The sequence below is a fragment of the Nycticebus coucang genome, chromosome 13 (assembly GCF_027406575.1).
Source record: "Nycticebus coucang isolate mNycCou1 chromosome 13, mNycCou1.pri, whole genome shotgun sequence".
Taxonomy (NCBI): Eukaryota; Metazoa; Chordata; class Mammalia; order Primates; family Lorisidae; genus Nycticebus; species Nycticebus coucang.
The window spans coordinates 40662396-41197715 of NC_069792.1; the positions used below are offsets into that span (position 1 = coordinate 40662396).

General features: G+C 41.2%; 4 protein-coding genes, 2 non-coding genes and 5 pseudogenes across 6 annotated transcripts; 4 read left to right on the forward strand and 7 right to left on the reverse strand.

Annotated features, from left to right (window-relative positions):
• Window positions 1-23785: 23785 nt before the first annotated feature.
• LOC128563352 (minichromosome maintenance domain-containing protein 2-like) lies at window positions 23786-58070 on the reverse strand. The gene is made up of 10 exons (XM_053558663.1): window positions 58026-58070; window positions 54183-54354; window positions 50097-50224; window positions 49960-50019; window positions 47217-47412; window positions 45878-46000; window positions 45645-45749; window positions 44367-44491; window positions 28761-28940; window positions 23786-23932 (listed from the first exon to the last, which is right to left on the reverse strand). Exons 1-10 carry the CDS (start codon window positions 58068-58070, stop codon window positions 23786-23788), a joined length of 1281 nt encoding a protein of 426 aa, XP_053414638.1.
• A 1348-nt stretch (window positions 58071-59418) lies between these two features.
• LOC128563707 (serine/threonine-protein kinase Sgk3-like) lies at window positions 59419-487373 on the reverse strand (annotated as a pseudogene).
• On the reverse strand, window positions 106052-108174 carry LOC128563696 (nitric oxide-associated protein 1-like). Its single transcript, XM_053559126.1, has one exon. It carries the CDS (start codon window positions 108172-108174, stop codon window positions 106123-106125), a length of 2052 nt encoding a protein of 683 aa, XP_053415101.1. The 3' UTR covers window positions 106052-106122.
• LOC128563711 (minichromosome maintenance domain-containing protein 2-like) lies at window positions 125771-128793 on the forward strand. Its single transcript, XM_053559140.1, has 3 exons — window positions 125771-126892; window positions 128113-128235; window positions 128365-128793. Exons 1-3 carry the CDS (start codon window positions 126703-126705, stop codon window positions 128475-128477), a joined length of 426 nt encoding a protein of 141 aa, XP_053415115.1. The 5' UTR covers window positions 125771-126702; the 3' UTR covers window positions 128478-128793.
• On the reverse strand, window positions 230632-230716 carry LOC128564192 (small nucleolar RNA SNORD87). The gene has a single exon (XR_008374059.1). It is a non-coding gene; the product is annotated as a small nucleolar RNA SNORD87 (small nucleolar RNA).
• On the reverse strand, window positions 339030-339114 carry LOC128564187 (small nucleolar RNA SNORD87). The gene has a single exon (XR_008374054.1). It is a non-coding gene; the product is annotated as a small nucleolar RNA SNORD87 (small nucleolar RNA).
• Window positions 398780-407227, forward strand: LOC128563684 (disks large-associated protein 5-like; annotated as a pseudogene).
• Window positions 421436-423373, forward strand: LOC128563995 (lisH domain-containing protein ARMC9-like; annotated as a pseudogene).
• LOC128563691 (nitric oxide-associated protein 1-like) lies at window positions 428304-430576 on the forward strand (annotated as a pseudogene).
• On the reverse strand, window positions 443795-446030 carry LOC128563690 (nitric oxide-associated protein 1-like). Its single transcript, XM_053559124.1, has one exon. It carries the CDS (start codon window positions 446015-446017, stop codon window positions 443951-443953), a length of 2067 nt encoding a protein of 688 aa, XP_053415099.1. The 5' UTR covers window positions 446018-446030; the 3' UTR covers window positions 443795-443950.
• LOC128563996 (lisH domain-containing protein ARMC9-like) lies at window positions 450955-452893 on the reverse strand (annotated as a pseudogene).
• Window positions 487374-535320: the final 47947 nt, after the last annotated feature.

Below are 535320 nucleotides of genomic sequence, written 5' to 3' on the forward strand. Positions count from 1 at the left end.
TGAGATATTTCCTGTACTCCCTCCCCACTTTCCCTTCGTAGCTTTTGGTAATTTCTGGAGAGGCCCTAATCGCTGCATGTGTCATATCTGGCTTCCCCTTTGTAATTCTCTATTGTACCTGAAAAACCGGTAGGACTCTTGAATGCTTGAATGCAATCAAATTGTCCCTTATGTAAAAGCTATCACCTTTCTGTGATTATAGATTTTATTTAAGATTTAAATTTTAAGGGCCCGGGCACTGTGGATCACCCCTGTTGTATTCCTACCATTTTGGGAGGTGAGGCGGGTGGATTGCCTGAGCTCTCAGGTTTGAGACCAGTCTGACCCAGAGTGAGACATTTCTGGCCACATGCACCAAGGCTGGCGGGTTTGAACCCAGCCAGGGCCAGCTAACCAACAATGGTAACTGCAAAAAAAAAAAAAAAAAATTGGGTGTTGTGGTAGTCGCTTATACTCCCAGCTATGTGGGAGGCTGAGGCAGGAGAATTGCTTAAGCCCAAGAGTTTGAAGTTGCTGTGACAGCACAGCGCACTACTGAGGGCGACATAGTGAGATTGTCTCAAAAAATAAAGGTGGCGTAGTGGGTGCCTGTAGTTCCAGCTACTTGGGAGGCTGAGGCAAGAGGATCATTGGAACCTAAAAGCTTGAGGTTGCTGTGAATTATGAGGCCATAACAGTGTACCAAGTGCAACAGTGAGCCTATCTTAATTAAAATTTTTTTTTTTTATTTTATTCAGTTTGACTTCATCTTTGAACACAGTAATCCTAATCTTAGTACAAGTAATAATTGTGTTATGTTAGGAGAAACTGGGCCGGCAGGTCTGTCTAGGATTAAAAGAATTGAATTTGAAAACTAGATTTCTCGCTAGGTGAAGATAAAGACAGGGAAGTGTTCTGCCTTCATCCCATAGAGAACCGTAAAAGAGTTGTACACGAGAAGCACAAGATAAGCATCTTGCTAACTGGTAGCATAAAATTGTAATATGTAAACGTTAAAAACTGGCTTTTCCTTCTAACATTGTCCCTGGCACTAGTAGATGTTCAGTGATAGTGATCTAGATCTCAGAGAGTTGGTGAGTAGTCCTGCTGTTTGGTTAAGAAACTGAAGTGCCAATTTTGAAAGATATGATGCATGATAGCATCTTGGTTAATAAAGTGACAGTTCGGTGATACTTTGCTTTTCTGTGAATGGATGTGATCTTTCGATAAGGCTTTGAAGAATGAGAACTAAAGATTTAAGAATTTTTTACAAGATACGTTTTCTCATGATGTTTCTGCCTTTTCAGAGCAGAAAAACTTTCCTTCGAAAATGAGGACTGGGGGTGGTGCCTGTGTCTCAGTGAGTGGGGCACCAGCCCCATATATCGAGGGTGGCGGGTTTGAACCCAACCCTGGCCAAACTGCAACAACAACAACAGATTAGCCAGGTGTGGTGGGCTCCTGTAGTCCCAGCTACTCGGGAGGCTGAGGCAAGAGAATCACCTAAGCCCAGGAGTTGGAGGTTGCTGTGAGCTGTGACACTGTGGCACTCTACTGAGGGCAATATAGTGAGACTGTCTCTAAAAATACAAAAATGAAGACTGGGCTTCCAAATTGATTTCTTTGCCTTATGGACCCTTTCTTGTAACTAGTGAGGGCTAAGTAGCCAATTTATAAATTACAGTCTCCTTGATAACATGTAAATTTTCATTTAACCTGACACGTGCATAATATATGGGGAATTCCCAAGGCTTTTCCAGATTCTGTATTTAGGGCTTGTGAAACTATGTCATAGACATGTCAAAAAAAGCATGAAAAGACCTTAAATTTGAAGTTTAAGGTTAAGTAATTTTTTTTAAAGTTTTGATCTACCACCAGGAGTCATAGAAAAGGTTATATATATTCTTTACTCACTAGTTTTGACAAGTTCACAAGTGTAAGGGAAAAAAAATAGTTTAACATTATTTGTAGATAAAGCATTATTGCCATCTTGTGACAAATATAGTGGACTACATAAAAGTTATTTTTCACCTTGTTCAGCTTATTTATATTTTTGTCTATTCACCATTGATATTCTGAGCTAACCAGAATTTGTTTTTTAAGTAGTATTCTCCTTGACAACTTTATCACTTATAAATTGTCCACACTGTTCTAAGTTTTACAATTCTGCTGTTGGCTATAGAGGTTTGGATTAGTATTTATCGCATTAGGAATTAATTTTGAGGAGGCCATACTTAAATTTTTAAAAAATCACTCTCAAATACACTTTCTCCCCTGCTTAGGTAGGAATGAAGAAAAAATGATTTCCTCAAGTCACTTATTCATCACTAGAGAAGATACCTGTCCCTGGTCCATACGTGGCAATAAACTGTTCGAGCTGTCGTTGGCACTGAGTCAGGTAGATATCCCTTTCCTCTAAATACTCTTCATTATGCAATTCAAATGGAAATACTGCATTTGGAGCAACACAAAATACAGCGGCTCCTAAAGAAGGAAACAGAATGTAAGTGAGGAATACTTAAAATGCCAAATGTGAGGGCGGTGCCTGTGGCTCAAGGAGAAGGGTGCCGGTCCCATATGCCGGAGGTGGTGGGTTCAAACCCAGCCCCGGCCCAAAAAAAAAAAAAAAAAAAAGCCAAATGTGAAATCACTCTTATCAAACAAAATAATGAAAATGTAAAAGTTAAGTTCTGACTCATTCAATAGAGCATGTCGATAATCATGTAAATCTGACACTTGTTCTTTTAAACTAAGGAAGCGGCTTTAGTTTGGTACCAACAGAAGAAGTATTTTGATGTCTACATTTTAAAGCTTGGAAATTGTAAAAAGCATTAGTTTTGAAGCTGAATAGTAATGTTTAGAGGTGAAAATAGTAGAAAAAGAAGGTATTGGAATATGGGTAAAAAGAATAAATGAATGATCAAGGATAAACCCATTGCAGTACATTTCTCAGTTGTTAAAACCATTCATGGCAAGGTAAATATCTAAATTTATGGACTAGAATAGCCCCTCAAATAAACTGGCATATATCAAATGATTTTCAACAAGGGTGGTAAGATCATTCTATGGGGAGAAAAAAACAGGAGTTGGAACCTGTTCGTGGAAAAAACATGAAGTTGGACCCTTAGCTTACATCATAGCAAAAATCATCTCAAAATGGAGCATAGACCTAAATGCAAGAGTTCTAAGACTTTAAAATGTAAACATTAAAAGACTGTAAGTCTTAGAAGAAAACACAGGAGTAAAGTTGAATTATTTTGGATTTGACAGTGATTTCTTGAATATCACACCAAAACCAGGCACCAAAACAAAAAATAAATTGGACCACATCAAAATTAAAAACTGCATCAAAAGATACAATCACTGGTGAAAAGGCAACCCAGGAAATAGAAAGTTGCAAATCATATCTCTGATGAAAGACTCTGCAAGTCAGTAAGAGAACAACCTGATTTTTAAAATGGGGGTCATGCAGGGGATTAGAGTGGAGGGGGCGGGAAATAGGTAAGGATTAAAACATACATTTCTCAAAGAGGATAAACAGATGACCAATAGGCATATGAAAAAGATGTTCTACATCACTAATTAAGGAAATAATCAAAATCACAATGCTGGTCACTTAATTGTGGTCAAGGGTATAATACAACAAGAGGACATTTCAATTCTAAACATTTATACACCTAACTTAAATGCTCAGATTTATGAAAGAGACCTTTTATGAAAGAATTGAAATTATACCTTGTATCTTTTAAGACCACAAGGTAATAAAGGTGGAACTCAACTTCAACAAAATTTTTCAGCCCCATACAGAGGCATGGAAGTTAAACAACCTTATGGTGAATGACAATTGGGTCAAGGAAGAGATAAAGGAGGAAATTGTTAACATAACACCAATGAAGCTACAAGTTACCAAAACCTGTGGGACACTGCAAAAGCAGTCTTAAGAGGGAAATTTATCATATTAGATGTCTATATCCAAAAAGCAGAAAGAGAGCACATCAATAACTTAATGAATCATCTTAAGGAAATGGAAAAGGATGAACAATCTAATCCCAAACCTAGTAGAAGAACAGAAATAACCAAAATTAAATTAGAAATAAATAAAATTGAAAACAAAAAGAATCATTCAGAAAATTAATGAAACAAAAAGTTGGTTCTTTGAAAAAATAAAATAAACCTTTGGCCAGATTAACTAGAAACTAAAAAGAAAAATCTCTAATAACTTCAATCAGAAATGAAAAGGAGGAAATAACAGATATCACAGAGATATAAGATATTGTCTCTGACTACAAGAAACTATGCCAGAAATTTCACAATGTGGGCTGGGCACGCATAGCTCAGTGATTAGGGCACTGGCCACATGCTGCAGGGCTGGTGGGTTCAAACCTGGCTGGGACCTGCTAAAAAAAAAAAAAAAAATACCCAGGCATTGTGGCGGGTGCCTGTAGTCACAGCTACTAGAGAGGCTGAGACAAGAGAATCACTTGATCCCAAGAGTTTGAGGTTGCTGTAAGTTATGATGACACAGCACTCTACTGAAGGTGACAAAGTAAGACTCTGTCTCAAAAGAAAGAAGAGAGAGGGAGGGAGGGAGGCAGGAAGGAAGAGAGGAAAGGGAGGGAGAGAGGAAGGAAGGAAGAGAGGGAGGGATGAAGGAAAGAAGAGAGTAGGGGGGAGGAAAGAAGGGAGAGAGGGGGAGAAAAGCACTGAGATCAAAGAAACAGTAAACAAATCTTCCAACAAAAAGCCCTGGGCCAGATGGCTTCACACCAGAATTCCATCAAATCTTTAAAAAAAGCTCACACCTATAATGCAGAGACTATTCTAAAACATTTAGAACAGTGATTCTTTTTTTTTTTTTTTGGAGAGACAGAGTTTCACTTTATGGCCCTCGGTAGAGTGCCGTGGTGTGGCGTCACACAGCTCACAGCAACCTCCAACTCCTGGGCCTAGGCGATTCTCCTGCCTCAGCCTCCCAAGTAGCTGGGACTACAGGCACCCACCACAATGCCCAGCTATTTTTTTGTTGCAGTTTTTCCGGGCCGGGTTTGAACCCGCCACCCTCGGTATATGGGGCCGGCGCCCTGCTCACTGAGCCACAGGCGCTGCCCAGAACAGTGGTTCTTAACCTTGCTAAAGCTGTGGCCCTTTAATATAATTCCTGTGGGTCCCACAGGTTGAGAACCGCTGATTTAGAATGAAGGTCCTTCCCCAAAACATTCCATGAAGCAAACATCACCCTGATACCAAAACCAGGAAAGGATCCAATTAAAAAGGAGCACTACAGACCAATTTCATGAATTTATATAGATTCAAAAATACTCAATAAAATCCTAGTCAATAGATTACAGCTACACATTAAAAAATTATACATCATGATCATGTGGGCTTCATCCCAGGGAAGGAAGGGTAATTTAACATATGCAAATCTATAAATGTAACTCACCATTTGAATAGAAGCAAAAACAAAGACCATAGGATCCTCTCAATAGATACAGAAAAAGCATTTGATAAAATTCAATATACTTTTCTAACAAGAACTCTTAAGAATATAGGCATAGTGCGTACATTTCTTAAACTGATTGAGCCATCTATGACAAACCCACAACTAATATCATCCTGAATGGAGCAAAACTGAAAGCTCTTCCACTTAGAACTGGAACTAGACAAGGATGTCTTCTATCACGACTATTATTCAACATTGTGCTGGAAGTTCTAGCCAATGCAATCAGGTAAGAGAAAACTATAAAGGGCACCCAAATGGGGGCAAAGGAGGTCAAACTCTTGCTCTTTGCCAATGATATGATCTCATACTTAGACAATCCCAGTGACTCAACCACAAGACTCCTGGAAGTGATCAAGAAATACAGTAACGGGTCAGGGTAGAAAATCAATGTCACAAATCAGTAGTCTTGGTTTACGGCAACAATAGCCAAGCTGAGAAGCTAATCAAGGACCAATTCCCTTCACAGAAGCTTCAAGGAAAATTAAATACCTAAGAATATACCTAAAAAAAGAGGTGAAGGACCTCTACAAAGAGAATTATGAAACCCTAAGAAAAGAAATAGCAGAAGACATTAACAAACGGAAGAACATACCATGCTCTTGGCTGGGAAGAATCATCATTATTAAAATGTCTATACTTCCCAAAGCAATCTACAGATTCAATGCAATTCCCATTAAAATACCAACATCATACTTTGAAGAAGTGGAAAAAATAGTTCTTCATTTCATGTGGAACCAGAAAAAGAAAACATATAGCCAAGGCAATTTTTAGTAATACAAAGTTGGAGGCATCAGTCCCCCAGACTTTAGGCTATATTACAAGTCCACAGTGATCAAAAAAGCATGATATTGCACAAAAATAGAGACATTTGGAACTGGATAGAAAACCAAGAGATGAAACCAGTCTCTTATAGCCATTTGATCTTTGTTAAACCAAATAGAAGCATACACTGGGGAAAAGAATCCCTCTTAATAAATGATGCTGGGAAAACTGGATAACCACATGTAAAAGACTGAAACTGGAGCCACATGCTTCACCACTTAAAAAAATTGATTCAAGATGGATAAAAGATTTAAATATAAGACATGGAATGATAAAAGTCCTAGAAGAAAGTGTGGGGAAAACTCCTAAGGATGTCGGCCTGGGGAAAGATTTTATCAAGAAGATTTCCATAGCAATGGCGATAACAAAAATAAACAAATGGAACTTAATTAAATTGAAAAGCTTCTGCACAGCTAAGGAGATAACAAGCAAATCAAATAGACAACCTTCAGAATGGGAAAAGATTTGCATGTTACAAATCTTACAAAGGTTTAATAACTAGAATCTATAGAGAGCTCAAATTAATCAACAGAAAAAGAATGCCATCTCTCACTGGAAAAAAACATGAGCAGAACCTTCTCTGAAGAAGACAGATGAATGGTTAACAAAGGCATGAAAAAATGCCCATCATCCATAATCATCAGAGAAATGCGAAAGAAAGAAAATCAACCTGAGGTATCACCTAACCCCAGTGAGAATAGTCCACATCACAAAGTCCCAAAGTTGCAGATGCTGGTGTGGGCATGGAGAGAGGGGAACACTTTTACACTGTTGGTGAGTCGGCAAACTCATATCGCCTCTTTGGAAAGAAGTATGGAGAATCCTCAAAGAACTCAAATTAGACTTCTCATTTGACCCCACAATCCCATTCCTAGGTATCTACTCAGAAGAAAAAAATCATTTTATTATAAGGCTATTTCCACTGGATTGTTTATAACTCAATTTGCAATTGCCAAGATGTGGAAATGACCTAAATGTCCATCAACTCAGGAATGGATTAACAAACTGAGGTATAATGTATACTATGGAAAACTATTCAGCCATAAAATGATAGTGACTAGCAGGTTCATTGTCTGGTGATGTTGGCTCTCTGGACTTCCAGCCTCCAGAAATGTGAAAAATAAATTTCTGTTCTTTATAAACTAAAAAAAAAAAAAAAAAAATGATAGTGACTTTACATCTTTTGTATTAACCTGGATGGAGTTGAAACATAGTCTTTCTACTAAAGTATCACAATAATGCAAAAGCAAATATCCAATGTACTCAATGCTAATATGAAGCCAGTAGACCATCTAATTCACACCCACAGAGGAGAAAAAACTCAATTCAAGTTGAGGGAAGTGAGAATGAAGGAAGGGGGAGAGGAAAGGAGGGGGGCTTGGGATGCTCCCAATTAATGGGCACATTTGGGTGCAGGACACAAGTACGAGAGGGACTCTGCCTAACAAATTCAAATATGACCTAGTTGTTTGTATCGCCACATTAACCTGAAATAAAAATAAAATAAAGGTGATTGAATTTAACCTGACAACAAAAATCAGAATGCAATACCACCCTCACACCCATACAATGGCTATTGTAAAAATAAAAAGGAAATAATAAGTGTTGACAAGGATGTAGAAAAATTGGAACCCTTATGTAATGTTGGGAATGTAAAATGGTACACACACTACGGAAAACAGTTTGGTTGTTCATCCACAACAGTAAACAATTTCCATGATCCAGTAATTTCACTTATAGGTATATACTCAAAAGATTTGGAAGCAAAATCTCAAAGGGATATGTGTATCTGCACATTCATGTTCATAGCAGTATTACAAGGTGTAAGCAACCAAAGTGTTCACTGATAAAGGAATAAACAACATATGGACAAAATGTGGTATATATGTATTATTATTAAGTAATAGTACTCACACAATATAGATGAACCTTGAGAACATTATGTTACATGAAATAACCCAGTCACAAAAGGACAAATATTACATGATTCCACTTATATGAGGTACCTAAGAATGGTCAAATTCCTAGAGACAGCAGAATGAGAGTTGCCAGAGGCTAGGTAGATGTGGAAATGGGGAGTTGGGGTTTAATGGATACAAAGTTTTAGTTTGGGAAGATAAAAAACTTCTGGAAATGGATGGTGGTGATAGTTGCACAACAACATGAATAAACTTAACACCACTGAATCGTACACTTAAAAATGATTAACGAGGTTGATTTTATGTATATTTTACTACAATTTAAAAAACATTGACTTTTAGTATAGGAGTTCAGCTCTTATACTCCGTTTCATTCATTGATTCATTGAATAAGTACGTAAATGGGGCAGTACCAAGAGTACCAAGCCATGCCTCCCTTGCTACCCTACACTCTGCTGCTTCCAGACCATTCTTTGCCCTGCTTCCTCCTTTCTCTCCTTTGATGTTCAGTGCCACCTTGCTTTAACAACCTTTTCCCCCTTCCATAGTCAACGCCTAGCTCTCAGCACTTGGTGCACAATTTTCCTTTCTTCCCCAATATCCAACATTCAGTGTTTTCCATGTGAACTGCCCATTTAACTTCTGACCTCCCTGGGTCCTACCTTTCCCCCTCTACCTTAGCCACACATTCCCACAATCACAGGAAACTGGTATCACCAGAAACTTACTTCAAAACCAAAAGTCACTCCCCTCAACTACCTCCTATGCTCCAGCTCAGTTGCTTATCCAGGTCTTCCGCCTCAGAGATCTGTGATCTGCTTCCTCCCATTCATGCCCTTCCTCTGTCAGCTTAAGAGTCCTTCCCTTGCAAGCCCCACACTACCTTGCTCCTCTGCAACACTCTGCAGGAACCCAACCATTCATAATATGCTAGTACTAAGGCTGGTAGGCAAAATCACACAACTGGCATTTCTTCTTTTCATTTTAAATGAATCGATAGCTTCAAACAATCACTTCCACTGCCTGACGACCCTGCTGTGTTTCCCAAGGACACTTCCTAGCCCCCACAATGACTATTCTATTCCATTCTTCTTTCCTCAGACCTTTCATTTTCAGCTGGTCATACAATTTGAATATACCTTCCTTGAGGTATATGACCAAACCTACAAACCTACCTGGTTCTGTATCCACTTTCTTCTCTCCTATAAAATGAGGAAGTAACTAGTTTATGAGAGGCCAGTACTTTCACATGTGCCGGAAAACCATCCCTGCTCACCTTTTTAGGACTTTACTCCTGTATCTTCCCCTCTTCTACAGCATCATCAATTTACTCTCTACTGCACATAATAGGATTTAATGCCGTCTATCCTCATATAAAAATAAAATCCCTTCCTGGACCACTCATCCTTCTCTTCCTTTTTTTTTTTTTTTTGTAGAGACAGAGTCTCACTGTAACACCCTCGGGTAGAGTGCCGTGGCGTCAGACAGCTCACAGCAACCTCTAACTCTTGGGCTTACGCGATTCTCTTGCCTCAGCCTCCCGAGCAGCTGGGACTACAGGAGCCCGCCACAACACCCGGCTATTCATCCTTCTCTTCCTGATGCACCATTTCTTTCCTCATCTCAAAATTGTCTATGTGTGCTGTCTCCATAACTTCACCTCCATTTCTGCAATAGCTCTAATCATGGTTACCTAAAACCTGTAGGTTACCAGATCAAATCTTATCCATCTCCCAGTAGCATAATAAACCCTCAACCATTTTGCTCCCTTCTGGAAGCACTCTCCTTCTTGGTTATGTAATACCACACTTCCTATATTCTAGTTGATGCTTCTCAGTCTTATTAGTTCTCCTCATTCCCATTTCTAAATACTGAAATCTTCAAGGGCAGTCCTGGAGTTCTGGAGTCCAAGGGAGACCAACCTTTTGACTTCTCTGGGCCACACTGGAAGAAGAAGAGCTGTCTTGGGCCACACACTAAATACACAAACACTAACAAAAGCTGATGAGCAAAAAAAAGTCCATGCATAATTTTGTGATGTTCACCATCACAAATAAGCAAAAAAGTCCTCACATAATAATTCTAATTATGCACTCTCTCATTCGGACAGTTGTAAAATCATAGAGCAGGTCCCAAATTTGCAATCACTAATATAGAAAATGTACATATGTAAGTAATAAAGTGTATTTGGCTGTGCTACGGGCACTGAGCCCTTCTTTTACTTTTATATTTAAAAATATTGTAAAACCCAAATACACTTTATTATTTAGCTATTATCATTATCAATTGCCTGGTCTACAATAACCGTTTTCTAACTAGTCTCCCTCTTTCTGCTCTTAACCCTCCTACTCCAAATGTGTTATTCTAAAAATACAATTTTAAACACTAGTGTTCTACTTAAAATCTTTCAATGACTTCTCATTATACTTAGAATAAAATCTCCGTTTTCTATCATGCTCTGTAAGGACTTGCAGGATCTGGCCCTACTTTCCTCTCCAGCCGGTTTTTATGCTGGTTTTTTGTTTTTGTTTTTTGACACCCTGGCTTTTCGTTTCTTGGAAGCATCTACATACGGAATTTCCCTCTACCCTGACTTATCATCCTTTAGGTGTCTGCTTAAATAAATATCACCTCCTTAGGAGGGCTCCCAAAACCCACTTGAAAGGAAGACCTTTCTATTCTTTGTCATAACATCCTATTGATGTTCTTCACAGCATCTGTCTTGATTTGCCTTAGATATGTATATGTATTCGTATATTTACCGTTGTCTGTCCTCTCACTAGGCTGTAAGCTCCACCCGGTTAGAGACTGATTGTGTTTTTTACCATTGTATATCTAATGCTCTCAGCACCTAGTTATCATTCAATAAATATTTGTTGACTGAAAAAATTATGGATATTTAATTCAAATAGTGATAATTAGGACATACAATATGGCAGAACCTCAGAGACATTGCACTTTTGGTTCTCGATCATGGCAATAAAGCAAAAATTGCAATAAAGTGAGTCACATAATTTTTTGTTTTCTCAGTGCACATAAAAGTTATATTTACACTACACTGTCATCTATTAAGAATGCTAAAAAAAAAGTTAACAGTCACCTGAGCCTTCAGTAAGTCTTAATCTTTTGCTGGTGGAGGGTTTTGCCTCAATGTTGATGGCTGAGGACTGATCAAAGCAGGGGTCCCCAACCTTTTTGGCACCAGGGACTAGTTTCACAGAAAACAATTTTTCTATATACTGGGTGGAGGATTGGTTTTGGGTTGATTCAAGTGCATTCCATTTATTGTGCACTTTATTTCTATTACTATTACATTGTAATATATAATGAAAGAATTCCATAAGGCAAAATCCCAAAAATGGGAGCTCTGAGCTTGTTTTCCTGCAACTAGAAGGTCAGGTTCTGACTTAAATCCTGCCACTAGATACAGCTGTATAATTGAAGTACATCAACTCACTTGCCACTATAAAGCCTGCCACCAGATGCAGCTTAATTGTCACTGCCATTCACGGATAAGCTTTTGATATGAGTCTGCAAGCACTTGGGTTTATGTGCAGTCAAACCCTCTGCTAATGATAATCTGTATTTGCAGCCACTCCTCAGCACTTGCATCACTACATCAGCTCTACCCCAGATCATCAGGCATTAGAGTCTCACAAGGAGAATCCAGCTTAGATCACTTGAATGTGATCTAAGTTTATAGTAGGGTTCATGCTCCTACAAGAATCTAATGACACTGCTGATCTGACATTAGGCTGAGCTCAGGATGAGGAGCAGATATAAATACAGATGAAGCTTCACTCACCCACTGCTCACCTCCTGTGTGAGGCCTGATTCCTAACAGGGCATGAATGAGTAGCAGCCTGGAGGTTGAGGACTCCAAGGTCAGAGTAATGGCTGCTGAAGGTTGGGGTGGCTGTGGCAATTTCTTAAAATGAAACGATGAAGTTTGCCACATTGATTGACCCTTCCTTTCATAAAAGATTTCTCTGTAGCATGTGAGGCTGTTTGATAGCATTTTACCCACAGTAGAACTTCTTTCAAAGTTGTAGTCAATTTTCTCAAACCCTACCACTGCTTTATCTACCAAGTTTATATAATATTCCAAATCCTTTTGTTGTCATTTCCCCAAAGTCCACAGCATCTTCACCAGGAGTAGATTCCAAAGCAAACCACTTTCTTTGCTCATCCATAGGAGACAAGGCCTCAATTTGTTCAAGTTGTATCATGAGCTTGCTGCAATTCTGACCAATCTTCAGAATCCACTTTTAATTCTAGTTCTCTTGCTATTTCCACAAAATGTGTAGTTCCTTCCTCCACTGAAGTCTTGAAGCCTACAAAGTCATAGATAATGATTCCTTTGATGGATCCCAGCAAAGTAAATTGAAAACCTAGATGCCATTAAGAATATTCATGATTCGGCTTGGCATCTGTGGCTCAAGCGCGCCAGCCACCTACACCTGAGCTGTTGGTTTCGAATCCAGCCTGGGCCCGCCAAACAACAATGGCGGCTGCAACCACAAAATAGCTGGGCATTGTGGTGGGAGCCTGTAGTCCCAGCTACTTCGGAGGCAGAGGCAGGAGAATTGCTTCAGCCCAGGGGATGGAGGTTGCTATGAGCTGTGATGCCACGGCACTCTACTCAGGGTGACAGCTTGAGGCTGTGTCTCACAAAAGAAAAGAATATTCATGATTCATTTTGAGAGGTCAAAATATCCACATCGGGAGAATTTGAAAGAAGTTTATTTCAACCCTCATGGATGACTTACAAAATATTTTTCTTAACTAATAAGACTTTTAAAAAATTATTATCATTATTATTATTATTTGAGACAAAATCTTACTCTGTCACCCTGGGTCGAGTGCGATGACATCATAGCTCACAGCAACCTCAAACTCCTGGGGTTAAGCAATCCTCTTGCCTCAGTCTCCTGAGTAGCTGGGATGATAGGCATGTGCCACCACATTCAGCTAATTTTTCTATTTTTAGTGGAGACAAGGTCTTGCTCATGCTCAGGCTGGTCTCAAACTCCTGAGCTCAAGTGATCCACATGTGTTGGCCTCCCAGAGTGCTAGGATTACAGACATGAGCCACCACAGCTGGTCAAATAATAAAACTTGAAAGTCAAAGTTGCTCCTTGATCTAAGGGCTACAGAGTGGATCTTGTGTTAGCAGGTTTTAAAATAATATTTGTTTCTTTGTACATCTCCACCAGAGCTCTTGGGTAGGGGCATCATCAATGAGCAGTAATCTTTTGAAAGGAATCTTTTTTTTCTGAGCAGTAGGTCTCAACGATGGGCTTCAAATATTCAATAAACTGTGCTGTAAACAGATCAGTTGTCATCCCAACTTTGGTCTTCCATTCATACAGAATGGGCAGAGTAGATCTAGCATGATTCTTAAGGGACCTAGAATTTTTGAAATTAAAAATGAGCCTTGGCTTCAACTGAAAGTCACCAGACGCATTAAGTAGGCCCTAACAAGAAAGTCAACCTGTCCTTTGAAACTTTGATCCTGGCATTGACTTCTCCGTTCTACCTATGAAAGTCTTAGATGGCCTCATCTTCCAGTAAAAGGCTGTTTGTTTCATCTGCATGGAAAAGTCTTTAGTTTGTGTACCCACTTTCATCAATGTTCTTAGCTAGATCTTCTGGATAACTTGCTGCAGCATCTCCATCAGCACCCGATGCTTCACCTTGCATTTTCAGGGTGAAACTTCATTTTTCAGCCTCATAAACCAACCAAACATTCCTTTTGCAGCTTCCTTACCTTTCTCAGCCTTCATAGACTTGAAGAGAGTTAAGGCCTGGCTTGCTCTGCATTCAATTTTGGCTTAAGGGAATGTTGTGGTCAGTTTGATATTCTATCCACAAAATAAAGCTTTCTCCATATCAGCAATAAGGTTGCTTAGCTTTGTATTGACAACTCAGATAATTATTTAAGGCAAAAAGATAGCTTTTGACCTATGTCTGTTTTTGGTATGACTTCCCCCTAAGCTTAACAATCTCTAGTTTTTGATTTAAAGTGAGAAATATACCAGCACATTGTACCCCATGATTGCATTAATGTACACAGCTATGATTTAATAAAAAAAAAGTGAGAAATACTTAATTCTTCCTTTCACTTGAACATTTATAGGCCATTGTAGGGTTATTAATTGGCCTTATTTCAGTATTGTTTTGTCTCAGGGAATATAGAGGCCTGAAGAGATGGAGAGAGGGAAGGGAATGGCCAGCAGGGGGTGGCAGTCAGAACTTACACAACATTATTGATTCAGTTCTCTGTGTTAGGCTGGGCACAGTGGCCGATGCCTAAATCCTAGCACTCTGGGAAGCTGAGGCAGAAGGATCTGAGCTCAGGAGTTTGAGACCACCTGAGCAAGAGTGAGACCCTGTCTCTACTAAAAACAGAAAAATTCAGGGGTTCCCTAGTCAAGAAAAAATAAATAAACAATAAAAATAGAAAAATTAATGCAACCTACTCAGGAGACTAAGGCAAGAGGATTGCTTGAACTCAGGAATTTGAGGTTGTTGTAAGCTAAGCTGACACCACAGCATTCTAGCCTGGGCAACAGAGTGAGACTCTTCCTCAAAATAACAATGATAATATTAATAATAGTAAGTTTGGTATGTTATATGAACACAGTTGGTTGTGCCCCCAAACAATGAAAATAGTAATATCAAAGATCACTAAACATAAACCATCATAACAGATACAGTAATCATGGAAAAGTTTGAAGCTGGGCATAGTGGTTCATACCTGTAATCCTAGTACTCTGGAAGGCCAAGGTGGGTGGATTGCCTGAGCTCAGAAGTTTAAGGCCAGCCTGAACCAGAGTGAAACCCCATCTCTAAAACCAGCTGGGCTTTGGGGCAGGCACCTGTAGTCCCAGTTACTCAGGAGGCTGAGGCAAGAGGATCACTTGTGCCCGAGAGTTTGAGGTTGCTGTGAGCCATGACACCATGACACTCTACCCCGGGTGACAGAATGAGACACTGTCTCGAAAAAAAACGAAAGAAAGAAAAAGTTTGAAATATTGTGAGAATTACCGAAGTGTGACAGAGGATGTGAAGTGAGCACATACTGTAGAAAAATGGCACCAATAGACTTGCTTGATTCAGGGTTGCCACAAACCTTCAATTTGTAAAAAACACAATATCTATAAAGTACAATCAGGTGACGTGCAATAAAATGAAGTATGTCCGCATTTTAACATATTGTATGCAAATGTAAAAAGAAGGTAAATTAATTCTAATAGTCAAGGTACTGTATAATCATTAGGAAAAACAAGGATGACTTCATATAAAGGCTGCTGCTCCTTCACATATAAGTTTCATACCCACCCAAGAGAAATATCCATTGGTAGGGATCATTCTCCTAATAATGTTTCAAGTAGCAGTTAAGGTGCTCTTAACATTGCTTTGCTTAAGACTTAAAAATCAATGTACTTAGCTCAAATTCATTATGAAAACAGAAGTAACTAAAGGGAAAAAAATCTTCACAATTTTTTTTTTTCCCCTTCAATAAATTCTTTCTAAAATTCTTCAAGAAAGTCTTGACAAAATAGTCACCAAATATTCAGTCATATTCTACCACAGGAGCACTTAATATCATAATACCTGTTTTTCAATTCAGCAGAAGTACTTAATATTATAATACCTTGTTTTTCAATTCAAAGTCACATATTTTTGTTTTATTAAAATCTACTTGTGTCTTAACAATTGATAGCATGTCATAGTAAAATTGGCAGCATTTTTTCTTTAAGATATGTAAAATAGTGTGTCTTAGATTTGATGAAATATGATCTGAAGTATAGAATAAGAGAAGAATGTAAAGATAAAGCAAATTAAAACTAAGACTATGTATATATCCTTCCTATTATTTCATATTAGATAAGAATCAGTGTTTTTCTCTTTTGGTAAATAAAACTAGTTTAGGATGTTAATTACCCTCTTCTGGGGGTTATGAATCTCTATGACATATTTCATGAAACTTATGTTCTATCTTCCTAGGAAAAAGTGTATAAGGAACACACATATGAGTATACAAATTTGTATATAAGTTAGGGATTCACAAGCCCCTAGGAAACCAAACATCTATGTATCCTTAGTTAAGAATGGTTAATTTAGACAATTATACAACAAGGTTCTAATGTATCTTTGTAAAAGAGTTAATAAAATATAAACATAATTTAAAGCAAGTTTAAGCCCTAAACACATACACACAGAAAGCTAGTACTTTTTTGTGTGTGTGGTTTTTGGCCGGGGCTGGGTTTGAACCTGCCACTTCCAGCATATGGGACCGGCGCCCTACTCCTTGAGCCACAGGCGCCGCCCCCAGAAAGCTACTATTAATGCATTAAGTTCCATGGTTGGTACCAAAGTTTGATTTGAAGAATGGTATCTCTAATCTAAATTAACGTCTCATCTAATTCAACAAAGACCTTTGAGAGAATAATTCTCCTTACCTTTACCTTAAGAGGTCTTTTGTGTTTTTATTAGCAAAAGCATAATAGGTGCCATTCATTTCAAATAATTTAAATTCTATAGTCATAGCATTAAAACTGGCAATTCAGAGAATGTAGCACATGTTACTTTAAAAAGACGACAAATCAAAACTATTTAACATATTGTATTGCATACTTCCCCCACCCCCCCAGAATTCTTTAAGCAACGGATAAGTTCAAATATGGAAACAATCATGCATAATATGGAGCTTAATATTAGATGATGATACTACCTATAAACAATTAGCAAGTGTTTAAATCCAAACATGCCTTCCTGAGATTTACTATTCTTTAAAATAGTATTTTAAAAATATATGTAACACTTTAAGCGACTAAAATATTTAAGTTTAGGTAAAATTTTTTGTAGTGATCATTAACAATTTAATACTTTACCATATTTCAACGTAAGAGATGTTTCGAATAGTAAGGCTGCAATTAGTACATCTTCTTTAAGCACTTTGTTCCTTAAGTTCAGTCGTGCGTGGGCTTCAGATAGAGAAACTCTTAAAAAAATTGATGTCAATTAAAATATGTTGATACTACAATAATAATATATATTTTGGCAGGAACAAAGCAAGATCTATGTGAACACTGGCTGCACCTAAATGATCAGCATATTCTTTCTTAAAAACAATTTTAGTTTCTTTTCAAAGCATTTTTCCCTACAAACTTAAATAGACTGTTGCAGAACAAGCCTGTATTCTTTTTTTTTTTTTGCAGTTTTTGGCCGAGGCTGGGTTTGAACCCACCACCTCTGGTATATGGGTCCGGCGCCCTACTCCTTTGAGCCACAGGTGCCGCAATAGGTGGTTTAAAGATGCTTTTTGTTTTTTTCAGCCAGTATTCTTGCTTGTTAACAAAGGGCTTGTTTCTGTCAAGGTTTCTATGTATCATTTCACACTCCTCTCCCAGGTTCTGTTCAGATAAAAAATTAATCTGTCGGAAAATTAATCTGTCTCTCATAGACAAATCTTAAACATTTTCTTCTAGTTCCTCATTTGTCTGAATCTCACAATTTCAGTGTGAGAAGGAATCTTGGAGTTCTAAGTTCAAACTCTCATCAGATAACTGAATTTCTTCTATAACATCCCACATACTCACTATGGAGTCTCTTTTGAACCTTTCCTAGCATTCACTGCTTCATAGGGCAATTTGTTCTTTATTATTATTTTTTTATTTTTATTTTTTGTAGAGACAGAGTTTCACTTTATGGCCCTCGGTAGAGTGCCATGGCATCACACAGCTCACAGCAACCTCCAACTCCTGGGCTTAAGCGATTCTCTTGCCTCAGCCTCCCGAGTAGCTGGGACTACAGGCGCCCGCCACAACGCCTGGCTATTTTTTTGTTGCAGTTCAGCCGGGGCCGGGTTTGAACCCGCCACCCTCGGTATATGGGGCCAGCGCCCTACCGACTGAGCTACAGGCGCTGCCCTGTTCTTTATTTTTTAACCAGGTTTGATTACTCTTTTGTTCTCTCTGAAGATATCAATTAGGCAGGTGTAATACACTTGAACAACTGCTGGACTTGGCAATCAAAAAACCTAGAATGAGTCTCTAGAATTTACTAGCTGTGTGATTTTGTATAAATCATTTATGAGAGTTTTTGAAATTCAGCTATAAAATAGGGATAAATAAAGGCATTTGAAAGTTCTGTAACTAACTATAAACAGGATTATATATGTCTAAATTGAAATTAATTTCACAGCAATTTCCATTTGCTGGTATCTTGTTCTACCTTCTGAGACTTCTTAAATGTGACAGCTCTTCAAACATTCAAAGATAACTTTTATAGTTGCCCTGTGTTTTCTTTCCGTCAAGGTAAATGTTTGTAGTTCCTTCAGTATATTGAGTTCCTTTAGTATACTGTTCCTTTAGTATATTGAGTATATTTTTTATTTTTCATTTTTTTTGTACTTTTTGGCCAGGGGCGGGTTTGAACCTGCCACCTCCGGTATATGGGGCCGGTGCCCTACTCCTTGAGCCATAGGCACCGCACATGACTCACAATTTTTAACTTGTCATTATCTTGGCTTCTCTCTTTATGGCTAGATTTGGTAAATATTCCTTTTCAGTGTAGTAACACAGGTGTGATTTAACCATCACAGTAGAGATGAGGCAGAACTAGAATTTTGTTTCTATACATATATATATATTCTATATATTTATTCTACTAAGACAACCCTAAATTTCAGTGTTATTAACAGCCACATTACATCACTTACTCCTAAGAAATATGAAAAAAATGAATTCTCAAGTCCTTTTAATAGCTTTTCATATTAAGCCACATCAGCCATTCCCATCAATTCACAGTTCTACATGCAGTAGGGAATTTGGGGATCTAATAGAGGACTTTACATTTATCGTATTAAGTTTCTTCTTTTTAGGTTAAGATTATAATTCAAGGCTGTGAAGTTCAAGGCTGTATTATAAAATGTTGCTCATTTTATAATACAAATTTGATTATCATCTCCCTGATATCTTCACCCAAGCTCCTTTTTTTTTTTTTTCTTTTTGAGACAGAGTCTCACTTTGTCACCCTTGGTAGATTGCCATGGCATCATAGCTCACAGCAACCTGAAACTCTTGGGCTCAAGCAACCCTCTTGCGTCAGCTTTCTGAGTAACTGGGACTATAGGTACCCACCACAATGCCCAGGTATTTTTTTAGAAATGGGTCTCAGTCTTGCTCAGGCTGGTCTTCAACTCCTGAAGTCAAGCAATCCACCGCCTTGGCTTCTCAAGAGTGCTAGGATTATAGGCAGGAGCTACCATGCCCAGTCCAAATGCCTCCTAAAAATGTGGATCAGAACAGAACATATATGGAGACTTTCAGGAAAAGAGAATATTGTTTAGCTCTACTTCTCTAGAAAAGCAAAAATGGTATTATTTGATGCCTGTCTGTAGAAATGGGAGAAAAATTCAAGGTTTATGACTCTTATAGGTAATGGTTCATTTATGCTGCCATTTCATAAATGACCCAAAGTATTTATTTCCACAATGTGAGAAACTAGTTAACATATTAAAATTAACTGTTTATTTATTTATTTATTAGACAGGGTCTCTCACTATGTCACCCTTGGTAGAGTGCCGTGGCATCACAGCTCACAGCAACCTCAAACTCTTAGGCCTAAGTGATTCTCTTGCCTCAGCCTCCCAAGTAGCTGGTACTACAGGTGCCCGCCACAATGCCTGGCTATTTTTTGGTTGCAGTTGTCATTGTTGTTTAGCAGGCCTGGGCTGGGCTCGAACCTGCCAGCCTCAGTGTATGTGGCCAGTGCCCTACTCACTGAGCTACCGGCACTGAGCCTATTTAATTTTTTTAGAGACAGAGTCTCTCTCTGTCATCTAGACTGGGTGCAATGATGTAATTATAGCTCACAGCATCCTCAAACTCCTGTGCTCAAGCAATTCTCCTGAGTACCTGGACTATACGTGTGTGCATAGCTAATTGTTCTTTTTTTTTTTGTAGAGACAGAGTCTCACTTTATTGCCTTTGGTAGAGTGCCGTGGCCTCACACAGCTCACAGCAACCTCCAACTCCTGGGCTTAGGCGATTCTCTTGCCTCAGCCTCCCAAGTAGCTGGGATTACAGGCACCCGCCACAACACCCGGCTATTTTTTGGTTGCAGTTTGGCCGGGGCCAGGTTTGAACCCACCACCCGCGGCATATGGGGCCGGCGCCCTACCCGCTGAGCCACAGGCGCCGCCCAATTTTTCTTTTTTTTTAGAGACAGGGTCTTGCTATGTGCCCAAGCTGGTGTTGAACCCCTGGCTTCAAGCAATCCTTCTCCCTTAGACCCAGGAGTCACTAGGATTATAATGTGAGCTACTATGCCTGTAAACTTTGTTTTATTCTTGAATAAATATAATCATATAGAAACTGAGTCTATGAGAGATTAAATTTTTTTTTACTGTAGAGAAAAATCATTAGGAGAAAATAGGACCCTCAAAGCTTTTATTTATTTATTTATTTATTTTTGAGACAGAGTCTTAGTCTGTGCACTGGGTAGACTGCCATGACCTCCTGGCTCACATCAACCTCAAACTCTTGAGCTCAAGCAATCCTCTTGTTTCAGCCTCTCAAGTACCTGGGACTACAGGTACCTGTCATAACACTTGGCTAGTTTTTCTATTTTTAGTAGAGATGCAGTCTCATTCTTTTTTTTTTTTTTTTTTTTGTAGAGACAGAGTTTCACTTTATTGCCCTCGGTAGAGTGCCATGGCATCACACAGCTCACAGCAACCTCGAACTCCTGGGCTTAAGCGATTCTCTTGCCTCAGCCTCCCAAGTAGCTGGGACTACAGGTGCCCGCCACAACACCCGGCTATGCAGTCTCATTCTTACACAGGGTGGTCTCTAACTCCTGAACTCAAGTGGTCTAACTGCCTTGGACTCCCAGATTGCTAGGATTACATCCATGAGCCACTATGCCTGGACCTTTCGAAGCTTTTAAGCAGTACAATTTGATCTGAGTATTTTAAACATTACCTCAGAAAATAGAAAGAATTATATAATTCTGTTTACCATTTTTAAATTTAAAAAATTATTTTTGAGACAAATTCTTGGTCTGTTCCCCAGGCTAGAGTGCAATGGCATAATTATAGCTCACTGCAACCTCAAACTCCTGTGCTCAAGTGATCCTTCTGCCTCAGTCTCTTAAGCAGCTGGGATTACAGGTGCAGAGCCACTATGCCTAGCTTTGGTGGGGGTTTTTTGTTTGTTTTTTGGAGGGGTTTCTTGTATTTTTTTGTAGAGATAGTGCCTCCCTCTGTTGCTTAGGCTGGTCGAACTCCTGGCCTCAACAAGATCGTCCTGCATCAGCCTCCCAAAGAGCTGGTGTGCACTTCTACACCCAGCCCCATTTTAAAACCTTTATCAAAGAGTTGATTTCTACCTTGGTTTCTCTTTAGCATTTTTCAGCTCTACCAAGATAGATGCATAGTTGGACAAATCAACAAAATGTGTCTATCTCTTATAGGCCTATACTGGCATTTCCTGCCACTGCTTCATCTGTCTTATTTTATATTGCAGTTCTAACAAGATATAGTATATATTTATTTAATGGATTATTTTACTCCTGGTCCTACTTCATAATTTGTTTGAGAATATACTTTAATACTATATCATATGAAGTAATAACCTATCAATAGAGAACTGTTTAACTTATGCTACAGAGACATCATAACAACAGTGAAGCTGTGATGCAGCTATTAAAACAGAATAAGATAATTCTTTACAGGCATGCATGATTCCATCTGGGCAGAAAGGGTATATCTATTCATATGAAAAAATATATGGCAGGCATGGTGGCTCATGCCTGTAATTTTAGCACTCTGGGAGGCTAAGGCGGGCAGTCGTTGCTTGAGCTGAGGAATTCGAGACCAGCCTTAGCAAGAGTGAGACCTCATCTCTACTAAAAATTTTTAAAAAAGAAAAACCAGCCAGTATTTTGGTGGGCACCTATAGTCCCAGGTTTGCAGGAGGTTGAGACAAGAAGATTGCTTGAGCCCAAGAGTTTGGAGATTGCTGTGAGCTATACGATTCCGTGGCACTCTACCAAGGGCAACAAACTGAGACTCTATCTCAAACACAACAACAACAACAACTATATATTTATATATCTACACACTTACATGCTTATATACGTTTAGATCTTTTGGCACTTTTTTTCTGAAATGGCTATCAGAACTGTTGTCATAGGTCATCTGACAATTAAGTTCAAGAACTCATCCTAAGTGCTTTGAAGGGTAGACTAGGCACGAGTGTCAGTGTGTAGCTTCCCAAGCGGAGTACTTCAAAGGTGACCATGATAACACAGTAATGAAGGATGTAGCACTATTTCTAGCATAAGTTTGCAAACTTAATTGTCTGACTTTGTAGACTTTTACATTGTTCACTTTCTTTTATAATAATTATTTTTAAAAACCTGTCTTTTTGGGAGACAGAGTCTTACTACATTGCCCTTGGTAGAGTGTCATGGTGTAACAGTTCACAGCCACCTCAAATTCTTGGGCGTAAGTGATTCTTTTGCTTCAGCCTCCCAAGGATCTGGGCCAACAGGTACCCGCCACAACACAGGACTATTTTTTTGTTGTAGTTGTCATTGTTGTTTAGCTGGTCTGGGCCGGGTTTGAACCCATCAGCCTCAGAGTATGTGGCTGGTGCCGTAACCACTGTGCTACGAGCGCTGAGCCAAATTTTTATTTTTTTAATTTACTTTTATTTTTATTTATTTTTTTGAGACAGAGTCTCGCTTTCTTGCTCCTGGTAGAGAACTGTGGCATCATAGCTCACAGCAACCTCAAACTCTTGGGCACAAGCGATTCTCTTGTCTTAGCCTCCCAACTAGCTGGGACTATAGGTGCCTGCCACAACGCCCAGCTATTTCTTTACTTTTGTTCAGATGGGGGTCTCCTTCTTGGTCAGCCTGGTCTTGAACTCTGTGAGCTCAAGCAATCCACCTGCTTCGGCCTCCCCGAGTTCTGAGATTACAGGCGTGAGCCACGGTGCCCAGCCTTTAAAACATTTTAAAGGAACAAAAATAGATGAGTCTATTAATGTTTTTAGAAGTACACAGAATAAGAAATTTAAGAATTTTTTTCTAGGCTCAAATACAAAATACCTGGAATATAGGGCAATGCCTGTAGCTCAAAAGAGCAGGGCGCTGGCCCCATATTCCGGAGGTAGCGGGTTCAAACCCAGCCCCGACCAAAAACTGCAAAAAAAAAAAAAAAAAAGAAACCTGGAATATAAACAGTCACGTTTATTTAAAAAACCCAGTCATTTGCATTTGAAATCAGTGCAATTTTTTCAGACACATTTCATACAAGGATCCAATAAAAATCTATTTAGTGAGAAAAATTATTGGAAGTTAAAATGATACAACCATATATGTGTAATGACAAAAGGAATTATTAAGTCACCTTACGTTCTTTGGAACAAGGTAAATTATAAACCAGCAAACCAGCAATCAAGCAAACAGAAACAAGTGAAATAGATAAATAAATGCAGTGCATCGATTAAAAGTCAATATTGGCTTTAAAAATCTTGAATACTTACAAATATTTTAATGCAGATGCTGACAGTTTTGATCCATATACAGAATCTGTTCTAATTCTTCGACTTGCTAGATAATAGCCATCAATCATTCTTTCTGCTTCTGAGCTGAATTCCACATTCAAATTCTTTGCAAAATCCAGTCGCTAAATTAAAAGTGTAAAACATCCAAGAGACTAAGGATTTATTATAGAATCGATATGACAAAAATCAAAAGTATACTGGCATTTTATTTTTGAAAGTTTTCAGATTTTATTTACATTCAATTGAGTAAATACCTGGGGCCATCCCAAAGTCACCAAGTACTTTAAATCATAGTCTCATACTTGTAAAGAATATAAAAGTTTACCCGGAATAACCTCTTCCTTCTCAGTGCAGAAATGTTCTTTGCCATGTATTTGAATGACTTAGCAATGTCTTTGCCTCCAGTGGGAGAAAGACTCACCTCTCTCAGAAGCTTTCCCTTTCGAACAGCTTTAATTCTTGAAAGGTTTATTTCCTTATAACTTTCTCTCCTTGGCCCTGGAGCTACTTGCCCTCCTTACTTCCTTTCCTTCCTTTTACAGAACACGTACCTGAATATTTGGAAAGATGGCAGGTATTGTGTTCAGTGCTATGAAGGTGGGCCTTGGAGATTTAGTAAGATTTGAGTAGAAAATAATTGTCTTTTTTTTTTTTTTATAGAGACAGAGTCTCACTTTATGGCCCTTGGTAGAGTGCCGTGGCATCACACAGCTCACAGCAACCTCCAACTCCTGGGCTTAAGCGATTCTCTTGCCTCAGCCTCCCGAGAAGCTGGGACTACAGGCGCCTGCCACAACGCCTGGCTATTTTTTTTTTTTTTTTTTTTTTGGTTGCAATTCAGCTGGGGCCGGTTTGAACCCACTGACCTCGGTATATGGGGCCGGCGCCTTACCGACTGAGCCACAGGCACCGCCCTAGAAAAGAATTTTCTAACACAATAATTATTGCTGTTTTCTCTGAGTTTTATATATTTTTTTTCTGAGTTAGTGATTCCCAGTTCCTTAAATCCTTACTCTGTGACATATTTTCTGGACATTTTTTAAATTATCCTAGTTATTTTCTACTTTTTAAACTAATAGAACCAAGGAAAATATTAACTATAATAATAATGACTTTTAAAAAAAGTGTATAGAGGGCGGCTCCTGTGGCTCAGTGAGCTGGGTGCCGGCCCCATATACCAAGGGTGGCGGGTTCAAACCCGGACCCGGTCAAACTGCAACCAAATAATAGCCAGGCGTTGTGGCGGGCGCCTGTAGTCCCACCTACTCGGGAGGCTGAGGCAGGAGAATTGCCTAAGCCCAGGAGTTGGAGGTTGCTGTGAGCTGTGTGAGGCCACAGCACTCTACTCAGGGCAATAAAGTGAGATTCTGTGTCTACAAAAAAAAAAAAGTGTATAGATATGTGCCAGATAGGATATGTCCTGGATCGAATATGTCCTGGCTTTTTTGTTCTCTTTATATTCTACACTTCTTTCTAGGCCATCAGAACTGGGTAATACTATTAATACTATCAGTAGCCCTCTCTAAGTTTTAACCTCTGGTAGCAAGATGATGGGAATGTTGTCAGGTTTCCAGCTGTCAGCTTCTCAGAACAGCCTACGTCTGACTGAGGTGGAATAAAGAAGGTATCCTTGAGCCCCCAGGTATAGAAGGCTAATACACTTCACACTAAACTATCTCAGTCTGCCTTCTGGAGAGTCCAGACCGTAACAAATGCCATCCACTCTGATTTGTGTGATGCACAGATTTACCTTCCAGATAAACCGTTTTCACTACTTCACTTGCCTAGTGAAGTCTGCAGCTGCTCTCTAGATTATGACAAGTCAACTATAAATCGTTTTGCTTCAAGGATTATCATAAATTTGCCAAAGTTGACTCTCTAATACAACTTTTGTTCCAGTTGAGCTGGTCTTCTCATAGTTTTCCATGTATACTAATTTCTACTTTTATGTCTTTGCTCTTACTGTTAATTCTGCTCAGAACACCCATCCTTCCTGCCATCAAAATTTTACCTTTTCTTAAAGCACAAAGTCCCACCTCTTCCATGAAGTCTTCCCAAAGTTTACATTCTACCTTCATATCTTCCTTTCAGTACTACTCAGATTAACACTTTAATTGCTCCTTAAAAGTTTCATGTATCTTTTTAAAATTTCAATAAAATGATCCTACATTTAAAGAAGAAAGTTTACATTTCTATAAAAAGAGAAGAGAACAGAAATAGTCTCATATATGTTAATTATTCAGTAAATACCTGACTAGTTAATAAATCCATGGGTTTTTTGTTTCTTTGTTTTTTAGGAAAAAACAGGCAAAAATTTCTCTGGGTAATTAGTTATTTACATAATAAATTATTTATTTATAATTAGTACCCTAATTTCTAGAGACTGCTTTTTTCTTACACACTAAAAAGCAAACACAAAACTAAAACCTTATTATACTGTATACTATTCTTTTTCTATTCTAACCTATATGAATAAACAATGCTCATAGTTCATTTTTTAAGTTCACCCACCTTTCAACCTTTTTACTCAAACAATATGCTTATCAAGAAGGTGGGTATGAAAACAACTTTTTAACGATCCATGGACTTCCACTTTCCAATATCCTCTGGCTTTTATCTATCATACCCAGATAGTCTACTCTACTATGGACAGATTTCTCAATATTAAAAGGGTTTCAGTTATAAATAATTGAGCACCTTTAATGGCTATCAGAATTATTATTAAATTTATTTTTATTTAATTATTTATTTTCTTGTTTATTTTATTTTATTTTTTTTTTAATTTTTTTATTAAATCATAAGTGTATACAATGATATGATTATGGGGCATCATACACTCACTTCATAAACCATTTGACACATTTTTATCCCAGTGGTTAACATAGCCTTTCCGGCGTTATCTCAGTTACTGTGCCAAAACATTTATATTCTACATTTACCAAGTTTCGCAAATACCCCTGTAATATGCACCACAGGTGTGATCCCACCGATTCCCCTCCCTCTACCCACCCCCGCCTTTCCCACTTCCCCCTATTGTTAAGTTGTAGTTGGGTTATAGCTTTCATGTGAGAGTCCCAAATTAGTTTCATAGTAGGGCTGTGTACATTGGATATTTTTTCTTCCATTCTTGGGATACTTTACTAAGAAGAATATGTTCCAGCTCCATCCATGTAAACATGAAAGAGGTAAAGTCTCCATCTTTCTTTAAGGCTGCATAGTATTCCATGGTATACATATACCACAATTTATTAATCCATTCGTGGATCGATGGGCACTTCGGCTTTTTCCATGACTTAGCAATTATGAATTGGGCTGCAATAAACATTCTGGTACAAATATCTTTGTTATGTTGTGATTTTTGGTCTTCTGGGTATATGCCCAGCAGAGGAATTACAGGATTGAATGGCAGATCTATTTTTAGATCTCTGAGTGTTCTCCATATATCCCTCCAAAAGGAATGTATTAATTTGCATTCCCACCAGCAGTGCAGAAGTGTTCCCTTTTCTCCGCATCCACGCCAACATCTCTGGTCTTGAGATTTTGTGATATAGGCTAGTCTCATTGGAGTTAGATGATATCTCAAAGTAGTTTTGATTTGCATTTCTCTGATGATTAAAGATGATGAGCATTTTTTCATATGTCTGAAGGCCGTGCGCCAGTCTTCTTCAGAGAAGTTTCTCTTCAAATCCCTTGCCCAGCCTGCGATGGGATCCCTTGTTTTTTTCTTGCTGATGCGTTTGAGTTCTCTGTGGATTCTGGTTATTAAACCTTTGTCAGAGTTATACCCTGCAAATATCTTCTCCCATTCTGAGGGCTGTCTGCTTGCTCTGCTTATTGTGTTCTTAGCTGTGCAGAAGCTTTTTAGTTTGATCAAGTCCCAGTAGTGTATTTTTGAAGCTGCTTCAATTGCCCGGGGGGTTCTCCTCATGAAATACTCACCCAGACCAATTTCTTCAAGGGTTTTCCCTGCATTCTCCTCTAGTATTTTTATAGTTTCATGTCTTAAGTTTAAATCTTTAATCCAATGAGAGTCTATCTTAGTTAATGGTGAAAGGTGTGGGTCTAATTTCAGTCTTCTGCAGGTTGCCAGCCAGTTCACCCAGCACCATTTGTTAAATAGGGTATCTTTTCCCCACTGAATGTTTTTAATTGGCTTGTCAAAAATCAAATAGCGGTGAGTAGCTGGATTCATCTCTTGGTTCTCTATTCTATTCCAGATATCTACTTCTCTGTTTTTGTGCCAATACCATGCTGTTTTGATCACTATCGATTTGTAGTAAAGTCTGAGGTCTGGTAGTGTGATTCCTCCTGTTTTGTTTTTATTTCTGAGTAATGTCTTGGCTATTCGAGGTTTTTTCTGATTCCATATAAAACGAAGTAATGTTTTTTCAAGATCGTTAAAATATGACAGTGGAGCTTTAATAGGGAGTGCGTTGAAAGTATATATTGCTTTGGGTAGTATGGACATTTTGATAATGTTGATTCTTCCTAGCCATGAGCATGGTATGTTTTTCCATTTGTTAACATTTTCAGCTATTTCTTTTCTTAGAGTTTCATAGTTCTCTTTATTTCTTGTTTATTTTAAAAAAAATTTTTTTTTAGTTAGAACTCTGAAGGTATTCATATAAGGGAAATTCTTTTGAACAGGCTAGAAAATGTAAATAACTATATACTTATAAAGTCTATCAGAATTTTCCATAGACATATTCTATTTTGTTTTTTTCATTGAGATTCTTTAAGCTATGGTGATTTGGACAGTGAATAAACTCAGCATTTTACCAGTCGTGTATTTAATCATAACCCTAAATAATTTCTGAACAATGTCCTTAAAATGTTTAAAAGCTGAAAGCAAGTTGGAATAAAAGAACCCTAATAAAGAAAATCAAATGCTTAACAGGACTTTTATTTAAACTGAGAAATATTAGCATTGGCATTCTCAGTAACCTTTACCTTTTGAAAATCTTCAGCTGTGAACTGTTTAGAAGCAACATAAAGCAGTCTTTCAGGATCAATGGCTTTCTTGAAAGTATGTGGCACAACAGGAAGAAGTGGGTGGCAAGGAGATGATTCATTGCAGTTCATCAATAATCCAAATGCCTCCACAAGGTTAGCTGGAATCAAACTACGATCCTACATCAAACGAAAAGATAAGAAGAAAACATTCAACTTTGGCACTTTCACAACTTGGAAATAATTAGAAATTAATCATCATATATAACTTAATATAATAATAATTATTATTAATTATTGTGTTTAATTAATGATAATTTAAAGCAATTTACCTATAGTCTGGGAACTTTGTGGTGACTGGCTTTTTAAAAACCTTCATTGAGTATTTTCTTACACATCATTCCTTAAAGACTCTCTATTTATTCAAGTAGTAATTTCTGTTGAGCAGATACCTGATCTACATAACTAAAAAACATTATAATTTTTATACAATTGAGTCACCATTTAGTTATTTGCCCAATAAAGTATAGAAATGGGTTGATAACAAGAACACTAAGAAGACGTATTAAAATGTGTGACAAAATACCCTGGAAAACATTCTAATAATAAAACATACATATACCCTACCATCTGACCAATTAGAGTGTTGGTTTTCTGTGCATTTCTCCTTGAAGATGAATCCATATCAACAAAAGACCAAAAACTGCACTGAACTGGAAAAGTCACTTGTTGATCAGTATCACCCCCAAACTTCTTTCCTGGGTTGTAAACCGTAATGCTTCTGCTTTCCAGAACTAGGTCAGAAGACATTATCCATTTGTTATTTAAGTTTTTGGTCTATATGTCTACAAATCAATAATAGACATTATTATGCAGAATAATACTGTACAAACTTTGGGTAGGAAAGACACAAGTGAATTTGATTGTTTTGCAAGATCCTGCTAAGTTAGTGCATCTGTCATAAAGAAGAACAAAGCAAGAAAAATATTTGAATGTTTACATGTCCCATGACTTGATGTGAACCAGCAGTCCAAAGCCTGTAGTTGGAATTGTAGTCAGGCGTCTGGGTGGAACAGGCAGAGGGCTAGGCAGACAGAGGTCTGTGAGATTGGTCATATAGTGCAGGCATACAATAGAGGCTACACTTAAATAATGTTCTTGTATGTGGAAAATAAATGATAAAAGTAAGCCATCCACGTGGGAGTGAAAGAGGAAGATAGCCAGAATATGAACTACAATTACTAGAGGGAAATAGATCTCCAATTCAAAATGTTCAAAACCAAATTCCTTGTCCCCACCTTTCTAATGGCTCTGTGTTCACTATTCACAATGGTGGTGTCCTCATCCATCTGCTCAAAACCCAAACAAAAAATATGGAACCATCCTATCTTCACCCTTTCATCTTTCTTTCACCCCTTATTCACCCCTTAATGGATTTAGCACCATTCCTAGGATTCTCCCTCTCAAATAGTTCTCAAATTAATTTTTTCTTCATTCATGATAATAGAGTCTTTTGTGTGTGTTTATCTTTCCCTTGGGTCCTAGGGTAAATGTATATTTAACTTTTATTGGAAATGCCAGAGCAATTTGCAAATGGTTGTAGCATTTTTTTCTCCCACCAAATACACATGTATGAAAATTCCAGAGAATCCACATCTTGACAACATTTTTTGTAGTCAGTGTTTTAATTTTTGCCATTCTAATAGAAAAGGCCAGTTACATAATTTGTGGAGTCCCATGTAAAAGGAAAATTTGTCCTCTTATTCAAAAGGTGGGAAAAATACTGCTCTTACAAGTAGTACCACAAAAAGACTTTTCCTTTAAAAATATTTTATTACTGGGAGGCGCCTGTGGCTCAGTCGTTAAGGCGCCGGTCCCATATACCGAGGGTGGCGGGTTCATGCCCGGCCCGGCTGAACTGCAACCAAAAAATAGCCTGGCGTTGCGGTGGGCGCCTGTAGTCCCAGCTACTCGGGAGGCTGAGGCAGGAGAATCGCTTAAGCCCAGGAGTTGGAGGTTGCTGTGAGCTGTGTGATGCTACGGCACTCTACCGAGGGCCATAAAGTGAGACTCTGTCTCTACAAAAATATATATATATATTTATTTTATTACTTATAAAATGTAATATAGGTGATGTGGACAAACTGGACTCCTCATGCATTACTGATGGGAATATGAAATGGTGCAGCCACTGGGGAAAACAGTATGGGGATTTCTCAGAAAACTAAACACAGAATTACCACATGATGTAGTAATTCTACTTGTGGGGATATACCCAAAAAAGTTGAATGCAGTGACTCAAGAAGATTCTTATGGGCGGTGCCTGTGGCTCCGAGTAGGGCACCAGCCCCATAAAAAAAATACATATTTTTTTTTTTTGTAGAGGCAGAGTCTCACTTTACTGCCCTCGGTAGAGTGCCGTGGCGTCACACGGCTCACAGCAATCTCCAGCTCTTGGGCTTACGTGATTCTCTTGCCTCAGCCTCCGGAGCAGCTGGGACTGCAGGCACCCGCCACAACGCCCAGCTATTTTTTGGTTGCAGTTTGGCCGGGGCTGGGTTTGAACCCACCACCCTCGGCATATGGGGCCAGCGCCTACTCGCTGAGCCACAGGCACCGCTCAAAAAAAGAAGATCTTATATAGCAGTGTTCATGACAGCATTAGTCACGATAACCGAAAGGTAGATAAAACCCAAGTGCCCATCAACAGATGAGTAGATTTTTTCAAACTAGTGCATATACAGTAGAATGTTGTTCAACTATAACAACAAATGAAATTCTTTTAATAGGCAAATTCAGAGACAGAAAATAGAATATGTTATCAGAAACTACGGGGAGGAATGAATAGGAAGTTATTATTTAAAGGGTACAGAGTTTCTGTTTGGGGATGATGAAACAATTCTAGAAATGGACAATAGTGATGGTTACACAACATTATGAGTGTACTTAACCCCACTGGATTGTACACTTAAAAATGGTTAAAATGGTAAATTTTACCTTATGTATATTTTATCAAAAGGGAAAAGGGATAAAGTACTGATACATGCTATAACATGGATGAAACCTGAAAAGATTACACTAAGTGAAAGAAGCCAATGACAGACCACATATTCTTTGATACCATTTATAGTCACCCCTCTGTATTTAAGGATTCTGCATCTGAGGATTTACCCAACTGAGGATGAAAAATATTTCAATAGACCAGAATCAGTGGGTGTAATTAAAAAGAGAGAGAGAAAGAAAAAGAAAACTATTCAAAAAAATAACAATAAAAATAATAAATAGAATGATTGAAAGTATACAGGAGGATGTATGTAGGTTATATGCAAATACTATGCCATTTTATAGAAGCGACTTGAGCATTTTCAGATTTTGGTATCCACAGGGGCCTTGGAAACACATGCCAAATAAAAATCAGAGTTGTTGTGTCCTACACGCAGGGAGTGTGCCATTCATCTATCTATGCATTGTACCCATTGGGTGGGAAGCTAGTGAACCCCCTCCCCTTCTCTCCTTTCTTGGGTTTGAGATTTTCACTCGTGTGTCTGTGAGAGTCCAGCAAAAATCAAAGCAAGTACACAAGTGTACTTGTGTGTATGTGTAACATATGTGTAACCCAACAGTGTGTAAAGGTTCCCCTTTCTCCACATTCTCACCATCATTCATTATTGCCTATCTCTTTGTAAAAAGCCATTTTAACTGATGTGAGATGATATCTCACTTTAGTTTTGATTTGCATTTCTCTGATTACTAATGATATTGAGCATTTTTCACTGGTTATTTGTATGTCTTCTTCTGAGAAATATCAATTCAGATCCTTTGTTCATTTTCAAATTGGATTATTTGATTTTTCCCAATTGAATTATTGGCGTTCTTTATATATTTAGCTATTAATCCCTTGTCAGATGTGTAGTTTGCAAAATATTTTCTCCCATTCTGTGGGTTGTCACTGTGTGGAAGCTTTTTTTTTTTTAATTATTTGGGATTCATTGAGGATACAAAGAGTTAGGTTACACTGATTGCATTTGTTAGATAGAGTCCCTCTTATAAATGTGTCCCACCCCCAAAAGTGTGTGGAAGCTTATAAGCTTAATGTGATCCCATTTGTCCAATCTTGTTTTGGTTGCCTGTGTTTTAAGGGTATATTACTCAAGAAGTCCTTGCCCAGACCAACTTCCTGAAACCTTTCCCTAATGTTTTTATTTAGTAGTTTCATAGTTTCAGGTCCTTGCTTTAGGTCTTTAATACATTTTGATCTGATTTTTGTATATAAGACATAAGGATGTAAATTTCATTCTTCTGCATATGGATATCCCAGTTTTCCCAGCAACATTCACTAAGAGACTGTCTTTTCCCCAATGCATGCTCTTGGCAACTTTGTTGAAGATAAGTTCATTACAGATGTGTGGCTTTATTTCTGAGTTCTCTATATGTCTATTTTTATGACAGTATCATGCAATTTGGGTTTAAATAGCTCTGTAGTATAATTTGAAGTCAGGTAATGTGCTTCTTCCAGTATTTACTTCTTGATAGGCACACATTTTCACTAAAACTCTCTCCCTATAGCTTTCTGATGAGTAAGGAAAGACTGAAAAGAAAAAAGAAATATGGGGTTGTCCTATTTTCCCCTTCCCTCCTGTGTCATCATTTTCACTATAATTAATAGGCACAGAGAGGTAACCAAGTAAGAAAGACTACGATAGGGTTTCTTGGTCATTCGTGCTTATTAAAAATGCCATAGCCTATAGCCGGGCGTTGTGGCGGGCGCCTGTAGTCCCAGCTGCTCGGGAGGCTGAGGCAAGAGAATCGCGTAAGCCCAGGAGTTAGAGGTTGCTGTGAGCCGTGTGACGCCATGGCACTCTACCCGAGGGTGGTACAGTGACACTCTGTCTCTACAAAAAAAAAAAAAAAATGCCATAGCCTTCTTTCCTTTTTAGAAGTAAGTCTGGTTCAAACAGAAGGCTTGGGGAGCTTGGGGCAATTAGCACTCCCTCATACTCAGCTGAAGAGGTGTTAATATGGAATATGAGCACTGAATTGCAGTGTACTCATGACACATAAGAGTCCAGCAACAATCAAAGCAAGTACATAATAAGTGTGGTAGAGGCTGGGCGTGGTGGCTCACACCTGTAATCCTAGCATTCTGGGATGCCGAGGTGGGTAAATTGCTTCGGCTCACAAGTTTAAGGCCAGCCTGAGGAAGAACAAGACCCCATATTTAAAGATAGCTAGTTGTTGTGGTGGGCACTATAGTCCCACCTACTTGGGAAGCTGAGGCAAGAGAATTGTTTAAGTCCAAGAGTTTGAAGTTGCTGTGAGTTATGACACCATAGCACTCTATTGAGAGCGATAAAGTGAGACTCTGTCTCAAAGAAAAAAAAAGTGTATGTATCTCCAAATAAAAAAAAAACCAAAGTATGTTAGAGACGCAGCATAGGTGATTACAAATGGTGTATGAGAAAGGGCAACAACGAACAGCAGATACACACATGTATGTGTCTCCTCTACTCCATGGTCTCACTGGATTTCCTTATAAAACACAAGTTAAAAGATAAAATTATTGAAAATTTGAGTTAAACAAGACTGATACAAATATGTTTTAAAAAAAATATTGCCCTTTACACCACTTTATGACCACGTGTACCCATTGTTTAGCTCCCACTTATGGATTAGAATCTGTGTGGATGTGGAAAGAAACAGGGAGTGTAGGAGGCTACAGCTGGAGTACAGAAGAAACAGTCGTCGCTAAATGACTTGAGTTGGAAAATCTGCACATGTTGGAAAAACTGGAGCTTGCAGGAAAATCAAAATGTACTAATTTAAGACTTAGCTAGTTCTTAAAAAAAAAAAAATTAGTTCTTCAGAGTGAAGCACCTGGAAGGATTTGTGAATACTGCCGTAAGAGTGAAGTGGAGTTTGAATAAGGCTCCTCAAAACCCCTACACGTAACAAACCATTGCATTTGACCCCTGTGACTTTCCAAAAATAAGGACTTTTCTGCATTTCCCTTTGCCCTCAGTAAACACTATAGCTGGTAATGGTTCTGTGGCTGGCCCTGTAAAAATGTACTGTGGGTACATGACCACAGAGTGAGTTGTAGGACGTAGCAACCAGAGGACTGGTTATCTCAAGATAATTGCTATTGCCCACAACATTCCTCTGTCGCCATGCACACTGAAGAATGTTGGGAACCCAAACAATTCCTTTAAGTAGAAAGTAAAGCAAAAAGCAACCAAATGGCTTAAAATGCCATCAGTAGTTTTTTCTTTTATTTTCCCTTTCCCTTTTTTTTCCATGCATGGCATAAAAGCATTGTGAGCATGGAGATCTACCTTGTCTTGCCAGCACACAAGACTGCTTTGTATGTTAAGTTCCTCCTAAATAAATCTTGACTACCTACCAAAAAAACACTAGAGGATGGTGATAGCAGAGTTTTGACCAAAATGCCAAGGTCCTGTGGCAGGAGCAGGGCCTCTGGGCAACTGCACTTGTTCCACACTGATGACGCTGGCTCTGCTAGTATTTGATATTGGTATCTCATTGTGGTTTTTATTTTCATTTCTCTGATAACTACTGATGTTCAATACCCTTTCATATGCTTTTTGGTCATCTTGTCTATATTCCTGTGAGAAATCATTACTCAAGTCTGTTGTCAATTATTTTTTTTTTATATTATTGACTTATAGTAATTGTTTTTATGTTCTGGCAAATACATTATATGTATATTATATTATATGTATATGTATATTATAATATATAATATATATAATACATATATGTATATTATAATATAGTATATGCATATGTACATTATATGTATATGCAATTATTTTCTTTTTGTTTGGCTATTTACTGTTTAAATGCGGCCTTTTAATAAAAACAACTTTTTAGTTTTATGAAGTTCAGTCTATCAATTCTTTTATTTAGTGCTATCTGAATTCTGCCTGAGAAATCATTGCCTACCTTAATGTCATGAAGATATTTACATTTTCCTCTAGAAGCTTTGTATTTTTAGTTTCTATATTTAGGTTTATGATCCATCTCAAATTAATTATTGTGTATACTTGGGAGATATGGGCTAAGATTAATTTTTTCCATATCGGTACCCAGATGTTCCACTGTTACTGAAAACTTTGTTTCCCACTGACTGGCTTTAGGGCTATGGTCAAAATTCAATTGCCCTAATCGAATGAGCCTATTTCTGCCGTCTCCTGCAGGGTGAAACAATATGCTGTGTACTTTGAACACTCTCATATAGTCGTGCTGACATGTCAAGAAGGCCAGGCCCTTATTGCTCTTCTCCCAGTCCATGGCTGTTCACATTCTTGTTAGCTATAACCGGCCCAGCCAGTGTTACCCTAATACCAAAAGAAGACAAAGATATTATTAGAAAAGAAAACTACATTTGATCCTGCAATCTCATTACTAGGCATCCACCCAGAAGAAAAAAAAATAATTTTCTCGTAAGGATATTTGCACTAGATTGTTTATCGTAGATCAATTTATAATCACCAAAATGTGGAAACAACCTAAATGCCCACCAATCCAGGAATGGATTAACAAGCTGGGGTATATGTATACCATGGAATACTATTCAGCCATTAAAAAAGATGGAGACTTTACATCTTTTGTATTATCCTGAATGGAGTGAAATACATTCTTCTTAGTAAAATATCACAAGAATGGAGAAGCAAGAATCCAATAGACTCAATTCTAATATGAACCCAGTAGACATCTAATACATGCCCACATAAGAGAAAAACTCAAATCAATTCAAGGTGGGGAGTGTTGGAACAAGGAAGTGGGGACAGGGGAGGATGGAGGGTGATGGGTGGGCTCCCACTTAATGGACACAGTGTTAGGGTGTATGGCACATCTCTTTGGGGCAGGACACAACTGTAAGGGGGACTTTACCTAACACACGCAAACACTGTAACCTAATTCTTTATATCCTCAATTAACCTGAAAAAAAAAAAAACTGTCAGGGCAGCACCTGTGGCTCAAAGGAGTAAGGCGCCGACCCCATATGCCGGAGGGGGCAGGTTCAAACCCAGCCCCAGCCAAAAATTTACAAAAAAAACTGTCCCCCAAATTCTCAGAGAGACAGACTTGAGAGAATTTGCTAGTCTTTATTAGTGCTTTGCAAAATAAACCCTTTCTTTGCTGTAAAAAGAAAACTATAGAGCAGATTTGCTCTTGAACATTAATGGAAAATCCTTGACAAAGTAGTAGCAAATCAAATTCAACAATGTATAAAGAGAATTATATACCACAACCAAGTGGTATTTATTCTAGGTATGCAAGATTGGTTCAATATTCAAAAATTAAGTAATGTGGGCAGTGCCCGTGGCTCAAGGAGTAGGGTGCCGGCCCCATGTACCGGCGGTGTGGGGTTCAAGCCTGGCCCCGGCCACGACTGCAAAGAAAAAAAAAAAATTAAGTAATGTAATCTATCACACTAACAGCCTAAAGGAAAAATAAATCATATTAAAATGATCATATTAATAGATTCAGAAAAGAATTTGACAAAATCCAATACCCATTCATGATTAAAACTCTCGGCAACTTAGGAATAGAGGAGAACTTCAATGTGATAAAGAAAATTTATGGAAAATGTACAGCTAACATCATATTTAATGATGAGAATTTTAGGCTTTCCTGCTAAGATCAGGAACAAGGCAAGAATTCCCCTCTCACACTACTTTTCGACATTGTACTGAAGGTCCTAATGCAATAAGACAAGAAGAGGAAATAAATCTGGCCCAATATAAACTCACGTGTTAGCACAACACCAAAGGCTAGCACAGGACATTTGCACATTTGATTCCCCTTTTTTTTTTTTTTTTATAGAGACAAATTCCCCTGTTTTTATTTATAAACCTGAAATGAAAAATGGCATTTAATGTAACTTCTGAATTCCTAAAACATATGCAATTCTATCTTCACTGTTAAATAACTCCTTGACTGATGAAGAGTATAGGTTAAATAAGTAAAAATTAATCTGAAGAAAAGTTTACTTGATTAAAGCTGTTCAAGTTTATCTTTTTTGTGTGAAGCCACATCCCCTATAAAGCAGGTACCACCTTTGGCTAGCAAAGCACTGCCAGCTTGAATGCTAACTGCTCCAGTTCCATACTTATTCCTGGATAGAGTGGGGAAAATTTCAGTAGAGACTAGATGACATATACCATGGGGAACAAGGCTTATGCTAAAGTTCAAAAGCCTAAGGGGAAAAAAAAATAAAATTTTTATTACTTTTATTTGATTTTTAGAAGTCAGAATGTGTTAACAGATACACAATTAAATTTACTTTCATTCCATGTTTATTGAATACCTGTGCTATACCAGCTACTTGCTAGAGATAAAAACATACATGAGATTTGGTCCTTAACTTAGAAAGCCTAAAAAGAAAGACATAAAAAACTAAAACATAAAGCGGTAAGTACTAAAATAATATCTTCAAAACAATCAGAAGGGAGTATTATTTCTTGCTAGAAGGGTGCCACAGAAAGTTACACAGAGATGACATTTGAACTGAACCTTCTTCTTTTTATAGATTGCTTTCTTTTGCTTATTTAGATTTTTTTGCATTAAGCTTGCCAATGTCCCATCTGCCTCTATATCATGGCAACTCTTTTTTGTTGTTTTTTTTTTTGAGACATCTCACTTTGTAGATCTTTGTAGAGTGCGCTGGGATCACAGCTCACAGCAATCATCTCAGATTCTTGGGCTCAAGCCACTTTCTTGCATCAGCCTCAGGAGTAGCTGGGACTACAGGCGCCCACCACAACGCCCAGCTATCTGGCTCAGGTTGGTCCCAAACATGTGAGCTCAGGTGAGGAACTTTTTTCTTTCTTTTTTTTTTTTTTTGAGACAGAGTCTCAAGCTGTTGCCCTTGGTAGAGTACCGTGGTGTCACAGATCACAGCAACCTCAAACTCTTGGGCTTAAGTGATTCTCTTGCCTCAGCCTCCCAAGTAGCTGGGATTACAGACGCCCACCACAATGCTTGGCTACTTTTTGTTGCAGTTGTCATTGTTGTTTTAGCTGGCCCCGTTGGGGTTCAAACCCACCAGCCTTGGTATATGTGGCTGGCGCCCAACCCACTCAACTACAGGCACCGCCTCAGGTGGGGAACTTTTAAAACTACTGATGCAAGGTCACAGAATACAAAGTCAAAATATAAAAATTAGTTGTATTTCTATATATTTATAGCAAACTATTGAAAATGAATTTAATAAAATAATTTGATGCTATTTTAGTAGCATCAAAAACATCAAATATTTAGGAATCCATTTAACAAAACATACATGATGTTTATAAAACATTCCTGAAAGAAATTAAAGAAGATGTAAATAAAAGGAGAGATAGACAACATTAATGGATTGGAGGATTCAATATTGTTAAGATGTGCATGCTCCTCAAAAGGTACGGAAAGAACTCGAAGAAACACTTCATAAAAGATGATGTATGAATAGCCACAATAAGCACATGAAAAAGAGCTCAAATCAGTAGTCATCAGAGATGTGCAAATGAGAATCATGAGATGCCATTTCATAGTCACTAGAATGTCTAAAATGAAAAAGATTGACAAAACAAATTTTGATAAGATTGGGAACAAGTAGAACTCTCATATTGTTGGCTGGAATGTACAACCACCTTGGAAAACTAGCAATTTCTTGTAAAGTTAAATACTGTACTACAGGTTCATCTATTTTATGAAACAGCAATCCCACTCCCAGGTATTACCCAAGATAATGAAAATAATATTTCCATAAAAAGACTTGTACAAGAATGTTTACAGTAGCTTTATAATAGTCAAAACATGCAAAACTCAACATCCACCACTAGGAGACTGGAAAAACAACTGTGGTATATTCATATAAGAGAATACTACTCATCAAAACAAATGATGAAGTACTGACGCATAAAACTGAACCAATCTCAAAAACTTTTTGTTAAACAAGAGAGACTAGACCCCAAGGAGGATGCACTGTGTGATTCCATTTTATGAAATTTAACAATAGGAAAATTAATCTATGGTTACAGAAATCTCCTGTGGAGACAGGAACTGACTGGAAGAGGGAATGAGGGTAATTTCTTGGGTGATAAAAATGTTCTATAGCTCATTGTGGTAGCGAGTATAGGAGTCTATGTATTTGTTAAAATTCATCAATTGATTTTAATGGTAATAATAAGATATGATTATTATACTATAAACAAATTTTACTTCAAGACAAACAAAATTAAATCTGCCATATAGACCCAAATATCATAAGAAAAGTCAAATGGTTAATGACAAACAGGAAAAGAGACAAAGGCCTTAATTTTCAACTGCCATCACAAATTAGTAAGAAGTAGATAAACAACTTAGAAAAATAAACAATAAAAAAAAGAAAAATAAACAACGGTCAAAATTAGGAGGTTTATAAAAAATAATACAATTGTTTAGTAAGATTTAAATGATGCTGAAAGTTATTTCCAGTTGAAATAAGAAATGCATTTAAGAAATGCAAATAAAAATAAAATACTATTTTCTACCTCTCAGATTATAAAATTTAAAAGTTTGGAAATAGCCAGACATGGTGAGTATGTCAGGGAACTAAATACTTTCGTGAGTAGAAAACAAAGTGGTGAAATATATGGAATTTTGGACCATTACAAGTGGCAATTTAATTTTAGCAAAATATTATTTGTATAATTAATATGATGGTGATTTGCATTTTTCTATTTTAAATTCACTTTATAAATTTATTTTTTGCTTTAGAATTACATACAAAATATTTTAAAAGGAGCTTATTCTAAATTTTGTGAACATTCATGTCACTTTTTAAGAAAAGGGTACTTGCTAATGGGGAGCCACAAAACTCTGAGTAGAGGCCTATTCCAAAGTTAGGAATGAGGTATCACCAAAACAGTCATTTTGGCACTGTTGGGTACAGTGAATCAATATTATTGAATGGAATCTTGGAGAAAAATTTAAAAATGGCTTCTTGGCTCCTTGCAGGGAAGATTACTAAAAAATGAAAACAAAGCACAAAGGTAGAGCCAGGGAATGGGGGAAAAGGAAGGCTGGGAAGGATGCATTTGCTACATATCCACAAAGGAATGAGTGAGGGAAAAGGTTCAAACTTCGAGTGGTTACACTCTCAAAATATTAAAAGCAAATATCTCATTTATCTACTTACGTTTCAAAACTTTATTACTTTATTGATAAAAAGTGACTAGAATAATTATATATACTAGTTCAGATAAATCCTAAATATTCCTCTTATAATAATGCTTATTGAAAAAATTTATACAAACCTGTGGCCAATTAACATTTTAAAAAATTCATGTCAACTGGGCACCTGTAGCTCACTTAAAGTGCTGGTCCTGTGTACCATGGGTAGGGGGTTTGAACCCTAGGTCTGCCTAGGTCTGCTTAATAAAAAAAAAAAAAAGAAAAATGTTCATGTCACATATTTACCTGTCTACTAGTAGAGTATCACTTGTTATAATTAAAATATCCAGGCAATCTTCCAGTTCCTTTTTAGGGTCACTTGTCTGTACAAGACTCATCAACAAACAGAGTTTGAGCCAATTGTAAGTCCCAGGAGGAACAATCTGTGATGCAAAGATATTGGCAAGTATTGCTGTAAACTTCCAGCATGAACTGGAAGTCAAGGAAAGGAGACGCTTGAAGTCGTCACTAATTCCTGAAGGAACTGAAAATAAATATTAACACATACGTTAGAAAGGGATTTAAAACGAAAACACATTACAGACACTTGATTCCATTTATCTAAAATATCAAATTATAGTTTTAAAGACATATTCAAATTCTTACAATGATATTAAATTATGATTGGAGGCACACTGGTCTATCATTTCTACCCCAGGAAGTATGATAAAGGGAAGAGATCACCCTGTGTGTTCAAACAGATTGACTGGGGCCTGCGGACAAATTCTTCATTCTTTTTTTTCAAAGATTGATGTGAGCAGAATCAGATCATGGAACTCTTGCTTACTGTGTTTGCATATCTATGTTTGAAAGGGTATCACTTTCTTTCTTTCTTTCCTTTTTTTGAGAGAGAGTCTAACTCTGTTGCCCCAGGCTAGAGTGCCATGGCATCAGCCTTGTTCACAGCAACCTCAAACTCCTGGGTTCAAGTGATCCTCCTACCTCAGCTTCCTGAGTAGCTGAGACTACAAGCACCCACCCCAATTTTTCTATCTTTAGTGGAGACAGGGTCTCACTCTTGCTCAGACAGGTCTCAACTCATTCCTGAGTGCTAGGATTACACGTGTGAACCACTGCACCTGGTGAAATAGTATCACTTTCAATGAGGGACAATAAGCAGAATGAGGAATATTTGAATGTTGCTGTTAAAAGGAAAGATTTATATTCTACTACTTTGAAAGCACTATACTGTACTATATTGCAACATTCTAGATCTTCTCCATCCCCTAGATCTCTCCAATTCCTGAATGACTGGTTTATCAAATTGATCAATTTGGGGAAAAAATGCAGTGCATGTATATCCCAGTCTCCTTCCTCTTGGCTGATGTCATAGAGCAATTATCTTCTATACTCACCCATCCCCAAGGACTAAGTGAGGCCTTTTACCCCAGCTCTTGACACATTTGGGTGGGTAAATTTGCCTAATTCTGGATGTCAGCGTAAGAAAGCACACTTTTTCGCCTATATGTAAGGAGGATTGCTCAAGCCAGGGAGTTAGAGGCTGCGTTGAGCTATGATGGCACCACTGCACTCTAGCCTGGGAAACATGTTCTACTACCAAAATCAATAAATCTTAAGAAACTCAACAGCAGAAAATATTAAAAAGATCACTAAACTAGCCCATCAGTGCTTTCTTTTAATAAACTTTTCTTTTCAAGATAAGTAGAAATATTTAGAATCCACTTACATTTAAATTCAAGTTGGGCCTCTATTATTGCAGATGGCTATCTATTCATTCCAAAAATTCTAGCTCTACCCAAGATTTAACCCGACTTTTCTACATTTAGATATTTGTGAACCAAGTTAAAAGAATAGGTCTGCTCTCCACTTTTGTTTATTTAATATGCTAAAATCTGCTGGAGCTGTTAAAAGAAATTATCAGTAATAAAGGTAATATTTTGGCCCTCATCTGCTTCTGCTTTTATCTTTTCTCTTATTTATTTATTTGTTGGTTTATTTATTTAATTTATTTAGTCTATTTTTTTGAGATAGGGTTTCAAACTACTCTGTTTCCCAGGCTAGAGTGCAGTGGTGCCATCATAGCTCAATGCAGCCTCTAACTCCTGGGCTTGAGCAATCCTCCTGCCTCAGTCTCCTGAATAGCTGAGACAGACACACACCACCACCTCGATTTATTTTTCTATTTTTTTGTAGAGATGAAGGCTCACTCTGCTCTGACTGGTCTTAAATGCCTATCCTCAAACAACCCTCCCACATCAGCCTCCCAGAGTATTAGGATTACAAGCATGAGCTGTGCATTTGGCCTATCTTATTTAAAAATATTTTTTTAGAGACAAGGGGCTCTCTATGTTGCCCAGTCTGGTCTAAAACTCCTGGTCTCCCACCTCAACCTCCTGGGAGCTGGGACTACAGATGTGAGCCACTGTAACTAGCTCTTGTCTTATTTCTTGATTGGTTCAGCACTCACTTGAGGAAAATTATGCTATTTTATAGTTCTCTTTTTCAGATCAAAACTGTTATTTAGAACTGCCTTACTAGAAAATAAAGAATGGTATAGTAACCTCTAAGTCTTGGCATCCTGAAGCATTTTTCTCATTGCTAATTATGACAAAAGAATCAAAATAGGGCAGCGTCTGTGGCTCAAAAGGGTAGGGCGCTGGTCCCATATGCCAGAGGTGGCAGGTTCAAACCCAGCCCTGGCCAAAAAAAAAAAAAAAATCAAAATAAAACTTAGCTCGGCTTGGCGCCTGTGGCTCAAGGGGCTAAGGTGCCAGCCACATACACCTGAGCTGGCAGGTTTGAATCCAGCCCAGGCCCGCCAAACAGCAATGATGGCTTCAACCATAAAAAATAGCCAGGCGATGTGGCGGGCGCCTGTAGTCCCAGCTACTTGGGAGGCAGAGGCAAGAGACTCACTTGAACCCAGGAGTTGGAGGTTGCTATGAGCTGTGATGCCACAGCACTCTACCCAGGGCAACAGCTTGAGGCTCTGTCTCAAAAAATAAAATAAAATAAAATAAAATAAAATAAAATAAAATAAAATAAAATAAAATAAAACTTAGCGCAAAGAAAGGAGTCTTGTCTGTTAGGAGGCTTCCACAACATTGTCTTGTTTTATTTCTTTCATAGCATTTATTATTTGAAATTGTCTTATTGATTAGTTTACAAGTTTATTATCTGTCTTTCATACAATTTAAGAGGAGGAACCTTGACTGTCTTGTTTATAACTTATAACAAATTATATATGTATATATGTTTATAACTTATAATAAGTTATAACATGTTTATAACTTATAGTAAGTTATACCTTGTTTATAACTTCTATTCTTATATAGAAGAATGCACACAGGCAAACAATATTTATTTGCTGAACAGATTTAAATTTAAATATTTGTTAATATATGGTGCTTATATTTTCCTTACCTTTTGAATACAAAAAGTTATATTATTTGCTTCTATACAGACAGTAGTTTGTGCAGTTTCTACACATGTAGGAATTCCAATAATTTTATATTCATTTCCTATATTCATTTTATTCACTGATTCATCTAAAATTATTAAACAGAAGAATATATATATTCATTAAATGAACTTGTACATGATCATATGGCTTAAAGATCCAGAACTAGTAATAATTCAGGAGTTGAGTGTTTACTTTTATTTAGTATAATATCCATATACAGTGACATTATTAATGTAAGTTGATACAATTTTATTGCTGATAAATTTTGATTTTTATATGCAATGATGAATTAACTTCAAGAAGCATGTGACACAGCAACTAGATACTCTTCTATAATATAGTCAAAAGAAAAAATCATTCTATATAAGATGAAACATCTTTGCATTAAATAACAAAGAATGTTAATAAAAGTGACCTTATGAGTAATAATTTTATTTGGGAAGACAATTTTACCGTCTTCAATACATATAAGTTACTTGTACATATATTGTCTGTCTACAAAACATCTGAGTACTTGTACATACATTATCTAATTGTAAACTGTAAGATAGGTAGATATTCTTACCTCAACATTATATTTGAAGAAACAGAGAGCATTAAGTGACTCGCTGAAGGCTAAATTACTAGTAAATGGCAAAACTGAAATTCACATCTAGGGTCTGTCTATTTACAAAGTCTACCCTCTGGCATTATACTAGGTTCCTCTCTTGTATCTACAAACTGGGCAAGGCTTTTCATGAGTTCCAAGTTTATTTTAAAACATCATTCCAAACATTCTGATCCTCCACACTTAGAAGTTGACTAATGGTAAAGCTGTAAAAGACAAGTTCACAAGGGGTGGCCTGGATTAACTTCTTTCTTTCTGTGAAGATTAAACAATGATCTCCATTTTCTTCCTTTTCTCTCTAGCTCTAGAGAACTGAGCAATAACTCCAATATTTATTGAAGACACACACAGAATAATGAGAGATCATTGCCTTAAAATTACTGTAACCCTAGAACTTACTTAGCATAGTGCTATGGACAGGTGCTAGTACATGCGTATCATTTTAAGTGAGTGTTGTATAACTAATTAAATAATTGATACATTACTTAAATACGAATATTTTTTAAGACACACAAGAATAAGAAGATGTGGTTCTTAAGCTATAGAAGTACTATTTATAATATATGAGTATAAACAAGTCAATTACATAATTTATAGCAATTTATTTTGACTTCAAACAGAATTTACTTACCTCTTAGGAAAATTGTAAGAGACTGGAATCTAAATGGCTGGTTGTTAGAATATCCTCGATAAGCCTGAAGTGCCTTTGTGGTAATTATTTCAACTATCTGTTTATCTTAAGGAAAAGTGAAAAAATAATGACATATTAGAATATACATTCAATGTAATTTTCACATTGAAATATCTATTTTACAAATTGATATTTCTTACAAATTGTAATTATGAAATGTAAATGCATTTTACCACCAACTACTCTAAATTTTCTGTCTTCTTGAAGTGAAGATGCACAGAGATTACACAAAAAGTCATTTCTTACTGTTGCAGATTCTGTAGCACCAGGCACATGCACTCTTATATACTGAAATCCTGAAAGAAAACAATGAAAAGCTTATTTCATTGTTTATTATTATTAAACAACAATAATTGTTATTATAAATTATTATTTCATAATTTATTTTCAGATTTAGCTATTTTCAATCCATTAAAAATTATATTTATTCATGGCCTGGCAAGTGGCCCATGCCTGAATTCCTAGCACTCTGGGAGAGTGAGGTGGGAGGATCCCTTGAGCTCAGAAGTTCAAGACCAGCCAGAGCAAAAGTGAGACTCCATCTCTACCAAAAATAAAAAAATTGATCCAGGTGCTGTGGTGGGCACCAGTAGTCCCAGTTACTCAGAAGGCTGAGATAGGAAGATCAGATTACTTGAATCCAGGAATTTGAGTTTGCTGTGAAGTTGCCTGATGCCACAGCACTCTAGCCCAGGAGACAGAGTGAGACTCTCTAAAAAAAAAAAAACGAAGGAAGGAAGGACCTCTGTAATCCTAGCACTCTGGGAAGCCCAGGTGGGTGAATTGCTTGAGCTCAGAAGTTTGAGACTAGCCTGAGCAACAGAAAAACCCCATCTCTACTAAAAATAGAAAAACTAGCCATTGTGGGGGTTGCCTATACTTCTAGCTACTGGGGAGGCTGAGACAAAAGTATTTCTTGAGCCCAAGAATGTTAAGTTTCTGTGAGCTCTGACATCACAGCACTCAATCCCAGGGTGACAGAGTGACACTCTTTCTCCAAAAAAAAGAAAAAGGACAAATACTTCAGCAACACAGGTGCATTTCTTAAGTTGGGAACAGGGGAGAAAAGGAGAAAGAATGTTTTTTAAAGATTACTAAAGCAGGCTCGGCGCCTATAGCTCAGTGGCTAGGGCGCCAGCCACATACACCAGGAGCTGGCGGGTTCGAATCCAGCCAGGCCTGCCAAACAACACCAACAAAAAAAAAAAATAGCCAGCCATTGTGGCAGATGCCTGGTAGTCCCAGCTACTTGGGAGGCTAAGGCAAAAGAATCACTTAAGCCCCAAAATTGGAGATTGCCATGAGCTGTGATGCTACAGCACTCTACCTCGAGTGACAGCTTGAGACTCTGTCTCAAGAAAAAAAAAGATTAGTAAAGCAAAAGTATACACATTAGGAGATATCAAATTTTATTCCACTCTTTCTACTTTATGTTTTCTAACTAACTATAAACATAATTTGGGGTTAAACAATAAATTGCTTGATGTTTAGATTTTCCATTTTAATGTTTACCTTTTGAAAGGGGGCATGCTTCATCTGTACAAAGGAACCTTGCACCTTGTGTATACTTAGTTACAGTCATCATTGCAATCACAATTCCTTGTAGCATATAAAATCTCTGAGATGTATAATCAAGTGGAAAGTCACTAAGATCAAGAGCATAACTTGGCAGAGCAGGTAAATGTATTAACTTCAGCACAATATTAATCTAATAGGAATATAAAATTGTATTAAAAATTGCAGATCCAATTTTACTTGCATTACAATATAGTAAGTATACTGCTGAGTAAATTAACTAAATGATTTGTTAATGTTAGCAACAAACGTTTAAGCATAAGAGAAAAGAGGTTCTAGTATAAAATCAAAGAAGTGAAAATCTTATAATCTAGTGTTTTTAATTGAAAATATCGGTATGAACTCATCTTTCCAAAAATGTACACATTTCCTTGCTATATCCACTGAAAAGACTTGAAAAAACAATGTTAACCCAAGAGCAAAGAACTCCTAGTACCCAGAATGTGATCTGTAAATACCATTTCTCACTAAAAGGAACCAGAGCTCCGTGGAGAAATGGCTGATTCAGGTCTGGGACAGAAAATATACCATATGGACTGGGGCATCTTCTTGTGACAGAAATCAAGGGATCCATCAAAAGCAAATGGCATATGTCAAAAGTATATAGGTGCAATTTTGAAGAGCATCAAAAGGAATAACAGATTCATTAAAATATCAGCTATATTAAAAAGTCCATGAGTTCTTCATATTTTAAAAAAGAAAAAACAAAAAGCAAAAAACCTTGGAGTTTCATCATCGGAAGCTGCTAGATTTCAACTTGTTACTTTCTGAAAATGTATAAAGGTAAAGAATCACACATTTATCCTGTCTTTCCAGTAAAAATTGTATTTCAAAGTAAGCAAATAGTTGATGAGGAAAAATTTCTTCTATGGAGTAATTTTAGCTAATAAATTCAGAAAAAATGCTAAAATTGAAAAAAAATGCAATTTGACAACTCCTAATTCAGTCAAAGATTCTAAGCGGCGCCTGTGGCTCAGTGAGTAGGGCGCCGGCCCCCTATGCCGAGGGTGGCGGGTTCAAACCCAGCCCCGGCCAAACTGCAACAACAACAACAACAAAAATAGCCGGGCGTTGTGGCGGGCGCCTGTAGTCCCAGCTGCTCGGGAGGCTGAGGCAAGAGAATCGCGTAAGCCCAAGAGTTAGAGGGTGCTGTGAGCCATGCGGCACTCTATCCGAGGGCGGTACAGTGAGACTCTGTCTCTACAAAAAAAAAAAAAAAGTGAAAGATTCTAGGCAATGAACATCAATGGCTGCTAAAACCATTAAGTAAAAGTTGATGAGAAACCATATAATGGAGAGATCAGAATGATATCACATGAACCCACTGATCAACTGTGATACTTAAAAGTAGAATAACAGATATTATATTCCCCTGATATAGTGCAATATAGAATACATTATATCAACAATGGTGTATTCTTGTCAAAATGAGTTGACTCTGAATCAAAAAATCCTTTAGAGCCAACTTCTATTTCAGAAATATGAGGTACAGGAGAATTAGATAACTAGCACCACAAAGAAGCAATTAGACAACTTCAGGTCATATAACAAGGGACAATTAACTAGTTTCTTCAAAAAGTCATTGGTATAAAAAGGGTGGGGGGGGAATAGTTCTAGACTGAAAGAGACTTACTGAGATGTAAGAATCAATTATAATGCGTGAACCTCGTTTTGGTCCTGATTTGAGCCAACTAATTGTAAGACATTCTTGAGAAAAAAAGCAAATTTTAATATGAAATGGATATTAGATGATATCAAGGAATTACTGTTACTTTTGTAAGAGAGTGATGATGGCATTGTAGTTATATAGGAAAAATGTTCATAGTTTTCAGAGGTTGATACTAAAGTATGTAGGGATAAAATAATAGAACATCTAGGATTCGCTTTAAAATATTTCAGGAAAAAACTGATGATACAGGTATGGCAAAATATTGTAACACTAAATCTGAGAGATTCAGTATATTATTCTCTTTGCTTCGGGTATGTTTGAAATGTTTTATTATAAAAGTGCTTAATGTTATAAGTAACAATATAGGGAATAAAAATGCATGTGTAAGATAGTTCATTGAACTTTGAAAAAATATAGTGTACCTTTTTTTTTTTTTTTTGTAGAGACAGAGTCTCACTTTATGGCCCTCAGTAGAGTGCCCTGGCCTCACACAGCTCACAGCAACCTCCAACTCCTGGGCTTAGGTGATTCTCTTGCCTCAGCCTCCCGAGTAGCTGGGACTACAGGCGCCCGCCACAAACCCCGGCTATTTTTTTGGTTGCAGTTTGTCCGGGGCCGGGCTTGAACCCACCACCGTTGGTATATGGGGCCAGTGCCCTACCGACTGAGCCACAGGCGTCGCCCTAGATACCTTTTAATAAACAAAAAGAATTTTTTTTTTTTTTTTAATTTGGCCAGGGCTGGGTTTGAACCCGCCACCTCCGGCATGTGGGACCGGCGCCCTACCCGCTGAGCCACAGGCGCCGCCCGGAATTTTTTTTTTTTTCAACAGTCTCAAGCTGTTGCCCTGGATAGAGTGCAATGGCATCATAGCTCACAGCAACCTCCAACTTTTGGGTTCAAGTGATCCTCTTTCCTCAGTTAAAATAAATGAATACAGAAATATTTATTTAGAAGTCATCATAAAAGTTTGTATCTGAGTTTCCTTTGCTAAATTTCACTAAAACTTACTTGAGTTTCTGTTTGTAATTGTCCAATTAATGAGAGAGTCTTAACAGCAATAAAACAGACCTATGATTTCAAACAAACAAACAAAAAAGTTATCAAAAATTCCATGTGGTATAAAATTATTTCTTTCTTTAACTTACTGATTGAAAAACTCGAGCAGCTTGTAAAGGCTGATGTAAAATGTGATTTCCAAGTTCGGCATCTAATTCAACATCAGAAGGATTTATTAAAATATTGAATCGATAGACAGCAGAACTTTGTTTAGAATCTGTGAAAACAGATAAAAGTCATAGTCAAGATAATTCTATGTTGGAATTTAGTTGATAGTTTCTAAAATAAACTCATGGCTCGGTGCCCACAGCTCAGTGGCTAGGGCGCTAGCTACATACAACCAAGGCTGGCAGGTTAGAACCTAGCCCCGCCTGCTAAACAATAATGACAACTACAAGAAAAAAATTGCCAGGTGTTATGGCAGGCGCCTGTGGTCCCAGCTACTTAGAAGGCTGAGGCAAGAGAATCACTTAAGTCCAAGAGTTTGAGGTTGCTGTGAGCCGTGACGCCATAGCACTCTACCGAGGGCGACATATGACACTCTGTCTCAAAAAAATAAATAAATAAAATAAAATGAGGGCGGCGCCTGTGGCTCAGTGAGCAGGGAGCCGGCCCCATATACCGAGGGTGGCGGGTTCAAACCCAGCCACGGTCAAAGTGCAACAAAAAAATAGCCGGGCGTTGTGGCGGGTGCCTGTAGTCCCAGCTACTCGGGAGGCTGAGGCAGGAGAATCGCCTAAGCCCAGGAGCTGGAGGTTGCTGTGAGCTGTGTGACGCCACGGCACTCTACCGAGGGCAATAAAGTGAAACTCTGTCTCTACAAAAAAAAGGAAAATAAAAAAATAAAGTGAAATAAAATAGTCATCTTTGCCAAACATACCATTGTAGTACTTGCAATCATCTATAAACATTTGGAGGCCTGCACTTCTGTCAAGATAAATAAGGGCTGCCTCTTTCATTTTTAGATTTGACATTTTCTCCTAGTTAATGATTCTTCTGTATTACCAACTGATAAACCACAGTTGTTGGTAAAGAGTATAGATGGTGAAACTATAGAAAAAGGATCAGAAAACCTAGAAATAAAATAAGACAAATTTTACTTTTGAAGTCCTATAGTAAGACTTTACAAACTATTAAAGTGTGAAATAAAACTTAGTAAAATCTCTAACTTTGAAAAAATTCCTACACAAAGAGACACAAAACTTTGCTTTCTTTTGCCAAATAACATTTTTATCAACACTAGGTTCTAAGATCCTCTCATAAGATTGCATACTGAAAAGCAATAGCCTCAAATGTTTAACAGAGTAGGTAATTCCAAAAAAAATGCTTGTTGAAATAAACAGTATCAGATAATGAGGATCTCTGGTGTTTTAAAATGAAAGTGATATAGATGTCTTGAAAATTTAATCTAAGTAGCAAAATGTAGTAGAACGAAGAAACCTGGGAAATTTGAGAACTTGATTCTAGACCCAGCATTTCCTGGTTGTTGTGGGGAAATCATCTGACCTCTCTTTAGCAGCAGTTCTCAACCCTTTGTAACAAGGAAAATACATCCTGCATATCAGATATTTACATTATGATTCATAACAGTAGCAAAATTACACTTATGAAGTAGCAATGAAAATAATTTTATGGTTGGGGGTCACCACAACATGAGGAACTGTATTAAAGGGTTGCAGCATTGGGAGGCATTAGGAAGGTTGAGAACCACTGCATGGGAAAGGAAAGGGTTGTATTAGATAATTAAGGCCCTTTCAGTTCTGTAGCTTGTTATCAGTGACCAACATAAAACATTAAACCATGGTAATGAGTACAGAATGGAATATATAAAATTCATTTAAAGACAAGAGGCACTAATTGGAAACAATATATAATTGTAGTAGGTGCTAGGAATAAAATGCTTAAGACTAGATACTGCCTTTCAAGAAGCTGCCAACTTAGAGAAGTCAGAAATAACGACTAACACATTGGTTCACTGGTTTCCAAATATTTACTTGGCATCTACTATTTACTGGGTACCAGACTGTCCTATGCACGAAGGATACAAAGATGAGTAAAACGTAGCCTCTTATCTTTCACAAAGAGTACAGTGAGGGAAGACACATGTAAACAGTTATGTGACAATTTAAGTGCTATAATAGAAACATGAATATACTAGGAAGCACAAAAGGGCCAACATTTATGAAATACTTTACAAATATTTGATATTGGGATCATCTTGCATATGGGTCATAAGATTTTCTATTGTTTTAGGACATTTTAATTGAATACAGTAGGGTTATAGAGAAGCTATGAATTCTACTTTAAAAGGGTCATTTGATAGATGAATGTTTCACTTATTGGAAGAGAGGTGAAGAGAAAGAGGAGGCAGTGTTCCAGAGATAGAGGTCACTCCCTACCTCCATTATCAGTTCTACACCACTGGATCCATATTTCTACTATTTGGAGTTTAGGCTACTTTCCAAAGAAAAGTAACTGAGACTGTCCTTTCCAAAATTACTTAGGGGTGAAACTTCAGAGTTTATTTCTCCATGGCCATCAAGTACAATGATCCTAAAATGCGTGTTGTGTTTAGGACATCAAGTTTCAGCTTCTGGGGTAACATTAGGTTTTCAGGGCTGAATGAAAATGATAAAGAAAGTGTTGGGTGAGGTCAGATTATGCAGATTCTGAAAACTTTTGTAGTCCATGATGATTATTTGGGAACTCACTAACATTTGTAAAACAGAGACTAAATAACGGTCAGATTTTTTTTTTTTTTTTTTTTTTTTTTTGAGACGGAACCTCAAGCTGTCGCCCTGGGTAGAGCATCACAGCTCACAGCAACCTCCAACTCCTGGGTTCAAGCGATTTTCCTGCCTCCGCCTCCCAAGTAGCTGGGACTACAGGCATCTGCCACAACGCCTGGCTATTTTTTTGGTTGCAGCCATGATTGTTGTTTGGCGGGCCCGGGCTGGATTTGAACCCGCCAGCTCAGGTGTATGTGGCTGGTGCCTTAGCCGCTTGAGCCACAGGCGCTGAGGCAACGGTCAGATTTTTATTTTGGGAATCAGTCCCTGCCGCCGCTAGTAAAGTAGGTTGGAGTAGCGGAAGAGTCAATAATCAGCTTTTAGGTGTTGCAACATTCTTAAAAATAGTATGGCCAGTTCTGGAGCTTTAGCAATTAATAAACTCATGGCTCGGTGCCCACAGCTCAGTGGCTAGGGCGCTAGCTACATACAACATACAAGAGAAATGGAGTAGTTAGAGTCTAGAATTTTAAAGACTTTACACGGGACCTGGTTAGTAGCGGTCCGTACAATACGGGGAAGAATAATTAGCCAAGGGTAAGTGGGTTGGCGTGACTGGATGATGTTGCTCTCATAGGTAGTGTGGCACCCAAAGAGAAGCGCAGGGAGATCAGGGAAAGTTCATTCGCGATAACCTGACTTTGCCTCCTGCGACGCCCAGGTCTATGCGAGGCCGGCGGGAAGTAAACCAGCGCCTGGAACTCAGCACCGTGGAAAGGAGGAGGCTAAAGTCTGGGCGCCAGCGTTAAAGTGGCGGTGCTGGGGGTCGAAGATTTTCAAGGAAGACGATTAAGTGGACGAAAAGATACGGGAGGCTGTGAAAAGCATTAAAAAAGGCGAAGAGGGATAGAATTCTAAGTCTTTGGCCCTCCCCAGAGTATAAAGAACCCAGTTCTGTCCGGGCGCGGTGGCTCACGCGTGTGACCCGGGCATCCTGGGAGGCCGAGCGGGCTGAATCGCCCAAGACCGGCCGGGTCAAGAGCCAGACCCCGTCTCTAAACACAGCCGGGCGCCTGCTGGCCCAGCTACTTGGGAGGCTGAGGTAGGAGGATCGCGTTAGCCCAGGAGTTTGAGGTTGCTATGAGCTAGGGCGACGCCACTGAGCTGGAACCTGGGCGATAGAGTGGGACTCGATCTCAAAACAAAACAAACCCCAAGTTCTGCTTCACTTGCAACAGGCGCGAAATCCTATCCCCTCCTCGCCCGGTCAGCAACCAGGGATGGACTGAGGAGGGGAAGGCGGCAGGAAAACAATTCACAACCAAAGCGGATGGGTAAGGAGCCAGCCTCACCAAGTAGGACCCAGAACCCCTGCCACGCACTACAGCAACCTCCGGTACCACCGCCCTTGGCCGGGTGCTGGTTTGCACCCGCGCAGTCGCCCACCAGCTAGTCCGTGGCGCTCCTGCAGCGCCGGTGCGGCGGGGCCCTGGCGCGCGAGCGCGTTCTCCCGGGACTGCAGGCGCCCTTCTGTGGCCAGGGAAACCAGCCGGCTGGTCCCCGCTGCGTTAATTTCTTCGCGCCTGCTCCCTCCCACCCAGGCCGAGAAGAGACAGGGCTACGGTTGGTTTTCCATGTTACTGCAGGCAGAGGGTGTCGATGTTTGCCTAAAAAATTTAGAACTGCTGGTGGTAATGCAGTGGCTTGCAACTTCGGAAAACAAGCCAGTACGCCCTCAAAGAACTAAACCCAGAGTCCACCCCTACGTGTGCACACGTGCATTAAGAGAATTGAAATGCTCGCGTGGAAACCTAGGCACGAATGTCCATGATATTATTCATAGTAGCCCCAAAGTAGATAACCTAAACGTGCTTTTTTTTTTTTTTCTTTTTTTGTGTTCAGACAGAGTCTTACTTTGTCACCCTGGATAGAGTGCCATAGTGTCACGGCTCACAAACTCTTGGGCTCAGGCTCGGTGCCTGTGGCTCAAGCGGCTAAGGCTCATACAGCAGAGCTCGAGGGTTCGAATCCAGCCCGGACCCGACAACCAACAATGACGGCTGCAAACAAAAAATAGCCGGACGTTGTGGCGGGCGCCTGTAGTCCCAGCTACTTGGGAGGCTGAGGCAAAAGAATCTGTGGCTCAGTGAGTAGGGAGCCGGCCCCATACGCCGAGGGTGGCGGGTTCAAACCCAGCCCCGGCCAAACTGCAACAAAAAAATAGCCGGGCGTTGTGTTGGGCGCCTGTAGTCGCAGACTCTTGGGAGGCTGAGGCAAGAGAATCACGGAAGCCCGAGTTGGAGGTTGGTGTGAACTGTGTGACGTCATGGCACTCTACCCGAGGGCGGTAAAGTGAGACTGTCTCTACAAAAAAAAAAAAAAAAAGAATCATTTGAGCCCAGGAGGAGTTGGAGGTTGCTGTGAGCTGTGATGCCAAAGCACTCTACCCAGGGCAACAGCTTGAGGCTCTGTCTCAAAAAAGATAAAAAAAAAAAAGAAAAAAGCAAAAACAACTCTTGGGCTCAAGAGCTTCTCTTGCCGCAGCCTCCGCAGTAGCGGGAACTGCAGGCGCCCACCGCAATGCCGGCTCTTTTTAGAGACCGGTCTTGCTCAGGCGGGTCTGGAACTCCTGAGCTCAAGCAATCCACCCGCCTCGGCCACCCAGAGTGCAGGATTACAGGGCTGAGCCACTGTGCAGAGCCCTAAATGTTCATCAGCCATCAATGGATAAATGTGATGTATCCATACCATGGAATATTTTGGGGCCATAAAAAGTAATGACATAAAACATATAGAGTGAAAGAAGCCAGACATAAAAGCGCACACGTGTGATTGCGTTTCTATGAAATGTCTGGGAATTTCTGTGAATCCGTACACACGCATGAAGTCCAAAAACGGGGAGGGAAAAACAGCCATTGCTAATGGGTATTGGAGTTCTTTTTACTTTCTTTTTATTTCATTTTAATTTTTTTTGAGACATTCTCACTATGTCGCCCTCACTAGGGTGCAGTGACATCACAGCTCACAGCAACCTCAAACTCTTGGGCTTAAGTAATTCTCTTGCCTCAGCCTCCCGAGTAGCTGGGATTACAGGCTCCGACCACAACGCCTGGCTATTTTTTGGTTGCAGTTGTCATTGTTGTTTAGCTGGGCCTGGCCAGGTTCAAACCGCCTGCCTCCGTGTATGTGGACGCTGTCCTACCCACTGAGCTGTGGGCACTGTCTACTTTTTTTTAAAATTGTGGTAAAATATACATAAAATCTACCATTCTAAAAAGTTTTTTTTTTTAAGTAGCATTTCTATATATTTATTTATTATTTTTTTTTTTTTTTGGCCAGGGCTGGGTTTGAACCCGCCACCTCTGGCATATGGGACCAGCGCCCTACCCCTTTGAGCCACAGACGCTGCCCTAAAAAAATTTTTTTTAAAGACATGGTCTCACTGTTCGCAAGGAAGGAGTGTATAGTGGTGTCAAAGATCCTTTTGTCTCAGCCTCCTGAACACCTGGGACTTAATAATTTATTTTTTCTAGAGATGGGAAAGTGTACATTTCAGTTGCATTAAGTACAATACATTCACATTGTTGTATAACCATCACCACCACCTGTCTTCAGAACTTTTTTCCACCAAAACTGAAACCCAGGACCCATTAAACAATAATGCTCCATTCTTCCCTCCCCTGTCCTCTGGCAACTGTCATACTTTGTCTCCCTGAATTTGACTACTTTAAGTACCTCCCATAAATGGAATGAATCATATAGCATTTGTTCTTTTGTGACTGGGTTATTACCTTTGCAAAATATCTTCAAGCTTCATCCATATTGTAGCATGTTAAAATTTCTTTCCTTTTATATATACCACATTTTGTTTATCCATTCAGTTTCTTTCTGAAGTGATAAAAATGACCTAAAGTTGTGGTGATAGCTGAACAATTCTGAATATAGCTTGAATATACTGAAAGCCAATGAATTATACACTTTCGATAGGTGACTTGTATGGTATATGAATTAGATCTTAATAAAGCTGTCACTAAAAATCTTCCCAAGCTTTAAAATTTGTGCCTGTTCCTTCACCATTAGTATTTGTGATACAGTTATCAACTCTGCTCCATTGCACTGGGGAAGTGGGGACTCAGAAGGTTGGATCACTTTCCATGGAAGATTGAGGCCATTCCTTTCCACATATAATAGAGGTCACAAAACACCTCAGTTTCTTTCTTTGAGAGAATATAATCTATTTTACTGGTGAGATGAATAAAATATCTTTGTGGAATAGTAATCAATTAACAACAGCAAAAGGCTGTCTAGATTGGTACTACAATTCTGTGGTCTTGAATACTATTTTTTTTTTAGAAACACAGGATTCCTTTGTTGCCTGGGCAAAACGGTACTGTCATGATCATAGCTCACTGTAACTTCAAACTCCTGAGCTTAAGTAATCCTCCTGCCTTGAGCTCTGGAGTAGTTGGGACTATAAGGCACGAACCACCAGCCATCCAAGCCTGGCTAAGTTTTCTATTTTTTGTAGAGATGGAGGGTCAATTATGTTGCCCCAGTGGGTCACAAGCAATCCTCTTGCCTCAGCCTCCCAAATGCTAGGATTACAGGCATGAGCCACTATTTTTAATATTTTAGATGGGCATAGGCTATGTCTGATGATAGGCCTTATATTTAAAAATAGAATCAGGGCAGCACCTGTGGCTCAGTAGGTAGGGCGCCGGCCCCAAATACTGAGGGTGGCAGGTTCGAACCTGGCTCTGGCCAAACTGCAACAAAAAATAGCCAGGTATTGTGGCGGGCACCTGTAGTTCCAGCTACTTGGGAGGCTGAAGCAAGAGAATCGCCTAAGCCCAGGATTTGGAGGTTGCTGTGAGCTGTGACACCACAGCACTCTACCGAGGGTGACAAAGTAAGACTCTTGTCTCACACAAAAAAAAAGAATCAATTCTTCAAGAAGATATTAATATACTTTAAAAGTTTGATTAATCAGTTATAGCCATAACAGTTCATTTCTGTGCCAAAGTAATAGTTTTTTTTTGTTTACATAAATTAACCCATTTATTAGTGGCTTGTGTTGTCTGAAAAGGAAGAGCTTCTATTGGTATTTCAGTTCCTTCAGTCTTCTAACCACAGACTTTACTGTAACAGCACAAGTGGTGTTGTAGGTCCAGGAACCACAGTGCCAGATCCCCACAGCTCCTCTCTTCATCTTGGTTTTGCCACAGAAGGAGCAAGTGTACTTGGTGTGCTGGCTGATTCCAATCTTCACTATTTTCTGGAGGGAGGCACCATAGCAGGAAGGACGATCCCGAACTTCCTGGTGCGTTTAGCCATGTCGCAATGAACCAGGCCCCAGCCCAGAGAGCCAAAGTAATAGTTTCATATCAAACGAGTCTAGCAAAATAGTCTAAAAGCTTTTTATATACTTACTCACACTCTGACATACAGGTTAGACCTAAGAATAGAATTTAATACCTTAAGAATTCAGCACATTACCACACATTGCAAACTCTTTGAAAATGACGGTTTATATCTAAAATCAAAATTTCATTGCTCCTTACTGCTACATTGCTGTAAATACTTACAGGACTTTATTATTACAGAGTATCACTGAGCATCAGAAACAAATTTTCAGGGGTAGCTTGAATTAGAAATTTCCCAATTTGGTTGAAACTTTTAAGTTATATGCAATGTGTAAAACAAGTCTTTGTGATAAGCAATATTTACTTTTAGATACATTCACATAGAACATCTGTCAGGCAGGTTCATAAAAATGAATAGATGAATATTTTTTATTATCCAGTATATTCATCTTAGTTTTTTAACTCAGGCATGTGTATGTGGAAGATTTTATGCAGCCCAAACCCTTTCCCCTTTTGTACAGCCCCCCCATTACTCTAGCCCTTTAATTTTTCTTTTACTCCAAATTCCAAGTCTTACATGTGATCTGGCAAAATGGTTCAACTACTTCTTTTAAAGTGGTGAAATTATGAATTGTTTTTATTTTGCCTTTTATAGCTAATTTTTTTTTGCCTTTTAATATTTTTCATTGTTATACTTTTTATACAGCAAGATGAACAGCTGTTAAGTGTTAAAGTTTTGATAAATATTAATATAAAGCTTTGGTTTTGATATCTAATAGATGCATACTGCTAGGAGATATCATACAAAGGAAGTATTACTGATCCCAGCTACTTAGGAGACTGAAGATGGGAGTTCAAGACCAATCTGGGCCACATAGTGAGACCCTATCTCAAAAAAACAAAACAAAACAAAGCACCTCCCCAGACCCTCAATATATCATTAATAAATCTAGCTGTCATTTTTGTATTATTATTTACTGTCATTGAGGCAGCATAAGACAAAAATTCAATACAGCAAGGCTGGAAAGAATCGAAGAAAATACAACATGCTGAGATCAGATTTGACCATTTGAGTGGCTTGCTTTTATTGTATATAAGCTTTCTGGATTCCATAATACAATCATTAAAACACAAATATTTAAATATTGACAACTCATTGTAGGCTTTTTTCTCAAAGATTTAACTAAAATTAAAGTGGAAATCTCTTCTCCCTAATAAATTACGAAAAATATATTAGAAAAAATATGAGACCGATTCCTGCAAAAGAATTTACATTAAAGGCTCGGCGCCTGTAGCTCACATACAATGCGCCTGGCAGGTTGGAACCCATCCTGGGCCTGCCAACAACAACTACAACAAAAAAACAGTCAGGCATTGTGGCAGGTGCCTGTAGTCCCAGCTACTTTGGAGGCCGAGGCAAGAGAGTCGCTTAAGCCCAAGAGTTGGAGGTTGCTGTGAGTTGTGATGCCACAGCATTCTACCCAGGGTGACATAGTGAGACTGTCTCAAAAAAAAAAAGAAAAAAGTAAAAGAAAAAAAAATTTACTATTGCTGAAATTATACCTGTACAGTGTTTACTCTCTTTATAAATTTCTTAAATTCAAAAATTATTTTGGTATATTAAAACTGTGCAGAGCACATGCTACCAATGTCTACATCATTTGGCAGCTACTCTCCAGGCGTGACAACCCAATTTTGTGATTTTCTGTGTGTATCCTGATGTAACAATGGTTGGGAAGCCGCTGTAGCCATCAACAATTTTGACAGATGTTAGATGATCATGAATTTTTTTGCTAATTTTATTATACTATATAGATTTGTATTTCTTATGATCTGAGAAACAGTAAAATTCTATTTTAAATTTGTTCTTAAAATATACAATATTGCACTTTAATTTTTGGCAGTATAGTTAAGGAATGACTTCACAGAAAAAAATCATACAAGAAACAACAATTTTTATTTTGCTTTATAAGAAGCAAAGAGCTTTGTGTAAAAGCAAAACTTACAGTAGTGCCAAATAAACCAAATATTTACAGTGTAGATGTTAAAGTCTTCACCGCTAAAGGAAGATTCAGTGTATTTGTATTGAATGTAAATATCATTAGCCTAACAAAGGCATACCACCCACATTCTGCAGAACATTTTTAAGACAAAGGGTATTGGTGATTTCCTTCTCAAGAAAACATAGAAGAAATGTTGGTTCTTAGAGTATCTAAACTGGGTCATTGACCTCTTTCACAAGAATATTTCCTACATGGCTTCAAAAACCTCTAAACTAAGAATCAGAATTGCACATTAAGCATTCTTTTAAAGTTTTCTATAGTTACTCTCTTTTATTTCTTGTAAGTGTACAACTTAGTTGGTATGTTATGATTTTATGGCCAGTTTCCTGTACTTTTTCTAAGATATAAAAACTACTGAATGTGCATCTGCCTGAAGTAGTTTTAACTTGTGTCACATTATATACATTAACATTGGCTCAGAAATTGTTGTTTTACTTTTTAATTCCAATTAGGCAAATACTTTAGAAAGCTCAATTTTTTTTTTCTTATCCAATTTGGAAGAGAGTTTTTCAATGGCTATTTGCAAAAGCAAATACAAAGATCCAGAACTACTTAATAGTATATTAAACATTCAAAAGACCAACAGGAACATAAATAGAACATTATCTATAATATAAATATGTCACTTAGAGACATTCATTTGTGGCACCACCTGAAAAAAGCCAGCAGTACTTTATTAACCATCACATCTTTGGAATACTTAAAATTCCTAATCTTTAAGTCTTTTCTTTTTCTCCAGAAGAAAAACAATCCATAAGTTTAAATTGGTATTTCAAACGCAATGATTTCCTTTTGTGACTTCTTAAATGATCTGAATGAACAATTATTCAAAGTGTTAACAAAGCATTAATTATGCCTTTACATTTGAATCCTACCAAGATTGTTGGATTGTTGGATTGTTTCAGTGATTTATCATGGAAAGAGATAAACAACCACGTATTAATTGCATAGTTCTGATTTGATAACAAAAGTCATAGTAAAGAGTTCAAAAGTGTTAGTATACATTAACTTAAATCGACTGTTAAGAAACAGTCGATCACGGGTAGATGTTAGTGTAAACTTAGAGGGAAAAAAACAGTCAATAGCACAATGTTTTCTTTAAAAACAGGTTAATGTTAAGAACAATAGCTTTTAAAATTTTTGTTCAAAAATAAGCTTAATAAACAAGAATACAAATTTTAATCAAAACATAGCTCTTTGAAATGCCCTATTTTCTTGCATATAGCAGAAAATACATTTTCCATAATTTTCAATATTACATGTAAAAATGAGGCACTAGTTATACATATTTGAATATATTCACAGAAATGAGTTTCAGTCCCATCCGTGGCTTGTATTTGCTCTATAGTTTCTGAATGGCAAACCATTCACAAAAATAAGTCTTCTGAAGGAGGTGCGTAAGAGAAACCAAGGAATGCGTCATCAGCCTCTAAAACACTGGCATTCACTACAGAATAGTCAGAAGACACACACACAGAACACGGAACTGTTCCTTCTGTAAATGCTGTGTCACAGTTCCTGATATCATCTGGTTCAGCCTGAAACATCAAAAGCATAATATTATTCAACCTAGCTTGTTTTTCATTAACTTAGTCCTTTAAAAACTCCTTTATGAATTTGTGTATTTACTACTAGCAAGTTTAGATGTCTTCCTAATTCATTTCTTTGGAACATTTCTCTGCTTTTCCTTTCCTGACTTTTATTTAGGTGAGGTTATCTGTCCTAACAGTTAAGGTTTTTATTTGGTGGAGGGAGGAGAAGAAGTGTAAGGAAGGCTAGCAATGTGCTTGCCTATGCTAATTGGAATCTCAAGCCCTGTCCCTGGTCCTCTATTTTCCTCTACCCATCACCACCTCAAAGCTCAGAAAAGGGTCTCAGGTACATTTTCAGGATGGGATTTTGTATTTGAGCTTCCACAAAATACCTGCCCATCTAGTTTCTCAATCCTTGATGGGTGAAGCCTTCTGATGAAGAAATAAAGAAGGTGATAAGTAAAACTGTGAAATGTGACTCAGTGTGCTATAGACAAGGTCGTGAAGTATTTCATAGGGCATCCTCAGCTCTGGACGGCTGTGGGGTCCAGGTACACAGGAAATGAAGCACAGTGGCTGTGTCTCAAAGGCAGTGGTTCTTAACCTTCCCTTACCAATCTGATGCAAGTTAACAGATTCTCCCTTTCCAATGTATTTATAGATTAACACTGGGCTACAAATTCAGGTGATTCACTTTTCAAGTGCATCCTTGAAGCTCTAGGTTATTTCTGCTCTATAGGGAAGGGAATCCCTAAAACGTGCAAATCATCGAGTATAACTGAGGTGAACAGGCAGGTATTCAGAACAGATGTAAGTTAAGGATAGTAGCTAGCCTGGTACACCTAAAACTGAGCAGAGACAAGACCAAGAAAACCCAGAATGCTACATCCTTTCATAGGAGAAAACATCCACACATGGCAAAGAATGCCAGAAATTATATGTGTGTATGTATATTTTTTCCCCTCAAATTCTTACATATAAGAAAAATCACAGGCTCTTGATTTGTGGCTGTATTATTTATTAGATATCATTCTTTATTTAAACTACCCTATCACAATGAGCTTATTTCTTCTTCTGTAGTAAGAACACTATCATCTACCTCTTAACCCAGTGGTTCTCAACCTTCCTAATGCCATGACCCCATTACAAAATGCTTCATACATCAAATAATTACTATAAAAACTGATAAAGGCACTTTTAATTTGAGGTTTGTTTTCTGGCAACCACTAATTTGAAATGTTAGTGAGCTCTCTCCTACCAAATAAGCAACTCTGTTTTCATAATTTTTAAAATCTAAGTTCATAGTAGACTTTTATATGTAGAAAGCAGAAATTCCTAAAGTAGGGACTGAGGCCATGGAACTGTAAACTATTAGCTATGCAGAATAATTAATATTTCAAAAAGGAAGCCAAAAACCCGAGGGAGCTGCACTGCAGAGGCTGCCAAGATGAAAGCAGTAATAAAGTCAGTTATTCTGAGGATTACAGTAGAGGCAAGGATCGCAACCCAGATGTGCCCAACACAGTGGAATATTAGGGGTGGCTTCCGTAGGAGATTTCTATAGTTTGGACTGGAATGAGTGTACATAGAAAGAGGATTTTAAAGGCACTTTATAAGGTCCTATCCAAACATGGATTACTATACAGGGACTTACTTTGTTTTGGTTGTTCTCAAAAGGCATATTGAGAAAAAAATTTTTAAGATATCACAAAGTGCTTGTTGGGACCAGGTGCAATGGCTCACATCTATAATCCTACCATTTTGGGAGCCTGAGGCAGAAGGTTGGCATGAGGGCAACAGGGAGACCTTCCCTCTAATAAAAATAAAAAGGCTTGCCTCATACCTATAATCTTAGCATCTTGAGAGGCCCAGGCCAGAAGATCACTTGAGGCCAGGAGATAAAGACAAGCCTGAGTAACATATGAAGTTCTTTTCTCCACAAAAATTAAAAACAAACTAACTGGCTCAACACCCATAATTCAGTGGTTAGGGTGCCAGGGCTGGTGGGTTTGAACTTGGCCCAGGCCTGCTAAACAACAATGACAACTGCAACAAAAAAATAGCCAAGCATTGTGGTGGGCGCCTCTAGTCCCAGCTACTTGGGAGGCTGAGGCAAGAGAATCATTTAAACCTAAGAGTTTGAGGTTGCTGTGAGCTGTGACGCCATAGCACTCTATGGAGGCCGACATAGTAAGACTCTGTCTCAAAAAAAAAAAAAAAATTAACTGGGAGTGAGTGGTACATCCTGTAGTCCCAGATAGTTGGGGGGCTGAGACAGAAGAGTGCTATAGACCAGGAGTTTTGAGGTTGCCCTGAGCTGTGATGACACCACTGTACTCTAGCCTGGGCAACAAAGTGAGACTCTGCCTCAAAACTAAATGAATACATACATACATACAACTTGTTGATGAGTTTTATAGCAAAAAGAGTTTGCAATATAGTACACCCACATATACCCAATATAGTACTATACCCACATATAGCCAATATAGTACTATACCCACATTTTTTGTGTTAGGCAATTTTAAGACCCCTGCTATTAGCCCCTCTCTTTTATAGTTACTATCAACTGCTGAGAGAATAAAATCAAACCACCATTGCTAGAAGGATGAATTAAATATTTAGAAGTATAAATTCAATTCTGTGGATTAACAAAAAGAATTCATAATGCATGTTACCTACTGTTAACAGGGAAATAAACTGATTATACTCCTCTTATAATAAGAGTGCTTAGGAATATATAATTGAAGTAAATACTTTATGCAATATATTGGATTTTGGAAGAACTTTTAACTGCTAGAAACACTCTTCATAAAAATGTTGAAACTTAGCATGGTCAATAAGCCTACTCTCCCCTTTTGTAGTAACTAATTCTATATAAAATATAGAACACCAATCTGACCAAAAATTCAATGAATGCATTTTAGTCACAGGATGAGTAAGCATCAAAGACAATCTCTATCAGCTGCTTTTCCTGCACAAATGTAATCATAAGTCATCATGAGGCATCTGGTTTCTGGCCTTACTTTACGTATTTCAGTTCAACCAAAATATTAAATGCCAAATACATGCTCACAATAGAGTTTTTAAACTCTTTATCTCTTCCTAGTTTTACCTTTTTAACTCTGAAGACAGAGTCTATGTCCTATGCATATGTATTTTCTAACTAAGTTACCAATAAATATTTAACTGACACATTCCCAAATGGAGGGAAGAGGAGAAGAGAACTAATATTGATTGAATACCTACTATGTGCAATGGACTCACAGGTGCTTTACGAATGTTACCTAAATTAAACCTCATAACCAGTGTTTTGTTTTTTTTTTTGCAGTTTTTGGCTGTGACTGGGTTTGAACCTACCACTTCTGGTATATGGGGCCGGCACTCTACTCCTTTGAGCCACAGGTGCCACCCCAAAGGCATTGTTTTTTTAAAAGCCACAAAAAGGGCAGTGACTGTAGCTCAGTAGGTAAGGCACTGGCCATATACACTGAGGCTGGCGAGTTTGACCTGGCCCCGGCCAGCTAAAATAACAATGACAACTGCAACAAAAAAATAGCCAGGCGTTGTGGTGGGCACCTGTAGTCCCAGCTACTTCGGAGGCTGAGGCAAGAGAATTGCTTGAGCCCAAGAGTGGGAGGTTGCTGTGAACTGTGATGCCATGGCACTCTACCCAGGGCCACAGCTTGAGACTCTGCTCAAAGAAAAAACAACAACAAAGCCACAAAAAACACCACCAAAAACAAACAAACAAACAAAAAAACAACTTGGAGTGGCTTAATGTCTAAATAATCATAGATGACCAAGGATCCAAAGTTTGAGGTATGGGACTCTCAAGTCAACGCTGTTTTCATTTCCAGTGAAATGTTGCTTAAGAGGACTCCCCTAGCTCTCTACTGCTTGGTGATGTACTTGAGGATAACTAAACTCAACTAAGACTGTCAGTCTGAAGAGAAAAAAACAACAGTTCTTAAAAGTCCTAGGTTCCACAAAAAAAGAGCAACAATCCCATCTATCACAGAAACATGAACAGAACCTTCTCTGAGGAAGACAGGGGAATGGCTAACAAACACATGAAAAAATGTTCACCATCCCTAATCATCAGAGAAATGCAAATCAAAACCACCTTGAGATATCACCTGACCCCAGTAGGATTAGCCCACATCATGAAGTCCCAAAGTTACAGACATTGGCACAGCTGTGGAGAAAAGGGAACACTTATTCACTGCTGGTGGGACTGCGAACTAATAAAGCCTCTTTGGAACAAAATATGAAGAATCTTCAAAGAACTCAAATTAGACCTCCCATTTGACCCCACAATCCCATTTCTAGGCACCTACACAGAGGAAAAAAAAATCATTTTATCATAAAGACATTTGCACTAGATTGTTTATCGCAGCTGAATTTACAATCACCAAGAAGTGGAAATAACCTTAACATCCATTAACTCAGGAATAGATTAACAAACTGTGGTATATGTATACCATGGAATACTCTTCAGCCATAATAAAAGATGTGACTTTACATCTTTTGTATTAACCTGTGGATGGAGTTGAAACACATTCTTTCTAGTGAAGTATCACAATAATGGAAAAGGTATAAAATGTCACACCTATTAATGCCAAGCTATGAGCTATGATCAGAAACTAACCTTTAACAAAGCCTGAGTAGACTAAATAAAACTTTCCTAAAGAGATTCCCTTTTCTGTTCTAATATAGTAAAAAACATTTCCCTAAGTTTTACACCAACACCAAAAAATGTTAAATAAAAGAAAAAAAAAGGGCACGGTGGTGACTCACGCCTGTAATCCTAGTACTCTGGGAGGCTGAGGCAGGTGGATTGCTTGAGTTCAGGAGTTAGAGACCAGCCTGAGCAAGAATGAGACCCTGTCTCTACAAAATACTGAAAAACTAGCCAGATGTTGCGACAGGCACCAACAGTTGCAGCTGCTGGGAAGGCTGAGGAAGGAGAATCTCTTAAGCCCAAGAGTTTGAGGTTTCTGTGAGCTATGATGTCCTAGCACTCTACCCAGGGGGACAGAGTGAGACTCTTTCACAAAACCAACCTTAGGGGTGGTGCCTGTGGCTCAGTGGGTAGGGCGCCGGCCCCATATGCCAAGGGTGGTAGGTTCCAACCCAGCCCTGGCCAAACTGGAACAACAAAAAAACAAAAACAAAACCTTAGTTTATATCTCTTCCAGTCTTTACCCTATTTTACTGTTATAATCATAAGTCACAAAAATTGTAATTATCATGTTCATCAAGAAGATTTTCTAAATGTTTGCTCATTTTTATTCTAATTTACTCAATAAGAAAAGGAACAGAACATAAGAAAGCACAGAAAGAATGACAACTTTGGAATCATGCACAGATTTAAAATCATGGCTTTGCTACTTTTCATTCAGCTATGAGACATCTCTGAGTTTCTATTTCCTCATTTATAAAATATGTATCATAATATAGTAATAGCAGTAAGCTTATAGCTTGAGGAGTAAGTTATATGCTTTTGTTTTTTGTGTTTTTTTTTTTTTTGAGACAGTGTTTCACTATGTCACCCTCAGTAGAGTGCGATTGCATAACAGCTCACAGCAACTTCAAACTCTTTGGCATAAGCGATTCTCTTGCCTCAGCCTCTCGAGTAGCTGGGACTACAGGCACCTGCCACAATGCCCAGCTATTTTTTTGTTGTTGTTACAGTTATTTAGTTGGCCCAGGCAGGGTTTGAATCCGCCACCTTCAGTGTATGTGGCTGGAGTTATAACCACTCTGCTACGGGTGCCGAGCTGGAATAAGTTATATGTTTTAACACATACAGAGTGTACATGGTATACACGGGAAGTTATCAATAGTTAGTAACGTCATCATAGGCCTACTGACACATATTTATATATTTTTATTTGTATGTATATGTATATAAAAATATAAAAACCAATTCTATTATTATATATTTGCTAGCTATATTTCCAAAATTTCCTAACACTGTTCTGTCCAGGGATGTCTGATTTGTGGCCTGCATGCTGATTTTGTGAGGACTGCTTTTGCTTATTTGTGGTGTCAGACATCATGAAAAGTATGTACAGACTTTTTTTTTGTAATCAGCTTTTGTTGGTGTTTGTGTATTTAATGTGTGGCCCAAAACAACTCCTATTCTTCCAATGTGTGGGTGGAGAAAAAAAATTGTTGGACACTCCTGCAACCATGTCTTTGATACAGCTATTTGCTCTAAAAAAATTATCTTTAGGTAAAATGTTTCTATCAGAGGGTTTAAAAAGTCTAGCTAAAATGAACACTTTTATTATATTCTCTTATTGTTTTCAAAAAAGGATGTAACAATTTACATTACCATTATGGTTTGTTTGTACCAGGTTTTTATCACTCTAGTAGAAAACCATGAATTGTTGTTTATTGATTTAATATGGATAAAAGTGATACCAAATAGTTACTTTATTATTTTCTTTTTTTTGAAACATCTCACTTTTGCACCCTTGGTAGAGTACCATGGCATCACAGCTCACAGCAACCTCCAAATCGTGGGCTTAGTTGATTCTCTTGTTTCAGCCTCCAGAGTAGCTGGGACTATAAGCGCTCACCACAATGCCTGGCTATTTTTTGTTGCAGTTTGGCCAGGGCCAGGTTCGAACACACCACACTCGGTATATGGAGCTCGTGCCCTACCAACTGAGCCACAGATGCCACCCTGTAAATAGTTACTTTAATTTGCATCTTCTTTTCCTTGCTGAATTTGTCCCTTTCTTATATATGCTCCAGAAAAACACTTGACAATTATTATTATTCTTATTTTTTGAGACAGAGCCTCAAGCTGTCGCCCTGGGTAGAGTGCCATGGTGTCACAGCTCACAGCAACCTCAAATTCCTGGGCTTAAGTGATTCTCTGGCCTTAGCCTCCCAAGTAGCTGGGACTACAGGCACCCACCACAACGCCTGGCTATTTTTTGGTTGCAGTGGTCATTGTTTGGCAGGCCTGAGCTGGATTCGAACCCACCAGCTCTGGTGCATGTGGTTGGCACCTTAGCCGCTTGAGCTACAGGCACCACCCCACTTGACAATTATACTGGAAGATACTTTCATTAACTTAATCTAATTATAATCTGACTGATCATCTTCAAGTTATCAGATATACTTGACAACCTGAATGACATATTTCACAGATACTTAGGTAATGATTCCATTTATAGAGGTTAGATTTTGAGATCTATTTCCAGAATTAGAGTGAACTACAGTTCTATGTTTCACTATTTTAGTAAAAGAAAGATTTGGATACCTACCACATTAGGATTAAACGGTGGTGGAATCTTATTTTGTACAAGGTCAGTCCAGCTGAGTGATTCAAAAAAAGGATGACTCTGAATTTCAAGCTAGAATATTAAAAAAAAGATACATTTTTTTTGACTAATGCTGATGAACATATTAAGCATTCAGTAAAGAATTTTATGAATTCTTTCCATATTGGCCCCTATTAATTCTTTTTAGGCACACGTTTGTTACTTATGCAGCAAAACGATGTAATTTGTATGGCAAAGTGGTAGAAAGACCACCAAGACAGACCTGAAGGAACGTTACTTAGAATGACCTACTTGAAGTTATAGCCTCTTCACAGTCACAGTTTCCTCAGAGCTCAAATGGGGTTAACATATCTGTCCTAAATACTTCACAGATTGTTTTAAGGATCAGGGTAAAGTGTGAAAATAACAGCAGCTATATAAAACAGCCAACTCAAAACACAAAAAGAAAAGTGCGATGAATAGAATGAAGCACTAACAAAGAATTATTATTACCGGAGTAGGAGAGGTAAAGAAGTGGGGCAGAGAAATTTCCTACAGTGGGGCAGAGGTAAAATTAGGACCATGAGCTCCACTACCAAAAACACCATTCCACTCTGGGTTGGTACTATTGAAAATTGGTGCAACAGTGATTCTAGCTTTTTTTCCTGCAGGAGGTCCCAGGAGTGTAGAAAGTAGGATCCAACCTTATTTGTTGGCTTAGAAAAGACTTCTTAGATTAAGTGATATCTCACCACAAGTCTGAAACATGAGTAAGAATAAGCCAGATAAAAGAATAAGGGAAAAATGTTCCAGGCAGAATAGAAAGATCCTGAGGTGGCAAAAAGGTTGGTTTGGTCAAGAAAATTAAGTGTCTGATATGGCTGAAGCCCAGAAGAATAGGACTGTCACATAAGCTCTGAAGCTCAAAAGCTAAATTGGCTAATATCATATCAGGTCTACATGAAGAAATTTTATTTTTTTTCAGACAGAATTTTGTCACCCTTGGTAGAGTGCCATAGTGTTCCAAATCACAGTAACTTCAAACTCTAGGGCTCAAGGGATCCTTTTGCCTCAGCCTCCTGAGTAGCTGGGACTAAGTAGTCCACCAAAAGGCCTGGCTATTTTTTAGAGACGAGGTCTCACTGTTGTTCAGGCTGGTCTTGAACTTGTGAGCTCAACAATCCGCCTGCCTCAGCCTCCCAGAGTGCTAGGATTACAGGTGTGAGCCACTGTGCCAGACAAAGAATTTTTTTCTTTTTTTTTTTTTTTGAGATGGGGTCCCACTCTGTCACCCTGGATAGAGTGCTGTGGGGTCATAGCTTACTCACAGCAACCTCAAAGTCTTGTGCTCAAGCGATCCTCTTGTCTCAGCCTCCCAAGTAGCTGGGACTATAGGCGCCCACCACAATGCCCAGCTAGTTTTTATGATGTTAGTAGAGATGGGGTCTTATTCTTGCTCAGGCTGGTCTCAAACTCCTGAGCTCAAGCAATACACCTGCTTCAGCCTCCCAAAGTGCTAGGATTACATGTGTGAGCCACCACACCTGGCTATGTTAATAGTCTTGGATTTTATTCTAGGGTTATAGGAAGCCATTAAGAAGTTTTAGTCTTCTAAATGTCACACCTGTTTTTCTTTAAAGACTACTCTGGCTATAGGGGGAAATAGATTGGAGAATCAAGACCAGGTAAAGGACAAATAGCTATTGTGTGGCCAAACTGAAGACAACAAATGGCAGGAAAAGATAGTAGCAGCAGGGCTAGGAAGAAATGTGGAGATATGGGAAAGATTTAGGAAGCAAATGCAATAGGATCCAGCCATTTGTTGAGCATGGAAGTGTGACAAAGAGAGGAGTCAAGGATGCCCCTCGTATTTCTGATCTGAATTACCATATGGACAGTGATGTCCTTTAACATGAAAGGAAGCAGGCTCAGCACCCATAGCTCAGTGGGTTAGGGCACTGGCCACATACACCAGGGCTGGCAGGTTCAAACCCAGCTGGGGCCTGCTTAAACAACAACTACGAGAACAACAACAAAAAAAACAGCCGGGTGTTGTGGTGGGTGCCTGTAGTCCCAGCTACTTGGGAGGCTGAGGCAAGAGAATTGCTTAAGCCCAAGAGTTAGAGTTTGCTGTGAGCTGTGATGCCACAGCACTCTACCAAGGGCAACAAAGTAAGACTCTGTCTCAAACAAACAAAAGAAAACAAAACTACAAGGAAGCACAGGAGGACACTGCCTCAATTTTGAACATGTCATGTTTAAGGTTCTCTCAAGAAATCCAAGTGGTGGTGCTAGGCAGGCAAATTTTGTGTAAGTGCAAAAGAGAGCTCTGGACTCATGATATAACTGTGAGAGATAAAGACAGATAGAGAACCACAATCAGGAGACCAGATGAGACTGTCTAGGAAGACAGCTTAGAAGAAAAGAGGGTTTAGGACAACAAGGAACTGCTACACTAATAGGTTGAAGAAGAGGAGCTTATATAAGAGATAGCGAAAGTGGGCCCAAAATACAGAAAAGCATGAGATGAGATGTATGCTTTTGTAGAAAACCAGGAAATGCTGGTTTGCATTTAAATGCTGCTGAGAGTGTGAGCAGAGGAACAGATGTAGTTAGCAACTCTACTGGCTATTCTGGAATAGACTGAAAAATGAGAGCATGGTAAAGAAGTAGTGAATCCAGAAAATGTTCAGTAAGTTTGGCTAAGAGGGGAAGCAGAGCAGTGTCTTGCAGGATGGTAGAGTTGAAGGTTTTTTTCGTGTTTTATGAAGCAATAGATTTGATAAAGTTTAATTATTGATCGAAAAGAATCAGAACAAAAGGGAGCAGTTATCTGAGCAGCAAAAAATGGCATGATGTGGGTTCCTTGCAAGGGGACAGGATTCAGTGTACATGCAGAAACAGACCTTTTCGACTATAGTAGGAAGAAGAAAATGACAGGTCTCTGCAGGTGTAAATAGGACTTCAAATTTGTTAGCAGGTGGCTGGGTTAGTTCTGCTCTGATGGTTCTATTTTCCATGTGAAACGGAAGGCAAGATAATCTGCTAAACGTGTAGAAGAGGCATAAAAGGAATCTAGAAGTCTGGAGAGAAGGCATGATATAGTAGAGAGAGTAGGGGAGGAAGCTAACTACAGAAACATAGGAGCATTACCAGACAGTGCTAGAGCACAGAGGAGGTTCATGACTATAATGCCACAGCGCTTTGAAAATGCCCAGCTATGTTATTTCATTCCGCACTGTCCAGCAGCCTAGGAGATGACAGCTGGATTCATCCACGATTGCAATTTCTGCCAGTGATTTCAAAAAAAGGACCAAGGGACAAGGAAGTGTGAAATATTAGCAAGACTGACTGAAACAATAGATAGAAAATTGTTGAGAGAGATACCAGCTGGAGTGGGTAGTGCCACCAATAAAAAAAAAAAAAAGGTCATTTGATGTTAGTTCAAGGCAAAAGGCATTGAACCTTTTGAACCATTGAACCTCCTGCCTCAGGCAGATAGGAGGCGCCTTAAATTCTTGTTAAAGAAAATGATTTAAAAGGTTAGGTAGCCCCCAACCCCCCAAAAAAGCTTACTTTTTTATTATTTTATGGTAATGCTAATGTTATTTAGCAATAAAGACACCAAAAAAAACCTAAAACCCATACTTTAGGTAGTTAAAAACATAACACCACATAGCATTTTTTTGAAAGAAGGGAGGAGGAGAGCTTCAAATAAAAAATAAAATTAAATAATAGGGTATGACAGCTGGATGTGGAGGATGAGGAGAGGATCAAATTGTAAGGATCAAATGAAAGAATGTAAGTAAGCCTGTTTTAAGTACTGTATAGTTTTATATAAACACAGGTAAAAAACTGTGGGGATAAGTATGCTTTTATCCCATGGTGCTATTCTCCAATAGTTATGTTCATTCCATTAATACTACATAAAATAAAGAGGTATCTCCAAATTTTAAATAAGCTTAAATAAAGCTGGAACTGGGAAACATGTTACATACAAAATCTTCTTTGGCACCGAGTCGATTTGCCTCTCTTTTTCTAGGAGTTCCTGCAGAATGGACTAGGCTGTGAGGCTCACCCCTGGCCTCAAATTTAGGGGTTTGTGAAGGATGTTGTCATACATTTCAGCAACATCTCGGCAATAGAAAGGAGGCTGAAAAAAAAAAAAAAGTAAAATAAACTTAGAGGTAATTGAATTATGCCAAAATGGGGTTATAAAAGTTGGATTTGGCTTTGATCTGAAGGGAGGATTGTCCAGAGGTGGACATTTGCAGAAATGCCTGGGCCTTTAGAATTGTGTAGAGATCTGCAGTGTGCAGATCTGCATCTCCCAATGCGAGGAGATTCTAAAACCCAGCACATCACCAAGCTTACGGCTAATTCGTTCAATAGCATCCTGTAGACCTGTTTTAGAGAAAACTACCAACCTCATTATAGGCAAATGATAGAACCACTGGAAACAGAGATTCAAGATAGATTAAATAATCTGAGACTTGGGAATAAACTCACTAAAACAAAAAGATTTCCAGTAGAGATAGAGAGCTGAATGCTCCTGCCTAAGTATTTATGATAGTGACAGCTTTATAGATGTATGTCAGGATAAAAATGTAGTATCAGAGACTAAAGACCTGGAGTATACCTTCAACATGACCATTAGCCGGTTAACCATCGAATTAAAAAGTTTAAAGTAAAAATAAGTTTTAAAGTTAAGAGAGTTTTATAGGTTTATCAACTTTCTTTTTTTTTATAGGAAAGAAAAAACTTTTGTATTTTAAAATATAACTATTTTTAAAGCATCAATAAAAGTCTTATTAAGTATTTTTCTATTTTTTTATTTTATTAAATCATAGCTGTGTACATTGATATGATCATGGGGCATCATTCACTAGCTTTATAGACCATTTACCAAGTTTTACATATACCCTTGTAAGATGCACCACTTTAAGTATGTTTTAAATGTTCCCTTTTGAATCAAGTGCATTTTATATACAATGATATTTCATATTTTCTCTAAAGAGATTCAAAGGATTCTGAAATATCAAGATGGTAAATAACTGTGCTTGAAGAAAGCAAGATATAAAATTCTTTTCTTCATGTGCTGAATTTTACTGAAATCTCCACAATTTTCAGGAAAAAGCAAACTACACACTCTAACTCAGGTCTCAGGTGGTGGTAGCAGCTTTAGGGATTAGCACATAGTTGCCAGCATGAGGCTGCTGAACACTTCCAGGACCACAATGGAAGTCTGGAAACTACTCCAAATATTTCCAAAAGCCTGAAGAAAACCATATATTTACTCTATAAAGCTATGTAAGCTAACTGTATAAGATGCATAAATCGAAAAAAAAAAAAAACAAAGAAAAAAAGATGCATAAATCATTGGCTCTGGGTTGGAACAATATTAACTCAATGTAGTAAAACAAACTTACTCATGTTTATCTGAGCTCTGGCTGGCTTTATGTGTCTTGAACTAATAAAAACCAATGAAACTGACAACATACTAAACATCACTTTTTTTGAATAAAATCTTTAGGACATGGTGTTTTCAGGAAAGAAAATACAAGGTACTCTCCAGTGGTAGAAAAAGCCTATAAAAATAAAGTAAAAGACAAAAATGAAGAGACATTATCTTCTGAAATAATGTGTGTTGTTGTTTTCTTTTTAAGACAAGAGGATCTTGCTCTGTTGTCCCAGCTAGAGTGCAGTGGCCTCATCATAACTCACTGCAACCTCAAACTCTTAAGTTCTTGCCTCATCTGGGACTATAGGCAGCCACCACAGCTGGATAATTTTTCTATTCCCTGTAGAGACAGGGTCTTGCTCTGGCTCAGGCTGGTCTGGAACTCCTCACTTCAGCCCATTCTTCCACCTCAGCCACCCAGAGTGCTAGGCATGAGCCACAACGCCTGGCCTGTATCCTAATAAATACCAAAGTCTTTTCCTTACCATCTTTTTGAAATTAGAATAATGTTAGGGTAAACCGAATAAACATAGGTAATTTTAATATTGCAACTGGGCGTCTAGTTCTAAAAATGCTAGTGGGATGTGAATACTTGAATGATTTGCATGACAGAGAAATAATCATATTAATTCATAAAATTCCTAACAGAATGAAAAGTTTTTCTTTCTCTACATATTCCTAATATGGTTTTGGATTGATTTAACCAGGCTATTACTATTCAGTTAGTATTGTCTAAGTGTCCATCAGATTATTAAGGAAGAGAGGAGAGAACCAAATCAATGATAATCAATAAAAGTATAGAAATACATACCAATCCATACAGCATTTCATACAGAACAGCACCAAGGCACCACCAATCTACAGTATTATCATAAGGCTGTTTTCTGATTACTTCAGGGGCAAGGTACTGTAGAAAAGAATGAAATATTAGAGGAACTCAACATAAAATTTAAAAATAATTGAGAAATTTAGCAAATTGTAGGTGTTATTATCACATTTAAAACATATTATCTAGAAAAGGGTTTGGATGTTGTATATTCTCCAGTGGTTCATAGGCAGTACCAACTGGGACACTTCAAAATACATGGATTAGTGCACTTCTCAGAAACTGTGAAACAGTTGAGACAAATATTAATACAAATATTAAAAGGACAGCAAATGTAGAATCTATAATACTGCATAGGTAAAGTAGGTATCTGGGGGAAAGTCTTTCATAAGATTAATTTTTTTTTTTTTTTTTGAGATAGTCTCAAGCTGTCGCCCTGGATGAGCGCTGTGGAATCCCAGCTCACAGCTATCTCAAACTCTTGGGCTTAAGCGATTCTCTTGCCTCAGCCTCCCAAGTAGTTGGGACTACAGGTGCCTGCCACAATACCTGGCTATTTTTGTTGTTGCTGTTGTTGCAGTTGTCATTGTTGTTTAGCTGGCCCGGGGCCGGATTCAAAACTTCCAGCCTCGGTACTTGTGGCTGGTGCTTTAACCACTATGCTATGGGTGCCAAGCCAAGATTAATTTATTTGAGAAGTTCATTATTCATAATGTTTTCCCTTGGAAAAAAATTCATGTAGCAATTATAATGCACGTTTTTCTTTTCAGTGAAAAGAAAAAAGAATGAATTATATTCTTCTCTAACATATTATTTAGAAAAGTGTGAATTGTTAGATGGCTATTTACATTTTAATTTCTAAAAAATGTAATCACAATTTCACAAATATAATAAAATATTGAACTTGAATTTTAAATTTGAAAATATATTACCCCTTCCCATGTGAAATACATGTAAGGAAATAGTTTCCTCATAACCTTTTTTGTGATCCAAAGAAATAGGAACATATATAAAAAGAATACAATAATTTCTGGTCACATTTATATTCAGATGACCAAAAATACTTATGGTTTCCTTTCTAAAACCTGCAGGAATTAAGAAAGGTTTTGAGGCCAGGGGTAGTGGCTCAGGTGGGCCTTATGTGTCTGAGGTGGCCTATGTGCCTGTGATCCTACCACGCTAGGAGGCTGAGGTGGGAGGACTGGTTGAGGCCAGGAGTTTGAGACCATCTTGAGCAAGGGCAAGACCCTGTCTTTACGTGTAGTGGTGCATAACTATAGTCCCAGCTTCTCCGGAGGCTGAGACAGGAGGATCACTTGAGCCCAGAAATTCAAGGTTACAATGAGCTATGATGATGCCACCATTGCACTCTAGCTGAGAAGACAGAAAGCCCCTATCTTGTGGGGGGGGGGAAGAATCAACTTAAATGCCCGTGAATTGATGAGTGGGTAAAGAAAATGGGATATACATGTGACACACACACATACATACACCATGAAGTACAACTGACTGGTAAGAAAGAATGAAATAATGTCTTTTGCAGAAACTTGGATGGAAATAGAGGCCATTATCCTAAGTATCAGAGGAGTAGAAAAATAAATGCTGCATGTTCTCACTTATAAGTGGGAGATAAACTGTAGCTCACAAGGACACAGAGTGGTATAATACTATGGTCCCCAGACCCTGGGCTGCATACCAGTACTTGCTGGTCTATGGTCTGTTAGGAACTGGGCCGTATAGCATTGGTGCCTGAGCTCCACCTTCTGACTGCCCCATGCCCTCCCCTCTTAAGTGGAAACACTGTCTTCCATGAAACTTGTCCCTGGTGGCAAAAAGGTTGGGGACCTCAAGTATAATGAGCACTGGAGACTCAGAAAAGGAGAAAGGTGGGAGGGCGTGAAGGATAAAAAATTACCTATGGGGTGATAGAGAGCAAGATGGCAGCCAAGTAACAGCTTCCCTACCATCTGGGCACTATGCATCTGGGGAGATAAGACTCCAGGCATCTCTGGCTGGTGGGATCTGCCTATAATCAGATATAATCCTTTGAGGATACAGGGAGTCAGCAAGAGACTTCTGGACCCCAAGAGGAGGACAAAAACAGTGGAAAACTGGCAAGTGGTCACGTGTGTTCGATGGGTCTAATCTCACCGAGAGCTCTAAGTACAGTAGCAGTGAGACTGCAAACTGGAAAGGCCATACCTGTGAACTTTTTTGGTGTTTTTGGACTTGGCACTCAGTTAAACTGCCTTGGGGAGAGCTTGAGCAGGAGTGCAGAGAATTCTGGGCATTGTCTATGGCCCCAGACTGAGCTGCTGAGCCAGACGGAGCTAATAGTGTTTGGGTGTGGGCCGCAGGGAGGTATTGTGAGAGAACTGCCCCGGCAAGCTCCGTCCTCAGGGTCGCAGAGCAAGGATCGGGTGGGAGCTAGTAACCTATCGACTGAGCAGTCTAAAAGCGGGTACTAAGTCGCCTTACAGCCTTAAACCTCAGGGGCAGAGTGAGACTGGTTTTGGCACACTGGTAAGTGCATAGCCACTTCAGCAGTGATCCCAGCGACAAGCACTTTCCTGGAAAAGCTTCTGTTGAGCAAGTTTAGAAGTTTAAAGTGCCTCTTCAGAGGGCTGAAGAGAGATTAAGGGGGGTTTGAGAAATCAGCAGAGGCCTCCAGTTGTATCAGCATTGTAATTAACATCTCATACCCTAGAAGACCACCTATTGCCCAGACAATATTCAACAAGATACACATACTGCTTTGTTTTTGGTTGTTTTTGTTGTTGTTGCTGTTTCTTTGTTTTTTGTTTATTTTGATGTTGTTGTTGTTCTTTTTTAATTTGAACCGTTTCCGTAGACATTTTTTTCTTTTTTCTTTCTTTTCATTCTCCATATTTCTAGTTTAAATACAATTTCCCATTGCTGCCTTTTTCAATAACCAGAACTTCATTTTTGCTGGTGTTTCTACTGCTATTATTTGGTTTTTCACCCAATTTTATCCCGTAAAGTTTTCTGTTTGCTTGTTGTGGTTTGATTTATAGCATTTTTGTCTTTACTCTCAATTTGATATAGGTGGGGTACTATGTCTGATCAGTTTAGCAAAGAGCTGCTGACCTCAAGGGAACCACCCAACCGGGTACCCCCAGAGGTTGGTTTTTTTTTAAGGCTGTGTCAAAGTATCCTACTGTACACCTATATTGCTCTGTCTCCCTCTTTCTGTGCCTCTCTTCTTTTTGTCAATATTCCCTTTTATCCACACTCTCTCCTTTCTCTATTTTCTTTTTGTTCTTTCTTTTATCCCTTCTTGCTCTTCAACCTTCTCATTCTTCTGGTCCTGTACCAAAAGGACTCATCAAAACGTTAGTCCACAGGCATGGGAACTTAACGAGCAAGAGGAAGTGAAAGGAAAATTAGGGCAAGGAAACAGAGAAAAGAAATCACTCATGAGGAAGAATCAGCAGAAAACTGGCAACATGAAGAACCAGTCCAGAACAACCCCTCCAAGGGACCATGAGGTAGCTACTGGAGGATTCCACCTTTAAAGAAATGTTAGGAATGACAGAAAGGGAATTTGGAAAACACATGATGAAAACAATGAAGGAAATGATGGAAACAATGAAGGAAACTGCTAATAAAGTATAAAATAACCAAAAGGAAATCCAAAAAAAGAATCAAATAAGAGATGAACTATATGAAGAATATAGAAAGGATATAATGGAGCTGAAGGAACTGAAGCAGTCAATTAGAAAACTTAAAGGTGCAATGCAAAGTATCAACAACAGGTTAGACCATACAGAAGACAGAATTTCAGAGGTAGAGGAAAAAGTTCTTGAGATAACTCAGATAGTAAAAGAGGCAGAAAAGAAGAGAGAGAAAGCAGAACGTTCTCTGTCAGAATTATGGCACTACATGAAGCATTCCAACATACGAGTTATAGGAATCCCAGAAGGGGAAGAAGAATGCCCCAGAGGAATGGAAGCCATACTAGAGAATATTATAAAAGAAAATTTCCCAATTATCACCAAAGATTCGGACACAGTGCTTTCAGAGAGATATAAGACCCCAGGTCACCTCAACTCTAACCGACCTTCTGCAAGACACATACATTGATGAACCTGTCCAAAGTCAAGACAAAAGGAAAGATTGTACAAGCTGTGAGGAAAAAGCGCCAGTTGACCTATAGGGGCAAATCCATCAGAGTGACTGCAGACTTCTCTAATGAAACTTTCCAAGCAAGAAGGCAATGGTCATCTACCTTTAATCTACTTAAACGGAACAATTTCCAGCCCATAATTTTGTACACTGCTAAGCTAAGCTTTAAAATTGACGGAGAAATCAAATCATTTACGGATATACAAACATTGAGCAAATTCGCCACAACAAGACCAGCTCTACAGAAAATACTTCAACCTGTTCTACTCACTCACCATCACAATGGATCAGCAGCTAAGTAAGAACTCAGAAATTAAAGGACAGAACCTAACCTCCTCACTGATGCAAAAGATAAAAATAAGCAATGGACTCTCACAAAATAAGATGAATAGAATACTTCCACAATTATCAATTATCTCAATAAATGTGAATGGCTTGAATTCCCCACTGAAGAGACACAGATTGGCTGACTGGATTAAAAAACACAAGCCATCCATTTGCTGTTGTCTGCAAGAAACACACCTGGCTTCAAAAGACAAATTAAACTCTGAGTCAAGGGTTGGAAGACAATTTTTCAGTCAAATGGAATTCAGAAGAAAAGAAGAGTTAAAATCTTATTATCAGATACATGTGGATTTAAAGCAAATAAAGTCAAAAAAGACAAAGATAGTCACTTTATATTGGTCAAGGGAAAAATACAACAAGAAGATGTTTCAATTCTAAACATTTATGCACCTAATTTAAATGCTCCCAGATTCTTGAAACAGCCCTTACTCAGTCTGAGCAATATGATATCCAATAATACCATAATAAAAGGGGACTTTAACACTCCCCTTACAGAGCTGGACAGATCCTCTAAACAGAAATTAAACAAAGATATAAGAGATTTAAATGAGACCCTAGAACAACTGTGCTTGATAGACACTTCATCTCAAAAATAAAGAATATACATTCTTCTCATCACCCCACGGAACATTCTTCAAAATTGATCATATCCTGGGACACAAAACAATTATCAACAGAATAAAAAGAATTGAAATTTTACCTTGTATCTTCTCAGACCATAAGGCACTAAAGGTGGAACTCAACTCTAACAAAAATGTTCGACCCCACACAACCGCATGGCAATTAAACAGTCTTCTGTTGAATAACAGATGGGTGCAGGAAGAAATAAAACAGGAAATCATTAACTTCCTTGAGCATAACAACAATGAAGACACAAGCTACCAAAACCTGTGGGATACCGCAAAATCAGTTTTGAGACGAAACTTTATCGCTTTAGATGCCTACATTCGAAAAACAGAAAGAGAGCGCATCAACAAACTCACAAGTCATTTTATAGAATTGGAAAAAGAAGAACAATCTAAGCCTAAACTCAGTAGAAGAAAAGAAATATCCAAAAACAAATCAGAGATCAATGAAATTGAAAACAAAAGAATCATTCAGAAACTAAGGGCGGTGCCTGCGGCTCAAAGGGGTATGGCGCCGGCCCAATATGCCGGAGGTGGTGGGTTCAAAAACAGCCTCGGCCAAAAACTACCAAAAGAAAAAAAAAAAAAAAACACAGAAAATTAGTGAAATAAGGAGTTGGTTTTTTGAAAAAATAAATAAAATAAACCACTGGCCAGACTAATGAGAAACAGAAAAGTAAAATCTCTAGTAACCTCAATCAGAAATGATAAAGGGGAAATAACAACTGATTCCACAGAGATAAAAGAGATCAACTCTGAATACTACCTGAAACTCTATGCCCAGAAATTTGACAATGTGAAGGAAATGGATCAATATTTGGAATCACACCCTCTCTCTAGACTTAGCCTTGAAGAAATAAAGCTCCTGAACAGACCAATTTCAAGCACTGAGATTAAAGAAACAATAAAAAAGCTTCCAACCAAAAAATGCCCTGGGCCAGATGGCTTCACACCAGAATTCTATCAAACCTTCAAGGAAGAGCTGATTCCTGAACTGCAGAAATTATTCCAAAAAACTGAGGAAGAAAGAATCTTCCCCAAAACATTCTATGAAGCAAACATCACCCTGATACCAAAACCAGGAAAAGACCCAACCTAAAGAAGAATTTCAGACCAATCTCACTCATGAATATAGATGCAAAAATTCTCAACAATATCCTACCCAATAGATTACAGCTTATCATCAAAAAAGTCATACATCATGATCAAGTAGGCTTCATCCCAGGGATGAAAGGCTGGTTTAACATATGCAAGTCCATAAACGTTAACCACCATATTTACAGAGGCAAAAATAAAGATCATATGATCCTCTCAATAGATGCAGAAAAAGCATTTGATAAAATCCAGCATCCTTTTCTAATTAGAACACTGAAGAGTATAGGCATAGGTGGCACATTTCTAAAACTGATTGAAGCTATCTATGACAAACAAACAGCTAATATTTTACTGAATGGAGTAAAACTGAAAGCTTTTCCTCTTAGAACTGGAACCAGACAAGGTTGCCCTCTGTCACCTTTACTATTCAACATAGTGCTGGAAGTTCTAGCCAATACAATTAGGCAAGACAAGGAAATAAAGGGAATCCAAATGGGAGCAGAGGAGGTCAAACTCTCCCTCTTTGCTGACATGATCTTATACTTAGAGAATCCCAAAGACTCAACTACAAGACTCCTAGAAGTAATCAAAAAATACAGTAATGTTTCAGGATATTGTCCACAAGTTTGGATATTGTCAGGATAATGTCCACAAGTCAGTAGCCTTTGTATACACCAATAACAGTCAAGATGAGAAGCTAATTAAGGACACATAGTTTCAAAGAAAATGAAATACCTAGGAATATACCTAACGAAGGAGGTGAAGGACCTCTATAAAGAAAATTATGAAATCCTCATAAAGGAAAGAGCAGAGGATATTAACAAATGGCAGAACACACCATGCTCATGGATGGGAAGAATCAACATTGTTAAAATGTCTATACTTCCCAAAGCAATCTACCTATTCAATGCCATTCCTATCAAAATACCAATATAGTACTTTCAAGATTTGGAAAAAAGGATTCTGCATTTTGTATGGAACCAGAAAAAACACCGTATAGCTAAGGCAGTTCTTAGTAATAAAAATAAAGCTGGAGGCATCAGCATACCAGTTTTTAGGCTGTCCTACAAAGCCATAGTGGTCAAGACAGCATGGTACTGGCACAAAAACAGAGACATAGACACTTGGAATCGAATAGAAAACGAGGCAATGAAACTAACATCTTACAACCACCTAATCTTCCATAAACCAAACAAGAACATACCTTAGGAGAAAGATTCCCTATTCAATAAATGGTGTTGGGAGAACTGGATATCCACATGTAAAAGACTGAAACTGGACCAACACCTTTCCCCACTCACAAAAATTGATTCAAGATGGATAAAGGATTTAAATTTGAGGCATGAAACAATAAAAATCCTCAAAGAAAGCATAGGAAAAACACTGGAAGATATTGGCCTGGGGAAAGACTTCATGAAGAAGACTGCCATGGCAATTGCAACAACAAAAATAAACAAATGAGACTTCATTAAACTGAAAAGCTTCTGTACAGCTAAGGAGACAACAACCGAAGCAAATGGACAACCTATACAATGGGAAAAGATATTTGCATATTTTGAATCACACAAAAGCTTGATAACTAGGATCTATAGAGAACTCAAGTTAATCCACACGAAAGAGACATGAATCGAACCTTTTCTAAAGAAGATAGACGAATGGCTAACAAACATGTGAAAAAATGTTCATCATCTCTATATATTAGAGAAATGCAAATCAAAACAACCCTGAGATACCATCTAACCCAGCGAGAATGGCCCACATCACAAAATCTCAAAACTGCAGATGCTGGCGTGGATGTGGACAGAAGGGAACACTTTTACACTGCTGGTGGGACTGCAAACTAGTACAACATTTCTGGAAGGAAGTATGGAGAAACCTCAAAGCACTCAAGCTAGACCTCCCATTTGATCCTGCAATCCCATAACTGGGCATCTACACAGAAGGAGAAAAATCCTTTTATCATAAGGACACTTGTACTAGATTGATTATTGCAGCTCAATTTACAATCGCCAAAATGGGGAAACAGCCTAAATGCCCACCAACCCAGGAATGGATTAACAAGCGGTGGTATATGTATACCATGGAATACTATTCAGCTTTTTAAAAAATATATAGAGTTTACATCCTTCGTATTAACCTGGATGGAAGTGGAAGACATTATTCTTAGTAAAGCATCACAAGAATGGAGAAGCATGAATCCTATGTGCTCAATTTTGATGAGGACAATTAACGACAATTAAGGTCATGGGGGGTAAGGAAAAGCAGAGAGAGGGAAGGAGGGAGGGGGTGGGGCCCTGGTGTGTGCCACACCTTCTGGAGGCAAGACATGATTGAAAGAGGGACTTTACCTAACAAATGCAATCAGTGTAACCTGGCTTATTGTACCCTCTATGAATCCCCAACAATAATAATAAAAAAAAAAATCAGAAAAAAAAAGATAAATTACCGATGGGGTACAATTTACTATTCGGGTGATGGGTGCACTAAAACCCAGACTTCACCACTGTACAGTATATACATATAATGGAATTCAACTTGTACTCTTCAAAAATATTTTTTAAAAGGAAAAAAAGAATAAGTATAAAATGAATATACACACACAAAAATGTTTCATGTATAAACCAAAATAGAAATAGTTACAAATATATCCAAGAGCTATGATTAGAGAGAAATAAAGAAAAAATACTTTGCAGGCAGCGCCTGTGGCTCAGTGAGCAGGGCGCCGGCCCCATATGCCGAGGGTGGCGGGTTCAAACCCAGCCCTGGCCAAACTGCAACAGAAAAATAGCCGGGCGTTGTGGCAGGCGCCTGTAGTCCCAGCTGCTCGGGAGGCTGAGGCAAGAGAATCGCGCAAGTCCAAGAGTTAGAGCTTGCTGTGAGCTGCGTGACGCCACGGCACTTTATCCGAGGGCGGTACAGTGAGACTGTGTCTCTACAAAAAAAAAAAAAAAGAAAGAAAGAAAAAGAGAAAATACTTTTCAAGATAAATAATTGTTACTCATAGACACTTCACATTAAGTTTCTGATGTCAATTCAAAGGTTCATGCGAGCTAGCTTATCGTACATTTTCAGTACTGTACTTGCAAGTACTCCATGGTAATCCTGAAACATTACATGGCATCTAAGATCACTACAAATACACGGAAATTAGACAATTTAAATCTGAACACATGTGTGAAGTGAGAATAAGGCTTTTAAATAAATTGTAAGGATTATTGTCACAAAAAGATGTTTTCCACTAACAAACAATATTAGAGAATGTGATGTTCTGGTTAATGAGGTCTTTTTTTTTTCTTTGAGACAGAATCTCACTATGTTGCCCTTGGTAGAGTGTGGTGGCGTCACAGCTCACAGCAACCTCCAACTCTTGGGCTTAAGCAATTCTCTTGCCTCAGCCTCCCAAGTAGCTGGGACTACAGGTGCCCACCACAACACCCGGCTATTTTTTGTTGCAGTTGTCATTGTTAGCTGGCCCGGCCAGGTTCGAACCTGCCACCCTTGGTGTACGTGGCTGGTGCCATAACCACTGTGCCACAGTCAGCAAGCCAGGTTAATGAGTTCTGATTCATTTTTCTCCGCACATTCAATGCTTTATTTTCTTCTGTTAAATAATTTTATTATAAAATATTACAACCAGATAGAAAAACAGAATAGAAACCAATAAAGCTATAATCCAGATATAGGCAATGTTAATATTTTGCTCTAGCTCATAAAAAAAGTTTTACTGGGGAGGGAGGATGGCTGGAGGGAGGGTAATGGGTGGGACCACACCTACGGTGCATCTCACAAGGGTACATGTGAAACTTACTAAATGTAGAATATAAATTATGTCTTAACACAATAACTGAGAAAATGCCATAAAGGCTATGTTAACCAGTTTGATGAAAATATTTCAAATTGTATGTAAAACCAGCACATTGTACCCCATGACTGCATTAACGTACACAGCTATGATTTAAGAAAAAATAATAATAAAAAAAAAGTTTTACAATACCACTTTCAAAAATCTACAGGGTCAACATGGATGAGAACCAACCAGTGATTGTCACACACATCAAATAAAGTCATAAAACCACACAAAACCCCCAGCTCTATTGACATCTTCACATACCACACAGTTCACCCATTTAAAGTCTAAAATTCAATGGCTATAAATATAGTCACAGAATTATGCAACCATAAACATAATCAATTTTAGGACATTTCCATGACTGGTTCATGATTTTTTTTTAAAGGATTAGAAATGTAATTAAATCTTTAAAGAACTCTATGGTAAATTTTTAGCATTAAAAACAAGCATAATTTATTTATTTTGTTTGTTTGTTTGTTTGTTTGTTTGTTTTGTAGACAGAGTCTTACTTTATGGCCCTCGGTAGAGTGCCGTGGCCTCACACAGCTCACAGCAACCTCCAACTCCTGGGCTTAAGCGATTCTCTTGCCTCAGCCTCCCGATTAGCTGGGACTACAGGCACCTGCCAAAACGCCCGGCTATTTTTGGTAGCAGTTTGGCCAAGGCCGGGTTTGAATCCGCCACCCTCGGTATATGGGGCCGGCGCCTTACCGACTGAGCCACAGGCGCCGCCAGCATAATTTATCTTTGTTGGATTATTCAAAAGGGTCTTGTGGTATCTCACAATCATAGTTAAAAATACCAACTATTGGCTTGGCACCCGTAGCTCAGTGGTTACAGTGCCAGGCACATACACCAGGGCCTGTGGGTTTGAGCCTAGCCCAGTCCTTCTAAACAATAACAACTACAGTTAAAAAAAAACAAACAAACAAAAAAAAAAAAGCCGGGTGTTGCGGTCGGCGCACATAGTCCCAGCTACTTGGGTGGCTAAGTCAAGAGAATTGCTCAAGCCCGAGAGTTTGAGGTTGCTGTGAGCTATGACGCCATGGCACTCTACCCAGGGCCACAGCTTTAGACTCTGTCCCAAAATAAATAAATAAATAATAAATAAATAAAAATACCAACAACCGATAAACTCTAAATTTATAAAAAGAATGATTATCAGATATTTCCACTTGTTTGGAAGCAGAAATTACAGTCTTTATTCTACTTTTCTTATTCCAAATTTATATATGCTATGCAATTTGTGATTCATATTTGCACTTTCTTTGTGATTATATGAATGACAAATGAGACGTATTTCTTACCTCCGGTGTCCCACAAAATGTTGTGGTGGTATCAGAAATAGCAATTCCTTCTTTACAAAGCCCAAAATCTGTTAAGACAACATGTCCCTGACAAATACAGGAGCAGTAAGAGAAAACAAGGCAAGCGTATAAATTGACAAATTTTAAAACCTTTTTTATTTGGCATAATTACAGATCCACAGGAAATTGCAAAAACAGTATACAGAGTCTGATGTATCTCTCACCCCACTTCCCCAATGCTGACATCTCACGTAAGAGCAGTACAGTATCAGATAGGAAACTGATGGTGGTACAGTACTGTCAGCCAGACCACCGACCTGGCTCAGTTGTCACTGTTTTTTATAGGCATACTTGTGTATGTGTGTGCAGTTCCATGCAATCATACATGTACTGATCATGAACTATCCATCACAAAGCACCTCCCTCATGCTAACCCTTTATCTTTGTGCTATCTCCATGAACTCTGTCTCCTTGCAGCTACCAATCTGGTCTCCATCTCAATAGTTTTGTCATTTTGAGAATGTTACATAAATGGAATCATGCAGTATGGAACCTCGGAGACTTTCTTCCTCTGACCATACAACCACCACCAAATTGAGAACTAGTAAAAAGAGAACACTTACTACTGAATCGAGAAGAATATTTTCTGGTTTCAAGTCTCTATCAAATTAAAAAGAAAAGCAAAACTGAATATAAACCTAAATAAATAAAATTATCAAAAAGAAAGTTTTACAAGTTATATTTTAAAATTTTACCTGTACACGATTTTTATGGAGTGTAAGTAACCCAATGCACTGGCAATTTCAGCAGCATAAAACCTAGCTCTGTGTTCAGGAAAGGACCTTTCTCGTTGTAAGTGAAAAAACAGCTGTAAAATTAGAGGTGAGGAGAGAGAATGTTAGGCTCATTCGGACACAGCATTAAACAGACACATTCCGTAAACACAAAGATAGAATTGGTTCTGTGACTACGAACATGAGATAAAAACGCACCAAAGCACAGAAGTGTAACTCTCTTTCTCACATCCGCCACTTACCAATTACCCTCTCTTTGCAACCATGTGCCTGTTTACCTGGCTAATGTCACTCTTCTCCCACTTATCCCTCAATCCGCAATATAGCAGTGTCCTCACCCTTTCAAGCAATCGCTCAGGAAAAGACTTATCAATGAAGATTTAATACTGCCATTTTGGACAATTTTTTTCATTAAAAAAACAAACCCTATTCAAAGATGGAAAACCAGTGGTTAGCAGAACAAACACAGTCCACAGACACAATTTTCTTGAGCCAAATACTATTTTCAGAAAAATCTAAATTAGGGATGCACCTGTGGCTCAGTGGGTAGGGCGCCGGCCCCATATACCAAGGGTGGCGGGTTCGAACCCGGCCCCAGCCAAACCGCAATGAAAAAAGAGCCGGGCATGGTGGCAAGTGCCTGTAATCCCAGCTACTCGGGAGGCTGAGGCAAGAGAATTGCCTAGGGCCTGGACTTGGAGGTTGCTGTGAGCTGAGATGACACTGCACTCTACCAAGGGCGATAAAGTGAGACTCTGTCTCTACAAAAAAAAAAAAAAAAAAAAAATTAAAAAGGAAAAATCTAAATTAAGTGATAACATTAAAAACTACGAATTTGGGGGGCTAACAATTCTTTAGTTTTGGTGTCTTCTGAAAAAGAAAAAAAGGGGTGAGGGGAGCTCTGAACCGTTAGCCTTACATTCTAATGTGGTGGCAGCTGGCTAGAGCAGAGCAGCGGCTGGACTCTGCAGTTCATTCCTCATACTTCCTAATTTTGAAGTTGATTTCTTACAAGGTGGCCTTCAGCCATTAGGTTACCTGCCTGCGACCTTTCCAGTAGGTCCCTTTCGGTCCCTGGGTCTGGGAGAGTCCATCTCTGCTCCCTCTGGTCCCACATGCAGCAGGGATGACAGGGATTCTGCCCTTGCCACTATCATTCTTTCTCCAAATACTCTTCCCAGGTAACCTTATCCTCTTAATGATTTTTACCACCATCTCCATGTTGGTATCTCCCACATAAACATCATTCAACAATTTAGAGGCAGAAAATGAATGAGGAAACCAAGGTCTCAAAGGGCTTGTTTATCTGCCCAGTGTCACAAAACTTATATGTCTATACTCTGTTCCAAATAAGGCATCCAGCAGTATACAAAAATTAAGTATCATGTGTCAAGGTTAAAATCTGAGCCATCGAGAGGTAAATAACAGTCTAATAGTAGGGAACACGTGACGAAACCACACTCCTGCCTCTCCCTGTCTGTCTGTCCTCATCTTTATTCCTTGTCTACCTACTGCCTCACTCAATTCCTCCTGCACCCATCCTACCACTCAATTATACTTTATGCTTTTTCTCATCATCTTAGCCAAGTGTTACCTTTTAAATGACAAGCTTACCTCTTCCCATCTTTCCTGTTCAGTTTAAGAGCAGTCACTGTGTAAAAAAAGGGCCCAGAGGCAAAGGCCTAAAACAGCGTGAGGAAACCACATATGCATAAAGCAGGAAAGCTGCAGTAGAATCTCGTCGGCATTTAGAGGGTCAAGGAACTGTCTGGCACTGAAGAAAGGGCTTTGCAGTCAGGATGTCTAAGTTAAAACCAAGGCCTGGGCTCGGTGCCTGTGGCTCAAGCGGCTAAGGCACCAGCCACATACACCTGGGCTGGCAGGTTCGAATCCAGCCCAGGCCTGCCAAACAATGACAGCTGTAACCAAAAAAAAAAAACAGCTGGGTGTTGTGGTGGGCACCTGTAGTCCCAGCTATTTGAGAGGCTGAGGCAAGAGAATCGCTAAGTCCGGGAGTTGGTGGTTACAATGAGCTGTGATGCCACGGCACTCTACCCAGGACAACAGCTTGAGGCACTGTCTCAAAAAAAAAAAAAAACAACCAAGGCCTGATACGTGACATTAAGAAAGTTACTTAACCTTTCTGAGCCTCCTTTCCTTATCTATAAAATGGGTCTAACTAAATAACCTGGGAGTTACAGTGCCTGTAGTCCCAGCTACTCAGGAAGCTTAGACAGGAGGATTGTTTTGAGCCCAGGAATATGATGCTGCTGTGAGCTAGGCTGATGCCATGGCACTTTAGCTTGGACAACAGAGTGAGACTCAGGAGAAAAAAAAACAAGAAAGACAATTACAGTGGTTATTTCAAAGAGCTATGATGCACTGAAACAAGACATGTAAAATAGCTGCAAAGTTGCAGGCCTCAATAAACTGTCATTATCTCTTAGTACTCCTGCACACACAAATAAAATGGCCAACTTCAAAGTGGGAACAATGTAGGGTACATCACAGAATAAGGAAGGGTGCGCCTTGGGCTGGGTGTGGTGGCTCAGTACTTGGGAGATCAAGGCAGGTGGATTGCCTGAGCTCACAGGTTTGAGACCAGCCCGAGCCAGAGTGAGACCTTGTCTCAAAGAATAGCCAGGTGTTGTGGTGTAGTTCCAGCTTCTTGGGAGGCTGAGGCAAGAGAATCACTTAAGCCCAAGAGTTGGAGGTTGCTGTGAGCTGTGACATCAAGCACTCTACCAAGAGCAACAAAGTGAGACTCTGTCTCAAAAAAAAAAAAAAAAAAGGAAGTGTACCTGGAAGACACATAATCTTGTCCTGACCTTGAGGAGCATTAAGAGACTTTTGTCATAATTGAGTAATGATTCTATTTATGACCTTTGCCCAAAATGATCTTTAGGTTTATCTGACCACCTTTTGGATTTACAGGATAGAAACTGCTCTTTCTTATAAGTTCCTTTATTCTACAGTTAAATGTACTCTAGTAAGGTTGAAATATTTTTTCCTTTCTTCTTAGTATCACAAGAATGGAAAAGCAAATATCCAATGTACCATATATGTACTGTATATAGTACTATATATGTCCAATATACTAATATGAAGCCAGAAGACAATCTAATACATGCCCACAGAAGAGAAAACTCAATTCAAGTTGTAGGGGAATTGCTGTGTTCCCACCTAACGGGCACGATGTGAGGGTACGTGGCATACCGCCTGGGTGCAGGGCACAACCACAGCAGGGATTGTACCTAACAAATGCAAACATTATAACCTAATCATTTGTACCTTCATATTAAATGGAAATTTAAAAAATATTCTTTTTCGGGCAGCGCCTGTGGCTCAGTCGGTAAGGCCCCGGCCCCATATACAGAGGGTGGCGGGTTCAAACCCGGCCCCTGCTGAACTGCAACCAAAAAATAGCTGGGCGTTGTGGTGGGCGCCTGTAGTCCCAGCTGCTTGGGAGGCTGAGGCAAGAGAATTGCTTAAGCCCAGGAGTTGGAGGTTGCTGTGAGCTGTGTGATGCCATGAGACTCTACCGAGGGCCATAAAGTGAGACTCTGTCTCTACAAAAAAAAAAAAAAAAAAAAAATTCTTTTTCTCTCTGCTCTCAGAGTGGAAGATGGACACTCTCTTTGTAAAGATATCATGTCTAGGGCAGCGCCTGTGGCTCAGTGAGTGGGGCGCCGGCCCCATATGCCGAAGGTGGTGGGTTTGAACCCGGCCCCGGCCAAACTGCAACAACAACAACAACAACAACAACAACAAAAAAGTATCATGTCTACTAGTTTAAATAATTTTTGAAGTCATTCACATGTTAAAGATCAAATTACAAATGTGTGTTTTCCTCGTCCTCCCCGCCCCCCAATTTGTTCTGCAGGTAGATTTATTACACAGCGGAAGCCCAGTGCGTGCTCTTCGTGGTTGGCCCAGCAATCTCTGCCCTTGGCCTAGTGGACGGAACAGCTCCCCTCACCGAGGCAGAGAGCCTGGGCTCAGGGGCCATGGTGTCTGGACTCTGGGCTTGCTGAGCACCAAGTCCTCCCAGGCTCTTAGAAGCGACCAGCAACTGCTTCAGATGCCAGGACACCTACAACAGGGACTGCAGTGCAGAGACAGCCACTGGGGTGGTTATAAAAAACGGCCCAAAGAATTGCCCTAAGGAATCGACAGCTAGGAATTGGGATCAAGAAGATGTAGCTGAAGAGGTGGAAAAATTCTCAGTGGCCAGTGAGGAAGTCTCGAAGAAGAGAGCCATAAAGAAAGAAAAGTGCAGAAATGCCAGATCTCAATCTGATCGCGTAGGAGCCTTGAAAGGCCTGGTTGTCCCTTCTGGAGGAGTAGAGTTTTCTCGATTTGGTAGAGGTGCTGGAGGGAAGCCTCTGCAAGGACTATCAAATGGAAACTGCGTAACCAGCACAAGGGTGCCAACAGATACCAAGGCTGACTTTGGTTGTGTTGCTACAAATGGCCTCACCACCTTGGCCGATAGAACAATTTCAAATCCCAAAACTAACAAGGACAGTCAGCAATCGTCCTCCTATGGCTTTGCTTCTAGTAAAGCCCACATATGAATACCTGGAACAAGCAGCTGATAGTCTAGAACTGCTCTTTTCGGGATTGGCTAGCCAAGCACGTGAATGCAAACCCACTCTGGGATCTGACACCTGCCTTTAAACACTATGAGAAATATTTAGAGAATATTAAACAGCAGCACATAAACAATGTCAGGAGTAATCCTCAGAATAAAACTAACAAGACAGTGGTTGAATAGTAGTCTCCTTCCCTATTTGGTTCAACAAAATCACAGAAAGAGTCAGCATTGTTGTTCCATGGCCAACAAAACTAAAGATACATCTAAAAGGAAGATCAAGCTTTTACCTAAAAAGAAAATTCCATCACTAGAAGGAATAAGTGCCTTGTTGAATTTTGGCAAGATAATAGATAGCTCGCTTTTGCACTCATTGAGCTCTGGCTCCTTGGCTGGAAACTCTGCTTTATTTGGCAAAGATATTACCCAGAACAAAACCCGTTTCTTTTCATTTTGCACTAAAACGCTGGCGAGCTGAGCAGAAGGTGGCAAGAGCTGAAGAGGATCCGGAGCCACCCAAAGTAGTCGTTACTGAAGTAAAAGAAGATGCTTTTTACTACAAAAAGCAACATATTGCTGAATGTTCTGATTTCATCCAATATGCCACGTACGCAATGGGGAAAAATAATGTACTTAGTGTCTGTGTTCCAAATCTTCCAATTGATGATGAGGATACCACTATCCCAATTACTATGTTAATCTGGGCAAAAACTAGCAAGGATACAGATGAATTGCACAAAATTTTACTGGAGAAAAAGGGTGCTTGAACACATGAAGCCAAGCAAAGAATTACTGCCAAGTTGGTGCTTGCCGCACCACCCCTTAAATATACTTTTTTTTCTCTTCTTACTTTGACATCCTAGGAACTTAATAAATAACTTGACTTTTGTGAGGAAGGTTAAAATGGCCAATAAAACCTTTAAGTATTAAGTACCCAGAAACTGTATTCTCCCTTAACAACTGTCTAATGTATAACATACAGTTCAACGAAATTTTTTGAGCAGACTTTTTAATGTTCATTTGTTTACTAAACTAACCATAAATGATTTTTAAAAAGAAAGAAAACTGTGAGGATTAAGTAGAAGAACGGGAATGGTCATCTGTCTAGATTCAGGATCAGACTGCCTGAGTTCCTTCCTGCCTCCAAGACTTCCTCACCACATGTCTTCCATAAGCTACCTAGCTTCTTTGGCTCTCTCTCTCTCTTTTTTTTTTTTTTTTTTTTGATCTTATATAGTAAGGTTGTTGTGAAGATAAAATACTTAAGTGCAAAGAACCAGAGTGCTGGACACATAATAATACTCAATACATGTTAGTTGTTACTGTAATTATCATCATAGTAGCGGCGTTTCCCATAGCATTTTTAATATCCATCTGAATCAGAATTGGGGGGAATATTAATAGAATTGGTTCAAACAAAAATGAAAACTATACAGTAAAAAAAAAAAAAAATTCTCTTAATTTATCATAGCTTTGCTTAAGGCGGAACGTCTGTCTTTAACATGCTGAAACGTACTGTGAATCACCAAGGAGACACACCATGAAACATTTCCCAAACTTCACCATGAAGCCCTTTTTCAGAGGCCCATCTCATTTGTTTAATAGTATGCAAATTTTAGATGATGATAGACTGGAGTAATATTTATATGCAACTGTTGGAACAATTATCAAAATTATAAAGCATGTTTTTTCTAACATTTTTGATGTGTATTACTCATGTTCTATAGCGAGGTGACAAATCTGTCCATGAAGTCTGCTGCTTCGTGCCCCGTTCTTTTAGGAACCTTCCCGACTATATAGTACCATGTGCTTAAGGGCCCTGTGTTGTGTTTCTCCGCATCTTGCATTGTACTTAGTATCTGGAATATTACTGCTACTCAACAAATAGCTATTGATAATGCATTGTTTTTCTACAACTAACAAAAGAAAAACTCGGTCTTTATGCTATTTTTTCTAAACTATTAATATTAGGAAACTAAAGAGAAAACTCACCTCCCCTCCATTAACAAAATCCAGAACAAAATAAAGCTTTTCAGTTGTTTGGAAAGAATAATGTAATCCAACCAAAAATGGATGTTTCACATTTTTCAAAAGCACATTACATTCAGCCATAATATGTTTTTGCTGGGAAAAAAAGGTAAAGGATCAATTATATTATTCACCCCACAAAAAAGCATGTTAATTGAAAAAACGGGCTGAAGACAAACAGCTATTGCAATTTTGCCTCTTTTCTGTTGAGAACTACTTTTTCTGTAACACTTTGACAGCATAAAATTTTCCATCCAGTTTTCATTTTGCAAGAAGAACCTGTTATAGTTAAACATTATGCACACTATTAGAAATTTCAATATTCTGAGAGGAATAATTCATTTTAAATAAATCAATACTTCTTAAATTATGTAAAAAGAAAGCCCACTGGCTCGAAGCCTGTAACAATGGTTACGGCACCAGCCACATACACCAAGGCTGGTGGGTTTGAAACTGGCCGGGGCCTGCTAAACAACAATGACAATTGCAACAACAAAAAAATAGCCGGGCATGGTGGCAGACACCTGTAGTCCCAGCTACTTGGGAGGCTGAGGCAAGAGAATCGCTTAAGCCCAAGAGTTTGAGGTTGCTGTGAGTTGTGACGCCATGGCGCTCTACCAAGAGCAACATAGTGAGACTCTGTCTCAAAAAAAAAAGAGTCCACACAGGACCTAGATAGGTTTTTATTCTGAAAAATCAAGAATTATTGCATTTATTTCTATAATTCTACTCTTCCCTAAATATTTTGTTATTCATAAAGATAGAGTGAATACATTTTTAGGGTGAAATTGTCCTAAAGTCAACCGTTGGTATTTTCCTTTTGTTTTCCATAACATTTGGCTCTGTTGAACATTCCTCCCTAAAATTTTTCCTTTTCTTGACAATTCTCCTCTGCTTTTTTCTTCTCCAATATTTTGATTGGTTCATTTTTAAGTACCTTCTGAGAAAATAATTCTAAGAACATGGCAATTAGTCATTATTAATTCCTTTCAAGTAGGTATTTTTTTCCAGTAAAGTGGAAGCTTTGGACAACAGTTAAGAAGCAAATAGGCAAATGAAAAGTGGAACTAAGACCAGACACTGGAGAAGGGTTTAGAATAATGTCAGATTGCCATTATTGCTGTTTAGTTTATCACATCTATTTTTCTAATCTTCAAATTGTGAATTTGCATTTGTTTGCTTTTCCTTGGTGTACTGTTTTTCTTTGTTGCAATAGTTTTTTGCATTTTGCAGAAAAATTTTTTTGGAGACAGCCTCAGTTTGTCCCCCTCAGTAGAGTGCCGTGGCATCACAGCATACAGCAACTTCAAACGGTTGGGCTGAAGTGATTCTCTTGCCTCAGCCTACCATACCTGAGACTACAGGCACCGGCCACAATGCCTGGCTATTTTTAGAGACAGGGTCTCGCTCTTGTTCAGGCTGGTCTCCAACTCAATCCACCTGCCTTGGCCTCCCAGAGTGCTAGGTTTACAGGCATGAGCCACCGCGCTTGGCCTGCATTTTGCAACATTTTAAACTTTTATTAAACATAGCATACATACACAAAAACTCAAAAGTCATTACAGCTCAGTAAATTATTATAAAGTGAACACACACAGCTATACAACCACTATCCAGGTCAAAAACTAAAACAGTAGCTGAAACCTCCATTTTCTCCCCTCCCAGTCATGACTCATCTGCCTCAGCCTCCCAGGTAACTACCAGCATCTCAACTTGCAGTAGCATGGGTTAAGTTTTGCCCTTTTTTGAATTTCATGTAATTACAACATAGAGTTGTTGCTGTCTTAGTTCTTTCATCATAAATTACATAAGTTTCATTCGTGTTGTGGCAGATGGCATAGTTTTCATTATTTTCATTGCTGTGCAGAATATTCCAGGATTACCCTATATACCATAGAGTACCTCTGTTCTATTGATAGGTATCTAGACTGCTCATGAATAATGATGCTATGAACATTCTTACACACACCTTCCTATTGCACGTGCATTTCTGCTGGATATGTAGCTAGGAGAGTTTTCGACAGCATAAAAAACATCTAGGAATAAATCTAATTAAAGTTGTGTAATAATTCTAAGGAGAGCACTATAAAATATTTTTCTTTTTAATTAATTTTTTTTTTGAGGCAGAGTCTCATTCTGTAGCCCTCAGTAGAGTGCTGTGGCATCATAGCTGACAGCAACCTTAAACTCTTGGGCTCGAGTGATTCTCTTGCCTCAGCCTCCCAAGCAGCTAGCTGGGACTCTAGGTGCCCGTCATAATGTCCAGCTATTTTTTTTTTGTTTGTTTAGAAATGAAGTCTCGCTCTGGCTCAGGGCAGTTTCGAACTCATGAACTCAGGCAATCCACCCACCTAGGCCTCCCAGAATGCTAGGATTACAGGCGTGAGCAAACTGTGTGCGGCCACACTATAAAATATTATTGAGAAAACTTAAAGATGAGCTAAATTAACAAAGAGATATACTATAGCATGGATTGGAAGACTGAATATTGTAAAGGTAATAATTCTCCAAACTCATCTACAGATTCAATGAAATCTCAACCAAATTCTAACAGAATTTCTGCAGAAATTGACACATTGACTCTGAGTTTGATATGTTACAGATATGTAAATGGTTAAGAATATCCTCTGGGATATTCTTAAGGAAGGACGACTTGTTCTGTTGGATATTAAGCTACAGTTGTTAAAGCAATGTGGTATTGGTGCCAGGATAAACAAATAGGCCAATGAAACAAAATATAAAATCCAGAATCATTAGGGAAAGAACATTTTTTCATAGATTGTGTAGAATCGTCTGGTTATCCATATGAAAAACATGAACTGTGACCCTGTGTCTCACATCATATGCAAGAAACAATTCCTGACAGACTCTAGATCTAAACATGAAATTTTCAAAAGATAGTGCTTTTTTTTTTTTTAAGGCAGGATCTTGGTATGTTGCTCAGGCTAGTTTTAAACCCCTGGGCTCAAGCACTACTCCAGGATTAGCCTCCAGTGTAGCTGGATTTGCAGGTGTGCATCACAGTGCCCAGCTCAGACACTACATTTTTTCTAATGATAAAGTATCTCTAGCATCCCAACATTATTTTGGGCATTTTGAGAGAAGGATTCACCTCTAACTTTCTATTGCTTATACTAGCATAATGTCCAGCATATGGTAGATGGACAATATACATTTGATGAATGAATAAACACACATGGTTTTAACTGTATGGCCACAGTTTCTGGTCTCAAGGGAACTCAGAAAAGAAGCAAGAGTTGCCAAAGCTATGTATACAGCAAAATATAATAAAACACATACATATTCATTTTTACTACAGATTGAACTACAGTGTATAAAAGCACTTAAATATATTTGATGATTCTGTTAACTTCATCTGTGATTTCTCTCCTGGCATCCCTGGCCTGAAATGCTCCCTTTCCTTGGTATGACTACCCTGTCAAGCTATGTGATTCATCTGACCCCATAGGAGAATAAGCCAGGTCTTCACACATATATTCCTTTCCTGCTCAAACTGTTATTTTACCCAGCTGCTCATTTCTGCCTTTTCACCTCCAGCTTACACAGCACATCTTCCAAGAAGCCATTCTAGATCCACCCATCTCAGACAGGGGGGACCTTCCCCTAGATGCCTATCATCCTCTCTCATTTCACCTTCATCTTCATTTCCTTCATAGCCATTACTATTTGTGATTATTTACTTGAATGAATATTTTTAATTGTCTATTTCCCTCACTAGCTTGCAAGCATCAGGAAGGGAGTAACCACGTCAGTTTCTGTCAGTATCTAACCAGGGTCTAGTAGGGTAGTTGGCACAGATACCATGTAAAAGTGAACTTTATTTTAGATTACAAGTGGTTTCTTCATCTCTCTAATTACCGTTAGTACTTTGAGGGTAGGGAAAGTATCTTAATTCTATATGCTACATGCCTAAAGTCCTGTGGCTCACATATAGAAAACATTGATTTACTGGATGAGAAAATAACACCATTCTTACCTTGCCAAAGCTGCCTTTTCCAATAACTTTTAAGAAATCAAAGTCAGTTGGTTTAGCACTGAAATAAATGAACAAGAATTAGTCCCCCCCAGTTAGAAAGATATTAACTTTAAAACATTTCTTGGGCCCACTCTTTAATAAATAATGTTAGGCACAAAACGCTTCATCATTATGACTCCAGCTTTCCCACCAGTAGTAACTCATCTTTAATATATAAAAGACAATGTAAGTAGTAATAATAACTACTTTCTGATGGGATAAAACATTTTCTAACTTTAAATCTCATTAAGCTACTTAAGAGGGACTTCAATAATATTCTCTTTGACAGAAAAGATGTATGTATATCCTGTATAAGGATGAACTCAAAGTAGCCTCTCTGTAAACCAATTTTATTAGCCAAGAATCAATGTTGGAATGAGGAAACTGAATATGTATATTAGTGATACATTAGGACTATCTGTATCTGGTAATTCTTCTGAAAAGAAAGTTCCTCTTTGGAATACCTATTGAAGATGCTAAGAAAATTCCTGACGGAAAAAACACTACCATATTGTTTTACATATAAATCACCAAGTATACATTGAAGATAAAAAACCTGCTTATTCTCGTGGATGGTAACATAGGAAATCCGGGAATAGAAAAAAGCCAGCGGGAATATTAGGACTGTCTTTTTATTTACGTTAGCCTATCAGATAAAAACAGCATAGGCTTTATGTTGGCAAAAGCACCCAGCAGCAGAAAGTTGAGATGAAGCAGCCAGAAAAAGCTATTTCCTCCAATACCAGTCTAAATTCCTAAGTCATACTAGGGAGAGGGGAATGATTCCACTTAGATTTAAAATTTGCTTCAATTTATTATCAAAATAGTTAATTCAAACACCAGGGCCAGGTTAAACAGTGACAGGTAAAGATTAGTGAGATAACTAGTTAACTACATTTAGATGTTTTTCTTCTTCAAAAACCCGCTCTTTGGACTATTTTGTTCTGTAATAACATGCAGAGATATCAAAATATTTTTAAACACATGTAGAGTGAAAAACACGCCAATCCCTCAGACATAGGAAACAGGATAACTAAGGCCATACCAATGGCACCCATTGTTAACTGCTCTGATGAACCCTAACTAAAAGCAAATTTCCATTTTTCTTCAATGCTGCGAATAAGAGAAAAGAATGCTCACAAACAAACTTCCTCTAGTTAGCATTCCATTTCTTTGCTTTCCTTGCAGGAAAACTCAAGGAAGTTTTGTAAACTGTCTCTACCTGCTGTCCTCCTCTGGATCTCTTGCGAACCCCTCCGTCCCGGGCCCATCACACCACAGACTGCTAAGAGTTTAGCAGCCAATCTTCAACTTTCATCTTACTTGCACTAACAGCAACGTGAACAGAGTTAATTACCCCCCTGACTTTGGGAAACTACATTCTTGGTTTTCCTCCTGTCTCACAGACTGCCCTTTCTGTCTCTATTACCGGTTATTCCTTGACTTTACGATGCTGAAGTGTCCCAGGACTCAATACTTGGACCACTTCTCTCATCTGTCCATACTCACTCTCCAAGGAGACCAAGAGGGTGGAGAAAGCCTGGTGCCCTGGGATGAAATAATACTTTATAATTAATCCAAAAAGCTTGTGAGGATAAAGTAAGGATGCAACACCACAACTCTCCAATCCGTGGCAGACGTCATTAATCATTCAGGGCTTTTCTCAAACGGAGCTAAGCAGCCCTGGAATCCTTCTTTGTATGGAGTATTGTAGCCATTCACTTCCAGTGAACTGCTGGACTTGACATTCCAGATGAAGTCTATACCTGCCAACCCTGATATCGTTCAGTATTGCTCAGACTGTGTTTCTCAAAATGTTCCCCATGCTCAAATAAATGTGAATATGGGGAGAAACTGAATAAATAAAGCTTACTAGCCTTAACATACTAATGTCCATCAAGACTCCGTTGGAACAAACTGGCTAACAAGTAGGGTGAACCAACAACAGAACGCCAGGAGGATATTAATCACGTTTGCAAGGGCACTTTCCTTCTGACTACCTCGTAGGTCCCTCCAAGAACTTACTGTCCCCTGGGAAGTATGGTCAACTGATTTTCCCCAAATGCATACTCTCCCCCAAAATAAGAACAGAAAAGTGACAATGACAAAACAGCAGAACCAACCAAAAATATGTGGATTAAAAACTCCTCAAGGCTCTAATAAAGCAATAAAAAGAGCAGCAATTAGTGAAGCGTATGACAGTACTATCTTCATTGTAACCATGGTTATATTTCATAGGCCTCCAATTAAACTGGTAAAATTATGCATATCTGCATACTCTCAAAAAAGATCGTCCCAAAATTTAGTCAAAGGATGGTTTGAAACAAATTAAACCTACTGAGGATTTCCAGATGGTCCCAGGTTGATGTTCTGTGAGGTAGTGTGTAGCTGTTTGGATGGGGCAAAAAAACAACATTCTCAATGGAGCTTCAAAAATTATCAATGTTTGGGCGGCGCCGGCAGTAGGTCGCCAGTCCCATATGCCGGAGGTGGTGGGTTCAAACCCTGCCCCGGCCAAAAAAAAAAAAAATTATCAATGTTTAGAAATAAAACACAGAACTGTACCATAGATAACATGGGTATTGTCATATGATAGAAACCTAAGGCCTTAATAAGTATATAGACTTATTTGGAAACATAGAATTGATATAAGCATAATTATTTTTATCACAATAACTTCTAGATACAGTTGTAAGGAAAAAAAGTAAGTAAGCCAGAAATCAACCTCAAAGTTGGCAAATGAATGAAATAAACAGGAGGAAGCTCCTTGGAAGAGGTGGGTATTGAAAACACAAATTTAAGAGGAAACATTTTATCAAAGAAAACTATTTAAAAATGGCTATTTTTCAAATTTTCAGATAGGTAATTAAAGATAGAAGATAGGATACTGATGATGATTGTAAATGCTGGATTTCAGTTTTAATTTGACGCTAGGTAAATATAGGCAAAGCAAATACAGACAGCAGTGCTCTTCCAATTCCAGCATTGTAGTAGCACCAAAATTTTAAAGGCTTTCTTCTTCGTTACACTTACAATATTATAAATTCAACCTCTGATACTAATTTAGAAGCAGATCTTTCTGTATCTATTATGCCATAAAAAAATTAATAAAAGTTTCTAGTTCATTAACAATTAGCCAGAAATTTGACTCAGAATCTCAAAAGATTAATCTATCAATCCTAGCAGACCAGTGTAGATGAATTCTGCTTCACATAAATTCACTTTGAAATTCTTTAGGCAAGAAAAAGGAGACGAAAAAAATTCTTTATACATTCAGAGAATTAACTCAGTTATAAATGTCTCAAATACATGCACTTTTACTAGTTCTCTATATAATTATACTTCATATAAGTTACAAATATAAGAAGCTTTATAAAACTCTTTAGGCTCGGCTCCTGTAGCTCAGCGGCTAGGGCGCCAGCCACATACACCAGAGCTGGTGAGTTTGAATCTAGCCTGGGCCTGGCAAACAACAGCTCCAACCAAAAAATAGCCAGGCGTCGTGGCAGGCGCCTGTAGTTCCAGCTCCTTGGGAGGCTGAGGCAAGAGAATCACTTAAGCTCAAGAGTTTGAGGTTGCTGTGTGCTGTGATGCCACGGCACTCTGCCAAGGGCAACATAGTGAGACTCTGTCTCAAAAAAACCAAAGAACAAACAACTCTTTAATCAGAATCATGAAAATTTTACCTTGTCATATTTCTTATCACTGACGTATGTAATATATAGTAACTAAAATTCATTTCAAATTTATAGTGCTCAGAATAAAAAATATTTTTCCAAATAAAGGGCAATTACTCTCATCCTTCAAAAGTTCTTAAGTGTAAGTTTCTTAGAAAATAACACTAGCACTAGTATTTTGTTTACAATTCAAGTTTATTTCCTCCTGATACCTTTATATGAAAACTCCTCATGTAACAGATTTTCAATCCACAGAAGACAAAAATATATGAAACTTATGATAATATAATAGGAGACACAAAACTTTATAAATTTCACTAAATGAGATTAGTCCGTTGTGGCTAATTTTAACATGAGAGCAGCCTTTCATGTTTATATACTATAGTGCTCCACAGATTCTAACAATGTAATTCAAAGTAAGTTGTAATTTCAAGACACTTATTATTATTGTTTTTTTCTGAGATAGACTCTCACTTTGTCACCCTCGGTAGAGTGCCATGGCATCACAGTTCATAGCAACCTCAAACTCCTGGGCTTACGTGATTATCTTGCCTCAGCCTCCCAAGTAGCTGGGACTATAGGCGCCCGCCACAACACCTGGCTATTTTTTTTTTGTCATTGTTGTTTAGCCAGCCTGGGTGTATGCGGCCTACCCACTGAGCTATAGGTGCCGCCCGACACTTACTCTTTTAATGAATGTGTAGGTATTTGGATCAATTTTCCATTCAATAAACTTCTCATATGTAGATGAAGAAAAATAATTAAATAAGGGTAAATTAAACAACATGAAAAAATTTGTCCCTTCTGTAGATTTTTATTATTTGGCAGTAATTTCCCTAATGGAGCGCATTTCTAAAATGACAAATATATTTGGGACTAGACAATTTTTCACTGTACCCATTTTTTTAAAGATAATGGCTCGGCGCTTGTAGCTCATTAGTTAGGGTGCCAGCCACCTACACTGGGGCTGGTGGGTTCGAACCCGGCCTGAGCCTGCCAAATGACAATGACAACTACAAAAACAACAACAACAACAAGAACAACAACAAAAACAGCCGGAGCTCAGCACCTCTAGCTCAGCGGCTAGGGCGCCAGCTACAAAAACTGGAGGTGGCGGGTTTGGATCGAGCCTGGGCCTGCCAAACAACTATGACAACTACAACCAAAAAATAGCCAGGCATTGTGGCAGGTGCCTATAGTCCCAGCTACGAGGGAGGCTGAGGCAAGAGAATCACTTAAGCCCAAGAGTTTGAGGTTGCTATGAGCTGTGATGCCACAGCACTCTACCAACGGTGACAAAAATATAAAAATAAAATAAAGATGATATCAAATTAAGGGTGAGATATAATTTATTAACAAAATTAACACTAATTGAGATCATAAGTTTCTTGACTTCTCTTGGCCCCTAGTTTTCCCTTTATACATAGAACAGTAGGTCCACATGCCTTCTAAGATATTTCAGTTGTATCTTCACTTAGTTATCTACTTAACAGTCCTTAACAGTTATAACTGTAAGTGAAAGTATGGCTCTTTCCTTTTATTAAAAAGATTCTTTTTTTTTTCTTTTTTTTTTTTTTTTTTTGACAGAGTCTGACTACGCTGCCTGAGCTAGAAAGCAGTGGTATTATCATAGCTCAATGAAGACTCCGAGGCTGTAGTGATCTTCCTGCCTCAGCCTTTACAAGTAGCTGGGACCACAGGTACATGCCACCATGCCCAGCAAAGTTTTCTGTTTTTTGTAGATACAAGGTCTTGCTATGTTGCTCGGGCTAGACTTGAACACTGGCCTCAAGAACCAATCCTCACAGCTTGGCCTTCTAAAGTGCTAGGATTACAAGCAAGAGCCAGTGTACCAGTCTTTAAAGATTCTTTTTATGAGTATTTTAAAACTTTTAGAGAGTGTAGTCCAAGTTTCAGACATTATGAATGAAAAAGGTAACAAAAATAAAATCTAAAGCCAACAGTGGCCAGGCACAGTGGTTCATGCCATTAATATTAGCACTTTGAGAGGCCAAGGCAGGAGGACTGCTTGAGGTCAGAAATTCAAGACCAGTTTGAGCAAGAGCAAGACTCCTGTCTCTGCAAAAAAAAAAAAAAGTAAAGAAAGAAAAGAAAAAAGAAAAATTAGCCGAGTGTGGTTCTCAGAGGCTCAGGCAGAAGGATTGCTTGAGACCAGAAGTCTGAGGATACAGTGAACTATGATGATGTCACTGCACTCTAAGAGCCTGGGCAATAGAGTGAGACCCTGTCTCTAAAAACTAAATTAAACAGGCCAGGCAGAGTCGCTCATGACTGTAATCTCTGCACTCTAGGAGGCCGAGGCAGGTGGATTGTCTGAGCTCACAGGTTTGAGACTAGCCTGAGCAAGAGTGAGACCCCATCTCTAAAAAGGAATAGCAGGAAGTTGCTGTAAGCTATGATGCCATGGCACTCTACCAAGGGTGACAAAGTAAGACTTTGTCACAAAAACAAAACACCAAAAATCTAAAATAAATAAATAAATAAGTCAACAGGGACAGAACAGCAGCCAGAACCCAGGAATCTCTCAGTTTAGCTAATTCTGCAAAGCCAGCTGTCTCCTATAGCAATGCAAGACATTCTTCAAAGAACCTAAACCTACAAATTCTCACATTTTTAGCAAGCAAAAAGTGGAAAAATCAGTTATATATATTTTAGTCTCTAAGATATTACTTTAAGTCTTTTTCAATTAAAAATATATACTCAGAAAATATAGAAAACTATGAGAAAAATATTTAAAATTCATAACCTCACTAACACAATATTTTGCAAATATGTAAGTAAATTCATATAGTCCTTTCTTGCCTTTTAAAAACTAATTCACAATGTGTGAATATGCATATAAAATTTGATATATTGATTTCACATGTTTTCACTTGTGTCAAAGTTTAAAATATTACCTTCGAATGTTACTTAAAATGTGTAATATGTATAAATACCTTCTGATTGATATTAAGGTTCTAATGGTTTTATAATAGATCACGCTGAAATGAACATCTTTCTTTTTGTCTGTGTAAAGGATTTTATTGGCATCCACTCCTACATGACATGAATATGTTTATGTTTGATTCATGTTGCTGAATTGCTTTCCACAAGAATTTCAAAAAATTATGACATAAATAATGCCTCAGGGTGTTTGTTGTACCTTACCCTTATCAGTCTTGCAGTATGTCAAATACTTTACGTTTTTGCTCAATTGATGGAAAAATACAAAACACTCCTTCAAAATTTCCAATTTTAGTATATGTGCTGCCAAAGCGAGCACTCCTTCAAAAATTTCCTTGGTTATTAGCATCACGGTTGAACATTTTCCCATCTATGTTTTTCCTAGCAGTCCTCGGTCGTGCCCCTTTTCCTTTTAAGTACCGGGGGGTATTAAGAAGCCTATTTAAAAACTCATCTGGCTCAGCACCTGTAGCTCAGTGAGTAGGGCGCCAGCCATGTACGCTGAGGCTGGTGGGTTTGAGCCTGGCCCAGGCCTGCTACACAACAATGACAATTACAACCAAAAAACAGCTGCACGTTGTGGTGGGTGCCTTAGTCCCAGCTACTTGGGAGGCTGAGGCAAGAGAATCGCTTAAGCCCGAGAGTTTGAGGTTCCTGTGAGCTGTGACTTCATGGCACTCTACCGAGGGTGAAACTGAGACTCTGTCTCAAAAAAAAAGAAAAGGAAAAAAAGAAAAACATAAAACTCATCTGTATGAGCTTTTTACATAAATGTTATTTCTTCTTATGCCTTGTTACAAATGTTTTCCCAGATTATTGTTTTTTTTCGCCAAGTGTAAAAATATATATATCTTTGTATTATTTATTTATTTATTTATTTATTTTTTGAGACAGAGTCTCACTGTGTCACCCTCGGTAGAGTACCGTGGCATCATAGCTCACAGAAACCTCAAACTCTTGGGCTCAAACAGATGCCCGCCTCAATGCCCGGCTATTTTTTATTTATTTATTTTGTTTTCTTCTCTAAAATATATTTCTGTAAGTTATTTTACTTCTCCAGAAATTATATATATATTTTTTTTTGTAGAGACAGAGTCTCACTGTACCGCCCTCGGGTAGGGTGCCGTGGCATCACACGGCTCACAGCAACCTCTAAATCTTGGGCTTACGCGATTCTCTTGCCTCAGCCTCCCGAGCAGCTGGGACTACAGGCGTCCGCCACAACGCCCGGCTATTTTTTTGTTAGTTTGGCCTGGGCTGGGTTTGAACCCGCCACCCACGGTATATGGGGCTGGCGCCCTACTCCTTGAGCCATAGGTGCCTCCCATATTTAATATAATTTCAATGTGTCTTGTTATGGTCAATATCCAGCAGGAACAAAGTCAGCCTCATACATTTATCCTTTCTTCTTCTGCAGATTATACACGAGGGAAGGAGGCTTCTTGGTTTTATAGGCCGCACTTTTCTTGATGCGCTGTCCTTTGATGTTAACGATATACGGCAAGAGCGGGGGCCGGACCGTCAGAACCGTTCCTTGAGGTGTGTAGCCTCGGAGATGCAATCTGTCCTTCCCACGAGGCGTTACTGCAACCCAACCTGCAGAGGAAAACTTGATGTCAGCAACCGCTTCGGATTCCCCAAGTCCTTCTTTTACTATAATGTCTTCAGCAACAAGAGAAGGAAAGTCTGCCATTCCTTCTTTTCCACCCATTGGAACCTGCAGTAACGTGTGACCTGCCTGCTTCTCATACAAACTATCCGCCTTGTCCAAGGAAGTAATGTGCACGGGGAGGAGGTTGGAAGCCACAACCGTAAACCGGGCTGACTGGTTTCCCTGTAGGAAATCAATGCGGCCTAGAGCACCCAAAAATAGAACCATTCCTGGTTTAAGCACAAAAGTTCTTGGAACAATGAAATTTGTTGGCAAAACAATCTTTACTTCTTCTTCTGTTAGAAGATTTAAAATGCAATTTTCTTTTGTAATTCCTGGCGTGTCATAAAACCAGCGGGCATCTCTCACATCTTGTGCAGTCAATACTACTTGTTTGGTGGATGTAGGTTCAACTGTAACGGGTTCATTTTCCATGTCAAAGGCAAGTGAATCAGCATCAAATTCAAAGGCATCTTCATCCTTCTGTTCTTCTGAATCCAAGAATGTTCTTCCAACTCTCCCTACCACATAGCCATGCTTTTTCAAAACATTAAGTTGATGTTGTTCTTGCTCGCTAAGATCTTCTAGGGCTTTAGCTGCATCTTCTTTAAGTCTTTTGTGCCTTTCAAACATTCTATAAGGAGTTGGGTTGCAAATAGGAAACTTGAGAAGGTTTAATGTAGTTCCTGGCCAAGAGGAGATGGTGGCCGGGTCGATGGCCTGGGCGCCCTTGGCGGTGCAGTAATCGGACTTCAGTAGCGTGTTAAAGAGAGTGGACTTGCCAGCGTTTGTGGATCCTACCAGGTAGACATCACCACGGTAGCGCCAGGAGCGCTGAAGTGCCGAGATTAACTCTTCGATGCCATAGCCAGTCTTGGCGCTGATGAGACGCACGTCCCGGACCACCGTGCACGACCTGTCCGACCGATTCGAATTCTCCTCTCTGTCCTGCGGCCCGTCCCGGCTGGGGAGCTGTGGCCCTCCGTGGCCAGGGGCCAGCAAAAGTCCGGCGCGGGCACAGTCGTTCCACAGCCGCTCCCGGAGCCGCTGCCGGTAGCCGGGGGCGTCCTGGGGCAGCAGGTCCACTTTGTTCCCCAGCACGATCAGCTGCTTGGGGCCTACCAGTGCCGGCAGGTCGGGCAGGTGGAGCAGGTCCACCATGTAGAGCACCAGGGCGGGCCCGGGCCGCCGCAGCGCGGTGCTCACCAGCTCAGAGTACTGTTCGCGGCTCCCCTGCAGGCGCAGGGCGCGCTGGTGGTGCACCAGGAGCCAGCAGCGCTGGCACACGGCCCGCGCCAGCCCGCCGTCCGCCTGCGCCGCGCGCAGGAACTTCTCGCTGGGCAGGTAGCCGGGCACGCCGGGGTCCTGGCAGTGCAGCTCTGCCCGGCAACCCGAGCAGTGCTGGCCGCTGGGCGGCACCGCCGGGTCCGGGTGCCCCACGACAGGGTGCGCCCGGCGGCCGACCCGTGGCTTCTGCGTCCGCCTGGGTTGCTCCCTCTCCTGGTGCTGCTGCTGCAGTTGTTCCAGCAGCTCCTTCCGGGTGGGCGCGGGCTCAGGCTCCAGGACGTACTCGGGGAACAGAAACCGCTCCTGCATGTTAGGGCTTCTTTCATAACTCTCAGCCTCCGTGAGGCCATGAGGAGGCTCAGGGCCCAGGTCCGACGCGGGCCCGGAGGAGGCGGCGGCCGCGCACCGCCTCCCCAGGAGCGTCTCCCAGAGGCCATGGCGCCCTACAGTGGGAGCGGATCCCCGCAGGAAGGGACTGAGCAGCGTGGGCGCCAGGCGTGCAGACAGCATGGGGAGCGCTGCTCCGGGCAGCTTTTTTATTTTATTTTTTGTAGAGACAGAGTCTCACTTTATGGCCCTCGGTAGGGTGCCGTGGCCTCACACAGCTCACAGCAACCTCCAACTCCTGGGCTTAAGCGATTCTCTTGCCTCAGCCTCCCGAGCAGCTGGGACTACAGGTGCCTGCCACAACGCCCAGCCTTTTTTTTTTTAGAGACAAGGTCTGGCTCTGACTCAGGACGGTTTCAAACACATGAGCTCAGGCAATCCACCCGACTCAGCCTCCCAGAGTGCTAGGACTACAGGCATGAGCCACCACACCCAGCCGAAAGGATCACATATTGTGATCCTTTTCTATTTGTTTATTTATTATTCTATTTGTTTCCATTTGATTTGACTACTTGATTTGATTCTATTTGTTTATTATTAGCCTTGCCAAAGCAAGGCCTCAAAAAATTGATTAAAAACTCAACTTGTTCCTCTCCACGGAAATCTTTTTTTTTTGAGACAGAGTTTTACTATGTCGCCCTGGGTAGAGTGGTGTCACAGCTCACAGCAACCTCAATCCCTTGGGCTTAAGCAATTCTCTTGCTTCAGCCTCCCAAACAGCTGGGACCACAGGGGCCTGCCACAATGCCCGACTATTTATTTTGTTGTTGTTGCAGTCGTCACGTTGATTTGAGCAGGCTCAGGCCAGTTTGAACCCACCAGCCTGGGTGTACGTGGCCCGTACTCTACCCACTGCGCTGCAGGTGCTGCCCATTCTCCACGGAAATCTTTAGTAAGATTTACCCACTCTGAAGAGAAACCAGACCGTACTGTATGATTTCACTTTATTTATTTAGTTTTTGAGGCAGAGTCTCAAGCTGTCACCCTGGGTAGAGTGCTGTGGCGTCACAGCTCACAGCAACCTCAAACTCTTGGGCTTAAGCAATTCTCTTGCCTCAGCCTGCCCAGTAGCTGGCACTACAGGCACCCACCACAATGCCCAGCTATTTTTTGGTTGTAGTTACAGTTGTCATCGTTGATTTTAGCAGGCTCAGGCCAGGTTCAAATTCGCCATCCTTGGTGTATGTGGCGGGTGCTGTACCCACTGAACTACCGGCACTGCCCGTATGATTTCATTTTTGATATACTCAGAATAGGCAAATCTATAGAGACAGGAATAGAATAGTGGTTTCAAAAGTTGGAGGAAGAGACAATTTGGAGATAGTTTCTTTCGTGGGGGGGATGAAAATGTCAGATTAGACTTGGAGTAATAGAATTAGATGCTGAAGATGGTTGAACAGCATTGTGACTATATTAATCACCACTGAATTACATACTTTAAAATAGTTAAAATGTTGAATTTTATCTCAATAAAAGGGGGTGGGGATTTTTAATCTTACCACACACAAGCACTATTACCATTTTAGCATGTTTTATTTCAGTCTTGTTCTCTGCATAATTAGGATCATGCTATATTTAAATTTTTATGTTTTTTTACTTAAAAATTAATTATAAACATTTGCCAATGTTGTTAAAAAACTCTTGATAAACAGTAACTTTCGATAGATATATGATGTTGTATAATATGGGTGCACCAAAAGTTACTGAATGAAAAAAATAAAAAGACATGTTACTGAATGATTCTTTTACTTTAGGATCTATAGATGGCTTCCAACTTTTTACTATACAATTTCATTACTATAAATAACACTACAATTGACCACCTTTCTGCTAACGTTAGAACTGCACAGATTTTTTTTTTTTTTGAGACAGAGCCTTATTTTGCTGCCCTCAGTAGAGTACTGTGGCATCACAGCTCACAGCAACCTCAAACTCTTGGGCTTAAGCAATTCTCTTGCCACAGCCTCCCAAATAGCTGGGATGACAGGCGCCCAACACAACACCCAGCTATATTTAGACACTGGGTCTCGCTCTAGCTCAGGCTGGTCCTGAACCCATGCACCTAGGTAATCCACCAGCCTCGAAACTGCAGATTTTTAAAAATAAAATGACTGGTCAGAATTGTGAACAATTTTTCAGCATTAAATAATTTGTTAAAGTGATTTCCAGAGAGGTTATACCAATTTACACTGCGTTAGCAGTATAGGAACACCCTGAAAACTCTCCCAGCCTTGGTTTGCATTAAAGGTATATACAGATACACATTGTATATTAACATTTTTGATAATTTGGTAAGTGAAAAACTGCATTTTTCTAAAAAGGTATTAAGCAAATGTAAATTAAGGAAACTAATGACTTACTAAAATGGAAAAGACTAACAATGCTAAGTGCAGGTGAGATAAGCAATGTGATTTGATGGTAGAAGTATGAAACTGGTACTAACATTTTGGAAAACATTCAACATTATCCACTAAGGTTAAACATATACATATCCTATAACCCAGAAGTTCTGCTTCAAGATACATAAAGAATGTTTGCATGTGTGCACCAAAAGATGTTAATGACAATATAATTTACAATAGCCAGAAAACAGAAACAACTCAAGTGTCCATCAATAGTAGAACAGATTACTGTGGCACAGTCATACAATGGAATATTACATAGCAAAGGAAATAAATTACACCTCCATACAACAACCTGGGTAACTCTCACCTTGTTGAAAATAAGCCAGCTGGAGAAAAAACATTGTATGATTCTATTTACATACAGTGTAAAAACAAGGCACGCGAATCTATATTATTAAAAATCAGGACAATAGTTACTTTTAGGAAGAAAAGAAGACACAGAGATTGGAAGAGGATGTGTGAGGGGCTTCAAGGGTATTGATAACATTTTATTTCTTGGCCTGGTGGGGGGTAATAGTGACAACTGAGGTGTGTTCCCTTTCTGATCATTCGTTGAGCTGTATAGACATCATCTGGGCACTTTTCTGAATCTTACGCTTCCATTTTTTTCTTTCTTTCTTTATTTTTTTGAGGGTCACCCAAGCTAGAGTACAATGGCATGGTCATAGCTCATTGTAAACTCAAATTCCAGGGCTCAAGCAATCCTTCCACCTCAGCCTGCCAAATAGCTGGGACCACAAGCATGTGCAGTCACACCAAGCTCATTTTTTATTTTTATTTTTTGTAGAGATAAAATCTTGCTGTCTTACCTGTGCTGGTTTTGAACTCCTGGCCTCAAGCAATCCTTGTGCCCCAGCCTCCCAAAGTGCTAGGATTATAAGCAAGAGCCACTGCATCTGGCCATTTTCATTTCTTAAGGAAATGTTCAGTTTTTCTGATAATTAATCAGCCATTTGTATTTCCTCTTTTGTAAATAGCTCATTTGCTTTATTTTTCTTTTGGTGTCTTGAGTGTCTTATTTGCATGAGTTCTTTCTATATTAACTTTACTTCTCTATTGATCTTTATCATGGAAAATATTTTTGTATTTTTGATTTAGGATTGATAATTCATTTACAATTTATGAGAAGTTTTTAATACTCAAATTTTTCTGTGTTTTACTTTGTGATACATCATTCACTGCCAATATTCTCAGACAAGCCTCCTCCATATACAGGTCAGAGAAACTAAGAACATTTTATTCCACTTTTTAATGATTTTTAAATTTGATTTTAATAAAGTTATCTTAAAAATGAGCTTTTATCTATTGAAGTAAAGCTTTTTTTTTTTTTTTTAAGAGACAGAGTCTCACTTTGTCGCCTACGGTCGAGTGCCATGGCGTCATAGCTCACAGCAACCTCCAGCTCTTGGGCTTAGGCGATTCTCTTGCCTCAGCCTCCCAAGTAGCTGGGACTATAGGCTCCCGCCACAATGCCCAGCTAGAGAAGTAAAGCTATTTTTAAAGTACATTTCCTCAGTAGTAATAAAAGGCTTGATTGGCTTCTTGCAATCTTACTATTTTAGGGCAGCACCTATAGCTCAGTGAGCAGGGCACAGGCCCCATACGCCGAGGGTGGCGGGTTCAAACCCAGCCCCGGCCAAACTGCAACAAAAAAATAGCCGGGCGTTGTGGCGGGTGCCTGTAGTCCCAGCTCCTCCGGAGGCTGTGGCAAGAGAATCACGTAAGCCCAAGAGTTAGAGGTTCTGTGAGCCATGTGACGCCACGGCACTCTACCCAAGGGTGGTACAGTGAGACTCTGTCTCTACAAAAAAAAAAAAAAAACTTTACTATTTTAAATGAAGATATCAAATGAAGAGCATGAAAATTAAAGTTCTGTTAACAAGAAAAGGGATCCAGAAAATATGAAAGGTCACTTTTATTACAAAGAAAATGTCAGTTAAAAAATTAAGTTTAAAAAACTCTTGGCTATTCTGTGGGTGCTGGAAATGTTCTCTATCTTGAATGTACTGGCGGTGGCTACAGGGGGCAAAAGTATAGACAAATCCATTGAGTTGTACCCTCAAGAACTGTATATTTTACAGTACAATGTTTTATAAACTGGCGATTTTAAATAATCAAGTTGCTTTTAGTTGAATTTTAATGTCAAATATAACATCTTTGTAATACTACACTTCAAGATTCAGAATATTTAATATTTATTATATATATAGCATTAGAACTTCTGAGTAACAATTAAAAATATTAGAATAATCACCACCCTCATCTTTGTATACTTATTCCAAGTCAGCTCTGTCAAAACAGAACAGATTAAAGCTTTGAATGCATGGAATATATTTCAAAGAAGCCAGTCATATACCATTTCAGAGTAACAGCCAGTGCACAGAGCCAAGACTGGCGGTTAGAAGGGTACATCTAAACTGAAGATAGCATAGAACTTGTCCTCAGGAAAAGACATAATGTTTAACCAAGTAATTCCACTAAGAGCCAAACTGTAAAAGAATCTTTGCTAAATTAGCTGGGCATTGTGGCAGGTGCCAGTAGGCCCAGCTACTCAGGAAGCTGAGGCAAGAGGTTTGCTTGAGCCCAAGAGTTGGAGGTTGTTGCGAGCTATGACATCACGGAGCTTAACCCAGAGCAACGTGGGAGGATCACTTGAGGCCAGGAGTTTGACACCAGCCTGGCAACATAATAAGGTACCGTTTCTAAAAAAAAAAAAGAAAAATTAGCCAGACATAGTAGTGTGCTCCTGCAATCCCAGCTACTTGGGAGGCTGAGGCAGTAGGTCAGGAGGATTGTTGAGTCCAGGAGTTTCAAGCTACAGTGAGCTTGATTATACCACTGGTTCCAGTCTGGGTGACAGGAAGACCCCATCTTTAAAAAGAAAAAATCATTTGAAGGTAAGAACTATTATTCACTTTTTTTCAGGTGAACATGACCATGTGTTAGCTCATATTTGATAGATTATAAATTAGATTATTTGAATGTGAATATACTTTTTAAAATGAAACTTTGTACATATTAATATGTGGCAAAGATATTTGCATTTTTAAATATCTGTAAATGTATTTATCTACTCATATAATATTGAAAGGAATAAAAATTAAAACGAGATTTGGATTCAGCCATTTACTGTTGGCTGAATTCCACACCATAAGAAGTTATTGACATAGGCCAGATGCAGTGTCTCACGCTTGTAATCCCAGCAGTCTGGAAGCCCATGGTGGGTGGATTGCCCTGAGCTTACAGGTTCAACATCAGCCTGAGCAAAATCAAGACCCTCATCTCTAAAAAAATAGCCTGGCGTTGTGGCAGGTGCCTATACTCCCAGCTACTTGGGAGGCTAAGGCAAGAGAATCGCTTGAGCCCAAGAGTTGGAGATTGCTAAGAGCTATGATTCCATAGCGCCCTACTGAGGGTGACAAAGTGAGACTCTGTCTAAAAAAAAAAAAGTTATTGACATAAACACCAAAAATAATCTTTATCTTAAATGAAATTAAAGCTTGTTTAAATTTACCTCAAACTCAGTCGCATACACTAAATTTGATAGCAAGAATTTGAGATGAATGGGCTCAGCGCCCGTAACACGGTGGTTACGGCCCCAGCCACTTACAGCGAGGGTGGCAGGCTCAACCCCAACCCGGGACTGCTTAACAACAATGACAATGGCAACAAAAAATAGCCAGGCATTGTGGCAAGTGCCTGTAGTGCCAGGTATTTGGGAGGCTGAGGCAAAAGTCCAAGAGTCTGAGGTTGCTGTGAGCTGTGACACCACGGCACTCTACCAAGGATGACATTGTAAGACTCTGTCTCAAAAAAAAGAATTTGAGAGAAAAGACTTTTTTATTAATAATGCTTATGTATTAGTTTGGCTACAGTTTTTAAAGCATTTAATTAGGGAAAAAACTATGACTTTTGCTCAATACTTAGGCTTTTCTAAATCATCTTTGCCTTTCCTGCTAGTAGGCTTTGCCTGTAATGGGATTACTTGTTATTTCTTCTTGTCCAATAACAAATGCAATGTCAAAGAAGTATATTTGTCACAGATTTTTATAACATGTTATTAAATTGCTAACTATGACAGCTTTTGATAGGTTGGAATCTCAGAGGAGAAAGGTTTAAAAAGGAGCATGCTGTTTTAGTTAATGGTGTATGGTCAGGATAAGGGATATTATAAAAATAAAATGAAACACTAATTTGAAATTTACTTGGATATTTAACGAACACTAAGTAAAGATATGAAAATCTTTTTAGAAGGTAGATACCTACTTGGTGTTAGCTTCTTTACCATGCCGACATTAATGGAGAATTATCAGGACTGGGAGGGGAGGTATATTTGGATCACAGATCTCATAATCTGCAGGGAAATCCTCAGTTATGTTTCTTTCAATTCACTCAGATCTCCTAGAGATAAGATACTCAGTTTTAACAGACTTATAGAATTTTTATTGTTTCTTTTTCTGATTACAAAAATCTGTGTAGTGTAGTTTATATGTCAAGCTATATTAAAAAGTATATGTACACTTGTTTTAAAAAATAAACTTAACAGGGTTGTACCCATGGCTCAGGAGGTAGGGCACCGGCCACATACACCGAGGCTGGTGGGTTCCAACCTGATCCATGCCAGCTAAACAACAATGACGACTGCAACAACAACAACAACAACAACAACAACAACAAAATAGCCAGGTGTTGTGGCGGGCGCCTGCAATCCTAGCTACTTGGGAGGCTGAGCCAAGAGAATTGTTTAAGCCCAAGAGTCTACGGTTGCTGTGAGCTGTGACGGAATCTGATAAACGTTGCAGTCTACGGAGGGCAACATAGTGAGACACTGTCTGAAAAAAAAAAAAAAAGGAAGAAGAAGAATGGATTGGAAAGTGAAAGTCCTGTGGTGAAGGTGAGCATTTAGACTGGAGTCAAGGCAGGCTATCTCTTTCACACATTAATTGGTAATAAAAATGAGCGGTTTTATTTTGAGAAGGCTTTTTTGACCAAACTAGTCCAATCTACAGTTACAGATGACCTAAATAGTTGCTTTCATATGTATTCATGGAGAACTTATTTAAATTTAGAAGAGCCTGTGCAAAAAGAAGATAAATTCTGATTGACTTTTCAGAAATTCACAGTAACTATTTTCGTTGAAATTGGTTCTTGGGTTAAATTATTCAATAATTTCTATTTCTCTCAAAGGGCCTCATTTTATATTCACAAAATGATCAATTAAAGAGAAAGTGTTCAGGCTCTAGTTTAAGTTCTTTTTCAGGTGATGAGCGGGGAGGAAATCTGTGTGTTTTCCAGCACATTACTTACCCTTTTTACTTTATGCCTCGGTATATCATAGTGTCATTCTGAGGAAATAATCCAATATAACAAAACATCTCTGCAGTGGCTAACGTGATTCACTCAGAAATCGACACAATATTTGGCATCGTGACATAAGACAAGTAACTTGTTGGCTGTATCTACAATTGTATTGCTTCTCAGCTGGCAAGGAGAAGAAATTACAAATCAAACAAATTGTTCCTGATTCCAATTTACATATTAGATATTTTGAGAGATGGCTTACTCTAAATGTTCTTTTCTAACTATGTGTGGATTATTGCAAATTATATCAAACATGTATTTTGTTTAAAAAGCTATGAACTTTGACTCTTCTAACACTGGCAGATTCTGTCTTGGTGACAAATTCATGTTTGTTTGTTTTTTTAATTATTGCTGGAATGTGACTAATACCTATGGTTTCACAGATAATTTAAGATGCAATAAATAAACTATTGATGTCTTTCTCCAGTGTACACACTTTTGATTTTTTAGTTGCTTTGTTGTTGTCATTTTAAAAGTATCCAAAAACCAAGATTGCAAAATGTTAAAAGGGATACTAGGGAAACATTGTAAAATTGTTTATCTCGGAGACAATATGTACTTTTGTTAAGTCATGTTTGCTGTTGGTCTTATATGTGACTATTGTACTGAAAAATAAATGTCCTTTAAGTCCTGTAGATTATGACTATGAGCACCACACAGATGGCACTGCAAAATAGTTGGGAATAAAGGACATTAAGTATTCTTGCCTCACTACATAAACCTGGGAAGGGTTTCCTTTCCTATGTTTACATAAGTCTTAGTTTCAACTCAGAAGAGAAACTGGCTTAGTGAAATATACCTCAGTCACTCAAATGCTTTCATTATAAATTATAGCATTTAGTTGTCAGAACCTTTTAAATTATAAACTGGAGAATAATCTTAGCTATTAGACTTAAAGATTATGTCAGTAGTCATTTCCCGTGCACAAGAATGTTCCCTGAAGGGACACATGCGTTCTTGCCCTCCCAGGACCAAGAAGTTTGTCCTGGGGATGAATTTGGATCACTCGTCTCCACTTATTTGGCCTTTGGTAACTGGGGGCCATTGCAAACAATGTGAAGTTGAAATAAAAATTAATTTCAACCATTTTTATCTTTAAATTCAGAAATCACTCAATATAAAAATTTATTTTTTATTTCAGATTAATATGAGGATACAGATGGGATTAGGTTACATGGTTTGCATTTGTTAGGAAAAGTCTGAGTTGTATTTGAGTTCTTCATCTAGCAAGTGTGTGCTATAATAAGGCATCTTAATTGTCTAGATGTTTATGTCGGGGGGACAAAATATATTTGTATGATATCCTATTATTAAAAAAGCAGACCTTACTGTTGTGCAATTGGTTAGCACATGGTACTGACATAATAAAAAAGCAGACCCGTGCAAGAGTGTTCCTATTCTGTGCACAGCGCATCTGTACCCTGACTTCTGTAAGCCCCTGAAATGTGGACAACCATCAAGTAAAAAAGGTGGTATGTGATGGTAGAGGCAGGTGAGTCTAGAGAGAAAGAAAAGTGGCAAGTGCAAAGCTCTCTGCAGATCCTTTCAGCAAGAAGAGGCCAGTTCTACCAGTGTCCAGTGAAACTATCTCTTTGATTATATTATAGGGAGACAAAGGAGAGACTGCCTTGAAGAGGAGACCTGACTTCAGGACCAGACTAGACCAGACCAGAACAAGAAAAAAGGCTGCTAATGCTGGGCCACACTGAGAGGTCCAGTGAGCAGCCGCACTTGGCATCATGCAGATGGGGCCCAGGTGGTCCTTTTTCCCTCCAGCCAGAAAACCAACACCAGAGAATGAACAATGTCTAGGGTGATGGTGGTAATAGAAATGGCTTAACCCAGGAGAAAAGTTCTTGTTGTCTGAAGCAATGACTGCCGGTCTCTCCCCTTCCTCTACCCTGTGTAGGCACCAAGCAGACTTGGAGTCACTCAAGGGTTCCATGCTTTGCTAACATGTAAGAGAGTGCACTGTCTCTTCCCTTGTTGAAAGGAAGCAGAGCTTCCTATAGGAATGGACAGTATCCTTCAGAGGTGGCAGGTAAGAGCTTGTTACTCAAGATGGAGATTTAATCAAACTGATAGAAGGAAAAAGAGAGAATTAAAGAGGTGTAGAAGAAGAAATAGATTCTAGAAAGAAACCTAGATTGTGCTGCTTTTTTGTTTTTGTTTTTGGAGACAGTCTCACTCCATTGCCTGGGCTGCAGTATAGTGGCAGGATCTGAGCTCACTGGAACCTTGAATTCCTAGGCTCAGAGGGTCTGGGAAACCTGATGAGGACTGCCCAGCTAGTCAGTGGCATAGCCTAGATTCAGACCCTTGGAGTCTGGCTCTGAGAATCTGGCTGCTGCCCTAGGCTGCCTGCTCCGTTAGCCACCTGAATGCCCTTTAGTCTGTGCCCTGAGTTTGGTTAGAAAACAACATCCTTTGCGGCAGGTCTCTCACTGTGGTAGCAACTTGGCATAGGGTTTCTTCTCAATAACTGTCCCTTTCCTTTTGCCTTCTTCCCCTCTGCTCACAATGTTGACATGAAATAATAGCTGAGAGCTGGGTGCAGTGGCTCACACCTGTAATCCTAGCACTCTAGGAGGCCAAGGCAGATGGATTGCTTGAGCTCAGGAGTTAAAGACCAGCCTGAGCAAGAGTGAGAGAGTGACCCCATCTCTACTAAAAAAAAAAAAAAAAAAATCTAGCCTGGTGTTGTGGTGGGCACCTGCAGTCCCAGCTACTGGGGAGGCTGAGGCAAGTGGATCACATGAACCCAAGAGTTTGAGGTTGCTTTGAACTACAACATCACAGCACTCTACCCAGGGCAACAGAGTGAGATGCTGTCTGCAAAAGAAAAAAAAAAAAAGAAAGAAAGACAGAGCATCTGAGAAAGCGAATGTCGGCAGCTCAGTGCACATCAGGTGTGTCTTCTCTGGCTGGCTAACTCTAGTAGACGAAGATGGCAAAGTGAAGTGCGATACAAAAACCACAAGATGCCATAAAGGAAAAGATAGGTAATTTTGACTACATAAAAAATAAATTCACAAAATGAAGAAGCCATAAACAAGGTCAAAAGACCAAAAACAAACCAGGGGGGAAAGTCACAACACATACGAAATCAGAACAGTAGTTCCCTTTCAATAAAATTGATTCTTAGAATTTAAAAAGAAGAAAAAGACCAGCAACTCAAGAAAATTCCACAAAAGGTATGAAGAAGCAGGCTTGGCGCCCATAGCTTAGTGGTTAGGGCACCGACCACATACACTGGGACTGGCAGGTTTAAACTCAGCCCGGGCCTACTAAACAACAATGACAACTATAAGAACAACAAAAATAGCCAGGTGTTGTGGTGGGCGCCTGTAGTCCCAACTACTTCGGAGGCTGAAGCAAGAGAATCGCCGAAGCCTAGGAGTTTGAGGTTGCTGTGAGCTGTGACACAACCGCACTCTACTGAGGGCGACATACTGAGAAAAAAAAAAAAGGTATGAAGAAGCAGTTCATAAAAAAAACCAAACAGCCAATATCTTTAAGAAAAGATATACAAACTCACTTAAGACTATGCATGTGTGCACACGTAGGGGTGGAATCGCTGGGTCACATGTGTGCACACGTAGGGGTGGACTCTGGGTTTAGTTCTTTGAGGGCGTACTGGCTTGTTTTCCGAAGTTGCAAGCCACTGCATTACCACCAGCAGTTCTAAATTTTTTAGGCAAACATCGACACCCTCTGCCTGCAGTAACATGGAAAAGCAACCATAGCCCTGTCTCTTCTCGGCCTGGGTGGGAGGGAGCAGGCGCGAAGAAATTAAGGCAGCGGGGACCAGCCGGCTGGTTTCCCTGGCCACAGAAGGGCGCCTGCAGTCCCGGGAGAACGCGCTCGCGCGCCAGGGCCCCGCCGCACCGGCGCTGCAGGAGCGCCACGGACTAGCTGGTGGGCGACTGCGCGGGTGCAAACCAGCACCCGGCCGAGGGCGGTGGTACCGGAGGTTGCTGTAGTGCGTGGCAGGGGTTCTGGGTCCTACTTGGTGAGGCTGGCTCCTTACCCATCCGCTTTGGTTGTGAAGTGTTTTCCTGCCGCCTTCCCCTCCTCAGTCCATCCCTGGTTGCTGACCGGGCGAGGAGGGGATAGGATTTCGCGCCTGTTGCAAGTGAAGCAGAACTTGGGGTTTGTTTTGTTTTGAGACCGAGTCCCACTCTATCGCCCAGGTTCCAGCTCAGTGGCGTCGCCCTAGCTCATAGCAACCTCAAACTCCTGGGCTAACGCGATCCTCCTACCTCAGCCTCCCAAGTAGCTGGGCCAGCAGGCGCCCGGCTGTGTTTAGAGACGGGGTCTGGCTCTTGACCCGGCCGGTCTTGGGCGATTCAGCCCGCTCGGCCTCCCAGGATGCCCGGGTCACACGCGTGAGCCACCGCGCCCGGACAGAACTGGGTTCTTTATACTCTGGGGAGGGCCAAAGAATTAGAATTCTATCCCTCTTCGCCTTTTTTAACGCTTTTCACAGCCTCCCGTATCTTTTCGTCCACTTAATCGTCTTCCTTGAAAATCTTCGACCCCCAGCACCGCCACTTTAACGCTGGCGCCCAGACTTTAGCCTCCTCCTTTCCACGGTGCTGAGTTCCAGGCGCTGGTTTACTTCCCGCCGGCCTCGCATAGACCTGGGCGTCGCAGGAGGCAAAGTCAGGTTATCGCGAATGAACTTTCCCTGATCTCCCTGCGCTTCTCTTTGGGTGCCACACTACCTATGAGAGCAACATCATCCAGTCACGCCAACCCACTTACCCTTGGCTAATTATTCTTCCCCGTATTGTACGGACCCGCTACTAACCAGGTCCCGTGTAAAGTCTTTAAAATTCTAGACTCTAACTACTCCATTTCTCTTGTATGTTGTATGTAGCTAGCGCCCTAGCCACTGAGCTGTGGGCACCGAGCCATGAGTTTATTAATTGCTAAAGCTCCAGAACTGGCCATACTATTTTTAAGAATGTTGCAACACCTAAAAGCTGATTATTGACTCTTCCGCTACTCCAACCTACTTTACTAGCGGCGGCAGGGACTGATTCCCAAAATAAAAATCTGACCGTTGGCTCGGCGCCTGTGGCTCAAGCGGCTAAGGCACCAGCCACATACACCTGAGCTGGCGGGTTCAAATCCAGCCCGGGCCCGCCAAACAACAATCATGGCTGCAACCAAAAAAATAGCCAGGCGTTGTGGCAGATGCCTGTAGTCCCAGCTACTTGGGAGGCGGAGGCAGGAAAATCGCTTGAGCCCAGGGTTGGAGGTTGCTGTGAGCTGTGATGCTCTACCCAGGGCAACAGCTTGAGGTTCCGTCTCAAAAAAAAAAAAAAAAAAAAAAAAAAAAAATCCGACCGTTATTTAGTCTCTGTTTTACAAATGTTGGTGAGTTCCCAAATAATCATCATGGACTACAAAAGTTTTCAGAATCTGCATAATCTGACCTCACCCAACTCTTTCTTTATCATTTTTCATTCAGCCCTGAAAACCTAATGTTACCCCAGAAGCTGAAACTTGATGTCCTAAACACAACACACATTTTAGGATCATTGTACTTGATGGCCATGGAGAAATAAACTCTGAAGTTTCACCCCTAAGTAATTTTGGAAAGGACAGTCTCAATTACTTTTCTTTGGAAAGTAGCCTAAACTCCAAATAGTAGAAATATGGATCCAGTGGTGTAGAACTGATAATGGAGGTAGGGAATGACCTCTATCTCTGGAACACTGCCTCCTCTTTCTCTTCACCTCTCTTCCAATAAGTGAAACATTCATCTATCAAATGACCCTTTTAAAGTAGAATTCATAGCTTCTCTATAACCCTACTGTATTCAATTAAAATGTCCTAAAACAATAGAAAATCTTATGACCCATATGCAAGATGATCCCAATATCAAATATTTGTAAAGTATTTCGTAAATGTTGGCCCTTTTGTGCTTCCTAGTATATTCATGTTTCTATTATAGCACTTAAATTGTCACATAACTGTTTACATGTGTCTTCCCTCACTGTACTCTTTGTGAAAGATAAGAGGCTACGTTTTACTCATCTTTGTATCCTTCCTGCATAGGACAGTCTGGTACCCAGTAAATAGTAGATACCAAATAAATATTTGGAAACCAGTGAACCAATGTGTTAGTCGTTATTTCTGACTTCTCTAAGTTGGCAGCTTCTTGAAAGGCAGTATCTAGTCTTAAGCATTTTATTCCTAACACCTACTACAATTACATATTGTTTCCAATTAGTGCCTCTTGTCTTTAAATGAATTTTATATATTCCATTCTGTACTCATTACCATGGTTTAATGTTTTATGTTGGTCACTGATACAAGCTACAGAACTGAAAGGGCCTTAATGATCTAATACAACCCTTTCCTTTCCCATGCAGTGGTTCTCAACCTTCTTAATGCCTCCCAATGCTGCGACCCTTTAATACAGTTCCTCATGTTGTGGTGACCCCCAACCATAAAATTATTTTCATTGCTACTTCATAACTGTAATTTTGCTACTGTTATGAATCATAATGTAAATATCTGATATGCAGGATGTATTTTCATTGTTACAAAGGGTTGAGAACTGCTGCTAAAGAGAGGTCAGATGATTTCCCCACAACAACCAGGAAATGCTGGGTCTAGAATCAAGTTCTCAAATTTCCCAGGTTTCTTCATTCTACTACATTTTGCTACTTAGATTAAATTTTCAAGACATCTATACCACTTTCATTTTAAAACACCAGAGATCCGGCGGCGCCTGTGGCTCAGTGAGTAGGGCGCCGGGACCCATATGCCGAGTGTGGCGGGTTCAAACCCAGCCCCGGCCAAACTGCAACAAAAAATAGCCGGGCGTTGTGGCGGGTGCCTGTGGTCCCAGCTGCTCCGGAGGCTCAGGCAAGAGAATCGCGTAAGCCCGAGAGTTAGAGGTTGCTGTGAGCCCTGTGACGCCACGGCACTCTACCCCAGGGCGGTACAGTGAGACTCTGTCTCTACAAAAAAAAAAAAAAAAAAAACACCAGAGATCCTCATTATCTGACACTGTTTATTTCAACAAGCATTTTTTTTGGAATTACCTACTCTGTTAAACATTTGAGGCTATTGTTTTTCAGTTTGCAATCTTATGAGAGGATCTTAGAACCTAGTGTTGATAAAAATGTTATTTGGCAAAAGAAAGCAAAGTTTTGTTTCTCTTTGGGTAGGAATTTTTTCAAAGTTAGAGATTTTACTTAGTTTTATTTCACACTTTAATAGTTTGTAAAGTCTTACTATAGGACTTCAAAAGTAAAATTTGTCTTATTTTATTTCTAGGTTTTCTGATCCTTTTTCTATAGTTTCACCATCTATACTCTTTACCAACAACTGTGGTTTATCAGTTGGTAATACAGAAGAATCATTAACTAGGAGAAAATGTCAAATCTAAAAATGAAAGAGGCAGCCCTTATTTATCTTGACAGAAGTGGAGGCCTCCAAAAGTTTATAGATGATTGCAAGTACTACAATGGTATGTTTGGCAAAGATGACTATTTTATTTCATTTTATTTTTTTATTTTATTTTTTTTTGTAGAGACAGAGTTTCACTTTATTGCCCTCGGTAGAGTGCCGTGGCTTCACACAGCTCACAGCAACCTCCAGCTCCTGGGCTTAGGCGATTCTGCTGCCTCAGCCTCCCGAGTAGCTGGGACTACAGGTGCCCACCACAATGCCCGGCTATTTTTTTGTTGCAGTTTGACCGTGGCTGGGTTTGAACCCGCCACTCTCGGTATATGGGGCCGGCTCCCTGCTCACTGAGCCACAGGTGCCGCCCTCATTTTGTTTTATTTATTTATTTTTTTGAGACAGAGTCTCATATGTCTCCCTCGGTAGAGTGCTATGGCGTCACGGCTCACAACAACCTCAAACTCTTGGACTTAAGTGATTCTCTTGCCTCAGCCTTCTAAGTAGCTGGGACCACAGACACCTGCCACAACACCTGGCAATTTTTTTTTCTTGTAGTTGTCATTATTGTTTAGCAGGCAGGGCTAGGTTCTAACCTGCCAGCCTTGGTTGTATGTAGCTAGCGCCCTAGCCACTGAGCTGTGGGCACCGAGCCATGAGTTTATTTTAGAAACTCTCAACTAAATTCCAACATATAATTATCTTGACTATGACTTTTATCTGTTTTCACAGATTCTAAACAAAGTTCTGCTGTCTATCGTTTCAATATTTTAATAAATCCTTCTGATGTTGTTGAATTAGATGCCGAACTTGGAAATCACATTTTACATCAGCCTTTACAAGCTGCTCGAGTTTTTCAATCAGTAAGTTAAAGAAATAAATAATTTTATACCACATGGAATTTTTGGTAACTTTTTTGTTTGTTCGTTTGAAATCATAGGTCTGTTTTATTGCTGTTAACACTCTCTCATTAATTGGACAATTACAAACAGAAACTCAAGTAAGTTTTAGTGAAATTTAGCAAAGGAAACTCAGATACAAACTTTTATGATGACTTCTAAATAAATATTTTTGTATTCATTTATTTTAACTGAGGAAAGAGGATGACTTGAACCCAAAGGTTGGAGATTGCTGTGAGCTATGATGCCATATCACTCTATCCAGGGCAACAGCTTGAGACTGTTTAAAAAAAAAAAAATTCTTTTTGTTTATTAAAAGGTATACGAGGGCAGTGCCTGTGGCTCAGTCGGGAGGGCACTGGCCCCATATACCAAGGGTGGTGGGTTCAAGCCCGGCCCCGGCCAAACTGCAACCAAAAAAATAGACGGGGGTTGTGGCGGGGGCCTGTAGTCCCAGCTACTCGGGAGGCTGAGGCAAGAGAATCACCTAAGCCCAGGAGTTGGAGGTTGCTGTGAGCTGTGTGAGGCCATGGCACTCTACCGAGGGCCAGAAAGTGAGACTCTGTCTCTACAAAAAAAAAAAAAAAAAGGTATACTATATTTTTTCAAAGTTCAATGAACTATCTTACACATGCATTTTTATTCCCTATATTGTTACTTATAACATTAAGCACTTTTATAATAAAACATTTCAAACATACCCGAAGCAAAGAGAATAATATACTGAATCTCTCAGATTTAGTGTTACAATATTTTGCCATACCTGTATCGTCAGTTTTTTTCTGAAATATTTTAAAGCGAATCCTAGATGTTCTATTATTTTATCCCTACATACTTTAGTATCAACCTCTGAAAACTATGAACATTTTTCCTATATAACTACAATGCCATCATCACTCTCTTACAAAAGTAACAGTAATTCCTTGATATCATCTAACATCCATTACATATTAAAATTTGCTTTTTTTCTCAAGAATGTCTTACAATTAGTTGGCTCAAATCAGGACCAAAACGAGGTTCACGCATTATAATTGATTCTTACATCTCAGTAAGTCTCTTTCAGTCTAGAACTATTCCCTCCCACCCTTTTTATACCAATGACTTTCTGAAGAAACTAGTTAATTGTCCCTTGTTATATGACCTGAAGTTGTCTAATTGCTTCTTTGTGGTGCTAGTTATCTTATTCTCCTGTACCTCATATTTCTAAAATAGAAGTTGGCTCTAAAGGATTTTTTGATTCAGAGTCAACTCGTTTTGACAAGAATACACCATTGTTGATATAATGTATTCTATATTGCACTATATCAGGGGGATATAATATCTGTTATTCTACTTTTAAGTATCACAGTCGATCAGTGGGTTCATGTGATATCATTCTGATCTCTCCATTATATGGTTTCTCATCAACTTTTACTTAATGGTTTTAGCAGCCATTGATCTTCATTGCCTAGAATCTTTGACTTTTTTTTTTTTTTTTTCGTAGAGACAGAGTCTCACTGTACCGCCCTCGGGTAGAGTGCCGCACAGCTCACAGCACCCTCTAACTCTTGGGCTTACGCGATTCTCTTGCCTCAGCCTCCGGAGCAGCTGGGACTACCGGCGCCCGCCACAACGCCCGGCTAATTTTTTTGTTGTTGTTGTTGCAGTTTGGCCGGGGCTGGGTTTGAACCCACCACCCTCGGCATAGGGGGCCGGCGCCCTACTCACTGAGCCACAGGCGCCGCTTAGAATCTTTGACTTAATTAGGAGTTGTCAAATTGCATTTTTTTTTCAATTTTAGCATTTTTTCTGAATTTATTAGCTAAAATTACTCCATAGAAGAAATTTTTCCTCATCAACTATTTGCTTACTTTGAAATACAATTTTTACTGGAAAGACAGGATAAATGTGTGATTCTTTACCTTTATACATTTTCAGAAAGTAACAAGTTGAAATCTAGCAGCTTCCGATGATGAAACTCCAAGGTTTTTTGCTTTTTGTTTTTTCTTTTTTAAAATATGAAGAACTCATGGACTTTTTAATATAGCTGATATTTTAATGAATCTGTTATTCCTTTTGATGCTCTTCAAAATTGCACCTATGTCCTTTTGACATACATATGCCATTTGCTTTTTATGGATCCCTTGATTTCTGTCACAAGAAGATGCCCCAGTCCATGTGGTATATTTTCTGTCCCAGACCTGAATCAGCCATTTCTCCAGGGAGCTCTGGTTCCTTTTAGTGAGAAATGGTATTTACAGATCACATTCTGGGTACTAGGAGTTCTTTGCTCTTGGGTTAACATTGTTTTTTCAAGTCTTTTCAGTGGATATAGCAAGGAAATGTGTACATTTTTGGAAAGATGAGTTCATACCGATATTTTCAATTAAAAACACTAGATTATAAGATTTTCACTTCTTTGATTTTATACTAGAACCTCTTTTCTCTTATGCTTAAACGTTTGTTGCTAACATTAACAAATCATTTAGTTAATTTACTCAGCAGTATACTTACTATATTGTAATGCAAGTAAAATTGGATCTGCAAATTTTAATACAATTTTATGTTCCTATTAGATTAATATGGTGCTGAAGTTAACACATTTACCTGCTCTGCCAAGTTATGCTCTTGATCTTAGTGACTTTCCACTTGATTATACATCTCAGAGATTTTATATGCTACAAGGAATTGTGATTGCAATGACGACTGTAACTAAGCATACACAAGGTGCAAGGTTCCTTTGTACAGATGAAGCATGCCCCCTTTCAAAAGGTAAACATTAAAATGGAAAATCAAAACATCAAGCAACTTATTGTTTAACCCAAAATTATGTTTATAGTTAGTTAGAAAACATAAAGTAGAAAGAGTGGAATAAAATTTGATATCTCCTAATGTGTATACTTTTGCTTTACTAATCTTTTTTTTTCTTGAGACAGAGTCTCAAGCTGTCACTCGAGGTAGAGTGCTGTAGCATCACAGCTCATGGCAATCTCCAATTTTGGGGCTTAAGTGATTCTTTTGCCTCAGCCTCCCAAGTAGCTGGGACTACCAGGCATCTGCCACAATGTCTGGCTATTTTTTTTTGGTTGTTGTTGTTTGGCAGGCCTGGCTGGATTCGAACCCTCCAGCTCCTGGTGTATGTGGCTGGTGCCCTAGCCACTGAGCTATAGGCGCCGAGCCTGCTTTAGTAATCTTTAAAAAACATTCTTTCTCCTTTTCTCCCCTGGTCCCAACTTAACAAATGCACCTGTGTTGCTGAAGTATTTGTTCTTTTTCTTTTTTTTGGAGAAAGAGTGTCACTCTGTCACCCTGGGATTGAGTGCTGTGATGTCGGAGCTCACAGAAACTTAACATTCTTGGGCTCAAGAAATACTCTTGTCTCAGCCTCCCCAGTAGCTAGAACTATAGGCAACCCCCACAATGGCTAGTTTTTCTATTTTTAGTAGAGATGGGGTTTTTCTGTTGCTCAGGCTAGTCTCAAACTTCTGAGCTCAAGCAATCCACCCACCTGGGCTTCCCAGAGTGCTAGGATTACAGACGTCCTTCCTTCCTTCCTTTTTTTTTTTTTTTTTTTAGAGAGTCTCACTCTGTCTCCTGGGCTAGAGTGCTGTGGCATCAGCCAACTTCACAGCAACCTCAAATTCCTGGATTCAAGTAATCTGATCTTCCTATCTCAGCCTTCTGAGTAGCTGGGACTACTGGTGCCCACCACAGCACCTGGATCATTTTTTTTATTTTTGGTAGAAATGAAGTCTCAGTTTTGCTCTGGCTGGTCTTGAACTTCTGAGCTCAAGGGATCTTCCCACCTCACTCTCCCAGAGTGCTAGTATTTCAGGCATGGGCCACTTGCCAGGCCATGAATAAATACAATTTTTAATGGATTGAAAATAGCTAAATCTGAAAATAAATTATGAAATAATAATTTATAATAACAATTATTGTTGTTTAATAATAATAAACAATGAAATAAGCTTTTCATTGTTTTCTTTCAGGATTTCAGTATATAAGAGTGCATGTGCCTGGTGCTACAGAATCTGCAACAGTAAGAAATGACTTTTTGTGTAATCTCTGTGCATCTTCACTTCAAGAAGACAGAAAATTTAGAGTAGTTGGTGGTAAAATGCATTTACATTTTATAATTACAATTTGTAAAATAGTGTCAGTTTGTAAAATAGATATTTCAATGCGAAAATTACATTGAATATATATTCTAATATGTCATTATTTTTTCACTTTTCCTTAAGATAAACAGATAGTTGAAATAATTACCACAAAGGCACTTCAGGCTTATCGAGGATATTCTAACAACCAGCCATTTAGATTCCAGTCTCTTACAATTTTCCTAAGAGGTAAGTAAATTCTGTTTGAAGTCAAAATAAATTGCTATAAATTATGTAATTGACTTGTTTATACTCATATATTATAAATAGTACTTCTATAGCTTAAGAACCACATCTTCTTATTCTTGTGTGTTTTAAAAAATATTCATATTTAATAATGTATCAATTATCCAATTAGTTATACAACACTCACTTAAAATGATAGGCATGTACTAGCACCTGTCCATAGCACTATGCTAAGTAAGTCCCAGGGTTACAGTAATTTTAAGGCAATGATCTCTCATTATTCCGTGTGTGTCTTCAATAAATATTGGAGTTATTGCTCAGTTCTCTGGAGCTAGAGAGAAAAGGAAGAAAATGGAGATCATTGTTTAATCTTCACAGAAAGAAAGAAGTTAATCCAGGCCACCCCTTGTGAACTTGTCTTTCACAGCTTTACCACCAGTCAACTTCTAAGTGTGGAGGATCAGAATGTTTGGAATGATGTTTTAAAATAAACTTGGAACTCATGAAAAGCCTTGCCCAGTTTGTAGATACAAGAGAGGAACCTAGTATAATGCCAGAGGGTAGACTTTGTAAATAGACAGACCCTAGATGTGAATTTCAGTTTTGCCATTTACTAGTAATTTAGCCTTCCGCGAGTCACTTAATGCTCTCTGTTTCTTCAAATATAATGTTGAGGTAAGAATATCTACCTATCTTACAGTTTACAATTAGATAATGTATGTACAAGTACTCAGATGTTTTGTAGACAGACAATATATGTACAAGTACCTTATATGTATTGAAGACGGTAAAATTGTCTTCCCAAATAAAATTATTACTCATAAGGTCACTTTTATTAACATTCTTTGTTATTTAATGCAAAGATGTTTCATCTTATATAGAATGATTTTTTTTCTTTTGACGATATTATAGAAGAGTATCTAGTTGCTGTGTCACATGCTTCTTGAAGTTAATTCATCATTGCATATAAAAATCAAAATTTATCAGCAATAAAATTGTATCAACTTACATTAATAATGTCACTGTATATGGATATTATACTAAATAAAAGTAAACACTCAACTCCTGAATTGTTACTAGTTCTGGATCTTTAAGCCATATGATCATGTACAAGTTCATTTAACGAATATATATATTCTTCTGTTTAATAATTTTAGATGAATCGGTGAATAAAATGAATATAGGAAATGAATATAAAATTATTGGAATTCCTACATGTGTAGAAACTGCACAAACTACTGTCTGTATAGAAGCAAATAATATAACTTTTTGTAATTCAAAAGGTAAGGAAAATATAAGCACCATATATTAACAAATATTTAAATTTAAATCTGTTCAGCAAATAAATATTGTTTGCCTGTGTGCATTCTTCTATATAAGAATAGAAGTTATAAACAAGTTATAACTTATTATAAGTTAGAAACATATATATACATATATAATTTGTTATAAGTTATAAACAAGACAGTCAAGGTTCCTCCTCTTAAATTGTATGAAAGACAGATAATAAACTTGTAAACTAATCAATAAGACAATTTCAAATAATAAATGCTATGAAAGAAATAAAACAAGACAATGTTGTGAAAGCCTCCTAACAGACAAGACTCCTTTCTTTGCGCTAAGTTTTATTTTATTTTATTTTATTTTTAGAGACAGCGCCTCAAGCTGTTGCCCTGAGAAGAGTGCTGTGGCATCACAGCTCACAGCAACCTCCAACTCCTGGGTTCAAGCAAGTCTCTTGCCTCTGCCTCCCAAGTAGCTGGGACTACAGGTGCCCGCCACATCGCCTGGCTATTTTTTATGGTTGAAGCCATCATTGCTGTTTGGCGGGCCTGGGCTGGATTCAAACCTGCCAGCTCAGGTGTATGTGGCTGGCGCCTTAGCCACTTGAGCCACAGGCGCCAAGCCGAACTAAGTTTTATTTTTATTTTTATTTATTTTTTTTTTTTCCAGGGCTGGGTTTGAACCTGCCACCTCTGGCATATGGGACCAGCGCCCTACCCCTTTGAGCCACAGACGCTGCCCTAATTTGATTCTTTTTGTCATAATTAGCAATGAGAAAAATGCTTCAGGATGCCAAGACTTAGAGGTTACTATACCATTCTTTATTTTCTAGTAAGGCAGTTCTAAATAACAGTTTTGATCTGAAAAAGAGAACTATAAAATAGCATAATTTTCCTCAAGTGAGTGCTGAACCAATCAAGAGATAAGACAAGAGCTAGTTACAGTGGCTCACATCTGTAGTCTCAGCTCCCAGGACGCTGAGGTGGGAGACCAGGAGTTTTAGACCAGACTGGGCAACATAGAGAGCCCCTTGTCTCTAAAAAAATATTTTTAAATAAGATAGGCCAAATGCACAGCTCATGCTTGTAATCCTAATACTCTGGGAGGCTGATGTGGGAGGGTTGTTTGAGGATAGGCGTTTAAGACCCGTCAGAGCAGAGTGAGTCTTCATCTCTACAAAAAAATAGAAAAATTAATCGAGGTGGTGGTGTGTGTCTGTCTCAGCTATTCAGGAGACTGAGGCAGGAGGATTGCTCAAGCCCAGGAGTTAGAGGCTGCATTGAGCTATAATGACACCACTGCACTCTAGCCTGGGAAACAGAGTAGTTTGAAACCCTATCTCAAAAAAATAGACTAAATAAATTAAATAAATAAACCAACAAATAAATAAATAAGACAAAAGATAAAAGCAGAAGCAGATGAGGGCCAAAATATTACCTTTATTACTGATAATTTCTTTTAACAGCTCCAGCAGATTTTAGCATATTAAATAAACAAAAGTGGAGAGCAGACCTATTCTTTTAACTTGGTTCACAAATATCTAAATGTAGAAAAGTCTGGTTAAATCTTGGGTAGAGCTAGAATTTTTGGAATGAATAGATAGCCATCTGCAATAATAGAGGCCCAACTTGAATTTAAATGTAAGTGGATTCTAAATATTTCTACTTATCTTGAAAAGAAAAGTTTATTAAAAGAAAACACTGATGGGCTAGTTTAGTGATCTTTTTCAATATTTTCTGCTGTTGAGTTTCTCAAGATTTATTGATTTTGGTAGTAGAACATGTTTCCCAGGCTAGAGTGCAGTGGTGCCATCACAGCTCAACGCAGCCTCTAACTCCTGGGCTTGAGCAAACCTCCTTACATATAGGCTAAAAAGTGTGCTTTCTTATGCTGACATCCAGAATTAGGCAAATTTACCCACCCAAATGTGTCAAGAGCTGGGCTAAAAGGCCTCACTTAGTCCATGGGGATGGGTGAGTATAGAAGATCATTGCTCTATGACATCAGCCAAGAGGAAGGAGACTGGGATATACATGCACTGCATTTTTTCCCCAAATTGATCAATTTGATAAACCAGTCATTCAGGAATTGGAGAGATCTAGGGGATGGAGAAGATCTAGAATGTTGCAATATAGTACAGTATAGTGCTTTCAAAGTAGTAGAATATAAATCTTTCCTTTTAACAGCAACATTCGAAGATTCCTCATTCTGCTTATTGTCCCTCATTGAAAGTGATACTATTTCACCAGGTGCAGTGGTTCACACCTGTCATCCTAGCACTCGGGAATGAGTTGAGACCTGTCTGAGCAAGAGTGAGACCCTGTCTCTACTAAAGATAGAAAAATTGGGGTGGGTGCTTGTAGTCTCAGCTACTCAGGAAGCTGAGGTAGGCGGATCACTTGAACCCAGGAGTTTGAGGTTGCTGTGAACAAGGCTGATGCCATGGCACTCTAGCCTGGGGCAACAGAGTAAGACTCTCTCTCAAAAGAAAGAAAGAAAGAAAGAAAGTGATACCCTTTCAAAGACAGATATGCAAACACAGTAAGCAAGAGTTCCATGATCTGGTTCTGCTCACATCAATCTTTGAAAAAAAAGAATGAAGAATTTGTCTGCAGGCCCCAGTCAATCTGTTTGAACACACAGGGTGATCTCTTCCCTTTATCATACTTCCTGGGGTAGAAATGATAGACCAGTGTGCCTCCAATCATAATTTAATATCATTGTAAGAATTTGAATATGTCTTTAAAACTATAATTTGATATTTTAGATAAATGGAATCAAGTGTCTGTAATGTGTTTTCGTTTTAAATCCCTTTCTAACGTATGTGTTAATATTTATTTTCAGTTCCTTCAGGAATTAGTGACGACTTCAAGCGTCTCCTTTCCTTGACTTCCAGTTCATGCTGGAAGTTTACAGCAATACTTGCCAATATCTTTGCATCACAGATTGTTCCTCCTGGGACTTACAATTGGCTCAAACTCTGTTTGTTGATGAGTCTTGTACAGACAAGTGACCGTAAAAAGGAACTGGAAGATTGCCTGGATATTTTAATTATAACAAGTGATACTCTACTAGTAGACAGGTAAATATGTGACATGAACTTTTTTCTTTTTTTTTTTTTATTAAGCAGACCTAGGCAGACCTAGGCTTCAAACCCCCTACCCATGGTACACAGGACCAGCACTTTAAGTGAGCTACAGGTGCCCAACTACATGAATTTTTTAAAATGTTAATTGGCCACAGGTTTGTATAAATTTTTTCAATAAGCATTATTATAAGAGGAATATTTAGGATTTATCTGAACTAGTATATATAATTATTCTAGTCACTTTTTATCAATAAAGTAAAAAAGTTTTGAAATGTAAGTAGATAAATGAGATATTTGCTTTTAATATTTTGAGAGTGTAACCACTCGAAGTTTGAACCTTTTCCCTCACTCATTCCTTTGCGGATATGTAGCAAATGCATCCTTCCCAGCCTTCCTTTTCCCCCATTCCCTGGCTCTACCTTTGTGCTTTGTTTTCATTTTTTAGTAATCTTCCCCGCAAGGAGCCAATAAGCCGTTTTTAAATTTTTCTCCATGATTCCATTCACTAATATTGATTCACTGTACCCAACAGTGCCAAAATGACTGTTTTGGTGATACCTCATTCCTAACTTTGGAATAGGCCTCTACTCAGAGTTTTGTGGCTCCCCATTAGCAAGTACCCTTTTCTTAAAAAGTTACATGAATGTTCACAAAATTTAGAATAAGCTCCTTTTAAAATATTTTGTATGTAATTCTAAAGCAAAAAATAAATTTATAAAGTGAATTTAAAATAGAAAAATGCAAATCACCATCATATTAATTATACAAATAATATTTTGCTAAAATTAAATTGCCACTTGTAATGATCCAAAATTCCATATATTTCACCACTTTGTTTTCTACTCATGAAAGTATTTAGTTCCCTGACATACTCACCATCTCTGGCTATTTCCAAACTTTTAAATTTTATAATCTGAGAGGTAGAAAATAGTATTTTATTTTTATTTGCATTTCTTAAATGCATTTCTTATTTCAACTGGAAATAACTTTCAGCATCATTTAAATCTTACTAAACAATTGTATTATTTTTTATAAACCTCCTAATTTTGATCATTGTTTATTTTTCTTTTTTTATTGTTTATTTTTCTAAGTTTTTTATCTACTTCTTACTAATTTGTGATGACAGTTGTAAATTAAGGCCTTTGTCTCTTTTCCTGTTTGTCATTAACCATTTGACTTTTCTTATGATATTTGGGTCTATATGGCAGATTTAATTTTGTTTGTCTTTAAGTAAAATTTGTTTATAGTATAATAATCATATCTTATTATTACCATTAAAATCAATTGATGAATTTTAACAAATACATAGACCCCTATACTCGCTACCACAATGAGCTATAGAACATTTTTATCACCCAAGAAATTACCCTCATTCCCTCTTCCAGTCAGTTCCTGTCTCCACAGGAGATTTCTGTAACCATAGATTTATTTTCCTATTGTTAAACTTCATAAAATGGAATCATACAGTGCATCCTCCTTGGGGTCTAACTCTCTTGTTTAACAAAAAGTTTTTGAGATTGGTCCAGTTTTATGCGTCAGTACTTCATCATTTTTTTTGATGAGTAGTATTCTCTTATATGAATATACCGCAGTTGTTTTTCCAGTCTCCTAGTGGTGGATGTTGAGTTTTGCATGTTTTGACTAGTATAAAGCTACTGTAAACATTCTTGTACAAGTCTTTTTGTGGAAGTATTATTTTCATTATCTTGGGTAATACCTGGGAGTGGAATTGCTGTTTCACAAAATAGATGAACATGTAGTACAGTATTTAACTTTACAAGAAATTGCTAGTTTTCCAAGGTGGTTGTACATTCCAGCCAACAATATGAGAGTTCTACTTGTTCCCAATCTTATCAAAATTTGTTTTGTCAATCTTTTTCATTTTAGACATTCTAGTGACTATGAAATGGCATCTCACGATTCTCATTTGCACATCTCTGATGACTACTGATTTGAGCTCTTTTTCATGTGCTTATTGTGGCTATTCATACATCATCTTTTATGAAGTGTTTCTTCGAGTTCTTTCCGTACCTTTTGAGGAGCATGCACATCTTAACAATATTCAATCTTCCAATCCATTAATGTTGTCTATCTCTCCTTTTATTTACATCTTCTTTAATTTCTTTCAGCAATGCTTTATAAAGATCATGTATGTTTTGTTAAATGGATTCCTAAATATTTGATGTTTTTGATGCTACTAAAATAGCATCGAATTATTTTATTAAATTCATTTTCAATAGTTTGCTATAAATATATAGAAATACAACTAATTTTTATATTTTGACTTTGTATTCTGTGACCTTGCATCAGTAGTTTTAAAAGTTCCCCACCTAATATTTTGCTAAAATTAAATTGCCACTTGTAATGATCCAAAATTCCATATATTTCACCACTTTGTTTTCTACTCATGAAAGTATTTAGTTCCCTGACATACTCACCATCTCTGGCTATTTCCAAACTTTTAAATTTTATAATCTGAGAGGTAGAAAATAGTATTTTATTTTTATTTGCATTTCTTAAATGCATTTCTTATTTCAACTGGAAATAACTGAGCAGCGCCTGTAGCTCAGTGGGTTGGGCGCCAGCCACATATACCAAGGCTGGTGGGTTTGAACCCCGACGGGGCCAGCTAAAACAACAATGACAACTGCAACAAAAAAATAGCCAAGCATTGTGGTGGGCGTCCGTAATCCCAGCTACTTGGGAGGCTGAGGCAAGAAAATCACTTAAACCCAAGAATTTGAGTTTGCTGTGATCTGTGACACCATGGTACTCTACCCAGGGCAACAGCTTGAGACTCTGTCTCAAAAAAAAAAAAGTTCCTCACCTGAGCTCACATGTTTGGGACCAACCTGAGCAAGATAGCTGGGCGTTGTGGTGGGCGCCTGTAGTCCCAGCTACTCCTGAGGCTGATGCAAGAAAGTGGCTTGAGCCCAAGAATCTGAGATGATTGCTGTGAGCTGTGATCCCAGCGCACTCTACCAAGGTCTACAAAGTGAGATGTCTCAAAAAAAAAAACAACAAAAAAGAGTTGCCATGATATAGAGGCAGATGGGACATTGGCAAGCTTAATGCAAAAAAATCTAAATAAGCAAAAGAAAGCAATCTATAAAAAGAAGAAGGTTCAGTTCAAATGTCATCTCTGTGTAACTTTCTGTGGCACCCTTCTAGCAAGAAATAATACTCCCTTCTGAATATTTTGAAGATATTATTTTAGTACTTACCGCTTTATGTTTTAGTTTTTTATGTCCTCCTTTTTAGGCTTTCTAAGTTAAGGACCAAATCTCATGTATGTTTTTATCTCTAGCAAGTAGCTGGTATAGCACAGGTATTCAATAAACATGGAATGAAAGTAAATTTAATTGTGTATCTGTTAACACATTCTGACTTCTAAAAATCAAATAAAAGTAATAAAAATTTTATTTTTTTTTCCCCTTAGGCTTTTGAATTTTAGCATAAGCCTTGTTCCCCATGGTATATGTCATCTAGTCTCTACTGAAATTTTCCCCACTCTATCCAGGAATAAGTATGGAACTGGAGCAGTTAGCATTCAAGCTGGCAGTGCTTTGCTAGCCAAAGGTGGTATCTGCTTTATAGGGGATGTGGCTTCACACAAAAAAGATAAACTTGAACAGCTTCAATCAAGTAAACTTTTCTTCAGATTAATTTTTACTTATTTAACCTATACTCTTCATCAGTCAAGGAGTTATTTAACAGTGAAGATAGAATTGCATATGTTTTAGGAATTCAGAAGTTACATTAAATGCCATTTTTCATTTCAGGTTTATAAATAAAAACAGGGGAATTTGTCTCTACAAAAAAAAAAAAAAAAACAGGGGAATTTAATGTGCAAATGTCCTGTGCTAGCCTTTGGTGTTGTGCTAACACGTGAGTTTATATTGGGGCAGATTTATTTCCTCTTCTTGTCTTATTGCATTAGGACCTCCAGTACAATGTCGAAAAGTAGTGTGAGAGGGGAATTCTTGCCTTGTTCCTGATCTTAGCAGGAAAGCCTAAAATTCTCATCATTAAATATGATGTTAGCTGTACATTTTCCATAAATTTTCTTTATCACATTGAAGTTCTCCTCTATTCCTAAGTTGCCGAGAGTTTTAATCATGAATGGGTATTGGATTTTGTCAAATTCTTTTCTGAATCTATTAATATGATCATTTTAATATGATTTATTTTTCCTTTAGGCTGTTAGTGTGATAGATTACATTACTTAATTTTTTTTTTTTCTTTGCAGTCATGGCCGGGGCCAGGCTTGAACCCCACACCGCGGGTACATGGGGCCGGCACCCTACTCCTTGAGCCACGGGCACTGTCCACATTACTTAATTTTTGAATATTGAACCAATCTTGCATACCTAGAATAAATACCACTTGGTTGTGGTATATAATTCTCTTTATACATTGTTGAATTTGATTTGCTACTACTTTGTCAAGGATTTTCCATTAATGTTCAAGAGCAAATCTGCTCTATAGTTTTCTTTTTACAGCAGAGAAAGGGTTTATTTTGCAAAGCACTAATAAAGACTAGCAAATTCTCTCAAGTCTGTCTCTCTGAGAATTGGGGGGACAGTTTTTTTTTTTTGCATTGAATTTTTTCTTTGGAAATTTTTGGCTGGGGCTGGGTTTGAACCTGCCCCCTCCGGCATATGGGGTCGGCGCCTTACTCCTTTGAGCCACAGGTGCCACCCTGACAGTTTTTTTTTTTTTTTCAGGTTAATTGAGGATATAAAGAATTAGGTTACAGTGTTTGCGTGTGTTAGGTAAGGTCCCTCTTACAGTAGTGTCCTGCCCCAAAGAGATGTGCCATACACCCTAACACTGTGTCCATTAAGTGGGAGCCCACCCATCCCCCTCCGTCCTCCCCTGTCCCCGCTTCCTTGTTACAACACTCCCCACCTTGAATTGATTTGAGTTTTTCTCTTATGTGGGCATGTATTAGATGTCTACTGGGTTCATATTAGAATTGAGTCTATTGGATTCTTGCTTCTCCATTCTTGTGATATTTTACTAAGAAGAATGTATTTCACTCCATTCAGGTTAATACAAAAGATGTAAAGTCTCCATCTTTTTAATGGCTGAATAGTGTTCCATGCTAGGATTATAGGGATGCTTCATCGTGCCTAGTCTAATGTAATAGTTTTTGTAGAGATGGGATCTATGTTGCCCAGACTGGTCTCCAACTTCTGGCCTCAAGCAATCTGCCTGCCTCGGTCTCCCAAAGTGCTGGAATTACAGGCGTGAGCCACTAATGTTTAGTAATCCACTGGGATTACTGGCCCTCACCTCTGCATCTCTATGAACGATTTCTGGTATCCCTTAAATTCAAGTGCTTTAACATGCCTTTCAAGGCTCTCCTTGTTGCAGTTTGGCCAGGGTCCGGCTTGAACCTGCCACCCTCGGTATATGGGGCCGGTGCCCTACTCACTGAGCCACAGGTGCCACCCATCAAGGCTCTCCTTGATGTGAGAATATGGACTAATATAGTATTATATTTATTCCTAGGATTTTGAGAATTAAATAAAATAATACATATCAAGTATTCATCTCCTCCCTGAAAGCATCATGTTCTTTTGCTTTTTTCCTATACCTAGAAGGTTCTTCTCCTATTTGCCTTCCCTGACCTCTTACAACTGGATTATGGCAGACAGTCTTGTTGCCATCCCAGGAGACATCCTCAGCCTTCTTCCCTGATAAAGGAACACTGATTTTGTTTATGTTACGGGCTTAGACCTAGGGCCAGGCCCATTACAGTCACATACTTTAGAACGATGTTTTGGTCAATGAGGGATTCCGTATTAGTACCATAAGACGATTAATACCCTATTTTTTAATTACCTTTTCTGTGATATATTTTTGTTATATATGAAAATACTTACCATTGTGTTAAATTGCCTACATTCTGAGTTCAGCAGCATGCTGTACAGGTTGGTAGCATAGGATCAACAGGCTATGCCAAAGAACCTGGGTGCATGGTGGGTTATACCAGCTACGTTTGTGGAAGTACACTCTGTGATGTTTGCACAATGACAAAATGACCTAAGGACCAATTTCTCAGAACCATCCCCATCGTTAAGCGACATATATTTCATTTTCTTTCAACCCATTTATCTGCTTCCCCTGCCTTCTGTGGTAGATGCTGGGCATAGACTCACTCAATAGCTAGTCCAGCTTCCTTTTATTGGTCATTGGATACTTCAGAGACTGAAAAGCTAAGTATTATACTGCCTGGACCCTTTTGCAGTTAGGATTCTGGATATGAATTAGGTCCTGCCTATCAAATGCATTCATGCAAGACCTGAATTCTAAATCAAGTTGTATAGGGGCTGGGTACAGTGGCTCATGCCTGTAATCCTAGCACTCTGGGAGGCTGAGGTAGCAGGATCACTTGAGCTGAGGCATTCTAGACCAGCCTGACCAAGAGGAAGACTCCATCTTTATTTAAAAAAAAAAAAAGAAAAACTAGAACAATTAGCCAGGTGTTGTGGCAGGTTCCTAGTCCAAACTACTTGGGAGGCTGAGGCAGGAGGATCACTTGAGCCCAGGAGTTAGAGGTTGCAGTGAGCTATGATGACACCATGACAACTCTAGCCCTGGGCAACAAAGTCTGTCTCCAAAAAAAAAGGCGAAGAGGCATGCATTTTGCTGATGAATATCATATTAGCCAAGTTTATGCAGCAAAACAGAGCCTACAAAAATATATATGAATTTATATGTACATGTTTATATAAACTAACACAATACACGGAAGCTTAGAAGTCCCATCATTAGTCATCTCTAAGCTGGAGACCCAGGAAAGTTGGTGATATAGTACAGAGGCCTGAAAACCAAAGGGCTGGTGGTAGAGATTCCAGTCTGGGTCTGAAGGTCTGAGAACCAGGAGTGTTGAGAACAGTAATGTCTCAGTTCAAGCTCTCTCAAGCAGAGAGCAAATTCCACCTTCCTTTTGTTCTATTCAGGCCCCCAACAGATGCCCCCTCACCCAGGGGAGGATCATGTACTTCACTCAGCCTGTCAGTTCAAATCCCTTCTGGAAACATCTGCAACATCGCACCCTGTGTCCTCATTGGTTTGGGCTGCTATAAAAAAAAAAAAAAAAAAAAAAACTACACACTGGGGGCCTTTAACCATGGAAATGTGTTTCTCACTATTCTGGAGGCCGGGATTGACCATCTGAAGGTGCAGGCAGATCTGGTGCTTGGTGAGGGCCTGCTTCCTGGTTTGCAATTTTTCTTCCTTTATCCTCTCATGATGCATGTGTGTGTGTGGTGGGGGCTGGGTAGTAGGAAAACAAGCTCTCTGGTGTCTTTTTATAAATAAGATCTCTTATATCTGTTTTTTTTGTGTGTGTGTGTAGTTTTTTCGCCGGGGCTGGGTTTGAACCCACCACCTCTGGCATATGGGACTGGTGCCCTACTCCTTGAGCCACAGGTGCCACCCCTTCTTATATCTGTTTATAAGAGCATAAATCCTATTCACAAGGACCCTACCCTCATGACCAATTACCTCCTAAAGGGCCTAGCTCCTAACATCATCACATTGGGGGTTAGGATTTCAAGATATAAATTGAAACATTCGTAGCATCTAGAAATAATGTTTAGTTAGCTGTGGGCATCGCTATGCCCAGTCAAGTTGACAAAAATTAACCATTACACATATGTAGCAAAGGCAGCATGCTTCTGCAGTCAGTTACTGTAGGGGCAGCTTCCCATTTGTCATTTCATGGAACTGGGCTGCCAAGGCAGCTGATACTTCTTGGTAGCTCAAGATACCATAAAGGAGAAGATAGGTAATTTTGACTACATAAAAAAATAAACCATGAGGCAGAAATATCAGCTGCCTTGGCAGTTCCATGGAGTGCCTTCAGAAATTTTGACTATAAATCCAGCCTTAGTTTCATTTCATGAATCTTTAAGTTATTAATAACCTATAATAAGCCCCTTTCTTTTAAAATTAGCTAAAGCATGTGCCACAACCATATCCAGACTGATATACCTTCCTTACATGTGGGGGTGACCTTGAACCCAATCTCGGCCAATGAGCCAATGAGGAATAAGTAGAAGGCTTGGACCCTGACTTTTCCATGAAGCCACCTTACCGGTCCTGGACATGGCCTACTTATGGACTTCTTTTCTGTTTTTTTCTTTTATCCAACCCTTATGTAGAAGCAGACAATTTCTTTTACGTGAGAGAATAAGGTCCTAATTTATTTAAGCCACTATAGTTGGGTCTTAGCAACTGAATGCAATTCCTAACTGATTCTAGTAATCAATGAACAGTGAGTGACTTTCATAGTATTAAAAAAAACATTTGTGGATCAACTGATGATTGATGAACAAAGGCACTGAAGCATGAAATAGCTGTGTGTGCACGTGTGTGTGTTTACAGCCTAAAATATAAAGTAGGAAGTGGTGGACAATAAGGGCAGTGACACAGGAAGGTGGTTCGTAAGTCAAGTTACGGGGTTAGACTTCATCCTTAAATCATGGGGTACCACCGACGGGACTGAAGCAACTATGGTACATATTTAGGTTTGTATTTTTGATAGGTTACTTGGGTGCAGCCAATACTAAAGGTTGGGAAAACTGCTAAGTCTCCACATTATAGGGTGAAAGATGATGAATACTTGTGATAACTATTCTTACATACTTTGGAGAATGTAAGTATACTGGTAGGCAAATTGTTTAACATGGAATTGCTAAGCTGGAGTATGTACACTTAAAATAGTGAGAGATTTTGCCAAATTGTATTCAGAAGAACTTCACTTTAACTGCACAAAAGTCCTTGTTTCTCCACCTTCACCAACCAATGTGGATGTTTTTTGTGAGTATCATAGGTGGCATATGTATTATTTCATTGCTTTCTGAATTTATGCTTCTTAATTTTAAGTGAGTTTGTATATCTTTCCTTAAAGATATTGGCTGTTTGATTTTTTTTAATGAACTGCTTCTTCGTACCTTTTTTTTTTCTCACTATGTCGCCCTCAGGAGAGTGCAGTCCTGTCACAGCTCACAGCAACCTCAAACTCTAGGCTTGGGCGATTCTCTTGCCTCAGCCTCCCAAGTAGTTGGGACTAAAGGAGCCCACCACAACACCTGGCTATTTTTGTTGTTCTTATAGTTGTCATTGTTGTTTAGTAGGCCCGGGCTGAGTTTAAACCTGCCAGTCCCAGTGTATGAGGTCGGCGCCCTAACCACTAAGCTATGGGCGCCAAGCCTGCTTCTTCATACCTTTTGTGGAATTTTCTTGAGTTGCTGGTCTTTTTCTTCTTTTTAAATTCTAAGAATCAATTTTATAGAAAGGGAACTACTGTTCTGATTTCGTATGTGTTGTGACTTTCCCCCCTGGTTTGTTTTTGGTCTTTTGACCTTGTTTATGGCTTCTCCATTTTGTGCATTTATTTTTTATGCAGTCAAAATTACCTATCTTTTCCTTTATGGCATCTTCTGGTTTATGTATCGCACTTCACTTTGCCATCTTCGTCTACTAGAGTTAGCCAGCCAGAGAAGACACACCTGATGTGCACTGAGCTGCCGACAATCGCTTTCTCAGATGCTCTGTCTTTCTTTCTTGTTTTTTTTTTTTTTGAGACAGCATCTCACTCTGTTGCCCTGTATAGAGTGCTCTGATGTTGTAGTTCAAAGCACCTCAAACTCTTGGGTTCATGTGATCCTCTTGCTTCAGCCTGCCCAGTAGTTGGGACTGCAGGTGCCTTCTACAACACCAGGCTAGTTTTTTTTTTTTTTTTTTTTTTTTTTTTTAGTAGAGATGGAGTCACTCTCTCACTCTTGCTCAGGCTGGTCTTTAACTCCTGAGCTCAAGCAATCCATCTGCCTTGGCCTCCTAGAGTGCTAGGATTACAGGCGTGAGCCACTGCACCCAGCTCTCAGCTATTATTTCATGTCAACATTGTGAGCTGAGGGGAAGAAGGCGAAAGGAAAGGGACAGTTATTGAGAACAAACCCTATGCCAAGTTCCTACAACAGTGAGAGACCTGCAGCAAAGGATGTTGTTTTCTAACCAAACTCAGGGCACAGACTAAAGGGCATTCAGGCGGCTAACAGAGCAGGCAGCCTAGGGCAGCAGCCAGGTTCTCAGAGCCAGACTGCAAGGGTCTGAATCTAGGCTATGCCACTGACCAGCTGGGCAGTCCTCGTCAGGTTTCCCAGACCCTCTGAGCCTAGGAATTCAAGGTTCCAGTGAGCTCAGATCCTGCCACTATACTGCAGCCCAGGCAATGGAGTGAGACTGTCTCCAAAAACAAAAACAAAAAAGCAGCACAATCTAGGTTTCTTTCTAGAATCTATTTCTTCTTCTACATCTCTTTTTCCTTCTATCAGTTTGATTAAATCTCCATCTTGAGTAACAAGCTCTTACCTGCCACCTCTGAAGGATACTGTCCATTCCTATAGGAAGCTCTGCTTCCTTTCAACAAGGGAAGAGACAGTGCACTCTCTTACATGTTAGCAAAGCATGGAACCCTTGAGTGACTCCAAGTCTGCCTGGTGCCTACACAGGGTAGAGGAAGGGGAGAGACCGGCAGTCATTGCTTCAGACAACAAGAACTTTTCTCCTGGGTTAAGCCATTTCTATTACCACCATCACCCTAGACATTGTCCATTCTCTGGCGTTGGTTTTCTGGCTGGAGGGAAAAAGGACCACCTGGGCCCCATCTTCATGATGCCAAGTGCGGCTGCTCACTGGACCTCTCAGTGTGGCCCAGCATTAGCAGCCTTTTTTCTTGTTCTGGTCTGGTCTAGTCTGGTCCTGAAGTCAGGTCTCCTCTTCAAGGCAGTCTCTCCTTTGTCTCCCTATAATATAATCAAAGAGATAGTCTCACTGGACACTGGTAGAACTGGCCTCTTCTTGCTGAAAGGATCTGCAGAGAGCTTTGCACTTGCCACTTTTCTTTCTCTCTAGACTCACCTGCCTCTGCCATCACATACCACCTTTTTTACTTGATGGTTGTCCACATTTCAGGGGCTTACAGAAGTCAGGGTACAGATGCGCTGTACACAGAATAGGAACACTCTTGCACGGGTCTGCTTTTTTATTATATCAGTACCATGTGCTAACCAATTGCACAACAGTAAGGTCTGCTTTTTTAATAATAGGATATCATACAAATATATTTTGTCCCCCCGACATAAACATCTACACAATTAAGATGCCTTATTATAGCACACACTTGCTAGATGAAGAACTCAAATACAACTCAGACTTTTCCTAACAAATGCAAACCATGTAACCTAATCACATCTGTATCCTCATATTAATCTGAAATAAAAAGTAAATTTTTATATTGAGTGATTTCTGAATTTAAAGATAAAAATGGTCAAAATTAATTTTTATTTCAACTTCACATTGTTTGAAATGGCCCCCAGTTACCAAAGGCCAAATAAGTGGAGACGAGTGATCCAAATTCATCCCCAGGACAAACTTCTTGGTCCTGGGAGGGCAAGAACGCATGTGTCCCTTCAGGGAACATTCTTGTGCACGGGAAATGACTACTGACATAATCTTTAAGTCTAATAGCTAAGATTATTCTCCAGTTTATAATTTAAAAGGTTCTGACAACTAGATGCTATAATTTATAATGAAAGCATTTGAGTGACTGAGGTATATTTCACTAAGCCAGTTTCTCTTCTGAGTTGAAACTAAGACTTATGTAAACATAGGAAAGGAAACCCTTCCCAGGTTTATGTAGTGAGGCAAGAATATTTAATGTCCTTTATTCCCAACTATTTTGCAGTGCCATCTGTGTGGTGCTCATAGTCATAATCTACAGGACTTAAAGGACATTTATTTTTCAGTACAATAGTCACATATAAGACCAACAGCAAACATGACTTAACAAAAGTACATATTGTCTCCGAGATAAACAATTTTACAATATTTCCCTAGTATCCCTTTTAAAATTTTGCAATCTTGGTTTTTGGATACTTTTAAAATGACAACAACAAAGCAACTAAAAAATCAGAAGTGTGTACACTGGAGAAAGACATCAATAGTTTATTTATTGCATCTTAAATTATCTGTGAAACCATAGGTATCAGTCACATTCCAGCAATAATTAAAAAACAAACAAACATGAATTTGTCACCAAGACAGAATCTGCCAGTGTTAGAAGAGTCAAAGTTCATAGCCTTTTTTTTTTTTAGACCTATCCTCCACAATGACCAACCCAATCCTATACCACAAAAAGTTCATAGCTTTTTAAACAAAATACATATTTGATATAATTTGCAATAATCCACACATAGTTAGAAAAGAACATTTAGAGTAAGCCATCTCTCAAAATATCTAATATGTAAATTGGAATCAGGAACAATTTGTTTGATTTGTAATTTCTTCTCCTTGCCAGCTGAGAAGCAATACAATTGTAGATACAGCCAACAAGTTACTTGTCTTATGTCACGATGCCAAATATTGTGTCGATTTCTGAGTGAATCACATTAGCCACTGCAGAGATGTTTTGTTATATTGGATTATTTCCTCAGAATGACACTATGATATACCGAGGCATAAAGTAAAAAGGGTAAGTAATGTGCTGGAAAACACACAGATTTCCTCCCCGCTCATCACCTGAAAAAGAACTTGAACTAGAGCCTGAATACTTTCTCTTTAATTGATCATTTTGTGAATGTAAAATGAGGCCCTTGGAGAGAAATAGAAATTATTGAATAATTTAACCCAAGAACCAATTTCAACGAAAATAGTTACTGTGAATTTCTGAAAAGTCAATCAGAATTTATCTTCTTTTTGCACAGGCTCTTCTAAATTTAAATAAGTTCTCCATGAATACATATGAAAGCAACTATTTAGGTCATCTGTAACTGTAGATTGGACTAGTTTGGTCAAAAAAGCCTTCTCAAAATAAAACCGCTCATTTTTATTACCAATTAATGCGTGAAAGAGATAGCCTGCCTTGACTCCAGTCTAAATGCTCACCTTCACCACAGGACTTTCACTTTCCAATCCATTCTACTTCTTCTTCTTTTTTTTTTCAGACAGAGTCTCACTATGTTGCCCTCGGTAGACTGCAACGTTTATCAGATTCCGTCACAGCTCACAGCAACCTTAGACTCTCGGGCTTAAACAATTCTCTTGCCTCAGCCTCCCAAGTAGCTAGGATTGCAGGCGCCCGCCACAACACCTGGCTATTTTGTTGTTGTTGTTGTTGTTGTTGCAGTCGTCATTGTTGTTTAGCTGGCATGGGTCAGGTTGGAACCCGCCAGCCTCGGTGTATGTGGCCGGTGCCCTACCTCCTGAGCCATGGGTACCACCCTGTTAAGTTTATTTTTTAAAACAAGTGTACATATACTTTTTAATATAGCTTGACATATAAACTACACTACACAGATTTTTGTAATCAGAAAAAGACACAATAAAAATTCTGTAAGTCTGTTAAAACTGAGTATCTTATCTCTAGGATATCTGAGTGAATTGAAAGAAACATAACTGAGGATTTCCCTGCAGATTATGAGATCTGTGATCCAAATATACCTCCCCTCCCAGTCCTGATAATTCTCCATTAATGTCGGCATGGTAAAGAAGCTAACACCAAGTAGGTATCTACCTTCTAAAAAGATTTTCATATCTTTACTTAGTGTTCGTTAAATATCCAAGTAATTTCTCAAATTAGTGTTTTATTTTATTTTTTAATATCCTTATCCTGACCATACACCATTAACTAAAACAGCATGCTCCTTTTTAAACCTTTCTCCTCTGAGATTCCAACCTATCAAAAGCTGTCATAGTTAGCAATGTAATAAAATGTTATGAAAATCTGTGACAGAAATATACTTCTTTGACATTGCAATTGTTATTGGACAAAAAGAAATAACAAGTAATACCATTAAAGGCAAAATGGTACTACTAACAGGAAAGGCAAAGATGATTTAGAAAAGCCTAAGTATTGAACAAAAGTCATAGTTTTTTCCCTAATTAAATGCTTTAAAAACTGTAGCCAAACTAATATATAAGCATTATTAATAAGAAAGTTTTTTCTCTCAAATTCTTTTATTTATTTTTTTTTTTTGAGACAGAATCTTACAATGTCACCCTTGGTAGAGTGCCGTGATGTCACAGCTCACAGCAAACTCAGACTCTTGGACTTTTGCCTCAGCCTCCCAAGTACCTGGGACTACAGGCACTTACCACAATGCCTGGCTATTTTTTGTTGCCGTTGTCATTGTTGTTAAGCAGTCCCGGGTTGGGGTTGAGACTGCCACCCTCGCTGTAAGTGGCTGGGGCCGTAACCACTGTGTTACGGGTGATGAGCCCATTCCTCTCAAATTCTTGCTATCAAATTTAGTGTATGCAACTCAGTTTGAGGTAAATTTAAACAAGTTTTAATTTCATTTAAGATAAAGATTATTTTTAGTGTTTATGTCAATAACTTTTTTTTTTTGTTTTTAGACAGAGTCTCACTTTGTCACCCTCAGTAGGGCGCTATGGCATCATAGCTCACAGCAATCTCCAACTCTTGGGCTCAAGGGATTCTCTTAGCCTCCCAAGTAGCTGGGACTATAGGCACCTGCCACAACGCCAGGCTATTTTTTTTAGAGATGATTTTCTTGCTTTTGCTCAGGCTGGTCTTGAACCTGTAAGCTCAGGGCAATCCACCCACCGTGGGCTTCCAGAGTGCTGGGATTACAAGCGTGAGACACTGCATCTGGCCTATGTCAATAACTTCTTATGGTGTGGAATTCAGCCAACAGTAAATGGCTGAATCCAAATCTCGTTTTAATTTTTATTCCTTTCAATATTATATGAGTAGATAAATACATTTACAGATATTTAAAAATGCAAATATCTTTGCCACATATTAATATGTACAAAGTTTCATTTTAAAAAGTATATTCACATTCAAATAATCTAATTTATAATCTATCAGATATGAGCCGACACATGGTCATGTTCACCTGAAAAAAAAGTGAATAATTGTTCTTACCTTCAAATGATTTTTTCTTTTTAAAGATGGGGTCTTCCTGTCACCCAGACTGGAGCCAGTGGTATAATCGTAGCTCACTGTAGCTTGAAACTCCTGGGCTCAAGCAATCCTCCTGACCTACTCCCTCAGCCTCCCAAGTAGGTGGGATTGCAGGCGCACACTACTATGTCTGTCTAATTTTTCTTTTTTTTTTTTTAGAAATGGTACCTTATTATGTTGCCAGGCTGGTGTCAAACTCCTGGCCTCAAGTGATCCTCCCACCTGGGCCTCCCAAAGTGCCAGGATTACAAGCATGAGTGACAGCACACAGCCCTAATGATCTTTTCCCTTCACTTCTTCTAGCAGAGGCTAGAAGAAAACTGAGGTAAAAACAAAACACAGTTGGAAAGGAGAATAGTAAAGACTGAGGACAAAAGCAAGAAAGGTCGGTAAAAGGGAATCTAAATCAGCAAAGACATGTCTGATGTTCATTTTTGTTAGATGTCTCTATCGAACCCCATTGTTTTAGGGTTTGGTGTGTTCCTGATGAACACCTCTGCCGAAAACTGAAGCCTCTGGTGCAGTTAGCCAGCCCTGCTGCTCCGTGGGCACCTGTCAGTGTGCAGTGTGACAGGGGAGGCTATGGTGAGATTCCTATCAGGAATTATTAAGTGTCTGCTCCAGCCTGAATTCATCTCAGCACAGTCACTCTGTGTTCTCAGAACCTCTCATGGTACAGATCCTTCCCAGAACTCCAAATCAGAATGGATTTCTCCCATTTCATAGTGGCAAAGCAGGTAGATTGTGAATAGCTTGGGAATAGATTGTGAACTGACAAGGGGAGGAGCCTGATCGCAGCACTGACAGTAAGAAGGGTCACAGGGGTTGACTTGAGACCCCTGCTAGCCCCGAACACCCTACTCTCTCCAGAGCGGCTGCACTAAACCTGCTCATCTAATGCAGAATCTGAAGGAGGCTGGGATGGATATGGACTGATCAGGGAGGGTGATGAGTGCTGCCGCTCAGTGACACCTGGTCTTCTGTTCCCACTGGGTTGTCAGGATTCCTAGTGCCTTCCACAATTTGCATAATAAGATACTGAATACCCCTCTAAGCAGGTGACCAAGCCCTTTCCTAAGGAACAAACGATTTCTTATACTCTAAGTTTTCTAAAAGGGAAAAATACTGAATAGAAGTTACTGCATTTTTGTATTACTACAATGGTCTTTTCACACAAACTTAACTAAATTGAATAAATAATCTTGCACTTTCCAACTGAAATGGCTTTAGACCGACTATGAGCACAATCTGGTTTTCACAAAAATGGAATACTGGTCTATTACAAACCCAAATTTATTTTTTTCAACCAGGCAGACTGTATCAATAGGTATCATCTATTCAGTTTGTAATGGATACATTACAGAGAACTTGTGCATTCTTTGGATATATAAACAATTATTTGCTGTTTAATAGGAACTCACACTGAATAGATAAGCTCTGTGTTTTATATAAGACTGATGATTTCATTCCACATTCACATTAGATAAATCTGAACATCTAAGTATGCATTCATATGTAAACTTTCCCAGAACTGACTTTTGTTAGGTCTGAAATAATAAATATAGAATTGTTTCATAGTATTTAAAACAACAGCCACCACTTTTACCAGCTCCCATTACAGAGAGCCTAAGCCTGTGAGTCATGATTTTCTTTTTCTCCAGAGACAGAATGCTTCAGAAACTGACCAGTAGCACCGATGTATAATCTTGATCTCATGGGCCATTTCCGAAAAAGAATATTTATTTTGTTATAATGCGAGAAAAATAAAAAGAACATCAAAAGTATTTAAAGAAGAATTCAAAGTTTAGCAACTATGATACATATATAGCATAGTTTATAATGTGAAAGAGTCTAAACAGCCCCATACAAATACAATATTACATAGCTAATAATAGTTATAATATGAAGTATAAGGGACATGAAAAAATGTTTTATGGTGGCGCCTGTGGCTCAAAGGAGTAGGGCGCTGGCCCCATATGCCAGAGGTGATGGGTTCAAACCAAGGTCCCTGCCAAAAACTGCAAAAAAAAAAGAAAGAAAAAATGTTTTATTAATGCTAACGGTAAAAAGCAAAACTATTTCCAGACTTTGATTATAACTATAGAAATAATATGGGTACATGTGGACAAGAATTGCAAGAAATCATGGAATGAATATAGCTGAAGTGTAGAAAAATGTATCTACTCATAATGTTTTAATTTCAAACTAAAGCTATAATAAAATTAGCTTAAAACTAGATTTAAGATAAATGTCTTAGCTTTAAATATATTTTAAAAAGTTCTATGTGCTTTTTTTCTGCTTTTTTTTTTTTTTTTTGGTAGAGGCAGAGACTCACTTTCTCACCCTCGGTAGAGTGCCATGGCATCACAGCTCACAGCAACTTCCAACTCCTGAGCTTAGGCGATTCTCTTGCCTCAGCCTCCTGAGTAGCTGGGACTACAGGCGCCCGCCACAACGCCTGGCTATTTTTTTGTTGCAGTTTGGCAGGGGCTGGGTTTGAACAAACCACCTTCAGTATATGGGGCCGGTGCCCTACTCACTGAGCCACAGGCACCCTGCCCCTATGTGCTAAGTATTAATGAGCCTATACTTGTCAAAGAACCATGATGGCATGGTGTGATGGCTCACACCTATAATCCTAGCACTTTCGGAGGTCGCAGCAGGAGAATTGCTCAAGGCCAGGAGTTGGATACCAGCCTGGGAAACATAGTGACTTTGTCTCTACAAAAAATTTAAAAATTAGCTAGGGACTGGGAGTGATGGCTCATGCCTATAATTCTAGTACTGTGGGAGGCTTAGACAGGTGAACTGCTTGAGCTCAGGAGTTCAAAAGTAGCCTGAAATGAGTGAGACCCCATCTCTACTAAAAACAGAAAAACTAGCTGGGCATCATGGTCGATGCCTATAGTCTCAGCTACTTGGGAAGCTGAGGCAGGAGGATCACTTAAGCCCAAAAGTTTGAGGTTTCCGTGATGTATAGACATCATGGCACTCTAGCCAGGGCAACTCACAGAGTGAGACTGTCAAAAAAAAAGGTAGGCATGGTGGCACATGCCTATAGTTTCAGCTACTTAGAAGGCTCAGGTAGAAGGTTTGAGTGAGCTATGAAGGTGCCACCGCACTCTGCGGTCCAAACTGCGTCACAGAGTAAAACTCTCTTAAAAAAAAAAAATGCCATGATGAAAAGCAAAAATTCAACCATCTAAACATTTTCTCCATCTGGAGAACATCTGGAAGTTGTAAATATTAGAATATTTGGTGTTATATAGATAGAACATCCAGATTAAATGTCCGCATGTATTGATATCACACAGCTTTAACCTTGTGGTAATTATCATACTTGAATTGCTGAAAGGATTTTTCTCAATTCATCTTTATGATGGACAACCTCCCTCTCAAACAATATAATTTATTGCCAGGCAGGCATAGTGATGAATAAACATATGAGTAGTACTTTTAGAGTAGAACCCATTTTGGAGGAGAGGGAGTCATATAAACAGGTTCTAAGGTCCTTGGAATACTAATCAGAGACATACATTATTTTAATACAAAGATAAGACTAAAAAAGTGCAACTCCCAGAAAGGTGTGCAGTGTGGTCCCATACTCTCCAGAGAACGAATGCTCCCACCATCAGGCTACCCATCTTCATCAGTGAACATGCACAAACAGGCTGCTGGTTGCAGAGCACCAGAAAATGTTTTTAAATGCTTGGCAGATAATCTCCAGCACTCAAAATAGAGGTATAATTTATTAATGTGTTCTTGTTCCCAACCCAGAACATGATAGCTCTGGGTTTTCCATCCAACTTGCATATTAAAATCACCCGGAGACCTTTAAACAAATACTGATGGCCAAGTTGTACCCAGACCAATTATATCAGAATGGACTATTACTTTTCTTACAGAAGCAATGGAGCATAAGGTAGAGTCAGATCTTAGCTGGAATACAACCTCTCATTGCACAGTTATTTTCATCTAGACTGGGATTCCAAATGTAAAAGCCATAAATTTCTGTTTTGTGGCAACCAACAGAAGTTCCAGTTTTACATCTCCAGATATGCTAAGTGACTTCATGTCTATGTGGTTCAGGTCATTTAAGTGTCCTAAATTCAGATTATTCTGGCTAGCAATCTATACTTTAAACACAGATAAAAGATAACATTTATGTTGCTTGCAATTTAAAATGGTCTGCTCCTGTATAGTCTTCCAATAAATAACCTTATGCATTACGTTTGATACAGTAACGAGACTGATACTGCACTACTTTTTGCAGATCCATTTCAATTTTTAAAAATAACACATGTACATTCTTTACATTTTAGGTGTATCACTGTCAATGCTCTCTGTCCCTGGGATCTTCCAAAGTCCACTAAACTGAGATATTTAGAAGCTGTCTGGAGGTTCATCTGATAGGCCAGGACCTGGCATTTTTATATCAGATTAAAATCCTGCATTATACCAAAGACCCCACTGCTGTAGTGTTAGGACTGTTTGCGTCCCCACTCCCCTAACCTCCAAGGTGATGGGATATGGAGATGGGGCCGTTGGGAGGTAATGAAGGCTAGATTAGGTCATGATGAACTAGTGGCCTTTCAAGAAGAGGAAGAGCTCTCTCTCTCTCTCTCTCTCCCCTCCTTAGTGGGCATGCACCAGTAAGAGGAGAGGCTGTGTGAGAACACAGCAAGAAGAAGGCCATCTCGTTAGGAACTCAACCCTGCTGCCACCTTGATCTTGGACATTACAGCCTCTAGACAGTAAGATAATATCAGGACCTGGCATTGTTTTTTGTTTTTGTTTGTTCGTTTGTTTTTGGAGACAGAGTGTCTCTATGTCACCCTCAGTAGAGTGCTATGGCATTACAACTCACAGCAACCTCAAACTCTTGGGCTTAAGCAATTCTCTAGCCTCAGCCTCCCAAGTAGCTGGGACTACAGGTGCCCACCACAATGCCCGGCTATTTTTTATTGCAATTGTCATTGTTGTTTGGCAGGTCCGGCCTGGATTCGAACCCGCCAGCTCTGGTGTATGTGGCTGGCACCCTAGCTGCTGAGCCAGGACCTGGCATTGTTATGTAAGATTAATACATGTTCTGAATAGTGTAGGACAGACTATAAAACATGTAATGAATAGTGTATGGTGGCAGAAATCATCCATTTTAAGTGCTTCATTTTTAGCAATAATATGTACCAGTGCTTTTCAACCTTTTAATCCCCTGTTCTATTTTCTTCAGCATACAAATCTCATGTTCAAATCTCAAATGTAATTTGACAATGATGTGACAATTTTAAAAGTAAAATCAAAATCGTATGGAATGCTTGCCTGGTGGTTCTTATATGTGCTACCGGGGTCCTACTGTTTTGAGACTTGCTCTGCATCATTCAACCATGCCTGGAGACAGATGAAAGCATCTGTTCCTTTAATCTTTGCTAGGATGTAAGCAATTAACAAAGCAAACCTAGAGGGAGGGGGGTGGGGCCTTGGTGTGTGTCACAGTTTATGGGGGCAAGACATGATTGCAAGAGGGACTTTACCTAACAATTGCAATCAGTGTAACCTGGCTTATTGTACCCTCAATGAATCCCCCACAATAAAAAAGAAAAAAAAGAAAAAAGAAAAAAAAAAAGCAAACCTAAAAATGCATATGTGGATTTTTGCCTCATTTTTCATGGATTTAATAAAATAATAAAACTTTCCTTTTTAAGAACCCCATGTCCTTGATTTTCAAAAGCCTCGTAATGATTTTAATCAAATTAATGTAGATATAGTTTTTTTTTTTTTTTTTTTTTTGTAGAGATAGAGTCTCACCGTACCGCCCTCGTGTAGAGTGCCGTGGCGTCACACGGGTCACAGCAACCTCTAACTCTTGGGCTTACGCGATTCTCTTGCCTCAGCCTCCCGAGCAGCTGGGACTACAGGCGCCCGCCACAATGCCCGGCTAATTGTAGATATAGTTTTAAAAATCAGAAATTAAAATGAAAATAGAATATCATTTAGGTTGCATGTTACCTCGATGCCAAAAAATCCAATTGACTGATTTCACATTTCACTTTTCAATGGTTTTGGCATTGTGTAGATTAGCACAATCCTCAGCTGTACTTTCCCTAATAAAGTATATTTAAAACTATGTGCTGTAGTTTCATTGAGCTTAGAAAAATTAAGCAAACTCACAACCAGAATTGAACCTGAAACTGAAGACCTTAACAAATGCACTCTTGGTTTAGTTAAAGCACTCCCAAATATCAAAATCTTGGGTTTACTTTTTAAATTATTGTTTATCTGTATTATAAACAATGATGCTTAAGGGATATGGCAATTAGTAAAGTCATATGTACTTTTCTGCCAATGTAAAGATCTGAAATACATGAATACTCCTGTTCTTTTGGAGATTCACTGCCCTTTAAGCAACTGGTGCTGACTGAAATGGTTAGTACTCAACGGGATAAAAACTATTTTAAGGCTACACCCCAGGATCCTAGTCTCTTTAACCTTCCAGTTTCATTTGAGACATTCTTTTTTTAAAATGTATTATCAAATCCTAGCTGTGCACATTAATGTAATCATGGGGCACCTACACTGGTTTTATAGACCATTTGACATATTTTCATCACACTGGTTAACACAGCCTTCCTGGCATTTCTTAATTATTGTGTTAAGACCTTTATATTCTACATTTAGTAAGTTTCACATTTACCCTTGTAAGATGCACCGTAAGTATCATCCCACCAATCACCCTCCCTCCACCTGATCTCCCTCCTCCCCTCCCCTCCCTGTCGCCCTTCCCAATATTCTCAGGTTATAACTGGGTTATAGCTTTCATATGAAAGCCATAAATTAGTTTCATAGTAGGGCTGAGTACACTGGATACTTTTTCTTCCATTCCTGATATACTTTACTAAGAAGAATATGTTCCAGCTCCATCCATGTAAACATGAAAGAGGCAAAGTCTCCATCTTTCTTTAAGGCTACATAATATTCCATGGTGTACATATACCACAATTTACTAATCCATTTGTGGATCGATGGGAACTTGGGCTTTTTCCATGACTTAGCAATTAGGAATTGGGCTACAATAAGCATTCTGTTAGAAATATCTTTGTTATGATGTGATTTTTGGTCTTCTGAGTATATGCCTAGTAGAGGAATTACAGGATTGAATGGCAGATCTATTTTTAGATCTCTAAGTGTTCTCCAAACATCTTTCCAAAAGCAATGTATTAATTTGCATTCTCACCAGCAGTGTAGAAGTGTTCCCTTTTCTCCACATCCACGCCAACATCTCTGGTCTTGGGATTTTGTGATATAGGTTAATCTTACCAGAGTTAGATGATATCTCAAGGTAGTTTTGATTTGCATTTCTCTGATGATTAAGGATGATGAGCATTTTTTTATATGTCTGTAGGCTGTGCACCTGTCTTCTTCAGAGAAGTTTCTCTTCAAGTCCCTTGCCCAGCCTGTGATGGGATCACTTGTTCTTTTCTTGCTTATATGTTTGAGTTCTCTGTGGATTCTTGTTATTAAACCTTTGTCAGACATAATCTGCAAATATCTTCTCCCATTCTCAGGGCTATCTTCTTGCTTTACTTACTGTGTTCTTGGCTGTGCAGAAGCTTTCTAGTTTGATCAGGTCCCACTAGTGTATTTTTGAAGCTGCTTCCATTGCCCGGGGGGGTCCTCCTCATAAAATAGTCGCCCAGGCCGATTTCTTCAAGGGTTTTCCCTGCACTCTCTTCTAGTATTTTTATAGTTTCACGTTTAAGTTTCAATCTTTAATCCAGTGAGAGTCTATCTTAGTTAATGGTGAAAGGTGTGGGTCCAGTTTCAGTCTTCTGCAGGTTGCCAGCCAGTTCATCCAGCACCATTTGTTAAATAGGGAATCTTTTCCCCACTGAATGTTTTTAATTGGCTTGTCACAGATCAAATAACGGAAAGTAGCTGGATTCATCTCTTGGTTCTCTATTCTGTTCCAGACATCTACTTCTATGCTTTTGTGCCAGTACCATGCTGTTTTGATCACTATCGATTTGTAGGATGGTCTGAGGTCTGGTAGCGTGATTCCTCCTGCTTTGTTTTTCTTTCTGAGTAATGTTTTGGCTATTCGAGGTTTTTTCTGATTCCGTATAAAACGAAGTATTGTTTTTTCAAGATCTTTAAAGTATAACAGTGGAGCTTTAATAGGGATTGCATTGAAATTATATATTGCTTTGGGTAGTATGGACATTTTAACCATGTTGATTCTTCCCAGCCATGAGCATGGTGTGTTTTTCCATTTGTTAACATTTTCAGCTATTTCTTTTTTTAGAGTTTCATAGTTCTCTTTATAGAGATCTTTCACATCCTTTGTTAGATAAACTCCCAAATATTTCATCTTTTTTGGCACTACTGTGAAGGAAATAGAGTCCTAAACTGTTTATTCAACTTGACTATTCTTGGTATGTATAACGGCTACCGATTTATGAATGTTGATTTTGTAACCTGAGACGCTGCTGTATTCCTTGATCACTTCTAAGAGTTTTGTAGTAGAACCCTGGTGTTGTCCAGATATACAATCATATCGTCTGTGAAGAGCGAAAGTTTGATCTATTCTGACCCTACTTGCGGTGCCTAAAACTTCCACTACAATGTTAAAAAGCAATGGAGACAATGGGCAGCCTTGTCTGGTTCCTGATCTGAGTGGAAATGATTCCAATTTAACTCCATTCAATACGATATTGGCTGTGGGTTTGCTGTAGATGGTCTCTATCAGTTTAAGAAATGTCCCTTCTATACCGATTTTCTTAAGTGTTCTGATCATGAAGGGATGCTGGATATTATCAAAAGCCTTTTCTGCATCGATTGAGAGAATCATATGGTCTTTGTTTTTTAATTTGTTTATGTGCTGAATTACATTTATAGATTTACGTATATTGAACCAGCCTTGAGACCCTGGGATAAAACCGACTTGGTCATGATGTATAATTTGTTTGATGTGTTGCTGGATTCTGTTTGTTAGGATCTTGTTGAATATTTTTGCATCTATATTCATTAGTGATATTGGTCTATAATTTTCTTTTCTTTTTGGGTCTTTTCTTGGTTTGGGGATCTGGTTGATGTTTGCTTCATAGAACGTGTTGGGTAGTCTTCCTTCTTTTTCTACCTTTGGAACAGGTTGAGTAATATAAGTACTAATTCCTCTTTAAAGGTTTGGTAGAATTCTGACGTGAAACCATCTGGTCCCGGGCTTTTCTTTTTAGGGAGGTTTTGTATAGTTGATGCTATTTCCGAACTTGATATGGGCCTCTTCAACATTTCCACTTGATTCTGGCTAAGTCTTGGAAGGTGATATGCTTCCAAGTACTGTAAATTTCCTTCGGATTTTCATATTTCTGAGAATAAAGTTTCTTGTAATATTCAGTAAGGATTTTTTGAGTTTCTGAGGAGTCTGTTGTTATATTTTCTTTGTCATTTCCGATTGATGAGGTTAGAGATTTTACTCTTTTTTTCCCGATTAGGTTGAACAAAGGTTTATCTATTTTATTGACCTTTTCTAAAAACCAACTTTTTGATTTATTGATCTGTTGTCTAATTCTTCTGTTTTCAATTTCATTTCATTCTGTTCTAATTTTGGTTATTTCTTTTCTTCTACTGGGTTTGGGGTTGGAATGTTCTTCCTTTTCCAGTTGCTTGAATGTCCCTTTAAGTTGTTAACTTTCTCCCTTTCTGTTTCTTGAGGAAGGCTTGCGGTGCTATAAATTTCCGTTTTAGGACTGCCTTTGCGGTATCCCAGAGTTTCTGATAATTCGTGTCTTCATTGTCATTTTGTTCCAAAAGTTTGGCAATTTCCTTCTTAATCTCATCTTGACCCAGCTATCATTCAGCATAAGGTTATTTAACTTCCATGTTTTTGTATGAGTACGCAGATTCCTGCTGTTACTGAGCTCAAATGTTATTCCATGGTGGTCCGAGAAGATGTAAGGAATAATTTCTATTGCTTTAAATTTACTGAGGTTAGACTTGTGACCCAAGATGTGATGGATTTTGGAGTATGTTCCATGGGCTGATGAGAAGTATGTGTATTCAATTTTGTTGGGAAGTAATGTTCTGTAGATGTCTGCTAAATCCAAATGTTGGATGGTTAGATTTAAATCTAAAATTTCTTTGCTGAGCTTCTTATTGGAGGATCAATCCAACACTGCCAAAGGAGTGTTGAAATCTCAAACTATTATGGCGCTAGAAGAAATCCAGTTGCTCATGTCTGTTAGAGTCTCTCTTATAAATTGAGGTGCATTGTGGTTGGGTGCATGGATATTAATGATTGAAATCTCATCATATTACCCTTAACAAATATGAAGTGACCACTCTTATCCTTCCTTACTTTTGTTGGTTTAAAGCCTATTGTATCTGCAAATAATATTGCAACACCTTCTTTTTTCTGATTACCATTTGCGTGAAATATGGATGACCATCCTTTCACCCTGAGTCTATATTTGTCTTTTAAGGTAGGATGTGACTCTTGTGTGCAGCAAATATCTGGCCTGAGTTTTGTATCCAGTCAGCTAACCTGTGCCTCTTTAGAGGGCAGTTTAAGCCATTCACATTAATGGAGAATATTGATAAGTCTGGTAAAATTTTGAGTATTGAGTTTTTTGAAAGTCCAGAGGACATTTTTAATCCTTTTGCCACCGTGGAAGTTGGAGTTTGATCAAATTTTCTGAGGGAGTTTACTCTTGTGGTAGAGGATCGGGCTGGTCATTATGGAGGATAGGTCTGATAATATCCTGAAGAGCTGGTTTGGTTATGGCAAATTTCTTCAACATATGAATGTCATTAAAGTATTTAATTTCTCCATCATAAATGAAACTCTGTTTAGCTGGATACAGGACCCGGGGTTGAAAGTTATTTTGCTTTAGGAGATTAAAAGTCGATGACCACCCTCTTCTGGCTTGAAAAGTTTCAGCAGAGAGATCTCCAGTCATTCTAATAGTCTTCCCTTTGTAGGTAATGGATTTCTTATGTCTGGCTGCTTTGAGAATTTTCTCCTTCATGTTAACTTTAGTGAAGTTAATTATGATATGCCTTGGGGATGTTTCCTTGGGATTGAGTCATGCTGGGGTTCTGAAACTGTCTGCTATCTGAATTTCTGAATCTCTTGGCAAGTCTGGATAATTCTCTTTCATAATTTCATGGAGAAGGGCCTCTGTGCCTAGGAAGGCCCCTTCATCAGTTTCAGGAATTACAATGAGGGGGATATTAGCCTTCTTCGAATTATCCAAGATCTCTCTGAGAGAATGATCTGTTTTTACTTTCCATTTCTCTTCCTCTTTGAGAGTTTGGGAGTGTTCAAAGGCTTTGTCTTCAATGTCAGCAATCGTTTCTACTGCTTGCTCCACTCTGTTACTGAGGGATTCTACTGCACTTTTCAGATCTTGGCAAACTGCAAATTCTTGCTTCTGTGGGTCAAAATCTTTGGTTGTTTTGTCTTTAAATTTGTTAAATTCTTGAGACAATTTTGAATTTCTCCTTGAATTTCTAATTCCGAGTTTTGAATTGCTGCTCGAATTTCCAATTCCAAATTTTCCTCCACTTTATTACTCTTGTTTGCAACCTAAACTCTGAATTCGATTTCTGATATCTCGGCAAGTTGTTTATGAATGGGATCTTCAGTTACATCTGCCATATCTTTCCTCGGGGTGTTGATCTATTCTGGTTATTCATGTTACCAGAGTTTTTCCGCCAATTCCGCCCCATGATTGTTTTACACCGTTTGATTTTTCCCCTGGAGCTTTGTCGAGGACCCGTAAAGTGCTATGGCCTGACAAACTGGGGCCCTGTTTGGTGTGGTGGGGCTAAGTGGTTCTTTCTTGTTTTCAGCTGCTTTCTGGTTGACCCTAGTGATACAGTTACTCTGGGTTGAAGTCTCAGCTGTGGAGAAATAGCAGCAGTTAAGTCACCCCGCCCCCCACAGGCAACAATTACAAAAGGAAACCTTCCTATAACCACACACCCAGGGCACCACCTGAATAGTCCTCAGGCGATTGGCTCAGTTCAAAAGGTCCAAATCAATCGTCTCAGTCAGCACCTGTCTCAGGTGGGAGAGTTTAAAAGGTCTCTGGCAACTGGATCACAGGGGTTTGGTGACTACTCTGATATGGCTTGCTCCAGTGCTGCGTGGAGTCAGGAGGAGCCACCCAGCAAATAGGTCAGTCTTGGAAGGTTGATGCCTCCTTCCCCACCTTGTACCTCTGTCACACCCAGTCACTGATAGCCCTGCAGTTGGCTGACCCAGTTTCCTGTAGTGAACAGATACTCCAGGGGTTTGCACCTGCCTGAATCACAAGGAAATCTATTTCTGCTGTCATTCTGCTGCGCTCTGCCTCTATCTAGCAGGAGGAGGTGAGGCCTGACAACCTCGGGCGCTTGATGGAGGCTGGGGAGTGTTCACTTAGTTCCAGCCCCGCCCCTGATTGATGTTACTGACAAAACAGAACAGAAAAACTTTGAGGGAAATTGTTCTGTTCCTGCTAAATTCCCCTGCAGAAGAGAAGCTGTTTTGAGTTCCCAGAGCCTGTGCCTCAGGCTCTGTCTTTGCTCCTGCAGGTTTGTATTTGGTTACCTGTCAGTTCTATCCTGCTGCCTTCCTTTGTCTATAGGCTGACGATCCCCTGAGGGCCGGGTGCGTCTTTGGCTCAGTAAAACGGTCCTCTGGGTCAGCCACTCCTTAATTAAGGAGTATATTGCTTTACATCTAAATAGAAATCTCTAGGCCTTAGCTTTATTTGGGGAAATGGAAGACATCCTTTCAATTATAAACAGCTCAGACATTGTAAAGTCTGCTGTGTACCAAGTGGCTGGGACAGTTCGGGGAGCTGGCTGAACTTAGCCCCAAGGCCGAAGGGCTCCTTCAATAGAAACTGACTTCCTCTCAGTACTGGATGCTGGAAGTCCCACGTGACGCTGCCGGCTAGGGAGGTCTCTCAGAGGCCTCTCTCCTCGGCTTCTGTGGCCACGTTTCATCTCCGCATTCACAGAGAGGTCCTCTGTCAAACCTGTCTGTGTTCTTAGCACCTCCTCTTATAAGGACACCAGTCATATGTTATCAGGGACATGTAACTACAAGGACCTTTTGTCCTAATGCAGTCACATTCTGAGGGCATCAGACATGAGGGTCTGAATTCCGGCCCATGACATGTGCTCAGGTGGGCTCCCAGGAAGGGGGTGCTTGCCAACAGTTTACACTAGAGAGTTGTATTGGCTGCGATCAGTATAACTTCCAGACTTGCTGTGGCACGGACAGGTTAGCAGTGGTCTTTGAATGTCACACTGCTCTGTAGCCAGCCTCCCTGGTGTTAATGTTGTTTTAAGTGTTTTTCAATGTAGGTTTGGTGGGAAATGCAATCACATCATTGCTGTCATTTCCAGTTTTGTGATTGACACCTGAGAGCCACATTTCAGTGTCTTCATACCTATTTGGGATTTCTCTCCCCTGAGTCACTTGCTCAGCCCTGTGGCCCTGTAACAAGCTTTCTTCCAATCTGGGGTCTCATAGCATTTGCCCCTATGCCAGGCCCAGTGTTGCTGAGGCTGTTTCTCAGGAATCCGTTCAATGTAACAAAGACAGACTCTGTCGTTGTTCTCAGTAGAGAGCTTTCTCCTGGGACGTCTGGTCCCGGGAATGGTCTCTACAGAGAGGGGGAAAACAGGCTGGCCCAAGACACTCGCCCCAAGTGAGAGCAGGCTGAGTCTCTGTGAGCTTAGAGGGAAAATCATGGAGGCCTCCCTGAGAGGGCCACAGCCATGTCCCAGATGCTGGTGACAGCCAGGTGACATCCCAGAGCCTGAGTTTTCTCATTTGCACAGGGAGGGCCATTTGGGGACTCACTGCACAGTGCTCCTCATCCATGGTGTGTGAGCAGGGCATTGTTGTTCTGCCTAACAACCTCCCTGAGGCAGCCTGGAAGGTGTCAGTGGTGTCATGCAGCTCTTTGTGCCCATCACGTTGTAGGTGAAAAGCGTAGAATCGTGGACACCCCTGACTTCTAAGGGCACGATTGTCTGGAGGGCTGGAGCTGCCTGCATTGAGGATCAGAGCCCATTCTCTGGAGGGTCAGGGTCACTGACTGTGTGTCTCTCTTTGTCCATGCTAGAATAGAGATGAGTCTCGATTGGTGGTTTCCCTGAGGAGAGCACCTGGCTGCCATCGAAGGCTCTCGGCCCGACGTCGGGGCCTCTCTTTCCAGAGCTCCCTGGAGGTAATCCAGGAGGAGCCGCTGGAGGAGTCTGCGGCTCTCTCTTTGGATAAAGAACTGATGCAGCAGGCCCCTGACCGTGGCCAGCGCCAGCCTGGGGTGAGAATGGGCGCAAAGAGGTCTCCACAGACCCAAAGAGGGATGCCCCGGGCTCTGTCCTTGGCTGTTTTAGCCCTTGAGTGACCCACAGTCCACTCCCTAAATATTCCGGCCTTGTGTCTCCCCAGTGGCAACTTGGTAAGAGGCACGTTCACTACTCACGTAGTTGTGGGGATGTCAGAGAAAATGCTTCCTGTAGTTTTCACTTTACACAAGTCCAGGGATAGTTCCCCATGTGGTTGCTGCTCTCACAGCTTTAATATGGCCCAGGGGGTCTCCCGGAATAGGCAGGCAGTTCCCTTCCCAGCCAGGCCTCTCCAACACTAACAGCCAACACTAAACCAGGGGGTCTAAACAAAATGGGAGGGGTCACACACAGAAGGAGACAATGCTGCTGCCTGCTCTTGTCTGCAAAGTGACATCTCGGGAAAAGATCCTTGTAGCCCCACCAGGCAGGTGCTCTGCCCTCCGGTCTTGGCCATTTTCCCTCAGGGAGGCCATTTCCCACTGCTGCCCAGCCTTTCAATGCCCGCGGAGCCTGACTGGACACAATCCTATTTCTCAGTCAGCCATGCTGCAGGGAAACTGCTGTGTCCCAATTGGCTGGGACAGTTCGAGGAGCTGGCAGAACTTAACCCTAAGGCCGAAGGGCTCCTTCAATAGAAATTGACTTCCTCTCAGTTCTGGAGGCTGGAAGTCCCACGTGACGCTGCCGGCTGGGGAGGTCTCTCAGAGGCCTCTCTCCTTGGCTTCTGTGGCCACGTTTCATCTCCGCATTCACAGAGAGGTCCTCTGTCATGCCTGTCTGTGTCCTTAGCACCTCTTCTTATAAGGACACCAGTGATATGTTATTAGGGACATGTAACTAGAAGGACCTTTTGTCCTAATGCCGTCATGTTCTGGGGACATCAGACATGAAGTTATGAATTTCGGCCCATGACATGTGCTCAGGTGGGCTCCCAGGAAGGGGGTACTTGGCAACTGTTAAGTATAAGCTCCAGACTTCCTGGGGCACGGACTGGTTAGCAGTGGTCTCTGAATGTCGCTGCTGCTCTGCAGCCAGCCTCCCTGGTTTTAATATTGTTTGAAGTGTTTTCCAGTGTAGGTTTGGTAGGAAATGCAATCACATCATTGCTTCCATTTCCAGTTTTGCAACTGACACCTGGGAGTCATATTTCAGTCTTCCCTATACATTTCTGCATACCTATTTGAGATTTCTCCCCGCTGAGTCACCTCCTCAGCCCTGTGGACTTGTAACAAGCTTTCTTCCACCCTGGGGTCTCACTGCATTTACCCCTATGCCAAGCCGAGAGTTGCTCAGGCTGTCTCTCAAGACTTCTTTTAAAGTAACAAAGACAGACACTTGCGCGGTTCTCAGTGGAGAATCCTGTTCTAGGACGCATGGCCCTGTGCATGGTCTCCACAGAGAGGGGGGAAACAGGCTGGGTCAAGACCCTCTCCCTGAGTGAGAGCGGGCTGAGCTGCTGCAAGCTTAGGGGAAAATTCATGCAGCCTTCCCTGGGAGGGCCACAGCTCTGACCCATGTGCGGGTGACAGCCAGGTGACATCCCAGAGCCTGAATTTTCTCATTTGCACAGTGAGGGTCATTTGGGGACTCAAGGGCACTGGGATCTTCATACAGGGTGTCTGAGCAGGGGCATTCTTTTTCTGCCTAACAAGCCCCCTGAAGCAGCCTGCAGGGTATCAGGGGTTTCATGCAGCTCTTCGTGCTCATCACATTTTACGTGCTAAGTGTAGAATTAGGGACACCCATGACTTCTAAAGGCACAAGTCTCTGAAGGGCTGGAGCTTCCTGCATTGAGCATCAGACCCCATTCTCTGGAGGGTCAGTATCACTGACTGTGTGTCCCTCTTTGTCCCCGCTAGTATGGAAATGAGTCGGCCGTCTGCTTTATGGAGCTGCAAGTGAGGACCTCCCGGCCAGCCACCTGGGACATGCTGGTGAGCTCCCTGGTGCCAGTCCTTTCGGCACAAAACATCTGCTCCATGACCTCCCAGGGCTCCTACCACGACATCAACACCATGGCACGGTTCCTAGAGAAACTGGTCAGGAGGTGAGTGGCCAAGGCACAGTGCTGCCCCCACCTGCCAACTAGGTCTGTGGGTGTCATTCAGTTCCCCTGAGCCTCGCTTCACTCCTCTGAAAAGTGGAGTGGTCAGAGGATTACATTTATGAGGTTTTGGAGGAAAATCAATAGAATAAGAGGTGGCAGCTGGGTCCCTCGCTCCTGGCTCTGTGGAGAGGCTTCAGGGGCTGCTGTGGCTGTTCACATTTACCGTCAGTCTCCTCACAGAAGGCGCCCTCTGCCTCACACCTCAGTAGCCCATACGTCTGTGTCCCTTTGTGGGAAAAGCACAGAGAGAGCAAACCTGGTCCCACTCGCAGAGCTTTGAGTTTCCTTCCACCTTGTCCCTGTCCTTGAGAGAACAGGGGTTTCCTGGGGCGGGGAAAGAGTCCCGAGAACCACTTAGATATCTGCCAAGGTTCTGTCGGAGTCATTCAGTAACCAGCTGGTTGTGCAGGCATGTTCTAGAAACTTAATTTAATGAACAAAGAAGATGACAGTCTTCGGGCTGCAGTTCTGTGCAGGGAGTCAGGAAGTCAGAGCAGACACGAGGAGGTAACGTCCTCCTCCTTGAGGACCACCCAGCATCTTCTATGCACAGAGAAAGATCCCAGATTCTGGGATTTTTCCATCACGAACCCCATGAGTAACTCAAAAGGCATGCTTGTGGTCCAAGGAAAGAACTCCTTTTCTACTCAGAGTATGGGGCTCTGTGGGACTGTGGCTGGGGAAACAAAACAGAACCTGGGTCTCAGCCACTTGAGGATGCTCATGAGAGGGCTAAGGTCAGGGGATTTCAAGGAAGACATGAGTCGGTTAGAGCTGTGGGGGGGTGGCAGGTCCCTGCAGAGAGGAGAAGCGTGGCTCAGAGCTGCCCCTGAGGGGCCCATCCTCAGCACAATTACCTTCCCAGCTCTGCCTGTCTCCTCCAGCCCACACCCCCTCCCCGACCACAGCAGCAGGAGCCCACACTGGTGTGATGATGAGCACCCTGCTGACCCTCCGGCCTCCAGTCACAGCCCTGAGGGCTCAGGGGTGCAGAGGTCCTTGCGGTTGATCTGCAGTGACAATGGCAGGGGGAGGGCAAGGCCCACAATAGTGTGTCCAATCCTGATCCATGACCAGTTCTGTCCCTGCCAGGGCAGCAGAGACAGCCAGGGAAGTTCAGCCTGTCCTCTAGACTGGAGGAGTAGGCCCAGGGACACATAAATACACAGGACTGTCCTGGGAAGGGTGTCAGAGGAAAAGCCAGGCCTCTGACTCAGGTTCCACTTGTCATCCCCAGAAGCACCTCTTCCATCTACGTCTCCTGGCCAGATGGATGCCCTGTGTTCTGCGACAAGAATGTGAGCATTCCAAGGCTCAGGTTTGAGGTGGCTGACATACAGGTCACCGTGTCCACATCATACCTGGGGCATCAAGCCACCATCGCGCTTGCTTGGCTGTACCAATTCAGGCCCATTGGCACAAACCCAGAGGGTGGGATGGCAGCAGTTTACCAGCTTCAGAAAGGTAGCGTTTGGGGCTGAAATTCTCTTTGTCATGGGGAGGTAATGGTGTGTTTGGATAACCCAGTAGGGAGTGACAGATGCGGCTGACTTTATCTCCTTTTCCATCTCCTGCTCAATCTCCAGAACAACAGGCAATCCCAGTGCTGGCCATAGAACCAGCACCAGCGCCGGCGGATCTGGGCGAGCAGAGGCCTGCTCTGGAGCCAGGGGTGCCTGCATCCCTGGATCTCCCAATGTATATGGAGCCAGCTCCAGGGCCAGGCTCAAGGGCAGCACCCTGGACAGAGCCATCTGGAAAGCCAGTGAAAACTGGCAAGGCACAACCAAAGGCAATCGTAGGCCTCAGCCAGCCCAGGACTGTGCCTGAACAAATGCTGCACAGGGCGGGGCCGTCTAGCATCCTGGCGTACACAGGGAAACAAGTGGCTGAGCAGCTCACGCTGCTGGATGCGGTGAGCAGCTGCTCAAACCCCTTCCCTGACCAGAGGCCAGCGATCTGGTCCCACCCTGCTGCACGGCTTATGAGCCAGGCCAGCTGTTTGAGTTTCTTTCTGTATTTACGGTCCCTGTGTCTGTGGCAGCTACACACATCTGCTGGGCACGTCCCATGGGAGGGGACAGAGTACAGGGTGGGGGCCTGGCCCACTAGATGCAGGGGTGGCCCACTTAGCATGCCGCCCCGGCTGCTAAGCCCCCCGCCCGGGAGGCCTCACCAGCCTCAGCAATTACTACACATCTGGCACAGACTCCATTTCAGACCAGACACCCGCACTGAGACCCTGGATGTGGCTGCCACGGGCCACGTGCGTCTCAACAGAAAGAAGGCCTGGCACACAGGTGGCCTCAGGAAGGGCCGGGCTGAGCACCTTGCGGAGTGTGGGCTCCTGGAGGCCGGCCTGGGGGAAACACCACGTGCTGTTCTCTCCTTGCCCGGCTCTATGCGTTTCGCGCCCTCCGTGAAAGGGGAATGAAACCCGGGGCTCCGACTACTCTGGGAGAGCCAATGCCAAAGCTGAGAATCTGGTCACCTGCCTGAGTCAAGGGGTGACTTTAGACTCAGAGCTGCCCTGGGCGGTGCCCATGTGGATCTTTCTTCCTCCCCAGGAGCAATTTAAGAAGCTGCTGCCGTGGGAGTGCCTGGACACCTTTTTGATTGAGCTGGACGGGATGGACATAGCTCTGGTGGCACCCACAGTCGGCGCTGCCTTGATTCACTTCGATACTGTGGTGTATTTTGTGATAAGCACGTGCTTGGAGACCCGCACCATGAAGGCCCAGGACAGGGCCAGGGTGCTGGAGCTTTGGATACAGGTGGCCAGGGTAAGCTGTGGGAGGGCCTGAGACAGGGCCAGGGTGCTGGGGCTCTGGATCCAGGTGGCCTCGGTAAAGCATGGGAGGCCCTAGGACACTCGTTCTCTCCTCTGTCCGATGTCAAATTTGCTGAACAGAGTCCAAGCCCCTCAACAGCCCCCAGCCCCGTTCCTGTCCGGGGCACACTGACCTTGACTTCCATGCCCAGTGTTGGTGCGCCCTTTGCACCTGGACACCGACGATGGGTTGAACTGTAATTGTCCTCCCAGAGTGTGAAACTCACTGGGGCCCAGACTGCTCTCCTGTGCCTCCCTGGGCCTCTGCCTCCCCACAGAGGAAAGGTCAGCACAGGGGGCACAGCTCGGGCAGTGGGGCTCCAACTCCCCACCTCACGGTGCATCCTCTTCCCTCCCCAGGAGTGTCATAAGTTGAGCAACTACTCATCTTTGCATGGCATAGTCACAGCCCTGAAGGCTGCGCCCATCCATAGTCTCCAGGAGACCTGGAGAGCAGTATCCAGGTGGGTGGGCGTGTGTCTCCTGAGCTGCACCAGCACCTCTCCCGGGTCTGCCATGCTCCCTCACTGCACTGGGAGGGGAGGGGAGCCCAGCACCTCCGGAGGCAGGAATGGGTGGCCTGCCAGGGTCTCTCAGTCCACTGGGTGTTAGCACCGAACGTCTAACTCAGCACCAAGTTTTCTTCACCGTGGGGCACGGGCCTTTGCCACATTGGAGATATTCCCATGTCTAGCGCACATCTAAACTGAGAAAGTGAGCTGCCCAGTTGACATTGGGCTGGGCCAGATGAACAGCAGGTCAGCGCCCGCTCCAGTCCTGTGGAGCCTCTGGGAATCAGGAGCCCAGAGGAAACACAAATCCTGCTGGTTTGGATCCTTTTCATTCCCAGTTCAAGGAATGTGAACTCGCCCTCCTCCCCGCTACTCCCTGATTTATCCGACTTTCTTTCCCCTCTGCAAAGGGAAAGCGCGAGAGCGTATAAAGAACTGTGCGCACGCGATGACAGGATGACCCGGGAGAAGCTGATAAAGGTACAGGGGGGCTGGGGCTGGGGGCAAATGTTTAGAGGGCAGGGAGAGGGGAATTTGGAAAGGGTACCGGGCCGGGTGATTTTTGGTTAATTTTCTAACTCAACGTTTACCTGAAAAGTACCAGTCGCCAGTCCTGTTCAGAAGAGAGAAGGGGCTTTCCTGGCTGTTCATCAGGGACGAGCTGGATAATTAGCACGGCTCTGGCTAATATCCATTGCATTGGTCCCTCTGGTTATGTAGCTTCCACCAGGCGATGGGGAAATGTTGTGGTGGTGGTGGGGGTGGCTTCTTTCTTTCCCGAAACCAGCCAGAAATTCTCCAGAAAGCCGGGCCTCTATTGCTGGTGTGTGGTGCGGGCAGCTGGGGCAGGGTCTCCAGACAAACGAGGGGCTGAGCTGCATGCCCCAGTAACACAGCAAGTGGGTGTAGGACACAGGGCTGGGTCTAGAACCAGAGCTCACTGAGTGACTGTAGAACCTCACCAGCTGACTGTGGCCAGGTGTCCACAGTGCGAGGTCAGGGTCCTGGGAGTAGCTGAGTGAGGGTAAGATAGTCTCACTGACCTTGTCCTGACCCTGGCAGCTGGGGATCTCCAAGCTGGCCCGCCGGGAAAAAAACCCTCAGAGAGCCCAGATGAGGCAGCAGAAACGGAAGGTGAGCCTCCTTTGGTGTGGGTGGGGAGGGCCACTGGGACGGAGGGCAGGGCCTCCCCCCAGCTGGAGTCTCCCCATCAGGAGAGCAAGGGCCTCCTACTAGGCCCTCCTTCCTGTAGCTGGTGCCTGAAATGCCCTCAGCAGAGGGCCCAGGACAAAGGCCTGGAAGAGCTGGGCTCAGCATGCCCTACAGGAAGGGTGGGGTCTGGGACCACAAGGCATTGTGACCTGTGAACATCCCAGGCTGTAGGTGACCATGGGTGCAGCTGGGGGAGGAGAGGGATAGAATGGAAGGAGGAAGCTGAAGGTGTCTGGCTGCTCCAAGTCAGAGATCTTGAGGAGAGGTCTAGGAGCCCGGGGTGGGGTGTGAGATTCCGGACAACAGAACGGGGAAGGCCACTTGCAGGTGGGTGCTCATCACCACTCCCACCCCAATGACACAGGGCGTCATTCCCTTTCTTGGAATCTTTGTCGATGACCTAACTCTGCTGCAGAAGTGGACGCAGAATAATGTGGCTGTGAGTGAGCCTAGGGCTGGCACACTGGGGACCAGAATCCTAAGGCTGTGGGGAGACATTCCTGGATGGAGCCCTGAGAACTCAGCACTCAGCAAAACTGCTCCCAGGCAGCCCTGTGAGCTGGGGTATCAGGCCCGACGTCAGCCTCCAGTCCCTGCTCCCAAGGCAGAAGCTGCAGAGCTGCCTGACTGCTGAGCTGCCCGAGTGTCTGGCTGAGCTGGACTCAGCCTCTCCCTCAGGTGCTGCCCACGGGAGGAGTTGAAATTGGCCCCTCCACACTCAGGCAGCTCCCATGTGGCTCCAAACTCTCTTTGTGTGCAAGGAGATTTTGTGTGCCCCTACTTGTGATGAGGAAGTGTTGGGTCACAGGGCCCCTGAGCATCAGCCCGCACGCTCCCTTCATCACAACCCACAGCGTGATGTGGGTGCAAGTGCCTTGTGCGCAGGTCCCCTGGCCACTGAGCCTGGATGACACTCAGCAAGGGAGCCCAAGGAGGGGGGAGTCATGGATGGGGGGCCTCTCTCCCGGGCATTGGCTGTGCCTTGCACGGAAATGTGCTCAACATAACAAAAAGGGGAAGGTGGGCAACTGGGGGCCTCTCTCTGGGGAAGCACAACATGTGGAAGTCAGAGACTGCCCTGGGAGGACATTCCCTGGCTGCATCCTCCACATCGTAGATTTCCTGGGAGGGTTTGACGTCAGGGAAGGGGCAGTCCACCCCATGAAACGTGCAGGATGGGAATGAAAACCAACTCCTGGAGAAAGGCAGTTGACATCCAACTCTGAGGACAGACTGGGCCTTCAGAGGATGGGAGGGGAGAAGGGAACCACTCCAGAGAAAGGCGCCAGAGATCGGCCCCTTGCCCTCCCCAGCATGGCCCCTTCAGAATCTTCCCCCCGGCCCAGTCAGCATCCATCCTTCTCTCTGGCTCCAGGCCTTCAAGATCATCCAGCAGCTGCAGTTGCTGCAGGTGACTGCCAATAATTTCTGTTTTCAACCGGACAGAGACTTTCAGTCCTGGTTCCAAACCATGAAGCCACTGGACCAGTACAATATGTGAGTGCCTGCAAACGTTGGCGGAGGGTAGGGGGACCTTTGTGCATCCCTGCTCAGGACTCTGTCTGGTGGCCAGCTGCAAAGAGCCTGTGGCCGTGGTTCCCTGGTCACCAACAGTCCCTGGGGCATGGTGACTGCTGAGCGCCGGGTGTCCAAGCCTGCCAGGCAGACCCTGGGCGGGGGACCTGAATTTTGTTCCTGGTGGCCTCATAGCTGCCTCTCTGTCCTGCAGCCACAACTTCTCCTGGGAGCTGGAGCCACCATTTCAATAGGCCAAAACAACATCAAGGCCGAGGAGACCTGTCCTGGGACTGTGTCCACATTTGAGCTACTTTTATTTACTCTCCCCTGCCACTCCCTTACACCCCCCTGGAATCCTGTTCATTTACTCCGCCCTGACACTCCCTTTTCCTGTCATCTATATCCCTTATTCCTTGCTCCTCATCCCTGGCTTTCACTTAAATAAATGCATGTTCCATATTGTTATCAGTTTTCTTCATGATTTTTCTCTATAGCTGTCGTGGCTAGTCTGTATCATTTTGAGAGTGTGCTCTGTGAACGCATGGATGCCACAGCCATGAAACTCTTCATGATCTGAGGCTGTCGCTTATCTATGTGAACTCAAGGGAGCTGTGTGGAGCTCCATCTCTCCTGTATAGAGTTTCTGCAAAGACCACCTCATGAATGACATCTGGAGGATTGTCTCGTATCTGCTTTCAAAAGGCTTCCTAATTCTTTTTGTCCTTCTACACTTCGTGGCATGGATTTAGCACACTTCCAAACTGACTTCGTGCCACCAGTTTCACCCTGATACCAACACCGGACAAAACACAACTTGATCTTTACTACTAAAGGTGGATGTGTTTCACCACAAAGGTCTTCATCCTCATTCTCCACTCATGCTGGCTGAGCAAGGGGAGGAAGAGGAGAGGTTGGTCCAGCTGAAAAGGGTGGCTGGCAAAAGGGGTGCACGTAGGTTTCTCTATGGTGGTAGAGTTTGTCCTGCCGACTCCACTCAGGAGACGCAGACGGCCTGAAGGGTTATGAAAATGCCAGAACAGATGTGTTTTTTAGAGTTCAGTTGTCATAGAACAATAGACTTGGACGAGATGACCATCAATAACAGCTTAATTGGTGCTGCCCAAGCCACATTTTCTGGACCCGAGGACCATCCTACACTATCGTGGCTCAGATGGTCTGGATTAGACTAGTAGTAATTTCTTTTCTACTCCTATTGATTAGTTTGCTAGCAGCAGCACTACCCTAAACTTACACTACCTGGTGTTTCTCACTAGCTCCTCCATGTGCTTGAAGCATCTTCTGTTATCATTTGACTTTAGAGTACTAATGATTTTAATTCCTCCTCACCACAATTTGAGGGAATGTGTGTTGGAGAAACTTCACTTTTGATAAAAAAAAATTTAGATTCTCTAAAGAAGGTTTTAGTCTCCTTCCTCGTGGTAGTGTTGGAGGAGAGTACAGACTCCCGTGGTTTGTTCTGTTTCTTCCTTCTAGTTTTTTCTGAAATGTGTAATGGAAGGTAATGGTAAGGCGGGATTCTAGCACCAGACTCTCCGGATTCTCTCCCAGCTCTGTGACTTACTCTTTGTGAGTCTTCGGGAATATTATTTAAGCAATGGCTCCTTTGCCTTCACTATGAAATGAAGATTGTGTTAATAAAATTGCTGTGGGCATTAAAAGGGTTTGTATTTGTAAAGTGCTTTATAATGCGGTTGGCACATTGTGTCACCCTTATAATTACATACAGTCATACAAGCAGTTCTCATTTAAAATTTGTGGTTGTTAAGTAGTAATGTTGTTTTAAAAATATGAGTCCTATTTTTCAGCTCAGAGAGGCTTAAGAATAGATTCTTTAAAAACGGGAGAGGCTTTTTTGGCTCAAGGAGTAGGGTGCTGGCCCCACATAATGGTATGGCAGCTTCAAACCAGGGCCTGGCTAAAAACTGCAAGAAATAAATAAAGAAAGAAATAAAAATAAAAAAGTGAGAGGCTTCAGGTGAGACAAAGATTTGGCTGGGCACAATAGCTCATGGTTGTCATCCTAGCATGCTGGGAGGCTGAGGTGGGTGGATTGCCTGAGCTGGGGAGGTGGAGACCGGTCTGAGCAAGATGGAGACCTTGTCTCTATGGAAAATAGAAAAATTAGATGGGCAAATGGTAGGTACCTGTAGTCACAGCTATTGGGGAGGCTGAGGCAAGGGGATCAGATCATTGAAGCCCAGGAGTTAGGGGTTGCTGTGAGCTCTGACACCACAGCACTGTAGCCTGGGGCAACCATGTGAGACTGTCTAAAAAACAAGAAAACCTACAGACGTGTGCCATCCTCAGTGCACCACCCCATGCATTCTTTTCACTTGCCACCTCTTCCCTAGCACAGCTTAGCGGCTACCCCAGAACTTATGGCCATGTCAAAGCCTATGCAATCTTTCAGTTTAGTTGACCTCGTGGCTACAGGTACCACCCCTGCTTTACCTTGTGAAATAATCGGAATCCCACTAGTGCTTTCCTAGGGGGCACTGCCGCTCACCTCTTGCAGCAAAATTATCGCTGAGTTTTCAAATGAAGGAAAAACCCCCACAAGTTTGTGCCTATGTAACCAACAAAACTTCTAAACGGTGCATCAAAGACCAGGGGGCCTCAGTGTGTACATGCAGTTGGGTCTAAAGACGCTTGAGGAGCTATACAGTGGTTGCTGTGAAAAGGGAGCTTAACTTTAAGGTTGTATACTGTGGTGCATTGAGCATTTCAAACCCACTACCGTAACATCAGTTTTGTTTTGTTTTGTTTTGTTTTTTATTCAGTGAATTATACAACATCCCTCACAGGAATCAGCAGGAATGGAAGACAAAGAGTTCCTAAGACAACATTCAACACACACATAACTTTTTAGAAGCGTCATTGCGTATAAGGTTTTTTAGAAAATATTTCACTTGCTCCTTTCCTCTGTTTTTTAAAAAGTCATTTGTAATGGCCATTTTCTCACCCCTCTGTTTTCATAAGTGCCAATTGTAAGGTTGTTGTAAAGGTTCCTTCTTGTAAATATTTCTGACAATAGTGGCTATCAATGATCTCTAATCTTATCTCATCGATGATTCAACTAACGCACTGTAAGGAAATCTGTGACAGAGACCTCAGGACACAAGAAATTTGAAATTATTTTATTTTATGGAATATTGCAATTGTATGAATTTGAATATCTAGAGGAATGCACACATAAGGTTAGCCAAAGAGAGAAATATCACAATCATATTGTTATTTCAGATACAAAGAGCCAATGGGCTGGAAGTGAAATGGTTCCCCAAAGAAAGCAAACAATGGACAAGACTCCCAGAATTAGAAATGAGAATTATTTTATTAGTACTAAAATAAATTGCTTGTAAGTCAAATCCATGTACTTTAGTTTAGATACGTCTTCATATCCTCAGATAGGAGAGCACCGTTATGCAGGCAGGACGCACTTCGTGATATTTCTCGATAATAATCGTGTTAACCACCTGTCCTAGTGTGACCCAACTAATGTAAAATAAAAGCTAAAGCATATGGGTTATACTCTAAAAGCAACCCTATTTCCTAGGCTTCACTAGGACCTTGGCTAGGTCCTTTACCCTCCACTTTTATGTTCTTTTTTTTGAGACAGAGCCTCAAGCTGTCACCCTGGGTAGAGTATGCCTCAACATCGGCTCATGAATCTGTAAAAATGTGCCACCCTCACAAAAGATGTCAACAGTACGGGAAACTGTTCTGGGGGGACAGAGGTAGAAGGGACATCTTTACTTTGAGTTAGCCTACAACTATAAACCTAAATTCTAGTTGGAAAAAAATCTAGTAATTTAAAACAAAATCATACCTGGAAACCAATCCAGGAAAAAAATGGTTTTATTTGCTTTGGTTTACAAGAAGATAGTGTAAACCTTTTTTTAGTGCTCAAAGTAGTACGTTATAAATTTATCAAATCAACAAGAACTATTACTCAATAAAAGCACACATCTTGTATCCTGTTTGGCTCTATAAGGCACTTGTGGGGAGGTCAGGACAAAGGTGCGTGTGCAGCTAGCTGAGCGCAGCAAAGGGAAAAGAGCAGGCTGCTTACCCTCCTGGAGCATCATGGCACCCCTTCCCCTGTAGAAAGGGACACTGACACCAACTGGGGAGGACTGAATGAGATGACATTTCCAAAGTGCCCAGCACAGTGCCCGGTACACAGTATAAGCTTGAGGAATGCTAGCTTCTATGATTTTTCATATTAGGATTATATCGGACTCCTAACAGGGTGTGCATGTTTAATCAACCTATATGACCATTAGGTTATTTTTACTTCAAGGATACAGAATGTACCCCACTCCCCCATCTGTAGAAAGTGCCACGGCAGCTCTGAAATGGAAGCTTAGTTCTTCCAACACAGGGATACGAGGAAGAGGGCGGGACTGGACGGAATGGTCAAGGATGTCAACTCCGTCATGTGTCTTGAGGATCAAGTACTTCAGAAAGGGCTGCGGGTGAGGGGATCTGAGCTGGGGTATCCCTATCCCAGCAGCCACGGCAATCTTGTGAAATGCACCCTGACAAACCTAAAGATCTGCAAGAAAGAAAGGGTCTCTGGATTACAGTCGACCAGCTTGGCCTGAAGCCATGGTTTAGCTGACACAGCTTGGACCCACTCGTGCCAAACACTTTCTGTCAGCAGCAGGCCCTGAGTGAGTGAGTCCCAGAGCGATTACACAGCAGTGCGCAGGATCAAAAAGCATTCGAGCAGCCCCCTAGACCAGGACAGGAGGCCAATGTAGGTCCCTCTGCAAATTCCACCCCATCCAGCCACCCCCTCTGACAGTCGGGAAGGCAGGTTTGGAATTCACCTGGTGACCATGCTGTCTTAGACCGAATGGAAGACTAATCAAGCTTGGGACTGACGGGACCGAGGCCTTAAAGGAAAACTCAGGAGGTGGGAGAAGGATGAGATGCTCGGCCTGGGCCTTCCCTGCAACCCCAGGCTGGGACGTGGAGGATGACCCATGCACCACACACCCAGGGGAACCTGCTCTAGCTCCATCCTGGGCATTAAAGGGTTTCCTTTTCACCCTTACAGACGCATACTAGTAGGGTAGGGGTCAAGGACAGCTCGTTTTCGCATGTCCCTGGACTATCCCCGCTTTGGTTTGCAACTGTTTTAAGGCTACATTTAGATGCCCATAGGGGTTCAATGAATGCATTTCCCTGCGAGGCTACTATTGACAGGAATACTTTAATATATACTCTCTATATGACAAGGATTAATACGGTTACAAATAGTAGGATACTTATCATTTTCAAAAGTCTTAAAAAGTAACAACAGATATATGCACGCATTGTTCTTGTCTATGGCAAATAACTGGCTAACCAGCTGTGCACTAGGCAGTGTACAGCGCACCTCCAAAGCCACTAGGCTCCACTGGCCCAATGGCCCTTCAAGCCCACTTCAGTCAGATGGCAACAGCTTCACAACCTGCTGCTCCTAATGCTCACTCCTTGGGGTGCTAAGCTGCTCGGCATGCAGTTGGGCCTCCGTGAGCCCTAGAATTCTAACACCCACCATACTCTTCCCACTCTTTTCCCTGTCTAAGCTCATATTATGCATTTCTTTGAATTTATTTATTTATTTATTTTTTTTTTTTTGAGACAGAGTCTCACTATGTCACCCTTGGTAGAATGCTGTGGAGGTACACGGCTCACAGCAACCTCAAACTCTTGGGCTTAGGCGATTCTCTTGCCTCAGCCGCCCAAGTAGCTGGGTTTACAGGTGCCTGCCACGCCCTGCTATTTTTTGTTGTTGCATTTGTCATTGTTGATTCTAGCTGGTCCCGGCTGGATTCAAATCCTCTAGCCTTGGTATATGTGGCTGACCGGTACCCTACCCACTGAGCTATGGGTGCTGCCAGATTTCTTTGAATTTTTTTGGGCTAGTTTAAGAGTATAGATTCTAGCATTACAGAGACTTAGCTTAATCATTTACCCACTACTTGACTTTGGATAAATAAACAGGTTCTCAATCATCTAACTCATCTGTAAAATTGGAGGTAATTTCTAAATAAGAAAATAAGAAAACTAAAATAGGAAGAGACAGAATCCAGGCCTGTGAAATCAGGCGGCCTTGCCTCCCTTGACCTGGCATCTTGTCATGAGAGGGCCTGCCTTACTTATCCATCCTGTAGGCCTGTGACACAGTGAACGGGGTCTATGAACTTGAAATGGGATTATTTATTCTTACTCTGCCTCATTCTATAAAGGGCTTGATGTTGCCTGAAATTAAATTTAACAACATACACTTTACCTACAAGTGGGTATTCTGAAGTAAGCAGAAGGATAAAAAATAAAATTTTCATATTTGGTATTTATTTTTCCTTCTTTTTATTGGGACCTAGAATATCATTGTCATTGTAGGTATGATTTTAAATAAAAATAAGAAGATGTTAGGGAAGTTGTGTGTGTGTGTGTGTGTGTTAGAGGGAGGGTGCAAATCACACACCTTGTCCTTGGGCTGCTGTCCTGTGTCACAGCAAAGGCACAATCAATGGATCTTTGATCAGCAAACAGGGTGGTGACAGGTACCCTTTGTTCGCTGTTGTTGGTGATTATTGACAAGCTGGTAATGATCATCCTGTGCTATGTCACTCACACTGAGGCCATTAGCATCATTTAAAGGTTAAAAACAAATTCTTTTAAAAGGCAGAATTTCTTAGAAGTCAGGAAAGCCTCAGATTTTTTTTTAACCCAGTTCACACTATATATTAGGGAAAACTGGATCCTGGAATCAGGATTTTGGTCCTTCCCTTACGCCTCACATTAAAATAATATTTAACCTTTCCTGATTTAAATTTTTGGCAGCCAAACCGTGAGTCAAAATTCTCCCAATAAACAAACAAAAAGGGGATCCTGAAAGCTTTTTATGTCTCGAGGAGTACAAGGCAGAAAGTCAGCACAAACCCAAGGCAGATCTGTAGCAAATGACAGCAGAATTATACTTACTCTGTGACACTCTCACTAGCTCAGTCACACTGAAAACACCTGATGTGACAAAACTGTCCTGGAAGCCCAAATGTCCTGGGGAAACAAAAACAAAAGAAAACAAAGTGTCATACATAGAAGAACATTTGACAACAGAACTCTAAATATTAGTTTCGTTATGATTAAAAAGTGTGACTCCTCATCTCACTCTGTGCTCCGCTCCGGGCTTACGTAGGAGGACACAGTCATTTAGCTATGGAGAGAGTTTTCTGGTTAGAATCTGGAGGTTGTGGAAAGCTATGACAACACCTACTAGCTGATTTTTGAAAAGGTTAAAAAAAATCCAACAGGAAAGCTGAAACAAAAGACAATTAAAAATAAATGGTTACCTTGGGTGACCTCTGAGACCTTAACCTTTGGATGAAAACAGCATACCCAAGAATCAGCCAGAAGAGCTAAATTCCATAATAGTTTTTAAATATTATTCTTTAAAAAAAATCTGATCTGGATTAGTTATCCATTTATTTAACTCAAATAAGATTTAAAGATAGAGCGGCACCTGTGGCTCAAAGGAATAGGGTGCCTGCCCCTTATACTGGAGGTGGCAGGTTCAAACCCAGCCCCAGCCAAAAAGTGCAAAAAAGAAAAGATTTAAAGATGTTCCCTTCATTTCTAAAGGCACCACAGGGTCAATTTTTAAAAAGCTGGAATAGAGAAAAGCAAGCCCCAAACCCATAAAACATGAAAAAAATTCTCTTGAGCACAAATAAAAATCGAGCTTTTTTTTATACATACAAAAGTTTTTTATTATTGGTTAATTTTTTTTGAAGAAGGATAAATTAATCAGTGGTTCAAAAATTCTTTAATTTTTGAACTCTATGCTTCATTTCAGCTAGATATAACTAATTTTCCTTAAGATATTTGATATTACATCTATTACCAAACACTCATTTAATTTTATGATATACTTAGAAACCTAAAACTTGACAAATGGCTGGAAATTCATACTCTATGGTATGTAGTTTCCCTCTCTGCCTCTAAAAACTTTCTGATTCTGTGAGTTCCACAGAGGCAGATTCTAGTTGAGAGACCTACCTCATGTCAGCTTAATCTTTGCTGGCTTTAAAATTTTAGGGGAGAGGAAGTTGTTGGCTGAAGGGATTTTTGAAATAACTATTCTTTGTCATAAAAAAAAAAACCTTTAAGAAATACAATATAAGAAAGTAGGCCAATCTTAATACACATATTACAATCTATAAATAAAATATATGTTTTTGCTGAAAGCTAGTTTTGATATACTATTAAGGGGAAGTAAGTTTCGCTGAGGTACAGAATATCTATTAAATGTCATATACATAAACCCATGTAAAACATTACCATGTTTGGGGGACTATAAATAGACCTACAAATTATTTGCCTTCTTTTGTTTACACTGGATTTTTTTCATAAGAAAGATTTTTACTGAGATTTAAAAGAAATTTTTTCAGTTGACGTTTATATGAAATACAATCTATAGTATTTTAGATGAAACAGTTCTAAGTTTTGAAATGCAGAATTATTGTCAACTGCTTTTTGAAATAAAATGTAAAATTTTCAACTTAAATATACTTAATAAATTTCATTATTTATAAAAGTAGATCTTCCATTGGATACTGCAAACCCATGACTACATATCCACTGAAAAGAAAAAAGTCATTTTACCATAAAGACATTTGCACTTGAATGCAACAGAACAATTCACAATCCCAAAGACGTCAGAACAACCCAAGTGCCCGACGACCCGTGAATGGACTAATAAACTGTGGCACATGTACACTGTGGAATACTATTCAGCCACAAAAAGAAGGGAAGATTGTGCACCTTTTATAACCTGGAAGGAACTGCAGGACATTCTCCAAATTAGGAGGGAGTTAAGAAACACAGCAATGAAAAATCAAGCATCGCATATACTTGATTATTAAGTCCAAACCAGTAAATTAACACTACAGGCTACAGGAGAGAAAAACTCAATTAAATTCAAGAAGGGGATGGGGCTCAGTGAGTTCCCATCGTAAGGGCACAAGGTAAGGGTATACCGCATACTTCCTGGGTAAAGGACGCAACTTCAACTCGTACTTTACCTTATAAACACAAATAGTGTAACCTAACTGTATGTACCCTCATAGTAACCTGAAATTAGAAAGAAAGAAAAGAAAAATTTCACCTTTCAAAAACGAAAAAAATTTCACCACCCACACCCAGGCATTTACTTGGTTTTTATAAGTGCCTAAGGTGCTATTTCTTGGATTAAGAAAACTGAAAAGTAAAAAAATTAATAAATAAAATAAAAATTCGCTAATGAGGTCTTGGCAAAACAAACCGTGACATTTTTTTTCTTATTGGGACACAGTAAACATCACATTTATCCCACAGATCATAACAAAGGAAATCCAAACACAACGTACGTTAAGGGTGACTTGAAACGCTCAGAACAGTAACAAGGAAATCCAGCCGAGGAGGAAAATCTGGGTGGCTCTCCAGCTCGCGCCCTCTCTGTCTTTATAACTTCACTTGCGAGCTGACACTTGTTTCAGTTCCAATCTTTGAAATTCCTTATTTTGAGGATGAACTGACCTGAATTTCTGTTCAGTGAAGGCAGGACACACACGCGCTTTAATCCTACTGCTACACATACGCGCACACACAGGAAAAGGCGGAATAAAGCTAAACGTGTCTTTATTTATAAAATACTCATTACAAAATCTTTACAAAACACTTCTCTATGCGTCAATATGTAAATACAAAAATATTAAAAATATAAAATAATATAAAATACACATGTATGAGTTTGTTAATTTTTCCTATTAATGGCAAACTTGGGGACACCCTATATTTTGAAGACTCAGTTGAATTTGGTACAGGGACTTGGCAAGGGGAAGGACCTCTGTATTCACCCTCTCCTGGCTGCCCCCTTTCTGCTGTCCCCCTCTTAAATGTTGGTGTTCCCAGGGTCTGTGCCCGCCACTCGGTGTATGCGCGCCCGCGCGTATTTCCTAAGCTATTTATCTACGTCATCAGCTACCAGTCTAGACTGTAATATTTATATGAGAACTAGAATGCTTGCTTTGCTCACCACGGTATCCTTAAGGCCTGAAACAAAGCAGAATAAGGAGATGGATGAGTCTACAGGCTAATGTCTCTCAAATTCTTTTATGTTTTGCCAACAACTTTCTTCTGAATTCCAAACCCATAAATCTAAATATCTGTTGGACATTCTATGCAGATAGCCCACGGTATTCTCACACTCAACATATCCAAAGCTGAACTCATTTTCTTCCCTCCCCCAACCTGTACTTACTCTTTTGAATTCCCTATGTCAACGAACCATCCACCATTCGTCCAGTTTTCCATGTGTTAGTGTCACCCTGAACTCCTCCTCTTACAATGACCCACATCCAGCTACTCCCTGCTGACTCTGTGGCCCTGGACTCCACGTGTGTCTCCACCTCCCTCCAACAGGCAGGGCTCAGGGTCTTCCCATTCAACCCCAACTTGATGGAAATACCTCCTACCTATGTCTCTATCATCAGTCTTGGCTTCCTTTCCAATCTACTCTCCACTCTTCAGCTGGAGCTATCTAATCGGCAAATCTGAAGATTCATTCGTTTATTCAACAAATATTTACCAAACACCTACTATACGCCAGACAACATGCTAGGGGCTTGAGACACAGTCTCTACCAGCACTGCTTACAGTTTACAAGTAGAGACAACTGAAAGCAGGTAAGACAAATAAATTATTTTTTAAATTATCAATGGTATAAATGGCAAGAATAAAACAGGTAGCATAGCAAAAGCTTCGTAAAGGACAGTCAGGGAAGGTCCACTTAAGACCCGATATCCGAAGATCTCAAGGAGCCAGCCAGGAAGAGGAGAGGGAAGCTCTTCAGCAGAGGGGTTAACCTGTGCAGGAGCTCTGAGGTAGGAAGGAATAAGGAGTTGGAGAGATGGAGATAAATCCAAGGTGCTTGCAGCCCGCTGCCCTATCAGTGCATTCAGGGTACAGCGAGAACTCTCACACATGGTCTGGGACCTGGAGACAGCCTCTGTTTTGTTCCCCAAGTTCATCTTTTGTCACCTGTCTCTTACTTCTGGCCCTACTCTTCAGCCTAAGGGAACGACATGCTTCTCCCTGGACCTGGTCCCCCATCCCGATTCTGCTCCTTCTTCTTGAAATGTCCATTCTTCCTGCTCTTTGCTTGGCCATCCCCTTACCTGTCCTTGGAGTCTCAGCTTTGTTGTCATTTCTGTCAAAAGTGTTCCCTGGCCGCCCCACCCTGGAAAGACCCCTTTCTCTTTTCTCAATATTGACAGCACGTACTAGCTACAGCTTGGACCTGGGACTTAGCACACTGAATTTGTAATCTTGTCTTTTCCCCACCCAAGACTCTGAGCCCTTTGAGGGCAGAGCATCTTCTGTGTCTTTGGCCCTCCGGGTCCTAACACAGTGCCTGGCAGGTAGGAAGCACTCTGGAAATGCCTCTGAATGGACAAAACTCAAGCTGGGCTCACCTACGCTTATTTTTCCTTTTTATAAACATTTTGACAAAACTAATTTCTGTCTCTCTCATTTCTAGCAATGTAGTTTGAACTAAAATTGAGACAGTCTGTACTGGCAAACTATTAAAATAGTCTACCCAAATATTCCCTCCAAAATAAATAAACAGCCCCAGGATGGGAGAGAGAGTGAAGCTTCTACAAGGAGGTACCATCCGTTTCCCTGATGAGAAATGCCTGGGGGTTATCCTATTGCTATCATTATGGGTTGGTCTTTGGGAGATCAAGTCAAAATAGTTAAAGGGCAGTGTGACTGCCCACACAGACATAGAGCCCTGCTCCAAGAAAGAGCTGGTCCCAAGCTTAAACCAAGATCTGTGTGATCCTGAGAAAGTCACTGCAAAAGTAACAATCTCATCCTCCCTCTCCATCAGCAACCACCTCCCAGGGCATATCTGACTTAGTAGAATGTGTGTAATTTATACGGCAAAATGTATGTGAACATATAATAATCACAGAAGTTTTTAGAGTATAATGATTTGATTATACATTATTGTGATTTGATAATGATCACAAATTATTAATGTAATTATCTCTTGCCTCAGCTGGTTTATGTTTACCATGTGTTCCCGAGGAGAGAAAGGTCTGTGTAAATACCTCCCATAACTTCACACGCCTATGAAACTGCCTTTGTTCCTTCACCAGTTACTTGGAAACCCACTGATGAACTCTATAAGGAGACAGCAATGAGAAATGAAACCTAAGAAATGGTGGAAACAGTGATGTTGCTAACGTAATTATTAAGTGAACCTGAGTGAATTAATATTTCATTCTCACCAACAAACCAAATCGTAAGAAAGACTTTCAGGGAAAGTACACTAATCTGGCTATTCTCCTTTATTGCAACATGAGAGAAAAGTAGAAGGGAAAATAAAAGGTAAATTTAAGCAATCCAAATTCAGATGTTGTTAGCGTTAAAAGATCCTCAGATGACAAGCTGATTAAACATTCCTGAAAGGTCCTAAGATTTACATTTTGAATAGAGCCCTTCACGAAAAGGTATAAAACATATACTCTTATGAAGTGTGCTTTAGATGAAAAGCCAGATTGATCAATGATCTCTTGCTACAGTTTGGAACTACTATTCAGGAGCAATTGCATAGGAGATTGAAATGAGGAGCAGATCTTTTTTCATTTCATATAAAATGGCTAAAAAAGTTCATGTAGGGCGCTAGCTACATACAACCAAGGCTGGCAGGTTAGAACCTAGCCCCGCCTGCTAAACAATAATGACAACTACAAGAAAAAAATTGCCAGGTGTTATGGCAGGCGCCTGTGGTCCCAGCTACTTAGAAGGCTGAGGCAAGAGAATCACTTAAGTCCAAGAGTTTGAGGTTGCTGTGAGCCGTGACGCCATAGCACTCTACCGAGGACAACATATGAGACTCTGTCTCAAAAAAATAAATAAATAAAATGAGGGCGGCGCCTGTGGCTCAGTGAGCAGGGAGCCGGCCCCATATACCGAGGGTGGCGGGTTCAAACCCAGCCACGGTCAAACTGCAACAAAAAAATAGCCGGGCGTTGTGGCGGGCGCCTGTAGTCCCAGCTACTCGGGAGGCTGAGGCAGGAGAATCGCCTAAGCCCAGGAGCTGGAGGTTGCTGTGAGCTGTGTGACGCCACGGCACTCTACCGAGGGCAATAAAGTGAAACTCTGTCTCTACAAAAAAAAAGAAAATAAAAAAATAAAGTGAAATAAAATAGTCATCTTTGCCAAACATACCATTGTAGTACTTGCAATCATCTATAAACTTTTGGAGGCCTTGCAATCATCTATAAACTTTTGGAGGCCTCCACTTCTGTCAAGATAAATAAGGGCTGCCTCTTTCATTTTTAGATTTGACATTTTCTCCTAGTTAATGATTCTTCTGTATTACCAACTGATAAACCACAGTTGTTGGTAAAGAGTATAGATGGTGAAACTATAGAAAAAGGATCAGAAAACCTAGAAATAAAGTAAGACAAATTTTACTTTTGAAGTCCTATAGTAAGACTTTACAAACTATTAAAGTGTGAAATAAAACTAAGTAAAATCTCTAACTTTGAAAAAATTCCTACCCGAAGAGAAACAAAACTTTGCTTTCTTTTGCCAAATAACATTTTTATCAACACTAGGTTCTAAGATCCTCTCATAAGATTGCAAACTGAAAAACAATAGCCTCAAATGTTTAACAGAGTAGGTAATTCCAAAAAAAATGCTTGTTGAAATAAACAGTATCAGATAATGAGGATCTCTCGTGTTTTAAAATGAAAGTGATATAGATGTCTTGAAAATTTAATCTAAGTAGCAAAATGTAGTAGAACGAAGAAACCTGGGAAATTTGAGAACTTGATTCTAGACCCAGCATTTCCTGGTTGTTGTGGGGAAATCATCTGACCTCTCTTTAGCAGCAGTTCTCAACCCTTTGTAACAAGGAAAATACATCCTGCATATCAGATATTTACATTATGATTCATAACAGTAGCAAAATTACACTTATGAAGTAGCAATGAAAATAATTTTATGGTTGGGGGTCACCACAACATGAGGAACTGTATTAAAGGGTCGCAGCATTGGGAGGCATTAGGAAGGTTGAGAACCACTGCATGGGAAAGGAAAGGGTTGTATTAGATAATTAAGGCCCTTTCAGTTCTGTAGCTTGTTATCAGTGACCAACATAAAACATTAAACCATGGTAACGAGTACAGAATGGAATATATAAAATTCATTTAAAGACAAGAGGCCCTAATTGGAAACAATATATAATTGTAGTAGGTGCTAGGAATAAAATGCTTAAGACTAGATACTGCCTTTCAAGAAGCTGCCAACTTAGAGAAGTCAGAAATAACGACTAACACATTGGTTCACTGGTTTCCAAATATTTACTTGGCATCTACTATTTACTGGGTACCAGACTGTCCTATGCACGAAGGATACAAAGATGAGTAAAACGTAGCCTCTTATCTTTCACAAAGAGTACAGTGAGGGAAGACACATGTAAACAGTTATGTGACAATTTAAGTGCTATAATAGAAACATGAATATACTAGGAAGCACAAAAGGGCCAACATTTACGAAATACTTTACAAATATTTGATATTGGGATCATCTTGCATATGGGTCATAAGATTTTCTATTGTTTTAGGACATTTTAATTGAATACAGTAGGGTTATAGAGAAGCTATGAATTCTACTTTAAAAGGGTCATTTGATAGATGAATGTTTCACTTATTGGAAGAGAGGTGAAGAGAAAGAGGAGGCAGTGTTCCAGAGATAGAGGTCACTCCCTACCTCCATTATCAGTTCTACACCACTGGATCCATATTTCTACTATTTGGAGTTTAGGCTACTTTCCAAAGAAAAGTAACTGAGACTGTCCTTTCCAAAATTACTTAGGGGTGAAACTTCAGAGTTTATTTCTCCATGGCCATCAAGTACAATGATCCTAAAATGCGTGTTGTGTTTAGGACATCAAGTTTCAGCTTCTGGGGTAACATTAGGTTTTCAGGGCTGAATGAAAATGATAAAGAAAGTGTTGGGTGAGGTCAGATTATGCAGATTCTGAAAACTTTTGTAGTCCATGATGATTATTTGGGAACTCACTAACATTTGTAAAACAGAGACTAAATAACGGTCAGATTTTTTTTTTTTTTTTTTGAGACGGAACCTCAAGCTGTCGCCCTGGGTAGAGCATCACAGCTCACAGCAACCTCCAACTCCTGGGTTCAAGCGATTTTCCTGCCTCCGCCTCCCAAGTAGCTGGGAATACAGGCATCTGCCACAACGCCTGGCTATTTTTTTGGTTGCAGCCATGATTGTTGTTTGGCGGGCCCGGGCTGGATTTGAACCCGCCAGCTCAGGTGTATGTGGCTGGTGCCTTAGCCCCTTGAGCCACAGGCGCCGAGCCAACGGTCAGATTTTTATTTTGGGAATCAGTCCCTGCCGCCGCTAGTAAAGTAGGTTGGAGTAGCGGAAGAGTCAATAATCAGCTTTTAGGTGTTGCAACATTCTTAAAAATAGTATGGCCAGTTCTGGAGCTTTAGCAATTAATAAACTCATGGCTCGGTGCCCACAGCTCAGTGGCTAGGGCGCTAGCTACATACAACATACAAGAGAAATGGAGTAGTTAGAGTCTAGAATTTTAAAGACTTTACACGGGACCTGGTTAGTAGCGGGTCCGTACAATACGGGGAAGAATAATTAGCCAAGGGTAAGTGGGTTGGCGTGACTGGATGATGTTGCTCTCATAGGTAGTGTGGCACCCAAAGAGAAGCGCAGGGAGATCAGGGAAAGTTCATTCGCGATAACCTGACTTTGCCTCCTGCGACGCCCAGGTCTATGCGAGGCCGGCGGGAAGTAAACCAGCGCCTGGAACTCAGCACCGTGGAAAGGAGGAGGCTAAAGTCTGGGCGCCAGCGTTAAAGTGGCGGTGCTGGGGGTCGAAGATTTTCAAGGAAGACGATTAAGTGGACGAAAAGATACGGGAGGCTGTGAAAAGCATTAAAAAAGGCGAAGAGGGATAGAATTCTAAGTCTTTGGCCCTCCCCAGAGTATAAAGAACCCAGTTCTGTCCGGGCGCGGTGGCTCACGCGTGTGACCCGGGCATCCTGGGAGGCCGAGCGGGCTGAATCGCCCAAGACCGGCCGGGTCAAGAGCCAGACCCCGTCTCTAAACACAGCCGGGCGCCTGCTGGCCCAGCTACTTGGGAGGCTGAGGTAGGAGGATCGCGTTAGCCCAGGAGTTTGAGGTTGCTATGAGCTAGGGCGACGCCACTGAGCTGGAACCTGGGCGATAGAGTGGGACTCGGTCTCAAAACAAAACAAACCCCAAGTTCTGCTTCACTTGCAACAGGCGCGAAATCCTATCCCCTCCTCGCCCGGTCAGCAACCAGGGATGGACTGAGGAGGGGAAGGCGGCAGGAAAACACTTCACAACCAAAGCGGATGGGTAAGGAGCCAGCCTCACCAAGTAGGACCCAGAACCCCTGCCACGCACTACAGCAACCTCCGGTACCACCGCCCTCGGCCGGGTGCTGGTTTGCACCCGCGCAGTCGCCCACCAGCTAGTCCGTGGCGCTCCTGCAGCGCCGGTGCGGCGGGGCCCTGGCGCGCGAGCGCGTTCTCCCGGGACTGCAGGCGCCCTTCTGTGGCCAGGGAAACCAGCCGGCTGGTCCCCGCTGCCTTAATTTCTTCGCGCCTGCTCCCTCCCACCCAGGCCGAGAAGAGACAGGGCTATGGTTGCTTTTCCATGTTACTGCAGGCAGAGGGTGTCGATGTTTGCCTAAAAAATTTAGAACTGCTGGTGGTAATGCAGTGGCTTGCAACTTCGGAAAACAAGCCAGTACGCCCTCAAAGAACTAAACCCAGAGTCCACCCCTACGTGTGCACACATGTGACCCAGCGATTCCACCCCTACGTGTGCACACGTGCATACTCAAGAGAATTGAAATGCTCGCGTGGAAACCTAGGCACGAATGTCCATGATATTATTCATAGTAGCCCCAAAGTAGATAACCTAAAAGTGCTTTTTTTTTTTTTTTCTTTTTTTGTGTTCAGACAGAGTCTTACTTTGTCACCCTGGATAGAGTGCCATAGTGTCACGGCTCACAAACTCTTGGGCTCAGGCTCGGTGCCTGTGGCTCACGCGGCTAAGGCTCACACAGCAGAGCTGGAGGGTTCGAATCCAGCCCGGACCCGCCAAACAACAATGACGGCTGCAAACAAAAAATAGCCGGACGTTGTGGCGGGCGCCTGTAGTCCCAGCTACTTGGGAGGCTGAGGCAAAAGAATCTGTGGCTCAGTGAGTAGGGAGCCGGCCCCGTATGCCGAGGGTGGCGGGTTCAAACCCAGCCCTGGCCAAACTGCAACAAAAAAATAGCCGGGCGTTGTGTTGGGCGCCTGTAGTCCCAGCTGCTTGGGAGGCTGAGGCAAGAGAATCACGGAAGCCCGAGTTGGAGGTTGGTGTGAACTGTGTGTCGTCATGGCACTCTACCCGAGGGCGGTAAAGTGAGACTGTCTCTACAAATAAAAAAAAAAAAGAATCATTAGAGCCCAGGAGGAGTTGTAGGTTGCTGTGAGCTGTGATGCCAAAGCACTCTACCCAGGGCAACAGCTTGAGGCTCTGTCTCAAAAAAGATAAAAAAAAAAAAGAAAAAAGCAAAAACAACTCTTGGGCTCAAGAGCTTCTCTTGCCGCAGCCTCCGCAGTAGCGGGAACTGCAGGCGCCCACCGCAATGCCGGCTCTTTTTAGAGACCGGTCTTGCTCAGGCGGGTCTGGAACTCCTGAGCTCAAGCAATCCACCCGCCTCGGCCTCCCAGAGTGCGAGGATTACAGGGCTGAGCCACTGTGCGGAGCCCTAAATGTTCATCAGCCATCAATGGATAAATGTGATGTATCCATACCATGGAATATTTTGGGGCCATAAAAAGTAATGACATAAAACATATAGAGTGAAAGAAGCCAGACATAAAAGCGCACACGTGTGATTGCATTTCTATGAAATGTCTGGGAATTTCTGTGAATCCGTACACACGCATGAAGTCCAAAAACGGGGAGGGAAAAACAGCCATTGCTAATGGGTATTGGAGTTCTTTTTACTTTCTTTTTATTTCATTTTAATTTTTTTTGAGACATTCTCACTATGTCGCCCTCACTAGGGTGCAGTGACATCACAGCTCACAGCAACCTCAAACTCTTGGGCTTAAGTAATTCTCTTGCCTCAGCCTCCCGAGTAGCTGGGATTACAGGCTCCGACCACAACGCCTGGCTATTTTTTGGTTGCAGTTGTCATTGTTGTTTAGCTGGGCCTGGCCAGGTTCAAACCGCCTGCCTCCGTGTATGTGGACGCTGTCCTACCCACTGAGCTGTGGGCACTGTCTACCTTTTTTTTAAATTGTGGTAAAATATACATAAAATCTACCATTCTAAAAAGTTTTTTTTTTTTTAAGTAGCATTTCTATATATTTACTTATTATTATTTTTTTTTTTTGGCCAGGGCTGGGTTTGAACCTGCCACCTCTGGCATATGGGACCAGCGCCCTACCCCTTTGAGCCACAGACGCTGTCCTAATTTGATTCTTTTTGTCATAATTAGCAATGAGAAAAATGCTTCAGGATGCCAAGACTTAGAGGTTACTATACCATTCTTTATTTTCTAGTAAGGCAGTTCTAAATAACAGTTTTGATCTGAAAAAGAGAACTATAAAATAGCATAATTTTCCTCAAGTGAGTGCTGAACCAATCAAGAGATAAGACAAGAGCTAGTTACAGTGGCTCACATCTGTAGTCTCAGCTCCCAGGACGCTGAGGTGGGAGACCAGGAGTTTTAGACCAGACTGGGCAACATAGAGAGCCCCTTGTCTCTAAAAAAATATTTTTAAATAAGATAGGCCAAATGCACAGCTCATGCTTGTAATCCTAATACTCTGGGAGGCTGATGTGGGAGGGTTGTTTGAGGATAGGCGTTTAAGACCCGTCAGAGCAGAGTGAGTCTTCATCTCTACAAAAAAATAGAAAAATTAATCGAGGTGGTGGTGTGTGTCTGTCTCAGCTATTCAGGAGACTGAGGCAGGAGGATTGCTCAAGCCCAGGAGTTAGAGGCTGCATTGAGCTATGATGACACCACTGCACTCTAGCCTGGGAAACAGAGTAGTTTGAAACCCCATCTCAAAAAAATAGACTAAATAAATTAAATAAATAAACCAACAAATAAATAAATAAGACAAAAGATAAAAGCAGAAGCAGATGAGGGCCAAAATATTACCTTTATTACTGATAATTTCTTTTAACAGCTCCAGCAGATTTTAGCATATTAAATAAACAAAAGTGGAGAGCAGACCTATTCTTTTAACTTGGTTCACAAATATCTAAATGTAGAAAAGTCTGGTTAAATCTTGGGTAGAGCTAGAATTTTTGGAATGAATAGATAGCCATCTGCAATAATAGAGGCCCAACTTGAATTTAAATGTAAGTGGATTCTAAATATTTCTACTTATCTTGAAAAGAAAAGTTTATCAAAAGAAAGCACTGATGGGCTAGTTTAGTGATCTTTTTTAATATTTTCTGCTGTTGAGTTTCTTAAGATTTATTGATTTTGGTAGTAGAACATGTTTCCCAGGCTAGAGTGCAGTGGTGCCATCATAGCTCAACGCAGCCTCTAACTCCTGGGCTTGAGCAATCCTCCTTACATACAGGCGAAAAAGTGTGCTTTCTTACGCTGACATCCAGAATTAGGCAAATTTACCCACCCAAATGTGTCAAGAGCTGGGCTAAAAGGCCTCACTTAGTCCATGGGGATGGGTGAGTATAGAAGATCATTGCTCTATGACATCAGCCAAGAGGAAGGAGACTGGGATATACATGCACTGCATTTTTCCCCCAAATTGATCAATTTGATAAACCAGTCATTCAGGAATTGGAGAGATCTAGGGGATGGAGAAGATCTAGAATGTTGCAATATAGTACAGTATAGTGCTTTCAAAGTAGTAGAATATAAATCTTTCCTTTTAACAGCAACATTCAAATATTCCTCATTCTGCTTATTGTCCCTCATTGAAAGTGATACTATTTCACCAGGTGCAGTGGTTCACACGTGTAATCCTAGCACTCAGGAATGAGTTGAGACCTGTCTGAGCAAGAGTGAGACCCTGTCTCCACTAAAGATAGAAAAATTGTGGTGGGTGCTTGTAGTCTCAGCTACTCAGGAAGCTGAGGTAGGAGGATCACTTGAACCCAGGAGTTTGAGGTTGCTGTGAACAAGGCTGATGCCATGGCACTCTAGCCTGGGGCAACAGAGTTAGACTCTCTCTCAAAAAAAGGAAAGAAAGAAAGTGATACCCTTTCAAACATAGATATGCAAACACAGTAAGCAAGAGTTCCATGATCTGGTTCTGCTCACATCAATCTTTGGAAAAAAAAGAATGAAGAATTTGTCCGCAGGCCCCAGTCAATCTGTTTGAACACACAGGGTGATCTCTTCCCTTTATCATACTTCCTGGGGTAGAAATGATAGACCAGTGTGCCTCCAATCATAATTTAATATCATTGTAAGAATTTGAATATGTCTTTAAAACTATAATTTGATATTTTAGATAAATGGAATCAAGTGTCTGTAATGTGTTTTCGTTTTAAATCCCTTTCTAACGTATGTGTTAATATTTATTTTCAGTTCCTTCAGGAATTAGTGACGACTTCAAGCGTCTCCTTTCCTTGACTTCCAGTTCATGCTGGAAGTTTACAGCAATACTTGCCAATATCTTTGCATCACAGATTGTTCCTCCTGGGACTTACAATTGGCTCAAACTCTGTTTGTTGATGAGTCTTGTACAGACAAGTGACCGTAGAAAGGAACTGGAAGATTGCCTGGATATTTTAATTATAACAAGTGATACTCTACTAGTAGACAGGTAAATATGTGACATGAACTTTTTTCTTTTTTTTTTTTTTATTAAGCAGACCTAGGCAGACCTAGGCTTCAAACCCCCCACCCATGGTACACAGGACCAGCACTTTAAGTGAGCTACAGGTGCCCAGCTGACATGAATTTTTTAAAATGTTAATTGGCCACAGGTTTGTATAAATTTTTTCAATAAGCATTATTATAAGAGGAATATTTAGGATTTATCTGAACTAGTATATATAATTATTCTAGTCACTTTTTATCAATAAAGTAATAAAGTTTTGAAACGTAAGTAGATAAATGAGATATTTGCTTTTAATATTTTGAGAGTGTAACCACTCGAAGTTTGAACCTTTTCCCTCACTCATTCCTTTGCGGATATGTAGCAAATGCATCCTTCCCAGCCTTCCTTTTCCCCCATTCCCTGGCTCTACCTTTGTGCTTTGTTTTCATTTTTTAGTAATCTTCCCCGCAAGGAGCCAAGAAGCCATTTTTAAATTTTTCTCCAAGATTCCATTCAATAATATTGATTCACTGTACCCAACAGTGCCAAAATGACTGTTTTGGTGATACCTCATTCCTAACTTTGGAATAGGCCTCTACTCAGAGTTTTGTGGCTCCCCATTAGCAAGTACCCTTTTCTTAAAAAGTGACATGAATGTTCACAAAATTTAGAATAAGCTCCTTTTAAAATATTTTGTATGTAATTCTAAAGCAAAAAATAAATTTATAAAGTGAATTTAAAATAGAAAAATGCAAATCACCATCATATTAATTATACAAATAATATTTTGCTAAAATTAAATTGCCACTTGTAATGATCCAAAATTCCATATATTTCACCACTTTGTTTTCTACTCACGAAAGTGTTTAGTTCCCTGACATACTCACCATGTCTGGCTATTTCCAAACTTTTAAATTTTATAATCTGAGAGGTAGAAAATAGTATTTTATTTTTATTTGCATTTCTTAAATGCATTTCTTATTTCAACTGGAAATAACTTTCAGCATCATTTAAATCTTACTAAACAATTGTATTATTTTTTATAAACCTCCTAATTTTGACCATTGTTTATTTTTCTTTTTTTTATTGTTTATTTTTCTAAGTTGTTTATCTACTTCTTACTAATTTGTGATGGCAGTTGAAAATTAAGGCCTTTGTCTCTTTTCCTGTTTGTCATTAACCATTTGACTTTTCTTATGATATTTGGGTCTATATGGCAGATTTAATTTTGTTTGTCTTGAAGTAAAATTTGTTTATAGTATAATAATCATATCTTATTATTACCATTAAAATCAATTAATGAATTTTAACAAATACATAGACTCCTATACTCGCTACCACAATGAGCTATAGAACATTTTTATCACCCAAGAAATTACCCTCATTCCCTCTTCCAGTCAGTTCCTGTCTCCACAGGAGATTTCTGTAACCATAGATTAATTTTCCTATTGTTAAACTTCATAAAATGGAATCACACAGTGCATCCTCCTTGGGGTCTAGTCTCTCTTGTTTAACAAAAAGTTTTTGAGATTGGTCCAGTTTTATGCGTCAGTACTTCATCATTTTTTTTGATGAGTAGTATTCTCTTCTATGAATATACCACAGTTGTTTTTCCAGTCTCCTAGTGGTGGATGTTGAGTTTTGCATGTTTTGACTAGTATAAAGCTACTGTAAACATTCTTGTACAAGTCTTTTTATGGAAATATTATTTTCATTATCTTGGGTAATACCTGGGAGTGGGATTGCTGTTTCATAAAAGAGATGAACATGTAGTACAGTATTTAACTTTACAAGAAATTGCTAGTTTTCCAAGGTGGTTGTACATTCCAGCCAACAATATGAGAGTTCTACTTGTTCCCAATCTTATCAAAATTTGTTTTGTCAATCTTTTTCATTTTAGACATTCTAGTGACTATGAAATGGCATCTCACGATTCTCATTTGCACATCTCTGATGACTACTGATTTGAGCTCTTTTTCATGTGCTTATTGTGGCTATTCATACATCATCTTTTATGAAGTGTTTCTTCGAGTTCTTTCCGTACCTTTTGAGGAGCATGCACATCTTAACAATATTCAATCTTCCAATCCATTAATGTTGTCTATCTCTCCTTTTATTTACATCTTCTTTAATTTCTTTCAGCAATGCTTTATAAAGATCATGTATGTTTTGTTAAATGGATTCCTAAATATTTGATGTTTTTGATGCTACTAAAATAGCATCGAATTATTTTATTAAATTCATTTTCAATAGTTTGCTATAAATATATAGAAATACAACTAATTTTTATATTTTGACTTTGTATTCTGTGACCTTGCATCAGTAGTTTTAAAAGTTCCCCACCTAATATTTTGCTAAAATTAAATTGCCACTTGTAATGATCCAAAATTCCATATATTTCACCACTTTGTTTTCTACTCATGAAAGTATTTAGTTCCCTGACATACTCACCATCTCTGGCTATTTCCAAACTTTTAAATTTTATAATCTGAGAGGTAGAAAATAGTATTTTATTTTTATTTGCATTTCTTAAATGCATTTCTTATTTCAACTGGAAATAACTGAGCAGCGCCTGTAGCTCAGTGGGTTGGGCGCCAGCCACATATACCAAGGCTGGTGGGTTTGAACCCCGACGGGGCCAGCTAAAACAACAATGACAACTGCAACAAAAAAATAGCCAAGCATTGTGGTGGGCGTCCGTAATCCCAGCTACTTGGGAGGCTGAGGCAAGAAAATCACTTAAGCCCAAGAGTTTGAGGTTGCTGTGATCTGTGACACCATGGTACTCTACCCAGGGCAACAGCTTGAGACTCTGTCTCAAAAAAAAAAAAGTTCCTCACCTGAGCTCACATGTTTGGGACCAACCTGAGCAAGATAGCTGGGCGTTGTGGTGGGCGCCTGTAGTCCCAGCTACTCCTGAGGCTGATGCAAGAAAGTGGCTTGAGCCCAAGAATCTGAGATGATTGCTGTGAGCTGTGATCCCAGCGCACTCTACCAAGGTCTACAAAGTGAGATGTCTCAAAAAAAAAACAACAAAAAAGAGTTGCCATGATATAGAGGCAGATGGGACATTGGCAAGCTTAATGCAAAAAAATCTAAATAAGCAAAAGAAAGCAATCTATAAAAAGAAGAAGGTTCAGTTCAAATGTCATCTCTGTGTAACTTTCTGTGGCACCCTTCTAGCAAGAAATAATACTCCCTTCTGAATATTTTGAAGATATTATTTTAGTACTTACCGCTTTATGTTTTAGTTTTTTATGCCCTCCTTTTTAGGCTTTCTAAGTTAAGGACCAAATCTCATGTATGTTTTTATCTCTAGCAAGTAGCTGGTATAGCACAGGTATTCAATAAACATGGAATGAAAGTAAATTTAATTGTGTATCTGTTAACACATTCTGACTTCTAAAAATCAAATAAAAGTAATAAAAATTTTATTTTTTTTTTCCCCTTAGGCTTTGGAATTTTAGCATAAGCCTTGTTCCCCATGGTATATGTCATCTAGTCTCTACTGAAATTTTCCCCACTCTATCCAGGAATAAGTATGGAACTGGAGCAGTTAGCATTCAAGCTGGCAGTGCTTTGCTAGCCAAAGGTGGTATCTGCTTTATAGGGGATGTGGCTTCACACAAAAAAGATAAACTTGAACAGCTTCAATCAAGTAAACTTTTCTTCAGATTAATTTTTACTTATTTAACCTATACTCTTCATCAGTCAGGAGTTATTTAACAGTGAAGATAGAATTGCATATGTTTTAGGAATTCAGAAGTTACATTAAATGCCATTTTTCATTTCAGGTTTATAAATAAAAACAGGGGAATTTGTCTCTACAAAAAAAAAAAAAAAACAGGGGAAATTAATGTGCAAATGTCCTGTGCTAGCCTTTGGTGTTGTGCTAACACGTGAGTTTATATTGGGGCAGATTTATTTCCTCTTCTTGTCTTATTGCATTAGGACCTCCAGTACAATGTCGAAAAGTAGTGTGAGAGGGGAATTCTTGCCTTGTTCCTGATCTTATCAGGAAAGCCTAAAATTCTCATCATTAAATATGATGTTAGCTGTACATTTTCCATAAATTTTCTTTATCACATTGAAGTTCTCCTCTATTCCTAAGTTGCCGAGAGTTTTAATCATGAATGGGTATTGGATTTTGTCAAATTCTTTTCTGAATCTATTAATATGATCATTTTAATATGATTTATTTTTCCTTTAGGCTGTTAGTGTGATACATTACATTACTTAATTTTTTTTTTTTCTTTGCAGTCATGGCCGGGGCCAGGCTTGAACCCCACACCGCGGGTACATGGGGCCAGCACCCTACTCCTTGAGCCACAGGCACTGCCCACATTACTTAATTTTTGAATATTGAACCAATCTTGCATACCTAGAATAAATACCACTTGGTTGTGGTATATAATTCTCTTTATACATTGTTGAATTTGATTTGCTACTACTTTGTCAAGGATTTTCCATTAATGTTCAAGAGCAAATCTGCTCTATAGTTTTCTTTTTACAGCAGAGAAAGGGTTTATTTTGCAAAGCACTAATAAAGACTAGCAAATTCTCTCAAGTCTGTCTCTCTGAGAATTGGGGGGACAGTTTTTTTTTTGCATTGAATTTTTTCTTTGGAAATTTTTGGCTGGGGCTGGGTTTGAACCTGCCCCCTCCGGCATATGGGGTCGGCGCCTTACTCCTTTGAGGCACAGGTGCCGCCCTGACAGTTTTTTTTTTTTTTTCAGGTTAATTGAGGATATAAAGAATTAGGTTACAGTGTTTGCGTGTGTTAGGTAAGGTCCCTCTTACAGTAGTGTCCTGCCCCAAAGAGATGTGCCATACACCCTAACACTGTGTCCATTAAGTGGGAGCCCACCCATCCCCCTCCGTCCTCCCCTGTCCCCGCTTCCTTGTTCCAACACTCCCCACCTTGAATTGATTTGAGTTTTTCTCTTATGTGGGCATGTATTAGATGTCTACTGGGTTCATATTAGAATTGAGTCTATTGGATTCTTGCTTCTCCATTCTTGTGATATTTTACTAAGAAGAATGTATTTCACTCCATTCAGGATAATACAAAAGATGTAAAGTCTCCATCTTTTCAATGGCTGAATAGTATTCCATGGTATACATATACCCCAGCTTGTTAATCCATTCCTGGATTGGTGGGCATTTAGGTTGTTTCCACATTTTGGTGATTATAAATTGATCTACGATAAACAATCTAGTGCAAATATCCTTACGAGAAAATTATTTTTTTTTCTTCTGGGTGGATGCCTAGTAATGAGATTGCAGGATCAAATGCAGTTTTCTTTTCTAATAATATCTTTGTCTTCTTTTGCTATTAGGGTAACACTGGCTGGGCCGGTTTTAGCTAACAAGAATGTGAACAGCCATGGACTGAGAGAAGAGCAATAAGGGCCTGGCCTTCTTGACATGTCAGCACGACTATATGAGAGTGTTCAAAGTACACAGCATATTGTTTCACCCTGCAGGAGAGGGCAGAAATAGGCTCATTCGATTAGGGCAATTGAATTTTGACCATAGCACTAAAGCCAGTCAGTGGGAAACAAGGTTTTCAGTAACAGTGGAACATCTGGGTACCTATATGGAAAAAATCTTAGCCCATATCTCCCAAGTATACACAATAATTAATTTGAGATGGATCACAAACCTAAATGTAGAAACTAAAAATACAAACCTTCTAGAGGAAAATGTAAATATCTTCATGACATTAAGGTAGGCAATGATTTCTCAGGCAGAATTCAGATAGCACTAAATAAAAGAATTGATAGACTGAACTTCATAAAACTAAAAAGTTGTTTTTATTAAAAGGCCCCATTTAAAAAGTAAATAGCGAAACAAGCAAAAAGAAAATAATTGCATATACATATAATGTACATATACATATACTATAATATACATATATGTATTATATATATTATATATTATAATATACATATACATATAATGTATTTGCCAGAACATAAAAACAATTTCTATAAGTCAATAATATAAAAAAAAAAAATTGACAACAGACTTGAGTAATGATTTCTCACAGGAATATAGACAAGATGACCAAAAAGCATATGAAAGGGTATTGAACATCAGTAGTTATCAGAGAAATGAAAATAAAAACCACAATCAGATACCAATATCAAATACTAGCAGAGCCAGCGTCATTAGTGTGGAACAAGTGCAGTTGCCCAGAGGCCCTCCTCCTGCCACAGGACCTTGGCATTTTGGTCAAAACTCTGCTATCACCATCCTCTAGTGTTTTTTTGGTAGGTAGTCAAGATTGATTTAGGAGGAACTTAACATACAAAGCAGTCTTGTGTGCTGGCAAGACAAGGTAGATCTCCATGCTCACAATGCTTTTATGCCATGCATGGAAAAAAAAGGGAAAGGGAAAATAAAAGAAAAAACTACTGATGGCATTTCAAGCCATTTGGTTGCTTTTTGCTTTACTTTCTACTTAAAGGAATTGTTTGGGTTCCCAACATTCTTCAGTGTGCATGGCGACAGAGGAATGTTGTGGGCAATAGCAATTATCTTGAGATAACCAGTCCTCTGGTTGCTACGTCCTACAACTCACTCTGTGGTCATGTACCCACAGTACATTTTTACAGGGCCAGCCACAGAACCATTACCAGCTATAGTGTTTACTGAGGGCAAAGGGAAATGCAGAAAAGTCCTTATTTTTGGAAAGTCACAGGGGTCAAATGCAATGGTTTGTTACGTGTAGGGGTTTTGAGGAGCCTTATTCAAACTCCACTTTACTCTTACGGCAGTATTCACAAATCCTTCCAGGTGCTTCACTCTGAAGAACTAATTTTTTTTTTTTAAGAACTAGCTAAATCTTAAATTAGTACATTTTGATTTTCCTGCAAGCTCCAGTTTTTCCAACATGTGCAGATTTTCCAACTCAAGTCATTTAGCGACGACTGTTTCTTCTGTACTCCAGCTGTAGCCTCCTACACTCCCTGTTTCTTTCCACATCCACACAGATTCTAATCCATAAGTGGGAGCTAAACAATGGGTACACGTGGTCATAAAGTGGTGTAAAGGGCAATATTTTTTTTAAAACATATTTGTATCAGTCTTGTTTAACTCAAATTTTCAATAATTTTATCTTTTAACTTGTGTTTTATAAGGAAATCCAGTGAGACCATGGAGTAGAGGAGACACATACATGTGTGTATCTGCTGTTCGTTGTTGCCCTTTCTCATACACCATTTGTAATCACCTATGCTGCGTCTCTAACATACTTTGGTTTTTTTTTTATTTGGAGATACATACACTTTTTTTTTCTTTGAGACAGAGTCTCACTTTATCGCTCTCAATAGAGTGCTATGGTGTCATAACTCACAGCAACTTCAAACTCTTGGACTTAAACAATTCTCTTGCCTCAGCTTCCCAAGTAGGTGGGACCATAGTGCCCACCACAACAACTAGCTATCCTTAAATATGGGGTCTTGTTCTTCCTCAGGCTGGCCTTAAACTTGTGAGCCGAAGCAATTTACCCACCTCGGCATCCCAGAATGCTAGGATTACAGGTGTGAGCCACCACGCCCAGCCTCTACCACACTTATTATGTACTTGCTTTGATTGTTGCTGGACTCTTATGTGTCATGAGTACACTGCAATTCAGTGCTCATATTCCATATTAACACCTCTTCAGCTGAGTATGAGGGAGTGCTAATTGCCCCAAGCTCCCCAAGCCTTCTGTTTGAACCAGACTTACTTCTAAAAAGGAAAGAAGGCTATGGCATTTTTAATAAGCACGAATGACCAAGAAACCCTATCGTAGTCTTTCTTACTTGGTTACCTCTCTGTGCCTATTAATTATAGTGAAAATGATGACACAGGAGGGAAGGGGAAAATAGGACAACCCCATATTTCTTTTTTTTCAGTCTTTCTTTACTCATCAGAAAGCTATAGGGAGAGAGTTTTAGTGAAAATGTGTGCCTATCAAGAAGTAAAAACTGGAAGAAGCACATTACCTGACTTCAAATTATACTACAGAGCTATTTAAACCCCAATTGCATGATACTGTCATAAAAATAGACATATAGAGAACTCAGAAATAAAGCCACACATCTGTAATGAACTTATCTTCAACAAAGTTGCCAAGAGCATGCACTGGGGAAAAGACAGTCTCTTAGTGAATGTTGCTGGGAAAACTGGGATATCCATATGCAGAAGAATGAAATTTACATCCTTATGTCTTATATACAAAAATCAGATCAAAATGTATTAAAGACCTAAAGCAAGGACCTGAAACTATGAAACTACTAAATAAAAACATTAGGGAAAGGTTTCAGGAAGTTGGTCTGGGCAAGGACTTCTTGAGTAATATACCCTTAAAACACAGGCAACCAAAACAAGATTGGACAAATGGGATCACATTAAGCTTATAAGCTTCCACACACTTTTGGGGGTGGGACACATTTATAAGAGGGACTCTATCTAACAAATGCAATCAGTGTAACCTAACTCTTTGTATCCTCAATGAATCCCAAATAATTAAAAAAAAAAAAGCTTCCACACAGTGACAACCCACAGAATGGGAGAAAATATTTTGCAAACTACACATCTGACAAGGGATTAATAGCTAAATATATAAAGAACGCCAATAATTCAATTGGGAAAAATCAAATAATCCAATTTGAAAATGAACAAAGGATCTGAATTGATATTTCTCAGAAGAAGACATACAAATAACCAGTGAAAAATGCTCAGTATCATTAGTAATCAGAGAAATGCAAATCAAAACTAAAGTGAGATATCATCTCACATCAGTTAAAATGGCTTTTTACAAAGAGATAGGCAATAATGAATGATGGTGAGGATGTGGAGAAAGGGGAACCTTTACACACTGTTGGGTTACACATATGTTACACATACACACAAGTACACTTGTGTACTTGCTTTGATTTTTGCTGGACTCTCACAGACACACGAGTGAAAATCTCAAACCCAAGAAAGGAGAGAAGGGGAGGGGGTTCACTAGCTTCCCACCCAATGGGTACAATGCATTGATAGATGAATGGCACACTCCCTGCGTGTAGGACACAACAACTCTGATTTTTATTTGGCATGTGTTTCCAAGGCCCCTGTGGATACCAAAATCTGAAAATGCTCAAGTCGCTTCTATAAAATGGCATAGTATTTGCATATAACCTACATACATCCTCCTGTATACTTTCAATCATTCTATTTATTATTTTTATTGTTATTTTTTTGACTAGTTTTCTTTTTCTTTCTCTCTCTCTTTTTAATTACACCCACTGATTCTGGTCTATTGAAATATTTTTCATCCTCAGTTGGGTAAATCCTCAGATGCAGAATCCTTAAATACAGAGGGGTGACTATAAATGGTATCAAAGAAAATGTGGTCTGTCATTGGCTTCTTTCACTTAGTGTAATCTTTTCAGGTTTCATCCATGTTATAGCATGTATCAGTACTTTATCCCTTTTCCCTTTTGATAAAATATACATAAGGTAAAATTTACCATTTTAACCATTTTTAAGTGTACAATCCAGTGGGGTTAAGTACACTCATAATGTTGTGTAACCATCACTATTGTCCATTTCTAGAATTGTTTCATCATCCCCAAACAGAAACTGTACCCTTTAAATAATAACTTCCTATTCATTCCTCCCCGCAGTTTCTGATAACATCTTCTATTTTCTGTCTCTGAATTTGCCTATTAAAAGAATTTCATTTGTTGTTATAGTTGAACAACATTCTACTGTATATGCACTAGTTTGAAAAAATCTACTCATCTGTTGATGGGCACTTGGGTTTTATCTACCTTTCCGTTATCGTGAATAATGCTGTCATGAACACTGCTATATAAGATCTTCTTTTTTTGGGCGGTGCCTGTGGCTCAGCGAGTAGGCGCTGGCCCCATATACCGAGGGTGGTGGGTTCAAACCCAGCCCCGGCCAAACTGCAACCAAAAAATAGCTGGGCGTTGTGGCGGGTGCCTGCAGTCCCAGCTGCTCCGGAGGCTGAGGCAAGAGAATCACGTAAGCCCAAGAGCTGGAGATTGCTGTGAGCCGTGTGACGCCACGGCACTCTACCGAGGGCAGTAAAGTGAGACTCTGCCTCTACAAAAAAAAAAAAATATGTATTTTTTTTTATGGGGCTGGTGCCCTACTCGGAGCCACAGGCACCGCCCATAAGAATCTTCTTGAGTCACTGCATTCAACTTTTTTGGGTATATCCCTACAAGTAGAATTACTACATCATGTGGTAATTCTGTGTTTAGGTTTCTGAGAAATCCCCATACTGTTTTCCCCAGTGGCTGCACCGTTTCATATTCCCATCAGTAATGCATGAGGAGTCCAGTTTGTCCACATCACCTATATTACATTTTATAAGTAATAAAATAAATATATATATATTTTTGTAGAGACAGAGTCTCACTTTATGGCCCTCGGTAGAGTGCCGTAGCATCACACAGCTCACAGCAACCTCCAACTCCTGGGCTTAAGCGATTCTCCTGCCTCAGCCTCCCGAGTAGCTGGGACTACAGGCGCCCGCCGCAACGCCAGGCTATTTTTTGGTTGCAGTTCAGCCGGGCCGGGCATGAATCCGCCACCCTCGGTATATGGGACCGGCGCCTTAACGACTGAGCCACAGGCGCCTCCCAGTAATAAAATATGTTTAAAGGAAAAGTCTTTTTGTGGTAGTACTTGTAAGAGCAGTATTTTTCCCACCTTTTGAATAAGAGGACAAATTTTCCCTTTACATGGGACTCCACAAATTATGTAACTGGCCTTTTCTATTAGAATGGCAAAAATTAAAAACATTGACAACAAAAAATGTTGTCAAGATGTGGAGTCTCTGGAATTTTCATACATGTGTATTTGGTGGGAGAAAAAAATGCTACAACCATTTGCAAATTGCTCTGGCATTTCCAATAAAAGTTAAATATACATTTACCCTAGGACCCAAGGGAAAGATAAACACACACAAAAGACTCTATTATCATGAATGAAGAAAAAATTAATTTGAGAACTATTTGAGAGGGAGAATCCTAGGAATGGTGCTAAATCCATTAAGGGGTGAATAAGGGGTAAAAGAAAGATGAAAGGGTGAAAATAGGATGGTTCCATATTTTTTGTTTGGGTTTTGAGCAGATGGATGAGGACACCATCATTGTGAATAGTGAACACAGAGCCATTAGAAAGGTGGGGACAAGGAATTTGGTTTTGAACATTTTGAATTGGAGATCTATTTCCCTCTAGTAATTGTAGTTCATATTCTGGCTATCTTCCTCTTTCACTCCCACGTGGATGGCTTACTTTTATCATTTATTTTCCACATACAAGAACATTATTTAAGTGTAGCCTCTATTGCATGCCTGCACTATATGACCAATCTCACAGACCTCTCTCTGCCTAGCCCTCTGCCTGTTCCACCCAGACGCCTGACTACAATTCCAACTACAGGCTTTGGACTGCTGGTTCACATCAAGTCATGGGACATGTAAACATTCAAATATTTTTCTTGCTTTGTTCTTCTTTATGACAGATGCACTAACTTAGCAGGATCTTGCAAAACAATCAAATTCACTTGTGTCTTTACTACCCAAAGTTTGTACAGTATTATTCTGCATAATAATGTCTATTATTGATTTGTAGACATATAGACCAAAAACTTAAATAACAAATGGATAATGTCTTCTGACCTAGTTCTGGAAAGCAGAAGCATTACGGTTTACATCCCAGGAAAGAAGTTTGGGGGTGATACTGATCAACAAGTGACTTTTCCAGTTCAGTGCAGTTTTTGGTCTTTTGTTGATATGGATTCATCTTCAAGGAGAAATGCACAGAAAACCAACACTCTAATTGGTCAGATGGTAGGGTATATGTATGTTTTATTATTAGAATGTTTTCCAGGGTATTTTGTCACACATTTTAATACGTCTTCTTAGTGTTCTTGTTATCAACCCGTTTCTATACTTTATTGGGCAAATAACTAAATGGTGACTCAATTGTATAAAAATTATAATGTTTTTTAGTTATGTAGATCAGGTATCTGCTCAACAGAAATTACTACTTGAATAAATAGAGAGTCTTTAATGAATGATGTGTAAGAAAATACTCAATGAAGGTTTTTAAAAAGCCAGTCACCACAAAGTTCCCAGACTATAGGTAAATTGCTTTAAATTATCATTAATTAAACACAATAATTAATAATAATTATTATTATATTAAGTTATATATGATGATTAATTTCTAATTATTTCCAAGTTGTGAAAGTGCCAAAGTTGAATGTTTTCTTCTTATCTTTTCGTTTGATGTAGGATCGTAGTTTGATTCCAGCTAACCTTGTGGAGGCATTTGGATTATTGATGAACTGCAATGAATCATCTCCTTGCCACCCACTTCTTCCTGTTGTGCGACATACTTTCAAGAAAGCCATTGATCCTGAAAGACTGCTTTATGTTGCTTCTAAACAGTTCACAGCTGAAGATTTTCAAAAGGTAAAGGTTACTGAGAATGCCAATGCTAATATTTCTCAGTTTAAATAAAAGTCCTGTTAAGCATTTGATTTTCTTTATTAGGATTCTTTTATTCCAACTTGCTTTCAGCTTTTAAACATTTTAAGGACATTGTTTAGAAATTATTTAGGGTTATGATTAAATACACGACTGGTAAAATGCTGAGTTTATTCACTGTCCAAATCACCATAGCTTAAAGAATCTCAATGAAAAAAACAAAATAGAATATGTCTATGGAAAATTCTGATAGACTTTATAAGTATATAGTTATTTACATTTTCTAGCCTGTTCAAAAGAATTTCCCTTATATGAATACCTTCAGAGTTCTAACTAAAAAAAAATTTTTTTTAAAATAAACAAGAAAATAAATAATTAAATAAAAATAAATTTAATAATAATTCTGATAGCCATTAAAGGTGCTCAATTATTTATAACTGAAACCCTTTTAATATTGAGAAATCTGTCCATAGTAGACTATCTGGGTATGATAGATAAAAGCCAGAGGATATTGGAAAGTGGAAGTCCATGGATCATTAAAAAGTTGTTTTCATACCCACCTTCTTGATAAGCATATTGTTTGAGTAAAAAGGTTGAAAGGTGGGTGAACTTAAAAAATGAACTATGAGCATTGTTTATTCATACAGGTTAGAATAGAAAAAGAATAGTATACAGTACAATAAGGTTTTAGTTTTGTGTTTGCTTTTTAGTGTGTAAGAAAAAAGCAGTCTCTAGAAATTAGGGTACTAATTATAAATAAATAATTTATTATGTAAATAACTAATTACCCAGAGAAATTTTTCCTGTTTTTTCCTAAAAAACAAAGAAACAAAAAACCCATGGATTTATTAACTAGTCAGGTATTTACTGAATAATTAACATATATGAGCCTATTTCTGTTCTCTTCTCTTCTTATAGAAATGTAAACTTTCTTCTTTAAATGTAGGATCATTTTATTGAAATTTTAAAAAGATACATGAAACTTTTAAGGAGCAATTAAAGTGTTAATCTGAGTAGTACTGAAAGGAAGATGTGAAGGTAGAATGTAAACTTTGGGAAGACTTCATGGAAGAGGTGGGACTTTGTGCTTTAAGAAAAGGTAAAATTTTGATGGCAGGAAGGATGGGTGTTCTGAGCAGAATTAACAGTAAGAGCAAAGACATAAAAGTAGAAATTAGTATACATGGAAAACTATGAGAAGACCAGCTCGACTGGAACAAAAGTTGTATTAGAGAGTCAACTTTGGCAAATTTATGATAATCCTTGAAGCAAAACGATTTATAGTTGACTTGTCATACTCTAGAGAGCAGCTGCAGACTTCACTAGGCAAGTGAAGTAGTGAAAATGGTTTATCTGGAAGGTAAATCTGTGCATCACACAAATCAGAGTGGATGGCATTTGTTACGGTCTGGACTCTCCAGAAGGCAGACTGAGATAGTTTAGTGTGAAGTGTATTAGCCTTCTATACCTGTGGGCTCGAGGATACCTTCTTTATTCCACCTCAGTCAGACGTAGGCTGTTCTGAGAAGCTGACAGCTGGAAACCTGACAACATTCCCATCATCTTGCTACCAGAGGTTAAAACTTAGAGAGGGCTACTGATAGTATTAATAGTATTACCCAGTTCTGATGGCCTAGAAAGAAGTGTAGAATATAAAGAGAACAAAAAAGCCAGGACATATTCGATCCAGGACATATCCTATCTGGCACATATCTATACACTTTTTTTTTTTCGTAGACACAGAATCTCACTTTATTGCCCTGAGTAGAGTGCTGTGGCCTCACACAGCTCACAGCAACCTCCAACTCCTGGACTTAGGCAATTCTCCTGCCTCAGCCTCCCGAGTAGCTGGGACTACAGGCGCCCGCCACAACACCTGGCTATTATTTGGTTGCAGTTTGACCGGGTCCGGGTTTGAACCCGCCACCCTTGGTATATGGGGCCGGCACCCAGCTCACTGAGCCACAGGAGCCGCCCTCTATACACTTTTTTTAAAAGTCATTATTATTATAATTAATATTTTCCTTGGTTCTATTAGTTTAAAAAGTAGAAAATAACTAGGATAATTTAAAAAATGTCCAGAAAATATGTCACAGAGTAAGGATTTAAGGAACTGGGAATCACTAACTCAGAAAAAAAATATATAAAACTCAGAGAAAACAGCAATAATTATTGTGTTAGAAAATTCTTTTCTAGGGCGGTGCCTGTGGCTCAGTCGGTAAGGCGCCGGCCCCATATACCGAGGTCAGTGGGTTCAAACCGGCCCCAGCTGAATTGCAACCAAAAAAAAAAAAAAAAAAAATAGCCGGGCGTTGTGGCAGGCGCCTGTAGTCCCAGCTTCTCGGGAGGCTGAGGCAAGAGAATCGCTTAAGCCCAGGAGTTGGAGGTTGCTGTGAGCTGTGTGATGCCACGGCACTCTACCAAGGGCCATAAAGTGAGACTCTGTCTCTATAAAAAAAAAAAAAAGACAATTATTTTCTACTCAAATCTTACTAAATCTCCAAGGCCCACCTTCATAGCACTGAACACAATGCCTGCCATCTTTCCAAATATTCAGGTACGTGTTCTGTAAAAGGAAGGAAAGGAAGTAAGGAGGGCAAGTAGCTCCAGGGCCAAGGAGAGAAAGTTATAAGGAAATAAACCTTTCAAGAATTAAAGCTGTTCGAAAGGGAAAGCTTCTGAGAGAGGTGAGTCTTTCTCCCACTGGAAGCAAAGACATTGCTAAGTCATTCAAATACATGGCAAAGAACATTTCTGCACTGAGAAGGAAGAGGTTATTCTGGGTAAACTTTAATATTCTTTACAAGTATGAGACTATGATTTAAAGTACTTGGTGACTTTGGGATGGCCCCAGGTATTTACTCAATTGAATGTAAATAAAATCTGAAAACTTTCAAAAATAAAATGCCAGTATACTTTTGATTTTTGTCATCTCGATTCTATAATAAATCCTTAGTCTCTTGGATGTTTTACACTTTTAATTTAGCGACTGGATTTTGCAAAGAATTTGAATGTGGAATTCAGCTCAGAAGCAGAAAGAATGATTGATGGCTATTATCTAGCAAGTCGAAGAATTAGAACAGATTCTGTATATGGATCAAAACTGTCAGCATCTGCATTAAAATATTTGTAAGTATTCAAGATTTTTAAAGCCAATATTGACTTTTAATCGATGCACTACATTTATTTATCTATTTCACTTGTTTCTGTTTGCTTGATTGCTGGTTTGCTGGTTTATAATTTACCTTGTTCCAAAGAACGTAAGGTGACTTAATAATTCCTTTTGTCATTACACATATATGGTTGTATCATTTTAACTTCCAATAATTTTTCTCACTAAATAGATTTTTATTGGATCCTTGTATGAAATGTGTCTGAAAAAATTGCACTGATTTCAAATGCAAATGACTGGGTTTTTTAAATAAACGTGACTGTTTATATTCCAGGTTTCTTTTTTTTTTTTTTTTTTTTGCAGTTTTTGGTCGGGGCTGGGTTTGAACCCGCTACCTCCGGAATATGGGGCCAGCGCCCTGCTCTTTTGAGCTACAGGCATTGCCCTATATTCCAGGTATTTTGTATTTGAGCCTAGAAAAAAATTCTTAAATTTCTTATTCTGTGTACTTCTAAAAACATTAATAGACTCATCTATTTTTGTTCCTTTAAAATGTTTTAAAGGCTGGGCACCGTGGCTCACGCCTGTAATCTCAGAACTCGGGGAGGCCGAAGCAGGTGGATTGCTTGAGCTCACGGAGTTCAAGACCAGGCTGACCAAGAAGGAGACCCCCTTCTGAACAAAAGTAAAGAAATAGCTGGGCGTTGTGGCAGGCACCTATTTTTAGTAGAGATGAGGTCTCACTCTTGCTAAGGCTGGTCTCGAACTCCTCAGCTCAAGCAAGGACTGCCCGCCTTAGCCTCCCAGAGTGCTAAAATTACAGGCATGAGCCACCATGCCTGCCATATATTTTTTCATATGAATAGATATACCCTTTCTGCCCAGATGGAATCATGCATGCCTGTAAAGAATTATCTTATTCTGTTTTAATAGCTGCATCACAGCTTCACTGTTGTTATGATGTCTCTGTAGCATAAGTTAAACAGTTCTCTATTGATAGGTTATTACTTCATATGATATAGTATTAAAGTATATTCTCAAACAAATTATGAAGTAGGACCAGGAGTAAAATAATCCATTAAATAAATATATACTATATCTTGTTAGAACTGCAATATAAAATAAGACAGATGAAGCAGTGGCAGGAAATGCCAGTATAGGCCTATAAGAGATAGACACATTTAGTTGATTTGTCCAACTATGCATCTATCTTGGTAGAGCTGAAAAATGCTAAAGAGAAACCAAGGTAGAAATCAACTCTTTGATAAAGGTTTTAAAATGGGGCTGGGTGTAGAAGTGCACACCAGCTCTTTGGGAGGCTGATGCAGGACGATCTTGTTGAGGCCAGCAGTTCGACCAGCCTAAGCAACAGAGGGAGGCACTATCTCTACAAAAAAATACAAGAACCCCCCCAAAAAAACAAACAAAAAACCCCCACCAAAGCTAGGCATAGTGGCTCTGCACCTGTAATCCCAGCTGCTTAAGAGACTGAGGCAGAAGGATCACTTGAGCACAGGAGTTTGAGGTTGCAGTGAGCTATAATTATGCCATTGCACTCTAGCCTGGGGAACAGACCAAGAATTTGTCTCAAAAATAATTTTTTAAATTTAAAAATGGTAAACAAATTATATAATTCTTTCTATTTTCTGAGGTAATGTTTAAAATACTCAGATCAAATTGTACTGCTTAAAAGCTTCGAAAGGTCCAGGCATAGTGGCTCATGGATGTAATCCTAGCAATCTGGGAGTCCAAGGCAGTTAGACCACTTGAGTTCAGGAGTTAGAGACCACCCTGTGTAAGAATGAGACTGCATAGCCGGGTGTTGTGGCGGGCACCTGTAGTCCCAGCTACTTGGGAGGCTGAGGCAAGAGAATCGCTTAAGCCCAGGAGTTCGAGGTTGCTGTGAGCTGTGTGATGCCATGGCACTCTACCGAGGGCAATAAAGTGAAACTCTGTCTCTACAAAAAAAAAAAAAAGAATGAGACTGCATCTCTACTAAAAATAGAAAAACTAGCCAAGTGTTATGACAGGTACCTGTAGTCCCAGGTACTTGAGAGGCTGAAACAAGAGGATTGCTTGAGCTCAAGAGTTTAAGGTTGATGTGAGCCAGGAGGTCATGGCAGTCTACCCAGTGCACAGACTAAGACTCTGTCTCAAAAATAAACAAATAAATAAATAAAAGCTTTGAGGGTCCTATTTTCTCCTAATGATTTTTCTCTACAGTAAAAAAAAATTTAATCTCTCATAGACTCAGTTTCTATATGATTATATTTATTCAAGAATAAAACAAACTTTATAGGCATAGTAGCTCACATTATAATCCTAGTGACTCAGGGGTCTAAGGGAGAAGGATTGCTTGAAGCCAGGGGTTCAACACCAGCTTGGGCACATAGCAAGACCCTGTCTCTAAAAAAAAAGAAAAATTAGCTATGCACACACGTATAGTCCAGGTACTCAGGAGAATTGCTTGAGCACAGGAGTTTGAGGATGCTGTGAGCTATAATTACATCATTGCACCCAGTCTAGATGACAGAGAGAGACTCTGTCTCTAAAAAAATTAAATAGGCTCAGTGCCGGTTGCTCAGTGAGTAGGGCACTGGCCACATACACTGAGGCTGGCAGGTTCGAGCCCAGCCCAGGCCTGCTAAACAACAATGACAACTGCAACCAAAAAATAGCCGGGCATTGTGGCGGGCACCTGTAGTACCAGCTACTTGGGAGGCTGAGGCAAGAGAATCACTTAGGCCCAAGAGTTTGAGGTTGCTGTGAGCTGTGATGCAAGGCACTCTACCAAGGGTGACATAGTGAGAGACCCTGTCTAAAAAATAAATAAATAAATAAATAAATAAATAAATAAATAAAACAGTTAATTTTAATATGTTAACTAGTTTTTCACATTTCGGAAATAAATACTTTGGGTCATTTATGAAATGGCAGCATAAATGAACCATTACCTATAAGAGTCATAAACCTTGAATTTTTCTCCCATTTCTACAGACAGGCATCAAATAATACCATTTTTGCTTTCCTAGAGAAGTAGAGCTAAACAATATTCTCTTTTCCTGAAAGTCTCCATATATGTTCTGTTCTGATCCACATTTTTAGGAGGCATTTGGGCTGGGCATGGTAGCTCCTGCCTATAATCCTAGCACTCTGAGAGGCCAAGGCGGTGGATTGCTTGACTTCAGGAGTTGAAGACCAGCCTGAGCAAGACTGAGACCCATTTCTAAAAAAATACCTGGGCATTGTGGTGGGTACCTATAGTCCCAGTTACTCAGAAAGCTGACGCAAGAGGGTTGCTTGAGCCCAAGAGTTTCAGGTTGCTGTGAGCTATGATGCCATGGCAATCTACCAAGGGTGACAAAGTGAGACTCTGTCTCAAAAAGAAAAAAAAAAAAAAAGGAGCTTGGGTGAAGATATCAGGGAGATGATAATCAAATTTGTATTATAAAATGAGCAACATTGAGGAGAACTTCACAGCCTTGAATTATAATCTTAACCTAAAAAGAAGAAACTTAATAGGATAAATGTAAAGTCCTCTATTAGATCCCCAAATTCCCTACTACATGTAGAACTGTGAATTGATGGGAATGGCTGATGTGGCTTAATATGAAAAGCTATTAAAAGGACTTGAGAATTCATTTTTTCATGTTTCTTAGGAGTAAGTGATGTAATGTGGCTGTTAATAACACTGAAATTTAGGGTTGTCTTAGTAGAATAAATATATAGAATATATATATATGTATAGAAACAAAATTCTAGTTCTGCCTCATCTCTACTGTGATGGTTAAATCACACCTGTGTTACTACACTGAAAAGGAATATTTACCAAATCTAGCCATAAAGAGAGAAGCCAAGATAATGACAAGTTAAAAATTATGAGTCATGGGCGGTGCCTATGGCTCAAGGAGTAGGGCACCGGCCCCATATACCGGAGGTAGCAGGTTCAAACCCGCCCCTGGCCAAAAAGTACAAAAAAAATGAAAAATAAAAAATATACTCAATATACTAAAGGAACAGTATACTAAAGGAACTCAATATACTGAAGGAACTACAAACATTTACCTTGATGGAAAGAAAACACAGGGCAACTATAAAAGTTATCTTTGAATGTTTGAAGAGCTGTCACATTTAAGAAGTCTCAGAAGGTAGAACAAGATACCAGCAAATGGAAATTGCTGTGAAATTAATTTCAATTTAGACTTATATAATCTTGTTTATAGTTAGTTACAGAACTTTCAAATGCCTTTATTTATCCCTATTTTATAGCTGAATTTCAAAAACTCTCATAAATGATTTATACAAAATCACACAGCTAGTAAATTCTAGAGACTCATTCTAGGTTTTTTGATTGCCAAGTCCAGCAGTTGTTCAAGTGTATTACACCTGCCTAATTGATATCTTCAGAGAGAACTAAAGAGTAATCAAACCTGGTTAAAAAATAAAGAACAGGGCAGCGCCTGTGGCTCAGTCGGTAGGGCGCCAGCCCCATGTACCGAGGGTGGCGGGTTCAAACCCGGCCCCGGCTGAACTGCAACAAAAAAATAGCCAGGCGTTGTGGCGGGCGCCTGTAGTCCCAGCTACTCGGGAGGCTGAGGCAAGAGAATCGCTTAAGCCCAGGAGTTGGAGGTTGCTGTGAGCTGTGTGATGCCATGGCACTCTACCGAGGGCCATAAAGTGAAATTCTGTCTCTACAAAAAATAAAAATAAAAAAATAATAATAAAGAACAAATTGCCCTATGAAGCAGTGAATGCTAGGAAAGGTTCAAAAGAGACTCCATAGTGAGTATGTGGGATGTTATAGAAGAAATTCAGTTATCTGATGAGAGTTTGAACTTAGAACTCCAAGATTCCTTCTCACACTGAAATTGTGAGATTCAGACAAATGAGGAACTAGAAGAAAATGTTTAAGATTTGTCTATGAGAGACAGATTAATTTTCCGACAGATTAATTTTTTATCTGAACAGAACCTGGGAGAGGAGTGTGAAATGATACATAGAAACCTTGACAGAAACAAGCCCTTCGTTAACAAGCAAGAATACTGGCTGAAAAAAACAAAAAGCATCTTTAAACCACCTATTGCGGCACCTGTGGCTCAAAGGAGTAGGGCGCCGGACCCATATACCAGAGGTGGTGGGTTCAAACCCAGCCTCGGCCAAAAACTGCAAAAAAAAAAAAGAATACAGGCTTGTTCTGCAACAGTCTATTTAAGTTTGTAGGGAAAAATGCTTTGAAAAGAAACTAAAATTGTTTTTAAGAAAGAATATGCTGATCATTTAGGTGCAGCTAGTGTTCACATAGATCTTGCTTTGTTCCTGCCAAAATATATATTATTATTGTAATATCAACATATTTTAATTGACATCAATTTTTTTAAGAGTTTCTCTATCTGAAGCCCACGCACGACTGAACTTAAGGAACAAAGTGCTTAAAGAAGATGTACTAATTGCAGCCTTACTATTCGAAACATCTCTTACGTTGAAATATGGTAAAGTATTAAATTGTTAATGATCACTACAAAAAATTTTACCTAAACTTAAATATTTTAGTCGCTTAAAGTGTTACATATATTTTTAAAATACTATTTTAAAGAATAGTAAATCTCAGGAAGGCATGTTTGGATTTAAACACTTGCTAATTGTTTATAGGTAGTATCATCATCTAATATTAAGCTCCATATTATGCATGATTGTTTCCATATTTGAACTTATCCGTTGCTTAAAGAATTCTGGGGGGGTGGGGGAAGTATGCAATACAATATGTTAAATAGTTTTGATTTGTCGTCTTTTTAAAGTAACATGTGCTACATTCTCTGAATTGCCAGTTTTAATGCTATGACTATAGAATTTAAATTATTTGAAATGAATGGCACCTATTATGCTTTTGCTAATAAAAACACAAAAGACCTCTTAAGGTAAAGGTAAGGAGAATTATTCTCTCAAAGGTCTTTGTTGAATTAGATGAGACGTTAATTTAGATTAGAGATACCATTCTTCAAATCAAACTTTGGTACCAACCATGGAACTTAATGCATTAATAGTAGCTTTCTGGGGGCGGCGCCTGTGGCTCAGTTAGTAGGGCGCCGGTCCCATATGCTGGAAGTGGCAGGTTCAAACCCAGCCCCGGCCAAAAACCACACACACAAAAAAGTACTAGCTTTCTGTGTGTATGTGTTTAGGGCTTAAACTTGCTTTAAATTATGTTTATATTTTATTAACTCTTTTACAAAGATAACATTAGAACCTTGTTGTATAATTGTCTAAATTAACCATTCTTAACTAAGGATACATAGATGTTTGGTTTCCTAGGGGCTTGTGAATCCCTAACTTATATACAAATTTGTATACTCATATGTGTGTTCCTTATACACTTTTTCCTAGGAAGATAGAACATAAGTTTCATGAAATATGTCATAGAGATTCATAACCCCCAGAAGAGGGTAATTAACATCCTAAACTAGTTTTATTTACCAAAAGAGAAAAACACTGATTCTTATCTAATATGAAATAATAGGAAGGATATATACATAGTCTTAGTTTTAATTTGCTTTATCTTTACATTCTTCTCTTATTCTATACTTCAGATCATATTTCATCAAATCTAAGACACACTATTTTACATATCTTAAAGAAAAAATGCTGCCAATTTTACTATGACATGCTATCAATTGTTAAGACACAAGTAGATTTTAATAAAACAAAAATATGTGACTTTGAATTGAAAAACAAGGTATTATAATATTAAGTACTTCTGCTGAATTGAAAAACAGGTATTATGATATTAAGTGCTCCTGTGGTAGAATATGACTGAATATTTGGTGACTATTTTGTCAAGACTTTCTTGAAGAATTTTAGAAAGAATTTATTGAAGGGGAAAAAAAAAACTATGTGAAGATTTTTTTCCCTTTAGTTACTTCTGTTTTCATAATGAATTTGAGCTAAGTACATTGATTTTTAAGTCTTAAGCAAAGCAATGTTAAGAGCACCTTAACTGCTACTTGAAACATTATTAGGAGAATGATCCCTACCAATGGATATTTCTCTTGGGTGGGTATGAAACTTATATGTGAAGGAGCAGCAGCCTTTATATGAAGTCATCCTTGTGTTTCCTAATGATTATACAGTACCTTGACTATTAGAATTAATTTACCTTCTTTTTACATTTGCATACTGGATAAAATGCGGACATACTTCATTTTATTGCACGTCACCTGATTGTACTTTATAGACATTGTGTTTTTTACAAATTGAAGGTTTGTGGCAACCCTGAATCGAGCAAGTCTATTGGTGCCATTTTTCTACAGTATGTGCTCACTTCACATCCTCTGTCACACTTCGGTAATTCTCACAATATTTCAAACTTTTTCTTTCTTTCGTTTTTTTTCGAGACAGTGTCTCATTCTGTCACCCGGGGTAGAGTGTCATGGTGTCATGGCTCACAGCAACCTCAAACTCTCGGGCACAAGTGATCCTCTTGCCTCAGCCTCCTGAGTAACTGGGACTACAGGTGCCTGCCCCAAAGCCCAGCTGGTTTTAGAGATGGGGTTTCACTCTGGTTCAGGCTGGCCTTAAACTTCTGAGCTCAGGCAATCCACCCACCTTGGCCTTCCAGAGTACTAGGATTACAGGTATGAACCACTATGCCCAGCTTCAAAATTTTCCATGATTACTGTATCTGTTATGATGGTTTATGTTTAGTGATCTTTGATATTACTATTTTCATTGTTTTGGGGCACAACCAACTGTGTTCATATAACATACCAAACTTACTATTATTAATATTATTATTGTTATTTTGAGGAAGAGTCTCACTCTGTTGCCCAGGCTAGAATGCTGTGGTGTCAGCTTAGCTTACAACAACCTCAAATTCCTGAGTTCAAGCAATCCTCTTGCCTTAGTCTCCTGAGTAGGTTGCATTAATTTTTCTATTTTTATTGTTTATTTATTTTTTCTTGACTAGTGAACCCCTTAATTTTTCTGTTTTTAGTAGAGACAGGGTCTCACTCTTGCTCAGTTGGTCTCAAACTCCTGAGCTCAGATCCTTCTGCCTCAGCTTCCCAGAGTGCTAGGATTTAGGCATGGGCCACTGTGCCCAGCCTAACACAGAGAACTGAATCAATAATGTTGTGTAAGTTCTCACTGCCACCCCCTGCTGGCCATTCCCTTCCCTCTCTCCATCTCTTCAGGCCTCTATATTCCCTGAGACAAAACAATACTGAAATAAGGCCAATTAATAACCCTACAATGGCCTATAAATGTTCAAGTGAAAGGAAGAATTAAGTATTTCTCACTTTTTTTTTATTAAATCATAGCTGTGTACATTAATGCAATCATGGGGTACAATGTGCTGGTATATTTCTCACTTTAAATCAAAAACTAGAGATTGTTAAGCTTAGGGGGAAGTCATACCAAAAACAGACATAGGTCAAAAGCTATCTTTTTGCCTTAAATAATTAGCTGAGTTGTCAATACAAAGCTAAGCAACCTTATTGCTGACATGGAGAAAGCTTTATGGTGTGGATAGAATATCAAACTAGCCACAACATTCCCTTAAGCCAAAATTGAATGCAGAGCAAGCCAGGCCTTAACTCTCTTCAAGTCTATGAAGGCTGAGAAAGGTAAGGAAGCTGCAAAAGGAATGTTTGGTTGGTTTATGAGGCTGAAAAATGAAGTTTCACCCTGAAAATGCAAGGTGAAGCATCGGGTGCTGATGGAGATGCTGCAGCAAGTTATCCAGAAGATCTAGCTAAGAACATTGATGGAAGTGGGTATACAAACTAAAGACTTTTCCATGCAGATGAAACAAACAGCCTTTTACTGGAAGATGAGGCCATCTAAGACTTTCATAGGTAGAACGGAGAAGTCAATGCCAGGATCAAAGTTTCAAAGGACAGGTTGACTTTCTTGTTAGGGCCTACTTAATGCGTCTGGTGACTTTCAGTTGAAGCCAAGGCTCATTTTTAATTTCAAAAATTCTAGGTCCCTTAAGAATCATGCTAGATCTACTCTGCCCATTCTGTATGAATGGAAGACCAAAGTTGGGATGACAACTGATCTGTTTACAGCACAGTTTATTGAATATTTGAAGCCCATCGTTGAGACCTACTGCTCAGAAAAAAAAGATTCCTTTCAAAAGATTACTGCTCATTGATGATGCCCCTACCCAAGAGCTCTGGTGGAGATGTACAAAGAAACAAATATTATTTTAAAACCTGCTAACACAAGATCCACTCTGTAGCCCTTAGATCAAGGAGTAACTTTGACTTTCAAGTTTTATTATTTGACCAGGTGTGGTGGCTCATGTCTGTAATCCTAGCACTCTGGGAGGCCAACACATGTGGATCACTTGAGCTCAGGAGTTTGAGACCAGCCTGAGCATGAGCAAGACCTTGTCTCCACTAAAAATAGAAAAATTAGCTGAATGTGGTGGCACATGCCTATCATCCCAGCTACTCAGGAGACTGAGGCAAGAGGATTGCTTAACCCCAGGAGTTTGAGGTTGCTGTGAGCTATGATGTCATCGCACTCGACCCAGGGTGACAGAGTAAGATTTTGTCTCAAATAATAATAATAATGATAATAATTTTTTAAAAGTCTTATTAGTTAAGAAAAATATTTTGTAAGTCATCCATGAGGGTTGAAATAAACTTCTTTCAAATTCTCCTGATGTGGATATTTTGACCTCTCAAAATGAATCATGAATATTCTTTTCTTTTGTGAGACAGAGCCTCAAGCTGTCACCCTGAGTAGAGTGCCGTGGCATCACAGCTCATAGCAACCTCCAACCCCTGGGCTGAAGCAATTCTCCTGCCTCTGCCTCCCAAGTAGCTGGGACTACAGGCTCCCACCACAATGCCCAGCTATTTTGTGGTTGCAGCCGCCATTGTTGTTTGGCGGGCCCAGGCTGGATTCGAAACCAACAGCTCAGGTGTAGGTGGCTGGCGCGCTTGAGCCACAGATGCCAAGCCGAATCATGAATATTCTTAATGGCATCTAGGTTTTCAATTTTCTTTGCTGGGATCCATCAAAGGAATCATTATCTATGACTTTGTAGGCTTCAAGACTTCAGTGGAGGAAGGAACTACACATTTTGTGGAAATAGCAAGAGAACTAGAATTAAAAGTGGATTCTGAAGATTGGTCAGAATTGCAGCAAGCTCATGATACAACTTGAACAAATTGAGGCGTTGTCTCCTATGGATGAGCAAAGAAAGTGGTTTGCTTTGGAATCTACTCCTGGTGAAGATGCTGTGGACTTTGGGGAAATGACAACAAAAGGATTTGGAATATTATATAAACTTGGTAGATAAAGCAGTGGTAGGGTTTGAGAAAATTGACTACAACTTTGAAAGAAGTTCTACTGTGGGTAAAATGCTATCAAACAGCCTCACATGCTACAGAGAAATCTTTTATGAAAGGAAGGGTCAATCAATGTGGCAAACTTCATCGTTTCATTTTAAGAAATTGCCACAGCCACCCCAACCTTCAGCAGCCATTACTCTGACCTTGGAGTCCTCAACCTCCAGGCTGCTACCCATTCATGGCCTGTTAGGAATAAGGCCTCACACAGGAGGTGAGCAGTGGGTGAGTGAAGCTTCATCTGTATTTATATCTGCTCCTCATCCTGAGCTCAGCCTAATGTCAGATCAGCAGTGTCATTAGATTCTTGTAGGAGCATGAACCCTACTATAAACTTAGATCACATTCAAGTGATCTAAGCTGGATTCTCCTTGTGAGACTCTAATGCCTGATGATCTGGGGTAGAGCTGATGTAGTGATGCAAGTGCTGAGGAGTGGCTGCAAATACAGATTATCATTAGCAGAGGGTTTGACTGCACATAAACCCAAGTGCTTGCAGACTCATATCAAAAGCTTATCCGTGAATGGCAGTGACAATTAAGCTGCATCTGGTGGCAGGCTTTATAGTGGCAAGTGAGTTGATGTACTTCAATTATACAGCTGTATCTAGTGGCAGGATTTAAGTCAGAACCTGACCTTCTAGTTGCAGGAAAACAAGCTCAGGGCTCCCATTTTTGGGATTTTGCCTTATGGAATTCTTTCATTATATATTACAATGTAATAGTAATAGAAATAAAGTGCACAATAAATGGAATGCACTTGAATCAACCCAAAACCATTCCTCCACCCAGTATATAGAAAAATTGTTTTCTGTGAAACTAGTCCCTGGTGCCAAAAAGGTTGGGGACCCCTGCTTTGATCAGTCCTCAGCCATCAACATTGAGGCAAAACCCTCCACCAGCAAAAGATTAAGACTTACTGAAGGCTCAGGTGACTGTTAACTTTTTTTTTTAGCATTCTTAATAGATGACAGTGTAGTGTAAATATAACTTTTATGTGCACTGAGAAAACAAAAAATTATGTGACTCACTTTATTGCAATTTTTGCTTTATTGCCATGATCGAGAACCAAAAGTGCAATGTCTCTGAGGTTCTGCCATATTGTATGTCCTAATTATCACTATTTGAATTAAATATCCATAATTTTTTCAGTCAACAAATATTTATTGAATGATAACTAGGTGCTGAGAGCATTAGATATACAATGGTAAAAAACACAATCAGTCTCTAACCGGGTGGAGCTTACAGCCTAGTGAGAGGACAGACAACGGTAAATATACTAATACATATACATATCTAAGGCAAATCAAGACAGATGCTGTGAAGAACATCAATAGGATGTTATGACAAAGAATAGAAAGGTCTTCCTTTCAAGTGGGTTTTGGGAGCCCTCCTAAGGAGGTGATATTTATTTAAGCAGACACCTAAAGGATGATAAGTCAGGGTAGAGGGAAATTCCGTATGTAGATGCTTCCAAGAAACGAAAAGCCAGGGTGTCAAAAAACAAAAACAAAAAACCAGCATAAAAACCGGCTGGAGAGGAAAGTAGGGCCAGATCCTGCAAGTCCTTACAGAGCATGATAGAAAACGGAGATTTTATTCTAAGTATAATGAGAAGTCATTGAAAGATTTTAAGTAGAACACTAGTGTTTAAAATTGTATTTTTAGAATAACACATTTGGAGTTGGAGGGTTAAGAGCAGAAAGAGGGAGACTAGTTAGAAAACGGTTATTGTAGACCAGGCAATTGATAATGATAATAGCTAAATAATAAAGTGTATTTGGGTTTTAAAATATTTTTAAATATAAAAGTAAAAGAAGGGCTCAGTGCCCGTAGCACAGCCAAATACACTTTGTTACTTAGATATGTACATTTTCTATATTAGTGATTGCAAATTTGGGACCTGCTCTATGATTTTACAACTGTCCGAATGAGAGAGTGCATAATTAGAATTATTATGTGAGGACTTTTTTGCTTATTTGTGATGGTGAACATCACAAAATTATGCATGGACTTTTTTTTGCTCATCAGCTTTTGTTAGTGTTTGTGTATTTAGTGTGTGGCCCAAGACAGCTCTTCTTCTTCCAGTGTGGCCCAGAGAAGTCAAAAGGTTGGTCTCCCTTGGACTCCAGAACTCCAGGACTGCCCTTGAAGATTTCAGTATTTAGAAATGGGAATGAGGAGAACTAATAAGACTGAGAAGAATCAACTAGAATATAGGAAGTGTGGTATTACATAACCAAGAAGGAGAGTGCTTCCAGAAGGGAGCAAAATGGTTGAGGGTTTATTATGCTACTGGGAGATGGATAAGATTTGATCTGGTAACCTACAGGTTTTAGGTAACCATGATTAGAGCTATTGCAGAAATGGAGGTGAAGTTATGGAGACAGCACACATAGACAATTTTGAGATGAGGAAAGAAATGGTGCATTAGGAAGAGAAGGATGAATAGCCGGGTGTTGTGGCGGGCGCCTGTAGTCCCAGCTGCTCGGGAGGCTGAGGCAAGAGAATCGCGTAAGCCCAAGAGTTAGAGGTTGCTGTGAGCTGTCTGACGCCACGGCACTCTACCCGAGGGTGTTACAGTGAGACTCTGTCTCTACAAAAAAAAAAAAAAGGAAGAGAAGGATGAGTGGTCCAGGAAGGGATTTTATTTTTATATGAGGATAGATGGCATTAAATCCTATTATGTGCAGTAGAGAGTAAATTGATGATGCTGTAGAAGAGGGGAAGATACAGGAGTAAAGTCCTAAAAAGGTGAGCAGGGATGGTTTTCCGGCACATGTGAAAGTACTGGCCTCTCATAAACTAGTTACTTCCTCATTTTATAGGAGAGAAGAAAGTGGATACAGAACCAGGTAGGTTTGTAGGTTTGGTCATATACCTCAAGGAAGGTATATTCAAATTGTATGACCAGCTGAAAATGAAAGGTCTGAGGAAAGAAGAATGGAATAGAATAGTCATTGTGGGGGCTAGGAAGTGTCCTTGGGAAACACAGCAGGGTCGTCAGGCAGTGGAAGTGATTGTTTGAAGCTATCGATTCATTTAAAATGAAAAGAGGAAATGCCAGTTGTGTGATTTTGCCTACCAGCCTTAGTACTAGCATATTATGAATGGTTGGGTTCCTGCAGAGTGTTGCAGAGGAGTAAGGTAGTGTGGGGCTTGCAAGGGAAGGACTCTTAAGCTGACAGAGGAAGGGCATGAATGGGAGGAAGCAGATCACAGATCTCTGAGGCGGAAGACCTGAAACAGCAACTGAGCTGGAGCATAGGAGGTAGTTGAGGGGAGTGAGTTTTGGTTTTGAAGTAAGTTTCTGGTGATACCAGTTTCCTGTGATTGTGGGAATGTGTGGCTAAGGTAGAGGGGGAAAGGTAGGACCCAGGGAGGTCAGAAGTTAAATGGGCAGTTCACAGGGAAAACACTGAATGTTGGATATTGGGGAAGAAAGGAAAATTGTGCACCAAGTGCTGAGAGCTAGGCGTTGACTATGGAAGGGGGAAAAGGTTGTTAAAGCAAGGTGGCACTGAACATCAAAGGAGAGACAGGAGGAAGCAGGGGAAAGAATGGTCTGGAAGCAGCAGAGTGTATGGTAGCAAGGGAGGCATGGCTTGGTACTCTTGGTACTGCCCCATTTACGTACTTATTCAATGAATCAATGAATGAAACGGAGTATAAGAGCTGAACTCCTATACTAAAAGTCAATGTTTTTTAAATTGTAGTAAAATATACATAAAGATCAACCTCGTTAATCATTTTTAAGTGTACGATTCAGTGGTGTTAAGTATATTCATGTTGTTTTGCAACTATCACCACCATCCATTTCCAGAAGTTTTTTATCTTCCCAAACTAAAACCTTGTATCCATTAAACCCCAACTCCCCATTTCCACATCTACCTAGCCTCTGGCAACTCTCATTCTGCTGTCTCTAGGAATTTGACCATTCTTAGGTACCTCATATAAGTGGAATCATGTAATATTTGTCCTTTTGTGACTGGGTTATTTCATGTAACATAATGTTCTCAAGGTTCATCTATATTGTGTGAGTACTATTACTTAATAATAATACATATATACCACATTTTCTCCATATTTTGTTTATTCCTTTATCAGTGAACACTTTGGTTGCTTATACCTTGTAATACTGCTATGAACATGAATGTGCAGATACACATATCCCTTTGAGATTTTGCTTCCAAATCTTTTGAGTATATACCTATAAGTGAAATTACTGGATCATGGAAATTGTTTACTGTTGTGGATGAACAACCAAACTGTTTTCCGTAGTGTGTGTACCATTTTACATTCCCAACATTACATAAGGGTTCCAATTTTTCTACATCCTTGTCAACACTTATTATTTCCTTTTTATTTTTACAATAGCCATTGTATGGGTGTGAGGGTGGTATTGCATTCTGATTTTTGTTGTCAGCTTAAATTCAATCACCTTTATTTTATTTTTATTTCAGGTTAATGTGGCGATACAAACAACTAGGTCATATTTGAATTTGTTAGGCAGAGTCCCTCTCGTACTTGTGTCCTGCACCCAAATGTGCCCATTAATTGGGAGCATCCCAAGCCCCCCTCCTTTCCTCTCCCCCTTCCTTCCTTCTCACTTCCCTCAACTTGAATTGAAATGAGTTTTTTCTCCTCTGTGGGTGTGAATTAGATGGTCTACTGGCTTCATATTAGCATTGAGTACATTGGATATTTGCTTTTGCATTATTGTGATACTTTAGTAGAAAGACTATGTTTCAACTCCATCCAGGTTAATACAAAAGATGTAAAGTCACTATCATTTTATGGCTGAATAGTTTTCCATAGTATACATTATACCTCAGTTTGTTAATCCATTCCTGAGTTGATGGACATTTAGGTCATTTCCACATCTTGGCAATTGCAAATTGAGTTATAAACAATCCAGTGGAAATAGCCTTATAATAAAATGATTTTTTTCTTCTGAGTAGATACCTAGGAATGGGATTGTGGGGTCAAATGAGAAGTCTAATTTGAGTTCTTTGAGGATTCTCCATACTTCTTTCCAAAGAGGCGATATGAGTTTGCAGACTCACCAACAGTGTAAAAGTGTTCCCCTCTCTCCATGCCCACACCAGCATCTGCAACGTTGGGACTTTGTGATGTGGACTATTCTCACTGGGGTTAGGTGATACCTCAGGTTGATTTTCTTTCGCGTTTCTCTGATGATTATGGATGATGGGCATTTTTTCATGCTTTTGTTAACCATTCATCTGTCTTCTTCAGAGAAGGTTCTGCTCATGTTTTTTTCCAGTGAGAGATGGCATTCTTTTTCTGTTGATTAATTTGAGCTCTCTATAGATTCTAGTTATTAAACCTTTGTAAGATTTGTAACATGCAAATCTTTTCCCATTCTCAAGGTTGTCTATTTGATTTGCTTGTTATCTCCTTAGCTGTGCAGAAGCTTTTCAATTTAATTAAGTTCCACTTGTTTATTTTTGTTATCGCCATTGCTATGGAAATCTTCTTGATAAAATCTTTCCCCAGGCCGACATCCTTAGGAGTTTTCCCCACACTTTCTTCTAGGATTTTTATCATTCCATGTCTTATATTTAAATCTTTTATCCATCTTGAATCAATTTTTTTAAGTGGTGAAGCATGTGGCTCCAGTTTCAGTCTTTTACATGTGGTTATCCAGTTTTCCCAGCATCATTTATTAAGAGGGATTCTTTTCCCCAGTGTATGCTTCTATTTGGTTTAACAAAGATCAAATGGCTATAAGAGACTGGTTTCATCTCTTGGTTTTCTATCCAGTTCCAAATGTCTCTATTTTTGTGCAATATCATGCTTTTTTGATCACTGTGGACTTGTAATATAGCCTAAAGTCTGGGGGACTGATGCCTCCAACTTTGTTTGTATTACTAAAAATTGCCTTGGCTATATGGTTTCTTTTTCTGCTTCCATATGAAATGAAGAACTATTTTTTCCACTTCTTCAAAGTATGATGTTGGTATTTTAATGGGTATTGCATTGAATCTGTAGATTGCTTTGGGAAGTATAGACATTTTAATAATGTTGATTCTTCCCAGCCAAGAGCATGGTATGTTCTTCCGTTTGTTAATGTCTTCTGCTATTTCTTTTCTTAGGGTTTCATAATTCTCTTTGTAGAGGTCCTTCACCTCTTTTTTTAGGTATATTCTTAGGTATTTAATTTTCCTTGAAGCTTCTGTGAAGGGAATTGGTCCTTGATTAGCTTCTCAGCTTGGCTATTGTTGCCGTAAACCAAGACTACTGATTTGTGACATTGATTTTCTACCCTGACCCGTTACTGTATTTCTTGATCACTTCCAGGAGTCTTGTGGTTGAGTCACTGGGATTGTCTAAGTATGAGATCATATCATTGGCAAAGAGCAAGAGTTTGACCTCCTTTGCCCCCATTTGGGTGCCCTTTATAGTTTTCTCTTACCTGATTGCATTGGCTAGAACTTCCAGCACAATGTTGAATAATAGTCGTGATAGAAGACATCCTTGTCTAGTTCCAGTTCTAAGTGGAAGAGCTTTCAGTTTTGCTCCATTCAGGATGATATTAGTTGTGGGTTTGTCATAGATGGCTCAATCAGTTTAAGAAATGTACGCACTATGCCTATATTCTTAAGAGTTCTTGTTAGAAAAGTATATTGAATTTTATCAAATGCTTTTTCTGTATCTATTGAGAGGATCCTATGGTCTTTGTTTTTGCTTCTATTCAAATGGTGAGTTACATTTATAGATTTGCATATGTTAAATTACCCTTCCTTCCCTGGGATGAAGCCCACATGATCATGATGTATAATTTTTTAATGTGTAGCTGTAATCTATTGACTAGGATTTTATTGAGTATTTTTGAATCTATATAAATTCATGAAATTGGTCTGTAGTGCTCCTTTTTAATTGGATCCTTTCCTGGTTTTGGTATCAGGGTGATGTTTGCTTCATAGTATGTTTTGGGGAAGGACCTTCATTCTAAATCAGCGGTTCTCAACCTGTGGGACCCACAGGAATTATATTAAAGGGCCACAGCTTTAGCAAGGTTAAGAACCACTGTTCTGGGCAGCGCCTGTGGCTCAGTGAGCAGGGCTCCGGCCCCATATACCGAGGGTGGCGGGTTCAAACCCGGCCCGGCCAAACTGCAACAAAAAAATAGCCGGGCATTGTGGTGGGTGCCTGTAGTCCCAGCTACTTGGGAGGCTGAGGCAGGAGAATCACCTAGGCCCAGGAGTTGGAGGTTGCTGTGAGCTGTGTGACGCCACACCACGGCACTCTACCGAGGGCCATAAAGTGAAACTCTGTCTCTCCAAAAAAAAAAAAAAAGAACCACTGTTCTAAATGTTTTAGAATAGTCTCTGCATTATAGGTGTGAGCTTTTTTTAAAGATTTGATGGAATTCTGGTGTGAAGCCATCTGGCCCAGGGCTTTTTGTTGGAAGATTTGTTTACTGTTTCTTTGATCTCAGTGCTTTTCTCCCCCTCTCTCCCTTCTTTCCTCCCCCCTACTCTCTTCTTTCCTTCTTCCCTCCCTCTCTCTCTTCCTTCCTTCCTCTCTCCCTCCCTTTCCTCTCTTCCTTCCTCCCTCCCTCCCTCTCTCTTCTTTCTTTTGAGACAGAGTCTTACTTTGTCACCTTCAGTAGAGTGCTGTGTCATCATAGCTTACAGCAACCTCAAACTCTTGGGATCAAGTGATTCTCTTGTCTCAGCCTCTGTAGTAGCTGTGACTACAGGCACCCGCCACAATGCCTGGGTATTTTTTTTTTTTTTTTTAGCAGGTCCCAGCCAGGTTTGAACCCACCAGCCCTGCAGCATGTGGCCAGTGCCCTAATCACTGAGGTATGGGTGCCCAGCCCACATTCTCAAATTTCTGGCATAGTTTCTTGTAGTCAGAGACAATATCTTATATCTCTGTGATATCTGTTATTGCCTCCTTTTCATTTCTGATTGAAGTTATTAGAGATTTTTCTTTTTAGTTTCTAGTTAATCTGGCCAAAGGTTTATTTTATTTTTTCAAAGAACCAACTTTTTGTTTCATTAATTTTCTGAATGATTCTTTTGTTTTCAATTTTATTTATTTCTAATTTAATTTTGGTTATTTCTGTTCTTCTACTAGGTTTGGGATTAGATTGTTCATCCTTTTCCATTTCCTTAAGATGATTCATTAAGTTATTGATGTGCTCTCTTTCTGTTTTTTGGATATAGACATCTAATATGATAATTTTCCCTCTTAAGACTGCTTTTGCAGTGTCCCACAGGTTTTGGTAACTTGTAGCTTCATTGGTGTTATGTTAACAATTTCCTCCTTTATCTCTTCCTTGACCCAATTGTCATTCACCATAAGGTTGTTTAACTTCCATGCCTCTGTATGGGGCTGAAAAATTTTGTTGGAGTTCCACCTTTATTACCTTGTGGTCTTAAAAGATACAAGGTATAATTTCAATTCTTTCATAAAAGGTCTCTTTCATAAATCTGAGCATTTAAGTTAGGTGTATAAATGTTTAGAATTGAAATGTCCTCTTGTTGTATTATACCCTTGACCACAATTAAGTGACCAGCATTGTGATTTTGATTATTTCCTTAATTAGTGATGTAGAACATTTTTTTCATATGCCTATTGGTCATCTGTTTATCCTCTTTGAGAAGTGTATGTTTTAATCCTTACCTATTTCCCGCCCCCTCCACTCTAATCCCCTGCATGACCCCCATTTTAAAAATCAGGTTGTTCTCTTACTGACTTGCAGAGTCTTTCATCAGAGATATGATTTGCAACTTTCTATTTCCTGGGTTGCCTTTTCACCAGTGATTGTATCTTTTGATGCAGTTTTTAATTTTGATGTGGTCCAATTTATTTTTTGTTTTGGTGCCTGGTTTTGGTGTGATATTCAAGAAATCACTGTCAAATCCAAAATAATTCAACTTTCCTCCTGTGTTTTCTTCTAGACTTACAGTCTTTTAATGTTTACATTTTAAAGTCTTAGAACTCTTGCATTTAGGTCTATGCTCCATTTTGAGATGATTTTTGCTATGATGTAAGCTAAGGGTCCAACTTCATGTTTTTTCCACGAACAGGTTCCAACTCCTGTTTTTTTCTCCCCATAGAATGATCTTACTACCCTTGTTGAAAATCATTTGATATATGCCAGTTTATTTGAGGGGCTATTCTAGTCCATAAATTTAGATATTTACCTTGCCATGAATGGTTTTAACAACTGAGAAATGTACTGCAATGGGTTTATCCTTGATCATTCATTTATTCTTTTTACCCATATTCCAATACCTTCTTTTTCTACTATTTTCACCTCTAAACATTACTATTCAGCTTCAAAACTAATGCTTTTTACAATTTCCAAGCTTTAAAATGTAGACATCAAAATACTTCTTCTGTTGGTACCAAACTAAAGCCCCTTCCTTAGTTTAAAAGAACAAGTGTCAGATTTACATGATTATCGACATGCTCTATTGAGTGAGTCAGAACTTAACTTTTACATTTTCATTATTTTGTTTGATAAGAGTGATTTCACATTTGGCTTTTTTTTTTTTTTTTTTTTTGGGCCGGGGCTGGGTTTGAACCCACCACCTCCGGCATATGGGACCGGCACCCTTCTCCTTGAGCCACAGGCACCGCCCTCACATTTGGCATTTTAAGTATTCCTCACTTACATTCTGTTTCCTTCTTTAGGAGCCGCTGTATTTTGTGTTGCTCCAAATGCAGTATTTCCATTTGAATTGCATAATGAAGAGTATTTAGAGGAAAGGGATATCTACCTGACTCAGTGCCAACGACAGCTCGAACAGTTTATTGCCACGTATGGACCAGGGACAGGTATCTTCTCTAGTGATGAATAAGTGACTTAAGGAAATCATTTTTTCTTCATTCCTACCTAAGCAGGGGAGAAAGTGTATTTGAGAGTGATTTTTTAAAAATTTAAGTATGGCCTCCTCAAAATTAATTCCTAATGCGATAAATACTAATCCAAACCTCTATAGCCAACAGCAGAATTGTAAAACTTAGAACAGTGTGGACAATTTATAAGTGATAAAGTTGTCAAGGAGAATAATACTTAAAAAACAAATTCTGGTTAGCTCAGAATATCAATGGTGAATAGACAAAAATATAAATAAGCTGAACAAGGTGAAAAATAACTTTTATGTAGTCCACTATATTTGTCACAAGATGGCAATAATGCTTTATCTACAAATAATGTTAAACTATTTTTTTTCCCTTACACTTGTGAACTTGTCAAAACTAGTGAGTAAAGAATATATATAACCTTTTGTATGACTCCTGGTGGTAGATCAAAACTTTAAAAAAAATTACTTAACCTTAAACTTCAAATTTAAGGTCTTTTCATGCTTTTTTTGACATGTCTATGACATAGTTTCACAAGCCCTAAATACAGAATCTGGAAAAGCCTTGGGAATTCCCCATATATTATGCACGTGTCAGGTTAAATGAAAATTTACATGTTATCAAGGAGACTGTAATTTATAAATTGGCTACTTAGCCCTCACTAGTTACAAGAAAGGTTCCATAAGGCAAAGAAATCAATTTGGAAGCCCAGTCTCCATTTTTGTATTTTTAGAGACAGTCTCACTATATTGCCCTCAGTAGAGTGCCACAGTGTCACAGCTCACAGCAACCTCCAACTCCTGGGCTTAGGTGATTCTCTTGCCTCAGCCTCCCGAGTAGCTGGGACTACAGGAGCCCACCACACCTGGCTAATTTGTTGTTGTTGTTGCAGTTTGGCCAGGGTTGGGTTCAAACCCGCCACCCTCGATATATGGGGCTGGTGCCCCACTCACTGAGACACAGGCACCACCCCCAGTCCTCATTTTCGAAGGAAAGTTTTTCTGCTCTGAAAAGGCAGAAACATCATGAGAAAACGTATCTTGTAAAAAATTCTTAAATCTTTAGTTCTCATTCTTCAAAGCCTTATCGAAAGATCACATCCATTCACAGAAAAGCAAAGTATCACCGAACTGTCACTTTATTAACCAAGATGCTATCATGCATCATATCTTTCAAAATTGGCACTTCAGTTTCTTAACCAAACAGCAGGACTACTCACCAACTCTCTGAGATCTAGATCACTATCACTGAACACCTACTAGTGCCAGGGACAATGTTAGAAGGAAAAGCCAGTTTTTAACGTTTACATATTACAATTTTATGTTACCAGTTAGCAAGATGCTTATCTTGTGCTTCTCGTGTACAACTCTTTTACGGTTCTCTATGGGATGAAGGCAGAACACCTCCCTGTCTTTATCTTCACCTAGCGAGAAATCTAGTATTCAAATTCAATTCTTTTAATCCTAGACAGACCTGCTGGCCCAGTTTCTCCTAACATAACACAATTATTCCTTGTACTAAGATTAGGATTACTGTGTTCAAAGATGAAGTCAAACTGAATAAAATAAAAAAAAAAAAATTTTAATTAAGATAGGCTCACTGTTGCACTTGGTACACTGCTATGGCCTCATAATTCACAGCAACCTCAAGCTTTTAGGTTCCAATGATCCTCTTGCCTCAGCCTCCCAAGTAGCTGGAACTACAGGCACCCACTACGCCACCTTTATTTTTTGAGACAATCTCACTATGTCGCCCTCAGTAGTGCGCTGTGCTGTCAGACCAACTTCAAACTCTTGGGCTTAAGCAATTCTCCTGCCTCAGCCTCCCACATAGCTGGGACTATAAGCGACTACCACAACACCCAATTTTTTTTTTTTTTTTTTGCAGTTACCATTGTTGGTTAGCTGGCCCTGGCTGGGTTCAAACCCGCCAGCCTTGGTGCATGTGGCCAGAAATGTCTCACTCTGGGTCAGACTGGTCTCAAACCTGAGAGCTCAGGCAATCCACCCGCCTCACCTCCCAAAATGGTAGGAATACAACAGGGGTGATCCACAGTGCCCGGGCCCTTAAAATTTAAATCTTAAATAAAATCTATAATCACAGAAAGGTGATAGCTTTTACATAAGGGACAATTTGATTGCATTCAAGCATTCAAGAGTCCTACCGGTTTTTCAGGTACAATAGAGAATTACAAAGGGGAAGCCAGATATGACACATGCAGCGATTAGGGCCTCTCCAGAAATTACCAAAAGCTACAAAGGGAAAGTGGGGAGGGAGTACAGGAAATATCTCACCATGCTTTATCTCAATGAGATCACCACCCACAAATGAGCCGATTACATTGTTAAAGTATGCTAAAAACAGGTCTGATTAGTAGTGACTATTAAGAATACAGCTATTTTGGCTCGGCGCCTGTGGCTCAAGCAGTTAAGGCGCCAGCCACGTACGCCTGAGCTGGTGGCTTCCAATCCAGCCCTGGCCCGCCAAACAACGACAGCTGCAACCAAAAAATATCCGGGCGTTGTGGCGGGCGCCTGTAGTCCCAGCTCCTTGGGAGGCGGAGGCAGGAGCCTCTCTTGAGCCCAAGAGTTGGAGGTTGCTGTGAGCTGTGTGATGCCATGGCACTCTATCCAGGGTGACAGCTTGAGGCTCTGTCTCAAAAAAAAAAAGAATACAGCTATTTTAAAAGAAAAGAGACTTTAGTGCCCAGCAATTAAAATAATTACTCACATTTATTTTCTATATCATTTATAATGAAGTTAGTAAAACCAAGTAAAATATTCATTTTCATCATTTGTTCTGTTCATCTGTTTTCTTGCAGTCTTCGTTCTTTCTTCCATAATGTTGCATGGCACACCTCTAAAAAATCAGAACAGTGAAAATCATTTCATAATCAAAGATAAAGTTAACCACATAACCTCAAACAGTGGCTTTTTGCTGACGTTTGGTGCCTGTAGCTCAGTACTTAGCGCGCCAGCGACGTACACCAAGACTGGTAGGTTCAAATCCAGCCCGTATTTGCCAAACAACAACTACAACCAAAAAATAGCTGGGTGGTGTGGTGGGCGTCTGTAGTCCCAGCTATTTGGGAGGCTGAGGCAAGAGAATTGAATTGCTGAAGCCCAAGAATTTGAGGTTGCTGTGAGCTGTGGTGTCAGGGCACTCTACCCAGGGAGACAGTTTGAGACTGTCTAAAAAAAAAAAAACAAATTCAATGCTGAGAAAAGGAAACCATATCCTGACATGCAAAGGCAACTGCAACAGCTATTGGACCCAATCCCTTGGATTTATCAGACACTTTTAACTGTCAACAGATGTGGTCGCTTTCCTAGTTACAATTACTTACCTGAGGCAACAAAGGAGTATTTCAAAAAACTGCAGCTAAAGGACATCCATCTGCAGCTACCTATGTGCTAAGGAGAAAGAACATTTAGCCTCTTAGTAAAAAATTGTACTACATACCATTAACATAAACCAATATAGTTTACTGGCATCTCAGTCTAAGAATTATTTCTTCAAAGATATCCTCAGCTGGGTAAACGGCAAAAATTTAAGTCATCATTATACCACCATTATCAACGTCAATAACACATCAAATATTTTGTGTATTGCTTGTTAGTAACAATAGCACCACGATTCCCAAAAAGATGTCATTTAACACTTTTTGTACCTCAATATATGCAGTGGCGGTTCTACTTTTTCATTGCCATTTTCTGTTAAGCTTTTGGAAAACATCTGTCACAATGACCTTCACACACCTTCAAAATTCATAGGATTTGTCAGACCTAAAAATTAAATTTTCACTGTCAATTCCCATTTGTAATTGCATTTGTTTGGCATGTTATATGAAGGAATAGTCTAATAAAAATTTCATTCCTGCCGGGCGCAGTGGCTCATGCCTGTAATCCCAGCACTGTGGGAGGCTGAGGAGGGAGAATCAATTGCTTGAGCTCAGGAGTTAGAGACTAGCCTGAGCGACAGTGAGACCCCGATTCATGAAAAAAATGGAAAAACCCAGCCGGGTGCTGCCTTGAGCACATGTAATCCCAGCGGCATCCGGAGGCTGAGGCAGAGGGGTGCCTGCAGCCTGAGTCTGAGGCTGTGGTGAGCTACCACGCCCACTGCACTCTGCTCAGGGGCATAGGGTGGGACCCTGTCTCAACAACAACAAAATGTCATTCCTCTAAGGAACCCAACCTACCTTTTGGGACTCCAACCCACTTTTTAATAAAAGTACCAGTATCTCTTGTTCAATACATTTCTAATGGAATAAAAGAACACAATTCCTGTTTCATTACTTCTGATAGTATTAACTGACAAATGCGAAATTTAAAAACATCTGTTAATGACTTGAGTGTTTTAAATCTTTTGATTGGTTAGTACCTAAAAATTACATAAATGATGGAAACATTTTATATCCTTCATCATCACAGTATTGATTTTAAGACACAATGGTCCTAATGAGTAGACAACCATTGCTTTTCTGTCCTAGAGCTTGACTAGAATGCACTAAGTCAGGTTAAATGCTAGATGTACAGAAACTAGTGTGAAGATTTTCACCTGAAAACAGTACAATGGCAAATCTAGTAGTTTTGGAGAAGGGATGCCTTACACTGTCAGCATTACCAGACACATTCCTACAGAATTAAGTTTAAGTTAACTGAATGTACACAAACAGGGCAAAGGAGATGGCCAGGGCCACACAAATGTCACACAGCACCTCAGGAGTATAAATCATTGAGCTAGACAATTATTGATATGATTTATGAAGACATACAAGTTTGGACCCTGCTAAACTATCATTATTTTCATGTCTTGAAATGCTGAAATATTTCACTTGAGTATGAGGAATAAAATTACTGCTTGTGAATAATTCTAATTTGGAAAATTTCAGTTTAGTATTATGATTCACAGGAACTACAGACAAGTACATGCATACTCATTCTTATAATGCCTATGTTTAAAGATACATATGAATAATAAACTATCCATCTCACCTCCCAGCCACAGGATCAAGAAACCGATGGACACAAAACTAGAGATAGGTACTACTAGATGGGGGGCAGGGGAATGGGGGTGGGAGGTAACACAGCATTGGCAATATTACCGCTTTTAAATGGGTCGTTGAGTTCTTTTGTATTTATGTTTCAGACTTTCATGCACTACCTGTATTTTTATCAAACAAACACTTAGCTTGTAAATTTCTAGAAATCCCAGCACTTAGCAACAATTCAAACCACATAGGGCTTAAAATTAAGGAATCCACGGATTATAGAACCATTACATTCATCCTGTTGACAGCTAACTCTTAAAATTACTTCAAATGAAACAATGTATTTCAAATCGGGAAGAAAAAAAAAAAACCCAGGAATATACCACGTCTCACAGATGCCTTACCATTTTTAAACGTTTTTGAATTGCCAGCATGTTTTCCAGTCTCCCCGCAGTTGACTGATGTACATCCGGAAACACCCATCTCCCTGTGAATTCAAGCACAGGCACAAGGGTAGGCATTTACAGCCTAAGGGCCTTGCAGAATTGCACGGGCTGTTCTCCAATTTCAATGTCTTTTCTCAGAACTTATTTACAAGGAAATTTACAGGAAAACGCGACTCGCTCCACTTACGGCTAGAGACCAGCATAGACCCACAGTAAACTTCGTTTAGAAAATAAAATTTCCCACCATTGCAAGAGGGACTTTACCTAACAATTGCAATCAGTGTAACCTGGCTTACTGTACCCTCAATGAATCCCCAACAAGAAAAAAAAAAAAGTAAGAAAGAAAATAAAATTTCCCACGATTGCAAGAGGGACTTTACCTAACAAGTGCAATCAGTGTAACCTGGCTTATTGTACCTTCAATGAATCCCCAACAATTAAAAAAAAAGAAAGAAAGAAAGAAAAGAAAATTTCCCTGTAGTCCCAGTTGTTCGGGAGGCTGAGGCAAGAGAATCGCGTAAGCCCAAGAGTTAGAGGTTGCTATGAGCCGTGTGACGCCAGGGCACTCTACCCGAGGGCGGTACAGTGAGACTCTGTCTCTACAAAAAAAAAAAAAGAAAAGAAAATTTCAAAACCACAAAGTAATGTTAGGGATGGGTCGTCTTATTACCTAGGAGATAATCACCTCCCCCGCGTATAAACTGCTCCCTTATAAATGATAAATAAGCCGCCCATTTAAAGGAAACCTGAACAAGCCAATGCCGCATGCTCAGATTTGCAGGGGTACAAAAGGGACCCGGCAAAGCAGAACAGGAAGTTATCTGGCCGTTCCTTCCAGGCACCTTTGGTTCCCGAGTCATGCAAGGCCCTTTATACTAACTTCTGGGCTCACAGTCAAAATCAGCGCTGACGGAGTAGGCTGCGCTAAGACTTCCAGGTGGTTGCTCACAAACGCCGGCTCAGGTGGCCGGAGGGCTCGTGGCCCCTGATCGCGAGGGGAGCGTCACCTCCTGGGCCAAACCTGAGGCGCCGGCTGCGGCTGGGCCGGAGCAAGGCGGCGCGGCGCTCGTACCCACGAAGCGAGAGCCCGGCCCGTAGGAGAGGAGGAAGAAAGACCGCAATGGCTCTTACCTCCAAGAGCCCAGCTACCCACTGGAAGGCTCAGCCGCTTTCCCATCCGCATAGGTAGCAGTTCTTCCCGCCCACCCGCATAGCTAGCAGTTATTTCCGAACCGTCCTCTCTCGGCTGCCGCGCGGAAAACGAGGCGCGCTGTCCGCGAGTAGCTGTTGGACCTCCGGGGCTAGACCCACCCCTTCCGGGACTCAGTCCCGCCCGTCCATGCGCAGTGCGGGCAGACACTAGCTCCGGAGGGGAGGTCTGGCCTTTGGGTTTGGGTTGAACAGCTGAGTGTAACTTTGCTAGAAGCATTTTTCTTTTTTTTTTTTTTTTGAGGCACAGTCTATGTAGCCCTTGGTAGACTGCCGTGGCAGCACACAGCTCCCAGCAACCTCCAACTCCTGGGCTTAAGCGATTCTCTTGCCTAAGCCTCCCGAGTAGCTGGGACTACAGGCGCCCGCCACAACGCCCGGCTATTTTTTGGTTGCAGTTCAGCAGGGGCTGGGTTTGAACCCGCCACCCTCGGTATATGGGGCCGGCGCCTTACCGACTGAGCCACAGGCGCCACCCAGCATAGAATTTTATTAATAGTAGTTTTTTAAAAATTCTAGGCCGGGTGCCATGGCTCACGCCGTAATCCTAGCACTCTGGGGGGCCAAGGTGGGTGGATTGCTTGAGTTGAGTTTGAGACCAGACTGAGCAAGTGTGAGACCCTATTTCTAAAAATAGCCTGGCTTTGTGGCAGACGCTTATAGTCCCAGCTACTTGGGAGGCTGAGGAAAGAAGATCTTTTGAGCCCAAGAGTTTGAGGTTTCTGTGAGCGGTGATGCCACGGCACTCTACCCAGGGCAACAGAGTGACACTGTGTCTCAAAATGAAAAAAAAAAAAGAAAAATAACCATTCTTTAATAATATAATCATGATTACCTTAGAAAGTTTTATACTTTGTAGATACAAGTGGATTCTGGAGCAGGTAAGATATTATTTTCTTATAAGCTGTCAGAATCTATGGTCTGCACTTACACATGTAAATCTCATTTGGAGAAACTCATCTCCTCATATTTGCAGTATAAAATGAGGTTGGAACTGGTAGGAAGTTGTCTGTAAAAACCACATCCTCGGGCTTTCCCTGGCTGGATAGTAAGCATGTCAAAACAGAGTTAATGCAAGCAAAATGTAAATGATCCTAGTCACAGATGCATGACTTTTCTATGTAAGATTCTTTTACCTCAGGCAAGATTATTTTTAAACATAATATTGACATTGAGATAATCATAGTATTTATACTTCTCGTCAAGGTTAAAGTTCCAAATCTGTGGAAAAATATATTAAATTGTCAGAAAATAGGGAACTGATCTGAATGAAAGTTGATTCTTAAACACTTGAAGTACATGAACTTTCCCGAGATAATTTTGGTGAAAATTGCCTTAATTACTTATGATTTCTGCCAGGATCTAAAATAAGGAGTTAACCACAGTGACTTTAATTGTCAATGGGAGACACTAGTGTTTTCCTTTTCTGTTTAAAAATTTAACTTTGACATTAAGAATAAACTTTGAAAATAACTATTTAAATGTTAGAAATTCTGAATGTAAAGGGATGTTTTAAAATTACTTGAGCTGGCCATTGAGACCTGGTGGGAAGTCTGCTAGGGGACTTGAGAGACAATTTTGTTCTTTGATGAAGATACCTGTTTGCAGACAAGCCACTCTTCTTTCCTAAGACACTCTCATCCAGACATTCTTACCTGTGAAAGAATGCCTGTCCCTTACTGTTGCAACTGTCCTGTTAAATGAGAGATTGTACCTGAGATGGTAAAATGGAAAGAAGGAACCAGCAACTGAAAGATACTGAATAGTCACAGAATTAACTAGAATGAACTAGCTAGGGAGCAACTTCTTGTTATGTGAAATAATACATTTTTCTTATTCTTTAAAACAACTATTCAAGAATAATGATGTGGAGCATTGAGAGGTGGAACTAATTGAAAATTATGATGCTATTCATACCCCAGTGATAATCTAACATAAATTATGTCCTGAAATTAACATCCCATTAAACCTTTCAGTGAGTTACAATACGAATTTAACAGCTCTTTTCTCAAATCCTACTAGCTCCACTTTTAAGGAACAATAAGTATGCTGTTCTCAAAAGTCTCCAAGGGAAAAAGGATGATTGACAAGGAGTATGTTAACTGGAAGGAATCATTAACCAGAAGGTATAACTATGTAGAAAACATGTGAATATCCTCAGTGTGTGTGTATTTACACATTTGTTCTTGTGTGTTTTACATATATGTGTGTCAGAGACTACAAAGAAAAGTCAACTTTCACGGGGTGTCATACTTGTGTATGTATGATCTGTCACCCTGGAACTGAGAAACCTTGGTCCACTGGTGAGATTATGTCCTCCTTATCTTCTTGTGTTAACCACACAGGACACAAATACAAATAGCAAGGTCCCATTAAAAGAAAACAAAATGAATGACCATCTTCCACTTTGTAATGGCCGTCACAAATAAATCACGCAGTTTGTCAAATAGGAAATATTTTCTCAATGTGCATAGGCCTTACTTTCTCATTGGCTCATGTATTATATCTGCTCCTTTTTTTGTTGATTCCTGCTTAGCTTTGAAGACCCAGCCTGTCCCCAAACAATTATCAGAATTATCTCCAAATCCTGATCATTCCCCCTTTGTAACTGGGCTTTCATATTATAACAGAATGTAATGTTGGGCAGTGTGGGACCCTCTCTCTGAGTTGGTTCCTTCTTCTTCCGTAGTAGAATCTTGGGACAACAGAATGAGACAAATCATTAAAAGCATAGGACCTGGCAAAAGTCGAGTATCATATGAGGATGATGGAGTGTTGAAATCTATGCTATTCTGCCTCCTGCTTCTTCCCCTTTCAGGCCATTTGGGCCATTGCAATCTTTCTAAACACCTTTGATGTACAGTTTGCTGCTATGACAACAGCAATGGCAGCCTTTAGTCTGATCAATTCCAACTCCAGAACCTGGCATGCTCCTGACCATTCCATCCCGGACTCGTGGCCAGGAAGGTAGATGGACACCAAACGGTATTTACTCTTATTTTAGTGTGTATTTGCCATGACATTGAAAGATAATTTTACATATGCTTATTTTTGTTTTTTCCTACAAGCATTTTTTCATATGTTTTTAGTCATTTGGGTTTTCTCTTCTATAAACTACAGCCTCATAGCTTTGGTCAGATTTTTTTTTTTTTTTTTTTTTTTTTGAGACAGAGTCTCAAGCTGTTCCCCTGGGTAGAGTGCCATGGCATCACAGTTCACAGCAACCTCCAACCTTTGAGGTTAAGTGATTCACTTGCCTCAGCCTCCCAAGTAGTTGGGACTACAGGCGCCTGCCACAATGTCCTGCTATTTTTTTGTTGTTGTTGCGGTTGCCATTGTTGTTTTAGCTGGCCGGGGCTGGATTTGAACCTGCCAGCCTAGGTGTATGTGGCCAGTGCCCTACCCACTGAGCTATGGGTGCCACCTTGTCTGATTTTTCTTTTTTTTTTAGAGTTATCTGTATGTTTAAAAATTGGTTTATGGGATTTTTTATATATCCTGGGTGCTAATTTTCTGTAAATTAACAGTTCTATGCTTTGCAACTAACTTTTCCCAGTCTGTTTTGTTTCTCATTATATTTAGGGAGTTTTATGTTGTTTGGCAGACTGTACTCTTCTACTTCCAGTAGCTCCCAGCACTTCTGCATTTCTTTTATTTTTTTCTTTCTTTTTATTTTTTAAGAGACAGAGTCTTGCTCTGTCACCCGTGCTGGGGTACAGTGGCATGATCGCAGTTCACTATAACCTCAAACTCCTGGGCTTGGGTGAGCCTCCTACCTCAGCTTCCTGAGTAGCTGGGACTACTGGCATGCATCATTATGCCCAGCTAATTTTTCTATTTTTGTAGAGAGGAGATCTTACTCTCTCTCAGGCTGACCTCAAGCAATCCTTCTATCTTGGCCTTCCAAAGTGCTAGGATTATAGGGATGCTTCATCGTGCCTAGTCTAATGTAATAGTTTTTGTAGAGATGGGATCTATGTTGCCCAGACTGGTCTCCAACTTCTGGCCTCAAGCAATCTGCCTGCCTCGGTCTCCCAAAGTGCTGGAATTACAGGCGTGAGCCACTAATGTTTAGTAATCCACTGGGATTACTGTCCCTCACCTCTGCATCTCTATGAACGATTTCTGGTAACCCTTAAATTCAAGTGCTTTAACATGCCTTTCAAGGCTCTCCTTGTTGCAGTTTGGCCAGGGTCCGGCTTGAACCTGCCACCCTCGGTATATGGGGCCGGTGCCCTACTCACTGAGCCACAAGTGCCACCCATCAAGGCTCTCCTTGATGTGAGAATATGGACTAATATAGTATTATATTTATTCCTAGGATTTTGAGAATTAAATAAAATAATACATATCAAGTATTCATCTCCTCCCTGAAAGCATCATGTTCTTTTGCTTTTTTCCTATACCTAGAAGGTTCTTCTCCTATTTGCCTTCCCTGACCTCTTACAACTGGATTATGGCAGACAGTCTTGTTGCCATCCCAGGAGACATCCTCAGCCTTCTTCCCTGATAAAGGAACACTGATTTTGTTTATGTTACGGGCTTAGTCCTAGGGCCAGGCCCATTACAGTCACATACTTTAGAACGATGTTTTGGTCAATGAGGGATTCCGTATTAGTACCATAAGACGATTAATACCCTATTTTTTAATTGTACCTTTTCTGTGATATATTTTTGTTATATATGAAAATACTTACCATTGTGTTAAATTGCCTACATTCTGAGTTCAGCAGCATGCTGTACAGGTTGGTAGCATAGGATCAACAGGCTATGCCAAAGAACCTGGGTGCATGGTGGGTTATACCAGCTAGGTTTGTGTAAGTACACTCTGTGATGTTTGCACAATGACAAAATTACCTAAGGACCAATTTCTCAGAACCATCCCCATCGTTAAGCGACATATATTTCATTTTCTTTCAACCCTTTTATCTGCTTCCCCTGCCTTCTGTTGTAGATGCTGGGCATAGACTCACTCAATAGCTAGTCCAGCTTCCTTTTATTGGTCATTGGATACTTCAGAGACTGAAAAGCTAAGTATTATACTGCCTGGACCCTTTTGCAGTTAGGATTCTGGATATGAATTAGGTCCTGCCTATCAAATGCATTCATGCAAGACCTGAATTCTAAATCAAGTTGTATAGGGGCTGGGTACAGTGGCTCATGCCTGTAATCCTAGCACTCTGGGAGGCTGAGGTAGCAGGATCACTTGAGCTGAGGCATTCTAGACCAGCCTGACCAAGAGGAAGACTCCATCTTTATTAAAAAAAAAAAAAAAGAAAAACTAGAACAATTAGCCAGGTGTTGTGGCAGGTTCCTAGTCCAAACTACTTGGGAGGCTGAGGCAGGAGGATCACTTGAGCCCAGGAGTTAGAGGTTGCAGTGAGCTATGATGACACCATGACAACTCTAGCCCTGGGCAACAAAGTCTGTCTCCAAAAAAAAAGGCGAAGAGGCATGCATTTTGCTGATGAATATCATATTAGCCAAGTTTATGCAGCAAAACAGAGCCTACAAAAATATATATGAATTTATATGTACATGTTTATATAAACTAACACAATACACGGAAGCTTAGAAGTCCCATCATTAGTCATCTCTAAGCTGGAGACCCAGGAAAGTTGGTGATATAGTACAGAGGCCTGAAAACCAAAGGGCTGGTGGTAGAGATTCCAGTCTGGGTCTGAAGGTCTGAGAACCAGGAGTGTTGAGAACAGTAATGTCTCAGTTCAAGCTCTCTCAAGCAGAGAGCAAATTCCACCTTCCTTTTGTTCTATTCAGGCCCCCAACAGATGCCCCCTCACCCAGGGGAGGATCATGTACTTCACTCAGCCTGTCAGTTCAAATCCCTTCTGGAAACATCTGCACCGTCGCACCCTGTGTCCTCATTGGTTTGGGCTGCTATAAAAAAAAAAACAAAAAACAAAACTACACACTGGGGGCCTTTAACCATGGAAATGTGTTTCTCACTATTCTGGAGGCCGGGATTGACCATCTGAAGGTGCAGGCAGATCTGGTGCTTGGTGAGGGCCTGCTTCCTGGTTTGCAATTTTTCTTCTTGTATCCTCTCATGATGCATGTGTGTGTGTGGTGGGGGGTGGGTAGTAGGAAAACAAGCTCTCTGGTGTCTTTTTATAAATAAGATCTCTTATATCTGTTTTTTTTTGTGTGTGTGTGTAGTTTTTTCGCCGGGGCTGGGTTTGAACCCACCACCTCTGGCATATGGGACTGGTGCCCTACTCCTTGAGCCACAGGTGCCACCCCTTCTTATATCTGTTTATAAGAGCATGAATCCTATTCACAAGGACCCTACCCTCATGACCAATTACCTCCTAAAGGGCCTAGCTCCTAATATCATCACATTGGGGGTTAGGATTTCAAGATATAAATTGAAACATTCGTAGCATCTAGAAATAATGTTTAGTTAGCTGTGGGCATCGCTATGCCCAGTCAAGTTGACAAAAATTAACCATTACACATATGTAGCAAAGGCAGCATGCTTCTGCAGTCAGTTACTGTAGGGGCAGCTTCCCATTTGTCATTTCATGGAACTGGGCTGCCAAGGCAGCTGATACTTCTTGGTAGCTCAAGATACCATAAAGGAGAAGATAGGTAATTTTGACTACATAAAAAAATAAACCATGAGGCAGAAATATCAGCTGCCTTGGCAGTTCCATGGAGTGCCTTCAGAAATTTTGACTATAAATCCAGCCTTAGTTTCATTTCATGAATCTTTAAGTTATTAATAACCTATAATAAGCCCCTTTCTTTTAAAATTAGCTAAAGCATGTGCCACAACCATATCCAGACTGATATACCTTCCTTACATGTGGGGGTGACCTTGAACCCAATCTCGGCCAATGAGCCAATGAGGAATAAGTAGAAGGCTTGGACCCTGACTTTTCCATGAAGCCACCTTACCGGTCCTGGACATGGCCTACTTATGGACTTCTTTTCTGTTTTTTTCTTTTATCCAACCCTTATGTAGAAGCAGACAATTTCTTTTACGTGAGAGAATAAGGTCCTAATTTATTTAAGCCACTATAGTTGGGTCTTAGCAACTGAATGCAATTCCTAACTGATTCTAGTAATCAATGAACAGTGAGTGACTTTCATAGTATTAAAAAAAACATTTGTGGATCAACTGATGATTGATGAACAAAGGCACTGAAGCATGAAATAGCTGTGTGTGCACGTGTGTGTGTTTACAGCCTAAAATATAAAGTAGGAAGTGGTGGACAATAAGGGCAGTGACACAGGAAGGTGGTTCGTAAGTCAAGTTACGGGGTTAGACTTCATCCTTAAATCATGGGGTACCACCGACGGGACTGAAGCAACTATGGTACATATTTAGGTTTGTATTTTTGATAGGTTACTTGGGTGCAGCCAATACTAAAGGTTGGGAAAACTGCTAAGTCTCCACATTATAGGGTGAAAGATGATGAATACTTGTGATAACTATTCTTACATACTTTGGAGAATGTAAGTATACTGGTAGGCAAATTGTTTAACATGGAATTGCTAAGCTGGAGTATGTACACTTAAAATAGTGAGAGATTTTGCCAAATTGTATTCAGAAGAACTTCACTTTAACTGCACAAAAGTCCTTGTTTCTCCACCTTCACCAACCAATGTGGATGTTTTTTGTGAGTATCATAGGTGGCATATGTATTATTTCATTGCTTTCTGAATTTATGCTTCTTAATTTTAAGTGAGTTTGTATATCTTTCCTTAAAGATATTGGCTGTTTGATTTTTTTTAATGAACTGCTTCTTCGTACCTTTTTTTTTTCTCACTATGTCGCCCTCAGGAGAGTGCAGTCCTGTCACAGCTCACAGCAACCTCAAACTCTAGGCTTGGGCGATTCTCTTGCCTCAGCCTCCCAAGTAGTTGGGACTAAAGGAACCCACCACAACACCTGGCTATTTTTGTTGTTCTTATAGTTGTCACTGTTGTTTAGTAGGCCCGGGCTGAGTTTAAACCTGCCAGTCCAGGTGTATGAGGTCGGCGCCCTAACCACTAAGCTATGGGCGCCAAGCCTGCTTCTTCATACCTTTTGTGGAATTTTCTTGAGTTGCTGGTCTTTTTCTTCTTTTTAAATTCTAAGAATCAATTTTATAGAAAGGGAACTACTGTTCTGATTTCGTATGTGTTGTGACTTTCCCCCCTGGTTTGTTTTTGGTCTTTTGACCTTGTTTATGGCTTCTCCATTTTGTGCATTTATTTTTTATGCAGTCAAAATTACCTATCTTTTCCTTTATGGCATCTTGTGGTTTTTGTATCGCACTTCACTTTGCCATCTTCGTCTACTAGAGTTAGCCAGCCAGAGAAGACACACCTGATGTGCACTGAGCTGCCGACAATCGCTTTCTCAGATGCTCTGTCTTTCTTTCTTGTTTTTTTTTTTTTTGAGACAGCATCTCACTCTGTTGCCCTGTATAGAGTGCTCTGATGTTGTAGTTCAAAGCAACCTCAAACTCTTGGGTTCATGTGATCCTCTTGCTTCAGCCTGCCCAGTAGTTGGGACTGCAGGTGCCTTCTACAACACCAGGCTAGTTTTTTTTTTTTTTTTTTTTTTTTTTTTAGTAGAGATGGAGTCACTCTCTCACTCTTGCTCAGGCTGGTCTTTAACTCCTGAGCTCAAGCAATCCATCTGCCTTGGCCTCCTAGAGTGCTAGGATTACAGGCGTGAGCCACTGCACCCAGCTCTCAGCTATTATTTCATGTCAACATTGTGAGCTGAGGGGAAGAAGGCGAAAGGAAAGGGACAGTTATTGAGAACAAACCCTATGCCAAGTTCCTACAACAGTGAGAGACCTGCAGCAAAGGATGTTGTTTTCTAACCAAACTCAGGGCACAGACTAAAGGGCATTCAGGCGGCTAACAGAGCAGGCAGCCTAGGGCAGCAGCCAGGTTCTCAGAGCCAGACTGCAAGGGTCTGAATCTAGGCTATGCCACTGACCAGCTGGGCAGTCCTCGTCAGGTTTCCCAGACCCTCTGAGCCTAGGAATTCAAGGTTCCAGTGAGCTCAGATCCTGCCACTATACTGCAGCCCAGGCAATGGAGTGAGACTGTCTCCAAAAACAAAAACAAAAAAGCAGCACGATCTAGGTTTCTTTCTAGAATCTATTTCTTCTTCTACATCTCTTTTTCCTTCTATCAGTTTGATTAAATCTCCATCTTGAGTAACAAGCTCTTACCTGCCACCTCTGAAGGATACTGTCCATTCCTATAGGAAGCTCTGCTTCCTTTCAACAAGGGAAGAGACAGTGCACTCTCTTACATGTTAGCAAAGCATGGAACCCTTGAGTGACTCCAAGCCTGCCTGGTGCCTACACAGGGTAGAGGAAGGGGAGAGACCGGCAGTCATTGCTTCAGACAACAAGAACTTTTCTCCTGGGTTAAGCCATTTCTATTACCACCATCACCCTAGACATTGTCCATTCTCTGGCGTTGGTTTTCTGGCTGGAGGGAAAAAGGACCACCTAGGCCCCATCTTCATGATGCCAAGTGCGGCTGCTCACTGGACCTCTCAGTGTGGCCCAGCATTAGCAGCCTTTTTTCTTGTTCTGGTCTGGTCTAGTCTGGTCCTGAAGTCAGGTCTCCTCTTCAAGGCAGTCTCTCCTTTGTCTCCCTATAATATAATCAAAGAGATAGTCTCACTGGACACTGGTAGAACTGGCCTCTTCTTGCTGAAAGGATCTGCAGAGAGCTTTGCACTTGCCACTTTTCTTTCTCTCTAGACTCACCTGCCTCTGCCATCACATACCACCTTTTTTACTTGATGGTTGTCCACATTTCAGGGGCTTACAGAAGTCAGGGTACAGATGCGCTGTACACAGAATAGGAACACTCTTGCACGGGTCTGCTTTTTTATTATATCAGTACCATGTGCTAACCAATTGCACAACAGTAAGGTCTGCTTTTTTAATAATAGGATATCATACAAATATATTTTGTCCCCCCGACATAAACATCTACACAATTAAGATGCCTTATTACAGCACACACTTGCTAGATGAAGAACTCAAATACAACTCAGACTTTTCCTAACAAATGCAAACCATGTAACCTAATCACATCTGTATCCTCATATTAATCTGAAATAAAAAGTAAATTTTTATATTGAGTGATTTCTGAATTTAAAGATAAAAATGGTCAAAATTAATTTTTATTTCAACTTCACATTGTTTGAAATGGCCCCCAGTTACCAAAGGCCAAATAAGTGGAGACGAGTGATCCAAATTCATCCCCAGGACAAACTTCTTGGTCCTGGGAGGGCAAGAACGCATGTGTCCCTTCAGGGAACATTCTTGTGCACGGGAAATGACTACTGACATAATCTTTAAGTCTAATAGCTAAGATTATTCTCCAGTTTATAATTTAAAAGGTTCTGACAACTAGATGCTATAATTTATAATGAAAGCATTTGAGTGACTGAGGTATATTTCACTAAGCCAGTTTCTCTTCTGAGTTGAAACTAAGACTTATGTAAACATAGGAAAGGAAACCCTTCCCAGGTTTATGTAGTGAGGCAAGAATATTTAATGTCCTTTATTCCCAACTATTTTGCAGTGCCATCTGTGTGGTGCTCATAGTCATAATCTACAGGACTTAAAGGACATTTATTTTTCAGTACAATAGTCACATATAAGACCAACAGCAAACATGACTTAACAAAAGTACATATTGTCTCCGAGATAAACAATTTTACAATATTTCCCTAGTATCCCTTTTAAAATTTTGCAATCTTGGTTTTTGGATACTTTTAAAATGACAACAACAAAGCAACTAAAAAATCAGAAGTGTGTACACTGGAGAAAGACATCAATAGTTTATTTATTGCATCTTAAATTATCTGTGAAACCATAGGTATCAGTCACATTCCAGCAATAATTAAAAAACAAACAAACATGAATTTGTCACCAAGACAGAATCTGCCAGTGTTAGAAGAGTCAAAGTTCATAGCCTTTTTTTTTTTTTAGACCTATCCTCCACAATGACCAACCCAATCCTATACCACAAAAAGTTCATAGCTTTTTAAACAAAATACATATTTGATATAATTTGCAATAATCCACACATAGTTAGAAAAGAACATTTAGAGTAAGCCATCTCTCAAAATATCTAATATGTAAATTGGAATCAGGAACAATTTGTTTGATTTGTAATTTCTTCTCCTTGCCAGCTGAGAAGCAATACAATTGTAGATACAGCCAACAAGTTACTTGTCTTATGTCACGATGCCAAATATTGTGTCGATTTCTGAGTGAATCATGTTAGCCACTGCAGAGATGTTTTGTTATATTGGATTATTTCCTCAGAATGACACTATGATATACCGAGGCATAAAGTAAAAAGGTTAAGTAATGTGCTGGAAAACACAGATTTCCTCCCCGCTCATCACCTGAAAAAGAACTTAAACTAGAGCCTGAATACTTTCTCTTTAATTGATCATTTTGTGAATGTAAAATGAGGCCCTTGGAGAGAAATAGAAATTATTGAATAATTTAACCCAAGAACCAATTTCAACGAAAATAGTTACTGTGAATTTCTGAAAAGTCAATCAGAATTTATCTTCTTTTTGCACAGGCTCTTCTAAATTTAAATAAGTTCTCCATGAATACATATGAAAGCAACTATTTAGGTCATCTGTAACTGTAGATTGGACTAGTTTGGTCAAAAAAGCCTTCTCAAAATAAAACCGCTCATTTTTATTACCAATTAATGCGTGAAAGAGATAGCCTGCCTTGACTCCAGTCTAAATGCTCACCTTCACCACAGGACTTTCACTTTCCAATCCATTCTACTTCTTCTTCTTTTTTTTCAGACAGAGTCTCACTATGTTGCCCTCGGTAGACTGCAACGTTTATCAGATTCCGTCACAGCTCACAGCAACCTTAGACTCTCGGGCTTAAACAATTCTCTTGCCTCAGCCTCCCAAGTAGCTAGGATTGCAGGCGCCCGCCACAACACCTGGCTATTTTGTTGTTGTTGTTGTTGTTGTTGCAGTCGTCATTGTTGTTTAGCTGGCATGGGTCAGGTTGGAACCCGCCAGCCTCGGTGTATGTGGCCGGTGCCCTACCTCCTGAGCCATGGGTACCACCCTGTTAAGTTTATTTTTTAAAACAAGTGTACATATACTTTTTAATATAGCTTGACATATAAACTACACTACACAGATTTTTGTAATCAGAAAAAGAAACAATAAAAATTCTGTAAGTCTGTTAAAACTGAGTATCTTATCTCTAGGAGATCTGAGTGAATTGAAAGAAACATAACTGAGGATTTCCCTGCAGATTATGAGATCTGTGATCCAAATATACCTCCCCTCCCAGTCCTGATAATTCTCCATTAATGTCGGCATGGTAAAGAAGCTAACACCAAGTAGGTATCTACCTTCTAAAAAGATTTTCATATCTTTACTTAGTGTTCGTTAAATATCCAAGTAATTTTCAAATTAGTGTTTTATTTTATTTTTATAATATCCCTTATCCTGACCATACACCATTAACTAAAACAGCATGCTCCTTTTTAAACCTTTCTCCTCTGAGATTCCAACCTATCAAAAGCTGTCATAGTTAGCAATGTAATAAAATGTTATGAAAATCTGTGACAGAAATATACTTCTTTGACATTGCAATTGTTATTGGACAAAAAGAAATAACAAGTAATACCATTAAAGGCAAAATGGTACTACTAACAGGAAAGGCAAAGATGATTTAGAAAAGCCTAAGTATTGAACAAAAGTCATAGTTTTTTCCCTAATTAAATGCTTTAAAAACTGTAGCCAAACTAATATATAAGCATTATTAATAAGAAAGTTTTTTCTCTCAAATTCTTTTATTTATTTTTTTTTTTTTGAGACAGAATCTTACAATGTCACCCTTGGTAGAGTGCCGTGATGTCACAGCTCACAGCAAACTCAGACTCTTGGACTTTTGCCTCAGCCTCCCAAGAACCTGGGACTACAGGCACTTACCACAATGCCTGGCTATTTTTTGTTGCCGTTGTCATTGTTGTTAAGCAGTCCCGGGTTGGGGTTGAGACTGCCACCCTCGCTGTAAGTGGCTGGGGCCGTAACCACTGTGTTACGGGTGATGAGCCCATTCCTCTCAAATTCTTGCTATCAAATTTAGTGTATGCAACTCAGTTTGAGGTAAATTTAAACAAGTTTTAATTTCATTTAAGATAAAGATTATTTTTGGTGTTTATGTCAATAACTTTTTTTTTTTTGTTTTTAGACAGAGTCTCACTTTGTCACCCTCAGTAGGGCGCTATGGCATCATAGCTCACAGCAATCTCCAACTCTTGGGCTCAAGGGATTCTCTTAGCCTCCCAAGTAGCTGGGACTATAGGCACCTGCCACAACGCCAGGCTATTTTTTTTAGAGATGATTTTCTTGCTTTTGCTCAGGCTGGTCTTGAACTTGTAAGCTCAGGGCAATCCACCCACCGTGGGCTTCCAGAGTGCTGGGATTACAAGCGTGAGACACTGCATCTGGCCTATGTCAATAACTTCTTATGGTGTGGAATTCAGCCAACAGTAAATGGCTGAATCCAAATCTCGTTTTAATTTTTATTCCTTTCAATATTATATGAGTAGATAAATACATTTACAGATATTTAAAAATGCAAATATCTTTGCCACATATTAATATGTACAAAGTTTCATTTTAAAAAGTATATTCACATTCAAATAATCTAATTTATAATCTATCAGATATGAGCCGACACATGGTCATGTTCACCTGAAAAAAAAGTGAATAATTGTTCTTACCTTCAAATGATTTTTTCTTTTTAAAGATGGGGTCTTCCTGTCACCCAGACTGGAGCCAGTGGTATAATCGTAGCTCACTGTAGCTTGAAACTCCTGGGCTCAAGCAATCCTCCTGACCTACTCCCTCAGCCTCCCAAGTAGGTGGGATTGCAGGCGCACACTACTATGTCTGTCTAATTTTTCTTTTTTTTTTTTTAGAAATGGTACCTTATTATGTTGCCAGGCTGGTGTCAAACTCCTGGCCTCAAGTGATCCTCCCACCTGGGCCTCCCAAAGTGCCAGGATTACAAGCATGAGTGACAGCACACAGCCCTAATGATCTTTTCCCTTCACTTCTTCTAGCAGAGGCTAGAAGAAAACTGAGGTAAAAACAAAACACAGTTGGAAAGGAGAATAGTAAAGACTGAGGACAAAAGCAAGAAAGGTCGGTAAAAGGGAATCTAAATCAGCAAAGACATGTCTGATGTTCATTTTTGTTAGATGTCTCTATCGAACCCCATTGTTTTAGGGTTTGGTGTGTTCCTGATGAACACCTCTGCCGAAAACTGAAGCCTCTGGTGCAGTTAGCCAGCCCTGCTGCTCCGTGGGCACCTGTCAGTGTGCAGTGTGACAGGGGAGGCTATGGTGAGATTCCTATCAGGAATTATTAAGTGTCTGCTCCAGCCTGAATTCATCTCAGCACAGTCACTCTGTGTTCTCAGACCCTCTCATGGTACAGATCCTTCCCAGAACTCCAAATCAGAATGGATTTCTCCCATTTCATAGTGGCAAAGCAGGTAGATTGTGAATAGCTTGGGAATAGATTGTGAACTGACAAGGGGAGGAGCCTGATGGCAGCACTGACAGTAAGAAGGGTCACAGGGGTTGACTTGAGACCCCTGCTAGCCCCGAACACCCTACTCTCTCCAGAGCGGCTGCACTAAACCTGCTCATCTAATGCAGAATCTGAAGGAGGCTGGGATGGATATGGACTGATCAGGGAGGGTGATGAGTGCTGCCGCTCAGTGACACCTGGTCTTCTGTTCCCACTGGGTTGTCAGGATTCCTAGTGCCTTCCACAATTTGCATAATAAGATACTGAATACCCCTCTAAGCAGGTGACCAAGCCCTTTCCTAAGGAACAAACGATTTCTTATACTCTAAGTTTTCTAAAAGGGAAAAATACTGAATAGAAGTTACTGCATTTTTGTATTACTACAATGGTCTTTTCACACAAACTTAACTAAATTGAATAAATAATCTTGCACTTTCCAACTGAAATGGCTTTAGACCGACTATGAGCACAATCTGGTTTTCACAAAAATGGAATACTGGTCTATTACAAACCCAAATTTATTTTTTTCAACCAGGCAGACTGTATCAATAGGTATCATCTATTCAGTTTGTAATGGATACATTACAGAGAACTTGTGCATTCTTTGGATATATAAACAATTATTTGCTGTTTAATAGGAACTCACACTGAATAGATAAGCTCTGTGTTTTATATAAGACTGATGATTTCATTCCACATTCACATTAGATAAATCTGAACATCTAAGTATGCATTCATATGTAAACTTTCCCAGAACTGACTTTTGTTAGGTCTGAAATAATAAATATAGAATTGTTTCATAGTATTTAAAACAACAGCCACCACTTTTACCAGCTCCCATTACAGAGAGCCTAAGCCTGTGAGTCATGATTTTCTTTTTCTCCAGAGACAGAATGCTTCAGAAACTGACCAGTAGCACCGATGTATAATCTTGATCTCATGGGCCATTTCTGAAAAAGAATATTTATTTTGTTATAATGCGAGAAAAATAAAAAGAACATCAAAAGTATTTAAAGAAGAATTCAAAGTTTAGCAACTATGATACATATATAGCATAGTTTATAATGTGAAAGAGTCTAAACAGCCCCATACAAATACAATATTACATAGCTAATAATAGTTATAATATGAAGTATAAGGGACATGAAAAAATGTTTTATGGTGGCGCCTGTGGCTCAAAGGAGTAGGGCGCTGGCCCCATATGCCAGAGGTGATGGGTTCAAACCAAGGTCCCTGCCAAAAACTGCAAAAAAAAAAAGAAAGAAAAAATGTTTTATTAATGCTAACGGTAAAAAGCAAAACTATTTCCAGACTTTGATTATAACTATAGAAATAATATGGGTACATGTGGACAAGAATTGCAAGAAATCATGGAATGAATATAGCTGAAGTGTAGAAAAATGTATCTACTCATAATGTTTTAATTTCAAACTAAAGCTATAATAAAATTAGCTTAAAACTAGATTTAAGATAAATGGCTTAGCTTTAAATATATTTTAAAAAGTTCTATGTGCTTTTTTTCTGCTTTTTTTTTTTTTTTTTTTGGTAGAGGCAGAGACTCACTTTCTCACCCTCGGTAGAGTGCCATGGCATCACAGCTCACAGCAACTTCCAACTCCTGAGCTTAGGCGATTCTCTTGCCTCAGCCTCCTGAGTAGCTGGGACTACAGGCGCCCGCCACAACGCCTGGCTATTTTTTTGTTGCAGTTTGGCAGGGGCTGGGTTTGAACAAACCACCTTCAGTATATGGGGCCGGTGCCCTACTCACTGAGCCACAGGCACCCTGCCCCTATGTGCTAAGTATTAATGAGCCTATACTTGTCAAAGAACCATGATGGCATGGTGTGATGGCTCACACCTATAATCCTAGCACTTTCGGAGGTCGCAGCAGGAGAATTGCTCAAGGCCAGGAGTTGGATACCAGCCTGGGAAACATAGTGACTTTGTCTCTACAAAAAATTTAAAAATTAGCTAGGGACTGGGAGTGATGGCTCATGCCTATAATTCTAGTACTGTGGGAGGCTTAGACAGGTGAACTGCTTGAGCTCAGGAGTTCAAAAGTAGCCTGAAATGAGTGAGACCCCATCTCTACTAAAAACAGAAAAACTAGCTGGGCATCATGGTGGATGCCTATAGTCTCAGCTACTTGGGAAGCTGAGGCAGGAGGATCACTTAAGCCCAAAAGTTTGAGGTTTCCGTGATGTATAGACATCATGGCACTCTAGCCAGGGCAACTCACAGAGTGAGACTGTCAAAAAAAAAGGTAGGCATGGTGGCACATGCCTATAGTTTCAGCTACTTAGAAGGCTCAGGTAGAAGGTTTGAGTGAGCTATGAAGGTGCCACCGCACTCTGCGGTCCAAACTGCGTCACAGAGTAAAACTCTCTTAAAAAAAAAAAAATGCCATGATGAAAAGCAAAAATTCAACCATCTAAACATTTTCTCCATCTGGAGAACATCTGGAAGTTGTAAATATTAGAATATTTGGTGTTATATAGATAGAACATCCAGATTAAATGTCCGCATGTATTGATATCACACAGCTTTAACCTTGTGGTAATTATCATACTTGAATTGCTGAAAGGATTTTTCTCAATTCATCTTTATGATGGACAACCTCCCTCTCAAACAATATAATTTATTGCCAGGCAGGCATAGTGATGAATAAACATATGAGTAGTACTTTTAGAGTAGAACCCATTTTGGAGGAGAGGGAGTCATATAAACAGGTTCTAAGGTCCTTGGAATACTAATCAGAGAGATACATTATTTTAATACAAAGATAAGACTAAAAAAGTGCAACTCCCAGAAAGGTGTGCAGTGTGGTCCCATACTCTCCAGAGAACGAATGCTCCCACCATCAGGCTACCCATCTTCATCAGTGAACATGCACAAACAGGCTGCTGGTTGCAGAGCACCAGAAAATGTTTTTAAATGCTTGGCAGATAATCTCCAGCACTCAAAATAGAGGTATAATTTATTAATGTGTTCTTGTTCCCAACCCAAAACATGATAGCTCTGGGTTTTCCATCCAACTTGCATATTAAAATCACCCGGAGACCTTTAAACAAATACTGATGGCCAAGTTGTACCCAGACCAATTATATCAGAATGGACTATTACTTTTCTTACAGAAGCAATGGAGCATAAGGTAGAGTCAGATCTTAGCTGGAATACAACCTCTCATTGCACAGTTATTTTCATCTAGACTGGGATTCCAAATGTAAAAGCCATAAATTTCTGTTTTGTGGCAACCAACAGAAGTTCCAGTTTTACATCTCCAGATATGCTAAGTGACTTCATGTCTATGTGGTTCAGGTCATTTAAGTGTCCTAAATTCAGATTATTCTGGCTAGCAATCTATACTTTAAACACAGATAAAAGATAACATTTATGTTGCTTGCAATTTAAAATGGTCTGCTCCTGTATAGTCTTCCAATAAATAACCTTATGCATTACGTTTGATACAGTAACGAGACTGATACTGCACTACTTTTTGCAGATCCATTTCAATTTTTAAAAATAACACATGTACATTCTTTACATTTTAGGTGTATCACTGTCAATGCTCTCTGTCCCTGGGATCTTCCAAAGTCCACTAAACTGAGATATTTAGAAGCTGTCTGGAGGTTCATCTGATAGGCCAGGACCTGGCATTTTTATATCAGATTAAAATCCTGCATTATACCAAAGACCCCACTGCTGTAGTGTTAGGACTGTTTGCGTCCCCACTCCCCTAACCTCCAAGGTGATGGGATATGGAGATGGGGCCGTTGGGAGGTAATGAAGGCTAGATTAGGTCATGATGAACTAGTGGCCTTTCAAGAAGAGGAAGAGCTCTCTCTCTCTCTCTCTCTCCCCTCCTTAGTGGGCATGCACCAGTAAGAGGAGAGGCTGTGTGAGAACACAGCAAGAAGAAGGCCATCTCGTTAGGAACTCAACCCTGCTGCCACCTTGATCTTGGACATTACAGTCTCTAGACAGTAAGATAATATCAGGACCTGGCATTGTTTTTTGTTTTTGTTTGTTCGTTTGTTTTTGGAGACAGAGTGTCTCTATGTCACCCTCAGTAGAGTGCTATGGCATTACAACTCACAGCAACCTCAAACTCTTGGGCTTAAGCAATTCTCTTGCCTCAGCCTCCCAAGTAGCTGGGACTACAGGTGCCCACCACAATGCCCGGCTATTTTTTATTGCAATTGTCATTGTTGTTTGGCAGGTCCGGCCTGGATTCGAACCCGCCAGCTCTGGTGTATGTGGCTGGCACCCTAGCTGCTGAGCCAGGACCTGGCATTGTTATGTAAGATTAATACATGTTGTGAATAGCGTAGGACAGACTATAAAACATGTAATGAATAGTGTATGGTGGCAGAAATCATCCATTTTAAGTGCTTCATTTTTAGCAATAATATGTACCAGTGCTTTTCAACCTTTTAATCCCCTGTTCTATTTTCTTCAGCATACAAATCTCATGTTCAAATCTCAAATGTAATTTGACAATGATGTGACAATTTTAAAAGTAAAATCAAAATCGTATGGAATGCTTGCCTGGTGGTTCTTATATGTGCTACCGGGGTCCTACTGTTTTGAGACTTGCTCTGCATCATTCAACCATGCCTGGAGACAGATGAAAGCATCTGTTCCTTTAATCTTTGCTAGGATGTAAGCAATTAACAAAGCAAACCTAGAGGGAGGGGGGTGGGGCCTTGGTGTGTGTCACAGTTTATGGGGGCAAGACATGATTGCAAGAGGGACTTTACCTAACAATTGCAATCAGTGTAACCTGGCTTATTGTACCCTCAATGAATCCCCCACAATAAAAAAGAAAAAAAAGAAAAAAGAAAAAAAAAAAGCAAACCTAAAAATGCATATGTGGATTTTTGCCTCATTTTTCATGGATTTAATAAAATAATAAAACTTTCCTTTTTAAGAACCCCATGTCCTTGATTTTCAAAAGCCTCGTAATGATTTTAATCAAATTAATGTAGATATAGTTTGTTTTTTTTTTTTTTTTTGTAGAGATAGAGTCTCACCGTACCGCCCTCGTGTAGAGTGCCGTGGCGTCACACGGCTCACAGCAACCTCTAACTCTTGGGCTTACGCGATTCTCTTGCCTCAGCCTCCCGAGCAGCTGGGACTACAGGCGCCCGCCACAATGCCCGGCTAATTGTAGATATAGTTTTAAAAATCAGAAATTAAAATGAAAATAGAATATCATTTAGGTTGCATGTTACCTCGATGCCAAAAAATCCAATTGACTGATTTCACATTTCACTTTTCAATGGTTTTGGCATTGTGTAGATTAGCACAATCCTCAGCTGTACTTTCCCTAATAAAGTATATTTAAAACTATGTGCTGTAGTTTCATTGAGCTTAGAAAAATTAAGCAAACTCACAACCAGAATTGAACCTGAAACTGAAGACCTTAACAAATGCACTCTTGGTTTAGTTAAAGCACTCCCAAATATCAAAATCTTGGGTTTACTTTTTAAATTATTGTTTATCTGTATTATAAACAATGATGCTTAAGGGATATGGCAATTAGTAAAGTCATATGTACTTTTCTGCCAATGTAAAGATCTGAAATACATGAATACTCCTGTTCTTTTGGAGATTCACTGCCCTTTAAGCAACTGGTGCTGACTGAAATGGTTAGTACTCAACGGGATAAAAACTATTTTAAGGCTACACCCCAGGATCCTAGTCTCTTTAACCTTCCAGTTTCATTTGAGACATTCTTTTTTTAAAATGTATTATCAAATCCTAGCTGTGCACATTAATGTAATCATGGGGCACCTACACTGGTTTTATAGACCATTTGACATATTTTCATCACACTGGTTAACACAGCCTTCCTGGCATTTCTTAATTATTGTGTTAAGACCTTTATATTCTACATTTAGTAAGTTTCACATTTACCCTTGTAAGATGCACCGTAAGTATCATCCCACCAATCACCCTCCCTCCACCTGATCTCCCTCCTCCCCTCCCCTCCCTGTCGCCCTTCCCAATATTCTCAGGTTATAACTGGGTTATAGCTTTCATATGAAAGCCATAAATTAGTTTCATAGTAGGGCTGAGTACACTGGATACTTTTTCTTCCATTCCTGATATACTTTACTAAGAAGAATATGTTCCAGCTCCATCCATGTAAACATGAAAGAGGCAAAGTCTCCATCTTTCTTTAAGGCTACATAATATTCCATGGTGTACATATACCACAATTTACTAATCCATTTGTGGATCGATGGGAACTTGGGCTTTTTCCATGACTTAGCAATTAGGAATTGGGCTACAATAAGCATTCTGTTAGAAATATCTTTGTTATGATGTGATTTTTGGTCTTCTGAGTATATGCCTAGTAGAGGAATTACAGGATTGAATGGCAGATCTATTTTTAGATCTCTAAGTGTTCTCCAAACATCTTTCCAAAAGCAATGTATTAATTTGCATTCTCACCAGCAGTGTAGAAGTGTTCCCTTTTCTCCACATCCACGCCAACATCTCTGGTCTTGGGATTTTGTGATATAGGTTAATCTTACCAGAGTTAGATGATATCTCAAGGTAGTTTTGATTTGCATTTCTCTGATGATTAAGGATGATGAGCATTTTTTTATATGTCTGTAGGCTGTGCACCTGTCTTCTTCAGAGAAGTTTCTCTTCAAGTCCCTTGCCCAGCCTGTGATGGGATCACTTGTTCTTTTCTTGCTTATATGTTTGAGTTCTCTGTGGATTCTTGTTATTAAACCTTTGTCAGACATAATCTGCAAATATCTTCTCCCATTCTCAGGGCTATCTTCTTGCTTTACTTACTGTGTTCTTGGCTGTGCAGAAGCTTTCTAGTTTGATCAGGTCCCACTAGTGTATTTTTGAAGCTGCTTCCATTGCCCGGGGGGGTCCTCCTCATAAAATAGTCGCCCAGGCCGATTTCTTCAAGGGTTTTCCCTGCACTCTCTTCTAGTATTTTTATAGTTTCACGTTTAAGTTTCAATCTTTAATCCAGAGAGAGTCTATCTTCGTTAATGGTGAAAGGTGTGGGTCCAGTTTCAGTCTTCTGCAGGTTGCCAGCCAGTTCATCCAGCACCATTTGTTAAATAGGGAATCTTTTCCCCACTGAATGTTTTTAATTGGCTTGTCACAGATCAAATAACGGAAAGTAGCTGGATTCATCTCTTGGTTCTCTATTCTGTTCCAGACATCTACTTCTATGCTTTTGTGCCAGTACCATGCTGTTTTGATCACTATCGATTTGTAGGATGGTCTGAGGTCTGGTAGCGTGATTCCTCCTGCTTTGTTTTTCTTTCTGAGTAATGTTTTGGCTATTCGAGGTTTTTTCTGATTCCATATAAAACGAAGTATTGTTTTTTCAAGATCTTTAAAGTATAACAGTGGAGCTTTAATAGGGATTGCATTGAAATTATATATTGCTTTGGGTAGTATGGACATTTTAACCATGTTGATTCTTCCCAGCCATGAGCATGGTGTGTTTTTCCATTTGTTAACATTTTCAGCTATTTCTTTTTTTAGAGTTTCATAGTTCTCTTTATAGAGATCTTTCACATCCTTTGTTAGATAAACTCCCAAATATTTCATCTTTTTTGGCACTACTGTGAAGGAAATAGAGTCCTAAACTGTTTATTCAACTTGACTATTCTTGGTATGTATAACGGCTACCGATTTATGAATGTTGATTTTGTAACCTGAGACGCTGCTGTATTCCTTGATCACTTCTAAGAGTTTTGTAGTAGAACCCTGGTGTTGTCCAGATATACAATCATATCGTCTGTGAAGAGCGAAAGTTTGATCTATTCTGACCCTACTTGCGGTGCCTAAAACTTCCACTACAATGTTAAAAAGCAATGGAGACAATGGGCAGCCTTGTCTGGTTCCTGATCTGAGTGGAAATGATTCCAATTTAACTCCATTCAATACGATATTGGCTGTGGGTTTGCTGTAGATGGTCTCTATCAGTTTAAGAAATGTCCCTTCTATACCGATTTTCTTAAGTGTTCTGATCATGAAGGGATGCTGGATATTATCAAAAGCCTTTTCTGCATCGATTGAGAGAATCATATGGTCTTTGTTTTTTAATTTGTTTATGTGCTGAATTACATTTATAGATTTACGTATATTGAACCAGCCTTGAGACCCTGGGATAAAACCGACTTGGTCATGATGTATAATTTGTTTGATGTGTTGCTGGATTCTGTTTGTTAGGATCTTGTTGAATATTTTTGCATCTATATTCATTAGTGATATTGGTCTATAATTTTCTTTTCTTTTTGGGTCTTTTCTTGGTTTGGGGATCTGGTTGATGTTTGCTTCATAGAACGTGTTGGGTAGTCTTCCTTCTTTTTCTACCTTTGGAACAGGTTGAGTAATATAAGTACTAATTCCTCTTTAAAGGTTTGGTAGAATTCTGACGTGAAACCATCTGGTCCCGGGCTTTTCTTTTTAGGGAGGTTTTGTATAGTTGATGCTATTTCCGAACTTGATATGGGCCTCTTCAACATTTCCACTTGATTCTGGCTAAGTCTTGGAAGGTGATATGCTTCCAAGTACTGTAAATTTCCTTCGGATTTTCATATTTCTGAGAATAAAGTTTCTTGTAATATTCAGTAAGGATTTTTTGAGTTTCTGAGGAGTCTGTTGTTATATTTTCTTTGTCATTTCCGATTGATGAGGTTAGAGATTTTACTCTTTTTTTCCCGATTAGGTTGAACAAAGGTTTATCTATTTTATTGACCTTTTCTAAAAACCAACTTTTTGATTTATTGATCTGTTGTCTAATTCTTCTGTTTTCAATTTCATTTCATTCTGTTCTAATTTTGGTTATTTCTTTTCTTCTACTGGGTTTGGGGTTGGAATGTTCTTCCTTTTCCAGTTGCTTGAATGTCCCATTAAGTTGTTAACTTTCTCCCTTTCTGTTTCTTGAGGAAGGCTTGCGGTGCTATAAATTTCCGTTTTAGGACTGCCTTTGCGGTATCCCAGAGTTTCTGATAATTCGTGTCTTCATTGTCATTTTGTTCCAAAAGTTTGGCAATTTCCTTCTTAATCTCATCTTGACCCAGCTATCATTCAGCATAAGGTTATTTAACTTCCATGTTTTTGTATGAGTACGCAGATTCCTGCTGTTACTGAGCTCAAATGTTATTCCATGGTGGTCCGAGAAGATGTAAGGAATAATTTCTATTGCTTTAAATTTACTGAGGTTAGACTTGTGACCCAAGATGTGATGGATTTTGGAGTATTTTCCATGGGCTGATGAGAAGTATGTGTATTCAATTTTGTTGGGAAGTAATGTTCTGTAGATGTCTGCTAAATCCAAATGTTGGATGGTTAGATTTAAATCTAAAATTTCTTTGCTGAGCTTCTTATTGGAGGATCAATCCAACACTGCCAAAGGAGTGTTGAAATCTCAAACTATTATGGCGCTAGAAGAAATCCAGTTGCTCATGTCTGTTAGAGTCTCTCTTATAAATTGAGGTGCATTGTGGTTGGGTGCATGGATATTAATGATTGAAATCTCATCATATTACCCTTAACAAATATGAAGTGACCACTCTTATCCTTCCTTACTTTTGTTGGTTTAAAGCCTATTGTATCTGCAAATAATATTGCAACACCTTCTTTTTTCTGATTACCATTTGCGTGAAATATGGATGACCATCCTTTCACCCTGAGTCTATATTTGTCTTTTAAGGTAGGATGTGACTCTTGTGTGCAGCAAATATCTGGCCTGAGTTTTGTATCCAGTCAGCTAACCTGTGCCTCTTTAGAGGACAGTTTAAGCCATTCACATTAATGGAGAATATTGATAAGTCTGGTAAAATTTTGAGTATTGAGTTTTTTGAAAGTCCAGAGGACATTTTTAATCCTTTTGCCACCGTGGAAGTTGGAGTTTGATCAAATTTTCTGAGGGAGTTTACTCTTGTGGTAGAGGATCGGGCTGGTCATTATGGAGGATAGGTCTGATAATATCCTGAAGAGCTGGTTTGGTTATGGCAAATTTCTTCAACATATGAATGTCATTAAAGTATTTAATTTCTCCATCATAAATGAAACTCTGTTTAGCTGGATACAGGACCCGGGGTTGAAAGTTATTTTGCTTTAGGAGATTAAAAGTCGATGACCACCCTCTTCTGGCTTGAAAAGTTTCAGCAGAGAGATCTCCAGTCATTCTAATAGTCTTCCCTTTGTAGGTAATGGATTTCTTATGTCTGGCTGCTTTGAGAATTTTCTCCTTCATGTTAACTTTAGTGAAGTTAATTATGATATGCCTTGGGGATGTTTCCTTGGGATTGAGTCATGCTGGGGTTCTGAAACTGTCTGCTATCTGAATTTCTGAATCTCTTGGCAAGTCTGGATAATTCTCTTTCATAATTTCATGGAGAAGGGCCTCTGTGCCTAGGAAGGCCCCTTCATCAGTTTCAGGAATTACAATGAGGGGGATATTAGCCTTCTTCGAATTATCCAAGATCTCTCTGAGAGAATGATCTGTTTTTACTTTCCATTTCTCTTCCTCTTTGAGAGTTTGGGAGTGTTCAAAGGCTTTGTCTTCAATGTCAGCAATCGTTTCTACTGCTTGCTCCACTCTGTTACTGAGGGATTCTACTGCACTTTTCAGATCTTGGCAAACTGCAAATTCTTGCTTCTGTGGGTCAAAATCTTTGGTTGTTTTGTCTTTAAATTTGTTAAATTCTTGAGACAATTTTGAATTTCTCCTTGAATTTCTAATTCCGAGTTTTGAATTGCTGCTCGAATTTCCAATTCCAAATTTTCCTCCACTTTATTACTCTTGTTTGCAACCTAAACTCTGAATTCGATTTCTGACATCTCGGCAAGTTGTTTATGAATGGGATCTTCAGTTACATCTGCCATATCTTTCCTCGGGGTGTTGATCTATTCTGGTTATTCATGTTACCAGAGTTTTTCCGCCAATTCCGCCCCATGATTGTTTTACACCGTTTGATTTTTCCCCTGGAGCTTTGTCGAGGACCCGTAAAGTGCTATGGCCTGACAAACTGGGGCCCTGTTTGGTGTGGTGGGGCTAAGTGGTTCTTTCTTGTTTTCAGCTGCTTTCTGGTTGACCCTAGTGATACAGTTACTCTGGGTTGAAGTCTCAGCTGTGGAGAAATAGCAGCAGTTAAGTCACCCCGCCCCCCACAGGCAACAATTACAAAAGGAAACCTTCCTATAACCACACACCCAGGGCACCACCTGAATAGTCCTCAGGCGATTGGCTCAGTTCAAAAGGTCCAAATCAATCGTCTCAGTCAGCACCTGTCTCAGGTGGGAGAGTTTAAAAGGTCTCTGGCAACTGGATCACAGGGGTTTGGTGACTACTCTGATATGGCTTGCTCCAGTGCTGCGTGGAGTCAGGAGGAGCCACCCAGCAAATAGGTCAGTCTTGGAAGGTTGATGCCTCCTTCCCCACCTTGTACCTCTGTCACACCCAGTCACTGATAGCCCTGCAGTTGGCTGACCCAGTTTCCTGTAGTGAACAGATACTCCAGGGGTTTGCACCTGCCTGAATCACAAGGAAATCTATTTCTGCTGTCATTCTGCTGCGCTCTGCCTCTATCTAGCAGGAGGAGGTGAGGCCTGACAACCTCGGGCTCTTGATGGAGGCTGGGGAGTGTTCACTTAGTTCCAGCCCCGCCCCTGATTGATGTTACTGACAAAACAGAACAGAAAAACTTTGAGGGAATTTGTTCTGTTCCTGCTAAATTCCCCTGCAGAAGAGAAGCTGTTTTGAGTTCCCAGAGCCTGTGCCTCAGGCTCTGTCTTTGCTCCTGCAGGTTTGTATTTGGTTACCTGTCAGTTCTATCCTGCTGCCTTCCTTTGTCTATAGGCTGACGATCCCCTGAGGGCCGGGTGCGTCTTTGGCTCAGTAAAACGGTCCTCTGGGTCAGCCCCACCCTGGGAACTTCCCGGTTCTGCCAGTGAGTATCTAGTCCCTGCGCTCCACCAAGGTCGGTACCCCCTAAGGCAAATCCTTTACTCACGGGGCCTGCGTTTCCGTCCTAGATCTGTTCAGTGGTGGTTGCCACCTGAGTAGATGCCAGGCCTCCTCTGTTTGCACAGAGAGACAAGGTATGTGGCTTCAGGATATCTGGGAGTGAGCCGTATTGTTGCTAAAAGAAGGCTGCTGCTCTGTGCCTCAGGGCACTGCTGCTTGGGTGTGGTTCCCTCTCAGCCTACAGTCCTGTCCTCACTCTTGTGCCCCAGAGTCAGCACTGACCAGCTGCAGTTTAGGCACTGTCCACATCCCTCGAGAAATCACCCAAGAATCTGGACTCCTGGGGGCCAGGGCTCCAGACGTCAGAGTGCTAGTGGAGGGGAGTGCTGGGAGCTCAGAGTTGCAGGCAGGGAATATACACAGTTTTATACAGTTTTATGCCTAGCAGGAGAATGCCTTGGTACCCTAATAGGGGAGGGAGGTCAAGGTTTTAGAGGGTTTCTCCCATAGAGTGTAGTGGGAGGACCTTTGAACTCTGCTTGTTTGTTTGTGGGGCACTCTGAGCTGTTCTCATGGGGGAGGGGACTCCTGTCCTCTTGGTGATGGATTTGGTACCTTTGGTTTGTATCCTTGTGGTCGCAGCTCGCCTCAGTGGGGTTGATGTGCGTTCTTCAACCTTCTCTCTTGGTGCAGCTCACATCCACCAGGTTACTTGCTTGGTGTGAGCCATTGAACCCTTGAACTATAGTCTAAGGTTTATTTTCACTTTCATTTCTGTTTATTCCTTCTTTTTCAATTGCTCTAGCCATTTTCCTTAATATCCATAATTTTCTTTCATTCTATGATATCTGTATTTCCTTGTTCTTTATACTTTTGAAAAACTTATAAAGTTTGCCTTCTATGAAATTGATTTGACTTTCTTTTGTTTTGTTTCAAACAATTTCTAATGTAGGTTGAAGCTTAAAAATTGAATGCCTTCTAAATCCATCTTTATCTTGGCCTATTCCACTTCTTTTTTCATATCTTATTGTTTTAGCCTGATCCTGCCTTTCAGTCACATCACCCCACTGTACCCGGATGGCTCTCTACATTTCTTTATGGAGATGTCTACTTATAATTTATAGAAGATGTCAAATGTTAACAATGATTTTGCATCTGCTTTCAGTGATAATGTTGTTTCAAACATCATTCCACCTTCTGGATCATCACGATGGGATTTCCTTCTACTTGTTATGCATTATTTTTCCATAGATTCCTGTTGATTTCTCTTTATGTGTGAATCACAAAGGGTGAAGCAATTTATTCAATTTATCTTAACATAATAATGTTCTTGACTTCTCAGGTTTGTAGCTGGGCAGCTAGTTGGAGGGACTAGATTTAGGAACATTGGGTTTAGCGATTTTTCTTGATTAAACCCAGTTGCCCCTAGATGAGATATTTGTTTACCTTCACCTCACTGCACTGTCCCGTATCTGGCTTCCTTGGAATGCAGAAGCCATGATTTCACTAATTGCATTTCATTTTTATACATCTGCTGCCCCTATTTTGTAATCTTTAAGATTTTGACCACAAATGCTTTAACTTTTTGAAATTCAATGAAGCTTCAATTATTTCTCTCTCTCTCTCTTTTTTTTTTTTTTTGTTCAAAAAAAATAAGAGCATTTATTGACTGACATAGTAGTCCAGAGATGAAATGAGTTTTAGAAATGGTGGATCTGGCAACTCAACCCTGCTTATTTTTTTAATTTCTTAATTTTTTGAGACAGAATTTTACTTTTCTGCCCTTAGTAGCGGACCATGGTATAGCTGACGGCAACCTCAAATTATTGGGCTCCAAGTGATTCTCACACAACTTCAAATTCTTCTGCTCCAAGTGATTCTTTTGTCTCAACTTCCTTGGTAGCTGGGACTACAGGCGCCTGCCACAATGCCTGGCTATTTTGAAGAGACAGGGTCTCCCTCTTGTTCAGGCTGGTCTTGAAATCCTCTGCTCACTGCCCTGCTGTAGACAGGGGACCACGCCCCAGCCCTCGGGTCTTGCGTCACACCCAGCAAGCTTCTGCTGGAGGGTTCTGTTGGTGTCAGGGAACATGCTCTTGCCCTCAGGACTCAGTCCATTCCTGGCAAGACTCTGCTCACAGGCCCAGCCCTGCCTACCGAGCTCAGTCCACACGGGGCAACCACTGTCCCACCGTGGGTTCTGCACCGCATCACACCAGGCATAGCCCAAACTCAGGGTCAATACCACCACTGGCTGTGCATGGTCATAACCAGGGCACTGTTCCTTCTCCCATCGAGTATCCCTTTATTCTCATAACCTCTTATTCCCCTGGTACACACAGATTTCATCCTGATGTTTGGTGGTCAACACTATGCCCCAATCATTCAGGAAAAGACCAAACACTCTGCCCTCTGCAGGGGGCAGAACTTCAGACCGCCATGCTAGGTGGCAAGGGTAGACTGGGACTTTGGACTTGTGGAGGGAAATGTCTCTTCAATTTTATGTGTGGTGGTGTTGTGTGTAGGTTCATAAGTAGGACCTATCTGGAGAGGGAAATCTGGTTTTTAGTGGCTCTCTCCAACGAGGTAAAATGAGAGGACTTTTGTTCTCCGCTTGCTCGGACGCTGTGGTGGGCCTCTTACGTAGGGGAGGGGTCTCCTGTCCTCCAGTCAGTAGGCCTTGTATCTGTAATTTGTTTTGAATGTTCTTCCTTGGACTTACAGCTTGCTGAACTTCTTTCTTGGCTCAGCTCTCCACCGTTGGCTTCATAGTATCTGATTCTGTCCACTTTTCCTACCTCTGGTCAGGAGCCTCTGCCGAGGTTTGCAGTCAGGCATCTTCCTGAGCAGTAACCTTTATTCTTACACCTTCGTTGACGCCAGTGGCCACTTAAGGGAACAACTCCTAGATTTTCCTGGAGTATAAAAATTAGTGTCTCTGTAGTAGGAATGACTCCCTGAACCCTCTGCCACATTCTGCCCTACAGATATGGGATAATAAAAGTCTCTTCAAACTGTGTGAGCCCTGGGCTCACTCCCCTCTACCCTTTCTCACTCCTTTCTCCGCTAATAAAGTGTTCCCAATCCATGAACTGGCCTCCTCTTCCTTTTATAGACCCTTGCCCCAAAACTCTATCCCTGGTACGTTCGGTATGTTTTTCAGTGGTATTTCAGAAAAACGCATTGTTATTGTAGGAGATGTCTGCGTGTATGTTGTTTTCCCTGAAGACCTTCCAGTGGGACAGCATGTGGTGCTGAAAAGGTGGTAATCATGATCCTGATCCTGTGTGTGCCTGCATCTGAGTATTTAACAAAAGAAAATTGTTGTTATTGTTTTGAGCCCGAGTCTCACTCATTCGCCTTAGGGTTGATTGCTATGGAGTCACAGTGCACAGCAACCTCAAACTTCAAACTCTCAGGCTCTAGGAATCTTTTCTTGCCTCAGTTTCCCAATTAGCTGGGACTACAGGCACCTGCTACAATGCCTGGCTAGGATTTTCTATTTTTAGTAGCGATGGAGTCTCACTCTTGCTTAGGCTGCTCTTGAACTCCTGAGCTCAAGCGATCCACCAGCTTCAGTCTCCCAGAGTGTTAGAATTACAAGCATGAGCCACTGCATCCAGTCACAAAAAAACTTTAAAGGTCAGAAGAAAATCCTTTCTTAAGTTTTAAATGCTGCCTTTATTAGCCACGTTCTGTTGGACCTTTGGCAAATCACTTTGCCATTGATTACCTTCTTCAATTTTTTTTAATCAAAATGACTTTCATTTTTAATTCTATGAAATCATGACTGTGTATAGTAATGCATTTATAGGGTACATTGTGCTAAACTGATATACAGGTTGCAAAGCTCACTTCAAACTTGTTAACATAACCAGCACCCGACTTGCTCATTTTTCATGGTGAGACATTTATGCTCCACACTGAATAGTTTTAACATGTACCATTGCATTATGTACAATAGATGAAGAAAATCGTAAAAGCAGAAAAAGTTTATAGAATAAAGATATAAAGAAAGAAAATACTTTTGTACAGTTGGGCTATGTAAACTTTTATTACAAAAAAGTAAGTGTGTTCACAAAATTCAAAGATGTACAAATAAAACAATACACGAAGGTAAGGTTAATTTATTACTGAAGAGAGAATAATTTTTAAAATAAATTTAGTGTAGCTAAGTGTACAGTATTTATAAAGTCTACAACAGTATATGATAATCCCCTAACCCTTAACATTACCCACTCCTTAACTCGCTGATTTACCCAGAGACTTACTTCTAATTTTGGAAGCTTCCTTCATGCTGAGTGTCCTGTGCAGGGATACCATTGAAAACAATCTCTTATACTGTATTTGTAGTCCACCTTTTCAAAGTTTAGACCTATTCAGACACACAAATACTTACTGTCACGATTGCCTACTATTTTCAGAACATGCTGTACAGATTTGTAGTCCAAAATCATTAGGCCATGTCCCACAGCCTGGGCGTGCAGCATGCGGTACCATCCAGATTTGAAAGGTGGGGAAACCAGCCTCAGGCCAATATGGCCCTTCAGAACCCCAGGTACGGTCCCTTGATCAAATCCAAATTTCACAGAATAAAATCAAAATTTTTTTTTTTTTTGCAGTTTTTGGCCGGGGCCGGGTTTGAACCAGCACCTCTGGTAGATGGGTCCGGTGCCCTACTTCTTTGAGCCACAGGCACTGCCAGAGAATAATTGGCTCTGTAAAATTTGGATTCATTGAAAAAGTTGCATACAAGGATCAAGAAGGCCACAGGTTTCCCACCACATGAACATACATGTGTGTGTATAGAACCCTTAATCGTGCTAAATCACATTGATTTTATTAGTTCTGGTAAGAATACTGTTCAAGAAAGGCTCGTGTGACCAACTCCGGAATCCTGATTCCTGCTCTTTTCTGCTTTACCATTAGTGAGCAGGTCATGCTGCAAAGTTCCCATGTGCTTTCAGCTTTCTCGCAGCATCTTTCTTTAGCTGAGATTGAGAAAAGTGATTTAAATGTCTAGATATTTATGCTGAGCGTGGTGGCTCACACCTGTAATCACAGCACTCTGGGAGGCCAAGGTGGGTGGATTGCTTGATCTCATGAGTTGGAGAATAGCCTGAGAAGGATCAAGACTCCATCTCTACTAGAAATAGAAAAATTAGCCAGGTGTCCTGGCAGGCGCCTGTAATCTCAGCTACTAGGGAGGCTGAGGTAGGAGGATAGCTTAAGCCCCAGTTTAAGGTTGCTGTGACCTATGACACTATAGCCCTCTACCCAGGGTGATAGAGTGTGATCCTGTTTAAGAAATGAATGAATGAATGAATGAATGAATAAATAAATAAATATTGACATGTTTTAAACATATGAAACCAAATAAAAACAATTTGCTGGCTGAACAAGATATAGTTCCCTGATGTAAAGTTTCAGGAGTGTTTATGTTTAATGCATTTGTATTGCATTTTTTTTTTTTTTGTAGAATAATTTATTTTGTGGCTTGGCGCCTGTAGCTCAGCAGCTACGCCGCGGTTACGTACAGCAGAGCTGGCAGGTTTGAACCCAGCCCAGGCCTGCAAAATAGCAATGACAACTCCAACCAAAAAATTGCTGGGCACTGTGGCAGGCTCCTGAAGTCCCAGCTACTTGGGAGGCTGAGACAAGAGAATCGCTTAAGCCCAGGAGTTGGAGACTGCTGAGCTGTGATGTCGTGGCACTCTACTGGGCAACGTAGTGAGACTCTGTCACAAAAAAGGAAATCTTTTCTTTTGTAAGATCATTACATATTTTAAAAATTAACTTTAATAAAAATCATAACAGAAAACTTGAAATGGTATACAGCAACTTTCACAATTTGCTCATGTATTTTCTGGTCCCTTAGGGACAGTTTTTACTTCATGATCTTGTCAAAAGAAAAAAAATAAAACAAGAAGGAATTAAGAGAGAAATCTAAAACTTATCGGAGCAGATGATCTGCTGTCAGTGGTATCATGGAAGGTGTAGTCTTATTTTCTTTGAGGGATTTTCTTCGTCGTCATAATTTCAACCAATCATTACACCAAGGCTACATCAAAACACCTTCCTTGTTTATCCTACACATGACCATTTTTGAATTGGAGACATTCTCATTAAATATGGAAATTTTTCTTAGGGAACGTTTTCCTAAGTTGTGCAGTAAAATATCCTATAAGGATATCTTGCTTCATAGTTTAATAGAGTGAATACATAGAATGTCTATCAGAATTGATTAAATCTTCTACACTGTTCATAGGTCCACTTGAGATACATGTTTATTTTCCAAAGGGACAATTTCTGCATTTACACTATAATACATGTACATATTGCTGGGCTCCAGATTTGTATAATCTCCCTTTACAATCTGCTTCTCAGTTTCTCTCTAGAATGCTATGCAGTTAGAGAGATGGTTAGAAGACGTTCTTGTTCTCTCCGTGTCCCTGGGTTATTTGTGAAGTGATTGACTTACACTTCGACTATCCCTGCTTTGAAGTGAGGGGCAATCACAATTATATGAAACTCAGACAATGACACTCTAGGGAAGGTGGTGACTCACACCTGTGCAGTTGCATTCCCCTGCCTCAGAGTGCTCTCAGGGATTAGAGCAGATGTGTTTATTTTTTCCACCAAGGAATTCATATCCCTTTAATACCAGAACATGGTAAACTTGTAGCTGTTTCAAACATCTGGTGGGCTTTTTGAATAACCTCATCAACTGGTATCATTCAGTGTTCTGTCTCCACCCCTTCTTGTGATTCTTCCACCCACAAGTCTGTGTGTTATCCAGAGGTGATAAGACACTGTGAGCTCTCTACGTTGTTTTCAAGTACACTTGATGAATTCCCTAGGATACAGAGGATAGCACGATCCCCACTGTGCACGTATTCGACTGGGGGACCGAATGGAAAAACACACAGGACTTGTCTAGGGTGACCTTCAAGGTCAGGAAGGGAGATTGAGAGCCAGCCCTGTCTCCACAGGGTGGGGGACCGTGCACTGAAGGGGCTGTGTTTGTATAACAGTGTACAGGTGAGGAGTAGACATAGTGAAGAGGGTGAGGGCCAAATGTGGAATCTTGGAAAAGTGACCTCACTTCCTTGGTGACAGACCCCAACAGAACTTAGAACCCTTGGTAGCCAGGCACCCACATTCTAGACACAGACCTGTGTCTGGCTCATTTTGTGGGATACGCTCAAGAGAGGAGGATGTTCTCGTGTTGCGTCGCACCTTCTCCTAATCCTCATGTCCGGAAAGCCCGAAGTGGGTGCCTTGTCCGAATTGGCCAATGTTGGCGCTCCCTCTACTCCCGTTGCCTGCGGAGACCTGGCAGGGGGCATCTACAGGTAACACAGGGCAGCCCCAGGTAGTCTCTTGCAGGCAAGATCTCACCTGTGAGCCCATCTGGGGAGATCCTCACGCCTCATATCACTATGTTTGGGGAAGGAAGAGAGAAGGGGACCCCCACTGAACAGGAGCAGGGTATCACCTATGGGAATCCTGGTGGGGCTGTCATGTTGATACCTCAGAACTCCAGGTCCTGGCTGTTGAGACAGAAAGGTGAGTGTCAAGGACAAGTTTGTCTACTGAGATGTCATCCCTAGACATCCAGCTGTCATCTGTCTTCTTCCCTGGTGGGAGGTCTGTTCAGACGTCCCACTGTGTGTGTGTTCTGGGGAGCAGAATCTCCCAGGGGTTTTCCCCTGTGGAGAGTGCCAGGCAGCCATTGATGCCTCTTCCCCCGGCATGGGGCCTTCCATTTGCAGAGGTGCGTGGGGATGCAGGACCTCCGTGAGGAGTCCATGGAGGACTCCACACAATCTCTGATCGCAAATGAAGACCAGGTGCACCAGTCTATGGACTACGGCCATCGCCAGACTGGGGTGAGAATGGGCACAGAGGGGGTCCCCACAGACCCAAAGAGGGATGCCCCAGGCTCTCTCCTCAGCAGTTTTCCCAGTTGAGTGATCCAAAATCTCCTCTCTAAAGAATCCAGCCATCGTGTATCCCCAGGGCAACTTGGTAAGATGCATCAAAACTGCACACATACTTGTGGGGATAACGGAGAAAATGCTTCCTGTAGTTTTCACTTTACACGAGTCCAGGGAGAGCTCCCAATGTGGCTGCTTCTCTCACAGCTTAAATCCGGCCCAGGCGTCTCCTGGAGAAGGCAGGCAGTTCCCTTCCCGGCCAGGCCTCTCCAACACTAACAGGCACTGTACACCAGGGTGGCTAAACAAAATGGGAGGGGTCACACACAGAAGGAGACAAAGCTGCTGCCTGCTCTTGTCTGCAACGTGCCATCTCTAGAATAGATCCTTGTAGCCCCAGCGGGCAGAAGCTCTGCCCTCGGTCTTGGCCATTTTCCCTCAGGGAGGCCATTTCCCGCTGCTGCCCAGCCTTTCATGCCCATGGAGCCTGACTGGACACAGTCCTATTTCTCAGTCAGCCATGCTGCAGGGAATAAATGGAGGAGATTTGGTGGGATAAATGGAGGAGAGAAAGAAAGGAGAGAGGAGACGCTGCTTCAGGAATACCCACCTTACCTTTATGCCCAAAGTCCACTCCTTAAGTAAGGAGTATATTGCTTTACATCTAAATAGAAATCTCTAGGCCTTAGCTTTATTTGGGGAAATGGAAGACATCCTTTCAATTATAAACAGCTCAGACATTGTAAAGTCTGCTGTGTACCAAGTGGCTGGGACAGTTCGGGGAGCTGGCTGAACTTAGCCCCAAGGCCGAAGGGCTCCTTCAATAGAAACTGACTTCCTCTCAGTACTGGATGCTGGAAGTCCCACGTGACGCTGCCGGCTAGGGAGGTCTCTCAGAGGCCTCTCTCCTCGGCTTCTGTGGCCACGTTTCATCTCTGCATTCACAGAGAGGTCCTCTGTCAAACCTGTCTGTGTTCTTAGCACCTCCTCTTATAAGGACACCAGTCATATGTTATCAGGGACATGTAACTACAAGGACCTTTTGTCCTAATGCAGTCACATTCTGAGGGCATCAGACATGAGGGTCTGAATTCCGGCCCATGACATGTGCTCAGGTGGGCTCCCAGGAAGGGGGTGCTTGCCAACAGTTTACACTAGAGAGTTGTATTGGCTGCGATCAGTATAACTTCCAGACTTGCTGTGGCACGGACAGGTTAGCAGTGGTCTTTGAATGTCACACTGCTCTGTAGCCAGCCTCCCTGGTGTTAATGTTGTTTTAAGTGTTTTTCAATGTAGGTTTGGTGGGAAATGCAATCACATCATTGCTGTCATTTCCAGTTTTGTGATTGACACCTGAGAGCCACATTTCAGTGTCTTCATACCTATTTGGGATTTCTCTCCCCTGAGTCACTTGCTCAGCCCTGTGGCCCTGTAACAAGCTTTCTTCCAATCTGGGGTCTCATAGCATTTGCCCCTATGCCAGGCCCAGTGTTGCTGAGGCTGTTTCTCAGGAATCCGTTCAATGTAACAAAGACAGACTCTGTCGTTGTTCTCAGTAGAGAGCTTTCTCCTGGGACGTCTGGTCCCGGGAATGGTCTCTACAGAGAGGGGGAAAACAGGCTGGCCCAAGACACTCGCCCCAAGTGAGAGCAGGCTGAGTCTCTGTGAGCTTAGAGGGAAAATCATGGAGGCCTCCCTGAGAGGGCCACAGCCATGTCCCAGATGCTGGTGACAGCCAGGTGACATCCCAGAGCCTGAGTTTTCTCATTTGCACAGGGAGGGCCATTTGGGGACTCACTGCACAGTGCTCCTCATCCATGGTGTGTGAGCAGGGCATTGTTGTTCTGCCTAACAACCTCCCTGAGGCAGCCTGGAAGGTGTCAGTGGTGTCATGCAGCTCTTTGTGCCCATCACGTTGTAGGTGAAAAGCGTAGAATCGTGGACACCCCTGACTTCTAAGGGCACGAGTCTCTGGAGGGCTGGAGCTTCCTGCATTGAGGATCAGAGCCCATTCTCTGGAGGGTCAGGGTCACTGACTGTGTGTCTCTCTTTGTCCATGCTAGAATAGAGATGAGTCTCGATTGGTGGTTTCCCTGAGGAGAGCACCTGGCTGCCATCGAAGGCTCTCGGCCCGACGTTGGGGCCTCTCTTTCCAGAGCTCCCTGGAGGTAATCCAGGAGGAGCCGCTGGAGGAGTCCGCGGCTCTCTCTTTGGATAAAGAACTGATGCAGCAGGCCCCTGACCGTGGCCAGCGCCAGCCTGGGGTGAGAATGGGCGCAAAGAGGTCTCCACAGACCCAAAGAGGGATGCCCCGGGCTCTGTCCTTGGCTGTTTTAGCCCTTGAGTGACCCACAGTCCACTCCCTAAATATTCCGGCCTTGTGTCTCCCCAGTGGCAACTTGGTAAGAGGCGCGTTCACTACTCACGTAGTTGTGGGGATGTCAGAGAAAATGCTTCCTGTAGTTTTCACTTTACACTAGTCCAGGGATAGTTCCCCATGTGGTTGCTGCTCTCACAGCTTTAATATGGCCCAGGGGGTCTCCCGGAATAGGCAGGCAGTTCCCTTCCCAGCCAGGCCTCTCCAACACTAACAGCCAACACTAAACCAGGGGGTCTAAACAAAATGGGAGGGGTCACACACAGAAGGAGACAATGCTGCTGCCTGCTCTTGTCTGCAAAGTGACATCTCGGGAAAAGATCCTTGTAGCCCCACCAGGCAGGTGCTCTGCCCTCCGGTCTTGGCCATTTTCCCTCAGGGAGGCCATTTCCCACTGCTGCCCAGCCTTTCAATGCCCGCGGAGCCTGACTGGACACAATCCTATTTCTCAGTCAGCCATGCTGCAGGGAAACTGCTGTGTCCCAATTGGCTGGGACAGTTCGAGGAGCTGGCAGAACTTAACCCTAAGGCCGAAGGGCTCCTTCAATAGAAATTGACTTCCTCTCAGTTCTGGAGGCTGGAAGTCCCACGTGACGCTGCCGGCTGGGGAGGTCTCTCAGAGGCCTCTCTCCTTGGCTTCTGTGGCCACGTTTCATCTCCGCATTCACAGAGAGGTCCTCTGTCATGCCTGTCTGTGTCCTTAGCACCTCTTCTTAGAAGGACACCAGTGATATGTTATTAGGGACATGTAACTAGAAGGACCTTTTGTCCTAATGCCGTCATGTTCTGGGGACATCAGACATGAAGTTATGAATTTCGGCCCATGACATGTGCTCAGGTGGGCTCCCAGGAAGGGGGTACTTGGCAACTGTTAAGTATAAGCTCCAGACTTCCTGGGGCACGGACTGGTTAGCAGTGGTCTCTGAATGTCGCTGCTGCTCTGCAGCCAGCCTCCCTGGTTTTAATATTGTTTGAAGTGTTTTCCAATGTAGGTTTGGTAGGAAATGCAATCACATCATTGCTTCCATTTCCAGTTTTGCAACTGACACCTGGGAGTCATATTTCAGTCTTCCCTATACATTTCTGCATACCTATTTGAGATTTCTCCCCGCTGAGTCACCTCCTCAGCCCTGTGGACTTGTAACAAGCTTTCTTCCACCCTGGGGTCTCACTGCATTTACCCCTATGCCAAGCCGAGAGTTGCTCAGGCTGTCTCTCAAGACTTCTTTTAAAGTAACAAAGACAGACACTTGCGCGGTTCTCAGTGGAGAATCCTGTTCTAGGACGCATGGCCCTGTGCATGGTCTCCACAGAGAGGGGGGAAACAGGCTGGGTCAAGACCCTCTCCCTGAGTGAGAGCGGGCTGAGCTGCTGCAAGCTTAGGGGAAAATTCATGCAGCCTTCCCTGGGAGGGCCACAGCTCTGACCCATGTGCGGGTGACAGCCAGGTGACATCCCAGAGCCTGAATTTTCTCATTTGCACAGTGAGGGTCATTTGGGGACTCAAGGGCACTGGGATCTTCATACAGGGTGTCTGAGCAGGGGCATTCTTTTTCTGCCTAACAAGCCCCCTGAAGCAGCCTGCAGGGTATCAGGGGTTTCATGCAGCTCTTCGTGCTCATCACATTTTACGTGCTAAGTGTAGAATTAGGGACACCCATGACTTCTAAAGGCACAAGTCTCTGAAGGGCTGGAGCTTCCTGCATTGAGCATCAGACCCCATTCTCTGGAGGGTCAGGATCACTGACTGTGTGTCCCTCTTTGTCCCCGTTAGTATGGAAATGAGTCGGCCGTCTGCTTTATGGAGCTGCAAGTGAGGACCTCCCGGCCAGCCACCTGGGACATGCTGGTGAGCTCCCTGGTGCCAGTCCTTTCGGCACAAAACATCTGCTCCATGACCTCCCAGGGCTCCTACCACGACATCAACACCATGGCACGGTTCCTAGAGAAACTGGTCAGGAGGTGAGTGGCCAAGGCACAGTGCTGCCCCCACCTGCCAACTAGGTCTGTGGGTGTCATTCAGTTCCCCTGAGCCTCGCTTCACTCCTCTGAAAAGTGGAGTGGTCAGAGGATTACATTTATGAGGTTTTGGAGGAAAATCAATAGAATAAGAGGTGGCAGCTGGGTCCCTCGCTCCTGGCTCTGTGGAGAGGCTTCAGGGGCTGCTGTGGCTGTTCACATTTACCGTCAGTCTCCTCACAGAAGGCGCCCTCTGCCTCACACCTCAGTAGCCCATACGTCTGTGTCCCTTTGTGGGAAAAGCACAGAGAGAGCAAACCTGGTCCCACTCGCAGAGCTTTGAGTTTCCTTCCACCTTGTCCCTGTCCTTGAGAGAACAGGGGTTTCCTGGGGCGGGGAAAGAGTCCCGAGAACCACTTAGATATCTGCCAAGGTTCTGTCGGAGTCATTCAGTAACCAGCTGGTTGTGCAGGCATGTTCTAGAAACTTAATTTAATGAACAAAGAAGATGACAGTCTTCGGGCTGCAGTTCTGTGCAGGGAGTCAGGAAGTCAGAGCAGACACGAGGAGGTAACGTCCTCCTCCTTGAGGACCACCCAGCATCTTCTATGCACAGAGAAAGATCCCAGATTCTGGGATTTTTCCATCACGAACCCCATGAGTAACTCAAAAGGCATGCTTGTGGTCCAAGGAAAGAACTCCTTTTCTACTCAGAGTATGGGGCTCTGTGGGACTGTGGCTGGGGAAACAAAACAGAACCTGGGTCTCAGCCACTTGAGGATGCTCATGAGAGGGCTAAGGTCAGGGGATTTCAAGGAAGACATGAGTCGGTTAGAGCTGTGGGGGGGTGGCAGGTCCCTGCAGAGAGGAGAAGCGTGGCTCAGAGCTGCCCCTGAGGGGCCCATCCTCAGCACAAGTACCTTCCCAGCTCTGCCTGTCTCCTCCAGCCCACACCCCCTCCCCGACCACAGCAGCAGGAGCCCACACTGGTGTGATGATGAGCACCCTGCTGACCCTCCGGCCTCCAGTCACAGCCCTGAGGGCTCAGGGGTGCAGAGGTCCTTGCGGTTGATCTGCAGTGACAATGGCAGGGGGAGGGCGAGGCCCACAATAGTGTGTCCAATCCTGATCCATGACCAGTTCTGTCCCTGCCAGGGCAGCAGAGACAGCCAGGGAAGTTCAGCCTGTCCTCTAGACTGGAGGAGTAGGCCCAGGGACACATAAATACACAGGACTGTCCTGGGAAGGGTGTCAGAGGAAAAGCCAGGCCTCTGACTCAGGTTCCACTTGTCATCCCCAGAAGCACCTCTTCCATCTACGTCTCCTGGCCAGATGGATGCCCTGTGTTCTGCGACAAGAATGTGAGCATTCCAAGGCTCAGGTTTGAGGTGGCTGACATACAGGTCACCGTGTCCACATCATACCTGGGGCATCAAGCCACCATCGCGCTTGCTTGGCTGTACCAATTCAGGCCCATTGGCACAAACCCAGAGGGTGGGATGGCAGCAGTTTACCAGCTTCAGAAAGGTAGCGTTTGGGGCTGAAATTCTCTTTGTCATGGGGAGGTAATGGTGTGTTTGGATAACCCAGTAGGGAGTGACAGATGCGGCTGACTTTATCTCCTTTTCCATCTCCTGCTCAATCTCCAGAACAACAGGCAATCCCAGTGCTGGCCATAGAACCAGCACCAGCGCCGGCGGATCTGGGCGAGCAGAGGCCTGCTCTGGAGCCAGGGGTGCCTGCATCCCTGGATCTCCCAATGTATATGGAGCCAGCTCCAGGGCCAGGCTCAAGGGCAGCACCCTGGACAGAGCCATCTGGAAAGCCAGTGAAAACTGGCAAGGCACAACCAAAGGCAATCGTAGGCCTCAGCCAGCCCAGGACTGTGCCTGAACAAATGCTGCACAGGGCGGGGCCGTCTAGCATCCTGGCGTACACAGGGAAACAAGTGGCTGAGCAGCTCACGCTGCTGGATGCGGTGAGCAGCTGCTCAAACCCCTTCCCTGACCAGAGGCCAGCGATCTGGTCCCACCCTGCTGCACGGCTTATGAGCCAGGCCAGCTGTTTGAGTTTCTTTCTGTATTTACGGTCCCTGTGTCTGTGGCAGCTACACACATCTGCTGGGCACATCCCATGGGAGGGGACAGAGTACAGGGTGGGGGCCTGGCCCACTAGATGCAGGGGTGGCCCACTTAGCATGCCGCCCCGGCTGCTAAGCCCCCCGCCCGGGAGGCCTCACCAGCCTCAGCAATTACTACACATCTGGCACAGACTCCATTTCAGACCAGACACCCGCACTGAGACCCTGGAGGTGGCTGCCACGGGCCACGTGCGTCTCAACAGAAAGAAGGCCTGGCACACAGGTGGCCTCAGGAAGGGCCGGGCTGAGCACCTTGCGGAGTGTGGGCTCCTGGAGGCCGGCCTGGGGGAAACACCACGTGCTGTTCTCTCCTTGCCCGGCTCTATGCGTTTCGCGCCCTCTGTGAAAGGGGAATGAAACCCGGGGCTCCGACTACTCTGGGAGAGCCAATGCCAAAGCTGAGAATCTGGTCACCTGCCTGAGTCAAGGGGTGACTTTAGACTCAGAGCTGCCCTGGGCGGTGCCCATGTGGATCTTTCTTCCTCCCCAGGAGCAATTTAAGAAGCTGCTGCCGTGGGAGTGCCTGGACACCTTTTTGATTGAGCTGGACGGGATGGACATAGCTCTGGTGGCACCCACAGTCGGCGCTGCCTTGATTCACTTCGATACTGTGGTGTATTTTGTGATAAGCACGTGCTTGGAGACCCGCACCATGAAGGCCCAGGACAGGGCCAGGGTGCTGGAGCTTTGGATACAGGTGGCCAGGGTAAGCTGTGGGAGGGCCTGAGACAGGGCCAGGGTGCTGGGGCTCTGGATCCAGATGGCCTCGATAAAGCATGGGAGGCCCTAGGACACTCGTTCTCTCCTCTGTCCGATGTCAAATTTGCTGAACAGAGTCCAAGCCCCTCAACAGCCCCCAGCCCCGTTCCTGTCCGGGGCACACTGACCTTGACTTCCATGCCCAGTGTTGGTGCGCCCTTTGCACCTGGACACCGACGTTGGGTTGAACTGTAATTGTCCTCCCAGAGTGTGAAACTCACTGGGGCCCAGACTGCTCTCCTGTGCCTCCCTGGGCCTCTGCCTCCCCACAGAGGAAAGGTCAGCACAGGGGGCACAGCTCGGGCAGTGGGGCTCCAACTCCCCACCTCACGGTGCATCCTCTTCCCTCCCCAGGAGTGTCATAAGTTGAGCAACTACTCATCTTTGCATGGCATAGTCACAGCCCTGAAGGCTGCGCCCATCCATAGTCTCCAGGAAACCTGGAGAGCAGTATCCAGGTGGGTGGGCGTGTGTCTCCTGAGCTGCACCAGCACCTCTCCCGGGTCTGCCATGCTCCCTCACTGCACTGGGAGGGGAGGGGAGCCCAGCACCTCCGGAGGCAGGAATGGGTGGCCTGCCAGGGTCTCTCAGTCCACTGGGTGTTAGCACCGAACGTCTAACTCAGCACCAAGTTTTCTTCACCGTGGGGCACGGGCCTTTGCCACATTGGAGATATTCCCATGTCTAGCGCACATCTAAACTGAGAAAGTGAGCTGCCCAGTTGACATTGGGCTGAGCCAGATGAACAGCAGGTCAGTGCCCGCTCCAGTCCTGTGGAGCCTCTGGGAATCAGGAGCCCAGAGGAAACACAAATCCTGCTGGTTTGGATCCTTTTCATTCCCAGTTCAAGGAATGTGAACTCGCCCTCCTCCCCGCTACTCCCTGATTTATCCGACTTTCTTTCCCCTCTGCAAAGGGAAAGCGCGAGAGCGTATAAAGAACTGTGCGCACGCGATGACAGGATGACCCGGGAGAAGCTGATAAAGGTACAGGGGGGCTGGGGCTGGGGGCAAATGTTTAGAGGGCAGGGAGAGGGGAATTTGGAAAGGGTACCGGGCCGGGTGATTTTTGGTTAATTTTCTAACTCAACGTTTACCTGAAAAGTACCAGTCGCCAGTCCTGTTCAGAAGAGAGAAGGGGCTTTCCTGGCTGTTCATCAGGGACGAGCTGGATAATTAGCAGGGCTCTGGCTAATATCCATTGCATTGGTCCCTCTGGTTATGTAGCTTCCACCAGGCGATGGGGAAATGTTGTGGTGGTGGTGGGGGTGGCTTCTTTCTTTCCCGAAACCAGCCAGAAATTCTCCAGAAAGCCGGGCCTCTATTGCTGGTGTGTGGTGCGGGCAGCTGGGGCAGGGTCTCCAGACAAACGAGGGGCTGAGCTGCATGCCCCAGTAACACAGCAAGTGGGTGTAGGACACAGGGCTGGGTCTAGAACCAGAGCTCACTGAGTGACTGTAGAACCTCACCAGCTGACTGTGGCCAGGTGTCCACAGTGCGAGGTCAGGGTCCTGGGAGTAGCTGAGTGAGGGTAAGATAGTCTCACTGACCTTGTCCTGACCCTGGCAGCTGGGGATCTCCAAGCTGGCCCGCCGGGAAAAAAACCCTCAGAGAGCCCAGATGAGGCAGCAGAAACGGAAGGTGAGCCTCCTTTGGTGTGGGTGGGGAGGGCCACTGGGACGGAGGGCAGGGCCTCCCCCCAGCTGGAGTCTCCCCATCAGGAGAGCAAGGGCCTCCTACTAGGCCCTCCTTCCTGTAGCTGGTGCCTGAAATGCCCTCAGCAGAGGGCCCAGGACAAAGGCCTGGAAGAGCTGGGCTCAGCATGCCCTACAGGAAGGGTGGGGTCTGGGACCACAAGGCATTGTGACCTGTGAACATCCCAGGCTGTAGGTGACCATGGGTGCAGCTGGGGGAGGAGAGGGATAGAATGGAAGGAGGAAGCTGAAGGTGTCTGGCTGCTCCAAGTCAGAGATCTTGAGGAGAGGTCTAGGAGCCCGGGGTGGGGTGTGAGATTCCGGACAACAGAACGGGGAAGGCCACTTGCAGGTGGGTGCTCATCACCACTCCCACCCCAATGACACAGGGCGTCATTCCCTTTCTTGGAATCTTTGTCGATGACCTAACTCTGCTGCAGAAGTGGACGCAGAATAATGTGGCTGTGAGTGAGCCTAGGGCTGGCACACTGGGGACCAGAATCCTAAGGCTGGGGGGAGACATTCCTGGATGGAGCCCTGAGAACTCAGCACTCAGCAAAACTGCTCCCAGGCAGCCCTGTGAGCTGGGGTATCAGGCCCGACGTCAGCCTCCAGTCCCTGCTCCCAAGGCAGAAGCTGCAGAGCTGCCTGACTGCTGAGCTGCCCGAGTGTCTGGCTGAGCTGGACTCAGCCTCTCCCTCAGGTGCTGCCCACGGGAGGAGTTGAAATTGGCCCCTCCACACTCAGGCAGCTCCCATGTGGCTCCAAACTCTCTTTGTGTGCAAGGAGATTTTGTGTGCCCCTACTTGTCATGAGGAAGTGTTGGGTCACAGGGCCCCTGAGCATCAGCCCGCACGCTCCCTTCATCACAACCCACAGCGTGATGTGGGTGCAAGTGCCTTGTGCGCAGGTCCCCTGGCCACTGAGCCTGGATGACACTCAGCAAGGGAGCCCAAGGAGGGGGGAGTCATGGATGGGGGGCCTCTCTCCCGGGCATTGGCTGTGCCTTGCACGGAAATGTGCTCAACATAACAAAAAGGGGAAGGTGGGCAACTGGGGGCCTCTCTCTGGGGAAGCACAACATGTGGAAGTCAGAGACTGCCCTGGGAGGACATTCCCTGGCTGCATCCTCCACATCGTAGATTTCCTGGGAGGGTTTGACGTCAGGGAAGGGGCAGTCCACCCCATGAAACGTGCAGGATGGGAATGAAAACCAACTCCTGGAGAAAGGCAGTTGACATCCAACTCTGAGGACAGACTGGGCCTTCAGAGGATGGGAGGGGAGAAGGGAACCACTCCAGAGAAAGGCGCCAGAGATCGGCCCCTTGCCCTCCCCAGCATGGCCCCTTCAGAATCTTCCCCCCGGCCCAGTCAGCATCCATCCTTCTCTCTGGCTCCAGGCCTTCAAGATCATCCAGCAGCTGCAGTTGCTGCAGGTGACTGCCAATAATTTCTGTTTTCAACCGGACAGAGACTTTCAGTCCTGGTTCCAAACCATGAAGCCACTGGACCAGTACAATATGTGAGTGCCTGCAAACGTTGGCGGAGGGTAGGGGGACCTTTGTGCATCCCTGCTCAGGACTCTGTCTGGTGGCCAGCTGCAAAGAGCCTGTGGCCGTGGTTCCCTGGTCACCAACAGTCCCTGGGGCATGGTGACTGCTGAGCGCCGGGTGTCCAAGCCTGCCAGGCAGACCCTGGGCGGGGGACCTGAATTTTGTTCCTGGTGGCCTCATAGCTGCCTCTCTGTCCTGCAGCCACAACTTCTCCTGGGAGCTGGAGCCACCATTTCAATAGGCCAAAACAACATCAAGGCCGAGGAGACCTGTCCTGGGACTGTGTCCACATTTGAGCTACTTTTATTTACTCTCCCCTGCCACTCCCTTACACCCCCCTGGAATCCTGTTCATTTACTCCGCCCTGACACTCCCTTTTCCTGTCATCTATATCCCTTATTCCTTGCTCCTCATCCCTGGCTTTCACTTAAATAAATGCATGTTCCATATTGTTATCAGTTTTCTTCATGATTTTTCTCTATAGCTGTCGTGGCTAGTCTGTATCATTTTGAGAGTGTGCTCTGTGAACGCATGGATGCCACAGACATGAAACTCTTCATGATCTGAGGCTGTCGCTTATCTATGTGAACTCAAGGGAGCTGTGTGGAGCTCCATCTCTCCTGTATAGAGTTTCTGCAAAGACCACCTCATGAATGACATCTGGAGGATTGTCTCGTATCTGCTTTCAAAAGGCTTCCTAATTCTTTTTGTCCTTCTACACTTCGTGGCATGGATTTAGCACACTTCCAAACTGACTTCGTGCCACCAGTTTCACCCTGATACCAACACCGGACAAAACACAACTTGATCTTTACTACTAAAGGTGGATGTGTTTCACCACAAAGGTCTTCATCCTCATTCTCCACTCATGCTGGCTGAGCAAGGGGAGGAAGAGGAGAGGTTGGTCCAGCTGAAAAGGGTGGCTGGCAAAAGGGGTGCACGTAGGTTTCTCTATGGTGGTAGAGTTTGTCCTGCCGACTCCACTCTGGAGACGCAGACGGCCTGAAGGGTTATGAAAATGCCAGAACAGATGTGTTTTTTAGAGTTCAGTTGTCATAGAACAATAGACTTGGACGAGATGACCATCAATAACAGCTTAATTGGTGCTGCCCAAGCCACATTTTCTGGACCCGAGGACCATCCTACACTATCGTGGCTCAGATGGTCTGGATTAGACTAGTAGTAATTTCTTTTCTACTCCTATTGATTAGTTTGCTAGCAGCAGCACTACCCTAAACTTACACTACCTGGTGTTTCTCACTAGCTCCTCCATGTGCTTGAAGCATCTTCTGTTATCATTTGACTTTAGAGTACTAATGATTTTAATTCCTCCTCACCACAATTTGAGGGAATGTGTGTTGGAGAAACTTCACTTTTGATAAAAAAAAATTTAGATTCTCTAAAGAAGGTTTTAGTCTCCTTCCTCGTGGTAGTGTTGGAGGAGAGTACAGACTCCCGTGGTTTGTTCTGTTTCTTCCTTCTAGTTTTTTCTGAAATGTGTAATGGAAGGTAATGGTAAGGCGGGATTCTAGCACCAGACTCTCCGGATTCTCTCCCAGCTCTGTGACTTAATCTTTGTGAGTCTTCGGGAATATTATTTAAGCAATGGCTCCTTTGCCTTCACTATGAAATGAAGATTGTGTTAATAAAATTGCTGTGGGCATTAAAAGGGTTTGTATTTGTAAAGTGCTTTATAATGCGGTTGGCACATTGTGTCACCCTTATAATTACATACAGTCATACAAGCAGTTCTCATTTAAAATTTGTGGTTGTTAAGTAGTAATGTTGTTTTAAAAATATGAGTCCTATTTTTCAGCTCAGAGAGGCTTAAGAATAGATTCTTTAAAAACGGGAGAGGCTTTTTTGGCTCAAGGAGTAGGGTGCTGGCCCCACATAATGGTATGGCAGCTTCAAACCAGGGCCTGGCTAAAAACTGCAAGAAATAAATAAAGAAAGAAATAAAAATAAAAAAGTGAGAGGCTTCAGGTGAGACAAAGATTTGGCTGGGCACAATAGCTCATGGTTGTCATCCTAGCATGCTGGGAGGCTGAGGTGGGTGGATTGCCTGAGCTGGGGAGGTGGAGACCGGTCTGAGCAAGATGGAGACCTTGTCTCTATGGAAAATAGAAAAATTAGATGGGCAAATGGTAGGTACCTGTAGTCACAGCTATTGGGGAGGCTGAGGCAAGGGGATCAGATCATTGAAGCCCAGGAGTTAGGGGTTGCTGTGAGCTCTGACACCACAGCACTGTAGCCTGGAGCAACCATGTGAGACTGTCTAAAAAACAAGAAAACCTACAGACGTGTGCCATCCTCAGTGCACCACCCCATGCATTCTTTTCACTTGCCACCTCTTCCCTAGCACAGCTTAGCGGCTACCCCAGAACTTATGGCCATGTCAATGCCTATGCAATCTTTCAGTTTAGTTGACCTCGTGGCTACAGGTACCACCCCTGCTTTACCTTGTGAAATAATCGGAATCCCACTAGTGCTTTCCTAGGGGGCACTGCCGCTCACCTCTTGCAGCAAAATTATCGCTGAGTTTTCAAATGAAGGAAAAACCCCCACAAGTTTGTGCCTATGTAACCAACAAAACTTCTAAACGGTGCATCAAAGACCAGGGGGCCTCAGTGTGTACATGCAGTTGGGTCCAAAGACGCTTGAGGAGCTATACAGTGGTTGCTGTGAAAAGGGAGCTTAACTTTAAGGTTGTATACTGTGGTGCACTGAGCATTTCAAACCCACTACCGTAACATCAGTTTTGTTTTGTTTTGTTTTGTTTTTTATTCAGTGAATTATACAACATCCCTCACAGGAATCAGCAGGAATGGAAGACAAAGAGTTCCTAAGACAACATTCAACACACACATAACTTTTTAGAAGCGTCATTGCGTATAAGGTTTTTTAGAAAATATTTCACTTGCTCCTTTCCTCTGTTTTTTAAAAAGTCATTTGTAATGGCCATTTTCTCACCCCTCTGTTTTCATAAGTGCCAATTGTAAGGTTGTTGTAAAGGTTCCTTCTTGTAAATATTTCTGACAATAGTGGCTATCAATGATCTCTAATCTTATCTCATCGATGATTCAACTAACGCACTGTAAGGAAATCTGTGACAGAGACCTCAGGACACAAGAAATTTGAAATTATTTTATTTTATGGAATATTGCAATTGTATGAATTTGAATATCTAGAGGAATGCACACATAAGGTTAGCCAAAGAGAGAAATATCACAATCATATTGTTATTTCAGATACAAAGAGCCAATGGGCTGGAAGTGAAATGGTTCCCCAAAGAAAGCAAACAATGGACAAGACTCCCAGAATTAGAAATTAGAATTATTTTATTAGTACTAAAATAAATTGCTTGTAAGTCAAATCCATGTACTTTAGTTTAGATACGTCTTCATATCCTCAGATAGGAGAGCACCGTTATGCAGGAAGGACGCACTTCGTGATATTTCTCGATAATAATCGTGTTAACCACCTGTCCTAGTGTGACCCAACTAATGTAAAATAAAAGCTAAAGCATATGGGTTATACTCTAAAAGCAACCCTATTTCCTAGGCTTCACTAGGACCTTGGCTAGGTCCTTTACCCTCCACTTTTATGTTCTTTTTTTTGAGACAGAGCCTCAAGCTGTCACCCTGGGTAGAGTATGCCTCAACATCGGCTCATGAATCTGTAAAAATGTGCCACCCTCACAAAAGATGTCAACAGTACGGGAAACTGTTCTGGGGGGACAGAGGTAGAAGGGACATCTTTACTTTGAGTTAGCCTACAACTATAAACCTAAATTCTAGTTGGAAAAAAATCTAGTAATTTAAAACAAAATCATACCTGGAAACCAATCCAGGAAAAAAATGGTTTTATTTGCTTTGGTTTACAAGAAGATAGTGTAAACCTTTTTTTAGTGCTCAAAGTAGTACGTTATAAATTTATCAAATCAACAAGAACTATTACTCAATAAAAGCACACATCTTGTATCCTGTTTGGCTCTATAAGGCACTTGTGGGGAGGTCAGGACAAAGGTGCGTGTGCAGCTAGCTGAGCGCAGCAAAGGGAAAAGAGCAGGCTGCTTACCCTCCTGGAGCATCATGGCACCCCTTCCCCTGTAGAAAGGGACACTGACACCAACTGGGGAGGACTGAATGAGATGACATTTCCAAAGTGCCCAGCACAGTGCCCGGTACACAGTATAAGCTTGAGGAATGCTAGCTTCTATGATTTTTCATATTAGGATTATATCGGACTCCTAACAGGGTGTGCATGTTTAATCAACCTATATGACCATTAGGTTATTTTTACTTCAAGGATACAGAATGTACCCCACTCCCCCATCTGTAGAAAGTGCCACGGCAGCTCTGAAATGGAAGCTTAGTTCTTCCAACACAGGGATACGAGGAAGAGGGCGGGACTGGACGGAATGGTCAAGGATGTCAACTCCGTCATGTGTCTTGAGGATCAAGTACTTCAGAAAGGGCTGCGGGTGAGGGGATCTGAGCTGGGGTATCCCTATCCCAGCAGCCACGGCAATCTTGTGAAATGCACCCTGACAAACCTAAAGATCTGCAAGAAAGAAAGGGTCTCTGGATTACAGTCGACCAGCTTGGCCTGAAGCCATGGTTTAGCTGACACAGCTTGGACCCACTCGTGCCAAACACTTTCTGTCAGCAGCAGGCCCTGAGTGAGTGAGTCCCAGAGCGATTACACAGCAGTGCGCAGGATCAAAAAGCATTCGAGCAGCCCCCTAGACCAGGACAGGAGGCCAATGTAGGTCCCTCTGCAAATTCCACCCCATCCAGCCACCCCCTCTGACAGTCGGGAAGGCAGGTTTGGAATTCACCTGGTGACCATGCTGTCTTAGACCGAATGGAAGACTAATCAAGCTTGGGACTGACGGGACCGAGGCCTTAAAGGAAAACTCAGGAGGTGGGAGAAGGATGAGATGCTCGGCCTGGGCCTTCCCTGCAACCCCAGGCTGGGACGTGGAGGATGACCCATGCACCACACACCCAGGGGAACCTGCTCTAGCTCCATCCTGGGCATTAAAGGGTTTCCTTTTCACCCTTACAGACGCATACTAGTAGGGTAGGGGTCAAGGACAGCTCGTTTTCGCATGTCCCTGGACTATCCCCGCTTTGGTTTGCAACTGTTTTAAGGCTACATTTAGATGCCCATAGGGGTTCAATGAATGCATTTCCCTGCGAGGCTACTATTGACAGGAATACTTTAATATATACTCTCTATATGACAAGGATTAATACGGTTACAAATAGTAGGATACTTATCATTTTCAAAAGTCTTAAAAAGTAACAACAGATATATGCACGCATTGTTCTTGTCTATGGCAAATAACTGGCTAACCAGCTGTGCACTAGGCAGTGTACAGCGCACCTCCAAAGCCACTAGGCTCCACTGGCCCAATGGCCCTTCAAGCCCACTTCAGTCAGATGGCAACAGCTTCACAACCTGCTGCTCCTAATGCTCACTCCTTGGGGTGCTAAGCTGCTCGGCATGCAGTTGGGCCTCCGTGAGCCCTAGAATTCTAACACCCACCATACTCTTCCCACTCTTTTCCCTGTCTAAGCTCATATTATGCATTTCTTTGAATTTATTTATTTATTTATTTTTTTTTTTTTTGAGACAGAGTCTCACTATGTCACCCTTGGTAGAATGCTGTGGAGGTACACGGCTCACAGCAACCTCAAACTCTTGGGCTTAGGCGATTCTCTTGCCTCAGCCACCCAAGTAGCTGGGTTTACAGGTGCCTGCCACGCCCTGCTATTTTTTGTTGTTGCATTTGTCATTGTTGATTCTAGCTGGTCCCGGCTGGATTCAAATCCTCTAGCCTTGGTATATGTGGCTGACCGGTACCCTACCCACTGAGCTATGGGTGCTGCCAGATTTCTTTGAATTTTTTTGGGCTAGTTTAAGAGTATAGATTCTAGCATTACAGAGACTTAGCTTAATCATTTACCCACTACTTGACTTTGGATAAATAAACAGGTTCTCAATCATCTAACTCATCTGTAAAATTGGAGGTAATTTCTAAATAAGAAAATAAGAAAACTAAAATAGGAAGAGACAGAATCCAGGCCTGTGAAATCAGGCGGCCTTGCCTCCCTTGACCTGGCATCTTGTCATGAGAGGGCCTGCCTTACTTATCCATCCTGTAGGCCTGTGACACAGTGAACGGGGTCTATGAACTTGAAATGGGATTATTTATTCTTACTCTGCCTCATTCTATCAAGGGCTTGATGTTGCCTGAAATTAAATTTAACAACATACACTTTACCTACAAGTGGGTATTCTGAAGTAAGCAGAAGGATAAAAAATAAAATTTTCATATTTGGTATTTATTTTTCCTTCTTTTTATTGGGACCTAGAATATCATTGTCATTGTAGGTATGATTTTAAATAAAAATAAGAAGATGTTAGGGAAGTTGTGTGTGTGTGTGTGTGTGTTAGAGGGAGGGTGCAAATCACACACCTTGTCCTTGGGCTGCTGTCCTGTGTCACAGCAAAGGCACAATCAATGGATCTTTGATCAGCAAACAGGGTGGTGACAGGTACCCTTTGTTCGCTGTTGTTGGTGATTATTGACAAGCTGGTAATGATCATCCTGTGCTATGTCACTCACACTGAGGCCATTAGCATCATTTAAAGGTTAAAAACAAATTCTTTTAAAAGGCAGAATTTCTTAGAAGTCAGGAAAGCCTCAGATTTTTTTTTAACCCAGTTCACACTATATATTAGGGAAAACTGGATCCTGGAATCAGGATTTTGGTCCTTCCCTTACGCCTCACATTAAAATAATATTTAACCTTTCCTGATTTAAATTTTTGGCAGCCAAACCGTGAGTCAAAATTCTCCCAATAAACAAACAAAAAGGGGATCCTGAAAGCTTTTTATGTCTCGAGGAGTACAAGGCAGAAAGTAAGCACAAACCCAAGGCAGATCTGTAGCAAATGACAGCAGAATTATACTTACTCTGTGTCACTCTCACTAGCTCAGTCACACTGAAAACACCTGATGTGACAAAACTGTCCTGGAAGCCCAAATGTCCTGGGGAAACAAAAACAAAAGAAAACAAAGTGTCATACATAGAAGAACATTTGACAACAGAACTCTAAATATTAGTTTCGTTATGATTAAAAAGTGTGACTCCTCATCTCACTCTGTGCTCCGCTCCGGGCTTACGTAGGAGGACACAGTCATTTAGCTATGGAGAGAGTTTTCTGGTTAGAATCTGGAGGTTGTGGAAAGCTATGACAACACCTACTAGCTGATTTTTGAAAAGGTTAAAAAAAATCCAACAGGAAAGCTGAAACAAAAGACAATTAAAAATAAATGGTTACCTTGGGTGACCTCTGAGACCTTAACCTTTGGATGAAAACAGCATACCCAAGAATCAGCCAGAAGAGCTAAATTCCATAATAGTTTTTAAATATTATTCTTTAAAAAAAATCTGATCTGGATTAGTTATCCATTTATTTAACTCAAATAAGATTTAAAGATAGAGCGGCACCTGTGGCTCAAAGGAATAGGGTGCCTGCCCCTTATACTGGAGGTGGCAGGTTCAAACCCAGCCCCAGCCAAAAAGTGCAAAAAAGAAAAGATTTAAAGATGTTCCCTTCATTTCTAAAGGCACCACAGGGTCAATTTTTAAAAAGCTGGAATAGAGAAAAGCAAGCCCCAAACCCATAAAACATGAAAAAAATTCTCTTGAGCACAAATAAAAATCGAGCTTTTTTTTATACATACAAAAGTTTTTTATTATTGGTTAATTTTTTTTGAAGAAGGATAAATTAATCAGTGGTTCAAAAATTCTTTAATTTTTGAACTCTATGCTTCATTTCAGCTAGATATAACTAATTTTCCTTAAGATATTTGATATTACATCTATTACCAAACACTCATTTAATTTTATGATATACTTAGAAACCTAAAACTTGACAAATGGCTGGAAATTCATACTCTATGGTATGTAGTTTCCCTCTCTGCCTCTAAAAACTTTCTGATTCTGTGAGTTCCACAGAGGCAGATTCTAGTTGAGAGACCTACCTCATGTCAGCTTAATCTTTGCTGGCTTTAAAATTTTAGGGGAGAGGAAGTTGTTGGCTGAAGGGATTTTTGAAATAACTATTCTTTGTCATAAAAAAAAAAACCTTTAAGAAATACAATATAAGAAAGTAGGCCAATCTTAATACACATATTACAATCTATAAATAAAATATATGTTTTTGCTGAAAGCTAGTTTTGATATACTATTAAGGGGAAGTAAGTTTCGCTGAGGTACAGAATATCTATTAAATGTCATGTACATAAACCCATGTAAAACATTACCATGTTTGGGGGACTATAAATAGACCTACAAATTATTTGCCTTCTTTTGTTTACACTGGATTTTTTTCATAAGAAAGATTTTTACTGAGATTTAAAAGAAATTTTTTCAGTTGACGTTTATATGAAATACAATCTATAGTATTTTAGATGAAACAGTTCTAAGTTTTGAAATGCAGAATTATTGTCAACTGCTTTTTGAAATAAAATGTAAAATTTTCAACTTAAATATACTTAATAAATTTCATTATTTATAAAAGTAGATCTTCCATTGGATACTGCAAACCCATGACTACATATCCACTGAAAAGAAAAAAGTCATTTTACCATAAAGACATTTGCACTTGAATGCAACAGAACAATTCACAATCCCAAAGACGTCAGAACAACCCAAGTGCCCGACGACCCGTGAATGGACTAATAAACTGTGGCACATGTACACTGTGGAATACTATTCAGCCACAAAAAGAAGGGAAGATTGTGCACCTTTTATAACCTGGAAGGAACTGCAGGACATTCTCCAAATTAGGAGGGAGTTAAGAAACACAGCAATGAAAAATCAAGCATCGCATATACTTGATTATTAAGTCCAAACCAGTAAATTAACACTACAGGCTACAGGAGAGAAAAACTCAATTAAATTCAAGAAGGGGATGGGGCTCAGTGAGTTCCCATCGTAAGGGCACAAGGTAAGGGTATACCGCATACTTCCTGGGTAAAGGACGCAACTTCAACTCGTACTTTACCTTATAAACACAAATAGTGTAACCTAACTGTATGTACCCTCATAGTAACCTGAAATTAGAAAGAAAGAAAAGAAAAATTTCACCTTTCAAAAACGAAAAAAATTTCACCACCCACACCCAGGCATTTACTTGGTTTTTATAAGTGCCTAAGGTGCTATTTCTTGGATTAAGAAAACTGAAAAGTAAAAAAATTAATAAATAAAATAAAAATTCGCTAATGAGGTCTTGGCAAAACAAACCGTGACATTTTTTTTCTTATTGGGACACAGTAAACATCACATTTATCCCACAGATCATAACAAAGGAAATCCAAACACAACGTACGTTAAGGGTGACTTGAAACGCTCAGAACAGTAACAAGGAAATCCAGCCGAGGAGGAAAATCTGGGTGGCTCTCCAGCTCGCGCCCTCTCTGTCTTTATAACTTCACTTGCGAGCTGACACTTGTTTCAGTTCCAATCTTTGAAATTCCTTATTTTGAGGATGAACTGACCTGAATTTCTGTTCAGTGAAGGCAGGACACACACGCGCTTTAATCCTACTGCTACACATACGCGCACACACAGGAAAAGGCGGAATAAAGCTAAACGTGTCTTTATTTATAAAATACTCATTACAAAATCTTTACAAAACACTTCTCTATGCGTCAATATGTAAATACAAAAATATTAAAAATATAAAATAATATAAAATACACATGTATGAGTTTGTTAATTTTTCCTATTAATGGCAAACTTGGGGACACCCTATATTTTGAAGACTCAGTTGAATTTGGTACAGGGACTTGGCAAGGGGAAGGACCTCTGTATTCACCCTCTCCTGGCTGCCCCCTTTCTGCTGTCCCCCTCTTAAATGTTGGTGTTCCCAGGGTCTGTGCCCGCCACTCGGTGTATGCGCGCCCGCGCGTATTTCCTAAGCTATTTATCTACGTCATCAGCTACCAGTCTAGACTGTAATATTTATATGAGAACTAGAATGCTTGCTTTGCTCACCACGGTATCCTTAAGGCCTGAAACAAAGCAGAATAAGGAGATGGATGAGTCTACAGGCTAATGTCTCTCAAATTCTTTTATGTTTTGCCAACAACTTTCTTCTGAATTCCAAACCCATAAATCTAAATATCTGTTGGACATTCTATGCAGATAGCCCACGGTATTCTCACACTCAACATATCCAAAGCTGAACTCATTTTCTTCCCTCCCCCAACCTGTACTTACTCTTTTGAATTCCCTATGTCAACGAACCATCCACCATTCGTCCAGTTTTCCATGTGTTAGTGTCACCCTGAACTCCTCCTCTTACAATGACCCACATCCAGCTACTCCCTGCTGACTCTGTGGCCCTGGACTCCACGTGTGTCTCCACCTCCCTCCAACAGGCAGGGCTCAGGGTCTTCCCATTCAACCCCAACTTGATGGAAATACCTCCTACCTATGTCTCTATCATCAGTCTTGGCTTCCTTTCCAATCTACTCTCCACTCTTCAGCTGGAGCTATCTAATCGGCAAATCTGAAGATTCATTCCTTTATTCAACAAATATTTACCAAACACCTACTATACGCCAGACAACATGCTAGGGGCTTGAGACACAGTCTCTACCAGCACTGCTTACAGTTTACAAGTAGAGACAACTGAAAGCAGGTAAGACAAATAAATTATTTTTTAAATTATCAATGGTATAAATGGCAAGAATAAAACAGGTAGCATAGCAAAAGCTTCGTAAAGGACAGTCAGGGAAGGTCCACTTAAGACCCGATATCCGAAGATCTCAAGGAGCCAGCCAGGAAGAGGAGAGGGAAGCTCTTCAGCAGAGGGGTTAACCTGTGCAGGAGCTCTGAGGTAGGAAGGAATAAGGAGTTGGAGAGATGGAGATAAATCCAAGGTGCTTGCAGCCCGCTGCCCTATCAGTGCATTCAGGGTACAGCGAGAACTCTCACACATGGTCTGGGACCTGGAGACAGCCTCTGTTTTGTTCCCCAAGTTCATCTTTTGTCACCTGTCTCTTACTTCTGGCCCTACTCTTCAGCCTAAGGGAACGACATGCTCCTCCCTGGACCTGGTCCCCCATCCCGATTCTGCTCCTTCTTCTTGAAATGTCCATTCTTCCTGCTCTTTGCTTGGCCATCCCCTTACCTGTCCTTGGAGTCTCAGCTTTGTTGTCATTTCTGTCAAAAGTGTTCCCTGGCCGCCCCACCCTGGAAAGACCCCTTTCTCTTTTCTCAATATTGACAGCACATACTAGCTACAGCTCGGACCTGGGACTTAGCACACTGAATTTGTAATCTTGTCTTTTCCCCACCCAAGACTCTGAGCCCTTTGAGGGCAGAGCATCTTCTGTGTCTTTGGCCCTCCGGGTCCTAACACAGTGCCTGGCAGGTAGGAAGCACTCTGGAAATGCCTCTGAATGGACAAAACTCAAGCTGGGCTCACCTACGCTTATTTTTCCTTTTTATAAACATTTTGACAAAACTAATTTCTGTCTCTCTCATTCCTAGCAATGTAGTTTGAACTAAAATTGAGACAGTCTGTACTGGCAAACTATTAAAATAGTCTACCCAAATATTCCCTCCAAAATAAATAAACAGCCCCAGGATGGGAGAGAGAGTGAAGCTTCTACAAGGAGGTACCATCCGTTTCCCTGATGAGAAATGCCTGGGGGTTATCCTATTGCTATCATTATGGGTTGATCTTTGGGAGATCAAGTCAAAATAGTTAAAGGGCAGTGTGACTGCCCACACAGACATAGAGCCCTGCTCCAAGAAAGAGCTGGTCCCAAGCTTAAACCAAGATCTGTGTGATCCTGAGAAAGTCACTGCAAAAGTAACAATCTCATCCTCCCTCTCCATCAGCAACCACCTCCCAGGGCATATCTGACTTAGTAGAATGTGTGTAATTTATACGGCAAAATGTATGTGAACATATAATAATCACAGAAGTTTTTAGAGTATAATGATTTGATTATACATTATTGTGATTTGATAATGATCACAAATTATTAATGTAATTATCTCTTGCCTCAGCTGGTTTATGTTTACCATGTGTTCCCGAGGAGAGAAAGGTCTGTGTAAATACCTCCCATAACTTCACACGCCTATGAAACTGCCTTTGTTCCTTCACCAGTTACTTGGAAACCCACTGATGAACTCTATAAGGAGACAGCAATGAGAAATGAAACCTAAGAAATGGTGGAAACAGTGATGTTGCTAACGTAATTATTAAGTGAACCTGAGTGAATTAATATTTCATTCTCACCAACAAACCAAATCGTAAGAAAGACTTTCAGGGAAAGTACACTAATCTGGCTATTCTCCTTTATTGCAACATGAGAGAAAAGTAGAAGGGAAAATAAAAGGTAAATTTAAGCAATCCAAATTCAGATGTTGTTAGCGTTAAAAGATCCTCAGATGACAAGCTGATTAAACATTCCTGAAAGGTCCTAAGATTTACATTTTGAATAGAGCCCTTCACGAAAAGGTATAAAACATATACTCTTATGAAGTGTGCTTTAGATGAAAAGCCAGATTGATCAATGATCTCTTGCTACAGTTTGGAACTACTATTCAGGAGCAATTGCATAGGAGATTGAAATGAGGAGCAGATCTTTTTTCATTTCATATAAAATGGCTAAAAAAGTTCATGTAGGGCGCTAGCTACATACAACCAAGGCTGGCAGGTTAGAACCTAGCCCCGCCTGCTAAACAATAATGACAACTACAAGAAAAAAATTGCCAGGTGTTATGGCAGGCGCCTGTGGTCCCAGCTACTTAGAAGGCTGAGGCAAGAGAATCACTTAAGTCCAAGTTTGAGGTTGCTGTGAGCCGTGACGCCATAGCACTCTACCGAGGGCAACATATGAGACTCTGTCTCAAAAAAATAAATAAATAAAATGAGGGCGGCGCCTGTGGCTCAGTGAGCAGGGAGCCGGCCCCATATACCGAGGGTGGCGGGTTCAAACCCAGCCACGGTCAAACTGCAACAAAAAAATAGCCGGGCGTTGTGGCGGGCGCCTGTAGTCCCAGCTACTCGGGAGGCTGAGGCAGGAGAATCGCCTAAGCCCAGGAGCTGGAGGTTGCTGTGAGCTGTGTGACGCCACGGCACTCTACCGAGGGCAATAAAGTGAAACTCTGTCTCTACAAAAAAAAGGAAAATAAAAAAATAAAGTGAAATAAAATAGTCATCTTTGCCAAACATACCATTGTAGTACTTGCAATCATCTATAAACTTTTGGAGGCCTTGCAATCATCTATAAACTTTTGGAGGCCTCCACTTCTGTCAAGATAAATAAGGGCTGCCTCTTTCATTTTTAGATTTGACATTTTCTCCTAGTTAATGATTCTTCTGTATTACCAACTGATAAACCACAGTTGTTGGTAAAGAGTATAGATGGTGAAACTATAGAAAAAGGATCAGAAAACCTAGAAATAAAGTAAGACAAATTTTACTTTTGAAGTCCTATAGTAAGACTTTACAAACTATTAAAGTGTGAAATAAAACTAAGTAAAATCTCTAACTTTGAAAAAATTCCTACCCGAAGAGAAACAAAACTTTGCTTTCTTTTGCCAAATAACATTTTTATCAACACTAGGTTCTAAGATCCTCTCATAAGATTGCAAACTGAAAAACAATAGCCTCAAATGTTTAACAGAGTAGGTAATTCCAAAAAAAATGCTTGTTGAAATAAACAGTATCAGATAATGAGGATCTCTCGTGTTTTAAAATGAAAGTGATATAGATGTCTTGAAAATTTAATCTAAGTAGCAAAATGTAGTAGAACGAAGAAACCTGGGAAATTTGAGAACTTGATTCTAGACCCAGCATTTCCTGGTTGTTGTGGGGAAATCATCTGACCTCTCTTTAGCAGCAGTTCTCAACCCTTTGTAACAAGGAAAATACATCCTGCATATCAGATATTTACATTATGATTCATAACAGTAGCAAAATTACACTTATGAAGTAGCAATGAAAATAATTTTATGGTTGGGGGTCACCACAACATGAGGAACTGTATTAAAGGGTCGCAGCATTGGGAGGCATTAGGAAGGTTGAGAACCACTGCATGGGAAAGGAAAGGGTTGTATTAGATAATTAAGGCCCTTTCAGTTCTGTAGCTTGTTATCAGTGACCAACATAAAACATTAAACCATGGTAACGAGTACAGAATGGAATATATAAAATTCATTTAAAGACAAGAGGCCCTAATTGGAAACAATATATAATTGTAGTAGGTGCTAGGAATAAAATGCTTAAGACTAGATACTGCCTTTCAAGAAGCTGCCAACTTAGAGAAGTCAGAAATAACGACTAACACATTGGTTCACTGGTTTCCAAATATTTACTTGGCATCTACTATTTACTGGGTACCAGACTGTCCTATGCACGAAGGATACAAAGATGAGTAAAACGTAGCCTCTTATCTTTCACAAAGAGTACAGTGAGGGAAGACACATGTAAACAGTTATGTGACAATTTAAGTGCTATAATAGAAACATGAATATACTAGGAAGCACAAAAGGGCCAACATTTACGAAATACTTTACAAATATTTGATATTGGGATCATCTTGCATATGGGTCATAAGATTTTCTATTGTTTTAGGACATTTTAATTGAATACAGTAGGGTTATAGAGAAGCTATGAATTCTACTTTAAAAGGGTCATTTGATAGATGAATGTTTCACTTATTGGAAGAGAGGTGAAGAGAAAGAGGAGGCAGTGTTCCAGAGATAGAGGTCACTCCCTACCTCCATTATCAGTTCTACACCACTGGATCCATATTTCTACTATTTGGAGTTTAGGCTACTTTCCAAAGAAAAGTAACTGAGACTGTCCTTTCCAAAATTACTTCGGGGTGAAACTTCAGAGTTTATTTCTCCATGGCCATCAAGTACAATGATCCTAAAATGCGTCTTGTGTTTAGGACATCAAGTTTCAGCTTCTGGGGTAACATTAGGTTTTCAGGGCTGAATGAAAATGATAAAGAAAGTGTTGGGTGAGGTCAGATTATGCAGATTCTGAAAACTTTTGTAGTCCATGATGATTATTTGGGAACTCACTAACATTTGTAAAACAGAGACTAAATAACGGTCAGATTTTTTTTTTTTTTTTTTTTGAGACGGAACCTCAAGCTGTCGCCCTGGGTAGAGCATCACAGCTCACAGCAACCTCCAACTCCTGGGTTCAAGCGATTTTCCTGCCTCCGCCTCCCAAGTAGCTGGGAATACAGGCATCTGCCACAACGCCTGGCTATTTTTTTGGTTGCAGCCATGATTGTTGTTTGGCGGGCCCGGGCTGGATTTGAACCCGCCAGCTCAGGTGTATGTGGCTGGTGCCTTAGCCGCTTGAGCCACAGGCGCCGAGCCAACGGTCAGATTTTTATTTTGGGAATCAGTCCCTGCCGCCGCTAGTAAAGTAGGTTGGAGTAGCGGAAGAGTCAATAATCAGCTTTTAGGTGTTGCAACATTCTTAAAAATAGTATGGCCAGTTCTGGAGCTTTAGCAATTAATAAACTCATGGCTCGGTGCCCACAGCTCAGTGGCTAGGGCGCTAGCTACATACAACATACAAGAGAAATGGAGTAGTTAGAGTCTAGAATTTTAAAGACTTTACACGGGACCTGGTTAGTAGCGGGTCCGTACAATACGGGGAAGAATAATTAGCCAAGGGTAAGTGGGTTGGCGTGACTGGATGATGTTGCTCTCATAGGTAGTGTGGCACCCAAAGAGAAGCGCAGGGAGATCAGGGAAAGTTCATTCGCGATAACCTGACTTTGCCTCCTGCGACGCCCAGGTCTATGCGAGGCCGGCGGGAAGTAAACCAGCGCCTGGAACTCAGCACCGTGGAAAGGAGGAGGCTAAAGTCTGGGCGCCAGCGTTAAAGTGGCGGTGCTGGGGGTCGAAGATTTTCAAGGAAGACGATTAAGTGGACGAAAAGATACGGGAGGCTGTGAAAAGCATTAAAAAAGGCGAAGAGGGATAGAATTCTAAGTCTTTGGCCCTCCCCAGAGTATAAAGAACCCAGTTCTGTCCGGGCGAGGTGGCTCACGCGTGTGACCCGGGCATCCTGGGAGGCCGAGCGGGCTGAATCGCCCAAGACCGGCCGGGTCAAGAGCCAGACCCCGTCTCTAAACACAGCCGGGCGCCTGCTGGCCCAGCTACTTGGGAGGCTGAGGTAGGAGGATCGCGTTAGCCCAGGAGTTTGAGGTTGCTATGAGCTAGGGCGACGCCACTGAGCTGGAACCTGGGCGATAGAGTGGGACTCGGTCTCAAAACAAAACAAACCCCAAGTTCTGCTTCACTTGCAACAGGCGCGAAATCCTATCCCCTCCTCGCCCGGTCAGCAACCAGGGATGGACTGAGGAGGGGAAGGCGGCAGGAAAACACTTCACAACCAAAGCGGATGGGTAAGGAGCCAGCCTCACCAAGTAGGACCCAGAACCCCTGCCACGCACTACAGCAACCTCCGGTACCACCGCCCTCGGCCGGGTGCTGGTTTGCACCCGCGCAGTCGCCCACCAGCTAGTCCGTGGCGCTCCTGCAGCGCCGGTGCGGCGGGGCCCTGGCGCGCGAGCGCGTTCTCCCGGGACTGCAGGCGCCCTTCTGTGGCCAGGGAAACCAGCCGGCTGGTCCCCGCTGCCTTAATTTCTTCGCGCCTGCTCCCTCCCACCCAGGCCGAGAAGAGACAGGGCTATGGTTGCTTTTCCATGTTACTGCAGGCAGAGGGTGTCGATGTTTGCCTAAAAAATTTAGAACTGCTGGTGGTAATGCAGTGGCTTGCAACTTCGGAAAACAAGCCAGTACGCCCTCAAAGAACTAAACCCAGAGTCCACCCCTACGTGTGCACACATGTGACCCAGCGATTCCACCCCTACGTGTGCACACGTGCATACTCAAGAGAATTGAAATGCTCGCGTGGAAACCTAGGCACGAATGTCCATGATATTATTCATAGTAGCCCCAAAGTAGATAACCTAAAAGTGCTTTTTTTTTTTTTTTTCTTTTTTTGTGTTCAGACAGAGTCTTACTTTGTCACCCTGGATAGAGTGCCATAGTGTCACGGCTCACAAACTCTTGGGCTCAGGCTCGGTGCCTGTGGCTCACGCGGCTAAGGCTCACACAGCAGAGCTGGAGGGTTCGAATCCAGCCCGGACCCGCCAAACAACAATGACGGCTGCAAACAAAAAATAGCCGGACGTTGTGGCGGGCGCCTGTAGTCCCAGCTACTTGGGAGGCTGAGGCAAAAGAATCTGTGGCTCAGTGAGTAGGGAGCCGGCCCCGTATGCCGAGGGTGGCGGGTTCAAACCCAGCCCTGGCCAAACTGCAACAAAAAAATAGCCGGGCGTTGTGTTGGGCGCCTGTAGTCCCAGCTGCTTGGGAGGCTGAGGCAAGAGAATCACGGAAGCCCGAGTTGGAGGTTGGTGTGAACTGTGTGTCGTCATGGCACTCTACCCGAGGGCGGTAAAGTGAGACTGTCTCTACAAATAAAAAAAAAAAAGAATCATTAGAGCCCAGGAGGAGTTGTAGGTTGCTGTGAGCTGTGATGCCAAAGCACTCTACCCAGGGCAACAGCTTGAGGCTCTGTCTCAAAAAAGATAAAAAAAAAAAAAGAAAAAAGCAAAAACAACTCTTGGGCTCAAGAGCTTCTCTTGCCGCAGCCTCCGCAGTAGCGGGAACTGCAGGCGCCCACCGCAATGCCGGCTCTTTTTAGAGACCGGTCTTGCTCAGGCGGGTCTGGAACTCCTGAGCTCAAGCAATCCACCCGCCTCGGCCTCCCAGAGTGCGAGGATTACAGGGCTGAGCCACTGTGCGGAGCCCTAAATGTTCATCAGCCATCAATGGATAAATGTGATGTATCCATACCATGGAATATTTTGGGGCCATAAAAAGTAATGACATAAAACATATAGAGTGAAAGAAGCCAGACATAAAAGCGCACACGTGTGATTGCATTTCTATGAAATGTCTGGGAATTTCTGTGAATCCGTACACACGCATGAAGTCCAAAAACGGGGAGGGAAAAACAGCCATTGCTAATGGGTATTGGAGTTCTTTTTACTTTCTTTTTATTTCATTTTAATTTTTTTTGAGACATTCTCACTATGTCGCCCTCACTAGGGTGCAGTGACATCACAGCTCACAGCAACCTCAAACTCTTGGGCTTAAGTAATTCTCTTGCCTCAGCCTCCCGAGTAGCTGGGATTACAGGCTCCGACCACAACGCCTGGCTATTTTTTGGTTGCAGTTGTCATTGTTGTTTAGCTGGGCCTGGCCAGGTTCAAACCGCCTGCCTCCGTGTATGTGGACGCTGTCCTACCCACTGAGCTGTGGGCACTGTCTACCTTTTTTTTAAATTGTGGTAAAATATACATAAAATCTACCATTCTAAAAAGTTTTTTTTTTTTTAAGTAGCATTTCTATATATTTACTTATTATTATTTTTTTTTTTTGGCCAGGGCTGGGTTTGAACCTGCCACCTCTGGCATATGGGACCAGCGCCCTACCCCTTTGAGCCACAGACGCTGTCCTAATTTGATTCTTTTTGTCATAATTAGCAATGAGAAAAATGCTTCAGGATGCCAAGACTTAGAGGTTACTATACCATTCTTTATTTTCTAGTAAGGCAGTTCTAAATAACAGTTTTGATCTGAAAAAGAGAACTATAAAATAGCATAATTTTCCTCAAGTGAGTGCTGAACCAATCAAGAGATAAGACAAGAGCTAGTTACAGTGGCTCACATCTGTAGTCTCAGCTCCCAGGACGCTGAGGTGGGAGACCAGGAGTTTTAGACCAGACTGGGCATCATAGAGAGCCCCTTGTCTCTAAAAAAATATTTTTAAATAAGATAGGCCAAATGCACAGCTCATGCTTGTAATCCTAATACTCTGGGAGGCTGATGTGGGAGGGTTGTTTGAGGATAGGCGTTTAAGACCCGTCAGAGCAGAGTGAGTCTTCATCTCTACAAAAAAATAGAAAAATTAATCGAGGTGGTGGTGTGTGTCTGTCTCAGCTATTCAGGAGACTGAGGCAGGAGGATTGCTCAAGCCCAGGAGTTAGAGGCTGCATTGAGCTATGATGACACCACTGCACTCTAGCCTGGGAAACAGAGTAGTTTGAAACCCCATCTCAAAAAAATAGACTAAATAAATTAAATAAATAAACCAACAAATAAATACATAAGACAAAAGATAAAAGCAGAAGCAGATGAGGGCCAAAATATTACCTTTATTACTGATAATTTCTTTTAACAGCTCCAGCAGATTTTAGCATATTAAATAAACAAAAGTGGAGAGCAGACCTATTCTTTTAACTTGGTTCACAAATATCTAAATGTAGAAAAGTGGTTAAATCTTGGGTAGAGCTAGAATTTTTGGAATGAATAGATAGCCATCTGCAATAATAGAGGCCCAACTTGAATTTAAATGTAAGTGGATTCTAAATATTTCTACTTATCTTGAAAAGAAAAGTTTATCAAAAGAAAGCACTGATGGGCTAGTTTAGTGATCTTTTTTAATATTTTCTGCTGTTGAGTTTCTTAAGATTTATTGATTTTGGTAGTAGAACATGTTTCCCAGGCTAGAGTGCAGTGGTGCCATCATAGCTCAACGCAGCCTCTAACTCCTGGGCTTGAGCAATCCTCCTTACATATAGGCGAAAAAGTGTGCTTTCTTACGCTGACATCCAGAATTAGGCAAATTTACCCACCCAAATGTGTCAAGAGCTGGGCTAAAAGGCCTCACTTAGTCCATGGGGATGGGTGAGTATAGAAGATCATTGCTCTATGACATCAGCCAAGAGGAAGGAGACTGGGATATACATGCACTGCATTTTTCCCCCAAATTGATCAATTTGATAAACCAGTCATTCAGGAATTGGAGAGATCTAGGGGATGGAGAAGATCTAGAATGTTGCAATATAGTACAGTATAGTGCTTTCAAAGTAGTAGAATATAAATCTTTCCTTTTAACAGCAACATTCGAATATTCCTCATTCTGCTTATTGTCCCTCATTGAAAGTGATACTATTTCACCAGGTGCAGTGGTTCACACGTGTAATCCTAGCACTCAGGAATGAGTTGAGACCTGTCTGAGCAAGAGTGAGACCCTGTCTCCACTAAAGATAGAAAAATTGTGGTGGGTGCTTGTAGTCTCAGCTACTCAGGAAGCTGAGGTAGGAGGATCACTTGAACCCAGGAGTTTGAGGTTGCTGTGAACAAGGCTGATGCCATGGCACTCTAGCCTGGGGCAACAGAGTTAGACTCTCTCTCAAAAAAAGGAAAGAAAGAAAGTGATACCCTTTCAAACATAGATATGCAAACACAGTAAGCAAGAGTTCCATGATCTGGTTCTGCTCACATCAATCTTTGGAAAAAAAAGAATGAAGAATTTGTCCGCAGGCCCCAGTCAATCTGTTTGAACACACAGGGTGATCTCTTCCCTTTATCATACTTCCTGGGGTAGAAATGATAGACCAGTGTGCCTCCAATCATAATTTAATATCATTGTAAGAATTTGAATATGTCTTTAAAACTATAATTTGATATTTTAGATAAATGGAATCAAGTGTCTGTAATGTGTTTTCGTTTTAAATCCCTTTCTAACGTATGTGTTAATATTTATTTTCAGTTCCTTCAGGAATTAGTGACGACTTCAAGCGTCTCCTTTCCCTGACTTCCAGTTCATGCTGGAAGTTTACAGCAATACTTGCCAATATCTTTGCATCACAGATTGTTCCTCCTGGGACTTACAATTGGCTCAAACTCTGTTTGTTGATGAGTCTTGTACAGACAAGTGACCGTAGAAAGGAACTGGAAGATTGCCTGGATATTTTAATTATAACAAGTGATACTCTACTAGTAGACAGGTAAATATGTGACATGAACTTTTTTCTTTTTTTTTTTTTTATTAAGCAGACCTAGGCAGACCTAGGCTTCAAACCCCCCACCCATGGTACACAGGACCAGCACTTTAAGTGAGCTACAGGTGCCCAGCTGACATGAATTTTTTAAAATGTTAATTGGCCACAGGTTTGTATAAATTTTTTCAATAAGCATTATTATAAGAGGAATATTTAGGATTTATCTGAACTAGTATATATAATTATTCTAGTCACTTTTTATCAATAAAGTAATAAAGTTTTGAAACGTAAGTAGATAAATGAGATATTTTCTTTTAATATTTTGAGAGTGTAACCACTCGAAGTTTGAACCTTTTCCCTCACTCATTCCTTTGCGGATATGTAGCAAATGCATCCTTCCCAGCCTTCCTTTTCCCCCATTCCCTGGCTCTACCTTTGTGCTTTGTTTTCATTTTTTAGTAATCTTCCCCGCAAGGAGCCAAGAAGCCATTTTTAAATTTTTCTCCAAGATTCCATTCAATAATATTGATTCACTGTACCCAACAGTGCCAAAATTACTGTTTTGGTGATACCTCATTCCTAACTTTGGAATAGGCCTCTACTCAGAGTTTTGTGGCTCCCCATTAGCAAGTACCCTTTTCTTAAAAAGTGACATGAATGTTCACAAAATTTAGAATAAGCTCCTTTTAAAATATTTTGTATGTAATTCTAAAGCAAAAAATAAATTTATAAAGTGAATTTAAAATAGAAATATGCAAATCACCATCATATTAATTATACAAATAATATTTTGCTAAAATTAAATTGCCACTTGTAATGGTCCAAAATTCCATATATTTCACCACTTTGTTTTCTACTCACGAAAGTATTTAGTTCCCTGACATACTCACCATGTCTGGCTATTTCCAAACTTTTAAATTTTATAATCTGAGAGGTAGAAAATAGTATTTTATTTTTATTTGCATTTCTTAAATGCATTTCTTATTTCAACTGGAAATAACTTTCAGCATCATTTAAATCTTACTAAACAATTGTATTATTTTTTATAAACCTCCTAATTTTGACCATTGTTTATTTTTCTTTTTTTTATTGTTTATTTTTCTAAGTTGTTTATCTACTTCTTACTAATTTGTGATGGCAGTTGAAAATTAAGGCCTTTGTCTCTTTTCCTGTTTGTCATTAACCATTTGACTTTTCTTATGATATTTGGGTCTATATGGCAGATTTAATTTTGTTTGTCTTGAAGTAAAATTTGTTTATAGTATAATAATCATATCTTATTATTACCATTAAAATCAATTAATGAATTTTAACAAATACATAGACTCCTATACTCGCTACCACAATGAGCTATAGAACATTTTTATCACCCAAGAAATTACCCTCATTCCCTCTTCCAGTCAGTTCCTGTCTCCACAGGAGATTTCTGTAACCATAGATTAATTTTCCTATTGTTAAACTTCATAAAATGGAATCACACAGTGCATCCTCCTTGGGGTCTAGTCTCTCTTGTTTAACAAAAAGTTTTTGAGATTGGTCCAGTTTTATGCGTCAGTACTTCATCATTTTTTTTGATGAGTAGTATTCTCTTCTATGAATATACCACAGTTGTTTTTCCAGTCTCCTAGTGGTGGATGTTGAGTTTTGCATGTTTTGACTAGTATAAAGCTACTGTAAACATTCTTGTACAAGTCTTTTTATGGAAATATTATTTTCATTATCTTGGGTAATACCTGGGAGTGGGATTGCTGTTTCATAAAAGAGATGAACATGTAGTACAGTATTTAACTTTACAAGAAATTGCTAGTTTTCCAAGGTGGTTGTACATTCCAGCCAACAATATGAGAGTTCTACTTGTTCCCAATCTTATCAAAATTTGTTTTGTCAATCTTTTTCATTTTAGACATTCTAGTGACTATGAAATGGCATCTCATGATTCTCATTTGCACATCTCTGATGACTACTGATTTGAGCTCTTTTTCATGTGCTTATTGTGGCTATTCATACATCATCTTTTATGAAGTGTTTCTTCGAGTTCTTTCCGTACCTTTTGAGGAGCATGCACATCTTAACAATATTCAATCTTCCAATCCATTAATGTTGTCTATCTCTCCTTTTATTTACATCTTCTTTAATTTCTTTCAGCAATGCTTTATAAAGATCATGTATGTTTTGTTAAATGGATTCCTAAATATATGATGTTTTTGATGCTACTAAAATAGCATCGAATTATTTTATTAAATTCATTTTCAATAGTTTGCTATAAATATATAGAAATACAACTAATTTTTATATTTTGACTTTGTATTCTGTGACCTTGCATCAGTAGTTTTAAAAGTTCCCCACCTAATATTTTGCTAAAATTAAATTGCCACTTGTAATGATCCAAAATTCCATATATTTCACCACTTTGTTTTCTACTCATGAAAGTATTTAGTTCCCTGACATACTCACCATCTCTGGCTATTTCCAAACTTTTAAATTTTATAATCTGAGAGGTAGAAAATAGTATTTTATTTTTATTTGCATTTCTTAAATGCATTTCTTATTTCAACTGGAAATAACTGAGCAGCGCCTGTAGCTCAGTGGGTTGGGCGCCAGCCACATATACCAAGGCTGGTGGGTTTGAACCCCGACGGGGCCAGCTAAAACAACAATGACAACTGCAACAAAAAAATAGCCAAGCATTGTGGTGGGCGTCCGTAATCCCAGCTACTTGGGAGGCTGAGGCAAGAAAATCACTTAAGCCCAAGAGTTTGAGGTTGCTGTGATCTGTGACACCATGGTACTCTACCCAGGGCAACAGCTTGAGACTCTGTCTCAAAAAAAAAAAAGTTCCTCACCTGAGCTCACATGTTTGGGACCAACCTGAGCAAGATAGCTGGGCGTTGTGGTGGGCGCCTGTAGTCCCAGCTACTCCTGAGGCTGATGCAAGAAAGTGGCTTGAGCCCAAGAATCTGAGATGATTGCTGTGAGCTGTGATCCCAGCGCACTCTACCAAGGTCTACAAAGTGAGATGTCTCAAAAAAAAAAACAACAAAAAAGAGTTGCCATGATATAGAGGCAGATGGGACATTGGCAAGCTTAATGCAAAAAAATCTAAATAAGCAAAAGAAAGCAATCTATAAAAAGAAGAAGGTTCAGTTCAAATGTCATCTCTGTGTAACTTTCTGTGGCACCCTTCTAGCAAGAAATAATACTCCCTTCTGAATATTTTGAAGATATTATTTTAGTACTTACCGCTTTATGTTTTAGTTTTTTATGTCCTCCTTTTTAGGCTTTCTAAGTTAAGGACCAAATCTCATGTATGTTTTTATCTCTAGCAAGTAGCTGGTATAGCACAGGTATTCAATAAACATGGAATGAAAGTAAATTTAATTGTGTATCTGTTAACACATTCTGACTTCTAAAAATCAAATAAAAGTAATAAAAATTTTATTTTTTTTTTCCCCTTAGGCTTTTGAATTTTAGCATAAGCCTTGTTCCCCATGGTATATGTCATCTAGTCTCTACTGAAATTTTCCCCACTCTATCCAGGAATAAGTATGGAACTGGAGCAGTTAGCATTCAAGCTGGCAGTGCTTTGCTAGCCAAAGGTGGTATCTGCTTTATAGGGGATGTGGCTTCACACAAAAAAGATAAACTTGAACAGCTTCAATCAAGTAAACTTTTCTTCAGATTAATTTTTACTTATTTAACCTATACTCTTCATCAGTCAAGGAGTTATTTAACAGTGAAGATAGAATTGCATATGTTTTAGGAATTCAGAAGTTACATTAAATGCCATTTTTCATTTCAGGTTTATAAATAAAAACAGGGGAATTTGTCTCTACAAAAAAAAAAAAAAAACAGGGGAAATTAATGTGCAAATGTCCTGTGCTAGCCTTTGGTGTTGTGCTAACACGTGAGTTTATATTGGGACAGATTTATTTCCTCTTCTTGTCTTATTGCATTAGGACCTCCAGTACAATGTCGAAAAGTAGTGTGAGAGGGGAATTCTTGCCTTGTTCCTGATCTTATCAGGAAAGCCTAAAATTCTCATCATTAAATATGATGTTAGCTGTACATTTTCCATAAATTTTCTTTATCACATTGAAGTTCTCCTCTATTCCTAAGTTGCCGAGAGTTTTAATCATGAATGGGTATTGGATTTTGTCAAATTCTTTTCTGAATCTATTAATATGATCATTTTAATATGATTTATTTTTCCTTTAGGCTGTTAGTGTGATAGATTACATTACTTAATTTTTTTTTTTTCTTTGCAGTCATGGCCGGGGCCAGGCTTGAACCCCACACCGCGGGTACATGGGGCCGGCACCCTACTCCTTGAGCCACGGGCACTGCCCACATTACTTAATTTTTGAATATTGAACCAATCTTGCATACCTAGAATAAATACCACTTGGTTGTGGTATATAATTCTCTTTATACATTGTTGAATTTGATTTGCTACTACTTTGTCAAGGATTTTCCATTAATGTTCAAGAGCAAATCTGCTCTATAGTTTTCTTTTTACAGCAGAGAAAGGGTTTATTTTGCAAAGCACTAATAAAGACTAGCAAATTCTCTCAAGTCTGTCTCTCTGAGAATTGGGGGGAGTTTTTTTTTTTGCATTGAATTTTTTCTTTGGAAATTTTTGGCTGGGGCTGGGTTTAAACCTGCCCCCTCCAGCATATGGGGTCGGCGCCTTACTCCTTTATGCCACAGGTGCCGCCCTGACAGTTTTTTTTTTTTTTTCAGGTTAATTGAGGATATAAAGAATTAGGTTACAGTGTTTGCGTGTGTTAGGTAAGGTCCCTCTTACAGTAGTGTCCTGCCCCAAAGAGATGTGCCATACACCCTAACACTGTGTCCATTAAGTGGGAGCCCACCCATCCCCCTCCGTCCTCCCCTGTCCCCGCTTCCTTGTTCCAACACTCCCCACCTTGAATTGATTTGAGTTTTTCTCTTATGTGGGCATGTATTAGATGTCTACTGGGTTCATATTAGAATTGAGTCTATTGGATTCTTGCTTCTCCATTCTTGTGATATTTTACTAAGAAGAATGTATTTCACTCCATTCAGGATAATACAAAAGATGTAAAGTCTCCATCTTTTTAATGGCTGAATAGTATTCCATGGTATACATATACCCCAGCTTGTTAATCCATTCCTGGATTGGTGGGCATTTAGGTTGTTTCCACATTTTGGTGATTATAAATTGATCTACGATAAACAATCTAGTGCAAATATCCTTACGAGAAAATTATTTTTTTTTCTTCTGGGTGGATGCCTAGTAATGAGATTGCAGGATCAAATGCAGTTTTCTTTTCTAATAATATCTTTGTCTTCTTTTGCTATTAGGGTAACACTGGCTGGGCCGGTTTTAGCTAACAAGAATGTGAACAGCCATGGACTGAGAGAAGAGCAATAAGGGCCTGGCCTTCTTGACATGTCAGCACGACTATATGAGAGTGTTCAAAGTACACAGCATATTGTTTCACCCTGCAGGAGAGGGCAGAAATAGGCTCATTCGATTAGGGCAATTGAATTTTGACCATAGCACTAAAGCCAGTCAGTGGGAAACAAGGTTTTCAGTAACAGTGGAACATCTGGGTACCTATATGGAAAAAATCTTAGCCCATATCTCCCAAGTATACACAATAATTAATTTGAGATGGATCACAAACCTAAATGTAGAAACTAAAAATACAAACCTTCTAGAGGAAAATGTAAATATCTTCATGACATTAAGGTAGGCAATGATTTCTCAGGCAGAATTCAGATAGCACTAAATAAAAGAATTGATAGACTGAACTTCATAAAACTAAAAAGTTGTTTTTATTAAAAGGCCCCATTTAAAAAGTAAATAGCGAAACAAGCAAAAAGAAAATAATTGCATATACATATAATGTACATATACATATACTATAATATACATATATGTATTATATATATTATATATTATAATATACATATACATATAATGTATTTGCCAGAACATAAAAACAATTTCTATAAGTCAATAATATAAAAAAAAAAAAAATTGACAACAGACTTGAGTAATGATTTCTCACAGGAATATAGACAAGATGACCAAAAAGCATATGAAAGGGTATTGAACATCAGTAGTTATCAGAGAAATGAAAATAAAAACCACAATGAGATACCAATATCAAATACTAGCAGAGCCAGCGTCATTAGTGTGGAACAAGTGCAGTTGCCCAGAGGCCCTGCTCCTGCCACAGGACCTTGGCATTTTGGTCAAAACTCTGCTATCACCATCCTCTAGTGTTTTTTTGGTAGGTAGTCAAGATTGATTTAGGAGGAACTTAACATACAAAGCAGTCTTGTGTGCTGGCAAGACAAGGTAGATCTCCATGCTCACAATGCTTTTATGCCATGCATGGAAAAAAAAGGGAAAGGGAAAATAAAAGAAAAAACTACTGATGGCATTTTAAGCCATTTGGTTGCTTTTTGCTTTACTTTCTACTTAAAGGAATTGTTTGGGTTCCCAACATTCTTCAGTGTGCATGGCGACAGAGGAATGTTGTGGGCAATAGCAATTATCTTGAGATAACCAGTCCTCTGGTTGCTACGTCCTACAACTCACTCTGTGGTCATGTACCCACAGTACATTTTTACAGGGCCAGCCACAGAACCATTACCAGCTATAGTGTTTACTGAGGGCAAAGGGAAATGCAGAAAAGTCCTTATTTTTGGAAAGTCACAGGGGTCAAATGCAATGGTTTGTTACGTGTAGGGGTTTTGAGGAGCCTTATTCAAACTCCACTTTACTCTTACGGCAGTATTCACAAATCCTTCCAGGTGCTTCACTCTGAAGAACTAATTTTTTTTTTTTTAAGAACTAGCTAAATCTTAAATTAGTACATTTTGATTTTCCTGCAAGCTCCAGTTTTTCCAACATGTGCAGATTTTCCAACTCAAGTCATTTAGCGACGACTGTTTCTTCTGTACTCCAGCTGTAGCCTCCTACACTCCCTGTTTCTTTCCACATCCACACAGATTCTAATCCATAAGTGGGAGCTAAACAATGGGTACACGTGGTCATAAAGTGGTGTAAAGGGCAATATTTTTTTTAAAACATATTTGTATCAGTCTTGTTTAACTCAAATTTTCAATAATTTTATCTTTTAACTTGTGTTTTATAAGGAAATCCAGTGAGACCATGGAGTAGAGGAGACACATACATGTGTGTATCTGCTGTTCGTTGTTGCCCTTTCTCATACACCATTTGTAATCACCTATGCTGCGTCTCTAACATACTTTGGTTTTTTTTTTTTTTTGGAGATACATACACTTTTTTTTTCTTTGAGACAGAGTCTCACTTTATCGCTCTCAATAGAGTGCTATGGTGTCATAACTCACAGCAACTTCAAACTCTTGGACTTAAACAATTCTCTTGCCTCAGCTTCCCAAGTAGGTGGGACCATAGTGCCCACCACAACAACTAGTTATCTTTAAATATGGGGTCTTGTTCTTCCTCAGGCTGGCCTTAAACTTGTGAGCCGAAGCAATTTACCCACCTCGGCATCCCAGAATGCTAGGATTACAGGTGTGAGCCACCACGCCCAGCCTCTACCACACTTATTATGTACTTGCTTTGATTGTTGCTGGACTCTTACGTGTCATGAGTACACTGCAATTCAGTGCTCATATTCCATATTAACACCTCTTCAGCTGAGTATGAGGGAGTGCTAATTGCCCCAAGCTCCCCAAGCCTTCTGTTTGAACCAGACTTACTTCTAAAAAGGAAAGAAGGCTATGGCATTTTTAATAAGCACGAATGACCAAGAAACCCTATCGTAGTCTTTCTTACTTGGTTACCTCTCTGTGCCTATTAATTATAGTGAAAATGATGACACAGGAGGGAAGGGGAAAATAGGACAACCCCATATTTCTTTTTTCTTTTCAGTCTTTCTTTACTCATCAGAAAGCTATAGGGAGAGAGTTTTAGTGAAAATGTGTGCCTATCAAGAAGTAAAAACTGGAAGAAGCACATTACCTGACTTCAAATTATACTACAGAGCTATTTAAACCCCAATTGCATGATACTGTCATAAAAATAGACATATAGAGAACTCAGAAATAAAGCCACACATCTGTAATGAACTTATCTTCAACAAAGTTGCCAAGAGCATGCATTGGGGAAAAGACAGTCTCTTAGTGAATGTTGCTGGGAAAACTGGGATATCCATATGCAGAAGAATGAAATTTACATCCTTATGTCTTATATACAAAAATCAGATCAAAATGTATTAAAGACCTAAAGCAAGGACCTGAAACTATGAAACTACTAAATAAAAACATTAGGGAAAGGTTTCAGGAAGTTGGTCTGGGCAAGGACTTCTTGAGTAATATACCCTTAAAACACAGGCAACCAAAACAAGATTGGACAAATGGGATCACATTAAGCTTATAAGCTTCCACACACTTTTGGGGGTGGGACACATTTATAAGAGGGACTCTATCTAACAAATGCAATCAGTGTAACCTAACTCTTTGTATCCTCAATGAATCCCAAATAATTAAAAAAAAAAAAGCTTCCACACAGTGACAACCCACAGAATGGGAGAAAATATTTTGCAAACTACACATCTGACAAGGGATTAATAGCTAAATATATAAAGAACGCCAATAATTCAATTGGGAAAAATCAAATAATCCAATTTGAAAATGAACAAAGGATCTGAATTGATATTTCTCAGAAGAAGACATACAAATAACCAGTGAAAAATGCTCAGTATCATTAGTAATCAGAGAAATGCAAATCAAAACTAAAGTGAGATATCATCTCACATCAGTTAAAATGGCTTTTTACAAAGAGATAGGCAATAATGAATGATGGTGAGGATGTGGAGAAAGGGGAACCTTTACACACTGTTGGGTTACACATATGTTACACATACACACAAGTACACTTGTGTACTTGCTTTGATTTTTGCTGGACTCTCACAGACACACGAGTGAAAATCTCAAACCCAAGAAAGGAGAGAAGGGGAGGGGGTTCACTAGCTTCCCACCCAATGGGTACAATGCATTGATAGATGAATGGCACACTCCCTGCGTGTAGGACACAACAACTCTGATTTTTATTTGGCATGTGTTTCCAAGGCCCCTGTGGATACCAAAATCTGAAAATGCTCAAGTCGCTTCTATAAAATGGCATAGTATTTGCATATAACCTACATACATCCTCCTGTATACTTTCAATCATTCTATTTATTATTTTTATTGTTATTTTTTTGACTAGTTTTCTTTTTCTTTCTCTCTCTCTTTTTAATTACACCCACTGATTCTGGTCTATTGAAATATTTTTCATCCTCAGTTGGGTAAATCCTCAGATGCAGAATCCTTAAATACAGAGGGGTGACTATAAATGGTATCAAGGAATATGTGGTCTGTCATTGGCTTCTTTCACTTAGTGTAATCTTTTCAGGTTTCATCCATGTTATAGCATGTATCAGTACTTTATCCCTTTTCCCTTTTGATAAAATATACATAAGGTAAAATTTACCATTTTAACCATTTTTAAGTGTACAATCCAGTGGGGTTAAGTACACTCATAATGTTGTGTAGCCATCACTATTGTCCATTTCTAGAATTGTTTCATCATCCCCAAACAGAAACTCTGTACCCTTTAAATAATAACTTCCTATTCACTCTTCCCCGCAGTTTCTGATAACATCTTCTATTTTCTGTCTCTGAATTTGCCTATTAAAAGAATTTCATTTGTTGTTATAGTTGAACAACATTCTACTGTATATGCACTAGTTTGAAAAAATCTACTCATCTGTTGATGGGCACTTGGGTTTTATCTACCTTTCGGTTATCGTGAATAATGCTGTCATGAACACTGCTATATAAGATCTTCTTTTTTTGGGCGGTGCCTGTGGCTCAGCGAGTAGGCGCTGGCCCCATATACCGAGGGTGGTGTGTTCAAACCCAGCCCCGGCCAAACTGCAACCAAAAAATAGCTGGGCGTTGTGGCGGGTGCCTGCAGTCCCAGCTGCTCCGGAGGCTGAGGCAAGAGAATCACGTAAGCCCAAGAGCTGGAGATTGCTGTGAGCCGTGTGACGCCACGGCACTCTACCGAGGGCAGTAAAGTGAGACTCTGCCTCTACAAAAAAAAAAAATATGTATTTTTTTTATGGGGCTGGTGCCCTACTCGGAGCCACAGGCACCGCCCATAAGAATCTTCTTGAGTCACTGCATTCAACTTTTTTGGGTATATCCCTACAAGTAGAATTACTACATCATGTGGTAATTCTGTGTTTAGGTTTCTGAGAAATCCCCATACTGTTTTCCCCAGTGGCTGCACCATTTCATATTCCCATCAGTAATGCATGAGGAGTCCAGTTTGTCCACATCACCTATATTACATTTTATAAGTAATAAAATAAATATATATATATTTTTGTAGAGACAGAGTCTCACTTTATGGCCCTCGGTAGAGTGCCGTAGCATCACACAGCTCACAGCAACCTCCAACTCCTGGGCTTAAGCGATTCTCCTGCCTCAGCCTCCCGAGTAGCTGGGACTACAGGCGCCCGCCGCAACGCCCGGCTATTTTTTGGTTGCAGTTCAGCCGGGCCGGGCATGAATCCGCCACCCTCGGTATATGGGACCGGCGCCTTAACGACTGAGCCACAGGCGCCTCCCAGTAATAAAATATTTTTAAAGGAAAAGTCTTTTTGTGGTAGTACTTGTAAGAGCAGTATTTTTCCCACCTTTTGAATAAGAGGACAAATTTTCCTTTTACATGGGACTCCACAAATTATGTAACTGGCCTTTTCTATTAGAATGGCAAAAATTAAAAACACTGACAACAAAAAATGTTGTCAAGATGTGGAGTCTCTGGAATTTTCATACATGTGTATTTGGTGGGAGAAAAAAATGCTACAACCATTTGCAAATTGCTCTGGCATTTCCAATAAAAGTTAAATATACATTTACCCTATGACCCAAGGGAAAGATAAACACACACAAAAGACTCTATTATCATGAATGAAGAAAAAATTAATTTGAGAACTATTTGAGAGGGAGAATCCTAGGAATGGTGCTAAATCCATTAAGGGGTGAATAAGGGGTGAAAGAAAGATGAAAGGGTGAAAATAGGATGGTTCCATATTTTTTGTTTGGGTTTTGAGCAGATGGATGAGGACACCACCATTGTGAATAGTGAACACAGAGCCATTAGAAAGGTGGGGACAAGGAATTTGGTTTTGAACATTTTGAATTGGAGATCTATTTCCCTCTAGTAACTGTAGTTCATATTCTGGCTATCTTCCTCTTTCACTCCCACGTGGATGGCTTACTTTTATCATTTATTTTCCACATACAAGAACATTATTTAAGTGTAGCCTCTATTGCATGCCTGCACTATATGACCAATCTCACAGACCTCTCTCTGCCTAGCCCTCTGCCTGTTCCACCCAGACGCCTGACTACAATTCCAACTACAGGCTTTGGACTGCTGGTTCACATCAAGTCATGGGACATGTAAACATTCAAATATTTTTCTTGCTTTGTTCTTCTTTATGACAGATGCACTAACTTAGCAGGATCTTGCAAAACAATCAAATTCACTTGTGTCTTTACTACCCAAAGTTTGTACAGTATTATTCTGCATAATAATGTCTATTATTGATTTGTAGACATATAGACCAAAAACTTAAATAACAAATGGATAATGTCTTCTGACCTAGTTCTGGAAAGCAGAAGCATTACGGTTTACATCCCAGGAAAGAAGTTTGGGGGTGATACTGATCAACAAGTGACTTTTCCAGTTCAGTGCAGTTTTTGGTCTTTTGTTGATATGGATTCATCTTCAAGGAGAAATGCACAGAAAACCAACACTCTAATTGGTCAGATGGTAGGGTATATGTATGTTTTATTATTAGAATGTTTTCCAGGGTATTTTGTCACACATTTTAATACGTCTTCTTAGTGTTCTTGTTATCAACCCGTTTCTATACTTTATTGGGCAAATAACTAAATGGTGACTCAATTGTATAAAAATTATAATGTTTTTTAGTTATGTAGATCAGGTATCTGCTCAACAGAAATTACTACTTGAATAAATAGAGAGTCTTTAATGAATGATGTGTAAGAAAATACTCAATGAAGGTTTTTAAAAAGCCAGTCACCACAAAGTTCCCAGACTATAGGTAAATTGCTTTAAATTATCATTAATTAAACACAATAATTAATAATAATTATTATTATATTAAGTTATATATGATGATTAATTTCTAATTATTTCCAAGTTGTGAAAGTGCCAAAGTTGAATGTTTTCTTCTTATCTTTTCGTTTGATGTAGGATCGTAGTTTGATTCCAGCTAACCTTGTGGAGGCATTTGGATTATTGATGAACTGCAATGAATCATCTCCTTGCCACCCACTTCTTCCTGTTGTGCGACATACTTTCAAGAAAGCCATTGATCCTGAAAGACTGCTTTATGTTGCTTCTAAACAGTTCACAGCTGAAGATTTTCAAAAGGTAAAGGTTACTGAGAATGCCAATGCTAATATTTCTCAGTTTAAATAAAAGTCCTGTTAAGCATTTGATTTTCTTTATTAGGATTCTTTTATTCCAACTTGCTTTCAGCTTTTAAACATTTTAAGGACATTGTTTAGAAATTATTTAGGGTTATGATTAAATACACGACTGGTAAAATGCTGAGTTTATTCACTGTCCAAATCACCATAGCTTAAAGAATCTCAATGAAAAAAACAAAATAGAATATGTCTATGGAAAATTCTGATAGACTTTATAAGTATATAGTTATTTACATTTTCTAGCCTGTTCAAAAGAATTTCCCTTATATGAATACCTTCAGAGTTCTAACTAAAAAAAAATTTTTTTTAAAATAAACAAGAAAATAAATAATTAAATAAAAATAAATTTAATAATAATTCTGATAGCCATTAAAGGTGCTCAATTATTTATAACTGAAACCCTTTTAATATTGAGAAATCTGTCCATAGTAGACTATCTGGGTATGATAGATAAAAGCCAGAGGATATTGGAAAGTGGAAGTCCATGGATCATTAAAAAGTTGTTTTCATACCCACCTTCTTGATAAGCATATTGTTTGAGTAAAAAGGTTGAAAGGTGGGTGAACTTAAAAAATGAACTATGAGCATTGTTTATTCATACAGGTTAGAATAGAAAAAGAATAGTATACAGTACAATAAGGTTTTAGTTTTGTGTTTGCTTTTTAGTGTGTAAGAAAAAAGCAGTCTCTAGAAATTAGGGTACTAATTATAAATAAATAATTTATTATGTAAATAACTAATTACCCAGAGAAATTTTTGCCTGTTTTTTCCTAAAAAACAAAGAAACAAAAAACCCATGGATTTATTAACTAGTCAGGTATTTACTGAATAATTAACATATATGAGCCTATTTCTGTTCTCTTCTCTTCTTATAGAAATGTAAACTTTCTTCTTTAAATGTAGGATCATTTTATTGAAATTTTAAAAAGATACATGAAACTTTTAAGGAGCAATTAAAGTGTTAATCTGAGTAGTACTGAAAGGAAGATGTGAAGGTAGAATGTAAACTTTGGGAAGACTTCATGGAAGAGGTGGGACTTTGTGCTTTAAGAAAAGGTAAAATTTTGATGGCAGGAAGGATGGGTGTTCTGAGCAGAATTAACAGTAAGAGCAAAGACATAAAAGTAGAAATTAGTATACATGGAAAACTATGAGAAGACCAGCTCGACTGGAACAAAAGTTGTATTAGAGAGTCAACTTTGGCAAATTTATGATAATCCTTGAAGCAAAACGATTTATAGTTGACTTGTCATACTCTAGAGAGCAGCTGCAGACTTCACTAGGCAAGTGAAGTAGTGAAAATGGTTTATCTGGAAGGTAAATCTGTGCATCACACAAATCAGAGTGGATGGCATTTGTTACGGTCTGGACTCTCCAGAAGGCAGACTGAGATAGTTTAGTGTGAAGTGTATTAGCCTTCTATACCTGTGGGCTCGAGGATACCTTCTTTATTCCACCTCAGTCAGACGTAGGCTGTTCTGAGAAGCTGACAGCTGGAAACCTGACAACATTCCCATCATCTTGCTACCAGAGGTTAAAACTTAGAGAGGGCTACTGATAGTATTAATAGTATTACCCAGTTCTGATGGCCTAGAAAGAAGTGTAGAATATAAAGAGAACAAAAAAGCCAGGACATATTCGATCCAGGACATATCCTATCTGGCACATATCTATACACTTTTTTTTTTTCGTAGACACAGAATCTCACTTTATTGCCCTGAGTAGAGTGCTGTGGCCTCACACAGCTCACAGCAACCTCCAACTCCTGGACTTAGGCAATTCTCCTGCCTCAGCCTCCCGAGTAGCTGGGACTACAGGCGCCCGCCACAACACCTGGCTATTATTTGGTTGCAGTTTGACCGGGTCCGGGTTTGAACCCGCCACCCTTGGTATATGGGGCCGGCACCCAGCTCACTGAGCCACAGGAGCCGCCCTCTATACACTTTTTTTAAAAGTCATTATTATTATAATTAATATTTTCCTTGGTTCTATTAGTTTAAAAAGTAGAAAATAACTAGGATAATTTAAAAAATGTCCAGAAAATATGTCACAGAGTAAGGATTTAAGGAACTGGGAATCACTAACTCAGAAAAAAAATATATAAAACTCAGAGAAAACAGCAATAATTATTGTGTTACAAAATTCTTTTCTAGGGCGGTGCCTGTGGCTCAGTCGGTAAGGCGCCGGCCCCATATACGGAGGTCAGTGGGTTCAAACCGGCCCCAGCTGAATTGCAACCAAAAAAAAAAAAAAAAAAAATAGCCGGGCGTTGTGGCAGGCGCCTGTAGTCCCAGCTTCTCGGGAGGCTGAGGCAAGAGAATCGCTTAAGCCCAGGAGTTGGAGGTTGCTGTGAGCTGTGTGATGCCACGGCACTCTACCAAGGGCCATAAAGTGAGACTCTGTCTCTATAAAAAAAAAAAAAAGACAATTATTTTCTACTCAAATCTTACTAAATCTCCAAGGCCCACCTTCATAGCACTGAACACAATGCCTGCCATCTTTCCAAATATTCAGGTACGTGTTCTGTAAAAGGAAGGAAAGGAAGTAAGGAGGGCAAGTAGCTCCAGGGCCAAGGAGAGAAAGTTATAAGGAAATAAACCTTTCAAGAATTAAAGCTGTTCGAAAGGGAAAGCTTCTGAGAGAGGTGAGTCTTTCTCCCACTGGAAGCAAAGACATTGCTAAGTCATTCAAATACATGGCAAAGAACATTTCTGCACTGAGAAGGAAGAGGTTATTCTGGGTAAACTTTAATATTCTTTACAAGTATGAGACTATGATTTAAAGTACTTGGTGACTTTGGGATGGCCCCAGGTATTTACTCAATTGAATGTAAATAAAATCTGAAAACTTTCAAAAATAAAATGCCAGTATACTTTTGATTTTTGTCATCTCGATTCTATAATAAATCCTTAGTCTCTTGGATGTTTTACACTTTTAATTTAGCGACTGGATTTTGCAAAGAATTTGAATGTGGAATTCAGCTCAGAAGCAGAAAGAATGATTGATGGCTATTATCTAGCAAGTCGAAGAATTAGAACAGATTCTGTATATGGATCAAAACTGTCAGCATCTGCATTAAAATATTTGTAAGTATTCAAGATTTTTAAAGCCAATATTGACTTTTAATCGATGCACTACATTTATTTATCTATTTCACTTGTTTCTGTTTGCTTGATTGCTGGTTTGCTGGTTTATAATTTACCTTGTTCCAAAGAACGTAAGGTGACTTAATAATTCCTTTTGTCATTACACATATATGGTTGTATCATTTTAACTTCCAATAATTTTTCTCACTAAATAGATTTTTATTGGATCCTTGTATGAAATGTGTCTGAAAAAATTGCACTGATTTCAAATGCAAATGACTGGGTTTTTTAAATAAACGTGACTGTTTATATTCCAGGTTTCTTTTTTTTTTTTTTTTTTTTTGCAGTTTTTGGTCGGGGCTGGGTTTGAACCCGCTGCCTCCGGAATATGGGGCCAGCGCCCTGCTCTTTTGAGCTACAGGCATTGCCCTATATTCCAGGTATTTTGTATTTGAGCCTAGAAAAAAATTCTTAAATTTCTTATTCTGTGTACTTCTAAAAACATTAATAGACTCATCTATTTTTGTTCCTTTAAAATGTTTTAAAGGCTGGGCACCGTGGCTCACGCCTGTAATCTCAGAACTCGGGGAGGCCGAAGCAGGTGGATTGCTTGAGCTCACGGAGTTCAAGACCAGGCTGACCAAGAAGGAGACCCCCTTCTGAACAAAAGTAAAGAAATAGCTGGGCGTTGTGGCAGGCACCTATTTTTAGTAGAGATGAGGTCTCACTCTTGCTAAGGCTGGTCTCGAACTCCTCAGCTCAAGCAAGGACTGCCCGCCTTAGCCTCCCAGAGTGCTAAAATTACAGGCATGAGCCACCATGCCTGCCATATATTTTTTCATATGAATAGATATACCCTTTCTGCCCAGATGGAATCATGCATGCCTGTAAAGAATTATCTTATTCTGTTTTAATAGCTGCATCACAGCTTCACTGTTGTTATGATGTCTCTGTAGCATAAGTTAAACAGTTCTCTATTGATAGGTTATTACTTCATATGATATAGTATTAAAGTATATTCTCAAACAAATTATGAAGTAGGACCAGGAGTAAAATAATCCATTAAATAAATATATACTATATCTTGTTAGAACTGCAATATAAAATAAGACAGATGAAGCACTGGCAGGAAATGCCAGTATAGGCCTATAAGAGATAGACACATTTAGTTGATTTGTCCAACTATGCATCTATCTTGGTAGAGCTGAAAAATGCTAAAGAGAAACCAAGGTAGAAATCAACTCTTTGATAAAGGTTTTAAAATGGGGCTGGGTGTAGAAGTGCACACCAGCTCTTTGGGAGGCTGATGCAGGACGATCTTGTTGAGGCCAGCAGTTCGACCAGCCTAAGCAACAGAGGGAGGCACTATCTCTACAAAAAAATACAAGAACCCCCCCAAAAAAACAAACAAAAAACCCCCACCAAAGCTAGGCATAGTGGCTCTGCACCTGTAATCCCAGCTGCTTAAGAGACTGAGGCAGAAGGATCACTTGAGCACAGGAGTTTGAGGTTGCAGTGAGCTATAATTATGCCATTGCACTCTAGCCTGGGGAACAGACCAAGAATTTGTCTCAAAAATAATTTTTTAAATTTAAAAATGGTAAACAAATTATATAATTCTTTCTATTTTCTGAGGTAATGTTTAAAATACTCAGATCAAATTGTACTGCTTAAAAGCTTCGAAAGGTCCAGGCATAGTGGCTCATGGATGTAATCCTAGCAATCTGGGAGTCCAAGGCAGTTAGACCACTTGAGTTCAGGAGTTAGAGACCACCCTGTGTAAGAATGAGACTGCATAGCCGGGTGTTGTGGCGGGCACCTGTAGTCCCAGCTACTTGGGAGGCTGAGGCAAGAGAATCGCTTAAGCCCAGGAGTTCGAGGTTGCTGTGAGCTGTGTGATGCCATGGCACTCTACCGAGGGCAATAAAGTGAAACTCTGTCTCTACAAAAAAAAAAAAAAGAATGAGACTGCATCTCTACTAAAAATAGAAAAACTAGCCAAGTGTTATGACAGGTACCTGTAGTCCCAGGTACTTGAGAGGCTGAAACAAGAGGATTGCTTGAGCTCAAGAGTTTAAGGTTGATGTGAGCCAGGAGGTCATGGCAGTCTACCCAGTGCACAGACTAAGACTCTGTCTCAAAAATAAACAAATAAATAAATAAAAGCTTTGAGGGTCCTATTTTCTCCTAATGATTTTTCTCTACAGTAAAAAAAAATTTAATCTCTCATAGACTCAGTTTCTATATGATTATATTTATTCAAGAATAAAACAAAGTTTACAGGCATAGTAGCTCACATTATAATCCTAGTGACTCAGGGGTCTAAGGGAGAAGGATTGCTTGAAGCCAGGGGTTCAACACCAGCTTGGGCACATAGCAAGACCCTGTCTCTAAAAAAAAAGAAAAATTAGCTATGCACACACGTATAGTCCAGGTACTCAGGAGAATTGCTTGAGCACAGGAGTTTGAGGATGCTGTGAGCTATAATTACATCATTGCACCCAGTCTAGATGACAGAGAGAGACTCTGTCTCTAAAAAAATTAAATAGGCTCAGTGCCGGTAGCTCAGTGAGTAGGGCACTGGCCACATACACTGAGGCTGGCAGGTTCGAGCCCAGCCCAGGCCTGCTAAACAACAATGACAACTGCAACCAAAAAATAGCCGGGCATTGTGGCGGGCACCTGTAGTACCAGCTACTTGGGAGGCTGAGGCAAGAGAATCACTTAGGCCCAAGAGTTTGAGGTTGCTGTGAGCTGTGATGCAAGGCACTCTACCAAGGGTGACATAGTGAGAGACCCTGTCTAAAAAATAAATAAATAAATAAATAAATAAATAAATAAAACAGTTAATTTTAATATGTTAACTAGTTTTTCACATTTCGGAAATAAATACTTTGGGTCATTTATGAAATGGCAGCATAAATGAACCATTACCTATAAGAGTCATAAACCTTGAATTTTTCTCCCATTTCTACAGACAGGCATCAAATAATACCATTTTTGCTTTCCTAGAGAAGTAGAGCTAAACAATATTCTCTTTTCCTGAAAGTCTCCATATATGTTCTGTTCTGATCCACATTTTTAGGAGGCATTTGGGCTGGGCATGGTAGCTCCTGCCTATAATCCTAGCACTCTGAGAGGCCAAGGCGGTGGATTGCTTGACTTCAGGAGTTGAAGACCAGCCTGAGCAAGACTGAGACCCATTTCTAAAAAAATACCTGGGCATTGTGGTGGGTACCTATAGTCCCAGTTACTCAGAAAGCTGACGCAAGAGGGTTGCTTGAGCCCAAGAGTTTCAGGTTGCTGTGAGCTATGATGCCATGGCAATCTACCAAGGGTGACAAAGTGAGACTCTGTCTCAAAAAGAAAAAAAAAAAAAAAGGAGCTTGGGTGAAGATATCAGGGAGATGATAATCAAATTTGTATTATAAAATGAGCAACATTGAGGAGAACTTCACAGCCTTGAATTATAATCTTAACCTAAAAAGAAGAAACTTAATAGGATAAATGTAAAGTCCTCTATTAGATCCCCAAATTCCCTACTACATGTAGAACTGTGAATTGATGGGAATGGCTGATGTGGCTTAATATGAAAAGCTATTAAAAGGACTTGAGAATTCATTTTTTCATGTTTCTTAGGAGTAAGTGATGTAATGTGGCTGTTAATAACACTGAAATTTAGGGTTGTCTTAGTAGAATAAATATATAGAATATATATATATGTATAGAAACAAAATTCTAGTTCTGCCTCATCTCTACTGTGATGGTTAAATCACACCTGTGTTACTACACTGAAAAGGAATATTTACCAAATCTAGCCATAAAGAGAGAAGCCAAGATAATGACAAGTTAAAAATTATGAGTCATGGGCGGTGCCTATGGCTCAAGGAGTAGGGCACCGGCCCCATATACCGGAGGTAGCAGGTTCAAACCCGCCCCTGGCCAAAAAGTACAAAAAAAATGAAAAATAAAAAATATACTCAATATACTAAAGGAACAGTATACTAAAGGAACTCAATATACTGAAGGAACTACAAACATTTACCTTGATGGAAAGAAAACACAGGGCAACTATAAAAGTTATCTTTGAATGTTTGAAGAGCTGTCACATTTAAGAAGTCTCAGAAGGTAGAACAAGATACCAGCAAATGGAAATTGCTGTGAAATTAATTTCAATTTAGACTTATATAATCTTGTTTATAGTTAGTTACAGAACTTTCAAATGCCTTTATTTATCCCTATTTTATAGCTGAATTTCAAAAACTCTCATAAATGATTTATACAAAATCACACAGCTAGTAAATTCTAGAGACTCATTCTAGGTTTTTTGATTGCCAAGTCCAGCAGTTGTTCAAGTGTATTACACCTGCCTAATTGATATCTTCAGAGAGAACTAAAGAGTAATCAAACCTGGTTAAAAAATAAAGAACAGGGCAGCGCCTGTGGCTCAGTCGGTAGGGCGCCAGCCCCATGTACCGAGGGTGGCGGGTTCAAACCCGTCCCCGGCTGAACTGCAACAAAAAAATAGCCAGGCGTTGTGGCGGGCGCCTGTAGTCCCAGCTACTCGGGAGGCTGAGGCAAGAGAATCGCTTAAGCCCAGGAGTTGGAGGTTGCTGTGAGCTGTGTGATGCCATGGCACTCTACCGAGGGCCATAAAGTGAAATTCTGTCTCTACAAAAAATAAAAATAAAAAAATAATAATAAAGAACAAATTGCCCTATGAAGCAGTGAATGCTAGGAAAGGTTCAAAAGAGACTCCATAGTGAGTATGTGGGATGTTATAGAAGAAATTCAGTTATCTGATGAGAGTTTGAACTTAGAACTCCAAGATTCCTTCTCACACTGAAATTGTGAGATTCAGACAAATGAGGAACTAGAAGAAAATGTTTAAGATTTGTCTATGAGAGACAGATTAATTTTCCGACAGATTAATTTTTTATCTGAACAGAACCTGGGAGAGGAGTGTGAAATGATACATAGAAACCTTGACAGAAACAAGCCCTTTGTTAACAAGCAAGAATACTGGCTGAAAAAAACAAAAAGCATCTTTAAACCACCTATTGCGGCACCTGTGGCTCAAAGGAGTAGGGCGCCGGACCCATATACCAGAGGTGGTGGGTTCAAACCCAGCCTCGGCCAAAAACTGCAAAAAAAAAAAAGAATACAGGCTTGTTCTGCAACAGTCTATTTAAGTTTGTAGGGAAAAATGCTTTGAAAAGAAACTAAAATTGTTTTTAAGAAAGAATATGCTGATCATTTAGGTGCAGCTAGTGTTCACATAGATCTTGCTTTGTTCCTGCCAAAATATATATTATTATTGTAATATCAACATATTTTAATTGACATCAATTTTTTTAAGAGTTTCTCTATCTGAAGCCCACGCACGACTGAACTTAAGGAACAAAGTGCTTAAAGAAGATGTACTAATTGCAGCCTTACTATTCGAAACATCTCTTACGTTGAAATATGGTAAAGTATTAAATTGTTAATGATCACTACAAAAAATTTTACCTAAACTTAAATATTTTAGTCGCTTAAAGTGTTACATATATTTTTAAAATACTATTTTAAAGAATAGTAAATCTCAGGAAGGCATGTTTGGATTTAAACACTTGCTAATTGTTTATAGGTAGTATCATCATCTAATATTAAGCTCCATATTATGCATGATTGTTTCCATATTTGAACTTATCCGTTGCTTAAAGAATTCTGGGGGGGTGGGGGAAGTATGCAATACAATATGTTAAATAGTTTTGATTTGTCGTCTTTTTAAAGTAACATGTGCTACATTCTCTGAATTGCCAGTTTTAATGCTATGACTATAGAATTTAAATTATTTGAAATGAATGGCACCTATTATGCTTTTGCTAATAAAAACACAAAAGACCTCTTAAGGTAAAGGTAAGGAGAATTATTCTCTCAAAGGTCTTTGTTGAATTAGATGAGACGTTAATTTAGATTAGAGATACCATTCTTCAAATCAAACTTTGGTACCAACCATGGAACTTAATGCATTAATAGTAGCTTTCTGGGGGCGGCGCCTGTGGCTCATTTAGTAGGGCGCCGGTCCCATATGCTGGAAGTGGCAGGTTCAAACCCAGCCCCGGCCAAAAACCACACACACAAAAAAGTACTAGCTTTCTGTGTGTATGTGTTTAGGGCTTAAACTTGCTTTAAATTATGTTTATATTTTATTAACTCTTTTACAAAGATAACATTAGAACCTTGTTGTATAATTGTCTAAATTAACCATTCTTAACTAAGGATACATAGATGTTTGGTTTCCTAGGAGCTTGTGAATCCCTAACTTATATACAAATTTGTATACTCATATGTGTGTTCCTTATACACTTTTTCCTAGGAAGATAGAACATAAGTTTCATGAAATATGTCATAGAGATTCATAACCCCCAGAAGAGGGTAATTAACATCCTAAACTAGTTTTATTTACCAAAAGAGAAAAACACTGATTCTTATCTAATATGAAATAATAGGAAGGATATATACATAGTCTTAGTTTTAATTTGCTTTATCTTTACATTCTTCTCTTATTCTATACTTCAGATCATATTTCATCAAATCTAAGACACACTATTTTACATATGTTAAAGAAAAAATGCTGCCAATTTTACTATGACATGCTATCAATTGTTAAGACACAAGTAGATTTTAATAAAACAAAAATATGTGACTTTGAATTGAAAAACAAGGTATTATAATATTAAGTACTTCTGCTGAATTGAAAAACAGGTATTATGATATTAAGTGCTCCTGTGGTAGAATATGACTGAATATTTGGTGACTATTTTGTCAAGACTTTCTTGAAGAATTTTAGAAAGAATTTATTGAAGGGGAAAAAAAAAAACTATGTGAAGATTTTTTTCCCTTTAGTTACTTCTGTTTTCATAATGAATTTGAGCTAAGTACATTGATTTTTAAGTCTTAAGCAAAGCAATGTTAAGAGCACCTTAACTGCTACTTGAAACATTATTAGGAGAATGATCCTTACCAATGGATATTTCTCTTGGGTGGGTATGAAACTTATATGTGAAGGAGCAGCAGCCTTTATATGAAGTCATCCTTGTGTTTCCTAATGATTATACAGTACCTTGACTATTAGAATTAATTTACCTTCTTTTTACATTTGCATACAATATGTTAAAATGCGGACATACTTCATTTTATTGCACGTCACCTGATTGTACTTTATAGACATTGTGTTTTTTACAAATTGAAGGTTTGTGGCAACCCTGAATCGAGCAAGTCTATTGGTGCCATTTTTCTACAGTATGTGCTCACTTCACATCCTCTGTCACACTTCGGTAATTCTCACAATATTTCAAACTTTTTCTTTCTTTCGTTTTTTTTCGAGACAGTGTCTCATTCTGTCACCCGGGGTAGAGTGTCATGGTGTCATGGCTCACAGCAACCTCAAACTCTCGGGCACAAGTGATCCTCTTGCCTCAGCCTCCTGAGTAACTGGGACTACAGGTGCCTGCCCCAAAGCCCAGCTGGTTTTAGAGATGGGGTTTCACTCTGGTTCAGGCTGGCCTTAAACTTCTGAGCTCAGGCAATCCACCCACCTTGGCCTTCCAGAGTACTAGGATTACAGGTATGAACCACTATGCCCAGCTTCAAACTTTTCCATGATTACTGTATCTGTTATGATGGTTTATGTTTAGTGATCTTTGATATTACTATTTTCATTGTTTTGGGGCACAACCAACTGTGTTCATATAACATACCAAACTTACTATTATTAATATTATTATTGTTATTTTGAGGAAGAGTCTCACTCTGTTGCCCAGGCTAGAATGCTGTGGTGTCAGCTTAGCTTACAACAACCTCAAATTCCTGAGTTCAAGCAATCCTCTTGCCTTAGTCTCCTGAGTAGGTTGCATTAATTTTTCTATTTTTATTGTTTATTTATTTTTTCTTGACTAGTGAACCCCTTAATTTTTCTGTTTTTAGTAGAGACAGGGTCTCACTCTTGCTCAGTTGGTCTCAAACTCCTGAGTTCAGATCCTTCTGCCTCAGCTTCCCAGAGTGCTAGGATTTAGGCATGGGCCACTGTGCCCAGCCTAACACAGAGAACTGAATCAATAATGTTGTGTAAGTTCTCACTGCCACCCCCTGCTGGCCATTCCCTTCCCTCTCTCCATCTCTTCAGGCCTCTATATTCCCTGAGACAAAACAATACTGAAATAAGGCCAATTAATAACCCTACAATGGCCTATAAATGTTCAAGTGAAAGGAAGAATTAAGTATTTCTCACTTTTTTTTTATTAAATCATAGCTGTGTACATTAATGCAATCATGGGGTACAATGTGCTGGTATATTTCTCACTTTAAATCAAAAACTAGAGGTTGTTAAGCTTAGGGGGAAGTCATACCAAAAACAGACATAGGTCAAAAGCTATCTTTTTGCCTTAAATAATTAGCTGAGTTGTCAATACAAAGCTAAGCAACCTTATTGCTGACATGGAGAAAGCTTTGTGGTGTGGATAGAATATCAAACTAGCCACAACATTCCCTTAAGCCAAAATTGAATGCAGAGCAAGCCAGGCCTTAACTCTCTTCAAGTCTATGAAGGCTGAGAAAGGTAAGGAAGCTGCAAAAGGAATGTTTGGTTGGTTTATGAGGCTGAAAAATGAAGTTTCACCATGAAAATGCAAGGTGAAGCATCGGGTGCTGATGGAGATGCTGCAGCAAGTTATCCAGAAGATCTAGCTAAGAACATTGATGAAAGTGGGTACACAAACTAAAGACTTTTCCATGCAGATGAAACAAACAGCCTTTTACTGGAAGATGAGGCCATCTAAGACTTTCATAGGTAGAACGGAGAAGTCAATGCCAGGATCAAAGTTTCAAAGGACAGGTTGACTTTCTTGTTAGGGCCTACTTAATGCGTCTGGTGACTTTCAGTTGAAGCCAAGGCTCATTTTTAATTTCAAAAATTCTAGGTCCCTTAAGAATCATGCTAGATCTACTCTGCCCATTCTGTATGAATGGAAGACCAAAGTTGGGATGACAACTGATCTGTTTACAGCACAGTTTATTGAATATTTGAAGCCCATCGTTGAGACCTACTGCTCAGAAAAAAAAGATTCCTTTCAAAAGATTACTGCTCATTGATGATGCCCCTACCCAAGAGCTCTGGTGGAGATGTACAAAGAAACAAATATTATTTTAAAACCTGCTAACACAAGATCCACTCTGTAGCCCTTAGATCAAGGAGTAACTTTGACTTTCAAGTTTTATTATTTGACCAGGTGTGGTGGCTCATGTCTGTAATCCTAGCACTCTGGGAGGCCAACACATGTGGATCACTTGAGCTCAGGAGTTTGAGACCAGCCTGAGCATGAGCAAGACCTTGTCTCCACTAAAAATAGAAAAATTAGCTGAATGTGGTGGCACATGCCTATCATCCCAGCTACTCAGGAGACTGAGGCAAGAGGATTGCTTAACCCCAGGAGTTTGAGGTTGCTGTGAGCTATGATGTCATCGCACTCGACCCAGGGTGACAGAGTAAGATTTTGTCTCAAATAATAATAATAATGATAATAATTTTTTAAAAGTCTTATTAGTTAAGAAAAATATTTTGTAAGTCATCCATGAGGGTTGAAATAAACTTCTTTCAAATTCTCCTGATGTGGATATTTTGACCTCTCAAAATGAATCATGAATATTCTTTTCTTTTGTGAGACAGAGCCTCAAGCTGTCACCCTGAGTAGAGTGCCGTGGCATCACAGCTCATAGCAACCTCCATCCCCTGGGCTGAAGCAATTCTCCTGCCTCTGCCTCCGAAGTAGCTGGGACTACAGGCTCCCACCACAATGCCCAGCTATTTTGTGGTTGCAGCCGCCATTGTTGTTTGGCGGGCCCAGGCTGGATTCGAAACCAACAGCTCAGGTGTAGGTGGCTGGCGCGCTTGAGCCACAGATGCCAAGCTGAATCATGAATATTCTTAATGGCATCTAGGTTTTCAATTTTCTTTGCTGGGATCCATCAAAGGAATCATTATCTATGACTTTGTAGGCTTCAAGACTTCAGTGGAGGAAGGAACTACACATTTTGTGGAAATAGCAAGAGAACTAGAATTAAAAGTGGATTCTGAAGATTGGTCAGAATTGCAGCAAGCTCATGATACAACTTGAACAAATTGAGGCCTTGTCTCCTATGGATGAGCAAAGAAAGTGGTTTGCTTTGGAATCTACTCCTGGTGAAGATGCTGTGGACTTTGGGGAAATGACAACAAAAGGATTTGGAATATTATATAAACTTGGTAGATAAAGCAGTGGTAGGGTTTGAGAAAATTGACTACAACTTTGAAAGAAGTTCTACTGTGGGTAAAATGCTATCAAACAGCCTCACATGCTACAGAGAAATCTTTTATGAAAGGAAGGGTCAATCAATGTGGCAAACATCATCGTTTCATTTTAAGAAATTGCCACAGCCACCCCAACCTTCAGCAGCCATTACTCTGACCTTGGAGTCCTCAACCTCCAGGCTGCTACCCATTCATGGCCTGTTAGGAATCAGGCCTCACACAGGAGGTGAGCAGTGGGTGAGTGAAGCTTCATCTGTATTTATATCTGCTCCTCATCCTGAGCTCAGCCTAATGTCAGATCAGCAGTGTCATTAGATTCTTGTAGGAGCATGAACCCTACTATAAACTTAGATCACATTCAAGTGATCTAAGCTGGATTCTCCTTGTGAGACTCTAATGCCTGATGATCTGGGGTAGAGCTGATGTAGTGATGCAAGTGCTGAGGAGTGGCTGCAAATACAGATTATCATTAGCAGAGGGTTTGACTGCACATAAACCCAAGTGCTTGCAGACTCATATCAAAAGCTTATCCATGAATGGCAGTGACAATTAAGCTGCATCTGGTGGCAGGCTTTATAGTGGCAAGTGAGTTGATGTACTTCAATTATACAGCTGTATCTAGTGGCAGGATTTAAGTCAGAACCTGACCTTCTAGTTGCAGGAAAACAAGCTCAGGGCTCCCATTTTTGGGATTTTGCCTTATGGAATTCTTTCATTATATATTACAATGTAATAGTAATAGAAATAAAGTGCACAATAAATGGAATGCACTTGAATCAACCCAAAACCATTCCTCCACCCAGTATATAGAAAAATTGTTTTCTGTGAAACTAGTCCCTGGTGCCAAAAAGGTTGGGGACCCCTGCTTTGATCAGTCCTCAGCCATCAACATTGAGGCAAAACCCTCCACCAGCAAAAGATTAAGACTTACTGAAGGCTCAGGTGACTGTTAACTTTTTTTTTTAGCATTCTTAATAGATGACAGTGTAGTGTAAATATAACTTTTATGTGCACTGAGAAAACAAAAAATTATGTGACTCACTTTATTGCAATTTTTGCTTTATTGCCATGATCGAGAACCAAAAGTGCAATGTCTCTGAGGTTCTGCCATATTGTATGTCCTAATTATCACTATTTGAATTAAATATCCATAATTTTTTCAGTCAACAAATATTTATTGAATGATAACTAGGTGCTGAGAGCATTAGATATACAATGGTAAAAAACACAATCAGTCTCTAACCGGGTGGAGCTTACAGCCTAGTGAGAGGACAGACAACGGTAAATATACTAATACATATACATATCTAAGGCAAATCAAGACAGATGCTGTGAAGAACATCAATAGGATGTATGACAAAGAATAGAAAGGTCTTCCTTTCAAGTGGGTTTTGGGAGCCCTCCTAAGGAGGTGATATTTATTTAAGCAGACACCTAAAGGATGATAAGTCAGGGTAGAGGGAAATTCCGTATGTAGATGCTTCCAAGAAACAAAAAGCCAGGGTGTCAAAAAACAAAAACAAAAAACCAGCATAAAAACCGGCTGGAGAGGAAAGTAGGGCCAGATCCTGCAAGTCCTTACAGAGCATGATAGAAAACGGAGATTTTATTCTAAGTATAATGAGAAGTCATTGAAAGATTTTAAGTAGAACACTAGTGTTTAAAATTGTATTTTTAGAATAACACATTTGGAGTTGGAGGGTTAAGAGCAGAAAGAGGGAGACTAGTTAGAAAACGGTTATTGTAGACCAGGCAATTGATAATGATAATAGCTAAATAATAAAGTGTATTTGGGTTTTAAAATATTTTTAAATATAAAAGTAAAAGAAGGGCTCAGTGCCCGTAGCACAGCCAAATACACTTTATTACTTACATATGTACATTTTCTATATTAGTGATTGCAAATTTGGGACCTGCTCTATGATTTTACAACTGTCCGAATGAGAGAGTGCATAATTAGAATTATTATGTGAGGACTTTTTTGCTTATTTGTGATGGTGAACATCACAAAATTATGCATGGACTTTTTTTTGCTCATCAGCTTTTGTTAGTGTTTGTGTATTTAGTGTGTGGCCCAAGACAGCTCTTCTTCTTCCAGTGTGGCCCAGAGAAGTCAAAAGGTTGGTCTCCCTTGGACTCCAGAACTCCAGGACTGCCCTTGAAGATTTCAGTATTTAGAAATGGGAATGAGGAGAACTAATAAGACTGAGAAGCATCAACTAGAATATAGGAAGTGTGGTATTACATAACCAAGAAGGAGAGTGCTTCCAGAAGGGAGCAAAATGGTTGAGGGTTTATTATGCTACTGGGAGATGGATAAGATTTGATCTGGTAACCTACAGGTTTTAGGTAACCATGATTAGAGCTATTGCAGAAATGGAGGTGAAGTTATGGAGACAGCACACACAGACAATTTTGAGATGAGGAAAGAAATGGTGCATTAGGAAGAGAAGGATGAATAGCCGGGTGTTGTGGCGGGCTCCTGTAGTCCCAGCTGCTCGGGAGGCTGAGGCAAGAGAATCGCGTAAGCCCAAGAGTTAGAGGTTGCTGTGAGCTGTCTGACGCCACGGCACTCTACCCGAGGGTGTTACAGTGAGACTCTGTCTCTACAAAAAAAAAAAAAAAAAAAAAAAAAGGAAGAGAAGGATGAGTGGTCCAGGAAGGGATTTTATTTTTATATGAGGATAGACGGCATTAAATCCTATTATGTGCAGTAGAGAGTAAATTGATGATGCTGTAGAAGAGGGGAAAATACAGGAGTAAAGTCCTAAAAAGGTGAGCAGGGATGGTTTTCCGGCACATGTGAAAGTACTGGCCTCTCATAAACTAGTTACTTCCTCATTTTATAGGAGAGAAGAAAGTGGATACAGAACCAGGTAGGTTTGTAGGTTTGGTCATATACCTCAAGGAAGGTATATTCAAATTGTATGACCAGCTGAAAATGAAAGGTCTGAGGAAAGAAGAATGGAATAGAATAGTCATTGTGGGGGCTAGGAGGTGTCCTTGGGAAACACAGCAGGGTCGTCAGGCAGTGGAAGCGATTGTTTGAAGCTATCGATTCATTTAAAATGAAAAGAAGAAATGCCAGTTGTGTGATTTTGCCTACCAGCCTTAGTACTAGCATATTATGAATGGTTGGGTTCCTGCAGCGTGTTGCAGAGGAGCAAGGTAGTGTGGGGCTTGCAAGGGAAGGACTGTTAAGCTGACAGAGGAAGGGCATGAATGGGAGGAAGCAGATCACAGATCTCTGAGGCGGAAGACCTGGAACAGCAACTGAGCTGGAGCATAGGAGGTAGTTGAGGGGAGTGAGTTTTGGTTTTGAAGTAAGTTTCTGGTGATACCAGTTTCCTGTGATTGTGGGAATGTGTGGCTAAGGTAGAGGGGGAAAGGTAGGACCCAGGGAGGTCAGAAGTTAAATGGGCAGTTCACATGGAAAACACTGAATGTTGGATATTGGGGAAGAAAGGAAAATTGTGCACCAAGTGCTGAGAGCTAGGCGTTGACTATGGAAGGGGGAAAAGGTTGTTAAAGCAAGGTGGCACTGAACATCAAAGGAGAGAAAGGAGGAAGCAGGGGAAAGAATGGTCTGGAAGCAGCAGTGTATGGTAGCAAGGGAGGCATGGCTTGGTACTCTTGGTACTGCCCCATTTAGGTACTTATTCAATGAATCAATGAATGAAACGGAGTATAAGAGCTGAACTCCTATACTAAAAGTCAATGTTTTTTAAATTGTAGTAAAATATACATAAAATCAACCTCGTTAATCATTTTAAGTGTAGATTCAGTGGTGTTAAGTATATTCATGTTGTTTTGAAACTATCACCACCATCCATTTCCAGAAGTTTTTTATCTTCCCAAACTAAAACCTTGTATCCATTAAACCCCAACTCCCCATTTCCACATCTACCTAGCCTCTGGCAACTCTCATTCTGCTGTCTCTAGGAATTTGACCATTCTTAGGTACCTCATATAAGTGGAATCATGTAATATTTGTCCTTTTGTGACTGGGTTATTTCATGTAACATAATGTTCTCAAGGTTCATCTATATTGTGTGAGTACTATTACTTAATAATAATACTTATATACCACATTTTCTCCATATTTTGTTTATTCCTTTATCAGTGAACACTTTGGTTGCTTACACCTTGTAATACTGCTATGAACATGAATGTGCAGATACACATATCCCTTTGAGATTTTGCTTCCAAATCTTTTGAGTATATACCTATAAGTGAAATTACTGGATCATGGAAATTGTTTACTGTTGTGGATGAACAACCAAACTGTTTTCCGTAGTGTGTGTACCATTTTACATTCCCAACATTACATAAGGGTTCCAATTTTTCTACATCCTTGTCAACACTTATTATTTCCTTTTTATTTTTACAATAGCCATTGTATGGGTGTGAGGGTGGTATTGCATTCTGATTTTTGTTGTCAGCTTAAATTCAATCACCTTTATTTTATTTTTATTTCAGGTTAATGTGGCGATACAAACAACTAGGTCATATTTGAATTTGTTAGGCAGAGTCCCTCTCGTACTTGTGTCCTGCACCCAAATGTGCCCATTAATTGGGAGCATCCCAAGCCCCCCTCCTTTCCTCTCCCCCTTCCTTCCTTCTCACTTCCCTCAACTTGAATTGAAATGAGTTTTTTCTCCTCTGTGGGTGTGAATTAGATGGTCTACTGGCTTCATATTAGCATTGAGTACATTGGATATTTGCTTTTGCATTATTGTGATACTTTAGTAGAAAGACTATGTTTCAACTCCATCCAGGTTAATACAAAAGATGTAAAGTCACTATCATTTTATGGCTGAATAGTTTTCCATAGTATACATTATACCTCAGTTTGTTAATCCATTCCTGAGTTGATGGACATTTAGGTCATTTCCACATCTTGGCAATTGCAAATTGAGTTATAAACAATCCAGTGGAAATAGCCTTATAATAAAATGATTTTTTTCTTCTGAGTAGATACCTAGGAATGGGATTGTGGGGTCAAATGAGAAGTCTAATTTGAGTTCTTTGAGGATTCTCCATACTTCTTTCCAAAGAGGTGATATGAGTCTGCAGACTCACCAACAGTGTAAAAGGTTCCCCTCTCTCCATGCCCACACCAGCATCTGCAACGTTGGGACTTTGTGATTTAGACTATTCTCACTGGGGTTAGGTGATACCTCAGGTTGATTTTCTTTTGTGTTTCTCTGATGATTATGGATGATGGGCATTTTTTCATGCTTTTGTTAACCATTCATCTGTCTTCTTCAGAGAAGGTTCTGCTCATGTTTTTTTCCAGTGAGAGATGGCATTCTTTTTCTGTTGATTAATTTGAGCTCTCTATAGATTCTAGTTATTAAACCTTTGTAAGATTTGTAACATGCAAATCTTTTCCCATTCTCAAGGTTGTCTATTTGATTTGCTTGTTATCTCCTTAGCTGTGCAGAAGCTTTTCAATTTAATTAAGTTCCACTTGTTTATTTTTGTTATCGCCATTGCTATGGAAATCTTCTTGATAAAATCTTTCCCCAGGCCGACATCCTTAGGAGTTTTCCCCACACTTTCTTCTAGGATTTTTATCATTCCATGTCTTATATTTAAATCTTTTATCCATCTTGAATCAATTTTTTTAAGTGGTGAAGCATGTGGCTCCAGTTTCAGTCTTTTACATGTGGTTATCCAGTTTTCCCAGCATCATTTATTAAGAGGGATTCTTTTCCCCAGTGTATGCTTCTATTTGGTTTAACAAAGATCAAATGGCTATAAGAGACTGGTTTCATCTCTTGGTTTTCTATCCAGTTCCAAATGTCTCTATTTTTGTGCAATATCATGCTTTTTTGATCACTGTGGACTTGTAATATAGCCTAAAGTCTGGGGGACTGATGCCTCCAACTTTGTTTGTATTACTAAAAATTGCCTTGGCTATATGGTTTCTTTTTCTGCTTCCATATGAAATGAAGAACTATTTTTTCCACTTCTTCAAAGTATGATGTTGGTATTTTAATGGGAATTGCATTGAATCTGTAGATTGCTTTGGGAAGTATAGACATTTTAATAATGTTGATTCTTCCCAGCCAAGAGCATGGTATGTTCTTCCGTTTGTTAATGTCTTCTGCTATTTCTTTTCTTAGGGTTTCATAATTCTCTTTGTAGAGGTCCTTCACCTCTTTTTTTAGGTATATTCTTAGGTATTTAATTTTCCTTGAAGCTTCTGTGAAGGGAATTGGTCCTTGATTAGCTTCTCAGCTTGGCTATTGTTGCCGTAAACCAAGACTACTGATTTGTGACATTGATTTTCTACCCTGACCCGTTACTGTATTTCTTGATCACTTCCAGGAGTCTTGTGGTTGAGTCACTGGGATTGTCTAAGTATGAGATCATATCATTGGCAAAGAGCAAGAGTTTGACCTCCTTTGCCCCCATTTGGGTGCCCTTTATAGTTTTCTCTTACCTGATTGCATTGGCTAGAACTTCCAGCACAATGTTGAATAATAGTCGTGATAGAAGACATCCTTGTCTAGTTCCAGTTCTAAGTGGAAGAGCTTTCAGTTTTGCTCCATTCAGGATGATATTAGTTGTGGGTTTGTCATAGATGGCTCAATCAGTTTAAGAAATGTACGCACTATGCCTATATTCTTAAGAGTTCTTGTTAGAAAAGTATATTGAATTTTATCAAATGCTTTTTCTGTATCTATTGAGAGGATCCTATGGTCTTTGTTTTTGCTTCTATTCAAATGGTGAGTTACATTTATAGATTTGCATATGTTAAATTACCCTTCCTTCCCTGGGATGAAGCCCACATGATCATGATGTATAATTTTTTAATGTGTAGCTGTAATCTATTGACTAGGATTTTATTGAGTATTTTTGAATCTATATAAATTCATGAAATTGGTCTGTAGTGCTCCTTTTTAATTGGATCCTTTCCTGGTTTTGGTATCAGGGTGATGTTTGCTTCATAGAATGTTTTGGGGAAGGACCTTCATTCTAAATCAGCGGTTCTCAACCTGTGGGACCCACAGGAATTATATTAAAGGGCCACAGCTTTAGCAAGGTTAAGAACCACTGTTCTGGGCAGCGCCTGTGGCTCAGTGAGCAGGGCGCCGGCCCCATATACCGAGGGTGGCGGGTTCAAACCCGGCCCGGCCAAACTGCAACAAAAAAATAGCCGGGCATTGTGGTGGGTGCCTGTAGTCCCAGCTACTTGGGAGGCTGAGGCAGGAGAATCGCCTAGGCCCAGGAGTTGGAGGTTGCTGTGAGCTGTGTGACGCCACACCACGGCACTCTACCGAGGGCCATAAAGTGAAACTCTGTCTCTCCAAAAAAAAAAAAAAAGAACCACTGTTCTAAATGTTTTAGAATAGTCTCTGCATTATAGGTGTGAGCTTTTTTTAAAGATTTGATGGAATTCTGGTGTGAAGCCATCTGGCCCAGGGCTTTTTGTTGGAAGATTTGTTTACTGTTTCTTTGATCTCAGTGCTTTTCTCCCCCTCTCTCCCTTCTTTCCTCCCTCCTACTCTCTTCTTTCCTTCTTCCCTCCCTCTCTCTCTTCCTTCCTTCCTCTCTCCCTCCCTTTCCTCTCTTCCTTCCTGCCTCCCTCCCTCCCTCTCTCTTCTTTCTTTTGAGACAGAGTCTTACTTTGTCACCTTCAGTAGAGTGCTGTGTCATCATAACTTACAGCAACCTCAAACTCTTGGGATCAAGTGATTCTCTTGTCTCAGCCTCTCTAGTAGCTGTGACTACAGGCACCCGCCACAATGCCTGGGTATTTTTTTTTTTTTTTTTAGCAGGTCCCAGCCAGGTTTGAACCCACCAGCCCTGCAGCATGTGGCCAGTGCCCTAATCACTGAGCTATGGGTGCCCAGCCCACATTCTCAAATTTCTGGCATAGTTTCTTGTAGTCAGAGACAATATCTTATATCTCTGTGATATCTGTTATTTCCTCCTTTTCATTTCTGATTGAAGTTATTAGAGATTTTTCTTTTTAGTTTCTAGTTAATCTGGCCAAAGGTTTATTTTATTTTTTCAAAGAACCAACTTTTTGTTTCATTAATTTTCTGAATGATTCTTTTTGTTTTCAATTTTATTTATTTCTAATTTAATTTTGGTTATTTCTGTTCTTCTACTAGGTTTGGGATTAGATTGTTCATCCTTTTCCATTTCCTTAAGATGATTCATTAAGTTATTGATGTGCTCTCTTTCTGCTTTTTGGATATAGACATCTAATATGATAAATTTCCCTCTTAAGACTGCTTTTGCAGTGTCCCACAGGTTTTGGTAACTTGTAGCTTCATTGGTGTTATGTTAACAATTTCCTCCTTTATCTCTTCCTTGACCCAATTGTCATTCACCATAAGGTTGTTTAACTTCCATGCCTCTGTATGGGGCTGAAAAATTTTGTTGAAGTTGAGTTCCACCTTTATTACCTTGTGGTCTTAAAAGATACAAGGTATAATTTCAATTCTTTCATAAAAGGTCTCTTTCATAAATCTGAGCATTTAAGTTAGGTGTATAAATGTTTAGAATTGAAATGTCCTCTTGTTGTATTATACCCTTGACCACAATTAAGTGACCAGCATTGTGATTTTGATTATTTCCTTAATTAGTGATGTAGAACATCTTTTTCATATGCCTATTGGTCATCTGTTTATCCTCTTTGAGAAATGTATGTTTTAATCCTTACCTATTTCCCGCCCCCTCCACTCTAATCCCCTGCATGACCCCCATTTTAAAAATCAGGTTGTTCTCTTACTGACTTGCAGAGTCTTTCATCAGAGATATGATTTGCAACTTTCTATTTCCTGGGTTGCCTTTTCACCAGTGATTGTATCTTTTGATGCAGTTTTTAATTTTGATGTGGTCCAATTTATTTTTTGTTTTGGTGCCTGGTTTTGGTGTGATATTCAAGAAATCACTGTCAAATCCAAAATAATTCAACTTTCCTCCTGTGTTTTCTTCTAAGACTTACAGTCTTTTAATGTTTACATTTTAAAGTCTTAGAACTCTTGCATTTAGGTCTATGCTCCATTTTGAGATGATTTTTGCTATGATGTAAGCTAAGGGTCCAACTTCATGTTTTTTCCACGAACAGGTTCCAACTCCTGTTTTTTTCTCCCCATAGAATGATCTTACTACCCTTGTTGAAAATCATTTGATATATGCCAGTTTATTTGAGGGGCTATTCTAGTCCATAAATTTAGATATTTACCTTGCCATGAATGGTTTTAACAACTGAGAAATGTACTGCAATGGGTTTATCCTTGATCATTCATTTATTCTTTTTACCCATATTCCAATACCTTCTTTTTCTACTATTTTCACCTCTAAACATTACTATTCAGCTTCAAAACTAATGCTTTTTACAATTTCCAAGCTTTAAAATGTAGACATCAAAATACTTCTTCTGTTGGTACCAAACTAAAGCCGCTTCCTTAGTTTAAAAGAACAAGTGTCAGATTTACATGATTATCGACATGCTCTATTGAATGAGTCAGAACTTAACTTTTACATTTTCATTATTTTGTTTGATAAGAGTGATTTCACATTTGGCTTTTTTTTTTTTTTTTTTTTGGGCCGGGGCTGGGTTTGAACCCACCACCTCCGGCATATGGGACCGGCACCCTTCTCCTTGAGCCACAGGCACCGCCCTCACATTTGGCATTTTAAGTATTCCTCACTTACATTCTGTTTCCTTCTTTAGGAGCCGCTGTATTTTGTGTTGCTCCAAATGCAGTATTTCCATTTGAATTGCATAATGAAGAGTATTTAGAGGAAAGGGATATCTACCTGACTCAGTGCCAACGACAGCTCGAACACGTATGGACCAGGGACAGGTATCTTCTCTAGTGATGAATAAGTGACTTGAGGAAATCATTTTTTCTTCATTCCTACCTAAGCAGGGGAGAAAGTGTATTTGAGAGTGATTTTTTAAAAATTTAAGTATGGCCTCCTCAAAATTAATTCCTAATGCGATAAATACTAATCCAAACCTCTATAGCCAACAGCAGAATTGTAAAACTTAGAACAGTGTGGACAATTTATAAGTGATAAAGTTGTCAAGGAGAATACTACTTAAAAAACAAATTCTGGTTAGCTCAGAATATCAATGGTGAATAGACAAAAATATAAATAAGCTGAACAAGGTGAAAAATAACTTTTATGTAGTCCACTATATTTGTCACAAGATGGCAATAATGCTTTATCTACAAATAATGTTAAACTATTTTTTTTTCCCTTACAGTTGTGAACTTCTCAAAACTAGTGAGTAAAGAATATATATAACCTTTTGTATGACTCCTGGTGGTAGATCAAAACTTTAAAAAAAATTACTTAACCTTAAACTTCAAATTTAAGGTCTTTTCATGCTTTTTTTGACATGTCTATGACATAGTTTCACAAGCCCTAAATACAGAATCTGGAAAAGCCTTGGGAATTCCCCATATATTATGCACGTGTCAGGTTAAATGAAAATTTACATGTTATCAAGGAGACTGTAATTTATAAATTGGCTACTTAGCCCTCACTAGTTACAAGAAAGGTTCCATAAGGCAAAGAAATCAATTTGGAAGCCCAGTCTCCATTTTTGTATTTTTAGAGACAGTCTCACTATATTGCCCTCAGTAGAGTGCCACAGTGTCACAGCTCACAGCAACCTCCAACTCCTGGGCTTAGGTGATTCTCTTGCCTCAGCCTCCCGAGTAGCTGGGACTACAGGAGCCCACCACACCTGGCTAATTTGTTGTTGTTGTTGCAGTTTGGCCAGGGTTGGGTTCAAACCCGCCACCCTCGATATATGGGGCTGGTGCCCCACTCACTGAGACACAGGCACCACCCCCAGTCCTCATTTTCGAAGGAAAGTTTTTCTGCTCTGAAAAGGCAGAAACATCATGAGAAAACGTATCTTGTAAAAAATTCTTAAATCTTTAGTTCTCATTCTTCAAAGCCTTATCGAAAGATCACATCCATTCACAGAAAAGCAAAGTATCACCGAACTGTCACTTTATTAACCAAGATGCTATCATGCATCATATCTTTCAAAATTGGCACTTCAGTTTCTTAACCAAACAGCAGGACTACTCACCAACTCTCTGAGATCTAGATCACTATCACTGAACATCTACTAGTGCCAGGGACAATGTTAGAAGGAAAAGCCAGTTTTTAACGTTTACATATTACAATTTTATGCTACCACTTAGCAAGATGCTTATCTTGTGCTTCTCGTGTACAACTCTTTTACGGTTCTCTATGGGATGAAGGCAGAACACTTCCCTGTCTTTATCTTCACCTAGCGAGAAATCTAGTTTTCAAATTCAATTCTTTTAATCCTAGACAGACCTGCCGGCCCAGTTTCTCCTAACATAACACAATTATTACTTGTACTAAGATTAGGATTACTGTGTTCAAAGATGAAGTCAAACTGAATAAAATAAAAAAAAAAAATTTAATTAAGATAGGCTCACTGTTGCACTTGGTACACTGTTATGGCCTCATAATTCACAGCAACCTCAAGCTTTTAGGTTCCAGTGATCCTCTTGCCTAAGCCTCCCAAGTAGCTGGAACTACAGGCACCCTCTACGCCACCTTTATTTTTTGAGACAATCTCACTGTGTCGCCCTCAGTAGTGCGCTGTGCTGTCACAGCAACTTCAAACTCTTGGGCTTAAGCAATTCTCCTGCCTCAGCCTCCCACATAGCTGGGACTATAAGCGACTACCACAACACCCAATTTTTTTTTTTTTTTTTTGCAGTTACCATTGTTGGTTAGCTGGCCCTGGCTGGGTTCAAACCCGCCAGCCTTGGTGCATGTGGCCAGAAATGTCTCACTCTGGGTCAGACTGGTCTCAAACCTGAGAGCTCAGGCAATCCACCCGCCTCACCTCCCAAAATGGTAGGAATACAACAGGGGTGATCCACAGTGCCCGGGCCCTTAAAATTTAAATCTTAAATAAAATCTATAATCACAGAAAGGTGATAGCTTTTACATAAGGGACAATTTGATTGCATTCAAGCATTCAAGAGTCCTACCGGTTTTTCAGGTACAATAGAGAATTACAAAGGGGAAGCCAGATATGACACATGCAGCGATTAGGGCCTCTCCAGAAATTACCAAAAGCTACAAAGGGAAAGTGGGGAGGGAGTACAGGAAATATCTCACCATGCTTTATCTCAATGAGATCACCACCCACAAATGAGCCGATTACATTGTTAAAGTATGCTAAAAACAGGTCTGATTAGTAGTGACTATTAAGAATACAGCTATTTTGGCTCGGCGCCTGTGGCTCAAGCAGTTAAGGCGCCAGCCACGTACGCCTGAGCTGATGGCTTCCAATCCAGCCCTGGCCCGCCAAACAACGACAGCTGCAACCAAAAAATATCCGGGCGTTGTGGCGGGCGCCTGTAGTCCCAGCTCCTTGGGAGGCGGAGGCAGGAGCCTCTCTTGAGCCCAAGAGTTGGAGGTTGCTGTGAGCTGTGTGATGCCATGGCACTCTATCCAGGGTGACAGCTTGAGGCTCTGTCTCAAAAAGAAAAAGAATACAGCTATTTTAAAAGAAAAGAGACTTTAGTGCCCAGCAATTAAAATAATTACTCACATTTATTTTCTATATCGTTTATAATGAAGTTAGTAAAACCAAGTAAAATATTCATTTTCATCATTTGCTTCTGTTCATCTGTTTTCTTGCAGTCTTCGTTCTTTCTTCCATAATGTTGCATGGCACACCTCTAAAAAATCAGAACAGTGAAAATCATTTCATAATCAAAGATAAAGTTAACCACATAACCTCAAACAGTGGCTTTTTGCTGAGGTTTGGTGCCTGTAGCTCAGTACTTAGCGCACCAGCCACATACACCAAGACTGGTAGGTTCAAATCCAGCCCATATTTGCCAAACAACAACTACAACCAAAAAATAGCTGGGTGGTGTGGTGGGCGTCTGTAGTCCCAGCTATTTGGGAGGCTGAGGCAAGAGAATTGAATTGCTGAAGCCCAAGAATTTGAGGTTGCTGTGAGCTGTGGTGCCAGGGCACTCTACCCAGGGAGACAGTTTGAGACTGTCTAAAAAAAAAAAAAAAAAATTCAATGCTGAGAAAAGGAAACCATATCCTGACATGCAAAGGCAACTGCAACAGCTATTGGACCCAATCCCTTGGATTTATCAGACACTTTTAACTGTCAACAGATGTGGTCGCTTTCCTAGTTACAATTACTTACCTGAGGCAACAAAGGAGTATTTCAAAAAACTGCAGCTAAAGGACATCCATCTGCAGCTACCTATGTGCTAAGGAGAAAGAACATTTAGCCTCTTAGTAAAAAATTGTACTACATACCATTAACATAAACCAATATAGTTTACTGGCATCTCAGTCTAAGAATTATTTCTTCAAAGATATCCTCAGCTGGGTAAACGGCAAAAATTTAAGTCATCATTATGCCACCATTATCAATGTCAATAACACATCAAACATTTTGTGTATTGCTTGTTAGTAACAATAGCACCACGATTCCCAAAAAGATGTCATTTAACACTTTTTGTACCTCAATATATGCAGTGGCGGTTCTACTTTTTCATTGCCATTTTCTGTTAAGCTTTTGGAAAACATCTGTCACAATGACCTTCACACACCTTCAAAATTCATAGGATTTGTCAGACCTAAAAATTAAATTTTCACTGTCAATTCCCATTTGTAATTGCATTTGTTTGGCATGTTATATGAAGGAATAGTCTAATAAAAATTTCATTCCTGCCGGGCGCAGTGGCTCATGCCTGTAATCCCAGCACTGTGGGAGGCTGAGGAGGGAGAATCAATTGCTTGAGCTCAGGAGTTAGAGACTTGCCTGAGCGACAGTGAGACCCCGATTCATGAAAAAAAATGGAAAAACACAGCCGGGTGCTGCCTTGAGCACATGTAATCCCAGCGGCATCCAGAGGCTGAGGCAGAGGGGTGCCTGCAGCCTGAGTCTGAGGCTGTGGTGAGCTACCACGCCCACTGCACTCTGCTCAGGGGCATAGGGTGGGACCCTGTCTCAACAACAACAAAATGTCATTCCTCTAAGGAACCCAACCTACCTTTTGGGACTCCAACCCACTTTTTAATAAAAGTACCAGTATCTCTTGTTCAATACATTTCTAATGGAATAAAAGAACACAATTCCTGTTTCATTACTTCTGATAGTATTAACTGACAAAGGCAAAATTTAAAAACATCTGTTAATGACTTGAGTGTTTTAAATCTTTTGATTGGTTAGTATCTAAAAATTACATAAATGATGGAAACATTTTATATCCTTCATCATCACAGTATTGATTTTAAGACACAATGGTCCTAATGAGTAGACAACCATTGCTTTTCTGTCCTAGAGCTTGACTAGAATGCACTAAGTCAGGTTAAATGCTAGATGTACAGAAACTAGTGTGAAGATTTTCACCTGAAAACAGTACAATGGCAAATCTAGTAGTTTTAGAGAAGGGATGCCTTACACTGTCAGCATTACCAGACACATTCCTACAGAATTAAGTTTAAGTTAACTGAATGTACACAAACAGGGCAAAGGAGATGGCCAGGGCCACACAAATGTCACACAGCACCTCAGGAGTATAAATCATTGAGCTAGACAATTATTGATGTGATTTATGAAGACATACAAGTTTGGACCCTGCTAAACTATCATTATTTTCATGTCTTGAAATGCTGAAATATTTCACTTGAGTATGAGGAATAAAATTACTGCTTGTGAATAATTCTAATTTGGAAAATTTCAGTTTAGTATTATGATTCACAGGAACTACAGACAACTACATGCATACTCATTCTTATAATGCCTATGTTTAAAGATACATATGAATAATAAACTATCCATCTCACCTCCCAGCCACAGGATCAAGAAACCGATGGACACAAAACTAGAGATAGGTACTACTAGATGGGGGGCAGGGGAATGGGGGTGGGAGGTAACACAGCATTGGCAATATTACCGCTTTTAAATGGGTCGTTGAGTTCTTTTGTATTTATGTTTCAGACTTTCATGCACTACCTGTATTTTTATCAAACAAACACTTAGCTTGTAAATTTCTAGAAATCCCAGCACTTAGCAACAATTCAAACCACATAGGGCTTAAAATTAAGGAATCCACGGATTATAGAACCATTACATTCATCCTGTTGACAGCTAACTCTTAAAATTACTTCAAATGAAACAATGTATTTCAAATCGGGAAGAAAAAAAAAAAAACCCAGGAATATACCACGTCTCACAGATGCCTTACCATTTTTAAACGTTTTTGAATTGCCAGCATGTTTTCCAGTCTCCCCGCAGTTGACTGATGTACATCCGGAAACACCCATCTCCCTGTGAATTCAAGCACAGGCACAAGGGTAGGCATTTACAGCCTAAGGGCCTTGCAGAACTGCACGGGCTGTTCTCCAATTTCAATGTCTTTTCTCAGAACTTATTTACAAGGAAATTTACAGGAAAACGCGACTCGCTCCACTTAAGGCTAGAGACCAGCATAGACCCACAGTAAACTTCGTTTAGAAAATAAAATTTCCCACCATTGCAAGAGGGACTTTACCTAACAATTGCAATCAGTGTAACCTGGCTTACTGTACCCTCAATGAATCCCCAACAATAAAAAAAAAAAGTAAGAAAGAAAATAAAATTTCCCACGATTGCAAGAGGGACTTTACCTAACAAGTGCAATCAGTGTAACCTGGCTTATTGTACCCTCAATGAATCCCCAACAATTAAAAAAAAAGAAAGAAAGAAAGAAAAGAAAATTTCCCTGTAGTCCCAGCTGTTCGGGAGGCTGAGGCAAGAGAATCGCGTAAGCCCAAGAGTTAGAGGTTGCTATGAGCCGTGTGACGCCAGGGCACTACCCGAAGGCGGTACAGTGAGACTCTGTCTCTACAAAAAAAAAAAAAAAAAAAGAAAATTTCAAAACCACAAAGTAATGTTAGGGATGGGTCGTCTTATTACCTAGGAGATAATCACCTCCCCCGCGTATAAACTGCTCCCTTATAAATGATAAATAAGCCGCCCATTTAAAGGAAACCTGAACAAGCCAATTCCGCATGCTCAGATTTGCAGGGGGTACAAAAGGGACCGGCAAAGCAGAACAGGAAGTTATCTGGCCGTTCCTTCCAGGCACCTTTGGTTCCCGAGTCATGCAAGGCCCTTTATACTAACTTCTGGGCTCACAGTCAAAATCAGCGCTGACGGAGTAGGCTGCGCTAAGACTTCCAGGTGGTTGCTCACAAACGCCGGCTCAGGTGGCCGGAGGGCTCGTGGCCCCTGACCGCGAGGGGAGCGTCACCTCCTGGGCCAAACCTGAGGCGCCGGCTGCGGCTGGGCCGGAGCAAGGCGGCGCGGCGCTCGGTACCCACGAAGCGAGAGCCCAGCCCGTAGGAGAGGAGGAAGAAAGACCGCAATGGCTCTTACCTCCAAGAGCCCAGCTACCGACTGGAAGGCTCAGCCGCTTTCCCATCCGCATAGGTAGCAGTTCTTCCCGCCCACCCGCATAGCTAGCAGTTATTTCCGAACCGTCCTCTCTCGGCTGCCGCGCGGAAAACGAGGCGCGCTGTCCGCGAGTAGCTGTTGGACCTCCGGGGCTAGACCCGCCCCTTCCGGGACTCAGTCCCGCCCGTCCATGCGCAGTGCGGGCAGACACTAGCTCCGGAGGGGAGGTCTGGCCTTTGGGTTTGGGTTGAACAGCTGAGTGTAACTTTGCTAGAAGCATTTTTCTTTTTTTTTTTTTTTTGAGGCACAGTCTATGTAGCCCTTGGTAGACTGCCGTGGCAGCACACAGCTCCCAGCAACCTCCAACTCCTGGGCTTAAGCGATTCTCTTGCCTAAGCCTCCCGAGTAGCTGAGACTACAGGCGCCCGCCACAACGCCCGGCTGTTTTTTGGTTGCAGTTCAGCAGGGGCTGGGTTTGAACCCGCCACCCTCGGTATATGGGGCCGGCGCCTTACCGACTGAGCCACAGGCGCCACCCAGCATAGAATTTTATTAATAGTAGTTTTTTAAAAATTCTAGGCCGGGTGCCATGGCTCACACCGTAATCCTAGCACTCTGGGAGCCCAAGGTTGGTAGATTGCTTGAGTTGAGTTTGAGACCAGACTGAGCATGTGTGAGACCCTATTTCTAAAAATAGCCTGGCTTTGTGGCAGACGCTTATAGTCCCAGCTACTTGGGAGGCTGAGGAAAGAAGATCTTTTGAGCCCAAGAGTTTGAGGTTTCTGTGAGCGGTGATGTCACAGCACTCTACCCAGGGCAACAGAGTGACACTGTGTCTCAAAATGAAAAAAAAAAAAGAAAAATAACCATTCTTTAGTAATATAATCATGATTACCTTAGAAAGTTTTATATTTTGTAGATACGAGTGGATTCTGGAGCAGGTAAGATATTATTTTCTTATAAGCTGTCAGAATCTATGGTCTGCACTTACACATGTAAATCTCATTTGGAGAAACTCATCTCCTCATATTTGCAGTATAAAATGAGGTTGGAACTGGTAGGAAGTTGTCTGTAAAAACCACATCCTCGGGCTTTCCCTGGCTGGATAGTAAGCATGTCAAAACAGAGTTAATGCAAGCAAAATGTAAATGATCCTAGTCACAGATGCATGACTTTTCTATGTAAGATTCTTTTACCTCAGGCAAGATTATTTTTAAACATAATATTGACATTGAGATAATCATAGTATTTATACTTCTCGTCAAGGTTAAAGTTCCAAATCTGTGGAAAAATATATTAAATTGTCAGAAAATAGGGAACTGATCTGAATGAAAGTTGATTCTTAAACACTTGAAGTACATGAACTTTCCCGAGATAATTTTGGTGAAAATTGCCTTAATTACTTATGATTTCTGCCAGGATCTAAAATAAGGAGTTAACCACAGTGACTTTAATTGTCAATGGAGACACTAGTGTTTTCCTTTTCTGTTTAAAAATTTAACTTTGACATTAAGAATAAACTTTGAAAATAACTATTTAAATGTTAGAAATTCTGAACGTAAAGGGATGTTTTAAAATTACTTGAGCTGGCCATTGAGACCTGGTGGGAAGTCTGCTAGGGGACTTGAGAGACAATTTTGTTCTTTGATGAAGATACCTGTTTGCAGACAAGCCACTCTTCTTTCCTAAGACACTCTCATCCAGACATTCTTACCTGTGAAAGAATGCCTGTCCCTTACTGTTGCAACTGTCCTGTTAAATGAGAGATTGTACCTGAGATGGTAAAATGGAAAGAAGGAACCAGCAACTGAAAGATACTGAATAGTCACAGAATTAACTAGAATGAACTAGCTAGGGAGCAACTTCTTGTTATGTGAAATAATACATTTTTCTTATTCTTTAAAACAACTATTCAAGAATAATGATGTGGAGCATTGAGAGGTGGAACTAATTGAAAATTATGATGCTATTCATACCCCAGTGATAATCTAACATAAATTATGTCCTGAAATTAACATCCCATTAAACCTTTCAGTGAGTTACAATACGAACTTAACAGCTCTTTTCTCAAATCCTACTAGCTCCACTTTTAAGGAACAATAAGTATGCTGTTCTCAAAAGTCTCCAAGGGAAAAAGGATGATTGACAAGGAGTATGTTAACTGGAAGGAATCATTAACCAGAAGGTATAACTATGTAGAAAACATGTGAATATCCTCAGTGTGTGTGTATTTACACATTTGTTCTTGTGTGTTTTACATATATGTGTGTCAGAGACTACAAAGAAAAGTCAACTTTCACGGGGTGTCATACTTGTGTATGTATGATCTGTCACCCAGGAACTTAGAAACCTTGGTCCACTGGTGAGATTATGTCCTCCTTATCTTCTTGTGTTAACCACACAGGACACAAATACAAATAGCAAGGTCCCATTAAAAGAAAACAAAATGAATGACCATCTTCCACTTTGTAATGGCCGTCACAAATAAATCACGCAGTTTGTCAAATAGGAAATATTTTCTCAATGTGCATAGGCCTTACTTTCTCATTGGCTCATGTATTATATCTGCTCCTTTTTTTGTTGATTCCTGCTTAGCTTTGAAGACCCAGCCTGTCCCCAAACAATTATCAGAATTATCTCCAAATCCTGATCATTCCCCCTTTGTAACTGGGCTTTCATATTATAACAGAATGTAATGTTGGGCAGTGTGGGACCCTCTCTCTGAGTTGGTTCCTTCTTCTTCCATAGTAGAATCTTGGGACAACAGAATGAGACAAATCATTAAAAGCATAGGACCTGGCAAAAGTCGAGTATCATATGAGGATGATGGAGTGTTGAAATCTATGCTATTCTGCCTCCTGCTTCTTCCCCTTTCAGGCCATTTGGGCCATTGCAATCTTTCTAAACACCTTTGATGTACAGTTTGCTGCTATGACAACAGCAATGGCAGCCTTTAGTCTGATCAATTCCAACTCCAGAACCTGGCATGCTCCTGACCATTCCATCCCGGACTCGTGGCCAGGAAGGTAGATGGACACCAAACGGTATTTACTCTTATTTTAGTGTGTATTTGCCATGACATTGAAAGATAATTTTACATATGCTTATTTTTGTTTTTTCCTACAAGCATTTTTTCATATGTTTTTAGTCATTTGGGTTTTCTCTTCTATAAACTACAGCCTCATAGCTTTGGTCAGATTTTTTTTTTTTTTTTTTTTGAGACAGAGTCTCAAGCTGTTCCCCTGGGTAGAGTGCCATGGCATCACAGTTCACAGCAACCTCCAACCTTTGAGGTTAAGTGATTCTCTTGCCTCAGCCTCCCAAGTAGTTGTGACCACAGGCGCCTGCCACAATGTCCTGCTATTTTTTTGTTGTTGTTGCGGTTGCCATTGTTTTAGCTGGCCCGGGCTGGGTTTGAACCTGCCAGCCTAGGTGTATGTGGCCAGTGCCCTACCCACTGAGCTATGGGTGCCACCTTGTCTGATTTTTCTTTTTTTTTTAGAGTTATCTGTATGTTTAAAAATTGGTTTATGGGATTTTTTATATATCCTGGGTACTAATTTTCTGTAAATTAACAGTTCTATGCTTTGCAACTAACTTTTCCCAGTCTGTTTTGTTTCTCATTATATTTATGGAGTTTTATGTTGTTTGGCAGACTGTACTCTTCTCTCTACTTCCAGTAGCTCCCAGCACTTCTGCATTTCTTTTATTTTTTTCTTTCTTTTTATTTTTTAAGAGACAGAGTCTTGCTCTGTCACCCGTGCTGGGGTACAGTGGCATGATCGCAGTTCACTATAACCTCAAACTCCTGGGCTTGGGTGAGCCTCCTACCTCAGCTTCCTGAGTAGCTGGGACTACTGGCATGCATCATTATGCCCAGCTAATTTTTCTATTTTTGTAGAGAGGAGATCTTACTCTCTCTCAGGCTGACCTCAAGCAATCCTTCTATCTTGGCCTTCCAAAGTGCTAGGATTATAGGGATGCTTCATCGTGCCTAGTCTAATGTAATAGTTTTTGTAGAGATGGGATCTATGTTGCCCAGACTGGTCTCCAACTTCTGGCCTCAAGCAATCTGCCTGCCTCGGTCTCCCAAAGTGCTGGAATTACAGGCGTGAGCCACTAATGTTTAGTAATCCACTGGGATTACTGGCCCTCACCTCTGCATCTCTATGAACGATTTCTGGTAACCCTTAAATTCAAGTGCTTTAACATGCCTTTCAAGGCTCTCCTTGTTGCAGTTTGGCCAGGGTCCGGCTTGAACCTGCCACCCTCGGTATATGGGGCCGGTGCCCTACTCACTGAGCCACAGGTGCCACCCATCAAGGCTCTCCTTGATGTGAGAATATGGACTAATATAGTATTATATTTATTCCTAGGATTTTGAGAATTAAATAAAATAATACATATCAAGTATTCATCTCCTCCCTGAAAGCATCATGTTCTTTTGCTTTTTTCCTATACCTAGAAGGTTCTTCTCCTATTTGCCTTCCCTGACCTCTTACAACTGGATTATGGCAGACAGTCTTGTTGCCATCCCAGGAGACATCCTCAGCCTTCTTCCCTGATAAAGGAACACTGATTTTGTTTATGTTACGGGCTTAGACCTAGGGCCAGGCCCATTACAGTCACATACTTTAGAACGATGTTTTGGTCAATGAGGGATTCCGTATTAGTACCATAAGACGATTAATACCCTATTTTTTAATTACCTTTTCTGTGATATATTTTTGTTATATATGAAAATACTTACCATTGTGTTAAATTGCCTACATTCTGAGTTCAGCAGCATGCTGTACAGGTTGGTAGCATAGGATCAACAGGCTATGCCAAAGAACCTGGGTGCATGGTGGGTTATACCAGCTACGTTTGTGGAAGTACACTCTGTGATGTTTGCGCAATGACAAAATGACCTAAGGACCAAATTCTCAGAACCATCCCCATCGTTAAGCGACATATATTTCATTTTCTTTCAACCCATTTATCTGCTTCCCCTGCCTTCTGTGGTAGATGCTGGGCATAGACTCACTCAATAGCTAGTCCAGCTTCCTTTTATTGGTCATTGGATACTTCAGAGACTGAAAAGCTAAGTATTATACTGCCTGGACCCTTTTGCAGTTAGGATTCTGGATATGAATTAGGTCCTGCCTATCAAATGCATTCATGCAAGACCTGAATTCTAAATCAAGTTGTATAGGGGCTGGGTACAGTGGCTCATGCCTGTAATCCTAGCACTCTGGGAGGCTGAGGTAGCAGGATCACTTGAGCTGAGGCATTCTAGACCAGCCTGACCAAGAGGAAGACTCCATCTTTATTTAAAAAAAAAAAAAGAAAAACTAGAACAATTAGCCAGGTGTTGTGGCAGGTTCCTAGTCCAAACTACTTGGGAGGCTGAGGCAGGAGGATCACTTGAGCCCAGGAGTTAGAGGTTGCAGTGAGCTATGATGACACCATGACAACTCTAGCCCTGGGCAACAAAGTCTGTCTCCAAAAAAAAAGGCGAAGAGGCATGCATTTTGCTGATGAATATCATATTAGCCAAGTTTATGCAGCAAAACAGAGCCTACAAAAATATATATGAATTTATATGTACATGTTTATATAAACTAACACAATACACGGAAGCTTAGAAGTCCCATCATTAGTCATCTCTAAGCTGGAGACCCAGGAAAGTTGGTGATATAGTACAGAGGCCTGAAAACCAAAGGGCTGGTGGTAGAGATTCCAGTCTGGGTCTGAAGGTCTGAGAACCAGGAGTGTTGAGAACAGTAATGTCTCAGTTCAAGCTCTCTCAAGCAGAGAGCAAATTCCACCTTCCTTTTGTTCTATTCAGGCCCCCAACAGATGCCCCCTCACCCAGGGGAGGATCATGTACTTCACTCAGCCTGTCAGTTCAAATCCCTTCTGGAAACATCTGCACCGTCGCACCCTGTGTCCTCATTGGTTTGGGCTGCTATAAAAAAAAAAACAAAAAACAAAACTACACACTGGGGGCCTTTAACCATGGAAATGTGTTTCTCACTATTCTGGAGGCCGGGATTGACCATCTGAAGGTGCAGGCAGATCTGGTGCTTGGTGAGGGCCTGCTTCCTGGTTTGCAATTTTTCTTCTTGTATCCTCTCATGATGCATGTGTGTGTGTGGTGGGGGGTGGGTAGTAGGAAAACAAGCTCTCTGGTGTCTTTTTATAAATAAGATCTCTTATATCTGTTTTTTTTTGTGTGTGTGTGTAGTTTTTTCGCCGGGGCTGGGTTTGAACCCACCACCTCTGGCATATGGGACTGGTGCCCTACTCCTTGAGCCACAGGTGCCACCCCTTCTTATATCTGTTTATAAGAGCATGAATCCTATTCACAAGGACCCTACCCTCATGACCAATTACCTCCTAAAGGGCCTAGCTCCTAATATCATCACATTGGGGGTTAGGATTTCAAGATATAAATTGAAACATTCGTAGCATCTAGAAATAATGTTTAGTTAGCTGTGGGCATCGCTATGCCCAGTCAAGTTGACAAAAATTAACCATTACACATATGTAGCAAAGGCAGCATGCTTCTGCAGTCAGTTACTGTAGGGGCAGCTTCCCATTTGTCATTTCATGGAACTGGGCTGCCAAGGCAGCTGATACTTCTTGGTAGCTCAAGATACCATAAAGGAGAAGATAGGTAATTTTGACTACATAAAAAAATAAACCATGAGGCAGAAATATCAGCTGCCTTGGCAGTTCCATGGAGTGCCTTCAGAAATTTTGACTATAAATCCAGCCTTAGTTTCATTTCATGAATCTTTAAGTTATTAATAACCTATAATAAGCCCCTTTCTTTTAAAATTAGCTAAAGCATGTGCCACAACCATATCCAGACTGATATACCTTCCTTACATGTGGGGGTGACCTTGAACCCAATCTCGGCCAATGAGCCAATGAGGAATAAGTAGAAGGCTTGGACCCTGACTTTTCCATGAAGCCACCTTACCGGTCCTGGACATGGCCTACTTATGGACTTCTTTTCTGTTTTTTTCTTTTATCCAACCCTTATGTAGAAGCAGACAATTTCTTTTACGTGAGAGAATAAGGTCCTAATTTATTTAAGCCACTATAGTTGGGTCTTAGCAACTGAATGCAATTCCTAACTGATTCTAGTAATCAATGAACAGTGAGTGACTTTCATAGTATTAAAAAAAACATTTGTGGATCAACTGATGATTGATGAACAAAGGCACTGAAGCATGAAATAGCTGTGTGTGCACGTGTGTGTGTTTACAGCCTAAAATATAAAGTAGGAAGTGGTGGACAATAAGGGCAGTGACACAGGAAGGTGGTTCGTAAGTCAAGTTACGGGGTTAGACTTCATCCTTAAATCATGGGGTACCACCGACGGGACTGAAGCAACTATGGTACATATTTAGGTTTGTATTTTTGATAGGTTACTTGGGTGCAGCCAATACTAAAGGTTGGGAAAACTGCTAAGTCTCCACATTATAGGGTGAAAGATGATGAATACTTGTGATAACTATTCTTACATACTTTGGAGAATGTAAGTATACTGGTAGGCAAATTGTTTAACATGGAATTGCTAAGCTGGAGTATGTACACTTAAAATAGTGAGAGATTTTGCCAAATTGTATTCAGAAGAACTTCACTTTAACTGCACAAAAGTCCTTGTTTCTCCACCTTCACCAACCAATGTGGATGTTTTTTGTGAGTATCATAGGTGGCATATGTATTATTTCATTGCTTTCTGAATTTATGCTTCTTAATTTTAAGTGAGTTTGTATATCTTTCCTTAAAGATATTGGCTGTTTGATTTTTTTTAATGAACTGCTTCTTCGTACCTTTTTTTTTTCTCACTATGTCGCCCTCAGGAGAGTGCAGTCCTGTCACAGCTCACAGCAACCTCAAACTCTAGGCTTGGGCGATTCTCTTGCCTCAGCCTCCCAAGTAGTTGGGACTAAAGGAACCCACCACAACACCTGGCTATTTTTGTTGTTCTTATAGTTGTCACTGTTGTTTAGTAGGCCCGGGCTGAGTTTAAACCTGCCAGTCCAGGTGTATGAGGTCGGCGCCCTAACCACTAAGCTATGGGCGCCAAGCCTGCTTCTTCATACCTTTTGTGGAATTTTCTTGAGTTGCTGGTCTTTTTCTTCTTTTTAAATTCTAAGAATCAATTTTATAGAAAGGGAACTACTGTTCTGATTTCGTATGTGTTGTGACTTTCCCCCCTGGTTTGTTTTTGGTCTTTTGACCTTGTTTATGGCTTCTCCATTTTGTGCATTTATTTTTTATGCAGTCAAAATTACCTATCTTTTCCTTTATGGCATCTTGTGGTTTTTGTATCGCACTTCACTTTGCCATCTTCGTCTACTAGAGTTAGCCAGCCAGAGAAGACACACCTGATGTGCACTGAGCTGCCGACAATCGCTTTCTCAGATGCTCTGTCTTTCTTTCTTGTTTTTTTTTTTTTTGAGACAGCATCTCACTCTGTTGCCCTGTATAGAGTGCTCTGATGTTGTAGTTCAAAGCAACCTCAAACTCTTGGGTTCATGTGATCCTCTTGCTTCAGCCTGCCCAGTAGTTGGGACTGCAGGTGCCTTCTACAACACCAGGCTAGTTTTTTTTTTTTTTTTTTTTTTTTTTTTAGTAGAGATGGAGTCACTCTCTCACTCTTGCTCAGGCTGGTCTTTAACTCCTGAGCTCAAGCAATCCATCTGCCTTGGCCTCCTAGAGTGCTAGGATTACAGGCGTGAGCCACTGCACCCAGCTCTCAGCTATTATTTCATGTCAACATTGTGAGCTGAGGGGAAGAAGGCGAAAGGAAAGGGACAGTTATTGAGAACAAACCCTATGCCAAGTTCCTACAACAGTGAGAGACCTGCAGCAAAGGATGTTGTTTTCTAACCAAACTCAGGGCACAGACTAAAGGGCATTCAGGCGGCTAACAGAGCAGGCAGCCTAGGGCAGCAGCCAGGTTCTCAGAGCCAGACTGCAAGGGTCTGAATCTAGGCTATGCCACTGACCAGCTGGGCAGTCCTCGTCAGGTTTCCCAGACCCTCTGAGCCTAGGAATTCAAGGTTCCAGTGAGCTCAGATCCTGCCACTATACTGCAGCCCAGGCAATGGAGTGAGACTGTCTCCAAAAACAAAAACAAAAAAGCAGCACGATCTAGGTTTCTTTCTAGAATCTATTTCTTCTTCTACATCTCTTTTTCCTTCTATCAGTTTGATTAAATCTCCATCTTGAGTAACAAGCTCTTACCTGCCACCTCTGAAGGATACTGTCCATTCCTATAGGAAGCTCTGCTTCCTTTCAACAAGGGAAGAGACAGTGCACTCTCTTACATGTTAGCAAAGCATGGAACCCTTGAGTGACTCCAAGCCTGCCTGGTGCCTACACAGGGTAGAGGAAGGGGAGAGACCGGCAGTCATTGCTTCAGACAACAAGAACTTTTCTCCTGGGTTAAGCCATTTCTATTACCACCATCACCCTAGACATTGTCCATTCTCTGGCGTTGGTTTTCTGGCTGGAGGGAAAAAGGACCACCTGGGCCCCATCTTCATGATGCCAAGTGCGGCTGCTCACTGGACCTCTCAGTGTGGCCCAGCATTAGCAGCCTTTTTTCTTGTTCTGGTCTGGTCTAGTCTGGTCCTGAAGTCAGGTCTCCTCTTCAAGGCAGTCTCTCCTTTGTCTCCCTATAATATAATCAAAGAGATAGTCTCACTGGACACTGGTAGAACTGGCCTCTTCTTGCTGAAAGGATCTGCAGAGAGCTTTGCACTTGCCACTTTTCTTTCTCTCTAGACTCACCTGCCTCTGCCATCACATACCACCTTTTTTACTTGATGGTTGTCCACATTTCAGGGGCTTACAGAAGTCAGGGTACAGATGCGCTGTACACAGAATAGGAACACTCTTGCACGGGTCTGCTTTTTTATTATATCAGTACCATGTGCTAACCAATCGCACAACAGTAAGGTCTGCTTTTTTAATAATAGGATATCATACAAATATATTTTGTCCCCCCGACATAAACATCTACACAATTAAGATGCCTTATTACAGCACACACTTGCTAGATGAAGAACTCAAATACAACTCAGACTTTTCCTAACAAATGCAAACCATGTAACCTAATCACATCTGTATCCTCATATTAATCTGAAATAAAAAGTAAATTTTTATATTGAGTGATTTCTGAATTTAAAGATAAAAATGGTCAAAATTAATTTTTATTTCAACTTCACATTGTTTGAAATGGCCCCCAGTTACCAAAGGCCAAATAAGTGGAGACGAGTGATCCAAATTCATCCCCAGGACAAACTTCTTGGTCCTGGGAGGGCAAGAACGCATGTGTCCCTTCAGGGAACATTCTTGTGCATGGGAAATGACTACTGACATAATCTTTAAGTCTAATAGCTAAGATTATTCTCCAGTTTATAATTTAAAAGGTTCTGACAACTAGATGCTATAATTTATAATGAAAGCATTTGAGTGACTGAGGTATATTTCACTAAGCCAGTTTCTCTTCTGAGTTGAAACTAAGACTTATGTAAACATAGGAAAGGAAACCCTTCCCAGGTTTATGTAGTGAGGCAAGAATATTTAATGTCCTTTATTCCCAACTATTTTGCAGTGCCATCTGTGTGGTGCTCATAGTCATAATCTACAGGACTTAAAGGACATTTATTTTTCAGTACAATAGTCACATATAAGACCAACAGCAAACATGACTTAACAAAAGTACATATTGTCTCCGAGATAAACAATTTTACAATATTTCCCTAGTATCCCTTTTAAAATTTTGCAATCTTGGTTTTTGGATACTTTTAAAATGACAACAACAAAGCAACTAAAAAATCAGAAGTGTGTACACTGGAGAAAGACATCAATAGTTTATTTATTGCATCTTAAATTATCTGTGAAACCATAGGTATCAGTCACATTCCAGCAATAATTAAAAAACAAACAAACATGAATTTGTCACCAAGACAGAATCTGCCAGTGTTAGAAGAGTCAAAGTTCATAGCCTTTTTTTTTTTTTAGACCTATCCTCCACAATGACCAACCCAATCCTATACCACAAAAAGTTCATAGCTTTTTAAACAAAATACATATTTGATATAATTTGCAATAATCCACACATAGTTAGAAAAGAACATTTAGAGTAAGCCATCTCTCAAAATATCTAATATGTAAATTGGAATCAGGAACAATTTGTTTGATTTGTAATTTCTTCTCCTTGCCAGCTGAGAAGCAATACAATTGTAGATACAGCCAACAAGTTACTTGTCTTATGTCACGATGCCAAATATTGTGTCGATTTCTGAGTGAATCATGTTAGCCACTGCAGAGATGTTTTGTTATATTGGATTATTTCCTCAGAATGACACTATGATATACCGAGGCATAAAGTAAAAAGGTTAAGTAATGTGCTGGAAAACACACAGATTTCCTCCCCGCTCATCACCTGAAAAAGAACTTAAACTAGAGCCTGAATACTTTCTCTTTAATTGATCATTTTGTGAATGTAAAATGAGGCCCTTGGAGAGAAATAGAAATTTTTGAATAATTTAACCCAAGAACCAATTTCAACGAAAATAGTTACTGTGAATTTCTGAAAAGTCAATCAGAATTTATCTTCTTTTTGCACAGGCTCTTCTAAATTTAAATAAGTTCTCCATGAATACATATGAAAGCAACTATTTAGGTCATCTGTAACTGTAGATTGGACTAGTTTGGTCAAAAAAGCCTTCTCAAAATAAAACCGCTCATTTTTATTACCAATTAATGCGTGAAAGAGATAGCCTGCCTTGACTCCAGTCTAAATGCTCACCTTCACCACAGGACTTTCACTTTCCAATCCATTCTACTTCTTCTTTTTTTTTTCAGACAGAGTCTCACTATGTTGCCCTCGGTAGACTGCAACGTTTATCAGATTCCGTCACAGCTCACAGCAACCTTAGACTCTCGGGCTTAAACAATTCTCTTGCCTCAGCCTCCCAAGTAGCTAGGATTGCAGGCGCCCGCCACAACACCTGGCTATTTTGTTGTTGTTGTTGTTGTTGTTGTTGCAGTCGTCATTGTTGTTTAGCTGGCATGGGTCAGGTTGGAACCCGCCAGCCTCGGTGTATGTGGCCGGTGCCCTACCTCCTGAGCCATGGGTACCACCCTGTTAAGTTTATTTTTTAAAACAAGTGTACATATACTTTTTAATATAGCTTGACATATAAACTACACTACACAGATTTTTGTAATCAGAAAAAGACACAATAAAAATTCTGTAAGTCTGTTAAAACTGAGTATCTTATCTCTAGGAGATCTGAGTGAATTGAAAGAAACATAACTGAGGATTTCCCTGCAGATTATGAGATCTGTGATCCAAATATACCTCCCCTCCCAGTCCTGATAATTCTCCATTAATGTCGGCATGGTAAAGAAGCTAACACCAAGTAGGTATCTACCTTCTAAAAAGATTTTCATATCTTTACTTAGTGTTCGTTAAATATCCAAGTAATTTTCAAATTAGTGTTTTATTTTATTTTTTAATATCCCTTATCCTGACCATACACCATTAACTAAAACAGCATGCTCCTTTTTAAACCTTTCTCCTCTGAGATTCCAACCTATCAAAAGCTGTCATAGTTAGCAATGTAATAAAATGTTATGAAAATCTGTGACAGAAATATACTTCTTTGACATTGCAATTGTTATTGGACAAAAAGAAATAACAAGTAATACCATTAAAGGCAAAATGGTACTACTAACAGGAAAGGCAAAGATGATTTAGAAAAGCCTAAGTATTGAACAAAAGTCATAGTTTTTTCCCTAATTAAATGCTTTAAAAACTGTAGCCAAACTAATATATAAGCATTATTAATAAGAAAGTTTTTTCTCTCAAATTCTTTTATTTATTTTTTTTTTTTGAGACAGAATCTTACAATGTCACCCTTGGTAGAGTGCCGTGATGTCACAGCTCACAGCAAACTCAGACTCTTGGACTTTTGCCTCAGCCTCCCAAGTACCTGGGACTACAGGCACTTACCACAATGCCTGGCTATTTTTTGTTGCCGTTGTCATTGTTGTTAAGCAGTCCCGGGTTGGGGTTGAGACTGCCACCCTCGCTGTAAGTGGCTGGGGCCGTAACCACTGTGTTACGGGTGATGAGCCCATTCCTCTCAAATTCTTGCTATCAAATTTAGTGTATGCAACTCAGTTTGAGGTAAATTTAAACAAGTTTTAATTTCATTTAAGATAAAGATTATTTTTGGTGTTTATGTCAATAACTTTTTTTTTTTGTTTTTAGACAGAGTCTCACTTTGTCACCCTCAGTAGGGCGCTATGGCATCATAGCTCACAGCAATCTCCAACTCTTGGGCTCAAGGGATTCTCTTAGCCTCCCAAGTAGCTGGGACTATAGGCACCTGCCACAATGCCAGGCTATTTTTTTTAGAGATGATTTTCTTGCTTTTGCTCAGGCTGGTCTTGAACCTGTAAGCTCAGGGCAATCCACCCACCGTGGGCTTCCAGAGTGCTGGGATTACAAGCGTGAGACACTGCATCTGGCCTATGTCAATAACTTCTTATGGTGTGGAATTCAGCCAACAGTAAATGGCTGAATCCAAATCTCGTTTTAATTTTTATTCCTTTCAATATTATATGAGTAGATAAACACATTTACAGATATTTAAAAATGCAAATATCTTTGCCACATATTAATATGTACAAAGTTTCATTTTAAAAAGTATATTCACATTCAAATAATCTAATTTATAATCTATCAGATATGAGCCGACACATGGTCATGTTCACCTGAAAAAAAAGTGAATAATTGTTCTTACCTTCAAATGATTTTTTCTTTTTAAAGATGGGGTCTTCCTGTCACCCAGACTGGAGCCAGTGGTATAATCGTAGCTCACTGTAGCTTGAAACTCCTGGGCTCAAGCAATCCTCCTGACCTACTGCCTCAGCCTCCCAAGTAGCTGGGATTGCAGGCGCACACTACTATGTCTGTCTAATTTTTCTTTTTTTTTTTTTAGAAATGGTACCTTATTATGTTGCCAGGCTGGTGTCAAACTCCTGGCCTCAAGTGATCCTCCCACCTGGGCCTCCCAAAGTGCCAGGATTACAAGCATGAGTGACAGCACACAGCCCTAATGATCTTTTCCCTTCACTTCTTCTAGCAGAGGCTAGAAGAAAACTGAGGTAAAAACAAAACACAGTTGGAAAGGAGAATAGTAAAGACTGAGGACAAAAGCAAGAAAGGTCGGTAAAAGGGAATCTAAATCAGCAAAGACATGTCTGATGTTCATTTTTGTTAGATGTCTCTATCGAACCCCATTGTTTTAGGGTTTGGTGTGTTCCTGATGAACACCTCTGCCGAAAACTGAAGCCTCTGGTGCAGTTAGCCAGCCCTGCTGCTCCGTGGGCACCTGTCAGTGTGCAGTGTGACAGGGGAGGCTATGGTGAGATTCCTATCAGGAATTATTAAGTGTCTGCTCCAGCCTGAATTCATCTCAGCACAGTCACTCTGTGTTCTCAGACCCTCTCATGGTACAGATCCTTCCCAGAACTCCAAATCAGAATGGATTTCTCCCATTTCATAGTGGCAAAGCAGGTAGATTGTGAATAGCTTGGGAATAGATTGTGAACTGACAAGGGGAGGAGCCTGATCGCAGCACTGACAGTAAGAAGGGTCACAGGGGTTGACTTGAGACCCCTGCTAGCCCCGAACACCCTACTCTCTCCAGAGCGGCTGCACTAAACCTGCTCATCTAATGCAGAATCTGAAGGAGGCTGGGATGGATATGGACTGATCAGGGAGGGTGATGAGTGCTGCCGCTCAGTGACACCTGGTCTTCTGTTCCCACTGGGTTGTCAGGATTCCTAGTGCCTTCCACAATTTGCATAATAAGATACTGAATACCCCTCTAAGCAGGTGACCAAGCCCTTTCCTAAGGAACAAACGATTTCTTATACTCTAAGTTTTCTAAAAGGGAAAAATACTGAATAGAAGTTACTGCATTTTTGTATTACTACAATGGTCTTTTCACACAAACTTAACTAAATTGAATAAATAATCTTGCACTTTCCAACTGAAATGGCTTTAGACCGACTATGAGCACAATCTGGTTTTCACAAAAATGGAATACTGGTCTATTACAAACCCAAATTTATTTTTTTCAACCAGGCAGACTGTATCAATAGGTATCATCTATTCAGTTTGTAATGGATACATTACAGAGAACTTGTGCATTCTTTGGATATATAAACAATTATTTGCTGTTTAATAGGAACTCACACTGAATAGATAAGCTCTGTGTTTTATATAAGACTGATGATTTCATTCCACATTCACATTAGATAAATCTGAACATCTAAGTATGCATTCATATGTAAACTTTCCCAGAACTGACTTTTGTTAGGTCTGAAATAATAAATATAGAATTGTTTCATAGTATTTAAAACAACAGCCACCACTTTTACCAGCTCCCATTACAGAGAGCCTAAGCCTGTGAGTCATGATTTTCTTTTTCTCCAGAGACAGAATGCTTCAGAAACTGACCAGTAGCACCGATGTATAATCTTGATCTCATGGGCCATTTCTGAAAAAGAATATTTATTTTGTTATAATGCGAGAAAAATAAAAAGAACATCAAAAGTATTTAAAGAAGAATTCAAAGTTTAGCAACTATGATACATATATAGCATAGTTTATAATGTGAAAGAGTCTAAACAGCCCCATACAAATACAATATTACATAGCTAATAATAGTTATAATATGAAGTATAAGGGACATGAAAAAATGTTTTATGGTGGCGCCTGTGGCTCAAAGGAGTAGGGCGCTGGCCCCATATGCCAGAGGTGATGGGTTCAAACCAAGGTCCCTGCCAAAAACTGCAAAAAAAAAAGAAAGAAAAAATGTTTTATTAATGCTAACGGTAAAAAGCAAAACTATTTCCAGACTTTGATTATAACTATAGAAATAATATGGGTACATGTGGACAAGAATTGCAAGAAATCATGGAATGAATATAGCTGAAGTGTAGAAAAATGTATCTACTCATAATGTTTTAATTTCAAACTAAAGCTATAATAAAATTAGCTTAAAACTAGATTTAAGATAAATGGCTTAGCTTTAAATATATTTTAAAAAGTTCTATGTGCTTTTTTTTTTTTTTTTGGTAGAGGCAGAGACTCACTTTCTCACCCTCGGTAGAGTGCCATGGCATCACAGCTCACAGCAACTTCCAACTCCTGAGCTTAGGCGATTCTCTTGCCTCAGCCTCCTGAGTAGCTGGGACTACAGGCGCCCGCCACAACGCCTGGCTATTTTTTTGTTGCAGTTTGGCAGGGGCTGGGTTTGAACAAACCACCTTCAGTATATGGGGCCGGTGCCCTACTCACTGAGCCACAGGCACCCTGCCCCTATGTGCTAAGTATTAATGAGCCTATACTTGTCAAATAACCATGATGGCATGGTGTGATGGCTCACACCTATAATCCTAGCACTTTCGGAGGTCGCAGCAGGAGAATTGCTCAAGGCCAGGAGTTGGATACCAGCCTGGGAAACACAGTGACTTTGTCTCTACAAAAAATTTAAAAATTAGCTCGGGACTGGGAGTGATGGCTCATGCCTATAATTCTAGTACTGTGGGAGGCTTAGACAGGTGAACTGCTTGAGCTCAGGAGTTCAAAAGTAGCCTGAAATGAGTGAGACCCCATCTCTACTAAAAACAGAAAAACTAGCTGGGCATCATGGTCGATGCCTATAGTCTCAGCTACTTGGGAAGCTGAGGCAGGAGGATCACTTAAGCCCAAAAGTTTGAGGTTTCCGTGATGTATAGACATCATGGCACTCTAGCCAGGGCAACTCACAGAGTGAGACTGTCAAAAAAAAAGGTAGGCATGGTGGCACATGCCTATAGTTTCAGCTACTTAGAAGGCTCAGGTAGAAGGTTTGAGTGAGCTATGAAGGTGCCACCGCACTCTGCGGTCCAAACTGCGTCACAGAGTAAAACTCTCTTAAAAAAAAAACAATGCCATGATGAAAAGCAAAAATTCAACCATCTAAACATTTTCTCCATCTGGAGAACATCTGGAAGTTGTAAATATTAGAATATTTGGTGTTATATAGATAGAACATCCAGATTAAATGTCCGCATGTATTGATATCACACAGCTTTAACCTTGTGGTAATTATCATACTTGAATTGCTGAAAGGATTTTTCTCAATTCATCTTTATGATGGACAACCTCCCTCTCAAACAATATAATTTATTGCCAGGCAGGCATAGTGATGAATAAACATATGAGTAGTACTTTTAGAGTAGAACCCATTTTGGAGGAGAGGGAGTCATATAAACAGGTTCTAAGGTCCTTGGAATACTAATCAGAGAGATACATTATTTTAATACAAAGATAAGACTAAAAAAGTGCAACTCCCAGAAAGGTGTGCAGTGTGGTCCCATACTCTCCAGAGAACAAATGCTCCCACCATCAGGCTACCCATCTTCATCAGTGAACATGCACAAACAGGCTGCTGGTTGCAGAGCACCAGAAAATGTTTTTAAATGCTTGGCAGATAATCTCCAGCACTCAAAATAGAGGTATAATTTATTAATGTGTTCTTGTTCCCAACCCAGAACATGATAGCTCTGGGTTTTCCATCCAACTTGCATATTAAAATCACCCGGAGACCTTTAAACAAATACTGATGGCCAAGTTGTACCCAGACCAATTATATCAGAATGGACTATTACTTTTCTTACAGAAGCAATGGAGCATAAGGTAGAGTCAGATCTTAGCTGGAATACAACCTCTCATTGCACAGTTATTTTCATCTAGACTGGGATTCCAAATGTAAAAGCCATAAATTTCTGTTTTGTGGCAACCAACAGAAGTTCCAGTTTTACATCTCCAGATATGCTAAGTGACTTCATGTCTATGTGGTTCAGGTCATTTAAGTGTCCTAAATTCAGATTATTCTGGCTAGCAATCTATACTTTAAACACAGATAAAAGATAACATTTATGTTGCTTGCAATTTAAAATGGTCTGCTCCTGTATAGTCTTCCAATAAATAACCTTATGCATTACGTTTGATACAGTAACGAGACTGATACTGCACTACTTTTTGCAGATCCATTTCAATTTTTAAAAATAACACATGTACATTCTTTACATTTTAGGTGTATCACTGTCAATGCTCTCTGTCCCTGGGATCTTCCAAAGTCCACTAAACTGAGATATTTAGAAGCTGTCTGGAGGTTCATCTGATAGGCCAGGACCTGGCATTTTTATATCAGATTAAAATCCTGCATTATACCAAAGACCCCACTGCTGTAGTGTTAGGACTGTTTGCGTCCCCACTCCCCTAACCTCCAAGGTGATGGGATATGGAGATTTGGCCGTTGGGAGGTAATGAAGGCTAGATTAGGTCATGATGAACTAGTGGCCTTTCAAGAAGAGGAAGAGCTCTCTCTCTCTCTCTCTCTCCCCTCCTTAGTGGGCATGCACCAGTAAGAGGAGAGGCTGTGTGAGAACACAGCAAGAAGAAGGCCATCTCGTTAGGAACTCAACCCTGCTGCCACCTTGATCTTGGACATTACAGCCTCTAGAGAGTAAGATAATATCAGGACCTGGCATTGTTTTTTGTTTTTGTTTGTTTGTTTGTTTTTGGAGACAGAGTGTCTCTATGTCACCCTCAGTAGAGTGCTATGGCATTACAACTCACAGCAACCTCAAACTCTTGGGCTTAAGCAATTCTCTTGCCTCAGCCTCCCAAGTAGCTGGGACTACAGGTGCCCACCACAATGCCCGGCTATTTTTTATTGCAATTGTCATTGTTGTTTGGCAGGTCCGGGCTGGATTCGAACCCGCCAGCTCTGGTGTATGTGGCTGGCACCCTAGCTGCTGAGCCAGGACCTGGCATTGTTATGTAAGATTAATACATGTTGTGAATAGTGTAGGACAGACTACAAAACATGTAATGAATAGTGTATGGTGGCAGAAATCATCCGTTTTAAGTGCTTCATTTTTAGCAATAATATGTACCAGTGCTTTTCAACCTTTTAATCCCCTGTTCTATTTTCTTCAGCATACAAATCTCATGTTCAAATCTCAAATGTAATTTGACAATGATGTGACAATTTTAAAAGTAAAATCAAAATCGTATGGAATGCTTGCCTGGTGGTTCTTATATGTGCTACCGGGGTCCTACTGTTTTGAGACTTGCTCTGCATCATTCAACCATGCCTGGAGACAGATGAAAGCATCTGTTCCTTTAATCTTTGCTAGGATGTAAGCAATTAACAAAGCAAACCTAGAGGGAGGGGGGTGGGGCCTTGGTGTGTGTCACAGTTTATGGGGGCAAGACATGATTGCAAGAGGGACTTTACCTAACAATTGCAATCAGTGTAACCTGGCTTATTGTACCCTCAATGAATCCAACACAATAAAAAAGAAAAAAAAGAAAAAAGAAAAAAAAAAAGCAAACCTAAAAATGCATATGTGGATTTTTGCCTCATTTTTCATGGATTTAATAAAATAATAAAACTTTCCTTTTTAAGAACCCCATGTCCTTGATTTTCAAAAGCCTCGTAATGATTTTAATCAAATTAATGTAGATATAGTTTTTTTTTTTTTTTTTGTAGAGATAGAGTCTCACTGTACCGCCCTCGTGTAGAGTGCCGTGGCGTCACACAGCTCACAGCAACCTCTAACTCTTGGGCTTACGCGATTCTCTTGCCTCAGCCTCCCGAGCAGCTGGGACTACAGGCGCCCGCCACAATGCCCGGCTAATTGTAGATATAGTTTTAAAAATCAGAAATTAAAATGAAAATAGAATATCATTTAGGTTGCATGTTACCTCGATGCCAAAAAATCCAATTGACTGATTTCACATTTCACTTTTCAATGGTTTTGGCATTGTGTAGATTAGCACAATCCTCAGCTGTACTTTCCCTAATAAAGTATATTTAAAACTATGTGCTGTAGTTTCATTGAGCTTAGAAAAATTAAGCAAACTCACAACCAGAATTGAACCTGAAACTGAAGACCTTAACAAATGCACTCTTGGTTTAGTTAAAGCACTCCCAAATATCAAAATCTTGGGTTTACTTTTTAAATTATTGTTTATCTGTATTATAAACAATGATGCTTAAGGGATATGGCAATTAGTAAAGTCATATGTACTTTTCTGCCAATGTAAAGATCTGAAATACATGAATACTCCTGTTCTTTTGGAGATTCACTGCCCTTTAAGCAACTGGTGCTGACTGAAATGGTTAGTACTCAACGGGATAAAAACTATTTTAAGGCTACACCCCAGGATCCTAGTCTCTTTAACCTTCCAGTTTCATTTGAGACATTCTTTTTTTAAAATGTATTATCAAATCCTAGCTGTGCACATTAATGTAATCATGGGGCACCTACACTGGTTTTATAGACCATTTGACATATTTTCATCACACTGGTTAACACAGCCTTCCTGGCATTTCTTAATTATTGTGTTAAGACCTTTATATTCTACATTTAGTAAGTTTCACATTTACCCTTGTAAGATGCACCGTAAGTATCATCCCACCAATCACCCTCCCTCCACCTGATCTCCCTCCTCCCCTCCCCTCCCTGTCGCCCTTCCCAATATTCTCAGGTTATAACTGGGTTATAGCTTTCATATGAAAGCCATAAATTAGTTTCATAGTAGGGCTGAGTACACTGGATACTTTTTCTTCCATTCCTGATATACTTTACTAAGAAGAATATGTTCCAGCTCCATCCATGTAAACATGAAAGAGGCAAAGTCTCCATCTTTCTTTAAGGCTACATAATATTCCATGGTGTACATATACCACAATTTACTAATCCATTTGTGGATCGATGGGAACTTGGGCTTTTTCCACGACTTAGCAATTAGGAATTGGGCTACAATAAGCATTCTGTTAGAAATATCTTTGTTATGATGTGATTTTTGGTCTTCTGAATATATGCCTAGTAGAGGAATTACAGGAGTGAATGGCAGATCTATTTTTAGATCTCTAAGTGTTCTCCAAACATCTTTCCAAAAGCAATGTATTAATTTGCATTCTCACCAGCAGTGTAGAAGTGTTCCCTTTTCTCCACATCCACGCCAACATCTCTGGTCTTGGGATTTTGTGATATAGGTTAATCTTACCAGAGTTAGATGATATCTCAAGGTAGTTTTGATTTGCATTTCTCTGATGATTAAGGATGATGAGCATTTTTTTATATGTCTGTAGGCTGTGCACCTGTCTTCTTCAGAGAAGTTTCTCTTCAAGTCCCTTGCCCAGCCTGTGATGGGATCACTTGTTCTTTTCTTGCTTATATGTTTGAGTTCTCTGTGGATTCTTGTTATTAAACCTTTGTCAGACATAATCTGCAAATATCTTCTCCCATTCTCAGGGCTATCTTCTTGCTTTACTTACTGTGTTCTTGGCTGTGCAGAAGCTTTCTAGTTTGATCAGGTCCCACTAGTGTATTTTTGAAGCTGCTTCCATTGCCCGGGGGGGTCCTCCTCATAAAATAGTCGCCCAGGCCGATTTCTTCAAGGGTTTTCCCTGCACTCTCTTCCAGTATTTTTATAGTTTCACGTTTAAGTTTCAATCTTTAATCCAGTGAGAGTCTATCTTAGTTAATGGTGAAAGGTGTGGGTCCAGTTTCAGTCTTCTGCAGGTTGCCAGCCAGTTCATCCAGCACCATTTGTTAAATAGGGAATCTTTTCCCCACTGAATGTTTTTAATTGGCTTGTCACAGATCAAATAACGGAAAGTAGCTGGATTCATCTCTTGGTTCTCTATTCTGTTCCAGACATCTACTTCTCTGCTTTTGTGCCAGTACCATGCTGTTTTGATCACTATCGATTTGTAGTATGGTCTGAGGTCTGGTAGCGTGATTCCTCCTGCTTTGTTTTTCTTTCTGAGTAATGTTTTGGCTATTCGAGGTTTTTTCTGATTCCATATAAAACGAAGTATTGTTTTTTCAAGATCTTTAAAGTATAACAGTGGAGCTTTAATAGGGATTGCATTGAAATTATATATTGCTTTGGGTAGTATGGACATTTTAACCATGTTGATTCTTCCCAGCCATGAGCATGGTGTGTTTTTCCATTTGTTAACATTTTCAGCTATTTCTTTTTTTAGAGTTTCATAGTTCTCTTTATAGAGATCTTTCACATCCTTTGTTAGATAAACTCCCAAATATTTCATCTTTTTTGGCACTACTGTGAAGGAAATAGAGTCCTAAACTGTTTATTCAACTTGACTATTGTTGGTATGTATAACGGTTACCGATTTATGAATGTTGATTTTGTAACCTGAGACGCTGCTGTATTCCTTGATCACTTCTAAGAGTTTTGTAGTAGAACCCTGGTGTTGTCCAGATATACAATCATATCGTCTGTGAAGAGCGAAAGTTTGATCTATTCTGACCCTACTTGTGGTGCCTAAAACTTCCACTACAATGTTAAAAAGCAATGGAGACAATGGGCAGCCTTGTCTGGTTCCTGATCTGAGTGGAAATGATTCCAATTTAACTCCATTCAATACGATATTGGCTGTGGGTTTGCTGTAGATGGTCTCTATCAGTTTAAGAAATGTCCCTTCTATACCGATTTTCTTAAGTGTTCTGATCATGAAGGGATGCTGGATATTATCAAAAGCCTTTTCTGCATCGATTGAGAGAATCATATGGTCTTTGTTTTTTAATTTGTTTATGTGCTGAATTACATTTATAGATTTACGTATATTGAACCAGCCTTGAGACCCTGGGATAAAACCGACTTGGTCATGATGTATAATTTGTTTGATGTGTTGCTGGATTCTGTTTGTTAGGATCTTGTTGAATATTTTTGCATCTATATTCATTAGTGATATTGGTCTATAATTTTCTTTTCTTTTTGGGTCTTTTCTTGGTTTGGGGATCTGGTTGATGTTTGCTTCATAGAACGTGTTGGGTAGTCTTCCTTCTTTTTCTACCTTTGGAACAGGTTGAGTCATATAAGTACTAATTCCTCTTTAAAGGTTTGGTAGAATTCTGACGTGAAACCATCTGGTCCCGGGCTTTTCTTTTTAGGGAGGTTTTGTATAGTTGATGCTATTTCCGAACTTGATATGGGCCTCTTCAACATTTCCACTTGATTCTGGCTAAGTCTTGGAAGGTTATATGCTTCCAAGTACTGTAAATTTCCTTCGGATTTTCATATTTCTGAGAATAAAGTTTCTTGTAATATTCAGTAAGGATTTTTTGAGTTTCTGAGGAGTCTGTTGTTATATTTTCTTTGTCATTTCCGATTGATGAGGTTAGAGATTTTACTCTTTTTTTTCCGATTAGGTTGAACAAAGGTTTATCTATTTTATTGACCTTTTCTAAAAACCAACTTTTTGATTTATTGATCTGTTGTCTAATTCTTCTGTTTTCAATTTCATTTCATTCTGTTCTAATTTTGGTTATTTCTTTTCTTCTACTGGGTTTGGGGTTGGAATGTTCTTCCTTTTCCAGTTGCTTGAATGTCCCTTTAAGTTGTTAACTTTCTCCCTTTCTGTTTCTTGAGGAAGGCTTGCGGTGCTATAAATTTCCGTTTTAGGACTGCCTTTGCGGTATCCCAGAGTTTCTGATAATTCGTGTCTTCATTGTCATTTTGTTCCAAAAGTTTGGCAATTTCCTTCTTAATCTCATCTTGACCCAGCTATCATTCAGCATAAGGTTATTTAACTTCCATGTTTTTGTATGAGTACGCAGATTCCTGCTGTTACTGAGCTCAAATGTTATTCCATGGTGGTCCGAGAAGATGTAAGGAATAATTTCTATTGCTTTAAATTTACTGAGGTTAGACTTGTGACCCAAGATGTGATGGATTTTGGAGTATGTTCCATGGGCTGATGAGAAGTATGTGTATTCAATTTTGTTGGGAAGTAATGTTCTGTAGATGTCTGCTAAATCCAAATGTTGGATGGTTAGATTTAAATCTAAAATTTCTTTGCTGAGCTTCTTATTGGAGGATCAATCCAACACTGCCAAAGGAGTGTTGAAATCTCAAACTATTATGGCACTAGAAGAAATCCAGTTGCTCATGTCTGTTAGAGTCTCTCTTATAAATTGAGGTGCATTGTGGTTGGGTGCATGGATATTAATGATTGAAATCTCATCATATTACCCTTAACAAATATGAAGTGACCACTCTTATCCTTCCTTACTTTTGTTGGTTTAAAGCCTATTGTATCTGCAAATAATATTGCAACACCTTCTTTTTTCTGATTACCATTTACGTGAAATATGGATGACCATCCTTTCACCCTGAGTCTATATTTGTCTTTTAAGGTAGGATGTGACTCTTGTGTGCAGCAAATATCTGGCCTGAGTTTTGTATCCAGTCAGCTAACCTGTGCCTCTTTAGAGGACAGTTTAAGCCATTCACATTAATGGAGAATATTGATAAGTCTGGTAAAATTTTGAGTATTGAGTTTTTTGAAAGTCCAGTGGACATTTTTAATCCTTTTGCCACCGTGGAAGTTGGAGTTTGATCAAATTTTCTGAGGGAGTTTACTCTTGTGGTAGAGGATCGGGCTGGTCATTATGGAGGATAGGTCTGATAATATCCTGAAGAGCTGGTTTGGTTATGGCAAATTTCTTCAACATATGAATGTCATTAAAGTATTTAATTTCTCCATCATAAACGAAACTCTGTTTAGCTGGATACAGGACCCGGGGTTGAAAGTTATTTTGCTTTAGGAGATTAAAAGTCGATGACCACCCTCTTCTGGCTTGAAAAGTTTCAGCAGAGAGATCTCCAGTCATTCTAATAGTCTTCCCTTTGTAGGTAATGGATTTCTTATGTCTGGCTGCTTTGAGAATTTTCTCCTTCATGTTAACTTTAGTGAAGTTAATTATGATATGCCTTGGGGATGTTTCCTTGGGATTGAGTCATGCTGGGGTTCTGAAACTGTCTGCTATCTGAATTTCTGAATCTCTTGGCAAGTCTGGATAATTCTCTTTCATAATTTCATGGAGAAGGGCCTCTGTGCCTAGGAAGGCCACTTCATCAGTTTCAGGAATTACAATGAGGGGGATATTAGCCTTCTTCGAATTATCCAAGATCTCTCTGAGAGAATGATCTGTTTTTACTTTCCATTTCTCTTCCTCTTTGAGAGTTTGGGAGTGTTCAAAGGCTTTGTCTTCAATGTCAGCAATCGTTTCTACTGCTTGCTCCACTCTGTTACTGAGGGATTCTACTGCACTTTTCAGATCTTGGCAAACTGCAAATTCTTGCTTCTGTGGGTCAAAATCTTTGGTTGTTTTGTCTTTAAATTTGTTAAATTCTTGAGACAATTTTGAATTTCTCCTTGAATTTCTAATTCCGAGTTTTGAATTGCTGCTCGAATTTCCAATTCCAAATTTTCCTCCACTTTATTACTCTTGTTTGCAACCTAAACTCTGAATTCGATTTCTGACATCTCGGCAAGTTGTTTATGAATGGGATCTTCAGTTACATCTGCCATATCTTTCCTCGGGGTGTTGATCTATTCTGGTTATTCATGTTACCAGAGTTTTTCCGCCAATTCCGCCCCATGATTGTTTTACACCGTTTGATTTTTCCCCTGGAGCTTTGTCGAGGACCCGTAAAGTGCTATGGCCTGACAAACTGGAGCCCTGTTTGGTGTGGTGGGGCTAAGTGGTTCTTTCTTGTTTTCAGCTGCTTTCTGGTTGACCCTAGTGATACAGTTACTCTGGGTTGAAGTCTCAGCTGTGGAGAAATAGCAGCAGTTAAGTCACCCCGCCCCCCACAGGCAACAATTACAAAAGGAAACCTTCCTATAACCACACACCCAGGGCACCACCTGAATAGTCCTCAGGCGATTGGCTCAGTTCAAAAGGTCCAAATCAATCGTCTCAGTCAGCACCTGTCTCAGGTGGGAGAGTTTAAAAGGTCTCTGGCAACTGGATCACAGGGGTTTGGTGACTACTCTGATATGGCTTGCTCCAGTGCTGCGTGGAGTCAGGAGGAGCCACCCAGCAAATAGGTCAGTCTTGGAAGGTTGATGCCTCCTTCCCCACCTTGTACCTCTGTCACACCCAGTCACTGATAGCCCTGCAGTTGGCTGACCCAGTTTCCTGTAGTGAACAGATACTCCAGGGGTTTGCACCTGCCTGAATCACAAGGAAATCTATTTCTGCTGTCATTCTGCTGCGCTCTGCCTCTATCTAGCAGGAGGAGGTGAGGCCTGACAACCTCGGGCGCTTGATGGAGGCTGGGGAGTGTTCACTTAGTTCCAGCCCCGCCCCTGATTGATGTTACTGACAAAACAGAACAGAAAAACTTTGAGGGAATTTGTTCTGTTCCTGCTAAATTCCCCTGCAGAAGAGAAGCTGTTTTGAGTTCCCAGAGCCTGTGCCTCAGGCTCTGTCTTTGCTCCTGCAGGTTTGTATTTGGTTACCTGTCAGTTCTATCCTGCTGCCTTCCTTTGTCTATAGGCTGACGATCCCCTGAGGGCCGGGTGCGTCTTTGGCTCAGTAAAACGGTCCTCTGGGTCAGCCCCACCCTGGGAACTTCCCGGTTCTGCCAGTGAGTATCTAGTCCCTGCGCTCCACCAAGGTCGGTACCCCCTAAGGCAAATCCTTTACTCACGGGGCCTGCGTTTCCGTCCTAGATCTGTTCAGTGGTGGTTGCCACCTGAGTAGATGCCAGGCCTCCTCTGTTTGCGCAGAGAGACAGGGTATGTGGCTTCAGGATATCTGGGAGTGAGCCGTATTGTTGCTAAAAGAAGGCTGCTGCTCTGTGCCTCAGGGCACTGCTGCTTGGGTGTGGTTCCCTCTCAGCCTACAGTCCTGTCCTCACTCTTGTGCCCCAGAGTCAGCACTGACCAGCTGCAGTTTAGGCACTGTCCACATCCCTCGAGAAATCACCCAAGAATCTGGACTCCTGGGGGCCAGGCCTCCAGACGTCAGAGTGCGAGTGGAGGGGAGTGCTGGGAGCTCAGAGTTGCAGGCAGGGATTATACACAGTTTTATACAGTTTTATGCCTAGCAGGAGAATGCCTTGGTACCCTAATAGGGGAGGGAGGTCAAGGTTTTAGAGGGTTTCTCCCATAGAGTGTAGTGGGAGGACCTTTGAACTCTGCTTGTTTGTTTGTGGGGCACTCTGAGCTGTTCTCATGGGGGAGGGGACTCCTGTCCTTTTGGTGATGGATTTGGTACCTTTGGTTTGTATCCTTGTGGTCGCAGCTCGCCTCAGTGGGGTTGATGTGCGTTCTTCAACCTTCTCTCTTGGTGCAGCTCACATCCACCAGGTTACTTGCTCGGTGTGAGCCATTTGAACCCTTGAACTATAGTCTAAGGTTTATTTTCACTTTCATTTCTGTTTATTCCTTCTTTTTCAATTGCTCTAGCCATTTTCCTTAATATCCATAATTTTCTTTCATTCTATGATATCTGTATTTCCTTGTTCTTTATACTTTTGAAAAACTTATAAAGTTTGCCTTCTATGAAATTGATTTGACTTTCTTTTGTTTTGTTTCAAACAATTTCTAATGTAGGTTGAAGCTTAAAAATTGAATGCCTTCTAAATCCATCTTTATCTTGGCCTATTCCACTTCTTTTTTCATATCTTATTGTTTTAGCCTGATCCTGCCTTTCAGTCACATCACCCCACTGTACCCGGATGGCTCTCTACATTTCTTTATGGAGATGTCTACTTATAATTTATAGAAGATGTCAAATGTTAACAATGATTTTGCATCTGCTTTCAGTGATAATGTTGTTTCAAACATCATTCCACCTTCTGGATCATCACGATGGTATTTCCTTCTACTTGTTATGCATTATTTTTCCATAGATTCCTGTTGATTTCTCTTTATGTGTGAATCACAAAGTGTGAAGCAATTTATTCAATTTATGTTAACATAATAATGTTCTTGACTTCTCAGGTTTGTAGCTGGGCAGCTAGTTGGAGGGACTAGATTTAGGAACATTGGGTTTAGCGATTTTTCTTGATTAAACCCAGTTGCCCCTAGATGAGATATTTGTTTACCTTCACCTCACTGCACTGTCCCGTATCTGGCTTCCTTGGAATGCAGAAGCCATGATTTCACTAATTGCATTTCTTTTTTATACATCTGCTGCCCCTATTTTGTAATCTTTAAGATTTTGACCACAAATGCTTTAACTTTTTGAAATTCAATGAAACTTCAATTATTTCTCTCTCTCTCTCTTTTTTTTTTTTTTTTTTGTTCAAAAAAAAATAAGAGCATTTATTGACTGACATAGTAGTCCAGAGATGAAATGAGTTTTAGAAATGGTGGATCTGGCAACTCAACCCTGCTTATTTTTTTAATTTTTTAATTTTTTGAGACAGAATTTTACTTTTCTGCCCTTAGTAGCGGACCATGGTATAGCTGACGGCAACCTCAAATTATTGGGCTCCAAGTGATTCTTTTGTCTCAACTTCCTTGGTAGCTGGGACTACAGGCGCCTGCCACAATGCCTGGCTATTTTGAAGAGACAGGGTCTCCCTCTTGTTCAGGCTGGTCTTGAAATCCTCTGCTCACTGCCCTGCTGTAGACAGGGGACCACGCCCCAGCCCTCGGGTCTTGCGTCACACCCAGCAATCTTCTGCTGGAGGGTTCTGTTGGTGTCAGGGAACATGCTCTTGCCCTCAGGACTCAGTCCATTCCTGGCAAGACTCTGCTCACAGGCCCAACCCTGCCTACCGAGCTCAGTCCACACGGGGCAACCACTGTCCCACCGTGGGTTCTGCACCGCATCACACCAGGCATAGCCCAAACTCAGGGTCAATACCACCACTGGCTGTGCATGGTCATAACCAGGGCACTGTTCCTTCTCCCATCGAGTATCCCTTTATTCTCATAACCTCTTATTCCCCTGGTACACACAGATTTCATCCTGATGTTTGGTGGTCAACACTATGCCCCAATCATTCAGGAAAAGACCAAACACTCTGCCCTCTGCAGGGGGCAGAACTTCAGACCGCCATGCTAGGTGGCAAGGGTAGACTGGGACTTTGGACTTGTGGAGGGAAATGTCTCTTCAATTTTATGTGTGGTGGTGTTGTGTGTAGGTTCATAAGTAGGACCTATCTGGAGAGGGAAATCTGGTTTTTAGTGGCTCTCTCCAACGAGGTAAAATGAGAGGACTTTTGTTCTCCGCTTGCTCGGACGCTGTGGTGGGCCTCCTACGTAGGGGAGGGGTCTCCTGTCCTCCAGTCAGTAGGCCTTGTATCTGTAATTTGTTTTGAATGTTCTTCCTTGGACTTACAGCTTGCTGAACTTCTTTCTTGGCTCAGCTCTCCACCGTTGGCTTCATAGTATCTGATTCTGTCCACTTTTCCTACCTCTGGTCAGGAGCCTCTGCCGAGGTTTGCAGTCAGGCATCTTCCTGAGCAGTAACCTTTATTCTTACACCTTCGTTGACGCCAGTGGCCACTTAAGGGAACAACTCCTAGATTTTCCTGGAGTATAAAAATTAGTGTCTCTGTAGTAGGAATGACTCCCTGAACCCTCTGCCACATTCTGCCCTACAGATATGGGATAATAAAAGTCTCTTCAAACTGTGTGAGCCCTGGGCTCACTCCCCTCTACCCTTTCTCACTCCTTTCTCCGCTAATAAAGTGTTCCCAATCCATGAACTGGCCTCCTCTTCCTTTTATAGACCCTTGCCCCAAAACTCTATCCCTGGTACGTTCTGTATGTTTTTCAGTGGTATTTCAGAAAAACGCATTGTTATTGTAGGAGATGTCTGCGTGTATGTTGTTTTCCCTGAAGACCTTCCAGTGGGACAGCATGTGGTGCTGAAAAGGTGGTAATCATGATCCTGATCCTGTGTGTGCCTGCATCTGAGTATTTAACAAAAGAAAATTGTTGTTATTGTTTTGAGCCCGAGTCTCACTCATTCGCCTTAGGGTTGATTGCTATGGAGTCACAGTGCACAGCAACCTCAAACTTCAAACTCTCAGGCTCTAGGAATCTTTTCTTGCCTCAGTTTCCCAAGTAGCTGGGACTACAGGCACCTGCTACAATGCCTGGCTAGGATTTTCTATTTTTAGTAGCGATGGAGTCTCACTCTTGCTTAGGCTGCTCTTGAACTCCTGAGCTCAAGCGATCCACCAGCTTCAGTCTCCCAGAGTGTTAGAATTACAAGCATGAGCCACTGCATCCAGTCACAAAAAAACTTTAAAGGTCAGAAGAAAATCCTTTCTTAAGTTTTAAATGCTGCCTTTATTAGCCACGTTCTGTTGGACCTTTGGCAAATCACTTTGCCATTGATTACCTTCTTCAATTTTTTTTAATCAAAATGACTTTCATTTTTAATTCTATGAAATCATGACTGTGTATAGTAATGCATTTATAGGGTACATTGTGCTAAACTGATATACAGGTTGCAAAGCTCACTTCAAACTTGTTAACATAACCAGCACCCGACTTGCTCATTTTTCATGGTAAGACATTTATGCTCCACACTGAATAGTTTTAACATGTACCATTGCATTATGTACAATAGATGAAGAAAATCGTAAAAGCAGAAAAAGTTTATAGAATAAAGATATAAAGAAAGAAAATACTTTTGTACAGTTGGGCTATGTAAACTTTTATTACAAAAAAGTAAGTGTGTTCACAAAATTCAAAGATGTACAAATAAAACAATACAGGAAGGTAAGGTTAATTTATTACTGAAGAGAGAATAATTTTAAATATAAATTTAGTGTAGCTAAGTGTACAGTATTTATAAAGTCTACAACAGTATATGATAATCCCCTAACCCTTAACATTACCCACTCCTTAACTCGCTGATTTACCCAGAGACTTACTTCTAATTTTGGAAGCTTCCTTCATGCTGAGTGTCCTGTGCAGGGATACCATTGAAAACAATCTCTTATACTGTATTTGTAGTCCACCTTTTCAAAGTTTAGACCTATTCAGACACACAAATACTTACTGTCACGATTGCCTACTATTTTCAGAACATGCTGTACAGATTTGTAGTCCAAAATCATTAGGCCATGTCCCACAGCCTGGGCGTGCATCATGCGGTACCATCCAGATTTGAAAGGTGGGGAAACCAGCCTCAGGCCAATATGGCCCTTCAGAACCCCAGGTACGGTCCCTTGATCAAATCCAAATTTCACAGAATAAAATCAAAATTTTTTTTTTTTTTGCAGTTTTTGGCCGGGGCCGGGTTTGAACCAGCACCTCTGGTAGATGGGTCCGGTGCCCTACTCCTTTGAGCCACAGGCACTGCCAGAGAATAATTGGCTCTGTAAAATTTGGATTCATTGAAAAAGTTGCATACAAGGATCAAGAAGGCCACAGGTTTCCCACCACATGAACATACATGTGTGTGTATAGAACCCTTAATCGTGCTAAATCACATTGATTTTATTAGTTCTGGTAAGAATACTGTTCAAGAAAGGCTCGTGTGACCAACTCCGGAATCCTGATTCCTGCTCTTTTCTGCTTTACCATTAGTGAGCAGGTCATGCTGCAAAGTTCAAATGTGCTTTCAGCTTTCTCGCAGCATCTTTCTATAGCTGAGATTGAGAAAAGTGATTTAAATGTCTAGATATTTATGCTGAGCGTGGTGGCTCACACCTGTAATCACAGCACTCTGGGAGGCCAAGGTGGGTGGATTGCTTGATCTCATGAGTTGGAGAATAGCCTGAGAAGGATCAAGACTCCATCTCTACTAGAAATAGAAAAATTAGCCAGGTGTCCTGGCAGGCGCCTGTAATCTCAGCTACTAGGGAGGCTGAGGTAGGAGGATAGCTTAAGCCCCAGTTTAAGGTTGCTGTGACCTATGACACTATAGCCCTCTACCCAGGGTGATAGAGTGTGATCCTGTCTAAGAAATGAATGAATGAATGAATGAATGAATAAATAAATAAATATTGACATGTTTTAAACATATGAAACCAAATAAAAACAATTTGCTGGCTGAACAAGATATAGTTCCCTGATGTAAAGTTTCAGGAGTGTTTATGTTTAATGCATTTGTATTGCATTTTTTTTTTTTGTAGAATAATTTATTTTGTGGCTTGGCGCCTGTAGCTCAGCAGCTACGCCGCGGTTACGTACAGCAGAGCTGGCAGGTTTGAACCCAGCCCAGGCCTGCAAAATAGCAATGACAACTCCAACCAAAAAATTGCTGGGCACTGTGGCAGGCTCCTGAAGTCCCAGCTACTTGGGAGGCTGAGACAAGAGAATCGCTTAAGCCCAGGAGTTGGAGACTGCTGTGAGCTGTGATGTCGTGGCACTCTACTGGGCAACGTAGTGAGACTCTGTCACAAAAAAGGAAATCTTTTCTTTTGTAAGATCATTACATATTTTAAAAATTAACTTTAATAAAAATCATAACAGAAAACTTGAAATGGTATACAGCAACTTTCACAATTTGCTCATGTATTTTCTGGTCCCTTAGGGACAGTTTTTACTTCATGATCTTGTCAAAAGAAAAAAAATAAAACAAGAAGGAATTAAGAGAGAAATCTAAAACTTATCGGAGCAGATGATCTGCTGTCAGTGGTATCATGGAAGGTGTAGTCTTATTTTCTTTGAGGGATTTTCTTCGTCGTCATAATTTCAACCAATCATTACACCAAGGCTACATCAAAACACCTTCCTTGTTTATCCTACACATGACCATTTTTGAATTGGAGACATTCTCATTAAATATGGAAATTTTTCTTAGGGAACGTTTTCCTAAGTTGTGCAGTAAAATATCCTATAAGGATATCTTGCTTCATAGTTTAATAGAGTGAATACATAGAATGTCTATCAGAATTGATTAAATCTTCTACACTGTTCATAGGTCCACTTGAGATACATGTTTATTTTCCAAAGAGACAATTTCTGCATTTACACTATAATACATGTACATATTGCTGGGCTCCAGATTTGTATAATCTCCCTTTACAATCTGCTTCTCAGTTTCTCTCTAGAATGCTATGCAGTTAGAGAGATGGTTAGAAGACGTTCTTGTTCTCTCCGTGTCCCTGGGTTATTTGTGAAGTGATTGACTTACACTTCGACTATCCCTGCTTTGAAGTGACGGGCAATCACAATTATATGAAACTCAGACAATGACAGTGTAGGGAAGGTGGAGACTCACACCTGTGCAGTTGCATTCCCCTGCCTCAGAGTGCTCTCAGGGATTAGAGCAGATGTGTTTATTTTTTCCACCAAGGAATTCATATCCCTTTAATACCAGAACATGGTAAACTTGTAGCTGTTTCAAACATCTGGTGGGCTTTTTGAATAACCTCATCAACTGGTATCATTCAGTGTTCTGTCTCCACCCCTTCTTGTGATTCTTCCACCCACAAGTCTGTGTGTTATCCAGAGGTGATAAGACACTGTGAGCTCTCTACGTTGTTTTCAAGTACACTTGATGAATTCCCTAGGATACAGAGGATAGCACGATCCCCACTGTGCACGTATTCGACTGGGGGACCGAATGGAAAAACACACAGGACTTGTCTAGGGTGACCTTCAAGGTCAGGAAGGGAGATTGAGAGCCAGCCCTGTCTCCACAGGGTGGGGGACCGTGCACTGAAGGGGCTGTGTTTGTATAACAGTGTACAGGTGAGGAGTAGACATAGTGAAGAGGGTGAGGGCCAAATGTGGAATCTTGGAAAAGTGACCTCACTTCCTTGGTGACAGACCCCAACAGAACTTAGAACCCTTGGTAGCCAGGCACCCACATTCTAGACACAGACCTGTGTCTGGCTCATTTTGTGGGATACGCTCAAGAGAGGAGGATGTTCTCGTGTTGCGTCGCACCTTCTCCTAATCCTCATGTCCGGAAAGCCCGAAGTGGGTGCCTTGTCCGAATTGGCCAATGTTGGCGCTCCCTCTACTCCCGTTGCCTGCGGAGACCTGGCAGGGGACATCTACAGGTAACACAGGGCAGCCCCAGGTAGTCTCTTGCAGGCAAGGTCTCACCTGTGAGCCCATCTGGGGAGATCCGCACGCCTCATATCACTATGTTTGGGGAAGGAAGAGACAAGGGGACCCCCACTGAACAGGAGCAGGGTATCACCTATGGGAATCCTGGTGGGGCTGTCATGTTGATACCTCAGAACTCCAGGTCCTGGCTGTTGGGACAGAAAGGTGAGTGTCAAGGACAAGTTTGTCTACTGAGATGTCATCCCTAGACATCCAGCTGTCATCTGTCTTCTTCCCTGGTGGGAGGTCTGTTCAGACGTCCCACTGTGTGTGTGTTCTGGGGAGCAGAATCTCCCAGGGGTTTTCCCCTGTGGAGAGTGCCAGGCAGCCATTGATGCCTCTTCCCCCGGCATGGGGCCTTCCATTTGCAGAGGTGCGTGGGGATGCAGGACCTCCGTGAGGAGTCCATGGAGGACTCCACACAATCTCTGATCGCAGATGAAGACCAGGTGCACCAGTCTATGGACTACGGCCATCGCCAGACTGGGGTGAGAATGGGCACAGAGGGGGTCCCCACAGACCCAAAGAGGGATGCCCCAGGCTCTCTCCTCGGCAGTTTTCCCAGTTGAGTGATCCAAAATCTCCTCTCTAAAGAATCCAGCCATCGTGTATCCCCAGGGCAACTTGGTAAGATGCATCAAAACTGCACACATACTTGTGGGGATAACGGAGAAAATGCTTCCTGTAGTTTTCACTTTACACGAGTCCAGGGAGAGCTCCCAATGTGGCTGCTTCTCTCACAGCTTAAATCCGGCCCAGGGGTCTCCTGGAGAAGGCAGGCAGTTCCCTTCCCGGCCAGGCCTCTCCAACACTAACAGGCACTGTACACCAGGGTGGCTAAACAAAATGGGAGGGGTCACACACAGAAGGAGACAAAGCTGCTGCCTGCTCTTGTCTGCAACGTGCCATCTCTAGAATAGATCCTTGTAGCCCCAGCGGGCAGAAGCTCTGCCCTCGGTCTTGGCCATTTTCCCTCAGGGAGGCCATTTCCCGCTGCTGCCCAGCCTTTCAATGCCCATGGAGCCTGACTGGACACAGTCCTATTTCTCAGTCAGCCATGCTGCAGGGAATAAATGGAGGAGATTTGGTGGGATAAATGGAGGAGAGAAAGAAAGGAGAGAGGAGACGCTGCTTCAGGAATACCCACCTTACCTTTATGCCCAAAGTCCACTCCTTAAGTAAGGAGTATATTGCTTTACATCTAAATAGAAATCTCTAGGCCTTAGCTTTATTTGGGGAAATGGAAGACATCCTTTCAATTATAAACAGCTCAGACATTGTAAAGTCTGCTGTGTACCAAGTGGCTGGGACAGTTCGGGGAGCTGGCTGAACTTAGCCCCAAGGCCGAAGGGCTCCTTCAATAGAAATTGACTTCCTCTCAGTACTGGATGCTGGAAGTCCCACGTGACGCTGCCGGCTAGGGAGGTCTCTCAGAGGCCTCTCTCCTCGGCTTCTGTGGCCACGTTTCATCTCCGCATTCACAGAGAGGTCCTCTGTCAAACCTGTCTGTGTTCTTAGCACCTCCTCTTATAAGGACACCAGTCATATGTTATCAGGGACATGTAACTACAAGGACCTTTTGTCCTAATGCAGTCACATTCTGAGGGCATCAGACATGAGGGTCTGAATTCCGGCCCATGACATGTGCTCAGGTGGGCTCCCAGGAAGGGGGTGCTTGCCAACAGTTTACACTAGAAAGTTGTATTGGCTGCGATCAGTATAACTTCCAGACTTGCTGTGGCACGGACAGGTTAGCAGTGGTCTTTGAATGTCACACTGCTCTGTAGCCAGCCTCTCTGGTGTTAATGTTGTTTTAAGTGTTTTTCAATGTAGGTTTGGTGGGAAATGCAATCACATCATTGCTGTCATTTCCAGTTTTGTGATTGACACCTGAGAGCCACATTTCAGTGTCTTCATACCTATTTGGGATTTCTCTCCCCTGAGTCACTTGCTCAGCCCTGTGGCCCTGTAACAAGCTTTCTTCCAATCTGGGGTCTCATAGCATTTGCCCCTATGCCAGGCCCAGTGTTGCTGAGGCTGTTTCTCAGGAATCCGTTCAATGTAACAAAGACAGACTCTGGCGTTGTTCTCAGTAGAGAGCTTTCTCCTGGGACGTCTGGTCCCGGGAATGGTCTCTACAGAGAGGGGGAAAACAGGCTGGCCCAAGACACTCGCCCCAAGTGAGAGCAGGCTGAGTCTCTGTGAGCTTAGAGGGAAAATCATGGAGGCCTCCCTGAGAGGGCTGCAGCCATGTCCCAGATGCTGGTGACAGCCAGGTGACATCCCAGAGCCTGAGTTTTCTCATTTGCACAGGGAGGGCCATTTGGGGACTCACTGCACAGTGCTCCTCATCCATGGTGTGTGAGCCGGGCATTGTTGTTCTGCCTAACAACCTCCCTGAGGCAGCCTGGAAGGTGTCAGTGGTGTCATGCAGCTCTTTGTGCCCATCACGTTGTAGGTGAAAAGCGTAGAATCGTGGACACCCCTGACTTCTAAGGGCACGAGTCTCTGGAGGGCTGGAGCTTCCTGCATTGAGGATCAGAGCCCATTCTCTGGAGGGTCAGGGTCACTGACTGTGTGTCTCTCTTTGTCCATGCTAGAATAGAGATGAGTCTCGATTGGTGGTTTCCCTGAGGAGAGCACCTGGCTGCCATCGAAGGCTCTCGGCCCGACGTCGGGGCCTCTCTTTCCAGAGCTCCCTGGAGGTAATCCAGGAGGAGCCGCTGGAGGAGTCCGCGGCTCTCTCTTTGGATAAAGAACTGATGCAGCAGGCCCCTGACCGTGGCCAGCGCCAGCCTGGGGTGAGAATGGGCGCAAAGTGGTCTCCACAGACCCAAAGAGGGATGCCCCGGGCTCTGTCCTTGGCTGTTTTAGCCCTTGAGTGACCCACAATCCACTCCCTAAATATTCCGGCCTTGTGTCTCCCCAGTGGCAACTTGGTAAGAGGCACGTTCACTACTCACGTAGTTGTGGGGATGTCAGAGAAAATGCTTCCTGTAGTTTACACTTTACACTAGTCCAGGGATAGTTCCCCATGTGGTTGCTGCTCTCACAGCTTTAATATGGCCCAGGGGATCTCCCGGAATAGGCAGGCAGTTCCCTTCCCAGCCAGGCCTCTCCAACGCTAACAGCCAACACTAAACCAGGGGGTCTAAACAAAATGGGAGGGGTCACACACAGAAGGAGACAATGCTGCTGCCTGCTCTTGTCTGCAAAGTGACATCTCGGGAACAGATCCTTGTAGCCCCACCAGGCAGGTGCTCTGCCCTCCGGTCTTGGCCATTTTCCCTCAGGGAGGCCATTTCCCACTGCTGCCCAGCCTTTCAATGCCCGCGGAGCCTGACTGGACTCAATCCTATTTCTCAGTCAGCCATGCTGCGGGGAAACTGCTTTGTCCCAATTGGCTGGGACAGTTCGGGGAGCTGGCAGAACTTAACCCTAAGGCCGAAGGGCTCCTTCAATAGAAATTGACTTCCTCTCAGTTCTGGAGGCTGGAAGTCCCACGTGACGCTGCCGGCTGGGGAGGTCTCTCAGAGGCCTCTCTCCTTGGCTTCTGTGGCCACGTTTCATCTCCGCATTCACAGAGAGGTCCTCTGTCATGCCTGTCTGTGTCCTTAGCACCTCTTCTTATAAGGACACCAGTGATTTGTTATTAGGGACATGTAACTAGAAGGACCTTTTGTCCTAATGCCGTCATGTTCTGGGGACATCAGACATGAAGTTATGAATTTCGGCCCATGACATGTGCTCAGGTGGGCTCCCAGGAAGGGGGTACTTGGCAACTGTTAAGTATAATCTCCAGACTTCCTGGGGCAGGGACTGGTTAGCAGTGGTCTCTGAATGTCGCTGCTGCTCTGCAGCCAGCCTCCCTGGTTTTAATATTGTTTGAAGTGTTTTCCAATGTAGGTTTGGTAGGAAATGCAATCACATCATTGCTTCCATTTCCAGTTTTGCAACTGACACCTGGGAGTCATATTTCAGTCTTCCCTATACATTTCTGCATACCTATTTGAGATTTCTCCCCGCTGAGTCACCTCCTCAGCCCTGTGGACTTGTAACAAGCTTTCTTCCACCCTGGGGTCTCACTGCATTTACCCCTATGCCAAGCCGAGAGTTGCTCAGGCTGTCTCTCAAGACTTCTTTTAAAGTAACAAAGACAAACACTTGCGCGGTTCTCAGTGGAGAATCCTGTTCCAGGACGCATGGCCCTGTGCATGGTCTCCACAGAGAGGGGGGAAACAGGCTGGGTCAAGACCCTCTCCCTGAGTGAGAGCGGGCTGAGCTGCTGCAAGCTTAGGGGAAAATTCATGCAGCCTTCCCTGGGAGGGCCACAGCTCTGACCCATGTGCGGGTGACAGCCAGGTGACATCCCAGAGCCTGAATTTTCTCATTTGCACAGTGAGGGTCATTTGGGGACTCAAGGGCACTGGGATCTTCATTACAGGGTGTCTGAGCAGGGGCATTCTTTTTCTGCCTAACAAGCCCCCTGAAGCAGCCTGCAGGGTATCAGGGGTTTCATGCAGCTCTTCGTGCTCATCACATTTTACGTGCTAAGTGTAGAATTAGGGACACCCATGACTTCTAAAGGCACAAGTCTCTGAAGGGCTGGAGCTTCCTGCATTGAGCATCAGACCCCATTCTCTGGAGGGTCAGGATCACTGACTGTGTGTCCCTCTTTGTCCCCGCTAGTATGGAAATGAGTCGGCCGTCTGCTTTACGGAGCTGCAAGTGAGGACCTCCCGGCCAGCCACCTGGGACATGCTGGTGAGCTCCCTGGTGCCAGTCCTTTCGGCACAAAACATCTGCTCCATGACCTCCCAGGGCTCCTACCACGACATCAACACCATGGCACGGTTCCTAGAGAAACTGGTCAGGAGGTGAGTGGCCAAGGCACAGTGCTGCCCCCACCTGCCAACTAGGTCTGTGGGTGGCATTCAGTTCCCCTGAGCCTCGCTTCACTCCTCTGAAAAGTGGAGTGGTCAGAGGATTACATTTATGAGGTTTTGGAGGAAAATCAATAGAATAAGAGGTGGCAGCTGGGTCCCTGGCTCCTGGCTCTGTGGAGAGGCTTCAGCGGCTGCTGTCGCTGTTCACATTTACCATCTGTCTCCTCACAGAAGGCGCCCTCTGCCTCACACCTCAGTAGCCCATACATCTGTGTCCCTTTGTGGGAAAAGCACAGAGAGAGCAAACCTGGTCCCACTCGCAGAGCTTTGAGTTTCCTTCCACCTTGTCCCCGTCCTTGAGAGAACAGGGGTTTCCTGGGGCGGGGAAAGAGTCCCGAGAACCACTTAGATATCTGCCAAGGTTCTGTCGGAGTCATTCAGTAACCAGCTGGTTGTGCAGGCATGTTCTAGAAACTTAATTTAATGAACAAAGAAGATGACAGTCTTCGGGCTGCAGTTCTGTGCAGGGAGTCAGGAAGTCAGAGCAGACACGAGGAGGTAACGTCCTCCTCCTTGAGGACCACCCAGCATCTTCTATGCACAGAGAAAGATCCCAGATTCTGGGATTTTTCCATCACGAAACGCACGAGTAACTCAAAAGGCATGCTTTGTGGTCCAAGGAAAGAACTCCTTTTCCACTCAGAGTATGGGGCTCTGTGGACTGTGCCTGGGGAGACAAAACAGAACCTGGGTCTCAGCCACTTGAGGATGCTCATGAGAGGGCTAAGGTCAGGGGATTTCAAGGAAGAAATGAGTCGGTTAGAGCTGGGGGGGGTGGCAGTTCCCTGCAGAGAGGAGAAGCGGGGCTCAGAGCTGCCCCTGAGGGGCCCATCCTCAGCACAAGTACCTTCCCAGCTCTGCCTGTCTCCTCCAGCCCACACCCCCTCCCCGACCACAGCAGCAGGAGCCCACACTGGTGTGATGATGAGCACCCTGCTGACCCTCCGGCCTCCAGTCACAGCCCTGAGGGCTCAGGGGTGCAGAGGTCCTTGCGGTTGATCTGCAGTGACAATGGCAGGGGGAGGGCGAGGCCCACAATAGTGTGTCCAATCCTGATCCATGACCAGTTCTGTCCCTGCCAGGGCAGCAGAGACAGCCAGGGAAGTTCAGCCTGTCCTCTAGACTGGAGGAGTAGGCCCAGGGACACATAAATACACAGGACTGTCCTGGGAAGGGTGTCAGAGGAAAAGCCAGGCCTCTAACTCAGGTTCCGCTTGTCATCCCCAGAAGCACCTCTTCCATCTACGTCTCCTGGCCAGATGGATGCCCTGTGTTCTGCGACAAGAATGTGAGCATTCCAAGGCTCAGGTTTGAGGTGGCTGACATACAGGTCACCGTGTCCGCATCATACCTGGGGCATCAAGCCACCATCGCGCTTGCTTGGCTGTACCAATTCAGGCCCATTGGCACAAACCCAGAGGGTGGGATGGCAGCAGTTTACCAGCTTCAGAAAGGTAGCGTTTGGGGCTGAAATTCTCTTTGTCATGGGGAGGTAATGGTGTGTTTGGATAACCCAGTAGGGAGTGACAGATGCGGCTGACTTTATCTCCTTTTCCATCTCCTGCTCAATCTCCAGAACAACAGGCAATCCCAGTGCTGGCCATAGAACCAGCACCAGCGCCGGCGGATCTGGGCGATCAGAGGCCTGCTCTGGAGCCAGGGGTGCCTGCATCCCTGGATCTCCCAATGTATATGGAGCCAGCTCCAGGGCCAGGCTCAAGGGCAGCACCCTGGACAGAGCCATCTGGAAAGCCAGTGAAAACTGGCAAGGCACAACCAAAGGCAATCGTAGGCCTCAGCCAGCCCAGGACTGTGCCTGAACAAATGCTGCACAGGGCGGGGCCGTCTAGCATCCTGGCGTACACAGGGAAACAAGTGGCTGAGCAGCTCACGCTGCTGGATGCGGTGAGCAGCTGCTCAAACCCCTTCCCTGACCAGAGGCCAGCGATCTGGTCCCACCCTGCTGCACGGCTTATGAGCCAGGCCAGGTGTTTGAGTTTCTTTCTGTATTTACGGTCCCTGTGTCTGTGGCAGCTACACACATCTGCTGGGCACATCCCATGGGAGGGGACAGAGTACAGGGTGGGGGCCTGGCCCACTAGATGCAGGGGTGGCCCACTTAGCATGCCGCCCCGGCTGCTAAGCCCCCCGCCCGGGAGGCCTCACCAGCCTCAGCAATTACTACACATCTGGCACAGACTCCATTTCAGACCAGACACCCGCACTGAGACCCTGGAGGTGGCTGCCACGGGCCACGTGCGTCTCAACAGAAAGAAGGCCTGGCACAAAGGTGGCCTCAGGAAGGGCCGGGCTGAGCACCTTGCGGAGTGTGGGCTCCTGGAGGCCGGCCTGGGGGAAACACCACGTGCTGTTCTCTCCTTGCCCGGCTCTATGCGTTTCGCGCCCTCCGTGAAAGGGGAATGAAACCCGGGGCTCCGACTACTCTGGGAGAGCCAATGCCAAAGCTGAGAATCTGGTCACCTGCCTGAGTCAAGGGGTGACTTTAGACTCAGAGCTGCCCTGGGCGGTGCCCATGTGGATCTTTCTTCCTCCCCAGGAGCAATTTAAGAAGCTGCTGCCGTGGGAGTGCCTGGACACCTTTTTGATTGAGCTGGACGGGATGGACATAGCTCTGGTGGCACCCACAGTCGGCGCTGCCTTGATTCACTTCGATACTGTGGTGTATTTTGTGATAAGCACGTGCTTGGAGACCCGGACCATGAAGTCCCAGGACAGGGCCAGGGTGCTGGAGCTTTGGATACAGGTGGCCAGGGTAAGCTGTGGGAGGGCCTGAACAGGGCCAGGGTGGTGGGGCTCTGGATCCAGGTGGCCCCGGTAAAGCATGGGAGGCCCTAGGACACTCATTCTCTCCTCTGTCCGATGTCAAATTTGCTGAACAGAGTCCAAGGCCCTCAACAGCCCCCAGCCCCGTTCCTGTCCGGGGCACACTGACCTTGACTTCCATGCCCAGTGTTGGTGCGCCCTTTGCGCCTGGACACCGACGTTGGGTTGAACTGTAATTGTCCTCCCAGAGTGTGAAACTCACTGGGGCCCAGACTGCTCTCCTGTGCCTCCCTGGGCCTCTGCCTCCCCACAGAGGAAAGGTCAGCACAGGGGGCACAGCTCGGGCAGTGGGGCTCCAACTCCCCACCTCACGGTGCATCCTCTTCCCTCCCCAGGAGTGTCATAAGTTGAGCAACTACTCATCTTTGCATGGCATAGTCACAGCCCTGAAGGCTGCGCCCATCCATAGTCTCCAGGAAACCTGGAGAGCAGTATCCAGGTGGGTGGGCGTGTGTCTCCTGAGCTGCACCAGCACCTCTCCCGGGTCTGCCATGCTCCCTCACTGCACTGGGAGGGGAGGGGAGCCCAGCACCTCCGGAGGCAGGAATGGGTGGCCTGCCAGGGTCTCTCAGTCCACTGGGTGTTAGCACCGAACGTCTAACTCAGCACCAAGTTTTCTTCACCGTGGGGCACGGGCCTTTGCCACATTGGAGATATTCCCATGTCTAGCGCACATCTAAACTGAGAAAGTGAGCTGCCCAGTTGACATTGGGCTGGGCCAGATGAACAGCAGGTCAGCGCCCGCTCCAGTCCTGTGGAGCCTCTGGGAATCAGGAGCCCAGAGGAAACACAAATCCTGCTGGTTTGGATCCTTTTCATTCCCAGTTCAAGGAATGTGAACTCGCCCTCCTCCCCGCTACTCCCTGATTTATCCGACTTTCTTTCCCCTCTGCAAAGGGAAAGCGCGAGAGCGTATAAAGAACTGTGCGCACGCGATGACAGGATGACCCGGGAGAAGCTGATAAAGGTACAGGGGGGCTGGGGCTGGGGGCAAATGTTTAGAGGGCAGGGAGAGGGGAATTTGGAAAGGGTACCGAACCGGGTGATTTTTGGTTAATTTTCTAACTCAACGTTTACCTGAAAAGTACCAGTCACCAGTCCTGTTCAGAAGAGAGAAGGGGCTTTCCTGGCTGTTCATCAGGGACGAGCTGGATAATTAGCACGGCTCTGGCTAATATCCATTGCATTGGTCCCTCTGGTTATGTAGCTTCCACCAGCCGATGGGGAAATGTCGTGGTGGTGGTGGTGGCTTCTTTCTTTCCCAAAACCAGCCAGAAATTCTCCAGAAAGCCGGGCCTCTATTGCTGGTGTGTGGTGTGGGCAGCTGGGGCAGGGTCTCCAGACAAACGAGGGGCTGAGCTGCATGCCCCAGTAACACAGCAAGTGGGTGTAGGACACAGGGCTGGGTCTAGAACCAGAGCTCACTGAGTGACTGTAGCACCTCACCAGCTGACTGTGGCCAGGTGTCCACAGTGCGAGGTCAGGGTCCTGGGAGTAGCTGAGTGAGGGCAAAATAGTCTCACTGACCTTGTCCTGACCCTGGCAGCTGGGGATCTCCAAGCTGGCCCGCCGGGAAAAAAACCCTCAGAGAGCCCAGATGAGGCAGCAGAAACGGAAGGTGAGCCTCCTTTGGTGTGGGTGGGGAGGGCCACTGGGACGGAGGGCAGGGCCTCCCCCCCAGCTGGAGTCTCACCATCAGGAGAGCAAGGGCCTCCTACTAGGCCCTCCTTCCTGTAGCTGGTGCCTGAAATGCCCTCAGCAGAGGGCCCAGGACAAAGGCCTGGAAGAGCTGGGCTCAGCATGCCCTACAGGAAGGGTGGGGTCTGGGACCACAAGGCATTGTGACCTGTGAACATCCCAGGCTGTAGGTGAACATGGGTGCAGCTGGGGGAGGAGAGGGATAGAATGGAAGGAGGAAGCTGAAGGTGTCTGGCTGCTCCAAGTCAGAGATCTTGAGGAGAGGTCAAGGAGACCGGGGTGGGGTGTGAGATTCCGGACAACAGAACGGGGAAGGCCACTTGCAGGTGGGTGCTCATCACCACTCCCACCCCAATGACACAGGGCGTCATTCCCTTTCTTGGAATCTTTGTCGATGACCTAACTCTGCTGCAGAAGTGGACGCAGAATAATGTGGCTGTGAGTGAGCCTAGGGCTGGCACACTGGGGACCAGAATCCTAAGGCTGGGGGGAGACATTCCTGGATGGAGCCCTGAGAACTCAGCAAAACTGCTCCCATGCAGCCCTGTGAGCTGGGGTATCAGGCCCGACGTCAGCCTCCAGTCCCTGCTCCCAAGGCAGAAGCTGCAGAGCTGCCTGACTGCTGAGCTGCCCGAGTGTCTGGCTGAGCTGGACTCAGCCTCTCCCTCAGGTGCTGCCCACGGGAGGAGTTGAAATTGGCCCCTCCACACTCAGGCAGCTCCCATGTGGCTCCAAACTCTCTTTGTGTGCAAGGAGATTTTGTGTGCCCCTACTTGTCATGAGGAAGTGTTGGGTCACAGGGCCCCTGAGCATCAGGGGGAGCCCGCACGCTCCCTTCATCACAACCCACAGCGTGATGTGGGTGCAAGTGCCTTGTGCGCAGGTCCCCTGGCCAGTGAGCCTGGATGACACGCAGCAAGGGAGCCCAAGGAGGGGGGAGTCATGGCTGGGGGGCCTCTCTCCCGGGCATTGGCTGTGCCTTGCACGGACATGTGCGCAACATAACAAAAAGGGGAAGGTGGGCAACTGGGGGCCTCTCTCTGGGGAAGCACAACATGTGGAAGTCAGAGACTGCCCTGGGAGGACATTCCCTGGCTGCATCCTCCACATCGTAGATTTCCTGGGGGGGTTTGACCTCAGGGAAGGGGCAGTCCACCCCATGAAACGTGCAGGATGGGAATGAAAACCAACTCCTGGAGAAAGGCAGTTGACATCCAACTCTGAGGACAGACTGGGCCTTCAGAGGATGGGAGGGGAGAAGGGAACCACTCCAGAGAAAGGCGCCAGAGATGGGCCCCTTGCCCTCCCCAGCATGGCCCCTTCAGAGTCTTCCCCACGGCCCAGTCAGCATCCATCCTTCTCCATGGCTCCAGGCCTTCAAGATCGTCCAGCAGCTGCAGTTGCTGCAGGTGACTGCCAATAATTTCTGTTTTCAACCGGACAGAGACTTTCAATCCTGGTTCCAAACCATGAAGCCACTGGACCAGTACAATATGTGAGTGCCTGCAAAGGTTGGCGGAGGGTAGGGGGACCTTTGTGCATCCCTGCTCAGGACTCTGTCTGGTGGCCAGCTGCAAAGAGCCTGTGGCCGTGGTTCCCTGGTCACCAACAGTCCCTGGGGCATGGTGACTGCTGAGCACCGGGTGTCCAAGCCTGCCAGGCAGACCCTGGGCGGGGGACCTGAATTTTGTTCCTGGTGGCCTCATAGCTGCCTCTCTGTCCTGCAGCCACAACTTCTCCTGGGAGCTGGAGCCACCATTTCAATAGGCCAAAACAACATCAAGGCCAAGGAGACCTGTCCTGGGACTGTGTCCACATTTGAGCTTCTTTTATTTACTCTCCCCTGCCACTCCCTTACACCCCACTGGAATCCTGTTCATTTACTCCGCCCTGACACTCCCTTTTCCTGTCATCTATATCCCTTATTCCTTGCTCCTCATCCCTGGCTTTCACTTAAATAAATGCATGTTCCATATTGTTATCAGTTTTCTTCATGATTTTTCTCTATAGCTGTCGTGGCTAGTCTGTATCATTTTGAGAGTGTGCTCTGTGAACGCATGGATGCCACAGACATGAAACTCTTCATGATCTGAGGCTGTCGCTTATCTATGTGAACTCAAGGGAGCTGTGTGGAGCTCCATCTCTCCTGTATAGAGTTTCTGCAAAGACCACCTCATGAATGACATCTGGAGGATTGTCTCGTATCTGCTTTCAAAAGGCTTCCTAATTCTTTTTGTCCTTCTACACTTCGTGGCATGGATTTAGCACACTTCCAAACTGACTTCGTGCCACCAGTTTCACCCTGATACCAACACCGGACAAAACACAACTTGATCTTTACTACTAAAGGTGGATGTGTTTCACCACAAAGGTCTTCATCCTCATTCTCCACTCATGCTCGCTGAGCAGGGGGAGGAAGAGGAGAGGTTGGTCCAGCTGAAAAGGGTGGCTGGCAAAAGGGGTGCATGTAGGTTTCTCTATGGTGGTAGAGTTTGTCCTGCCGACTCCACTCAGGAGACGCAGACGGCCTGAAGGGTTATGAAAATGCCAGAACAGATGTGTTTTTTAGAGTTCAGTTGTCATAGAACAATAGACTTGGACGAGATGACCATCAATAACAGCTTAATTGGTGCTGCCCAAGCCACATTTTCTGGACCCGAGGACCATCCTACACTATCGTGGCTCAGATGGTCTGGATTAGACTAGTAGTAATTTCTTTTCTACTCCTATTGATTAGTTTGCTAGCAGCAGCACTACCCTAAACTTACACTACCTGGTGTTTCTCACTAGCTCCTCCATGTGCTTGAAGCATCTTCTGTTGTCATTTGACTTTAGAGTACTAATGATTTTAATTCCTCCTCACCACAATTTGAGGGAATGTGTGTTGGAGAAACTTCACTTTTGATAAAAAAAAATTTAGATTCTCTAAAGAAGGTTTTAGTCTCCTTCCTCGTGGTAGTGTTGGAGGAGAGTACAGACTCCCGTGGTTTGTTCTGTTTCTTCCTTCTAGTTTTTTCTGAAATGTGTAATGGAAGGTAATGGTAAGGCAGGATTCTAGCACCAGACTCTCCGGATTCTCTCCCAGCTCTGTGACTTACTCTTTGTGAGTCCTCGGGAATATTATTTAAGCAATGGCTCCTTTGCCTTCACTATGAAATGAAGATTGTGTTAATAAAATTGCTGTGGGCATTAAAAGGGTTTGTATTTGTAAAGTGCTTTATAATGCGGTTGGCACATTGTGTCACCCTTATAATTACATACAGTCATACAAGCAGTTCTCATTTAAAATTTGTGGTTGTTAAGTAGTAATGTTGTTTTAAAAATATGAGTCCTATTTTTCAGCTCAGAGAGGCTTAAGAATAGATTCTTTAAAAACGGGAGAGGCTTTTTTGGCTCAAGGAGTAGGGTGCTGGCCCCACATAATGGTATGGCAGCTTCAAACCAGGGCCTGGCTAAAAACTGCAAGAAATAAATAAAGAAAGAAATAAAAATAAAAAAGTGAGAGGCTTCAGGTGAGACAAAGATTTGGCTGGGCACAATAGCTCATGGTTGTCATCCTAGCATGCTGGGAGGCTGAGGTGGGTGGATTGCCTGAGCTGGGGAGGTGGAGACCGGTCTGAGCAAGATGGAGACCTTGTCTCTATGGAAAATAGAAAAATTAGATGGGCAAATGGTAGGTACCTGTAGTCACAGCTATTGGGGAGGCTGAGGCAAGGGGATCAGATCATTGAAGCCCAGGAGTTAGGGGTTGCTGTGAGCTCTGACACCACAGCACTGTAGCCTGGGGCAACCATGTGAGACTGTCTAAAAAACAAGAAAACCTACAGACGTGTGCCATCCTCAGTGCACCACCCCATGCATTCTTTTCACTTGCCACCTCTTCCCTAGCACAGCTTAGCGGCTACCCCAGAACTTATGGCCATGTCAAAGCCTATGCAATCTTTCAGTTTAGTTGACCTCGTGGCTACAGGTACCACCCCTGCTTTACCTTGTGAAATAATCGGAATCCCACTAGTGCTTTCCTAGGGGGCACTGCCGCTCACCTCTTGCAGCAAAATTATCGCTGAGTTTTCAAATGAAGGAAAAACCCCCACAAGTTTGTGCCTATGTAACCAACAAAACTTCTAAATGGTGCATCAAAGACCAGGGGGCCTCAGTGTGTACATGCAGTTGGGTCCAAAGATGCTTGAGGAGCTATACAGTGGTTGCTGTGAAAAGGGAGCTTAACTTTAAGGTTGTATACTGTGGTGCATTGAGCATTTCAAACCCACTACCGTAACATCAGTTTTGTTTTGTTTTGTTTTGTTTTTTATTCAGTGAATTATACAACATCCCTCACAGGAATCAGCAGGAATGGAAGACAAAGAGTTCCTAAGACAACATTCAACACACACATAACTTTTTAGAAGCGTCATTGCGTATAAGGTTTTTTAGAAAATATTTCACTTGCTCCTTTCCTCTGTTTTTTAAAAAGTCATTTGTAATGGCCATTTTCTCACCCCTCTGTTTTCATAAGTGCCAATTGTAAGGTTGTTGTAAAGGTTCCTTCTTGTAAATATTTCTGACAATAGTGGCTATCAATGATCTCTAATCTTATCTCATCGATGATTCAACTAACGCACTGTAAGGAAATCTGTGACAGAGACCTCAGGACACAAGAAATTTGAAATTATTTTATTTTATGGAATATTGCAATTGTATGAATTTGAATATCTAGAGGAATGCACACATAAGGTTAGCCAAAGAGAGAAATATCACAATCATATTGTTATTTCAGATACAAAGAGCCAATGGGCTGGAAGTGAAATGGTTCCCCAAAGAAAGCAAACAATGGACAAGACTCCCAGAATTAGAAATGAGAATTATTTTATTAGTACTAAAATAAATTGCTTGTAAGTCAAATCCATGTGCTTTAGTTTAGATACGTCTTCATATCCTCAGATAGGAGAGCACCGTTATGCAGGAAGGACGCACTTCGTGATATTTCTCGATAATAATCGTGTTAACCACCTATCCTAGTGTGACCCAACTAATGTAAAATAAAAGCTAAAGCATATGGGTTATACTCTAAAAGCAACCCTATTTCCTAGGCTTCACTAGGACCTTGGCTAGGTCCTTTACCCTCCACTTTTATGTTCTTTTTTTTGAGACAGAGCCTCAAGCTGTCACCCTGGGTAGAGTGCAGTAGCATCACAGCTCACAGCAACCTCCAACTCCTGGGCTCAAGCGAGTCTCCTGCCTCCGCCTCCCAAGTAGCTGGGATTACAGGCATCTGCCACAATGCCCAGCTAATTTTTGGTTGCAGCCGTCATTGTTGTTTGGTGGACCTGGGCTAGATTCTAACCCGCCAGCTCAGGTGTATGTGGCTGGCGCCTTAGCCGCTTGAGCCATAGGTGCTGAGCCCACTTTGCATTCTTTCCATGTGGGGAGTATCATCTCACTACTTATTCTATTTTTTTTTTTTTTTGAGACCGAGTCTCACTATATTGCCCTCTGTAGAGTGCAGTGGCATCATAGCTCACAGCAACTTCAAATTCCTGGGCTTAAAAAATTCAATTGCTTAGCCTCCCAGTAGCTGGGACTACAGGTGCCTGCCACAACGCCCAGCTATTTTTGTGTTGCAGTTGGCCCTGGCTGGGTTCCAACCTGCTAGCCTCAGTGTATGTGGCTGGCCCCGTAACCACTGTGCTACAGGCACCGAGCCATTACTATTTATTCTAACATTTTTCGTCCAGTAGCTTCTCCTAAACCATTGGCTGCCCTCTTGGCTCAGACCCAAAGGGCCAGATTATCCCCCTACACATTACCCTCTCTTCCTATCCACCCGGATGCAAGCATTCCTTGCCCAGGTGACTGATACCAGTACCTTGTTTGCCTCACCTTCTGGATGAGACCTTTCCCCCTCTTTTACAGAAGGACATAGCTTTGCATTCTAGGCCTTTTCACGGACACTATGGGTGAGCTGTTAATATAACCTTCTCCCCTCATCCGCAGACAAGGTCTCTGTCTGTCACCCATGCTTCAGTGCAGTGGTACCATCATAGCTCACTGTAGGATTGCTGGGCTCAAGCCGTCCTCCCACTTCAGTCCCCCAAGTAGCTAGGCACACACCACCATGCATGGCTGATTTCTAAAATTTTTTGTAGAGACCAAGTCTCACTGTGTTCATCCAGGCTCATCTTAAACTCCTGGCCTCAAGTAATACTCCTTCCTTGGGCTCTCAAACTGCTAGTATTACAGGTGTGAGCCAGTGCACCCAGCCAGTGTGACCATATTTTAAAGTTTAAACAGTACTACAGAATTCATGTATAATATCACCTATAGGATCAGAGAGATGTTTTGCCCACAATATTATCTAAATATGAACTTGTGAGTATAGGTTACCTATGTTTCATGGGAAGAGATAGTTTATACACTTTAGTATGCCTGTCTTCTGAAGTAAATCTTATTTCTTCTTTTAACTTGTTCAACAGACTGTGGAAAGTTGCATCATAAACCCCAGAGCAAATCATATGTTTCCCCTCATCATCACTGTAACATAGTAAGATTGGTAACTCAAGCCAGCATCATCTAGTCTTTCCTCATATAGCTGGATTCTTATTATTTTCGCTTTAGAAATGGTCCAAGACCGTTGGTCCTCCAAACTCTTTTCTTACTGTTGGTATGTTGAATTACATTCTGAGAGTACCTGTAGAATGAATTATGAGGGTTGATTGTATATTATAATTGATACTGTTTCTTGTGGGTAGACAATTAGCTTTAGATTTTAGTCTCAGTTTTATGTTTTTTTATTAAGTTTGTGAACTTAGGCAAGTTCCATAAATTTTTGTTCTGTTATTTCCTCATGTATAGTAGAGGTATAGTGGAAGCTGCAATATTCTGCTTACTTCATAGGCTTCATATGATTATGTGAGATTATGTAGGAAAATATTAAACGCATGTAAGATGGAAGTAAGAAACCTGAGGATAAGTTTTTAGCTTGAAATATAATGTTTAAAAGATGATCTGGAAGAAAGGGGACTAATAATTGTTTACTGTGTGCCAGGCATCACTTTTAAAATACTTTATAATTTCAAAGTAATAACTATGGCTAAGGCGGTGGCACCTGTGGCTCAGTGAATAGGGCGCCGGCCCCATATACCGAGGGTGGTGGGTTCGAACTCAGCCCCAGCCAAACTGCAACAAAAAAATAGCAGGGCGTTGTGGCGGGCACCTGTAGTCCCAGCTACTGAGGAGGCTGAGTGAGGCAAGAGAATCGTCTAAGCCCAAGAGCTGGAGGTTGCTTTGAGCTGTGATGCCAGCACTCTACCACGGGCAACAAAGTGAGAATCTGTCTCTAAAAATATATATATATATATATATATATATATGGCTGAGGAAGAAGAGAGGAAAATGACGTCAATTGAATCTATAATATTTTATTCTTGGGGAAAAATATGACGCAAGAATGATAAAATGAGAGAATTTAATAGCTCTAAATAATGAGCACAAAGAAACATTTCTGTAATTTTCAGAGAAAATCCACAGCAAACATAGTGTTATTCTTTGAAAATTACAGAAATATTTCACAACTTTTGGAGACAAGGTCTTATTCTGTCGCCCAGCTTGGAGGGCAGTGGCATCGTCGTAGCTTCTGACCTCAGCAGTCCTCAGCCTCACCCCTCTGAGGACCCGGAACTGCAAGTGTCTGCCACCTTGTCTGGCTGATTTTGTTTATAGAGATGGGTTCTCGCTGTTGCCTAGTCTGGTCTCAAACTCCTGGCCTCAAGTGATTTTTCTGCCTCAAGACTCCTAAAGTGCTAGGATTATAGGCAGCAATCACCATGCCCAGCAACATTTCTAAAATAGAATATCACCTTTTGTCAAGATATAATAAGTGTTTTAGTTGACATGCTTATGTATCTTACAGAATCACAATATATATCAGTGTCGTGGATAAGAAAACAGATTTTCACGTATTTAAATAGACAGTAAATTTTTTTGCAATTGAATTTTGTTTCATTATGTTACTTTTTATCTCCACAGGTTTATAAAGTTCTGGTCTCAGTGGGCAGGAGTGAATGGTTTGTCTTCAGGAGATATGCAGAGTTTGATAAACTTTATAACACTGTAAGGAATAGTCGTTTTATAAGATTTTTGTTTAAAACAAAATAACCTGAGAAAATGACCAAATGAGAGAGATTTATTTGAATGATTAAATTAATATTTGCACATATCAGATAAGAAGAAAGGGTAAGATTTTTCAAATGCATTGTAACTCTAAAGAATTCTTAGAGAAGAAGATGAACAGATACCATTGAGAGGTTCCAAATAAATCATTGAAAGTAAGAGAACTAGATAATGGCTTAAAGTTCATGCACGAACTTTATGGCCACCCTGTACATTTTACTGTCCTAGAATGTTAGAAATCAATTGTTTCTACCTACCTCTTTGATAATGGTTAGTCATCAAGATATTTCTGTTTAAATTGCCCAACTGTAAGGTTTAAGTTTGAAATTATGTCATGTACCCACTCTCCTTTCATACTTAGTTAGAAGGTAAGTCTCAGGTTCCAGATTTTAAGTACCTCACACAACTGAAATGTGTATAAACTTTCAGAATTTCTGATAGTTACCTGGGATGAGAGACCCTAGCTATTTACTTAAATAATTAAAACCTATTTTTATGCATTCATAGTGCAGATATGAAATAGTATTCATAATCTAGTGTTTGCAGTGCTCCTAGTACATACTTTCTAGAGTAGGCCACAGACCACCTCTGTTGTGATACATCAGGCCAGATCTTACACAGGTACCAATGTTTGTGGACAGTGTTGCCTTGAAGATCCTACACAGAGGCCCAAGTGATAGGATTACAAGATAAGCCACTGTTCCCTGCCAAAGTTCCACTTTTGAAATAAGTAGAAGCCAGTAGAACTTTGTGCATACAAATAAATACCTTCCATGATTTTCTTTTTGAGACATAGTCTGTATTGTCCTGGATAGAGTGCTCTGGCATCACAGCTCACAGTAATCTCAAACTCTTGGGCTCAAGTGGTCCTCTTGCCTCTGCCTCCCAAGTAACTGCGACTACAGGCACCCACCACAATGCCTGGGTAGCCTTCTATAATTTTTTTTGTTTCTTGAGACAGAGTCTTATGTTGTCACCTTTGATAGAGTGCTGTGGTGTCACAGCTCAGGCAACCTCGAACTCTTGGGCTTAAGTGATTCTCTTGCCTTAACCTCCCAAGTAGCTGGGACTATAGGCGCCCGCCACAATGCCTGGCTGTTTTTAGAGATGGAGATCTCACTCTGGCTCAGTCTGGTCTCGAACCTGTGAGCTCAGGCACTCAACCCACCTCAGCCTCCCAGAGTGCTAGGATTACAGGCATGAACCACCGTACCCAGGCTGCCTTCCGTAATTTTTAAAAAATGGTTTTATTTTGGAAACTGAGTAAGAGTTGAACTGTTCGTTCTGCTGAAAACTCTTAGATACCTGTTATCTGCATGTTCATCCCTGTTTTGAGGATTGTAAACTCTGTACCCACTGGGATACCTAGTTATGCTCAGGGAAAAATAACATTACAATATCTTTCTCATATGAACACAGTTTACATGATCTTCTTAGATAAGATGAAATTTTGTTTAAAGAAATAGTAGTAACAGTGGCGCCTGTGGCTCAAGGAGTAGGGTGCCAGCCCCATAGACCAGAAGTTGCGGGTTCAAAGCTGGCCCCAGCCAAAAAAAAAAAAAAGAAAAAGAAATAGTAATAACTGAAATTTGAGACTTCTTTCTACATTCTGCTTAAAATATTTTATAGGCTACACTTACTTTCTAAACTTACCTTTAGCAGAACTGTTCATAAAAGGAAGGGGTGTACAGGGAATTTCACCTAAAAACTGAGCAGTATGGCGATCCATCCCAGTGCTGCACTTGAAGTTGGTTTTATGAATTAAATAGCTGATGATCTCATAGACAGAGTGTTAATATTTGTGTACCTTTGGCCGGGTGAGGTGGCTCAACACCTGTAATCGTACCACTCTGGGGGGCCAAGGTGGGTGGATTGCTTGAGCTCAAGAGTTCCAGACCAGCCTGAGCAAGAGTGAGACCCCGTCTCTGAAAAAAAAAAAATAGCTGGGTGTTGTGGTGGGCGCCTGTAGTTGCAGCTACTTGGGAGGCTGAGATAAGAGAATCACTTGAGCTCAAGAATTTGAAGTTGCTGTGAACTGTGATGCCAGGGTATCACTCTACCCAGTGTGACAAAGTGAGACTATATCTCAAAAAATATATATATATATATATATGTGTGTATATTTGTATATCTTTAATAATAAAGGTGAAGTAATAAAACTTGTATGAGCCCCTTCCCCCATGATCACTTATTTTCTCTCTTCTTTGAAATGCCCTGTCTTTAAACTTTTGCAGCAGAATTTTTTAATATGTAATTCATTTTTTATCATTCATCTCCCTTGTTGCTCTTCTATTTCTCTTCCTTTTTTCCATCTTTTTCTTACTTCATTCCTTTTTGTGTCTACCTCTGTCTTTTTGTATAACTCCTTTTAATTCTGCCTCCTGTGGTGAGGGGCAGGAAATAAAACAGAAAAATGGTATCAGTTGTGTTCTTTGAAACTGCAGACATGAGGTTAAACTTGGCCTGTATTTCAAAAAACACAAATTCTTGAACTATTCTCCTTTTAGAGTAAAAGAAAAGATAAAAAATATAATAAAATTTTCCAAACTGTAAGCATTTTATTGTCAGCTTAAATGTATATTTGATGACTATAGTTTATATTTTTAAACTTTTTATTATAGAAATTGTCGAATACATGCAGAAGTAGATTAGTATAAATATAGAAAGTAATATAACGTAACTGTACCACTAGCCTTCAACAATTACCAGTACATGGCTATTCTTGATTAATTAATCTCCATCCTGTACCATTCCATCAATGATTTTGACACAGATCTCAGATATCATTTCATTTGTAAATATTTTAGTGTACATCTCTAAAAGATAAAAATTCTTTTTTTTTTTTTTGTTGAAATAGAGTTCTACTTTGTCGCTCTTGCTAGAGAGTGCCATGGTGTCATAGCTTATACCAGCCTCAAACTCTTGGGTTCAAGTGATCCTCTTGCTTTAGCCTCCTGAGTAGCTGGAACTACAGGTAACCCGTCACAATGCCTTGCCATTTGTGTTTTTTTCTTATAGAAATGGGGTCTTGCCCATGCTCAGGCTGGTCTTGAACTTCAGAGCTCAGTCTACCCACCTTGACTCCCCAAAGTGCTAGGATTACAGGAGTGAGCCACTGCACCCAGCCAAAAGATAAAAATTCTTAAAACCAAAACCACTATCACATTAAAAAAAAAAAAGGGGGGGCGGCGCCTGTGGATCAGTCGGTAATGCGCCGGCCCCATATACCGAGGGTGGTGGGTTCAAACCCGGCCCTGGCTGAACTGCAACCAAAAAATAGCTGGGCGTTGTGGCGGGCGCCTGTAGTCCCAGCTACTCGGGAGGCTGAGGCAAGAGAATCGCTTAAGCCCAGGAGTTGGAGGTTGCTGTGAGCTGTGTGAGGCCACCGCACTCTCCCGAGGGCCATAAAGTGAGACCCTGTCTCTACAAAAAAAAAAAAAAAAAAGAACAGTAATGCCTAGTATCAAATATCTAATTAGAGTCCAGGCATGGTGGCTCATGCCTGTAATCCTAGAACTCTGAGAGGCTGAAGCAGGTGGATTGCCTGAGCTCATGGGTTTAAGACCAGTATGAACAAGAGAGAGACTCCATCTCTAAAAATAGGCATTGTGGTGGGTGTCTGTAGTCCCAGCTGCTCGGGAGGCTGAGGCAAGAGAATCGTTTAAGCCAAGAGTTTGAGGTTGCCGTGAACTATAACAACACTCTACCAAGGGTAACAAAGTGAAACTCTCTTTTTTCTTTTCTTTTCTTTCTTTCTTTCTTTTTTTTTTTTTTTTGAGAGGGAACCCTACTATGTCACTCTCGGTAGAGTATGTGGTGCCACAGCTTATAGCAACCTCAAACCCTTGAACCCAAGAGATTCTCTTGCCTCAGCCTCCCAAGTAGCTGGGACTACAGGAGCCCACCACAACGCCCGGCTATTTTTTTTGTTGCAGTTGTCACTGTTGCTTAGCTGCCCCAGGTCAAACCTGCCACCCTTGGTGTATGTGGCTGGTGCCATAACCACTGTGCTATTGGTGCCAAGCCAAAACTCTCTCTCTCAAAAAAAAAAAAAATCCAGTTAGTGTTCAAAGGACTGGTTAATAGCTCTATCAAGTGTCTTTTTTTTTTTTTGTGGTTTTTTGGCTGGGGCTGGGTTTGAACCCACCACCTGCGGCATATGGGGCCAGTGTCCTACTCCTTTGAGCCACAAGTGCCGCCCTATCAAGTGTCTTTTAATCACCAAATTCCTCTTTGCCTCTCTTTTCTTTCCTCTACAAACTTTTGTGAAAAAAAGTCTTTTTCTGGGCGGCGCCTGTGGCTCAAGGGGTAGGGTGCCGGTCCCATACGCCGGAGGTGGCGGCTTCAAACCCAGCCCTGGCCAAAAGAAAAAAAAAAAAGTCTTTTTCTTTTTTTATAGATTTTCCAGTTGACAGTATGCCTATATTGTAAAGTGATTAATGCATTCTTTTATTCTTGGTATTTCGAGGTGTTAGAACTGTAGTTTTTATATTTGCGTGTGGTTTTTGTTTATATTAAGTTTATGTTATAAATATAACCCATTTTTGTGACTTTACTGTCCCAAATTTAATTTCTTCAGGGCCAAGATTACCTTCTCTGGGGACATGCAAATCTGATATGAATGCATTCGAATTTTTTTTTTTTTTTGAGACAGAGGCTCACTATGTCACCCTTGGTAGAGTGCAGTGGTATCACAGCTCAAAACCTCCACCTCTTGGGTTCAAGTGATTCTCTTGCCACAGCCTCCTAGTAGCTGGGACTACACATGCTTGCCACTGTGCCTGGCTATTTTTTTTTGTTTGTTTTTGTTGCAGTTGTCATTGTTTAACAGGTTCAGGCCAGGCTCAAACCCACCACCCTCCGTGTATGTTTCTGACACCCTACCCACTGAGCTACAGGTGCCGCCTGAATATATTAGAATATTAATAAGAAGGCTAGAGCAGAGGTTATTTAAAGCAAAATCCATCAGCTTTTTTTTTCAATATTTAGCAAACATTTAAAGCAATGTTTCTATATCCATTGGCACAGAAATTTCACTTCTAAAATTTTATATACAATACTCAGAAAGCATTATTTAAAAATCCAAAGATGGGCTCAGTGCAGGAAGTTTGAGTTGTATGGAGGCGAGCCTTGGAGGCGGTGGTGTGCGTCCACTTCCAGGGTTCCTTAACTTTTGATTCACTTGAGATTCACGCTAGGAGGTGCTTCAGAATGTCTTCATCACATTTTGCCAGTCGGTTCAGAAAGGATTTCAGTACTGAAATGATTAGGACTAAACTTGCTCAAAGGAAATCACTGTCTGAGAAACAAAAACAGACATAAGGAATATGAACAAAATAGACTCTTTGGTTTGAAAGATGTCAGCATTCCAACCTTGGAAGGTAGAATTCTTGTTGAATTAGATGAGACATCTCAAGAGCTTGCTCTAGAAAACGCCAAGCCAAGGTCAATAAAAACTGTTCTGTGTGACCAACGAAAACAAACGCTCCAAAAATACAAAGAAGAAAAGCAACTACAAAAATTGAAAGCACAGAGAAAGAGAAAGCTAAACGAGAAGCGTTTAAAGTGGGTTTTTATAGACCTGATACGCCTGGTTTCCTTTCATCAAACCTGAATGCTATGAAAGCTGGGCCACAAAAGACTTCTTCTGTATGGATTACAAGGTCAAAGGCCAAAGACCTGTTTGGTTTGTCCTAGGAGGCTCACTCGTACTGCTCGAACATCACTCCCAATAATGGGAGTATGACCAGCAGTATGACCTGGTCAAAGACAAACTTCTGAAAACAAAGTGTTGGACAAAGAGGGAAAAGTTGGACAGCCTGTAGTGTCCACGTCGGTGAGAATGACTTGATCTGCTGCTCAAGCAGCAAAGCAGGTTGCTGGAGCAGTCTCATCCAGCACAGCAAGAAAGCCATTCTCAAGAGCCACTGGTGACAGTGAACCAGGAAGAAAGGCACCAAATAAAGGAAGACCCGCCCCCCAAAAAGAAACAAAACCTGCAAAGCCCCTGGATGGTCTGAAGACCTATCAAGTCACACCCATGACTCCCAGAAGTGCTGACGATTTCTCGACACCCAGTTACACCTGGACCCCTTGCAAAATAGAAGAGGATAAGACTCAAGAAGCAACAAAAGATATTTTGGTGCTAAAATGTAAAATGTCAGCTACTGAGTTAGTACAGCAAGATTCAAATAAATTACAACATCCTTTGGGTTCTCTAACTGTTTGGAATGAAGAACAGGTCTTAAATCATAATAAATCTATTAAAAAGTCAAATGGCCTTCCAGTAACAGAGGTCCCATCACTTGAAATGAAGGAAGGACAGATATGTACCATATTTCAGAAATATCCTCCAGTCAGAAACTGAGAAATTAACAATGTCAAGTTGCCTTCATGGGGAGAAGAAGCTGAGATCGGACATTCCAGATGATGCTAAAGATCGTATTCGCACAGCAGTTGTTCCAACAAGACTCCTTATGAAGGAAAGGGTCAAACAATTTGAAGGACTAGTGAATGATTGCGAATATAAACAAGGTGAAAAGGAGATTACTCACACAGATCTGGACAGGTTCTGGGATATGATTAGTTTTCAGATAGAAGATGTAAAGCAAAAATTCAACAATCTGACCAGACTTGAAGAATCTGGGTGGCAAAACAATAGTAATGCAAGCATTTTAGTCTTCAGGAAAAAAGTCATCTCAAGTATGGTGAATAAACCAAAACAAATTCTTCCACATGATGGAGGAAGAATTGCAGCTAGAAATCGCTTGGCTGTCATAAAAAGTGCAGAGAGAGAGAAGACGAAGCTGGGAGAACATGCGGAGGCAGCAGCCTCTAGGATGCCAAAGGAGATTGATAAAATAGTGTTTGATGCTGGATTTTTCAGGGTTGAAAGTCCCGTTATATCATTTTCAAGACTTTCCATTTCTTTTGAACATCCTTCTCAAAAGACGTTGAACACCTAAGTCTGTCAGCAAAGCTGCGTCTCAGAGCAGGGGTGCGGTGGGCCTCCTAGGACAAACTGCATCACCAGAGAGTTCCAGTCCTTGGAGTACCAAAAATGAACACGATGATAAGAAGACTTTGTTCGAAAATACTCCTGAAAGCCAGAGCAACCTAGGAGAAGATGCTCAGTGTCCTGGATCACAAGATTTAATCGAAGCGAAACATGATGAAAATAGGGTAAACTTTGGCGTGCATTACTTACCCATTGAAAGAATTGAGTTTGCCTCTTCTTGCTGGTGGAGTAGCAGATAATATTAACAAAAAAGAAGAAATTTCAGATGTTGTGGAAGGAATGGAGCTAATTCTTCAATTATATCAGACGATGTTTTGATGAGTAGCCCTGAAAAATTTAAACCATCACAGAATATCCTCTCACCAGAAGAGGAAACTAAACTTCCTCCGTCAGTACTATTTGATAATAAAAGTCTCACTACTGAATGCCTTGTTGATTCAACAGGCCTGAACTGCAGCAATCCATTCACTCAGCCAGAGGGCAGACATTGAGAACATTCCAGATACATTTCCCTTGGTGGTGACCGGATCTCCTTTTCACCTCTAATGCCTCCCGTTGGCCTGGGTGCTGGAGAGGGGCAGGACGTGGAGCCCCGGACTCCGACCCGGGCTGGAGACCCTACCTGGAGCCCATCGAGCGTGGGCAGGTGTCAATACATCAGCTTTTTAAGAAAACTGTTGTTGGCCCAGGACCTCTAGCTTAAGCGGCCAGTGCCAGCCACATACACCAGAGCTGGCAGGTTGGAATCCAGCCCGGGCCCGCCAAACAATGACATCTATAACCAAAAACTATCCGGGCATTGTGGTGGGCGCCTGTAGTCCCAGCTACTTGGGAGGCTGAGGCAATAGAATCACCTAAGCCCAGGAGCTGGAAGTTGCTGTGAACTGTGATGCCATGGCACTCTACCCAGTGCAACAGCTTGAGGCTCTGTCTCAAAAAAACAAAAAAAAAAAAAAAGAAAGAAAAGAAAGAAAACTATTGTTAATCTGTTCATGTAGAGGGAACACAAAAGATCACATCTCCTCTTGAGGTAATAAATGGTGAGTAACATGTACTTACACATCAGATTCTCGTCCAAGCACTTAACATCCAATCTCCTCTAAGTCTCACAATAAATCTGTAAAGGAATTGCTAAAATTATTTCCATTTCACAGGCCAGAAAACTGAGGCCCAGAGATGTTAAGTAACTGATACAAGGCAACACAGATACCAAGTGTTTTATTGGGGCAAATAAAGATGCTGAGTCAGTGTGTGGTTTACTGGTATAACTTAATACTGTGCACTGGGTGGGCATCTGTTTAAAAGTGTTTTAGAATGGGTTTTCTTCAAAATCAGGTTATATTTGGTTTTGGTGCATGCATAACTAGACCACTTGCAAAATTATTTGTAATTTGTAATGTTATTTTAAATTTTTTTTAGTTAAAGAAGCAGTTTCCTGCTATGGCCCTGAAGATTCCTGCCAAGAGAATATTTGGTGATAATTTTGATCCAGGTAAGCTGTAACTTTATAGACCAGGAATTAAGTGGTAGTTCAGGTTTGAAGAAGTCATGAGCATATTCATTGGACTGTGTCATAGTGCAGGACTTTAGAAAACTAATTGATCTTGTACTTTATGAAAATACTGCTTCTGGAATGTGCTTACTGTGTGCCAGGTGTTTTAATTTATTCAATCCTTACAACAAGCCTATAAGGTAGGTATTGTTGTCATTATTAGATAAGGAAACTGAGGCACAGTTAGGTTCATTATTTTGCTCAGGGTCACACACACAGGGTAAATGGCAGCTTCGGAAGTTAAACTCAAGCAATCTTGCCTCAGATAAATTTAGTAATCGCTAACTTAGGGGTACTTTTCTAACTTTAAACAATGCCAGAAATGGAATTTATTTTTACATTTAGAAACTTTTTATTTATTTATTTTTTTTGAGATAGAGTCTTGCTATGTCACCCTCGGTAGGATGCTGTGGAGTCATAGCTCACAGCAACCTCAAGCTCGTGGGCTTAAGCAATTCTCTTGCCTCAGCCTCTGAAAGTAGCTGGGACTATTTTTTTGTTGTAGTTGTCATTGTTGTTTAGCAGGCCCAGGCTGGGTTCGAACCCGCCAGCCTCAGTGTACCCTAGCCACTGAGCTATGGGCACTGAACCTATATACATATGTATATATTTTTTGGGGGGGTGGGGGGCAGAGTTTTATTTTGCACCCTCGGTAGAGTGCTGTGGCATCACAGCTCACAGCAACCTCCAACTCTTGGGCTTAAGCGATTTTCTTGCTTCAGCCTCCCAAGTAGCTGGGACTATAGGCGCCTGCCACAACACCAAGCTATTTTTTGGTTGTAGTTGTCATTGTTGTTTGGCGGGCCTAGGCTGGATTTGAACATGCCAGCTCCAGTGTATGTGGCTGGTGCCCTAACCTCTGAGCTACAGGGACCGAGCCCAAGATAGATGGATCGATATATATATATATATATATATATATATATATATATAATTTTATATAATTTTGTTCTACATAGTAAGATACATAGTTCAAGCATTTCTTTGGTACATGCTGAAAATATTTTTGCTATTGTAATGAGACAGATTCTAGTAATCATATTGCTGAATAATGTCACATAATAGTCTGTTCCACTGTGTGTAAAGTTTATTGTACTTTGTAAAAATCCTTATACATGCCATCATTGGCATTTAATTTAAGGGTAGCAGATACTAGGATTGTAAAAATATCCTCTTTTAGGCTTTAAGTATATCAATTTGTCTAATTTCCCATTATTTTATTTTATTTTTTATTTTGCATCAGAGTCTCACTATATTGTCCTCGGTAGAGTGTGATACTGTCACAGCTCACAGCAACCTCCAACTCTTGGACTTAAGTGATTTTCTTGCCTCAGCCTCCTAAGAAGCTGGGATTACAGGCGCCTGCCACAATGCCTGGCTGGTTTTGTTTTTTCTTTTCTTGTTGTAGTTATCATTTGGCAGGCCTGCACTGGGTTCGAACCGCCAGCTCCAGTGTATGTGGCTGGCGCCCTAGCTGCTGAGCTACAGGTGCTGAGCCTCTAATTTCCCTTTTTTACTCAATTTGAATTAAAGAAAGATAGATATAGATATGTAGAAAAAAATTACAAAATATTCTCTATGTGTTCTCTATGGCCACCTCTTTGTAACATACACAGTCTTCTCCCTTACTCCTGGAGAACACAGTCTAAGGGATCTGTTGTGTTAAAGTTTTTCCTATGTGTGGAGACTTTTAGAATACCCTGTAGTAGGCACTGCAGAGAGGAGAGACCAAGTAGAGAGTGGGAGGCTGGTTAAGAGAGTATTCCTACCAGTCATGGCGTTAGATAATGAAAACAGGGACTCGAGTGGGAATAGGGTTAAAAAATGAGCCGTGTGCAAAAGCTCTTCTAATGATAAATCTGTAAGAAATTTTGATAATTGCTTAGTAATGCCACATAAAGAAGAGAATGAGAGATAAGTGAAGTGTCAGGTATGATCTGACTGAGAAAATTAATTAATATGAAGTGGCAGAAAGACTTTAAGAAAAATCAAACTATGCTAGTGATGACACTTGAACTTGGGTTGGAGTTCTGTAGAGCCCTTAGTTGAATCGTGAAGACAGTCATTCCTTCAAGGAATGAAGGCACAAAGAAGTAAAAGATCCGCAGCTCTACTCCTTTCTTATAAAAGACAAGATACCAGACTGAATGCCCAATGGTACCTATGTTTTAATGAATTAATTATTTGACACTAAAAATGGATTTTTATTGAAAAGCCATTTGCAGTCTATCTTAAAGTGTGTTGTATATGATTTAGTAACAGTGAACTACATTGTATGTAACAGAAATCTTGAAAAGCATTAGGGATAGCAAATGTAAGTCTTAATGTAAAAATCCAGAAATAGGTAAGAATGTCTGTTTGGTTAAGCCTTGCTGGGGAAACAGGCATTCTTACATTTTGCCGGTAGGAATGCCAAATGGAAATCCATGTCAATGGAAATTTGGTAACATTTAGGAAAACTGTATGTATTTCACTTGGACCAAGAAATTACATTTCTAGGAATCTATCCCAAAGATAAACTGCACATAAAATGATGTATGTTCAGGGAAGCACCAGCCCCATATAACGAGAGTGGTGGGTTCAAACACAGTCCTGGCCAAACTTCAAAAAAAATAGCTGGGTGTTGTGGCAGGCACGTGTAGTCCCAGCTACTTGGGAAGCTGAGGCAAGAGAATCCCCAAAGCCCAAGAGCTGGAGGTTGCTGTGAGCTGTGACGCCACAGCACTCTACTGAGGAGATGATGAAGGAATAAATCAAAACTGGGACTTTGAGGAGGGAGAGGCTAGGGGACCCAACAGAAGTGGAAGTTAAATGTCCCTGAGTGAATCTTGTTCATTGTTTTGACTTTGGAACCATGTATTTGTTTTACATAATTTATGTATGTATGTATGTTTGAGACAGAGTTTCACTTGGTCACACTTGGTAGAGTGCTGTGGCGTCTTACCTCACAGCAACCTCAAACTCTTGGGTTCAAGTGATCCTCTGGCCTCAGCTTCCCAACGCCTGGCTATATTTTAGAGGCAGGGTCTTGCACTGGCTCAGTCTGTTCTGGAACCTGCAAGCTCAGGCAATCCATCCACCTCAGCCTTCCAAGTGCTGGGATTACAGGCATGAGCCACTGGGCCCAGCCCTTGTTTTACATGATTTAAAAACAAAAATTAAAATGCAATAACAAAGAGACCTCTAACAATGGAAAATAAACTAAAGGAAAAAATAACCTAACTATATTTTGATTTTTGTTGTAAATACTTAGAGAATAATTAATCATTAGAATAATAAGATTTTGACTATATCTCATGGGTTTATATGCCAAAGACAAAAACAAAAACCTTCAAAGAAGTTTTATATGGCATTCGATAGTAAGTTATATAAAGTTGTTATCCTGGAATTATGTTAATGTCATGGGAAACAAGATTTTAGGCAGAAGAGGAAAGAGAAACAAATATGAAATCAAAGATTTTAAGTGAAAATCCTATAATTTTTGCTTCATTTTCAAACATAACATGGAATCATAATTTTTTCCTTTTTTTTACATTTTCAAACCGTATGTATTAGTGTTCTCTCCTGGAAATGCCTAAAAGCAGTAACAAATAAGTAGCAATCAACAACCCCAGCATTCAAGTTGTGATCTCTCAATACCATTTTCCTCTCAAGGGAACCAGAGTTCCTGGAAAACGGTCATTTCAGCTTCTGGGCAAGCAATGTACAAGATTATCTCAAGACATCTTGCCTTAAATTTTCACACAGAAGCGATCTGCAATTACTGAAGGTTTATCAAAACTACAAAAGAGCTGAATTTATGGGAGCTTTAGTTGAGCAAAGATTGGACAATTAGAACATGGAGAAAGAGTATTGGAGTGGGTTAGAACACATTAATATATAAAGACCCTTGAGTTCACATGGACTCTTCAAAAAAAAAAATAGAACAACTCATCAAATACCTTAGAGGTTACTAGATTACTGATTTTTTATTCTTGCAATCAGTCAAAGAATCAAACATTTATCCTTGTTTGGTATGAAACATAATTTCTTTGTACCAAAGAGCTAATGATGGAAAGTAGTACTTCTTCATAGAAGAATCAACAGCTCATAATTGCAAAAGGAATGACAAAACGGGAAGAATCACTGTATAACTTCTGATGAGTTAATGGATCTAGGCACAGACCATCAATGATGAAAGCTTTACTGGGGCAGGAGAATCCACTTCCAAGATGACTCACTCTTGTGGTTCTTGGCAGAAAGCCTTCTTGCATGTGGGCTACATAGCCTTCGCTGTCCTTTCAACATGGCAACTGGCTTTTCCGGAATGAATGATCCAAGTGAACTAGCAATGCCTTTTATGACCTGGACTTGGAAGTCACATACCATCACATCCACCATATTCGGTTAATTCAAAGATAGTCATTAGTCCAACACACATTCAAGAGAAGAATTAAGCTCTGTCTGTAGATTGGAGGCAAATCGAAGACTTTATGGACATTGTAAGATGATTTCACGTTTTTTAAAAAAAGATATTACCAGCAATACACATTGATGTATTTAAAAAAACAAAACCACAAAGTTGTCTAAAATTGCTTTAAAATACTCCAGAAAAAAAAGTGAAGAATAGGGATAAATGAGCCATCAATACCAGAATGTTGGTATGGTAATTTTTAAAGCAGGGTAATGAGTGCATGTGGTTCATTATGCTCGTCTGTCACCTTTTGTGTATTTCTAAAATTTTCCACAGTGAAAAGTTAAAAATAAATTCATACCTTAGAAAAATATCCTGAAATTCCCCCCCCCCCCCGCTTTTTTTTGAGACAGAAAGCTGTCGCCCTGGGTAGAGTGCCATGGCATCACAGCTCACAGCAACCTCCAACTCCTGGGCTCAAGGGAGTCTCCTGTCTCCGCCTCCCAAGTAGCTGGGACTACAGGCACCCGCCACAACGCCCGGCTATTTTTTGGTTGCAGCCGTCATTGTTGTTGGGTGGGCCCAGGCTGGATTCGAACCCGCCAGCTCAGGTGTATGTGGCTGGCACCTTAGCCGCTTGAGCCACAGGCACCGAGCCTGAAATTCCCCTTTTAACTTTATTTGTGTTTGGCAGCCATCATCCTGAGTTTGTTTTACATCTTTCTGAGTCCTTGGGGTGCAGCACAAGCCTGTGTCTTCATTTTCTTTTTTTATTTCTTTATTCTGATGGTTGCCAACCTCTGTAAGATGAGTTTTATGTGCTTGAAGGCTTAAGAATGATTTCTGCTTATATTTTTCAAAGTTAAAATTTTATTTTGAATATAAGATTTTTTATAAGGCACACCCAAAGGAAACCATATTTCTTTCTTTCTTTTCTTTTCTTTTTTCCAAGACAGAGTCTCAAATTGTCACCCTGGGTAGAGTGCTATGGTGTCACAGCTCGCAGCAACCTCAAACTCTTGGACTCAAGTGATTCTCTTGCCTCAGGCTCCCTCCCTAGTAGCTGGGACTACAGGTTTCTGCCAGAACTCTTGGCTTTCGGCTTTTTTTTTTTTGTTTCCATTGTTTTATCTGGCCTGGACTAGGTTCAATCCTGCTAGCCTCAGTGTATGTGGCTGACACCCTAGCCACTGAGCTACAGGCGCTGCCCGGAAAAGCTGATGGGATCCTGATATCAATATAGAAACCACTTTTTTGTTTACCAAAAAAGCTTATTGTTGAAAATAACAAAATGGCAAAATTATAAAGAAATTGAGTTCATTAAGGGGTGGTTTTATGAAATTTAGAGAATGTGAATTGCTAGAATGTATAAATGGTTGCTCAGTATTTTCTTTAATTGCAAGTATTTAATTATTTATTTAACATATATAAATATATATCTATCTACATATATATTTTTTTGAGACAGTCTCACTGTGTCACCCTCAGTAAAGTGCAGTGGGATCACAGCTCACAGCAACCTCAAACTCTTGGGCTCAAGCTATTCTCTTGCCTTAGCCTCCCAAGTAGCTGGGACTACAGGTGCCCAGTACAACGCCTGGCTATTTTTTTTGTTGTTGTGCAGTTGTCATTGTTGTTTAGCTGGCCTGGGCTGGGTTGGAACCTACCAGTCTGGATGTATATGGCTGGCACGGTAACCACTGTGCTATGGGCACCGAGCCTATTCGTAAGTATTAAGTGCCTTGTAAGACATTATGTTAAGGGCTAAAGATCAATTTTTTTTTTTATTAAATCATAGCCGTGTACGTTAATGTGATCGTGGGGCACCATATACTGGTTTTATAGACCGTTTGACACATTTTCATCACACTGGTTAACATAGCCTTCCTGGCATTTTCTTAGTTATTGTGTTAAGACGTTTATATTTGGGCGGCGCCTGTGGCTCAGTGAGTAGGGCGCCGGCCCCTTATGCCGAGGGTGGCGGGTTCAAACCCAGCCCTGGCCAAACTGCAACAAAAAAAATAGCCTGGCGTTGTGGCGGGTACCTGTAGTCCCAGCTGCTCCGGAGGCTGAGGCAAAAGAATCGCGTAAGCCCAGGAGTTAGAGCTTGCTGTGAGCTGTGTGAGTGAGCCACGGCACTCTACCCGAGGGCAGTACGGTGAGACTCTGTCTCTACAAAAAAAAAAAAAAAAAATTTATATTCTACGTTTACTGAGTTTCACATGTACCCTTGTAAGATGCACCGCAGGTGTAATCCCAGCAATCACCCTCCCTCTGCCCATCCTCCCCCCTCCCTCCCCTGTCTCTCCCCCTTCCTCATCCCCATATTCTTAGGTTATAACTGGGTTATAGCTTTCATATGAAAGCCATAAATTAGTTTCATAGTAGGGCTGAGTATATTGGATACTTTTTCTTCCATTCTTGAGATACTTTAGTAAGAAAAATATCACAGCTCTATCCATGTAAACAAGAAAGTGGTAAAGTCTCCATCTTTCTTTAAGGCTGCATAATATTCCATGGTGTACATATACCACAATTTATTAATCCATTCGTGGATTGATGGGCACTTGGGCTTTTTCCATGACTTAGCAATTAGGAATTGGGCTGCAATAAATATTCTGGTACAAACATCTTTGTTATGATGTGATTTTTGGTCTTCTGGGCATATATCTAGTAGAGGAATTATAGGATTGAATGACTGATCTATTTTTAGGTCTCTAAGTGTTCTCCAAACATCTTCCCAAAAGGAATATATTAATTTGCATTCCCACCAGCAGTGCAGAAGTATTCCCTTTTCTCCACATCCACGCCAACATCTCTGGTCTTAGGATTTTGTGATATGGGCTAATCTTACTGGAGTTAGATGATATCTCAAAGTAGTTTTGATTTGCATTTCTCTGATGATTAAGGATGATGAGCATTAAGGATGATGAGTATTAATTTGCATTCCCACCAGGAAGGCATGATCCTTCCCTTAAACAGCTTAGATAGAAACTCCTTTTTTTTTTTAAGACAGAGTCTCACTTTATCGCCCCTGGTAGAGTGCCATGGTGTCATAGCTCACAGCAACCTCAGACTCTTGGGCTCAAGCAATTCTCTTGCTTCAGGCTTCCAAGTACCTGGGACTATAAAGTCTGGCTATTTTTAGAGGTGGGGTCTTGTTCCTGTTCAGGCTGGTATTGAACCTCTAAGCTCAGGCAGTCTACCTACCTTGGCCTCCTAGAGTGCTAGGATTACAGGAGTGAGCCACCACATCTGGCCTAGCTATAAACTTCTTTTATTACTCAATATTTACCTCTGCTTATTGAAGACAAATAAGTTTGTACAAAATAAAAAGACTACTTCCTATTTCAGTCCCAGTCTTTGAGTTCTACTGAAGTCCAGACTTCCTATCTACCCAGGTCTTTTTATAAGCCTTGTTGTCATGTCAGCTGTCCAGGATATTTTTCTTAAGAGCTAATCCCTAGATAGGTTGGGAATCTCTTTGCTCTTGAAACAACCTGTGAGTTCTTTGCTGTTAGTACCCTTGGTGTGCCTGTATGTAGTGATTTGTTTAAATTTCTTCTCCACTAGAACGTGAAGTTCTTTTTTTTCCTTTTTATTTATTTATTTTTTATTGAGACAGAGTCTCACTTTGTGGCCCTCGGTAGAGTGCCATGGCATCATAGGTCACAGCAACCTCCAACTCTTGGGCTTAAGAGATTCTCTTGCCTCAGCCTCCCAAGTAGCTGGAACTACAGGCACCCGGCACAACACCTGGCTTTTTTCTGGTAGAGATGGGGTGTCACTCTGGCTCAGGCTGGTCTCGAACCTCTGAGTCCAGGGTAGTCCACCTGCCTCTGCCTCCCAGAGTGCTAGGATTATAGGCGTGAGCCACCCTGCCCAGCCTAGAATGTGAACTTCTTGAGGATAGTTACCAGGTATTAATGAAACATTTTTGTATTTCCAGTGCCTTGCACATTTTAAAGTGTATAATAGATGATTAATGAATGAATAAATGAATGCTTGTATGCCATTTTCACCTGAGTGACTTCTTTTAGAAAGGCTATTCAGTATTAGGTTAAAGCTTTTAAATATCACTTACTGTATCACTGAAACTTCTAAATTATCAAGGATTCCAAATAAGGTAGAATAATTTTGTTAGCTAGCTTCCCACGCCCTTTCTTTTTTAGACGACCATCACAAAGTGGTATAGCTGGAAGGATCTCTTATAGATCATGAGATAAAGAAAGGTGGCATTTGTTTGCGGTTAGAAAGCCAGAAAGCGGCACAGGCAAGATCCAGAGTTAGGAGACTACTTCAGTGTCCTTTGCTGTGGCAGGCCGTTATACTAGTAGGAGTCGTCATGGTGACTGTGCTGTTATTTGAGTTCCTATCTATACAGTAGTGCCTTTTACCTCTATTTTGCAAGACGAGGCCATTTTCCCGAGTCTCATAGCTAATCCAGGGCAGAATCAGACTTGCCAGTTCATCCGTGTTCAGAGCTCATTCCCTCAGCTCTTTACTGTCTGCTTCGTGTGTAAACATAGGATGCCTTTAAAAGCAGAGTTCACGGCATTGGTCGTAAAACCCAACATCTCCTCAGTCAGTCCGATGATTCTTTCCTCTGCCCCACACTGTTGAGGATAGTGTCCTTTTGGATGATTTTTCATGAAGAGCAAAATGATAGAAATGGGAATAGTTCAGTTTAATACTTATTTTGGAGACTAAAGCTTTTCATTTTATTATCTGAGCATTGAGGGTTTTTCTGAATTTCTAATTGAAATTTCTTTTTAATTACAACAGATATGTTTGTGTAAGTTCTTCATTAGAGAGATTTTAAAAATGCCTACTATAATTCTTAACACAATATCTCAACCTTATAAAAATTCTTGGCACTTAATCCTATAATGGCATGGTACACATTTTAGTCTTTTCTGGAATTTTTTCAGATATTTGCATGCTTAATGTTGATCTAAAAAAATGAAGCTTGGAATTGTTCCTAAATTCTGACTGCTGCTGAACTTCTTGTTTGATTGCAGACTTTTTTCTTTCTCTTTCCGTATAGGGCCTCACACTGGGATTTCAAAACTGTTTAGTTAGTGATGAACTAGAAAGTCTGTAGCGCTTAGTGCAGCGCGGTCTATAGCTCATTGAAAAAAGAAAACTCCCTCTGTTATCATACTGGTCTCCAAAAGTAAAACATCTTTAATAATATCCACAGAAGAATTTAAAGCTCCTTCCATACAGTCATTAAAATTTACTTTTAGGGGCAGTGCCTGTGGCTCAGTGAGTAGGGCGCCAGGCCCATATACCAAGGGTGGCAGATTCAAACCCGGCCCCGTCCAAACTGCAACAACAACAAAAAAAATAGCCGGGTGTTGTGGTGGGCACCTGTAATCCCAGCTACTCGGGAGGCTGAGACAAGAGAATCGCCTAAGCCCAACAGCTGGAGGTTGCTGTGAGCTGTCATGCCAGGGCATTCTACCCAGGGCAACAAACTGAGACTCTGTCTCAAAAAAAAAAAAAAAAAAAATTTCTTTTAAAGGCAGCACCCATAGTTCAGTGGGTAGGGCGCCGGCCACATACACCAAGGCTGGTGGGTTTGACCCGGCAGGGGCCAGCTAAACAATAATGGCAACTACAGCACAAAAATCGCCGGGTGTTGTGGCAGAAACCTGTAGTCCCAGCTACTAGGGAGGCTGAGGCAAGAGAATCGCTTAAGCCCAAGAGTTTGAGGTTGCCGTGAGCTGTGATGCTACAGCACTCTGTAGCTCAGAGGGTAACATAGTAAGACTCTGCCTCCAAGGAGAAAAAAAAAATTTTCTTTTAATATTCCCAATCCAGTCATTCATATTAGTTCTTCCTCCCATGTTCCTAAGTCCAGCTCTCAAGAAATAACTGTTTTTCAAGTACAGTTTTTTATTTTTTATTTTTTTTAAACAGAGTCTGACTATGTCACCCTTGGTAGAGTGCTGTGGCATCACAGCTCAGAGCAACCTCAAAACTCTTGGGCTTAAGCGATTCTATTGCCTCAGCCTCCCAGGTAGCTGGGACTATAGGTGCCCACCAGAATGCCCGACTACTTTTTGGTTGCCGTTGTCATTGTTGTTTAGCAGGTCCAGGCTGGGCTCAAACCTGCCAGCTTCAGTGTATGTGGCCGGCACCCTAGTCAGTAAACTACAGGCCCAAGCCTCAAGTACAGTTTTTGATGTAATCCTCACATGTGCATTGTCTGGTGACATGAAAAAATGTCCTTGGAAGAATCTTACAAGATACCTGAAATTCTTCAGAGAATTCATAGTTGACAAAAAATGTACCAAGTGCATCAGTCCAAAAGTCCGCACCTAATTTTATATTTGTTCTTTAACAGCCATTCTTAACATATAAGAAGTAGAAATAAACCTACGTGACTGGAAATAACCCATCAGTTTGGGGACAAATGGTGTACTTTAAATCCTTTATTGAGTGGATTTACTAAACCAAAATTCATTATTAAGTGACATAATGTTTGTGGGTTTTTATTCAGATATTCACTATTAGGAAGCACTTTATCAAGTCACATTTCTTCAGTTTTTTCTGTATATTTCTTAAGTATTAGGGTTTAGGATGATGGCTTTTTAACCCCACATTTAATAAAAATAATAGCAGCTAATGATTACATCCTAACCATCTGCCAGACATTCTGCTATAAGCTTATATGCATTACTGTGTGTCTCATTTAATCATATAGCAGCATTTTGACATATGAATACTGTTGTTATCCCCATTTTAAAGTAAGGATTTAAGTCTTAGAAAGGTTTAAGGTCATCCAATAAGTACCAGAGACAAGATACTTGGGTAAAGTTTTCTAATTCAAAGAAAGGCTTATGCTTCACATTTATTACTAAACTGCTATTATATGACCCTCAATTATCAACAAATAAAATACTTAGAAGATGCTCTACAAGTACTTGTTAGGACAATGTACCCATACATTTTCAAGGGCGTTTTTAACAATGAGGGTTAAACCAGAGTTTTGGTAATACTCAGTTAATCAATCACTATTCCCCAGTTGCAAAGGATTTCCAGTAATACTTATTTTTGTCATTTGTTTTTTAAAAGTTAGCATGATAGTTATTAGTGTTAATTTTTATTCTTTACTTGACAGTACATGAGGAGTTAGACAAAGCAAAGTAGTTTTCTAAGTTTTGTAGTTGAATGTATTCACAATCCAAAATAGATAGCTTTTAAGTTATTTTGGAAGCTACATTATCTGATTTATGTTAATTATTGGATTTATAGATGTATATTTCTGAGCATTTATTCCTCATTGTAACCAAGAAGCATGAATTGAGAAATAGATTCTTAATCAAAATGTACCGTCTATACCTGTTTATTCTTATGTAATTGTATTGATGATAGTTACATAATCTGACATAAATAAACCGAAGGTCTTATATTTCTCTTAACAGATTTTATTAAACAAAGAAGAGCAGGACTGAATGAATTTATTCAGAACCTTGTTAGGCATCCAGAGCTCTACAACCAGTAAGTCATTATCATTGTATTCTGAAGGGATGCTGAAACCAAATCTAAGAATGTTAAATAAGCCTCACACAGATTTTATCTCTTCTGGGAAATTGTGCTGTATACTAGGTATGTTCGTAAAGTCTTCCTGGAGCATTTCCTCCCTGATGTCCTTAGTTCCCTTTGCCCTTCATCAACTTGTTTTCTTTTCTTTCTTCCATTTATATTTGAATTAGTTTTACAGATTAAACTTGAAATAAATTTGCATAATGCAGTTAAAACATTTTACTAATTATTTGATACTATGTTTGTGCCTTCAAAAAGCATTTAAGTGACCATTGCCTGCTTTGGGAATGTAAAGCTAAATGACTTCCATCCCAGGGCGGCGCCTGTGGCTCAAGGAGTAGGGCGCCAGTCACAATTGCCGGAGGTGGTGGGTTCAAACCCAGCCCCGGCCAAAAACCACACACAAAAAAATGACTTCCATCCCTTTCATCCCTTCTAGAGGCATGGGTTCCCAGCCAAGTGGGAGAGTCAGACGTATAAACAAGTAATTGAAGCTGGGTAGTTTTTATGGTAGAGATGTCAGAAGATAACAGAAAAGTATGTGGCCCTCTCTTTTTGAGGATGTCAAGGAAAGCCTTCTAGGACTTAATGCATGTATAATCATTTAAGAAAAAAAGGTAGGGAGAACATTCAGGTAAAGGGAGAAGTACATGTAACAGAGGATGCAAAAACCCGGAACCACGAGGCCACTTATAACATTCCATGGTGACTAGAACAGAGTAGGGTTTTGGAAAGGAGATGAGGCTGATGGCATTAGTAGGGTCAGGCACACATGCCCCCAGCCTTTGTTGTAGTTGCAGCCTTGTTCTGTTGACCCACAGAAGGCCTCTAGTCTTTCTCAGCATAGTATTGTAGGCAGATGAAGGCACTTTCCCAGGCCTGGCTGCCCTGTTGGCGCATGCCTGTAATCTCAGCTCTTTGGAAGGCCAAGGTGGCGGAATCACTCAAGGCCAGAAATTTGAGACCAGCCTGAGTATTGCAAGACCTGTCTCTAGAAAATTAAAAAAATTAGCCAGGTGTGGTAGCACTTGTAGTCCCAGCTCCTCAGGAAGACACAGGATTGCTTGAACCCCATTTAAAAATGGTTTGATGGTGAGCTACTATGGCACCACTGTACTCCAGCCTGAGTGACATAGCAAGACCTTGTCTGTAAAAAATAAGAAAGAAGGGTGGCACCTGTGGCTCAACGGAGTAGGGCACTGGCCCCATATGCCGGAGGTGGCGGGTTTAAAAACCCAGCCCCAGCCAAAAACTGCAAAAACAAAAAAAAGAAGAAGAAGAAAAAAGAAAGAAATACCTGTGAAAACATTGGTAGATCTGTGGCTTAGTTTATGTTTTTATTTTTGAGTCTAGTAGTTGGTTCAGTAGTTGGTTCATAGTGATTACCTTTATTGTCCCTGGTAATTTAATATATGTTACAGTACTTACATTGTTTTGTACGTATAAAGTATTATATTCTAAGAAGAAATAAAGAAGGTAAAGTAAAATATCTGGGGAGCTTTTCCACACCTTACTTAGCTATGTAAATGCAGAAGGTGCTTTATATGGATAAGGATGTAAACACAAAACACTTAAATAATATTTTCAGAAGTGCAACACTGAAGGACTGTGTTTTTGAGCACTTGTTCTAAAAACCATGATTACCATTTATATACTTTGTTATAGTTCAAAGAAGGCATCAACTCTTTTTTTTTTTTTTGAGACACACTTTCGCTTTGTCACCCTTGGTAGAGTGCTATGGCATCACAGCTCACAGCAGCCTAAAACTCTTGGGCTTAAGCAATTCTCTTGCCTCAACATCCCAAGTAGCTGGGACTACAGGTGCCCGCCGCAATACCCGGCTATTTGTTGTTTAGCTGGCCTGGGCTGGGATCGAACCCGCCACCCTTGGTGTATATAGCTGGTGCCCTACCCACTGAACTACAGGCACCAAGCCAACTTCCACTCTTTTTTAATTTACTTAATTTATTAAGTTACTAAAAATACTAAAACAGCATCTTCCCTGACAAGATCTTCTGCCCAGAGCTGTGGATTTCCCCTGATTTCACAGGTAGGACAAGGGTCAAGGAGGTCTTGCCCCTGGATTAACCAGTGCAGTTCGAGCAGGTGTCTTCACATGAAATGGAATTCCCTTTCTAGTCTGCTCCTTAATAAAGACTTTTTTCTTTCTTTCTTTTTTTTTTTTCCTTTGAGACAGTCTTGTCTCAGTCAGTTGCTCTGGGTTAAGCTCCGTGATGTCATAGCTCGCAACAACCTCCAACTCTTAGGCTCAAGCAAACCTCTTGCCTCAGCTTCCTGAGTAGCTGGGCCTACTGGCTCCTGCCACAATGCCCAGCTAATTTAGCAAAGATTCTTTTACAGTTTGGCTCTTAGTGGAATTACTTGGTTAAACATTATGCCTTTTCCTGAGGACAAGTTCTGTGCTATCTTCAGTTTAGATGTACCCTTCTAACCGCCAGTCTAGGCTCTGTGCACTGGCTGTTACTCTGAAATGGTATATGACTGGCTTCTTTGAAATATATTCCATGCATTCAAAGCTTCAATCTGTTCTGTTTTGACAGAGCTGACTTGGAATAAATATACAAAAGATGAGGGTGGTGATTATTCTAATATTTTTAATTGTTACTCAGAAGTTCTAATGCTATATATAATAAATGTTAATATTCTGAATCTTGAAGTGTAGTATTACAAAGATGTTATATTTGACATTTAAATTCAACTAAAAGCAACTTGATTATTTAAAATTTCCAGTTTATAAAACATTGTACTGTAAAATATACAGTTCTTGAGCGTACAACTCAATGGATTTTTCTATACTTTTGCCCCCTGTAGCCACCGCCAGTACATTAAAGATAGAGAACATTTCCAGCACCCCCAAAATAGCCAAGAGTTTTTTAAACTTAATGCTTTAACTGACATTTTCTTTGCAATAAAAGTGACCTTTCATATTTTCTGGATCCCTTCTCTTGTTAACAGAACTTTAATTTTCATGCTCTTCATTTGATATCTTCATTTAAAATAGTAAAGGTTTTTTTTTTTTTTTTTTGTAGAGACAGAGTCTCACTGTACCACCCTTGGGTAGAGTGCCATGGCGTCACACGGCTCACAGCAACCTCTAACTCTTGGGTTTACGTGATTCTCTTGCCTCAGCCTCCCGAGCAGCTGGGACTACAGGCACCCACCACAACGCCCGGCTATTTTTTTGTTGCAGTTTGGCCGGGGCTGGGTTTGAACCCACCACCCTCGGCATATGGGGCCTCCGACCTACTCACTGAGCCACAGGCGCTGCCCTAAAATAGTAAGATTGCAAGAAGCCAATCAAGCCTTTTATTACTACTGAGGAAATGTACTTTAAAAATAGCTTTACTTCAGTAGCTTGGCATTGTGGCGGGAGCCTATGGTCCCAGCTTCTTGGGAATCTGAGGCAAGAGAATCGCCTAAGCCCAAGAGCTGGAGGTTGCTGTGAGCTATGACGCCATGGCACTCTACCGCAGGCGACAAAGTGAGACTCTGTCTCTTAAAAAAAAAAAAAAAAAGCTTTACTTCAATAGATAAAAGTTCATTTTTAAGATAACTTTATTAAAATCAAATTTAAAAATCATTAAAATGTGGAATAAAATGTTATTAGTTTCTCTGACCTGTATATGGAGGAGGGTTGTCTGAGAATATTGGCAGTGAATGATGTATCACAAAGTAAAACACAGAAAAATTTGAGTATTAAAAACTTCTCATAAATTGTAAATGAATTATCAATCTTAAATCAAAAATACAAAAATATTTTCCATGATAAAGATCAATAGAGAAGTAAAGTTAATATAGAAAGAACTCATGCAAATAAGACACTCAAGACACCAAAAGAAAAATAAAGCAAATGAGCTATTTACAAAAGAGGAGATACAAATGGCTGATTAATTATCAGAAAAACTGAACATTTCCTTAAGAAATGAAAATGGCCAGATGCAGTGGCTCTTGCTGATAATCCTAGCACTTTGAGAGGCTGGGGCACAAGGATTGCTTGAGGCCAGGAGTTCAAAACCAGCACAGGTAAGACAGCAAGATTTTATCTCTACAAAAAATAAAAATAAAAAATGAGCTTGGTGTGACTGCACATGCTTGTGGTCCCAGCTATTTGGCAGGCTGAGGTGGAAGGATTGCTTGAGCCCTGGAATTTGAGTTTACAATGAGCTATGACCATGCCATTGTACTCTAGCCTGGGTGACCCTCAAAAAAATAAAGAAAGAAAGAAAAAAATGGAAGCGTAAGATTCAGAAAAGTGCCCAGATGATGTCTATACAGCTCAACGAATGATCAGAAAGGAAACACACCTCAGTTGTCACTATTACCCCCCACAAGGCCAAGAAATAAAACGTTATCAATACCCCTGAAGCCCCTCACACATCCTCTTCCAATCTCTGTGTCTTCTTTTCTTCCTAAAAGTAACTATTGTCCTGATTTTTAATAATATAGATTCGCGGGCCGTGTTTTTAAACTGTATGTAAATAGAATCACACAATGTTTTTTCTCCAGCTGGCTTATTTTCAACAAGGTGAGAGTTACCCAGGTTGTTGTATGGAGGTGTAATTTATTTCCTTTGCTATGTAATATTCCATTGTATGAATGTGCCACAGTAATCTGTTCTACTATTGATGGACACTTGAGTTGTTTCTGTTTTCTGGCTATTGTAAATTATATTGTCATTAACATCTTTTGGTGCACACATGCAAACATTCTTTATGTATCTTGAAGCAGAACTTCTGGGTTATAGGATATGTATATGTTTAACCTTAGTGGATAATGTTGAATAATTTTCCAAAATGTTAGTACCAGTTTCATACTTCTACCATCAAATCACATTGCTTATCTCAGCAGCACTTAGCATTGTTAGTCTTTTCCATTTTAGTAAGTCGTTAGTTTCTTTAATTTGCATTTGCTTAATACCTTTTTAGAAAAATGCAGTTTTTCGCTTACCAAATTATCAAAGATGTTAATATACAATGTGTATTTGTATATACCTTTAATGCAAACCAAGGCTGGGAGAGTTTTCAGGGTGTTCCTATACTGCTAACGGAGTGTAAATTGGTATAACCTCTCTGGAAATCATTTTAACAAATTATTTAATGCTGAAAAATTGTTTACAATTCTGACCAGTCATTTTACTTTTGAAAATCTGCAGATTCGAGTCTGGTGGATTGCCCAGGTGCATGGGTTCAAGACCAGCCTGAGCTAGAGCGACACCCAGTGTCTAAATATAGCTGAGTGTTGTGGTGGGCTCCTGTCATCCCAGCTATTTGGGAGGCTGTGGCAAGAGAATTGCTTAAGCCCAAGAGTTTGAGGTTGCTGTGAGCTGTGACACCACAGTACTCTACTGAGGGCAGCAAAATAAGGTTCTGTCTCAAAAAAAAAAAAAATCTGTGCAGTTCTAACGTTAGCACAAAGATGGTCAATTGCAGTGTTATTTATACTAATGAAATTGTATAGTAAAAAGTTGGAAGCCATCTACAGATCCTAAAGTAAAAGAATCATTCAGTAACATGTCTTTTTATTTTTTTCATTCAGTAACTTTTGGTGTACCCATATAATAGAACATCATATATCTATCAAAAGTTACTGTTTATCAAGAGTTTTTTAACACCATTGGCAAATGTTTATAATTAATTTTTAAGTAAAAAACATAAAAATTTAAATATAGCATGATCCTAATTATGCAGAGAACAAGACTGAAATAAAACATGCTAAAATGGTAACAGTGCTTGTGTGTGGTAAGATTAAAAACCCCACCCCCCTTTTACTGAGATAGAATTCAACATTTTAACTATTTAAAAGTATACAATTCAGTGGTGTTTAATATATTCACAATGCTGTACAACCATCTTCAGCATCTAATTCTATTACTCCAAGTCTAATCTGACATTTTCATCCCCCCCACAAAAGAAACTATCTCCAAATTGTCTCTTCTTCCAACTTTTGAAACCACTATTCTATTCCTGTCTCTATAGATTTGCCTATTCTGAGTATATCAAAAATGAAATCATACGGGCAGTGCCCGTAGTTCAGTGGGTACAGCACCCGCCACATACACCAAGGATGGCGAATTTGAACCTGGCCTGAGCCTGCTAAAATCAACGATGACAAGTGTAACTACAACCAAAAAATAGCTGGGCATTGTGGCGGGTGCCTGTAGTCCCAGCTACTCGGGAGGCTGAGGCAAGAGAATCGCTTAAGCCCAAGAGTTTGAGGTTGCTGTGAGCTGTGACGCCACAGCACTCTACCCAGGGTGACAGCTTGAGACTCTGCCTCAAAAACTAAATAAATAAAGTGAAATCATACAGTACGGTCTGGTTTCTCTTCAGAGTGGGTAAATCTTACTAAAGATTTCCGTGGAGAATGGGCAGCACCTGCAGCGCAGTGGGTAGAGTACGGGCCACGTACACCCAGGCTGGTGGGTTCAAACTGGCCTGAGCCTGCTCAAATCAACATGACAACTGCAACAACAACAAAATAAATAGTCGGGCATTGTGGCAGGCACCTGTGGTCCCAGCTGTTTGGGAGGCTGAAGCAAGAGAATTGCTTAAGCCCAAGGGATTGAGGTTGCTGTGAGCTGTGACACCACTCTACCCAGAGCGACAGAGTAAAACTCTGTCTCAAAAAAAAAAAGATTTCCGTGGAGAGGAACAAGTTGAGATTTTAATCAATTTTTTGAGGCCTTGCTTTGGCAAGGCTAATAATAAACAAATAGAATCAAATCAAATAGTCAAATCAAATGGAAACAAATAGAATAATAAATAAACAAATAGAAAAGGATCACAATATGTGATCCTTTCGGCTGGGTGTGGTGGCTCATGCCTGTAGTCCTAGCACTCTGGGAGGCTGAGTCGGATGGATTGCCTGAGCTCATGTGTTTGAAACCGTCCTGAGTCAGAGCCAGACCTTGTCTCTAAAAAAAAAAAAGGCTGGGTGTTGTGGCAGGCACCTGTAGTCCCAGCTACTTGGGAGGCTGAGGCAAGAGAATCACTTGATCATAAACCACATTTTGTTTATCCATTCATCCACTGATGGATATTTGGGGTGTTTCCACTTTTTAGCTATTATGAATAATGCTGTAGGGTGGAGGCTGGTCCGCGGCCGAAGTACAGACATTTTTCCTGTGAGAATTACCAGGAACAGTTCAATATGGGGGATATTCTGGCTCATGAATCTGAAATACTCGAACTAGTGAAAGAGTATTTAGATTTTGCTGAATTTGAAGATACCTTGAAAACATTTTCCAAAGAATGCAAAATAAAAGGAAAACCGTTATGTAAAACAGCAGGTGGATCTTTACAGGACTCTAAATCATTGATAATTCAGAAGGCTCTTGTCTCTGCATTTGACAATGGAGACCAGAAGGCGTTCTTCAATTTATGGGAAGAACACATTCCCAGTTTCATCCAAAATGGTGACGCCCTTGCCCAGAAGTTGGAATTCTATCTTCACATCCATTTTGCCATCTATCCTCTGAAACATTCCGTAGGGAGACCGGACAGAGAGGAGCTGGAGGAAAGGATTTCTTACTTCAAAACCTACCTGGAGACCAAAGGAGCAGCGCTGAGCCAGACCACCGAGTTTCTTCCTTTCTATGCCCTTCCTTTTCTTCCCAACCCTATGGTACACCCTTCGTTTAAAGAACTCTTTCAGCATTCCTGGACTCTGGAGTTAAAGTTGAAGTTGGAAAAGTTTCTAGCTTTAATATTTAAAGATAGCAACACGCTGAAGCTTTTAACAGTGTATAAGGAGAATGGACAAAGTAACAAAGAGATGTTGCAGCAGCTCCACCAGCAGCTGGTCAGAGCTGAACTTAGGTCAGTGACCTACCTGAGACGTACAGTAAGATCCAAGCAGACTACCACAATCTCATTGGAGCCACAGCAGAGCTGCCGGATTCTCTCAGGCCACAGTCAGTGGCAAGATGATCACTCCTGAGTACCTCCAGAGTGTCCGTGTCTGCCTCTTCAGCAACCAGATGTGGCAGAGCCTGGCTCATAGCGTGGACTTCACAAGGCCTGGGACGGCTTCCAGCATGTTACAAGCTTCCTTGGCACCCGTGAGACTGAAAGATGTCCCATTACTGCCCTCCCTGGCTTATGAGAAACTGAAGAAGGATTTGATTTGGGGGAGTGATCGTTTAAAAGCCTTCTTGTTGCAGGCTCTGCGCTGGCGCTTGAGCACCTCCCGTCCTGGAGAGCAGAGGGAGGCGGTTCTGCAGGCCTACATCAGCAACGACCTCTTGGACTGTCATACCCACAACCAGAGGAATGTGCTTCACTTGCTGCACGCAAAGAGTGAGGTGGTGCGGCAGTACATGGCCAGGCTCATCAACGCTTTTGCGTCACTAGCTGAAGGTCACCTCTACCTTGCTCAGAACAAAATGGTGCTGTGGATGCTGGAGGGAAGGCTGAAGGAGGACAAGGATGTCATCACCCAGGAGAATGTCCTTGGGGCCTTGCAAAAGTTCAGCCTCAGGCGCCCGCTGCATCGCTTCAAGATGGTCTCATCTTCTGGCTGATTGATATTCTGAAGGACTCTGATTGCCTGTCTGACTACACACTGGAGTACTTAGTGGCTTTGCTTATGAACCTCTGCCTCTGGAGTGCAGGGAAGAACATGTGTGCCAAGGTGGCAGGCCTCGTGCTCAAAGTCCTTTCAGATCTGCTTGGCCATAAAAGCCACGAGATCCAGCCGTATGTGAACGGAGCTCTGTACAGCATCCTTTCTATTCTATCCATCCAGGAGGAAGTGAGAGCAATGGGGATGGAAGACATCCTACACTGCTTCAGCAAAGAAGGCAACGCTGAAATGATCCACCAGATAGAATTTTTCTTTTTTTTTTGGCCGGGGCTGGGTTTGAACCCACCACCTCTGGCATTTGGGACGGGTGCCCTACTCCTTGAGCCACAGGCACCGCCCCGCCAGATAGAATTTATCATCAAGCAACTTAATTCTGGTCAGTTTAATGTAAAAGTCCGGGATCTTTCTTGTGAATCATTCACAAGAAATGTACCGGAAGGATACATGGACTGTCTTATAGGGCCTTGTCATGCTTCGGCCAGCATTCATTCAAGAAGCATTTAGGGAGGTGAAGAGACCTAAGTGAACCCACTAACAAGAGTTCATTCAGGTATTCAAGGCCAGATTGTCCAAAGATTAATAATTTCTTATCACACTTAACAGATACAGCCAACAAAAAGAATTTAAAGGCAATTACAGAAGCCCTTCCCTAGCCTTGTGTGTTCTCTTTATGTGGCCCCTCCCTTTCCTCTCCTAAATCCTGCCCCACTGTTAAGGGTGGCTTCCCCAGGTTCCTGTCAGGGAATGAAAACAGGTGCCAGCCTTTCCAGCACCACTGTGGAAAATGGCATCCTCCCACATTTATTCATTCATTCCAAAACAAACAAACAAACAAAAAATAATGCTGCTCTGAGTAGTCCTGTGTGAGTTTTTGTGTGAACATACTCATGTGTTGTTATTTCTCTTGGATATATGCCCAGGAGTGGAATTGTAGGGTCATACAGTAACTGTTTAACTTTTCAAGGAACTATGAAACTGTTTTTCACAGCAGCTGTACCATTTTACATTCATGCCAGCCCTTCCCTTTTTATTTTTATTGTATTTTATTTATTTATTTTTTGAGACAGAGCCTCAAGCTGTCACCCTAGGTAGAGTGCCATGGCATCACAGCTCACAGCAACCTCCAGCTCCTGGGCTCAAGCGATTCTCCTGCCTCTGCCTCCCAAGTAGCTGGGACTATAGGCACCCACCACAATGCCTGGCTAATTTTTGGTTATCTCACAGCAACCTCTAGCTCCTGGGCTCAAGAGATTCTCCTGCCTCTACCTCCCAAGTAGCTGAGACTATAGGTGTCCGCCACAGCGCCTGACTATTTTTTGGTTGTAGCTATCATTGTTGTTTGGCAGGCCCAGGCTGGATTCGAACCTTCCGGCTTAGGTGTATGTGGCTGGTGCCTTAGCCGCTTGAGCCACAGGCCCCGAGCCAGCCCTTCCCTTTTTTAAAATATTTTTTATCTTTTGAATTCCCTGCAATGAATGTATATTGTTTGTAATTTTTTAACTTTTGAATTCCCTGCAACGAATGTACATTGTACCAGGTGTAGAGAGTGAATCATTCCTCAGAATTGTCACTAATCCACACGTGGCCCATTTTTCATTTTAGTCCATTTTTTTCTCTTTATTATGTATTTATTTATTTATTGGCAACAGAGAGTCTCACTATGTTGCCCTTGGTAGAGTCCTTTGGTGTCACAGCTCACAGCAACCTCAAACTCTTGGGCTTAAGTGATTCTCTTGCCTGAGCCTCCCAAGTAGGTTTGACTACAGGCACCCGCCACAATGCCCAGCTATTTTTTGTTGCAGTTGTCATTGTTGTTTAGCTGGCCCGGGCCGAGTTCAAACCCTCCACCCTTGGTGCATGTGGCCAGCGCCAGAACCACTGTGCTGTGGGTGCTGTGTCTTTCTCCTCAGCCTTGATCTTCGTACCCATTTCCTCATCGTCACTGTTGACATCCAGGTTAATATCTTGGATATATGTGCTTGCATATCTGTATCTATGTAACTTTGTTAAAATTAGACTTACTGATGCTTTGTGTGCGCACATATTTATATATATATATGTAGATAGAAAGGAAATATATATATCCTGTGTTACGGTTCCTTGTTTCTGGCTGCTGACTCATAGTCTCTGTAGTCTGTTACCATAGTTGATTTCCCTGATGCCTACTTTGCTTCAAATTCCTACTGTAGAGAATCCTGCAGTGAATGTCACGGTTACTACATGCCTTTGCCTGGTCCTGCACATAATTTTTGTATGGTTTAATCGCTAGAACTGGAATTTCTGGGCCCAGAGAAAATGCATACACAGTTTCACCAAGTATTGCCAGATTTCTTTACAGAAAAGTTGTCTTGTTCTATCTTCTCACCAGCAATACATGAGGGTGTCTCTTTCCCTAAGTCCTTACTAACTTCTGGTATTAGCTTTCTTTTTCCCTTTTTTTTTTTTTTTTTTTTAGAGGCAGAGTCTTACTTTGTCGCCTGTTGCAGAGAGCTGTGGTGTTACAGCTCACAGCAACCTCCATATCCTGGGCTTAGGCGAGTCTCTTGCCTCAGCCTCCCAAGTAGCTGGGACTACAGGATCCTGCCACAACACCCGGCTATTTTTTTGCTGGGGCTGGGTTCAAACCCGCTACCCTCAGTATAAGGGGCCAGCACCCTACTCACTGACCCACAGGCGCCAACCCGGTATTATCTTCCTAATTTTTGCCTGTTAGTAGATATAAAATGGTATATCCTTCTTGTTTTAATTTATATTTTTTGGTTATTAGTGAAGTTAACATCTTCATAAATTTTGCTTTGTCATTTACGTTGTCTCTATCAACTACCTCTTTATGCCTTTGCCCATTTGTCTGTTGGTTTCCTTGTTTTTTTAAAAAATAATTTTCTTACTGCTTTTATAATGTTAATAGATTTTGCTGGCTTTCTTACTATCAGTGCTAATATAGTTATTTCTATATTGGTTTCTATTTTAAAAGGCAGAAAACCTGTAGAAATGCTGTTGAAGTTATAATAAAGTTCATTTTTGTTTTTAGTCCAGATGTCAGAGCATTCCTTCCAATGGACAGTCCAAAACACCAGTCAGATCCATCTGAAGATGACGATGAAAGAAGCATTCAGAAGGTAGTAAGAGGAATTTTTTTTAACAGAAAAAATACCATTCCCCCAAAGTTGAAATTAGTGGCAACTTTAGGGCAACATATACTTAAAATGAAGTAACTTCATCCATAGTAGGTTTCTGCTAAATAAAATACATAAAGACAAACATGTACAACTTACTGATCACTTTTTTTTCTGATCTCTATTTCATATAAAATTTATAGGATGAATATTTATGTAATAAAAAGTAGTATAAGTGAATTAAAGAAAAATTTGAAAATAGCAGTTAATAAAGTATTACCCATATTTTTTGCCACCCAGACCTAGTAATTTTTTTCAATTTATTTGTTTATTTATTTTTTACTTTTTAAAATTTTTTTGTTTTTATTAAATCATAACTGTGTACCTTGATGCATTTATGATACCTTTGTAATTATGATGCATTATGGCAGGATAACTGATTTGATATACAATGTGAAATGTTTACATTGAACTGATTAATATGTCCATCACAATTACACTCTTTCTTTTTTTTTTTTTTTTTGTAGAGACAGAGTCTCACTGTATCACCCTCGGGCAGAGTGCCGTGGCGTCACACGGCTCACAGCAACCTCCAACTCCTGGGCTTAAGCTATTCTCTTGCCTCAGCCTCCCGAGCAGCTGGGACTACAGGCGCCCGCCACAACGCCCGGCTATTTTTTGTTGTTGTTGCAGTGTGGCCGGGGCTGAGTTTGAACCCGCCACCCTCGGTATATGGAGCCGGCGCCCTACTCACTGAGCCACAGGTGCCACCCATACTCTTTTCTTAATAGTTTTTAAATGTACCATTGCATTATGCACATTAGGTGAGGTTCCCCCCCCAAGTACCCTCCTGCCTCCCGAGACCTAGTAATTTTTAATATTTTAGTGATTTTCTTTCCTGTATTCTCCTAATTATCTAATTTTATCTCATAAAAATTAATCTTAATTTTATTTCTCTAATGATAATTATAACAGTGTGTACAAGTATATATTTTTCACTTTACGTCTTACTTTTTGATCATTATTTATATTTATCATCATCACTGTACTTGAAATTATTGTTTTGAATTTTGGCCAGCAGGAAAGGCCTTTTCAACCACAAATTACATAGCTCTTCCTCTGCCTTGTCAGGTTTTTATACATAGAGCAATCCGTACACACATGCCATTTGGCATCAACTTTTATTTCTATGTATAGGTACATAATATATATTCTTAACAGAGAATGGGGTATTGTTATCTTTTTTAACTAGATTATGATAGCAATAAGTAAAATAAACTTGTACCTTATTTTGAAGATGTTTTCATCATTTACTTTAGAAAGTTGTATAGAAAGGGAAAACTGTAATAATTTAACTCAATATATTATGTAGCAATTAAAATTATAATTATGGGGCGGCGCCTGTGGCTCAGTGAGTAGGGCGCCAGCCCCATATACCGAGGGTGGCGGGTTCAAACCCAGCCCCGGCCAAACTGCAACAAAAAAAATAGCCGGGCGTTGTGGCGGGCGCCTGTAGTCCCAGCTGCTCGGGACGCTGAGGCAAGAGAATCGCTTAAGCCCAAGAGTTAGAGGTTGCTCTGAGCCGTGTGACGCCACGCCACTCTACCCGAGGGCGGTACAGTGCGATTCTGTCTCTACAAAAAAAAAAAAAAAAATTATAACTATGAATATAATTAAATATAATATATTTATAATTCAAGCTTTGTAATTATTATTAAATATATACATGAAAATTTGAGGTGTTGGGTTGATTTACATTTTTCTTCAGAATGTATTTTAATTTTCTTATGGCTTTATTTTTCTAATTTAAAAGCTAATGTTATGTACTAGAACATATTACTATCCTAGGGCTAAAATATTCATTTGGGAAAAAAAAATATTCCTTTTTTGTGACTATTAGGAAGTAGCATTTTTTTTTTCTCTGATGCCCTCAAAAGATTCTTACTTATGAGAACAAATTTAACCTTTGTATCTTTGACATGGTTGCTCCTATGACAGTGTAAAAATTTATATATTTGCTGGCAGGATGCCCATAGCTCAGTGGTTAGGGTGCCAGCCATGCGGCTTGTATGTTCGAACCTGCCCCGGGGTATGGCTCAGTCGGTAAGGCGCCAGCCCCATATACCGAGGGTGGTGGGTTCAAACCCGGCCTCGGCCAAACTGCAACCAAAATATGGCCGGGCGCCTGTAGTCCCAGCTGCTCGGGAGGCTGAGGCAAGAGAATCGCTTAAGCCCAGGAGTTGGAGGTTGCTGTGAGCTGTGTGAGGCCACGGCACTCTACCGAGGGCCATAAAGTGAGACTCTGTCTCTACAAAAAATAAAATAAAAAAGCTGCCCGGAGCAGCGCTCCCCATGCTGTCTGCACGCCTGGCGCCCACGCTGCTCAGTCCCTTCCTGCGGCGATCCGCTCCCACTGTAGGGCGCCATGGCCTCTGGGAGACGCTCCTGGGGAGGCGGTGCGCGGCCGCCGCCTCCTCCGGGCCCGCGTCGGACCTGGGCCCTGAGCCTCCTCATGGCCTCACGGAGGCTGAGAGTTATGAAGGAAGCCCTAACATGCAGGAGCGGTTTCTGTTCCCCGAGTACGTCCTGGAGCCTGAGCCCGCGCCCACCCGGAAAGAGCTGCTGGAACAACTGCAGCAGCAGCACCAGGAGAGGGAGCAACCCAGGCGGACGCAGAAGCCACGGGTCGGCCGCCGGGCGCACCCTGTCGTGGGGCACCCGGACCCGGCGGTGCCGCCCAGCGGCCAGCACTGCTCGGGTTGCGGGGCAGAGCTGCACTGCCAGGACCCCGGCGTGCCCGGCTACCTGCCCAGCGAGAAGTTCCTGCGCGCGGCGCAGGCGGACGGCGGGCTGGCGCCGGCCGTGGGCCAGCGCTGCTGGTCCTGGTGCACCACCAGCGCGCCCTGCGCCTGCAGGGGAGCCGCGAACAGTACTCTGAGCTGGTGAGTACCGCGCTGCGGCGGCCCGGGCCCGCCCTGGTGCTCTACATGGTGGACCTGCTCCACCTGCCCGACGCCCTGCTGCCCGACCTGCCGGCACTGGTAGGCCCCAAGCAGCTGATCGTGCTGGGGAACAAAGTGGACCTGCTGCCCCAGGACGCCCCTGGCTAACGGCAGCGGCTCCGGGAGCGGCTGTGGAACGACTGGCCCGCGCCGGACTTTTGCTGGCCCCTGGCCACGGAGGGCCACAGCTCCCCAGCCGGGACCGGCCGCAGGACAGAGAGGAGAATTCGAATCGGTCGGACAGGTCGTGCACGGTGGTCCGGGACGTGCGTCTCATCAGCGCCAAGACTGGCTATGGCATCGAAGAGTTAATCTCGGCACTTCAGCGCTCCTGGCGCTACCGTGGTGATGTCTACCTAGTAGGATCCACAAACGCTGGCAAGTCCACTCTCTTTAACACGCTCCTGAAGTCCGATTACTGCACCGCCAAGGGCGCCCAGGCCATCGACCGGGCCACCATCTCCTCTTGGCCAGGAACTACATTAAACCTTCTCAAGTTTCCTATTTGCAACCCAACTCCTTATAGAATGTTTGAAAGGCACAAAAGACTTAAAGAAGATGCAGCTAAAGCCCTAGAAGATCTTAGCGAGCAAGAACAACATCAACTTAATGTTTTGAAAAAGCATGGCTATGTAGTAGGGAGAGTTGGAAGAACATTCTTGGATTCAGAAGAACAGAAGGATGAAGATGCCTTTGAATTTGATGCTGATTCACTTGCCTTTGACATGGAAAATGAACCCGTTACAGTTGAACCTACATCCACCAAACAAGTAGTATTGACTGCACAAGATGTGAGAGATGCCCGCTGGTTTTATGACACGCCAGGAATTACAAAAGAAAATTGCATTTTAAATCTTCTAACAGAAGAAGAAGTAAAGATTGTTTTGCCAACAAATTTCATTGTTCCAAGAACTTTTGTGCTTAAACCAGGAATGGTTCTATTTTTGGGTGCTCTAGGCCGCATTGATTTCCTACAGGGAAACCAGTCAGCCCGGTTTACGGTTGTGGCTTCCAACCTCCTCCCCGTGCACATTACTTCCTTGGACAAGGCGGATAGTTTGTATGAGAAGCAGGCAGGTCACACGTTACTGCAGGTTCCAATGGGTGGAAAAGAAGGAATGGCAGACTTTCCTTCTCTTGTTGCTGAAGACATTATAGTAAAAGAAGGACTTGGGGAATCCGAAGCGGTTGCTGACATCAAGTTTTCCTCTGCAGGTTGGGTTGCAGTAACGCCTCGTGGGAAGGACAGATTGCATCTCCGAGGCTACACACCTCAAGGAACGGTTCTGACGGTCCGGCCCCCGCTCTTGCCGTATATCGTTAACATCAAAGGACAGCGCATCAAGAAAAGTGCGGCCTATAAAACCAAGAAGCCTCCTTCCCTCGTGTATAATCTGCAGAAGAAGAAAGGATAAATGTATGAGGCTGACTTTGTTCCTGCTGGATATTGACCATAACAAGACACATTGAAATTATATTAAATATGGGAGGCACCTGTGGCTCAAGGAGTAGGGCGCCAGCCCCATATGCCGTGGGTGGCGGGTTGAAGCCCGGCCCAGCCAAAACTGCAAAAAAAGAAATTATATTAAATATAGCCTATGGGCGGTGCCTGCGGCTCAAGGAGTAGGGTGCCAGTGCACATGCCGGAGGTGGCGGGTTCAAACCCAGCCATGGCCAAAAATTGCAAAAAAAAAAAAAAAATAAAATAAATATAGCCTATAATAAAATTCCCCTGCTCCTACCCCATTTAAAGATCTTAACAGTTGACCTTTTTTTTTTTTTTTTTTGCTGTTTTTGGTCAGGGCTGAGCTTTGAACCTGCCACCTCTGGCATATGGGGCCGGCGCCCTGCTCACCCAACAATGACCTTTTTTTTTTTTTTTTGTGGTTTTTGGCCGGGGCTGGGTTTGAACTCGCCACCTCCGGCATATGGGACCAGTGCCCTACTCCTTGAGCCACAGGCGCCGCCCAACAGTTGACCTTTTTAAACTAACCAGGACTGTGCCTATTCATAATGTACTGAGCTTGTAAATAGAGGTTATGTATCTATTTCTTTTCTTCTCTTTTTTTTTTTTTTTTTTTGGAGACAGGAGTCTTGCTGTGTTGGTAGAGTGCTGTGACGTCACAACTCACAGCAACCTCCAACTCTTGGGCTTGGGTGATTCTCTTGCCTCAGCCTCCCTAGTAGCTGGGACTGCGGACACCCACCACAACACCCAGCTATTTTCTTGTTGCAGTTTTCATTGTTGTTTAGCTGACCCGGGCCAGCCTTGAACCAGCCAGCCTCGGTGCATGTGGCTGGCACCATGACCACTGTGCTACAGGCGCAGAGCCCTTTCTTACAGGGTATGTTTACGGTATATATTTGTGACCCATTTATATAAAAAGAAAGCCTGATATATTCAAATTTCTCCCACTGCTTTTTTTTTTTTTGAGACCAGATGTCATTTCTGTCATTTGGAGTCTGTAGTTGACAAGGCAAGTTAACAGTCACATGAAAAAATAATACACTGGCTTATAAGTAAAAGTGAATAGTCATCCGTGGACACAACTGGTAGAACATTCTGCGCCTTCCATCTCTAGGTCTAAGGTAACGGTTTTCCAAGTCCTCATCCTTTCCCAGCAAGTGTGAAGAAGGGGAAAGAGTGGAGAGCAAGCAGCTTCCCTATTTAAAGGAAGGGGAAAAGCTGGATGTTACACACATTGGTTTACACAGTCTGTTGATAAACGTCATGTGGCCACACCCTCCCCCCCAATGAAACTGGGAAGTGAAGGAGGAAATGGGCACTGTTTCAGATTTTTACTGACAAGTGGAGAATAGATATTGAGAACAAGTAGAACTTCACCTAACACAATTTAACAGTGTCTAAGAATCTTTCATAAAGATGTGTGTTCCTGGGCGGCGCCTGTGGCTCAGTGAGTAGGGCGCCGGCCCCATATGCCTAGGGTGGCAGGTTCAAACCCAGCCCCGGCCAAACTGCAACAAAAATAAGGCCGGGTGTTGTGTCGGGCGCCTGTAGTCCCGGCTGTTCGGGAGGCTGAGGCAAGAGAATCGCCTGGGCCCAGGAGTTGGAGGTTGCTGTGAGCCGTGTGACGCTATGGCATCCTACCCGGGGGCGGTACAGTGAGACTCTGTCTCTCCAAAAAAGAAAAAAAGAAGAAGAAGATGTGTGTTCCTAGTATCTGGAGTCTATTCCACAATCAGGAGAGCACTTAACTACCCATGTTATTAAGATTGGCCTGTCTGTACCTGTACAACATGTATCGATCAGACGGCTTTACTTTTGATTATTCCTAGGTGAGTTTTACTACAGCTGTGTAGAAACAATCCGCGCGTCTCAGATCCTAACACTGAGATAAATGCTGGTGGGTTAAGCTGGGCTGAAATGCAGTTAGATCCGTGAGTGTCTTGATGGACCTGTGTTCTCTCCCGACATGTGGAAGCCCTGTGTACTTCACACCCTCCTTTTCTGCTAAGTCTCCTTACACTAAATATGACAAGTTTTTTAAGATGCAACTTACAACTTTGAAAATCTCACTTTCATAGTGTTTCAAAGGGTAGTATAGTACTAGTGGTATGTTGGGGGAGATGTTCTTCGTGTGTAAAACCGTTTCAGCGTGGATGGCATCCCTCATCCCCAGACACTGGACGCCAGTAGCAACTCCCTCTGCCCATCGGTCATTAAAACTGAAACGTAGCCCCAAGGTTTCCAACTGCACCTCTAGAGGGCAGTAGTTCCCAAGTTGAGAAAATCGATCGGCGTTTTTTAGGTTTCACTGGCAGGTTTTTTGGAGGGAATGAAATACCATTAATTTTACTACAAGTTAAAATTGCGCTCCAAGCACAATGGCTCATGCCTGTAATCCCAGCATTTTGAGAGGCCAAGACAGGAGGATCACTTGAGGCCAGGAGTTGAGACCAGCATAGACAAAGTAGCAGAGACAGTGTCTCCACAAAAATTTTAAAAACTTGGGTGGTGCCGGTGGCTCAGTGAGTAGGGCGCCAGCCCCATATGCTGAGGGTGGCAGGTTTGAACCCGGCCCCAGCCAAACTGCAAGAAAAAAATAGCTGGGCGTTGTGGCGGGTGCCCGTAGTCCCAGCTACTCGAGAGGCTCAGGCAAGAGGATCACCTAAGCCCAGGAGCTGGAGGTTGCTGTGAGCTGTGATGCCACCGCACGCTACCAAGGGTGACACTTTCAAAACTTAGCCAGGTATGGTAGTATGCACATGTAGCCCCGGCTCCTTCAGAAGTTGAGGCAAGAGGATCTCCTGAGCCCAGGAGTTGCAAGTCACAGTGAGCCATGATCACAGCACTGCACTCCAGCCTGGGAGACAGAACAGGACCCTGTCTTTCCAAAAAAAATTGTAGTCTTTATCTTTCTATTTGTAGTTGAAAACAAGAATTCACAGTTCAGAGCTTAGTCCTGAATCTTTTTTTTTTTTCCCCTTAAATAGAGACAGGGTCTCACTTGTGGCCCAAGCTAGAGTGCAATAGTGCAGTCATGGCTAACCGTGACCCTGAACTCTTGGGATAAAGCAACGTTCCCACCTCTGCGGCAGCGGGGGCTACAGACACACACCAGCACACCCAGCCTGAATCTACTGAGATAGCATTGTTTTTAATTTCTGGAGAAGTGGCGGCGCCTGTGGCTCAGTGAGTAGGGCGCCGGCCCCATACGCCGAGGGTGGCGGGTTCAAACCCAGCCCCGACCAAACTAACAAAAAAATAGCCGGGCGTTGCGGCGGACGCCTGTAGTCCCAGCTGCTCGGGAGGCTGAGGCAAGAGAATCTCGTAAGCCCAAGAGTTAGAGGTTGCTGTGAGCCGTGTGATGCCACGCACCCTACCTGAGGGCAGTACAGTGAGACTCTGTCTCTACAGAAATATATATATATATATAATTTCTGGAGAAGTAAAATAACTTACAGAAATATATTTTAGAGAGGAAAACAAAAAAATAAATAAATAAATAAAAAATAGCCGGGCATTGAGGCGGGCATCTGTTTGAGCCCAAGAGTTTGAGGTTTCTGTGAGCTATGATGCCACGGTACTCTACCGAGGGTGACATAGTGAGACTCTGTCTCAAAAAAAAAAAAATAAATAAATAATACAAAGATATATATATTTTTACACTTGGCGAAAAAAACAATAATCTGGGAAAACATTTGTAACAAGGCATAAGAAGAAATAACATTTATGTAAAAAGCTCATACAGATGAGTTTTATGTTTTTTTTTTTTTTTTCCTTTTCTTTTTTTTTTGAGACAGAGTCTCAGTTTCGCCCTTGGTAGAGTGCCATGAAGTGACAGCTCACAGGAACCTCAAACTCTCGGGCTTAAGCGATTCTCTTGCCTCAGCTTCCCAAGTAGATGGGGCTAAGGCACCCACCACAACGTGCAGCTGTTTTTTGGTTGTAATTGTCATTGTTGTGTAGCAGGCCTGGGCCAGGCTCAAACCCACCAGCCTCAGCGTACATGGCTGGCGCCCTACTCACTGAGCTACAGGTGCTGAGCCAGATGAGTTTTTAAATAGGCTTCTTAATACCCCCGGTACTTAAAAGGAAAAGGGGCACGACCGAGGACTGCTAGGAAAAACATAGATGGGAAAATGTTCAACCGTGATGCTAATAACCAAGGAAATTTTTGAAGGAGTGCTCGCTTTGGCAGCACATATACTAAAATTGGAAATTTTGAAGGAGTGTTTTGTATTTTTCCATCAATTGAGCAAAAACGTAAAGTATTTGACATACTGCCAGACTGATAAGGGTAAGGTACAACAAACACCCTGAGGCATTATTTATGTCATAATTTTTTGAAATTCTTGTGGAAAGCAATTCAGCAACATGAATCAAACATAAACATATTCATGTCATGTAGGAGTGGATGCCAATGAAATCCTTCACACAGACACAAACAAAGATGTTCATTTCAGCGTGATCTGTTATAAAACCATTAGAACCTTAATATCAATCAGAAGGTATTTGTATATATTACACATTTTAAGTAACATTCGAAGGTAATATTTTAAACTTTGACACAAGTGAAAACACGTGAAATCAATATATCAAATTTTATATGCATAGTCACACATTGTGAATTAGTTTTTAAAAGGCAAGAAAGGACTATATGAATTTACTTACATATTTGCAAAATATTGTGTTAGTGAGGTTATGAATTTTAAATATTTTTCTCATACTTTTCTATATTTTCTGAGTATATATTTTTAATTGAAAAAGACTTAAAATAATATCCTAAAGACTAAAATATATATAACTGATTTTTCCACTTTTTGCTTGGTACCAATGTGAGAATTTGTAGGTTTAGGTTCTTTGAAGAATGTCTTGCATTGCTATAGGAGACAGCTGGCTTTGCAGAATTAGCTAAACTGAGAGATTCCTGGGTTCTGGCTGCTGTTCTGTCCCTGTTGACTTATTTATTTATTTATTTTAGATTTTTGGTGTTTTGATTTTGTGACAAAGTCTTACTTTGTCACCCTTGGTAGAGTGCCATGGCATCATAGCTTACAGCAACTTCCTGCTATTCCTTTTTAGAGATGGGGTCTCACTCTTGCTCAGGCTAGTCTCAAACCTGTGAGCTCAGACAATCCACCTGCCTCGGCCTCCTAGAGTGCTGAGATTACAGTCATGACCCACTCTGCCCGGCCTGTTTAATTTAGTATTTAGAGACAGGGTCTCAGTCTATTGTCCAGGCTCTTAGAGTGCAGTGACATCATCATAGTTCACTGTATCCTCAGACTTCTGGTCTCAAGCAATCCTTCTGCCTCAGCCTCTGAGAACCACACTCAGCTAATTTTTCTTTTTTCTTTTCTTTCTTTCCTTTTTTTTTTTGCAGAGACAGGAGTCTTGCTCTTGCTCAAACTGGTCTTGAATTTCTGACCTCAAGCAGTCCTCCTGCCTTGGCCTCTCAAAGTGCTAATATTAATGGCATGAACCACTGTGCCTGGCCACTGTTGGCTTTAGATTTTATTTTTCTTACCTTTTTCATTCATAATGCCTGAAACTTGACTAGACTCTCTAAAAGTTTTAAAATACTGATAAAAAGAATCTTTAAAGACTGGTACACTGGCTCATGCTTGTAATCCTAGCACTTTAGAAGGCCAAGCTGTGAGGATTGGTTCTTGAGGCCAGTGTTCAAGTATAGCCCAAGCAACATAGCAAGACCTTGTATCTACAAAAAACAGAAAACTTTGCTGGGCATGGTGGCATGTACCTGTGGTCCCAGCTACTTGTAAAGGCTGAGGCAGGAAGATCACTACAGCCTCGGAGTCTTCATTGAGCTATGATAATACCACTGCTTTCTAGCTCAGGCAGCGTAGTGAGACTCTGTCAAAAAAAAAAAAAAAGAATCTTTTTAATAAAAGGAAAGAGCCATACTTTGACTTACAGTTATAACTGTTAAGGACTGTTAAGTAGATAACTAAGTGAAGATACAACTGCAATATCTTAGAAGGCATGTGGACCTACTGTTCTATGTATAAAGGGAAAACTAGAGGCCAAGAGAAGTCAAGGAACTTATGATCTCAATTAGTGTTAATTTTGTTAATAAATTATATCTCACCCTTAATTTGATATCATCTTTATTTTATTTTTGTATTTTTGTCACCGTTGGTAGAGTGCTGTTGCATCACAGCTCATAGCAACCTCAAACTCTTGGGCTTAAGTGATTCTCTTGCCTCAGCCTCCCTAGTAGCTGGGACTACAGGCGCCTGCCACAACGCCTGGCTATTTTTTGGTTGGAGTTGTTGTTTGCCAGGCCCAGGCTAGATTCAAACTCACCAGCTCTGGTGTATGAGGCTGGCGCCCTAGCCGCTGAGCTACAGGAGCCAAGCATAAAGAGTTTTATAAAGCTTTTTATATTTGTAACTTATATGAAGTATAATTATATAGAGAACTAGTAAAAGTGCATGTATTTGAGACATTTATAACTGAGTTAATTCTCTGAATGTATAAAGAATTTTTTTCGTCTCCTTTTTCTTGTGTAAAGAATTTCAAAGTGAATTTATGTGAAGCAGAATTCATCTACACTGGTCTGCTAGGATTGTTAGATTAATCTTTTGAGATTCTGAGTCAAATTTCTGGCTAATTGTTAATGAACTAGAAACTTTTATTAATTTTTTATGGCATAATAGGTACAGAAAGATCTGCTTCTAAATTAGTATCAGAGGTTGAATGTATAATATTGTAAGTGTAACGAAGAAGAAAGCCTTTAAAATTTTGGTGCTACTACAGTGCTGGAATTGGAAGAGCACTGCTGTCTGTATTTGCTTTGCCTATATTTACCTAGCGTCAAATTAAAACTGAAATCCAGCATTTACAATCATCATCAGTATCCTATCTTCTATCTTTAATTACCTATCTGAAAATTTGAAAAATAGCCATTTTTAAATAGTTTTCTTTGATAAAATGTTTCCCCTTAAATTTGTGGTTTCAATACCCACCTCTTCCAAGGAGCTTCCTCCAGGTTATTTCATTCATTTGCCAACTTTGAGGTTGATTTCTGGCTTACTTACATTTTTTCCTTTCAACTGTTCCTAGAAGTTATTGTGATAAAAATAATTATGCTTATATCAATTATATGTTTCCAAATAAGTTTATATACTTATTAAGGCCTTAGGTTTCTATCATATGACAATACCCATGTTATCCACGGTACAGTGCTGTATGTTTTATTTCTAAACATTGATAATTTTTGAAGCTCCATTGAGAATGTTGTTTTTTTCCCCCATCCAAACAGCTACACACTACCTCACAGAACATCAACCTGGGACCATCTGGAAATCCTCAGTAGGTTTAATTTGTTTCAAACCATCCTTTGACTAAATTTTGGGAAGATCTTTTTTGAGAGTATGCAGATATGCATAATTATACCAGTTTAATTGGAGGCCTATGATATATAACCATGGTTACAGTGAAGATAGTACTGTCATATGCTTCACTAATTGCTGCTCTAACTTTTTATTGCTTTAGTAGAGCCTTGAGGAGTTTTTAATCCACATATTTTTGGTTGGTTCTGCTGTTTTGTCATTGTCACTTTTCTGGTCTTATTTTGGGGGAGAGTATGCATTTGGAGAAAATCAGTTGACCATACTTCCCAGGGGACAATAAGTTCTTGGAGGGACCTACGAGGTAGTCAGAAGGAAAGTGCCCTTGCAAGCGTGATTAATATCCTCCTGGCATTCTGTTGTTGGTTCACCCTACTTGTTAGCCAGTTTGTTCCAACGGAGTCTTGATGGACATTAGTATGTTAAGGCTAGTAAGCTTTATTTATTCAGTTTCTCCCCATATTCACATTTATTTGAGCATGGGGAACATTTTGAGAAACACTGAGCAATACTGAACGATATCAGGGTTGGCAGGTATAGACTTCATCTGGAATGTCAAGTCCAGCAGTTCACTGGAAGTGAATGGCTACAATACTCCATACAAAGAAGGATTCCAGGGCTGCTTAGCTCCGTTTGAGAAAAGCCCTGAATGATTAATGACGTCTGCCACGGATTGGAGAGTTGTGGTGTTGCATCCTTACTTTATCCTCACAGGCTTATTGGATTAATTACAAAGTATTATTTCATCCCAGGGCACCAGGCTTTCTCCACCCTCTTGGTCTCCTTGGAGAGTGAGTACGGACAGATGAGAGAAGTGATCCAAGGATTGAGTCCTGGGACACTTCAGCATCGTGAAGTCAAGGAATAACCGGTAATAGAGACAGAAAGGGCAGTCTGTGAGACAGGAGGAAAACCAAGAATGTAGTTTCCCAAAGTCAGGGGGGTAATTAACTCTGTTCACGTTGCTGTTAGTGCAAGTAAGATGAAAGTTGAAGATTGGCTGCTAAACTCTGAGCAGTCTGTGGTGTGATGGGCCCGCGACGGAGGGGTTCGCAAGAGATCCAGAGGAGGACAGCAGGTGGAGACAGTTTACAAAACTTCCTTGAGTTTTCCTGCAAGGAAAGCAAAGAAATGGAATGCTAACTAGAGGAAGTTTGTTTGTGAGCATTCTTTTCTCTTATCACAGCATTGAAGAAAAATGGAAATTTGCTTTTAGTTAGGGTTCATCAGAGCAGTTAACAATGGGTGCCATTGGTATGGCCTTAGTTATCCTGTTTCCTATGTCTGAGGGATTGGCGTGTTTTTCACTCTACATGTGTTTAGAAATATGTTGACATCTCTGCATGTTATTAGAGAACAAAATAGTCCAAAGAGCGGGTTTTTAAAGAAGAAAAACATCTAAATGTAGTTAACTATTTATCTCACTAATCTTTACCTGTCACTGTTTAACCTGGCCCTGGTGTTTGAATTAACTATTTTGATAATAAATTGAAGCAAATTTTAAATCTAAATGGAATCATTCCCCTCTCCCTAGTTTAAAATATTACCTTCGAATGTTACTTAAAATGTGTAATATATACAAATACCTTCTGATTGATATTAAGGTTCTAATGGTTTTATAACAGATCACGCTGAAATGAACATCTTTCTTTTTGTCTGTGTGAAGGATTTCATTGGCATCCACTCCTACATGACATGAATATGTTTCTATTTGATACATGTTGCTGAATTGCTTTCCACAAGAATTTCAAAAAATTATGACATAAATAATGCCTCAGGGTGTTTGTTGTACCTTACCCTTATCAGTCTGGCAGTATGTCAAATACTTTACGTTTTTGCTCAATTGATGGAAAAATACAAAACACTCCTTCAAAATTTCCAATTTTAGTATATGTGCTGCCAAAGCGAGCACTCCTTCAAAAATTTCCTTGGTTATTAGCATCACGGTTGAACATTTTCCCATCTATGTTTTTCCTAGCAGTCCTCGGTCGTGCCCCTTTTCCTTTTAAGTACCGGGGGTATTAAGAAGCCTATTTAAAAACTCATCTGGCTCAGCACCTGTAGCTCAGTGAGTAGGGCGCCAGCCATGTACGCTGAGGCTGGTGGGTTTGAGCCTGGCCCAGGCCTGCTACACAACAATGACAATTACAACCAAAAAACAGCTGCACGTTGTGGTGGGTGCCTTAGTCCCAGCTACTTGGGAGGCTGAGGCAAGAGAATCGCTTAAGCCCGAGAGTTTGAGGTTCCTGTGAGCTGTCACTTCATGGCACTCTACCGAGGGCGAAACTGAGACTCTGTCTCAAAAAAAAAGAAAAGGGAAAAAAAAAAAAAAAACATGAAACTCATCTGTATGAGCTTTTTACATAAATGTTATTTCTTCTTATGCCTTGTTACAAATGTTTTCCCAGATTATTGTTTTTTTTTCACCAAGTGTAAAAATATATATATCTTTGTATTATTTATTTATTTATTTATTTTTTTGAGACAGAGTCTCACTATGTCACCCTCGGTAGAGTACCGTGGCATCATAGCTCACAGAAACCTCAAACTCTTGGGCTCAAACAGATGCCCGCCTCAATGCCCGGCTATTTTTTATTTATTTATTTATTTTGTTTTCTTCTCTAAAATACATTTCTGTAAGTTATTTTACTTCCCCAGAAATTATATATATATATTTTTTTTGTAGAGACAGAGTCTCACTCTACCGCCCTCGGGTAGGGTGCCGTGGCATCTCACGGCTCACAGCAACCTCTAACTATTGGGCTTACGCGATTCTCTTGCCTCAGCCTCCCGAGCAGCTGGGACTACAGGCGTCCGCCACAACGCCCGGCTATTTTTTTGTTAGTTTGGTCGGGGCTGGGTTTGAACCGCCACCCTCGGCATATGGGGCCGGGGCCCTACTCACTGAGCCACAGGCGCCGCCACTTCTCCAGAAATTAAAAACAATGCTATCTCAGTAGATTCAGGCTGGGTGTGCTGGTGTGTGTCTGTAGCCCCCGCTGCCGCAGAGGTGGGAACGTTGCTTTATCCCAAGAGTTCAGGGTCACAGTTAGCTATGACTGCACTACTGCACTCTAGCTTGGGCCACAAGTGAGACCCTGTCTCTATTTAAGGGGAAAAAAAAAAAAAAAGATTCAGGCCTAAGCTCTGAACTGTGAATTCTTGTTTTCAACTACAAATAGAAAGATAAAGACTACAATTTTTTTTGGAAAGACAGGGTCCTGTTCTGTCTCCCAGGCCGGAGTGCAGTGGTGTGATCATGGCTCACTGTGACTTGCAACTCCTGGGCTCAGGAGATCCTCTTGCCTCAACTTCTGAAGGAGCCGGGGCTACATGTGCATACTACCATACCTGGCTAAGTTTTGAAAGTGTCACCCTTGGTAGAGTGCGGTGGCATCACAGCTCACAGCAACCTCCAGCTCCTGGGCTTAGGTGATCCTCTTGCCTGAGCCTCCCGAGTAGCTGGGACTACGGGCACCCGCCACAACGCCCAGCTATTTTTTTCTTGCAGTTTGGCTGGGGCCGGGTTCAAACCTGCCACCCTCAGCATATGGGGCTGGCGCCCTACTTACTGAGCCACCGGCGCCACCCAAGTTTTTAAAATTTTTGTGGAGACAGGGTCTCTGCTACTTTGTCTATGCTGGTCTCAACTCCTGGCCTCAAGTGATCCTCCTGTCTTGGCCTCTCAAAATGCTGGGATTACAGGCATGAGCCATTGTGCTTGGAGCGCAATTTTAACTTGTAGTAAAATTAATGGTATTTCATTCCCTCCAAAAAACCTGCCAGTGAAACCTAAAAAACGCCGATCGATTTTCTCAACTTGGGAACTACTGCCCTCTAGAGGTGCAGTTGGAAACCTTGGGGCTACGTTTCAGTTTTAATGACCGATGGGCAGAGGGAGTTGCTACTGGCGTCCAGTGTCTGGGGATGAGGGATGCCATCCACGCTGAAACGGTTTTACACACGAAGAACATCTCCCCCAACATACCACTAGTACTATACTACCCTTTGAAACACTATGAAAGTGAGATTTTCAAAGTTGTAAGTTGCATCTTAAAAAACTTGTCATATTTAGTGTAAGGAAACTTAGCAGAAAAGGAGGGTGTGAAGTACACAGGGCTTCCACATGTCGGGAGAGAACACAGGTCCATCAAGACACTCACGGATCTAACTGCATTTCAGCCCAGCTTAACCCACCAGCATTTATCTCAGTGTTAGGATCTGAGACGCGCCGATTGTTTCTACACAGCTGTAGTAAAACTCACCTAGGAATAACCAAAAGTAAAGCCGTCTGATCGATACATGTTGTACAGGTACAGACAGGCCAATGTTAATAACATGGGTAGTAAGTGCTCTCCTGATTGTGGAATAGACTCCAGATACTAGGAACACACATCTTCTTCTTCTTCTTTTTTTTTTTTTTGGAGAGACAGAGTCTCACTGTACCGCCCCCGGGTAGGATGCCATGGCATCACACGGCTCACAGCAACCTCCAACTCCTGGGCCCAGGCGATTCTCTTACCTCAGCCTCCCGAACAGCCGGGACTACAGGCGCCCGCCACAACACCCGGCCTTTTTTTTGTTGCAGTTTGGCCGGGGCTGGGTTTGAACCTGCCACCCTCGGCATATGGGGCCGGCGCCCTACTCACTGAGCCACAGGCGCCGCCCAGGAACACACATCTTTATGAAAGATTCTTAGACACTGTTAAATTGTGTTAGGTGAAGTTCTACTTGTTCTCAATATCTATTCTCCACTTGTCAGTAAAAATCTGAAACAGTGCCCATTTCCTCCTTCACTTCCCAGTTTCCATGACGTTTATCAACAGACTGTGTAAACCAATGTGTGTAACATCCAGCTTTTCCCCTTCCTTTAAATAGGGAAGCTGCTTGCTCTCCACTCTTTCCCCTTCTTCACACTTGCTGGGAAAGGATGAGGACTTGGAAAACCGTTACCTTAGACCTAGAGATGGAAGGCGCAGAATGTTCTACCAGTTGTGTCCACGGATGATTATTCACTTTTACTTATAAGCCAGTGTATTATTTTTTCATGTGACTGTTAACTTGCCTTGTCAACTACAGACTCCAAATGACAGAAATGACATCTGGTCTCAAAAAAAAAAAAAAAAAAAGCAGTGGGAAAAACTTGAATATATCAGGCTTTCTTTTTATATAAATGGGTCACAAATATATACCGTAAACATACCCTGTAAGAAAGGGCTCTGCGCCTGTAGCACAGTGGTCATGGTGCCAGCCACATGCACCGAGGCTGGCTGGTTCAAGGCTGGCCCGGGTCAGCTAAACAACAATGAAAACTGCAACAAGAAAATAGCTGGGTGTTGTGGTGGGTGTCCGCAGTCCCAGCTACTAGGGAGGCTGAGGCAAGAGAATCACCCAAGCCCAAGAGTTGGAGGTTGCTGTGAGTTGTGACGCCACAGCACTCTACCAACACAGCAAGACTCCTGTCTCAAAAAAAAAAAAAAAAAAAAGAGAAGAAAAGAAATAGATATATAACCTCTATTTACAAGCTCAGTACATTATGAATAGGCACAGTCCTGGGTAGTTTAAAAAGGTCAACTGTTGGGCGGCGCCTGTGGCTCAAGGAGTAGGGCACTGGTCCCATATGCCGGAGGTGGCGAGTTCAAACCCAGCCCCGGCCAAAAACCACAAAAAAAAAAAAAGGTCATTGTTGGGTGAGCAGGGCGCCGGCCCCATATGCCAGAGGTGGCAGGTTCAAAGCTCAGCCCTGGCCAAAAACTGCAAAAAAAAAAAAAAAAGGTCAACTGTTAAGATCTTTAAATGGGGTAGGAGCAGGGGAATTTTATTATAGGCTATATTTATTTTATTTTTTTTTTTTTGCAATTTTTGGCCATGGCTGGGTTTGAACCCGCCACCTCCGGCATGTGCACTGGCACCCTACTCCTTGAGCCGCAGGCACCGCCCATAGGCTATATTTAATATAATTTCTTTTTTTGCAGTTTTGGCTGGGCCGGGCTTCAACCCGCCACCCACGGCATATGGGGCTGGCGCCCTACTCCTTGAGCCACAGGTGCCTCCCATATTTAATATAATTTCAATGTGTCTTGTTATGGTCAATATCCAGCAGGAACAAAGTCAGCCTCATACATTTATCCTTTCTTCTTCTGCAGATTATACACGAGGGAAGGAGGCTTCTTGGTTTTATAGGCCGCACTTTTCTTGATGCGCTGTCCTTTGATGTTAACGATATACGGCAAGAGCGGGGGCCGGACCGTCAGAACCGTTCCTTGAGGTGTGTAGCCTCGGAGATGCAATCTGTCCTTCCCACGAGGCGTTACTGCAACCCAACCTGCAGAGGAAAACTTGATGTCAGCAACCGCTTCGGATTCCCCAAGTCCTTCTTTTACTATAATGTCTTCAGCAACAAGAGAAGGAAAGTCTGCCATTCCTTCTTTTCCACCCATTGGAACCTGCAGTAACGTGTGACCTGCCTGCTTCTCATACAAACTATCCGCCTTGTCCAAGGAAGTAATGTGCACGGGGAGGAGGTTGGAAGCCACAACCGTAAACCGGGCTGACTGGTTTCCCTGTAGGAAATCAATGCGGCCTAGAGCACCCAAAAATAGAACCATTCCTGGTTTAAGCACAAAAGTTCTTGGAACAATGAAATTTGTTGGCAAAACAATCTTTACTTCTTCTTCTGTTAGAAGATTTAAAATGCAATTTTCTTTTGTAATTCCTGGCGTGTCATAAAACCAGCGGGCATCTCTCACATCTTGTGCAGTCAATACTACTTGTTTGGTGGATGTAGGTTCAACTGTAACGGGTTCATTTTCCATGTCAAAGGCAAGTGAATCAGCATCAAATTCAAAGGCATCTTCATCCTTCTGTTCTTCTGAATCCAAGAATGTTCTTCCAACTCTCCCTACTACATAGCCATGCTTTTTCAAAACATTAAGTTGATGTTGTTCTTGCTCGCTAAGATCTTCTAGGGCTTTAGCTGCATCTTCTTTAAGTCTTTTGTGCCTTTCAAACATTCTATAAGGAGTTGGGTTGCAAATAGGAAACTTGAGAAGGTTTAATGTAGTTCCTGGCCAAGAGGAGATGGTGGCCCGGTCGATGGCCTGGGCGCCCTTGGCGGTGCAGTAATCGGACTTCAGGAGCGTGTTAAAGAGAGTGGACTTGCCAGCGTTTGTGGATCCTACCAGGTAGACATCACCACGGTAGCGCCAGGAGCGCTGAAGTGCCGAGATTAACTCTTCGATGCCATAGCCAGTCTTGGCGCTGATGAGACGCACGTCCCGGACCACCGTGCACGACCTGTCCGACCGATTCGAATTCTCCTCTCTGTCCTGCGGCCCGTCCCGGCTGGGGAGCTGTGGCCCTCCGTGGCCAGGGGCCAGCAAAAGTCCGGCGCGGGCACAGTCGTTCCACAGCCGCTCCCGGAGCCGCTGCCGGTAGCCGGGGGCGTCCTGGGGCAGCAGGTCCACTTTGTTCCCCAGCACGATCAGCTGCTTGGGGCCTACCAGTGCCGGCAGGTCGGGCAGCAGGGCGTCGGGCAGGTGGAGCAGGTCCACCATGTAGAGCACCAGGGCGGGCCCGGGCCGCCGCAGCGCGGTGCTCACCAGCTCAGAGTACTGTTCGCGGCTCCCCTGCAGGCGCAGGGCGCGCTGGTGGAGCACCAGGAGCCAGCAGCGCTGGCACACGGCCGGCGCCAGCCCGCCGTCCGCTTGCGCCGCGCGCAGGAACTTCTCGCTGGGCAGGTAGCCGGGCACGCCGGGGTCCTGGCAGTGCAGCTCTGCCCCGCAACCCGAGCAGTGCTGGCCGCTGGGCGGCACCGCCGGGTCCGGGTGCCCCACGACAGGGTGCGCCCGGCGGCCGACCCGTGGCTTCTGCGTCCGCCTGGGTTGCTCCCTCTCCTGGTGCTGCTGCTGCAGTTGTTCCAGCAGCTCTTTCCGGGTGGGCGCGGGCTCAGGCTCCAGGACGTACTCGGGGAACAGAAACCGCTCCTGCATGTTAGGGCTTCCTTCATAACTCTCAGCCTCCGTGAGGCCATGAGGAGGCTCAGGGCCCAGGTCCGACGCGGGCCCGGAGGAGGCGGCGGCCGCGCACCGCCTCCCCAGGAGCGTCTCCCAGAGGCCATGGCGCCCTACAGTGGGAGCGGATCGCCGCAGGAAGGGACTGAGCAGCGTGGGCGCCAGGCGTGCAGACAGCATGGGGAGCGCTGCTCCGGGCAGCTTTTTTATTTTATTTTTTGTAGAGACAGAGTCTCACTTTATGGCCCTCGGTAGAGTGCCGTGGCCTCACACAGCTCACAGCAACCTCCAGCTCCTGGGCTTAAGCGATTCTCTTGCCTCAGCCTCCCGAGCAGCTGGGACTACAGGCGCCCGGCCATATTTTGGTTGCAGTTTGGCCGAGGCCGGGTTTGAACCCACCACCCTCGGTATATGGGGCTGGCGCCTTACCGACTGAGCCATACCCCGGGGCAGGTTCGAACATACAAGCTGCATGGCTGGCACCCTAACCACTGAGCTATGGGCATCCTGCCAGCAAATATATAAATTTTTACACTGTCATAGGAGCAACCATGTCAAAGATACAAAGGTTAAATTTGTTCTCATAAGTAAGAATCTTTTGAGGGCATCAGAGAAAAAAAAATGCTACTTCCTAATAGTCACAAAAAAGGAATATTTTTTTTTCCCAAATGAATATTTTAGCCCTAGGATAGTAATATGTTCTAGTACATAACACTAGCTTTTAAATTAGAAAAATAAAGCCATAAGAAAATTAAAATACCTTCTAAAGAAAAATGTCAATCAACCCAACACCTCAAATTTTCATGTACATATTTAATAATAATTACAAAGCTTGAATTATAAATATATTATATTTAATTGTATTCATAATTATAATTTTTTTTTTTTTTTTTTGTAGAGACAGAATCTCACTGTACCGCCCTCGGGTAGAGTGGCGTGGCGTCACACGGCTCACAGCAACCTCTAACTCTTGGGCTTACGCGATTCTCTTGCCTCAGCCTCGCCCGGCTATTTTTTTGTTGCAGTTTGGCCGGGGCTGGGTTTGAACCGCCACCCTCGGCATATGGGGCCGGCGCCCTACTCACTGAGCCACAGGCGCCGCCCCATAATTATAATTTTAATTGCTACATAATATATTGAGTTAAATTATTACAGTTTTCCCTTTCTATACAACTTTCTAAAGTAAATGATGAAAACATCTTCAAAATAAGGTACAAGTTTATTTTACTTTTTGCTATCATAATCTAGTTAAAAAAATAACAATACCCCATTCTCTATTAAGAATATATATTTATTATGTACCTATACATAGAAATAAAAGTTAGTTGATACCAAATGGCATGTGTGTACGGATTGCTCTATGTATAAAAACCTGACAAGGCAGAGGAAGAGCTATGTAATTTGTGGTTGAAAAGGCCTTTCCTGCTGGCCAAAATTCAAAACAATAATTTCAAGTACAGTGATGATGATAAATATAAATAATGATCGAAAAGTAAGACGTAAAGTGAAAAATATATACTTGTACACACTGTTATAATTATCATTAGAGAAATAAAATTAAGATTAATTTTTATGAGATAAAATTAGATAATTAGGAGAATACAGGAAAGAAAATCACTAAAATATTAAAAATTACTAGGTCTCGGGAGGCAGGAGGTTACTTGGGGGGGGAACCTCACCTAATGTGCATAATGCAATGGTACATTTAAAAACTATTAAGAAAAGAGTATGGGTGGCACCTGTGGCTCAGTGAGTAGGGCGCCGGCTCCATATACCGAGGGTGGCGGGTTCAAACTCAGCCCCGGCCACACTGCAACAACAACAAAAAATAGCCGGGCGTTGTGGCGGGCGCCTGTAGTCCCAGCTGCTCGGGAGGCTGAGGCAAGAGAATAGCTTAAGCCCAGGAGTTGGAGGTTGCTGTGAGCCGTGTGACGCCACGGCACTCTGCCCGAGGGTGATACAGTGAGACTCTGTCTCTACAAAAAAAAAAAAAAAAAGAAAGAGTGTAATTGTGATGGACATATTAATCAGTTCAATGTAAACATTTCACATTGTATATCAAATCAGTTATCCTGCCATAATGCATCATAATTACAAAGGTATCATAAATGCATCAAGGTACACAGTTATGATTTAATAAAAACAAAAAAATTTTAAAAAGTAAAAAATAAATAAACAAATAAATTGAAAAAAATTACTAGGTCTGGGTGGCAAAAAATATGGGTAATACTTTATTAACTGCTATTTTCAAATTTTTCTTTAATTCACTTATACTACTTTTTATTACATAAATATTCATCCTATAAATTTTATATGAAATAGAGATCAGAAAAAAAAGTGATCAGTAAGTTGTACATGTTTGTCTTTATGTATTTTATTTAGCAGAAACCTACTATGGATGAAGTTACTTCTTTTTAAGTATATGTTGCCCTAAAGTTGCCACTAATTTCAACTTTGGGGGAATGGTATTTTTTCTGTTAAAAAAAATTCCTCTTACTACCTTCTGAATGCTTCTTTCATCGTCATCTTCAGATGGATCTGACTGGTGTTTTGGACTGTCCATTGGAAGGAATGCTCTGACATCTGGACTAAAAACAAAAATGAACTTTATTATAACTTCAACAGCATTTCTACAGGTTTTCTGCCTTTTAAAATAGAAACCAATATAGAAATAACTATATTAGCACTGATAGTAAGAAAGCCAACAAAATCTATTAACATTATAAAAGCAATAAGAAAATTATTTTTTTAAAAAACAAGGAAACCAACAGACAAATGGGCAAAGGCATAAAGAGGTAGTTGATAGAGACAACGTAAATGACAAAGCAAATTTATGAAGATGCTAACTTCACTAATAACCAAAAAATATAAATTAAAACAAGAAGGATATACCATTTTATATCTACTAACAGGCAAAAATTAGGAAGATAATACCAGGGGTGGCGCCTGTGGGTCAGTGAGTAGGGTGCCGGCCCCTTATACTGAGGGTAGCGGGTTTGAACCCAGCCCCAGCAAAAAAATAGCCGGGTGTTGTGGCAGGATCCTGTAGTCCCAGCTACTTGGGAGGCTAAGGCAAGAGACTCGCCTAAGCCCAGGATATGGAGGTTGCTGTGAGCTGTAACACCACAGCTCTCTACAAAAGGCGACAAAGTAAGACTCTGCCTCTAAAAAAAAAAAAAAAAAGAGGGGAAAAAGAAAGCTAATATCAGAAGTTAGTAAGGACTTAGGGAAAGAGACACCCTCATGTATTGCTGGTGAGAAGATAGAACAAGACAACTTTTCTGTAAAGAAACCTGGCAATACTTGCTGAAACTGTGTATGCATTTTCTCTGGGCCCAGAAATTCCAGTTCTAGGAATTAAACCATACAAAAATTATGTGCAGGACCAGGCAAAGGCATGTAGTAACCATGACATTCACTGCAGGATTCTCTACAGTAGGAATTTGAAGCAAAGTAGGCATCAGGGAAATCAACTATGCTAACAGACTACAGAGAATATCAGTCAGCAGCCAGAAACAAGGAACCGTAACACAGGATATATATATTTCCTTTCTATCTACATATATATATATATATATAAATATGTGTACACACAAAGCATCAGTAAGTCTAATTTTAACAAAGTTACATAGATACAGATATGCAAGCACATATATCCAACATATTAACCTGGATGTCAACGGTGACGATGAGGAAATGGTTACGAAGATCAAGGCTGAGGAGAAAGACACAGCACCCACAGCACAGTGGTTCTGGCGCTGGCCAAATGCACCAAGGGTGGCGGGTTTGAACCCGGCACGGGCCAGCTAAACAACAATGACAACTACAACAAAAAATAGCTGGGCGTTGTGGCAGGTGCCTGTAGTCTCAGCTACTGGGAGGCTCAGGCAAGAGAATCACTTAAGCCCAAGAGTTTGAGGTTGCTGTGAGCTGTGACACCAAAGCACTCTACCAAGGGCAACATAGTGAGACTCTCTGTTGCCAATAAATAAATAAATACATAATAAAGAGAAAAAATGGACTAAAATGAAAGATGGGCCACGCGTGGATTAGTGACAATTCTGAGGAATGATTCACTCTCTACACCTGGTACAATGTACATTCGTTGCAGGGAATTCAAAAGATAAACAATTACAAACAATATACATTCATTGCAGGGAATTCAAAAGATAAAAAAAAATTTTTTAAAAAGGGAAGGGCTGGCTCGGCACCTGTGGCTCAAGTGGCTAAGGCACCAGCTACATACACCTAACCTGGAAGGTTCGAATCCAGCCTGGGCCTGCCAAACAACAATGATAGCTACAACCAAAAAATAGCCAGGCGCTGTGGCGGGCGCCTATAGTCGCAGCTACTTGGGAGGCAGAGGCAGGAGAATCTCTTGAGCCCAGGAGCTAGAGGTTACTGTGAGATAACCAAAAATTAGCCAGGCATTGTGGTGGGTGCCTATAGTTCCAGCTACTTGGGAGGCAGAGGCAAGAGAATTGCTTGAGCCCAGGAGCTGGAGGTTGCTGTGAGCTGTGATGCCATGGCACTCTACCTAGGGTGACAGCTTGAGGCTCTGTCTCAAAAAATAAATAAATAAATAAAATACAAATAAAAAGGGAAGGGCTGGCATGAATGTAAAATGGTACAGCTGCTGTGAAAAAGTTTCATAGTTCCTTGAAAAGTTAAACAGTTACTGTATGTCCCCACAATTCCACTCCTGGGCATATATCCAAGAGAAATAACAACACATGAGTATGTTCACACAAAAACTCACACAGGACTACTCAGAGCAGCATTATTTTTTGTTTGTTTGTTTGTTTTGGATTGAATGAATAAATGTGGGGGATGCCATTTTCCACAGTGGTGCTGGAAAGGCTGGCACCTGTTTTCATTCCCTGACAGGAACCTGGGGAAGCCACCCTTAACAGTGGGGCAGGATTTAGGAGAGGAAAGGGAGGGGCCACATAAAGAGAACACACAAGGCTAGGGAAGGGCTTCTGTAATTGCCTTTAAATTCTTTTTGTTGGCTGTATCTGTTAAGTGTGATAAGATATTATTAATCTTTGGACAATCTGGCCTTGAATACCTGAATGAACTCTTGTTAGTGGGTTCACTTAGGTCTCTTCACCTCCCTAAATGCTTCTTGAATGAATGCTGGCAGAAGCATGACAAGGCCCTATAAGACAGTCCATGTATCTTTCCGGTACATTTCTTGTGAATGATTCACAAGAAAGATCCCGGAATGTTGCCTTAAACTGACCAGAATTAAGTTGCTTGATGATAAATTCTATCTGGCGGGGCGGTGCCTGTGGCTCAAGGAGTAGGGCGTCGGTCCCATATGCCAGAAGTGATGGGTTCAAACACAGTCCCAGCCAAAAACGAAAAAAAAAAAAAAATCTGGTGGATCATTTCAGTGTTGCCTTCTTTGATGAAGCAGTGTAGGATGTCTTCCATCCCCATTGCTCTCACTTCCTCCTGGATGGACAGAATAGAAAGGATGCTGTACAGAGCTCCATTCACATACGGCTGGATCTCGTGGCTTTTATGGCCAAGCAGATCTGAAAGGACTTTGAGCACGAGGCCTGCCACCTTGGCACACATGTTCTTCCCTGCATTCCGGAGGCAGAGGTTCATAAGCAAAGCCACTAAGAACTCCAGTGTGTAGTCAGACAGGCAATCAGAGTCCTTCAGAATATCAATCAGCCAGAAGATGAGACCATCTTGAAGCGATGCAGCGGGCGCCTGAGGCTGAACTTTTGCAAGGCCCCAAGGACATTATCCTGGGTGATGACATCCTTGTCCTCCTTCAGCCTTCCCTCCAGCATCCACAGCACCATTTTGTTCTGAGCAAGGTAGAGGCGACCTTCAGCTAGTGACGCAAAAGCGTTGATGAGCCTGGCCATGTACTGCCGCACCACCTCACTCTTTGCGTGCAGCAAGTGAAGCACATTTCTCTGGTTGTGGCTATGACAGTCCAAGAGGTCGTTGCTGATGTAGGCCTGCAGAACCGCCTCCCTCTGCTCTCCAGGACGGGAGGTGCTCAAGCGCCAGCGCAGAGCCTGCAACAAGAAGGCTTTTAAACGATCACTCCCCCAAATCAAATCCTTCTTCAGTTTCTCATAATCCAGGGAGGGCGGTAATGGGACATCTTTCAGTCTCACGGGTGCCAAGGAAGCTTGTAACATGCTGGAAGCCGTCCCAGGCCTTGTGAAGTCCACGCTATGAGCCAGGCTCTGCCACATCTGGTTGCTGAAGAGGCAGACACGGACACTCTGGAGGTACTCGGGAGTGATCATCTTGCCACTGACTGTGGCCTGAGAGAATCCGGCAGCTCTGCTGTGACTCCAATGAGATTGTGGTAGTCTGCTTGGATCTTACTGTACGTCTCAGGTAGGTCACTGACCTAAGTTCAGCTCTGACCAGCTGCTGGTGGAGCTGCTGCAACATCTCTTTGTTACTTTGTCCATTCTCCTTATACACTGTTAAAAGCTTCAGCGTGTTGCTATCTTTAAATATTAAAGCTAGAAACTTTTCCAACTTCAACTTTAACTCTGGAGTCCAGGAACGCTGAAAGAGTTCTTTAAACGAAGGGTGTACCATAGGGTTGGGAAGAAAAGGAAGGGCATAGAAAGGAAGAAACTCGGTGGTCTGGCTCAGCGCTGCTCCTTTGGTCTCCAGGTAGGTTTTGAAGTAAGAAATCCTTTCCTCCAGCTCCTCTCTGTCCGGTCTCCCTACGGAATGTTTCAGAGGATAGATGGCAAAATGGATGTGAAGATAGAATTCCAACTTCTGGGCAAGGGCGTCACCATTTTGGATGAAACTGGGAATGTGTTCTTCCCATAAATTGAAGAACGCCTTCTGGTCTCCATTGTCAAATGCAGAGACAAGAGCCTTCTGAATTATCAATGATTTAGAGTCCTGTAAAGATCCACCTGCTGTTTTACATAACGGTTTTCCTTTTATTTTGCATTCTTTGGAAAATGTTTTCAAGGTATCTTCAAATTCAGCAAAATCTAAATACTCTTTCACTAGTTCGAGTATTTCAGATTCATGAGCCAGAATATCCCCCATATTGAACTGTTCCTGGTAATTCTCACAGGAAAAATGTCTGTACTTCGGCCGCGGACCAGCCTCCACCCTACAGCATTATTCATAATAGCTAAAAAGTGGAAACACCCCAAATATCCATCAGTGGATGAATGGATAAACAAAATGTGGTTTATGATCAAGTGATTCTCTTGCCTCAGCCTCCCAAGTAGCTGGGACTACAGGTGCCTGCCACAACACCCAGCCTTTTTTTTTTTTTTTTTTTTCTTAGAGACAAGGTCTGGCTCTGACTCAGGACGGTTTCAAACACATGAGCTCAGGCAATCCACCCGACTCAGCCTCCCAGAGTGCTAGGACAACAGGCATGAGCCACCACACCCAGCCGAAAGGATCACATATTGTGATCCTTTTCTATTTGTTTATTTATTATTCTATTTGTTTCCATTTGATTTGACTATTTGATTTGATTCTATTTGTTTATTATTAGCTTTGCCAAAGCTAGACCACAAAAAATTGATTAAAAACTCAACTTGTTCCTCTCCACGGAAATCTTTTTTTTGAGACAGAGTTTTACTATGTCGCCCTGGGTAGAGTGGTGTCACAGCTCACAGCAACCTCAATCCCTTGGGCTTAAGCAATTCTCTTGCTTCAGCCTCCCAAACAGCTGGGACCACAGGTGCCTGCCACAGTGCCCGACTATTTATTTTGTTGTTGTTGCAGTCGTCACGTTGATTTGAGCAGGCTCAGGCCGGTTTGACCCACCAGCCTGGGTGTACGTGGCCCGTACTCTACCCACTGCGCTGCAGGTGCTGCCCATTCTCCACGGAAATCTTTAGTAAGATTTACCCACTCTGAAGAGAAACCAGACCGTACTGTATGATTTCACTTTATTTATTTAGTTTTTGAGGTTGAGTCTCAAGCTGTCACCCTGGGTAGAGTGCTGTAGCGTCACAGCTCACAGCAACCTCAAACTCTTGGGCTTAAGCTATTCTCTTGCCTCAGCCTCCCGAGTAGCTGGCACTACAGGCACCCGCCACAATGCCCAGCTATTTTTTGGTTGTAGTTACACTTGTCATCGTTGATTTTAGCAGGCTCAGGCCAGGTTCAAATTCGCTATCCTTGGTGTATGTGGCGGGTGCTGTACCCACTGAACTACCGGCACTGCCCGTATGATTTCATTTTTGATATACTCAGAATAGGCAAATCTATAGAGACAGGAATAGAATAGTGGTTTCAAAAGTTGGAGGAAGAGACAATTTGGAGATAGTTTCTTTTGTGGGGGGGATGAAAATATCAGATTAGACTTGGAGTAATAGAATTAGATGCTGAAGATGGTTGAACAGCATTGTGACTATATTAAACACCACTGAATTATATACTTTAAAATACTTAAAATGTTGAATTTTATCTCAATAAAAGGGGGTGGGGATTTTTAATCTTACCACACACAAGCACTATTACCATTTTAGCATGTTTTATTTCAGTCTTGTTCTCTGCATAATTAGGATCATGCTATATTTAAATTTTTATGTTTTTCACTTAAAAATTAATTATAAACATTTGCCAATGTTGTTAAAAAAACTCTTGATAAACAGTAACTTTCGATAGATATATGATGTTGTATAATATGGGTGCACCAAAAGTTACTGAATGAAAAAAATAAAAAGACATGTTACTGAATGATTCTTTTACTTTAGGATCTATAGATGGCTTCCAACTTTTTACTATACAATTTCATTACTATAAATAACACTGCAATTGACCACCTTTCTGCTAACGTTAGAACTGCACAGATTTTTTTTTTCTTTGAGATAGAGCCTTATTTTGCTGCCCTCAGTAGAGTACTGTGGCATCATAGCTCACAGCAACCTCAAAGTCTTGGGCTTAAGCAATTTTCTTGCCACAGCCTCCCAAATACCTGGGATGACAGGCGCCCACTACAACACCCAGCTATACTTAGACACTGGGTCTCGCTCTAGCTCAGGCTGGTCTTCAACCCATGCACCTAGGCAACCACCAGCCTCGAAACTGCAGATTTTTACAAATAAAATGACTGGTCAGAATTGTAAAGAATTTTTCAGCATTAAATAATTTGTTAAAGTGATTTCCAGAGAGGTTATACCAATTTACACTCTGTTAGCAGTATAGGAACACCCTGAAAACTCTCCCAGCCTTGGTTTGCATTAAAGGTATATACAAATACACATTGTATATTAACATCTTTGATAATTTGGTAAGTGAAAAACTGCATTTTTCTAAAAAGGTATTACGCAAATGCAAATTAAAGAAACTAACGACTTACTAAAATGGAAAGACTAACAATGCTAAGTGCTGGTGAGATAAGCAATGTGATTTGATGGTAGAAGTATGAAACTGGTACTAACATTTTGGAAAACCATTCAACATTATCCACTAAGATTAAACATATACATATCCTATAACCCAGAAGTTCTGCTTCAAGATACATAAAGAATGTTTGCATGTGTGCACCAAAAGTTGTTAATGACAATATAATTTACAATAGCCAGAAAACAGAAACAACTCAAGTGTACATCAATAGTAGAACAGATTACTGTGGCACATTCATACAATGGAATATTACATAGCAAAGGAAATAAATTACAGCTCCATAGAACAACATGGGTAACTCTCACCTTGTTGAAAATAAGCCAGCTGGAGAAAAAAAATTGTATGATTCTATTTACATACAGTTTAAAAACTAGGCGGCGAATCTATATTATTAAAAATCAGGACAATAGTTACTTTTAGGAAGAAAAGAAGACACAGAGATTGAAAGAGGATGTGTGAGGGGCTTCAGGGGTATTGATAACGTTTTATTTCTTGGCCTGGTGGGGGGTAAAAGTGACAACTGAGGTGTGTTCCCTTTCTGATCATTCGTTGAGCTGTATAGACATCATCTGGGCACTTTTCTGAATCTTACGCTTCCATTTTTTTTCTTTCTTTCTTTATTTTTTTGAGGGTCACCCAGGCTAGAGTACAATGGCATGGTCATAGCTCATTGTAAACTCAAATTCCAGGGCTCAAGCAATCCTTCCACCTCAGCCGGCCAAATAGCTGGGGCCACAACCATGTGCAATCACAACAAGCTAATTTTTATTTTTATTTTTTGTAGAGATAAAATCTTGCTGTCTTACCTTTGCTGGTTTTGAACTCCTGGCCTCAAGCAATCCTTGTGCCCCAGCCTCCCAAAGTGCTAGGATTATAAGCAAGAGCCACTGCATCTGGCCATTTTCATTTCTTAAGGAAATGTTCAGTTTTTCTAATAATTAATCAGCCACTTGTATCTCCTCTTTTGTAAACAGCTCTTTTGCTTTATTTTTCTTTTGGTGTCTTGAGGGTGTTATTTGCATGAGTTCTTTCTATATTAACTTTACTTCTCTATTGATCTTTATTATGGAAAATATTTTTGTATTTTTCATTTACGATTGATAATTCATTTATGATTTACGAGAAGTTTTTAATACTCAAATTTTTCATTGTTTTACTTTGTGATACATCATTCACTGCCAATATTCTCAGACAACCCTCCTCCATATACAGGTCAGAGAAACTAATAACATTTTATTCTACTTTTTAATGATTTTTAAATTTGATTTTAATAAAGTTATCTTAAAAATGAGCTTTTATCTATTGAAGTAAAGCTTTTTTTTTTTTTTTTTTTAAGAGACAGAGTCTCACTTTGTCGCCTGCGGTAGAGTGCCATGGCGTCATAGCTCACAGCAACCTCCAGCTCTTGGGCTTAGGCGATTCTCTTGCCTCAGCCTCCCAAGTAGCTGGGACTATAGGCTCCCGCCACAATGCCCAGCTACTGAAGTAAAGCTATTTTTAAAGTACATTTCCTCAATAGTAATAAAAGGCTTGATTGGCTTCTTGCAATCTTACTATTTTAAGGCAGCGCCTGAGGCTCAGTGAGTAGGGCGCAGGCCCCATACGCCGAGGGTGGCGGGTTCAAACCCAGCCCCGGCCAAACTGCAACAAAAAAATAGCCGGGCGTTGTGGTGGGTGCCTGTAGTACCAGCTCCTCGGGAGGCTGTGGCAAGAGAATCATATAAGCCCAAGAGTTAGAGGTTGCTGTGAGCCGTGTGACGCCATGGCACTGTACCCAAGGGTGGTACAGTGAGACTCTGTCTCTACAAAAAAAAAAAAAAAAAAAAAACCTTTACTATTTTAAATGAAGATATCAAATGAAGAGCATGAAAATTAAAGTTCTGTTAAGAAGAGAAGGGATCGAGAAAATATGAAAGGTCACTTTTATTACAAAGAAAATGTCAGTTAAAAAATTAAGTTTAAAAAACTCCTGGCTATTCTGGGGGTGCTGGAAATGTTCTCTATCTTGAATGTACTGGCGGTGGCTACAGGGGGCAAAAGTATAGAAAAATCCATTGAGTTGTATGCTCAAGAACTGTATATTTTACAGTACAATGTTTTATAAATTGGCGATTTTAAATAATCAAGTTGCTTTTAGTTGAATTTTAATGTCAAATATAACATCTTTGTAATACTACACTTCAAGATTCAGAATATTTAGTATTTATTATATATATAGCATTAGAACTTCTGAGTAACAATTAAAAATATTAGAATAATCACCACCCTCATCATTTGTATACTTATTCCAAGTCAGCTCTGTCAAAACAGAACAGATTAAAGCTTTGAATGCATGGAATATATTTCAAAGAAGCCAGTCATATACCATTTCAGAGTAACAGCCAGTGCACAGAGCCAAGACTGGCGGTTAGAAGGGTACATCTAAACTGAAGATAGCATAGAACTTGTCCTCAGGAAAAGGCATAATGTTTAACCAAGTAATTCCACTAAGAGCCAAACTGTAAAAGAATCTTTGCTAAATTAGCTGGGCATTGTGGCAGGTGCCAGTAGGCCCAGCTACTCAGGAAGCTGAGGCAAGAGGTTTGCTTGAGCCCAAGAGTTGGAGGTTGTTGCGAGCTATGACATCATGGAGCTTAACCCAGAGCAACTGACTGAGACAAGACTCTGTCTCAAAGAAAAAAAAAAAAAGAAAGAAAGAAAAAAGTCTTCATTAAGGAACAGACTAGAAAGGGAATTCAATTTCATGTGAAGACCCCTGCTCGAACTGCACTGGTTAATCCAGGGGCAAGACCTCCTTGACCCTTGTCCTACCTGTGAGCATCAGGGGAAATCCATAGCTCTGGGCAGAAGATCTTGTCAGGGAAGAATCAGTTTTAGTATTTTTAGTAACTTAATAAATTAAGTAAATTAAAAAAGAGTGGAAGTTGGCTTTGTGCCTGTAGCTCAGTGGGTAGGGCACCAGCTATATACAGCAAGGGTGGCGGGTTCGATCCCAGCCCAGGCCAGCTAAACATCAATGACATCTGCAACAACAAATAGCCGGGTATTGTGGCGGGCACCTGTAGTCTCAGCTACTTGGGAGGTTGAGGCAAGAGAATTGCTTAAGCCCAAGAGTTTTAGCTTGCTGTGAGCTGTGATGCCACGGCACTCTACCGAGGGTGACAAAGCAAAACTATGTCTCAAAAAAAAAAAAAAAAAGAGTTGATGCCTTCTTTGAACTATGAAGAACTATATAAATGGTAATCATGGTTTTTAGAACAAGTGCTAAAAAACACAGTCCTTCAGTGTTGTACTTCTGAAAATATTATTTAAGTGTTTTGTGTTTACATCCTTATCTATATAAAGCAACTTCTGCATTTACATAGCTAAGTAAGGTGTGGAAAAGCTCCACAGATATTTTACTTTACCCTCTTTATTTCTTCTTAGAATATAATACTTTATACATACAAAACAATGTAAGTACTGTAACATATATTAAATTACCAAGGACAATAAAGGTAATCACTATGAACCAACTACTAGACTCAAAAATAAAAACATAAACTAAGCCACAGATCTACCAATGTTTTCACAGGTATTTCTTTCTTTCTTCTTCTTCTTCTTTTTTTTTTTTTTTGCAGTTTTTGGCTGGGGCTGGGTTTTTAAACCCGCCACCTCTGGCATATGGGGCCAGCGCCCTACTCCGTTGAGCCACAAGCGCCACCCTTCTTTCTTATTTTTTACAGACAAGGTCTTGCTATGTCAGTCAGGCCGGAGTACAGTGGTGCCATAGTAGCTCACCATCAAACCATTTTTAAATGGGGTTCAAGCAATCCTGTGTCTTCCTGAGGAGCTGGGACTACAAGTGCTACCACACCTGGCTAATTTTTTTAATTTTCTAGAGACAGGTCTTGCTATACTCAGGCTGGTCTCAAATTTCTGGCCTTGAGTGATCCCCCAACCTCGGCCTTCCAAAGAGCTGAGATTACAGGCATGGGCCAACAGGGCAGCCAGGCCTGGGAAAGTGCCTTCATCTGCCTACAATACTATGCTGAGAAAGACTAGAGGCCTTCTGTGGGTCAACAGAACACTGCTGCAGCTAGAACAAAGGCTGGGGGCATGTGTGCCTGACCCTACCAACGCCATCAGCCTCATCTCCTTTCCAAAACCCTACCCTGTTCCAGTCACCATGGAATGTTATAAGTGGCCTCGAGGTTCCGGGTTTTTGCATCCTCTGTTACATGTACTCCTCCCTTTACCTGAATGTTCTCCCTACCTTTTTTTCTTGAATGATTATACATGCATTAAGTCCTAGAAGGCTTTCCTTGACATCCTCAAAAAGAGAGGGCCACATATTTTTCTGTTATCTTCTGACATCTCTACCATAGAAACTACCCAGCTTCAATTACTTGTTTATACGTCTGACTCTCCCACTGGGCTGGGAACCCATGCCTCTAGAAGGGATGAAAGGGATGGAAGTCATTTTTTTTTGTGTGGTTTTTGGCCGGGGCTGGGTTTGAACCCGCCACCTCCGGCATATGGGACCGGCGCCCTACTCCTTCAGCCACAGGCGCCGCCCTGGGATGGAAGTCATTTAGTTTTACATTCCCAAAGCAGGCAATGGGCACTTAAATGCTTTTTGAAGGCACAAACATAGTATCAAATAATTAGTAAAATATTTTAACTGCATTATGCAAATTTATTTCAAGTTTAATCTGTAAAACTAATTCAAATACAAATGGAAGAAAGAAAAGAAAACAAGTTGATGAAGGGCAAAGGGAATTAAGAACATCAGGGAGGAAATGCTCCAGGAAGAATTTACAAACATACCTAGTATACAGCACGATTTCACAGAAGAGATAAAATCTCTGTGAGGCTTATTTAACATTCTTAGATTTGGTTTCAGCATCCCTTCAGAATACAATGATAATGACTTACTGGTTATAGAGCTCTGGATGCCTAACCAGGTTTTGAATAAATTCATTCAGTCCTGCTCTTCTTTGTTTAATAAAATCTGTTAAGAGAAATATAAGACCTTCGGTTTATTTATGTCAGATTATGTAACTATCATCAATACAATTACATAAGAATAAACAGGTATAGACGGTACATTTTGATTAAGAATCTATTTCTCAATTCATGCTTCTTGGTTACAATGAGGAATAAATGCTCAGAAATATACATCTATAAATCCAATAATTAACATAAATCAGATAATGTAGCTTCCAAAATAACTTAAAAGCTATCTATTTTGGATTGTGAATACATTCAACTACAAAACTTAGAAAAGTACTTTGCTTTGTCTAACTCCTCATGTACTGTCAAGTAATGAATAAAAATGAACACTAATAACTATCATGCTAACTTTTAAAAAACAAATGACAAAAATAAGTATTACTGGAAATCCTTTGCAACTGGGGAATAGTGATTAATTGATTAACTGAGTATTACCAAAACTCTGGTTTAACCCTCATTGTTAAAAACGCCCTTGAAAATGTATGGGTACATTGTCCTAACAAGTACTTGTACAGCATCTTCTAAGTATTTTATTTGTTGATAATTGAGGGTCATATAATAGCAGTTTAGTAATAAATGTGAAGCATAAGCCTTTCTTTGAATTAGAAAACTTTACCTAAGTATCTTGTCTCTGGTACTTATTGGATGACCTTAAACCTTTCTAAGACTTAAATCCTTACTTTAAAATGGGGATACAAACAGTATTCATATGTCAAAATGCTGCTATATGATTAAATGAGACACACAGTAATGCATGTAAGCTTATAGCAGAATGTCTGGCAGATGGTTAGGATGTAATCATTAGCTGCTATTATTTTTATTAAATGTGGGGTTAAAAAGCCATCATCCTAAACCCTAATACTTAAGAAATATACAGAAAAAAGTGAAGAAATGTGACTCGATAAAGTGCCTCCTAATAGTGAATATCTGAATAAAAACCCACAAACAGTATGTCACTGAATAATGAATTTTGGTTTAGTAAATCCACTCAATAAAGGATTTAAAGTACACCATTTGTCCCCAAACTGATGGGTTATTTCCAGTCACGTAGGTTTATTTCTACTTCTTATATGTTAAGTATGGCTGTTAAAGAACAAATATAAAATTAGGTGCGGACTTTTGGACTGATGCACTTGGTACATTTTTTGTCAACTATGAATTCTCTGAAGAATTTCAGGTATCTTGTAAGATTCTTCCAAGGACATTTTTTCATGTCACCAGACAACGCACATGTGAGGATTACATTAAAAACTGTACTTGAGGCTTGGGCCTGAAGCTTACTGAGTAGGGTGCTGGCCACATACACCGAAGCTGGCAGGTTTGAGCCCAGCCTCGACCTGTTAAACAACAATGTAAACTGCAACCAAGAAATAGTCAGGCATTGTGGTGGGCACCTATAGTCCCAGCTACTTGGGAGGCTGAGGCAATAGAATCGCTTAAGCCCAAGAGTTTTGAGGTTGCTGTGAACTGTGATGCCACAGCACTCTACCATGGGTGATATAGTCAGACTCTGTTTAAAGAAAATAAAAAATAAAAAACTGTGCTTTAAAAACAGTTATTTCTTGAGAGCTGGACTTAGGAACATGGGAGGAAGAACTAATATGAATGACTGCATTGGGAATATTAAAAGAAAATTTTTTTTTTCTCCTTGGAGGCAGAGTCTTACTATGTTACCCTCTGAGCTACAGAGTGCTGTAGCATCACAGCTCACAGCAACCTCAAACTCTTGGGCTTAAGCGATTCTCTTGCCTCAGCCTCCCTAGTAGCTGGGACTACAGGTTTCTGCCACAACACCTGGCGATTTTTGTGTTGTAGTTGCCATTATTGTTTAGCTGGCCCCTGCCGGGTCAAACCCACCAGCCTTGGTGTATGTGGCCGGCGCCCTACCCACTGAACTATGGGTGCTGCCTTTAAAAGAAATTTTTTTTTTTTTTTTTTTGAGACAGAGTCTCACTTTGTTGCCCTGGGTAGAATGCCCTGGCATGACAGCTCACAGCAACCTCCAGCTGTTGGCCTTAGGCGATTCTCTTGTCTCAGCCTCCCGAGTAGCTGGGATTACAGGTGCCCACCACAACACCCGGCTATTTTTTTTGTTGTTGTTGCAGTTTGGACAGGGCCGGGTTTGAATCTGCCACCCTTGGTATATGGGGCTGGCGCCCTACTCACTGAGCCACAGGCACTGCCCCTAAAAGAAAATTTTAATGACTGTATGGAAGGAGCTTTAAATTCTTCTGTGGATTTATTAAAGATGCTTTACTTTTGGAGACCACTATGATAACAGAGGGAGTTTTCTTTTTTCAATGAGCTATAGACCGCGCTGCACTAAGCGCTACAGACTTTCTAGTTCATCACTAACTAAACAGTTTTGAAATCCCAGTGTGAGGCCCTATACGGAAAGAGAAAGAAAAAAGTCTGCAATCAAACAAGAAGTTCAGCAGCAGTCAGAATTTAGGAACAATTCCAAGCTTCATTTTTTTAGATCAACATTAAGCATGCAAATATCTGAAAAAATTCCAGAAAAGACTAAAATGTGTACCATGCCATTATAGGATTAAGTGCCAAGAATTTTTATAAGGTTGAGATATTGTGTAAGAATTATAGTAGGCATTTTTAAAATCTCTCTAATGAAGAACTTACACAAACATATCTGTTGTAATTAAAAAGAAATTTCAATTAGAAATTCAGAGAAACCCTTAATGCTCAGATAATAAAATGAAAAGCTTTAGTCTCCAAAATAAGTATTAAACTGAACTATTCCCATTTCTATCATTTTGCTCTTCATGAAAAATCATCCAAAATGACACTATCCTCAACAGTGTGGGGCAGAGGAAAGAATCATCGGACTGACTGAGGAGATGTTGGGTTTTATGACCAATGCCGTGAACTCTGCTTTTAAAGGCATCCTATGTTTACACACGAAGCAGACAGTAAAGAGCTGAGGGAATGAGCTCTGAAGACGGACGACCTGGCAAGTCTGATTCTGCCCTGGATTAGCTATGAGACTCGGGAAAATGGCCTAGTCTTGCAAAATAGAGGTAAAAGGCACTACCGTATAGATAGGAACTCAAATAACAGCACAGTCACCATGACGACTCCTACTAGTATAACGGCCTGCCACAGCAAAGGACACTGGAGTAGTCTCCTAACTCTGGATCTTGCCTGTGCCGCTTTCTGGCTTTCTAACCGCAAACAAATGCCCCCTTTCTTTATCTCATGATCTATAAGAGATCCTTCCAGCTATACCACTTTGTGATGGTCGTCTAAAAAAGAAAGGGCGTGGGAAGCTAGCTAACAAAATTATTCTACCTAATTTGGAATCCTTGATAATTTAGAAGTTTCAGTTATACAGTAAGTGATATTTAAAAGCTTTAACCTAATACTGAATAGCCTTTCTAAAAGAAGTCACTCAGGTGAAAATGGCATACAAGCATTCATTTATTCATTCATTAATCATCTATTATACACTTTAAAATGTGCAAGGCACTGGAAATACAAAAATGTTTCATTAATACCTGGTAACTATCCTCAAGAAGTTCACATTCTAGGCTGGGCAGGGTGGCTCACGCCTATAATCCTAGCACTCTGGGAGGCAGAGGCAGGTGGGCTACCCTGGACTCAGAGGTTCGAGACCAGCCTGAGCCAGAGTGACACCCCATCTCTACCAGAAAAAAGCCAGGCGTTGTGCCGGGTGCCTGTAGTTCCAGCTACTTGGGAGGCTGAGGCAAGAGAATCTCTTAAGCCCAAGAGTTGGAGGTTGCTGTGACCTATGATGCCATGGCACTCTACCGAGGGCCACAAAGTGAGACTCTGTCTCAATAAAAAATAAATAAATAAAAAGGAAAAAAAAAGAACTTCACGTTCTAGTGGAGAAGAAATTTAAACAAATCACTACATACAGGCACACCAAGGGTACTAACAGCAAAGAACTCACAGGTTGTTTCAAGAGCAAAGAGATTCCCAACCTATCTAGGGATTAGCTCTTAAGAAAAATATCCTGGACAGCTGACATGACAACAAGGCTTATAAAAAGACCTGGGTAGATAGGAAGTCTGGACTTCAGTAGAACTCAAAGACTGGGACTGAAATAGGAAGTAGTCTTTTTATTTTGTACAAACTTATTTGTCTTCAATAAACAGAGGTAAATATTGAGTAATAAAAGAAGTTTATAGCTAGGCCAGATGTGGTGGCTCACTCCTGTAATCCTAGCACTCTAGGAGGCCAAGGTAGGTAGACTGCCTGAGCTTAGAGGTTCAATACCAGCCTGAACAGGAACAAGACCCCACCTCTAAAAATAGCCAGACTTTATAGTCCCAGGTACTTGGAAGCCTGAAGCAAGAGAATTGCTTGAGCCCAAGAGTCTGAGGTTGCTGTGAGCTATGACACCATGGCACTCTACCAGGGGCGATAAAGTGAGACTCTGTCTTAAAAAAAAAAAAGGAGTTTCTATCTAAGCTGTTTAAGGGAAGGATCATGCCTTCCTGGTGGGAATGCAAATTAATACTCATCATCCTTAATGCTCATCATCCTTAATCATCAGAGAAATGCAAATCAAAACTACTTTGAGATATCATCTAACTCCAGTAAGATTAGCCCATATCACAAAATCCTAAGACCAGAGATGTTGGCGTGGATGTGGAGAAAAGGGAATACTTCTGCACTGCTGGTGGGAATGCAAATTAATATATTCCTTTTGGGAAGATGTTTGGAGAACACTTAGAGACCTAAAAATAGATCAGTCATTCAATCCTATAATTCCTCTACTAGATATATGCCCAGAAGACCAAAAATCACATCATAACAAAGATGTTTGTACCAGAATATTTATTGCAGCCCAATTCCTAATTGCTAAGTCATGGAAAAAGCCCAAGTGCCCATCAATCCACGAATGGATTAATAAATTGTGGTATATGTACACCATGGAATATTATGCAGCCTTAAAGAAAGATGGAGACTTTACCTCTTTCTTGTTTACATGGATAGAGCTGTGATATTTTTCTTACTAAAGTATCTCAAGAATGAAAGAAAAAGTATCCAATATACTCAGCCCTACTATGAAACTAATTTATGGCTTTCATATGAAAGCTATAACCCAGTTATAACCTAAGAATATGGGGATGAGGAAGGGGGAGAGACAGGGGAGGGAGGGGGGAGGATGGGCAGAGGGAGGGTGATTGCTGGGATTACACCTGTGGTGCATCTTACAAGGGTACATGTGAAACTTAGTAAACGTAGAATATAAATGTTTTTTTTTTTTTTGTAGAGACAGACTCTCACCGTACTGCCCTCAGGTAGAGTGCCGTGGCTCACTCACACATCTCACAGCAAGCTCTAACTCCTGGGCTTACGCGATTCTTTTGCCTCAGCCTCCGGAGCAGCTGGGACTACAGGTACCCGCCACAACGCCAGGCTATTTTTTTTGTTGCAGTTTGGCCAGGGCTGAGTTTGAACCTGCCACCCTCGGCATATGGGGCCGGCGCCCTACTCACTGAGCCACAGGCGCCGCCCAAATATAAACGTCTTAACACAATAACTAAGAAAATGCCAGGAAGGCTATGTTAACCAGTGTGATGAAAATGTGTCAAACGGTCTATAAAACCAGTATATGGTGCCCCACGATCACATTAACGTACACGGCTATGATTTAATAAAAAAAAAATTGATCTTTAGCCCTTAACATAATGTCTTACAAGGCCCTTAATATTTACGAATAGGCTCGGTGCCCATACCACAGTGGTTACCGTGCCAGCCATATACATCCAGACTGGTAGGTTCCAACCCAGCCCAGGCCAGCTAAACAACAATGACAACTGCACAACAACAAAAAAAATAGCCAGGCGTTGTACTGGGCACCTGTAGTCCCAGCTACTTGGGAGGCTAAGGCAAGAGAATAGCTTGAGCCCAAGAGTTTGAGGTTGCTGTGAGCTGTGATCCCACTGCACTTTACTGAGGGTGACACAGTGAGACTGTCTCAAAAAAATATATATGTAGATAGATATATATTTATATATGTTAAATAAATAATTAAATACTTGCAATTAAAGAAAATACTGAGCAACCATTTATACATTCTAGCAATTCACATTCTCTAAATTTCATAAAACCACCCCTTAATGAACTCAATTTCTTTATAATTTTGCCATTTTGTTATTTTCAACAATAAGCTTTTTTGGTAAACAAAAAAATGGTTTCTATATTGATATCAGGATCCCATCAGCTTTTCCGGGCAGCACCTGTAGCTCAGTGGCTAGGGTGTCAGCCACATACACTGAGGCTAGCAGGATTTAACCTAGTCCAGGCCAGATAAAACAATGGAAACAAAAAAAAAAAGCCGAAAGCCAAGAGTTCTGGCAGAAACCTGTAGTCCCAGCTACTAGGTAGGGAGCCTGAGGCAAGAGAATCACTTGAGTCCAAGAGTTTGAGGTTGCTGCGAGCTGTGACACCATAGCACTCTACCCAGGGTGACAATTTGAGACTCTGGCTTGGAAAAAAGAAAAGAAAAGAAAGAAAGAAATATGGTTTCCTTTGGGTGTGCCTTATAAAAAATCTTATATTCAAAATAAAATTTTAACTTTGAAAAATATAAGCAGAAATCATTCTTAAGCCTTCAAGCACATAAAACTCATCTTACAGAGGTTGGCAACCATCAGAATAAAGAAATAAAAAAAGAAAATGAAGACACAGGCTTGTGCTGCACCCCAAGGACTCAGAAAGATGTAAAACAAACTCAGGATGATGGCTGCCAAACACAAATAAAGTTAAAAGGGGAATTTCAGGCTCGGTGCCTGTGGCTCAAGCGGCTAAGGTGCCAGCCACATACACCTGAGCTGGCGGGTTCGAATCCAGCCTGGGCCCACCCAACAACAATGACGGCTGCAACCAAAAAATAGCCGGGCGTTGTGGCGGGTGCCTGTAGTCCCAGCTACTTGGGAGGCGGAGACAGGAGACTCCCTTGAGCCCAGGAGTTGGAGGTTGCTGTGAGCTGTGATGCCATGGCACTCTACCCAGGGCGACAGCTTTCTGTCTCAAAAAAAAGCGGGGGGGGGGGGAATTTCAGGATAGTTTTCTAAGGTATGAATTTATTTTTAACTTTTCACTGTGGAAAATTTTAGAAATACACAAAAGGTGACAGACGAGCATAATGAACCACATGTACTCATTACCCTGCTTTAAAAATTACCATACCAACATTCTGGTATTGATGGCTCATTTATCCCTATTCTTCACTTGTTTTTCTGGAGTATTTTAAAGCAATTTTAGACAACTTTGTGGTTTTGTTTTTTTAAATACATCAATGTGTATTGCTGGTAATATCTTTTTTTAAAAAACGTGAAATCATCTTACAATGTCCATAAAGTCTTCGATTTGCCTCCAATCTACAGACAGAGCTTAATTCTTCTCTTGAATGTGTGTTGGACTAATGACTATCTTTGAATTAACCGAATATGGTGGATGTGATGGTATGTGACTTCCAAGTCCAGGTCATAAAAGGCATTGCTAGTTCACTTGGATCATTCATTCCGGAAAAGCCAGTTGCCATGTTGAAAGGACAGCGAAGGCTATGTAGCCCACATGCAAGAAGGCTTTCTGCCAAGAACCACAAGAGTGAGTCATCTTGGAAGTGGATTCTCCTGCCCCAGTAAAGCTTTCATCATTGATGGTCTGTGCCTAGATCCATTAACTCATCAGAAGTTATACAGTGATTCTTCCCGTTTTGTCATTCCTTTTGCAATTATGAGCTGTTGATTCTTCTATGAAGAAGTACTACTTTCCATCATTAGCTCTTTGGTACAAAGAAATTATGTTTCATACCAAACAAGGATAAATGTTTGATTCTTTGACTGATTGCAAGAATAAAAAATCAGTAATCTAGTAACCTCTAAGGTATTTGATGAGTTGTTCTATTTTTTTTTTTTGAAGAGTCCATGTGAACTCAAGGGTCTTTATATATTAATGTGTTCTAACCCACTCCAATACTCTTTCTCCATGTTCTAATTGTCCAATCTTTGCTCAACTAAAGCTCCCATAAATTCAGCTCTTTTGTAGTTTTGATAAACCTTCAGTAATTGCAGATCGCTTCTGTGTGAAAATTTAAGGCAAGATGTCTTGAGATAATCTTGTACATTGCTTGCCCAGAAGCTGAAATGACCGTTTTCCAGGAACTCTGGTTCCCTTGAGAGGAAAATGGTATTGAGAGATCACAACTTGAATGCTGGGGTTGTTGATTGCTACTTATTTGTTACTGCTTTTAGGCATTTCCAGGAGAGAACACTAATACATACGGTTTGAAAATGTAAAAAAAAGGAAAAAATTATGATTCCATGTTATGTTTGAAAATGAAGCAAAAATTATAGGATTTTCACTTAAAATCTTTGATTTCATATTTGTTTCTCTTTCCTCTTCTGCCTAAAATCTTGTTTCCCATGACATTAACATAATTCCAGGATAACAACTTTATATAACTTACTATCGAATGCCATATAAAACTTCTTTGAAGGTTTTTGTTTTTGTCTTTGGCATATAAACCCATGAGATATAGTCAAAATCTTATTATTCTAATGATTAATTATTCTCTAAGTATTTACAACAAAAATCAAAATATAGTTAGGTTATTTTTTCCTTTAGTTTATTTTCCATTGTTAGAGGTCTCTTTGTTATTGCATTTTAATTTTTGTTTTTAAATCATGTAAAACAAGGGCTGGGCCCAGTGGCTCATGCCTGTAATCCCAGCACTTGGAAGGCTGAGGTGGATGGATTGCCTGAGCTTGCAGGTTCCAGAACAGACTGAGCCAGTGCAAGACCCTGCCTCTAAAATATAGCCAGGCGTTGGGAAGCTGAGGCCAGAGGATCACTTGAACCCAAGAGTTTGAGGTTGCTGTGAGGTAAGACGCCACAGCACTCTACCAAGTGTGACCAAGTGAAACTCTGTCTCAAACATACATACATACATAAATTATGTAAAACAAATACATGGTTCCAAAGTCAAAACAATGAACAAGATTCACTCAGGGACATTTAACTTCCACTTCTGTTGGGTCCCCTAGCCTCTCCCTCCTCAAAGTCCCAGTTTTGATTTATTCCTTCATCATCTCCTCAGTAGAGTGCTGTGGCGTCACAGCTCACAGCAACCTCCAGCTCTTGGGCTTTGGGGATTCTCTTGCCTCAGCTTCCCAAGTAGCTGGGACTACACGTGCCTGCCACAACACCCAGCTATTTTTTTTGAAGTTTGGCCAGGACTGTGTTTGAACCCACCACTCTCGTTATATGGGGCTGGTGCTTCCCTGAACATACATCATTTTATGTGCAGTTTATCTTTGGGATAGATTCCTAGAAATGTAATTTCTTGGTCCAAGTGAAATACATACAGTTTTCCTAAATGTTACCAAATTTCCATTGACATGGATTTCCATTTGGCATTCCTACCGGCAAAATGTAAGAATGCCTGTTTCCCCAGCAAGGCTTAACCAAACAGACATTCTTACCTATTTCTGGATTTTTACATTAAGACTTACATTTGCTATCCCTAATGCTTTTCAAGATTTCTGTTACATACAATGTAGTTCACTGTTACTAAATCATATACAACACACTTTAAGATAGACTGCAAATGGCTTTTCAATAAAAATCCATTTTCAGTGTCAAATAATTAATTCATTAAAACATAGGTACCATTGGGCATTCAGTCTGGTATCTTGTCTTTTATAAGAAAGGAGTAGAGCTGCGGATCTTTTACTTCTTTGTGCCTTCATTCCTTGAAGGAATGACTGTCTTCACGATTCAACTAAGGGCTCTACAGAACTCCAACCCAAGCTCAAGTGTCATCACTAGCATAGTTTGATTTTTCTTAAAGTCTTTCTGCCACTTCATATTAATTAATTTTCTCAGTCAGATCATACCTGACACTTCACTTATCTCTCATTCTCTTCTTTATGTGGCATTACTAAGCAATTATCAAAATTTCTTACAGATTTATCATTAGAAGAGCTTTTGCACACGGCTCATTTTTTAACCCTATTCCCACTCGAGTCCCTGTTTTCATTATCTAACGCCATGACTGGTAGGAATACTCTCTTAACCAGCCTCCCACTCTCTACTTGGTCTCTCCTCTCTGCAGTGCCTACTACAGGGTATTCTAAAAGTCTCCACACATAGGAAAAACTTTAACACAACAGATCCCTTAGACTGTGTTCTCCAGGAGTAAGGGAGAAGACTGTGTATGTTACAAAGAGGTGGCCATAGAGAACACATAGAGAATATTTTGTAATTTTTTTCTACATATCTATATCTATCTTTCTTTAATTCAAATTGAGTAAAAAAGGGAAATTAGAGGCTCAGCACCTGTAGCTCAGCAGCTAGGGCGCCAGCCACATACACTGGAGCTGGCGGTTCGAACCCAGTGCAGGCCTGCCAAATGATAACTACAACAAGAAAAGAAAAAACAAAACCAGCCAGGCATTGTGGCAGGCGCCTGTAATCCCAGCTTCTTAGGAGGCTGAGGCAAGAGAATCACTTAAGTCCAAGAGTTGGAGGTTGCTGTGAGCTGTGACAGTATCACACTCTACCGAGGACAATATAGTGAGACTCTGATGCAAAATAAAAAAAAAAATAAAATAATGGGAAATTAGACAAATTGATATACTTAAAGCCTAAAAGAGGATATTTTTACAATCCTAGTATCTGCTACCCTTAAATTAAATGCCAATGATGGCATGTATAAGGATTTTTACAAAGTACAATAAACTTTACACACAGTGGAACAGACTATTATGTGACATTATTCAGCAATATGATTACTAGAATCTGTCTCATTACAATAGCAAAAATATTTTCAGCATGTACCAAAGAAATGCTTGAACTATGTATCTTACTATGTAGAACAAAATTATATAAAATTATATATATATATATATATATATATATATATATATATATATATATATCGATCCATCTATCTTGGGCTCGGTCCCTGTAGCTCAGAGGTTAGGGCACCAGCCACATACACTGGAGCTGGCATGTTCAAATCCAGCCTAGGCCCACCAAACAACAATGACAACTACAACCAAAAAATAGCTTGGTGTTGTGGCAGGCGCCTATAGTCCCAGCTACTTGGGAGGCTGAAGCAAGAAAATCGCTTAAGCCCAAGAGTTGGAGGTTGCTGTGAGCTGTGATGCCACAGCACTCTACCGAGGGTGCAAAATAAAACTCTACCCCCCACCCCCCCAAAAAATATATACATATGTATATAGGTTCAGTGCCCATAGCTCAGCGGCTAGGGTACACTGAGGCTGGCGGGTTCGAACCCAGCCTGGGCCTGCTAAACAACAATGACAACTACAACAAAAAAATAGTCCCAGCTACTTTCAGAGGCTGAGGCAAGAGAATTGCTTAAGCCCACGAGCTTGAGGTTGCTGTGAGCTATGACTCCACAGCATCCTACCGAGGGTGACATAGCAAGACTCTATCTCAAAAAAAATAAATAAATAAAAAGTTTCTAAATGTAAAAATAAATTCCATTTCTGGCATTGTTTAAAGTTAGAAAAGTACCCCTAAGTTAGCGATTACTAAATTTATCTGAGGCAAGATTGCTTGAGTTTAACTTCCGAAGCTGCCATTTACCCTGTGTGTGTGACCCTGAGCAAAATAATGAACCTAACTGTGCCTCAGTTTCCTTATCTAATAATGACAACAATACCTACCTTATAGGCTTGTTGTAAGGATTGAATAAATTAAAACACCTGGCACACAGTAAGCACATTCCAGAAGCAGTATTTTCATAAAGCACAAGATCAATTAGTTTTCTAAAGTCCTGCACTATGACACAGTCCAATGAATATGCTCATGACTTCTTCAAACCTGAACTACCACTTAATTCCTGGTCTATAAAGTTACAGCTTACCTGGATCAAAATTATCACCAAATATTCTCTTGGCAGGAACCTTCAGGGCCATAGCAGGAAACTGCTTCTTTAACTAAAAAAAATTTAAAATAACATTACAAATTACAAATAATTTTGCAAGTGGTCTAGTTATGCATGCACCAAAACCAAATATAACCTGATTTTGAAGAAAACCCATTCTAAAACACTTTTAAACAGATGCCCACCCAGTGCACAGTATTAAGTTATACCAGTAAACCACACACTGACTCAGCATCTTTATTTGCCCCAATAAAACACTTGGTATCTGTGTTGCCTTGTATCAGTTACTTAACATCTCTGGGCCTCAGTTTTCTGGCCTGTGAAATGGAAGTAATTTTAGCAATTCCTTTACAGATTTATTGTGAGACTTAGAGGAGATTGGATGTTAAGTGCTTGGACGAGAATCTGATGTGTAAGTACATGTTACTCACCATTTATTACCTCAAGAGGAGATGTGATCTTTTGTGTTCCCTCTACATGAACAGATTAACAATAGTTTTCTTTCTTTTCTTTTTGTTCTTTTTTTTTTGTTTTTTTGAGACAGAGCCTCAAGCTGTTGCACTGGGTAGAGTGCCATGGCATCACAGTTCACAGCAACTTCCAGCTCCTGGGCTTAGGTGATTCTATTGCCTCAGCCTCCCAAGTAGCTGGGACTACAGGCGCCCACCACAATGCCGGGATAGTTTTTGGTTATAGATGTCATTGTTTGGCGGGCCCGGGCTGGATTCCAACCTGCCAGCTCTGGTGTATGTGGCTGGCACTGGCCGCTTAAGCTAGAGGTCCTGGGCCAACAACAGTTTTCTTAAAAAGCTGATGTATTGACACCTGCCCACGCTCGATGGGCTCCAGGTAGGGTCTCCAGCCCGGGTCGGAGTCCGGGGCTCCACGTCCTGCCCCCCTCCAGCGCCCAGGCCAACGGGAGGCATTAGAGGTGAAAAGGAGATCAGGTCACCACCAAGGGAAATGTATCCGGAATGTTCTCAATGTCTGCCCTCTGGCTGAGTGAATGGATTGCTGCAGTTCAGGCCTGTTGAATCAACAAGGCATTCAGTAGTGAGACTTTTATTATCAAATAGTACTGACGGAGGAAGTTTAGTTTCCTCTTCTGGTGAGAGGATATTCTGTGATGGTTTAAATTTTTCAGGGCTACTCATCAAAACATCGTCTGATATAATTGAAGAATTAGCTCCATTCCTTCCACAACATCTGAAATTTCTTCTTTTTTGTTAATATTATCTGCTACTCCACCAGCAAGAAGAGGCAAACTCAATTCTTTCAATGGGTAAGTAATGCACGCCAAAGTTTACCCTATTTTCATCATGTTTCGCTTCGATTAAATCTTGTGATCCAGGACACTGAGCATCTTCTCCTAGGTTGCTCTGGCTTTCAGGAGTATTTTCGAACAAAGTCTTCTTATCATCGTGTTCATTTTTGGTACTCCAAGGACTGGAACTCTCTGGTGATGCAGTTTGTCCTAGGAGGCCCACCGCACCCCTGCTCTGAGACGCAGCTTTGCTGACAGACTTAGGTGTTCAACGTCTTTTGAGAAGGATGTTCAAAAGAAATGGAAAGTCTTGAAAATGATATAACGGGACTTTCAACCCTGAAAAATCCAGCATCAAACACTATTTTATCAATCTCCTTTGGCATCCTAGAGGCTGCTGCCTCCGCATGTTCTCCCAGCTTCGTCTTCTCTCTCTCTGCACTTTTTATGGCAGCCAAGCGATTTCTAGCTGCAATTCTTCCTCCATCATGTGGAAGAATTTGTTTTGGTTTATTCACCATACTTGAGATGACTTTTTTCCTGAAGACTAAAATGCTTGCATTACTATTGTTTTGCCACCCAGATTCTTCAAGTCTGGTCAGATTGTTGAATTTTTGCTTTACATCTTCTATCTGAAAATGAATCATATCCCAGAACCTGTCCAGATCTGTGTGAGTAATCTCCTTTTCACCTTGTTTATATTCACAATCATTCACTAGTCCTTCAAATTGTTTGACCCTTTCCTTCATAAGGAGTCTTGTTGGACCAACTGCTGTGTGAATACGATCTTTAGCATCATCTGGAATGTCCGATCTCAGCTTCTTCTCCCCATGAAGGCAACTTGACATTGTTAATTTCTCAGTTTCTGACTGGAGGATATTTCTGAAATATGGTACATATCTGTCCTTCCTTCATTTCAAGTGATGGGACCTCTGTTACTGGAAGGCCATTTGACTTTTTAATAGATTTATTATGATTTAAGACCTGTTCTTCATTCCAAACAGTTAGAGAACCCAAAGGATGTTGTAATTTATTTGAATCTTGCTGTACTAACTCAGTAGCTGACATTTTACATTTTAGCACCAAAATATCTTTTGTTGCTTCTTGAGTCTTATCCTCTTCTATTTTGCAAGGGGTCCAGGTGTAAAACTGGGTGTCGAGAAATCGTCGGCACTTCTGGGAGTCATGGGTGTGACTTGATAGGTCTTCAGACCATCCAGGGGCTTTGCAGGTTTTGTTTCTTTTTGGGGGGCGGGTCTTCCTTTATTTGGTGCCTTTCTTCCTGGTTCACTGTCACCAGTGGCTCTTGAGAATGGCTTTCTTGCTGTGCTGGATGAGACTGCTCCAGCAACCTGCTTTGCTGCTTGAGCAGCAGATCAAGTCATTCTCACCGACGTGGACACTACAGGCTGTCCAACTTTTCCCTCTTTGTCCAACACTTTGTTTTCAGAAGTTTGTCTTTGACCAGGTCATACTGCTGGTCATACTCCCATTATTGGGAGTGATGTTCGAGCAGTACGAGTGAGCCTCCTAGGACAAACCAAACAGGTCTTTGGCCTTTGACCTTGTAATCCATACAGAAGAAGTCTTTTGTGGCCCAGCTTTCATAGCATTCAGGTTTGATGAAAGGAAACCAGGCGTATCAGGTCTATAAAAACCCACTTTAAACGCTTCTCGTTTAGCTTTCTCTTTCTCTGTGCTTTCAATTTTTGTAGTTGCTTTTCTTCTTTGTATTTTTGGAGCGTTTGTTTTCGTTGGTCACACAGAACAGTTTTTATTGACCTTGGCTTGGCGTTTTCTAGAGCAAGCTCTTGAGATGTCTCATCTAATTCAACAAGAATTCTACCTTCCAAGGTTGGAATGCTGACATCTTTCAAACCAAAGAGTCTATTTTGTTCATATTCCTTATGTCTGTTTTTGTTTCTCAGACAGTGATTTCCTTTGAGCAAGTTTAGTCCTAATCATTTCAGTACTGAAATCCTTTCTGAACCGACTGGCAAAATGTGATGAAGACATTCTGAAGCACCTCCTAGCGTGAATCTCAAGTGAATCAAAAGTTAAGGAACCCTGGAAGTGGACGCACACCACCGCCTCCAAGGCTCGCCTCCATACAACTCAAACTTCCTGCACTGAGCCCATCTTTGGATTTTTAAATAATGCTTTCTGAGTATTGTATATAAAATTTTAGAAGTGAAATTTCTGTGCCAATGGATATAGAAACATTGCCTTAAATTTTTGCTAAATATTGAAAAAAAAAGCTGATGGATTTTGCTTTAAATAACCTCTGCTCTAGCCTTCTTATTAATATTCTAATACATTCAGGCGGCACCTGTAGCTCAGTGGGTAGGGTGTCAGAAACATACACGGAGGGTGGTGGGTTTGAGCCTGGCCTGAACCTGTTAAACAATGACAACTGCAACAAAAACAAAAAAAAAAAAATAGCCAGGCGCAGTGGCAGGCACCTGTAGTCCCAGCTACTAGGAGGCTGTGGCAAGAGAATCACTTGAACCCAAGAGGTGGAGGTTTTGAGCTGTGATGCCACAGCACTCTACCAAGGGTGACATAGTGAGCCTCTGTCTCAAAAAAAAAAAAAATTCTAATGCATTCATATCAGATTTGCATGTCCCCAGAGAAGGTAATCTTGGCCCTGAAGAAATTAAATTTGAGACAGTAAAGTCACAAAAATGGGTTATATTTATAACATAAACTTAATATAAACAAAAACCACACGCAAATATAAAAACTACAGTTCTAACACCTCGAAATACCAAGAATAAAAGAATGCATTAATCACTTTACAATATAGGCATACTGTCAACTGGAAAATCTATAAAAAAAGAAAAAGACTTTTTTTTTTCTTTTGGCCAGGGCTGGGTTTGAAGCCGCCACCTCCGGCATATGGGACCGGCACCCTACTCCTTGAGCCACAGGCGCCGCCCAGAAAAAGACTTTTTTTCACAAAAGTTTGTAGAGGAAAGAAAAGAGAGGCAAAGAGGAATTTGGTGATTAAAAGACACTTGATAGGGCGGCACTTGTGGCTCAAAGGAGTAGGACGCTGGCCCCATATGCCGGAGGTGGTGGGTTCAAACCCAGCCCCAGCCAAAAAAACCACAAAAAAAAAAAAGAAAAAAAAAGACACTTGATAGAGCTATTAACCAGTCCTTTGAACACTAACTGGATTTTTTTTTTTTTTGAGAGAGAGAGTTTTGGCTTGGCACCCATAGCACAGTGGTTATGGCACCAGCCACATACACCAAGGGTGGCAGGTTTGACCTGGGGCAGCTAAGCAACAGTGACAACTGCAACAAAAAAAATAGCCGGGCGTTGTGGTGGGCTCCTGTAGTCCCAGCTACTTGGGAGGCTGAGGCAAGAGAATCTCTTGGGCCCAAGGGTTTGAGGTTGCTATAAGCTGTGGCACCACATACTCTACCGAGAGTGACACAGTAGGGATCCCTCTCAAAAAAAAAAAAAAAAAAGAAAGAAAGAAAGAAAAGAAAAGAAAAAAGAGAGTTTCACTTTGTTACCCTTGGTAGAGTGTTGTTATAGTTCACGGCAACCTCAAACTCTTGGCTTAAACGATTCTCTTGCCTCAGCCTCCCGAGCAGCTGGGACTACAGACACCCACCACAATGCCTATTTTTAGAGATGGAGTCTCTCTCTTGTTCATACTGGTCTTAAACCCATGAGCTCAGGCAATCCACCTGCTTCAGCCTCTCAGAGTTCTAGGATTACAGGCATGAGCCACCATGCCTGGACTCTAATTAGATATTTGATACTAGGCATTACTGTTCTTTTTTTTTTTTTTTTTGTAGAGACAGGGTCTCACTTTATGGCCCTCGGGAGAGTGCGGTGGCCTCACACAGCTCACAGCAACCTCCAACTCCTGGGCTTAAGCGATTCTCTTGCCTCAGCCTCCCGAGTAGCTGGGACTACAGGCACCCGCCACAACGCCCAGCTATTTTTTGGTTGCAGTTCAGCCAGGGCCGGGTTTGAACCCACCACCCTTGGTATATGGGGCCGGCGCATTACCGACTGATCCACAGGCGCCGCCCCCTTTTTTTTTTTTTAATGTGATAGTGGTTTTGGTTTTAAGAATTTTTATCTTTTGGCTGGGTGCAGTGGCTCACTCCTGTAATCCTAGCACTTTGGGGAGTCAAGGTGGGTAGACTGAGCTCTGAAGTTCAAGACCAGCCTGAGCATGGGCAAGACCCCATTTCTATAAGAAAAAAACACAAATGGCAAGGCATTGTGACGGGTTACCTGTAGTTCCAGCTACTCAGGAGGCTAAAGCAAGAGGATCACTTGAACCCAAGAGTTTGAGGCTGGTATAAGCTATGACACCATGGCACTCTCTAGCAAGAGCGACAAAGTAGAACTCTATTTCAACAAAAAAAAAAAAAAAGAATTTTTATCTTTTAGAGATGTACACTAAAATATTTACAAATGAAATGATATCTGAGATCTGTGTCAAAATCATTGATGGCATGGTACAGGATGGAGATTAATTAATCAAGAATAGCCATGTACTGGTAATTGTTGAAGGCTAGTGGTACAGTTACGTTATATTACTTTCTATATTTATACTAATCTACTTCTGCATGTATTCGACAATTTCTATAATAAAAAGTTTAAAAATATAAACTATAGTCATCAAATATACATTTAAGCTGACAATAAAATGCTTACAGTTTGGAAAATTTTATTATATTTTTTATCTTTTCTTTTACTCTAAAAGGAGAATAGTTCAAGAATTTGTGTTTTTTGAAATACAGGCCAAGTTTAACCTCATGTCTGCAGTTTCAAAGAACACAACTGATACCATTTTTCTGTTTTATTTCCTGCCCCTCACCACAGGAGGCAGAATTAGAAGGAGTTATACAAAAAGACAGAGGTAGACACAAAAAGGAATGAAGTAAGAAAAAGATGGAAAAAAGGAAGAGAAATAGAAGAGCAACAAGGGAGATGAATGATAAAAAATGAATTACATATTAAAAAATTCTGCTGCAAAAGTTTAAAGACAGGGCATTTCAAAGAAGAGAGAAAATAAGTGATCATGGGGGAAGGGGCTCATACAAGTTTTATTACTTCACCTTTATTATTAAAGATATACAAATATACACACATATATATATATATTTTTTCTTTTGAGATATAGTCTCACTTTGTCACACTGGGTAGAGTGATACCCTGGCATCACAGTTCACAGCAACTTCAAATTCTTGAGCTCAAGTGATTCTCTTATCTCAGCCTCCCAAGTAGCTGCAACTACAGGCGCCCACCACAACACCCAGCTATTTTTTTTTTTTCAGAGACGGGGTCTCACTCTTGCTCAGGCTGGTCTGGAACTCTTGAGCTCAAGCAATCCACCCACCTTGGCCCCCCAGAGTGGTACGATTACAGGTGTTGAGCCACCTCACCCGGCCAAAGGTACACAAATATTAACACTCTGTCTATGAGATCATCAGCTATTTAATTCATAAAACCAACTTCAAGTGCAGCACTGGGATGGATCGCCATACTGCTCAGTTTTTAGGTGAAATTCCCTGTACACCCCTTCCTTTTATGAACAGTTCTGCTAAAGGTAAGTTTAGAAAGTAAGTGTAGCCTATAAAATATTTTAAGCAGAATGTAGAAAGAAGTCTCAAATTTCAGTTATTACTATTTCTTTTTCTTTTTTTTTTTTTTTGGCTGGGGCCAGCTTTGAACCCGCAACTTCTGGTCTATGGGGCTGGCACCCTACTCCTTGAGCCACAGGCGCCACCGTTACTACTATTTCTTTAAACAAAATTTCGTCTTATCTAAGAAGATCATATAAACTGTGTTCATATGAGAAAGATATTGTAATGTTATTTTTCCCTGAGCATAACTAGGTATCCCAGTGGGTACAGAGTTTACAATCCTCAAAACAAGGATGAACATGCAGATAACAGGTATCTAAGAGTTTTCAGCAGAACGAACAGTTCAACTCTTACTCAGTTTCCAAAATAAAACCATTTTTTAAAAATTACGGAAGGCAGCCTGGGTACAGTGGTTCATGCCTGTAATCCTAGCACTCTGGGAGGCTGAGGTGGGTTGAGTGCCTGAGCTCACAGGTTCGAGACCAGACTGAGCCAGAGTGAGATCTCCATCTCTAAAAACAGCCAGGCATTGTGGCGGGCGCCTATAGTCCCAGCTACTTGGGAGGTTAAGGCAAGAGAATCACTTAAGCCCAAGAGTTCGAGGTTGCCTGAGCTGTGACACCACAGCACTCTATCAAAGGTGACAAAATAAGACTCTGTCTCAAGAAACAAAAAAAATTATAGAAGGCTAGCCAGGCATTGTGGTGGGTGCCTGTAGTCGCAGTTACTTGGGAGGCAGAGGCAAGAGGACCACTTGAGCCCAAGAGTTTGAGATTACTGTGAGCTGTGATGCCAGAGCACTCTATCCAGGACAATACAGACTATGTCTCAAAAAGAAAATCATGGAAGGTATTTATTTGTATGCACAAAGTTCTACTGGCTTCTACTTATTTCAAAAGTGGAACTTTGGCAGGGAACAGTGGCTTATCTTGTAATCCTATCACTTGGGCCTCTGTGTAGGATCTTCAAGGCAACACTGTCCACAAACATTGGTACCTGTGTAAGATCTGGCCTGATGTATCACAACAGAGGTGGTCTGTGGCCTACTCTAGAAAGTATGTACTAGGAGCACTGCAAACACTAGATTATGAATACTATTTCATATCTGCACTATGAATGCATAAAAATAGGTTTTAATTATTTAAGTAAATAGCTAGGGTCTCTCATCCCAGGTAACTATCAGAAATTCTGAAAGTTTATACACATTTCAGTTGTGTGAGGTACTTAAAATCTGGAACCTGAGACTTACCTTCTAACTAAGTATGAAAGGAGAGTGGGTACATGACATAATTTCAAACTTAAACCTTACAGTTGGGCAATTTAAACAGAAATATCTTGATGACTAACCATTATCAAAGAGGTAGGTAGAAACAATTGATTTCTAACATTCTAGGACAGTAAAATGTACAGGGTGGCCATAAAGTTCGTGCATGAACTTTAAGCCATTATCTAGTTCTCTTACTTTCAATGATTTATTTGGAACCTCTCAATGGTATCTGTTCATCTTCTTCTCTAAGAATTCTTTAGAGTTACAATGCATTTGAAAAATCTTACCCTTTCTTCTTATCTGATATGTGCAAATATTAATTTAATCATTCAAATAAATCTCTCTCATTTGGTCATTTTCTCAGGTTATTTTGTTTTAAACAAAAATCTTATAAAACGACTATTCCTTACAGTGTTATAAAGTTTATCAAACTCTGCATATCTCCTGAAGACAAACCATTCACTCCTGCCCACTGAGACCAGAACTTTATAAACCTGTGGAGATAAAAAGTAACATAATGAAACAAAATTCAATTGCAAAAAAATTTACTGTCTATTTAAATACGTGAAAATCTGTTTTCTTATCCACGACACTGATATATATTGTGATTCTGTAAGATACATAAGCATGTCAACTAAAACACTTATTATATCTTGACAAAAGGTGATATTCTATTTTAGAAATGTTGCTGGGCATGGTGATTGCTGCCTATAATCCTAGCACTTTAGGAGTCTTGAGGCAGAAAAATCACTTGAGGCCAGGAGTTTGAGACCAGACTAGGCAACGGCGAGAACCCATCTCTATAAACAAAATCAGCCAGACAAGGTGGCAGACACTTGCAGTTCCGGGTCCTCAGAGGGGTGAGGCTGAGGACTGCTGAGGTCAGAAGCTACGATGATGCCACTGCCCTCCAAGCTGGGCGACAGAATAAGACCTTGTCTCCAAAAGTTGTGAAATATTTCTGTAATTTTCAAAGAATAACACTATGTTTGCTGTGGATTTTCTCTGAAAATTACAGAAATGTTTCTTTGTGCTCATTATTTAGAGCTATTAAATTCTCTCATTTTATCATTCTTGCGTCATATTTTTCCCCAAGAATAAAATATTATAGATTCAATTGACGTCATTTTCCTCTCTTCTTCCTCAGCCATATATATATATATATATATATATATTTTTTTTTAGAGACAGATTCTCACTTTGTTGCCCGTGGTAGAGTGCTGGCATCACAGCTCACAGCAACCTCCAGCTCTTGGGCTTAGACGATTCTCTTGCCTCACTCAGCCTCCTCAGTAGCTGGGACTACAGGTGCCCGCCACAACGCCCTGCTATTTTTTTGTTGCAGTTTGGCTGGGGCTGAGTTCGAACCCACCACCCTCGGTATATGGGGCCGGCGCCCTATTCACTGAGCCACAGGTGCCACCGCCTTAGCCATAGTTATTACTTTGAAATTATAAAGTATTTTAAAAGTGATGCCTGGCACACAGTAAACAATTATTAGTCCCCTTTCTTCCAGATCATCTTTTAAACATTATATTTCAAGCTAAAAACTTATCCTCAGGTTTCTTACTTCCATCTTACATGCGTTTAATATTTTCCTACATAATCTCACATAATCATATGAAGCCTATGAAGTAAGCAGAATATTGCAGCTTCCACTATACCTCTACTATACATGAGGAAATAACAGAACAAAAATTTATGGAACTTGCCTAAGTTCACAAACTTAATAAAAAAACATAAAACTGAGACTAAAATCTAAAGCTAATTGTCTACCCACAAGAAACAGTATCAATTATAATATACAATCAACCCTCATAATTCATTCTACAGGTACTCTCAGAATGTAATTCAACATACCAACAGTAAGAAAAGAGTTTGGAGGACCAACGGTCTTGGACCATTTCTAAAGCGAAAATAATAAGAATCCAGCTATATGAGGAAAGACTAGATGATGCTGGCTTGAGTTACCAATCTTACTATGTTACAGTGATGATGAGGGGAAACATATGATTTGCTCTGGGGTTTATGATGCAACTTTCCACAGTCTGTTGAACAAGTTAAAAGAAGAAATAAGATTTACTTCAGAAGACAGGCATACTAAAGTGTATAAACTATCTCTTCCCATGAAACATAGGTAACCTATACTCACAAGTTCATATTTAGATAATATTGTGGGCAAAACATCTCTCTGATCCTATAGGTGATATTATACATGAATTCTGTAGTACTGTTTAAACTTTAAAATATGGTCACACTGGCTGGGTGCACTGGCTCACACCTGTAATACTAGCAGTTTGAGAGCCCAAGGAAGGAGTATTACTTGAGGCCAGGAGTTTAAGATGAGCCTGGATGAACACAGTGAGACTTGGTCTCTACAAAAAATTTTAGAAATCAGCCATGCATGGTGGTGTGTGCCTAGCTACTTGGGGGACTGAAGTGGGAGGACGGCTTGAGCCCAGCAATCCTGCAGTGAGCTATGATGGTACCACTGCACTGAAGCATGGGTGACAGACAGAGACCTTGTCTGCGGATGAGGGGAGAAGGTTATATTAACAGCTCACCCATAGTGTCCGTGAAAAGGCCTAGAATGCAAAGCTATGTCCTTCTGTAAAAGAGGGGGAAAGGTCTCATCCAGAAGGTGAGGCAAACAAGGTACTGGTATCAGTCACCTGGGCAAGGAATGCATGCATCCGGGTGGATAGGAAGAGAGGGTAATGTGTAGGGGGATAATCTGGCCCTTTGAGTCTGAGCCAAGAGGGCAGCCAATGGTTTAGGAGAAGCTACTGGACGAAAAATGTTAGAATAAATAGTAATGGCTCGGTGCCTGTAGCACAGTGGTTACGGGGCCAGCCACATACACTGAGGCTAGCAGGTTGGAACCCAGCCAGGGCCAACTGCAACAAAAAAATAGCTGGGCGTTGTGGCAGGCACCTGTAGTCCCAGCTACTGGGAGGCTAAGCAATTGAATTTTTTAAGCCCAGGAATTTGAAGTTGCTGTGAGCTATGATGCCACTGCACTCTACAGAGGGCAATATAGTGAGACTCGGTCTCAAAAAAAAAAAAAATAGAATAAGTAGTGAGATGATACTCCCCACATGGAAAGAATGCAAAGTGGGCTCAGCACCTATGGCTCAAGCGGCTAAGGCGCCAGCCACATACACCTGAGCTGGCGGGTTAGAATCTAGCCCAGGTCCACCAAACAACAATGACGGCTGCAACCAAAAATTAGCTGGGCATTGTGGCAGATGCCTGTAATCCCAGCTACTTGGGAGGCGGAGGCAGGAGACTCGCTTGAGCCCAGGAGTTGGAGGTTGCTGTGAGCTGTGATGCTACTGCACTCTACCCAGGGTGACAGCTTGAGGCTCTGTCTCAAAAAAAAGAACATAAAAGTGGAGGGTAAAGGACCTAGCCAAGGTCCCAGTGAAGCCTAGGAAATAGGGTTGCTTTTAGAGTATAACCCATATGCTTTAGCTTTTATTTTACATTAGTTGGGTCACACTAGGATAGGTGGTTAACACGATTATTATCGAGAAATATCACGAAGTGCGTCCTTTCTGCATAACGGTGCTCTCCTATCTGAGGATATGAAGACGTATCTAAACTAAAGCACATGGATTTGACTTACAAGCAATTTATTTTAGTACTAATAAAATAATTCTCATTTCTAATTCTGGGAGTCTTGTCCATTGTTTGCTTTCTTTGGGGAACCATTTCACTTCCAGCCCATTGGCTCTTTGTATCTGAAATAACAATATGATTGTGATATTTCTCTCTTTGGCTAACCTTATGTGTGCATTCCTCTAGATATTCAAATTCATACAATTGCAATATTCCATAAAATAAAATAATTTCAAATTTCTTGTGTCCTGAGGTCTCTGTCACAGATTTCCTTACAGTGCGTTAGTTGAATCATCGATGAGATAAGATTAGAGATCATTGATAGCCACTATTGTCAGAAATATTTACAAGAAGGAACCTTTACAACAACCTTACAATTGGCACTTATGAAAACAGAGGGGTGAGAAAATGGCCATTACAAATGACTTTTTAAAAAACAGAGGAAAGGAGCAAGTGAAATATTTTCTAAAAAACCTTATACGCAATGACGCTTCTAAAAAGTTATGTGTGTGTTGAATGTTGTCTTAGGAACTCTTTGTCTTCCATTCCTGCTGATTCCTGTGAGGGATGTTGTATAATTCACTGAATAAAAAACAAAACAAAACAAAACAAAACTGATGTTACGGTAGTGGGTTTGAAATGCTCAATGCACCACAGTATACAACCTTAAAGTTAAGCTCCCTTTTCACAGCAACCACTGTATAGCTCCTCAAGCGTCTTTGGACCCAACTGCATGTACACACTGAGGCCCCCTGGTCTTTGATGCACCGTTTAGAAGTTTTGTTGGTTACATAGGCACAAACTTGTGGGGGTTTTTCCTTCATTTGAAAACTCAGCGATAATTTTGCTGCAAGAGGTGAGCGGCAGTGCCCCCTAGGAAAGCACTAGTGGGATTCCGATTATTTCACAAGGTAAAGCAGGGGTGGTACCTGTAGCCACGAGGTCAACTAAACTGAAAGATTGCATAGGCTTTGACATGGCCATAAGTTCTGGGGTAGCCGCTAAGCTGTGCTAGGGAAGAGGTGGCAAGTGAAAAGAATGCATGGGGTGGTGCACTGAGGATGGCACACGTCTGTAGGTTTTCTTGTTTTTTAGACAGTCTCACATGGTTGCCCCAGGCTACAGTGCTGTGGTGTCAGAGCTCACAGCAACCCCTAACTCCTGGGCTTCAATGATCTGATCCCCTTGCCTCAGCCTCCCCAATAGCTGTGACTACAGGTACCTACCATTTGCCCATCTAATTTTTCTATTTTCCATAGAGACAAGGTCTCCATCTTGCTCAGACCGGTCTCCACCTCCCCAGCTCAGGCAATCCACCCACCTCAGCCTCCCAGCATGCTAGGATGACAACCATGAGCTATTGTGCCCAGCCAAATCTTTGTCTCACCTGAAGCCTCTCACTTTTTTATTTTTATTTCTTTCTTTATTTATTTCTTGCAGTTTTTAGCCAGGCCCTGGTTTGAAGCTGCCATACCATTATGTGGGGCCAGCACCCTACTCCTTGAGCCAAAAAAGCCTCTCCCGTTTTTAAAGAATCTATTCTTAAGCCTCTCTGAGCTGAAAAATAGGACTCATATTTTTAAAACAACATTACTACTTAACAACCACAAATTTTAAATGAGAACTGCTTGTATGACTGTATGTAATTATAAGGGTGACACAATGTGCCAACCGCATTATAAAGCACTTTACAAATACAAACCCTTTTAATGCCCACAGCAATTTTATTAACACAATCTTCATTTCATAGTGAAGGCAAAGGAGCCATTGCTTAAATAATATTCCCGAAGACTCACAAAGAGTAAGTCACAGAGCTGGGAGAGAATCCGGAGAGTCTGGTGCTAGAATCCCGCCTTACCATTACCTTCCATTACACATTTCAGAAAAAACTAGAAGGAAGAAACAGAACAAACCACGGGAGTCTGTACTCTCCTCCAACACTACCACGAGGAAGGAGACTAAAACCTTCTTTAGAGAATCTAAATTTTTTTTTATCAAAAGTGAAGTTTCTCCAACACACATTCCCTCAAATTGTGGTGAGGAGGAATTAAAATCATTAGTACTCTAAAGTCAAATGATAACAGAAGATGCTTCAAGCACATGGAGGAGCTAGTCAGAAACACCAGGTAGTGTAAGTTTAGGGTAGTGCTGCTGCTAGCAAACTAATCAATAGGAGTAGAAAAGAAATTACTACTAGTCTAATCCAGACCATCTGAGCCACGATAGTGTAGGATGGTCCTCGGGTCCAGAAAATGTGGCTTGGGCAGCACCAATTAAGCTGTTATTGATGGTCATCTCGTCCAAGTCTATTGTTCTATGACAACTGAACTCTAAAAAACACATCTGTTCTGGCATTTTCATAACCCTTCAGGCCGTCTGCGTCTCCAGAGTGGAGTCGGCAGGACAAACTCTACCACCATAGAGAAACCTACGTGCACCCCTTTTGCCAGCCACCCTTTTCAGCTGGACCAACCTCTCCTCTTCCTCCCCCTGCTCAGCCAGCATGAGTGGAGAATGAGGATGAAGACCTTTGTGGTGAAACACATCCACCTTTAGTAGTAAAGATCAAGTGGTGTTTTGTCCGGTGTTGGTATCAGGGTGAAACTGGTGGCACGAAGTCAGTTTGGAAGTGTGCTAAATCCATGCCACGAAGTGTAGAAGGACAAAAAGAATTAGGAAGCCTTTTGAAAGCAGATACGAGACAATCCTCCAGATGTCATTCATGAGGTGGTCTTTGCAGAAACTCTATACAGGAGAGATGGAGCTCCACACAGCTCCCTTGAGTTCACATAGATAAGCGACAGCCTCAGATCATGAAGAGTTTCATGTCTGTGGCATCCATGCGTTCACAGAGCACACTCTCAAAATGATACAGACTAGCCACGACAGCTATAGAGAAAAATCATGAAGAAAACTGATAACAATATGGAACATGCATTTATTTAAGTGAAAGCCAGGGATGAGGAGCAAGGAATAAGGGATATAGATGACAGGAAAAGGGAGTGTCAGGGCGGAGTAAATGAACAGGATTCCAGGGGGGTGTAAGGGAGTGGCAGGGGAGAGTAAATAAAAGTAGCTCAAATGTGGACACAGTCCCAGGACAGGTCTCCTCGGCCTTGATGTTGTTTTGGCCTATTGAAATGGTGGCTCCAGCTCCCAGGAGAAGTTGTGGCTGCAGGACAGAGAGGCAGCTATGAGGCCACCAGGAACAAAATTCAGGTCCCCCGCCCAGGGTCTGCCTGGCAGGCTTGGACACCCGGCGCTCAGCAGTCACCATGCCCCAGGGACTGTTGGTGACCAGGGAACCACGGCCACAGGCTCTTTGCAGCTGGCCACCAGACAGAGTCCTGAGCAGGGATGCACAAAGGTCCCCCTACCCTCCGCCAACGTTTGCAGGCACTCACATATTGTACTGGTCCAGTGGCTTCATGGTTTGGAACCAGGACTGAAAGTCTCTGTCCGGTTGAAAACAGAAATTATTGGCAGTCACCTGCAGCAACTGCAGCTGCTGGATGATCTTGAAGGCCTGGAGCCAGAGAGAAGGATGGATGCTGACTGGGCCGGGGGGAAGATTCTGAAGGGGCCATGCTGGGGAGGGCAAGGGGCCGATCTCTGGCGCCTTTCTCTGGAGTGGTTCCCTTCTCCCCTCCCATCCTCTGAAGGCCCAGTCTGTCCTCAGAGTTGGATGTCAACTGCCTTTCTCCAGGAGTTGGTTTTCATTCCCATCCTGCACGTTTCATGGGGTGGACTGCCCCTTCCCTGACGTCAAACCCTCCCAGGAAATCTACGATGTGGAGGATGCAGCCAGGGAATGTCCTCCCAGGGCAGTCTCTGACTTCCACATGTTGTGCTTCCCCAGAGAGAGGCCCCCAGTTGCCCACCTTCCCCTTTTTGTTATGTTGATCACATTTCCGTGCAAGGCACAGCCAATGCCCGGGAGAGAGGCCCCCCATCCATGACTCCCCCCCCTTGGGCTCCCTTGCTGAGTGTCATCCAGGCTCAGTGGCCAGGGGACCTGCGCACAAGGCACTTGCACCCACATCACGCTGTGGGTTGTGATGAAGGGAGCGTGCGGGCTGATGCTCAGGGGCCCTGTGACCCAACACTTCCTCATGACAAGTAGGGGCACACAAAATCTCCTTGCACACAAAGAGAGTTTGGAGCCACATGGGAGCTGCCTGAGTGTGGAGGGGCCAATTTCAACTCCTCCCGTGGGCAGCACCTGAGGGAGAGGCTGAGTCCAGCTCAGCCAGACACTCGGGCAGCTCAGCAGTCAGGCAGCTCTGCAGCTTCTGCCTTGGGAGCAGGGACTGGAGGCTGACGTCGGGCCTGATACCCCAGCTCACAGGGCTGCCTGGGAGCAGTTTTGCTGAGTGCTGAGTTCTCAGGGCTCCATCCAGGAATGTCTCCCCCCAGCCTTAGGATTTTGGTCCCCAGTGTGCCAGCCCTAGGCTCACTCACAGCCACATTATTCTGTGTCCACTTCTGCAGCAGAGTTAGGTCATCGACAAAGATTCCAAGAAAGGGAATGACGCCCTGTGTCATTGGGGTGGGAGTGGTGATGAGCACCCACCTGCAAGTGGCCTTCCCCGTTCTGTTGTCCGGAATCTCACACCCCACCCCGGTCTCCTAGACCACTCCTCAAGATCTCTGACTTGGAGCAGCCAGACACCTTCACCTTCCTCCTTCCATTCTATCCCTCTCCTCCCCCAGCTGCACCCATGGTCACCTACAGCCTGGGATGTTCACAGGTCACAATGCCTTGTGGTCCCAGACCCCACCCTTCCTGTAGGGCATGCTGAGCCCAGCTCTTCCAGGCCTTTGTCCTGGGCCCTCTGCTGAGGGCATTTCAGGCACCAGCTACAGGAAGGAGGGCCTAGTAGGAGTCCCTTGCTCTCCTGATGGGGAGACTCCAGCTGGGGGGAGGCCCTGCCCTCCGTCCCAGTGGCCCTCCCCACCCACACCAAAGGAGGCTCACCTTCCGTTTCTGCTGCCTCATCTGGGCTCTCTGAGGGTTTTTTTCCCGGCGGGCCAGCTTGGAGATCCCCAGCTGCCAGGGTCAGGACAAGGTCAGTGAGACTATCTTACCCTCACTCAGCTACTCCCAGGACCCTGACCTCGCACTGTGGACACCTGGCCACAGTCAGCTGGTGAGGTTCTACAGTCACTCAGTGAGCTCTGGTTCTAGACCCAGCCCTGTGTCCTACACCCACTTGCTGTGTTACTGGGGCATGCAGCTCAGCCCCTCGTTTGTCTGGAGACCCTGCCCCAGCTGCCCGCACCACACACCAGCAATAGAGGCCCGGCTTTCTGGAGAATTTCTGGCTGGTTTCGGGAAAGAAAGAAGCCACCCCCACCACCACCACAACATTTCCCCATCGCCTGGTGGAAGCTACATAACCAGAGGGACCAATGCAATGGATATTAGCCAGAGCCCTGCTAATTATCCAGCTCATCCCTGATGAACAGCCAGGAAAGCCCCTTCTCTCTTCTGAACAGGACTGGCGACTGGTACTTTTCAGGTAAACGTTGAGTTAGAAAATTAACCAAAAATCACCCGGCCCGGTACCCTTTCCAAATTGCCCTCTCCCTGCCCTCTAAACATTTGCCCCCAGCCCCAGCCCCCCTGTACCTTTATCAGCTTCTCCCGGGTCATCCTGTCATCGCGTGCGCACAGTTCTTTATACGCTCTCGCGCTTTCCCTTTGCAGAGGGGAAAGAAAGTCGGATAAATCAGGGAGTAGCGGGGAGGAGGGCGAGTTCACATTCTTTGAACTGGGAATGAAAAGGATCCAAACCAGCAGGATTTGTGTTTCCTCTGGGCTCCTGATTCCCAGAGGCTCCACAGGACTGGAGCTGGCACTGACCTGCTGTTCATCTGGCCCAGCCCAATGTCAACTGGGCAGCTCACTTTCTCAGTTTAGATGTGCGCTAGACATGGGAATATCTCCAATGTGGCAAAGGCCCGTGCCCCACGGTGAAGAAAACTTGGTGCTGAGTTAGACGTTCGGTGCTAACACCCAGTGGACTGAGAGACCCTGGCAGGCCACCCATTCCTGCCTCCGGAGGTGCTGGGCTCCCCTCCCCTCCCAGTGCAGTGAGGGAGCATGGCAGACCCGGGAGAGGTGCTGGTGCAGCTCTGGAGACACACGCCCACCCACCTGGATACTGCTCTCCAGGTCTCCTGGAGACTATGGATGGGCGCAGCCTTCAGGGCTGTGACTATGCCATGCAAAGATGAGTAGTTGCTCACCTTATGACACTCCTGGGGAGGGAAGAGGATGCACCATGAGGTGGGGAGTTGGAGCCCCACTGCCCGAGCTGTGCCCCCTGTGCTGACCTTTCCTCTGTGGGGAGGCAGAGGCCCAGGGAGGCACAGGAGAGCAGTCTGGGCCCCAGTGAGTTTCACACTCTGGGAGGACAATTACAGTTCAACCCAACGTCGGTGTCCAGGTGCAAAGGGCGCACCAACACTGGGCATGGAAGTCAAGGTCAGTGTGCCCCGGACAGGAACGGGGCTGGGGGCTGTTGAGGGGCTTGGACTCTGTTCAGCAAATTTGACATCGGACAGAGGAGAGAACGAGTGTCCTAGGGCCTCCCATGCTTTACCGAGGCCATCTGGATCCAGAGCCCCAGCACCCTGGCCCTGTCTCAGGCCCTCCCACAGCTTACCTTGGCCACCTGTATCCAAAGCTCCAGCACCCTGGCCCTGTCCTGGGCCTTCATGGTGCGGGTCTCCAAGCACGTGCTTATCACAAAATACACCACAGTATCGAAGTGAATCAAGGCAGCGCCGACTGTGGGTGCCACCAGAGCTATGTCCATCCCGTCCAGCTCAATCAAAAAGGTGTCCAGGCACTCCCACGGCAGCAGCTTCTTAAATTGCTCCTGGGGAGGAAGAAAGATCCACATGGGCACCGCCCAGGGCAGCTCTGAGTCTAAAGTCACCCCTTGACTCAGGCAGGTGACCAGATTCTCAGCTTTGGCATTGGCTCTCCCAGAGTAGTCAGAGCCCCGGGTTTCATTCCCCTTTCACGGAGGGCGCGAAACGCATAGAGCCGGGCAAGGAGAGAACAGCACGTGGTGTTTCCCCCAGGCCGGCCTCCAGGAGCCCACACTCCGCAAGGTGCTCAGCCCGGCCCTTCCTGAGGCCACCTTTGTGCCAGGCCTTCTTTCTGTTGAGACGCACGTGGCCCGTGGCAGCCACCTCCAGGGTCTCAGTGCGGGTGTCTGGTCTGAAATGGAGTCTGTGCCAGATGTGTAGTAATTGCTGAGGCTGGTGAGGCCTCCCGGGCGGGGGGCTTAGCAGCCGGGGCGGCATGCTAAGTGGGCCACCCCTGCATCTAGTGGGCCAGGCCCCCACCCTGTACTCTGTCCCCTCCCATGGGATGTGCCCAGCAGATGTGTGTAGCTGCCACAGACACAGGGACCGTAAATACAGAAAGAAACTCAAACAGCTGGCCTGGCTCATAAGCCGTGCAGCAGGGTGGGACCAGATCGCTGGCCTCTGGTCAGGGAAGGGGTTTGAGCAGCTGCTCACCGCATCCAGCAGCGTGAGCTGCTCAGCCACTTGTTTCCCTGTGTACGCCAGGATGCTAGACGGCCCCGCCCTGTGCAGCATTTGTTCAGGCACAGTCCTGGGCTGGCTGAGGCCTACGATTGCCTTTGGTTGTGCCTTGCCAGTTTTCACTGGCTTTCCAGATGGCTCTGTCCAGGGTGCTGCCCTTGAGCCTGGCCCTGGAGCTGGCTCCATATACATTGGGAGATCCAGGGATGCAGGCACCCCTGGCTCCAGAGCAGGCCTCTGATCGCCCAGATCCGCTGGCGCTGGTGCTGGTTCTATGGCCAGCACTGGGATTGCCTGTTGTTCTGGAGATTGAGCAGGAGATGGAAAAGGAGATAAAGTCAGCCGCATCTGTCACTCCCTACTGGGTTATCCAAACACACCATTACCTCCCCATGACAAAGAGAATTTCAGCCCCAAACGCTACCTTTCTGAAGCTGGTAAACTGCTGCCATCCCACCCTCTGGGTTTGTGCCAATGGGCCTGAATTGGTACAGCCAAGCAAGCGCGATGGTGGCTTGATGCCCCAGGTATGATGTGGACACGGTGACCTGTATGTCAGCCACTTCAAACCTGAGCCTTGGAATGCTCACATTCTTGTCGCAGAACACAGGGCATCCATCTGGCCAGGAGACGTAGATGGAAGAGGTGCTTCTGGGGATGACAAGTGGAACCTGAGTCAGACGCCTGGCTTTTCCTCTGACACCCTTCCCAGGACAGTCCTGTGTATTTATGTGTCCCTGGGCCTACTCCTCCAGTCTAGAGGACAGGCTGAACTTCCCTGGCTGTCTCTGCTGCCCTGGCAGGGACAGAACTGGTCATGGATCAGGATTGGACACACTATTGTGGGCCTCGCCCTCCCCCTGCCATTGTCACTGCAGATCAACCGCAAGGACCTCTGCACCCCTGAGCCCTCAGGGCTGTGACTGGAGGCCGGAGGGTCAGCAGGGTGCTCATCATCACACCAGTGTGGGCTCCTGCTGCTGTGGTCGGGGAGGGGGTGTGGGCTGGAGGAGACAGGAAGAGCTGGGAAGGTACTTGTGCTGAGGATGGGCCCCTCAGGGGCAGCTCTGAGCCACGCTTCTCCTCTCTGCAGGGACCTGCCACCCCCCCACAGCTCTAACCGACTCATGTCTTCCTTGAAATCCCCTGACCTTAGCCCTCTCATGAGCATCCTCAAGTGGCTGAGACCCAGGTTCTGTTTTGTTTCCCCAGCCACAGTCCCACAGAGCCCCATACTCTGAGTAGAAAAGGAGTTCTTTCCTTGGACCACAAGCATGCCTTTTGAGTTACTCATGGGGTTCGTGATGGAAAAATCCCAGAATCTGGGATCTTTCTCTGTGCATAGAAGATGCTGGGTGGTCCTCAAGGAGGAGGACGTTACCTCCTCGTGTCTGCTCTGACTTCCTGACTCCCTGCACAGAACTGCAGCCCGAAGACTGTCATCTTCTTTGTTCATTAAATTAAGTTTCTAGAACATGCCTGCACAACCAGCTGGTTACTGAATGACTCCGACAGAACCTTGGCAGATATCTAAGTGGTTCTCGGGACTCTTTCCCCGCCCCAGGAAACCCCTGTTCTCTCAAGGACGGGGACAAGGTGGAAGGAAACTCAAAGCTCTGCGAGTGGGACCAGGTTTGCTCTCTCTGTGCTTTTCCCACAAAGGGACACAGACGTATGGGCTACTGAGGTGTGAGGCAGAGGGCGCCTTCTGTGAGGAGACTGACGGTAAATGTGAACAGCCACAGCAGCCCCTGAAGCCTCTCCACAGAGCCAGGAGCGAGGGACCCAGCTGCCACCTCTTATTCTATTGATTTTCCTCCAAAACCTCATAAATGTAATCCTCTGACCACTCCACTTTTCAGAGGAGTGAAGCGAGGCTCAGGGGAACTGAATGACACCCACAGACCTAGTTGGCAGGTGGGGGCAGCACTGTGCCTTGGCCACTCACCTCCTGACCAGTTTCTCTAGGAACCGTGCCATGGTGTTGATGTCGTGGTAGGAGCCCTGGGAGGTCATGGAGCAGATGTTTTGTGCCGAAAGGACTGGCACCAGGGAGCTCACCAGCATGTCCCAGGTGGCTGGCCGGGAGGTCCTCACTTGCAGCTCCGTAAAGCAGACGGCCGACTCATTTCCATACTAGCGGGGACAAAGAGGGACACACAGTCAGTGATCCTGACCCTCCAGAGAATGGGGTCTGATGCTCAATGCAGGAAGCTCCAGCCCTTCAGAGACTTGTGCCTTTAGAAGTCATGGGTGTCCCTAATTCTACACTTAGCACGTAAAATGTGATGAGCACGAAGAGCTGCATGAAACCCCTGATACCCTGCAGGCTGCTTCAGGGGGCTTGTTAGGCAGAAAAAGAATGCCCCTGCTCAGACACCCTGTATGAAGATCCCAGTGCCCGTGAGTCCCCAAATGACCCTCACTGTGCAAATGAGAAAATTCAGGCTCTGGGATGTCACCTGGCTGTCACCCGCACATGGGACAGAGCTGTGGCCCTCCCAGGGAAGGCTGCATGAATTTTCCCCTAAGCTTGCAGCAGCTCAGCCCGCTCTCACTCAGGGAGAGGGTCTTGACCCAGCCTGTTTCCCCCCTCTCTGTGGAGACCATGCACAGGGCCATGCGTCCTAGAACAGGATTCTCCACTGAGAACCGCGCAAGTGTCTGTCTTTGTTACTTTAAAAGAAGTCTTGAGAGACAGCCTGAGCAACTCTCGGCTTGGCATAGGGGTAAATGCAGTGAGACCCCAGGGTGGAAGAAAGCTTGTTACAAGTCCACAGGGCTGAGGAGGTGACTCAGCGGGGAGAAATCTCAAATAGGTATGCAGAAATGTATAGGGAAGACTGAAATATGACTCCCAGGTGTCAGTTGCAAAACTGGAAATGGAAGCAATGATGTGATTGCATTTCCTACCAAACCTACATTGGAAAACACTTCAAACAATATTAAAACCAGGGAGGCTGGCTGCAGAGCAGCAGCGACATTCAGAGACCACTGCTAACCAGTCCGTGCCCCAGGAAGTCTGGAGCTTATACTTAACAGTTGCCAAGTACCCCCTTCCTGGGAGCCCACCTGAGCACATGTCATGGGCCGAAATTCATAACTTCATGTCTGATGTCCCCAGAACATGACGGCATTAGGACAAAAGGTCCTTCTAGTTACATGTCCCTAATAACATATCACTGGTGTCCTTATAAGAAGAGGTGCTAAGGACACAGACAGGCATGACAGAGGACCTCTCTGTGAATGCGGAGATGAAACGTGGCCACAGAAGCCAAGGAGAGAGGCCTCTGAGAGACCTCCCCAGCCGGCAGCGTCACGTGGGACTTCCAGCCTCCAGAACTGAGAGGAAGTCAATTTCTATTGAAGGAGCCCTTCGGCCTTAGGGTTAAGTTCTGCCAGCTCCTCGAACTGTCCCAGCCAATTGGGACACAGCAGTTTCCCTGCAGCATGGCTGACTGAGAAATAGGATTGTGTCCAGTCAGGCTCCGCGGGCATTGAAAGGTTGGGCAGCAGTGGGAAATGGCCTCCCTGAGGGAAAATGGCCAAGACCGGAGGGCAGAGCACCTGCCTGGTGGGGCTACAAGGATCTGTTCCCGAGATGTCACTTTGCAGACAAGAGCAGGCAGCAGCATTGTCTCCTTCTGTGTGTGACCCCTCCCATTTTGTTTAGACCCCCTGGTTTAGTGTTGGCTGTTAGTGTTGGAGAGGCCTGGCTGGGAAGGGAACTGCCTGCCTATTCCGGGAGACCCCCTGGGCCATATTAAAGCTGTGAGAGCAGCAACCACATGGGGAACTATCCCTGGACTAGTGTAAAGTGAAAACTACAGGAAGCATTTTCTCTGACATCCCCACAACTACGTGAGTAGTGAACGTGCCTCTTACCAAGTTGCCACTGGGGAGACACAAGGCCGGAATATTTAGGGAGTGGACTGTGGGTCACTCAAGGGCTAAAACAGCCAAGGACAGAGCCCGGGGCATCCCTCTTTGGGTCTGTGGAGACCCCTTTGCGCCCATTCTCACCCCAGGCTAGCGCTGGCCACGGTCAGGGGCCTGCTGCATCAGTTCTTTATCCAAAGAGAGAGCCGCGGACTCCTCCAGCGGCTCCTCCTGGATTACCTCCAGGGAGCTCTGGAAAGAGAGGCCCCGACGTCGGGCCGAGAGCCTTCGATGGCAGCCAGGTGCTCTCCTCAGGGAAACCACCAATCGAGACTCATCTCTATTCTAGCATGGACAAAGAGAGACACACAGTCAGTGACCCTGACCCTCCAGAGAATGGGCTCTGATCCTCAATGCAGGAAGCTCCAGCCCTCCAGAGACTCGTGCCCTTAGAAGTCAGGGGTGTCCACGATTCTACGCTTTTCACCTACAACGTGATGGGCACAAAGAGCTGCATGACACCACTGACACCTTCCAGGCTGCCTCAGGGAGGTTGTTAGGCAGAACAACAATGCCCTGCTCACACACCATGGATGAGGAGCACTGTGCAGTGAGTCCCCAAATGGCCCTCCCTGTGCAAATGAGAAAACTCAGGCTCTGGGATGTCACCTGGCTGTCACCAGCATCTGGGACATGGCTGCGGCCCTCTCAGGGAGGCCTCCATGATTTTCCCTCTAAGCTCACAGAGACTCAGCCTGCTCTCACTTGGGGCGAGTGTCTTGGGCCAGCCTGTTTTCCCCCTCTCTGTAGAGACCATTCCCGGGACCAGACGTCCCAGGAGAAAGCTCTCTACTGAGAACAACGCCAGAGTCTGTCTTTGTTACATTGAACGGATTCCTGAGAAACAGCCTCAGCAACACTGGGCCTGGCATAGGGGCAAATGCTATGAGACCCCAGATTGGAAGAAAGCTTGTTACAGGGCCACAGGGCTGAGCAAGTGACTCAGGGGAGAGAAATCCCAAATAGGTATGAAGACACTGAAATGTGGCTCTCAGGTGTCAATCACAAAACTGGAAATGACAGCAATCATGTGATTGCATTTCCCACCAAACCTACATTGAAAAACACTTAAAACAACATTAACACCAGGGAGGCTGGCTACAGAGCAGTGTGACATTCAAAGACCACTGCTAACCTGTCCGTGCCACAGCAAGTCTGGAAGTTATACTGATCGCAGCCAATACAACTCTCTAGTGTAAACTGTTGGCAAGCACCCCCTTCCTGGGAGCCCACCTGAGCACATGTCATGGGCCGGAATTCAGACCCTCATGTCTGATGCCCTCAGAATGTGACTGCATTAGGACAAAAGGTCCTTGTAGTTACATGTCCCTGATAACATATGACTGGTGTCCTTATAAGAGGAGGTGCTAAGAACACAGACAGGTTTGACAGAGGACCTCTCTGTGAATGCGGAGATGAAACGTGGCCACAGAAGCCGAGGAGAGAGGCCTCTGAGAGACCTCCCTAGCCGGCAGCGTCACGTGGGACTTCCAGCATCCAGTACTGAGAGGAAGTCAATTTCTATTGAAGGAGCCCTTCGGCCTTGGGGCTAAGTTCAGCCAGCTCCCCGAACTGTCCCAGCCACTTGGTACACAGCAGACTTTACAATGTCTGAGCTGTTTATAATTGAAAGGATGTCTTCCATTTCCCCAAATAAAGCTAAGGCCTAGAGATTTCTATTTAGATGTAAAGCAATATACTCCTTACTTAAGGAGTGGACTTTGGGCATAAAGGTAAGGTGGGTATTCCTGAAGCAGCGTCTCCTCTCTCCTTTCTTTCTCTCCTCCATTTATCCCACCAAATCTCCTCCATTTATTCCCTGCAGCATGGCTGACTGAGAAATAGGACTGTGTCCAGTCAGGCTCCATGGGCATTGAAAGGCTGGGCAGCAGCGGGAAATGGCCTCCCTGAGGGAAAATGGCCAAGACCGAGGGCAGAGCTTCTGCCCGCTGGGGCTACAAGGATCTATTCTAGAGATGGCACGTTGCAGACAAGAGCAGGCAGCAGCTTTGTCTCCTTCTGTGTGTGACCCCTCCCATTTTGTTTAGCCACCCTGGTGTACAGTGCCTGTTAGTGTTGGAGAGGCCTGGCCGGGAAGGGAACTGCCTGCCTTCTCCAGGAGACCCCTGGGCCGGATTTAAGCTGTGAGAGAAGCAGCCACATTGGGAGCTCTCCCTGGACTCGTGTAAAGTGAAAACTACAGGAAGCATTTTCTCCGTTATCCCCACAAGTATGTGTGCAGTTTTGATGCATCTTACCAAGTTGCCCTGGGGATACACGATGGCTGGATTCTTTAGAGAGGAGATTTTGGATCACTCAACTGGGAAAACTGCCGAGGAGAGAGCCTGGGGCATCCCTCTTTGGGTCTGTGGGGACCCCCTCTGTGCCCATTCTCACCCCAGTCTGGCGATGGCCGTAGTCCATAGACTGGTGCACCTGGTCTTCATCTGCGATCAGAGATTGTGTGGAGTCCTCCATGGACTCCTCACGGAGGTCCTGCATCCCCACGCACCTCTGCAAATGGAAGGCCCCATGCCGGGGGAAGAGGCATCAATGGCTGCCTGGCACTCTCCACAGGGGAAAACCCCTGGGAGATTCTGCTCCCCAGAACACACACACAGTGGGACGTCTGAACAGACCTCCCACCAGGGAAGAAGACAGATGACAGCTGGATGTCTAGGGATGACATCTCAGTAGACAAACTTGTCCTTGACACTCACCTTTCTGTCCCAACAGCCAGGACCTGGAGTTCTGAGGTATCAACATGACAGCCCCACCAGGATTCCCATAGGTGATACCCTGCTCCTGTTCAGTGGGGGTCCCCTTCTCTCTTCCTTCCCCAAACATAGTGATATGAGGCGTGCGGATCTCCCCAGATGGGCTCACAGGTGATATCTTGCCTGCAAGAGACTACCTGGGGCTGCCCTGTGTTACCTGTAGATGCCCCCTGCCAGGTCTCCGCAGGCAACGGGAGTAGAGGGAGCGCCAACATTGGCCAATTCGGACAAGGCACCCACTTCGGGCTTTCCGGACATGAGGATTAGGAGAAGGTGCGACGCAACACGAGAACATCCTCCTCTCTTGAGCGTATCCCACAAAATGAGCCAGACACAGGTCTGTGTCTAGAATGTGGGTGCCTGGCTACCAAGGGTTCTAAGTTCTGTTGGGGTCTGTCACCAAGGAAGTGAGGTCACTTTTCCAAGATTCCACATTTGGCCCTCACCCTCTTCACTATGTCTACTCCTCACCTGTACACTGTTATACAAACACAGCCCCTTCAGTGCACGGTCCCCCACCCTGTGGAGACACGGCTGGCTCTCAATCTCCCTTCCTGACCTTGAAGGTCACCCTAGACAAGTCCTGTGTGTTTTTCCATTCGGTCCCCCAGTCGAATACGTGCACAGTGGGGATCGTGCTATCCTCTGTATCCTAGGGAATTCATCAAGTGTACTTGAAAACAACGTAGAGAGCTCACAGTGTCTTATCACCTCTGGATAACACACAGACTTGTGGGTGGAAGAATCACAAGAAGGGGTGGAGACAGAACACTGAATGATACCAGTTGATGAGGTTATTCAAAAAGCCCACCAGATGTTTGAAACAGCTACAAGTTTACCATGTTCTGGTATTAAAGGGATATGAATTCCTTGGTGGAAAAAATAAACACATCTGCTCTAATCCCTGAGAGCACTCTGAGGCAGGGGAATGCAACTGCACAGGTGTGAGTCACCACCTTCCCTAGAGTGTCATTGTCTGAGTTTCATATAATTGTGATTGCCCCTCACTTCAAAGCAGGGATAGTCGAAGTGTAAGTCAATCACTTCACAAATAACCCAGGGACACGGAGAGAACAAGAACGTCTTCTAACCATCTCTCTAACTGCATAGCATTCTAGAGAGAAACTGAGAAGCAGATTGTAAAGGGAGATTATACAAATCTGGAGCCCAGCAATATGTACATGTATTATAGTGTAAATGCAGAAATTGTCCCTTTGGAAAATAAACATGTATCTCAAGTGGACCTATGAACAGTGTAGAAGATTTAATCAATTCTGATAGACATTCTATGTATTCACTCTATTAAACTATGAAGCAAGATATCCTTATAGGATATTTTACTGCACAACTTAGGAAAACGTTCCCTAAGAAAAATTTCCATATTTAATGAGAATGTCTCCAATTCAAAAATGGTCATGTGTAGGATAAACAAGGAAGGTGTTTTGATGTAGCCTTGGTGTAATGATTGGTTGAAATTATGACGACGAAGAAAATCCCTCAAAGAAAATAAGACTACACCTTCCATGATACCACTGACAGCAGATCATCTGCTCCGATAAGTTTTAGATTTCTCTCTTAATTCCTTCTTGTTTTATTTTTTTTCTTTTGACAAGATCATGAAGTAAAAACTGTCCCTAAGGGACCAGAAAATACATGAGCAAATTGTGAAAGTTGCTGTATACCATTTCAAGTTTTCTGTTATGATTTTTATTAAAGTTAATTTTTAAAATATGTAATGATCTTACAAAAGAAAAGATTTCCTTTTTTGTGACAGAGTCTCACTACGTTGCCCAGTAGAGTGCCACGACATCACAGCTCACAGCAGTCTCCAACTCCTGGGCTTAAGCGATTCTCTTGTCTCAGCCTCCCAAGTAGCTGGGACTTCAGGAGCCTGCCACAGTGCCCAGCAATTTTTTGGTTGGAGTTGTCATTGCTATTTTGCAGGCCTGGGCTGGGTTCAAACCTGCCAGCTCTGCTGTACGTAACCACGGCGTAGCTGCTGAGCTACAGGCGCCAAGCCACAAAATAAATTATTCTACAAAAAAAAAAAAATGCAATACAAATGCATTAAACATAAACACTCCTGAAACTTTACATCAGGGAACTATATCTTGTTCAGCCAGCAAATTGTTTTTATTTGGTTTCATATGTTTAAAACATGTCAATATTTATTTATTTATTCATTCATTCATTCATTCATTCATTTCTTAGACAGGATCACACTCTATCACCCTGGGTAGAGGGCTATAGTGTCATAGGTCACAGCAACCTTAAACTGGGGCTTAAGCTATCCTCCTACCTCAGCCTCCCTAGTAGCTGAGATTACAGGCGCCTGCCAGGACACCTGGCTAATTTTTCTATTTCTAGTAGAGATGGAGTCTTGATCCTTCTCAGGCTATTCTCCAACTCATGAGATCAAGCAATCCACCCACCTTGGCCTCCCAGAGTGCTGTGATTACAGGTGTGAGCCACCACGCTCAGCATAAATATCTAGACATTTAAATCACTTTTCTCAATCTCAGCTAAAGAAAGATGCTGCGAGAAAGCTGAAAGCACATGGGAACTTTGCAGCATGACCTGCTCACTAATGGTAAAGCAGAAAAGAGCAGGAATCAGGATTCCGGAGTTGGTCACACGAGCCTTTCTTGAACAGTATTCTTACCAGAACTAATAAAATCAATGTGATTTAGCACGATTAAGGGTTCTATACACACACATGTATGTTCATGTGGTGGGAAACCTGTGGCCTTCTTGATCCTTGTATGCAACTTTTTCAATGAATCCAAATTTTACAGAGCCAATTATTCTCTGGCAGTGCCTGTGGCTCAAAGGAGTAGGGCACCGGACCCATCTACCAGAGGTGCTGGTTCAAACCCGGCCCCGGCCAAAAACTGCAAAAAAAAAAAAAATTTTGATTTTATTCTGTGAAATTTGGATTTGATCAAGGGACCGTACCTGGGGTTCTGAAGGGCCATATTGGCCTGAGGCTGGTTTCCCCACCTTTCAAATCTGGATGGTACCGCATGCTGCACGCCCAGGCTGTGGGACATGGCCTAATGATTTTGGACTACAAATCTGTACAGCATGTTCTGAAAATAGTAGGCAATCGTGACAGTAAGTATTTGTGTGTCTGAATAGGTCTAAACTTTGAAAAGGTGGACTACAAATACAGTATAAGAGATTGTTTTCAATGGTATCCCTGCACAGGACACTCAGCATGAAGGAAGCTTCCAAAATTAGAAGTAAGTCTCTGGGTAAATCAGCGAGTTAAGGAGTGGGTAATGTTAAGGGTTAGGGGATTATCATATACTGTTGTAGACTTTATAAATACTGTACACTTAGCTACACTAAATTTATTTTAAAAATTATTCTCTCTTCAGTAATAAATTAACCTTACCTTCCTGTATTGTTTTATTTGTACATCTTTGAATTTTGTGAACACACTTACTTTTTTGTAATAAAAGTTTACATAGCCCAACTGTACAAAAGTATTTTCTTTCTTTATATCTTTATTCTATAAACTTTTTCTGCTTTTACGATTTTCTTCATCTATTGTACATAATGCAATGGTACATGTTAAAACTATTCAGTGTGGAGCATAAATGTCTCACCATGAAAAATGAGCAAGTCGGGTGCTGGTTATGTTAAAAGTTTGAAGTGAGCTTTGCAACTTGTATATCAGTTTAGTACAATGTACCCTATAAATGCATTACTATACACAGTCATGATTTCATAGAATTAAAAATGAAAGTCATTTTGATTAAAAAAAATTGAAGAAGGTAATCAATGGCAAAGTGATTTGCCAAAGGTCCAACAGAACGTGGCTAATAAAGGCAGCATTTAAAACTTAAGAAAGGATTTTCTTCTGACCTTTAAAGTTTTTTTGTGACTGGATGCAGTGGCTCATGCTTGTAATTCTAACACTCTGGGAGACTGAAGCTGGTGGATCGCTTGAGCTCAGGAGTTCAAGAGCAGCCTAAGCAAGAGTGAGACTCCATCGCTACTAAAAATAGAAAATCCTAGCCAGGCATTGTAGCAGGTGCCTGTAGTCCCAGCTACTTGGGAAACTGAGGCAAGAAAAGATTCCTAGAGCCTGAGAGTTTGAAGTTTGAGGTTGCTGTGCACTGTGACTCCATAGCAATCAACCCTAAGGCGAATGAGTGAGACTCGGGCTCAAAACAATAACAACAATTTTCTTTTGTTAAATACTCAGATGCAGGCACACACAGGATCAGGATCATGATTACCACCTTTTCAGCACCACATGCTGTCCCACTGGAAGGTCTTCAGGGAAAACAACATACACGCAGACATCTCCTACAATAACAATGCGTTTTTCTGAAATACCACTGAAAAACATACAGAACGTACCAGGGATAGAGTTTTGGGGCAAGGGTCTATAAAAGGAAGAGGAGGCCAGTTCATGGATTGGGAACACTTTATTAGCGGAGAAAGGAGTGAGAAAGGGTAGAGGGGAGTGAGCCCAGGGCTCACACAGTTTGAAGAGACTTTTATTATCCCATATCTGTAGGGCAGAATGTGGCAGAGGGTTCAGGGAGTCATTCCTACTACAGAGACACTAATTTTTATACTCCAGGAAAATCTAGGAGTTGTTCCCTTAAGTGGCCACTGGCGTCAACGAAGGTGTAAGAATAAAGGTTACTGCTCAGGAAGATGCCTGACTGCAAACCTCGGCAGAGGCTCCTGACCAGAGGTAGGAAAAGTGGACAGAATCAGATACTATGAAGCCAACGGTGGAGAGCTGAGCCAAGAAAGAAGTTCAGCAAGCTGTAAGTCCAAGGAAGAACATTCAAAACAAATTACAGATACAAGGCCTACTGACTGGAGGACAGGAGACCCCTCCCCTACGTAGGAGGCCCACCACAGCGTCCGAGCAAGCGGAGAACAAAAGTCCTCTCATTTTACCTCGTTGGAGAGAGCCACTAAAAACCAGATTTCCCTCTCCAGATAGGTCCTACTTATGAACCTACACACAACACCACCACACATAAAATTGAAGAGACATTTCCCTCCACAAGTCCAAAGTCCCAGTCTACCCTTGCCACCTAGCATGGCGGTCTGAAGTTCTGCCCCCTGCAGAGGGCAGAGTGTTTGGTCTTTTCCTGAATGATTGGGGCATAGTGTTGACCACCAAACATCAGGATGAAATCTGTGTGTACCAGGGGAATAAGAGGTTATGAGAATAAAGGGATACTCGATGGGAGAAGGAACAGTGCCCTGGTTATGACCATGCACAGCCAGTGGTGGTATTGACCCTGAGTTTGGGCTATGCCTGGTGTGATGCGGTGCAGAACCCACGGTGGGACAGTGGTTGCCCCGTGTGGACTGAGCTCGGTAGGCAGGGTTGGGCCTGTGAGCAGAGTCTTGCCAGGAATGGACTGAGTCCTGAGGGCAAGAGCATGTTCCCTGACACCAACAGAACCCTCCAGCAGAAGATTGCTGGGTGTGACGCAAGACCCGAGGGCTGGGGCGTGGTCCCCTGTCTACAGCAGGGCAGTGAGCAGAGGATTTCAAGACCAGCCTGAACAAGAGGGAGACCCTGTCTCTTCAAAATAGCCAGGCATTGTGGCAGGCGCCTGTAGTCCCAGCTACCAAGGAAGTTGAGACAAAAGAATCACTTGGAGCCCAAGAATTTGAGGTTGCCGTCAGCTATACCATGGTCCGCTACTAAGGGCAGAAAAGTAAAATTCTGTCTCAAAAAATTAAAAAATTAAAAAAATAAGCAGGGTTGAGTTGCCAGATCCACCATTTCTAAAACTCATTTCATCTCTGGACTACTATGACAGTCAATAAATGCTCTTATTTTTTTTTGAACAAAAAAAAAATAAAAGAGAGAGAGAGAGAGAAATAATTGAAGCTTCGTTGAATTTCAAAAAGTTAAAGCATTTGTGGTCAAAATCTTAAAGATTACAAAATAGGGGCAGCAGATGTATAAAAAAGAAATGCAATTAGTGAAATCATGGCTTCTGCATTCCAAGGAAGCCAGATACGGGACAGTGCAGTGAGGTGAAGGTAAACAAATATCTCATCTAGGGGCAACTGGGTTTAATCAAGAAAAATCGCTAAACCCAATGTTCCTAAATCTAGTCCCTCCAACTAGCTGCCCAGCTACAAACCTGAGAAGTCAAGAACATTATTATGTTAAGATAAATTGAATAAATTGCTTCACACTTTGTGATTCACACATAAAGAGAAATCAACAGGAATCTATGGAAAAATAATGCATAACAAGTAGAAGGAAATACCATCGTGATGATCCAGAAGGTGGAATGATGTTTGAAACAACATTATCACTGAAAGCAGATGCAAAATCATTGTTAACATTTGACATCTTCTATAAATTATAAGTAGACATCTCCATAAAGAAATGTAGAGAGCCATCCGGGTACAGTGGGGTGATGTGACTGAAAGGCAGGATCAGGCTAAAACAATAAGATATGAAAAAAGAAGTGGAATAGGCCAAGATAAAGATGGATTTAGAAGGCATTCAATTTTTAAGCTTCAACCTACATTAGAAATTGTTTGAAACAAAACAAAAGAAAGTCAAATCAATTTCATAGAAGGCAAACTTTATAAGTTTTTCAAAAGTATAAAGAACAAGGAAATACAGATATCATAGAATGAAAGAAAATTATGGATATTAAGGAAAATGGCTAGAGCAATTGAAAAAGAAGGAATAAACAGAAATGAAAGTGAAAATAAACCTTAGACTATAGTTCAAGGGTTCAAATGGCTCACACCGAGCAAGTAACCTGGTGGATGTGAGCTGCACCAAGAGAGAAGGTTGAAGAACGCACATCAACCCCACTGAGGCGAGCTGCGACCACAAGGATACAAACCAAAGGTACCAAATCCATCACCAAGAGGACAGGAGTCCCCTCCCCCATGAGAACAGCTCAGAGTGCCCCACAAACAAACAAGCAGAGTTCAAAGGTCCTCCCACTACACTCTATGGGAGAAACCCTCTAAAACCTTGACCTCCCTCCCCTATTAGGGTACCAAGGCATTCTCCTGCTAGGCATAAAACTGTATAAAACTGTGTATAATCCCTGCCTGCAACTCTGAGCTCCCAGCACTCCCCTCCACTCGCACTCTGACGTCTGGAGGCCTGGCCCCCAGGAGTCCAGATTCTTGGGTGATTTCTCGAGGGATGTGGACAGTGCCTAAACTGCAGCTGGTCAGTGCTGACTCTGGGGCACAAGAGTGAGGACAGGACTGTAGGCTGAGAGGGAACCACACCCAAGCAGCAGTGCCCTGAGGCACAGAGCAGCAGCCTTCTTTTAGCAACAATACGGCTCACTCCCAGATATCCTGAAGCCACATACCTTGTCTCTCTGTGCAAACAGAGGAGGCCTGGCATCTACTCAGGTGGCAACCACCACTGAACAGATCTAGGACGGAAACGCAGGCCCCGTGAGTAAAGGATTTGCCTTAGGGGGTACCGACCTTGGTGGAGCGCAGGGACTAGATACTCACTGGCAGAACCGGGAAGTTCCCAGGGTGGGGCTGACCCAGAGGACCGTTTTACTGAGCCAAAGACGCACCCGGCCCTCAGGGGATCGTCAGCCTATAGACAAAGGAAGGCAGCAGGATAGAACTGACAGGTAACCAAATACAAACCTGCAGGAGCAAAGACAGAGCCTGAGGCACAGGCTCTGGGAACTCAAAACAGCTTCTCTTCTGCAGGGGAATTTAGCAGGAACAGAACAAATTCCCTCAAAGTTTTTCTGTTCTGTTTTGTCAGTAACATCAATCAGGGGCGGGGCTGGAACTAAGTGAACACTCCCCAGCCTCCATCAAGAGCCCGAGGTTGTCAGGCCTCACCTCCTCCTGCTAGATAGAGGCAGAGCGCAGCAGAATGACAGCAGAAATAGATTTCCTTGTGATTCAGGCAGGTGCAAACCCCTGGAGTATCTGTTCACTACAGGAAACTGGGTCAGCCAACTGCAGGGCTATCAGTGACTGGGTGTGACAGAGGTACAAGGTGGGGAAGGAGGCATCAACCTTCCAAGACTGACCTATTTGCTGGGTGGCTCCTCCTGACTCCACGCAGCACTGGAGCAAGCCATATCAGAGTAGTCACCAAACCCCTGTGATCCAGTTGCCAGAGACCTTTTAAACTCTCCCACCTGAGACAGGTGCTGACTGAGACGATTGATTTGGACCTTTTGAACTGAGCCAATCGCCTGAGGACTATTCAGGTGGTGCCCTGGGTGTGTGGTTATAGGAAGGTTTCCTTTTGTAATTGTTGCCTGTGGGGGGCGGGGTGACTTAACTGCTGCTATTTCTCCACAGCTGAGACTTCAACCCAGAGTAACTGTATCACTAGGGTCAACCAGAAAGCAGCTGAAAACAAGAAAGAACCACTTAGCCCCACCACACCAAACAGGGCCCCAGTTTGTCAGGCCATAGCACTTTACGGGTCCTCGACAAAGCTCCAGGGGAAAAATCAAACGGTGTAAAACAATCATGGGGCGGAATTGGCGGAAAAACTCTGGTAACATGAATAACCAGAATAGATCAACACCCCGAGGAAAGATATGGCAGATGTAACTGAAGATCCCATTCATAAACAACTTGCCGAGATGTCAGAAATCGAATTCAGAGTTTAGGTTGCAAACAAGAGTAATAAAGTGGAGGAAAATTTGGAATTGGAAATTCGAGCAGCAATTCAAAACTCGGAATTAGAAATTCAAGGAGAAATTCAAAATTGTCTCAAGAATTTAACAAATTTAAAGACAAAACAACCAAAGATTTTGACCCACAGAAGCAAGAATTTGCAGTTTGCCAAGATCTGAAAAGTGCAGTAGAATCCCTCAGTAACAGAGTGGAGCAAGCAGTAGAAACGATTGCTGACATTGAAGACAAAGCCTTTGAACACTCCCAAACTCTCAAAGAGGAAGAGAAATGGAAAGTAAAAACAGATCATTCTCTCAGAGAGATCTTGGATAATTCGAAGAAGGCTAATATCCCCCTCATTGTAATTCCTGAAACTGATGAAGGGGCCTTCCTAGGCACAGAGGCCCTTCTCCATGAAATTATGAAAGAGAATTATCCAGACTTGCCAAGAGATTCAGAAATTCAGATAGCAGACAGTTTCAGAACCCCAGCATGACTCAATCCCAAGGAAACATCCCCAAGGCATATCATAATTAACTTCACTAAAGTTAACATGAAGGAGAAAATTCTCAAAGCAGCCAGACATAAGAAATCCATTACCTACAAAGGGAAGACTATTAGAATGACTGGAGATCTCTCTGCTGAAACTTTTCAAGCCAGAAGAGGGTGGTCATCGACTTTTAATCTCCTAAAGCAAAATAACTTTCAACCCCGGGTCCTGTATCCAGCTAAACAGAGTTTCATTTATGATGGAGAAATTAAATACTTTAATGACATTCATATGTTGAAGAAATTTGCCATAACCAAACCAGCTCTTCAGGATATTATCAGACCTATCCTCCATAATGACCAGCCCGATCCTCTACCACAAGAGTAAACTCCCTCAGAAAATTTGATCAAACTCCAACTTCCACGGTGGCAAAAGGATTAAAAATGTCCACTGGACTTTCAAAAAACTCAATACTCAAAATTTTACCAGACTTATCAATATTCTCCATTAATGTGAATGGCTTAAACTGTCCTCTAAAGAGGCACAGGTTAGCTGACTGGATACAAAACTCAGGCCAGATATTTGCTGCACACAAGAGTCACATCCTACCTTAAAAGACAAATATAGACTCAGGGTGAAAGGATGGTCATCCATATTTCACGCAAATGGTAATCAGAAAAAAGAAGGTGTTGCAATATTATTTGCAGATACAAGAGGCTTTAAACCAACAAAAGTAAGGAAGGATAAGAGTGGTCACTTCATATTTGTTAAGGGTAATATGATGAGATTTCAATCATTAATATCCATGCACCCAACCACAATGCACCTCAATTTATAAGAGAGACTCTAACAGACATGAGCAACTGGATTTCTTCTAGCGCCATAATAGTTTGAGATTTCAACACTCCTTTGGCAGTGTTGGATTGATCCTCCAATAAGAAGCTCAGCAAAGAAATTTTAGATTTAAATCTAACCATCCAACATTTGGATTTAGCAGACATCTACAGAACATTACTTCCCAACAAAATTGAATACACATACTTCTCATCAGCCCATGGAACATACTCCAAAATCCATCACATCTTGGGTCACAAGTCTAACCTCAGTAAATTTAAAGCAATAGAAATTATTCCTGGGCGGCACCTGTAGCTCAAGGGATAGGGTGCTGGTCCCATATGCCTGAGGTGGCGGGTTCAAACCCAGCCCCGGCCAAAAAAAAAAAAAAAAAAAGAAATTATTCCTTACATCTTCTCGGACCACCATGGAATAACATTTGAGCTCAGTAACAGCAGGAATCTGCGTACTCATACAAAAACATGGAAGTTAAATAACCTTATGCTGAATGATAGCTGGGTCAAGATGAGATTAAGAAGGAAATTGCCAAACTTTTGGAACAAAATGACAATGAAGACACGAATTATCAGAAACTCTGGGATACCGCAAAGGCAGTCCTAAAACGGAAATTTATAGCACCGCAAGCCTTCCTCAAGAAACAGAAAGGGAGAAAGTTAACAACTTAATGGGACATTCAAGCAACTGGAAAAGGAAGAATATTCCAACCCCAAACCCAGTAGAAGAAAAGAAATAACCAAAATTAGAACAGAATGAAATGAAATTGAAAACAGAAGAATTAGACAACAGATCAATAAATCAAAAAGTTGGTTTTTAGAAAAGGTCAATAAAATAGATAAACCTTTGTTCAACCTAATCGGGAAAAAAAGAGTAAAATCTCTAACCTCATCAATCGGAAATGACAAAGAAAATATAACAACAGACTCCTCAGAAACTCAAAAAATCCTTACTGAATATTACAAGAAACTTTATTCTCAGAAATATGAAAATCCGAAGGAAATTTACAGTACTTGGAAGCATATCACCTTCCAAGACTTAGCCAGAATCAAGTGGAAATGTTGAAGAGGCCCATATCAAGTTCGGAAATAGCATCAACTATACAAAACCTCCCTAAAAAGAAAAGCCCGGGACCAGATGGTTTCACGTCAGAATTCTACCAAACCTTTAAAGAGGAATTAGTACTTATATTACTCAACCTGTTCCAAAGGTAGAAAAAGAAGGAAGACTACCCAACACGTTCTATGAAGCAAACATCAACCAGATCCCCAAACCAAGAAAAGACCCAAAAAGAAAAGAAAATTATAGACCAATATCACTAATGAATATAGATGCAAAAATATTCAACAAGATCCTAACAAACAGAATCCAGCAACACATCAAACAAATTATACATCATGACCAAGTCGGTTTTATCCCAGGGTCTCAAGGCTGGTTCAATATACGTAAATCTATAAATGTAATTCAGCACATAAACAAATTAAAAAACAAAGACCATATGATTCTCTCAATCGATGCAGAAAAGGCTTTTGATAATATCCAGCATCCCTTCATGATCAGAACACTTAAGAAAATCGGTATAGAAGGGACATTTCTTAAACTGATAGAGACCATCTACAGCAAACCCACAGCCAATATCGTATTGAATGGAGTTAAATTGGAATCATTTCCACTCAGATCAGGAACCAGACAAGGCTGCCCATTGTCTCCATTGCTTTTTAACATTGTAGTGGAAGTTTTAGGCACCGCAAGTAGGGTCAGAATAGATCAAACTTTCGCTCTTCACAGACGATATGATTGTATATCTGGACAACACCAGGGTTCTACTACAAAACTCTTAGAAGTGATCAAGGAATACAGCAGCGTCTCAGGTTACAAAATCAACATTCATAAATCGGTAGCCCTTATACATACCAAGAATAGTCAAGTTGAATAAACAGTTTAGGACTCTATTTCCTTCACAGTAGTGCCAAAAAAGATGAAATATTTGGGAGTTTATCTAACAAAGGATGTGAAAGATCTCTATAAAGAGAACTATGAAACTCTAAAAAAAGAAATAGCTGAAAATGTTAACAAATGGAAAAACACACCATGCTCATGGCTGGGAAGAATCAACATGGTTAAAATGTCCATACTACCCAAAGCAATATATAATTTCAATGCAATCCCTATTAAAGCTCCACTGTTATACTTTAAAGATCTTGAAAAAACAATACTTCGTTTTATATGGAATCAGAAAAAACCTCGAATAGCCAAAACATTACTCAGAAAGAAAAACAAAGCAGGAGGAATCACGCTACCAGACCTCAGACCATACTACAAATCGATAGTGATCAAAACAGCATGGTACTGGCACAAAAGCAGAGAAGTAGATGTCTGGAACAGAATAGAGAACCAAGAGATGAATCCAGCTACTTTCCGTTATTTGATCTGTGACAAGCCAATTAAAAACATTCAGTGGGGAAAAGATTCCCTATTTAACAAATGGTGCTGGATGAACTGGCTGGCAACCTGCAGAAGACTGAAACTGGACCCACACCTTTCACCATTAACTAAGATAGACTCTCACTGGATTAAAGATTGAAACTTAAACGTGAAACTATAAAAATACTAGAAGAGAGTGCAGGGAAAACCCTTGAAGAAATCGGCCTGGGCGACTATTTTATGAGGAGGACCCCCCCGGGCAATGGAAGCAGCTTCAAAAATACACTAGTGGGACCTGATCAAACTAGAAAGCTTCTGCACAGCCAAGAACACAGTAAGTAAAGCAAGAAGATAGCCCTGAGAATGGGAGAAGATATTTGCAGATTATGTCTGACAAAGGTTTAATAACAAGAATCCACAGAGAACTCAAACATATAAGCAAGAAAAGAACAAGTGATCCCATCACAGGCTGGGCAAGGGACTTGAAGAGAAACTTCTCTGAAGAAGACAGGTGCACAGCCTACAGACATATAAAAAAATGCTCATCATCCTTAATCATCAGAGAAATGCAAATCAAAACTACCTTGAGATATCATCTAACTCTGGTAAGATTAACCTATATCACAAAATCCCAAGACCAGAGATGTTGGCGTGGATGTGGAGAAAAGGGAACACTTCTACACTGCTGGTGAGAATGCAAATTAATACATTGCTTTTGGAAAGATGTTTGGAGAACACTTAGAGATCTAAAAATAGATCTGCCATTCAATCCTGTAATTCCTCTACTAGGCATATATTCAGAAGACCAAAAATCACATCATAACAAAGATATTTCTAACAGAATGCTTATTGTAGCCCAATTCCTAATTGCTAAGTCGTGGAAAAAGCCCAAGTTCCCATCGATCCACAAATGGATTAGTAAATTGTGGTATATGTACACCATGGAATATTATGTAGCCTTAAAGAAAGATGGAGACTTTGCCTCTTTCATGTTTACATGGATGGAGCTGGAACATATTCTTCTTAGTAAAGTATATCAGGAATGGAAGAAAAAGTATCCAGTGTACTCAGCCCTACTATGAAACTAATTTATGGCTTTCATATGAAAGCTATAACCCAGTTATAACCTGAGAATATTGGGAAGGGCGACAGGGAGGGGAGGGGAGGAGGGAGATCAGGTGGAGGGAGGGTGATTGGTGGGATGATACTTACGGTGCATCTTACAAGGGTAAATGTGAAACTTACTAAATGTAGAATATAAAGGTCTTAACACAATAATTAAGAAATGCCAGGAAGGCTGTGTTAACCAGTGTGATGAAAATATGTCAAATGGTCTATAAAACCAGTGTAGGTGCCCCATGATTACATTAATGTGCACAGCTATGATTTGATAATACATTTTAAAAAAAGAATGTCTCAAATGAAACTGGAAGGTTAAAGAGACTAGGATCCTGGGGTGTAGCCTTAAAATAGTTTTTATCCCGTTGAGTACTAACCATTTCAGTCAGCACCAGTTGCTTAAAGGGCAGTGAATCTCCAAAAGAACAGGAGTATTCATGTATTTCAGATCTTTACATTGGCAGAAAAGTACATATGACTTTACTAATTGCCATATCCCTTAAGCATCATTGTTTATAATACAGATAAACAATAATTTAAAAAGTAAACCCAAGATTTTGATATTTGGGAGTGCTTTAACTAAACCAAGAGTGCATTTGTTAAGGTCTTCAGTTTCAGGTTCAATTCTGGTTGTGAGTTTGCTTAATTTTTCTAAGCTCAATGAAACTACAGCACATAGTTTTAAATATACTTTATTAGGGAAAGTACAGCTGAGGATTGTGCTAATCTACACAATGCCAAAACCATTGAAAAGTGAAATGTGAAATCAGTCAATTGGATTTTTTGGCATCGAGGTAACATGCAACCTAAATGATATTCTATTTTCATTTTAATTTCTGATTTTTAAAACTATATCTACAATTAGCCGGGCATTGTGGCGGGCGCCTGTAGTCCCAGCTGCTCGGGAGGCTGAGGCAAGAGAATCGCGTAAGCCCAAGAGTTAGAGGTTGCTGTGAGCCGTGTGACGCCACGGCACTCTACACGAGGGCGGTACAGTGAGACTCTATCTCTACAAAAAAAAAAAAAAAAACTATATCTACATTAATTTGATTAAAATCATTACGAGGCTTTTGAAAATCAAGGACATGGGGTTCTTAAAAAGGAAAGTTTTATTATTTTATTAAATCCATGAAAAATGAGGCAAAAATCCACATATGCATTTTTAGGTTTGCTTTTTTTTTTTCTTTTTTCTTTTTTTTCTTTTTTATTGTGTTGGATTCATTGAGGGTACAATAAGCCAGATTACACTGATTGCAATTGTTAGGTAAAGTCCCTCTTGCAATCATGTCTTGCCCCCATAAACTGTGACACACACCAAGGCCCCAGCCCCCTCCCTCTAGGTTTGCTTTGTTAATTGCTTACATCCTAGCAAAGATTAAAGGAACAGATGCTTTCATCTGTCTCCAGGCATGGTTGAATGATGCAGAGCAAGTCTCAAAACAGTAGGACCCCGGTAGCACATATAAGAACCACCAGGCAAGCATTCCATACGATTTTGATTTTACTTTTAAAATTGTCACATCATTGTCAAATTACATTTGAGATTTGAACATGAGATTTGTATGCTGAAGAAAATAGAACAGGGGATTAAAAGGTTGAAAAGCACTGGTACATATTATTGCTAAAAATGAAGCACTTAAAATGGATGATTTCTGCCACCATACACTATTCATTACATGTTTTATAGTCTGTCCTACACTATTCAGAACATGTATTAATCTTACATAACAATGCCAGGTCCTGGCTCAGCAGCTAGGGTGCCAGCCACATACACCAGAGCTGGCGGGTTCGAATCCAGGCCGGACCTGCCAAACAACAATGACAATTGCAATAAAAAATAGCCGGGCATTGTGGTGGGCACCTGTAGTCCCAGCTACTTGGGAGGCTGAGGCTAGAGAATTGCTTAAGCCCAAGAGTTTGAGGTTGCTGTGAGTTGTAATGCCATAGCACTCTACTGAGGGTGACATAGAGACACTCTGTCTCCAAAAACAAACGAACAAACAAAAACAAAAAACAATGCCAGGTCCTGATATTATCTTACTGTCTAGAGGCTGTAATGTCCAAGATCAAGGTGGCAGCAGGGTTGAGTTCCTAACGAGATGGCCTTCTTCTTGCTGTGTTCTCACACAGCCTCTCCTCTTACTGGTGCATGCCCACTAAGGAGGGGAGAGAGAGAGAGAGAGAGAGCTCTTCCTCTTCTTGAAAGGCCACTAGTTCATCATGACCTAATCTAGCCTTCATTACCTCCCAACGGCCCCATCTCCATATCCCATCACCTTGGAGGTTAGGGGAGTGGGGACGCAAACAGTCCTAACACTACAGCAGTGGGGTCTTTGGTATAATGCAGGATTTTAATCTGATATAAAAATGCCAGGTCCTGGCCTATCAGATGAACCTCCAGACAGCTTCTAAATATCTCAGTTTAGTGGACTTTGGAAGATCCCAGGGACAGAGAGCATTGACAGTGATACACCTAAAATGTAAAGAATGTACATGTGTTATTTTTAAAAATTGAAATGGATCTGCAAAAAGTAGTGCAGTATCAGTCTCGTTACTGTATCAAACGTAATGCATAAGGTTATTTATTGGAAGACTATACAGGAGCAGACCATTTTAAATTGCAAGCAACATAAATGTTATCTTTTATCTGTGTTTAAAGTATAGATTGCTAGCCAGAATAATCTGAATTTAGGACACTTAAATGACCTGAACCACATAGACATGAAGTCACTTAGCATATCTGGAGATGTAAAACTGGAACTTCTTTTGGTTGCCACAAAACAGAAATTTATGGCTTTTACATTTGGAATCCCAGTCTAGATGAAAATAACTGTGCAATGAGAGGTTGTATTCCAGCTAAGATCTGACTCTACCTTATGCTCCATTGCTTCTGTAAGAAAAGTAATAGTCCATTCTGATATAATTGGTCTAGGTACAACTTGGCCATCAGTATTTGTTTAAAGGTCTCCGGGTGATTTTAATATGCAAGTTGGATGGAAAACCCAGAGCTATCATGTTCTGGGTTGGGAACAAGAACACATTAATAAATTATACCTCTATTTTGAGTGCTGGAGATTATCTGCCAAGCATTTAAAAACATTTTCTGGTGCTCTGCAACCAGCAGCCTGTTTGTGCATGTTCACTGATGAAGATGGGTAGCCTGATGGTGGGAGCACTCGTTCTCTGGAGAGTATGGGACCACACTGCACACCTTTCTGGGAGTTGCACTTTTTTAGTCTTATCTTGGTGAACTTAAAAAATGAACTATGAGCATTGTTTATTCATATAGGTTAGAATAGAAAAAGAATAGTATACAGTATAATAAGGTTTTAGTTTTGTGTTTGCTTTTTAGTGTGTAAGAAAAAAGCAGTCTCTAGAAATTAGGGTACTAATTATAAATAAATAATTTATTATGTAAATAACTAATTACCCAGAGAAATTTTTGCCTGTTTTTTCCTAAAAAACAAAGAAACAAAAAACCCATGGATTTATTAACTAGTCAGGTATTTACTGAATAATTAACATATATGAGCCTATTTCTGTTCTCTTCTCTTCTTATAAAAATGTAAACATTCTTCTTTAAATGTAGGATCATTTTATTGAAATTTTAAAAAGATACATGAAACCTTTAAGGAGCAATTAAAGTGTTAATCTGAGTAGTACTGAAAGGAAGATGTGAAGGTAGAATGTAAACTTTGGGAAGACTTCATGGAAGAGGTGGGACTTTGTGCTTTAAGAAAAGGTAAAATTTTGATGGCAGGAAGGATGGGTGTTCTGAGCAGAATTAACAGTAAGAGCAAAGACATAAAAGTAGAAATTAGTATACATGGAAAACTATGAGAAGACCAGCTCGACTGGAACAAAATTTGTATTAGAGAGTCAACTTTGGCAAATTTATGATAATCCTTGAAGCAAAACGATTTATAGTTGACTTGTCATACTCTAGAGAGCAGCTGCAGACTTCACTAGGCAAGTGAAGTAGTGAAAACGGTTTATCTGGAAGGTAAATCTGTGCATCACACAAATCAGAGTGGATGGCATTTGTTACGGTCTGGACTCTCCAGAAGGCAGACTGAGATAGTTTAGTGTGAAGTGTATTAGCCTTCTATACCTGTGGGCTCGAGGATACCTTCTTTATTCCACCTCAGTCAGACGTAGGCTGTTCTGAGAAGCTGACAGCTGGAAACCTGACAACATTCCCATCATCTTGCTACCAGAGGTTAAAACTTAGAGAGGGCTACTGATAGTATTAATAGTATTACCCAGTTCTGATGGCCTAGAAAGAAGTGTGGAATATAAAGAGAACAAAAAAGCCAGGACATATTCGATCCAGGACATATCCTATCTGGCACATATCTATACACTTTTTTTTTTTTTTTGTAGACACAGAATCTCACTTTATTGCCCTCAGTAGAGTGCTGTGGCCTCACACAGCTCACAGCAACCTCCAACTCCTGGGCTTAGGCAATTCTCTTGCCTCAGCCTCCCGAGTAGCTGGGACTACAGGCGCCCGCCACAACACCTGGCTATTATTTGGTTGCAGTTTGACCGGGTCCGGGTTTGAACCCGCCACCCTTGGTATATGGGGCCGGCACCCAGCTCACTGAGCCACAGGAGCCGCCCTCTATACACTTTTTTTAAAAGTCATTATTATTATAGTTAATATTTTCCTTGGTTCTATTAGTTTAAAAAGTAGAAAATAACTAGGATAATTTAAAAAATGTCCAGAAAATATGTCACAGAGTAAGGATTTAAGGAACTGGGAATCACTAACTCAGAAAAAAAATATATAAAACTCAGAGAAAACAGCAATAATTATTGTGTTAGAAAATTCTTTTCTAGGGCGGTGCCTGTGGCTCAGTCGGTAAGGCGCCGGCCCCATATACTGAGGTCAGTGGGTTCAAACCGGCCCCAGCTGAATTGCAACCAAAAAAAAAAAAAAAAATAGCCGGGTGTTGTGGCAGGCGCCTGTAGTCCCAGCTTCTCGGGAGGCTGAGGCAAGAGAATCGCTTAAGCCCAGGAGTTGGAGGTTGCTGTGAGCTGTGTGATGCCACGGCACTCTACCAAGGGCCATAAAGTGAGACTCTGTCTCTATTAAAAAAAAAAAAAGACAATTATTTTCTACTCAAATCTTACTAAATCTCCAAGGCCCACCTTCATAGCACTGAACACAATGCCTGCCATCTTTCCAAATATTCAGGTACGTGTTCTGTAAAAGGAAGGAAAGGAAGTAAGGAGGGCAAGTAGCTCCAGGGCCAAGGAGAGAAAGTTATAAGGAAATAAACCTTTCAAGAATTAAAGCTGTTCGAAAGGGAAAGCTTCTGAGAGAGGTGAGTCTTTCTCCCACTGGAAGCAAAGACATTGCTAAGTCATTCAAATACATGGCAAAGAACATTTCTGCACTGAGAAGGAAGAGGTTATTCTGGGTAAACTTTCATATTCTTTACAAGTATGAGACTATGATTTAAAGTACTTGGGGACTTTGGGATGGCCCCAGGTATTTACTCAATTGAATGTAAATAAAATCTGAAAACTTTCAAAAATAAAATGCCAGTATACTTTTGATTTTTGTCATATCGATTCTATAATAAATCCTTAGTCTCTTGGATGTTTTACACTTTTAATTTAGCGACTGGATTTTGCAAAGAATTTGAATGTGGAATTCAGCTCAGAAGCAGAAAGAATGATTGATGGCTATTATCTAGCAAGTCGAAGAATTAGAACAGATTCTGTATATGGATCAAAACTGTCAGCATCTGCATTAAAATATTTGTAAGTATTCAAGATTTTTAAAGCCAATATTGACTTTTAATCGATGCACTGCATTTATTTATCTATTTCACTTGTTTCTGTTTGCTTGATTGCTGGTTTGCTGGTTTATAATTTACCTTGTTCCAAAGAACGTAAGGTGACTTAATAATTCCTTTTGTCATTACACATATATGGTTGTATCATTTTAACTTCCAATAATTTTTCTCACTAAATAGATTTTTATTGGATCCTTGTATGAAATGTGTCTGAAAAAATTGCACTGATTTCAAATGCAAATGACTGGGTTTTTTAAATAAACGTGACTGTTTATATTCCAGGTTTCTTTTTTTTTGCAGTTTTTGGTCGGGGCTGGGTTTGAACCCGCTACCTCCAGAATATGGGGCCAGCGCCCTGCTCTTTTGAGCTACAGGCATTGCCCTATATTCCAGGTATTTTGTATTTGAGCCTAGAAAAAAATTCTTAAATTTCTTATTCCGTGTACTTCTAAAAACATTAATAGACTCATCTATTTTTGTTCCTTTAAAATGTTTTAAAGGCTGGGCACCGTGGCTCACGCCTGTAATCTCAGAACTCGGGGAGGCCGAAGCAGGTGGATTGCTTGAGCTCACGGAGTTCAAGACCAGGTTGACCAAGAAGGAGACCCCCGTCTGAACAAAAGTAAAGAAATAGCTGGGCGTTGTGGCAGGCACCTATAGTCCCAGCTAGTTGGGAGGCTAAGGCAAGAGAATCGCTTGTGCCCAAGAGTTTGAGGTTGCTGTGAGCTATGATGCCACAGTTCTCTACCAGGAGCAAGAAAGCGAGACTCTGTCTCAAAAAAATAAATAAAAATAAAAGTAAATTAAAAAAACAAAAATTTGGCTCGGCGCTCGTAGCACAGTGGTTACGGCACCAGCCACATACTCTGAGGCTGATGGGTTCAAACCCGGCCCAGACCAGCTAAACAACAATGACAACTACAACAAAAAAATAGTCGGGCGTTGTGGCGGGTACCTGTCGTCCCAGATCCTTGGGAGGCTGAAGCAAAAGAATCGCTTATGCCCAAGAATTTGAGGTGGCTGTGAACTGTTACACCATGACACTCTACCAAGGGCAATGTAGTAAGACTCTGTCTCCAAAAAAGACAGTTTTTTAAAAATAATTATTATAAAAGAAAGTGAACAATGTAAAAGTCTACAAAGTCAGACAATTAAGTTTGCAAACTTATGCTAGAAATAGTGCTACATCCTTCATTACTGTGTTATCATGGTCACCTTTGAAGTACTCCCCTTGGGAAGCTACACACTGACACTCGTGCCTAGTCTACCCTTCAAAGCACTTAGGATGAGTTCTTGAACTTAATTGTCAGATGACCTATGACAACAGTTCTGATAGCCATTTCAGAAAAAAAGTGCCAAAAGATCTAAACGTATATAAGCATGTAAGTGTGTAGATATATAAATATATAGTTGTTGTTGTTGTTGTGTTTGAGATAGAGTCTCGTTTGTTGCCCTTGGTAGAGTGCCACGGAATCGTATAGCTCACAGCAATCTCCAAACTCTTGGGCTCAAGCAATCTTCTTGTCTCAACCTCCTGCAAACCTGGGACTATAGGTGCCCACCAAAATACTGGCTGGTTTTTCTTTTTTAAAAATTTTTAGTAGAGATGAGGTCTCACTCTTGCTAAGGCTGGTCTCGAACTCCTCAGCTCAAGCAAGGACTGCCCGCCTTAGCCTCCCAGAGTGCTAAAATTACAGGCATGAGCCACCATGCCTGCCATATATTTTTTCATATGAATAGATATACCCTTTCTGCCCAGATGGAATCATGCATGCCTGTAAAGAATTATCTTATTCTGTTTTAATAGCTGCATCACAGCTTCACTGTTGTTATGATGTCTCTGTAGCATAAGTTAAACAGTTCTCTATTGATAGGTTATTACTTCATATGATATAGTATTAAAGTATATTCTCAAACAAATTATGAAGTAGGACCAGGAGTAAAATAATCCATTAAATAAATATATACTATATCTTGTTAGAACTGCAATATAAAATAAGACAGATGAAGCAGTGGCAGGAAATGCCAGTATAGGCCTATAAGAGATAGACACATTTAGTTGATTTGTCCAACTATGCATCTATCTTGGTAGAGCTGAAAAATGCTAAAGAGAAACCAAGGTAGAAATCAACTCTTTGATAAAGGTTTTAAAATGGGGCTGGGTGTAGAAGTGCACACCAGCTCTTTGGGAGGCTGATGCAGGACGATCTCGTTGAGGCCAGGAGTTCGACCAGCCTAAGCAACAGAGGGAGGCACTATCTCTACAAAAAAATACAAGAAACCCCTCCAAAAAACAAACAAAAAACCCCCACCAAAGCTAGGCATAGTGGCTCTGCACCTGTAATCCCAGCTGCTTAAGAGACTGAGGCAGAAGGATCACTTGAGCACAGGAGTTTGAGGTTGCAGTGAACTATAATTATGCCATTGCACTCTAGCCTGGGGAACAGACCAAGAATTTGTCTCAAAAATAATTTTTTAAATTTAAAAATGGTAAACAGAATTATATAATTCTTTCTATTTTCTGAAGTAATATTTAAAATACTCAGATCAAATTGTACTGCTTAAAAGCTTCTTAAGGTCCAGGCATAGTGGCTCATGCCTGTAATCCTAGCAATCTGGGAGTCCAAGGCAGTTAGACCACTTGAGTTCAGGAGTTAGAGACCACCCTGTGTAAGAATGAGACTGCATAGCCGGGTGTTGTGGCGGGCACCTGTAGTCCCAGCTACTTGGGAGGCTGAGGCAAGAGAATCGCTTAAGCCCAGGAGTTCGAGGTTGCTGTGAGCTGTGTGATGCCATGGCACTCTACCGAGGGCAATAAAGTGAAACTCTGTCCCTACAAAAACAAAAAAAAGAATGAGACTGCATCTCTACTAAAAATAGAAAAACTAGCCAAGTGTTATGACTGGTACCTGTGATCCCAGGTACTTGAGAGGCTGAAACAAGAGGATTGCTTGAGCCCTAGAGTTTGAGGTTGATGTGAGCCAGGAGGTCATGGCAGTCTACCCAGTGCACAGACTAAGACTCTGTCTCAAAAATAAATAAATAAATAAATAAATAAAAGCTTTGAAGGTCCTATTTTCTCATAATGATTTTTCTCTACAGTAAAAAAAATTTTAATCTCTCATAGACTCAGTTTCTATATGATTATATTTATTCAAGAATAAAACAAACTTTACAGGCATAGTAGCTCACATTATAATCCTAGTGACTCAGGGGGCTGAGGGAGAAGGATTGCTTGAAGCCAGGGGTTCAACACCAGCTTGGGCACATAGCAAGACCCTGTCTCTAAAAAACTAAGAAAAATTAGCTATGCACACACGTATAGTCCAGGTACTCAGGAGAATTGCTTGAGCACAGGAGTTTGAGGATGCTGTGAGCTATAATTACATCATTGCACCCAGTCTAGATGACAGAGAGAGACTCTGTCTCTAAAAAAATTAAATAGGCTCAGTGCCGGTTGCTCAGTGAGTAGGGCACTGGCCACATACACTGAGGCTGGCAGGTTCGAGCCCAGCCCAGGCCTGCTAAACAACAATGACAACTGCAACCAAAAAATAACCGGGCATTGTGGCGGGCACCTGTAGTACCAGCTACTTGGGAGGCTGAGGCAAGAGAATCACTTAGGCCCAAGAGTTTGAGGTTGCTGTGAGCTGTGATGCAAGGCACTCTACCAAGGGTGACATAGTGAGAGACCCTGTCTAAAAAATAAATAAATAAATAAATAAATAAATAAATAAATAAATAAAACAGTTAATTTTAATATGTTAACTAGTTTTTCACATTGTGGAAATAAATACTTTGGGTCATTTATGAAATGGCAGCATAAATGAACCATTACCTATAAGAGTCATAAACCTTGAATTTTTCTCCCATTTCTACAGACAGGCATCAAATAATACCATTTTTGCTTTTCTAGAGAAGTAGAGCTAAACAATATTCTCTTTTCCTGAAAGTCTCCATATATGTTCTGTTCTGATCCACATTTTTAGGAGGCATTTGGGCTGGGCATGGTAGCTCCTGCCTATAATCCTAGCACTCTGAGAGGCCAAGGCGGTGGATTGCTTGACTTCAGGAGTTGAAGACCAGCCTGAGCAAGACTGAGACCCATTTCTAAAAAAATACCTGGGCATTGTGGTGGGCACCTATAGTCCCAGTTACTCAGAAAGCTGACGCAAGAGGGTTGCTTGAGCCCAAGAGTTTCAGGTTGCTGTGAGCTATGATGCCATGGCAATCTACCGAGGGTGACAAAGTGAGACTCTGTCTCAAAAAGAAAAAAAAAAAAAAAAGGAGCTTGGGTGAAGATATCAGGGAGATGATAATCAAATTTGTATTATAAAATGAATAACATTGAGGAGAACTTCACATCCTTGAATTATAATCTTAACCGAAAAAGAAGAAACTTAATAGGATAAATGTAAAGTCCTCTATTAGATCCCCAAATTCCCTACTACATGTAGAACTGTGAATTGATGGGAATGGCTGATGTGGCTTAATATGAAAAGCTATTAAAAGGACTTGAGAATTCATTTTTTCATGTTTCTTAGGAGTAAGTGATGTAATGTGGCTGTTAATAACACTGAAATTTAGGGTTGTCTTAGTAGAATAAATATATAGAATATATATATATGTATAGAAACAAAATTCTAGTTCTGCCTCATCTCTACTGTGATGGTTATATCACACCTGTGTTACTACAATGAAAAGGAATATTTACCAAATCCAGCCATAAAGAGAGAAGCCAAGATAATGACAAGTTAAAAATTATGAGTCATGGGCGGTGCCTATGGCTTAAGGAGTAGAGCACCGGCCCCATATACCGGAGGTGGCAGGTTCAAACCCGCCCTTGGCCAAAAAGTACAAAAAAAATGAAAAATAAAAAATATACTCAATATACTAAAGGAACAATATACTAAAGGAACTACAAACATTTACCTTGATGGAAAGAAAACACAGGGCAACTATAAAAGTTATCTTCGAATGTTTGAAGAGCTGTCACGTTTAAGAAGTCTGAGAAGGTAGAACAAGATACCAGCAAATGGAAATTGCTGTGAAATTAATTTCAATTTAGACTTATATAATCTTGTTTATAGTTAGTTACAGAACTTTCAAATCCCTTTATTTATCCCCATTTTATAGCTGAATTTCAAAAACTCTCATAAATGATTTATAGAAAATCACACAGCTAGTAAATTCTAGAGACTCATTCTAGGTTTTTTGATTGCCAAGTCCAGCAGTTGTTCAAGTGTATTACACCTGCCTAATTGTTATCTTCAGAGAGAACTAAAGAGTAATCAAATCTGGTTAAAAAATAAAGAACAGGGCAGCGCCTGTGGCTCAGTCGGTAGGGCGCCGGCCCCATATACCGAGGGTGGCGGGTTCAAACCCGGCCCCGGCTGAACTACAACAAAAGAATAGCCAGGCGTTGTGGCGGGCACCTGTAGTCCTAGCTACTCGGGAGGCTGAGGCAAGAGAATCCTTTAAGCCCAGGAGTTGGAGGTTGCTGTGAGCTGTGTGACGCCACGGCACTCTACCGAGGGCCATAAAGTGAAACTCTGTCTCTACAAAAAAAAATAAATAAAAAAATAATAATAAAGAACAAATTGCCCTATGAAGCAGTGAATGCTAGGAAAGGTTCAAAAGAGACTCCATAGTGAGTATGTGGGATGTTATAGAAGAAATTCAGTTATTTGATGAGAGTTTGAACTTTGAACTCCAAGATTCCTTCTCACACTGAAATTGTGAGATTCAGACAAATGAGGAAATAGAAGAAAAGGTTTAAGATTTGTCTATGAGAGACAGATTAATTTTCCGACAGATTAATTTTTTATCTGAACAGAACCTGGGAGAGGAGTGTGAAATGATACATAGAAACCTTGACAGAAACAAGCTCTTTGTTAATAAACAAGAATACTGGCTTAAAAAAAGAAAAAGCATCTTTAAACCACCATTGCGGCACCTGTGGCTCAAAGGAGTAGGGCGCCGGCCCCATATACCAGAGGTGGTGGGTTCAAACCCAACCTCGGCCAAAAACTGCAAAAAAAAAAAGAATACAGGCTTGTTCTGCAACAGTCTATTTAAGTTTGTAGGGAAAAAATGCTTTGAAAAGAAACTAAAATTGTTTTTAAGAAAGAATATGCTGATCATTTAGGTGCAGCTAGTGTTCACATAGATCTTGCTTTGTTCCTGCCAAAATATATATTATTATTGTAATATCAACATATTTTAATTGACATCAATTTTTTTAAGAGTTTCTCTATCTGAAGCCCATGCACGACTGAACTTAAGGAACAAAGTGCTTAAAGAAGATGTACTAATTGCAGCCTTACTATTCGAAACATCTCTTACGTTGAAATATGGTAAAGTATTAAATTGTAAATGATCGCTACAAAAAATTTTACCTAAACTTAAATATTTTAGTCGCTTAAAGTGTTACATATATTTTTAAAATACTATTTTAAAGAATAGTAAATCTCAGGAAGGCAGGTTTGGATTTAAACACTTGCTAATTGTTTATAGGTAGTATCATCGTCTAATATTAAGCTCCATATTATGCATGATTGTTTCCATATTCAAACTTTTCCATTGCTTAAAGAATTCTGGGGGGGGGGTAGGGGACGTACGCAATACAATATGTTAAATAATTTTGATTTGTCGTCTTTTTAAAGTAACATGTGCTACATTCTCTGAATTGCCAGTTTTAATGCTATGACTATAGAATTTAAATTATTTGAAATGAATGGCACCTATTATGCTTTTGCTAATAAAAACACAAAAGACCTCTTAAGGTAAAGGTAAGGAGAATTATTCTCTCAAAGGTCTTTGTTGAATTAGATGAGACGTTAATTTAGATTAGAGATACCATTCTTCAAATCAAACTTTGGTACCAACCATAGAATTTAATGCATTAATAGTAGCTTTCTAGGGGCGGCGCCTGTGGCTCAAGGAGTAGGGCGCCGGTCCCATTCGCTGGAAGTGGCAGGTTGAAACCCAGCCCCGGCCAAAAACCACACACACAAAAAAGTACTAGCTTTCTGTGTGTATGTGTTTAGGGCTTAAACTTGCTTTAAATTATGTTTATATTTTATTAACTCTTTTACAAAGATACATTAGAACCTTGTTGTACAATTGTCTAAATTAACCCTTCTTAACTAAGGATACATAGATGTTTGGTGTCCTAGGGGCTTGTGAATCCCTAACTTATATACAAATTTGTATACTCATATGTGTGTTCCTTATACACTTTTTCCTAGGAAGATAGATCATAAGTTTCATGAAATATGTCATAGAGATTCATAACCCGCAGAAGAGGGTAATTAACATCCTAAATTAGTTTTATTTACGAAAAGAGAAAAACACTGATTCTTATCTAATATGAAATAATAGGAAGGATATATACATAGTCTTAGTTTTAATTTGCTTTATCTTTACATTCTTCTCTTATTCTATACTTCAGATCATATTTCATCAAATCTAAGACACACTATTTTACATATCTTAAAGAAAAATTGCTGCCAATTTTACTATGACATGCTATCAATTGTTAAGACACAAGTAGATTTTAATAAAACAAAAATATGTGACTTTGAATTGAAAAACAAGGTATTATAATATTAAGTACTTCTGCTGAATTGAAAAACAGGTATTATGATATTAAGTGCTCCTGTGGTAGAATATGACTGAATATTTGGTGACTATTTTGTCAAGACTTTCTTGAAGAATTTTAGAAAGAATTTATTGAAGGGGAAAAAAAACTATGTGAAGATTTTTTTCCCTTTAGTTACTTTTGTTTTCATAATGAATTTGAGCTAAGTACATTAATTTTTAAGGCTTAAGCAAAGCAATGTTAAGAGCACCTTAACTGCTACTTGAAACATTATTAGGAGAATGATCCCTACCAATGGATATTTCTCTTGGGTGGGTATGAAACTTATATGTGAAGGAGCAGCAGCCTTTATATGAAGTCATCCTTGTGTTTCCTAATGATTATACAGTACCTTGACTATTAGAATTAATTTACCTTCTTTTTACATTTGCATACAATATGTTAAAATGCGGACATACTTCATTTTATTGCACGTCACCTGATTGTACTTTATAGATATTGTGTTTTTTACAAATTGAAGGTTTGTGGCAACCCTGAATCAAGCAAGTCTATTGGTGCCATTTTTCTACAGTATGTGCTCACTTCACGTCCTATGTCACACTTCGGTAATTCTCACAATATTTCAAACTTTTTCTTTCTTTCGTTTTTTTTCGAGACAGTGTCTCATTCTGTCACCTGGGGTAGAGTGTCATGGTGTCATGGCTCACAGCAACCTCAAACTCTTGGGCACAAGTGATCCTCTTGCCTCAGCCTCCTGAGTAACTGGGACTATAGGTGCCTGCCCCAAAGCCCAGCTGGTTTTAGAGATGGGGTTTCACTCTGGTTCAGGCTGGCCTTAAACTTCTGAGCTCAGGCAATCCACCCACCTTGGCCTTCCAGAGTACTAGGATTACAGGTATGAACCACTATGCCCAGCTTCAAACTTTTTCATGATTACTGTATCTGTTATGATGGTTTATGTTTAGTGATCTTTGATATTACTATTTTCATTGTTTTGGGGCACGACCAACTGTGTTCATATAACATAGCAAAGTTACTATTATTAATATTATTATTGTTATTTTGAGGAAGAGTCTCACTCTGTTGCCCAGGCTAGAATGCTGTGGTGTCAGCTTAGCTTACAACAACCTCAAATTCCTGAGTTCAAGCAATCCTCTTGCCTTAGTCTCCTGAGTAGGTTGTATTAATTTTCCTACTTTTATTGTTTATTTATTTTTTCTTGACTCGTGAACCCCTGAATTTTTCTGTTTTTAGTAGAGACAGGGTCTCACTCTTGCTCAGGTGGTCTCAAACTCCTGAGCTCAGATCCTTCTGCCTCAGCTTCCCAGAGTGCTAGGATTCAGGCATGTGCCACTGTGCCCAGCCTAACACACAGCACTTAATCAATAATGTTGTGTAAGTTCTGACTGCCACCCCCTGCTGGCCATTCCCTTCCCTCTCTCCATCTCTTCAGGCCTCTATATTCCCTGAGACAAAAACAATACTGAAATTAGGCCAATTAATAACCCTACAATGGCCTATAAATGTTCAAGTGAAAGGAAGAATTAAGTATTTCTCACTTTTTTTTATTAAATCATAGCTGTGTACATTAATGCAATCATGGGGTACAATGTGCTGGTATATTTCTCACTTTAAATCAAAAACTAGAGATTGTTAAGCTTAGAGGGAAGTCATACCAAAAACAGACATAGGTCAAAAGCTATCTTTTTGCCTTAAATAATTAGCTGAGTTGTCAATACAAAGCAAAGCAACCTTATTGCTGATACGGAGAAAGCTTTATGGTGTGGATAGAATTTCAAACTAGCCACAACATTCCCTTAAGCCAAAATTGAATGCAGAGCAAGCCAGGCCTTAACTCTCTTCAAGTCTATGAAGGCTGAGAAAGGTAAGGAAGCTGCAAAAGGAATGTTTGGTTGGTTTATGAGGCGGAAAAATGAAGTTTCTCCTTGAAAATGCAAGGTGAAGCATCGGGTGCTGATGGAGATGCTGCAGCAAGTTATCCAGAAGATCTAGCTAAGAACATTGATGAAAGTGGGTACACAAACTAAAGACTTTTCCATGCAGATGAAACAAACAGCCTTTTACAGGAAGATGAGGCCATCTAAGACTTTCATAGGTAGAACGGAGAAGTCAATGCCAGGATCAAAGTTTCAAAGGACAGGTTGACTCTCCTGTTAGGGCCTACTGAATGCATCTGGTGACTTTCAGTTGAAGCCAAGGCTCATTTTTAATTTCAAAAATTCTAGGTCCCTTAAGAATCATGCTAGATCTACTCTGCCCATTCTGTATGAATGGAAGATCAAAGTTTGGATGACAACTGATCTGTTTACAGCACAGTTTATTGAATATTTGAAGCCCATCGTTGAGACCTACTGCTCAGAAAAAAACGATTCCTTTCAAAAGATTACTGCTCATTGATGATGCTCCTACCCAAGAGCTCTGGTGAAGATGTACAAAGAAATAAATATTATTTTAAAACCTGCTAACACAAGATCCACTCTGTAGCCCTTAGATCAAGGAGTAACTTTGACTTTCAAGTCTTATTATTTGACCAGGTGTGGTGGCTCATGTCTGTAATCCTAGCACTCTGGGAGGCCAACACATGTGGATCACTTGAGCTTAGGAGTTTGAGACCAGCCTGAACATGAGCAAGACCTTGTCTCCACTAAAAATAGAAAAATTAGCTGAATGTGGTGGCACATGCCTATCATCCCAGCTACTCAGGAGACTGAGGCAAGAGGATTGCTTAACCCCAGGAGTTTGAGGTTGCTGTGAGCTATGATGTCATGGCACTCTACCCAGGGTGACAGAGTAAGACTTTGTCTCAAATAATAATAATAATGATAATAATTTTTTAAAAGTCTTATTATTTAAGAAAAATATTTTGTAAGTCATCCATGAGAGTTGAAATAAACTTCTTTCAAATTCTCCTGATGTGGATATTTTGACCTCTCAAAATGAATCCTGAGTATTCTTTTTTTTTTTTGAGACAGAGCCTCAAGCTGTCACCCTGAGTAGAGTGCCCTGGCATCACAGCTCATAGCAACCTCCATCCCCTGGGCTGAAGCAATTCTCCTACCTCTGCCGCCCAAGTAGCTGGGACTACAGGCTCCCACCACAATGCCCAGCTATTTTGTGGTTGCAGCCGTCATTGTTGTTTGGCGGGCCCAGGCTGGATTCGAACCCTCCAGCTCAGGTGTAGGTGGCTGGTGCGCTTGAGCCACAGATGCCAAGCCGAATCATGAATATTCTTAATGGCATCTAGGTTTTCAATTTACTTTGCTGGGATCCATCAAAGGAATCATTATCTATGACTTTGTAGGCTTCAAGACTTCAGTGGAGGAAGGAACTACACATTTTGTGGAAATAGCAAGAGAACTAGAATTAAAAGTGGATTCTGAAGATTGGTCAGAATTGCAGCAAGCTCATGATACAACTTGAACAAATTGAGGCCTTGTCTCCTATGGATGAGCAAAGAAAGTGGTTTGCTTTGGAATCTACTCCTGGTGAAGATGCTGTGGACTTTGGGGAAACGACAACAAAAGGTTTGGAATATTATATAAACTTGGTAGATAAAGCAGTGGTAGGGTTTGAGATAATGGACTACAACTTTGAAAGAAGTTCTACTGTGGGTAAAATGCTATCAAACAGCCTCACATGCTACAGAGAAATCTTTTATGAAAGGAAGGGTCAATCAATGTGGTAAACTTCATCGTTTCATTTTAAGAAATTGCCACAGCCACCCCAACCTTCAGCAGCCATTACTCTGACCTTGGATTCCTCAACCTCCAGGCTGCTACACATTCATGGCCTGTTTGGAATCAGGCATCACACAGGAGGTGAGCAGTGGGTAGGTGAAGCTTCATCTGTATTTATATCTGCTCCTCATCCTGAGCTCAGCCTCATGTCAGATCAGCAGTGCCATTAGATTCTTGTAGGAGCAGGAACCCTACTATAAACTGCACGTTCAAGTGATCTAAGCTGGATTCTCCTTGTGAGACTCTAATGCCTGATGATCTGGGGTAGAGCTGATGTACTGATGCAAGTGCTCAGGAGTGGCTGCAAATACAGATTATCATTAGCAGAGGGTTTGACTGCACATAAACCCAAGTGCTTGCAGACTCATATCAAAACCTTATCCGTGAATGGCAGTGACAATTAAGCTGCATCTGGTGGCAGGCTTTATAGTGGCAAGTGAGTTGATGTACTTCAATTATACAGCTGTATCTAGTGGCAGGATTTAAGTCAGAACCTGACCTTCTAGTTGCAGGAAAACAAGCTCAGGGCTCCCATTTTTGGGATTTTGCTCTATGGAATTCTGTCATTATATATTACAATGTAATAATAATAGAAATAAAGTGAACAATAAATGTAATGCATTTGAATAGACCCAAAACCATTCCTCCACCCAGTATATAGAAAAATTGTTTTCTGTGAAACTAGTCCCTGGTGCCAAAAAGGTTGGGGACCCCTGCTTTGATCAGTCCTCGGCCATCAACATTGAGGCAAAACCCTCCACCAGCAAAAGATTAAGACTTACTGAAGGCTCAGGTGAGTGTTAACTTTGTTTTTAGCATTCTTAATACATGACAGTATAGTGTAAATATAACTTTTATGTGCACTGAGAAAACAAAAAATTATGTGACTCACTTTATTGCAATTTTTGCTTTATTGCAGTGATCTAGAACCAAAAGTGCAATATCTCTGAGGTTCTGCCATATTGTATGTCCTAATTATCACTATTTGAATTAAATATCCATAATTTTTTCAGTCAACAAATATTTATTGAATGATAACTAGGTGCTGAGAGCATTAGATATACAATGGTAAAAAACACAATCAGTCTCTAACCCGGTGGAGCTTACAGCCTAGTGAGAGGACAGACAACGGCAAATATACTAATACATATACATATCTAAGGCAAATCAAGACAGATGCTGTGAAGAACATCAATAGGATGTTATGACAAAGAATAGAAAGGTCTTCCTTTCAAGTGGGTTTTGGGAGCCCTCCTAAGGAGGTGATATTTATTTAAGCAGACACCTAAAGGATGATAAGTCAGGGTAGAGGGAAATTCCGTATGTAGATGCTTCCAAGAAACTAAAAGCCAGGGTGTCAAAAAACAGAAACAAAAAACCAGCATAAAAACCAGCTGGAGAGGAAAGTAGGGCCAGATCCTGCAAGTCCTTACAGAGTATGATAGAAAACGGAGATTTTATTCTAAGTATAATGAGAAGTCATTGAAAGATTTTAAGTAGAACACTAGTGTTTAAAATTGTATTTTTAGAATAACACATTTGGAGTTGGAGGGTTAAGAGCAGAAAGAGGGAGACTAGTTAGAAAACGGTTATTGTAGACCAGGCAATTGATAATGATAATAGCTAAATAATAAAGTGTATTTGGGTTTTAAAATATTTTTAAATATGAAAGTAAAAGAAGGGTTCAGTGCCCATAGCACAGCCAAATACACTTTATTACTTAGATATGTACATTTTCTCTATTAGTACATAGAGAAATTGCAAATTTGGGACCTGCTCTATGATTTTACAACTGTCCGAATGAGAGAGTGCATAATTAGAATTATTATGTGAGGACTTTTTTGCTTATTTGTGATGGTGAACATCACAAAATTATGCATGGACTTTTTTTTGCTCATCAGCTTTTGTTAGTGTTTGTGTATTTAGTGTGTGGCCCAAGACGGCTCTTCTTCTTCCAGTGTGGCCCAGAGAAGTCAAAAGGTTGGTCTCCCTTGGACTCCAGAAACCAGGACTGCCCTTGAAGATTTCAGTATTTAGAAATGGGAATGAGGAGAACTAATAAGACTGAGAAGCATCAACTAGAATATAGGAAGTGTGGTATTACATAACCAAGAAGGAGAGTGCTTCCAGAAGGGAGCAAAATGGTTGAGGGTTTCCTATGCTACTGGGAGATGGATAAGATTTGATCTGGTAACCTACAGGTTTTAGGTAACCATGATTAGAGCTATTGCAGAAATGGAGGTGAAGTTGTGGAGACAGCACACATAGAAAATTTTGAGATGAGGAAAGAAATGGTGCATTAGGAAGAGAAGGATGAATAGCCCGGCGTTGTGGCGGGCGCCTGTAGTCCCAGCTGCTCGGGAGGCTGAGGCAAGAGAATCGCGTAAGCCCAAGAGTTAGACCTTGCTGTGAGCCGTGTGACGCCATGGCACTCTACCCGGGGGTGGTACAGTGAGACTCTGTCTCTACAAATGAAAAAGGAAGAGAAGGACGAGTGGTCCAGGAAGGGATTTTATTTTTATATGAGGATAGACGGCATTAAATCCTATTATGTGCAGTAGAGAGTAAATTGATGATGCTGTAGAAGAGGGGAAGATACAGGAGGAAAGTCCTAAAAAGGTGAGCAGGGATGGTTTTCCGGCACATGTGAAAGTACTGGCCTCTCATAAACTAGTTACTTCCTCATTTTATAGGAGAGAAGAAAGTGGATACAGAACCAGGTAGGTTTGTAGGTTTGGTCATATACCTCAAGGAAGGTATATTCAAATTGTATGACCAGCTGAAAATGAAAGGTCTGAGGAAAGAAGAATGGAATAGAATAGTCATTGTGGGGGCTAGGAAGTGTCCTTGGGAAACACAGCAGGGTCGTCAGGCAGTGGAAGTGATTGTTTGAAGCTATCGATTCATTTAAAATAAAAAGAAGAAATGCCAGTTGTGTGATTTTGCCTACCAGCCTTAGTACCAGCATATTATGAATGGTTGGGTTCCTGCAGAGTGTTGCAGAGGAGCAAGGGAGTGGGGGGCTGGCACGGGAAGGACTGTTAAGCTGATAGAGGAAGGGCATGAATGGGAGGAAGCAGATCACAGATCTCTGAGGCGGAAGACCTGGAACAGCAACTGAGCTGGAGCATAGGAGGTAGTTGAGGGGAGTGAGTTTTGGTTTTGAAGTAAGTTTCTGGTGATACCAGTTTCCTGTGATTGTGGGAATGTGTGGCTAAGGTAGAGGGGGAAAGGTAGGACCCAGGGAGGTCAGAAGTTAAATGGGCAGTTCACATGGAAAACACTGAATGTTGGATATTGGGGAAGAAAGGAAAATTGTGCACCAAGTGCTGAGAGCTAGGCGTTGACTATGGAAGGGGGAAAAGGTTGTTAAAGCAAGGTGGCACTGAACATCAAAGGAGAGACAGGAGGAAGCAGGGGAAAGAATGGTCTGGAAGCAGCAGAGGGTAGGGTAGCAAGGGAGGCATGGCTTGGTACTCTTGGTACTGCCCCATTTAGGTACTTATTCAATGAATCAATGAATGAAACGGAGTATAAGAGCTGAACTCCTATACTAAAAGTCAATGTTTTTTAAATTGTAGTAAAATATACATAAAATCAACCTCCTTAATCATTTTTAAGTGTACGATTCAGTGGTGTTAAGTTTATTCATGTTGTTGTGCAACTACCACCACCATCCATTTCCAGAAGTTTTTTATCTTCCCAAACTAAAAGTTTGTATCCATTAAACCCCAACTCCCCATTTCCACATCTACCTAGCCTCTGGCAACTCTCATTCTGCTGTCTCTAGGAATTTGACCATTCTTAGGTACCTCGTATAAGTGGAATCATGTAATATTTGTCCTTTTGTGACTGGGTTACTTCATGTAACGTAATTTTCTCAAGGTTCATCTATATTGTGTGAGTACTATTACTTAATAATAATACATATATACCACATTTTGTCCATATTTTGTTTATTCCTTTATCAGTGAACACTTTGGTTGCTTACACCTTGTAATACTGCTATGAACATGAATGTGCAGATACACATATCCCTTTGAGATTTTGCTTCCAAATCTTTTGAGTATATACCTAGAAGTGAAATTACTGGATCATGGAAATTGTTTACTTTTGTGGATGAACCACCAAACTGTTTTCCGTAGTGTGTGTACCATTTTACATTCCCAACATTACATAAGGGTTCCAATTTTTCTACATCCTTGTCAACACTTATCATTTCCTTTTTATTTTCACAATAGCCATTGTATGGGTGTGAGGGTGGTATTGCATTCTGATTTTTGTTGTCAGCTTAAATTCAATCACCTTTATTTTATTTTTATTTCAGGTTAATGTGGCGATACAAACAACTAGGTCATATTTGAATTTGTTAGGCAGAGTCCCTCTCGTACTTGTGTCCTGCACCCAAATGTGCCCATTAATTGGGAGCATCCCAAGCCCCCCTCCTTTCCTCTCCCCCTTCCTTCATTCTCACTTCCCTCAACTTGAATTGAAATGAGTTTTTTCTCCTCTGTGGGTGTGAATTAGATGGTCTACTGGCTTCATATTAGCATTGAGTACATTGGATATTTGCTTTTGCATTATTGTGATACTTTAGTAGAAAGACTATGTTTCAACTCCATCCGGGTTAATACAAAAGATGTAAAGTCACTATCATTTTATGGCTGAATAGTTTTCCATAGTATACATTATACCTCAGTTTGTTAATCCATTCCTGAGTTGATGGACATTTAGGTCATTTCCACATCTTGGCAATTGCAAATTGAGTATAAACAATCCAGTGGAAATGTCCTTATAATAAAATGATTTTTTCTTCTGAGTAGATACCTAGGAATGGGATTGTGGGGTCAAATGAGAAGTCTAATTTGAGTTCTTTGAGGATTCTCCATACTTCTTTCCAAACAGGCGATATGAGTTTGCAGACTCATCAACAGTGTAAAAGTGTTCCCCTCTCTCCATGCCCACACCAGCATCTGCAACTTTGGGACTTTGTGATGTGGACTATTCTCACTGGGGTTAGGTGATACTTCAGGTTGATTTTCTTTCGCATTTCTCTGATGATTGTGGATGATGGGCATTTTTTCATGCCTTTGTTAACCATTCATCTGTCTTCTTCTGAGAAGTTTTTTTTCATGTTTTCTGCCCAGTGAGAGATGGGATTCTTTTTCTGTTCATTAATTTGAGCTCTCTATAGATTCTAGTTATTAAACCTTTGTAAGATTTGTAACATGCAAATCTTTTCCCATTCTGAAGGTTGTCTATTTGATTTGCTTGTTATCTCCTTAGCTGTGCAGAAGCTTTTCAATTTAATTAAGTTCCATTTGTTTATTTTTGTTATCGCCATTGCTATGGAAATCTTCTTGATAAAATCTTTCCCCAGGCCGACATCCTCAGTTTTCCCCACACTTTCTTCTAGGATTTTTGTCATTCCATGTCTTATATTTAAATTTTTTATCCATCTTGAATCAATTTTTTTAAGTGGTGAAGCATGTGGCTCCAGTTTCGGTCTTTTACATGTGGTTATCCAGTTTTCCCAGCATCATTTATTAAGAGGGATTCTTTTCCCCAGTCTATGCTTCTATTTGGTTTAACAAAGATCAAATGGCTATAAGAGACTGGTTTCATCTCTTGGTTTTCTATCCAGTTCCAAATGTCTCTATTTTTGTGCAATATCATGCTTTTTTGATCACTGTGGACTTGTAATATAGCCTAAAGTCTGGGGGACTGATGCCACCAACTTTGTTTGTATTACTAAAAATTGCCTTGGCTATATGTTTTCTTTTTCTGGTTCCATATGAAATGAAGAACTATTTTTTCCACTTCTTCAAAGTATGATGTTGGTATTTTAATGGGAATTGCATTGAATCTGTAGATTGCTTTGGGAAGTATAGACATTTTAATAATGTTGATTCTTCCCAGCCAAGAGCATGGTATGTTCTTCCGTTTGTTAATGTCTTCTGCTATTTCTTTTCTTAGGGTTTCATAATTCTCTTTGTAGAGGTCCTTCACCTCTTTTTTAGGCATATTCATAGGTATTTAATTTTCTTTGAAGCTTCTGTGAAGGGAATTGGTCCTTGATTAGCTTCTCAGCTTGGCTATTGTTGCCGTAAACAAAGACTACTGATTTGTGACATTGATTTTATACCCTGACCCGGTACTGTATTTCTTGATCACTTCCAGGAGTCTTGTGGTTGAGTCACTGGGATTGTCTAAGTATGAGATCATATCATTGGCAAAGAGCAAGAGTTTGACCTCCTTTGCCCCCATTTGGGTGCCCTTTATAGTTTTCTCTTACCTGATTGCATTGGCTAGAACTTCCAGCACAATGTTAAATAATAGTCGTGATAGAAGACATCCTTGTCTAGTTCCAGTTCTAAGTGGAAGAGCTTTCAGTTTTGCTCCATTCAGGATGATATTAGTTGTGGGTTTGTCATAGATGGCTCAATCAGTT

What these genes read in the sequence shown, in the direction of transcription:
- LOC128563352 (XM_053558663.1), bottom strand. Translation starts at nt 58,070, where the DNA reads ATGGCTAAACGCACCAGGAAGTTCGGGATCGTCCTTCCTGCTATG. An exon ending in CTGCTCGAGTTTTTCAATCA is followed by an intron (nt 50,020 to 50,096) that starts GTAAGTTAAAGA and finishes TTGAAATCATAG; the next exon opens with GTCTGTTTTATTGCTGTTAA. An exon ending in AATTACAAACAGAAACTCAA is followed by an intron (nt 47,413 to 49,959) that starts GTAAGTTTTAGT and finishes TATTCCTATTAG; the next exon opens with ATTAATATTGTGCTGAAGTT.
- LOC128563696 (XM_053559126.1), bottom strand. Translation starts at nt 108,174, where the DNA reads ATGCTGTCTGCACGCCTGGCGCCCACGCTGCTCAGTCCCTTCCTGCGG.
- LOC128563711 (XM_053559140.1), top strand. Translation starts at nt 126,703, where the DNA reads ATGGTGCTGAAGTTAACACATTTACCTGCTCTGCCAAGTTATGCTCTT. An exon ending in AGCATGCCCCCTTTCAAAAG is followed by an intron (nt 126,893 to 128,112) that starts GTAAACATTAAA and finishes GTTTTCTTTCAG; the next exon opens with GATTTCAGTATATAAGAGTG. An exon ending in AAAATTTAGAGTAGTTGGTG is followed by an intron (nt 128,236 to 128,364) that starts GTAAAATGCATT and finishes CTTTTCCTTAAG; the next exon opens with ATAAACAGATAGTTGAAATA.
- LOC128563690 (XM_053559124.1), bottom strand. Translation starts at nt 446,017, where the DNA reads ATGCTGTCTGCACGCCTGGCGCCCACGCTGCTCAGTCCCTTCCTGCGG.